At 60.3% G+C, this 540,796-nt stretch overlaps 9 protein-coding genes and 3 long non-coding RNA genes across 52 annotated transcripts; 6 read left to right on the forward strand and 6 right to left on the reverse strand.

Moving 5' to 3' along the window:
• Positions 1-6,327: 6,327 nt before the first annotated feature.
• Positions 6,328-21,646, reverse strand: LOC106007682 (uncharacterized). Of its 8 annotated transcripts, none has more exons than XR_015452466.1 (7): positions 20,663-21,408; positions 17,781-18,360; positions 16,907-16,971; positions 16,156-16,240; positions 11,871-15,940; positions 8,525-11,315; positions 6,328-7,423 (listed from the first exon to the last, which is right to left on the reverse strand). It is a non-coding gene; the product is annotated as an uncharacterized LOC106007682 (long non-coding RNA). The 8 variants fall into 8 exon arrangements; XR_015452464.1 differs by having other exon boundaries at positions 6,329-7,423; positions 16,907-17,201; XR_015452465.1 differs by adding an exon at positions 21,417-21,646 and having other exon boundaries at positions 6,330-7,423; positions 16,907-18,360; positions 20,663-20,746.
• Positions 21,647-21,752: 106 nt separating this feature from the next.
• Prdm16 (PR/SET domain 16) lies at positions 21,753-304,574 on the forward strand. 4 transcript variants are annotated; one of them, XM_004863779.4, is made up of 17 exons: positions 21,753-22,440; positions 118,693-119,042; positions 162,755-162,805; positions 260,523-260,657; positions 270,035-270,137; positions 276,021-276,222; positions 277,262-277,409; positions 277,863-278,016; positions 282,298-283,699; positions 286,372-286,459; positions 289,000-289,169; positions 289,695-289,772; positions 294,086-294,255; positions 294,386-294,560; positions 297,812-298,048; positions 298,739-298,913; positions 300,010-304,574. In XM_004863779.4, exons 1-17 carry the CDS (start codon positions 22,404-22,406, stop codon positions 300,142-300,144), a joined length of 3,810 nt encoding a protein of 1,269 aa, XP_004863836.1. In that variant the 5' UTR covers positions 21,753-22,403; the 3' UTR covers positions 300,145-304,574. The 4 variants fall into 4 exon arrangements, with proteins under 4 accessions (XP_004863836.1, XP_087070493.1, XP_087070494.1 ...); XM_087214367.1 differs by lacking the exon at positions 21,753-22,440 and adding an exon at positions 63,356-76,519; XM_087214368.1 differs by lacking the exon at positions 21,753-22,440 and adding an exon at positions 63,356-76,519 and having other exon boundaries at positions 286,375-286,459.
• On the reverse strand, positions 181,674-187,419 carry LOC106007680 (uncharacterized). Its single transcript, XR_015452468.1, has 2 exons — positions 186,933-187,419; positions 181,674-185,589 (listed from the first exon to the last, which is right to left on the reverse strand). It is a non-coding gene; the product is annotated as an uncharacterized LOC106007680 (long non-coding RNA).
• On the reverse strand, positions 303,829-313,657 carry LOC110345620 (uncharacterized). Its single transcript, XR_015452469.1, has 4 exons — positions 307,805-313,657; positions 305,988-307,140; positions 304,247-304,330; positions 303,829-304,012 (listed from the first exon to the last, which is right to left on the reverse strand). It is a non-coding gene; the product is annotated as an uncharacterized LOC110345620 (long non-coding RNA).
• Positions 313,658-313,725: 68 nt separating this feature from the next.
• Arhgef16 (Rho guanine nucleotide exchange factor 16) lies at positions 313,726-331,680 on the forward strand. 4 transcript variants are annotated; one of them, XM_013065153.3, is made up of 15 exons: positions 313,726-313,837; positions 320,910-321,511; positions 323,090-323,135; positions 323,771-323,940; positions 325,258-325,314; positions 325,654-325,814; positions 326,700-326,852; positions 326,936-327,065; positions 327,607-327,681; positions 327,959-328,051; positions 328,531-328,682; positions 328,889-329,077; positions 329,595-329,668; positions 329,754-329,855; positions 329,960-331,680. In XM_013065153.3, the coding sequence occupies exons 2-15, from the start codon at positions 320,927-320,929 to the stop codon at positions 330,097-330,099; spliced, it is 2,127 nt and encodes a 708-aa protein (XP_012920607.2). In that variant the 5' UTR covers positions 313,726-313,837; positions 320,910-320,926; the 3' UTR covers positions 330,100-331,680. The 4 variants fall into 4 exon arrangements, with proteins under 4 accessions (XP_012920607.2, XP_012920610.2, XP_012920608.2 ...); XM_013065156.3 differs by lacking the exon at positions 313,726-313,837 and adding an exon at positions 314,059-314,165; XM_013065154.3 differs by lacking the exon at positions 313,726-313,837 and adding an exon at positions 317,503-317,637.
• A 5,221-nt stretch (positions 331,681-336,901) lies between these two features.
• Megf6 (multiple EGF like domains 6) lies at positions 336,902-416,725 on the reverse strand. Of its 10 annotated transcripts, none has more exons than XR_015452443.1 (37): positions 416,622-416,725; positions 408,196-408,330; positions 404,466-404,575; positions 360,265-360,387; positions 353,622-353,747; positions 352,686-352,808; positions 351,844-351,966; positions 351,551-351,688; positions 351,104-351,223; positions 350,801-350,923; positions 350,459-350,623; positions 350,054-350,185; positions 348,965-349,093; positions 347,731-347,859; positions 347,036-347,170; positions 346,835-346,969; positions 345,769-345,894; positions 345,182-345,313; positions 344,966-345,094; positions 344,754-344,885; positions 344,202-344,330; positions 344,001-344,129; positions 343,652-343,780; positions 343,247-343,375; positions 342,972-343,100; positions 342,346-342,474; positions 342,113-342,241; positions 341,904-342,035; positions 341,690-341,818; positions 341,222-341,350; positions 340,278-340,406; positions 340,064-340,192; positions 339,552-339,680; positions 339,341-339,469; positions 338,706-338,834; positions 337,690-338,222; positions 336,902-337,473 (listed from the first exon to the last, which is right to left on the reverse strand). XR_015452443.1 is itself a non-coding variant. In XM_087214365.1 (37 exons), the coding sequence occupies exons 1-37, from the start codon at positions 411,975-411,977 to the stop codon at positions 337,412-337,414; spliced, it is 4,623 nt and encodes a 1,540-aa protein (XP_087070491.1). In that variant the 5' UTR covers positions 411,978-412,113; the 3' UTR covers positions 336,902-337,411. The 10 variants fall into 10 exon arrangements, 3 of the variants coding, with proteins under 3 accessions (XP_087070491.1, XP_087070492.1, XP_087070490.1); XR_015452440.1 differs by lacking the exon at positions 416,622-416,725 and adding an exon at positions 411,868-412,117 and having other exon boundaries at positions 343,247-343,315; XR_015452439.1 differs by lacking the exon at positions 416,622-416,725 and adding an exon at positions 411,868-412,117 and having other exon boundaries at positions 340,287-340,406.
• A 4,965-nt stretch (positions 416,726-421,690) lies between these two features.
• Positions 421,691-433,315, forward strand: Tprg1l (tumor protein p63 regulated 1 like). Of its 8 annotated transcripts, XR_015452449.1 has the most exons (7): positions 421,694-421,966; positions 422,087-422,178; positions 422,291-422,467; positions 426,604-426,757; positions 428,041-430,226; positions 430,464-430,617; positions 430,992-433,315. XR_015452449.1 is itself a non-coding variant. In XM_004863762.3 (5 exons), exons 1-5 carry the CDS (start codon positions 421,769-421,771, stop codon positions 428,233-428,235), a joined length of 816 nt encoding a protein of 271 aa, XP_004863819.1. In that variant the 5' UTR covers positions 421,694-421,768; the 3' UTR covers positions 428,236-433,315. The 8 variants fall into 8 exon arrangements, 1 of the variants encoding a protein (XP_004863819.1); XR_015452445.1 differs by having other exon boundaries at positions 421,691-421,966; positions 430,464-433,315; XR_015452450.1 differs by having other exon boundaries at positions 428,041-432,168; positions 432,563-433,315.
• Wrap73 (WD repeat containing, antisense to TP73) lies at positions 428,354-441,411 on the reverse strand. Of its 7 annotated transcripts, XM_004863766.3 has the most exons (13): positions 441,229-441,395; positions 438,375-438,527; positions 437,648-437,764; positions 437,319-437,423; positions 434,898-434,970; positions 433,743-433,846; positions 433,100-433,186; positions 432,668-432,802; positions 432,508-432,585; positions 431,250-431,358; positions 430,448-430,573; positions 429,943-430,134; positions 428,354-429,812 (listed from the first exon to the last, which is right to left on the reverse strand). In XM_004863766.3, the coding sequence occupies exons 1-13, from the start codon at positions 441,295-441,297 to the stop codon at positions 429,670-429,672; spliced, it is 1,491 nt and encodes a 496-aa protein (XP_004863823.1). In that variant the 5' UTR covers positions 441,298-441,395; the 3' UTR covers positions 428,354-429,669. The 7 variants fall into 7 exon arrangements, with proteins under 7 accessions (XP_004863823.1, XP_004863824.1, XP_021099057.1 ...); XM_004863767.3 differs by lacking the exon at positions 437,319-437,423; XM_021243398.2 differs by lacking the exon at positions 429,943-430,134.
• A 21,081-nt stretch (positions 441,412-462,492) lies between these two features.
• On the forward strand, positions 462,493-504,200 carry Tp73 (tumor protein p73). 5 transcript variants are annotated; one of them, XM_087214580.1, is made up of 15 exons: positions 462,493-462,582; positions 470,490-470,592; positions 470,813-470,933; positions 487,267-487,509; positions 496,849-497,112; positions 497,241-497,427; positions 497,776-497,891; positions 499,554-499,663; positions 499,871-500,013; positions 500,281-500,369; positions 500,942-501,069; positions 501,439-501,587; positions 502,171-502,309; positions 502,558-502,651; positions 503,295-504,200. In XM_087214580.1, the coding sequence occupies exons 2-15, from the start codon at positions 470,528-470,530 to the stop codon at positions 503,628-503,630; spliced, it is 2,184 nt and encodes a 727-aa protein (XP_087070706.1). In that variant the 5' UTR covers positions 462,493-462,582; positions 470,490-470,527; the 3' UTR covers positions 503,631-504,200. The 5 variants fall into 5 exon arrangements, with proteins under 5 accessions (XP_087070706.1, XP_004863818.1, XP_087070704.1 ...); XM_004863761.4 differs by lacking the exon at positions 496,849-497,112; XM_087214578.1 differs by lacking the exons at positions 462,493-462,582; positions 470,490-470,592; positions 470,813-470,933 and adding an exon at positions 475,407-475,763.
• An 8,012-nt stretch (positions 504,201-512,212) lies between these two features.
• On the forward strand, positions 512,213-524,404 carry Ccdc27 (coiled-coil domain containing 27). The gene is given in 12 exon segments (XM_087214583.1): positions 512,213-512,710; positions 513,085-513,236; positions 514,027-514,097; positions 514,698-514,837; positions 517,997-518,176; positions 518,879-518,971; positions 519,257-519,676; positions 519,678-519,815; positions 520,222-520,299; positions 520,579-520,791; positions 523,111-523,215; positions 524,204-524,404. Coding segments are annotated over 12 exon segments (1,899 nt in total). The 5' UTR covers positions 512,213-512,521; the 3' UTR covers positions 524,324-524,404.
• Positions 524,405-525,119: 715 nt separating this feature from the next.
• Smim1 (small integral membrane protein 1 (Vel blood group)) lies at positions 525,120-527,769 on the forward strand. Of its 2 annotated transcripts, none has more exons than XM_004863756.3 (3): positions 525,120-525,344; positions 526,621-526,760; positions 527,059-527,769. In XM_004863756.3, exons 2-3 carry the CDS (start codon positions 526,654-526,656, stop codon positions 527,183-527,185), a joined length of 234 nt encoding a protein of 77 aa, XP_004863813.1. In that variant the 5' UTR covers positions 525,120-525,344; positions 526,621-526,653; the 3' UTR covers positions 527,186-527,769. The 2 variants fall into 2 exon arrangements, with proteins under 2 accessions (XP_004863813.1, XP_004863814.1); XM_004863757.3 differs by having other exon boundaries at positions 525,140-525,348.
• Positions 527,770-528,894: 1,125 nt separating this feature from the next.
• On the reverse strand, positions 528,895-538,752 carry Lrrc47 (leucine rich repeat containing 47). Its single transcript, XM_004863755.3, has 7 exons — positions 538,109-538,752; positions 533,262-533,717; positions 532,226-532,342; positions 531,611-531,726; positions 531,142-531,244; positions 530,806-530,895; positions 528,895-530,567 (listed from the first exon to the last, which is right to left on the reverse strand). The coding sequence occupies exons 1-7, from the start codon at positions 538,721-538,723 to the stop codon at positions 530,319-530,321; spliced, it is 1,746 nt and encodes a 581-aa protein (XP_004863812.1). The 5' UTR covers positions 538,724-538,752; the 3' UTR covers positions 528,895-530,318.
• Between the last annotated feature and the right edge of the window lie 2,044 nt (positions 538,753-540,796).

Raw genomic sequence — 540,796 nt, forward strand, 5'->3', positions numbered from 1 at the left:
GGAGTGTGGCATCTCCAGCATGGCCCTGTCCTCAGAGAAGAGGCTCTGCCCCTCACCTGGCTGGGGACACCTGAGTCCTCTCCTGCCCCTGCGCCCAGGCCCAGCTCAGCTCGCCTCAAGGGTCCAGCGTGACTGTCCTCTCGTCACCTGGGCAAGTCTCCAGGGATGCGAAGGTTGCTTCTGTGTGTCGCTGTGTCTGGGCCACAGTGCTGGTCTGGACCCTGCTGGGAAGGTTTCCATAAATGTGGTCAGCACTGAATCAGCACTGGCCCCTGTGTTGTGGTGGGCCCTGTCCCATCAGTTGAAGGCCTTATCTGAGAGATGGGAACTCTGCCCTTAGACTCAAGACTGAGACATTAGCTCTTCCCAGGGCTCCAGGCCCTCAAACTTGCTCAGCCCCTCAGGTACAAGGCCAATTGCTTAAAACACCCACCCCTAGGTACACGCTTGACACACACACACACACACACACGCTCACACACACGCACGAGGCATGCATAGATTTTAGTACACATCTTGTTGGTTCTATTTTCTAGAAGCCTAGGTTACTTTTCTGGAAACCAGTGAATAAAACGTAGGAGCCAAGCTTTCAGAATACAAATAAAAATTTAAATCCCTGCAACAAAACCACAGCAAAGCCCGGACTTGGAAGAAGAAATCCCTGCAGGGCTGTTGTGGGCAGTGCCCAGCAGGCATGGTGGGAGCCCCAGAGCCCCGCCTGCCGATGGAGCTGCAGAGCTGGTCCTGGGCTGTGACTCTGGCCCCTGTCCTGGCCCTCTGCTTGGGACCCTCCAGAGGCAGTGCAGACTGCAGTGTGGGCACACACACATCACCAGGCATGCAGTGCTCTGAGCACAGCTGTGCTGGGGAGGAAGCCCTTGATGCAGGGGACCTTGGGGTACACTTCATTCATAGACATCACACACAGACACAATACACATGTACATATGCAGGCACTCTCGTGTGTGCGTACACATGCATACATGACCATGCATACATGCCTGTGCCAGTGTGAGGCGAGCATGCGTGTGTAAGCACACCCACACTCACACTGAGCGGTGTGTAACAACACTCGCTTCCACACCCATTAGTCCCAGCCCCGCCCTGGACCCACTACAGCCACTCTTGGCTGGGCCTGGGCTTTGCAGAGAAGACTCGTGCGTGACCTTCCAGTGACAGTAAATGCATGGACTCCTCGGCCTGGACGGGCTATTGCTGGTGTTGCCAGTGGTGACAGAGTGCGCATGTGCGTGGGTGTGGTGTGTGATGTGTTTGTGTGTGTTCTGCATGCATGTGTTGGATATGTGCACACATGTGTGACGCACATATGTGCTCCGTGTGCATGTTTGTGTTGAGTATGCATGTGCCACGTGTGTTACATGCACGTGCTCTGTGCATGCATGTTGTGTCTGTGTGTGTCTACTCTGCTCCCTGCTGCTAGTTTTTGTCATTTCTGTCAGTACCCAGCATGTTGTAAAGGTCTGTCTTCTTGGCAGTGCTGGTTTCTCGCTGCTGTGGGGCGTCCTGAGTGTCCCCCACCCAGGCCGAGGCCGACATGTCTCTGCTCGGGCAGGGCTGAGCCAGGCACCCCACGCCTGTGCCCTGCCTGTGTGGCCTGGGATGAGTCTCCAGATGGGGTGGGGGTGACAGAGCCAGCACAGTGTGGGCCCCTCAGCTCTGCAGGGTGCTCTCCAGATGCTAGTGTAGGGGGGACCTGTTTCCCCACAGCTAACCAGCACTTGGTATTATTTGACTTTCAAATGTTTGCAAGTTGGTTGGGCTCACAGGAGGTGGAAAATCATTCCTGAAATTTGCACATCTCTGATTTCTATCAGGTAGAAAAGCTCTGCGTGTATCTGGGCCCCAGAGTCCCTGTCTCCTGCTCTGTCTCCGTGTTGTTCCCCATGCCAGTCTCTGATCCTCTGGACCGGTTGTGGAGGGTTTCTGCAGGACACAGACCCCTAATCCTCCTCGGGCTCACTGATCTGCAGCCCAGGGCTACACTGCCCCTGCCTCCCCTGGCCAACCCCTTCTGCACCAGCCATAGGCCTTTCCCCACACTTTCTTTCCTTAATAGACCCGTGGAGGTTTTATCTTTCACACTGGGACTTTACCCATCCAAAGTGCACTTGTGGAGTGGAGCGCCTTTTTGGTAGCAAGTCCATCTTCCACATAGCCCCTAAGCCATCTGTCCTTTTCCCAGAGGCCACGGGCTCTCTGCTGATACCCAGCCTTTCTGTGCTGTGTCTCTGCCACCCCCACAACCATTCCCAAGGCCTCCTCTTGCTACTATGCTGGGTGCTGGGCTCCAGCACCGGTCTCTGGGGGAGACAGCACTTGCAACATTCTGCTGTCTGAATAGACCCTTTGACCAAGCATTCCGCATCCGTGGACGCACGGGCTGTTTCTGCTTGTGTAGTATGTTGAGTAAAATTGTTGCGAACAATCTTTTCATATGGTGGACATGTGTTTTTGATTCTCTTAGGTCCTCATCATAGAGTGGGACTTTTAGGTCACGAGTGGTTGTGCTTTTATCAGAATAAACTACTAGATCTTTCTGCACACCCACCAGCCCCATACAAGGTTTCTGGGGGCCCCTTCTGCCAGGACGTGGGGGTCTGTCTTTGCGGCTTGAGCTGCTCTGGTGGGTGTGGATCCAGTCAGCTAGTGTGGTATTCGGGACTTCTATCCTATCCTCGTTAGTAGGGAAAATGGGTGCCCCCCCCGTTTTAGTCTCCCTACCTGCCTCCCTCACTCCCTCTTCCTTTTTTCCCCTTTCTTTTGCACCAGTGTCCAGATTTGGAACTGAACCAACACCAGTCTTTTAAAATGACTCAGGGGCTTCCTCCTTTTGCTATGTTTTGGAAAATCCGAGTAAGATCATCAGCACCTGGCCCTTGAGCCATCTGCCACCCGCTCACCTGCAGACTCTGTGGACATGGACTCTTTTTGGAGCAGGGTAAGTTCTGTGACTTCCATTTCTGATATATTTTTCGATGTCCTTTTGCGCCAGATTTCGGACTTCTCACTTATCCCAAAATGTGTCCGTTTGTTACCACAAAGCCTTCCTTAAATGTCCCTGCCCAGCAGGCAAGCCCTGGGATCCCCTGAGCCAGAGAGCAGCTGCAGCTGGCAGGAGCCTCGAAGGAGAGGGGTCTTAGGGCTCTGTGCAAAGGGCTTGGGGCTTCTCCATCGCTGCTCTCTCCCCCACCCTGGGCAGGGGCTGCCAGGGACCGTGGTCAGCAACGCCTGCATGCAGGTCTCGGGGGAGGTCTGTGCGACCCTGGAGACCTTACCTGGGAAATGGGTGTGGCGACACCTGCCTGGGGTGTGTACGGAGGAGGAGAGGACGGGGTCCCTGCTTCAGGTGTGTGCGACAGGGAGGAGGTGGTCTCACTGAAAAGCGGGTGCCAAGCACCCCTCCCAGCGGCTACTCCAGCACTGTTTGTTTCCTACTTCCCTCCCTGGGGAAACCAGCCACAGCGAGGCCCTGAAAGCTTCTGTTCTTCCTTTCAAAGGGCAGGAGGTGTCTGGTAGCAGAACTCGAGGCCATGAGATCCTGGGTAGGAGGTCACAGGGAGATTCCTGGGGCCCCTCAAAACCACCCAGCGTGCATGAGGTCTGGCTACTCAGAGCACACAGGGCATAATCCTGCCCAGGAGAGCCCAGCCCTGGCTCGAGCACAGGGAGGGAGCTGACCTGAGGGTGGAGCTTGAGGAGTCCAGAGTCCCACAGATATTCCAGGAGGGGAACTCAAGTTAGCATCACACATCAGCATCGATTTCCGGTTTCCATAGATAGTGAGGGTCATGGGAAGTGTTAATGTTGGGCAGAGTTGGCAAAGAACACACCTTTGCTAAGTGTGAAGTCATGAACTTGTAAAAAAGAAGCAGGGACATAGACCCCACAACCAAAAGCAAAGCCAGTAATCAGAAACAGACCCAGGACTGACCTAAGTGAGTAAATGAAAATATAAGCAAAGATTGCTAAGGTGACCATCACAAGTGTAATCCACGTTAACAAAGGGATAACAGAGAGGAAAACATAAATCCCTTTAGCAGAGACTCAGAAGGTTCTAAAAAGATCAAAAATGCACTTCTAAAGATGAAAAATATATTTTCTAAAATAAAGAATATATGGAATGGGATTAATGGCGGCAGGGCAGACTGAAAAAAATGACGATCATGGGCTTTAGGTTGGCAATAGAAATCACCCAACATGATTAAAACAAAACAAAACAAAACAAAACGTGATGAAAGAAGTGGCCAGAACATCTGCAGCCGGGTAACACCGGACCATCTAACATCGGGGGAGGTAAGACACTATGGACAGTGACGTCTATTACAAAACACTGAAATTTTTCAGGTTTTGATAAAAACTATCAATTCACAAATCCAAGGATCTCAGTGAACCAGAAACAGAAAAAAAATGTAGAAAACCATACCAAAAAAAGTAAAAAATAACAACCCCAAAACCATACCAAAAAAATACCAAAAAATGCGGAAAACCATACCAAAGCATATCATCATCAAATTGGTAAATCTTATACGTAGTCAGAGAGAAAAAGACACACACTAATAACGTAGATCACCAACACAATTCAGTTGGGAAACAAAAGCATTCGACAAAATGTTGCTTCCGTTGGCAAACTCTGCATGGGGTGACAAACACAACCATGGGCATCTTCCCCACGCAAATACAAACACAGCCATCTTCCCCAAAATAGTAAAGCAAATTAAGATCTTAAACCAAGGTACCACCGTACTGTGTACAAATGAAGAAAGATAAGTATACAAGTAGATTTCTCATCAGAAACTCTGCAAGCTAGAGGAAATGAGGACACTGTTTAGAGTACTGAAAGAAAAAACAAACTATCAACCTAGAGTTTTATACCCAACAAAAATACCTTTCAAAAATAAAAGAAAATGAATTTTTCAATCAAAGGACAGTTGAGAAAATATGGTCAGCAGAACAGTACTACAGTAAATGCTAACTAACATTATTTACATAGAAGGGAAAGTGTACCAGGTGGAAGTATGAACCCGCACAGAGTGGTGGAGACTACTGGATATGACAAAGATGTGGGTTCAGAAGCATTAAGTTATGTTTTAATAATTTAAAACAACCTCTCAAGGGACAATAACAATAATGTACTAAAAAGTTTATAACATCTGAGGAAATGATATTTATGTCAGCAGCATAAAGGACAGAAAAGAATGGAGACACACTGTCCTAGAGTCTCCCTGCTTTATGTGAAGTGGTATAACATTATGTGAAGGCATGTCAGTAACTTAAAGATGAATACACTGTATTGTAAACTGTAGAGAAAAGGTATAGCTAACAACCATATCTATAATCATATTAAATGTAAATGGCCTAAACATTACAGTTAAAGGGCAGAAGTTGTCTAAGTGGATTTAAAAAAAAAACAAGAACCAACTATATTCTTTGTATAAGAAACCCACTTTCAGTAGAAAAACACATATAGGCCAAAAGTTAAAGGATGGAAAAAAATATATTACTTAAACACAAATTTTTCAAAGCTGGATCTGCTATCCTAACCTCAATAAAGGTTGATTTCAGGATAAGAAATATTACCATGGGTAAAGAAAGACATTTTATAATAACAAAGGGTCATTCTTTTAATTTTAAAATTTTTTTTAGTTGTTTAGTTTTTTTTTGAGAGGGTATCACTATGTAGTTCAGGCTGGGCTTGAACTCACTGCAATCCTCCTGCTTCAGCCTCCCAAGTGCTGAGATTTTACAGGCATGAGCCACCACGCCTAGCCAGAAGGGTCAATTCTTCAACAGGAGGTAATGATTTGAGGTACATATTCATCTAGCAACAGCAAAGTAGATGTTCTTTCCATGTGACACACAGAGCAGTCGCCAAGAGAGAACATATTCTGAGCCATAAAACAAGTTCCAACATATTTTAAAGGATTTAAGTAATAATAATCATGGTTTTAGACCATAACAGAATTAAACTAGAAATCAGTAACGGAATGATATCTGGAAATCCTCAATAATACAGAAATGAACTGACACATTTCTAAATAATTCACAAGTCAAAAAAGAAATCACAAAAATATTAGAAAATATTTTGATCTCAATAGAAATGAAAACAGTATTTTGTGATTTGTAGGTTGCCGTTATGCAGTACTTAGAAAAAAATAACATTAAATTCTTATATTAGAATTTCTTCCTTCTTTCTGAATTATAAGATGAAGAATTTAACATCAAAGTAAGCAGAAAAAAGAAATAATCTTATTCCAGAGAAGAGTGAAAAGAAATAAAACAGAAAAAAGAAAAACAGTACAGAGAAATCATTAAAGCCAAGACTTAGTTCTTGAAAAGTTTATTGATAATTCTCTATCAGAAAGAAAGAGAAGAGACACAAACTATCAAGATCAGAAATGAAAGAAGAGATATTACCAAGCCTACAAGTGATAAAAGAATAATAAAGAAACATTATGAGCACATGCAGGCCTATAGGTTTGAAAACTAAGATAAAGGGGCATTATACGTTTTGAAAGATGCAAACTACTCCCTCTAGAAGTATGTGCAGATAACATGTTTGTCTATGAAACAATCCAAAGGAGCTACAAAATGCTACCAGAAATACTAACGGAGGTTTGCAAGAATACAAGGTAGAAGACCAAAGTAAAAACAGTTAAGTACTTCTACATACTAGCTGTGAAAAACTGGAAATTGGTGAAAAAAATTTACAGTGGAATATAAGATGTAATATACTCAGTGCTCAGTTTAACAAAAGAAATGTGAGGCTCATTTGTGTGAGAACTACCAAATATCACTGAGACAAACTGAACAAAACCTTTCAAAAATGGAGAGATATTACTGCCTGCCTCACAAGTACAAGGTACTGAGTTTGATCCCTGGTACCCAAAATAATAATAATAATAATTTCTACAATGGAGAGATAAACCATGTTCATGGATTGGAACGTCTAGCGGCATGAGAATGGCAACTCTTCTGAAACTGAAGCAAAACAACCAACCCCCCCCAACCCAGAATTCTTTCTTATAGAAATTGACAAGATAGTTTTCATGGAAATGCAAATGATCTAAAATAGCTTAAAATTTTTTGGAAAATGACAAAACGTTGGAAGACATACTATATTTCAAAGCGTATATCATAAAACTATAGAGATCAAGATGGTGTGGTATTTGTGAAAGAATATACCCATAATCAGTGGGACAGAGTCCACAACTACACCCACATATCCATGGTCAATTAATTTTTGACAAGGTGGACAAGATAACTCAATGGGAAAATCATAATTCTCAACAAATGATACTAAAACAATTGGACACATACTTAAAGAAATCACCTTCAGGGGCTGGGGATTTAGCTCAGTGGTTCTGATACCTGCCTCGCAAGTGCAAAGTCCCGAGTTCGATCTCTGTACCAAAAAAAAAAAAAAAAAAAAAGAAGGAGTGAGGACACAGGTAATGGGGAAAAAAAAAAAAAGAACCAAGATATATCATGTACAGGTACAAACACCCAATGATAAATGTAAGAGAATTGTATACCTAAAATGTACCAATAAAAGAACTAAAAAAAAAAAAAAGAAATCACCGTCAACCTTCACCTCACACCATATAAAAATGGATTCAAGGGGATTTAGCTCAGTGGTTCCATCGCCTGCCTTGCAAGTGCAAGGACCCAAGTTCGATCCCTGGTACCAAAACAACAAACAAACAAACAAACAAGCAAAATCGATTCAAAATAAATCCTAGGTTTGTTTCTTTTTTTTTTGGTACCAGGGATCAAACTCGGGTCCTTGTGCTTGCGAGGCTGGCAGCAGAACCACTGAGCTAAATCCCCAGCCCCTAGGTTTGTTTTTAACAAGCGGTCTCACTATGTTGCCCAGGCTGGCCCTGAATTCATGGATTCAAGTGATCCTCCTGCCTCCTGCTTCCTGAGTAGCTGGGACTACTAGTGGATATCCTAGATCTGAATATAAATCTATAAAGCTTTTAGAAAAAAATAAAGAATTTGGTAGTCTTGATTTGGGCAAAGGGTTTTGTTATACAGGACAAGAGCAAAAATCCTAATTGTAAGTGAAAAAATGTGAAATGTTGCTAAAATGTAAATTGTTTTTTCAAAGGACATGCGTTAAGAAAATGAAAAGTTGGACCAGGTGGAAAGTGGAAGTACTTGCCTAGCATTTGAGAGAGGAAAGTGGGGGACAGAGAGGGTTGGGAGGAAGAAGGAAAGAAAGGAAGGAATGAAGAAAGAAAGGGAAGGGAGAAAGAAGAGAAAAATAAATGACAAGGTAAGCCGAACACTAGGAGGGCACATCTATATGCCACGCGCCTGGGGCACAGGGAGCACCGGCCCCAGCTCCCTGACCCAGCCCCTGCCCTCTGACGTCGCACAAGCACAGTCCGCCCTTCCGGTGAACGCCCCTTCCCCAGCTCTCGGCCTCTTGCTCAGCATGCTCTCCAGCCCACAGGTCCCAGCAGGGCCCGCTGCCTCTGTCTTCGCCACGCTCACTCACCCCAGTAGGGAAGGCACCAGGCGGGGATGGCAGACAAGGACCAATGCCCGGGGCACCTTTGGGGAGAAATCCACCTTGGAAGCAGAAGGGCAAACAACGGCCGTATGGTCACACTGGCAGAAAAGGAAGAAAATACAAAGTTGCTTTACAAGGGAGTCAGCTGAACCTTTTACATTCTTCCCCCAATTGACTAAGCCATTTTCACAATGTAAAATGAGCAAAAAATGTAATTATTTCAAGGTGTCCTTCACCTCAAACTCACTCAAGCCCACAGCTAAGGGGTTTTTAAAAATACATATATTTAAAGCAAATATTATTGCAAATGACTACTCTGTAATTTGGATTAATTGCTTTTGGTTTTTTCTGGAATAAAATCTTTAAGGAAAACCCATAAAAACCCTGGAGCCCAGGGCAGCTGTTCCTGCAGCAAGTCTTCTGCAGGGAGTCCAACACCACCCCACCAGCAACAGTAGTGGGTCACAGGGTCACTGCTGGGCCAAAGACCCACACCAGGCAGAGGCCACCCTGAGTTCAGCCTGGCCCACTCTATAGTGCCCCTGTCAAGCCTGGCTGCAACTGGCCTGGGAGCCTCCAGGTGGCCCACAGCCCCCACCTTGAGTTTCCAGGAAGGGTCTCCTCTAGCTCCACTGCAATTTCCTCTGCAGGGTGAGGTCAGGCACTCAGCCAGGCTCTGCTGGGTCTGCCTCAGGGACGCCCCCCAAGAGAAAATGTGCCAGTGCAGGGCTGGCAGGAGCTGGGTGCTGGCTAAGTCTGAGGCCACCTGCAACGTGGGGCCGAGTGTGTGGGCAGCAGAATGGTGCAGAAAGAGGGACATGGAAGACTACCTGCCCAGCCCTCTCTGTACTTTCTGCCCTTCCTGGAACATCCTGGGGAGGATCAGCCTTTTCCTGACATAGGAGCTGGAAAGACCAGGGAGGCCCCAGCTGAGTGTACATGGGCAGTGCTACTGCTGCCAGGAGGACAGGGCAGGGCCGTTAGATGCCTCTGGGGACCCTGGAGAGCTGCTTCAATTAAATGAGGGCAAAGGGCAGAGAGTCTGGTGGGGAAGGGCACCATTCACCTACTCTGTCGAGCCCATCATTTTGTCTGTTCTCCGCAGGCTGTCTGAGAGGTGGGCACCACCTTCCCCCCATTGTCTTCCTTCCATCCACCACCTATCCCTCCATCTGCCCATCCATTGCCCGTCATCATCAATCCATTGATTCTCCATCTAACCAACTACCCTTCCATTCGCCTTCCATCCATACACAGGCTCTCTATCCATCCGTCTTCCTTCTATCCATCTCTCCACCCATCGCTGATCCCTCCACCCCTCCATATACCCATCCACTCACCCCACCATCCATGCACTATCCATCCTCCATCCAACCAACCTTTCCTTGGTCCACCATCTCTCTATCCATCCCTCATTGATCCATCCATCCTCCAGTCTTCCATTTACACATATAGACCCACCCATCCATCTGCCATCTGTCTATCCACCCATCCAGCATCCATCTACCCACCCATCCCTCTGTCCACATTTATCCTTCCATCCATCCAACAGCCAGCCAGTCAGCAGTCATTTATTGATCATCAGTGTGACACACTCTTTTCTAGGCACAAAGGATAAAGGGAAACAATACAGGCTAGAATCCGACCCTCCGGGCAACTCCCTCAGGATTGTACGAGGAGGGAATAGATCTTGAGGCTTTAGCTGTAAGAACTGCGGGTGAGAGAAGTTGGAGGAGGAAAGCACCAACCACCGTGGGTGCAGAATTGCAGCCCCTCCTAGACGCCCCCACACCAGATCACCTCTCCTGAGCAGGGACTGGGGTAGAGCCAGCTCTTCCCAGTGTGTGTGGGATGAGGCTGCTGTTCCAGTGGAACTGGAGTTCACGAGGCTCCTGTGGACTCGGGACTGCAGAGCCCCACAGCCATGCCCTGGAGAACTTGGGAGAGCCACCTGCTGAGGGAAGAACAGAAAGCAAAGTGCACCCCAGGCTGAGTCTGCAGCAGAGAGGTCAGAATATTCTCTCAACACAGGGGAAGGGTGCAGAAAACTTTCAGTCCCTCACCCATCTCCAATCCAACTCAGCTTCAGGGATTAGGAAATGGCTGTGGGTAGCCTGCCTGGGTTCACTTCTACATACAGGCCTCTTCTGTCTCCATGGCACCCCAGAGAGGTGTCTGCTGCTGCTCTTGGTCTGTGAGAGGGATGGGCTCAGGCTGTCCCCTTATGGGGACCTGTGAGGATGCTTCCTGAAGGGGGTGGCCTTGCAGCACCAATAAATCTTCTTCTTTGAGGGGTTGCACACTCCATCCAGATCCAAGGAGGGTTCCCTGGGAGCAGAAGGGCTGGTCCTCTTTGGGAAGAGAGCAGGGAAGGCAAGACTTCCTCAGATTTAAAACAATATTTTCAAACTCAAGACTGGCCATAAGGACACCCCAGGGGTTAGCGGATGGAAATGGCTACTATCGGGAGTGCTAGTATGAAGACTGTAAGCAAGCTGGAGTCCTGGATCCCTCCTCTGCCCATGATCAGCTGTCCTACTCCTAGGCTGGCCAAAGTCCCAGGGGTGCAAGCAGCTGACTGTGTGACCTCTACCTTCAACCCCAACTTGGTCCCAGGAAGCTGGCAGCCAGATCCCTCCCTGGCTCCCCAGAAACTTTCCTGGGAGTCAGATCCCTAAAGAGGCTGACATCCAGGGTTCTCAGCATCACTCAACCTTTGTCTCAGGTCTTCTGGTCAGCTCTGAGGCATGCACACACAACCAGGCATCAGTAGGATCTGTGGAAAGAGAAAAACCACAACAAAGTGAACAAAGCCATCTGGAGGATGCACAGACCACACAGGCAGAAACAAAAGCTTTGTATACCCAGAAAATTCCAAAAGCAAAGATCAGAGAGAATAGAGGGGAGAAAATCACCCCAAAAATTTTTCACAAAAATTCTCCAGAATTGAAATTTCCCATTTGAAAGAACTCACCGTGGATTAAAAGAGCCACACTTCAGGGTGCATGCTCGTGAAATATCAGAACACTTGGGACAGAGAAAATTCTCTGTGACCCCAAGAGGAAAGGGCAAGTCACAAAGCCTACAGCAACAGAATCTCCTCAGTCTTCCCAACAGATGGGTGGAGGAAGGGGACAATGGGCTCACACTCTCTCAATTCCAGATAAAAGAAATCATCGCCAATTCTATACCCAGCCCAACTAGCAGAAGAATAAAACCCTTTCCAGACACACAAAGTCCTAATAGAAGGTATCTCCCCATGCATCCTTTATCAGAAGTTACTAGAAAAGGTGCTCCAAAAAACAAGAAAGCAAATCAAGAAAATGCACACCATAGGTAGCAGATCTGAAGGAATTTCCTGAGAGGGTGGCACCCAGAGCTCCTGGGACAGTGGCTTCAGATAGGATGTGGGGTGGTTGGAGCAGATGATGAAGAAGCTGGAGATGTGGATGCCACCACAAGTACACCTGCAGTCACTGTCCCTTGGTGGCATTTGGTTGGGGCTGGCTCATATTCCCATCTGACTTGGCCGATCTTGACAGTGTGCAGATGAGGTGCTGGCTTCTCTCTGTATGAGCTGCCTGTGGTGGATGTGACATTGGCCACATGCCTAAAACAGCACCAAAACTGTTATCGTTCTGGTCAGGAACCTGAATGGGTCTTCCTGGCTCAAGTCAAGGAATGGGCGGGACTGTTTTCCTTTGGGGACTCTAGCACATGTCTGTCCTGTCCTTTCTAGCTCCCAGGGACTGGCCATGTTCCTTGACCGTGGCCTCTTCTTTCTGCAAACCCAGGGAGGCTGCTTTCTCCTATGACTTCATTCAAACTCTCACACTCCCAGTCTCTTCCACCACAGGTGAGGACCCTGTGATCACGTTGCCACTTCTGAAAATCTGGGCTATCTTTCCCACCTTGAGGTCAGCTGACAGTGACCTCAGATCCTGCAACCTCAATTTATCCCCACTGCTCCCTTACCTGACCTCCCCTCCTCTCATCCTTTATCTTTCTGCTTGGCCACATTTGCCTCAGGGCCTTTGCACCGACTGTTCCCTCTGCCCAAGTGCTGTTCCCCAGATACGCAGGCAGGCCCTCCTTACTCTCGTCCCTGCTCAAATGTGTCCCCCCATGCATCTCTCTTGCGCAGCCTGTTGAAAATCATGCCTTCCTTGTACCTGAGTGCTCACGCTCCTTCTATGTCCATAGCACTTAGGGTCTCCTAGCCTGCTACCCCAGCTGTGTATAGCAAGAAGGCAAACTTGAGGAGGATGGGGAGACTCTTACCCAGCTTAGTCACTGCTGTGACCTCGGAACCTATGGCTGAGCCTGGCACAGTAGATGTGCAATGAACGAACACAAGACTCATGCTCTAACCTGCTGGACACCTGGCCTTGCCCAGCCCTCTTTCCCACTGGCTTCTGAGTGTCCCCTCACTGCCTGGAGACAGAAGCCAGACTCTGGTCTGGTCATCGGTTCTCAGAACTGTCTCTTGTCAGGGACAGTGCTGCCTTTCCTTGCTGCCTCAATGGATCTGCCTGTCCTGGACATTTCATGTAAATGGAGCCATGCGCCATGTGATGTGTCTGGCTTCCATGACTTGTTGTAGCATGTGTCAGTGCTTCGTTCCTTTTATGGCTGACTAATATTCCAGTGTGTGGATGGAGCCCATTTTATTCACCCATCAAGGTTACTGAAATGTTCCCCATTCACTTCAATTTCATTAAGCTTCTGCAGTTTTCAGGTCTGTATTAGGTGATGAGAGTATAAATCAGATGGAAGGAACAGTTGGCACAAACCCTGAACAGTGGTGACACCCAGGCTGGCGGAAAGGTCATGCAGCTGGCCAAGGAGCTGCAGGGAGAGCTTGTCCTGTGCTCTTCCGTCCAGCAAGCACTGAGGGCCAGTGCCGACTTCATACTCTGAGCTGTGCAATGTGCTCGTATGCTCATTTCAAACACTAAAAGCATTTAAATAACAGCCTTATTGGGATGTAATTCACAAGCTATATCTTATGGCTTGGACCTAAAATGTGCCCCAAAGGCCTTGGAGAAGTGATTGGATCACAGGACTCAACCACTGACGCATTCACAGATGGATGGGCTCTTCGGAGGTGGGGTCTACTTGGAGGGAGTAGATCATGGAGGTGTGACCTTAGGGACTATATCTGGTCCCCACATCCTCCTCTCTGGCTCTTTCCCTCTTTGCTTCTGGCTGCTACGAGGTGAGCAGCTTTTCTCCCCCACACCCTTCCACCATGATGTTTCTGCCTTGGAGCCAGCCAGCCATGGACTGAACCCTCTGAAACAGTGAGCCAGAATAAAAATGTTCTGCTTTGAGTTGTTAATGTAGGGCATTTTTTCATAGTGAGGAAATGCTAACACATCATCACAGCCACCCTTTATTAACTGAAAGAGGCTGTGGCACTAGGGCATTCACAGTGGGCACACCTTGCACCTAGTTCTGCAGTGCTTCCATCACTTGGGCTGGGCTGCCGTCATGCCCTGCCTCCCCGTCCCTGAGGCCCTGGCTAGTGCTAATCTACTCTCTTTCTCTATGGTTTGGCGTATTCTGGGCATCTCTGAAGGTGGATGTGGTCCTGTGTGATCAGTTCCATTCACCAGGCATCACTTTGCCAAGGCTCATCTGTGTTGGAACACCTGTCAGTGCTATTTCTTTCTGTGCTAAATGATGCTCCCTGCCCAGGGCATGTTGCCTTCTCCTTGACCGCTGAGCTTTTGTGTCCTCCCTTCTGTGTGGTCCTGAGGCAGCCGGACCTGCTCTGGGTGCTGGAAGACCGGGGACACCATGGGCTCCTGCACTAGGGCCAGCAGCCTTTCGGTCTCGTGCTGCCCTTCAAGGTGAGGACTTCTGGAGCAGCGTGTGAAGACCGTTCCTACCATTCAGGCTGGGCCCTGTGGGGCTGACCAGGGTGAGACCTTCCTGGTGCCTCGGGACAATCCGGGACCGGGGAGCAGCCGGGATGCCAGCTCGAGTTGTTCTTACTTAGCAGAAATCACACACACAAGGGGAAATCACACAACGCTGATTTGATTGGGAAGGCAGCCTTCAATGAATGACATCATCCCCAGAACATAAATCTTGGTTTGTATGATTTATTTATGTTAAGAAATCCACAGATGATGCTGAGTTTTCAATGGCTTTGTTTAAGTGATAGTTTTGCCTTTTTAGTGAAAGTTGGAGTGATGATAAACAGCTCCAGCTGTAAAAATTAAAGGCGGAGGGGAAGCCAAGGTGATTATTACAGAAAAATGCTGAGTGGGGAGGGGCATTTGGCCCTTCCATCCTCTAAAATGAAAATTACCCTCTGCCACAATGTGCCACGAACAATTACCTGCTGTTTATTAATTAACCTCCTTTAAAAATGCCACATTTCTATGAGAAACTGTTATTTCTCCAATGTGGAAGCTGGCGCTGGCACTCGTTAGAACCACCAGGTTCCACGCGGGCCTGGCTCCCGCACACTTAACGGATTCCTATTTCTTCAAACGCACCTTCATGATTGGAAATACCTCATTAGAGGTGCAGAGACCGAGCGTGACCTGCTCCGTGTGTTAGTCCCCAAGCGAGCCCAAGGCCGCTGGCTGAGGTGTGGGCCCCATCGGACCCAGGCAGCCCCGGCTCAGTGCCTCAGGGTGTGGGCAAGGGGGGCTCCCCAGCAAGAGGTGGGTTCAGGAAGCACGGACCCCGCATGGCCTAACCCTCCTGGGCCCAGGCATGCACGCAGGTGACCAAGAGGCCAGCACCACCTCTGACCTCATGGGGCAAGGGGGGGGGGCTGCAAGGAAACCCTAGGCCAGGGCTCCCTCCCTGGTCACACCTCTGTCACCCTGAAAGCCAATACCCTGGGATAAAGGTGTGTCGGCAGTGCCTCATGTGAGTCCTGCTGTGGCTGCCTGAGACAGGTCCCTGTGCCTGATAGGCTCGTGCCCCTGAGCCTCAGTGGAACCCTCTCAGCACCTGCCACAGGGGTCACTGTGAGCTTCACGGGGCACAATGTTGAGATCCAGGGGTGGGAGGGAGCCAGGCGACACCCAGGCCCTGCAGGGCCCAGCAGTGCCCAGGTTTCAGGGAGCCTGAACCCTCCAGAACAGATTTCACAGAGCTTGAGGGCTCTCCACCGAACCCCATGTCCTGTGCATGGAGGGCCCCGCAGCAAGTCCATTTCCTTCCTAAATCCCTGTGCTGTCACAGCAGGGCTCTGGTGGCTGGTTCCCTTCAATGTTCCGGTCACATGCTGCTGGCACCCACTTGCTGAATGCCACGTGGGAGCTGGGATAGACAGGCAGGGGGCTCAGCCTCAGTCCTCTGGTCTTCCAGGAGCTCCTAGGACACCACTCCAGGGGCTCTGCACTCACTGGCTGGCTCGGGCCAGGTGTCAGAGCTCTGCAGGTGGGAGACGCAGACACCACTGGGGGACACACCCTGCATTCCACTCAGAAGCCCAGGCCCACTCCACCCTGCCCCAGCCTCTCCTAAATGTAAGTGAATGGAAGAAAGAACGCTGGGTCTGAACCTGGGGAGACCCGCAGGCCCCCGACAGCAGCTTAGCAGAGCCCAAGGTCAGGAGGAGGGGTCTAGCCAGGGCAAGTAGCACAAACCTGTAATCTCAGCATGCTAGAAGGCTGAGGCAGGAGGATTCCCTTTGAACACAGCCTGGGGAATTTAGTGACTTAGAGACCCTGTCTGAAGATAAAAGATAAAAGGGCTGGGGTTACAGCTCAGTGTGAAAGTTGTGGGTTCAACAGAAAAGAAAAAAGGAGAGAAGGGAAGGAAGGAAGGAAGGAAGGGAGGGAGGGAGGGAGGGAGGGAGGGACGGGGAAGGCGAGAGGGCGGCCGGCGAGACTTTGCGGGAACCTGCAGCTCCCAGGAGCCCGGACCTCATCCCGGCTCCCCTGCTTCTCCTCCAGCCTGGGCAGCTGCCCCTCGGGCTCCAGCTCAGAGCCAGCTCAGGCGAGAGAAGGATCTCTGCCTCTGAAGCTCCCGCTGCCGGCCCTACCCTGAGGAGAGCTTTCCGGGGAGCGCCAGGCTCTTGCCCCGGATGCTGCTGCCAGCACAATACTGCCGGGCGTGTCCCTCCCGCTTCAGACTGGGAAATGGGGCTCCCAGAAAGCTGCAGGGGCTGACTGACGGGTCCTGGTGTGGCTAGGGTGGTCTCACTCCACCTCGGCTGTGGGGTCGCCGCTTCCCAGTCTCCATGGAGGAGGGGATGTCTCCCGGAGGCCACCAGCTGTGTGCCCCTGCAGTCCCACTGTAAGCCAGGAGTGCAGTGCTCCCCTCCCCGAGAGTGCGACTCCCCAGGTCCACGCACAAGGTCCTCACTGAGGTGACCTAAGGAGTTGCAGGACATACCAGGTTAGAGGCGGATGTGTCCCTTCCCTGGTTGGGGGCCTCTGTGCCAGGCGCGGTGCGGGACGCTGGAGGGAAGGATTCCGGTGAGTGCAGGTGGTAGAGCCTGGGGCATGGGTGCCCCGCCCTCCTGGGGAGGAGGGGGGTTGTTCCCGGAGGACACAGGGACCCATCCCATCACCCTGGGGTCACTCTGCAGAACTAGTAATGTTTTTCCTGCCTGAGCCCTTCTGGTCTCTGGCCTTTTCCTGCCTGCTCAGGAAGCCCTCTCCACCAACATAAAGCAGTGACGGGTTTCCTAGAAAGCAGAGGAGGAGAGGGCCTGCTTGGGAGCCCCTTTGGGGTCCTGTGCAGGCTGAGCCCTCTCCCTCCCTAGAGGGACAGCAGACACCCCAGGACTGGCCAGTCTCTGGCACTGCCGGGGAAGACCTAGTCTGGAGGCAGGAGGAGGAGGCTGCTGAGGTGAGGTGTACCCTGAGAGTCGGAGCTCCTTATGCTACATTTCTGGGTACCCTGGGCCCCAGTGATACTCTGAGAACAGCACAAGACTCGCACACCCAGCTGGGGTTTGGGGAGAGGGACTGGCCGGGTCGTCTGGGCGGCGGGGAGAGGAGAGCTCCAGAAGTCAAGGGGGAGGGAGCCCAGAGCGACCGGGAAAGGACAAGGTGGGCAGAGAGTGGTCCTGGGCACCTAGAGACCTTGTCCAGGCACTCCCTCTGCCCCGCCAAAGCCTGGCATTTCTACCCTCGGGTCTCTCCTGCCAACCCCAAGGATCTCTACAGGGCCAGGCACCTGGCCCCAGGTCGCCGAAGGGGACCCTTCTGCATGGTGACACCTGCAGGGTACTGAGCCACAGAGACAATTTTGATTTCCAAACCAGTTCATGGTCCAGAGCCCAACAGGAGATGTGGATTCCGCGGGCGCTGATTTGGAGTCTGCTCCCACCCTGTGGCTCCTCGGTCCAGGCTGCCTGGCCGTGCGAGCCAGCGCTTCTGCTCCCAGTTTTCGTTGCTGTCAGGGCCTTGCCCGAGCGGGGCGCAGGAAGGGGAGGCAGTGGGTGCATCTAGGAGGGCAGCCATCCGGTGGCGCGGCTGTGGGCCTCCGAGCCAGGTGCACACAGGGCGCTGTGGCCTGTGGAGTTCCTCGGTGCCCCGTGACAGTGACACGGGCGGACGGAGACCAGGCAAGGGTCTCCCCAGCTGGACACGGTGGGGCGTGGAGCGAGCCTGTGGCAGGAGAGCACACGCAGTGCCAGCGCAACGACAGGATTTGTTGGCGAATATTTAACAGTCCTGGGACGGAGAGGGAAAGTGTGGGAAACGGATTCCGTTGACTGCTCCGTGCAGGATGCCGCAGGCAGGCAGCTCGGAGCCTCCTCTGAGCTCCCCGCGCTCTGGGAGCTGGTCCCGCCTGGACCCATGGGAGAGGAAAAGGGGTCCAGTCTGCAGCCTCCAACTCTTAAAACAAACGCAAACAAACCGAATAGAGCCACCTGCCCTCGGGACCCTCTGAGAGCACTTGGCAGCACCCAAGCCCGGCACACCCTACGCATCTGACAACACCAGGCAGCCACAGCAGCCCGGCCCCAGCGGGGACAGCTGGGCTTCTGAGCAGAGCACGTGTGAGGTCTGCTGGAAATCGGCCTCTGGGCTCCATTGCGGGAAGTCCGGACTGGGTGCTCCCTGATCGGCCTCTCCCGGCACCCACTCCCGAGCACTAGGAGGGCCCAACTGGGACCCGAAATTAGGACCCACGTCCTTCCTGGAAGGAAGCTCAGTTCCGAGGGAGGGAAAGGGGGCAAAGCGGGTGTGGGGCGCCCGGGGCAGGTGAGGCTTTCGCTGGGGAAGCCGCCACCGCGCAGTCTCAGAGGCCTGGGTAGGAGGAAATGGCCCTTTGGGGGGTCCAAGCCCCACCCCAACCATTTCAGACCCAAGAGGAGGCCAGGGAGGCTCTGACCCACAGACTGCCACAGTTTTCGCCTCTGTGCAGTGGGGACCACATCAGCTCTTCCGGGGCCCCTTCCAGCCTCTGGGTGAAATCTGGGGCTCATTTCTACCAAAAGTGGGGCTGGAGGGTGCCCCCTAGATGGATCCCCTCATCTCGCCTCAGTGGGGTACAGCGTCTGTGTAGGGGTTGAGCTGGGTTCCTCAGGGGACCCCTGTGCAGCCATCCCAGAGCTCTGGGGAAAGTTCCTCTGCAGACTCTGCTACCGAGATAGGAACCAGCAGCGGATGAGCAAAACTTGACCAGAAATCCCACAGAGCCCCCTCCCCAAGGGTGCTGAGTGCCCAAGGACTGACTGAATTTAAGGGGCACAGAGGAAAGGGAGGGAAAGGCAAGAACCTGGTCAGCACCTCTGGCCAGCAGGGCTTCCATTCCCCACAGCCGCAGGGCTGGGAGGGGCCGCCTAGCAGCTCAGACCTAGGGAAGGGCCCCTGTCTCCCAGAGTGGGTGTGCGAACTGGGAGTACTGGGCTTCCTGGGGAACCTCTGGGGCTAGGAGCCCCTCACCCACTGTCCTCTCTGAGCTGCTTTTCTCCCCAGCCACCTTCTTGGGGGAGTGGTCTCAGTCTGGCTTCCCTCTCCTTCCCGTGAAAATCCTTCTCCCTCCTGTGCCGCTGGCCCTCTGTCCTGCGGGAGCTGCTGGCCAGCTGCCCTCACCTCACTGCCTGCTGGGGGACGTCACTGGGGGTCAGCACTTCCACCCACAGCGAGGGGTCTGAGGTCACTGTCAGTCTGGACGCCCTAGAGCCTGAGTTGGTCTGAAAGCTACCTTGGAGCTCTTAGCAGCTGCCTCTCCCCTTCAGGGCACATTTGCCCTGCTCATTCCCTGAAGTCCCCTCAAAGCCTCTGCCAGGCAGGGACACAGATGGCCTCCTGTGCTGGGCGGGTGGCTTTCCCGGTGTCACCTTTTCGCTCTGAGGCTCCTTGGTGTTTGACCTGCTCTCCACTTCTAAGCCTGGCCACGCGGGGGCAGGGCCTGGCCAGTGCAGGACCCAGCCTCGCCAGGGCCATGGCCTTGAGGGTGGCCTGCTCGGCCCCACGGCAGGCTGGGGACACCCTGCCCTACCGGAGCTGTGGCAGCAGGTGGGGACCTCACAGCTCAGCCTTGGCCTCTGATCCCCTCCCCAGGCAGGCCAGCAGCCGCAGTGTCCCCTCCCACTCCAGCTGCCCTGGCAGAGGGCAGGAAGAGACACCAAGGCCTGGCCTGCTCCCCACATCTTGGAGGTCAGCACAAGACGGATGGCTGTCGCCCCCTCACCTGGCCAGAGCCCACGGGGCCCTCCTGAGCCTAGGCAGGGGCTGGAAGAGGCCTGGGAAGAAGGCTGGGCCTCCCTAGCCTTGGTGTGTCCGGAGGGAGCAGTCAGGAGGGCTGGGCTGGGCTGGGGGGAAGGGCAGAGCCCCTCCCTGGGTGACAGACCTCAGCTCCTCGGAAGCTGCCTCACTTCACACCAAACCCCGCTGAGGCCACAGGTCGGCTCTCAGGCACCTGGGTGCCCAGGTGCAGGTGTGACCTTGAGCCCACTCTGGCCTGAGGTCAGGCAGGACTGCAGCACCCTACACCCCCGGGCCAGCTGGGCACTGTAGCAATGCCCTCTCCCTGCTGGCAGTCTGCTCTGGGAACTCCCAACCAAGAGCACCAGAGCCTGCCCATGGATGCTGAGGCCAAGGGGACCCAGAGTCCGCATGGGAGGAGTGTGGGACCACAGGCCCTGGAAAGGAGGCAGAGATGGGCTCCCCTGACCCCAGCCACACTCACCGAGGGCAGAAAAGAGCAGAAGCAACAGTCCGCAGCAAGTCCTGGCTTCCAAAGTCAGCGTGCTGCAGACCCGGCCCTGGAGCTCTGGGGACGGCAGAGGGGCTGGAATCTCGGCAAGCACTCCGGCAAGCTGCAGAGGCCCAAAGGTGCAAGGCCCAGGCACCGCCGCCACTGCAGTGCACCAGGCCTTCCCTCAGCGCAGCCAGGCGCTGCTGCCTCCCAGTCGGGCGCCTCTCTGCGAGGACCCGGGCTCCAGGGTCTGCTCGCTCTGGCCGCCTTTCAACGACAAGGCGCAGGGTTCCGAGTGGAAGACCTGGGGTTGCCGATACCGATTTCGTTGCACAACAAAGAGGACGGTGGACACTGCTAGTAGCCCCACCCGGAGCGGCAGGGAGCCCCCCACCCCGCCCCGACTCCGGACTCAGGTGTCCCCTGACAGCTCCTCATCCGGCGGGACCTTGGAAGGCAGCAACCCCGCCAGGGCAGCTCCTCCGTTTCCTTCCAGTTCATTCTTCGAATCCAATCACGCGCCAGTGAGGAACCCGCGCTCACCCCACCAGGTCCCCGGGCTGGGGCCACCCTGCCGGTGCCCGGCCCGGCCCCTCCGCCGCACCTCGAGTGTGGGCGCTCTGGGCAGCAGAGCTCGCCCGCCCGAACTCCTCCGCCTGCTCGGGGCCCGCAGCCCGCGATGCTTGTGCAGCCGGAGGCCAAGGCCCGACCCGGCCCGCGTGGACCCCTCGAACCACGTACTCACCTGGGGCCGCAGGCAGCTGAGCCGAGCGCTCGGGGGCTCCGCGGACGGAGAGGTGCGGGCGGCCCGGATGCCGGACTCAGGCGTCGCCCTCGGACCCGCGCCGCTCCCAGCCGGGCGCGCCGTCCTCGCTGCGCCGCTGCGCAGGACCCCGGCGTGGGGCGACTGCCGCCTGCCAGCCCAGCAGAGAGCAGAGCCCGCAGCGCCCGGGCCGTTGTTTCGGAGCCGCGGAGCCCGAGCGGCAGCCGGGGGTGGGGCGGGGGCGGGGGAGGGGGGGCCCGGGGGGCGCGGGGCCCGGAGGGGGCTTCGGAGGAGCCGGGTTCAGCCGCGCGGCCCGACACCCCCGCGCGATCGCGGGGCGGGGGCGGGACCGAGGGGCGCGTGCGAGAGCAGAGCGGGCCAGGGCGACGGAAACGAGAGCTTTTTAATTAGGAACGAAACGCGACCCACGCGGCGGGCCCGGACCCGCGTGAGAACTGTCGGCGCGCGCGCCCGGATCCCGGGAAGTCGCGGAGCCCGGAGGCAGCCGCCCCGTCTTCGGCCCGGCTGGGGCTCGAGCTGCAGCGCGACGCGATGCGCGGGCAGGGCGGGGGACGGTCACCTCGCCTCCTGGGCCACCTGGGTCTTTTTAAAGTGTCCGGGGTGCGGGCCCCCGGGCGGGAGTGCGGCGCACTGAATGTTCCCTTAAAGGGCCAGTTCCGAGCTGCGCCGGGAGGGGGGAGGGGGGAGAGCCAGAAGTGAGGTGAAGACCGGGAAGGCCGCGGAGAGCCCCCCAATCCCGCGCCGAGGCGGCGGCGGCGGCGGCGGCGGCGCGACGATGAGGATGATGAATACATTGCAAAGTTTTTTTGGCCCCGGCGAGGGGTGTCAGATTGAGTGCTCTGTGCGCATGTGCGAAGGTGTCCAAACTGACAATGCTGGGGAGATGAAGATAGTGTGTAGCTGCTTCTGGGCTCAAGGAGGAGGAGAGAGATTCCGCGAGCCGACACCATGCGATCCAAGGCGAGGGCGCGGAAGCTAGCCAAAAGTAAGTCTCCCGCGCCCGGCCGCGGCGCGGGGCCGGGGCGCGGGGCCGGGGTGCGCGTCGGGGCGCGGCAGCTCGGCGCGCCCGCCGCTCGGGCCCCGGCTCGGCCGAGCGCGGCCCGGGGGCCGCTCCGCCTCCCTCCCGCGCTCCGGGGCGGCCGGGCTCGGCGCGGAGGCTCGGGGCGCCGGGGCCGCGCGCTCCCCGAGGGCGCCGGCCCCCTCCCCGCCGGACCCCCGCCCCCCCGCCGCGTCAGGCGCCCGGGCCCGGGAACCCGAGGCGCGCGGTGGGGGCCGGGGAGGGGGGCGGGGGAGGGCCGGGCGGAGGGAGCGAAAAGCGAAAGTTAGCGAAAAGTTGCCGGGAGGGAGAGCAACTTTTACTGCTCGCTCGCTCGCTCGCTCTCCGAGTGGCTCGCAGTCCTGGTCAAATCATATTCCGGGCTTTTGAAATAGTGGGCGCTAGAGCACCGCCTTTGGCGTCCGCCAGCCGGGCGCAGAGGAGGGAGACCCCGAGCCAGGGAGGGGCGGAGGAGGGGGCGCGGGCCGGGGCCCACCGGCTCGGGCGCGGGGCAGGGGCTCGGGCAGACTCCGCCGCCGCCGCGCGGGAGCAAAATGGAGCCTCGGCCCGCGCTCGGAGCTGTGGACGCCAAGTTTCTTCCCGAGCGGTGCCCGGCGCGGCGGCGGCGCTCCTCGGGGACTCGGGCTCGCGCGGGCCGGCGCCTCGGCAGCAGGGTCCCCTCCGGCCGCCCCGCGCCTCCGCGCCCGTGGCCCTGCCCGGACCCGCCCGCGCTTCCTCGCCTGGTGTCCCAGCGAGGCTGGGAGCACCGCAGCTCGGCGACACTGCCTGTCCCGGGTCTTACTTTCTCTTTCGCTCCGCCTGGGGCCGAGCCCAGGGCTCCTTGGGCAGCCCTCCGCCTGCCTGGAGCTCCTGCTGCCCGCGCCGCGCCTCTGAGCAACCCATTTGCCCTCCGCGTCTGGCCGCCGGCTCCATCGGCCTCGAGTCCGGCCGGCCGGGGTCCGCGGGCCGCGGCGGGCAGGTGGGGACAGGCGGCCGGCGGCCGGGAGAGCGCTGCTCCCGCCGCTCGGCAGCGGCCCGGTTGCAGCGAAGTGGCGAGCGCAGCGCGGGGGGACTCCACGCCGCTGCCCCAGCGCCCCCGCCTCTGCTGGCCCGAGGATGGTCTGTCCGGTCCTGCGCCCGAAGAGACCCCGCCACCACCAGGCCGCTCGGCCGCGCCTCCTGGGTCGACCCGGTGCTGCGCGGGCAGTCTGGCCTCGCGGTGCCCAGGGCCGTGCCCTCCAGCGCAAGCCCAGTGCGCTCGGGGCTCAAGCAGGTTTTCTGGAATAGCTCTGGCTTGGGGCTCAGGATCCAGCCCAGCTGGGCCCTACCCCGGGCCCTGCAGCCTTAGGCCGCACTCCCAGCCTGCAGGGAAAAGCAGCTCCTGACCACTGCCAGCCGACCCAGGCTCCGCGTGGGCCGTTCGTGGCCCCTCAGGAGGCACTCCTTCCCGGCCAGGCTTCTCTACCCGCTGCCCTTGGCCTCTGCCTCCTGGGCCTCCATGACCTCTGACCCCTCTTGGTGCGAACAAGGCCAGACGGTTTTCTGCAGAGGCCGAGGGGCTGTGTGTGCCCTGCCGGGCTGCCTGATGTGTGGAGGTGGGTGCTGGGTAGATGCTTGGGTTTGTGTGCGCGCGCGCGGGTCTTCCCCCGCTCAGGACACCCCGGCTGTGGGCCTTGCCCTGCTCAGGCCCTCTCAGGGAAGTGCCCAGAGCTGGAGCTGGAAAGAGTTAAGCTTGGGACTTCGCTGCAAGCGAGAGGCAGGCAAAGTGCAGAGCACGGTGTGGCACCCAAGGCCCTGGAAACTACTCAGGCCCACGCCGGGGCTGACACTCAGCCCTCTGCCTGCTCCACCTCTGTCAGGTGGAGAGGAGTTGGTTGGTTGCCTGGCCCCAGCTCTGCCATGAACCCCTCGGCACGGGGCACTGTCCTATGGCCTGGAAACTGGAGAACCAGACTCGATAGGAGCCCAGGGCATAAGCAAGCTTGCATGTCCTCCAGAAACAGCTCAAGGGAGGAGCCTGTCTGCCTGGCCCAGACCAGAGCCCAGGCATGGGGAGCCCTGGGACCCCCTCCAGGTGCCACAGCTGGGAGGCTGCCCCCAGTCCTCCCCAAGGAGGTGGCTGGCAGGCTCAGAAGGACAGCAGCGGGCCTGCTGAGGAATTTCATTTCCCTGGACCACAATTCAAGCAGATATGAAAGCGCAGGTGTCCTGACTCCATTACCTGAAACCTAGGCATAGGAACTGTGGCTGCAGCAATGCATCCTCCTTCACAGGCTGCCAACCCTGGCTGGGGCTGGGGAGGGAGCCGGGTCATAGCGACTCGGGGCTCTGCATTGCCCTTGCATTTCAGACAGAAGGACAGGGGACAGGAGGACGGCCAGGCTAGGGGACGTGACCTCATGACCCAGAGCTGGGGGAGCTGCCCGCGAGGGTGCATATGGGGCTGTAATTTCGTTTGTGTTTCGGTGACGCTGCCCCAGGCCCGTCCAGGTGGCTGGCTCGGACCTGCTAAGGGCTGAGTTGGTAGCACTTCAGGGCCCCAAGGGAGGGGCTGGATTGAGTGTTCCAAGGGCAGAGGCTGCAAGGGCACCCAGGAGGGGCTGTGGGTCAGTTCCCCGGGGAACCTGAGCCTGGGGGCCAGGAGCAGAGAAGGACAGTCCAGGGGCAGGGTCTGCTTACTCAAGTGGGGCCAGTGCTTGCCAGTGGGGAAGGGGACTGTCCTGGCTCCACATTTTAAAATGAAATTTCTGACAATAGCTTATTGTTTCTGCCACTGCTGTGAGCCAGGTGGGCAGGTGGGGTGAGCAGAGCCATGGCGCCCTCCTGACCTCCACCTTCCTCACCGCGCAGCTGGGGGCCCCTTCTTTGGAGCCCTGAGCCCTGAAGACCTGGGGAGCCTGCACCAGAGCTGCCCTCAGAGACCTGGTCCTGCGGAGTCGATAGACACCGTGGTCTGGGACACCACTCACGCCAGGGCTGGGAGGGGTGAGGGTGCATCTGCCCCTCCCCAGGTGCGGAGCTTAGTGTGTGTGTGTCTGAGAGATGTGTGAGCCGTGTGCGAGAGCCAGCTCTCAGCCAGTTCCTCCTTCCCTGGGAAACAGACTGGCTCAGCTCCAGGGTGCCCCTGACCCTGCAGGTTTCCCCCTCTCCTCTGGAAGCCCCCTCCCACCAGCTCTCCCCAGAGCCCGCCAGTAGCCTTTCTCACAGCACCAGCGAGGGCAGCAGTCCCAGGATCCCTCCGGCGGGATTGGAGCGTCCTGCCCGCTTCGGGCGAAAACTCGGAGGCTGCGTGGTGGGGCAGTGTGGGGCTGGCTGCCAGGTCCGGGGCCCTGCCTGCCACTGGCCGCTGGGTGTGCCATGGCTCAGAGCTGCAGGAGGGGCTCTCCAGGCCAGCTGTGGGGTGGCTGCCCGGTAGGCTCCGGGACAGGCACACGCTGTGCCCTCGGGTCTCACCCACTGCTGCCTGGGCTGCCTTGGAGGAGCAGGTGCTCCAGGGTGCTGGCCCTCCTGCCCCCAAGCCCGAGACCCCAGGTCCCCTCTGGGCAGTGCTCCAGGCAGGGGACCAGGTTCCGATTTCTCTGGGGAGGCTGGGTGGAGGTGGACGGCCCCCCCATGGCCCCTGGGGGAGGCAGGGCCTGGGACAGCTCCTAGGGCCGGCTTGGGCACCATTAGCTCCCTGTTTTATTCAATTAGGAGGCAATTAAGGATCATTGGGGGGCTGGTACTGGTAATTACGGTGATGTATAATTAGAGTTTCAACAAAAATTATCCGGGATTAAAAATCTTTTGAATAATTTCGTTTAAAATTTTCAAATAGCATTGAATACAATTTATCAGGTTGTGAATCAAACCCATGTATCAAGTCTTGGAAGCTGTAGCTCAGGGAGCGGGTGCCAGTGCATGGGGCAAAGCAGTCCTTCCCCGCCTTGGCCTCTGCATACAGGGGAGAAACTTCAGGGGAGAGCGGAGCCCAGCTGCCTCATCGGTGCAGCCAGCTAGCTGCAGGCATGATGGGGCCGCGGGACAAGGGACGAGGGACCGACCGACAAGGGACGAGCGAAAGCCCGGGATCTGGGCTGGATTATGCACAAAGTGAGCGCCAGTTACGGGGTGGAGAGAGAGCCCTCCTCTGCGGCACTGCGCAGCGGGGCTCCGGCAACCCCAGCCCAGCCAGAGCGGTGTCTTTCTCTAGCGGCCGGCCAGGTCCAGACTCACGGTCACCTCCTGCTTTCAAAGCAGAAAAGATGGTGTCACACCCAAACCTACAGACCCTCTGCTAGCCCAGGGTTCCCTTCAGTGGGGCTTTGTAGCCCTGAGAATGTGAGAGTGTGCCCGACCTAGGTCTAAATCCAAAGGTGTATGGCTGGTGGAGGGCTCCTCCAGGGAACCCAAGGCAGACAGAGCCGTGTCGTCTGCAAGTGCAGCTTCAGAAGAGGTGGCTGTGGGCCAGATGTAGGGGTGCAGCTGGGGCCACCCTGGTTCCTGGCGGGCAGGGAGCCTGTAGAAGCGCTGGTATCGGAGTCCCTGACCCTTGGTGGACAGGAACCCACTTCCCTCACTAACCCTGGGATGAGGAGAGTGTGGAGTAGCCCGCACCTCCCTGCGGGCTCAGAGACCCCAGGCAGATTCAGGGCTGCAGGAATGCCAGGCCAGAGAGGACCTCCAAGGCCTCTCCTGGCAACCCCACCCACAGGGCACTGCAGACCGTAGCTAATTCTGTAGTGGTTTTTAATGTGTCAAGATTTAAGCATTTTCTCAAGGCCATTGCTCAACTTGGAGCAGGTTTGCTCTTAAAAGTCGAGTGGGGGATACACACGCTTACGGCTCTGTGCATGGCGAATGAACTGGGGCCTTGGCCGCCTGCAGATTGGAGTCTATTTGCTTAGGGCTTCCCTTGCCCTGCTGAAAGTGCCTCTCCCAAGGGCCAGCAGGGTGTAGACCCAGGAAGTCTGTGTGTCCTCCCCACTACCTTGTGCCTGAGCAAGTGCGGGATCAGGAGGCTCTGCCTGGCTGGGGAGTGGGGCCCGCCTGCTGGCTGCACCCCAAGTCTGCAGCCTCCCGGTCCCCAGACCGGAGCGGAGACCTCACTGCACTGCTGCTGGGCCTGAGCTGCAGGGTCAGCTTGGAACAGGCTGTTGTTCCTCAAATCTGGAAACTCATAGGCTTCGACCAGGGCCGAGGTGGCCGTGCTGGGCCTAGAGTGTCCCCAGCTCTACAGCCCCGGGAGTGAGGGAGGTGGCCTCTTTCTGCTCTGACCACTCCAGTCTGGGGGTTGCAACATCAAATCCCCCACCACCTGGAGGTGCCCAGCACACCGGCCTTCAGCTGGTCTCTCCTAGGACTGAGGAACAATGCCCGGAGCTGGAAGATATGAGTGCTGGCCGCTCAAGATACATATTTGTTTAATAGTTAGCATTTTGTGCAAAAAAGGAGGGAAGTCAGATTCTGGTGAGGGCTTTGCTTATTTTATATCCCCTATAACTATTTCTGTCCATGAAAATTGGCTTAATTATATCAATGGAATGTTTCTTTTTCAATTCTGTATGCAATTAGTCCATCTTGCCGGCTGCAATTTATTTTAATAAAAAAATAAACCAGTGGTGTGTTGAGTCCTCGTCCCCTGGGGACAAAGGCGATGGGTGTGTTTAATTTCATTAACTACCATGCGGCCTACTGGAAAAATGTATGAAATCAGCCTTATACAGCTTAAACACTGGCATTTGAAACAAATCATTATTGCATTAGCTGTCACACTAGTCATTCTAGAATCTAAGGAAAAAATATATTATGGCTGTTTTTATAACCCTTTGCAAATGCACTGTTAAAATAATTTATAATCATTTTAAAACATGGCTTGGTCCTGGGAAATATTTCATCTCCTCCAAATATGGCCCCGTATCATCCCATGCACATTTCACGCGCTGGGCAGGTGCTGTTCCCACCCCGATGGCTCGCATCTCCAAGCCGACGATGCTGTGGGGCTTGGCCAGCAGCAGACCAGTGCAGGAGGAAGTGTGCTTTCATTCTGGCCGGAACCCCACTCTTGAGACTGTGGAGTGCAGCCATAGTCATCCAAAACCCGCGGTGGGGCAGCAGGGACCCCCAAGACGCTGTGCTGTGGAGCCTGCCAGCTCCAGGAGGAAGAATAAGAGACGCCCAGCTGGGCTTTGTGGGTGCAGGAGACAGTGACTCTTGTGCAGCCTCCCCCAGTCTGAGCTAGCATCCCCAGTCTAACCAGCAGCCTCTGGTCACCCTGAAGCCCTGCTAGGAAAGTGAGGAAATCCTTCTGCATGGCTGCTTTCTGAGCCCAGCGTGAGAACCCTCAGAGTAAAGTTAGTCGGCAAAGCCGCAGCCTAGTGCTGCTTCTGGGGGATTCATGCATTGGAGCACCTCCAGCCAGACTCCACTCGTGGAGGATAAGTGTATGAGGGGCCTGCCCAGTGAGCGCGTGTGTGCGTGCGTGCGTGTGTGTGCGTGTGTGTGCGTGTGCGTGTGTGTGTGTGTGTGTGTTGGGATTTGCATCACCCACAGGATCCTGGCTGCGTCTGACGGAGTTTGCGGTCCTGGCGGGACTGATGGAGGACATGGCACTGGTCCCTGGGTGGGCAGTGACCCGCGGGAGGGTGGTGGCTCCTGCTCTTGGGAGTCCCTTTTTTTTGCTTCTGAGACAGCCCGAGGAGCCCTGCAGCCTGGTGGCCACGGCTCTTCCCAGTGTGGAGGCGACTCGGAGGATCTGGGGAGCCTCTTGACCTCCCCAGGGTCTTGGGTTCTTGCAGGGTCCCTCCAGGAGGTGCCAAGGGAAGCTGTTGGGAAGGAAAGAGCTCACTCAGGGCCCATAGCTGCAGCCTGGGGCAAGGGCTGCTGGCACGAGAGGACCAGAAAGCTGCCCCACTTTCCTGGCTGCCTGCAGGGACAGGTCCTCCCTTCTCTGCCTTCTCACTTAACTGGATGGATCAAAATGGGTTCGTTCTACTCCTTCTGACCCAGAATTTATATTCTATGCAGATTTCAATGTTGGATGCTAATGAGGCATTTTGGAGGCCCAGGTGTGTCCTGTCTTTGGGTCGTGAAGTGGGGATGGGTATGGAGGGTCTGGGTTGTGTCTGGGCCTCTCCGAGTCCTCGCTCTGGAGACCCCGGAGAGTGCCCATTGAAGTGACCTCCATACGCCTGCGGTTTGCTCTCCATTTGGTGCGCTGTCGAGTTGAGAAATAAGTGGCTTTGTCTACTTTTCCTACTTTAGAAAGAATAACAAAGCTGAATGCTTAGTGCGAATACAAGCCCAGGCCTGCAGGCGCCCCGGAGGCTGCCTCTGAGGGCTCATAGCTTTGGGGGGGCCCTTCAGGGGCCCCAGCAGGGCAAGGCTTGCAGGGCCACGGTTGGGGGGCCATGGTTGGGCACCCTCTCCTCCAGCGGCTGGGTGCACAGCCTGCCCTTCCCTGGTCTTCGGGCCCTGGCTCAGCATGGCTTCCCAGCAGGGCAACCCTTACCTGTGCCAGGTAAGGATGAGGACACGTTGGAAGATAAAGTGAGCTTAAGCTTGGTCGGAGTATTGCTGTGTGGCTGCGTGTGAATCTGTTCTCAGGCAGCGAGGGCTGAACAGAAGGGTCCAGAAGTGGCCAGTGTGGCGTTTGGTGGGTGCTTCTTCACAGGAGTTGGCGGCTTGGGGGCCAGGTCAGGGTGCATGTGACTCAGAATGGCAGGCAGGGCGAGTTTTCTTTTTATCTCCTTGGGATGTTTGGAAAACTGCTTTGTGGGCTTTTAGCCTCCTGCCCTTTGTGGGGGACCTGGGGAGTACGGGGTCGGGTGGGGAGGTCAGGCAAAGGGCGAGACTGGGCCCACCACCAGCCTGCCCTCTGCTCCAGCTGGCCCAATGCAGGTTCCTGCTGTACAGCTTGGGCCTGGAATAAGACGCACCCATGGTCATTAGCTGGTTATTTTACTTTCACATTGGACGTGCAGGTGTCCAGGTGTGTGGCTGCCCTTGGATGTGCATCTGGGGCTCCCTGTGGTCACAGCTGGCCACACCTCTGCCTCCCTCCCACTCCTCAGCCAAGCAAGAGCCCCCCATCCATCTTCAGGGCTGAAACAGCTGTCGGCATCTGCCAGCCCCTTCTTATCAGAGGCCCCTGGTTCCTGCAGGCCTGGGCTCTCTGCTTGCTTTGGTGGCTATGTTCCCATGGGTCAGGTCACCTTTCCCTGCATCCTAGCACGTGGTCATTTGTGGGCCTACTCTGTGCTGGGCTCTCAGCCACGCTCATCTGGGGGCTGCAAAACGCTACTCCACTGGGGACCCAGTTAGAGGAAGACCTGATCCCTGAGCTCAGGGGTGCCGTGTGCCAGTTGTTGGGGGTGCATGGGAAGTTGGGGGTTAGCAGGCACCCAGCAGACTCTTGGCATCCTGCTGGGGAGCAGGTCTCCCTGCCCCGGTCCCCTGAGCCCCTGTGTCCAGACTGCTCAGCAGGCAGAAAGCCAAAATCAGACCGACCCACCCAGCCTGGCCATGGTGCTGCTGATAGAAAGGGCGCCGGGCCCCAACTCTACTTCAAATCAAAGCATCAAATGGAGAGAGAGGAAGAGAAGGAGGCTGTGGGGCTCCCAGCCATTTCTCCTTACATTCAGGGGTGCAGATGAAGTCTTTTCCCCCAGTGCCTGTGGCAGGCAGCACCCCAGCATTTCAGCAGAGAGACGGGATGACTGGTTGGGCCTGAATATTATGAGAACTCCTTCCTGTGGCACAGTTTAACCCCATTTCTGTGTGCACAGCCCAGCAGTGGATGCTATACCAAGATACGGATTTACATGATGGACTCCGGTCGCTGCCTTGAGTTTGGTCTCCCAGGAAAGGGGCTGCATTTGCAAACATTCAGACTTCTGCACCTGCCTGGCAGGCTGTAGCGGCCTCCTCAGAGAGGCTGGGGCACATGAGTCTGTAAAACATTTACACAGAGACTAAAAATGATGCTGGCTGGAGGAGCCCAAGGGGTGACCACAGGAGCACCACCTCAGTCCCCAGGCAAAGAGGAGGACAGCAGAATGTTGTGGGAAACACTGGGCATTGGTTCTTACCTCCCAAGGTCTGGCCTACAGCCTCTGTCCAAGACCAAACTGGGGAAAAGCCCAGGTGGGGGCCTCCGCTGTGTTGAAAATCAGATCTCCGGCTTGGGCTAGCCTGTCGGCTCTCCACCTCCACCTGGAGTGTGGGCTGCCCTGCTGGCCCAGCCCCAGGGTGACCATGAAGCGACATTTCCGGGGTGGGCAGGAGAGGGCCAAGCTACCTGCAGGGCCCACACCTATCGACTCAGTAGAAATGTGGCACCTTAGGTGGCAGCATCCAGCCTGGTTCGGGGCTGTGCCACCTGCTTGTCCGAGGACACGGCTCCCTGGGAAACGTCTGGCCTTGCAAATCACTGCAGGCTCTGATTCCTGGAATAGCCGACACATTCCTGAACTACTTGAAAACCGGAGAGTGTTTTCTTGGCCAGAGCTGACACTCCTGGGGAGAGGAATGGCCCGGACATGGACCTCCGTCTGGCCCACACCTCAAGATTGTCCACACTGAGCGTGCAGACATGCACATGCATGCTGCATGCCTGCATAAGTGTGTGCACCTGTGTCGAGCATGGGCCTGAGGTTTGAATCAGATTTGCTTGAAAGCCATTCTTCGGCTTATCAGTGACAGCATGTGCCTCCCTGCCCACTTATGCTTTGGAAAGAGCCACTCCGCTTCGTGGGACCCCGTGCCCTCAGCTCTGCTCAGTGTCGGAGTCGGTTGCCATCAGAGGCCTGTGCCAGGCCTGGCCCGAAGCAGTGTCAAAGCTTACCGTTGTGGGAGAAGAAACCAGAAAAGTTCCAAGGGGGAGAGGTGGTGGTGATCTGTAATCCCCGGGAAGAAACGAAGGGAACGGGCTGTGTCAGCAGTCCTGGGCCCTGGTGCTCACATTTAGTAAAATTAGGCCCCTTGAAAAATGACAGAATTATGCTGCCAGTGTCAGGTTGCGAGATAATGATGTGTGTGTGTGTGTGTGTGTGTGTGTGAAAATATTAAATTGCAATAGCATGCCGTGTGAGTGCTCTCTGAATAGGGCATTCAGTTCCCAGCTCGGGCGGAACGTGAGCTAGTGACTGACAGAATACAAATGCTGTCGCCAGGCAGGGGGATTTACAGCCGCCCTGTTTCTTCATCGAGCTCTCGATCCTGGCCACCTCACCATCCTTTCCTCTAATGAAGCAGCCCGACGATGCGGCTAATTATTTATTTATCACGTTAGCAGGAGGAAAAGCTATCAGAGACAGATCAATTTTTCCCTAGGAGTGATTTGACATGACTTTAAAAAATAAGGGCTGCTGGGCCGTGCTGGGTGGTGTCCTCAGTGCAGCTGACAGTCTACTGCATACAGAGGCGGAAGACCTACCTGTGCCTGCAGCCTGCGCATGACCACAGCCCCACGGCTGCTTTCTGGAAGTGGGCTTCTCCTGGAAGCCCTGCAGGGGAAGGCATTGGACGGCTTCTTCTGGGGCAAGTGAAATTAAGCAGGGACAAATAAATCCAGAAGATGGGAGGTTTTCAGCATCTCTGCGGAGCTCTGGAGGTTTGGAATCTCTGACCAGAGCATGGCTCCTGGCACTCCGGTCCTCCTGGGGTGTGTGCACATGTGTGTGTGTGTGTGTGTGTGTGTGTGTGTGCCACAAAGGGGGTGTGGCTTGGTGGCTGTACATTCAGCCCAGTGTCCTTAAGAACAAAAGTTCTTCAAAAACAGTGGAAAGTAAGAGCGCTCAGAAGTCCTGGGGGCAGAGGGCACTCCTGGAGGGGGTCTCTGGTTTCCAGGCTGAGAATCAGAATTGCAAAGCAGAAGCCTCCTGAGTTTTAACTTTCTCTCCATCCAAGGTGTTAATCTTACCTTCCAAAGGTTAGATAAAGCTGCTGAAAGTGACTGTTTGTTATTGAATCTCATCTGCTAATTATGGCAGCGGTGGGACTTCGTTCCAGCCCCTCTCAGCGCCCCTGAGCTCCCAGGGCTGGCGGCCAGATAAGGAATCACTCTGTGCTCCCACCCAGCTTCTCATTCTGCCCAGGGTTTTAGGTTGCTTGGGTCCAGACACACTACCCTCGTTCAAAGGGGGGCTGGGGCTGGTGGCCATGGTGGGGTGAGAAGGCTGAAGCCTGGGTCCTCACCCCAGGCACCCCCACTCGGCCCACCACACAGCGCGTGGCATGGGAGGAACAGGGCCGCGGTGGGAAGGGTGAGCCCCAGGTGGCCTTTGACAGGGCCTCGATGAGGGGCTGCGTGGCCTATCCCACACTCGGTGGAGGGACAGTCCTCCTTCTAGGACAGTGACTGGGGCCAAGCCCTGTGAGCTGTGGTGGACATGGAGGGACAGTTGGGCCTGGCCACACGCCTGGTTCTGGTGTTGGTCTCTAGGAATGGACACCACTTGGTCCTGGGCGCCAGGCGGGGCACCTGGGGTCCTGGCCATGCAGAGCCAGGCCAGCTGGGCCACCTCTTCTCATGTGCAAAGCAAAACCAGGCACCCTCATTCCCTGCCTACCTACCAGCGTCCATCGGGGCCAGCAGGCAGCATGGGGTGAAGCCAGTCTCAGCACCTGAGGGTGGGGTGAAGAGCCCTGAGGTTACACCTGATTCGTGGAGCCCCTGGTGACTCCTGTGATACCCCCGGCCCCAGAGAAGGCTCCTGGCGTTCACCTCCCAAACCCTAAATGAGGCTCTAGCACCGTAGGCAACTGTGGACCAAACCGGCAGGCTGTCATTGGTCCCGTGCCAGTTGGAGGCCCGGGGCTCAGTCTCCGTGCATCCAGGTGACCAAGGGGCCTGCAGGCCCCATCCCGAGGGGAGATTCTCTGATCCCTGTGACCTTCACGATCTCGCAGATGCCCCTGTAGGTCTGGTGCGAGTGCCCCTGGGCCAGCGTGATGGGCAGAGTGCCGGAGCCCATCCCGACTGGACTGGCCCTGGCCTTTGGGCTCAGGGCAGGAGAGCTGCCGCTGCCTGGAACCAGGGGTGGCTGGGCCTCTCTTTCCATTCCCAAGGAGGCCTGGGGCTGAGGCTGGGTTCACCCCTTAGAGGCAGAGAAACAAGAAGCATCCTTCATCCCAGCTGGAGCTGGGGGGCCAGCACCTGGTTCCCGGCCTGGTGCCTCCCACCTTTGCTGGATCAAGACAGAGAGAGAGGGGTCAATCGGGTCCTTCCCTGGGGCCTGGAGGGGTCGTCGTGTGGAGGGTGGGCCGAGGCCTTGCCTGGTGCCCGGGTGTTTGATGGAGATGAGCACCATGACCCTTGTGGCCTGGGCACCCCCTTCCGGGGCAGGATGTCATCTCCACCGGATGTGTTTTGAGCAGCATGGAGGAGATGCAGAGGAAGCCTCGGAGCCGCACTGGCGGGAGGAGAGGCAGCGGCCAGGCCTGCTGGGATAATGACCGGAACACTTGAACGTGGCCATTATTAATGCTATTACTGTCCTCGCCTTTGGGGTTGTCATTGCTGGGAGCTATTTCGGGTCTCTGGAACTTTCTGTGGCTGAGGGCAGATTGGTGTGTGAGGGGCAGAGCCAGCGGCCTCTCCTGGGCCCAGGTGTGGCCTCCAGATTAACAGGCTCGTCTGAAACTGAGTGATGAGTGACAGAGATGTTGGGGCTGGCTTCTAGCTGTGCCCACCCTGCAGGCAGCACTGAGCCAGCTGGGGTGGAGTTTCGAGCTGCCCGCAGCCCTGCTCTGCAGAGGTTCTGTCCAGGGAGTGGATGGGCACGTCTGTCTCAGAGGCTGCCCTGGGCTGGGGACAGCGTTGGCAGGTGCAGCACGCTGCACTGAGACCAGGCAGGCACCGTTGTTGGGTGGCACTGTCTGCAGTGGGGTTCATCCCTGTGTCTCCCCATAGTGAGGCATCATGGGAATGTGGTCAGCCTCCTGCCCAGGGATGGCCAGCTGCTTGGGGATGCCCTGGCTCTAGGATACAATGCTGTTGATGCCCTGCTGGGAGGGGCGGGTCAGGGGCCTTCTCTTGGCTGTGCCAGGGGTCTGGGTGTCACTAATCAGACCAACAGGACTCACCCTGCTCTGCCCCTGCCCCTGCTGTGCTCAGCCATGGGACCCTTGGTGCCATGGAGGAGACACGCTTTGGCCTCACTCAGGGAGACTCCAGTGGATGGGCTCAGGGCAGTCAGCTCAGACACACACACACACACACACACACACACACACACACGCGTCTCAGGCACATGCATGCACACCTGTGGACAGTCGTTAACATGCCCAGAGAACTTGCTCACACAGACATGCGTCCATGAGCCAGACTCTGCTGTCGCCTTTGACCTCTGGTCAGGACACTATCTTGGCAGGTGAATGAGATGCCACTAGGTCTCTCCCACGCTGCAGACACATTGTGTGGACAGAGCAAGAGGAGAAGGTGGCTGGGGACAGCGGTGGCTCCCTGCTGGACAAGGGGCCAAGACCAGGCCTTTCCGTCCTCTCCCTCTGCTCCTTGTCCACGGTCCTATTAGGCCCGGGATGTCCCGGGCCTCGCTGGAGCAGCAGGGCTGGAGCCCCTGGATCTGGTGTCAGACAGACCCGGGGCAGGACGCAGGGGCCGCCCCTGGCCCTCTCAAAGGGACATTCGATCTGAACCCTGGGGCCCCGTAAGAAGATTCCAGCGAACCCAAAAGCACTCTGCTGCTGGAGAAAGCATTTTGCAATGTCTGGGCTCTGGCACGAGGCCCTTTGTGGGATTATCTGCCCCCCCTGGGAGGCACGGAATGCTGGGGGCCAGGGGCCGAAGCAATATAGATCTCGCACAGGCTGCCGATAAAACGCGCTGCTTTCTGTGGTGGCTCTGTCGCCGAAATTTGAGGTGCAGCCCCAGAACGGAGGCCGCTGTCCCAGGACATTCGAGCCAGGGAGACACCGTCCATTCTGCACTCACCCTTGAGAATCTGATTCGAGGCCACATCTGCCTATACCCAGGGCAGAGAGATGCCCTGAGGGACCGGGGAGCATCTCACTTCCCTCCTGGCTGTCTCAGCCTCCTGGGGAGCACACCGCTGGGCTCGGCAAGGGTGGGCGCTGTGGCCAGGGACCCGGGGCAGCACATTCAGGCTGGGTGGCTCTGGGGCCGTTTGGAGCCAGAGCCCAGGCCTGGGGTCCCTGGGGCTGCTGTGTCCTGGAGAGGAGGCTCTGGGTTCTGTGCAGGTGCTGGTGCAGCCTGCCCAGTGCTCCGGGCTTGTCCCCAGCAGCAGGGACAATGTCCACCAAACACACAGGCTCTTCTCCTGGCCCCGTTTGTTCTGGAACCGGACCCTTCTTTGACAGTGGCTGACTTCAGGGCACATTCAGTCGCCCCAAGGCCTGGTGCCTTGGACCCACCTGACCTCCTAGAACGTGCATCCGGGTGGAATAGGACAGAACCATGAGAAGACCATGTCCCTGAAGCTACTTGTGGCCCTGGTGGGAGGCTGCAGAGGGTCTCAGTGCAGTGATGGGGACCAAGCTTCTCCAGCTGCCCAGCAGGGCCTGGGAGGACCAGAGGCATTGCATGCACCCTTGCTGAACATCATCCCCTGCACTCTGCGTTCTGTCCTGCGGGGCATCTGCTTTCATGGCCTGGCTGTTAGCAAGCAGCACAGGCTTTGGGCCCAGACAGAGCAGAGGGAACCCTGGCACCCGCCGCTGGCAGCTCCGAGTCCCGGGCCAGTCTCCGGCTGCCCTGAACCCAGTGGCTCCATCTGCCGAACGGGGCAGTCCACACTGCGGGCTGTGGTTAAACCGAGAGCCTCCCACCCTCTTCCTGCGTACCAGGCCATCTCCTCCAGTTGCCGACTGACCTTCTGGTCCCAGGGCAGCAGGCTGCAGGAGGCCTTGTTTGTGGTGCCCCACAGACAAGCGCAGCACAGCCCATGTACACTGAGGGCGGGGTGGCTGCATGTCCAGAGCCCCGAGGCCGTCTGTTGACCTAGCCTTGGTCCGGGCTCGGGCCCAGCACTCACCAATTCAGTGGGGCCTCGGATGTGTCTACAAGACACGGCACCCAGGAGCCTGTCAAGGCTCATGGTGGCGGGGATCGTAGGGCTGGTTGGCCAGGGGACGCCAAGCCCCTCCCCCCAGGGCTGGTTGGTGGGGTGGGGGGCCTGGGCTTTGCCAGAAGCTTGTGCACTTGCATGACCACTTGGGGTTAAGGAGTCTGGGGTGCTTCCGGGGAGGCCTCACTCAGACTGTCCACCCAGCCCTTCCCATCTCTGGGCCACCTGTTCTGATGCCAGGCTCTGTCCGCTAGCCTGAGCTTGCTGCTGAAGGCCAAGGTCCTCCTTGCCCTGAGCCCTGTCGGGTGATGCAGGGAGGGCCCTGACTTTCTGGCTCAGCAAGGGGCCTGGGCTGCTGTCCTCACACACTCAGAGCTGACCCCTGAAATGCCCGGAGGAGCAGAGAGATATTGGCGTGCTTGCTCCCCTGGCCTCCTGACCCCCTCACCATGCTCAGTTCTGCCCTGGACACATCCTAGGCTCAGCTTTTGGAGCGGCAGTAGTACCCGTGGGACCAGGGTCTCCCCAGGGCTGTACGTGCACACAGTAGGTGCCCACTGGGCTCCCGCCCAGGCCCAGCATCCCTGTCCTTTACCCGTGACCTGGATGCAGGTTTTACCAAGTTCCTCCTCTGCGGTGGCCTCGTTTTAGAGCCAGGCGATGGCAAGTGGTTTAATCGACTGTGCTTCCCTTTATTTGTTATGAAGTACTCTGTGGATTAGGCAAAAGATCTGCAGACATGAGCGCAAGTCTGGAGATTGCCACAAAAAAATGAGAATCCTCCTGAAATTTCCGGGAATGAAGTAGTTAAGTGATGTAGTTCTGCCATCTGAACATAGCATTTACCTCCAACAAAAGTCTTTTTAAAGAAAGAAAAGAAAAAAAGGAAAAAGAAAAGCCAATGTCCAAGGAATTTTAATTTTTAGGCCAATACCACCGTGTTTGTAGATAAAGTGGAAATTTGGCCACTGGAGTCAAGACACGCATTTCCCTCCTTGTTTTGGAAGCTTCGGCCTTTCATAGCTGGGCGGCCTTGAACACAGACACGGTAGGCAGCCCCACCTGTGGGACAGAGCCGGGCTGGGCAGGTGCAGAGGGCAGGGCTGGACTGCAGTGGGAGGCAGGGTCTGGGGCTTCTGCTATGACCTCGGCTCCCTGCTTGCCCTGACGCTGGGGCTGGAGACTCCTGGGAAGGTGTGGGCAGAGGGTCCTCGGCTTCACCTGGACCCACTGCTCTGGTTGGGCCGGGCAGGAAACTGCTTCCCACATTAGGACAGGTTAGGGGTCCTTCCTTGTGCTTGGCGGGAGACCCGACCCCAGTTGAGGAAATTTGTGCTTCTTGGGTTCTCGGGAGGGAGGGCGTCCCTAGATCACAGGAGGTGATTTAGGCCAAGCTTGATTTCTTGTCTGCAGATGCATTCTTAGTCCAAGATGCCCCTGTTCCCCATTCCCTTGGACGTTGTAAATCTAACATTTCCAGATCGTCAAGCCAGACATGGCCAGCGGCCCTGGCAGCTGTTGGAATCACATTTTTCAGAAATCATTTCTCGATTGTGTGCACGTTGCCATATTGCTTTTATTTTTACTTTTTTTTAAAGCAACCTTGAGATGCCTTTGGACAAGTCTCCGGTTATTGACAAATCAATTTTCCGGGGAGGCAGACGCGTTTCTGCGCGGGGCGCGGGTGCAGCCTCCTGCCGGAGGTTGAGCAGGGATTAGACTACATTTCTCGCCGAGTGGTGCTTCGCTCGTCCCATCCCCAGTGACTCCCTGCTCTCTGGCCTTCGAGCGCATTCTTTCTGCCGTCCTCATCCTGCTCCCTGGTGGTGTTTCTCTCACCTTCCAAAGCCAGCCAGCAGCCAGCGGAGATTTATGAGGTCCACACTACCAACAGGATTGTCTACTTTATATATCCTCTCTCTGCTTCCAACGCCTGACCTCAGGCAGCTCTGGGCGCAGTGTACGCACTCGCTCTTGGAGTCTGGCTCAGCTGGGAAATCTCCTTGGGGCCCCGGAGGGCAGGGCTCCGGCGTCTCAGGTGCGTTCTATCTGGAGTGAGGGCCCGAGTCACAGGCTCCTTCCAGAAACCCACAACGAAACCCAAACCACCTCCCCCTTTTGTTCCATTAAATCAGTGAGCAAGGGGCTTGCCTGGCTGAGGAGGACCCAGAAAGCCAATCACAGAACCCCAGTCAGCCTTTCCCCGGGTCTCCTGGTGTTCGAATAAACCTACCTCTGGACTCTGGGCTGGGGGCCTGGGAGCAGAGATGAAACTCATTTTCCTTGATGGACAGCCCTTCCCTGGTGAGGGTGGACCAGGAAATGTTTGTCTGGAAGAAATGGAGGCCCTGGCAGCAAGTGCTGTCTGCTGGCTTCCGGGTCCCTTGTGCCCCCCGACCGCCCGGCCTCCTGCCTTCTCCGGGCTAAGCTGGGATCCATTTGTGGTTCAGAACCTCAGGGATCCTGGAAATACCCGGGAGACAGATGCAGGTGCTTCAAAGGGCTCTGGGTCACCCCTACCCGCAGTGAGTGAGTTTCAGCCCAGCGCCTCCCTGGGAGGAGGGAGCCTGCACCAGCCTTGTCCCTCCCTGTAGAAATGGTGTAAGGACCCTGTGGCCTTTTCTACCTCATTGTCTGCACGTGGCTGCTGAGGCTGGGCATCAGTTTCAGTAGGGTATGGGGTCCCAAGCCACCTCCCCGGGGGTGAGCTTCCCTCTGCAGAGAGTAGCAGCTGGTATGTACCGTCTGCCTATGTTCCTGTCCAGGAGAAAGAAATCCCGTCAGGGCACCTCCAGGCCGTAAAAGACAGGTTGTTCACTTGGCCCCTTTACACTGGGCTCTGGCTGTGGCGCCTCCTGCCCGTAGGAAGGGGCACGGTGTTTCCTTGGGCATCATCCCCTGGAGAACAGGTGCCTGTTCCGGAAGTGGTGACTGAGTGGTGGGCGCCAGACCTTGGGCTCCCAGCCTCTGGTGGAGCTTAAAGCAGGGCGGTTGGGAAGGAGGGTGGGGCTTGGTCCTTGTGCACGGCCCGTGAGTCACCGGGGAAGCAGCGGCTCCTGGGCAGTGTCTGGGGAGCCAGGTGTCCCCTCAGCCTCTGCTCTGGGACAGGAGAAAGTTTCTGCTCCTCTAAATGCCAGAGGCTGGGAGGAAACGTGGTAGAAAGAGACTCGCAGTGAACAGTGAGACCCCTGCGGCACTCAGCGCAGAAGGAGGCCGAGGTGGGCTTCCCGGGCCAGCAACGTGACATCCTCTGTGTGTGGGGGGGGTGACTGAAGTCCCGGAGACAGTTAGGAGTGGAGGTCACCCTGGGGACACTGCTGTATGTCAATAGCAGGAGCATGCTGTGCTCAGCATCCTGGCTTCTGCTGTAAGACTGGCGACTCCGGGCCGTGTGGTGAGCTTCACAGATGACACAGACCCCTGGGCTCAGGCTAAGGCCACTTCCTGCCAGCCCCAGCCCCACGTCCTTCCCCTTGCCCTGTTCCCATGGGACCGTCTGCAGACCCCCAGGCTCCAGGCAGCAGAGGAAGAGGAGGAGGCGGTGGCCCTCCACCCTTGGTGACGTTTCTCAGGCGTCCATGCTGTGGGCACAGTCGTCCTAAGAGGCTTAGCCCAGGAACTCATGCTCCAGCCCTGCAGAGGGACTGGGGTGGGCTGGATGGCATGATCTCCTGTGGACATTGGAGCAGGACGGACGGCACTGCCCCTGCCATAGCAGGCACAGGGAGAGAGCTCAGGGAGGGTTAGCTCCCATGGAGCTCACAGACGGCCGCTGGCTACCACCTCTGTGTGAGCCGTGGAGTGCCGCTGTGCCTGGCTGGACAGAAAGCGGGGTCCTCGGGCCCCTCCCCACCACGAGGCTGCACAGCAGGGGCCTGAGGACCAGGACACCAGGCTCAGCGGGCACCCGGGCTGTGCCCCGGCCCTGAGAAGGGAGCCAGTGTGGTGGCCCTGCAGTTTCCGGGACCCACCTTGGGGTCCATGGATGGCTCCCATGACCCCACTGAGAAGAGGCGAGCAGGCAGGGTGGGCCAGTGGTCAGACACACAGGGGCCCTGCAGCCTGGTGCCAGAGTGCACAGCATTAGGTTACCTGCAAATGTCTGAGGCAAATGTTGGCTCCCACGCAGGCGTGGACAGCCGCAGCCACTGTAGACGATTGTCCTGTGCAGGACAGGAACAGTAACACCAAGGGAAATTTGTGGGAGTAGCCCACGTGCCCTGACCCCGAAGCAGAGGGCAGGTGACTCAGGGAAGGAGTTCCTGGCAAATTTCCCTGAGCTCTGAGACTTTCCTGACAGCCGCCATGGACCTGTACACTTCTGTGAGCCTGTGGTTGGGCGGCCATGTTTCAGGAAGCACCAAGCAGAAGTGGTGACCGTGGCGGGTGACCTTGGCCTAGGGAGCATGGTGGCTGCAGCCCGTGTGGTCTGTGGCTGCCAGTGACCCAGAAACGAGCACCTGAGCGAGGGATGGGGCAGCTGGCCACGAAAGGGGAACCTCCCGGGCCGGGCAGCAGGCAGCTTGAGCAGGCGATGGCGGATGGGCACCTGTGCCGTGATTTCCAGCCCTCCTTGGGCGTCCCTGGGGTGGTGAGAGTCCTCAGAGAGGAGCGACTTAACCTTAAGTCTGAGCTCAGTGTGCCGGGGGCTCTCAGCCTTAGGGCTGGGCCCAGACCTCCCAGACTTCGGTGCAGGACCCGTCACCCTTTCCCCGTTAGCCTGGCGTGAGCTCTGCGCTGGTCAGAGGGCAGTTTGGCATAAGCGGGCAAGTGTAGCAGGAGGGCAGCCTTTTAGACCCTTGCAGGCTCCGTGCCTGGGCTGTCGCAGAGCTCGGCTGCCATGTGTGCTGGGCCCCCATGAGTGACAGGGAGGTGACTTTCACACTAGTGACCAGGAGAGCCTGTGGCTGACTGGTGTGAACTGGCTCTCTTAGCGGACGGGCAGGCTTCCGGGAGTCTGGGCACAGGCATTCGCGCTAGACGGCTGGCACTGCGTGGATGCTCTAGCCTCCCGGACTTTCCAGAGTGGAGAGTCTGGCCATGTCTATGTCTGGCAGCTGGGGACTCCCCAGGATGCACCTGCCTCGTGGTCTTCCCTGCAGAGGCTGAGTCCTCAGCCACAACCCAGTGCTGCTCCCAGAGAGAGGTGAGGCTGGGGGCCAGGCTGCTGGGGTCCCTGTGCCTCCTCAAGTTCCCAGTGCACAATGGGCCTTCTCTGCTGCCCCTGCCACTCCCCGCTGGGGAACAGGATGACCTTGGGGCCCCAGACTCACCCTAACGGGATACTAGGTAGGCCCCAGGGTCCCAGACATGTGGCTGAGGCCCCGCTTCCCTGCCTGTCCGCCTGAGGGAAGACATGGCCAGTTGGCCGAGCCGGCCCGTCCTCCTGGCTGCCCTGGGCTGAAATCGTGGAGATGGAGCAAGGCAGGGCCCGCTGGCTTCCAGGCCCTGGGGATGACAGTGGGTTGGGGTGACCACCGTGGCCCTGCCACTGCTGAGCAGGTGGACTTTGGACAAAGCTGGGGCTGAGCTGAGGCTGGAGAGCATGAGGAGAGGGGCAGGGACTGTGTGGGCCAGCTTGGGTCAGGGTGGGTGGGGTGCATTTGCCACTCAGGGATGTGCTGCTCACATGGTATGGCTGCAGTTTGCTGTGGACTTTCGGGAGCCCAGTGTCTGAGAGCAGGTGGGAGGCATTCTGCATCCTACCCTGTCCTCTCCCCACCCTCACGACGGCCCAGTGGCCTCTGGGCGGGACATCCGCCATCTTGCTGGGCTCTGGGGACGGCCTTCCCGCTTGGCCTGCAGATGGCCTGGCTGTGTCCATTGGGAGTGTGGAGTGGACGCCCCAGGAAGGCGCCACCGGAAGGAAAGCCACCTTCTACCTCCTCCTCCCTCGCTCTGAGTCCTTGGGTCCCCACGACTGGCCCCGTCTGGGGTCCCCACGCCGCCACTCCCTCCGTCTGTCCCCTGCCGCCTCCACCCCAGGCTCCTTTCCCCGCTGTCCACCCTGGGGTCTCAGAGCCGTGCTTGCCCTGCGCTGTCCCTGGGGGGCTGGGAGCCCCAGAGGTAATGAGGTCATGGGCAGGGGTGGCCCCTGTGCAGGCCGAGGGTCTGTTTTTAGAACCCACACCTCTCAGGGAGCCTGGGAAAGGCTCAGGCCTGTTCCCCTGTTGCTGGCCTCTTCCTCTTTTGCCGTGTTCCCTGCCCAGCCCCAGCCACAGGGCTCCCTGCCTCTGGCTCCTCCGCCCCGGCCTCTCCTCTGCCTCCTCCTTGAAGTCCTCTTGGGCCACACTCCAGGCTCCCCCACTGTGGCTCCGTCCCAGGCCTGCTGGCCTTTGGGAGCCTCCAGAGCAGCAACGGTGAGTCGACCATGGGGTGGGGGGTGGGTCCTGAGTCTCCCTCAGTTTCTCTCTGTTTGGAGGCCACACAGCTGCCCCTCTGGGCTCCTTGCCCCAGAGCTCCTGGCGTGGCCACCACCAGCACAGGCCTAAGCAGCTGTGTGGCTTCTGTGACTGCTTCACTGAGGCCGCCCCCACACTGGTGTGCTTCAGGGGCCCTACACCCCAAGGTCTTTCTTCCAGGAAGGCGCATTCTGGGTGCCGTGGCTGGGCGTGCATGGGGTGTATGTGTGGGGGCTGTGCTTCCTGCTTGGGGACACTTGGGTGGGACTGTTTCCCACGTAGGGATCCAGCACTTCAGAGAGTCCTTGTTGGGGTTGCCAAGGTCACAGGAAGGTTACAGGGAGGACAGAGGGGCAGCTGTGTGGGAAGAGCTTGGGTCATCAGGTCTGTCCTCAGCTGTGTGACCTTGGGCTCTGCATCCACCTGGCAGCGCCTGGGCTGCTGATGAGCCAACCTTCCTCAGTAGGGACAAGGGCAGGGCTGGGCTGTGTGTCCCTGTCCTGGCATGGGGTCCCCGAGGCACATGCTGGCAGGGCTGGTCCAGAGCCAGCTCCTTCTACCTTGACAGATGAAATGATCCGGCCCCAGCCTGAACATTCCTGCCCCACAGCCCCTGGGTTGTGGAGAGTGCTGGGAAGGGGACCCCATTGTGTCGGGGCACTGGAAGCACCCCGTGCTTGGCCCCTGGCAGAGACCCACAAGGCCCAGGCGGAGGAGGGCAGGGCCAGGAGCAGCAGAAGCCACTGGGTCAGGGTGGCACAGGGACCTCAGGGGACGCCGGGAGGGAGTCGTAGAGAGGTCTGCAGGTGGCCCAGGCCCTTTCCAGCTTGTGAGGCAGGCCTTGACCCTGCTTCCCTGTGGCAGGGGCACTCACTGGTGGCTGACTGGGGCCTCCCAGGTCCTGGAAGGGGCCTCCAAGCCTGGGTGTGACCCACCGCGAGGGCCTGGCTCTGCCCTGGTGGGCTCTGGCCCCCTCTGCTGGCGGAGGCGCAGCTTGTACCTGCCCAGGACCTTGAAAATGGGGGAAACCCTCGCCCTATCCCACTCCCTGAGCGCCCACCGCCACCCAGCGGGTTCCTCTGGCCTTGAGAGATGAAGCAGGGAGCTCTGCCCTGCTCACTTGGGCTGTACCTTTTGGGCAGGGTCACCCTTGTCGCCCCTCGGGGGCTCCCCAGAAACACCTGTTGTACCTGGCCAGGAGCCTACTTGTTGGTACCACCCCTCTGCTGGGCGCCCTCCCTGAGACTCATGCTGTGGGGGAAGTGGGGTCCCCCAGGAGCATGAGCCAGGCCAGGCCTCATGGCAGAGCTGGCAGGGCCACCTTCCCAGGGCCGAGGCCACTGCTGCTTCATTGGGGAGGAATAGTGCAGGCCCCCTGCCCACCCAGCCTCTGGGGCAGTGACTGGGACCTGCTGTACCCTGAGGCCAACCCAGGAGGGGAAGTGGCTGCCCACAAGGGCCAATACCTGAGTCGTGCCTTGGGGAAGTATGCCTAATTTTCCAGGGGACAGAACACTTCTGGGTCTAATCTCAAAGACTCAGGGCCTTCTCCATCCTGGACCAGGAGCTTCCCTCTGAGCTCTTCCTGCCCCATCCGCGGCAAGGCAGCTGTGTGTTTACCCTGCTAGATGCAGTGGGGCTCCTAGGATGAGATTGCTCAGCTGTCTTTCAGTATGGGGGCCCCCGCTTCTGGTGGACACAGGCCGCCTCTGATGTGGGACCCTGAGTGAGTCCCCAGAGCTCTCAGGACCCCCATAAAATATAGGGGAAGATGCCCCTCCAGGGCTGCTCAGGGGCTCCGAGATCTGTATGGAGGCATCAGTAAGCGGCTCTGCAGAGGCGGGGCCAAGGCTGGGGTGGGGCCACTGGGTGCCCAACACCAGGCTGGAGGACTGGCCTCAGAGTAACCAAGGGGCCAGAGGGCCACGGACTTCAGTGGCTGCCTCCCAGCGGCGGCAGCAGGTGCTGGGCAGTGCTGTGGCTCCGCTGTCTCTACTGCCCTGGATAGTTCGGGGTGTGATGAAATGTCTCATATGTATCCCGGAGGTGACCCCAGCCCTTGGGCCCGCCGGAGCCCTGAGCTTGGCCCTAAGCATAGAGATGGGCTGATGAGCTTGGGAAGAGCCCGGATGCCCCTCCCTGCCTGTGCCATGGGGTCAACCACACAGAGATTGCTTAAGAGAAAAAAATCCCTCCAGCCTCCAAGCGGAGGCTCCTCCCCTTCCACGTCTCCCCTCAGCAGAGCAGCAGGGGCCCTGAGGAACCATAGGCTAGAGGCGGAGAAGGGTCAGGCAGGCAGAGGACTGCTCACCTGGGAAGCCCGTCACAGCAGCTCCGGGGGGGTTCCTGGCCCAGGGCATCCATTCCCTGAGCTCTCCCCACCTCTCCCCGCCGTGGGCAGTATGGAGCCGGGGCTGCCCAGCACTGCCCTGCGGCCTCCAGTGTGACCCGAGCTGTGTTGTGGCACCAGCAGAGAGGGGCTTGGGGACAGCTTTCCTTCCTCCCTCCACTGCTCCAAGGGTCTTGTGGGCAGGGCTGCCTGTCTCCTGTGTGTACTTCTCCACCCTCCCGAGTACCCCTTGATCCCCCGGTCAAAGTGGGCTCCTCACTGCACCGCTCCCGCATCATGTCGCGTCTACTTAGGTGTGGAGAGAGAGGCTGGGGGCGTGGATGGGCTGGGGTGGGAGCTGGGGCAGGGCGCCGGTGTCTGCCGCGTGACTTGGCTCTGCACCCAGCTATTCTCTGGGGAAGGAGCAGTGGGGCTGTTCGGTCCCTTGGGATTTGGGGCCTCTGTGGCCGAGTTTGGGGCACAGCCTCCTGGGATGCCCAGTGTGGTCTCTGCTTGCCAAGGGCAGCTCTGTGGGCCTGGCTGGCCTCGTGGGTGGGGGGCTGCGCCCAGGGAGGACCACACTCACCCCTGCTGCTGCATGGCTCATCTCTGCCGCTACCAGGTGGACCAGAAGTCTGTCCCTCAGCCAGGGGGTGCTCGCTGTGTACTGGGCAGGAGCCCAAACCGCAACTCTGAGGAAGCCCAGCTGCCCTACTGGAAGGGAGACGGGCTACAATGGGGTGCAGGGAGCCAGGGGAGCCTGTGCCTGGCTTGGAGGGACAAGAGACCTTGGGAGAGTGATGCTGAGCCAGCCCTGGCGGGGTGGCAGGCCGTGGCTGGGCAGCTGGGGGGCGGTGCCTGACACCCCTCCTTCCAGGGTCCAAAGTCGTTTAGTCCCAGCCAGGCCATCATTATCAGTAGAACCATTTTTTTTCTCGACTTATTTAGTTTGAAAATAACCATTAAAAGAGAAGAAATTTCCCTTTCCCTTAAAATTTACATTGACCCTTTGCATTCGGCCCCTGTTTCATGGTTGTGGATTTTAACCTGGACCAAAGACTGCGCGGTCACACGGGATGCAGGGACAGCAGGGGGTCCAGCTCAGCCTCTGCGTTTCACAGGGTGGGGACCAGCGCCGACACTGGCCTTTGGGTGGGGTGTGGCAGCCGACAAGCCTGTCCCTGACGTGGGGGCCATCGACCCCAGCCATGAGCTTCCTCCAAAAGGGAGGTCAGAGTTGGAAGGAGAAGCAGGAGCCATGGGACTGCTGGGCACAGCCTCTGTCACTGTTGTCACGTTCTCTGCTGACCCTCTGCTTGCGGGTCCCCAGACTGCGTGCCGCCCCCTCCCAGCTGTGGCTGTGGTCTGTGAGGGCTGAGTGGCTCCCACCCTGTGGTGTGAGCTAGGGCAGAAGTGGGCACTGGGCCCGAGGGCTGGGCAGCAGGGCTTTGTCCCGTGGGCCGCCTGGGCAGTGTAGAGAGGTCCCGCCCAGCCAGGTGTGCAGGCCCTTGCGGGGCGGGGAGGGGGGGAGCATCCCCTGGAGCCTGCTCCAGAGACCCGGGTCCTCTTGGCCGTGCAGGGTCCAAGGACAATATGGGCCAGGCTCCTGCTGAAGACTGAGGGTGATCCGCTGATGGGGTAGTGACAAGTGTCCCCAGGCTCCATGCGGGAATGAGTCACACTCAAAATAGGGATGAGAACAGGCGTCTGCTCTGATCCTGACCTGCTCCACAGGATGCTGGTCATTTCGACCCCTCACTGGGGTCATGAGTGCCCCTGTAGTTGCTCCGCCCCCCTCCCTCGGTGGGCAGGGCCATTGCGCGGGTGTCCCGGGGTCCCATGGGCTTGGAGAAGCGCCGTGCATGGAATCTGAGCCTCTCTCTGACCAGCTCCTCCTGCAAGGTGCTCCCAGTTCCCACAGGCGTCTTGGGTCTTGGGTTCCCACGGGGGACCCGATACCTGGAGCTCCATCCACCCCCTGCACTCAGGGGGAGGTGCCCCCATCAACTTTCTGCATCCGAGAGATGTGCCTGTGTACAAATATGCAGGTGTGGTGGTTGCTGCAGGGGTCTGGGAAGCATGAACACCTAGGCTCGGTGTGTCCCAGGCCTGCCGGGACTGCCTTGAGTCCGGGGATGTGGGGAGAGGTGACCAGTGGTCACAGTGACTGTGTTGATGGCCCTCCAGGAAGCGAAGACCGAGGCTGGGTGGCCAGGAGGGGAGGAGCTTGCTTCAAGGTGACCTGGTCACTGGGTCGCACGGGTGGCACTCTGCCCCGGAGCCTTGAGGAGGGGGCATCAGCCTGAGACAGGTGTGTGGGGGATGCAAGGGAGGGCGGGGACACGGCCTCCCCCAGATGGGTCCCCTCCGCGGCGGGACACTGCAGTCCACGGCGGAGCCCACAGCTGCACCCGCGGCTTGGTGAACAGAGGCTGTGCCGGCCGTGCCGATGAGCCCAGCCTCTCTCCCCCTCCCGTGGCCAGGCAGACGAGCTCACACTCTTCCTTGAGAGATAGTGGCTTCCGTCCAACGCACCTCGGCTAATCAGCAGCCATCGTGGGAAAGCCCGAGCTGAGGGCCGAGAGGCAGTGCATTGTCTGGGTGAGATTAAAGGCCCAGGGCTGTATTGTCTGGCCAGGGGATAAATCTTCGTGCTGTCACTCAGCCACTGAATTAAATCCCCCTCGTTTCTAAAGGGGCTTATCTGTGCTGAATGGGCGGCCACACCACAAGCTCCGGGGACGGCCCCGCACCTTCAGGACGGGCTGGGGGCGTTGCGGCCTTCGGCAGGGATGCCCTGAGCCTGGGGAGATGGCAGCAGCCCCAGCGAAGGTGGGCAGGCTTCCCCATCCCTATGCCTGCCCCATGGATGGTTCTGCAAACCCCTGGGGGGTCTCTGCTCTAGGCCCAAAGAAGCAGAAGCCACCCAAGGGAGGGGTCCTGAGAGGGCAAGGGAAGTGGCACGGTGGTAGCAGCCCCCGAAGCTTGAGGCTGAGAAGGAGAGCCACAGCTCAGCAGGCGTGGTCGGAACTTCCGGTCCACAGTGGCCTGTGTCAGGCATGGCGGTGAAATGCTACCCCTGCCAGCTGCCGGTTCCCACATCCCAGCTGGACCCAGTGGTGGAGCCCTGGGCTGGACACAGTCACGGCTGGCTGGTGCTGGTGGGGGTGTGGCCCTCCCCTGGGCACTACCCCCGTCCACCCCTCCCTCCCATTTCCAGTGGCTTTCAATGCTTCTGGTCACAGGTCTCCTTTCCGATCCTAGTTTACAAACAGAGACGAAGGCAGAGCTGGGGAGGACACTGGCCGAAGCCATGTCTTGTGTTGCCTTGTCCAGTGCTCCCAGAATCCCATGACAGAGATGGAGACCCCAGTGCTCAGAGATGGTGGACTGGGAGTCTAGCATTTCCAGGCTGCTGTGCCACCCCAGGGAGGCTGGAGAGGGTCAGCCTGGGCCAGCTGTGCACGAGCAGTGGCCAGGATGGACACATGGCTGCTCAGAGCCCGGATGTCATGGGAAGCCCGCTCCGGGGGTGCAGTGGGTGGGTAGGGCTGCAATTCAGCTGTGAGCCCTCAAAGCCCCTTCCCTGGCTCCAGCAGCAAGTGAGACACCTCTCCCCAGACTGGACCCATGGGCTCAAAATCTGTGAACTTTGACCTTTGGGTGCGTGGAAGAGCTTGCTGGGGGTTTTCTCTCCTCTTGTTGATGGAGTTGAATGTCCTTTTGTAGTCACTGGTGGCTGTGCAAAGACCTGGCTGCTCCTTGGAGGGACCCACATTGTGGGCTCAGCCTGGAAGCAGGTCCTCATCCTGGGTGACAGCTGCCCACAATGACCCTGTGAGGGCAGAGTCCCCGCCTGGGCCTTGCAGAAGGCTTGGCTCCGCCCCCTGGGACCCTGAGCTTTTGGACCTCAGCAGTAGTCCATGTCATGGTCACATAGCAACGTCCAGTGTGTGTCTGGGACATCACCTCCTCCCGTGCTTCCTGTAGGCACCGCTGGAGACAGGCTGTGCACACAGAGGCGTGCGGACAAGATTCCGGTGCTTCCCTTTCCGGGGCAGGCATGGGTCCGTCCTGACTTCATCTGACCCGACTTGGGGCCGTGGCAGGGCGATGGCAGGAAGGTGGTGGCCCATCCTGATGACCCCACTTTCCTATACTCCTCTTCTTATAGACTTTACTCCAAATCCAGTGGAATTCTGAGGGCTGGGGTCAGGGCCTCCACAGGCCAGTGTTGGGGACACAGCCCGTGGAAGTCCCTTGCCGGGGTGCTGCGGTAACTCATGGTGGCTCTCAATGCGCTTGGAGCATCCGTGTCTGAGAATCTGACGGACACCCAAAACAGGATGGAAATGGCTCCCAGGGACCCCTAGGCCCGGGGATGCTGCAGAAACACCGGGCGTGGACAGGCTCCGGCACAATCGCAGAAGCTGCGGGGCCTCTTGGAGTCCCCTGAGGCAGATGCACAGGGCAGGAGGGGCAAAAGCTCCGGGCTGGCACTGATACTCCTTTCTGAGAGGCCCAGTGGGCTTGAAAAGCGTGGCCTCGAGCCTGGGAAGCAGCCATGAAAATCAGGGCTGCGCTGGAGTGCACAATTTTTCCCATTTTTGTGGGGCTGATCCTTTTCAATAAGATTTCAAGAGAGTAAAATCAACAGGCCCCAGGAAATTTGCATACGGCTACTTAACACCAATTCTGTATTTTTTTTTTAAAGAAATAAACACATCTACAAACTTCCCCATCCACTGGGCGGGACTACCCTGGGAGTTAACGGTTCAAACCTTTACAATTTTTAAAAACCCAACAGCTTTCCATAACAAAGGGCAAAATTCACAAACAAATTGCCTCCCTCCCTGAGTCGCAGCTCCTGGGCCTGGGGAAAGGCGTGTTGATAACACACAGTGCCTCGGGCACCGCTGAATGGCGGATTCCCACGGAGCCAGTCCCCCGAGGTCTGGAGAACGGTGTACTCAGGACCTGAGTGCTGCTCTCCCCCTCCGGCTAACAAGCAGCATTGTGGGGACCCGGAGGGGCCTCCAGAAGGGAGGCTGTGTGGAGGCAGCCGCAGCTGCTGTCCTCTCTGGAAGGTGCTGGAAGGGGCTAGAAGCGCAACCCTCCATGCACAGGGTGTGTGTGAGCCCGCAGGTGTGCCTCGTCTGATGGGCAGCCCTGGAGTGGACAGGGTGCCGCGACAGTGTGGGGCCTGCAGCAGCCCTCAGGATGCCTCGGTCCAGCCTGGGAGAGGGCAGCAAGTGTGGCCAGGGAGACGGGCCGAGCTGCAGACCTGCAGGTGCGGAGTTGGTCCTGCTGGCCTGTAGGCCGCCTCCTCAGGCTCATCTCTGCCTCTTGTTCTGGGCTGCAGCCTCCTCCTCCTCCTGCCAGACCCTTTCAGCTCTCGAGCCCTGGCACATCCCCAGCCCCCTCGGGTCACCTGTCCCTAGCTGGTCCAGGTTGTGGCCATGCCCACCCAAAGACTGTGACACTCAAAGGGCAGGGCTGGACTCCCTGTTCTTCCCAGCTCCACAAACGCTCATGGAAGACATGGTTCAGAGATGAACGCCTAGCACAGTGGGAGAGCAGGGTCCTTGCAGTGGCAGGAACAGGACAGAGGATGTCAGGCAGCATCACCAGAGGGGCAGATCAGGCGTGCTGAGGAGGGAGGAGAGGCTCAGCGGGGCCACCGCCCACCACTCAGCGGGCAGAGTCTTCCCTGAGGAATGGGGACTTCTGCTCCCCTCCCTCTGCCTCCTGGGATTTTTGACCTGGAGAAGGCACTATCCTGCCCGTCAGCCTCAGTGAGCTCAAGGTCAAGGCCCTGCCAGGCCTGTTCACCTCTCTGGGTCATTGTGGTGTCCTGAGTTCTGCCAAGCCCACCCTTGACCATCAGCCTGGCTGTTCACCTCCAGCCCAGTCTACAGCATGTCTGATTCCCTCTGCAAGGACCATGGTCAGAGGTCAGGGTCCTCCCCTACCAGGGGCTGGTCCAAGGCTCCTCCGGAAGCACAGTGGTGGACCCGGGGCTTGGCCATGACTGGAGGCTCTGGGCCCCTCCAGCGGTCACTGCTCTGGGCCCCAAAGGGTTAAGGAGCAAGTGCGGAGGGCTTTGTTGGCGGGCATCTCATCAGATGTTAACCTACAGCCTGTCCCCAATCCCTTCCTTATGACTGTGATTAGTATTGCGGGGATGAATAGGCCAACGGATTCCTATGGTAACCTTCAAAATGCATTCCTTGGGCAGGCTCTGCCTCCTGCAGTAATTACATTCCTAACTTGGCCCACAAACAGCATGCTAATTAGCTGCTCCAGAGCCTGGCTCTGGTCCCTCCCTGAGAAAGGGGCCAGAGGAGGCTACTTCTGTTGACAGCTTCTTCCTCGTCGTCCTTAGATGGGATGGGACACCAGGAGATGCCCAGGGCAGCGGGCCCAGGCTGGCCTGAGGATGTAGGGTGACACGTCCTCTGTGTGTCTCCGGGTCCAGCTCTGCCCCCAAGTAGTGGGGTGGGAGTGGGTCCTGCAAGGTCTTCCCAGCCCCCAGGATGGACGCCTAGGTGCAGGACCCAAGGTCAGGAAGGGGCTGAGTAGACCCGCCACCCATGACTAGTTGCCCACCAAGGGGTGCCAGCCCTGTTCCTCACTTGGCACAGCTGGTGCCCGGAGTGAGACCTTGACAGACAGCAGCCCCCATGGACAGTAACCAGGCCTCGACTGCACATTGGCCGGATGGGGTTCCGCAAAGAGCAGATGTGTTGGGGACATTCAAAGTGGACCTGTGGATCGACATGGGCCATCACTGGTGGGGAGACTTTCCGGGCAGCAGGGACAGGAGGCTCGGCCCTAAGGACTGGGGCACTGTCTGTACATGGGGCAAGAGAGGGAGATAGGGCGAGGGCCAGCTTGGAAGGGGAGTGGGTTCCAGGAAAGCATTTCCGGCCGGGGAGTGACGTGAGCCCATCCTGGTTGCCCAAGCTCCCTGGCTCTGGAACAGAGAAGGGAGCAGGAGGTGCCTGGGTGGAGGCAGGTGGGGCCTGAGGGGTCTGAGGTGCATGCCTGGGCTGGGGGCCAGTGGCTGGGGGACAGCTGCAGATGGGAAGCCCGCGTTTGCCAGTGGAGCTGGCCGGAGTGCCGAGGGAGGGTGCAGAGAGGGAGGGAGGGCAATGGTCTCTCTCCCAAATGCTGGGGCCACTGTCATTTGGCCAGCACCGACCCAGGAGGAGCCCATGGGGCCCTGTGGGCATCTTGGAGGCAGCACTGCCGGGTGCTGGGCCAGCACAGGTGGGCACCAGGGTTGGGGCTGGCTGGCCCTGGCAGTCGGGCGCTGTCTTGGCTGGGCCGGTGTGGCCCCATGACGGCTTGTCCCTGGGGCCACAGAGCCCTTCTCACCTGTCAGAGGGGGACAGTAGGTGCCACGTGAGCACTGGTTTGTTCTGCTGCTCTGGCCTTGGGGGCCTGGTGCTGCCGTTTCCCAGGCCATGGAGAGTTGGCCTCGGGTTGGCACTGTGTGCCCAGGAGCAGCGCTGCTTCAGTCTAACCCAACTCCTGCCATGTCCCTGCCCTGGTGGTGCTGGAGATCAGTCGGGTGGGTTGCAGACAGCTTTGCCTGCACCCAGGCCGTGGGGTCTGGTCCCTCTGCTGGGAGGACTGAGCCCCGAGGAGCCTGGACTCGTGATTCTGCACCCAGGTGGCTTAGTGTGTGAGGCTTAGCGAGGGATTACCAGGCTCAGGATTTGGAAGCCAGCAGTTCCTTGGTGTCAGTCTGCACAGCTAATTCTAATGTAAATAGAGCAATCCTTTAAGTATATATCATTTAATGCTCGACAGGGAACCCACAGATCTCCCTAACAGCAGCGTCTTCTCAACACACCTGCTGGTTAACTTCCCTGGTCTCAGCCCATTTCCCGGTGGCTGTGTTTGTGGTGAGCCCTGGAAGGATCCCTGTAATTATGGAAGGCGTCCCTGGGTGGATTCTCAGCCCCCATTGTCCTCCCTGCTGGACTAACTCCTTGGAACCACCTCCCCTTGTCAGGAAGACACATGATCCCTGAGAACTCTGCTGGCCCAACCTGGCCCCTCCCCAGGGTGCCTGCTCCTGGGCCTAGGTCTTTGCTCACTCAGCCCAGGCCTTGGCCTTGCTCAACCTACTATTGGCCAAGCTCCCCCTTCAGTGGCTACTGCATGTCCAGCCTGGGAAGCCCCCATCAGAGGACAGTGTGGCTCCTGGTAACAGGGAGCACTGCTCTGTGACAGGACTGGCCATACCTATTCCTTGTGCCAGATAATTGTGTGTACTGGGGGCTCTAATATCCTGATTTTACAGCCTGGGGGACATCAAGTTTGGAATCTTGTGGGATGAGGAAAGATGCACATAGCCAGGCACTATCAGTCTTATCTTTTGTCCTTAGTGCTTTTGTGTCATATAATAACTCCTTTCCCATCCCTGGATGAAATTGTCCTCTAATTTCCTTCCTTCCTTCCTTCTTTCTTTCCTTCCTTCCTTCCTTCCCCAGCCTTTTTATTTTTTATTTTGTGACAAGATCTCACTAAATTGCCCAGGCTAGGCTTGATCTTGTGGTTTTCCTTCCTCTGCTGCCCAGAATGCTGGAGTTACAGGTGTGTGTCTAATTCTTTCTTAACATTCTGAATTTTGCTTTTTCATGATTCAATCTTCTAATCCTTCTACAGTGAAACTGCATTTGGTGTAAGGTAGGGGTCTGTCTAACTTTACGAATTTGCATTTGGTGTGAGGTAGAGACCTATGAATTTGTGTTTGGTGTGAGGTAGGGATCTAACTTTCTGTGAATTTGCATTTGCTACATGGTAAGGATCTAACTTTATCTCATGAACCATATAGGTAGCCACCATCCCAGTCTGATCTACCAAGAAGAAATGTTGGTCTTTTTTAGCTAAAATGTCACCAAGTAACCTGCCATGTCATCTCTGTCATGGTCAAAGGTGAGGGTCCGTCTCGGGGTTTCCTGTATCTTCCTACCAGTCAGTTGGTCCAGGCCTGGCCAGTGCTGCAGCACCTGACACAAACATTGGAATGATACCACACACCAGAACTAGACATGTTGATGACCGTCTGCACTGGGCCAGGTACTGATATCTGCCTCTGGAGGGCAAGTAGAGGAGACCAGAGTACAGAGAGATTGCAAGACCATGCGCCTGAGGCTTGAACCCTGAGCAATATACACAGCCTCACTCTGCACTCACTGATCTGCAAGCCCTGAGAACCACCTCCTGCTTAGACCTCACAGCCTGAGAGAGAGACCTCTTGCTGTTTCAAAACAGATCCATCTAAAAGAATTTTGGAAAATTTTAAACATTAATCACAAAACATGATGTTTAAATTTTTAAAATGTATTACAGTAAAAGACACATGAACCTGAGTCCCTTTCAAAATACTCCCCTGGCTTTGAACACACTTATCCCATCATTTTTGCCACTTGTGAAGCTGTTCTGAAGTTCTCTTTCATGAGTGTCTTTAGTTGTGCTGCCATGGCTATCTCAATATCTAGAACTGATTCAAAATGTTTCCCTTTCATGGTCATATTGACTTAGGGGAAGAGCCTGGAGCAGCATGGTGAATAAGATGCAGATCTGGTGGATAAGGTGGATGAGGAGACACCGTCATGTTTTTATTTGACAGAAATTGCCACAAACATTTGATTGAGAGGTGATCAGCAAATATGGTGAACGTTTAAGTAAAAAAAAATTACTATGGTAAAAGACGCATTGCATTAGCTGCCCCCCCTTACTTAAAGCACACTTATCCCGTCACTCTTAGTGAGATGTTTTTATCGTGTTTTTTAAATGTAAGCATCTCCATATTTCGATCACTCCTTGTAGCTATGTGCTGTGTGGTGCCTCAGGCATCCAGGCTTCTGTCTTGTCTCTGGGGTTCAGGGTTCTCTGGTCTGCGGGCCAACTGTGCTGCTCACATTGCCGTTCCAGCTTCCACGGACTCTTGACTATATTCATTACTATTATTGTCGTTACTTTACCACCAGCCCAGGGCGGCACCCTCTTGGGAGACCAGTGCACACTCAGCCCCTGGTTGCAGCCGTGACTTCCATAAACAGATGCTAAATGATTTCTCTCCACGGAGTCCCCAGAAGTCAACTGTCTTTTAATAACTGTCTAATACTTAGCACTCCCGGGGGTCCTCCTGAAGCATCACAAGCCATTAGACCAGGGGCTGCAGCCAAGAATTAATTGAGCAGCCGTCGGGGACCAGCTTCATGTCTGGGGAAGAATCAGTGGTGAGCAGCATCGGGGAGCAGATGGGGGAGAATTTCCGTCCCGTCTGTGTGTGTGAGCAAAGATGGACCTGCCGTCTGGAGCTAGGGCGGGTCCTAGCGCTTCTGCCTCCTTAGGGCTGGAAGCCGTCCTGGTCTGCAGGGTAAGGATGCACCGAGCCCCTTGCAGCGTTTCATTTGCTCCTCTCAGCCCCCAGCTCGCGGTGAAGAAGAGGCTGTGAGCCATGGCCTGTGTGTGCCGTGTGCACCTCCACAGGCACCTGCTCCTTCAGCGGTCAGACCTGTCCTTCCCATGGCTCTGACCAGGGGACCCTGTGCACCTGGGAGCTACAGGGATGGGAGCATCTGGGGAACAGGAGAGAGGGAGGCCGTCCTCAGGTGCAGACCCCCTCGTCTGACTTCTGACTCAAGGAGGCTTCGAGGTCCCTGGTGCTGGGCTGTGAGGCCTGCTGCCCTGTCTTCAGGTCCCCAGCTGCCCGGGGTGTGCCCAGGGCCAGGTCACAGTGGGGCCAGGTCGCTGGGCATGGGTAGAGCGGGGCATGGGGGAGGCTCCAAGACACACCCCTATCTTTTGGGGAGAGGTCTGTGTGCCCCTGGCCATTTCTAGCTCCCAGGCTCCACCCACCATGTCTGTGCCCCTAACACTGAGATGAGAATATTCCAATGACGGAAGATGGGTCAGGTGTGTCTTTTCTTACAAATCCACGTAGCCCCTCTGACAGCTGGTTTGTTTCCGCAGGGTGTTGAGATCAGCTTGGGGTGGCGTTCTTTCACCCGCCCATGTATCTGAGTGTGGGATTCTGGTGGCCTTAGATAGGCAGCCCCCGGGACATGGGGCACCAGAGATGGGCACAGGGGGCACCTGGGGACACGACTCAGAAGTGACATGGGCCCCTTGTACGGTGGGAGCAGCTGCCACATGGTGGACTCCGTTGAGGCTCGGGGAGGACAGCAGGATACCAGAAACCAACCAGGTCTGGGCCGGGTGGCTGGAGGCAGGCAGTGCCGGAGCAGCTGCGCAGGCTGTGGAAGACAGGACATCTGTGAGTGTGCTGGGAGCTTGGAGGACGAGGCCCCTGTGGCCGGCCTTGCAGCCCACTCCACGCCCTGTCTCCACCCAGCCCTGGGTCCACACACCCAGCCTCCCCGCCAAGTCCTCCAGCAGGGGCAGAGAGGAGGGAGAGCTTTGTCCTCTGCTGCCCGCGTGGCGAGGGTGAATCTGCACAGGCCTCTTGTGTCCTCGGGCCGGAGCAGGCATTGCGGACAAGTGTCTTCCTCTCTCAGACAGAGAGACTGCCAAGGGCAAGAATCCACAGGGAGGCGGGATGCTTGTGGGGATGCTGTGGGGAGGAGGGGGGAGGAGGGAGGAGGGGGAGGAGGATTGGGCAGAGGCTGGGGGCTGGGGCCAGATGGGGGTGCAGGCGGCGGGGTCAGGCCTGCGGCACCCTCGGGCAGGGGCTCGTCCGCTGTCAGGTGCGGGCTTTTGTCTGTGCCGGAGCTTGCCTGTCAGCCCCGCCGTCAGAGGCCTAATCTTTTCTCTCCGCGGGCTGAAAAGGCCCAGCATCCCATCAGGCGACACAGGGCTGCCTATTCTCCTTCCCCACGGAACCCAATCACTGGACAGCGCCGCTATAATTCACTCCCAGCCCGCCCTTTGAAAAGGTGGGCCGCCTCGGAGCTGCTCCCCGGCCAGATAAATCACGTACTCGAAAATTAACTTCCATTGAGAGGGAGGGCAGGACGGAAGGCTGATGGCCCGGCGCGGGCGGCACGGGTGACGGGTGTTGATAAATGTCAGCGCGGATAATTTGGGGGCTGTGATTAAGATCTTATCTAAGTGGGAAGTAAGTAGAAAGGACTCGAATCAACTCTTGCCCCGATCCTTGTTCACCAACTCCAGAAGTTCCTCTTCTCCTTTTATTTTTTGGGTGGATTTTAGCAGGGAAAACCAAAGATGCCTTCGTGGAAAAAGAAGTTGAATCAGGAGAGTCACGTAAAGGGATTAGACAGCTGGCGGGCACAGCGTCTCTTCCCCGGTGACAAAGGGCACAGGGACAGAATCCAACACCTTCTTTGTCCCCAAGTTCCTGCTTGTAAGAAATGTTAAAAACCCAGTGCCGATGTCCCCTGCTGCTGACCCAGGACTGGCCTCCCAGCCTCTGCTTTTTGCTTCTCTGGTCACAAATGTGATTTTGCTGCTGGGAAAGTTTCCCTCCAGTAAAGGGTCACCCAGTGCCCCCCCTGTCCCGGGTGTAGACAGGGGCAGGAGGCGGCTTGCTCATGAACATATGCAGCGTGCTCCGGAGGTGCGAACCTACCGCCTTCTTTTATAGGCCCAGCCTGGGTTTATTTTTGCTACCAGCAGCTTTGCAGGCTGCAGCTGAGACGGACTTTCTCTTGGATGGTGCGTCTGTGGGGCCTGCTCCTGATGACCGTCGGCCGCTTCCCCCCATGCCAAGTTCATGCAACGGGGCCTGCCTGGGCCGTTGGACCCTCCAGCCAGGCGTATGTTTTTTGGCCTGGGCTTCTGTTAGCTTTAGGGGGAGCCACACGTATTGACCAGTGCACCTGAGACCTGCAAGTCCCCTAATGGGAATCTCTCCTGCAGGTGCAGGTGGCTGCACATAGACCCACCTGGGTCCTGGCCCCTGCTGTCCTCCTGTGGGGTAGATAAGGAGCTGGACCTTCATGGTAGGCCAGGCTGTGGGGACCAATGGAGTCATATTTGCAAGGGCCCAGCACACAGACATGGGCTGGGACGTCTTCGGGGTCTGGTGTGCCAGCCCTGGTCAGTGCTGTTGGAGAGGGAAGGACATGGGGGATGTGGACATAGGGTTCCTGCATCCCATGTCCACAAGAGCCTACAGCCCCACTCAGGCTCAGCTGGGTCCCTGGGAAGGAAGGAACGGGGAAGCAGGCAGTGAGGAGGGCGAGGGCAGAGGCCTGGGGGCGGGGTGGGTGCCAGGGAAGGGGCTGGGTCTGCAGCAGGTCTGGCCTTGGCCATGCCTGACAGCTCATTGCTGGCAGTCGGAGCAGGGGAGCTGTTCCGTGCACTGCATGCAGTCAAGCAGCGTCCCTGGCTTCCCAGATGGAGTCCGGCAGCCCTCCCATAGTGGTGACAGCCACAGAGGTCTTGACACCGCACTGGAGGGGGGAGCCCTCCGGTGTCCCCGCTCCATGAGTCCTGTATTTTTTCTTGAGAATATTTTATATTTCCTTAAAAAAAACCAGAGTGTACAAAGGGACAAACACTGGAGCCATCTCTCTCTTCAGTTTGCCGGTGACATGTTAGACTGTGTTAACCCACTAGTAGCATGCAGAGGAGTTTCAGGGTCAACGCTGCCAAGTTTGAACATGTAGATCCGCATGTAGAGGTTGGTTTGGAATGCTGCATTGTATCCACACCCACACGCACACGCACACTCACTCCTGCAGGAATAGTGATGAGCTCCAATCGGTCCCCTGAGGTCCCCTGGGCAGCCATGGAGCAGGGGGGCCCACAAAAGTCCCAGAGGGAGGAGAGGGAGGGTTCCTACAGAGATGCAGGCCTGGGGCACCAGGGTGGGTGAGAGGGGAGGTGCTTTCTTCCACTCCAGGCCACACCCCCTGGCTCCCAGACTGGCCCTGGCTTGGGAACTGGAGCCAGGTGCTGCCCCTCTCTGGCCTCCCCTGATAACTGGCTTTGCTGGGCTGGGTGGGGGGCACTTGCCTGGGATGGTGGAGGTCAGGCCCCTGACCCCTCCTGGTCCCTGGCACGTCGGGGTGGAGGGGCTGTGAGCACACGGTGGCCCCATTAGCGCCCATCAGGGAGGGATGTGGGAGGCTTGGAAAGTGGCAGGTAAAGCAAACACCCTGGCTCCTAAGCAAACCCAGCAGGACAGGGAAGATGACAAATGATGGGATTGTGTCAGCCCCGGAGCGGATTGGACTAACGGCACGCTGGACTTTGCGCTGTGAGGATCAATACTCCATCAGGCAGCAGCGCGCTGGCCCCGTGAATAGCGCTCGTGTGGACAAAGGGGAGGTCGCAGTAGTCTACACACACAGCCTCGGCGCTGGCCTTTCCTGTAAGCTAATGAAGCCACGAGGGGCCGGGGCGTGGTGGGCTCCAAATCCCCCCGGCCACTGGAGCAGAGGGCGCCCTGGCCCAGGGCCATGCCAGGCTGCAGAGTCCAGCACCTCCCGCGAGGCTGCAGGTGTGTGTGCTGAGGCCTCAAGCCCGAGCTCCAGTGTCCCCACCTGCTCTACCTGTCCGCCTGCCCCAGCCTCCTGGACGGTGAGCTGCAGGGTCATGGTGCTCCAGGGAAGTGTTATGGCCTCCTGCCCTGTGCCTGGCTCCAGGAGCTGCCATGTGGCCCGCAGGTCGGTGGCTGGGTATGGTGGCAAGTGCTGAGTCCTGACTGGCTTGAGGCCAAGGCCCCTCACCCGAAAGAAGTTGAGTGAGTCCTTCTGGGGTCAGGAGGGTCAGAGCGGCACTTGCCAAGGTGCCTGCTGGCAGCAAGGGGTGTGGTCTGGCGGCCGTCTGGAGACATCGCTGGGGCTGGCTCAGTCGTTCTCCCAGGGATGAGTGGGTGGGAGGAACATAGCTGACTCAGGACAGCGGCCCGTCCCAGGCCCCAGGCCACTGTTGGAAGCAGATCTCTCAGGGATGGACGCCAGCCTGCCTCTGTCCATGTCTACATACAAGCGTCTGTCCCTTGGTGTGTACTGAGCATGCTGTGCACAAAACTGAAAGCCAGGGCCAGGGAGGTGGGGTGGCCTGGGAGGGACACAGCACCCTCCCCCTGGCCACCTCCCCTGGGGACTTTACCCCTGGCCAGGCACACTCCCTGGGGGCATAGACAGTCTCTTCTGCCCCTATGGGATCCACAGCTAACACCATGTGGCCCATCCACCTCTGCTTTGTGCCCAGGCTCTGGCCACGGGATGGTCAGGGTCTCCCTGGCCACAAGGCAGGCCCAGGTGGGAGCAGGGGTCAGAGGGCACTCCTTACCACGCCCTGTGACTTCTGCCCTGGCTGGCGACTCGGCCTCAGGCTGTGGACCTCAGTGGGCCTCACCTCTGAGCTCATGCCTGGCCCTGGAGGTGGGGTGGGGGTGGCTGGTGGGCACAGCACCCTATAGTGCCCATGTGAAGGATTAGGATGGGGCTGCTGGGGGGGCCCCGTCTCTTCTGTGGGGTAGACCCCCTCTTTCATGCTTCTCTGCTCTAAGGTTTTTAGCTACGGCTTTTCCAGTTAACATCCTCTGGAGTAATTCATTCCTGGTTTTCGGTCTCCACACCGGGCTCTGAGAGCTGCCCCAGGCTGGCCCAGGTTCAAGGGCACTTTAAATACAAATATGGCAAGCAGGGTCCAGGCGCGTCAGCCCAGCATTCCGGTGGTCATGGCTGCGGCCCTCTTTAAGGGGAGGAAATCAGATTAGACCGTGCAGGAATGGGGCCAATTGAAACCAGGGTTCGAGGGTCTACTCAGCCGTGGCTAGAAGGCAGTGGCCGGCAGGTTGTAGGGGGAAGCAGTCTCCTTCCTGTTCCACAGCTCCCCTGACCCAGGAAAGCTGGCGAGACCCAGGTCTAGGGGGGCTGGACAGAGCACTCCGACACTGTTGTCATCCACCCTGGCCTCCCCACCAGGCTCCCGTGTCGCCTCTGTGCCCCAGCTGTCTTCTGCATAACCCGCTGTGTGGGTCAGGCCAGAAAACAGCCTCTGCCCCAGTGTGAGGAGTCTGGGTTGGGGGTCAAGGGCTCCCCATAAAATTCAGTACCCTCACTTAGTCCAGGGACAGGGTTGCCTCTAGCTGACCAGCGGGGCTGAGCCACAGTTGTGAGCACATCCCTGCCGCAGGAGGCAGGTGCCGGGGTCCCAGCTGGACCAAGAGAGACCCTCGTCCCAAGGAAACTGGAGCTCTCGGTGGTCCCGATGGGGAGCAGCAGGCCGCAGTGCTCTCGGACACCTGGACCCTTGCTCGGGCCACACTGTCCCAGGGGATGGTGGGGGAGCAGGGGAGGCCAGGCTTGGGTCACAGGCGGGAGGCTCTCTAGGATGGCTGTATCTCCCCTGTCCAGGGCCTGGGGAGCCCCAGTGAGGTGCAGGGCTGGGGCTCAGAGCTGACAAGAGATGTGCTGGACCCGGAGTCAACCTGAGCGCTGTGAGGGGTGTAGACCCAGGCCCATGTGCACAGGGCTCTGTGTGTGCAAGCGTGTGTGTGGGTTTGCAGTGTGCAGACAGATGGCTCGAGTCACCAGCAATAGGAAGGATGGAAGGGTCCCTCACCGCTTTTTGCAGCACTTTTCCAAGAAGAGACCCTGGCCATGGGCAGGTGTGCAGGGTCCCGGCTGAGGGGTGGCTTGGTCTCCGGGCAGGTGGGGAGGAAGCATGTCCTGCCATCGGGGGTGGACTGTGGGGACAGCATCATCCCCCGACACCCTCCCAGCCCTCAGCTGCTTCCCTTGCTTCTTGGGCCACCTTCATGCCTAGGCCCTTTGTGCGAGGGCTCTCTGGCTTGTGACTTCCGGTTGGACATCTATCGACTCTGGGTCTGCATGGATGCCCCCTGCCTGGCAGGCCGCCCTGAAACCCCTCTTGGCCACAGGACCTCCTCACCAGGCGCTGGAAAAGAAAGTGTCACCTGCCTCGAGGGTTGTGCGTGGAGTGGCGTGGCTCAGCCCCGCACAGTGGTGGCTCTTTGTTCAGCCAGGCAGGTGACCCACCCGCAGGCTTGCCCTCTGGGTCCAGTTAATTACTTCTCTCCAGACCCCAGCATGGAAGTCATTTTCCTGAAAGGATAGGGCGGGCGGGGGGCTCTTGTGGCCCGGCTGGGGAGAGAGGGGTCGAGTGTTCTCAGCACAGTCTCAGTGGCCCCAAACTCGGCCCTGGGCGTGGGGGAGTTGGGGTGCTCCTGCTGGGGCTGGCGGGGTATTGCTGTCTGTTCGCGTCTGACTTGGTCTGAGGGTCCCTGGGTCGGGCGGCACGCGGGGAGGGTTCCGGACGCCAGTCCTCAGGCCATTTTGCCACCCTGGCCGAGCAGAAGAATGTGGCGGTGCAGCTGGGGCCGGCTTTGCACAGTGAGACTCCGCGATGGATTCTTTTTCTCCTTGTGAGCGGTAGTTCGGTGCCTGGAAGCGGCAGCAGGAGCTGAGAAAGGCCTGCTCTTGCCACGCCGGATCCTGTCGTTCTCACAGCGGACATAGCTTGCCTGCAGGGTGCCGGGGAGAGGAGAGGGGCTGGCGGGAGGCCCCTCAGAGCCCTACAGCCCCCAGAGCCCCTGCTGCACCCAGAGGCCATTTCTGGAGAGGACAGAGGGAAGGGGAGTGCCCTCCCCAGCCCAGCAGCTGTGCCCCACTGAGCAGAGGAGGCTGGCAGCTCCTTCCCAAGGGGAAGGGACCCAAGGAGAGGCCAGGGCTCGAAGCCCTCCTTGCTGGGGAGCAGGTGGAAATGGTACACCTGTTAGACATGGTGCTTGCTTCCACAGGTGGCCCTGGAGCTTCTGTGGGGAGGGGACAGGAAGACAAGAGCCCAGCCCAGCCACAGGGCCTTCATCACTTCAGAGCTCGAGATGCAAGCAGTTAAGGAATCGGCCAGATCTATAGGGTGTCCACACTGGCCCTGTATCACCCTGTCTCACAAATACCTTGTGTCCCTCCACCCTGGGTCTGGTAGCCATCTGTCCCTGGGTTCTAAGGGGCTTGGGGCACGTGGCTAGTGTGCTTCAGCCTGGTTCGCGTTGCTGCCTTGCTCACTTGGACTCTGATTGCCACCCAGGGTGGGGCAGATAAAGAACGCCAGAAGCCCGGTAAACCCTATGCTCAAGGGCAACACGCTGCCCACGGCTGGGCCAAGACCATAGGAGCAGCAGGTGGCTGGCACTTGTTCATGCACCTGGGGATTGTATACAAAAAAGGCCACTTTAGGTGCCCACCAAGTCATCTAATTTTAGGGACCCCCAAGGATCAACCACCCCCCTAAAACCCAAGAAAGAGGAGCCCACAGTCTGGGAAGCCATGGAGCCTCCGCCGCCACTGCACTCAGACCCCACCAGCACCTCTGATGCAGACGGGGCAGTGGGTGCAGGGAGACCCCAGCCAGACGGAGCCGGGTGGCCAGGAGGGGGGCGAGGGGGCCCGGGAGGACCATTAGAGACGACTTCCCGCTTCTGCAGAGAACTCCCTCTGTGTTTAGAGTAGAAACAGGATAGAATAAACTTGTTAACATGTCAGAATCTTGTGTTGGGACAACATAAGTGGGTGTTTTCTTCTCTGTTCTTTCTGTCGTGCAGAAAATGCTGCAATTAGTACCCAGCTCTTGAGGCAGGGCCGGGAGGCAGGGAGGCTGCAGGGCCATGTGGGCCCTCGCTGCGTGGGGTCACTGGCCTGGCAAGATGCAGCTGCCCGGGGCCCCTGCCCGGGGAGACCCCTGAGCCCACCCTCCAGCAAGGCCCAGGGTCTGCTCAGGAAAAATGCACCGGGGGCGGCAAGAGGCTGACGCTGCTTTTTAAAAGCAGCTTTTATGGCACAAACCTAAAGCAATGCACTGCTGTGTTCAGGAACGGGCTCAGGAAAGACCAGCCTGATTCGGATGCAGCACAATAAGAACAGCGTCATGGGTTGCGTCGTGGGAAGCAGCACAATAAGAACAGTCTGTGCCCGGGGACACCCGCGAGCCCTGCTATAGCCTGCAAGGCTCCAGCCTTGGCCAGGACCGGGAAGTGTGGGACAAAGGGCAGCAGTGAAAAATGAACGGGCTTCCGAATGCGCAGAAACAGATGTGGGTCTCTCCCCGCAAAGGGGTCGACAGGGAGCCGCTGCAGTGCCTCACAGGCCTGGGGGACGGTGGCCTTGGCTGACCAGGCTGTGCACTGCCTGGCCCCAGTCCTTGGTGTCCAGGCAGGCCCCCCTCCAGCCAGCTGCCCGTCCCGAGGGGGCTGAGACCCCTGGAATGTGTGGCCTGGGTGGGATGTGGCGGGGAGGAGGGGCTGCAGCCACGTCAGTAACCTCGGTGATGTAGTGAGTGAAACATCATGAAAAATGAAAGCAAATCCTACTCTAATCTCCTCGAACAAAGGCCTTTCAGTTGGACCAGAGCGCCGGGCTTGGGCAGTGGGTATCGCCAGATCTTTTATATTAAACGTGCACCCGGCGGAGTATGGATCTTATTAGGGGAACGGCACCGCACCTCGAGCCCCTTTCCTGCACACAGTGCCTGGGGAGGTCAGGCGGGTGAGGCTGCACCCCGCCACCACCCAGCCGCGCGCGGCCCGCGGGGACTGCCTGCCGGAGCCTCTGCGGCCCAGCTGCCCGTCCCTCTCAGCCTCTTCCTGCAGTGGCGCCGGCACAAACCAAAACGCACCCTCTCATGACTTCCCAGTGGCTCCCCAGCTACCTTGCCTTGACCCTCCGCGAGACAGTCCCCTGTGTCTCACTGTTGTGACCCCAAACAGCCCCACAGTGGTCCGTCACGGAAAAGCCACCATGGCTTGGTAGGTTTCCTGCCGGTTGGGCGCCTTGTAGGTTCTCACCAGCCTGACTCGAGATTTGCTTTTAAAGCTTTGCTGAGAGGCCTGTGGGCCACTTGAAGGTGACCTGCCCAGCCCCCCAGGCCCCTTGGCAGTTCTGAGCAGTCCTGTGAAGTTTAGGGTTTTGGGTAGAATAAACAAAACTCAAGTGCCTGTGGGGAAAGAAAGGATCATTATATGAGCGGAAAAAGTATACATCTGACTGCACAAATGCCAGGGTGCTGCCCTTCCTTACCCTGCCCCCCCACGAGGCAGAGCCCAGGAGAGGAAATCAAATTTAGGGTTTCCCTTACTGGCCAGAATTTTTAATTTAATAAAGGGTGGGGAGATGCTGTTGTATTTTATTTTATTTCTACTTTGAACAGGTTGAATCTTCCTGTAGGCCCTAGGAAGGCGGCTGTTGGGAATGAAAACCAGCCCTGGCCTTGAAAATTCAAACCAGGACCAGGGAGCCGGGCCAGGGGGTACATCTGAAAAGGGGGCGACAGGCAGGAAGACCCTGCAGGGAGCTGAGGCTCGGGAGCACTGGGGGTCTGTCTTGTGCTCTAGGCAGTGGGGTGCAGAGAGCTGAGGGACTGCTCCCATTAATCGTGTCCTGGAGAAGCGGCCCCCAGTTACATGGAGGCTGCGTGGCTCTTTGCTGCCAAGGCTGCAACGCCAAGTGGCCACACTCAGGCAGCATGTGGCAGCTGTGATGTTGTCCCTGACACACTGACAGCTTGTCACCTGGTGCTGTCCTCCAGCAGCCTGGTCCTGGAGTGTGGGTGCTCCGAGGCCCTCGCAGGTAGGCCAGGCCCCGCGGGTGCTTATGGCCATTTACCTGGATCATGTCCCTCAGGAGGCAGCCCCACAGTCCTAGGGGACGGTCTTCCACAGAGCACTGGGGCAGTGTGTCTCGGGCTTCTGTGGGGCAAGGCAGGGGCTGTTAAGAAATGCTGTTTCCAAACTCGGCTGGACCAGGTCCTCCTGCAGCCTGGAGCCTGCAGGGGCTTCCTGGGGCCACTCTGTTTCACAGAGGTGCCTCCTCCTCTTGAGTCCTTTCTGGTGCAGAGTGGAGCTCCACTGCTCGGGCGTCTCGGGTGAGGCAGATGTGGCTGGGCCAGGGGAAGGGCTGCCTGACCCACGTCCTCTCCCTGGGACGGCCAAAGCCAGGGCTCCAGAGCAGCTGGAGCTGGGAGCGGAGACCGGACGGTGTGACCCCTAGTCCTTCACTTCTGTTCCTCTCTGAGGTGGCCGGGGTTGGGCCGGAATCCAGGCCTAGTGCTTACTCCTGGGATACCAAGTCCCAGCTGTGGGGCCTCTCTTCATGGGAGTAGCACGAAGGGCCAGCATCTTTGTCAAGAGTAAATGAACGGGGTCTCTGGGCTGCTCATCCTGGTACACCAGGCACCCTGGCTCCTGGCCCTGTCCCTCCGCAGGTGGCCTGTTAGGACTTCCTGCCTTTCTCTCACAAGCTGGCTCCAGTGCCCAGGCTGGGAGTGACCTCCTTGCACAAGGCGTCCTTGGCACTCTAAGAACTCCCACACCTGGGGGTCCTGGGGACGAGCTGGACTAGGCTGGACAGAGTGCTGGGCACAGTGGCCCTGGAAGGAGGTCTATTTTCCCGTGCCTCGCCTTTGACCTGGGCAGGGACCCTTAGCTTTCGTGGCCTGGACACGTGACCCACTGGCCAGTAACCGGCAGTAGACAGTGCGGAAGCTGCCGTGCCTTCCAGGCATGGTCACTCAGGTGGCATCAGTGGTCCTGCCAGGCTCCAGGCGGGCAGGGGAGAGGGAGGGCAGGGTCAGACAGGCCTAGGCCCCTGCCCCTGCCCAGGCTGGTAGCAGTGCCACTGGGACACGCTCTGATCTGGGGGGACCCTGGCAAGGGGGTGAACCTCATGGCCTCGAGGCTGATGTCAGGTGTCCTCCATCCACAGCCCAGTCCTCCTCCGGGCTGGACAGACCCTGGGGCAAAAAGACCCAGGAAGAGGTCCAGGACCCCGGGTGACCTTGGGAAGGCAAGACTGGTTTGGCCCTGGTTGTAGGGGCCACTCCCTGGTGCAGGGCCCTGGCCTTGGGTCTCTGGAAGCCCGATAGGCCAACCCGAGCCAGCTTCTCTGTCAGGCTTCTCTTTCCCACTGAACTGATGTTTCTGCTGGCTATGCATGGTCAGCCCACAGTCCAGGCCTGAGGTCCCAGAGCTGGCTGGAGAGAAGACAGCCCTTGGACAGGCACCTCCTGTAGCCCCTGGCTGGGGCCTCCCCCATGTAACACGGGCATGGGTGTCTACTCTGCACCTCTCCAGGGACAGCTGTGTGACCAGCAGGTCACACAGGGGGAAACTGAGGCCCAGAGGCACAGCAACCTGCTCTGGGCCCCTTAGCTGCTGCTCTGAGCTTCCAAGGGCTGAGCGGCTACAGGGCTGGACAGGTCCTCTGTAAAGGCAGGGGTGACTCAGGTGTGAGGCAGGTGTGACGCAGGTGTGAGGCAGGTGTGATGCTGGTGTGGCTGTGCCCCCAGTGCAGGTCTGGACTAGTTGTGAGTTTAGGAGACAATTTGTACCCCACCAGCCTTGGTTGTCTCTTCCAGGGAAGAAAGAAAGCCCCGCTCCCTCAGAGCTGGGCTGCTTGCTGTCGGTCCTGCAGGTCGGTCCTGCTTGCTGTCAGTCCTGCATTTGCGATGTGCCCAGTTTGCTCAAGGGCACCGACCCCGCTGTGCTGGCCCCTCAGAGCAGAGCACGCCTCGGGAAAGGGGCAAGGCCAATGGGACCCAGGTCCCCGCGCCACCCCGGTTCATTAAGGGCTCAGCTCCTTTGTGGGCGCCGAGCTCCGGGCCCATTGCTGTCAGGGGCTGTTACAGCATAATGACAGGGGCATTAGAGGCCGGGAGCAATTAACAGGCTGCTTAATTAGCACGAGGAATTAGCGTGCGAGGGCTGATCTTCCTGCAAAGCCTGCAAGCGGCAGTTATCTGATTATGCATTGATCGCTGGCGAACCAAGTCCCTAGGTAATCGTCTCGGTCCTGCAATCTGTGAATATACAACTGTTTAAATATTCCAAACTCAACTGTCTCAGTAAACGAGGGGAGAAAGGGACCATTGTGGGCCAGGGTCCTGCTGGCCCCCCCTTCCTGGCCCGGCTCCTCCGGTTGCAGAGGCAGCGGCGCTGCCCTGGCCCTTGTGTCTGTGTGGCTGTCCAGCCGGCCTGATGCGCCTGGGAAAATGTCAGCCAGCCGGGGCTGTCCCTGAACCCAGGAGCAGACAGGGACAGACCCATTGTGCAGATGGACATGGCGAGGCCTGAGGGTCTCGTGGCAGTGTCCAGGTGGCCCTTGGCCCTGAGCTCAGGTGGTATGTTCAGGAACTGTTCGGTTCGGTACCCGGTTGGCTTTGGAGACGCAGGGCATGTGCCCAGCGGTGCCAGCAGCATCCTGCTAGACTCCTCAGTCTCTGGGGCACGGAGGCTAGGGCTGGAGCAGAGGCTCAGAGGCCTGGGCTCCCTGGTGAGCCCACATGGCAGAGAAGAGGCCTGCTGGAAGACGAGATCAGCGGGATTCGGGCAGAGGTGCCAGGACAGGGCAGGGGGCCACGCAGGCGCGCAGACGGGAGGGTGCAAGGGTGGTCGAGAAAGGCTTCCGAGTCCGGGCGGCACGTGGGAGGGAGGCGGGCACTGGTGTGCTGAGGTCAGGCCCAGCGCTCTGCCCTCTCCGCTGGTCGGGGCCTGTTCGGATTGGGGCTTGCTTACCCGCCTACCGCAGCAGCACCCGGGAGGCCCCAGAGCCTGGCAGGGCAGCCGGATGGCACTCGGTCCTGTGCAGGCTCGCTGGGTCCGTCCCCGCCACGCCAGGCTCAGCCCAGCCCACGGGAGCTGGAGGCTGGTGGTGGGAACGCAGTTCCAAGGAGTTTTAAAATGAACAGGGGAAAGACCGAAGAAGAGAGAGAGAGAGAGAGAGAGAGGAGAGAGAGAGAGGGAGAGGGAGAAAGAGACCCAGACAGCCTGTTGTTTTGCAAAACTCAAAATAGCTTTCAGCGCTGTGCTTTTTAAAGAGGAATCTTTGCGCTCTTCCCGGTCCTCGCTTGACCTCCCCGGCTTCCTGGCAAGGGAGCCAGCTACAATTTGGCACCGAGTGCCTCAAATGCAGAACAGGGTGCATACACTTCGCCAAAAGCTGATGTATGTTGGTTTCATGAACTTTGCTTCCCTTGCTTGCTACATCTGATATCATCTTACCCAGACGATGCCCTCTTGAGATAGGGCCCCCACCCCTCGACGCCGTGGGTGCAGCCAGTGGCCCTCCTTCTGTCGCCCACACGCCCATGCATCTGGGGAGAAAGGAATCTGGTTCCTGCTCGGCCTAGCCCCGGCTTCCCTGCACTTGGGGAACCTTTATCGGGCTCAAATGATTAGACCTGGTTTCTGGTTTCATTTTGGAAGCCTGGCTGCTGAGCAGATCCCTTCGGCCTGTAAAATGATCCAGCTGCACCAGGCTACTGCTTCCCCTGTGCCGGGACAGTAGGCCGTGGGTTGGCAGATCGCCCCGGCCAGGCCCACTGCTGTCAGAGGTCAGCCACATCGCAGAGCAGAGGCCGGGACGTCCGGGCTCGTGGGAAGGTCAGGGTCCCCACGGAGTCAGCACAGTGCAGGGTGCCTCGGGACGGGGGCGGAGCAACCAGGGTGTGGGGTGCCAGGTGCCGAGCCCAGGGTCAGCTGTGGACCTGGCCCCTGTGGGGAGCCTCCAGCTACACAGCCGATCGCTGAGGAAGGGGCCAATGTCTTCCCTTCCACTTCAAGGACCCTTGAGTGCAAACCTGGCTTCCGTCAGCCCTGTTGAGAGGTTGCCTCCCCGTTCTGTTTGAGAGAGACTTCTGCTGCATTTGTCCAAGGAAAGGAAGATCGAGGTCTGCATTATGGCCACCGAATGAGCCCCTGGGAAGGAAAGCAAGGAGCAGGCAGCCTGACCCGGCAGCCGGGGTCCTGGGGTTGTTGCTTATCCCTGGTGCCTTCCTGATGAACCTGGGGCCTGAAAATCACCTTTGACTTCCCAAGTAGGGAATTTAAGGTTCGATTTGAGCGTGCTTCTGTACCTCTTCCTGGTCTGATGTCCTGCGCATGCCCCAGAAAGTGAGAGTCCAGGGCCCCAGCACTCTGGGGGCTCCCAATGGGTGACATTTTCTCCCACAGTAGGGACTTGCAGGCTGAAGGCACGAGGGTGGAGGAGGACTCTACTCAGGAACCCAGGAGGCGGCTGTCCCCTGTGTGGAGGCAGCTGGCTGAAAGGATTGGCTAGAGAGGGGGAGAGCGCAGTGTGTCCCAAAAGCTTGTGGGTTAAGGGTGGGGCGTGCCGGGCAGGCACCCCGGTGGTGCATGCGTGGGAGTGTGCGTGGGTGCACTGCTGTGCGCCTTGCCCACTCTGTGGTCCCTGGGGGCTGAGCCGGGTCCCTTGTGTCCCTCGGCCCTGCCTGGTGGCGGGGTCTGCAGCCCACCTGAGCGTGGTCCCTGGCTGTCGGATGCCACAGCGGAGCTCGGCTTAGCGGTGTGCTCTTGCCTTGCTGTGCTTGGTGCTGTTTCCCGGGTGCTCGCAGTGCCACTGTCCCTGGGCTCTGTGGGGACTGCCTGGCCTGGAGGTCACCGCCGTGGCTGCCAGCCTCAGTTTCTCCATCTGGGCGGCGGGAGGGGCTGAGCGGGCAGCCACAGGGCGCTGGGGTGTCGCTTTCCTTCCCAGCCCAGGTGCTGATGGGACCCATCGCCTCTGCCAGGCTCTATCTCCTCTTCCTCTGTCCTTCCCTCGGTATACGTGAGCCTCACACGAGTCCCCACGTGTGTGACAGACATGTGTGCATATAATTTACTCCACTCTATTATATATAACTTATCTAATGTAATGAATTACATCACACTTACCAGTAGTTTTCACTAGATAGTGCATTCTTATTTTATACAAAAATGCACCTTCCACATTGTAGGTGGGGATGTAAACTGGTACAACCATTATGGAAATTCCTCCAGGATGGAGATTCCTCAAAAAATTAAAACTAGGGATTCCACTTGACCCAGGTATTTATTTCCCTTCTGGGAATATTCTAGAAAGAGTTAGACAACATATTATAGCGATTCATGCATACCTGCGCTTATAGCAGCATAAATCACAAGAGGCAAATTTTGGAAGCAGCCTACATGTCCATTAGCAGATGAATGGATAAAGAAAACGTGGTATTTAAGGTCTGTGCAAAGGAGTCTTACTCTACCAGAAAGGTAGAGTAAGGAAAATGGAGGAAAATGGAGGAAAATTTGAAGGAAAATGGAGGCACCTTGAGACCATGATGTTAAGTGAAATAAATCAGGCACACACGCTTAAATATCGTATCCTTTCTCTTCTGTGAGAAACCCAAGTTATAAATAAAGAGCAAAATGCAAGGTAGATAATAGGAAGTAGAGAGCTAGAGCTTGTACAGATGGGAAGAGGATGAAGAGATGGAGTGAAGGAGAAGGGGATGAGCAGAGAACTAAGGTGTGCTATGCCCATGCTCCGAGTCCCCACGAGGAGCGAGGTGAGCGTGTGCTGCATACACACACTAATGAAAAATACTGCAGCCCCAGTCATAGCCACCAAGGATAGCATTTAATGGCCTACTGGGCCCTTAGCAGCTGGGCTCGGTGCTCAGGCCCAGAGGTTTCCACAGAGTCGGAAGAAAGATTTCTCCAGTGTGTGAGCTGTTTACTCAGCCGGCCCATCGCCCCAGGATCTTGGGGGCCCAGGGTCTTGGGGGAGCTAGCGAGGCTCTGCTCTCAGGGAGAAGCCAGCAGACCTCTCTGTCGCCCTGTCCTGTGTTGGCCTGGCCGGTTCCTGGGGTGGGGTGAGAGAAGCTGCCCCTACAGCTGCGACTCTGGGAATGGCTCTGGGGTCTCAACCTGCAGCTGGGCCTGGCTGGCTGGGGTCCCAGGGGTGGTGGGGGTCTCTGGAGCCCACGGGGAGCTGGGGCTGTCCCTGGAGGCACATGGGGCTTAAAGTCACACAGCCCAGCGCATCCTTAGCAAACCGGGCAGAAGCGCAGACACCACTGAGGCGACAGGACTTGGGCGGGGCGAGCCTATGTCCCTCTGGTACAGTCGGGTGGGCACCCCATGGCTGATACTGTGAGACCCTGGAGGCCTGGGCACTGCCAGCAGCTGGCTGCCCCTGCACGTGGTTTCCTCTACAGTCCTGGGGTGCTGGAGGAGCAAGCAGCTGCTCCGCATCCCCGCCTCTCTTCTGGGCCCCCACCTCACCGCCTTCCCTTTTGAGACCTTTGTCTGTGGTTTCTTCATTCTTAAGAGCTGATTGGAGACAATTTTCACCTTGTTCTATTGAGTGAGGTCGCCTTTTCCGGAAGCTGTGTTTTCTATGGGGCAGTCCTTGCTTTGATGCCGCTGGGGAAAGGAGATTTGGGGAAAGGGGAGTTCACAGGCTTCCTGCCCACTCTTGGGCCTGGAGGCGAGCAGTCCCTTGCGGAGATGATGCCAGCATTGTCTCGAGGACTCGCCCGTCCTGTATTCCGGTGTCGCTGGAGGGAGGGAAGGAGGCGCTGCTCTGAATCCTTCCGGGACGGTGACCGGTCCCTCTTCCTCCGCAGCAGGACTGTGTGGCTGCCTCCTCCGGGGGCTGGCTCTGCTGCTCCTAACTCTGCCACACCCACGACATTCGTCATTTCATTTTGTTTTGTCAAATCTTTGTACTCCGGATCAGATATTTAAATTCAGGGAAAGGCAAGGCCTCCTCTGTTTCAAACACTTCTTGTCATTGTTCTGTTTTATCCCCACCACCACCACCCAAGGAAAACTGTGGGGTCAGGGTTTCAAATGTAAGGGGGAAAAGGGGGTCTATTTTGTAATGCTGTTACATTTCTAGGTTAAAGGTAAGAGAATTGGAAGCTTTAGAATTCCCCTTTGAGGAATGTGATATCTCTCTTCGTTTGTTCAAGTTTTTTAAAAAACATTTTTCACTAAAATTTTATAGTTCCAGTCATCAAGGCTCAAAAGATTTCCCAATGAGTTTTACCTCAAAGGATTTTTTTTTTTTTTTTGGAACCGGGGATCAAACTTGGATCCTTGTGCTTGCGAGGCAGTAAAAGGACTTTTTTAAAGCAGGAAAGTAAAAGAAAAAAGTGTTTTAAGTGGAAATAATTAAAACTCATATATCCTTTTCCTTTACTACCTGGCATGTAGGAAGATAATTTTAATGAGACAGTTCTAGAAACAATAAGCAAATGCTTCCACGCCCCTGGGAAAGCTAGGGCTCCCTGCTTGTCTGGGTGGTGTGGGCTCCCCTCCATGGAGATGAGGTGTGCCGGGTGAGCCAGGAGCTCTGGGGCTGGAGGCTGCTGCCCCTGGCTCTGCCCAGCACACTGGGGTCCCCGCTGGGGAGCTCTGCTGAGCTGTTCCTGCCTCTGCCAGGCTTCCCTGCCTCCTTCCTTCCCAGCCTATGTCCCTTGATAAGCTGTTAAATTAGCCCCATAAGACTTAAAATGCTAGTCCATTTAATATGTAAACAATGACAATTTTTTTTCAAAGGGTTTAGGATTTAAATTAGTTTTTAAAAAACCCAATTACTGCCATTTAATTTGGAGGAGAGAGTTCTTTATGTGCTAATTATATAGTTGGGAAATGAGCAATCAAGGGCACAATGGGGCATTAAGGGCACTTTTTAAAGGTTTAAACTTATTTCTCTGAGTTTGGGGCTTGGAATCTGTGTTCTAGTCTCTGCACTGTGAGCACCCAGGGGGCCAGGGCTACAGACAGAGGACAGATTGTGGAACCGGGATGAAAGACCATGTGACTGTACAGCAGAGCAGAAAACGTGGTCTTATAGGATCTTAGTATTTCATGGTGTCAGGACAGAGGAAAGGAAGCTGCTGCGTGGAGAATTTTCTGGAACCTTCTGGAATCACCTGGAGCTGTCTAGAACATTCCAGAGCCTTCCAGAGGGGCACATACATTCCACCAAGTGTTGAGCTGTAGGAAGTAGCCTCATCAAGGTAGCCGAATGTAACCCAGACCCTTCAAGTTGCTCTAAATATCTGTCCTTCCTCCATCTTGTCCTCTTTTCTCCCCTCACATTTCTCTCCAAGAGCCGTGGAGTGCGCCTGAGGCCCGGAATGCTTTTGAGCCATCCTGTCCACTCTGTTGCCTGGAGGTGATTCACTTATAACCGCAGACCTTATGTTGAAGCAGCGTGACCCTCATTTGGCCCAACCTGCTTTGGGTACATCCTGTTAGGAATTCTGGGGGCCGAGGGGTTTTGGCAGAGTCACTGCCTCTCATCACTGCAAATGCTGCATTTCTTTCCCCAGCCAGTGGAGACACTCATAATTGACACCGCGCTGTGCTTAACTCCGCAGGACCACAGATGTTTACAGGAAACACTGCTGCGGCTTTGGGTTTGGGAAGTTAGCTGGTTACCTGCACCAGGCAGGTGTGCTGTGCAATGCTTGGGCCCTGTGTGTCTGGGGTGGGGGTGGGGGGTCCTCTCAGGGAGCCTGGGTAGGCCAAGTGGACTGGGGTCCCCAGTGTCCTATAGGCCAGGTTGTCCACCCAGCAGGTGGCTGTGCAGGAGCTTGACCCTAAGGGCCAGTGTGAGGGGCACACTGCGGTCTGGCTCGCTCTTCCCAGATAGGGGAAGCGGGGCTGATTTGCCCACTGGCAGACTGGGGCGGGGCATTTCCAGGTGGCAGGCCTGGGGCTCGGGCCTCTGTCCACAGTGCTTTCCTAGAGATAGTCCTGGGGGCATTTTGCAGTGGGCGAACCTGGGAGCTTGGCTTCTGAAGCCACTGTCTCCACGCACTTGCTTATGAAACCCAGTGCTCTGCTGTCCTCACTGTGGTGTGTGGACAGCAGGGCTGTCCACGGAGATACTGGACGCCGGGGCAGGTCCATCTGGGGCACCTCCCCTCGCCCTCGTCAGGACCCACCCACAGGCTCGCCTGATGTTGGATGGTGTCTGATTTCTACAGCTGACCCACGGGGGAGTGGCTCCTTCACTCCCAACACCACTCTGTAGGGGTGGCAAAGCTGCTGGACCCAGCTCCAGGCACCTCTAACCATCCCCGAGGGCAGTGAGGGCGCCCCCTTGAGGGTGAGGCTGGCACCGCCTGCCAGACAGAGGCCTGGGGGCCTCTGGGCTTCAGTGGGGAACCCATGCAGTTATTCCACATGGGCCAGACCCTCCTCCCCAGGAAGCCGCACCCGGCTTGTTCAGGACTGACCCGGGCTGTCTGGGCTCAGCCTCGAAGCCCACCCTGGGAGGAGGTGGTCAACCACCTTGTCCGGGGAGGAGAGAGAGGACTCGTCCTTAGTAGGGGTCTCAGTGGTCAGAGTGCCCCATCCTGCTGCTAGGGACAGAGGGAAGCCTGTGCTCACCAGGCTCCCCCAGGACAGCACTCGCGCAGAAGAGGCAGAGGGCACCAGGCTGGGAGGAGCCTGGGACTTCAGGAGGTCCCTGCAATGTGGACCACCTTGATTTCTGAAGATGAGGAGCTGGCTAGCCCCAGAGGTATGCGCAGAGGGAGGGAGTGCTGGGTGGCAGGCACCATGCAGCATGGGGACGGAGGGGGAGATGTCGTGCCCCCCCCCCGCCAGCCACCTCTGGCCATCTGCACGGGGGGCCAGGTCTGCTTCTGAGGTCAAGTCCAAGGGTGTGTGGGGGCATTCGGGAGCCACCTCCCTGGTCAGGGAGCCAGGAAAGAGTAGTGTGCACAGCCAGCAGCTGGCGTCACAGAACACTGGAAGGACCTTGGCCTAATTGCTCCGGCAAAGCCAGCATCGGCACCTAGAGTGTTCGAAGCAGCAAAGATTACACTTAAAGCGATTAGACAACTTACTTTCTTTTTCAAGACATTAGCTGGTCAAAAATGACAAAAATGTCCTTAAGCTGAGACGAAGCACAGGCAGGAACAGGCGGCCTTTTGTTCGACCGGCAGGTCTGGCCACCCACGCCTGCGTGTGGCACCCAGGAGCTCACCTCTCCATCGGCCAGCAGAGGAATCGAGGGGAATTAGCCAGGGATTAGACAGCCAGGCTGCCGGGGTGGCCGTGGAGTCGCTGGCCACCCACCCGCTGGGCCTGGGGTCCAGGGTCCACGTGGCGGCTGCCAGCCTGGTCGGGGTGGTGGGAGGGAGGACGCCTTTCCTAGGTGCTGGCTCACTTGCTTACTGGGGGCTGCGGGATGCTTGCAAAAGCAGCAAGAAGGCCCAGAGGCCTTGGTCCCCTCCTGGGAAGGAGGGCCCGAGAGCATGAACTAGGAGGGCCCCCGGCTTTGGGGGTTGGGAAGGGTGGGCCTCTGCCGCTCTTCCGGGCCCGCAGACACCGTCCGGGACCCAAGACTTTCTCAAGGAAAGAAAACACACAGCCGGCATTTCTTATCTGAGGGCAAACAATGAGACCGCGGCTGTCCAGGCCGGGGCTCCACAGCACATTCAGGGCGCCAAGGGCTCTCAGCAGGCCCTGCCAAGGCCGGGCACTGACCCTGCCAGCCACTCGGTCTTGGTACCCTGAGCCAGGGGAGCTCCCCCTCCGGAGGGCAGGTGACACGCCAGCTGTGGGCTTGGGTAACTCGAGCCGCTCTGCTCAATGCGCCCCTGCGTGGCAGTGACAATTAAAGGGTCTCTTCACTGGCTTCCGAGCAGGGGCATTGTGGACCAGCACACCCTCCCGGGCTTAGGTGTAATTATAGGGTCGAGTTACCCCGAGAAGCAGGTATTTGCATTGTTTAATCCAAGCCTCCACTGAGCTGGACCCTGCCATCCCACCGAGTCCCCCGTGCCTCCCCTCGTCTCTGAGCCAGGTCACCCTTTGCCCCCAAGGCCCCTCCTTGCCTCCCCCTGTCCTGGGCCCAGAGCAGGGTCCTGGCGAAGGGGTCAGGGCCACCTTGAGGATACAGATACAGATGTGGCACCGGGGAGGGACAAGGCGCCTCCTCTTATTTCGCCCACAGTTGAAGCTAGAAGTCCAGGTGCAGGAGATTGTTTTGCTCACATTGTCCGGGAGCCATAGACACTGGCAGAGGCGGGGCCGGGGCCTGGGAGCTGCCCCCCAGGAGGAGAGGGGGTGTTGGGCAATGGCTGGGGCCGCCTGCCTCGGCGTTTCCCAGTGTCCAGCCCTGGGTGATGCTGACCCGCACGTGAATTTGGGGACCCCATGGAACCTGCCTGGGGGCCCCAGCCCTGCAAGGCACCAGTCGGGAGGAGAGCAGATGCCGCAGGGGTGTCCACCTCGGGGCGTCTCCACTGTGGGGTGGCTCTGCGTGTCCATTTGCGGGGAGATGGAGCTCCGGGGAGAGTCCAGGAGGGCGTCTCAGAAGTTGCTAAGCTGGGGTTTGAGCCCAGGTCTGGCTACACCCGGGCCTTGGGGGCCACTGTCACTCTGGAGCTGTTACTCTTCACTGCATGGCAGAGCAGGGAAAAGCAGCTTCTGGCTTGGGGTGCAGTGAACCCTAGGTCCCTGCATCCCAGTGGGCCACATACGGCTGTTCCTTTGCTCTCGGCTTTGGCCGAGGGGTGTGGACAGAGGAGGGGCTGTCGGAGGCCTCCCATGGGGTTCCCGCTTGTTTGCTCCTGGGAACCCAGCTCTGCCCAGAGATGATCACAGCCTCCTCCACACCCCTCCCAGTGGCCACCGTTGAGTTCCATCTGCTCCGCTGGGTGACGGGTGGCCCTGGACTGACCCGGTCTTAGCCCCCTGGCCCTCGGCCTGCAGGGGCTCTCACTGGGAGTGGGGCGCAGTAAGAGCTCCGTGCTCCTGCTGCTGCTCCCACTGGGCTGGGGAGGAGAAGCTCAGCCCCAGGCTCAGCCAGAGACGGGGTACATGGAGAGGGCTTGTCCCCTTTTACAGACAAGGAAACTGAGTCTGACAGAGGCAGTTGGAAGGTCATGTGCAAGGGCAAGGCTGACGCTCACTGTCCTCATTGTCCCCTTCCCGGCCCAAGCACAGGGCCGGCCCTGAGGAGCAGCAGCAGCCTGGCCGCCTGCCCCCACCCCTCGGCTGTGCCTGGCCGGAGCACGTGAGGCAGGTCACACGGTGCAGATTTAGATGCAAGTGGCTCGCTTGGAGCCAGGAATGTGGTCGCCGGGCTCTGGGAGCAGCCTCTCCAGCGTGCGAGAGAGGCTGTGAGGACGAGGGTGGCTGCCAAGGGCACCCTTTCCCGGGCCCTCCCTGGATCCCGGGCCTGCTGGCTGGGGAGGCCCCGGGGTCTGGCTGGAGGTGTGGGAAGACTTCCTGGAGGCAGAGGCCAGAGCCCGAGTTACCTTTTGGTCCCTGGCGCGGCCGGGAGTCAGGGACCCTACTAAAGGGGTGGTGCAAATGTCCCTAGCGCTGGGGCCCCCGCTTCTCAGCACTCCTGGGACTTTGGGGATGGGCCCTGGACACCCCCAGCCTTCTTCCTGGATGCCCCCCGCACCCCGTGATCAAGTCCCAGGGAACTTTATGGGGAGCCCGGATCCTCCGAATGCTTCTCAGCGAGGGACGTGTCCTGCCGCCCTCGGGGCACTGGCTCTCTTTTCTGGATGACTTCTCCTGTCTCTTGCTCTTGTTGCCTTCCCCTACCCCGTCCTCTGCCATCTGGGGGCATTCGTGGGGGGGGGGCATGAGGCCCCATGCATGCAACCCAGGGAAACCCCCAGGGGCACTTTGCGTGAAAGCGAAGGACCGGCTCTGAGTTCCGCGCCTGACATTGAAGCTCTTTGCACGGTCTCAGAGCTGAAAGCAAAACCCAGCAATTAAGCCCAAAGCTGGGGCCAGGCCTTAAAGGGGCAGGCCCAGGCTGGCGCAGGCTGGCGCAGGCTGGCGGAGGTGTGGCGGGCTGCGTCCTGCCGACGCTGGCTCCCTGAGTCTTCCCTGGCCTCACGGTGCCAGCAGAGCCACCCTGGGGGGCCTGTGCCCATCTCTGCAGCTTTACTTCCCACGCCCAGGAGCCAAATCTGTACGGGAGGCGGTGCCTCGCACCCTGCTCTGGGTCCTCACTCGTTTCCAGCCTTGGGGGTGCTGGGGTGGTGGTGACGGTCCCTTGGAGAGCATCGGGGGAGGCTGGCACCTGCCACGGTACCTCGGGAGTGGGAGGGTCGTGGCATGTAAGAGGGCTGCAGGCTGTCCTGCCCCAAGGCCCAGTGTGCTGGGCTCAGGCCGGCCAGCTGCGGGGGCAGCACCGGGCTGCGCAGTCACTGGGGCGGGTCCTGGGGTTGGGGTGAGGCAAGATTATCTGGCTCTGCGGCTGTTTTCTGGATTTGTCAGTGAGGAGGAGGAAGGGTTGCGGCTCTTGCCGCTCTCGCCCCCTCGGCCAGCTTCCCTGTGTGCCGTGGGCTCAACTCTGCCCTTTGGGATCAGATAATGGGGCTTCTGTTGGTGTAGAGGGCGTGCGTCCCAGCCCAGGAGCCTGGGCTGCAGAAGCCGTTTGTCTCTGTGACTCATCCTTGCAGAGCCATCCGAATACAGCTGCCGTTGCCATTTGCTGCTTTGTCTTGTTTGGGGGGGGGGGGCGCAGCCAGCCGCGTGGTCAGAGCAAGGTAGGCAGGAATTGGCAGCCTCTGGCTGAGCCAGGCCCACCACCCTCCGAGAGAGAGGGGCGGGGCGGCTGTGTCAGTTCGAGGACCAGGAACCCGGGAGGAGCAGGCTGGGGCGCAAGGACTCAGGTTTACATAACGAATCTCGTGCCCTTTGCCTGAAGCGGGCAGGAGATGGATGGCGGGCGGAGGTCCTGCTTTCGTGAATGTCAGTCACCCAGCTCAGAGCGGGCAGGACCGGCTGGGGCTCCAGACCGACCCTCCTGGGGCCTGTTTTGGGGACACCCGGGAATCCCAGCACTCGCTGTTACGGGCACCAGGCCAGATGCTCGTGTTGTGATCCCGGCCTTGGTGGTGGCTCGTGTGCTCCGTGCCTGGGCTGAGCCATTTGTCCTCGCCTCCGTGAGCAGAATAACTCAGAGCTGGGTCCGCTGGCTGCAGTCACAGCCACCTCGGAAGCTGTTTGGGAAGCTGCTCTGCCCAAGCGGGAAGAACTCCCGGCGGAGCGTGGTCGGCTGGGTGGGGGCAGATGAAGGTCGGCCCAGGCCTCCCGACCACCTCTCCTTCCTCATCCCAGGCCTCAGAGCTGTCCCCTCAGCCTGCCCCGCCCAGGGACGCGCACCCTGACCTGGAGCCCTCACCACCACTTTTAATCACGTCTGCCGGTCACCAGGGTCAGCCTCCTGTTACTGTTGTCGGCCCGGCCATGAATCTGCCTCTGGAAATGGACTGTCGGGCTCGGTTCTGCAGTCACCGGGAGACGGGTGTTCGTTTCCACGCAGTGTGTTACGAACTCAGAGGCCTCCGGGAGGTGATTATTTCTTTTATCTCAGAACCGACACCAGCAGTACCCGAAGAGGTCTCTCTCTCCTGGTGGAGGCAGTCTCCGGATGGCTGCGTTTGCCATATATCTTTGTTTAGGAACCTGGTTTTTATTAAATTTAATTGCTTCCTTTTCTGGCCTTAAATCAAGGGTGGCCTCAAAACAGGGACAGCATCAATTTAATTTAATTACTCTGCACTGCAGCCTCCTGAGCTGAGATGTGGCTACTGGGGTCTCACACAGGGCCCCAAATTCAGGATGAACCTTGGCAGGGCGGGGGGGGGAGGGCAGTGCAGGAGCAGGACCCTGCCTTGGAACCTCGACCTCCCGAGCCCTGCTCCTCTGGCGAGAACCAGGCCTGGACCGCAGTGTCTCCTCACTTATTGATGTGTTTATTTTTCATTTGCCATTGAAACCACGTTACTGTGACTGTTCTGTAACTCAGGGGCGATTCATTAAGGGCCATTTATCTTTTGCAGGGATATTTTACCCCCAGAGCCCAGCTCAGGGCTATTAAAAAAAAAACCAGACTGTGTAGACACTCCGGAGCGCCTAAGTGTTGCATTGTGACAAGCCGGTGTGTGGGTGGGGACCACAGACCAACATTCCTCCAGGAGCCCACAGCCCTTCCGGGGTCCCGCCTGGGTCCCCGGAGCCTGCGTCTGATGGGAAGGCAGGCTGCACCTCTGCCACACTGAGCTGGACACTGAGACACCGGGGCTGCTAGGATGCTCCCAGGAAGGAAGCAGCCGGCTCCAGTATGGAGCGTGGACGCTCTTTCCTCTCGGTATTTATCCTTTTTCCCCAGAGTGCAGCCCCGTGATGCGTGCAGCCTCAGAGGCTGCCTCAGCATGTTTTATTAAACATCTCCAATGGCGAGAGGGTGCAGCAAGACAGGTCCTGGCAGTCTCGGCTCCCCGGAACTCCAAGAAAAAACACTGGAAATTATTAAGATGATTTGTTAAATAATAGAAAATGTTTTTCATTTCCCAATTCCCAGCTCTTGCTAAAACCGTCCTCCAGCTGCCTGCTTCTCATTCCTTAATATTTAGACTTATGGGCCAATTTAGGGTATTTTCTCTTTCTGCCGTGATTAATGCTTCTATGAAACAATGTCATCACAAGTCACCCACCTGCCCCGTCAGCCCGGCATCAATCTCTCTGGGCTGGGTGGTAATTTATGACTGGGGCCGGCAATTTGCAAAGCTAATGGGGAGGAGGGTACGGGCCAGCTCAGAGCGCTGTCTGCGGCCCTCGTCAGTCTCCTCCCCATTAGCAGAACAAATGGCGCGGGGATCAGACATCATCTCCAAGGCTCGATAAATATTTTATCAGCCATAATGGAAATTGTCAAATTGATCTAATTGTACAATACGTTATCAGTGAGATATCAAAGGCAGCCTGGCCTCCGCCTGGACCCTCCTCGGCAGCCCCCGAGTGGGGACAAGAGTCAGGAGGGCCTCATCCGTCGGTCCGGCGCTGTGTGACTGAAACCCTGGCCCCCGTGGCCCGTTAAGGAGATGATAGATTCTGTGGAAATAAATGGCCTTTTAGTCCTGTTTGCTTTGCTCGGCTTGACTTTTGAGAGAGAGGAGCAGAGAGAAATAGGAAGACAGAGAAGGCGAGACAAACAGAACTTCCCAGAAGCGCTGGGTTCGCTGTTGGGTCTGCCCACTTGAGGGAGGGGATGGGTGGCCCTGGCCCCTCGGTGACTCTCACGGACACCAAGCCAAAGCCCTGTGCAGAAGCGGGCGCTTCCCATAGGTAAAAGCCAGTGGCCGCAGGTCCACTGGGAGAGAGCTCAGGCGTTGTGCACATTTCCTTAAAATTCAGGGTCACCCGTGGGTCCTCACCCGTGGACACACAGTGGCCCTAGCTGAGCACAGCCCTCCAGCCTGTAGGAGCCACAGTGTCCGAGAAACCGAAAGCTGCCTCCACTCCCCACTCCATCTGGAGGCGCTGTCAAGGTCTGCTCCTCCAGGAAGGGGGACTCAGGCTGGTGGTGGTCAAGCATCTTTCACAGCCAGGCAAGACCTTTTGATTTCTAGAACAAACAGCACTGTATCACGGGCCTGGAGCAAATTTGTGAAATCGAGTGAAAACATCTGGGTATGCTGACAACGCGCAGGTCAGCCGGCCAAATGTGGGGAGCCATCCGGGAGCTGGGGTGCAGGGCCGGCTTCCCGGCTCTGGCCTGAGGGAGCCCAGCAGTGTAGCCACCGGCCTGGGCACACGGCTGCATCGAAGCCTTCACTGTACTTGCAGAATTGCTCTCAGGGTGGAGGCTGGGTGCCGGGTGCTCTGAATGGAGTGCTGGCCTCTGAGGCTGGCAGTGCAGGCTGTTGCCAGAGGCAGGCGGTGTGCAGGTGTGGCAGGGTCCATGGGCCTTCTCTTCCTCTGCCCTGGGAGCAGGTGTTTACCTGGATGTGCCCCATGCCTACCTGGCAGCCTAGAGGTTCCAGATAGCCTGCCAGCTGAGCTGCTCTGAGGGTTTGAGCAGCGGAAATTGCTCTGACAGCCTGGCAGGGCCAGGGATGTTCTGTGCTGGAGAGGGCTGCCCAGGGTGCAGGGCCCTGAGCACCGTGGCTGCCAACCCACTCACGCCCGAGGCAGCAGGTGGGGGCAGGATGCAGGCCCGTTAGCAAAGCCTAAGTCTCCTGGATGTTGGCTGTTTCTCATTAGCTCACCGGGCCTGGGAGCATGCACATGCACAGAAGCCTGAATTCTGTCTTTTCGGTGGCTGTCATTTTAAATAAAAATAAGAAGGGAGAGCGTGGAGCGTGAGGGGGCCATGTGGAGCAGCAGTGGGGCCGAATGCCCTGGGCTCTGGTCCTCATGGCCCTGTGGCTGGCTTCCCCATGTGTGGACCATGTAGATGGGGTCAGGGTCGGGATGGAGGGAGCCAGGGCGCTATCTGGGAACCTCGCAATTGTCCACCTGAGCTTCTGTGGGTTCTGTGTCTCCTCTTCTCTCTCTCTTCTTGTCACAAAAGAAAAATCAGTAGTATTTGAAACTATCATTTATTCTTTGTGCAGATCTCAAGGTCCTGGGAAAGGCTGAGCCCGCTGTGTACCTGTGGCCCCACACGTGGCCGGGGGGGGGGGGGCTGTGGCACTGTGTCCTGGGCTTCTCTCCTGTATCTGCAGGCCAGGTCCTCGAACTCAGGGCAAGAGGGAGAGAGGGAGCAGAGAACCTCAGTGCTGTATTTGGGGGTGACCGTGTGCCCCACGACTTCCCCTCTACCCACCTGGCCCTCTCTGCCCCATTTCCTTTCTTCCATTTCCTCTCCTTGGTTCTCTGGACCCCGCCCATAGCTCTGCAGACCTCAAGGACCTTGACCCGGCCCTGGCAAGGTCAGGCGGCTCAGGAGCACCAGCTCTGGCACCCCACTTTTGCAGAGGCCTGGCCACCAATGCTGACCGAGGAAGGGGGACCCTGTCCCCTGGGGACACAACTGTCCTACCCAGGACTCAGCCTCACAGAGACCCAGCTCTGGGGGGTGGGCAACCTGAGTCCCCAGGGAGAGGAGACTGGCACCAGCCACGTGGGGTGGCACAGACAGCCTGGGCAGCTTTGAGCAGTGTGTCTCCTTGCCTAGGCTCTCTCACCCTAGGCGGGCCGGCCTGAGTCCTGCATCTCCATGTAATACAGTCAGTGCCGTTCCCATGGGCCTGGCCTCAGGCAGCGTGAGGTGTAACTGGTGACAGTGACAGCTGGGCTGGAAGGAGGAGGCCACCCAGAGAGGAATGGGGCTCCCTGCATCTGCCCATCGCAGACCCTCACACTCTGCAAGGCGACTCCCTGCCCACCTTGTCTCAGGCCAGGAAACAGAGGAGAGGGACTGGAGGCGGGATGTGCACTCGGCTCAGCAGCCCCCTGGCCAGGGCACTTTCTCTTCCCCAAATTGTGTGGCCTCAGGAGTTTGCTAGGACCTGAAAGCTGAGACTCAGGTGTTTCTGCGTCAGCTCTGGTCCAGGGTGGGCCCTTGTGCTATGATGCAGGGGTAGGCAGGGCCAGTACACATGTAGCCAGGATCCCGACCCCAGGAGGGGATGTCCACTGAGCAAGAGATGCTGTGTTCAGGGCCCCTCCTCTGCACCGGGATGCCTGGAGGCTGACCTCGCAGGTGACCCTCCCTGCTGCCCCGGTGTGGCTTCTCAGGGGCTCTGCCCAGGGCACGGGCAGGAAACTGCTGGATGACAGCCCCAGACGACATCCCTCACCCTGAGTTTGAATTTGTGGCTTGGAGTCACATGGAGAATTACACTGTCCACCTGCACATGGACAGGGAGCAGCAGTGTGGCAAACCTTTGGCCATCACAGCAGCTGCCCCCCCAGGCTGGTTGCTGCCGGGGGCTCTGGGTGGCTATCAGGGGCTGGGTGGTGACAGTGGCTATCAGCTCAGCAACTGGCAGCTCCCGCCTGCTTCAGGGTGGATTGATCTTGTTGTGTACTCTGGGTGCCACCATGGCCCTGAGAGCAGGGACCTGGGTAGCAGCCTGAGGTGGCATCTGCAGAGAAGTCCCCAGGTGCTTTTTGTGGCAGAACAGTGACTTTCCCGAGGGAAGCAGAACCCCTGGCCTACCTGTCTTCATCAGGGCACAATCAGGAGGGTTCCAAATCTTCTCCCTCCCCCAGGCAGAAAATGAGATCTCATCAGTAGCACCATGTGGCAGGTGGCAGGCGTGTCACCGGGTCCCCAGGCCAGCGGCAGGGCCGGCAGACTGGGACTCACCCTCTGGGTGGGGCTTTCGGCTTCGCAGACTGTGAGGTCATGGCCGCCCACCCAGGGTCCTGATAACCTCATTAGGAAAGTGCAGTTTATCTAGCTGGGCTCCATTTAATTACTGAATTGGCCTGAGTGAACCCAGCTCCCTATCTTCCTGCACGTGGGCAGCCCCGTCCCCTGGGGGTCAGGCTGCTGTCCTCATGGTCCTGGGAGGGTTGCACAAATCACCCAGGTGTGAACCCCTGGGGAGGAGGATGAGGGCCCTGGGCCGGTGAGGAAGGCTTCTGGACTCAGCGCCCTGCATTCCAAAGGGTGGGGCCAGGATGGAAATATTCGTCCCCACCCCACCTTGGTGCGTTGGACTCTGGGCTGTACAGTCCCTGTCCTGCCCACTTGGAGAGTGCTGCCCGTGGTGTCACCCACACCACATCCTGACCCCCTCTGCGGGGAACTGGGCTTCACTAACGAGCAGGTCATTGTGGACTTCGCAGACTTGAAGAGCTGCTCCCCAGATTACCCCACCCTGCAAAAGCCTGGGGGATCCTCGCATAAACCCCTCCAGCCTCCAGTGGGCAGTGGTTCCTAGCAACCATTTGCCTCGCCAGCCGCTGCCATGCGGCGTTCTGCACCAAGGATGGTGTTCTTTATGTGCATCGGTGGGAACTGTGACCTGAGGCTGCAGAGTGTTGCGTTGTTTGGACCTGGGAGAGAAAACCCTGTGTACTAGTGAGGGCCACGTTGGTGCCCTGGGCCTGCTCATGGCCCTGCTCTTCCCTCCTGAGAAATATACAGTGACCTGAGGCCAGAGGCCCGTGGCTCAAAGGCCGAGGGTCCGGCACCTCAAGGCTGCAGCTGAGTCAGGGTTTTGAGGTCGTGCTGTTTCTCTGTGGTCATTTCTGCTGTCTTCTTTTTGGGGTGCAGGGCCTCCATGCCCAGAAATGGTCCTCAATGCCCTGTAATATCTTTGTGTAGGGTCAGACCTTGGACTCTGGTGTAGTTCCCAAGCCAGGTGCCGTATCAGGAGCTGGGGTCTCCTCACCACTTTGTGGGTCCAGGGCAAGCCTGGTTCCAACCTGTAAAGCTGGGGTGTAGGCCAGGAACAGAAGCCAGCAAGGGGTCCTGCACAGGCAGAGTCGGAGCTCCACGGGTGATGAGGAGGTCGAGCGGCCAATGGCACTGTCAGGGCCTGAGTGCTGGGCTGTGATGTGTCCTGGCTGAGCCACCCTCTGGTCCTCTCTTTGTCCTGTCCTGAAAGGTCACTTGGCATCAGAGTGGCCAGTGCCCAGCTGAGGGAAGGGAGCCTGATGCTGCCCAGGGGGACTGACTTTCTGTCCCCAGGTTCCTTTCCAACTTGCCGAGTCCAGCCCTGTAATGGACCACGTAGGCCAGGTGCTGTATCTGTGAGAATCAGTAGACAGAGGGGCCGAAGCTCGAGGCAGGGGAAGTTTGCTGGCATGTGGTGGGTGGGGAGGGGTGGCTGCTAGGTAAGCAAGATGGGTGCATGCGTGCATGTGTGTGCATGTGTGTGCATGTGTGTGCATGCGTGCATGCACATGTGCATGAGAGAGGCAGAGTGGGGCCTAGTGCACTGGGGCTCCCCTTCTGAGGCCCTGAGCGGGGGCACCTGCCCATGGGGTGTCACGGGTGGCACCGTTGGCTTTTGGCTTTGGCCTTCTGCCCCACACTGGGGGCCTTTGGAGAGGTAGACAGGTGCAGGCCAGGGCAGCCCCGTGTCCTGAGCCAGCTCCTCCCTGGGGCTGTGCGGGCATCGTGTGGTGGAGGTGGCCCCTGGCCTGAGGGTGCCAGCAATGTGCCCAGGCCTCCCGGGTGGATGGGGGACAGCGCCAGGTTCCTGTGGAAGGAGGCCAGAGACCTGGGAGGGTGGGCCGCATCTCGGCGGCCTCTGGGAGCATAACAGGCTGGCTGCGTGTGTTCAGGAGCTCCAGCCCCAGCCCTGCCCACCCGGTGGAGGGGACCATGGCCCCTCAGGCCATGTCGGCTCCCGGCCAGTCCTGGTTGGACACCCTGCCACCTGCAGTGGGCCAGCTGTCCCTCTCTGGGCCTCAGTTCCTGAGACAGAGCACCTGACTTTGGTGCCGCATTGGTTTGCAACCCTACACAAGGCTCCCTGAGCCTCGGCTCCATCCTGAGCAATGCCGGGGGTCGGCAAGAGGTGCTCTTCTTGCTTGGACTCAAGGAACCGTCCCTCCTGCTCACCCTGGGACTCTTTAGAGCTCGAGTGGGGCTGGCGATGGGGCGCATGGGCTCAGGCAAGCCGATGCAGTGACGCCAGATCGTCAGCACAGTGCACTTCTGCGAGTGGCTGCAGTCAGGGAGCCAGTTTCCAGGGATAGCTGAGGTGTCTTTGGAGGCGGAAAGGTTGGTGGCTCTTCTCTTCCCACAGAGGCAGGGCTTTCTGTGTGGTCAGGGCTGCTGGGGTGATGACTTTGAGTGACCCTGAGGGCTTGGGTGGGAAGGGTTGGCAGAGGACCTGGGGACCCTGGCACCTAAACACGCAGAACTCTGCCCTGCTGGGGTTACAAGGAGCTTTTCTGCCCTTGGCTGGCTGGGGCTTCTCCAGATTCCTTCCCACGGGCTTCCCAGAGAGACTGGAGCACAGAGCACCTTTTGCTTTAGTAAATGGAGCCTTTTCAGCCTGTGGATTGTGTCTGCTCCTGGCCCGGCACAAGGGGGCTGTAGGGCCCCTGGGAAGGAGCAGGGCAGAGGAGTGCTCCCCACCCCATTCCCCTGGACTTGGGGCCACCGAGATGGGAGGGGTTTGCATCCCCACAGCCAAGCCTGAGAGGCTTCGCAGGGTCTCGCCACCCTGAGCCAGCGGGCCAACTCGGGCTGGCCCACAGCAGCTCCAGGGTCTCACTGGGCCATGCTGCTGTGGGCTCACAGCGGGGCCTGTGCTGGGCACTGCTGCTCACTTATGCTGTTGATGCTGGGGTCCCTGCGGCTCTGGAAAACCTCCCAAAGCCTTCACTTTCCTTCACTCTTGCTCAAAGGCTAGAAGACCTGGGTGTCCGTTAGTAGATTTCTTTGATCACGTGGGGTCTGAATTCCAAAAGAGGTGTCTTGCTATGGTGAACAAAATGTGGGACTCAGGGACCAGCTGGGAAGGACTGGAGTCTAAACTCTGGCTTTTGGGGTCCGTTCTGTCCTCCAGACTGCTGGGGTCCTCATAGCAAGGGCAGTGGGAGGTCAGAGGAAGGCCCAGTGCGGGAAACAGTGCTGTGCCCGTGAGGAGTGGACTGTCACCCCAGTGCCAGTGTCCAGGCACAGCAGGAGTCGCTGCCTCTTCTCCAGGAAGGAGGTCGAAGCCAGGTGATGGCTCCCAGTGGCCTCCATGATCCCTAGCACATGCTGGGGATGGAACCAGAGCCCAGGCAACACCTCAGAGCCCACTCCCAGGCTGACAGCCAGCTGAGAAGCAACCTCATTTACAGCACGGCTCCATGCTCTGTCTGCCAGGTGTACCTTGAAGGTCTGACTGGAGGTGTGAGCTTGGACCCTGGGCTGCAGCGGGGAACATCATTTTATGCCAAGATTTTGCCAGAGAATTTCACTAGCAAGAGAGGAATTGACAAACGCACTCACTCATGGTCAAGAACAAGGGAAGGCGGGCTTCTCAGGGTGTTACCAGGTCTCAGGAGATAGCTCTTCTGAGCTGCACACATCGGCTGTCACTAGGAAGCAGCTCTTTGTCCCCGGAGGGCCTGGGACTGATACACCTCAGGGACCCCAGGAGTTTTCTAGGCTCAGCCACCGGATGGACCAAGAGGCCAGAGCTATGATCAGGGTGTGTCCAGCCTGAGTCCACCTAGGAAAGAAGCCGATGCCATGCCTCCCACAGCCAGGACTGACATCTTCCCTGCGTCCTTCCAGGAGGATCCACCGTCTACAAGATGAAACAGGTACACTGAGCCTCCAGCATCCATGAACACAGGGAACGGCTTCAGGAAGGCGCTGAACCTTCCGGAACTGTACATTCACCTGCAAACCAAGGCTGTCGCTCTGTTCCAAGAGTGAGGCTCTAACTCTAGCCCAAAGACACGTGTGTGCATGCGCACACACATGCATGCATGCTGGCTACCAGCAACCCCACCTTCTCTCCTCTTCCTGAGATTCTCAAAGCGGAAGGGAAATAAGTGAGAAGTTTCCATGTCAGCTCCATCCTGGCCAGGACAATGCCGTTCAGCACTGAAACCCCATCCTGGGCCACCTCAGTACCTGCTCCCGCCATTTCGTCTGAGCAGCCAGGAGTGAGCTGGGCCAGGACCATTTGGCACAGGTCGCTTGCTTTCCTCCTGACCCTAGGGGTCTTGCGAAGATGTAGCCCGACTGTGGGCTGGTGGGGTTCACCCAAGCAAGGTGCCCCCCAAGGGAGCCCCTCCTGGCCTGCATCCTGGTCTCTAGGAGCCAGGCCTGGCCTTGCCCTCTGTCTCTGGAGAGCGGGCCACTTGGCTTTTTAAACCTTAAAAAAGAGCCTGCCTTGGGGACAAGATACCCCGCTGCTGGAGAGGAAGAGGGCTATGAGGACACCTCATGGTCACGGAGACCATCCAGGGGACCCTGGCTGCATGGACTCAGCATGGGAGTCCTCTGTGCTGCTGGGATCCTTGAAGAGTCCTGAAATAGTATCAGGGACAGTAGTCTGTCAGTTTCTGTTTGGAACACAGAAAATAAGGCCATTGATCTAGAAGACAACACTTATCCATCCATCCATGCACCTGTGCATCCGTACATTCACCCATGCTTTCATCTACGCACGCGTCCATGCACACTTTATTATCCATCCACCCATCCATTCATCCACACATTTCCCCTTCCTTCCATCCATCATCCATCATCCATCCATCCACACATCCCTCCAGCCTTTCACACATCCATCTTGCAAACTCCAGAGTACCTCAGCCTGCCGGGCACCTCTGTGCTCTGGCTTGCTAATGCCTGAGCAGGCCCTGTGTGTTCGATACTCATCTCTCAAGAATGAAACAGGCTCTGAAGAATTGCAACTTTTTCCCCAGAGTGGACATCTGCCACTGTGCCTCCCCTTATGCCACTGAATACATTCCTCAGGGAGCTCTGCTTCCACCTGGCGTCTTGAGAGCAGCAGCAGTGTCCGTCTAGGACAGTGCCGTGCTGCTGTCTGCCTGCCTCCTGATGCACAGCGTGGCCAGGACCCTGTACTTTGCTGTGAGGACTGAGCCTGGGCGGACTTGGCTGGGGCATCTTGAACCCAGGCATTCCCCATCCTTGGCCAGAATGAGCTTGCACCCCTTTCTCCTACCAGCCCGGGGCTGGAAGACACCCTCTGAGAACAGCTCTTAGGAGAGTCACTGCAGAGGACATTGCTAAGCGGCGCCTTGCCCAGGAAGTGGCCACGGAGCTCGCCAGTGGCCTCAGGCAGTAGCCAGCAGCCTGAGCCAGCTCCCTCCTCTCCTTGGTGTGAGGGACCAGGCTGAGCCCGTCCCAGGCCTTCCCTGCTGGGTCTGCACTGCCCAACCTCTCTCTTCACCCGTAGGGACCTGCAGCTTCCCCAGTCCCTGCACTTTTGTGAGCAGTGAATGCTGGGTGCAGGGGAGGCTGTGGGTGAGCCTGAGGCAGGAGGGCACTGGAAGGCCCATAGCAGACCCCGGAGTCCCAGCTGGGCATATGCACGTACACCTTGCGTGTGTGTGTGTGTGTGTGTGTGTGTGTGTGTGTGTGTGTGTGTGTGATTTGGTCTGTGCAGCACCTGTACCGGGAACAAGGCCCACATTCCACTGACAGGCAGCCGTTAGGCAGTTGTCTGTCTAGGGCACAAGCTACACCTGCCCTCGTGGGCCCCGTGCACAGGTGGCCTGGCCTGGGCCTCGTGGTATGAACTCATCCTTCACTGCAGGGAAAATGGGGCGAGGAAAATGGCCGAGTAAGCATCTTTTCAGAGGCCGTCCTCAAGCTGGCAACAGTTTCCCTCGCCACCATTTGGTCCCAGAGAGCCCCGCTTCACCCTTCCGGAAAAGGCAGTCCTGTTTGGATCAAAAAATAATTAGCTGGGCTTTAAGTGGGGGTTTCAAGTACACATTTAATTTACGCTGATTAACAGTCGTACGCTCAGTAAACACCAGCTGAACACTGCACTCATACCCTGGAGAAGTGCGAGCGCAAAGTGATAGAGAAAGCCCAGTAAATACACCGTTTCTATAACTGGCAATTATATTAATACCATGCAACGCCTGTCTTAAAAAATTCAAATTAATATGTGCATGTCTACGCTGCCGTCCATCCTCAGCAACTTCTGATTTAGCGTGTCACCAGGGAGTCTTCCTCAGCTAGCTCTGCTTTAAAGAAAGCCACAGCTTCCGAAGCAATTAGGCTGATGAGCGACACACGGAGCAGAATCCGCCTAGGGATCAGGCCCCTGCTCCACCCAGCCCGCCATCCTGAGCTCTTTTGTCCAAGTTCCTGATTTTAGAGCTGCAGGTCCCACTGGGCTGGCCACTGTGCCCTTGAGAGCCGCTGGCCTGTCACTGGGACCTGCAGGGCCAGGCCTGTGACAAGTCTTTAGGATCTGCCCTGCGATCCACCACCGCATCCCTAAATGGACTGCAGAGGCTGTCAGTGCCGGCTGGCACATTGTCTCTCGGGGCAGTGGGCACTTGGGGGGGCTCGCACCAACTGGGTGGGTGGTTTCAGGAGGGCACAGAGCTGTCAGCTGCCGGTGGCCTGTTACGTGCTGTGGGAGGCTCGAAACTTCAGGGGAAAGATGCCGGCGAGGATGTCGTCAGGATGGGGGTGAGCCCCAGAACAGCCCCCGACACCCGTCGCAGGCCGCCTCGCTCCAGCCTTGGGGGCTCTCTGCCTCTGCCCAGTGGCCCCAGCTCCAACCCATTACAGCTTGCTCAAAACTGCGTTGCCCCGATGCTGCCCTGCAAGGAAGTCCCGGAGGAGCCCAGGTTAGGGAGCATGCAGACCCCGGGCCCCAGGGGGACCATGTGGGAGGCAGGGCTGCCAGGGAGGGGGCAGCACTTTTGAAAACTGGTGGGAAAATTGCTCCGCTTCACACGGGGTGGCGGGGGCGGAGAAAAAGAAACTCAAATTCCATCTTAAAACAGCAGAAAGACATCTCTGGCTCATGAGAGGGAGTGGAGGTTTTGCATGCATCGGCTCCCACATCCCTGTGGAAGTAAACTCTAATCCTTCCCGGACCCCGAGCTCCACGAGGTCAGGAGCCCCAGAGCCCGGCCCGGTGGCTGTCCCCAGCCTCACAGGCCTTTCCCCATGGCCCCTGCATCGGCCTGGTTCCGCCGTCCCTCCTGATCTCCCAAGGAAGGTCCCTGGAAGAGCCTCCTGCCCGCGTCCTGCGCTGGCTGGCGACAGCTCTGCGGCCGGCCGGCTGAGGCAGGCGTTGGGACTCAGGGCCCCCGGTTCTTCTTGAAGGGCTTTGAAAGGAAAGGAAATCAGGGGGGAGAAAGTCCCGGCTGTGGGCACTGCTCAGCCACTACGGATCAGCACTGTCTCTCCAGCACTTTGGGTTTAGGGTCTCGGCTTTAGCACCCTGTCATCTGTGCTGTCCTGGTTGGTCCCCAGTAACCACACTTGCTGGGTGGATTCCCTCTGGGAGAAGAAAAGGCCCGCCCCATTGTTCGGGTGCGCCTGCTCCCCGCCAGCACCTTCCATCTGCTTCCCTTTCCCTTCCTCCGATGTGAGCAGCGTTTCCTCCTCGTCTCTCGCTGGGGAGGGCAAGGGAAGGCAGCCCGCACCCCGGCACCCCTGAGGCCTCAGCTTCGCAGCCCCTGAAAAATGAGACCGCTTCAAACTCTGCCGGGTTCCACTTTGCAAAACGGGCTTGCGTTTCGGGGAGCGAATGTTTTGTCTTTTATTTAAATAAAACCTAGGTGGCTGGAGGGCTTTAGGGTTCAGTGAAAGACCGGCCCGACCTCCGCTTGGCTCGGATGGAGCGGATTTTGTTTTTTCTTCCCCTGACCCTCACGGGCGGAGGCCACTCTGACGGTACCCTTGTTCTCTTCAGAGCTGCTGGGCGTAATGGACTTCTCTAAATTAATAATGCGTAGAAGGAGATTTACAACACATAGCTCAAATATTGTCTCTGCCTTTTATTCATGCATTTGTCACTGTGGCCTCTAATGGAGGTGTGCAGGGAAGGGATAAATAATGAAGAGAGAAAACAGCTCTGTCATAATCCAGGACCATTTGCAAATTCATCACCGATATTCCCGGAGAAGGAAGGACAGAGGAGATGACGAATACCCCACAGCACTAATATATCTCCTCGATTTCCTCTCCCATTTATTCAGATAACCTACTTTGAGCTGTGATAGAATGGGGGTCCCGGCTGCCCAGAGCAACAGTTGGGGTCGCTGCGGGCTCCCAGGATGCAGGGCCCTTCTCATGCCTTCAGCCGTGGCGCTTTGAATTTTAGTTTCCATCAGTGTGATTTTAGGTGAACTCTGGGGAAGACGACTCTCGGGACAGGGTGGTCAAAGCTGATTTCTGAGCAAATCCCCTCTCTGCAGAAGTGACCGTTGCTTCTGTTTTCGTGGCTGGATTTGTGTAAGTCAATGGCTGCCATTCAAAAGAGGCATTGACCCAAAACCAAATCAATACGCTCAAAAGGAGGACAAAATATTTTTTGGTTTGGAAGGATTTGGTTGGCTGGCGTCTCCCTCCTCCTGGGGTTATGCATTTAGATCTCTCCCTCTCTCTCTCTCTCCCTCCCTCCTTCCCTCTCTCGCCCTCCCTGCCCCCCCCCAATGGTTTTAACTGACAGGAGCTGGGAAGGGGGAAACAGAAATCTACTTCGGGGATTTGTTTCTCTGCACCGAAGCCTCAGCCCTCCAACCTCAGGCAGGGCTCCTCTCTGGGCTCTGCCGGCACAAGCTGAGGCCGAGCATCTGAGTCAGATCTCGGAACCTGTGCCTGGCGTCGGGCTTGATGCTAACATAGGCAGAAAGCAGAGGTCAGCTTCCGTCTGAGGCTCTGTGCCAGCCATGCGGCCCGCAGGACCCAGGGTGGGTGTCAGCACTGGGGAAGGCCTCCAGTGCCTTGGTGGTGACCTGTGGCTGCTCAGGGTGTGAGGGATGGGAAGGAGACTCGGAAGGCCCGGCCATGGGTTTTGCACATGGCTCTGCGGCGTGGGTCCGGGCAGAGCCAGGCATTGGGAGGAGCGGGGGTTCCAGAGCTGGCTGCAGCTGCCCTGTCCCCCGAAGAGGGGCTTTGGCGCCTGCTGGGTTGAGTGGCTCTTCCTCAGAGCAGGACGTGGAGATGGACAATGGCCTGGGAGTGGCAGAAGCTCAGATTCTCATATCCTCAGGGAGAGGGGCCGGACTGAGTGGACAGAATCCAGGATGCCAGTCAAATTTAGATCCCAGCTGCCGCCCCACGATCTCTCAGGACGGTGTGCCCACCCTGGGCCTGCGTTTCCCTGTATTTATCTCACACACCCGATTTATTGATTGTATTCAGGGTGTTTCCTCCAGCAGCTATACTCCCCCTCCCCACCCTTCCTTGATCCCATTTGGAAAGAAATAATGGCTCAAGGCTCTGATTTCCATATGCAGTGGCCGCAGGCTGGAGCCAGCTCTTTGGTAGGGGAGGCCCTGGCAGGATTCTAGATGAGCAAGGACAGTCATGGGGTAGGGACCAGACTTGGGCCATGCCAGGCCGTCCCACGGATAAAACCACAAGGCTGGACACTCCCAGGTGGCCCAGGTTCAGTCCTGTGGACCTGGACATGAGCAGCAATCTCTCACCTGGGGGCTGTGGGTGGGACAGACCCCAACCAGGACTCAGAGATAGACCCCGAAGGGCCAGCCCCTCCTGATGAAACCACATCCAGGTTTTATCGTGCTTCCACGCCACACCTTTTCCTTGACATAAATGTAACTTGTATGTTACAAAAATGGTAAAAGCTTAAATAATAGAAGTAACGAGTGCTCAGTGCAGAAAGTCCAGGCATGTACCCTGAAAATTAAAGCCTCTCACCCCACGGGGGGAGGTAATGCCCTTGGCAGCTGGGCCAGTGTCTCTCGCTCACAAAGGCGCCTCCTCCTGTAATGCTGCGAGGATTTGCGTGGGCCTAGGCTGGTCATGCCTCTGTGGGGACAGGGACCCCTGTGTCTTCTCTCGGAGGTGTGTGTAAGCAAACGCTGGAGTCCTGGCGGGTCTGTGATCTGCCCACCATGACGAAGACAACTGGACAGTCGCACTCGGGCTTGCCTTCGAGGGGATTGTTTTTTCAAAGGGGGAATTTGGTCTCTAGTGAATTGTAGAATTTCTTTTCAGTCAAACATTGCACTATAATTATTTAAATTAGAAGCATTTAAAATTCTTTTAAAGGAAGGTTTTTTCCATCTATGCCTAAGTTACTGATATTTCTGTGCTTTTTAAGTCATGTGAAGTTTATTCATTTGTGAGTTTTACTGCACTGGGGACTCCACCCAGGGCCTTCACACTGAGCAGCACCCATCTCTAGCCCTTTCTTATTTTTTTATTTGGAGACAAGGTCTTGATAGGGTCACTAGGTTGCCCAGGCTGGACTTGAACACGCAGTGCTCCTGCCTCAGCCTCCTGGAGTGCTGAGATGGGAAGCTTGTGCCCCCAGACCTGGCTTGAATTTTATAACTGGCATTTTCTGTGTGTGCCAAGCAGGTGCTCTCAATTCTCACAAGGGGTGTGACTTTGCTCTCTGATCACCATGGGCCTCATCAGCTTTCGTGGTGAGGAAAGGGGCTGAACTGAGCAGTTGTTGAACATTTTTGTTTCAAAGGAATAGAAGCTCAGCCCTGCCCGCAGCCTCTGCAGCTCGGAAGTCCTGATGGGACAGGGACAGCCGAGGAGGCACCACTGGGAGGTGGTGAGAGCCTGAGCCGCTGGTTGCCTCCTGTCCCTGGGCTCTGCATGCTGCCCGGAGCCAGGCCGCAGCGTGGCCTGACTGTCTGCCCAAGATCACACGGGGAGCCCCAGCGAGGCCTCGCTCCATGGCTTGTCCATGCGTCTTTCCCAGCATCCTCATGGTCAGTGTCCTCTGTGCCTCCGTGTCCTGGTCCCCTCTCACGAGGACACCGGTCACTGGGTGAGGCCTCACCCTGGAGCACAGTCCGCCTTGACTGCTTCATGGCTCCATCTCCTAACCCAGAGCCAGGCCTGCCTCAACCCAGGCACTGTCCTAGGAGCAGTTTGGCCAAGGGCAGGCCAGTTTCCTGGCAGAGCCCAGGCCAGCGAAGGGCACTGCCCCATCAGAGCGGCGGCAGGGCGTGTGGCTGGACACTGATGCCGGTTAGATGTGCACTTGGGACGTGAGGACTGCTGTTCATCGCAAATTCAAATTTCGGGGCTCCGAAGCCCGAGTCCTCGCCTACGGACTGGAGAGCCGAGCAGGCATAGCAGGGACCCCGAACAGACCTGGGTTCCCTCCCACTCTGTGCCATTGGCCAGGCCAGGGAGACAGGACAGGACAGGACGGAGAGGGGATGTGTGGCCAGCTGGCACCAGAGCCTTTTCCCAGCCGCTGCAGCCTCCAGGACCCTGTGCCATCATCCTTGGTGCCCGGGGCACAGGGTGTTGGCCCGAGATGCCACATCACCTGTCCCCCGTGCTACCTCCCTGCCTTATGAGTTCGCCCAGCATTCGTGGGGCACTGACTCTGTGCACAGTGCTGCCTGGCGCCCTGGAGGATGTGAAGGGACAGTAACCTCTGGGCCCCTCACCCAGGGCAAGGAGGACACTGGAGGGCACCTGGCACCTTGGAACAATCAGGGGCAGCTTCCTGGGCAGACTGGGTTGGGAGCAGAGCTGCACTCGGGCCTCTCCCCACCTCCCTGCCCGAAACCCCAGCTGCACACCGGACTGATGGTTCTGTGACCCCAGAGGGCTTTGCTCTAGGTGCCCACTCACCACTCCCAGCGGCACCAGGCGGGCATTCTGCCATCAGACTGCCAGGCATTACCCCTGAGGCTCAGAGAGGTTGAGCACCTGTCCAGGGCCGTACAGCCAGTGCCTGTTCTGGGGCCTGAGGTACTGTTTTGTGGCCTGGATGCCCATGGGCCCTGGGCTTTCCTATGGTGTCCAGAAACCCTCAGAAAAATACAGAGAAAATGCATAAAATGCGGAGACAGTGGGCACCGACGGCTGCACGCGCACACACTGCTTCCGGTCACCAGCAAGCCGGGGAGCACCACCAGGGTGCCTCTACGCGGTGCACCCTGAGTGCCCGGCGAGGTCCTTGAGGGTAGTGGCAGGGACTCCCGAAGCTCGGGGCCCGCAAGGCGCACTCGGCTCCTACCAGAAACATGAAACGCACTGAAAAGCGCTCAGGGAAAAGTTTACTTGAAACTTGGCCCCGGCGCAGGCGAGGGTTCTTTGTTTGCTGGTCACAGCACACGGAGTACAAATCGAGGTGGTTTTCCCACATCTTGTCAAAGGCCGGCATTTCCTCTTTCCTTTCTCCTCGGGCTGATTAGCGGGTCGGGCGATGGCGTGAGGAGATGTTGGGGGTAGGAAAATGGGGGTCATTTTGGAAAACCTCTTTGTGGATGGGTCGGGAATGGGGAGAAAATGAATAGTTATAAGCCCATTTCCATAGAAACTGTCTCATTATCATGCTGGCGGCCCGCTGGACGAGGCAGGGCTTCCTGCCAGCTAACAGGCTGCACAATTAAGTGTCCCCTGCCCGCCCGCCCGGTGCAGGAGAGGCCGGTCAGCAAAGATGGCCCTGGCCCCAGCACGCCCGGGCGAGGAGGAGCCGGGCTCCAGGTCTCAGAATCACAGGCGTCTGTGTGGGGCTTTTCCCGGCCGCAAAGCGCCCGAGCGGCTGCTGTCATCTTGGGCGAGGGTCACAGCATCGCCCCTCTTGTTTGCGAATGCAAAATCTGCTGTGGCCTCCTTCGCTCAGATTTTTGCTGTGTTCCCTGTGAGCCCCCGAGGACGCTTAACAAAAGAAATGGGAACAATTAGGCTTAAAATCGCTTCCTTGGCAGTGCCCTTTGTGTGCGCCGTGACACGGCAGGGCCCCTCTCGGGAGGCACTTTGTCACACGCTGCTGGGGCATGAGGGTCTCTGCCAGCGGCTCCCTCTCTGTGCCTGCCGCCCCAGCCCCGAGACCCCAGCCCACGCGTGAGACCTGCTTCCTTCCCCCAGCAAAGTCACTTTGTGCTTAGACGTGTCACTGCCAACATGTAGCTGGGGCTGGGAGAGCCCTGTCCCCAGAACCGGCTTGTTGCTTTGTTTTGCATTGTGGTCAGATGTACGCCATGTACACTGGGCACTTAGCCGCCCGCTGCCGTTCCGTGGCAGGATACTCTCCCCACACTGTCCCGGCTCCCACAGAACCTCCGGGCCATGGACAGCAGCCCCTGCCTGCCCGGCAGCTCCCTCTGCTTCCTGTCTCTATGATTGTCTGGCTTGGGCTTTCCAGATAGAAAAGCTTCTCCTATCCTGGGAAGCCAATGAGGTCCAAGCTCCAGCGGGATCCCACTGGGTGCCAAGCTCTCTCGGCTCTTCCTCCTGGTCCAGGTCGCAGGCTGGGTTCCTTGTCATCATGTGTTTGTTAAATGCTCCTTTCTAGTGGCTCTGTGGGAGGCCTGGTTCTGAGAGTGCCCCTGCTCCCAGGAAGTGAGTAATTCTGGGTGACAGCAGCCAGTGGAATAGGAGGCCACACGTTGATTGACGTGCAGAGAGGTTCCGGCTTTCTAGGGCAGGAAATGCTGGCAGCTCAAGGTCCGGGGTCAAGGGTGAAAGCAGCCTCGCTTCAGGAGTGGTTCCTGGGCCTGGGATCCTAGATGGCTTGAGGGAAGGAAGGGGCACTAGGAGCGCCTGGCATCATCATTCCCACAACTCAGCCCCCACCCCAGCGCCCATTCCAATCTGCTGGGTTCACACAACCTAGTCCGAGTGAGCGCCTTCCACTGCCTGGCATGCAGTGAGTGTTCAGTCCAAAGCTGCTGAGCAAAATCAGACCACTAAACTCACGATGCCCTGGTGTGGTTGCACCCACCCGTGACCCCAGCACCCTTGGGAGTTGGCTAAATTGAGAGATTATTTTTTAAAAGAAAGAAAGAAATTACTTGCAGACAATATGATTGCTTAACTGCAAAAAAAAATCTGTAAGAAGAGGGCAAAATATCAGAATAGAAGTAATAACAGTTAGTAATGTTATTGTGCAATAAATAATCAGTTGTTATTAAAGTACTAACGATAAGCTCCTAGAAACTGGGGAAGTGATTCACAATTCAAATGATATTCTTAGAAATGAAATGTCCTATGTGTCCCTCAGACTCAACATGCCCCTAACTGTGTGTTTTCAGCAAAGTTAATGCTACCACCGTCCTCGCCAGCAAAGCCTGCCCGCGCACATAGCCAAGAGGCCACTGATGACCAGCTGTTTAGCAGCTCTTTTTGCCTTCCCTTCAGGACCACCAGCATTGTCTCAGTTCAGAATTTCCGCCTCGTTACTTTCTGCGTTCCTAGGGCTGCCTCCACAGAGCATCACATCTGCCGAGCATGGTGTGCACACTCTGAAGGCAGAGGCAGGAGGATCCAAGCTTGAGCCTTGCCTGGCAACTTAGTGACTTGGGGAGACCCTGTCTCAAAAGAAAACAGGCCTAGGAATGGAGCTCAGTGTGAGGACCTGGGCTGAAGCCCCAGTACCACAAACAAGCACACAACAAACGGAGAAGCTAACCCAAAACCTCAGGGCTGCCTCCCTTCCCAAGGCTGGCACAATAACACACCCAGATGGGCACCTCCAACAAGGCGCAGTTGCTGTCCTGCAAGTCTGGAGGCTGGAAGCCAGAGTCAGGTGTGGGCGGGCCTGGTTCCCTCCGGGCTGTGAGGGGTCTGATCCTGGTGGTGGCTGCAGGCCTGGGCTTCTCTTGGCTTGGAGAAGTCACAGCCGACCTTGGCCTTTACTGTCACAAGGGCTTCTACCACCACGTGCCTGTGTCGAGGGCCCACTTTTGTGTGCTGGTGACTGAACTGAAGGTCTCATGTACACCAGGCAGGCGCTCTGCCACTGAGCCCCAGCCCTTTTTTACTTTATTTTGAGACGGGGTCTCACTAATTTGCCAAACTGCCCAGGTTGGGTTAGAACTTGAGACCCTCCTGCCTCCCAAAGTGCTGGGATTCCTGGCATGTACCACTGTTCCCAGCTTCGAGCTTTCCTTTTAACAAGGACACAATCACATGGGATTGGGGGCCACCCTACAATAATGTGATTCCATCTCACCCACTCACACCGGCAAGGACCTTGCCTCCAGTAACGTCCCAGTCTGAGGTGCTAGAGCATAGGACTCCCATGCACGAATTTGGGGGACACAGTGCAGCCCCCAGCAGTGAACGGATAATGTCCACATTCACGGGGCACAGAGGGGCAGTCTTTCCGTGGCAATGCAGTGGTCAGCAAAGGCGGTGGGTGGGCATCGTCCCCAGCTGTGCCCAGCAGCCTGTGCTGAGCTGCCTGCTGCTGAACCCAGAGACCCCCAACCTCCAGAGGCCACTGCCTGGTGGGTGACACGCCACTCAGACTTCCGGCCAGCTGCTGAAGTACGGTGTGCCGTAAACAGAGGAGCTCATTTGTTTTCGTGGTTTTTCTAAGGTTCGAAAAACGATTTGAAATAATTTTAGGTTGCTTGGGGTTGGCGAACAGCGTAACGGGCAATTTGAGAAGACGAAGTTTTAGGAGCAAAGGGTTTTGCCTCCTTGTTCCTGATTCCTAGAAACAGGGTGGATGTCGGCTGTCGAGGGAGCAAGTCTGTTGCCCCCTGGGTGCAGGCAGCGGGCAAGGGCGCCAGGGCCATGGCTCCGCGGAGGAGGGAGGCCAGGCCCAGGCCGGTGTCCTTCAGGGGCCAGGCAGGCCCCGCTGTGGCAGTGTGTTCAGGAGCGGGTGGGCCGCCTGAGGAACTGCTCACTAAGTGCCGGCCGGCGGCAGGCCGTAGCTTGGTCAAGTGAGCTGACCCACAGGGAATGAGGTCACGGATCACTCCAGGGAGGGGCTGTGCTGGGGGCAGTGGGGACAGAGCATGAGGCCCCGCCAGGAGCCCAGTGTGGCTCCCACAGCGCCCCGTGTGTCATGGTGGGCGGCTGCACTCCAGCTCCTGCAGCCCTCGGGCCCAGCTGCCCCCCACACTGGGGGCCACATGCCTGGCCCTGTGGTGCGGCTGTGGTCTCCCCACCCCTGAGTGCAGCTGCCTGCCCCTGGCAGGCAGCCTCCGTGCCAGGTGACCCGGAGCTTGGGGATCTGCTCAGTCGGGCCTTGGGGCTCAGTAACAGGGCTCCGGGCTCTCCTCGGCCTGGCCCCCTGGAGGGCACACGTCACATGCAGTGGTCTTCAGGGAGCACCCACCCGGCTCAGGAACAAAAGCCCACCTGGTGGGAGGCATGGGCCCACCCTTTTCCCCAGCAGCTCCCCACTGGTGTGAGATGCTCAACAAAGCCTGAGTGCAGTGGACACCGGAAGGGGCTGCTGTGGGCATCTGGGGTGCAGCGGCGGGAGCCTCCCTCCTTGCCTGGTCCTTACTGCACCCAGATCTGAGGGGAGCGGGGACCCTCGCCTGACTTTCCCTCTGGCTGAAAGTCATTAACTGCCAGGAAATTGTGGATTTCCAAGCCCTGCTTCCCCATGGCCTTGCGCTTAGCAGAGAGAATCAGACTGAGGCAGGCAGGTGATGACGGACAGCAGGGAAGAGTGCCGCTCGGTGCGCCCAAGCCCTGCGTGGGGCTGAGGCCAGGCTTCTGTGCCCCCTGGCTGGGCTCCTTCACACTCAGAACCTTCTCGGGACCCAGGAGAACCCTCGGTGGGTGCCCCCGAGTGTCTGGGCCACCTGTCTGCCCCCAGGCCACACACCGCGCATCTCTGGCCCAGTCTGAGGATGGAGGGAGCAGCGAAGGAGGCCAGGCGTGCAGCCTGGGCCGGGACCTTTGCCCTGTGTGAGCCCAAGTTCTCTCCTGCAGAGCAGGGCCCTCCCCAGGCGAGCCAGTCCTGGGAGCGGCTGTGTGTGTGGCGCGAGTCAGAGCGGTGTAGACACCGTGGTGCTCAGGGACCGGAAGGCCCTGGCCAGAGGACACATGGTCGGAAGCCAGGGGGTAAGGGGTCACAGGCCGAGAGCCACCCCATCCTGCCTCCACAGGGGCCAGTGCAGGAGACTCCGCTGCTGCCGCCATCTAGAGAGGGCTCATTGGTGCTGGCCCACACTGCTGATATCGCCAGCAGCCAGCTTGAGAAAGTGGTTTCTCCAGTAGTGCCACGGAGGGAAACAGGAGCGGAGTCCCGGGCGACACAGATGCCTGTGGCTGCCTCCCTGGGAGGCCTGGGAAGCACATTCGGCAAAGGTGGGGAGCCAATGCCCAGGGGCCAGGTCACTCGTGCACGGGTCTCTCGTGCTCCGCGAGGGTCTCTCTTCTCCCCCAGCACAGAGCCCCTTCTCACCCACCCCCTGGAGCTGCTGCTGAGTCAGGGCAGTCAGCACTGGTGTGGCCGATCTCGCGGCACGCTGATGAAGGAACAGGTGGAGGGTGCCGAGACCCGTGAGTGAGTCGCTAATGAGGAAAATTAGGAAATGTGCTGAGGCATAAAAATGAGAAATCCAGAGAAAGAAGACGAATGGGTGGGAAGTCGCCCCCGGCCCTACCTCCCCTCGGGATTTCGAACCCTGGTGTAGCCCAGGCCGAAATACAGATCTGACGACTGGGTTAATGTGAAGAAACTGGTTTAAAATGTAGAGCTGGCTAATTGGATTGAGGTGCAGAGGGCGGGGAAGGATGTCAGGGCTGAGAGGGTGCAGGGCCGCCTGCCGCCTGCCGCCTGCCCTGTGGAGGCGAGCACTTGGCTGATGTTGTTCTGTGAGTCCCCAGAAAGGCCCCGGCAGGTGGCACTGCCCTCCTTTCCCAGGATGAGCAGAGCCTAGAGCCTGGATCCTAGAGCCCGGGGTCCCCACCCACAGCTGACCCCCCAGCTGCACCCTGGAGCAGGTGCAGGTTGGTGCAGGGACACAAGGCTGCAGCTCTGGGTTTGAGTCCTGAGAGATGAATTCCCATCCCTATAAGAGAGAAACCCCAAGACCCAGTCTGTGAGCTCTCAGCATCTTTTTTTTAAATTTTGTTTTGTTTTTTAGAGATAAGGACTTACTGTATAGTCCAGGCTGACCTTGCACTCACTATGTAGCCCAAACTGACCTTGAGCTCACAGCAATCCTCCTGCCTCAGCCTCCCGAGTGCTGGGTTTACAGGTGTACACCACCACACCTGGCCCTCGACGTCTTCCTTGGGAGGGCCTGAGGCTGGCCCAGTGTTCTGGTCCCCAGTCATTTTCTTCTTCAAGCCTCTGTGGCCTCTGTCACTAGGAGGGGACCCTCCAGGCTGTTGTCATGAGGAGTTCTGTGGTCTCCCCCTTCAACAAAACCCCAAGGGCTGAGCGCCCGCCTGAGTGCATGAGCCTAGCAAACATTCTTAGAAGCTCTTCGGACTCGAGTTCTGCATCCCGAGAGCTTAGTAGAGTCTGAGACCCAACAGCTTTGGGGCACAGGTGAGGGGACATTAGTCCAGAGGCTCCAGCCTCTGATGCCCCTGGGGCTCACTGGATCCAGACTGGAACCCCGGGATTTGAACTCCCTCCGAAGCTTACAACCTGGTGCAGGCCCTGGCCTTGCTGTGCCTCACTGACCTGACCTGTAAAATCGGACAACAGCATCACACCTGTGCTTGGGGGATGAGCAGACGGGCAAGGCACATGTTGGCAGGCAGGGTGACAGGAAAACAGAATCAACCAACGGAGAAAAGCCTGGAGCCCACTGCCCACCTCCTGGGGCTCTGCGCTGCTCATCTCTGGGCTCCCATTCGCCCCACGAAGATCTGGGGCACAGCAGGGCAGGGCGGGCACCCCGAGGCCGCAGCACCGCCTCTCCCCGGCTGCGCGTCCGCAGGCCGTGCTTGGGTCAGTGGTGAGCTAACGCCTTTGTCAGGGTGATTAATAGTGGTGGGGACTGTCGTTAATTCACTGCCTAATGGCTGGGCCGGCGTGCTCCGAGTAATCGGGTGATGTATGTGGGGAGCGCACACCTCGTGGCAGAGGTGAAAATCATTTCGACAAGTCAAATATTGTCACAGGGAACAAATGGCTCTCCCTGTTAATAAAAATTAATGAATTTTTTTCTTTCTTTCTTTCTCCTTTTTTTCCCCTCTCGCCACTGGGCTGCTAAATGAAGCTGCGGAGTGGCCAAGCAGGGGGAGCTGCTCGGCGGAGTTAAGCACTTTATTTGATGGTTAAAACTATAAACGTCTTCATTAGGGCAGAAGGTGGCTGCAGGGCTGGGCGCTCACCCGCAGCCCTCCTGGGAGGCCGTCCCCCGGCAGGAGCAGAGGGTGTCCTGCCCCTGAGAGGAAGGCTCCAGGACACTGCTAGCCGGCCAGGTCCCTGGGCCAGGCATCCACTCAGCTCCAGCTTCCATGCCCCAAGAGCCAGATCACAGCTGGCACCAGCTTCCTGCAGAGAATCTCAGTGCCCCCTGCCCAGCCCTGCCTTGAGGGGCTCAGCCTCTGCAGCAGCCCACCCCACGGTGGTGGGTGGCCAGGGCAGGGCATCGAGCCAGCAGCCTCTGTGCAGGAGGAGGTGAGACCTGGGGTCTCACTTAGAGACTTAGAGAACCCCCACCCACCACAAGCAATAAAGCTGCTCTGGCTGCTCCCCATCCCTGGGGCTGGAGGCAGAGAGCCCTGGCTGATCCTGCTTCTGCCCCCAGCACAGACCCCCAGCACTGTCAGGAACCCAAGGCCCTCCTCAGCTGCAGTGGACAGGGCCAGAGGCCACTGCCCCCTCCCCACACTGGTTCAGGGTGTCAACCTTAACAGGGCCATGCTTCACCCCTGCCCACCTGCTACAAGCCTGCCTAGAGAGCCAGCTTCATTGCACCCTTAAGAGCAGCCTGGAGCAAGGGCGACCCAGCCCACCAGGCCCCCCAGCCCTGGAGCCCTCCCAGGCCAAGGGGCAGCCATTCCAGTTGCTCTCTTCCTCTTGCGATCTTTATTTCGGGGTGACATTTGTTTACTTGTAGCATGGCTTGCTCTGGCCTGTGAATGGCAGCCACAGGCCCGGCTGGTAGGAACTAAAGAGATAAATATGTCTATAAATAGTTTGGTGGCGGTTGTCACGGTGCTTGCTCAGCATTTAACCCCTTGCTCCTCCGAGTGCTGCCTGGAAGCAAAGCAGAGAACAGAAATCACGAAATGCATTCTTTCTGGCCTGTGCTCCAGCAGACTGTGTTTTGTCCTGGAGCAGCCTGTTCTGCAGAGCCTGATGCAGGGGCCCCAGCAGGCAAGGTGGTTGCTGTGGGGCAGGTGACCATCCCACCCAGGTGCTTAGGGCTTCTGAGTGTGCAGAATCACAGCGGTGTGTGCACTGGAAAGGGGGCTCCCCTCCCCAAGTCTTCCCTGGATGTGCCTGAACCGCTCTCGCCCTGCCTTCTTTAGCTGAGCAAACCCAGGGTCCTCGTGGTTCTGATCAGCTCACGGGGCTTTGCCTTCTCCCTCTGGAAGGACCCCAGGACCCCAAAATGCCAACCAAGCCTTGTTGAGCGTCCAGGTGGAGCCTGAGGAAGCCTTGAGGTGGAGATTTGGCCCCAGTCTCTGTGGCCACCAAGTCCCACACCAGCCAGGCCCCCCCCAGTGCAGGTGATGATGGGAGGCTCCTGATGTAGAGCCTGAGCAGCTCCCAGACTCAGGAGCAAAGCTTGACTTCCTGCGGATGCTCCAGGCCCCCACCTTCACTCCAACATAGGAGCCACTGTCCAGCAGCACAGTGGCACTTGGTGCATGCGAGGCTGATGAGGCATGAGATGCTGAATGATGGTGATGCCCTAAAGGTGCCAAGGCCCTGCCGGCCACTGCGGCCAGGTGTGTGGGCGCTTCACGGTCACGGTGACAGCAGTGCCAAGGACAGGATCACCTCACGCCAAGGGCATTGTGGCAGTGACTTCCCAAGAGTCTTCCAGTTGGCTTGCTTCCTTGTTTACAGAGGTCCAGGAGGCACCAGAGCTCACCCAAGCCCCAGCCTGGTGCCGCACCAGAATGGAGGATCCCAGTGTCAGAAGACAAATCAGCCTGGGAGTGCGGAGGGCAGCCTGCCTCCAAAGCCCGGCACCGGGCAGTGGGCTGCCACCAGAGCGGCTTCACTTTGGTAGGAAGCCTGTCAGAACCCTCTTCCCAGGTGATGCTAAATGCACACTGTGGATTCAGAGAGAGGTTTGCACACCCACGCTCACTGCAGTGCTGCTCACAGCAGCCCAAAGGTGGAGGCAGCCGTGGCTCCACAGAGGAGCCAACATTGGGATGTGGTCCTACCACACAGCAGCGTGACTCGCCTAAAAGGACGAAAGTACAGTTCTGCTCATGTGGAGCCCCAGAGCTGCAGGATCACAGGATGCACAGCAGTCTGAGGGTCTGAGGGTGCCGGGACTGGGGAGGGGAAGTGAAGCGTCGGTGCCTAAGGTGCTCAACGAGGACAGTGCCGTCTGGGGAGACGAAGGGCTCAGGATGGATGGTGGCAGCAGCTGCACGAGTGTGAGCACGCTTGATGCAGCTGACCTGTCCACTTAGAAGTGGTCACAATGGTTGCTTTCATGTTGTATCTTTTTCTACAACTTTGTGCGTGTGTGTGGTGCTGGGGATGGACCCTGGGGCCGTGCGAGCACTGGGCCAATGCTCTCTGCTGAGCCGCAACCCCAGCCCTGCCCCAGCATTTTAAAGCACCCCGCTGTGTCGCCAGATGAGAGGTCCTGGGGCTGGCACTCCCCGCATCCCCATCCCCCGGCGTTCGGGGGTTTGACACAGTGACAGCTCAGGAGGGAAAGGGTTAAGCAGGGCACCCCTGCTCAGCCTGCCAGCTCCAAGAGTGCTTAGCAGGACCAAGGAGCCTCACTGTGATTTAGAAGAAAAACAGTGAGATTTGAGCAATCCGTGGGCTACCTCGCTGCCCCCGGGGCTCGGGGAAGTGGCATATTAACCAAGGAATAAAGGAGAGGAAGAAAAAGGCCAAATCACATCTCTCTGAAACAAAGAGGCTTTTTACCAGGAACAAGCCTTGATAAAAATTACAGAGGCATCGGAGTCATTCAGTGCCTGCCCGGGGCGATGGAGGCGGCCAGGAAATGGAAGATGCGGGCTGCAGTCGGAGCCCGCTGTCCCTCGAGCATTGCAGGACGAATAATCGTCTTAGAATAATGTATCGGCTTTAAGTAGGGCCAGGTGGCCCGGCTGGTCAGAGCGCACCGTGGCCCTGGGTACTGGCCGGATTCAGTGCACTGGATGGGGCCTGGGGCTGGGAAGGGCATCCATCGGCTGTGGGCTTCTGAACCGCAGCGGCTGTGTAGTGGCCCTGGCTGCCCAGGGTGGAGGGGCTGGGGGGCCATGGCTGCTTGACCCCTTCCCTTTCTGGATAGATCTGGTTTCCTCTGAGCCATGAGTCCGGATTCTAGAGTGGTGAACTAACCTGGGGTAAACTGAGGCTTGGTCACGGCCACCAGGTGGCTAGAGAACCCGAGGAGATGCCCACAGGATGTGCCAGGCCTGTGTGGGGCACTCAGGCTCTGCAGTGGGCAAAGGGCGCACCTGTTCCTTCCTCTGTGACATGCCTGACCATCAGCTGCCTGCTCCAGGCCTATGTGGACAGAACGGAGGGGCAGACGGCCAGCCTAGCTCACTGTGGAGTTTCCTAGGGTTGTATAACAAAGCGTCACAAACCGGTGTCTTAAAACCAGAGACACGGAGTCTGGAACACAGTTCTGGAAGCTGCAAGCCTCAAAACAAGGTGCTGCAGGGCTGTGCTCCCTCTGAAGGGTCTGGAAAGGATTCTTCCTGCCTCTGCCAACTTGCATTGGCCCCCAGCATTCCTTGGCTTTGGGCCACGTCCCTCCAGTCTCTGCTTCTGTTGGCGCAAGGCCGTCTTCTCCCCAGATGCCTATATGTCCTCTCACAAGGACATCATCAGATGGGACTAGGGACCCCCGAAAGCTCGTCTCAACTTGAAACATCCGCAAAGAACTTGTTCCCGCTCTGAGGTCATCGGGTTGGGGCTCAAGTTCAACGGAGCATGGTCTTGGGGGGCTGCCCAGCAGGAGGCCGACGGCCCAGCAGAGATAACGGAGACTGCGCCAGAGTCAGGCCTGGCACTGCCACCTTGGGACATTCTGACCCCATCCTGTCATCTGCAAAGAGGAAGTGGCACCGTGAGCTGTCCCAGCTTCCTTGGTGATTTTTGTCAAAGATGGCATGCAGGTGAGGCTGCCAGGGTGTGTGGCTGGAGGGAAGCAGCCCTGCCTCTTTGTCAGGGAATGTTTGTGTCTCAGCCCCTTTCAGGAGTGGCTCAGAGAGCGCAGTGCCAGGCTTGAGGCGGCCACAGCTCCCCCAGGTCCTGATGGCAGTTGCGCTCCATCAGCCCTGCAGCTGGGGCCGTCCCTGTGGACGAGTGTTGGGAATAGAAACGGCGATTGATTATTATTAATATTTAGCATGTTTGCAGAACTGTCTTTCTCTGTGCCATTAATCTGCAGTGTTAGTAACAGCCGTGCTTTGCTCTGGGCTCCAGAGCTCGGCGGGGTGTGGGTGTGGGGGGGTGTGTGTGTGTACCAATGAGCATGGTGCTGGGAGCTTCCTAGCAGACGAGGAGCCTGCAGCCCCCCTCAGGGGCAGCACTGGAGTTCCAGCTGCTTCATTGCATGCCCAGGCCCAGACCCAGGGCTGGGGACAATCACCAAGGTCACGGTACTGACACAAACAGGACAGTCTAGCAAGCCAGTCTTGGAAAATGGGGCGCCTTGAAGCACCCCTGTACCCCAAAGACTTTCTGTGATGGGGGTGCTTCTCATAGCCAGATTTGTGGCTAGGCAGAAATCCCCCACTAGAAGCAAGACTGTCCGACTTTTCTCTAGGAATTGCCTCTACATCTACTCCCTCTGCCCAGCTGCTGAGAGTGGCCTCCCCTTCTATCCCCACCCAAGGGTGAGATGTCCCCATGACACTCACCACGCACAGGGAACTTTACTGAGCTCCCTCCTCCTCCATGCTTTGTTCTGAGAAGGAAAACGGGCCAGGAGGTGGAGAACTGAGCATACCTTTTCTACCCAAAAAGGCTCAGGTGGAAAGCAGCTCCCTGTGAGAGACAGGCAGGCCTTTGGCTGAATGCAAAAGACATGGTGGCCCCAACCCTGGAGTGCTGGACCAGGCACCAGTGGAAGTGGGAGGGCAAAGGGTCAGCCCTGAAGGAGTGGCAGAGAAACCCTGCCACTTCCAAAATGTGGGGCTGGGCCAGGAGAGCCCTGGTACTCTTCCCAGGTTAACCAATCAGATCAAGGGGAGAGAGGAGCCAGAATCAGGTGAATGGGGCCCATCCTTGTGGAAGAAAAGTCAGGAGTAGGGGAGGGTCCTGACTTCTACCTTTCCTGTTAAGAATTACCCTCAGGTTTGCCCTTACCCACCCTGTCTACCTAGCCATCTACTCATCCATCTATTGATCCACGCATCCATCCATCTACTCTTACAATCATCCATCCATCCACCCTTCCTTCCCTCTCTCCTTCCATCTGTTCTTCTGTCCATCCTTCTGTTCACCCATCCATCTACTCACACATCCGTTCCTTCACTCTTTCCCCCAAGTCCCGTACCTCTTTGGCTAGACATGAAGAAGGCCACTGATAAATCCCAGGTGGCTTCTCTGGGTTTGCCGGGTTGGTGCTTGAGAGCTTTAGAAGAAAGCTATCTGGCAGCTGTGGCATGTTGAGCAAGTCATCTGCTCTCCAGGGTCCATGTCTCACCCTGCCCACCTCATGGCCACTGGCCATGTGCACTACCAGCCCAGTGAGTGCCGAGTGGCAGCATGTCCCTGAAGGAGTGTGGCACGTCACTGCTGCTGGGGTCTGGCTGAGCCCTCTGCTCACTCGGGCTGCTCCCTGTGGCCAGCCAGGTGCTGTGTTTCCTGGAGACAGGCCGGCTGCTTTGCCTCCTCTTTGCAGCCGTGTGGTTTCACAGGTGCACAGAATTGATCTGAAAGTTTTAAGTGCAGTTTTAACGGCTGATGAGATTTGATGCCACCTGAGGCATGGAGGCCGTGCGTTGCCCTTGGTGCCCCATGCCCGGCTCCACACCCCCCAGGACAGGCCACGTTGGGGTCTCTGCTGCTGGCTGGTGGTCTCAGAATGTGGGATGCTCTTGTGAAGACCCCCAGGGGCTTGTGGTGCCAGATGCCTTCTGTGTAGGGGCCTGAGCGGCTCGACCATGCCAAGGTTTTCCTGGAAACATTTTGTGGAGGGGGACGCAGGGTCCCTCCTGCTGGAATAGAGGGGGTGGACAAGGAGCCCCATCCATGTGGCTCAAGTTCCCTCTCACTCAGTAGAAGCTCCTCCAATAAAAGCCCGCAGCTTCTGGGGTCCCTCCTACCCACACAACCAGGGCCCTCACCTCGGCCCAGCCTCACCAAGCCCACAGTGACAAGGGGCAGAGACAGCTGAGACGTCCCCAGCACGGCACCATCCGCTCAGAGTGACTTGGGAGGTAAGCAGAGGTGCCATTTCTTCTCTTGGAGACTGGGGTCTCCGGAAGCCATGGGCTGTCACGGTCCTTTCTCCCCTGCCTGTTAACTGAGACACCCCAGCACCCACACAGTGCTAGCCCTGGTTCTCAGGGTGACCTTTTGCATGTTGTAGGGGCCATGGGTTCCCAGGATGTGCGCTCATCCTTCGGCACTTCCTCTTGTGGCCTCCTGCCCCTGGCTTCAGCCCTGGGGTGGTGCCAGCTCAAGGGCACTGGCGAGGGCTGCAGGGACGGACTGCGCATCCCCTGCTCCAGGTCCAGGTCGGGGAGGCCTGTGAACTGAGGCTTTGATGATCCCAGTGTGATCTGCGGGTCCTGGGTCCCTACTCTGGGATGGCTTAGCAGTAGGGCAGAAGCCCTCAAGACAGCCAGCACAGCTGGGGGCCACCGCACCTCCACAGCCTGCACCCTCAGCTCATGCCAGCCAGTGCCTGGGCCTCCCGGGGGGTCCCGGCCTCCCCTGAGTGCTGCCAGGTGACAGTCAAGGGCTCAGGTGAGCTCAGGCCATCCCCAGCCATGGGCTCCATGCTCGGCTCTGAGCTGCCTCTGTACCCAGCTCCCACGGCCCTGGGTGGTCTCAGGTCACCTACCGTGTATCCCTACAGGCCTGCCCTGCCTGCCGGTGCCACCCTGCCCCACAGAGGTCACGTCCTGGCTTCCAAGGAACCTGCAGGGCTCCTGTGACCACAGAGGGCTGGCTCTGTGCTGCTCAGTGTGGCGATGTCAGGCAGCCTAGCAGCGGCTGGTGGGCCTGCAGGTTCTGTGGGGTTCCTGGGCACATGTCCTGGCCCACAGCTGGATGCCTCTTGGCCTGGTGTTTGGCTCCTGTGACCTTCCTCATGTGCCACTGCCCCGAATACACCCTGACTTTCTCCATGCAAGGGGCCAGGCCTGACTTTCGCTTCCATCTCTGCTCTGTGTAATGTGAGCCTCGTTCTCTTTGACCCAAGTGCCCACTTTGCCCGGGCCCCCAGCATCTGTGCCACAGTGCCGTCAGACCTGAGCCGCTGCTTCACCCAGAGGCCAGCGGGTCACAACCCTGAGATGCACCACCACTCAGAGCACACGCGGGCCCAGGGGTGTGGATCTGCACCAGCCTCGGGCTGGGACCACAGCCTGTGCAGCCGGGAGGTGAGCTTGCCCTGAGCTCAGGTCACAGTGACAGGGATCTCAGTATGTTCATCCCATGCATGTTCTTGGGGGAGCTCTGGCGGCCGGGAGCTCCGAGGGAGCCAGCGAGCTCGACCTGACCAGCACACACCCTGCTGTGTATCGGGGCGGGTGAGTTGGTCTCTATTTTACCACAGGGAGATATCAGCTGCTAGTGGCCCAGCCACCTCCCGGGGCCACCATTCCATGAGCTGCCAGGACTCTTCCTCTGAGGACAAATTGAGGCTGGCTCCATCAGCCCTGCCCACCTCCAGCAGCCATGGGTGGGGCCCGGGGGTTGGGGTACTTCTGGGGTCTCCTTCTATGGGGTTAGGTGTCCCTCCCTGGTCTCCTCAGCCTTGAGAGCTGACACTGCCGCCCAGGTGGGGATGGTGGCTGCGGAGTAGCCAGATGCCACCAGGGCAGGGCCACGTCCTTCCTGGCAGGGCCGCCATGGGGAATGGGTGAAGGCCAAAGTGGAGAGCTTGCTGGCCCTGTCACCTGTCAGCAGAGAGCTCCCCTGCAAGCCCACTTCCCAAGATCCCCAAGAGCCACCCGAGTCCCCTCCCGAGCTGCTCCGTGTCGGTGGCCACGCCGTTCCTCTTTTCTTTTGCCTTCGGTTTCCTCCTCCCCCTCGATGCCCGCCCAGGGTCTGTGTCCAGTCAGCTGAAAACAGCTTGCTGTTGACCCTTAGGCTTGGGACAGTGGTCCCATGGGCTGTCACAGTGGGGAGCAGGTCAGGCTGTCTTGCTCCCCGCAGTCCCTCCTGGGGACACTGTCCCTCCATGGAAGTGGAGTGCCTGCTTCTCTCTAACCCTATAGGATGGGGCGGGGTGTGACGGAACTAGAAAGGTGCCCCCTAGACAGTGCTGCCGGTCAGCTGGCTTCTGATGGAGGGGAGCTTGCAGGAGAGGAGAGGCCCGGGTGTGGGCCGTGTCTGGTGGGGTGCACAGGGGAGCCCAGCTGGTGCCTGCCTGGGTCCTCCCGAAGGTGCCAGGTGCTCTCTTCAATGTGCGTTCTCTCCAGTCCTGACTGCGCTGTGACCGTGAAGCGACAGGTACCTGGCAGTATCGGGCAGCTCCATGGGCCGAGGGTGGCACCCAGGAAGGGGGGAGGGCAGGGACGGTGGACTCAGCCTGCTCTGCCCCGCCCTCTGGGAACCTGCCTCACTCCCGGTGTCTCTGACTCCCCAACTGTAGGTGAGAAGACAGGAAATGCACACTCACTGCTTCTGTGTGGGCGGTGACCCGGGTCAGGGTGGGGAGGCGCCTGGCCCAGCAAGGCCCGCCTGTCCGCACAGCTGTCCTGGGCCTCCCCATGCCCCAGACACCCTGGATTGCTGCACGGTGACTGCACTGGGACACCAGCAGTGCAGCTGGCGCTCAGCCCTGAAGCTCCGGAGTAGGCGAACCGGGAGTGATCGCCTTTGGCTCCACTCACCACCCTCCCTTCTTCCCCATGGGTAGGTGGCAGCAGGTGACAGCTCACATGGGGACTCATGTGCCGCCACACCCAGAATCCCAGGAAGCAGCCCCACAGGAGTTTGGATTTCCATCCACTGCAGTGTCTTACTCTGGCAGCGCCAGGCCTGATAGTCGCCTGTCTTGCACCTGGAAGGGTTGAAGGGCATCTCATGAGGTCCCCAGCTCCTCCAGCTTCCCTGCCAGGTCTCAGGGCAGCTGACCTGGCTCCTCAGGTGCAGATTTAAGGGGTGCCCACAGCAGGGCTGGGCACTTGGTCCTGGGCATCTGGACAGCCTCTTCTGTCCAGCCCTGCCTGGCTGCAACCTCCTGGAAGGTGAGGAAGATGATGGCGATCAGTACGGACTTCTTTGGTCCCAGAATAGGTTCCCCAGTCCCAGTGTACGGCTGAGCCAGACCCCTGGGGAGGCCAGGGCGCCCCTCCCATCCTGAGCTCTCCCGGGTGCCTCCCCTCAGCACCCTGACCCTGCCTTGGGATTTTCTGTCTCCTCTAATGCTTCAGCCTTGGGTTTTCTAAAATCTGCAATTCGGGTACCAGTGTAACAAATGGCTCCCAGGGTTCTCTGAGTTTATCAGAGCTCCCCTGCCCATGCGTCCTCCTCTGTGGCACTGGTTTCTGTTTCACTCGGGATGAGGCAGGGGCATCTGCGTGTTCTCCTGTACCCTAGCAGAGCTGGGGCCTCACGGCCGAGCCATGCACAAGTGGGATGGGGAAGCTCTGGTTTGGAGGTGGCAGCGCTTGGCACTCAGGTGTAACAGATACCGGGGGGCGTGCTCCCTGTTGGGAGAGTGCAGGAAGAGCAGGTGCCCTTCATTGCTCGTTCAGGCTGGGTGTCCCGGGAGGCCCAGCGCATGGCCGGGCAGGATGCTAAGGCTGGCACAGGCCCCCCCAGGCACCCCCGCCCTGTGCTTAGCCCTGTGCCCGGGGGGTCTGCGTGTCCCCAGCCCAGAAAGACACAGAGCAGCACTGTTGCCCTCCTCCTCTAACCACCTGCCCACTTGCCCTAGCTGTGAGGTTGGCTGAGGCTCAGGAGCTGCCCTCTGCTCCCCGCTTTCCAGCTCCCCCCCCAGACATCACTCTTGCCGAATGCCTGGCCATGGCCCTTGTCCATCCCTCTCCACTTGCTGGACCTCCCAGCCCTGACCCAGCGGCAGGCTGAGGGCTGAGGATAGGGTGAGCCCAGCCCCAGAGAGCAGCTGGGTTTTGTCAGTCCTCTGGAACATTGTGCGAGATCAAATGACAGTGGCTCCCACTGACCAGTGTGACTCACATGGTGTCGGCATGGGATTCGCCGGCGATGGATGCACCCGGTGGCTCCCGCAGTGGTCTTCCAGGACCCCAGAGCCTTGGCTGTGCCATGGCCACATGCTTGCTGGCTGACCGATCAGGCGTCTCCCCTCCCTGTGGTTCCCTACTTCCCACCCTTTGCTTTATCTTAGTAGATTTCCCAAAAGCAGTGTTAGCAGTGAGGCCCCAGCCGCGACCCTTAGCCTTAGACCACAGCAAAACTCAAATAGGCCTCCCAGCAGGTCGATGGCCAGCATTGCAGGTCCTGGATTTCCAAAGGCTCAAGGAGCTCATGCGCCACCCTTTGAGACAGCATCCGCCGAAAAATGTCCCCAAGGACAGCTGGTCCTTAAACCCACCGTCTCTGGTTACTCCGGCGACCCCAAAGAGCTGAGCAGTTGGGACCCAGTTCCCCAGGGCTCCGGCGTCCCTGTGCGGCCTTTCTGCCTCCTCTGGGCCTTCCCTCCACCTTGTGCTCTCAGGATGTTTTCTGCACACTAATTAGACCTCCTCTCATCCACCTTTGAAAGAGGAGCTCTTTCCCCGGCTCCGCTCTGAAGCTCGAAATGGAGACCTGGGTTTTCCTGGCGGCTGCCGGCAATCACTTAACCCCGGTGACCGCCGGGGACAGGAGGCCGGGCTGATACAAACACAGAGCCCCCTTTAATCAGCAGGAAACACTGTGCCCATTCTGGGCTGCTTGTTTGGCTGGGGAACTAAACCCATAAAGCCTCGATTTTCCACCGTAGGTGAGAGGTTTGGGGAAGTAAAATTCAAACAGGAAAGATATTTTTTAAAGAGCCCCAAGGTGAACATGCACTGGCCAGGGACAGCCCCCAGGCCCTGCAGACACCCGGATCACATTGGGCCCTGCTGACTGTGGAGGCAGAGGCAGCCACGCCCCGAAGGAGTTAAGAAGGCTTGCAGGGAAGCAGGCTTCCAGCGCGATTTTGTTTGTGAGCGCTGCGCGGTTACCAGTTCCCAATAATAAGGTGGCATGTTAATTACCCCCCCTTCTAATTTACCTTTCTGCCGCACACAGTCAACGGGAAGGCGTACGGGGTGTGCTTTCAAACCTAAACAACTCGGGCTTCAGGGCGGAGGCACCGGGCGGCAGTTCTGTTGCTGCGTCTCTGAAAGGAGCCCACCAGCCAATTAAAAAGGAACCGTTGGCCACTTAAAACATAATCATTACTTCTGTGAATGCTGCTAAATTAAATAAGTGTTATCCCCATGATTTTTTTTTTCCGAGACTTTGGTTTCTTTTGAAAGAAAACATTTTGTGACTTCTCAAGCCGATCTGTTTGCAACCAGCGTGTGGAATCTGAAATCATTTTTCTTGTGCTCTGAAGTTCGCATCTCCCCGAGGCTTCTCTTTCACCAGCCAATGTCGGGGAACCGGGAGGCGCCTGGCCACCGCCCGAGGGTCCCCGCCCAGGTTGCAGATTGGCTTCAGGCAGGGACGAGGGCAGACAGCCTCTGTGGTCCAGAAGCAAGCCCTCCACGCTCTGAGCCCTCACCGCTGTCGTCAGGGAGGTGAAGTCCTGTGACATAAGAAGTAACCGTTTTAAAGGGAGCGATTTGGTGGCCTTGAGCACCAGCGCGTTCTCTTTTTTTTTGCTTAAATTCTCTTATTGGTCCATTTTAGGTGAACAGTACGTTTACATTTATCACTGTTGTTTGTACCTGTACATGATGAATCTTGGTTCTTATTTTTTCCCCATTCCCTGTGCGTCCTTCACCCCCTCCACCCTTCCCTATTTACACAGATTTCTTTTCTCTTAATTTTTCCTTTCCCCTTCCCCTCCCACTTCCCCTACCCCTTTGGACCTTTTCTTCCCATTTCAAATCATCAGTTACCTTGTGTAGCCTTGGCTCTATCCAGCTCCAAGCCCCCTTGCCACCCAGAGACCGCTGCCCACCAGCCACACTGCTGTCCCCAGTGACCTCCAGCTGGGTCCTGTCCCTGTGGACTTGCTGGTTGTGGATGCCGCGCCAGCCTGGGCTTATTCAGTACTTGTCTCCTGTGTCTGCTTTCTTGCTCTTTGCCTAGTGTGTCTTTATTTTATTAGACAAATGAGCGTGTGTTTGTGGGCTGCAGTGCGATGTTTCCGTACGCGCACATGTTGGAGAGTAGGCACCAGGGGTCAGCGTAGCCATGCCCTCAGTAGGGGTCGGGGACAAAGACAGGCAGGAGTAGCTTCTGGCTCACCGCTCACCGTGCACAGAGGTCGGTCGCTGCCGTCAGTGGTGATGTACTTTACAGAATGGCTGTGAGAGGATTTTAAACTCGTCCCTCGCTGCCTGGTGGTGCTTTATCCCCTGACACAGGGCAGCCTCACCTGCACCGTGGACCACATTAGTTCATCTGCTCAGTGGCTGGTGGACACTCAGGCAGCTCCTGGTGCTGAGCCACTCCCACTGACCACCTGCCGAGGCCCCGTTTGGGTGCTTTGGGCAGATGCTGGGAGAGATGCTTTGGGCAGAGCTGCTTCCTTCCGTCTGACCCCGTCCCCATCCCACCAGGCTTCCTCCTGCCCTACATCCCTCAGTCTACCCTCTGTGCACTCCACGGGGTGCAATCCCAGCATCAACCTTCACTTGGGTTGGACCCCAAAGAAAAGCCCGTCCCCCAGACAGGCTGGGGACCCTGTTCTGTATGCTCAGTCCTGTGACATGCAGCCCCATGAGTCTCAGGCTCGGGATTCCAGAAAGCCTGCTTTCCACCCACCCTGAGCTCATTAGGCACTGCCAGGGACTCAAGCCAGGGCCCAGGCGGGCCCAGTGATACGTCCAGAGGAGCCACAGGCTGGGACAGGAGTCTGACAGAACTCAGTGTTTCCTGGTTCCCCATTTTCCAAGGCCACAGATGAGACCCGCACGGTTCTGAAGTGACTAGCACACCCTGGTGCTGCTGCATGGTGCTGCCTGGTTAAAACATTGGTCCCCAAGGAGCCTGGTGGCTCTGCCCTGGAGCCTCTGGCATCCTGCGCCAGCTGCTTGCTCACGGTGGCACAGAGGCAGCGTCTACCGGGCAGGAGTGGTGGCAGGGCCTGCAGGGTGTGTTGGTGCCCGGGTCCTGGGTTTGTGTGCTGCAGACGCTGACACTGCTTTATCTCGTTTAGGTGACGGAGACGTTGTAAATAATATGTATGAGCCCGACCCGGACCTGCTGGCCGGCCAGAGTGCCGAGGAGGAGACCGAGGACAGCATCCTGTCCCCCATCCCCATGGGGCCGCCGTCCCCCTTCCCCACCAGTGAGGACTTCACCCCCAAGGAAGGCTCGCCCTACGAGGCCCCTGTCTACATTCCCGAAGACATTCCCATCCCGCCAGACTTGGAGCTGCGGGAGTCCTCCATCCCCGGGGCCGGCCTGGGGATCTGGGCCAAGCGGAAGATGGAAGTCGGGGAGAGGTTTGGCCCCTACATGCTGGCGCCCCGGGCCGCGCTGAAGGAGGCAGACTTTGGATGGGAGGTGAGCGTGATTGATCACGGCCATTTATCTTGTGTTCAATCTATTTATAAAGCCGGGTGAGCAGCCACTGCCTGAGGCGGGAGGCTCCGTGGGTCGGAGAGAGCGTTCGAATGTCACATTTCCCAGGGTTATTTTATCCTGCAGCCTCATGACTCGACTCAGAAAACATCAGCGGCCCTCGTGGACGCCTGTCAGTCCCATCGGCTGGGGTGCTCTGCTCCCGGAAATGTGTCTTTCATGAGCTCATGTCTTAAAACATCCTGGTCCCTGTCGGATTGGAGGTGCTAACATGCCACCTCAGGGAGTGGGGGAGATGAATCGGACGTCCCAGAGGAGGTGGCTGTGCTTGGGGCTCCCTCCTGTCACGGAGCCGGCACAGATCACATGGAACCGTGGCCTCCTGCCCAGCTCAAGAGGCCCTCGTGCAGGTTTCAGGGGCACGAGGTCCTGCCTGCCTCTGAGGTGCAGGAGTCCTTGTGGGTCAGGAAAGGAAAGGTGCGTTAGGCCAGAGGCCCCCATCCAGTGCCATTGAAGATGCCCCTGCAGTGTCCAGAGGCGTCCTGTTCAGGCCACGAGCGATGCTGAGCCCGGTCTGGGGGCCTCACGGGGACTGAGAGCACCACAAAGCGCTGTTCCTCACGGGCCCGGCCTCCCGCCAGCCGTGCACAGCCAAGTTCCCGTGGTATTTTTGGCAGGGACCCTGGCTGGGCAGAAAGTGGGAATGCAAATCCAGATTCCTTCTGGGGTTTCACAGCCTCTGAAACGCTGGACTGAGGTCAGGGCTGGGAAGGGCAGAGTCCCGGGAAGGAAGGGGCCCTGGTGCCTGGGCCCGGCCCTCCCGGCTGGGGGTGGGGATGAATGTGTGTGGGCCAGGGGGTCCTATCTCTTGTCCCCCACCTCTCGAAGCGGCTTTGGAAACGTGTCCAAGCCGACCTGCAGAAAGAGGACAGACTGGGCCTGCGTGCTCTCTTGTTCACAATGCTTCAGGCGCCTCTGACTTTGCACTTGATGACCACATCTCCCAGGGACCTGGAGATGACCAGTGCACAGCGCCCCCTTCAGGGCCCTGGGGAGGCTCTGAGACCCAGCAGGGAGCTGGGTTGTGTTTCTGGGCCTGACTGGGTGGCAGGAGGGGGCTGTGTGCCCCAGCACTGAGGCCCAGCATGGTCCTTCCCTTTCCAGTGGGTGTGCGGGGTCCCTGGTAGCCTAGGGTCTTGTGTGGCTCTTCGTCACGGGCAGTTTTACCTGAACATCAACCTGAGTCCCTGGCTCTTTAGAGGGCTCTGGTGATCCAGGTGGGCAGTCAGGTGGCCCAGGTGGCCCAAGGAACAGATACTGGGCTTCACCATAGTCCAGCGTGGCGGTGTCTGCAGCTCCTGACACTGCCAGTGTAAGTGGCAGCTCACGTCCCCTCCCGTCCAGAGGTGGCAGACACAGCACGTGGGGCTGAAGTTCAAGGTCACCTTGGGCCCTGACTGGCCAGGGGCCAGGGAGCGAGCAGAGGCAGGAGAGGATGCATGTGGAGTCGCAGGCCTCCGGTGGCATGTGACATGGTGCGTCGGGGCTCACACGTCGTCCTCATGGGCCCAAGGAAAGCACTTTTGAAACCACATGGCAGGTGCGGATTTGGGGCTGTGCATTAGAGTTGGCTCTTGCAGCAGTGGCCGGGCCTGGCCCTCCTGCTTGGTGCAGGAGAGGGTTTAAGGGTGTTTGTTTGAGGCACTTAAAACGGTTGGGACTGTTTAGTTAGTAGGTGGCTCTTAGATGCTGGAGTGTAAATGAGCCCTGCAGGTAGTACTGTGGGTGACCTTGAGGTGACTTTGTTCTTGTCTGCTCTGATACAAGTTTCTGTTTGCTTTTACTTTTTAGTTTTGTTTTGTTTTTTTTAAAGAAATGGCCGGTATCGCTGCGGCTCCCACGGTGCCAGGCCCGGTAGGGCCTGTCGCTATCACCTGCCCGTGCCTGTTGACTCTGCGGTGTTATTTATTCTCGACATACACGAGGGCACGTCCCCTCCTCTGGCGCCTCCCACCTCTGCGGAGAGCTTTGTCCCATGGTTGTGGCCCGACAGCTTCCTTTCATGCCAGTGCTCAGAACTATGCCCTCAACTCCACGTCCTCAAATAGTGCTCCAGACCCCCCCGCCTCGGTCTCGTCTGACCTTGTGTTCTTTGCAAGTTCAGGACCCCAGTACCCTGCTTCGTGATGGCCCCTGGGTTTTCTTCAGAACTGCCATTCGCACCATGTTGTCGTGCTTGCAGCTACCGGCTGGAGTGGACGAGGGGCGGTAGCTCCTGAGGGCTCAGGCTGAGTCACCTTCACCTGGGGTCAATGACACGGTGCATCAGGCTTTTTAGGGGGAGCTTCCAGCCAGGGAAGCCGTCACTACCCCCTGGGCAGTCTGAGTGGAATTTTCCACTTGTGTCCTGGAACGTTGGGTGCTGTTTTACTGCGCTTCTTGGCTCTCCTGGGGGTGCACAGGCTGCTAGGGAGACACCCAACGGTAGACGTCCCCTCCCCAGCCCCCAGACTTCCTCTGGACATGCCTTATCTCCCGATCACAACCAAGCGGCGAGGTCAGGGACGGAGACCCGGGCCCGGCGCCTGCTCTGTGGCCCACTGCGGAGGGGCCTCCCGGAACTGGCATCCCAGGTGGCCCTGCCCACCCTCCAGCTGGCCCTGGGTTCTGGGGTCTGGGGTGGCAGAAGCCACCCATGCAAGGTCCTGGAGGGCGAGCTCGATGCACAGTGTGGAACCAGGGCTGTCCTGGGCAGACATGGGCATGCTCTCACCCTGGTCCCAAATTTGACTCCTAATTGTTCTTTGCACCAGTGATCAGATTTTCTGAATCAGAGCAATTAAATTTTCCTGTCATTAACACAGATCCATTTACAGCAGAGAACAAGTAATGGCATTTTAGCAAAGATGATGAGAAATCAAGGGGACCCGGGTTGTCTTTGGGGCTCAGGGCCCAGGCATCCAGGCCAGGCCGAGCTTGGGACCCAGCTGCTCCAGGGCCCCCTTTGGCCCAGGTGCTTTGGGGCCATTAAGACTGGACCCCTTGTCATTTTGGAAGGAAAAAGTCCCACGTGAGATGCTGCCCCAGACTGGTGGGCGTGCCCTGTTGTGCATGGGAGCAGTGCCTAGAAGTGTCCCCTGGGCATGGTCTGTCAGGAGGCCCCCGAGCTCCCAGCTCTCCATCCTGGTGCTCAGCTTGGCACCTCCCCGAACGTGGTGCCCCCTTGCCCACCCCACCTTTCTCCTGCCTGGAGTAAATCACCCTGTGATTGCACTTTATTGCCCTGGGGTCTGCAAAAACAATGATTTTGATCATTAGTTGAGTAAATCATGACATTTATCATAGCGCTGTTTATTTTGCTAGTGAAGGGATGGCTGCAGAGCGAGCCCAGGGGAGCCAGCAGGGGTGGCTTGGGGACCACCTGCCCTGAAAGGTCTGCAGCTCTGTGGCCCCCGGGGCCAGCTCCGTGGGAAGCACAGAGGACATGGGATTCCACTGACATTGGCCAGCTCTGCCAGACTCTTGGTGAGGGTTCCCCCAAGTCACTATTAGGGCTCCCTCAGTGCCTGGCCTGGAACTGGCACTCAAGCATTGCCACAGAATAAACACATTTACCTTTGTTTAAGAAGCTGTTGAAAAGTCACCATGGCCTGATGGGCTTTGAATTATCTGGAGAATTTACTCAAGTGGACCCGCCACATCCCCTGGCGTGACTGACTGAATATTAATAGATGTCTCCATTTGTTCAACAACAAACGGGCGAGGCATGGGCCAGGGCCTGCGGGAAGCTCCGTGGTTACTGGAGAGAAAAATCTGTAGGCCCCAGGCTGCCTCAGTTCCCCTGTGCAGCAATCCCTGGCTGTGGAGGGTTCTGGGAGGGTCAGGAGCTGCCAGTGACCCATAGGTCTGTGGAGTGGCCCTGATGGCCAGGGAGGAGAACCTTCTGCAAAGTGGGTGTGGACGCATCGTCCTAACGCCAGTCTGGCCGGGTGGTGTGGGGGAGGAAGCACGGTGGGCACCCATCCCCCCATACACGCTCCGCCGGGAGAGGGGGAAGCGTGAGTCTGGATATCTATTTGGGGTCCAAAGCTGCGGCCTGAGGATGTTGGGCCCAGTGGTGTCTGGTTCCCGGGACGCGGGGTGCCCTGCCAGGCAGACCAGGCCTCCAGTGGGCTGGGAAGGCACCACGGCCCAGCACACACTGTGGCCAAGAGAACCAGCTGCACTGCACACCAAGAATGCACCGGAGAGGCCGAGGGCCGGGCAGCGGGGTGGAGAGGCAGCGTCACCGAGCCCATGGCAACGCCGGCCTGCTGACTGGGCACAGGCTGGGTCTCAGACGCAGCCTCGGGGTCTCCGTGGCCTGCGGTGCCTCCTGTTCCCTCTTCTCTGGGCGTCACATCTCTGTCCACCGCCTCCGCCCTCCCTGCACACAGGACTTGCCACAGCAGACCTTAGGTGATGTGCTGAGTAGGGTGTCACCTCCCCTTCGCTTTTGTGGGTGGTGTCAGCCAGGCCCCTGTGTCTTTGCCCTGCCTGGACTTGGTCGCTCAGGGAGCTGGCTCAGTGTGTTGTGTGTGGGTGTCTCCGGGCATTAAAGCCACGAAAGAGCCCCTCGATCGCAGCTTCGCACCCAGGCCTTTGCTCTTAGATCTCGGGGCCCACACACTGCCTTAGGCCCCTCCGTGGATGCTCAGGGCCATGTGGACCAGCAGCATCATGGCCTGTGGCTTCTTAGACATCTGGAATCCAGCCCCTCCCAGGCCCGCTGAGTCCCCGCGTGCCTTTAGACAGGATCCCCAGTGATTCACGGGCACAGTACAGTCTAGGAAGACAGGCCGGGCAGCAAATGGCCAGCAGACATGTCTGCTTGGGGAGGGGAAGCATGAGGGCCACTGAGTCTGCCTCCAGCAACCTGGAGGCGTGCATGGCCTTCTTGCTCCCGGGTTCCTGCTCCTGCCTCGCCCCAAGGGGATGGGCAGCAGTACCACCCCCGCGTGCTCGGCGGTTCCTGGGGTCACCAGGCAGCCCCATGGAGAATGGGGCTCATGTCCTGCAGGCCGAAGGCCTCTTCTGTGCCTGGAACTGTCCCAGCCAGGGGCCTCTGCCCTAAGGGCCCCAGCTCTGGAGGACCCCAGGACAGTGGGAGAGGAAAGGTGGGCTGGGGACTTCCTGTGTGTGGGGGTCACCCCTAAAGAGCTCACCCAGCCAAGGAGGGGTGCAGCCCCCACCCTAACCATGCAGCCCTGTTTGCAGAAAGCAAGTGCAGGTCGGTGCCTGTCCCCCGTCTGCATGTCCCCAAGGTCAGGAGCATTGCTCAGAGCCTGTCCCAGGTGGCTGTGGTCTAGGTCCACCGGACTAGCTCTCACGGGATGGTGGGCAGGTCAGGATGCTACCTGATTTATCCAGGAATACTGGGCTTAGAGCCAAAAGCTCCAGCAAACTTCCTCAGGGGCCAGGGTTATGCAGCTCCCAGGAGACTTATCCACACTCAGGGCCCAGAACACTGACCTAGAAAGAGAAGGGAGAATCTGTCCACATCTCCTACCCTGGCCTCAGAGCTCCGGCCCAGGAGGCCGGGTGGCAGAATTGGCATCCTGAGCTCAGCACGAGCCGTCGCTCTGGGTGGGAGGCATCGAAGGGGCTTCTGGGAGCGGCTCAGTGCTGCCTCGATGGACTCCAGAGCGACCAGAGAGCTTGTGCAGGTACTGGTGCTCCACGCCATGCACAAACCCTCCTGCACACCCACATGCGGGCCTGCGCTCATGCACTTCTGCCCCCGCTGCACACAGGGCGGGGCTGGCTGCCTGGCCTGTGGGATGGTGCTTGGCTCGTAGGCCCCTGTTATGTGTTGCCCTTTACAGCCCCCAGTGGGGAGGGACAGTGCCACTTCCAGTGTCTGTCGGTGGCAGGAGCCTGGGGAGGCTGGGGTGGGGGAGGGCCACTGCCCTCGACGACCACTGAGTCACAGCTGGGCACCTCATCGGCTCATCACTGCGCGCGTCCCTGACTCCCTTCCTCTCTGTGGCTGCCACACACACTCCGGGGCACCCAGGTGGCTGAGTGACAGCTGCACAGAGTGAGCTCAGCCCAGAATCTCATGCTGCTTTGCCCTCTTCTGCCCAGCCAGTTCTGTGCCCTTGACAGGGCCCTGCCTGGTTGCCGGGGGAGTTTTATTTAAGGCAGGAAGTGTGGCAGGGCTCCCCCCATGACACCCCCACCCCAAGTGCGACAGATATGGCAAGTGTCCATTCTGCCACATGCACCTGGCAGAGAAGGTTCAGCAGTGGGTGCCCCTGCCCGGGCCACCAGCGAGGGGTGTGGGTGGGAAGAGCCCCATGGCCTCCTATTGGAATGAGCTGAGCTGGAGGCTCACCGAAGTCTCGGGGAGAAACCTGGGGCCACTCCCTTTCTCCGGGCTGCCTCCAGAAATCCAGCCACAAACCCGTTCCCACTTCTCCCAAGCACCCTGACATCAGCCGGGACGTTTTTAGCCCAAGAATGCCACAAAATCCTGCACTATCTTCAGCCCTGCTCCGCGGCCCGGGTATATAAGGAATTTCAGAAAAAAGGCGAGGAATGACTAAGAATACCTCCTCTATGGCTCTCCTCCACTTCCTTAAGGGGTAATAACCCAGCCGCAACCCGGCAGAGGGCACTTGCTTTAAATAGCGTGTTCTGATTCACAGGCGAAAAAGGGAAATAAATGTTTTCTTTTCATATTTGAGAGACGTCCACATATGCCAACTTCTTACATGGTATTTTACCATCCACATCACAGCCCCCGACAAGCCCAGCCCTCTCTGCGTGCACCAGTGACGGCACAGCCAGGCTGGCGGGCAGAGGGAGGCCTGCTGCTCCCGGAGCGCTCGCCTCCCCTGGGACTCCCTTGGCCTGTGGGTCAGGCCTCTCCTTGGCCTTTCCCTCCCCTCCTCTCCCTCCTTTCTGTTCTCCTTAAGGAGAACAAAGGCGTGCACTCAGGGGACCCGACAGGCACCTGTGCCCCCTGGGCTGTGCAGGCCTGGAGAGCCAGCCTGGCCCCTGAGTCTTGTGCCAGAGAAAGGGAAGCCCGAGGGGCGCCTAGGGCACCTGCCAGGGGAAGCTCTTTCTCCACGCCTCCCCTGGCAGGCAGCACTGCCATGGGCACAGCCATCCTCACTGGGCCAGGAGCCGAGGCCGAGGACACAGGGGCCAGCTCCAGTCTCCAGGTCATTGTGCAGGGAACACTGGGCAGGGGCAGCTCTCTGTCTGGACCACTGGGACAGGGAGCCACAGCAGGGAGATGTAGTGGGGACCGGAAGCCGGTGAGGCCCTGGCTGGTGGGTGAGGGGCACCTGATCTGTCAGGGCCAGCATGGGCTCCAAACCTGGTTCTGGTTCCTCCCAGGACCTGTTTCCTCGTGGGTAAGATGGGTCCCCAACCCCTGCACCACGGGTCACAGTGGGCCTGGTAGGGACAAGTCAGTGCTCCCCAGGTGGTGCCCTTGTTTATGATCCAGTAGCCCTGGACCCTAGAGAGCACCACTAGCTGTCCCAGAGGCTGAAAGCCAGGATCTACAGTGCTCTCAGGATGTCCCGGGCCCACAGAGGACGGAGATGGCTCTGGCAGGGCCCTGACCCTGCCATCAGCCTGTGGGGTACAGTGCAAGAGCCCCAGGGCCCCTCACTCTTGCAGACTTTGAGCTGCAATCCTCAAATGATTGTCCTGCGAGCCCAGGGCTCTTGCAAAGTGATATTCCAGGCGTACCCTCTGCCCACTGTCCAGGATTCCTGGAGTGGGTGGGTCCTGGGAATCTGCATTCTAATAGGATCTGAGGAGCATGGGCCCTGGGCTGCCTTCACTGTCCCTCCAGCCAGCCTCCTCTCTGCCCTCCCACTCATGTCCCCAAAGGTGGCCTTCTCCCCCAGCCCCCAGCTTTGGAGCAGCCCCCACCCATCGAGGACAATCAGGCAGCATGGCGCTTGGGTGGCTGGGGCCTTGGCTGCCAGTAGAAAGAGGCTAAGTCAGGCTGGCACGCATCACGTGGGCCAGGCAGGGAATGACACTGCCCAGTGCATCATCTCAGGCATCTGAGCCCAAGAGGGTCCCGGGAAGGCTGGCACTGACATTCAAACCCCTGGGCTCACGCCACATGCCCAGGGTTTGCGACCCCTGGAGAGCCCGCACTGTCATCCTCAGCGCTAGCAGCATTTCAATCTGAGTCATTTCCTGGGGCAGTTGCACAGGGAGCTGGGAGCCAGGCCCCTCCCAAGGGTGGGGCCGCTGCGGGGTCACGAGAGCCCCTGGTGTTCCAGGCCATAAAAGGTGTCCCAGGCATGGCCAGGACGAGAGCCCCGTGCTCCCTGAGCCGGCAGAGGACAGAGATTCCTTCCAGCCAGGATATGCCGCTTATCGGGGCGATGGGAATTCTTGTGCCTATAATCCCCAGGGCCAGAATGTGCCTATATGTGTCTTGCCACCTTGGCCTTGGCCAAAAGCCAGGCAGTTCACAGGCCGCCTGGGGGCGGTGGTCAGGGGCCAGTTGCCCACCCTGGCCTGGGACACCTGCGGCTTGTTATCTCAGCCCTCTTCTCTCCAGCGAGGGCAGCTGTACCAAGCTCCTTGCAGTGGCGTCTTTGTGTGCCGTGGAAGGACTGTCCACCTGGACCTGCCTCTCATGCTGTCCAAACGTAAAGTGGATGGCGCGACCACAGTGACTCTGGCCTACCACCAGGATTCGGGACGAGAGTCTTGTGTCCCGGCCCCGAAGCCTCTGCAGGCTCCCACTCACCTGCAGCACCAGCCTGGCATGCACGAGGGCCCTGGGCGCAGTGGGCATGGTGGGCATCATCCACCGCACTGGGTCCAGGCCTCCCATGGCAGTGGCCTGGCTGTGCTACTGTGTCTGTCCCCAGCTATTCCCCTGGGGCTGGAGCAGGGCAGAGCCAGGGATTAGCGGCTGAGCGGACTGCAGGAACCACCCTTTGTCGGCCCCACCGCCGTGTCTCTCCCTTCTGGGCTAATGCCCAGTTTAATTGTACATCCCATTGTGTCTTCCCTGCTCAATCAGGTTCGAAAATACCTACATCCACTCCTTTCCCATTTAGATCTCTCTAAAGTCCATTCTGGCTTATCAGCACAGTAATTTCACGGGCAGAGCTAAGATTTCTGCCATTTAGGCCCCAGGCATTGTCTGTCTGGGAGGCAGCTGAGATAAACCCTCACCCAGAACAAAGTCGAAATGACCTTTTACAAGTAGCAGCGGCCTTGTTTCCCTCTAGACTAATTTATCAGCCTGCGTTTTGGCCCTGGTGCTCAGCAGAGGCCTGAGAGCACGCGGGGAGAGTCGGGTATAGGGATTAGGATGCTTCGCCGCCTGGTTACTGGCTTCCAGCAGCACCTCCAGAGCCTGGGGACTTAGGCTGCTCGTGCCCAGGGGAGGGGAAGGAGTGGCCTGGGCGGCAGCCAGGTGCACAGAGGAATCGGGGCCTTGGGGTCTGCGGTCTGGTGGATGGTCATGTCCTCCCCAGCTGTCCACGGAGTGGGCAGAGCAGCAGATGTGAAGAATAATGAATGGGCTGTAGGCTCTGGAGCCCCCGACCCCAGCCACCGGGTATCTGCTCGACTCCATGATCACAGCTCAGGGTTTGGCTCGGGAGCCTGGCTGACCCCTGTCCACACCCAGAGCAAGAGTCCCTCAGCAGGAAGAGTGGGGAGAGGCCGCTCAGACTCCCAGCACCCAAGAGGGCGTTTCTAGAAGGTTCCAGCTGCCCCTGGAAGTACTGGGCCCCAGCCTGACATCAGCCTTAGCTGGTGCAGACGTGTCTGGAGTCTGGTGCAGGAGGAGAGCTGCCGAGACGAGAAGCACACGATCGCTTGGTGGGGTGCCCTGGCTGAACCTCAGCCCCAAAGCCTGGACGACCCCAGGTGGCAGCCCATGGACCTGGGGTGGAGAACACAGCTCCGCTGTTCCTGGACACACCTGCCGCACTGCCAAGTGTCCTGCACTGTCCTCATGGAGGGACCGTGGTACACTTCCTCAAGGACACCCAAGCCAGGGTCAGCAGGCCAGGCCTCCCGAGGTCTGGTGGGGATGGAGCACACAGCCGAGCCCAGTTGAAGGTGGCGCTGTCTCCATTCCTCTCTGCAGAGGCGGGGGCTTACCTGTCTTTCCAGGAGAGACCGCCCTGTGACAGTGGCCCACTGGAGACAGAGTGACTGGTCACACACCGGTAGGGCCTGGAGGAGGAGATGGGGCTGCCCTGGATACTGCCCAGCCTGAAGACTCCCAGCCAGCCCTGGCCCAAGGCCCTGGGCCCAGTATTTGAAAATAGTCTTCATTGTTGGGATCTGTAGGAAAGCCCAGTGTCCCCAGTGGTGCTCTCCATTCTTTAGAACAGGCAGCAGGAGCTGGGCCTCAGCAGGCCTCATGGGCTCAGGACAAAAAAACCCCAAAGGAGAGAGCCGCTGAGCACCTCTGTTCTCACCTCATCTTCTGCTGGACCTGAGAAATCCTTCCCGCAGATCTTCCTCCCACCCAGGGTGGGCTAGGGAGCCAGGCAGCAGGACAGGGGGAAGAAGAGGAAGAGGGGGACCAGGAAAAGGAAAGGGGAAAAGGCAGAGGAAGAGGAGACAGAAGAGGAAGAGAAGGAAGAGAGGGAGGAAGAAGAGGAGGGAGAGGCCGATGAAGGAGCTCAAGAAGAGAAGAGCAGGAGGAGAGAAGGAAGAAGAGGAGGAGAAGGTGGAGGAAGAAGAAGTCAGTGACTCCCAGAAGTGTAAATCTGGAGTCAGTCATGGAACGCCAGCTGCTGACCCAGTGGCCAGGGCTCCTGGGCTCCAGGTCTCGGGAGCAGCAAGGCCTGGCTCTGGTTGGAGGAGGCCGGGGTGGCAAAGGGTGTGTTTTGCACTTTGGGCATCAGCGTGATCTCAGCAGTGGCTATGCTGGAGGAAAACACATTCCCCAGGACTGTGACATGTGCGTCCTCAGGAGCTCACCTTCGTGTTGCCGGCCGGAAAGCTGGCGTGGGGTTAGGTACAGTGGAGCACCAGCTGCCAGAGGTGGGCACTGCTGGGCCCAGAGCTGAGGTCCAGGGCTCAGGGACCCCTGGGGCTCCCGCTGCTGTCCATCCCTGAACCTTCTTCCCACCCCAAGCCCACAGCCCTGGGTGCTTCCAGGGAGACCTGGGCTCTGCACCAGCTGTAAGGATCAGGGGTGGCACCCAGGGCCCTCCCAGGACCTGCCACCCTCCCTTCCTCTTGAGCTTCCTCCTCCCAGGCTGCCACCTCCCACCCTCTTCTGTGTCGACCTCAGGGTGACTTCTGCACATGCCTAGAGCTGACCACCAGCCTGCTGGCCTCCCCAGGGTGCCCGGCGGAGCCTTCACCAGGAGTTTGTCACAGGGAGGAACATGGGTCCCGGAGTGTGGAGTGCCCCACAGGGAAGAGGTCCATACTGTCCCCCTGGGGCTGTTGGGGGGCTTCCCCTGCCACCCACACCCCACCGAGAGGCAGGATGGTCAGGGCTCGGTCCCCTGACCTAACTATGAACCCCTTTTGGGCCCCTCTAGAGTCCTGGGAGAGCGAAGACTGCCCCATCTAACTCTGTCTCTTGCATCTTAATTACGGGACCACAAGCCTTCTGTCCCAGACGTGGTCCGTGGTTGGGAGCAGTATGACTTCAAGTTCTTTTTATTTGTTGCTTTGAAAAATCAGGTTGTTCTGTGAGTTTTTAAAAAGCAAGGTACGGTTAAGATTTCCAGGTCACAGAGGCTGAGGAAGACGGCGCAGAAGTGCATGCCGGAAACGCTGCTGAGACCCCCAGCAAACCCCGCTGTCTCTGGCCTCCCATTTCCCCACTTGTCCAATGGGAGATTGGAACGAACTGTGTTGAAGTCAGCCCAGCTCTAGGCAGCATCCGATTCCCGGAGACTAAGAGGTGTAAGGATGAAGAGAGGGGAGAGCTTCCTTTGTCCGAACCTGAAAACCCTGTGTGGAGCTCTCCTCACCCTGGCCTGGAAGCTGCACCCAGATCCGTCCAGGAGAATGTGGGCCACTGCCTCTGCCCCTGGCTTTGCTGACACCCAGAGTGGAGGCCATGAACGATGAGGCGCTTTGACAAAAATTATATTGCTGCCAGAAAGTCTGTGCGTTCTTACGCGATAGCAGCTTTCAAGCGGACCTGTGTCAGGGAGAACAGCTGAATGAACAATGAAAAATGTCTGCATGCAGAGTGTGCAGCCGAGTCAGGCTGGAGATGACCCCGCTTCCCGGTGATGGCCCTGTGTTGGGGTCGGGCTGCTGTGCCCAAGGCTGCACCGGGCACACCCCTGTGCGTGTCTTCTCTGTGTTGGAGACACGTGGGCCAAGGTCTAGTGTCACCTGGGACTCGGCTCCATCCTCTCGTGACCTTCTTCACCCACCTCTGCGTCAAAACACTCCCTCATTCAAAGGACACTGGTCAGACAGGACTTGGGGCCACCTGCTCCTCGGGGCTCACTCAGTTACATCGGCACAGACCCCTGCTGAGGTGCCGGGTGGGGCCTGGACAGGGAGGACACAGCTCAGTCCCTAGCAGGCGCCTCCGGGCTCAGACTTCGGGGCTGTGTCATTCCCGGGTCTGGCAGGTGGCAGAGATGGGGCAGGGACACACCTGCCCTGGGAATCCCAAGACCTCCCAGGATGCAAGAGGGGCGGTGCCTGGGCCAGGAGCCTGAGCAGGCAAGACCCAAGAGGTAACAAATCCACGATGGTGCCACCGCAGGCCGCAGGGCCAACACTTAGTGACTACAGCAGGGAGACAACGGGGTCCCTCTGGGACCCACTGGGGCCTCCGTGCCCTGTTCTGATGAGGAAACGTGGTGTGTGTGGGCCACAGGTGACACCAGTGGCTGCCATCTGCCCACTTTGGGCTTTAAAACTCCTTATTTAGGCAAGAAAAATGGACTTGGGTGCAAAAGGATGTGAGGTGACTCCTTCAGGACAACGAAGCAAGTCAAGGACCCCGAAAGGAGACAGGAAGACTCCCCCTGTAGGCTGTGCCCACTGTGGGCTCCGTTCCAGTCTGGAGTTTTGGGGAGCATGGGACACAGAGTCTGTTTCCTGGTGATCTTTAAAGTTTCCCTCAAGACCATGCCAACTTCAGATGCCGCCCAGGACCTGGGGCGCTGCCCTAGCTAGCAGGACGCTCCCCCAAAGGCCCTGGGCTTCTCATTCAAAAAGGAAATGGTTAAAAATGGGCGGGTGGGCAGGAAAGGAGTGGAGAGGGAGGGGCCCAGCAGTTGGCTAATTGGAGAGAGGGGCCCGGTGTGTGGGGGGGGTGCCGCCCCAGGACAATGCGCTGGGGAATGGAGCTGGGAAGGCCGAGGATTGTGATGGAATTAGCTGAAGTCAGAAGCCCTGAATGAGGTAAGAAGGGGAGGGGAAGTGAAGGCCAGGGTACAAAGCTGCCTAAACGAGGGCCCCATTCAGGGCCCGAAAAGCCTCCCTCCCCTTTCTCCGCGGGGCAGGTTGGCCGGCTTTTGTCTGGCTGGGGGTGGGGCGCCAGGCTGTACTTACCTAGGCCATTGACCGAGTCCCAGGCGCAGTGGGACGGCCCGGGCCGGTCGCGTCGCTGGGGACGGGAGCTCTGAGGAGAGCTGTACCGTGCCCTCGGTCGCGTGATGTACACCACGGAAACGTCGAGATTTAACTTGCAGTCGTGTGACATCCAAACCAAACATACCTTCGTCAGCGAACTAGGGGAAATGTTAGTGGAAGCAGCAGTAGAGCCTGTAGCATACAGACAAGGACCAGCCAAAAACCTGAAAGGGGAAAACAGTAATAATAAGAAGAAAAGGGGTATGAGGAGACAGGAGATTACATGAAAAAACTACTTAACAAAGTGCTATGCTCAGTAAATATTTGTTGAATTCATACATTAATTAATTTTCCGATGAGATTTGCCTAATCCATTTTTTAAAGAAAATCAGGATTAAGCATGAGGCGGAATCTGGTGATCAGAGCGGCTGGGGGAGATGAAAGGCCTGTGTGTGGGGGCGTTCGGCTGCACCCTCCTGGGGCGCTGGGGGCTTTCCTGGCCGGGCCTCCACAGCTGCCTGCTGCCCTTGCCCTCCCACTCTCTGAGCCCTGGGTGGGCACCGTGTAGCCTCTCACGGGCTCTGCCTGCTGAAGGACACCTGCCCCTGCCCTGCTTCTCCCCTGCGGGGCCCAGTGCCACCTCTGCCGCTTGGGGACTGTGCCGGGTGACACTGAGGGCCAGCTAGCAGCGCCCAGGGCCTTCCCCGCATGCTGGCCCTGGCCCTTCTTAGCAAGTGCCCTTGTTGGAGGCCACAGAGTGGGCATGTGCAACCTTCGAGAGCTGCCCCCCGGACTGGGAGGCGTGGGCCACCCCATGCTGCAGTCCTCCCCAAAACCCTGTCAATGACCTTGTGGGTTGAGTGAGGCTCGGTGCAGAACCAGGCTCTCAGGGGACCTGGGCCCTGTGCCCGGGACCAGCAGGCCAGTCCAAGGGGCCCCACCCAAGGGTGTCCTGGCCTGAGGCACCCTGGGAGCTCCTCCCACACCAGGGTGGCCAGGCTGGGTGGCCCAGGTGGCTGGGGCAGGGGTGGGGGGGGCAGGTGCTCAGGACCAGAAGTGTCTCCCTATGCAGGGGCAGGGACCTTTTCCTTGGTCTGGCTGAGCCAGATGGGGGTTCTGAGCAGAGCAGGAGGGGGCTTGGCGAGGTGTGGAGGGTCCATGCCTGTGCACTGGGGCAAACCTTGTCCAGGGCTAGGGGCCCACTGTGAGGCCCAAGAGGTGCCAAGGTCCACGTTGTCTGCAGACACAGGTGGCCTGGGCCTCAGGGGGCTTGGGCAGGAGTGGGTGAGACAGGAGCACGGGGTGCATTTGGGATATTGAGGAGAAAAGGACAGCTGGGCTGGGAACTGGAACCACACAGGACCCCAAGATGGAGCCCACACTGGGTGTAGAGAACCCCCCGCCACCTGTGAGCCCACCGAGGGCCACGGGACCGCACAGGGCTCATGTGGGGGTGTTGGCCTGAGCCCCATCTACCCACCCCTTCTTCTGATTGGAAAGAAATTCCCAGCTGCAAAGCAGGTCTTTCCATTAGCTCTGCCACCCCACTTCCCTGCCCAGCAATTCCTGGTGGTTGCCCAGCCCTGCTCCTTACGGGCCTGAGTGGCCTGGCGTGGATCCCGGCAGGGGCCCCACTGAAGAGTGGCTCCCAGGGCCAGTGCGCTCACATCTACAACCATCAGGGGCTTAGACTCCCAGCGGCTGGGCCAGCACAGGCTGACAGAGAGGAGTTTCCGTCAGTGCACAGGCCAAGCCCTTGCCCGGCTCTCCGGGCTCCTGTCTGCGCCTCCACGGCCAGTTGCACTCTGCTCCTCCCACAGACTGTCACTTGGGGATCCGTGCTCCCAGAACGGGTGCCCACAGAAGGGGAAGGCCACCATGTAGGGAACGGCCAGGCCTGGGAAGACTGCATGGAAAGGCTGCACGGGAAGGCTGCATGTTCTCCAGGGCTGAAATAAGGAACCCCTGCTTGGACATGAGCATGATCCCCCCCTGCCTAGGGCCGAGTTTCCAGAGAACTTCACAGGCCTGCGCTGAGGTTGCGCCCACAGGCTTCTGAGTGGACCCCCACGTATTGCTACCCCTTCCTTGTGCCTCAGTTTCCTGTCCACAGCATAGTCCAGTGTCCTAGGCTGCTGAGAGGACAGAGGGAGATGCAGAAACTTCCTGATCAGCCCCTGCCTGGAGGGTCTGAGGTCCGTCTGCAGCCCAGGGAGCCAGGACCCAAATCCCTCAGGGTGCCTCCCTTGAGGCATCACCCCAAGGAGGGTCAGGGAGGCCAAATGGACCGGCCAGCAAGGCCACTCCAGGCTGGGGTCCTTAACCGGCTCCACCGACAGATGGGCCCTGCTGGTCTCTGCCCCAGGCCTCGCAGGTGTCCAGTGGCCTAGATGCAGGGCCCTCTCACCCCGGGGATGTGACTGGACACCTGCTGCCCTGACTGAGAACCATTGAGTCCCATGGGTGCCTCTACTTCCTGTTCTCGTTCTCTCCTTCAGGGAGCTGCGATCCCCAGGCCTCGGTGGTGGGCAGAAGGGGAATCAACTCTCCCCACAGGATGGAAGGGCATCGATGTGCCTGCCCGACGTGGGTTCAGCGTCTCCACCGCCCCGTGGTGACTTATTCCACCCGCGCAGCACTGCCTGCTTCTGGGCAGGTGGCACAGCACTCCTGGGTGTTCATCCCAGCAAGGGAGCCCCAGGCATGAGCCAGCAGGATGCAGGAGGGGCTTGGGAGGGAACACGGCCTTCCATGTGTTCCTCAAAAATATGGAAAAGAGGGTGAAGAGGAAATTAATCATTTATCTGGTAGACGCTCATGCTTGAGTAGAAAAGGAACAAGGAGATAGACATGAAATGAATCCAAGCTTGGGTTTCATCCAGCACAATCATGCTGAAAAACCACCGCAGCCTAGAAAGCGTCCCACCTCTGACACCAGGGAACGCGGCCCCCAGGCAGCCCATCTTGACCCTGGGGAGCGCTTGGAAAGCAGGGCAGGAAGGGGAAGCCTTAGCTGGGTGTCGGCAGGTGCTTCAGCATCTTGGCTCCCCTCAGACCTCCAGGGAGGCTCCCCACAGGTGACAGGAGTCTGGACACCTCAGGAGTGTTCTGGAATCTCAGCTCGGGTGCCCTGGTCAGCACAGTTTTATAGCAAATCCCACTTCCCGTTTGGAGGGGTTGGGCTGCCAAGTGCCCCCGAGGGCCACAGCCTCCATTTGCCCACAGGGTCCCGGGGGCCAGGGACGCATCTGTGGCTTCCTCAGCACTGGCCTAGCACTGTCCCGAGTTTCATGGGAGGCCAGGGTCTAGAAACGTGGCCCTCAGTCCTTGCCTACCAAGCGGGAGTGTCAGTGGTATCCTTGGCAGAATTCTTACTGAAGCTGGGAATATGGCAGCACTTTCTAGAGAGGTCTCGGGAAGACACCCAGCACTGTGACAATCGGACTGCTCCTATCATCTTGTTTTAAAAAGCTACCCAGGTGTGGGTGTCCGGAATGTGACCCATGGAGTAGGTACCTCCGTTTACAGTTCCCTCTGCCGCGTGTGCACCTACAGTTCAGCTTTCTTGTCGTGGGCTGTGGTGGGCTCTCCTGCAGCCCCTGGAGCCTGAGAGACTCTGTCCACAGCCGCCACCCACTTGACCCACCGAGGAATGCTCCCCATGTTGCAGTGACAGGTGGGGAAACTGAGGCCTGGGACGGTCACGGGACCATGGCAGGTTGGAGAGCCCCAGCAGCGTACGGGCATTGCAGGCAAGAGCAGGCTTGGCTTTCGGGCCTGATTTCAGCAGAGCCACACACACAAGGGCTGACAAAGACTGCTTCCGAGAAGAGACCTGTCCTAAGGTGGGCGGGGCATCCCAAGCCAAGAAGACTGGTTGAGTGTGCACCGGGGACTCTCGGAGCTGGGGAGGCCCGGCCTTGGCCTGTTGGAGGCTGTTTGGAATTGACTGACTCTCGAGAAGTCAGCAACTGGTCATTTATCTGTCCATCCATCACATATTTGTTATCTATCCATTCATTAGATACACATTTCTGCACGAGGGAGATACAGTACTTACAGTTATTCATTCACTAGGTATTTATTTGTTTGTGCACTTGCTACATATTTGTTTCTTCATCCTTAGCTACGCGTTCGTATTCATTAGGTATTTGTTTACTTGTTGCCCCTTTAGATATTTGTTTATGCACTTATGTAGGCATATGTTTATCTGTTCCTTCCTTAGGTGTGCACATGTTTACATACAATTAATGTCAATCTTTGGACACTTATTTGTCCCTTAGCTACAAATTTATGTGTTTATTCATTTGTTAGAGGTATATTTATTTATTGGATGTATATTAGTTCAGTCCTTAGATAAACACCTGTTTATGCAGTCTTAGATACTTACTTGTTTCCCTGGCTCCTCGAATGTACATTGCTCGCTCATTGGACATGCATGTTTATGCACGTGCCCCACGTGCTGATCCCTGTTGTGCACACCCCATGGGTGTCTTTGTTCAGGACCTGACGCCTGCCAGCCAGCCCACTGGGCACTGAAAATGTGTCCAGGTCAAACTACAGAGCCTCCTTCCTCTCTGTGGAGACCCGTCCTCCGGGGAGCATCATCCCCGGAAGTTTGGGAGGAGTCCATTTGAGAAGCGTGGGCTCCGTCTGGTGTGGCAGGAAGCGGCCCTGCGCTCCCAGGCAAAGGCAGGTTCAGCTTGCTCCTGGGTCACAGATTCCCAACCTGGAAGGGTCTTTTTGGCTCCTTCAGCTCCATGATCCACTGCCTTGCTCTCCTGGCCTTGGTTGTGGTCACCTAAAGCCACAATTGAGGCCTCTGTGAGAGCTGCTGCCAGCCCGTCCCCTCCCGGCATGGCCTCTTTCTTGGCGTCCCCAGGACTAGCAGCACCAGTTGCCTGGATCAATGACCACCAGGCAGCAGCTGGTCTCGAGGCCCCACAGCCTTGTCGTGTGTGAACGTGGGTGCGTATCTGTGAGTGGCAGCCGAGCTGGACACGCACGCAGGGGAGAGGTGTGGATCCACTACCCCCTTCAGCTGGGGGCGCTCACCACTCGCCGTGGCAGGCAGAATGCATGGGACGCAAAAGAGGAGACAATAAATAGTTTCCTAGGTTGCTCTGAGAAAGGGCGAGTTCTTTGGATTGATTAATCCCGGTATTGCCTTTGGAGCGTGGGGTTGGGAGTGACAGTAACAAGGCTCCCGAGGACTCTGCTAATTTGCACTCCATTCACCGCCTCGTGAAAACCCATCAGGGCTTCGGAAGAACTGCACGGCGCCTGCCCGTTCAATGGGAGAGGGATACGCTGGGAATGGGGCCAGTGCTCACAATGCCGGGGCAGAGCCGCAGCAGCTTTGTTCTCCTTCCTTTCCTCTTTTATACGGCCCTGGGCCACTTAAGCCCCTCGTTTGTCCCAGGGGCTCAGGGTTGGGGTCACCTTCGGGAACCCTGGGAGTCCGGCCCGAGCACCATGGGACCCCAGGGGTGGCAGAGCCCCTCCTTCCGCTGTGCACATCCCCTCTCATGCCTCAGGGTCTCCGCCGGAAGCTGCTCCTCCTCCTCCAAGGAGGAGGAAGTTCCTGAGTGCCCTCCTGTCCCTCTCTGCCTCTGTTCTCTCTGCCACCTAGCACGGGCTTAATGCACATGAAGATGAGCAAGATGGGGTCCTTCTGGCTCCCACCCAACACGTGCTCGCTGCTGCTGCCTGTCCCTGGCTTGCCCATCCCAGCCCATCCTTCTGTCACCTCCTCAAGCAGGACCAGCTGCTAAGTGTCCTGCCTGGTAGGAACCCAGGCCTTCCCCTCGCTGCCTTCTGGGAACCTGCCTCATGCAAGGTGTCCTTCAGAAAAGAAAGGGGGCGTGTCCCCACGGTCACTTGCTGCAGGCTTCCTGGTGTGGCCCCAAGTCACATCACACACGTGTGCAGCCCCCGACCCCTTACCAGAAAGGAGCCGCCACCAAAACAAGAAACGCAGACCTGCAGACCCCCAACAGCCAATCAGTGCTACCCACTCGGTGATGAGGAGGGAGAGAAAAACCAACCACCTACCCGATCGTTATGAATTAAACATGGCAAACCCATCAAGCCATAGCTACAACCATTTCTGTTTAATTTGCTGATACAAATAAACCCAACTATTTTGTTGGGGAGAGGGGTGTTGTGGGGCAGGATGACGGGTCCCCAGTTGTCTCTGCTCAGCCGCTGTAATTATAAAATTGCCAGGACTGTAATTTGCCACTCAGGCTTGTCACCGCTGGGAAGTCCCACGTGCCCTACGGGGTGCTGCACCGTGCTCGACTCTGGGGCTCGACTGTGCCCCTGATGTTCCACTGCAGAGCCCATGGGAGCCCCTGGGGCGGGCACAGGAAGTCCCGGCTGCGTGTCCCCCAGAAATGCACGAAGCACCCTGGCCAGGAGACAGCCCCACTCCAGGTTGGGAAGCACAGGTCCTGAGACACCGAGTCTGCCCGAAGTCACCTGCCAGTGAGGTCACAGACAGAGCTGGACGCCAGGACTCGGGAGGCCAGGCTGGTGCCCTCCTGGGGGCCCAGCCACCCCATTAACCCTGCAGTTCCAGATCTTTATCCTCACCCTGGGACATTAACTCGGAAGCATGTGGGCAGGCATGAGGGTGACTGCTGCTCCAGTGGCCTGGTCAGGTGAGCCACCCGGACACGAGCCCAAGCCCCGTGTGGTCCCTGGGTGGGTGGTGCGGAATGCCCAGCTCCTGTCTCACCACAGCCCCGTGCTGCCCGTGACATGTTCACTGCGAAAGGGAAAAGTCGCCTCGGTGTCTTTTCCTTCACCTCCTGCTGGGCAGAGCCCAGGAGCGCCCAGGCGAGGTGGGCACCTGGGCATCCCAGCCCACCTGCTCCTTCCAAACAGGAGAACAGAGCCTCCCGTCCTGGTGCTGCGAAGCAGCCCCGATGACAGCGGCTGTCAGCAGCTCCTGTTGGGCTCCGGGCCCCAAACCCAGACCCGCCAGGCTTTGCTTGGGCCAGGACCCCCCGAGGCTGGCAGCACTACGGTCTGCTCCCTCATCTCGCGGAGCCAGGTGGGCCCCACCAGGCTGCCCTAGCCCGATCCATAAGATGCCTGTGGGAGTCAGGATGGTGACCTTGACCTTGGCAGAGTCTGGCTTTTCTCCTGGACACAGGCCTTGGGACCCTGGGCCATGGGCAGGCCTCGTCCCCAGAACCTTCCCCTCAGGCCCCTCTGCTCTGGAGTGAACAGCAGCAGGCCTGAGACCAGCACCTGTGCTGGGGGCCATGAGGCCGTGGGCCAGTGGAGGTGTCCTCTCAGCCGGCTGTGCTCAGAACAGCTCCCCAGGCCTGTCCACCCTGCAATCCGGCCTCACTGTCCATTCCCACGGTTGGTCCCGAGTTCCAGAACCGCCTTGGGCAGGTGAGGACGGATCGGAGAGGAACATGCTCCAGTGAAAATAAGGAAATAAGTAGCATGGTCAGTCAGGAGGAGAGGGGTGAGCCCGGCCTCCCGCCCCGCCTGCCTGGGGAGGGCAGGTGACATCTGAGCCCTGAGCAGGACGCTTCAGTGCAGGCCTCACAGGCAGGAGGGTGTGTCTGGGAGCTGGACACAGGCTGCCCACTCGGAACCCAGGGCCATGGTCCCAGCCCCACCTCCCCGGCCCAGCAGGTGCCTGACGGGCCGGTGGGCACTGGCCCTGGCGCTGCTGCCTCCAGGACCTGCCGCATCACCGCTTCTCCATGCTGGCAGCTCTGGGGCGGAGCTCCCTGTGCCCTTTCCCACTGGGTGTGGAGGGATGGCCGTGGCCTTCTCCCTGCCAGCCCCTGCCTCCTCCTCTGGTGCCCTCGGGTCTCGATTCCCCCTCAGCTCTCACAGATTCTGCCCGTGTCCGCACCCTCATTAATCAATGTCAAGGCACGGCGTCGGCAACAAGGGCTGCATTCTTCCTGGGCCCCTCAGTCTCTTACATCCCATTGTCCCCGGGCCGATTCAGATGGCAAGAAAACAGCCTATGGAGCACATAAAAGAGATGAGACAAAAATGAAAAGAATCGAGGGAGAAAAAAGAGGAGGCATTTTTCCCCTGAAACACTCGAATAAATACTCGGCAATGATAATTTAAATTATTCATACATTTATGAAAACATCCATTGAAAGCTGCAGTGTATGATGCTCTTTGTCTCTGTCTCTTGTCTCTTGTTTGGGATTAATCTTTACTGTAACTCGGGTGGGCCGTGCCCCCTCACAAAGGCCACGCTCTCTTTCCATGGGAAAAATGTGTCGACATATCCCACTGAAACGCGGGGGGAGAAATTTGCGATGATGTGGCAGTTGCCAGGCCCTCGAGACGCCGGACGAGCCATGTCCAAATAGTGCCCGATCAACACAAAGCGCGGAGTGGTTCTCACGTCGTTGTCACGCGGTGACGTCCATGCCTCGGGCTGGGAAGCCAGAGGGGCGGCGGGGAGCAGGCCCAGGGAGCATGCACGCCTGGCCCCGGGAAGGGGAATCAGAGGCCTCTGGGCCAGCCTGGGAGGGGCAAACTCGAGAGCAGCGAGGGATCTGAGTGGTTTCCGCTGGCTGACCCGGCCCAGTTAGGAAGCCACTTCAGACCAACTGTGTCCTGTTGCAGGTGACCCTGAGGCCGCAGCCTCTGAGCTTCCCCATACCTAGAGGAGGAGCCTGGAGTCACACTGGCCTCACAAAATAAAGTGCAGGGCCCTGCTTTCGGCCACGGACTGTACACGGTCCTGATACCACAGAGCGGGGCCTGGCTGGCCCACAGCAGAGGGCCGGGAGGCATTGAAGCCTCACAGTCAGCCCTCCACACGCAGGGCAGCAGACTGGCCATCCACACCTCCTTCCTGCGCCCCGTCCAGCCCTTCCGCCCCCTTCCTGACAGCCCGATGCCCGGCTGGGAGCCTCAGGGTCCCTCCCAGGCCAGCGGGGCTCCTCCTAGGAATGCTGCAGGGTCCTGGGGAGACGGCACACCTGTGCCAGAGATGTCACTCCCGGTGCTGTCTCCTTCCCAGGCACCTCCTTCAGAGTTTTGTTATTTTCAAAGCTCATTCCAAAATGAGCGTGTTCTCCCCCATGCTCCGTGTCACGGGAAAGCTGGGCCTCTTGCGGGGCCGGAGGCAGCCCAGGGTCCTCAGCCAGGGAGCTGCTGTGCCAGCAGGCAGCCTGGGTGTGTTTGGGATGCGATGGGCAGAGCAGTGGGCACGCATCTGTGGGCAGCTCAGAAGAGCACATGGATGCTTTGGGCTGCTGGCCCCGGCTCAGCCACACTTATTTGGTCTGGAATGGGAGCAGGGATCCCGTGGGAACAGCCCTCCGTGTAGATTTAAGGCCTCTCTGGCTTGGGCCAGGTCACACCCGGAGAGGAAAACCACTTCTGCTCCAAACTCCAGAAGAAAACGAACCTTGGGCCCTGGGAGGTGTCACCTGGCCCCTTTGGAACTTGGCAGCTTGGGGGTTGTGCTCGCCTGAGTTTAGGGTGAGGACTTGTGGTGCCCCAAGCCACTGTGGTCAGGCCACTGGCCTCAAGGCAAGCGGCTCCCAGGGAAGTCCCCCAGCACCACATCCTGGCACAGCGCTTTGCCGCATGGGAGAGTTCTGGGGAGGTGCAGCGCCTCCCTCACATTCTCTGTGAGTTTCGTGTTGGAGTGGCTGGAATGCTCTCCCTCCTCCTACAAGGATTCGGGACACTGGCTACGGCTGCCTGGCTCTGCATAAGCGAGGTGTCCCCAGGACCCAGGTCTGGGAAGGCACCTGAATGCAGGAGGACACTGTAGGCAGCCATAAATCATCCTCGTCCCACGTCTGCAGCCCTTGCTGCTGCCGACCCCCCCCCCCCGGGCCCCGTCCCTGGCGACAGAACGCTATTGTCATGGCCGAGTGAAGAAGACTCGATCCTACTTACAAAGGGCCTCTGAGGCCTGTGTGGACTGCCAAGGAGGTGCTGGCTCTCAGCGGGGCCACCGCACACTCTTTCTTTCTCCCTGGTTCACACTTTTCCTCTCTCGTGGGGGTCCCCCAAAGCCTTTCATTCTGGCTTCATATTCACATAAAGACATCAAGAAAAAAAACTAGCAGAAAGAATTATTAGGCATGGCTGTCAAATGCTTTATCAGAAAAGCCGGGAGGGGCCCCGTAACCCTTTCCGTGCCAGTCCGGTCCCGCAGCCCTGCTTCCGGAGCGACCCTCGGCATCCAGGTGGGGCTGAGGCCACCTCAGGGCACAGGGACAGACCCCCGTAATGGGTGCACACGCGTGTGCCCACGCAGGTGGGTGTGATTGGCTTGTGGTTTGCAGGTTTCCAGAGTGCTGCCCTGGTCCCTCGGCCCACGCTGCCCTCCCAGGAGAGGCGCCCTTGGTCTCCGTGACCCCTCTTTGTTCTGACCCTCAGATGGCACTCTCTCTCGCTCACTCCGGGACCCGAGGTGGGGCCAGGCTGAGGACAACCCTGCCCCAGGTGTGCCCCAGGCGGGTGAGTGAGGACGGATGATGCAGCGGGGGCTTCGGGAATCCCAGCCCCTCCCGCGGGGCACGCTCTGTCATGGGGAGGCTGGGGCGCCCCTTCCTTCTTCCCAGCTCCCCCTAGGAACTCTGCCACCTGCCCCCTTCCTAAGGTTCCCCAAAGTGCACAGTGGGCTGGGCCCCGACGGCCCAGATGAGGCATCTGGGGACGCAGGGGTGCCTGGGGCCCCTCTGAGCACGAGCGGCCAAGCGTGGGGCAGGGTACCCCTGCACTGCCTCCAGGAGACCCCTTAGAACCTGTGGCCAGGGGCACCCCAGGGTGGGCAGCACCTTGGGACTCATTTTAAACGCAGCCTCCCGGTGCACAGAAACCGAAAACCGCATGCCGACAAACGGCTCCCTCGGCAAACATTTTTATTTCCAATTAGCAAAAGAAAAATTGCTAATTTGCTGCAGTTGGACCAGGCTGACGTCTCAATCTGCGGAGTGTCAGTGCAGTGAAAGAAAATGTTTCACACTGTGCCGGCAAGAGCCAGCAGCTCTAAAGAGGGTCAGGGCAGCGGGCCCAGAAACCAGATTGACTGGCCACAACGCTAAATTACTCACACAAGACACACATTGTCTGCCGTGCCAGCTCCCAAGGACCTGCTCTCATTCTTTCCCCTCTGAGTGGAGCAAGCGAGCGCCTGGGCGGGGGAAGGGTCCGGCGTGGGAGGAGAGGGCAGGGCCTGGCGGCCGTGAGGGTGGAATCATCCTCGGAGGGAGCAGGCAGAAGCTGGGCTACTCATTAGCCCGGCCTGTCTGCAGTGTTGGAACAGGACGATACCCACCCCCACCCCCCCGCCTGGCCGCAGCCCCGCACCCCAGAGATTCTGTGCAGATAAAGTCCTCTGGGAGCTAATAGCTCGTCTCCGAGCGCACATTTCAAGCCCCTGTAACCGAGCCCGACCCAGCTTCCCCGGCCTGGGGAGAGGCCCCTCCGTGGATGGGGCAGCCTCTTTCTACCCAGGTGGGGCGCAGGCAGGTTGCGCATCGAAGCAGGATTCCTCCAGGCTCAGGGACTCGGATCTACAGAGCCACACAGAATGAGACCTGGGATGGACGGGGTCTCCCTGGGGACACAGGCAGGCAGCCGCGCTGGCCACAGATGTGTGCTGCAGAAGCAGTAATGAGCCTCCCCTGAAAACCATTGACCATGTAACCTCAGACAGTTAGAGCCTCCGGGGGGCTCTGCGGGGCCGAGCCAGGCAGCTCCAGACAGACCCTCATCTGAACAGACATCCATTAGGTGCCCACACGAGCGGATGAAAGCTTCCTGTTCTCCCTGCTGGGCCCACGCTGTCTGTCCATCTCTGATGCTTCCCGCCACGCATCTCTGTGGGCGCAGAGCCTGCCCACCACACGGGGCCGGTGCCAGGAAGCATCCCTGCCACTGGAGCCCTGTTGGTGGCATCAGGACCTGCCGTCTGACCAGCACAGACATACCTCTGGGGCGGATCCAAGGATCCCACAGCCTCCTGGGTCTTCCGCCTCTGGTCAGCGTGACGGGCCCTAGATGAGGTCATACAGAGAGCAACACAGGCCAGCTGGGGCCAAGGGGGCCAGGAGCTCCTGCCCACCTGCCCTCATCCTGTGGCCCACCTGGGCCACTCATGGTTCCCTTCTGCAGAAGGAGAAAGAGGTGACGGGTGGGGTGGTCTGGAGGGGCCCAGCCAGAAGAAGACCTCTCAGTCCCCTCCCCATTTTCCTGGGAACCTAGGACCAGGAAGGAGTTCCCAGATGCCAGTGAGGGGCCAAGGCTATGCAGCAGCTTGGCAAACAGCAACCCAAAGAGAAGCCACCTGTGGGCACAGGCTTCAGCTGGGCACAGGCTCCAATCTGCCTGGGCAAGATGGTGTCTCTGGCCTCAGAGAGAAGTGGCCCAGCAGGGCAGGTTGCCGGCTCATCCTGCTCCAGACCCAGCAGCAACCACACCGGAGGCGAAGTCCATGACCCCAGCCACTCAGCACACAGCCACTGGAGAACAGCAGACCCACCTGGGAAGCTCGAGTCATCCCAGAAGAGTCCTTGGGTGGAGCTCGGTGGTGGCACTGGTGCAGCTGGGCCCTGGAGCTGCAGTAGGCCGAGGCAGCGTCTGGCCTGGATCCGCCATGTGCATCCGCCTCACTCTGGTCTTCAGGAAAACAGTCCAAGAGGTGGTGCACAGCTGCCTGCTGTGTGTCCCACACAAGTCTGTCAGCCTCTCTGAGCCTCTGGTTCACAGCAGAACAGATAATCAACCCGATAAGGTGGGTGGGGCTGTCTCCACGTGACAGGAAGAGCGTCGTGGATGCAAATGAGGAGAAAAGCCTGCAGCCTGGGAACCCTTTGCCCTGAGTAGGCCTGGTCAATAAGCACTTCACTAAAAACACAGTCCTGCCCAGGCTATCGACCATGGAATGCCTGGCCTCGGGTGTGCAGGGCCCACAGCCCTATCCCAAGGCGCAGGGGCAGGATGTGGGTTTGCACTCTGCCATCTCCTCGATCTCCTCTGGGGCCTCCCTGCCTAGCCTGACAGCCCCAGTATGGAGGACCAGGCTGTAGCTGTTGTGGCACCTGAGTGCATGGGACACATGGGCATATTCACTTGCACGTGTGAGCACACACGCCCATGTGTGCACATGTACATGCACGTGTGCAATGCAGAGACACACATGTGCACATAGACAGGGATGTGTGCATGCACAAAGCACATGTGCATACATATTCACACATGCATGCCTGAGCATGCACAAACACACGCACAGACACCCCCTGTGGAGATTCACTCTCACCCCAGGACCAGCACCTTGGAGCTGCTCTCGGGTTTGGTCCCATGTGGAGAAATCTCTGCAGGAAAAGCTGCAAAGTTTGGGACGCGGTGCCGCAGACCCCAGGAGGTTGTCTTGTCGCTCATCTGTCCCCCAGCTGAGCGCTGTAGGCCATGTTGGCGGCATGAGAAAGGGAGGAGGCGCAGGCAGGGGCTGCTGCAAATGCACCCGCAAGGCCAGCCTCCGTGGCAGGTGCTGTGACCTTGAGCTCAGCTCCCCACCTGCCCACCCCCAACAGAGCAGAGAGCCAGCCAGAGAGCAGAGAGCCAGCCAGCCCTGACCTCCCCAGGTGGAAGAGCCAAGGACAACACACTGTCCCCAAAGGAGGTGAGCTGGCCCAGGCCCCAGGGTGCATTTTCTGGCCTTCTGAGATGGGAGAACAACTGCACCTGCAGTACTGGGGCTCCCTCTCTGCCACCGGGAGAGCTGCGTGCTCTCGGCCTGTCACCTGCCACCTGCCTCTGTCCCCTTGGGAAGCCTTGCCTGTCTCCTGTTCCCCTGTGGGACCTGCAGGTCCCCCTGCACAGTGCTGTGGCACATTCTCAGCCCTGCCAATCAGGCTGCACTCCCAGCTACTGTGCAGGGCTGGGCCTGCGTTCTGTCCTGGCTACACTCCAGAGCTGCTGGTGGCTGGGCCTGGCCAAGCCCAGGACGTGAGCTCTCGGGTGGCACGGGTGTTCTGCAGAGCCCCAGCACTGTGCCTAACATGCAGCTTGGTTCGAAGCCTCTCCTGCCTCTACCTTTGGCCCCCTGGGCTCCTGGTCTTCAAACTCCAAACTTGGCACCTGGCATCCAAAGGTGCCCCAAGTTAGCATGCAGCATGCCTTGCCTCCTCAGCCTGGGGCTGGTGGTCCTCAGGCTAGGCCCAGACAGACTGAGACACCCTTGGATCAGCCATGGGTGCCACAGCTCTGGGGGTCCCTGGAGAAAGTGGGTGCCGGACTTGTGAGCTGGAGGCACCACCTGCCCACAGGTATGTCTGCAGTGCCCGAAGAAGGTCAGGGTGGCCCTGCCCCTGGCATGGCCAAAAGAAAGACTCTTTCAATTCTGTTGGGGAATTATCAAATGAACACAACCTGGACCCATCTTAACTAGGGCACGGCTAATCACAGTGTTGATTACAGACCAGCTATTGATTTTCATGGTGAGCAAACGTTTTTGAGTTTATAACGGCTGTTATCTTTTGACTAATAGAAGCAGAGCTGTGAGCCGAAGTTCATCGTTGGTCTGGGCTGCTGGGGGCTCAGGCGTCGTCCTGGCTTCTGTGAGACTTGAGCACTGACTCGTGTGTCTTGTGTCGCGCGGCACTCTCCTCCCACACAGATATTGTTCTTTTGATTGTGAAAGTAAAGGAGACGCCTTTTGGGACATCAAAGTTGGCCGAAAATCTAGAATAAATTTGCTTGGATTTTTTTTCTTTGGGTCAGGTTAGACCCATCCGAAGCCTACCTTTCCTCACATGGCTTGCAGGGAAATGCAGCACACATGTGGGCACTGGACATTGCACTGCTGTCAGCCCTAGGGACGGACTTCACAGTGAGTCACAGACGTGGGCAAAGAAGCCACAGAGCTGGGAGCAGCGCCTGGCCCGGCCGACAGGTGCACCGAGGAGAAGAAACATGGACGGGAGCCAGCACCCTCTCCTCTGCCTGCTCTCAACTTTAAATGCTGTGAACAGGTTAAAGAGAGCGTGGGTTTCCCATCTCTAACAGAGCCTTCCCCTCCATTTTCAAATATTAAGCTGAACGGATGTCACTTTTGAGAATATGAAATATAATAGAAAATCCATGGCAGCAATTGAGGGATTTCTCTTGCAAGGAAGCTATTGTGTCAGGTGAAGAGGTGGCCATATATCAGCCACTCCGCCCCTCAAAAATAGATAATCAATTTCCCAGAAAGCATCAATAATCAGAGTGGACATTTATTGCCCCTTGGATGGTTTATCTCTGGGGCTGGGGACAGCAGGGCCATGATGAATACCAAATCTGCCAGGGAACACAATTAAATGCTGCTAAGATAAAGGATTTTATATTGTGCACCTAAAAAGCAATCAAATTCATAATTGAACTCCATCGCATGAAACTGGCCAGAAATAAATATCATACCCAACAGCACAGAACTGGAGCGCCGAGCTACAGGCCAGGTGTCAGAGTCGCCAACACCCCATTGGTTGGTGCCCGCTGGCAGAGCCCAGCGGCAGGTGCGGCCCCGTCCCTCTGCCCTTCCGCACCAGCCTTGGCTGCAGCTTCCTGTTTTCTTCAAGGAGAGAAAGGGAGCACACCCTGTCGGAATCGCCTTGCACTCGGGTTAGATTGTGTGTTCACCTGGCCACCTGCATTTCAGCCCTGCTGAGGGGTGCACAGTAGTGCTGGTCACTGTCTGCTCCTCAGGTGACCCCGAGCTGGTCAAGCTGTGAGCTCTGGAGACTGTGGAGTCCCCTGCAGGGGCCCTTGCTCAAGAGAAGCTGTTGCTTCCTGTTGGATGCAGCATCTCGGGGGCCCTGGGGACACAGGGACAGACTCCGTGCTGCGGACAAGAGGCGAAGCATGCCGCCCAGCCATGGCCTGTTTCCTGGGCCAGGGATGGGGAGTTCAGGTCTATTTGAATGTTCAAACTCGATTTTCAAAAGAACCTGGAGCACATTAGAGTTAAGGTCATGTACGCTTGGCAGAGTATGACTTTTAGTTTGGAAGGGGGAAAAGAAGCATAAAGGGCATTTTGGATACAAAATAGCTCTTTAAAACAGCATTTTGATGAGTTAAGTATAAATAAATCAGAAACACACGGATTTCATTTCCTTTAAAATACCCGCGGGCTCAAACACTAGCAGGAAAAGTGCCTGGCAAACGGTGGTTTGGGATTTTGACAAACCCAAATATTTTGGAGAGGTTTCTGGGCTCTTTGCACCCGGGTCTCCTCTCGACTCTGCCTTTCCTGAGTGCCTGGGTGGACGGGTCCCTGGCTGCCTCCGCGGGCCAGGTCCTGTGTCGGGGAGCGTGGGCACCCTCTTCCTGCCCCCTGGGTGCCTCATTTCCACAGATTACCCAGGCGCGCTGCTTGTGTGTGTGTGTGTGTGTGTGGTGTGCGTGCAAGTGCACGTGGCACACGCATGTGTGTGCACAGGGGGAAGCAAAAGCAGCACAGATAAGCGATGAGGCTTTGCAACTTCGAGAAGTCTGACTTTAACTTGGAACAGAATAGAAACACACACATCCACAAGATCCCGCTTGGAGGGCTGAAGTAAGGCTCTGTGAAACCTGCACTGGAATGAAGTTGGCGGTGTCTGCTTGACACTCAAACATCTGGGCTCCAAGCGGGGTGGCAGCTCTGCCCAGAAGTGTCAGATCACAGGACACAGCCCCTGGAGAGGGAGCAGCCGGGGCAGCTGTGTGGCATGGCACAGACGGGCCAGAGCTTCGGGCTGAGGGACGCCCTCTTCCCTCTGTAGGGCAGCTGTGCCTGGGGAGCCTGGTGCGCCTGTGTCTGAGGGCCACAGTGGGCTGGATGGCTGCTTAGCTGCTGTCAGGACATGACAGGGTGTGGACGTAGGGGCAGGAAGGCTAGAACCGGGGTCCTGACTGTACCCAGAAGACAGGTGGCCATGGAGGAGAGTAGGAGAAACAGCCCTCCTCCTGTGCTCCCATGCAGCAGGTAGGGCCTGAAAACAGACCACTTCCTTCCTGTCCAAAGCAAACTCTGCCAAGGAGCACCAGGGAGCTGCTCGGGTCTTCAGAGTTTGCGCTACAGTTTGGCAAACTAATAACATGTGGAGGCTCCGGCGAGGAAGACAGGGGGACACGCAGGGAGACAGATGTCACCTCCAGCGCGGGCTTTTGGGGTGAGCTACACGGAGCCGATGGTTCCAACGGGATCTCAGCGCTGTGCTTTATGTGGTTCACTCTTGGGGTGAGCTGAAAAGCGTACCAGCGTCCTGAAACTCCGTGGCGACCCACAGGCCGCTCTCTTATCACAGCATCTGGCCCCATCGGGCCGTCTCCATGTCTCGTCAAGCCGTAACTGCTCGCTCGGAGACGTAAACAGAAATGCTGTTTGGCAGGGGCAGCTGAGACATCTTTCCCCCACAATGTTCCTTTTGGCATCTGATTAGAAAAAAAAACTTGCAATCAATACTCAAAGTTGGATTTTGAGATTTTCTGCAGAATTGGGCTTGGAGCATTTAATAACAAGGTTCCTTACTGTACTCAGTCTCTAAATTTATAATGAAAATAAATATTTCCCCTTCCTGATGGGGCAGGCCATGCCAACTGCAAAGAGGAGTTTGGATGGAAGAGGAAGCAATTGGATCTGCTTAAGCGCCACAAACATAAACCCCTGTGTGATTTAGCAAGACTGGGTCCCCGAGCGGGGACCCCAGGGAACGAGAACATTCCTGGCTAATCTGCGACCACTTCTCCTAATTGTACAGTGTGACGCGCTAATCAGCATCCAATGCCTTTTCTCTTTAAGACCTAGACAGAACAAAGCCTCAAATTACTAATTACACAAATACAGTGTCTTTTGCTAATTGGATTGGTTAATGTTAGTTCATAAAGCTCTTTAAGGATAGGCAATGTCGTATGAAAGAGGCAATTCATACATTTAATAACAGGCTAATAACTGTCAGCAATGAATAATCAGCCGTTGTCGTGCGCGTGTGGAGCCGCGTGTGCTCTTTCCAGCCCCTTGGACGTCTGCTACAAATTAATGCCTTCGCGGGAGCCAGCTGCCGCGCCGGTCCCTCATCTCCCACCTCAGGTCCCCACCTAGACTCGTGCCTGTGAGCTGTGGATCAAGGCAGACCGCCGGCCTGGTGGCCTAGCTGGGAGCACACCCTCCAAGGACAGACGGAGCCCTGTTATTTCCATTATTTATGAAAGAGCTGTTGGCCAGGCGGTTAGGGACAGCACCAGAGTCCCGCATCCCTGTCCCGGGGCCAGCGGCTTAGCTGTTTTACTCAGTGACCCCGGGCAAGCTCCCTGACCTTCACAGGCCTCAGTCAACTCAGCTGGAAAATTGGGTAAAAAGATCGTGATGCCTCTCGGGCACAGCACTGCTGAGTGCAGAACTCACAGGCGCAGAGCTGTGACAGCGCAGAGCACGGGCAGCGACCGAGGCTGGGGTCCGCTGGTCTCCAGAGTGGCCAACGCTGAGAGGTCTTTGGGACCCCTGGGCCAAAACGAGCCCCTGGGACCTGGCTTGGAGAGCTGCGGACAGTTCTCTGACTGCTGCTCTGCCTCCAGGCCTACCCTGCCTGTCGCTCTGTCACCTAAAACACCAGCAGAAAGCCATGTGGTGGCCCCAGCCAGGAGAGGCATCTTGGGCACGGCTGTTGTTTCTGAGCAGCCAAGGCCTGAGAGGTAGCTCACGGTCCAGAGGGGAGGGACTGGCCAGGAGCTGGGCATGGTGCCTGGGTCCTTTCCTGCTTGTCACCAACAAGCAGCACCGTCTGTGACCACTCTGTGCATCACTGAGGCTGCGTGTGAGATGTGGGCTCTGTGTGTCCCCCAAGGCTTACTTCTGCCCAACCAACTGCTGTTCCCTTAAGAGAAGCAGGATCTCGAGCACGAGGCTGACCCCATCAGCCGGGGACCCCAGGTTAGTCTTCCAAGGTGTCCCCTGGAAAACGTCACCAGGGAGGATCTGTCCAGACCACACCTCCCTGTCCTGGGGGAGGAGCCTGGAAAGGCGCAGAGCAACTGGCGGTGCATAAATCTTTGCTTTTGATAAACACAACAACAGCCTGCGAGTGAGGCTGAGAGGAAGTAGGATCTGAAGGTTTTCTGCTTTACTTCTCGGGGCGAATTTGCGCACCCCAGGCAGATCGGAGCCAGCTCTGTTTAGGAGACGGTCCTTCTGACTCTGATCTTTCCTGGCCACATCCTGGGGAGCTGCTGTTAGGCCTCCCGCCCACCCTCTGCCTGGCCTTCCAGGGCTCCTTCTCTGTCTCTCTCTGCACAGTGCACACCGGGCCTTCGCCCCTCGGGCCGTCCTTTCCGGACCAGCACACGGTTCATGGCTGTGCCGATCTCAGCCCTCTTTTCCACTGCTGGGAAGACCCAATAAACTATGCTCTCACGCAAACCCGCCCCGTTCCGAGATAAGCCTTGGAAGTCCAGCTTTGTCCGAGAGCATCGCTGCAGCCCCTCGAAATGAGCCTTCGTGCTGTGGAGTCTGTGTGTGTGGAGGTGCCCGGCCCTCCAGCAGCTGGGAGAACTCCTCCCGGAACAGCATGAAAAGAGGCGCTTCAGAACCCTCAGGATGGTAGGCAAGCAAGGAGCCCTGAGCCACGGAGGGACACGGCAGGATCCTCCTGGGGCCGCTGGTAGCCATTCATGGGCTGTGCCAAAGCCCACAGACAGCCCAGATGCTGGCCCTTCCTGTGCCCCCGTGCCCGGGCCGCTCGGCCTGCCCTGGGCCCCGCCTCCTCCATGGGGTCATCTTCTCAGTCCATCCGAAGATAGGTGGTGACCTTGTTGGTTTAGCTGACAGCCTCACAGTCATGAGCATCCATCCGCCCCACCTCCCCACCTGGTCTGTGCTGAGCTCTCCACTGCAGGCCGCACAGCTGGCCAAAGCTGATTCCCACCAGCACCTCTGGGTCTGGGGCCAGCGCTCCTCTCCAACTTCTGGCAGAGCCAAACCAGGGAAGGATGGAAGGGTCTCTTCCTATTTAGGGGTCAGCAAGGGAAAGGACATCAGCAGAGGGTTCAAGAGGCACTGCAGGCAGTGGGTGCAGCAATGGCTCTCAGACACAGGCAGGAAGAGGGATGGTGATGCTGAACCAAACCCCATGGCTCCCTTCGGCTTCCGGGTCCCTGGACAGCACAGGGTCGTCGCAAAGTGAAGTCCTTAGAGGATGCTGCTGGGCACCCAGCAGCTCTGTTGCTGAGGGCCTCAAGGGGACAGATGGACCCCACTGACCACTTGCTGCTGTACCCTGATAAGCCAGCCCACTTTCCAGAGGGGAGGGGATAAGGGTACCCATCAGAAGGATGCCTTGGATTCCCTCACCACCAGGGCCTCTGGGGACTTTTTCACTGCACCACGAGGACCGCCCGGGAGGGCTCCTCGGGCTGCTATGAGGTGGGAATTCTCCATGACCTTTGGCCACCGCCACTAGACCTGCCTGGGGCAGCAGACTCGGCCACCCCAGCGGAGGCCCTGCAGCTTGAGGCAGACGTTCCAGCGAGGAGTGTCCTGAGATCTCATCGGTGAAAATTTTGTGTGCTTCTTCTTGTTGGAAAACAAACGGGGAAGAAAGGAAGGAAAATGAGCAGAGCCATTTCAAACTGCTTCCAATTTCACAGCGTCTTCTCCTCGTGGGAGGCTGCAGCTGAGAATGCGGCCGGGGCGGCCCTGCGGCAGCTGTCACTGCACCAGGGGCTCTGCACTCGTGCCCGCTGTCTGCCGCCTGCCTGCAGCCGAGGCTCACTGCCTCCCTCTCCTGCTGCCCGGTGGGCACCATGCCGTGGCCCCAAGGGGATCTGAAGTCAGGACCACGTGGTGTTTCTTCTGTGTGGGGTTTCGTCCCTGCCGTTCGGTGTTGGTCACAGCAAGGACAAAAGGCCCCAGGGACGGAGGAGCCACCTGTGCCCACGTGAGCCCCTCGCTCAGGCAGATCGGCTGTGGAAGTCTTCCGTACCCTCTAAAAACATGAAAGCCACGCTTAGCTTGAAGGCTGGACCCAAGCAGGCCCTGCTGGACCTGGCCCGGCTCATGCAGCCTCAGACCCCTGGAAGCCCTCCTCTCGTAGATCAGCCTCAACTGAGGTTTGGTTTCCAAGCCTCGGGGGTCTCAAAAACAGTCCCGTCTTTGGTAACGTCGTTACCAGTTGCAAACTACAGGAGCAGCTGCTGTTCGGTGTTTCCCATCCTCGTCCTCAGCATCCATCCACTCACTTCCCCTGCCCTACGCACATGTCTCGGGCGAGAGGACACTGGTGGGTCAGCACAGGCGATGGAGGTGCAGCTTGCAGCTCGAGGGTCCTTTGCTGTTCTCACCACCCAGCCTTGGAGGCCCGAGGAGGGGAAACATCGATGCCTTGGACGTCCCAAGGGCAGGCAGCCCCTACTGCAAGGCTGAGTCCTGGACAGGACAGGCCGCCCTGCACAGTGCCGGCTGCAGCAACTTCAGAGCGCGCAGCCCTGGACTCCGCATGGCCCAGACCTCGGCCTGGCAGGGTGGGGGTGGGCTGCCTGCCCTTCCGCGCCCCAGCATAAGCCAGGCGCACTGCAGCCCCGGGCGGCAGCCTTGAAGGGAGTGGATGGGCTCAGCACATACACCCCTGCACAGCTGCTGCAGGGCTGGGCCCACTAGGGAAATGTGAGGTCTCCTTCGGTGGCTCCACCTCCCTCTGCCAACACGGTGGTCTCGAGTTAGCATGGCAGCTGTGACCAGGCACTTGGGGCTCTGAGGCCATGGCTTCTCCCAGAAATTGGAAACACTCTTTGTGGGAGAGATAGAAAATCCTCCCCTTCACTCCCCCATCCATTTCTTCAAATGGAGCCCTTTCTGCAGTGGCCAAATAATCTCATGGCTCAGCCTGGTCCTGAGTCAGTTGGGAGACACGGGACAGAGTGCTCAACCTCCTGGGCCTCGGCATTCTCAGGGGCAAATGAGGATGCTGTAAGGTTATCGAGAGATGCCCTGGGCAGGGCAGGGCAGGGCCAGTGCGGGCTATCACTGTCTGGTTATTTTATTATGATCCGTTCATTGGGCCGCCTGACTTGTCAGTGAGAGCACACAGGTTTGCTGTGTGGACAGGTGAGTGTGGTGTGCTGACCCAAGAGAACAAGACACAGAGAGGACAGGCCCAGGTGAGCCTATGGCTAGTGACCGCTCAACTCCTGGTGTCTCGCTTTGTCCCTCGGTCCCCTGGAAGCACTACCTGCCACGGAAGTGCTTCTAAGAATGGAAACTCAGTTCTTTGAATCACGAGGTGCCACCTCTGTCCTCTCCCGGAGGGCTGCCCAGCCCCCAGCAGGGCGGGTTATAAGGCACAGATGGGGCTGAGACCCTGGGTCTTGGGCCTTTCTAATCAGTGTGTGACTGAACCACAGTCCCCGGGAGATCTGTGAGCCTTTTATTCACTTAGGGTTATTAAAGATCACCCTAACAAACAAGTTATCAATAAGAGGGTCAGGCTGAAGTGCATGCATATGATTCTGTCAATACCAGGGTTATTTCTATAACTAAAAGGGCCGGGAGCAGAAGATAAATGCTCACCTAGGACCAATAATTGGCTGTGATTTATCCCCTCCCCCTACGGAAAGCAAAGTCCCCTTGGTGACACCAGGGCAGAGGACTCCGGGTGGCACTGCCAGCAGCTGCATCCTTCCTGGGTGCAGGTGGCGGGAGGCCGTCTGGCCCCTGGGCCTTGTGCATTCGGGGACATCAGAGACTTTGGGAGACGCTGGGGAACAGTGGATGGGGGTCCTGGGAGGACGCCGTTCCAGGCGCAGTGATGGTTTAAGCAGCTGGGGCAGGGACAGGCAGCGATGGAGCCCAGGCAGCCCTGGTGAGGCTGACGCACAGGCCTGTGCCGGGAAGGGCAGGGACACCGTCTGCACCACTGTCTGCACTCGTCTGCGTCTGGCTCTGAGTCCTTTACCGGCCTCCTTCAGGTGCCGTGACGCTGGACTTGTCCTGAGGTCCTCGGTTGAGGTCACCCGTGTTATTCAGTGTCCTGGCTTGGCACTTTTCGAGAGGGCAGATCTTCCGTCAAGCATTCTTATCACAAAATAATGATGGGCTCTTGGAGAGGACAGAGGTGGACAGGATCAGGCATAGCTCCTGGGGATGGTTCTGCAAACTCATAGGTGTCAGCACTAAGTACCTAGACTTTGTGGATGTCAATCAGACCTGAATAACCTGGCGTTAAAAGGAGGAGACTCTGTGACATCCTGTGAGGCCACGCTCTGCCACCCTCTCGGCTGTTGGACAACGTCCTCCTCCCTCTGCCTGCAAGCTGTCCCCAGACTTCCTATGGGCCAGGGCCAGCTCTGCCACCTACTGTAAATTTATCTCATGTCCTGAAGGTGTGGCCGGTGCTCAGGGGCCACAAGTGCGGGACTGGGGTGAAATCGGGCCTTTGGGAGTCTCCTCCTGGATCCTCCTCTGCAGTGGCCTTGAACCTCCCCTCCAGGGGGTGACAATGGAGGGACTTTTGGTGAGGTCTGGACAGCCCTGTTCCTCCCCTAAGCTCCATGGGGGCTGGGAAAGCCAGTAGAGAAATAAAGCGAAGTGGAAGGGGGGCGGGGAGTTGGTGGGTCCACGCCACCCTTGTCAACACCACATTCCCGGCACAGGAGTGAGCATGGGGTCCTCTGCAGCAGGCCAGGGCCGGACCAGAGCCCCCCCCCAGGCCAGGATGCAGGTCTGGGGACCTCCAAGGCCCCCTGCACTGCACCTCAGGCTGTTCTGCTCCAGAGCCTGCTCTCTCTCTCTCTCTCTCTCTCTCTCTCTCTCTCTCTCTCCTGGCTTCCAGTCCAGTCCCCTGTTTCATGTCCAGTCCCGGAGCCAGCGGTCAAAGGGTCTGGGACTCGAGCACATCCCCTTCTGATGCTGAACGTGATGGCTTGTCGTGAGTCATTGATCAAGAGTGCCACGTGTCACCTGCTCTTACGGGCTACACTCTTCCTGAAGCAGGGGGAGGCAGCTGTCCACAGAGAGCCGGGCCAGAACCAGCTCCTCGGGGACGGGTCCTCCAGAGCCTCAGCTCCTCAGCTCCCTGGCAGGGGGGGGCTCCAGAGCTGGCACCAAACTGTGACCTCCTCCTGCCACCCCGCCTGGCCAGCACCCTCTGATGGGTCCTATCCCTGGGTCTCCTCCGCAGCAGGCTCTCTTGGTGACTAGGAGGAGCACAGGCAGGGCAGCGCTCAGGGAGCCCAGGCCAGAGATGCCTGCTCTGCTGTTGGAGCCCTGGCCCCCATCTGACCCAGCTGCCCAGCACTCGTAGGGTGAGCACTGAGCCCCAGAGTCACGCAGAGCGGGCGGAGAGGCCCACGCACCTTAAGGAGCTGCCCTTCTTTGGAGAGCTGAACTCCTGGGGGTATGCACAGGCAGGAATTAGGGGTGGGGTGGGGTCGAGGTCATGGCAAGGTCACCACGCCTGCTTGTCTCCTGCAGCCCCAGGAGCAGAGGGGGCTCCGGAGAGGCCTGGGTGGCTCAGCTGCCCAGGCTGGGAGGGAAGGGAATGAGGCAGGACCCCGCCAGCAGGCTCCCAACAGCTGTGACTTCCCGGTCAGGGATGTGAACCTATCGGTGGCCAGGATGTACACATCGACCCTCACAGGTGCTGAGTGGGCGCAAGGGGCTGGTAGTCGGAAGGACCCAGTCTTTGTTTTCCTGGGTCTTTTCTCAGGGAGATGCAGTGTTGCTATGGGAACTGCTCCGGCAGATCCAGGTGACCCGGGGTCTCTTCAGTCACCCCTGCCTGCGCCTCTCTGTGGCCCTCACCTTGATGCTCATGGGGCCCACAGCCTTGGCCCAAAGCCTGGGTCTGTCCCTGATGGGGAGAGGCTGCTGTGGGCTCCGAGCGTCCGCCTCTTCTGTAAAGCGGGGGTCGCTGGAGCTGTTGGACTCACTCTCAGTACAGCCCGGCCTCGCTCTCCTGTCTCGCTGTTTGCTGGGGGCCTCTTGTCCCTTGGCAGCCTCTGGCTCTGTCCCTGGCAAAGCTGGACAGCTCCCGGCAGAGGGAGGGGAGCCCAGGCGGGCACACTCACAAGCCCAGGCACACTGGAGGCCACCCTCGCAGCAGACCCTCAGGCCACCATCCTTCCCGGGAGGGCTCCTCTGCCCTGTGCCCCACTGTCACTGTCCGGCTGTCATGTCAGCAGCAGTGTCCATCTGTATCTGCCCTCCGTGGAGTCCCACTCCCTCCACTGGGCCTGGAGGGCTTCAAGCCAGGGTGCTCGCTGTCTTCCTGGCACCAGCCTTTGCCCCTGCGGAGCCCCCTCCTCTGCCCTCCTCATCCCTACTTGCTGCCCACCAGCCCCTCCCGAGGTTCTCAGCCAGCCTGGTGGCCCTCCCTTCACTACTGTCTGACTTACTGTAGAAGTGTGTGTGTGTGTGTGTGTGCGCGCGCGCGCGCATGCACGCGCATGCGTGTATCTGCTGTCTTTGCTCCAAAGTCTTAGGCACTGTACCAGCGTCTCCAAGATGCCTTCTGTAGGGCAGTGTAGACAGAAGGTGCTCAATGGCTGCTCCGAGAAGAGGATCTGAAGGGCCTGTGACCCCAGAAGCTGTGTCCCCCTGCAGAGGGAAGCAGCAGGCCCTGGCTGGCGTGCACAGGAAGGGCGTCTGGGCAGAGGGGCCACGCTCGAGTGGGAGCTGCCAGGGAAGAGAGTGTTCTTGGAACAGCCAAGGGTGTAAACCGTGCCCAGGTTCTGGGTCTGCACGGCCAGGAGGGCGGGCGGTCTGGGCCTGAGTGAGGACAGTCATCTGCGAGCTGCCGAGGCCCGCTGGCCCATCATGCTCTCACGACCAGAGCCAGGCCGAGGCCTCTCCACACCCAATGGGCCCCGAGGGCAGGGTGCCGCCTGTCCTCAGGAGCAGGGTGCCTGGGGGCAGCGAGGCGGGGGCCGTTGCCACTGCCGGGGTCTCTGGTGGGTACTGCCCTGTCTGGCAAACCCTCGTGGGGCCTCTGTAGGGGACCCTGTGACAGGGTGCAATTCAGGGGTGGGAACAGGCCTGGGTGGGCAGTGCAGGGCGCAGCAGGCATGGGGCCCTCTAGGCACCGGGAAGGGGTCCGGAGCTCCTCCTGCATCCTAGTGCACAGCACCGACTGTGTAAATATTTTTCTTAGGAGCGGGAGAGAGCCTCCATTCATCGGGCACTCGCACTTGAAAGAACTGAGAAGTATCTGTTTAGGCATAAAAGCTAAAAACAGCGTCCACAGCTCCTTAAAAAAATCACTTCTGCAGCTCAAACACAGCCAAGCTGGTTTTTTTAATGCAAAAAATAAATAAATATGACCCCACTCCCAGTTGAGAGCTCAAGGGTTTGTGTCAACATGGCTAGGGCCTTTGCTCGGGAGCCAGGGCCGGCTGGTGACTCAACACCTTCGTGGTTCCTCCCGCACTGCCAGTGGGCCAGCAGGCCGCCACACAGCTCACCCGGGCCAGCGCCTCGGCTCAGGGCGCCCCCCAGGCTGTCCTGGCCAGCGTCAGGTGTGGGTCCCAGGGCGTGGGGCTCCTTGCTGTCCCCGTGGCTGCCCAGCGGCCTCTGTCCCTCTGAGCTTAGTGTCCGAGGCCAGACTCAAGTGCGGCCCAGAACTCAGCAGCACCCCGACCTTCACCTTGGGTCTCAGCTTCCCCAGCTTCTGCTTCCTGTCTGTATGGCGTTGAGGCTGCTGGCACCTGCCCCCCTCAGGGACATTGTTGGAGGCAGGGGAGTTTGTGTTCCCCACTGTGACGCCAGAAGGATGACCCACTGCTCCCGTCATCATCCTCACTGTCCCTAAGACTTCAATGCCACCTTTACACCAGGGAAGTTGGCAACAGTCACAGGGCTTTGGTTTGGAAGGAACATCGAGGGTGAAAATTGTTCTTAAAAATTTCACCTTCCCAGGATGAGGTGGCTCTGGGCACAGTGGCTTTGTGAGGCCCGACCCTCAGCGCATCAGAGGCCTACTTCTGGGATCGAAGACCCTGGGAGAAGGGTGGCCATGTGGAGGCCACAGCCCTGACCTCAAGGGTGACTGGCCACCGCTCTCAGCTGTGTACTCCCATGGTCTCTGGCACAGCCTGAAGCCCTTACTTTCCCTTCCCTCCCCTAGTAACCCAAGGCCGGCACAGGCAGCACCGACCCAGCCCCAGAGGAGGCCTCAGAGTCGGCTTCCTGCAGGTCCTGGGCTCACACCACATCTCAGGGTTCAAATACATGACTTCTAACTGGAGGAGGAAGAAATGTAGGTCAGAGAGAAAGGTCAGGCTCAAAGGCCCGGAGGAGGAAGGTACAGCAGAGGATTCAGGGATCATCCTCCAGGCTGGGCTGCAGGGGGTGTCACACAGCGGACTCTGTGCCCTTCTCTGGCTTTGGAGCTGCCCCCTGGCCAGGCTTGCTCTGGGCTTCCTCCCGCAGGCACGGCCCGGATCCCCACTTGCTCCTGTGGCCATGCCCTCAGAGTCTCCAGTACCGCATCATTTTGAAGGGAAGGAGGGTTCTGGGATGTGTTTGTGTCCTGCAGGGAGTGCCAGGCCCTCGGGGACAGGCCAGCCTGCCAAGCTGTGAGCCCAGGTGGGGTCTTGTGCAAGCGTGTGTCAGCTCTTCGCTGATTTCTTGGAGAACAGAGGGTATTTATTTTAAGAGTCAAAAAAGATGTTTTGACCAACCCCACTTAGCTAAATCCTGGCACTGACACTCGAGAGAGAAGCTAAATGCCAGAGGTCAGACCTCATGTTTTCGGCTAAAATGTTTAATCAAAACACACCTAATACCTCTGCCGGGGTGCAGAGGAGTGGAGAGCAGGGAGCCACTGCCAGCCGTCCCCGTGCCAGCGGTGTGTGTGCCGAGGCTAAGCCAGCAAATAAAGAGGGTTTTCAGCGGAGCGTGGCCCAGCCAGGGAGGAAGCCAAGGACAGTGGCTCTGGGGGTGCGTCCCGAGGTCTCCACCGAGGTCAGCAGCAGGTGAGGAGGCCGTGTTAATAGTATTCATACCTGCCAGGGGGCTGTGAAACAGGGCCAGTGGCTCCGGAACAGGGCTCGGCCTCAGCTGCAGGAGGTGCTTCTTTCTGGAAAGCCACAGCACCCACTTCCTCTGAGGGGCTCTGGGCTGGGCATCCCTCCTGGCATCATTCGGCCCAGGAAAGCTGGCCTCACACACATGGCGCAGGGTGCATCCTCTAACCCTCCCCCCGGGGGCACGTGCCCTCGGGTGGTCCTCTCCCTAGTGTGTCTTGGACGCTGGGGATGGCGTTGCTCCAGTGTCCCTCTCTGTGTCTGTCCCACGATGGCTCAGTGTAGGTGGGAGCCGCCACCAACTGGTAAATTAACCAGCACCCACCCCACCCAGCCACCTCCTGGCTCGGACAAAGGGCAGTGGCTGTGGTGACCCGCAGCCCGAAGTCTGTGGACACAGGTGTCCCCTGGGCTGAGCCGGGCGTCAGGTGAGAAGGCCCACGTGCCTGGGCAGCACGTGGAGAGCCGCCACTGCCGGACGCCAACCAGCTCTCAGGGACGCCTCTCCTGCGGGCTTGGGCACGGCTGGTGGGTTCTCCAGATGCAGGTCTCTGAGCCCATGGGAGCCAGGTGGCAGGAAGGACTGGGATCCCGACCCACCGGGCCAGGTGGCTCCCGAGGCTCGTGCTCTCCTAGGAGAAGGGCCTGGCACCCAGGGGGCCCAGAGCAGCCCACTCGCACCTCGCTCCTCCTCTGTCTCAGCACCAACCACGGTTTGGCTGCCCTCCCTGGCCTGCACTGGGGCTGAGAGTAGACAGGCGGGAGGGCAGACACAGGTGAGTTCGCGGCCCAGATGCAGCCTCTGCCCCTGAGGCCGACACTCCGTGCACCCGACTCTGGGTGGATTCTTCCCGGAAGAGACGTCCCCGGGCCTCCTGTGGCCTTCACCTTTCTGTCTCACGCTCTCTTCACTTACTGCCACTTTCCAAATCACAATCTCAGAATCTATTAAGTGAAACATAAAATCTCCGATTGGTTAGAACTCTCCGCGTTTAGAAACATGACCTCTTGTTGTGACAGCTGGGCTGGTGAACGAGCCCGTGTGCTGGACGCTGTGCCTGGGGCCTCTTGCCTTGGCTGCGTGGGCATCAGTGGGCACCGGCTGGGCTCTGAGGGGAGGGGAGGAGCGTCTGCACTTGACGTCATTTCTTGTTCCAGTGCTGGTTTGGTTGCTTGCTGTTCTAGTGGAAACAGCGTGATGACTGACACGTGTGAGTCTGTGAATTTGTCAGTTTGCTTAGCTTGGAAAGCGCGCTGGGGCAGCCATGGATGCACCCCCTCAGGTGTGGAGCGTGGTGGGTTGCAGGAGGCAACAGCAGGCGAGAGGCCACAGCCGCCCAGGGCCACGCCCCGAGTGGAGCCTGGGCTGGGAGAAAGGTCTGGGCTGTGCCACTTGTCCTCCTGTTGCCAGCCTTGCCCATGAGCGGGACGGAGGGCTGGGCTCCCATGGCGCCCAGGGCCGGCGTGAGGGGAGGAGAGGAGCTTCTGTGATGTGGGGCACCACAGCCCCTGCCTCCGCCCGGTCACCCCGGCCTGGAGCCGTTCCCTCCAACACCGCAGTCAAACGCCCTCTTCTCAGGACCCAGGGTCAGCAAAGAGCAGGTCCCAGGCTGCTGCCTCTGAGCGGCGGCCCAGAAAGAAGCAGGGGAGGGAAGGCAGCCTCGGCCCTCACTCCTGCCTCCCCCAGGTCTGCCCTCCTGGGCCTGGCTTGGACTCCACGGCTCCCCTAAGTGCTGCCTCCTGAGCCAGACTGGCAGTGCCCGAGGCTGGCACCACATGGTCCTCCTCACCCTCCAGGCTGGGCAGACAGGCCAAGTCACCTCCCGGTGTAACCTGCTGGGGTTGAGGTTGCTGGGGCCCCTGGGGGAGTGACAGCAGACCGTGACACATTCCCATGTCCTCGTGTTTCACCCCACCGGTCCCCACCGCAGTGAGTTACCCAGCAGGGGCCCAGGACAGCATTTCCAGGGAGAGCACCCCAGGGATGCTCAGAGTCCTCTGACAGTGGGGGAGCCTCTGTCGCAATTGAGGGGGTCCCAGTCATCACCGGCCACCCTCACCATTGATCTGCCCCGGTGTCGATCGCCCCTCAGCTTGAGAAGGAATCTCATGCGCTGACAGCCCCTTTCACCATTGTCTTGCAGCCGATGCTGACAGCTACGGAGGTGTCATCCCAGGAAGGCTGCATCAAGAAGGTAGGCGACCTCGTCCTGGTCTTATCTCTGGTTGGGTGACCTTGCCATTTCCGTGGTCCCTGAGTTGCGAGTATAGCTCGTGTGCTGCCGGCGGTCCAGGAGCAAGGCGCTCCTGAGGACAGTGACTCAGGAATCAGGGGGATGCTTATTTTCCCTGTGTAAGCAGGGGGAGGTCACTCCACTGGGCACCCCAAAGCTTAAGAACAGAGAAGAACCCTGTACCTGTGGGAATGCTGCAGGCCAGGCACGCACACAGAAACTACATAAACACAGGCTATGTTTCTTTAACTATCTTCACTGGACTCTCACGTGAAAGGGCAGGGGGAGAAACCACTGGCTGCAGATTCAGCGGAGCCTTCAGCTGCACCCAGAGCTTCCAAAGAGGGCTCAGGCGTAGCTTTAAATAAGCAAACCATTAGGGAAAGAAGTGTAATGTGGCATCATCCACTCCTCTGCAGACCGATGATGGATAGTAGCTGGTTGGTAAACACAGGCTTGAGATCCCGAGAGAAGTCCTCAGAGAGACACACACGGCCCCAGGGAGCGCACGCACGAGCCGTGCAGAGCTGTGCACTCTCGGTGTGGACCCTGGACGAGGGAGGGCCGGTCCTCACAGCTCCTCCCAGGCCTTCAGCCTCTCAAGCCACAGCTCACGCATCCATGCAAACAGTCGCACACATGTGCGCGTAGCTGATCTGGTGTTTGGGGTGTCTGGTGATATTAAGGTGACCTCCCCACCCTGAGCATGTCTGTTCGGAAGCAAGATAAAGGGCAGAGGCCCCACATGCGCCCCACCAGGCAGCACCTGGAGCTCAGTACAGGCTGCAGGGGAGGCCAAGTCAGCCAAGCGGCCCACCGGGTTCCGCGACACCGAATCTGTGCCTGGGACCCTGCCCCTGGCCTCACACCCAGCCCAGCCGCCCTCTGTGGGCAGTGCCCCTCCCTGCTCCCCCAGGGAGAAGAGAACCAGGTGCCAGCTCTGCCCAGGCTCCAGTGGGCTGTGCTCACCCTGTCCCCACAGGCTGCCTGACCTCAGAGGGACCCTCTGGGGACAAGATCTCAGTCCCCACTGCCCAGGGGGAGACCTAGGTCCCTCTTTCCTTAAAGTGACTAAGCGGCTCAATTTCCCACCATGTTCTTTCCCTCTCTCTCCCCTTTCCTGCCTCTTTGAACGCATTGGAATTTTCTCCAAGGATATAAGGTAGAGAGAGGCAGGAAGCGGTTTTTCTGTTTCTCAAAGAACTGTGGTGTTTTCACTTCCCCGGGAATGCGGCCTGCAGCCAACGACACCAATCTTACGCCTTCTAGAAAGGGAGGAGACCTTTGCTTTCCTGCCGAACAAGGACAGCTGGGCCGGGCGTTCAGAGCTGGCCTTGTTTTTCCTGATGCGTCACAGTGGTGGCCGGGTGGGGTTGGGGTTCGCAGGGGAGATAGAGGCTGGTGGCCACTGGGGCTGCCAGTCTGGGTGTGAGGGTCCGAAGGTCAAGTCTGAAGTCGGAGGCCTGAGAAGCGGCAGATACTGGGCGCTCCTGAACCCAAGCAGAGTAAGACAGGATGGAAGAGACAGCGGCCGAGCCCCTCTGCTCCTGCTGGAGATCAGCCTTGCATGTGGGTCAGGCCTGGTGTGGCCCAAGGTCATCTTCAGCGCTCATGGCGGGCACACCCAGGCACTCACTCTGGACTCCCCAGTGTAGGGCGTGGCAGGGGGCCTCATGGAACACGGGTCGGGGTGACACAGAACAGACCTGGCCTCCGCGACGCCGGAACAAGAGGCAGGGCAGGGTGAGGTTCGGAGGCCAGAGGGCATGGGGCAGCAGGCCTGCCCAGCAGCCTTCCGACTCCCCCCAGCCAGGGGCCGGGGGTCCTCACCCACCTGCTGTCCACACGGCACACCACAGCCCCCAGAGCCCACCATCTCCCAGCCTGGAGTGGAGCTGATGGCAGCATTCGGGGCTCTGGTGTCTGCCTAGGTCTCCTCGTGGGATGATCAGAACCTGGCGCTGCTGCTCAGGTCTGGACCCCTCCACGGCAGCCGGGTCACCTGTCGGGACCAGAGCGCAGGCCTCCCAGCCTCACTTCGCCTCTGCACAGGGAGGGCAGCTCACAGAGCGCAGCTGAGCTGTGGGCGATGCGGGTAAATAAATACCTAGCGCTTCTTGCCGATGACACTGCACACACGCACTCGTGTGATGTTGCAGGGACGAATTCAGTGACCTCCTGGCGGGGTGGTTCTGTAGTTGGGTCGCCCAGACGGCCACAGCTTGCATTGAAAATAAGATGGGAAGCGTGGGGCCTGGGTGACCTTGGCTGTGACCTTGGGTTGCTCTGCTGGCGTCTCAGCTTCGGCTTGTCCACCCTGGGGAGGACTCTACCTCCTGTCCTCTGTCTGTTCACTGAAGTGTAACAGGCTACGCTATCAGGGGCTTGACACTGCAACCGGGAAAGGGACATATACCGGGAAGTCACTGTTAGAAATTCTGTACTGGGGAGCAGCTCACAGCAGAGGCTGCAAAGGTGACAGAGGGAGCCCAGGCCCAGGGAGGATGGCTCAGAACTCGCAGCAGTGTAAGATCCGAACCCAAGACCCCAGGGGACCTGCGCCGGGTGGGGCTGCTCTGAGGGCGGGGCTTCCGTCAGAGCGACATCGGCCCCAGCCTGTGAGCTGTGGCCCTGCCAGACCCCGCCCCCAGAAGGGGTGAAGCCACCGCCACCCCTCCGCCTCCGCCCTGGCGGCCCCTAGCCCCAGTCTTGCTCCCGCGGCCGTGTGCACCCGGGCGCGTCCCCAGCGTCCCCTCGCGCTGCCGCCCGCTGCCCCTCGGCCGGGCTCTGTTTACCTAGGGAAAGCCCAGGGTCCGGAGAGCAAACATCTGCGGGAGATAATCGAGCCGGTCCATCCGTCAGCGCCGGCTCCCTGGAGAGCGTGCCGGGCCCGTAATAAAAAGGCCGGGCGAGGAGGCTTTGGGGACGAATAAAGAGCCGTGTTAAGGGCTCGTGGAAAATGGATGGAAGACATTATTAAGGCTCAATGGCCGTCTTATCAAAATCCAATAGGATAGACATTTGGCAAAAGGCTTAAATTTATTCTTTGACTTTCTGGAGGGCTTGAATTTATCCGTTAACAAGAGCGTAGAGCGTAGTCCGCCGGGGAGATGGTATCAGCTGAAGGAATTTTGATTCAATCTCTTTGGTGATATGAAAAAGGGAAACACAGCCCCATGGCCTTTGCCTTTGTCCTACTTTATCTTGTTTTCTTTCACGGTCTTTAAAAGGAAGGATGGACGTGTTAATACAGTGCGGCTGGGGGGAAGCTCTGACAAAAGGAAGTGCCCTTTCTCTTTGTATTTTTATTGTCTCCCTTTCTCGACTCACTCCCCCACCAAACAAATCAGGAATTTGCCTGGTAGGAAGAGGACTAGGACCTGGAGGAGGTTCCTCTTGCGAAGCCCTCGGGGCAGGGGCGGGAGGCACCAAAGGAGTCGAAAAGAAATTGAGCTAACAGAGCCCCATGGCTGGAAGAGGGACACCATGGGCTCATAAATCTCCCCTGTTACTATAACTTACAAAATGCTACAGGTCCTAAAAGTCATCTGGTAGCCCTGCATCGCATTGTCCAAACAAGGTGATTGATTGATAATTATGATAATTTGTGAAATGATTATGTGGCTGTTAGACCCTCGGCCTGTCCCACTGGGCCGCTGTGTGGACGGGCCAGATGCCTCTGGTGACAGGAAGCTCAGAGGTCTTCTGGGTCCCTCCCCGGGGACCCAGAGCTAATGGAGGATGACTACAGAGCCAGGGATGAGAGCTCAGCGTGCTCCAGGGAGAGGGGGCAGAGACAGACGGGCAACTGCCAAGTGTCCTTTGTGCAGGAATTACTCAGGGGCCACACACCCCGAGGCCTGGACAGGCCACGTCCCGGCGGTGGCTTACGCCTCGCCTCGTGCAGGGCTGAGCTCCAGGCCTTGGCTGGCGGATAGCTCCGCACAACACCGCACGGCATAGCCAGGGATTGGTCTTGGGCTTCTCAGCCTATGGTTTATTTTGTTTGTATTATTTCCTCCTGGGGGAAGCAGAGGTATTTTCCAAGTGGCTGGAGGGTAAGGGAAAGATGGGGGAGGGTGAGCAATGCAGTTGGAATAAGATATGCAGAGACCCCAGAAGACGCTGAAGCTCCGAAGGAGGTGCTGAACTGGGCCATGGGGCTGGGTACTCACTGTAACCCGGGACTCTGTCGCCGCCTTAGCTTGGCGATATCAAGCATTGTGCCTTTGAGGGGAGTTTTCGAAATCCTTCTCCGGGTTGCCCCCTGCCAGCCTGCCCACTACACGGGGAACCCACCGTGCACTGTAACTACACGGCAGTTTCCCTACAAACACTCTTTATTGCAAGAAAGGGAAAAAAATCACACCAGAGTCCCCAACGTCAGAAATTATTAATTTGCATGTGGGATCAGTTATGTCTTTATGAAATCAAAGTGTGTTTAGCTGCCCTGACACAGCCTCGAGTTGATTTTGATAATCTCGGGCTGAATAGACTGGCCTCCTCGCAGTAAGCCGGGCACAAAAGGCTGGACAGGGGCTGAAAGCCCTTCGACGACATGTCTCTCTTTCCATTGTTCCGGGGTTGCTGATAAAAGAACCGGGAGTCCATTAATTCAGTGAATGAACATATAGTAAAGTCAGTCCCCTCTTGAGAACAATAATGTTGAGGTCAGCTCTGGTTGCCGTGGAAACTAAGTACTCCTAAGAAGTTTGCATCCTTGATTTTGCTGAATCAAAGGCCGCAAAGCTGAGAGGTGTAACGCAGCCAAGACAGCGGAAAGTCGCTGGGCACCACCTCCCAGGCTCTTCCCGAGGCTGCACCGCGGTGGTGGACCTGGGGACCCTCCCCGCACCCGCAAGGGGCAGCCCAGCTGGCATCTGACTCCTCCCCCACCCTTCCTCTCCAGGGGACGGAGGACCCCTTGTCACCGCTGCTGTCGTCACTCGTTCCAGGCTCAGTACAGGGGCAAAAATCAGGTGCAGGGAGGGGCCCTGTGGAGGCTCAGGTGGCCCCCTCGGAGGCCCCAGGCCCGGGTGGACTCTGACCTCCCCCCGGAGGCACCTGAACTTGCCTCCCGGGGTGGGGCGAGCACTGTGGCCCCTTCACAAGCTGATAAGGGTGACTAATGGTCGGTAGCCTGGTGGGGTGAGTGATGGGCTCCCCCAGGCTGGGTGACGACTTTATAAATGTAACCTCCCGCCTCCCATTTTCTAAATTGAGCTGGTGCTTGCTGCCTACCCCACCCCCACCCCACTCCCACCTGAGGATCCCTTAAATCAGCTTAAACCATGAGATTAGGCCGGGAGAGGTGCAGCTAATTAATTTCCTGTGAAGTAATTTATTACCTGCTGCTGTTCGTGTCGTCTCCAGGGCCCTGTGTGGCGGACAGAGGAAGGCCTGGTCCCACTCAGCTGCAGAGGCTCGGAGGACTGGGGCTTGGGCAGGCGGGAGGAAAGACGTCCCTCTCCAGTCCCTCTCTGTGAGAGGCGGAGGAGGCTGGCTTCCTCTTCACCCAGAAGCCCAGTGTGAAACCTGGAAAGGCCTTGGGGTGCAGCTGGGAAAGAGGCTGGGGAGGGGCGCACCCTCTGGGGGCTCCTGGCTCCAAGAGGAGAGCAGGTGGCGCTAGGGACCCTTTTCTACCCTGCTGACAGTGGATAAACCCTCACCCAGTTTCAGGACACACAGAGCATGTCACCTGCGTCATCCCCCAGCTCAGCAGCGGGGCAACTCTTTCCCCAGAGACCCCGGGGGGCAGCTGGCCTGTCACTGCCTCCCCTGAGCTGGTTTGACTTAGGACAGACAGTGTGGCCCTTGGCCTTGAAGTCCAGTGTTCTGCCTCAGTCCCCCCTCTGCCAAATGGGAACAGACTGCAGGCTCCGGCACCTGCGTGGCCTGAGGATTGAGTAGAGAAGGAGCCATGGGCACAGCGGGACAGGGGTGTGTGGTAAGGGCAGTGGGCACTGCTGGCTGGGCATGCGAACCAGGGGACCAGGGTCACCCTTGGTGGCCTTGGCAGCTAGAACGCAGCACCCAGAGTGCAGCCCTCTGGTGGACACCCGCCTCCCCTCACAGCCCTGAAGGGTCAGAGTCCACAGCTCAACCTGTGTGTCAGTCATGCCTGGGCCCACACTGGCCTCTCCAGTCCTGTCACCCTGGCAGCCCTGCAGGGCGTGCTGGGGAAGCCGGAGGAGTAGGACGCCTCTTGGCCCCATTCTGGGGATTTATTGACTGCATTATCAGCTTTATAGGAGGCAGATGGAGGCGTCAATAAGCCGGGCTGCAGTCTTCAGGTAGGTGTAATATCGAGTTAATTAAATTGTGCTGCACTATTAGGAGAGAAATATATATCAGCCCTGAGGCCCACTGGCCTCTTCTGCTCTGTGCTCACACACAGGACCTCGTGTCGGCACTGGGTTGGGCAGGGTCTCTCCTCCAGTGCCACCGAGACCCCCAGAGGGACAAACCCCGGCCAACCTTTCAGAGCATCTGCTGAATCTCCTTGGCAGGAGCACTGCCATCGCAGCCGTGAGGGCCGCTCTGGTCCTGCGCAGACAGGTGTCCCAGAGCCCAGGGGCCAGCACCTGCCGTGGACACAGCCTGGGGAGGCCCTGGACACCTCGGATAAAGAGGAGGAGGTGAGGGGCTTGGGCTGTGGAGGAGGCAGGGCCTCATGGGAGGCTGTGTCCCCTCTCTAAGAAGTCACTGTTGCCTGAGAGCCCTGCACCCCAGCTGTGGACAGTGGGCGGTGAGTAAGGCGGCCAGGTCCCAGAGAAGATGCAGCCCCACCAGCACCCGGCAGGGCTACCCTTACAAGCTCCTGTGCCTGCTGCTTACACCATGGTGTGCGGGGTCCCCTCCTGCCCCGGCTGCTGCAACGGACCTTTGCTCCCTGCCTGGGCCAAGGTGTAGGCCAGAAGGCGGTGTGAAGGGACAGGAGCAGAGGCAGACGTGTGGCCATGCAGGATGGGTTCTGCCCCCACCCCACGGCCATCGCCACCAACACAGGCGGCTCGTGCCCAGCACTAGGCAGCCCACATCCTGTGCTGTGTTTAGGGAGTGTCCTTTCGCCCTACACCGTGCTGCCCGTCACTCCATGCAGCCAAGCATCTCTACCTCACTGTGTTGTGAGGAAAACAGGAAACGGGTGGGTCAGGGCCCAAGGCAGCACTGTTAAGTGGAGAAGACCAGTTGTAGATGTCCTCAAGTGCCAGGTGGTGTTGCTCCACAGGGCACTGTGGGTACAGTTGAGTTCAGAGAAGGGCAAGCCTGGGTCACTTCAGTCCTTGGGAGCAGGTGTATCTGTCAGCCGTGGCAGTGATGGCGCTGGTTAACAATCCCAATGTCCAGTAGCTTAAAGCAGTCCCATGGACTCTCTCATGTGGGCAAGTTGACCCGGTGGTTCCACCAGGCTAGGTTCTGCACTGACAGCTGGGTCCAATTTGCCCTGGGTGATGGCCATCCTTCTTGGGGCATTGGGCTAGGGGACATGCTCCTGGGACAGCAGGCGAATGTGATCACTTATAGGCCTGGGCACAGAGCAAGCTGTTGCCTGGGGACGGGTGTCTGGCAGCCCAGGGTGTGGCTCAGGGTGTGGGACAGAGGCTTCCTGGGGGTGTGGCCTCTGGCTGACACCTGGCTGGTTCCCAGGTCACCCCTTCATGGGAGTTGCTAGGGAATGGGGCCCAGGTCGAGGCGAAGAAACAGGGAGCAGAGAGACCACCGGGATCCAAACCACCTGGCCTGCCTCCTTCCCCTGTGCCCGAGGTGGGCCTCGAGGATGCCCTTGAGGGCGGCTGTCTTTTCCTCAGACAGAGGCTGCGGCCTTAGACCCACAGCTGTGGGGAAGAAGCAGCCATCTGGAGATGCCAGGCATGCTCGCCTGTGCCCAGGGCCCTTGGCTGGGAGGGAGTTGGTAAAGAAAACACTGAGCTAGAGGCAGAAGAGCAGGCCAGGGTGACTTCTGGCGCTATGCTGACTAATGGGCAGCCGGGTTAACCAGCAGAGGAGAGGACAAATCAACCCTGCTGGGGGCTAAAAAATGACATTTAGATAACCCAGTGTTCGGAAGAGGGCTTGGCAATCCAGGCACAAAGGAGAAAAGAAAAGAAAAAAGCAGGAATCTTAAGTGCACGTTGCTAAGTGAGAGAAGCCCACCTAAAATGATACGCACTGCGTGATTCCAACTTTGACATTCAGGAAAAGGCAAAACTATAGGGTGAGGAAAAAGATCAGGTGTCCGGCGGCGGGAAGGGAGGATGAACCGGCGGAGCACAGAGGGCGACCAGGGAGGGCAGTGCCTGTGACGTCATCGTCTTAGACTCGGGACTTGGCACCTTTGTTCAAACCCTAGAATGGGCAACTCGAAACCCAGGGCTTTGTGTAATGACAGTGTGTCTGTGAGGGTCATCCCTCTTGAGAAAGTAGCTCTCTAATTGCTACAATGTATGCAGTGGGGAGTCCAGGCAGAGAGGAGGGAGGAGCAGCAACGAGCGGACTCAGTGCTTTACACCTGTTTTTCCATAAATTTAAATTTTCTCTAAAAAGTAAAGTATTCGTTAAAAAAAGGAAGGTTTTCACAAAGTGGCACGTACGCAGATCTTATGAAAGGCACACACTTGAAAAGATACACCTGTGTGAGAAGGCCGGAGGTGCCAAAGTGACAGTCACTTCTTGGTGACCGCTTGCGGACTGTTGTAACGCCAGTAGCATTAGGGGTGTTTTGATTGTGGGCATGTTAGCGTCTGTGGATGGCAAACCTGTTACCGCACATGACTTACCACAGGGTTGTCTGGCTGGGACTTGTGGGGTTCAGAGCCCTTGCACTTGGGGTTGCTGTTCCTGTCTCTGTGTGGGGCCGTTGTCCCAGCTGACCTGGGTATCTGGGTGTGATCAAAATATACAGTGAATGTTTACGTTTTGAAAATGTATCACCAAAAAAAATGAATTACAAAGGCACATTGCCACTACCCCCCCTCCCGCCCCCCGCCAAATACTCTTCTTTGAGCACACTTATTCGTCATTCGTGCCACTTTCTGAAGCAGTTCTGGAGTCCTCTTTGGTGAATGCCTTTATGAAGTGCAATCAGAAACCTGAATGCTGCTGGCAAGTGCCATCCCATGGGAAGGCAGGCTCGTAAAAACCTGACAGTGTTCTCATCTGCCCTGTTTGCCGGATCTGGCACTCTGAAACTTCTGAGTTTTCCCCAAAGTCCAGGGGGCAGGGAGGGACCACGAAAAGTAAACATCATTTTGAATCTACTCAGGACATCGAGGAGGCCACACGGTGCAACTAAAGGCAAGAGAGAGGACTCCAGAACTGCTTCAGAAAGCGACAAGGACAATGGGATGAGTGTGTTTCAGGGGAGGGGCTTTGAGGAGGATTAGTGACAAGTCTTTTACTTAATGAATTATTTTTAACTTGCACATTCTCAGTATTTCCCATCACCCCTTGGGTGCTGGGGCTGGGTAGATGGAGCCCTTCGGCCCACTGTCCGAGAGATGCTCAGCCAGAAGGCTCTGGAGAGCCTGAGGTGCCGCCACGCAGAGCCACAGCTGTGCCGACTCACCCTGGGCTTACAGGAAGATGGAACTTTCCGGCCCTTCGAGTCCCTGTGTCTTGAAGGCCATTTGTCATGCAGCACAGGCACGCTCACCCGGGAAGGTCCCTTAGGGAATTCCGCAGGGCCTCAAATCTCCTCCTCCCTCCCCTCGTTCAGCCCGGAAACACACACCCCGTAAGCACCTCATGTGGGGAGAAGCTGCCCGGGGTGTTGGAGACTCGAGGTTGGATTCTGCAGGGCCTTGCCCTGAGGAGGTCTGAGTTCTTCTGAGACCCATCACGGGCAGAGAGGAGCCTGGAGACCTTCCTTGTTGGTGTCCCCAGCTCCCTTGGACCAGCATCCACCGCACTTAGAGGCAGGTGCTCTCCTGGGGATCCCCTATGCTGCGTGCCTGGGTGGCGGGCGTGTCACTGCCCGCTGGAGATGCCTAGCAGACCTGTGGTGGGCAGCCCTCCTTACCTTAGATGCCAGGAATGGTGAGGAAAACAAATTGATTTTGGCCAGAAAGAGTGGATTCTTAACAGATTCCGTATGAGTGAACCATTTTCTTGTTTAGTAATAGTCCCTCCTTTGACTAATACCCTCTTTCGGCCTTGGCCTGTCCGTATGCTAACAGGATTCATTATTCCCCCAACACCCACGTCCATCAGCCAGGCCCTGCTGCTGAACAGTTTCTTCTCACCCAGTCAGCAAGATGTTTCTCCAGTGCGCTGGTGATAAATGAAGTAATAAAGAGCGAGACGCGTGATTTTACGTTGGAGCCCTGCCTCTGTTATTTCTGAGCAATGGCTGGGGCTCGGAGGATTAGCTACAGAAATGTTTGCATTGCCGGGGACCGAAAATGATCACATAAAGAGTCTGGCGTGGTGTTCATCATGGATCAGCTGGAGCGATGGGGGAGAAGGAAAGACAAAACAACCCTGAGACGGCCACAGCCAGCCAGGGAGCGGGCAGGGGCCGCGCACGCGCAGTGCACCCCGGCCAGCACCGCACCTGCGCGGCCAGGCCAGGGCTTCGTTCTCATCTTCCAAACGCAGGGCTCTGGGTTACCAAGGCCCCAGAAGGGCAGATAATTATTGGAAGAGAATCTGAAGCGTGGGCACCCCAGAGAGATGCAAAAATAAAATGAGGAGGAGGAATTTTGAATAGATTTCCTCCCTTTGTATTTCTGTTTTGGACAAGCGGTGTGGAGGGAGGAGAGAGAGGGAACTGGAAGGTGAAGAAAAACGTCAGAGTAGAGCTCATAGTAGCCACCCCACCGGGCGGGACCGAGCTGGGGGGTGAGGGACACATCTGTCCCGTGTCTGCCCATGTGCAGTCCCCCAGGAGCTCCCCTGCCCCTCCAGCTCCAAGAGGAGGGTTCAGCAGGCCTGAAGCAGAAGGTTCTGGGGCAGGATTAATGCTGGGAGCTCTAGCAGGGCCAGGAGGGGACACAGCCATGGCCAACTCATGGTGGCATTGCCTGGTGACGCTGCGCATCCTGTTTGCAAAGTCAGACACAGTAGGGCTAAGGCCAGGAGGCAGAGGCCATGGCACATGGTCACAGAGGCAAGGACCTCAGGCTGCATCTGGACAGGCCAGGGCCCAAGATGGGGCAGCTGCAGTCCTCCCTGTGAGTGTCCATGAGAAAGCTGCAGAGTGGACAGGTACACTCCCTCCCATGGCCACACAGCTGGAAGTGGCCACCAGGCTCCCCCTCAAAGCCCCAGTCCCAGGGCAAGCAGTGGACAGGATGGGACAGCCAGCAGCCCACACCCTCAGGGGCAGTGTGTGTCCCTGGGACCCAACCCTGACCCAGGGGCCCTGCAAGAGCCTCTGGCCTGGACCTGGGTTGCATCTCCCCTCCTCTCCTCCTTGTTTCTCAGCAGCCATTGAGCTGTGACCCTGTTTCCCACCCCTGTTGGTACAAGAAATGTCCCCCAACCCAGTTTACTCGTTAAACACCAGCCTCCAGAGGGTCCCTAGGGTGCTCGTCACACCTTAGTCCCTCTCTGCCCCCCGCGCTCCGGCATCACACGTCATGTGGGTCTCTCTGGAGCAGATGCAGACTATGTCCCAGGAAGTGTGACTTTGCTCCTGGACCCTGCCAAGCCCCTTCCTCACTCCCAGGGTGAAACAATTCCTCAAACAGGCCCAGGCAGCCTGGATTGGGGCGGGGGGGGGGGAGCTTTACAGTGCTCCCCACAGGGAGGGTGGCCTGAGCTGTCTCTGCCTGTGGTTCTGGGAACCAGACCCCTCTACCAGCTTCCAAGGCACACGGGTGTCTGCATCGCTGTAATTCATAGACCAGTACACAGAGCCATCCAGAAAGCCACACGGGCTGTCCCCAGCACAGGGTGGGCAGGACACCTGCAGAGTAGGAAGACCTCGGGAGGCCAAAGTCTCCATGAGAGCACATTCTTCATTCAGCTCTTTTCCTCTGCAAAATCCAGATGATAGGAGTTGCTACCTCAAAGACGACATGAGCTAAAAACCTGTACAGCACCATAAAATAACACCTGGCATGTGCTCCAGGCAGGGCAAGGGCAAGGCTGGGACCAGGATGGTGAGGGTGGCGGTGACAGTGATGGTGAAGGTAGTAAAGGGAGGATGGGAAAGGATAAGGATGGTGCTGAGGATGGTGGTCGTAGTGGCGATGGTGTTGGTGAGAGGCGGTGGTGATGAAGTATGAAGGGGCTGGTGCTTAGGAAGGTGATGATTGTGATGGTTATGGCCATGACCGTGATGACAATGACAGCCACGAACCCTTGAGGTCCTGAGACACAATCATGCCCTGAGGCACCAAGGATCCAGGAGAGGCTGTCCCTGGAGGAACAAGAGACCATGGGAGCTCCAGCTCTGGCTCCACCACCCACTGGTGTGACCTGGGTCAAATCTCTTAGCCTCTCAGGGTCTTGCTTTCTTCCTGGCAACACAGGCAGACACTCTGGACCCCACACCAGCTCTGGGGCTGCAAGGACACAGGAGATAAGGCCCGGAGCAGCATTGGTGAGTGGACCTCACAAACGCAAGGTATCAAGAAGAAAAAACAACAGGAAGAGGTAGAAAGAGAACTCGTAAACGACCCTCACACCCTGGCCTTCCTAGACGACCTCTCACGCAGAGAAGTGGGCCTTGGGGAGTTAATAAGAAATACAGGACTTCCTGCGAGATAGCAAGTGAATTGTGAGCCGTGAATTGCTTTTTTCCTCTGAAAAATGATGTAGTCAGGTCAAAATATTTTTGCATTTCAAACGCTTGAGTTCCTTTGTCATTGGGGCTGACATGACTCGGTTTCCACGAAGCTTCACAATGCAGGGAAACATCTTTCGCTGCCAGACGGCCCTTCCGATAAGCCAGTTGGTCCAACGTGCGTTTGGAGAGCTGGAGGCGGTGAGAAAGCAGAGGCCTTTGCAAAGCCTGTTTGTACAGCGTTGCCCAGGCGCAGACTGCGGAACCTGGACGCAGGGCAGGCCCACCCAGCCCAGCCTTGTGAGGACCTGCACCCCGGGCGCCCCTCCTGCCGGTGGTCTGGGACCCGTCTCACCCTTCATCGTGGGCATCTCTAGCAGACCTCCCCAGGGCGTCGCTTCAGCCCAGTGCCTCAAGGCAGCCCGCCTGCCTCCTGGTGAAGGGCCACAGGGCAGCAACAGGGATGGGACGACGCTGCTCTGGGCTCCTCTGCCCTTTTCCTCCTCCCACCCACCATGGCCCTGCTGCTAAGCACAGCTGGGGCGCAGATGCTTGCAGGGAAATCCTGAACCTGTCTGCCGTGTGTGGCTGAAGTGTCCCAGGTCGGCATGCTTGCTATACGGGGCCAGCGCCCAGACCCCTCTGTGCAGGTGAGGACAGGAGGCACAGCACGGTGTAGTGACCTGCCCAGCACTACACAGCCGTAAGGGACCCAGCCAGGTCAGATGACCCAGGCTCCTGTTTGCTCATCCAGTTGGGTCCCGGGACTCCCAAGACCCCGGGCTGCCTTATCTCTGGAATTCTGCATTGTTTCTGCTGACCATGGAAACTGGGGTGGGGGCAGCACCTCACTTGTGAGCTGGCAGGGGCTCATCTGAAAAGAAAACAAGCAAGCCGAGGAGCCCAAGCCATTGGCTTCCGTGGGGGCCCCAGCCAAGGCACTGCTGGCCCCACTGCCTCCAGCACCACACGGGCTGCTCCGGGAAGGCCCAAGCAAGGGGCAGTGGCAGAGACACGGGGACCTCGAACACCAGGCTGTGGCTGCTGTTGTGGTCTCCACCCCACTGGTCCCATGCCGACCCCAATGGCTGCACGCGGTGGAGGGCAGTGGAGGTGTCTGAGAAGCCCTCTGCCCCTGAGTGTGAGTGCTGTGGCAGGGTGTGGGCGGAGGGGCCCCTAGGGAACGAGATGCACCCAGGGGGGCGGACTGGGGCACTGGCTCCTCAGGACGGTGGGCCACACACCCTCGAGTCTCCTAGGCCTGCCTCATCCCACCGTGCCCTGTAGTGGCTCTGGCCCACATGTGTCTGGTCGCCCAGGGACAGAGAAAGGTCATTCTGAGAAGGAGGTCATGGCCACCAGCTGGGTGGGGGTGCTCTTCCCTCCGGGCCTGTGGCTGGCTGACCCCAGGGTAGGAAATCAGGCCCTCACTGGCACCCGAGGACAATCCCCAGTATGTGGTGCACGCTGCCCTTGCTGCCATCCGGCCACTCCAGACCGGTCCACCTGTTGGTGATGGCAGTGCCGTTCTCCAGCTCGGGCCTGGTCCTGAGGCTGGAGCTGCTTGCTGACTCCCACCCTGGGTCCCTTAGAGGAGTCCAGCCACAGGGCAATGGCCTCGCTGCTCAGACCATTGCCCCCTGTTGGGGAGCAACCCGGCCCCCAGGTGCAGGGTGCCCCCAAGCCCGCTGTGCTCCAAGTGCAGCCCATGCTGCCCAGCTGATGCTGCTTGGGCCAGGTCCTCTGGGTCAGGGCTACATTTTTACCCCACAAACCTTACCTCTTGCCCCAAGGGTGACCCAGACAAGGTGGGCACTGAAGGAGGACCCCACCTGCAGGGGCCTTCTGTGTCCTGGCCAGGCATCAGGGCAGGGGGAGTGTGACATTCATCGTCAGCCAGTGACTCCCTCATGTGCTGCCCATCCCCCTCACAGTGCGGCCTTCCCGAGGCAAAGGGCTTTGCCTAAAGCTGCAAAGTCACTGGGCTGGCACACGACCTGCTAGTTCCTGTCCCCCTCTGTGGGCCCTCTGCGTGGGTTCACTGAGCACAACTACACCTGCCTTGGACTCTGACACGCACTGGCCCATCCCCTCGAAGAGGCAAAATGCAGGAAGTTCTCAGGGTTCAGAGGAAGGAGGAGGCCAAGGAGGGGCCGTGGGGCAGGGCATAGGTCAAGGGCTATCTGGGGATGGGGCTGAAGGGACATCTGAGGGGGACAGCCCTGGAGGGCAGCACTGAGTGTCCCAGGGAGGGGACAGCTGTTCAAGACCCCCGAGTAGGGAGCTTCCCCCGTGCCAGGAGCGAGGGAGGGCTGGGACCCCCTCTGGCCACGCTGATAGGGAGTGGGCTGCGGGCGGGGACAGGGAGGCGTCACTCGAAGGTTTTCACTGAAGGAAGAGGCAGGTGCCAGGATCACGTGACTCGGGAGAACTTGGCAAGAGGACAAAGCATCGCCCTGGAGAGAGGGCCCCTCCTGGGCCTGGGGTGCCCGAGTATCAGCCCAGGCTCCTGCCCAGGGCCCCGGGGTCCATGCTGGGAACTTGAGAGTGGCAGCTGGAGTTGATCTGGAAGGAGATGGTGAGGCCGTCTGGGCGGACAGCATGGTGAGCATGGTGCTCTGGTGGCCATGCCCGCTGAGGCCCCAGGTCAGCCTGAGACCCCCGTTCTCCCGGATCCTTCACCACCCCCTCACTGGGGCCACGCCAGCCTGGGAGGCAGAGCCCAGCTCCTGCCGGGGCAAGGCCACACGGTCACTGCTCATTAAGTCCCATTGTCCTGCGTCCAGCTGGGATGCACGGCTCCTTCGCTGAGTCAGCAGGGCCGTGAGCACTGCCGTCATAAACGCGTGTTTAATAACCATTTTCTTGTCCGGGAACCACGCCGCTTCGGAAGTTCTGAAACGGGCTGCGCTCTCTCCAGCTGGTAATGAGAAGTTAATCAAAGTGGGATTTTGTGCAGCGCTGGCCCTCTGACATCTTAATCTTTATTAAAGAGACGTAAACTCCCACAGAACTGGAGACCAGCCGGGCGCCAGGAGAGCAGTAGAGGTGGCTGAGGACCGCTGTGCACCCCTGATGCACCCGAGGACCGTGTGCGAGGACCCTTCCCTCCCCTCACAGCCACACATTAATGTCCCACGCCCAGGAACCTGCCAGGCTGGTGGGCACAGCATGGTCCCCACTGGGCGGAAGCGAATGCACGAGCCATGCTGAGTTCTGCTGCCCACCCGTGCGGGCGCCGTCCGGGTCTCTGGCAGTCTCCCCTATGGCGGGAGGGGCAGGCTGGCACCCCCTGCCATCCCCTTTCCCAGACCAACCACATCTTCCAGCTGGGACCGTGGCTGATGTGCATGGTGGAGCCCATCTCTGGTTTCTCTTGGGGTGAAAGTCATAAAACACTCAGCGCAGCATTTCAGAGCGGCCACGTGGTGGCATCCGGCTGGTCACTGTGCTCCACTCCTCTACCCAGCATTCCTACCAAGCCCAGAGGGACCCGGCCCCAGGCAGCACTTGCTCCCGTCTGTCCTCCAGCACCCACAGCAGCACCAGTTTCCCTGTTCCCAGAGTGGACCCTGAAGTGTGTGGCCTTCGTGCCCACTTCCCCCGAGCGCAGGTTCCCAGGGTGATGTGGTGGCCCCAGTGCTCCGCTCCTCCCTGAAGCTAAGCATGGGTCCCAGGCGTGGATGGACCATGCCTCATCTGTCCCCTCTCCCACAGTGGCCAGGGTCCTGCTCACCCCTGGCTGCCAGGCCCAGAGCTGTAGGAACACGGAGGTGAATCCAACTCTCCTGGGAGGAGGGGACCGCTGGGTCACATGGCAGCTCCGTGGGCATCCGAAGATGGACAGCAGACTGATCTGCTCCCCTCCAGGAGCCATGGTGGGCCGAGGCAGAGGGCAGGGGTCTCCCTGGAGTGTCCTCAGCCGAATCAGAGGTAGGAGTCCCAGCAGGACATTCACACTGTTGTTTCCGGTTCTGCTGGGAGGGGGCATGCTCTGGTTCATACCCAATGTCAGTGCAAACCAGCAGACTCCATGCTGACCTCAGGAGCCCTCAGGCCATGTGATGCCCAGACCAGCCCCGGCTCACAGTTGCACACACTTGTGAGCATGCGTGTGTAGGCCGTGGGCGCAGCAGCTGGGATGCAGGCCTACACTCCGTGAGGGTGGCAGGGGGTGTGGGTGGAAGTGCATCCGTCATGTGCTAATCCACTGGGGAAGGAGAAGGGCAGGGTCTTTGTCAGTCTCCAAGCAATTAGGATAATTAAAAAAGAAAGCTTATTGGGTAAACATGCTCTGGGATTGTGACCCCTTAATTAATGGACTACGGGGAGAAATTACAGCAGTGGCAGGATAATTAACACGTGCACTCACAGGAGAGCTGCAGACGGGGTGTGAGAGGACAGGACAGCCTGCTGGGCAGGGCGGGCAGAGGAGGGTGAGTGGGCCCCTGCTGGGGACAGCCCTGTGGGACAGGGGACCCCGCCCCTGCGGAGGAAGCCTGCCCCTCCGTTTCTAAAGTTGGCCTTGAAAACACCCATTGCCCTCAGCAAGAGCCGTGGTCTGCCCCAGGAGGCTCACGGGTGAGATCACCAGAGGCCACTCCCGCCCGAGAGCCCACCATGGTCACCAGGGCATCCTGACCTTGCCGGCACCCGGTCATGGTACCCCCAAGCCCTCCAGGCCAAGAATCTGAGCTGCCTTCTTTGCGCCCGCTCTGACCCAGGGCCCCATGGCAGCCCTGGCGCTGGGGACCTGCTTTAGGAGATGCAAAGACCCTGATTTTTCTGGCCCTGTGGCCGAGGGCCCTTCTGAAGCCTTTGTAAGTGCCCCAGCCTGGTGACATCTTTCCATGTTTCCTGCTCTTTAGGCAGCAGAAGCGGCTTGGGCAGGAGGCTCTGGGGGGAGCAGGTGTCGGCACTGAGGGCTCTCCACGTGGGCCCAGGGAGGAAGGCCTCGTGGGGGTCTGTTTGGAGTCTTGGAAGTCTGGAAGTCAGAGTTTAAAGCCCCAGTCCTCTCCTGCCAGGGGACCTCAAGGAAGGGACCGAGCACTTCCCCGAATCTATGCAGCTGCCTGGGCTAAGCAGGGCCAGGCCCTGGAGCCCCCAGGGCAGAGACCCTCTGCATGGCCCTTCCTGGAAGACCCTGCTGTTCCTAGTGGGGCCCTAGGATCTCACAGCGGGAACAGCCACAGGGGATCTGGATAGAAAGTGACTCTCAGCCACCTCCCCAGTGGAGGGCGTAGGAGGTGTCCCCACTCCAGAGTGTGCCTTTGCACAGGCAGCTGCACTGGGGCAGCGGGGGTCTGGGTGTGGGCTGCAGGAAGAGAAAATGGTGCAAAGCCCCTGGGGGGAGCAGGGGCAGGTGTGTGGGAAGGGGTGGCCAGACAGGTTTGCCCAGCTCTCACCTGACCTGGCTTCTTCCTGAGGACGGGGGCTGCTCTGCCTTGGGGCACCACCCGGCACCCAGAAGGACAAAGGTTACTCTGCCCTTTGAGGTGCTGTGGGGGAGCAGGGGAGGGGTTGAGCTCCACCAGATGTGTGAGGGGCCCTGAGCATCTTCCCATCCTTTGAGCACTTGGGGTGCAGGCAAGTGTTTGGTGTGCACGTGTGGGGGTGTGAGCTTGTGTTTGTGTGTGTGTACAGGCGCACACATGTGCACGTGTGTGGGGGCAGGTGTGTGCATGGGTGTGTATGCATGTGTGTGGCAGGTGTGTGTGCATAGGCATGGGAAGGTATCGCAGGCACGTGACTGTGTGTGCACGTGTGCGGGGAGCATGTGTATGTGTGTGTACAAGCCCAGCCATGTGTGGGCACCTGCACAGGCATGTGAGTGTGTACAGGACATGCATGTGCACATGTATACAGGAGGGGTGTGCAGGCACAGGAGAGCGTTGCGTGCGTGCGTGCGTGCGTGTGAGAGTATGTGCGTCTCTGAGCTCAGTGTAGGGAAGCAGGAAAAAGAGCGTCTGAAGGTGAAACAGCCGCATCAGCCTCGGATTAATGGTCTAGGATCCGGATTTCTAACTAATTGAGCACATTAAACAGAATGTCCCTTAAGAGGACGGGGAAAGGACTCACACAAGACACTTTCAAAGCTTCTTTAACAAAAGTGTATTTGGGCTCTGCCCATAATGGCTATCCTCGCTTGCCAAAACCTGACGCCCTGGCAGGTAACTTTCATCAGGCGTATCTGAAATGGTACCTAAATGAATTAGCAATAAAACGGACTTAGGCCGAGCAGTGGGGGCCTCCATTAATCTTGGGTTAATCACTAAAGAGGTGCCATTCACTTTTCTTAAGAAGTCACATTTTTCTCCCCTTGCTGGCGACCAGATTTCATAAAGTAACATATTTCTAATGAAAGGTCTCTGCTTGAATTAAACCCTGAAGGTTTATGCAGATTTTGCGTTTGATTACTGCTGGCATGGGCTCTTAGCCGGCTGCGGAAGGAAGGTCCGCTCTGAAAGGGCCTCAGCGTGCAGTTCATAATATTCTTTGAAATAAAATAGTGCACTTGTGCTTAGTGGCTTTAATCAGCCCTGACTTTTGATAGTCAAACAATAGCTAATTACAGTAGCACCTGCCTTCCAGGCCCTGTCATGTCGGCTCCTGCCGGAGAGAGGCCTTGTCTGTGAGCTGCATGATCATTGCACGCCCTCCCTGCACAGAGTAGCTAGAAGTGACACTCAGCAAGTTTGGTAGCCATTAGCAAAGGGTTATTTTGCTGCTGCTGCTGCTGCATGGCTGGCTTTCCCGTTACATTCTTCTCCTGTGTGTGTATGGAGGGGAGCTGTGGCAGCGAGGGCTTGGAGCAGGGAGAAGCCCCGCTGGGATGTGGGTCCTGGGCCCCAGTCCTTTAGCAGCCAGCGCCAGGCATGGGCGCCTGCTCTGGGGATGCAGGATCCATAAACACCCTTGGGGCACTCTTTTGAGCTTGAGATTTGGAAGTGGGTATTGTGAACCCCTGGTGCCCCAAGAGCTACCACTGTGTAGATGGCAATGTGGAGCCGCAGGTCCCCCAAGGCCCCTCCGGGGAGAGGCCAGGATCCAGTGGGCCTCGGGCACACTTGGCAGAGCCAGCCCCATCTCCAGCGGGCAGTGTTTTCAGATGAGACCTGCCGTTCTGCGCCGGGACCGAGGGACAGGCCCAGTGGAAGTCATAAATTACTATCTCGTTTAGGGCTTTCTTTTCTCGTTAATTTTGCCTGGCAAATGAGGCTGAGTTTTCCAGAATCCAGCCAAGTGAGTAACATCAGCCTGTCAGCCCTGGGCTTGACAGGCGCTCTAACAAGTTACCGGGAAGGAGCAAGGGTGCCGGGCATGAGAAAGTGGCGGGAGCCCTCCGCGGGCACCACAGACCCTGCCATGCCCCTGTTCACGGCTGCCTCCAAGGCCTCTCCACCACCCGTGCCCTTCTGCACGACCCCCAGAGAGAGCCGGGAAGGGCTTGGTGGGCCTGTCCAGGGGGTGGGGACATGGCACAGGGCAGCGCTTGGGGTGTGGCAGTTTGGGGCACGTGAGCACAGTGGATGCCACCTCTGGCCCTACCACCTCCCATCCCTCTGGAACCCCGTCTGGTCCCCGTGAGGGAGGACACTGTGGGCTCCAGGGGCCTTTTGCTGCGCTTGGGGTGCCCATTTGCTGAGGGTGACACATGGTCCACAAGACCAACCAGAGGGCAGAGGAGATTCGGCCACTGTGCCCACTGCACAGCTGGCCGCGGCTGCCCTTGAGTGGGGGCTGGGCCTCGAGGTCCCTCCTGAGCCCACTGCATTGTGCCCGACAAGGCTTCCCTTTCCTGAGGCCCGGTGTCCCTGGGGTGTCCCTGGGGTGTCCCTGGAGCACACCCGCCACAGAGCCCCTCATGCTGCCGAGCTGCTTACGTTCCCCAGCTTTGGTCTCCGGACACTGGCAGTGTTGATCACCCACGGCCGGGACCTGCCCAAGCCCAGAGTCGAGGTGCTCCAAGGACGGGTGGCTGGAAGGCTGCGTTCTGGGAGGCAGGTTTATTTTTCCTCACAGTGTATCTGGCTAAAAGATCCTGTGCTGCAGTCTCTTCCCCAAGAAGGGTCTGGTTCACTCCGCCTGGTTCTCCTCCACCCAGTCCCACCAGGGGCTCTCTGCAGGCTGTCCCAGCTCAGGGACCTGGCTGGGCAGCCACTCAGGCAGCAGCCAGCCTTGGAGGAGCCTCTGGGGCCCTGAAGGAAGGGAGGGAAGAAGAAAAGAAGGGAAGGGAGAAAAGAAGAAAGGAAGGAAGGGAAGAAGGAAGAGGAAAGGAAAGGAAAAAGGACAGGAAGAAGGAAGAAGAAAGGAAGCCGGGAAGCAGCCGGACAGCTCAGGCCCCTGCAGCGGTAGCCAGCCCGCTCGCTGGTGGTACGAGGCCGAGACCAGCCAGGGCCAGAGCCACCTTGGCCGGGAGCCAGAAGACCTCGGCTCCTTCAGTGTCTGTCCCCGAGGGGCCCCAGCCCCTGGCCTGCGGGAGCTTGGGGTCCATGTCCCGTTGTCTACAGAGCCCAGTCGGACCCCTGTCCGGGCGCTTCCCAGGGCCCGCGAGTCGGGCCACAGCCAAGAAGGGTCCCGAGTTTCCGGCCGCCTCTCTTCCTCCTGAACGGCAGCTCCTGTGCCTGCCCGACAGATCCCTGGGCTGCCCACCTTTCCCGTCACCCCGCCACCCCAGCCGGCTGGGAATGGAAGGTGCACACAGGCACAAGGGTCAGACACGGGTCAAGTTCAGCGTGGAGCCCACACTGAGAGGCCGGCATCTGCCTCCCATCCCTCACCACGCTTGCCACCACCGATCAGTTTGATTGATCATCCTGCGGCCACAGGTTGGTAATAAAGCTGTTTTGAGAGTCCCTTGCATTTCCCCCAGGACCCCGCTGGCATGACAGGCCTTGACACCAGCCATTCGTCACTGCTGCCCGTGGTCACTGTGCACAGTGGCCAGTGGACAGACAAGAACCAGGCCGGAAAGGCTAAGGGCAGTGGAGACGGACAGACATGCTGGCCACTGCCTCTGCCCTCCGCTGGGCCCTGGGAGGCTGGCGGAGCCGGCCTCTGGGCTGCATCCGGGACAACACTGATGTGAGCTGGAAGGTTCCTCCTTCCCCTCCAGGCCCTGGTACCCCATCCTCGCCAGCTGTACCTCTCGTCTCATACCCAGCGTCCCCACCGGTACAGAGAAAACCCTCCAGGGCGTCCCTGGGGCTCCTTGACACCCGGATCCTCTCCGAGGATGTCTCCAGGGAGTGCTGAGGAAGGGCCACTTCCCCAGGATGGCCCCTTGGACCAGCACCAGCAGCCTGTGCTGTTGGGGCCACACACATGGGAATAAAGACACCTGCTGTGGGCAGGCGCCCGAGGCAGCCTGCAGCGTCCGGTGGCCATGCTGGTTCCACATCTGAACAGGATCTTCCGATGCACAGCAACAGTCCTGACAGGGGCAACGCAGCTGGCATTTGCAAACCCCCTTGCCGACCACCCACATGCTCCTTAGCAAATGGACACACAGCAGCGTCACCCCAGTGCCGGGCCTGGAGCATGGGCCCTGGGACCTCAGCGGTGTCCGCAGGGTGTGTGGCACTCAAGCATGACACCCAGTGCCCCAGCCTGTCCTGTGGGGAGCTCGAGGCTAGATTTGGCCGTGGCATTTTGATCCAAGGCCCCACTCCCTTAGGAAGTGACGCCCGGGGCTCTTCCAATCGCATGAACAACTTTCTGGGTGATGAATCTATATCCAGAAAACCTCCACTGCCCAGGTGGGAGCGGCAGGGGACCTGGAGCCTGCACACAGCACAGAGGGTCCTGGGCACCCCCTCTCACTGTGGCTCGGCCCTCCGGGGCTCGGCAGTTAATTACCCCAAACCCCCACCGCTGCCTCTCCTGGCCCCGCCGTTTCCTGCCGGCCATCCCAGAGAGGAGCAGAGCCCAGGCTCACTCTGTGCTTTCTGTCTGTCATCATGGCCACTTCCTCGGCCGACGGCTTCCAGGCTCCAGTTTCTCTGCGTCGCCGCTGCAGAGAAAGTGGGTGTGGGAGACGCTGTGAGTGCCCTCAGAGCAGCACTGGGCTCAAGGCTGGGGCACAGCCGGAGCTTCCCCTTGCCAGAGGGCAGATGTCACCAGGGACCTCACTGCAGGGCCTGTCCCACCCAGGAGGACTGAGGCATCTCAGCAGAGCGGGGCAGGACCTTCCTGGGCAGGGCCAGGCCCTCGGCAGAGTAGAGGCTGAGGAGCAAGGTGCAGCCGTGGCTCCTGCACAGCCTGGGGCAAGGCCCAAGACTCAGTGGGACCCAGGTCACAGGCCACTGTCACCTGGCAGGCAGGCGGGGGAGGGGCAGCAGGCCTCACTGCCCAGAAAGTGCCCTCTTGCCTGTCCCTCCTCAATGGCTGCGCCTCATGCTGGGGACTGGGTGCCCATCGGGGAGGCCAGGTGGGCCTCAGTGAGCAGACACAGGGCAGAGGAAGAGGAGGCCACACCACAGCGGGACTCAAGGCCCCACCAGGGTCAAGGCTGTGTCCAGAGCTCAGGTTGCACGTGGCCCCAGGGGAAGGTGGCAGGGACGCCCGGCTGTGTCCAGCCGTGTCCTGAGCACTGCCACCCACACGGCCTGCCAGCCCAGGGCACACGGGCACTCCCTGCAGCCCCTCCCCGGACCTGGGCCCTGCCTGCTCTGTGACAGACCCAAATCCAGAGCTCGGTTTCGACAAAACCTTGTGGAATCCAAGTCTTTTAAAAGAAGTATTGATTTTTTTCCCCAGTCATGATAATGATATATGTTCTTTGTGAAACAGTCAAGGGGAAAGACCAAGAATATTTAAATACGAGAGTCAAAGCTACCCATGATTCCTCTGCCAGCATCGAAAACCGAGTCACAGGGAGAGAGAGAAGCAGCAACCACGGGTGCCGGGCGGGTGTGTTGGGCGTGTGCACCAGTGTGTGTGTGCACCCCAGTGCCTGTGGACAAGCGGTAAAAGGCCAGGGCCCGCATCCCACGCCTGGAGCAGGTGGCCGGGGGGCATGTGCCACTCTCTCTGTTTGCACCAGAGGGAGAGCATTTCTGCCTCAGTTTCTCCCACCCTCCCTGTGGACTCCAACACAGATCCGGGAAGTGACTTCCTCCAGGGAGCCCGGCTCGGTGTGCAGGGGAAGGAGCCCATTCCAGCAGCACCTGACCCAGGGAGCTCTCCGCCCGGGCCTCAGCCTTCCTCACACCCCTCGTCCATGGGGCTGGGAGGGGCTGGGCTCGGGCTGAGGGCCACGGCATAGGTGTGAGCTGACACCCCTTCTGAGGCTGAAGGTAGTTGTTGCAGCTGAAAACAGAAGTGCTGATAAACAAGAACTTGAGATGGACCCACCTTGGCTATGCCCTGGGTGTGGGGTGTCCCGGAAGGAGTGCTGGCCTGGACAAGGGCCCCAAGCTGTGGCCGAGTCAGCCAGGACCTGGGGTTGAACACGTGCCGTGGCTGAGATTCTGAGACCCGGTGATTGTGCCTGGGCTGTGACTGACATCCCGGCCCTGGTCGGTGGGGCGCAGCAGGTGCTGGGCAGATATTCTGAATGGGTGCATAGAGCAGGGGTCCTGGGGACAGTCCGGAAGGCGGTGCTGGGGCCCAGTGTTCCCAGAGGGTCCGGAGGCCCTGGACACAGAGCCAAGGGCCCCAGAGAGAGGTCTGTGTACCTTGCCTACTCCTGACGGTCCTGCTGAGCGGGGCCCCCCTGACCTTCTGGGGGTGCCATGCGCGGCTGCTCCTGCCCAGCCTCTGAGGGCAGCACCGGCACTGCTCTGCTGACGACGCCGGTGGACGGGCAAATGGGAAGCATCTGCCGCCCAATTTGGCTTTGCTCTCCCACCTATAAACAGGGCTATGCGTGAGTTCTCAGAGTGTTTCAGAACAGGAATGTGCTTGGGGCCGGGGGCTGGGCCTTGGCAGGCGGACATTTCCATGGAGAGGTCAAGAGGCGCCAGGTCCTGGCACCAGCCCTGGAAACTTGGGCCGGCCCTGGCAGCCAGCAGCTCTGGGCCTTTGGTGTGCACAGTGGCGGCAGGGGCTCCGCGTGGTCCCCAGCTCCTCTGCCCAGAGACCTGTCCCCCAGCCTGGAGCTCGGACACTGTGCCTGGCACCCCCAGCTGTATAGATCCTGGGATGCTTTGTGCCACCCAGGCCACGCCATCCCGGTCCAAGGCTGGGCACACTTCCTGAGATCTAACCAAGATGAGGCAGGAAAAGACTCTTGGCACTGGGCTCATCGGCTTAGGACCCTGACCTCGTGTCTGAAAGCCACTTGCCAAAAAAATCAGCCGACCTGGGCACACCTCCCGGGGTGCAGAAACCTGTGGTCAGGGCTCGGCTGGGGCCATGTCCGCCCCTGCTCTGTCTTTGGTTAGTCTGTCCACGCTCCCTGGGAAGGACACACATTGTCGTCCAAGCCTGGAGTCTCAGACCCAGGGGAGGAGGCCGCAGGCGCCGTGCACCAAAAGGGCAGCTGAGGAGCGGCATGTCCCTGAGGGCTCAGGAAAGAGTCGTGGCCACGCTGGCCAGCTCCTCCGGGAGCGACCCACTGGGACACTGATGTCTGTCGGAGAACATGGCTGACCGAGGTGGAAGGCTCCCGGGAGGGAGGCAGCCAGGCACGGCGTGGGTCCGGAGAAAGCAGCACTGCACGGGGGTGTGTGGGCTTGGAGCTGACTGTCCCCTGGCCCGTCATTCTGGAGGGTGGTGGACACTGGCTGGACATGTGTGTAGGGACGGGCAGCCCAGCCCCTCATCCCCTTCTCTCCTGCCGGGGCCTCACCACTGCCCACTAAGCAGGTGCCAAGGAGTGTCACCCTGTGGCCTCACCCATAGCCCTCGGTGGCTGTTGAGTGGCCTGGGCCCATGGAGGACACATCTGCTGCCAGATGCTGCCAGTTCACTGCCTAACGCTGTCCCTGTCCCCCTCAGGGGGACCCTGGCCCCCTCCCTGCTGGTGACCGGGCACCATGAAGGCATGGGGACCAGATGTCTTTCCCACCACCTCCCAGCAAGGCTGGCTAAAGGTGATGGCCACCGCAGCCTCCTGGAAAGGGGTTAAAGGTATAAAAGTCTCCTCGGGCTCCAAAGTCTGCAGGGGAGGGCTGTGGGTGACATGCAGGGCGGGAAAATGCAGAGTGTCTGGAAGACGCAGGAAGTCCTGGGGGCCCTAAGCCTGGTCAGGCTCTGGCCAGGGTCACCGTGTGGTTGGTGGCTCCCTCAGTCCCCTTCTGTGGACCGGGACGGGCGGCTGCCCACCTTGTGCCCAGGAAGCTGGGGTACCGGCGCCCTCTGTCGCCTGAGTGAGGGACATCTCTCCTCCAACTTCGCAAGCCAGGGTTCAATGTCCCTGTTTCCCCAGATGTTATCTGCCTTTTGGGAACCTTTAAAATAAAGACTCAAGCGTTTCCAGCTCCTGTCTGACTCTAATGTAAACCGTGTGGTCGCTGAGGCGTGAGTACTTTGCAAGGTGTTTAAACGGCAGGGCGGCAAACGGGCGTCCTCTACTGCACCATTGTGGCTGGGAAAGAGGCCCAGGAGGGCACCGAAGGGGCAAGTCTGCGTCCTGGTGGCCTGCAGTTGTCACGAGCAGAGGCATTCCGGAAACTTGCGGAAATCGCGGCGGGGTGGCCAGCAGGGGGCTTCTCCTCTCATGGGTGTGGGTAAGGCTCGTGGGGGCCGGCAGCCTGGGCGCCCCCTCCGGCTCAGTCGCCAGCCTGCTGTGTCCCCAGGATTAAGGATAGGGCCCTCCCTCTCTGAGGCGCTTGAACTCAGTTTACCTTTGCGTGCAGGGCGCTGTCTCCACAGCAGAGTGTGTCTGGGGTCTCGGGTCCCGAGCCTGAGAGCAGAGCCTGCCAGGACAGGCAGGGTGCTGAGTTTTTGCAGAGCCCTTCCGCGGGGCGTCCCTGGAGGGTCCGGGTCCGGCTTGGGCAGAAGCCTGTTCCTGGGCAGGGTCTGCACTGTCTGCCCAGACCTGATGCTAATCAGCATCTGTCAGTGCCTCGGGGAGACTTTGTTGCTCAGGTGTCATTTTTCCACGCAAGGGCTAATGTAGGAATTTTATCATCCCAGTGACTCACCGCGGGGACAGTTATGCCCTGGAGCACTGGCCTGGATTTCTGGGCCCAGCAAAAAAAAGCCGCCCTTACCTGGGTCTCTCAGGGACACCAATGTGCGGGCAGCACTGGGGCCCGAGGGCTTGGAGAGAGAGGAGGCAATGGCCAGGGTGGGATCCGGAGAGGGCACATGAGCAGCAGGGGCCCGAGGCCCGGGGACAGCGAGGCACAGGATGCAGGGCCACGTGTGGCTCCAGCTGTCACAGACCTTGCCTGGGAGCCTGAGGCCGCTCCATGGACCCTTGTGCAGCTGCCGAGGTCGAGCTGATGCTGGTGACCTCCGAGTGGTCCTGGAGACTCCTGTAACCTGCAGGGCACGTCAGGAGCCAAAAGCTAAGACAGTAGTAGCACCTCCACACCCCGACCTGGACTGAGGACAGCAGAGGACATGTTCCCGAGGCTCATGTGGTCCAGGCCACTGGCAAGATTTTGAGTCCCATGCCCAGGAATCCCATAATGTGGAATGGAAGCCACTAAGAGCTGGGGCCCCTAACCGGGCCTCCCGGTGTGCACGTAGCAGGCACAGCTCGAGACAAAGCCCGGAGAGGCTGCCGGGGCGCCTAAGGTCAGCCTTGGCGTGTGCTCCCCTTAGTGGTTTATCTGGGTCTAGGGGAAGCACCTTGCCCTCTCATAAACTGGGTTCCCAGGGGTGCCACCCTGAGGGTGCAGGCTCAGTGCAGTGTTTGTGGCCTTGTGGCAGGAGGTCAGGTGGTCTGTCCTTGGCCAGGGAGGGGGTCACCAGGCCCAGGGACAAGCAGAAGGGACAGGCTACAGACAGGGTGGGGTAGGGGTCCAGCCTGTGGCCAGCAGGCTTGGCTCACACAGTGGCCTGAGCCACAGGCCTTACTGTCCCCTCCTGGGCCACCTGTGTCCTCTACCTCGCACAGTCCCTGGGCCCAGAGCTCGCGGTCTGGGTGCAAGGGGGCAGGAAGGCAGGCAGGCAGTCTCTGGGCCCCAAGTTCTGGGCCAGCCCAGAGCGACCCCTAGGCAGGTGGCTGAGGTCTGCGGTGGGGTTTCCAGGGCCCACTGAGCACACTCAGGGGCTGTGAACTGCAGCCAGAGAGCAGAGCCAGAGCCGCCCGGTCCCGGGGCCCCTCCCCTGCAACCGGCCACCTGGACGCTCCTGTCAACCTCCAGGTGTGGCTGAAACGAAGCTTTACCTTCACCCCATTGTTCTCAGGGTCCCTTTAGGTCATTTTACATTTTCACCCGATCCCTGTAACTCTGCAAAACCTTCCCAGGGTGCGGAGCAGCGCTGCCGCAGCTGGGAGCTCATCCCCACTCCAGCTCAGGGTGGACACTTCCTGCCTTTGTGGGCTGGGCCTGGGGCCTACAGGCCTGGGGCCACTGTGATAGAATGGACGCCCAGGGTCCTGTCCTTGCCAGCACCCAGGGTGTCCACACCGGTGAGGTCACAGCTAGCCTGAGCTGGAGACACCTGACCTCCCTGGCCCTGCTCCGGATGCCAGTGTGCTTTCCTGCCCTGGATACGGGTCAGGGTCCTCGTGTACGACTCCCTCTGCAGGGCTGGGGATGAGAGGCGTGGCCCTGCGAGGGTCCACCAGGGAAGGTGCTGCAGCTTCGCACCCGGGCCTCGAACCCCAGGCAGGCTGTGCGGTTTGTCTGCGCCGACTACAGAGCCTAATCAAAGGTCCGAGCTGCTGCCAGGAAACTCAGAAAGCCCCTGCGGCATGACACACCGAAAAATAAATATCAAATGAACATTTGAAGAGCTCGATACATTGATCATATTCTGCTGAACCTTCACCCCGTAACGATGGGACCATTTAAATGCTAATGCCATTTTTAAAGTCAATTACAGGAGTTTGCAAGGAAGGCAGTCAGCATTCTCCCAAGCCTCCCGCCCGCTCCCACTCCGTCCACGGGCACTGGAGCGTTCGCTGGCCCCTGCAGGGAATATTCCCTCACCGCGGTCCCAGTAATTGAATCAACTTGATACAGACACCAAAAATATTGTAAGCTGCGTGGGTAATGGGAGGCACATGTTGATAAAGCCAGGGTGTGGGCGGAGGGGTGGCTGCGTTAACCCTTCCAGGCCACCGGCCCGGTCCCGCGTCCCACCTTGGGGAGGCTTCCACAATGTTCCCAACGTGGCTCCCCGCTTCCTTGGGGCAAAGTCTAGGTGCTGGGCCACAGGCATGGGCAAAAGGGTGGCGAGAAGGGAGTGCACCCACACAGCCCAGCCCCTCGCTGAATGTGCTGATGCCATGGCAGGACTTCTCCGGCCTCTGCCCTGTGCAGGGATTCCAGCGGGGGGACCTGCAAGGTGTGGGCGGCAGGACCCGAGGGCAGGGGGCCAAGGGGCCAGGCTGCCCCTGCTATTGTTGCTTGGAGGATGAGCAGGCTCCAGGCTGACTCCAAGTGAGGCTACCAGGGCATCTGGCATTTTGGGCCTTCAGAAGTTCTGCAGGGAGAGGACCCACCTGGGAGAGCCAGCACATTGTCCACCACCCCCTTGGGACCCAGAAGCCTGGTCCTGGTGCCTCAGCCCAAAAGGAGGAGGCAGACACAGCTCTGAGAGCAAGGCTGAGGGGATACAAGAGCCCCAGAGGGGCTGGCAGCACAAGGACAGCCCTCCAGGACAGGGATGGTACAAGCAAAGGCCCTGGGGCAGGACAGCAGGGGATGTGTGCAGGGAGTTTGTCCACGACTGTAACCAGCATAGGCACTGGGCTCACTGTGTTCATCCCTGGTAGAGGACGGGATAAAGCTCAGGGTCACGGTTTCCAGGTTGGGGGAGATGGGGGAGACCACCCGTGGCTGTGATTTCCCAGCAGAAGTTTCTGGGTTTCAAGGTAGCTTGTTGGTGGAAACCTATGAAGTGCATCTGCCTCGCTGCAGCGTGTCCTGATGTCACCAGCTGGGGGACTGGGCTCTGAGCGTTCCCTCCTGCAACTCCAAGGCTGACCCCCATGGCGGCTCCCCCCAGGGCAGGTTTCCGGAGGTGGAAAAGGGGAGAATAAATAAGCAGGCAGGATTGCACCTGAGGCCCTGCGTGCCTGATGCGCTGCAGTTAGCTGCTTCCTAACTGGGCCTCAGTATCCCCATTTGACAGGCGAGGAAACTAAGGCGCAGAGCAGGTAGAGACTTGTTGGGTTCCTGCAGCTCTGGCATGGAGGTGATTTCACTCATTGGGCCCCAGCTGAGGCGCCCACCTGCCCTGAGCTTCGTCCACTCCTGAGCCCAAGTCAGCCTGACTCCACCAGCCCATGCTGGGGACGGAGCCAAGGGCTGGCCGGCCCTCGCTGCCCAAGGTGGAGCAGGCTTGAGGCTCCTGCACCCTCGCTGACCGGGCCCCATCCCAGGATGCCCGGGGGCCCAGTACCGGCTTCCAGGAGCTCCGTGTCCTCTGCCTGGGGAGAGAACCCGAACCCAGGAGGACGCACACGGGACGGGAAGAAACCCAAGATGGCTACGTACTGCCGAGTTTCCCGTGGCAGCCCCATCAGGTCCCTGAAACAGGATACACTGATGTGAACTTGGCCACATAATACGGCTCTGTTTGGGCAGGCTGGGCTCACCGGGGCCCAGCTATCTTTCAAAGAGTGATAGTTATGGAAATTAGTGGTGCAGAAACCCGCACTCGTCACTCATCAGGGCCTCATTAGCTGTCCTAGGATGCGACCGGGCGGCTTGGCCTCCTGACTCCGGGGCCTGGGAGAGGCTGGTCCCGTCCTCCACTTCCGGTGAGGTGCTGGTGGGCTTGAGATGCAGGGAGCTGCCACGCGGGGCCAAAGCAGAGTCAGTGGAGCCAAGGGCCAGGAGGAACCCGTCAGAGAGGGTGCGGGACTCAGGCCCCACAGCCACATTTGGGGCAGCAAGAGCCCGGCATCAGAGGGTGGAGGATGGCCCTGGAGGAAAGCCAGGCCGGGGATCGCCCCATCCATGTTCCCCTGGACGGTCTACCCTCTGGGGCCCCCACCTCCCAAGCCTCAGTTTCTCCACCTGCACCATGGGAATCCCAACAGCTGCCATGGGTTTGCCTGTGGGCAAAGGAGGCAGTGGGAGTGGCCCTTGGCCTTGGGAAGACCCCTGAGGCTGTCACCTGCCCCTCTCCCCACACCCGGCCTTGTGGCTCAGAAACACCCATTCCTGATCAAATCCGTGCCAGTTTTCACCGTTCTACACGCGGGCAGCAGAGTCTGCCAGAAGCACAGGGTCCCCGGGAAGTTGTTAGAAATGTAAGTTCTCTAGACAGACATACTTCAGAATGTCACACGGGGCCCCATAAATATGGGTAATTATTATATACCAATTAAATGTTTTAAAATGCAAATTCTTGGTTCCCAGCCCAGACCCTGTGGGTCCCAGTGCTGGGGGAGGCCTCCCCCCCCGTTCACACCCTTGGGCACGGGGGTCCAGTGTGACCCGAGGGGCCGCGGAGGACGATGTTTGCTTCCGTCCCTGCTCCCTCCTCTCCTCTGCGGAGGGTGATGGGGTCCCGCTGCTTGGGATCCCAGAAGCCTTGGGCGGCCCTGGGCCATCTCCCTCCTGGGTAGGCGCCTCCCCTGGCCCTTGGCCGGCCCAGCACCACCTCCGAGGTGCCTTTGTCGTACCCGAGCTGCCAGCACTGGGTGCTGTCACTCGGGAAGGGTCCACTGGAGGCAAGTCTTTGGACCGAAGAAACCTTGGCAGAATGTGTGCCTTTCAAGGTCGAACTGACGACCTTCGCGCAGGATGAATGCATGGAGGGGAGCCTGCCTCGCGGGGGCCATCCAATGGCATCACCAGGAGGAATCTGCCGGCGGACTGGGCCTGTTACTCAACACTGGCATTACTGCACCTCGAGGAGGGAGCAAGGCGATAACGCGGGGCGGCCCGGCCCCCAGACCTGTTCATTTTTAGCCCCGGCAATGAGAGCGGTGGCTGCGCCAGTCCGGCAGCCTTTGATCCTCTGCCCCCGTGTCTCCAGCCCAGCAGAAGCAAAGCACCCAGCAGATAAACACACTTGAGCGCCTCTTGCTGGTCCTGGCTCCTCTGCCTGGGCCTGCGGCGAGGCCCGAGTGCTGAAAGAGCCCTCGGGGTGGGCAGCGCACCTGACCTTCACCTTGACCCCCTGTTGGGGACAAAAATGAGCTGGGGTGCCCAGGAGGGAAGAGGGGCCATGAGCCACCCACTCCCCCTAGGGAGGCCAGGCCTGGCACCTCCGCAGCGGCTCGGCCCCATTATAGCGCCAGGACCAGCATTGGCACCCACACTCTGAGCCCCTGCTGTCAGAATGAACCTTCGGAACTGCACGGACACCGGGTTTGATAATAGTGTTCCGGGAAAGGTTGCGCGGCTCTCCAGGCTGTGATTCATCCATCTGTGAACCGGGACAAGGCACTAATGGGAAGGAGCGGATCGCCAGGGGCAAAGTTGCGTTGAAAACTTATCAGAGGCAGGAACTCCGCGCTGCACCGTTAAATAGAATTCCATTATTGTTTCATAAACAGAGAGATTGAAGTGTCCAGGCCAGGAACGGATGATCATAGGGGAATGCGTTTCAGCTAAACCCGTGAATAGTATTTGTTTTGAGTAAGTGGTTGTCTGCACTAATAGTAGGGTATTTCATTGTTAAGAGCTTGTTGAGCGGGATTTATGGAAGATCCAGCGCGGCTGCTCTTGCGGGAGGTTGGGCGAGGCTGCTGGGAGGCCGGGAGGTGGTGGCAGCGTGGCTCTTTCTCTAGCGGGCGCTCCGCGTGTCCTGGCTCCGTCACCCTCTGAGATGTGACCACAGGCGCTGGGGAACCTCAAGGGCCTCGTACCCAGAGCCCGGGCACAGCCCCTCACAGGTGTACACACGTGGGACAGGACTGGTCCCCGGCCTCCCAAGAGCCTCTGTGCTACTCCCCACCGCCCTCAGTGTCTCCCGCTTCCCTCGGGACCAGGTGTCCCCGATGTGTGTCCACTAAGTCCGGCAGCCAGTGTGACGGCCTCTGATCTGAGACCGCTGAGGGTGGGCTGTCACAGGTGGGCAGGGTAGCGCCCCCACCGGCCTCCCCTGGGCCCACGTGGACTCTGTGTGAGGAGAGGTGGCAGGGGAGCTTCTCCCCATCTCTGACTGGCTGTGACTGCAGAGCACGTCCAGAGATGCCAGCCAGCGTGCAGATTCCACAAAAGGCTGAAAATAGAAGCACCACGTGACCCAGCTACACCTCCCTTGGGCACAGTCCTGAAAGAATTAGTCGGCACACTATTGCGATGCATGCATGCTTATGTTTCTGGTGCACAGTTCACAATAGCTAAGCCGTGGAAACAGCCCAGATGCCCACCAGCTGATGAATGGATGAAGAAAATGGGCTCTGTATACACAGTGGCATAGTATTCAGCCATAAAGAAGAATGGGTTGTGTTATTTACAGGCAAATGCACAGAACTCGAGACTGTCATGCTAAGCAAAATAAGCCAGATGCAGAAAGTTCAACATCATGTTTTCTGAAACACAAGTGAATAAAATAAAGGAGAGATGATAGGAATGTAGAACGTAGATATTCAGAGATGGGGCGGGATGGCGAGGAGAGGAACTGAGATGACCCCAATGGCAGATGCGAGCCCCAAGTCCCCAGAAAAGACACCCTGTTCTGTGCTACAGGTGTGCACTAAAGAGAGAAGAGGTGTGGAGGGTCCCGCCGACACCCAGACCTGACCGCCTGCTAGGACTCACGGACCCCTGGGTTCGAGGTCACCCCTCCTGCCTCCCAAAGGACTTGGCTCCTGGCCCTTCTGTGGCCTCGGAGTCAGGAGGCCTCAGTGTCTCGGCCCCCAGGACTGGACGCCAGGCATCGGGGGGGGGGGCTCCAGCAGCCAGGCAGCGGTGCCAGAGGGAGAGCTGGCTGGCTGGCTAGAGGGCTTCCCCACCTGGCCTCAGTTTCCCCTCTTTACATGAAGACAGGGCCGGTCTCAGACCCACCTGGATGGCAGGAAGCTGTGAGGGGAGGGATGCGTCTCCGAATCTTCCAGCGTGACCCCCGCCCCACCTAGGAACACTGGTTCAGAGCAGGATAGCATGTCCTTCCATGCAAGTGTGTGTCCCTGCACACGCGTGTGCGACGAACAAGGACCCTTCACGGCAACCCCCAGGCTGACGCTGGCCCTCGGGCTGGACTCGGGACCCACACTGCCCCTCAGCTCTCTGGCAGTTGCCACCCTGGACTCTGAGGCCTGCACCAGGCTCGCACCCTGCCCCGAAGCTTTGTTTAGTCTGGGGGAAGCACCATGGCCAGGGCTGCTGGGCGTCAGACTCATCTTCCTCAGATACTTACAGGGTTCTGCAGACGGAAGGCCAGCGCCTCAGCCCCAGCAGAGTGGATCCCATCCCATGAGAAGATCCTGTCTGCCCGGGACAGCGGGGTGAGGCTGTCTGCTGAGGCGGGGTGTCTGCCCCACAGGAAGGCTAGCCCCAGCAGGAGGACGGGCCCAGCCGCTCTGCCCCAAACCGGACTCAGGACCCCTGGAAGGGCAGAGTGCCTGTGTCCACTCGAGTCCCCTCAAACCCGACCCAAATGCCTTTGCCTGTGCCCGTGACAATACAGGCCAAGGGGCAACACCAGAGGACGGCTCCTGGCTTGGTTTCATCACCCTGGTGGCTCTGGGTCCAGGCCCAGTGCCCCTGGGCAGCTGGCACGCAGATCTGCAGGGATCTGCCTCCTTCCATCTGCAGGGACTGCGCTGTCTTCCTGGCACTCGGAGCCACCGTGATGGAGGAGCCCCGGAGATGGCAGTGCGGGATGGTCTAGCCAGGGCGGATGCGGGCGCCTTCACGCATTCACACAGATCCGGACTTGTCTTCCACCGCAGGTGGGGGCCCGAGCTCCTGGGAAGGCCAGAAGTAGTTCAAGCACAGCTGGTCCTCTGGGCGCCACCCTGGAGGAGCAGCGAGGGCCTGTTAGCATTCAGCACCCCATCTTCGGCTTCCATGTCCAGAGCAGGGTTCCAGAAGGTGGGCGGCTTCCAGCAGGGCTAAGCACCCTGGAGGCTGAGGCAGGGGGATCGCAAATTCAAGCCCGGGGAAGCCTAGCCACTTAGGAAGACCCCGTCTCAAAATAAAACATATGTAAAAACGAAGGAGTCTGGGGATGTAGCTCTGCGGGAAGGGCCTGGTCCAGTCCCAGCACCGCCCACCGAGACTGCAGTAAAAAGCAGGGCAGACCCGCGTGCTTGGTGTCCCGTAAAGCTGTGACGGAGCTGACAGACCCATGTCTCACTGCGGCAGAGCCAGGGCCATGCAGCGCCACGGCCACTGCTGCAGGCTTGTGGTCTCGCCGGAGTGGACACACCTGTGCGGCCCGCCGAACGGACAGGCAGCGTCTGCATGACACACAGACGAGTGCTGTGCGTGATGATGACAGCAGCCCGCTGCCCCTCACCGCCTCAGAGCGATGCTCGGTGCCCAGAGCCCCCAGGCAGCCCCTCGCTCTAGGCCATGGCACTGGGCCATCCACACACAGCCACGAGCCCCATCTACGCGGCCACCCCATCCTTAGAGGAGAGCGGCCAGCGGGAGCATCTGTGCCCTGTGCCCTGAGCCCTCCCCACCACAGCTCTGCAGTCCCCAGCCTGCCCAGGGGCAGCACCACAATGGAGAACCAGCATTTTCCACCTCAGGCGGGCGGTGGCTCACCCAGCTCCCGTCCACTTCTAACTGGAGGATGTTGGTTAGGGCCCATGTGGTTCGAAGGGAGGCAGGGGATGCCGAGGTGGCAGAAGGGATCCAGGAGAGGGCTGGGTCCCCAGTGTTGGGTTGAAACCAGCCACACCTGGAAGGGAAGTAGAGCTGGGAAAGCCTGAGTGGGGAGGACTGCCAGGCAGGGGAGGAACGAGAGCACCTCAGGAAGACAGAGGAGAGGGATCCAGAGCCCAAGGGAGCCCGGCCAGGCTGTCTAGAGAGAGGCTCCTCGAAGGAGGAGAGCCAGAACTGCCCTGTCCGCTCGGCAGCCCCCGCCAACTGTGGAGACGGGCATGGTGCGACTGAAGCCCTGGAGCTCTCGCGGCGTTCAGTCTGAGCAGAGCTGCACTTCTCGCCGCCCTGCTAGGCAGGGCAGTGCCGGACGCCAGGCACTCTCAGCCCCCAGCAAAGCAACCTGGTGTGTCTGAGCTGCACCTCCTGTCCTGGAGCCGAGAGAGGCCAAAGCAGACGCTGAGGGGCTCCGCGAGGTGTGCGTCCACAGGGCCTCCTGCCCTGGCAGCTCCTGCCTTCCAAGCCTGTGGTCTGGACCTGCCTGGAGCCCAGCGCAGACCCTGGGCTGTCACAGAAATGCCAGTCTTAGAGCTACCAGGCCTGAGAAGAGGGACACTCGTGCATCTCTGAGTCCATGCAACCAGAAAGTCGCTTCTGTCTTTGCCCTTTGTTGCAAGCTGTCCTGGAGCTTCGACCTCTGGCCCGGCAAAGCACCCGACAATCAGGATGGGCTCCTGTGTGCCACAGGCCTCACCTCTGTCTGGTCCCGCCCAGGCTGTCGGGGTAGGAGGGTCCCACCCAAAGGGCCACACGATTGCCCCTCGCGACTCTGCCAAAACACTCACCACTCTCCCCCTGTCGGGCAGCAAGTCTGCCACTGCTGGAAACCTCTCTGTGGCTCTGAGTGTGTCAGACCCCGGCAGTGTTTCCTAGATTTCATGAACACCGTCATCTACAGACTCTGTGCATCGGGGCGGATTGTGCACTCCGGGAGATGGATTCTCTGTGAAGTTTTGGTGACCCCCACCTGGGCCCACCAAGGTCGGTGCCTGATCATTACCTCCTCGTTTCCTCTTGTGCTGCTCTCTGTCTTTCCTTCCTTGTGCCGACCACCCCGCTTCTGTGCTTGGAATGAATGAATTATCCATCAGCCAGAGCTGGGCACTCCAGGTAGAAGCGTCCTCCCCACTTCCCTCCTGGGCTTCCGCCTCAAGGCAGACGCCCATCCCGCCATCCGCACGGCCGAGGGGACTTTGGCCTGGGAATCCCAGAGCCTGGGGCCTGGTGGGGCCTGGTGGGGCCCGGTGCTCTGTGCCCTCACTGCTTTCTTGGCTCTAACTCCCTCGTCCAAGCCCGCCGATCAGGAGCCGGGCTGCAGTCCTCACCCTCTCGGCCCAGAGCCCGAGCCAGGATGGGGTTCAGGAGAGACTTCCTAGACCAGCGGAGGGAAGAACAATGGAGAAATGCAGGTGCAGCTGGGGTAGTTTGGGCTTGGGCATTGGGAGTGTCTGTGGCCTTTGGGCTTCCAGCGTCCCCGTGTGCACTGGCCCCGTGGCCCACTGCCGCTGTCCCCACCCTCCCTCCAGGCACCTGACACAGCTCCCGGGTTCTCCAGGCACAGCAGGGAGCTGCCTGCATTCCGGTCGCCCCATGGCTTCCTCTTGTGCCACAGCTCCAAAGCCGGTGGCCCGGGAGAGCTGGCGCCCTGTGGGCCCCCAGTTCCTCCATGGCCTGGCCTTCCTGTCTCCCATCATCAGGCTGGGGCCAGGTCCTCAGCACAAAGTGTCTGCGCCCAGTCGAAGCAGGCGTCCCCTGGCCACGTCTGTGCTGGGAAAGTTTCCCAAGACCGGCACCACGGAGTGGTGCAAACACATGGAAGGAGCGCTGTGGGCCATGGGAGAGCAGCTGACAGCCACACAGGTGCTCCCGGGCACAGTGAGCACGTTGGCCCTTCAAGGGGTACATTTCCATTAGGGTTCACGCAGGACCCCTCGGACGAGCTGAAGGACACAGGGGCCACCGAGCCCCCTGCACCGTGGCCCACCCAGGTGAGGCCCTGATGGCCTCTGCCCAGTCACAGCCACCTCCTTCGAGCAAGGCCCTGCCCCGGGCCCCCAGCCCAGCTCTGCCCTGCCTCTGCTGGCTTCTGCCTGCAAGCCCAAGACCTGTGCTGTGGTAACAGCGCCACTCCACCACGCAGGCAGAGTGGATTTGCCTCGGTTGTTTTGTGGTCCTTACCGGTTTCTTGCTCATTCGCAGCATCTCACGCGCAGCTAATGATTTCGGCTGAGGTCGGCTGTGAGGGAGGCCATCAGTTGGCAAATTCCTTGGCAGCTGGGCATCATGGGCAGACGCACTGTGCGGGGAAGGATGAGGAAAGCAAGACCTGGGCAGGGCTGGAGCAGCGCATGGCTCCCGCGAGTCACATGGGTGTCTCGGGTGTGCAGCGCTCAGAGGGCGCGGGCCGTGCCACTCGGGTCAGAGCTGGGGCCCCACTGGGAGCAGTCCTGCGTGCACTGTGTGTGTGCCACCCGTTTGTTCCCCTGCTCCCACCCCCGAGCCAGGTGGCATCTCTTCGAGTCCACCTGCCACTTGCAGGCACAGGTGGGGTCCCTGGGGACGGCCACCAGCACCAGAGTGCCCTGTGGAGGTGCCCTTGGCATGGCGCCCTGTGCGCAGGGCAACGCCAGCCTTGCCCAGGGCCCATCTCTGCCAGGTCGCCCTCTGCACCTCTGGATAATCACAAGCAGCAGGGAGGTGTCTGCAGTGGCCACCAGACAAGAGCGTGAGGGCCATCACCACTCCCCCGAAGGCCAGGAGACCAAGGATGAATGCCAGCCAATTCTGAGTGCCAAGGGGCCATCTGTGCACACAGCTCCGTGCTGGGGATGTCACAGTGTCGCAGCTCAGGACATTAGCTCCATAACGAAGGCCGCTCCGCAAGCGTGTTTCTTATTTAAGAAGGTCAGGACTCGAGGTGTGCGTGTGCATTTTAGGGATTTTCCTATTCGAGAACGGGTGGTTGGAAGCGTGCATTCTTCAGACTGGGCCTCCTGGAGTGAATGAGTGCTGAGGATCCAGGAAGGCCGAGCCTCATCACACTGGACACAGCCGCATGGCCATGGACGCCTGTGTTGAGATCCAGCTGCCTCTGAACATCCACCTTGCAGCCCCTCCTGCAGCAGGCTCGGTGCTTTGGAGACGTTCTGAGTCTTCCAGGAAATGGGACGCTCGCGTCATGCAGTGATCGAGTGTGTGAGACAGCTCCTTTGGGTCGTAGTTTGCACTCCAAACACTCCAGCCCATGAAAACGTGCACACCCTCCGTGGTTTCTAGCATGACCACCATGGTGCAGTGTCCCACAGCAACATCCAGGACATCTCAGGCTGCTTGTTCTGGACATGGCGTATAAACGGCTCTGAACCCTGGCATCTTCTGTTGAGCATGTACCAGTGCCCGATCTCTTTTCATGACCAGACAATCTTTCACTGTATGAATGACCGCTGTGCTTGTCCACTCCTCCGCAGAAGGGCATTGGGCTGTTTCCACCCTTGGGCCCTGATGAACAAGGCCACCGCAAGCATTCATGCTGGAGTTTGCATGGCCCTCAGCTCTCCTTTCTTGGGTTTGTAGCTACAAGTGGGATTGCTGGGTGTTGTGACAGCCCCTTGTTCCACGTTTTGCCTGGGCTGTTTTCCACAGTAGATGTGCCATGCGACACGTTTCCTACCAGTGTTGTGTGGCCCGGCCTCTGCACGCCTTCAGCACCTATGGTGTCTTCCTGGTCAGGCCTGAGCGTCTCCTCGACCTCCCTGTGTTTCCTGTGACCTGGGCCCCACCCACGCCATCCCCACCTGCACGTCCCCAGGACACAGCCACCTCCACGGGCCAGCCGGCCTTAGGAGTTTAGCAAGGAAAGAGCTCAGAAGGAGAGCCCATGGTCACATGACACACATGTCCCCCAGACTCACTCTGCTGGGCCTGCGCACACTGAGCTCACTTTCCAAACCCAGCAGAGTCCCTGGGATGTGTGTGTTTCTCACCCAGAGGCGGCAGCTCCACGGCGGGGCTCCTGTAAAGTGCTGGGGACACTGTCGCAGGCTGGCATCCCTCAGCTCTGTGCTACTGTCCTTCCTCTGCGGTCAGGCTGGGCCCTCCCCAAGGACACAGATGACCCTGAGATCCCCCTACAAAGAGGGAGCAGATACCATGTGATGACCCCCAGTCCTGAGTGCGAGGATCCCCAGCCTCACCTCCTCCCGATGCCCACCAGGGGCCACGTTAGGTGGCTCTATCCCTCCTGGCAGTGCAAGCCTCCCAGCAACATCTTCCCTCACCACCCCGAAGCTGCCCCCTGGGGACAGCTTGCTGCTGGGCGCGGCCTCAGCGCAGTGACCAGCCATTCTGCTTTGTCCACACCGTCCCCATTCTAGGACTGATGTCCCACATGAGAGAGCCCTGGGTCCCCTGCAGATGTGACGCCACCTGCAGACCAGGCCCTGCTGGTGCCCCGCGGCTCCTTCTCTTTGTCCCCCTGGATCAGAACGGAGCTCTGAGGGCCTGGAGGGGTGGGGTCATCGTCCCGCTGGGGATTTGATGTCCAGGGCAGAAGTTGTTGCCTCATGCCTTCCTGGGCTGGGGATGTGCTTCCTTCTGCCTGGCTCCCCTAAAACAGCAGCACCCGTAGCTGCCCAGCTTAGCCCAGCAGCAGCTTCTCACATCAGCTACTGCTCTGAATAAACAGCGAACTCGGAGTCCCGGATCCTGCCCAGGGAGAGGCGGCTCCAGCTCTGGCTGTGGCTGGAGCCAGACTGCTGCTTGGCCTTCACCTTGCCACTCCCTGGTCAGGTGACATTGGCAGGTGACCGTGCCTCGGTTTCCCCTCTCAGCAATGGTGCCTCAGGAGCATGATGGGAGCTGGGAGCTGGGAGGGTGCCCACTGTGCTGTCCCAGGCTCCCAGTGCGCAAGGCGACGCGGGGCGGCCTCCTCGTGGGCTTGATTTTCCACGGAGATAATCAGCAGCGCTGTCGGGCGGGGTGGTCCCAGCCACTCCCCCATCCCAACCCGGGTTTTCGCGTGTGATGCAGAGAACCCGAGACCCTGGCTTCTTGCCCGTGTCCCCACCCTCCCTTTGCAGCTTTGTGCTCTGCTCTGGAGTGACCTCCACTCCCCCTGTGCCGCACCGCGCCCCCAGAGAGGGAGCACCCCATTCTGACCCGGCACTGAGGGGCGACTCTGCCTGGGTGCAGCACCCGGGCCTGGCCTCACCCCAGGGTGCAAGGCAGGCTGGCCCACCTGGCCGCCTCGCGCATCGAGCATGTCCTTGGCTTCCCAGCACCTCTGCCCAGACCGACACCTGCTAGCTCCCTGGCCTGGGGCGGTTCCCTAACCTCTCTGTGAGACGATCTCATCTGTAAAAGATCCTTGAGATTAGTGAGCAAAAGGCAGAGCCGGCGGAGCCCCAGGCGTGGTGCGGGTGTGCAGTGAGTGTGAGCGAGTCAGGGGTCCTTACTCTCGCCCTATTTCGCTTTCCACCCTGTGTGGCTCAGACTCTGCAGGCTAGAGCCACGCTGGGAAGGGGAGAGGTTCCGGACCCAGGCGCTTCCTGGTAGCCGCTGTGGTCAGGGGCCAGACGTGGGGAGGCCACAGCTGACCCATGGGGGCCCAGGGAGCAGAGTGCGGCCACTGAGGGAGAGGGACATGGCACGGGGCAGCACCACGGGTCCCCACTAAAGCCCAAGGGCGGCTTTCCCCACGGCCCTTTCCTGGCCACACAGGGGTCAGACACCCCCACCCCGGGGGTGCGCACACAGGGTTTACTTTATTTTAATCATTTTCTCTTTTGCATGGGATGCAGATCTGAAAATTGGTCAGGGTGCAGCCACACGCGTGGTCCCTACCAGTTGAAACTCTGCCAAAGACCACAGGCTGCAAACTGAGTTCCCTGCACCCGTGAACAAGAGTGGGGTGCAAGCCACCTCCCAGGGGTGCTAAGGCTCTGGGTTTCCTGCGAAGCCCCTCTAGCTGGGGCTGTGGGCCGGAGGCAGTGGTGTCCGGGCTGCTTTCTCCTCCCTCGGGTTTGGAGTTAAGTATCCATCACCCCTCCCTGAGAAGACTCCTCTGTGAAGCAAGGTGACCACAGGAGTCTCTGGGGATCCCGACCTCATGAGCCAACGGTGTCTGTGCCTCTTCTTCCAGCTCGGGGTCACAGCTCCCAGGCGAGCCCAGGGCCCAGGCAGTGACGGCCCCTCCAGGGACTGTGCCCCGCGCCCGGGGCTACGCGGCCCTCATGCCCCTCTCCACGCCCAGCCCGCTGCCCTCACTCAGGGCCTGATTATCATGCCCTGCCTGCCCAGGAGCCCTCGGCCCTGAGCCACCCCAACCTCCCCTGCCCCTCTGCCCGCTCTTTCCTGCCCTCTAATGACGCTGGCCACACTTTGCAGGTCCTCAGATGAGACGGCCAAGGTGGAATGTCGTGTGTGCATGTATGTACGTGGGTGAGTGTGTGAGAACACGTGTGCCCCTGTGTGAGTTTGCATGTGTGCATGGGAGGGTGCGTGCCTGAGTGGGAGCATGTTGTGTGCAGGCATGTGATAAGTGTGCACGTGCCAGTGTGCATGCGCAGGGGAGTGTGTGTGACTGAGCATACATGTGTGTGTGCACCTGTCTGTGCGAGCAGCAGGGTGTGGGAGGAGGCAGAACACAGCCGCCCTCTGGCCCTGACCGGGAGACACCCAGCTTCGGGTGCCCGCCGTGTGTGGTGAGGGGTGAAGTGGGAAGGGTTTAATGTGCCCCAGAGCCCCAGTCCTGTCCTGAGACCAAGCTCCCAATGGGAGCCAGACCCCTCCTGCAGCAATCGCAGTGGTGTTAGCCTGCTCCTGGGGTGGCATCATTACTGTTCCCAAGCTTTTCACTTCAGGAAACAAACAGGGGGCCAAGGACAGAGACAGAGATGCAGACACAGACGCTGACAGAGAGACTCTGGGGTAGAATTTTCCTTCCTCTCAAAGCTACCTGCAAGCCTGGCCTCCCATGCCAGCCACCCCAGGGCACCATCCTGGCTCATGGAAAACCTTTGAGACCGCGGAGCCACGGCTCTCGGGCAAGTTGCAAAGAAGCCCAGGATGGCATCAGGAGAAAGAAGCAGCAGCTGAGGGCCACTTGTGGCCAAGGACCAGATTTGTCTTCATTTAAACCTAGCTGGAGGAAACTGAGGCACAGGGAGGTTCAGGAGCTGTCTCGAGGCACAGGCAGGATATGAGAGCCATGTGCATGCCAGGCTTCCCTGTACCCAAAGGCACCCTGAACCTGATCAAGAGTCATCAGGCCCCACCCTACCGCCTGGCCAGAGAGGGAGCTGAGTGTGCCAGCCCAGAGCCTCTGGTTTCTCCCAGATGGGACCAAAGGCTGGAGGCTCCACTGCCCCTGGCCCGGCTCTGCACTGTCCCTCCCAGCTATGTGGTCACTCCTGGGGACTCACCCGCAGCTCCAGGATGGCAATGCCAAAGCCACTGTGTCCAGGCACCTTGGAAAAGCAGCTTGAGAAGGCCCAGGAGCAGGAGTCCCTGGGGGCTTAACGCTCAGCCACTCTGGGGTAGCCAGAGTTCTGACCCAGCCCTCATCTCCCGAGTGTGACAGGGGGCAGGGTGGGCCTTCTGGTGATGCTGGGGGTTGAAGGAGACCTGGCTCCACTCTGGGGGGCAGCAGGCCTAGCACCGCTTGGGCATCACAGGCAGCTCACTGACTGAGGCAGTGCGGAGACCCGGAGAGGAAGTGGTCCCAATTCTGAGAGTTAGTCAGGTGCCTGGCGGGCCATAGGGCGGTGGGGGACAGGACCACAGGCTCTCGCTCCCTGGACCCTTCCCGCTGTGCCTGCACGCTCACTTCCTGGCTCTTGTCAGGACCGGCAGCCTGTACCCCATAGGACACATCAGTTGCCCATCTGGAGCCCAGGCCCAGCTGGCCGGGGTCGCCAACTGGGCCAGCGTGGTAAGGGGCTTCTCGGGAGGACTCTCCATCCTTCCCCACAACTCAGCGACAGCCAAGCTGCGCCACGCTGAGTGCTGGAATTTCAAACTTACACAAATATTCCAATGCTTTTGCAGCATGTTCCAGAGAGACATTTATGTTGGCCCAGGCGCTATTTTCTTTTTATTGCTGTTATGAGATTCAACATTTTTCCAGGAATAACTTCTGAAAAGTGCGCCTGGATTTTGACCACGTGTGATCCTAACATGCAGGGAAGAGGCCTTTCAAAACACACACACGCACACACTCACACGCACACGCACGCGCACACACGTCATACACTTGTGCCCTGGCTTTGTGTGTTCAGCTATACCAGCGGAAGGGCTTTCAGGGAGACCTGGGTTTTCCTGGGAAGGAACCACGTTCCCTTGTGGCAACACATGCATGTGGTGGCACACACATGGGTACTCAGGCCGCATTCCCCGGGGCCCTGGGGACCCGCAGACATTGGCACTGCAGCCGCTGCCCTCAACGTCCTTCCTGGTGACTGGTGGGAAGAGGATGTGGTTTCGCCGCCTCGTCCCTGGCCTCCGGCCCGTGGAGGTTGGAGTGGCGGCGAGAGCAGCTTTTGCAGGGGACAAAGTGCTACCTTCTGCAAAACCTCGAGGGCCCCTCTGCTCTGCCCTGGGAGCTGGCCTGCGTTCCCCGCAACAGTTGCTCATCCCAGAGTCGGAGAGCAGCGCAGCAGCCAGCCCCAGGCGCGGGAGGTAACCCCAGAAACTGGGGGAAGTCAGGCCCTGCTGCTCCAGGCAGCCCCGGGAGGTCAGGGAGCCCTGGAGAAGGACACCCCAGGGGGTTGCAGCACAACATCCCTGCTCTGCTGGCCCCACCCCTCTCCGGGTGCAGGTGAGAGAAGCAAATAAAAAGAAAAAATGTTCACACAAACATTTTTCCAAAGTTAGAAATGGTCTGCGCGAGCCGAACCGGCAATGTCCTCCAGGGTCCAGCCATTGAGCCCCCTGGCCTGGGCTGGGGGCGCCGTGTCAGGGCCAGTGTCCCCCTGGGGCTGCGGGGCAGCTGCCGTGTTTGCCCCGGGCGGCCCTGGCGCTGCTCCCACCCGGCGAGCGTGGGATTTGTGAATGTGTGAAGGTATTAGCTGCCAGCGAGGCCTGGAACACCGCCGAGAGGCCTCGCTCCTGCAGCGGGAGGGGCTGGCCGCAGCCCAGGCAAGACCAGGAAGCATTAGTGGGAGCGAATCGCGCGCTGTTAGCACCGGCCACGATTTATCGCTGACGCCAGGAAGCGGCCAGCTGCAGAGGTTCGTCCGCCTGAACAGAAAACGTAATTAATGAGTCATCTCGCGTCAGACCAGGAAGTCAAACCACGGCCATCTCCCCGGAGGGCCGGGAGTGGGAATCAGGCTCAAGCCACCGTGGCGGAGAGCTCGTGTCCTGGGGACCTTGGCGTTCAGGGGCTCTGAGGATGGTGACAAGGACTTCTGGGGATGGTAGCCAGGGGCCCTGGGCAGAGGCTGGCTGAGCTGAGCCATTCAATGTCACGCTTGATGACTTCTCTCAACAGGCTGCTGCCCAAGGACGGGTTTGTAAAGTGTCCTCCGAAGGAGGTTAGAGAGAGAGAGAGATTCAGTAGGAAGCACTGGAGGGCTTGTTTTTGAGTGGCTAATTAGATAACCAGATAATTCAAGGGTCACGGGTCGGGGGAGGCCAGGCCAGGACCATGGTGGTTTAGGAACCCTCCAGTTTTAAGAGGCTTCCCCAAAACCGCCTTTGCCCTGTCACCCTGCCCTGTCCTAGGAGCCAACTTTGTCTGCCAAGTGCCAAGCTCTCCCCCCGACCTCCCACCCCACAGAGAGGCCCCCGTCCGGCTGTTGGGTGGCAGTGGTTTCCCCATCACCCCCGTACCCTGCTTGTTCTCAGAACTGCTCCGCCCCCTCCTCCTCTCCTCCTGAGTTCTTTGATCTTCCGTTCAGGTTCAGTTGCTTCATTTTTCGCAATTACCAGCCTGGAGGGAGGATGCCCCTGACCTGCAGCCATAGTCTGGCAGACAGATGGGACAGGAAACCGGGAGTTTATTTCAGCCTTCGCCCCTATTCATCTTGGATAGATTACAACAGTAGCAGATCCAAATGTCTTCATAGCCCATTTATGATAAAGCGATGGTAACATCACACGAGAAGAGAAATGTGCAGATTAGCCATATCCGGGGAAAGATGGATTGACTGAGTGCATGGTTGCTCCGAACAAACCCCCTCCCTCCTTCCATCCCTCCCGCCCAGGCGGGCAGCAGGGCCCCTCCTGGAAGGACTGGAGCCCCCACCTGAGAGGCCAAGCTCTCACACACCTCTGCTGAGCTCTCTCTCTCCCTCCCTCTCTCCCCTCTCTCTCTTTCTCTTTCCCTCCCGCATTCCTTGCCTTTCCAAGTTTCTGAACGTCTACGGAGCCACTCCATAGCAGCCCAAATAAATCAAGCTGCCGTAGCTACTTTGCAGCAGGCTGGGGGATTTATATTTGAATTTCAGGAAGAGGGTGCATCCATCACCCTGGAATGTTGCGTCCACCCATAGATGTTCGTGTGGCTTGCACTGTTCCAGAAGGGGGCAGCTGGTGGGGAGGGGGTGACAGCAAAAGGCATGGTGCATTTAGGGGCACAAGGAAAGCCATTCAGACCCTCGGCTGTCCCTGTGTTCTTTTTTAAGAGGAAGCACTTAACAAGTTGTTGTTCTCTGTTGTACTTTTTTTGTGAGCCAAGAAAACGTGGTCGATGTCCCATTGCCTGAAGAGGAGGGGCAAAGCTTTTGTCTTTTGCATTTTTCATCTTTTTCCTTTACATGAAAACTGACAAGAAATCCCCACCCCCGAGAAGGAAAGCTGATCCACCCGGGCTGGTTTCAAAGAGCTCCAATTTAGGGCATCCCCAGCGACTTCATTTCTAATCACGTTTAGCTTTCCCGCCTACCAATTGGAGCCCCCAGTCTCTGGTTTATATTGATTAGAGCCGGGCTCCGAGGAGAGGTGAGGCCTGGATGCGTGGGGACGCGTTGGGCAGTGGCAGTAGCCTGGCCTGCAGAGGTACCCAGGGTTTGAATGACATCTCAGGGGACAGTGTCGGGCTTCCAAATTCCTTTCATCCATCAGATGAGAGAACAGCGCGGTTTTCAGCAGGACAGGGCGGCGCTTCTCCCAGAGAAAAGGGCTCAGCCACACAGATAAAGAGCGGGACATGGCTACAACAGCGGGGTCCTCTGTCACTGCAGGGCTGTGGGGGCAGGAGGCCCGTCCAGCTCTGCCTGAGATTTTCAGTCATGTCGCCCCTTCTACAGCCTCATCCAGGGCTGACCCCACACCTTGGGGTGGGTGGGGTGGTATCTTTGCCTGCAGCGGGAGCCCCTTCCCCCAGGGGGGGTTGGCCAGCCTGAAATGGCTCCCGGGGTGCTCAGGCCCCACTCTGAGAAGCATGGGCATTTATTAGTTGCCATGATAAGCTCTAACCCCTGGGAGGGAGCCAGGAACTCAAGGGACTGAGAAGGGACAGGAGCAGACATTGTGGCCAAAGGCAGCAACATAGTGATGCAGTGTAGCTAGGAAGCAGTGGCGAGATGATACAGTATAGCCAAGTATCAGTGACACAGTGTAGCCAAGGTGCCCCACACCATGGGTACAGACAGTGTGGGTAGACACTGGCTCGGGGTCTATCACAGTGTCGCAGAGTGGCCAGTGGACTCTCCTTCTTGCCATTTGATGAAAGGGATGTTTGTCCCCTTGGCAGCCTGCTCCTGGGAGAAACTGCCAGCCCGTACCCTGGGAAAGCTTCAGGAAGGAGCCAGGAAAAAGACCCTCCTAGCTGTCCGCTCCCTGACTCGAGGAGGGTCATGGCCCACAAGGACAAGCAAGGGGTGCATGCCCTCTCCGGGAGCCGCACAACTAAGCCGGAGCAGGCCTGGACCACAGGGTCCTGGTGTCCAGCCCGAAGGCCGTCGACGTCTCTGGGTCTGGGTGTCTTTGTGCATTCAGGTCCAACTCCCTCTCTGACCAGATGTCCCCACACTATGCCACCCCATGGGACGATCCCTCCTGCCCACCTCTGACCACCCTGACCACCAGGCATAGCTGAGTCCAAAGCCCTCCGAGGGCAGCTGGGCAGGCTCATGGAAGTCACCCTGGCCGGGGGCTGCCACCAGGGTCACCACTACCTCCTCCAGACACCACCTGGTCGTGAGGGATGCACAGTGCTTATAGGATTATTTCCTTTAATAAAGATACAGGAAAGTTTCCAAAGGCAAAATGACAGACTGGTTAACTTTGTATCCCAACTCCAAAAAGATACATTTTCCTCTTTGTAATGCACTCGTTAGTGGTTACTGGCACATTACATTAACTAATTTGAGATCGAATTATCAAATTTGCTCATTGCTGCTAGCGCTAATTTGAAACCTTACAATAAAGCAGGGTTTGAGAGGCACATGAAAGGCAGCCACCCAGCGCGGCCCCAAGGCCTGTCCCCGGGGCATGGCAGCCAGCCCCGCCAAGGGTCGGGTGATTGTAGTCGGGAGCCAGGGCTGACTGAAGAAAATTATACCCCGGTTTTTTACTACAAGTTTGTGTGTGGCTTTTCCTAAATGATGCGGTGAAACTCAATTACTAAGGGAAGACGCGTGCAGGACTTTAATGACTGTGTTAGGGTGCCCTCGGACCGCTTCCGGCCCTGTCTTACCGGGTTGTGAACCTACAGCCACAGTGCAGACCCGGCCCTGTGCTCTGGGAGTTTGGGAGGCGTGGGTTGTTTTGAAGAAAATCACTATTTGGTTCAAATTCACTTCTTCCCATGTCCTTTTTCTTTTATTTCTTATTCTTTTACAATTTAAACCAGAAAATGTGGGTGGAGAAGACTGAGCACATCAAATACATATAAAATTTATCTTTATCTTCCAACTTGAGACTCTTTGCCAGACAAGGCCTCGTAGCCTTTGAACTTCCCCGTAGGGTGGCGAATCTCGGCGACCACGTTTCCAAGTTGTATGTAACAAAAATAAATGGATAAATTCAGAGCATCATCTAGATATTTAAGGCGAGCCAAAGGGGGTCCCTGCCCTCCCCAGTACCGAACGATTTGTAGCAATAAAAAGTCATAGAATGCCAAGAGCGTGGAGCTGATTGCCAGCACTCTCCCCATCGTCCCAAGAAAAATGCGACTGGGGGTGAAAATAAAGGCCCAGAGCTCTGTAATTAATTCATTCACATTGTTAATGCTGTGAATGGCCACAACCCCCGACATCTGCAGCGACACCCAGGAAACCCAGCCGCGAGCCCCACCCCCTGGCTTCGTGGGGAGGTGCTAGCTACCCGGACGTCCCCGCCCAGCGCCTCTGCCAGCCTCCCGTGGTTCTCTAGGGCAGGGGCAGGAACTGGACAGGAGTGGAAACAGCCCCTCAGTGTGGGACTCGGGCTCCAGTGCGGGCTCCTTGTCCTGCTCTGACAGGCAGGCCTTGCATTTGCCGGGCAGGGGCTCACTGTCATCTTCTGGCTCCCTTGGGTATTTGTGCCAAGCAACCGGGCCATCACCAGCATGGGAGGGTGGCTCCCGGGCAGGAAGTGGAGGTTGCAGGGTCATGGCTGTGCCTGCCGCACCTAAGGGTGAGGCCTGAGGTCGCTGGTCCGGGCCCAGGCCCAGGGTCAGGAGTGCGAGCATGGAGCAGGGCACTTGTTGGATCTACTTTACTGCCTGGGAACTTCCCCGTGGGAGGGTAGAGGGGTCAGCCCAGGTCTTCGGGCTCGCAGTCTGGGGTCCTTCCCCTCTGCTGCCCCAGCCCCTCACAGGAAAGGGAGTGTTCGGGCCGCCGGGGGCGCCGGGATTCCCACACAGAAGGAGGAGCAGGGACATCAGGAGCGGAAAGAAGTCAGGTTCTCGGGGAAGCCTGGGGCGCCGTCCAGGGGCAGGGACACGCTGCTCCCACGGCCCATCTGCTTCCCGTGGGGCCTTGGCATCCTCTGCACACCTTTCCAGGTCAAAGTGAGAGCCGCCGAGCTAGGTTAGTGGGCCTCCCACCTCTGGGCACTTCCTCGGACGCCTAGGAGCAGCCGTTGTCCTGGCCCGAAACACCCTGGCCGAGTGTGTTGTGTGGCTGAGAAGGGTGAGGCTAGCAAAGCCACCGCCGGAAAGGGTCTCAGGCAGGGCTGGCAGCCACTCCTGCTGGGTTAGGGTGCAGTGGAGGCAAACTTACGGGACGGGAGCCAAAGCGGGCTGTTGGTTATCAATGAAAGCTCTGAAAGGCTCACCATCCTGGGTTAGGACAGGGGACCTCCTTCCCGCTCCCCAAGGCAACCGGGCAGGGCACACACCAGCACCCTCTGCTGTTAGCTCCTTGCAGCCCCTTTATAACACCATGCGTGCGCCAAGTAAGGAAACCGGGAAACCGAGCCAGGCAGGACAGGAAGTTACCCCACAGGTCCCTGGGGACTTCAGTCTGAGGCGCTGGGATTTGCCAGGTACGACTCAGAGTCGGCGGGCTATCTGTGCACCCATGTGGTGGTGGCAGGGTGAGGCCCACATGCGGAGGGGCCGCTCCGGGGCTGCAACTAGATGCGGGCCAGCCTTGCTGTTGGGAGCAGCTTCGCTTCCAAGTGACCTGGGTCATGGCTGTTATCATCTCGGGGCACAAAGTCTGCTCCCCCAACCCAGAGGGGACAGAAGGGAAGAATCAATAATGAAGACTGGCCTATTCAGAGAAATCCCCATCCTTCCCACCGAGTCTGTCCCCTGGCACCACACAAAGCTCCCTCTGAGGTAAGACAAAGTCCTTTGATCTCTGTCACCCAGCCCGGGCTGGGTGACTCAGAGGCCTGACCTTGGCAGCCGCCTGGTGACAGAAACAACTTCTGAGATACACCTGCTCGGCCACAGCTCCTGCCGGGCGCTGTGCAGAGCCAGGCAAGGCCGGGTGTCCAGGAGCAGTGGCCGGCACATCCCCACGTACTTCCTCCACCACCAGCACCTTGCTCTGCCTCCTGGGCATCCTGTGTCACCCCAAAGCCGGGTAAGGTCTGGACACAGCTTTGTCCTGGTCACACACAGGGGAGCGTTTCGGGGCTCTCTGGGGCACCAGGATTCTCACCACCAATGGAAGGGCAGGCGCACTGGGAGAGGGAAGAAGTGAGGTCCTCCTGGAAGTGCCCCCCATAGAGACACAGGGGCCTGGGGGCAGGTGCACTCGGGCCTGGGCCCTCAGGCACATGTTTATGTGAGTGTGCACATGCGTGAGCTCATGGGGCCGTATCCAGATGCATGCGAGAATGGTGTGAGATTTGTGTGGCTACGGCGCGGGGATGTCTGAGTGTGTGTGTGTGTGTGTGTGTGTGTGTGCAGGTGTTGGGGCACTCATGGGGAGGGCACAGGGCTTTCTCGCAACAACAGGCCCTCCCTACCAATTCCTCCCCTCTTCCCCGCTGTAAGCCCGGGAACCAACGGAGACACAGGCGTGTTTGTGTGTGCATAAGCCCCTGCACATGTGCGCATCTATGTGGGCGCACGTGTGTGTCTGTGTGTGGGGTGATGAATGAGGGTGTTTATGTGTCGGTGCCCACGTGAGTGAGTCCTTGCATGTGTGCCTCCGTGTGTGGTGTGCATGGGTGTGAGTGTGTGCACAGTGCATGGGGCTGTGTGAGTGTGAGGCGGGCTTCTGCACAACCCAGCTCTCGGTGGCTGCCCCCCACCTGGCCCGGGGGCACTGGTGGGACTCTCTTCCCCTCCAGGGCCTGCAAATCTCACACTCCTAGTGAAAACAGAATGTAAAGAAACTTACGCCTCCCAGCTCCTTGGTCATCCCTGTGGCCTGGGGAGGGACGCTGAGGGCTCCCAGGCCACCCCCCCCACATCCTCTGGACCCCACAGCAGGGACCCAATGCCGCTCGGGGCGCATCCTTCTCCCAGAGGCGTGGGCTGGGGAGGGAGGAGAGGCAACTGCATCCCACCCCCTGGGAGCCGTGCTCCTGGGCTCCTGGTGCCCCGCTGGCTTCGTTTCTGGCGGTGGTCTGGTCCCCGGGACTCTGTCTTCTCATCAACCAGCCACGTCCTCAGACTTGGTGGGCTCTGAGCCGTTTGGGAGGCGGGTCCCTCTGGAGGGTTCCCACGCTTGACTGTTGCATGGGCTCCGGGTGCCCCTCACCGTGCAGACACCGTGTGGGTTGGCCGTGTGCCTTCGGTGGGGATACTCTGTATGTGGTGTGGGAACAATATCCCGTCATCACCTCTTCAAGTCTGGGATCGCCCAATGATCTGGGGGCTCACACCACCAGCACCAGCCCTGTCCCCTGGCACCGTTCGAGGCAGACCCTGAGGTGGGGGTGACATGGCAGCACCATGTCCCAGACTGCTTTAAAAGCCCTGGGCTTGGAGCAACTAGGGAAGAGAGAGAAGGCTCAGTGGGCGCAGCCCTGGCCCCACCTCCCCGAAGGCATCTTCCTCCCAGGCCTGGGGCCATCGGGGTGCTGTCTTGGAGCCCCGCAGAATGGGGGAGACAAACCAACCAAGGGATAAGGGTGTTCGTATGGGCCAGAGGACCCCGTGTGTCCCAGGCCCAAGAGCCCTGCTCCCCAGCACTGGTGCTGGGAATGGGAACCCAGGTGCAGTTAGCAGCTCGCCCTCCCGCAGGCCTGATCACCCTTAATCCCGAGCAGTAAAAGCTGCAGGCCTCACACCCCAGAGCCTCATCAACAAAGGGGGCCTTCTGCTGAGCCTCCCAGCTTGCCTGCAGTGTGTAAGGGCGTGACATGCTGTGTAGTGCTGTCGGGGAGGCCTCCGATGCCCCAGGCTGCAGCCTGAGCCTCCTGGCGTGTTCCAGGGACTCCGGAGCAGCCTCCTGGCTGGGAAGGCACAGGACCGGATCTGGCCACAGGACTCTCCAGCCACTTGGCCACCGCGCTGCCATCGGCCCGGGGAGGTGCTGTGGACACAGCCCCTGCCTGGCTCATTCCCTGGCCGCTGGGCTGCTCCCCAGGCATGACCTGCCCCAGCGCAGGGCCCAGCAGGAGCCTGGGAGGGCAGGGGCCCTTAGAACCCAGAGCAGAGTCGGCCCCGTCCTGTCACCGCCCCTCCTCCCTTGGCTCTGTGAGTGACAGGTCAGTGGGGGACGAAGCACTCGGCAGGCCCACAGGCAGGACCCCACCCGGACAAGCCCCTGCCATCCAGGCTGACGGGGAGGCCGCCAGTGTCCAGGGGAAGGTGCCAGAGGGGCAGGCAGCCCTGTGACCTGAAAGGCCCGTGTGTTCTGGCCTCTGTGGGGCCTCGGAGTCCCAGCCACCCCTCCCAGCAAACCCCAGCACCTCTCAGAGGGCCCCGAAGGACTGCAGATGAAACATCTGCTGGCTTCTGAGCTGTGCAGCTCCCGTTTTTTTGTGGCACTGAGCTCCACCCTAGGCCTCTGTCTTTATTTGAGAAAGGCTCTCACTAAGTCACTAAGTAGCCCAGGCTGAGGTTCACCTTGCGATTGCCCTCCCTCAGCTTCCCAGGGTGCTGGGATTATAGGTGTGCCCTGCCATGCCCGCCTCGAAGCTCCTCTTCTGATAAACAGTCCCCCGAGGGAGCAGTGCGGGCAGGAGGACACACGTCCCTGCTGGGTGACCCCTGCTTCCCGGTCGGGATGGCTGGCTCAGCCTGCAGACCAGGTAGGGACGTTGCTAGGAGGGGGAGTCCCTGCAGTGGGGGCAGAGACCCGGCTGTGCCCCAGAGGGGAGGGACACACCTGCCCAGCAACACTGTCCCGGCTGAACCCCTGACCACCGGCCCTCGTGCACGGCCAGCTGCAGGGCCGGGAGGGCACTGGCAGAGGCTGCATTGGTGTCCTGGGCAGCAGCAGCACCTGTCCCCGGGCTGCCCCGACAAGGCACCACTCACTGGGGCCTGGTGACGGTGCCCACTTATCCTCACATTCTGAGCCCAGATGTCCAAGCTTGGCTGTGGCGAGGCCTGGTCCCCAGGGCCCCGGAGGGGACCTGTGGCTGGCCACCCTCCCACTTCTCATGGCCCCAGCTGCACTTGGCACTCCCGAGCTCGTGGCCGTGTGCTTCTGACCTCTGCTTCCGTCTGTCTCCACCGCTCCTTTCCTGGGGAGAGGCCAGAAGCTGGGTCAGTGGCCATCCTGACCGCCGTGACCACATCCTGAGTGATCCCGGCTGCGAAGGCCCCGTTCCCGATCAGGTGGCAGCTGAGGTCCGGGCGGATGAGCCAGTGCTGGGCTTCCCACCAGGCCTGGGTCAGCTCTGGGAAGGCTGCGGTCACAGTAGACACTGTCAGCCAAGGAGATGGCCGGAGGGCCCTGTCCCCTCCCCAGGAGCCCCAGTGTCACCTACTCTGCACCCCCAGGTGCCGACCCCCGAGAGGACCAGAGCACAGGGCCCGGGTGGAGACCTGGAGGGCGGCCTCCCGATGGGCGAAGTGTGGGCTGCCTCAGCTCAGGGCCGGGGGCAGAGAAGGTGTCTCCTGCCCCAAGGGCCACGCTCGGCCTCCCTGGCCACAATGTCTCCTCTGTCTCAGGCAGAAAATCGCTGCTGACAGGAATCGGCTTTCAGCCCCGCTGGGCTGAGGCTGCAGATAACCTGCCGAGGAGCAGCGGATGAGCCGGAGAGCAGGAGGCCGGGGCTCAGACCCCGGTGGCGCCCAGTGGGAAGGCGCCAGCCCGCAGACCGGCCAGGAGGCCCCAGCTCACGTGGAAACTAAAATCTGAACTATCTTTTGCGTTATATCCTCGACCTTTTCCTTCCGGAGATGTCGCTCGGCAGGGGTCCCCTCAAAGCCTTCTCTGCAAAGTAAGACTCGGGGACGATACGGCCCACACCCCCGTGTGCTCTGGCCTGCTGGACTCTGTCCGAGACTTGCTTAGGGCACAGGCACACCAAGGCCACCAGAGCTCATCCCACGGGAAGTCCGAGTGTGGCAGGCACCCCATGCCTGTCCTGCATCCCCTTTCTGTGGACAGGGCCCCTCCACCCCTCATCCCCAGCCTTCCCGACAGTGCACCTGGAGTCATCTTTCAGTGACCTCTCTGCAGTCAGGACCAACCGCTGCGGGGGCCAGGCGGGGGTTGTCATCCTTCGGGCGTCATTTGACCCACGCCGATCCGGTTACCGATGCACAGCGCATGGCCCGCTGCACAGGGTGGCCGCACACAGACTCCTGGGCGGGAAGCAGAGGTCTCGGTGACAGCAAGGGGTGCAGCAGGTGGATGCCTGCCCACCCTGGGAGAAGGCAGCAAGGACCCTGGGGGTCTCAGAGCCTCAGGAGGGAGGCCTGAGTGCCCCCCCCCCCGCTGACCAGCGCAGGCCGTGCCCCGGGAAGCGAGTGTCGCTGTCACCATGGCACAGACGGGGGCTGGAGACCCGGAGAGCGGACCCAGGGACGGTCCTGGGGACCCACGCTCTCAGGAGGGAAGGGGGAGTGCGCGATTTCGGACTCCCTAGAGGAAGAAGCAGGCTCCATGTGTGCCCCGAGTTCTCCTGCAGCAGGGCACGGCTGGGCAGTCTGGTGACAGCTCTCTGGACACCGCCCCTCAACCTGTTCTCAGGACAAGGGGAAGTTGGGCGTGCGGAGCACCAGGTCCTGCTTTGAGCCCCTGTGCAGGCTGGGGCTGGCGGGCTGAGAAGCCAGGACTGCCCCATGTGCCACCTGCCCTCGCCCCCAGCGTTCACTGGCTGTGGACTCAGGCACTTCCTGGTCAGGGCCTCTCAGCCTCGAGGCTGCTGCTTTCAAGCTGACCTGTCGTGAGGGGTCACCTGTACCTTGCAGTGGCCCTGCCCTCTGCCCACTGGACAGCAGTGCCTGGGTGATGGCTCCCCACCTGTGTCGGCCCGGGCTTCCTGGGGGCAGGGACCGTGACACATCCAGGTCTTCATGGCTCCCCGGGCAGTGGGGAAGGAGCAGAAGCCTCTCGCATCCAAGGGTTCACCCTGACCCTGCTGTTGGGGGTCACAGCTGGGCACGCAGCTCTAGGGTGAGTTGGCTCGGCCTCTCCTCAAGGACGAGGCCCCCGCAGAGACACTCGTGCCTCGGGTTTGCTGCAGTGGCCCTCACCCCGGAGGCCGGTGCTGGGATGGGTGGGCGAGGCGGGTGGCCACAGTCACCAACCTGGGCTCAGGTGCCCCGGGGAGGCCCACGTGCTGTGAGCCCAGGGCTCGCCTGTCCCTCACTGGGCGGGCTGAGTGCAGGGCAGGACCCCGCTGCCCTCCCCACTGCATCTCACGACCGGATTTGGGCATCCGGTTGGGCAGCAGTGATCAGTGGTGCCTAGGGCTATTGGGGAGGCTCAGCTGTGTCCCTGTGGTTAGGGGCAGTGGACGAGGAAGGGCCGGGTTCCCAAAGGCAGGCCCTGCTGGCCTCGGGGCTCATGGGCTCCTGGCCCTCCAAGAGCCAAGGGTGATCTGCAGGGAACGAGGGCTGCAACCCTGCCCCCAGTTCACGTCAGCACCCGCTGCTTCCCTGGAGCCCCTGCCCTGAGCCCGGGGCATGCACAGGGCAAAGGCCGGGTGCTGGGGAGTCTGGCACGGCTCCTCTAAGAATCAGGGTCTTGCGGGGCCTCTGATCCTGTCCTGCTGAGGACGACAGAGCCCTGCAGAGGCTGAGAGCGCCGGGCCAAGAGGGCCAAGGGTGCCTTTGACACTCCGCCCGCCGCCCACTTCTCCTTGGCCTCTGTGCCAGCCGCGGGCAGCAGCGCTTAACTCTCGCCTGGCCGAGGCTGAGCCACCTCTGCTCTGCTCCCCCTCTCCTGTCCTCCCCTCTCCGCTCCGCTCCTCCCTCCCTCCTTCGCTCCGGGCTGCCTCATCCTCTCTGTCCTGCCCCTGGGGCCTTGGCCGTGTCCCCCGGCCCTGGGTCAGTGCCCGCCTTTCCTGGCCCTCCACAGGGAGAGGGGTGGAAGCAGCAGGCTGGGCTGGGCAGTGGGGCCTCAGGGACGCTTCCGGCCCCCGGTGGTCCCCATCCGACCCGAAGACAGGCGAGCCCTCCCACTCAGGGCTGGGCCAGGACTCTCACCTGCTGAAACTAGAGCCCTGGCGTGTGCCCGCCTGGGGTCAGGGCTGGGAGATAAGGGCCAGCCTTTCTGGCCCCAGCTTGGCTTTCAGCTCACAGGAAGTGGCCTGAATGCAGACAATAGTCAGCACCATCTGATAAGGCACGGGCTAAGCCTACACTCACAGCCCTGCTCAGGGCCAGAGGGCCGCACCTGGGTGGCAGAGGGGAAGTGGCAGTGCCCCTGCTTGGCCCATTTCCAGGGACCCCCGGGGACCAGGCTGCTTCTCTCTGGTGTGGAAGGTGTCTGGGGGCCGTCCTTGCCCCTCCTCAGAGTCACAGCTCCTGCAGAGCCCCCCACCAGGGCCCGGGCACCGGGCTCATGTTTGTCGAACAAATGAGTGGAGCCGTGCGTGAATGTTCTGGCTCCATGTCTAGGCCTTGTAAACTGCAAAGAGACACAGTGGCGAGGAGGTGCTGGCACGGGCCTCTCAGCCTCGCTCGGAGAAGCAAGCCAGGCCTGGGGGGAAGTCGCCTTGTCCAGATCCCCTCCGTAACTGAGGTGGAATCCCGGGGCGTGGCTGGCTGGCAGCCCTATGGGTCGGAACCGGCACAGAGCAGCCTTCCTCCTGCCCAACACCCAGGCAAGGCCTGGGCTGGAGGTGGGAGCTGTCACCGGGCCCCATGCAGGCCGGCCGTGGCCAGGACCCGGGCTGCCGGACCCGTCAGCAGCCTCCTCCTCGGGCTGGGCAGCTGTGGCCAGCAACGCACACAGCATGGCCAGGGCCGGGGACTCAAGGTACTTGCCCGATAGCCCAGCTTCAGAGCATGAGGGAGGAGGGGACAGCCGGGCGCAGGCAGAGGCACCAGCCCCAGCCCTTCACGCAGCCTCCCTGGGAGCATCCAAGCTGCACGGGGCGGTGAGGGGCTGCCTGCTCCGAGTGCCCCACGGCCTCCCTGTCCACCTGGGCAGCCCAGCCCCGCCGTGCCAGCCCTATCCTCCCTGCTCCTGAGGGAAGGAAGGAAGGCAAGCACCCACTCTGGCTCGCCCTGGCTCAGAGAGAAGTGTGGGCTCAGAGACGGTAATGAGATTCTGCTTCACGTCGTGTACTGGTTCCCGAGAAAATCATCTATTAATTGATTCCAATTACTCTTAATTGTTTCTCATACATTCCAATTAGGGACCCTGTTGTTTTGGCAGGGGCTGGATTAGACACACCATGCCCTCACCACTAATCACAGGGCAGCAGGGACTCAGGGGCGGGGCGGCTGGTGGCTGGGGACAGGCACAGGGGTAGGGGACCAGGCGAAGCCAGCCCGGGGCTCCCTGAGCCTAAAGGACCCTGGGGATCCCCTCTCAGGGCTCCTGTGCCACCCTGGGTAGGTTGCAGAGACAGCCGGGCCCCGGGCCCTGTAGAGAGGACAGTGAGGAGAAGCAGGTGACAGCAGCTAGGGACCCCGAAAGGGCAGGAGACAGACGGCAAGCCAGGGTCCGGAGCTCTCTGAGGGTCCATTTGTTTGTGTTTGGGGTTTTCTCCATTCTAAACCAGACTTGGTTGGCACGGGGGCGGGTGTGAAAACACACATAAATTTACCGTTTTCACCACTTCGCAGTGCACAGCTTAGCTGCGTCCACAGTGTGGTTCCTGTGGCCTCCGTCTCTCGTGGCCCCTGAGGGTTCTCGTGCCGCGGGGAAGCCCATGGGCAGCTCCCCCCAGGACCCTCCCTGCCCTGGCATCAATTTCAGATCCTCCTCGCAGAAATGGGGTCCGATAGCACTCTCCCCTGGCACCATCTGCTACATCCTGCATCGAGTTCCGGGGTCCGTGCACGGTGCGGCACACCCAGGCTTCACCCTGCCCACAGCTGAATGGTGTCCACCGTGCCGTGGCCCAGGGCCTTTGCCCACTTGTTGCCTGTGGGCACTGGGGCCACGCCCACCTCTTGGTGATTCGACTGGCACTGCCAGGGGCAGGGACATCCAAGGCTCTGTTTGACCAGTGCTCTTTGTTCTTTGGGGTGCAGATCTGGGGTGCACCTGACTCTTTGCTTGTCTCGTGGTGACAGAGGCTGAGGCGTCTTGGGTGCCAGCCCCTCTGGGCAGACACTGGGAGACCCCGAGGGGCATGGGCTGGACAGGGCCTGGCACTCAGTGTGGCCCGGGGCTTCATACCTTGGGCCTCGGGTCAGGGAGGACGCCCCCCTCCTTCTTCCAGGGCTTCTGGAATCTCCTCTTTTGCCCTCTGGTAAAGGTCACAGATGTGGAGTCTGGCCAACTGGGCCCTCGTTCCTGCTTCCCAGCCGTGTGGGCTCAGCTGACCACACAACACCAGGGCATCCGTGTCGGCTGCTGCCGAGGGCACACAGGATCGAAGGGAGCCCAGACCCTGCCGGTCCGGGACAGCTGAGGGCTCCGGTGTGTGCAGAGCGGGCCGCGAGAGCCCGAGGGAGGGGAGGCCATTCTCTGAAGGGCGGCCTGTGCGCCTCGGCTCATTTCCACCTCCGGCGTGGCTGGGCCAGGCTCCCGAGGCCTGGCCAACTCAGGTTTCTGGGGGTCCCAGCTTTGGCAGCGGCTCACTGCAGCCCCAGACCCACCCTCCCGCTGGCCGGGGAGAGGGGAGGCATGGAGCCCCCATGGCGGAGGGAGGTGCCGCCCGGAGTCCACCTAGCCCCGCCCCCTGCGGTCACCCCTCCTGAGCACTCCACAGCTTCCCGCTGCCACCGGGTCCCACAAGGGCGCTCGGCCCCACCTCAGCTCCACCATGGCGCGGGCCCTGCAGACAGGAAAGTGAGGCTTCCGAGGTCACTGGCTGGTGGGACAGTGCCCTGTGCCCCTCCCAGCTGCCCCCACGCCCCACCCTGTCAGAAGCGCATCTCTGAACAAGAGACCTCGCCCGGTGCTCAGCCACTGTGACCGGGCACAGCCAGTGGGGAGGACGTGGTGAGACACTCAGGTCCTCAAAGGACCCTAACTCACCACAGGCCTCTGGTTCAGGTGAGGCACTGCCAGCTGCGTGGGGCCAAGCTCCCAGGCCCAGGAGGGAGCCTTCGCACGCTCCCCACCAGGAGAACCAGCGACGGGACAGTACTGACGGGGTGGGGGCGGCAGCAGCGGACAGCAGGGCTGTGAAGCCTTGCTTGGGGGATACGGAAAATCCTCTCACGGCGCTCGCAAGGACCACATTCCCCGATCCAGCCCCAGTGAGCCGGCTGCATGCCTGGAGTGTGCTGAGCAAGATCCGAGAAGGAGCGGGGTTTATTTTAATTTCTCACTGGCCAATCCAAACAAATAAACAGGACTTCAAGCAGGCAGCGTCGGCTGGAGGATATCTGAAATCTAACCTTTGGCTGAGGTTTAAAAGAAAACACGCCGTTGGACATAAATCTGCACACAAACTTTCCGAAGGAAAACACCTCCTTTCCGACTCCCTTAGCCCTGTTCCATCCTGCGCCCTAGGGATGGTGCGGCCTGGCTGCAGGAGGAGGACTCGGGGCTGGCAGATTGGGCGATGTGGGGTCCAGGGCCACCATGGGGCACCTGGCTGTCATCAGAACTCATGCCCCTGGGGCCCTCCCTGAACTCTGGGTCCCAGCAGGCAGAGCCCGGCACGGGGCTAACTCTGCTGCAGGGCAGCCCGGCTCCCGACTCTGCTGTGGGCTGATGGCTAAGCGAGGCTGTGGGGACACACTGGCTGACCCACGGCAAGAATATGGGCCAGGCGCATGTGTAAGCCGGGTCTTTGTGTCTCGAGTACACGTGCGCACATGCACACGTGGGTGATGGCTTCTGTGTGCGCATGCGTGGGGAGTTTGTGGAGCCTATGAGCCCTTACCTGTGTCTGTGTGTGCACACGTGTGCTGCTGCACGCCTTTCTCTGGGTGCACACACAACCGCACTGTGGAGAGGAAGGCCCCCTCTGGGTGGGCGTGTCTTCCCCAGCTTAGAGCCCCTGCCTCTCCAGGCTTCAGTGCCTTCTCCTGGGCTGCTTGGGGGTCCTGGGTTCTTGGGAGGAGCTTGGCTTCTGAAGCTGCAGCCCCGGGTGGGCAGGGCCTGTGCGAGGTCACCAAGGCATCTCACAGGATCCTTATCTCTTTTTAAAACTATTTTTTATTTTTAATTGATGCACGATAATTGTGCATGTTTATGGGGTCCGCGGTGACATTTCAATGCACATTCGCACTGCGTAATGACCAGATCGGGTAATTGGCCCGTCCATCAGCTCCAACATTGATCATTTCTTTGTGTTGAGAACGTTCAAAAATCCTCTCCACTGGCTATTTTGAAATACACAATTAATTGTTGTCAGCCATCGTTACCCTACTGTGCTATAGAACATTAGAAATTATTCCTTGTATCCAGCTGCACCTCCGTGCCCATTAATTATCCCCCCCTTCCCAGCCATTGGGAACCACTGTTCTCCTCGACTTCTATGAATAGAAGTAGCTTTTCAGCTTCCACGTAGGAGTGAGAACCAGCAGCATTTGTCTTTCTGTGCCTGGCTTAGTTCACTTAGCATAATATCCTCTAGCTTGTCCTTGTGGCTGCAATTGACAGATTTCACTCTTTTTTAAGGCTTAATAATATTCCATTGTTTGTCTCGACCATGCTTTCTCTGTTCATCTGTCAATTGACTTCTAGGTTAATTCCCTATCTTGGCTCCTATGAAAAATGCTTCTCTGAGCGTGGAAATGCAGGTGTCTCTTGGGTACTCTCATTCAGTTCCTTTGGATTTATACCCAGCACTGGATGGCCGGGTGCTGTGGTGTTGTCTTGTCAGTGCCTTCCATCGGGTTGTACTGACCCCGCCGCACTGCAGCAGCGAGGCTTCCCTGTCTGTGTCCTCAGGCACTTGCCAGCCTCGGCTTTTAGGGAGCAGCCTTCTTCCTGGCTGAGATGATGCCGCCTGGGGAGTTTGACTTGCATCCGTGATAGTTCATAATGCCGAGCACTTTTTGTCTTCTTTGAAAATTGTCCACTCAGAGCATTTGCCCACTTCTGGTTGGATTATATGGCTTTTTGCTGCTGAGGGGTTTTAGTTTCTCTGTACTGTGGATATGAATCTCATGTGGGATGAGCAGTCTGCAAATATCCACCCCCCATGGGCCGTCTCTTCACTCTGTTGATTATTCCTTTGCTGTGCAGAAGCTTTTGAGTTTGATATAATTGCCTGTGCATCAGTATTTCTCTTCTGCTGCTGATGCAGTCAGAGTCATATCCAGAACACCTATGCCCTCCCTTCCAACATCCTGAAGCATCTCCCCTGTTTCCTTTAACAGCTGCATGGTTTCAGGTCTTAGTTCATGTCTTCGATCCATTTTGAGTTGATTTTCTAAATGGCAAGAGATAAGGAGCTAGTTTCTTCCTCCTGCGTAGCGATATCCTGTCTTCCCAGCACCATTTATTAGAGGATTTTCTTTTTGCCTATGACAAAACTCAGTTGGCTGCACAGATATGAGCTTATTGCTGTGTTCTCTATCCTGCTCCATTGGCCTCCGTGTTGATTCTTGTGCCTGCAGCATGCTGTTTTCGTTACTGTAGCTTTGAAGTGTGTTTTCCATCAGGTGTTGTGTGTCTCCGGCTTTGTTCCCTGCTCAGGCTACTTTGGCTATTCTGGGCGTTTTGTGATTATGTGTGAGCTTGAGGGGTGTTTTTCTATTTCTGTGCAGGATGTCATTGGTATTTGGTGGGAATCTTATTGAATCTGCGATGAGCAGAGTGGCATTTTAACAAGGCTAAATCTTCCCATCCATGAACACGGGACGTCTTCCCACTTTTTTGTGTCCTCTTCAATTTCTTTCATCACTGTTTTACAGTTTCACTGTAAAAGCCTTTCACACCTTACTTACATTTATTCTTGGGTACTTAGATTTATTTGTAGTTATTGTAAACAAGATTGTTTTTTGTTTTATTTTTCAGCTGGTTTGTTATTTGTGTACAGGAACATTGCTGGATTTTGTGTGTTGATCTTGTGTGCTGCACATTTACTGAATTTATCAGTTCTAACCATGTTTTCATGCAGTCTAGGTTTTTCTCTACATAAGATCCTCAAACAGAATATTTTAGTCACTTTCCTCATTGCTGGGACAAAATACCAGATACCCACAACTTAAGGAAGAAGAGGTTGGTCTCAGCCCAGAGTTTGTGGAGGTTTCAGTGCATGGTTGGCAGCTCCAAGGCAGGCAGGCGGGTGACAAGGCAAAGGAGAGCTGCTCGTGGCTCGGCTGACAGGAAGCAGAGTGGGAGGGCGATGTACCCTCCAGGCCACGCAGTGACCGACCGTTCCAACCGGACCTCCACAGCCAGGCAGCTGTGGACCCCACAGCCCAGTTCCCTCCCAAAGCCCTGCCTATGAGGCTCTTGGGGTGTCTCGGTAGAGCCCACAGCACACACAAGACTGGACTCTCCCTTCCCATGAGGATGCCCTTATCCCCTTCTCTGGCCTCCTTGCCCTGCTGGACTCCCCTGGCCGTCACTTTTATGTGCAGGACCCTCTGCACCTGAGGCCTGCATGGTGCAGCAGTCAGTGGGGAGATGTCCCAGTGGCACAGCCAGCTGCTTGGTGGAGCTCTGCTTCCACACCAGGCCTGGGCATTCCTGGGCCAACCCACCCACCACACTGCCCTCTGGGCTCAGACCTGCTGGCTGTCCCTCTGCGTGATTCCAGGCTTTCTTGGCTTAGGGATGCCGAGAGCACTAGAGGCCAAGCTTCTTGATTTGCATTTCCACCCCCGTCTGCCCAGTGGCCTAGAGCCTGACTCCTGGGAAAAGTGCTGAAAAGAACAACGTCGGTGACCTGCAATCCCAACACTGGGAAGCTGAGGCAGGAGCTTCAAGCCCAGTCTGGGTGAGGGCTGGGGATGTAGCTTGATGTGAGGGCCCCCAGGTCCCCCTAGGAACCCTCAGCCAGGTACCTGCCAGGTATACCTGCCAGCTCCCTCCCTCTGGTGGGGAGGCGGGGGAAGACGCCGCGCCCTGGCCCTCTGGACTTAGCGTAAACGCACTCTGACCGGAGGACTCCGCTCACCCCGACCCAAATGCCTGACCCAGAGCTCCCTGACTTCCACCCAGTCTCCCGGCATCAGCGCCTTTGGAGGGGGCACGGCCCATCTGCCTGGGTGTCCGGGACGGGCTGGCACGGAGCATCTCCTAGGCTCGGCCTCTCTTCCTCCAGCCTGCTGATGTGAGTCCCCTGCCCAGGGCCACCTGGCTGGCTGGGAGGCCCTGGATTCAGAACCAGGGCTACCATGACTGCAGGGCCCAGCCACGGCCAGGACAGATGGACTCTGGGCCAGATGCAGGCCACACACACACACCGCACCCTCATGTCCCTGTAGCTGAGCAGGCGCCAAGGCACTGTGGCAGCCAGAGGGAGCACTGTCCTCCAGAGCATTCTCACTGACTCCAGTGGGAAGTCTCTCTTTCTCTTTTATTTTATTTTTTTCCGGGGGCGGGGGGGGTGTATTGAGACAGTCTCACTATGTAGCCCAGGCTGGCCTCAAATTCACAGTGATGCTCCTGCCTCAGCCTCCAGAGTGCTGGAATTACAGGCCTGGGGAGTTCTGAGCCCCTCACGTGACTCTGTCCTTCCCATGCTGCACCCTCCGGGCCCTCGAAGATTCCCTCACAGCAGTTTCCTGGCCGCTGGTAGCTGGGCCACATCTGGTGGGGATGCTGCTCCTGCTGGAAACTGAAAACGCACTTGCCCTTCAGGAATGGGGTCACGCAGTCCTGGCGCCCCAGGCCCTGCCCGGGGAGCGAGACACAGAATAGCCCAATGTGTCTGTGGGCGGAGGGACAGATAGAGGTGTGACAACAGTCCTGATGGTCACAGTCCCCGGAAGGTGCTTGGAGTAGAGGGAGAAGACCCAGGCCTCACCTGGGAGCTTCCGGAGGAAGCATTGCTTGGCAGCCACTGAGAAAGCAAGAAGCTTCATCTGCAGTGGGGGGCTCGGGGTATGTGGGGGGCTTCAGAGAGACCATGACCTTGGCCTCAGAGACCCCAGAACTTCCACAGTGGCTCGCTGTGGAGGGGCAGGAAGAGCTCAGATCACTGATTCGCCCAGCCCCTGAGAACCGTGACACTCACATGTCCCCCAGTGCCAGTCAACAGGGAGCCTTTGTGGCTCGGGTGGAAGAAGGAACCACCAGCTTGGGGCCAGATGCCAGGAGCCACGGATCTTGGCACACAGGAGGATGCAGCTCCGGCTGAGCTGAGGCAGGTGGTTTGGGGTCCAGGGCTATACCCCGCCCCCCTGCACAGGAGTTCCTCTGCAGAATTTCCATCCACGCTTTGGTCAATGGACCTTGTAGATGGAGATGGAATCACTTGCTGGCTGGGCTGGCCAGATGGGACTCTGGAACCCACCACAGAGCGGCCTCTTGGTGCTGCATGATCCCTATTTCTGCTGGTGAAACTCTTCAGGTCCCCAGTTCTCCGTCTCCCTTCAGTTCTCTGGCAGCACTGGCCCAGGCCCCTAGCGGGGTCCTTCCTGCACCACACCCCCTAACCTCCTACCCTCTGGACCACTGCCAAGCTCCCACCCGCCCCTCAGAAGGCCAGCAGAAGGGGGTACAGGCAGCTGCCTCTCCATGATGGGGGAGCAGGGGCACCTGCCTGACGGGCCTCTTGGGACAGGCAGCAAGATGCCGTCCAGCCGCACGCCATGCCCAGAGGCTGCGTTATGGATCGGTGCGTAGGGTGTCTCTGGAACCCTCCCCGGGAAAATAAAACAATTATTTTTGACAACTTGCATCAATACCATCTACATGCTCCCCATACGCTCCCTCCCCCACGCCAGGGCTCCTCTGCTGGGCTCGCCTGTGTCTTCAGGAAATAGAGCTGGGAAACTCAATAAGCCAATTGTTGGCTCCATCGATCTCATTTGGGGGCCTGAAATTCAGCAGACAGCACGGTGTTAAATTATTAACTAAATGTTTCCACTCGCGGGGGACGTGCTTCGGAAAGACCGTCCAGGGGAACAACGGCCTCTTTATGAAGCAAATGGCCCAAGGGGTCAGCGGGACCGGGGCAGAGGCATGGCGCAGCCTGGGGAAGGCCCCGGTGCCCCTAGATGGGGCAGTGGACAGCACTGAGCCTCCCTGGAGGCGGCTTCGCCCAGGGTTCCTTCCACCAGACACAGTAGCTGCAAAGGCTCTGGGCTGGTGCGGCAACAGAGCAAGCAGGCCACTGCTGCCCTTTGGTGAGACAGGGTGGGCGTCTGGGAGACACGAGGATGTAGCACGGGTGAACCAGCCGTCGCAGTGAGGGGCTCCTGGCAGAGGCTGGCAGATGGTGGCCCCAGGTGGTGACCGGCCCACGTGTCCTCCTCCCACCCGCAGGCGAGGCTCCCGAGGGAGCTTCCCGTCCAGAGAGGTACAGGGGCAGTGTGGCTCTGGACTGCGTCCAGTAACCCGGAGACCCAGCAGCCCAGGGCTGGGGTGTCAGGTCAGCCTGGCCAGTGCCAGACAAACACGAGGAAATTGGGGTGTCGGAGGGCACGCATACGCTTCGAACTCACAGACCAGAAACAGCATTGTCGCAGTCACAGGTTCACCGTGGCTCTTTCAGCCCTGTCTGGCTCAGCCTGGACAAGGAGCTACGGAGCCCTGAGACGCACAGTGAGCTCTGAGGGCAGCTCGTCCATGCTGCTGCCAACACTGCCCCCCAAGCCCAGAGAGGGCCCTGAGAGCCATATTTCTGTGCCAGCTCCTTGGGGTGCATGAGCGTTTCCAATGGGATCTTTTCCCCACTCCTAAAAAACGTCAGGTTCTTTGTGGGAAGTTCCAGGAGAGAGAAATGAACAACCCCACACATGGGAAGCCTTCAGGACAAGCAGGAGCAGCCAGCCCTCCATGGGCACACCATCTCTCGGTCTGCAGGAGTGGGGGTTGTGGGGCTGCATCCACAGGCTGTGAACAGAACAACGAGAGACAGCTGAGACGCCCCAGGCAGCCCGGCCTCAGAGCCCAGCATCAGTGGACTGCGGTGTGTGACACAGGCCCACAGCCTGTGTGTGCCCTCAGGTGACCTTGACAGCCAGAGCTGCACCCTGGCCTCTTCCGGTCAGCACCGCCAGGCCAAATGGACAGCTGCTGCTCCACGGCCATCGCCTCTGTCTGGTCCCACCTGCCTTGAACTTGATACAGAGACCACACACCATGCACTGGTCTATGACTCACTCTTTCACTTCGCGTGAGTGTGAGACTCATGCGTGCCGCTGGTGTTCACCCTAGGTTGTCCTTTCTTCTCCCGGAGTAGAAGTGTCTCAGGGTGTGACTGAGTCACAGGTCCTGTACTAACAGTCCGGTGGGTGGCCACTCTGGATCATGCCTGGGTGTGGTATTTGTGGACTAAGTGGCTATGAACGCGCACTTTCAAGACATTTTGAGGACCTCAGCTTTGGTTTCCCCGTGCGTATTCCAGGGAGTAGAGCTGCGGTCATGGGGTAGGTATAGGTTGCGGCTCTAAGACACTGGTGGGTTCTCCCAGCCCGTGCTGTACTGTCTCACCGTTGGGATCTCCAGTTCTCCTGCCCTTGCTGCCGTTTAGTGTGCTTAGTCTTTCACATTGTAACTCTGAAGGGATCGTGAAATTATACCTCATCCTGGATTAAGCATGCATTTTCCTGGAGACCGGTATTTTCCTCTGCTTATGAGCTACAGGTGTGACTGCTTCTGTGCAGTGTGTGCTCAAGTCCTTGGTCTACATTTTACTGCGTTGTCTTTTTACTGGGTTGCTTGTTTGTTGATTTTCAAAAGATCTTGGTATAGTCTAGATACAAGTCCTGGTCCTTTCTACCACTGCATTTTTTTTTTCCTCCCTGTGTGTGATTTGCCTTTTTATTTCCTTAACTGAATCTTTTGATCATTGAAGTTCAAATTTTTCTTTCTTTGCACTTAGTGCTTTTTTGCCCCACAGGGGCTCTGTTCATTTTGCTTTGGTGTTTTTACTCTTACTTAGGCCAGATGACTCCTATCTGCTTTCTCTGCCACCTCACCTTGCTGGTGGAAGCCTATCCCAGGACGCATCTTTGTCATGCAGTTTTCAGCTCTAGGCTTTCCCCTGGCTTTTAATTATAGATGCCATCTCTCCCTGGGCATTTCCCATCTGCTCAGTCCTTATGATTACCTCTTCCTTTGAGTCTCTGCACATATCGACAATAGCTATTTTAACATGTGCTAATTCCAGCACTTGGATGGTAGCAGAGTTGGTTTGTGTTGACATTTGTTCCCCTTGACTGTGAGTCACATTTCCTATTTCTTTCCACATTTAGCAATCTCATTGTTCTGGACACTGTAGATGGTACATTATGGAAACCCCAATGCCTGAGCATTGTGTTTATTCTAGTAGGTGTTCCTGTTCCTCCCTGATCACAGTGAGTTTGTGGAAGTTGGACTATACCCTTGGTTAGGGTGGGTCCCCTGCAAATTTGTCCTCAGTCCTAGGATAGGGTCCTAGAGCCCTTCTGGGGCTTTGCTAAAAATCCAAAGGTGTTTGCCAAGCCTCTCCCAGTGGGGAGGACTCAAATTCAAGTTCTCTTTTCCCTGCTGTGGAAAACAGAGCAGACCCTGATCGACACCTTCCCCTGGAGCTGTGGCTCTCCAGGGACTCCCTGAGACCCCCTAGGGCACCTCAGGAGTCAGCCCCACACTCCAGGGGCTCACAGGGGTCACGCCTCTGTGGCTTCTGGATTTCCCTTTCCATCATCAAGTGCTCTGGCATCTCCAGCCCCACGCTCCGACTTCCAATCCCATGAGCCTCTCTGGTCCAGCTGTAGCTGTCCTGTCCCTAGTGGACAGGGTAGTGACTTGCAGGAAAAAGCCACATACCTGTGGGCTGCATAGTGAGTTTAAGCACAGCCTGAGCTACACAGGGAGACCCTGTCTCAAAAACAAAACTGTCCAGTGTATAGTTGTCACCTGCAGGAGAGTGAGTCCAACACCAGCTACTCTGCTGCCGCCGGGACCAGGACCTCCCAAGCCCCAGGAGACTCTTCCTAATTCTCCCACATCTGTTAAACTGTGACTGCACACATCTCTGGCTCCACCCCTCATCCCATCACCCTTGCCACAGCCTAGGAAGTGCCCAGCACCCCATTATCCCATCCTACAGGTAGCAATACTGAGGTTCAAACTATTCCACGCCCCACCCAAGGACACCCAGTTGCCAGAAAGGGCCTTGGGTTGTGAAGCCGGTGTGCTGGGGTGGTGTGAACCTCATATTCTTCTGGCTCCTGGCTCCAAAGGCTTCCTGAGGCTGTAGCAGAACCCTCACCCGGCCTGCTGCTCCCCTGGGTCCTCCCGTGCTGCTTTCCGAGCCCCCAGTTTTTCTGACGACCTCCCTTTCCCCTTGGAGCTGCTCCATCCCCCACCTGGGGCTCTGGAGCCAACAAGAGCCCCAAAGAGGCCACGTGGCTGTGGGCCAGGGTCTCCACCACTCGGGGCAAGTGAAAACATAAAAGGGGGCATTGAGGGGCGGGCTCCAGGGAGACGCAGTCACCATCGGCACCCACAATGTGGGCTTTGTGAGACCTGGCAGGGCTGTGCTGGCGAGGATTTTCCTTCTTCTCCTAGGCAGAGATTATTTAATTTAAAAATAATTGAATGTGGAAAATGTCAGGGATGGAAACTGTTTATCAGGGTTCCTCTGTCTCTCCCCTCGCCCTCCCCAGGGTGTCCCGGGGGTGTCCGGGCCTGGAGTTCTGGTGGGGTGGGTGGGTGCTCGGGGCTCGATGAGGAGCCCGGGCTGTGGGTGTGGCTTCTGTGGCTGAGGGCGCTGGGAGAGTTGGGAACACCAGGGCCTGCCCGCCGGAGGTGGCAACCCTCTCCATGCATGCGAGGGCCATCGCAGCTGGACACGCTGCTGTCCAGAGTGCCTCCACAGGGCCCTGCTCCGTGCCACCCGCTGCCAGCCCCAAGACCTGCCTTTGTCCCTACCTGCCTGGCCTCCGCCTCCTCCTGCTACCTCCTGTCCCGACGGCCAGCCAGGCCCTCTGGCCCTGAGCACTCCTGGAACAGTGTCTGCCGCCCCTCTGCTGGCCCATGACACTGAGCCCCGAGGTCACTCTCAGTGCCAGGGCAGGGCAGCGGCAGCCCCACTGAGAAATGTGGATGCCTGGCCCAGTGGGGAAGGGGCTCCCTCCAACACGGCCCACTCCCCTCATCCCCCGCAGGCCCCGATGAGTCTGTGGAGGGTCTGGACAGACCGATGGACTAACCGACTAACCCTGGAGCACACCCTGCTGCCTGTCCACCTCTGGTCTAGCCACTCCCTTCCAGTGTAGAGTGAGGCTGGGGTTGAGGGACAGCACCAGGCCCTGAGTCTCAGCTCACACTGCAGCCTGGCGCCTCTCCGAAGCCCTCAGCACTGGCCTCTGCCGACCCTGGGCTCAGGGAAACCAGGAAACGCCTCACAGTGAGCACCTCAACCTCCAGCAGGTTCAGCAGACCCAATTCCAGGCCTTTCCAGGGATGGCAAGAGGGGAGCAGCCACAGAGGTTCTGTGCCCTCTGCATCAGCCTGTTTGGCCCCGAGCACCCTGCACCGGCTTGACAAGCACCCAGATGAATGAGTGGCAGTTGGGCCAGGCGGGGTGGGACAGCAGTGGGCATGTGAGAGCCTGCAGCGGGGCAGGGTCAGCTCCACCAGGACTCAGACAGCCAGCGGGAGCCTGGGTCCCAGCACTTGTGCCCTCCCGGCCCAGATCTGGCATGGTTCAGCTCTGCTTGGACTTGTGGGGATCCCCACATGGTCAGCAGCTCATGGCTAAGGGTTGCTCCCCATGAGGGGCAGGCCTGGAGGTTGTCCAACCTGGCCCTGCCCTGCCCCAAGAGGGAGCAGGAGGCCAGCTGCCTGGTCCTGTTGTTAGAAGAGGGTTGTCCCTCACAGAGGCCACCTGGGTCTGACCCTGTCGTTGTGGGGTCCTGGTGCTGCCCCTGAGCATCACCAGGGCCCCAGAAACATTTGGACACTGTGCCTTGTGTTGGGGCCACTGTGCTTCTATCGAGGCCAGAACCTCCCTCCTGGTCGGGCTGCCTGGGCTGCTGGGCAGCAGGAGCCCATCTGGTGGCTGGAAGCAGAGCTGGCCTGGGGCACCCAGGGGGCTGAGTCACCCGGCCCAGGCAAGGTTGGGCCGAAGCCCTCAGGGCCCCAAGGGAGCTGTTCTGGCCCGGCCGCAGGGCCACATGGCTGTCCGGGGTGCCGGCCCTTCCCCTGGCCCTGCGCGTTCTGGGGCCACGCTTGGTAATTGCAGGGCTGGTCGCTCTTTAGTATTCGTGTGTGGGGCCCGGGACAAGCGGAGAGAGGGGAGAGTGGAGAGGGCAGGGGCAGCTATTCAGTGCCATCCCCAAAACCCGTCGCCAAGGACATTGGACAAAGAGCTGTCTTCATTCAGACGGGTGGGCACGGTCTCTGCTCACAAAGGCAGCCTGGATGTGTGGGGACATCGAAGGGACGCACGCGGCTTCTCAAAGGCACCTGCTCCTCAGCCTGCAGCGCAGGGGCCAGGCTCCCGCAGCCTTGGAAGTGCAGGAGCCCCTCTCGGGGGTGACCTTGATGTCAGGTGCCCCCGAGCCCCGTGCTGGCTCCTGACACCAGGCCGGGGTCCTCCCTCCCTCTCCAGGGCTGGGAGCTTCGCCATTGCCGTGGGCCGTGTCCCCCACCCCGGCCAGGGGATACAGCTCTTCCTTCTGCCTCCCTCGGCCTCGCGTGTGGGAGGAGCCAGGGCTCACACGCATAGTCACTGTAATGATTATTGGACTTCAAGAGCAGAAGTCGATGCTTCTGTGCAGTTTTGTCAGCAAAACACCGCAGCGGCCCCCCTGCCCCGCCCCGCCCCGCCGTGCCCCTCTGGCCAGCCGTCTGGACACAACATTCCTGAGCTGTCCGGCTCCCAGCGAGGGTCCCCGCCCCGCGGGAGATAAGATAGAGCCGTGTCGGGGAGGAGGTGTGGACGGGCCCCACCGGCACACTGTGAGTGAGAAAAGGGGCTCTGGGAAGGTGCTGACGTGGCCACCACGCTTAATGAGGTCATCGCCGAAGCTGCTGTCCCGATAACCTGGAGGTCAGCCTCGAGAAGTGGCAGCAGCGGGGAGCAGGGCCCTCTGCCCTGCCTGTCAGCACCCGTCAGAGCGGCCAGCTCGGGTGCCCGCCGGGCTGGGCTCCTCGTTCATCTCAGGATGTCAGCCTGGGCCCTGGGACAGCTGGGGGCACCCAGGCCCCAAGGCTGGCAGGGAGGGCAGTGGGGCTACCGTGAGAGGAGCTTCCTGACAGCCGCCGTCAAAGGCAGCCCCGGGCAGAGCCTGCCCAGCCTTGTGGTTCGGGCTTTGCAGCTCCCTGAGCTCTGTGGCTGTGTCCTGAGAGGCCTGGCCCTGCTGGCTGCTGTCCTGGGCAGAGGACATTGTGCTGCAGCCCCGCAGCCACACGGCCCAGGGCTGAGCTCGCTCATGCACCCTCTGCCAAGACTTCCAGCTCCATTCGCTGCCCGGCAGCACCCCAGGCCTGGAAGGGGGAGCTCATCAGAGCCCTGCACCCACCAATGGGGATGGGGTGCCCATCTGCAGAGAGGGCCCAGGGGACAGACAAGCCCAGAAGGCAGAGGAGCCAGACTCTGCAACCCCAGGCTGGGGGCCCGGGACCCCACCCCACCCCAGGCAGGAGCTACAGCCTCGGCCCAGCTTGGGGACGCAGAGTGTGTGAAGACAAAGTCCCCAGCGCCTGGCATGGCCTCCTGGGGCCCAGCAGTGCAGGACTCTGAAAACTGGAGATGGAGGCCTGATGGGGAGATGAGTCCTGGCCAGGACAAGGACGGGGCTGGGGAAGCTGGGACTCTGGAGGCCGTCAGGACCTGACTCCTCCCTCCCTAGCTCTGAGCTGTGTGTCTGAGGCACTTTTAGCACAGCACCCAGTTTTCCTCCTCAGCCCCAGTCTCCCTTGGGCCCCGTGGGTGGGTGCATCTGGGGCACATGTTCCCCAGCCTGCAAAAGCCCACCCTGGAGACCGCTGAGGCTCCTCTGCGGCTTCCTTTGTATTACGGAGCCTGGGGAAAAAGAGCAAAAACCATTTCTAAAAATAGCCAACAGAGAGGGGGGAGCTGTGGGGTGGCCTGGTAGCCGCCCCTGGCTAGGTGCAGGCTGGCCAGAGAGCCCGAGTCCCGCTGCCCACCGCGCCAGGCTTCCACGGGGCACACTGGCCGGCGGGGGGGGTCTGAGCAAAGCCAGAGCAGGCGCACCTGCTCGTGGCAGGTTCCAGCATCCAGCTTCTTCCACCTGCTGCCCGTCAGGCTCAGCCACAGGTTGCCACTTCCTGGCAGGAAGACCCTGCTCGGCACAGGTATCCCAAAGACCCCCTTCTAGCAGTTCCTCCCACCAGGGCACACATTCCCCTGGGCTGTGTCCAGGAGAGAACTGCCCAGCACCACCTCAGGGTCCTGGGGTCCCTGCAGAACCTGCCACAGAGACATGGAGGAGGCGACACTGGAAGGGGACGGTGCCCTGCCCCAGCTCAGCTGCTCTCCTTGGCCGGGAGCTGACACCAGCTGTGGCTGCCCCTCCCGTGGACAGGGAGCCCAGGGTTAGCGCGGTGAGGCCTGTCCAGACGGCCGGGGTTCCGGGAGCACGCAGCAGAATGCGCTCGCCTTTGATTAGTTTTTCCCCATCTTCATCCCGACAGCTACATTGACCCTGGAAGGTCCCAGCCCCTCCACCGACCCCAGGCAGAGGGAGGCTGGGCCAGGCTTTGGCCAGGAGCATGGCTGGGCCCACAGCTGCACCCCACACTTCCTCCCCACAGACACCCTCTGGAAACTCTCCCACGAAATGAAGCTTCCTCGGAACTCCGCTGTCTTCCTAAATCCCAGGAGGCGGCTCTGACACATCCCGGTGCTCTCACCGTGGCCTAGGCAGGAAGGGGCAGTGCCACGTTGGCACGTCATGTTGTGCTCAGCCCTGCCACAGCCCCCTTCCCCAGACCTCGAGGGCCCCCTGCGGAGCAGGGCGACCACACTTGACTGGGAGGGGCGCTGTCTCTGGGCAGGAGCAGGACAAGGGGCTGATCTGCTCTGATCCCTCTGCCACCTCCCCCTTTGTTCCTCTGGGCTCGGCCTGGCCCCGGGGCTCTGCTCTCTCACCCTCCACCCGCCCCTGCCCATGGGCTGATTATTTCTGCCTCTGCCCCCAGTGACGCCTGCCCCTCGAAAGACTTCCCACGGCCGAGCGACGGTCCCCGCGGCTGGCTGCAGTTTTTAATTGTTTTTCCCCCCGCTTCATGCTCTGGCCAGCTCCCCCCTCGGTGCCCACTTCCCGGCTCCCGTGCAGTGGCTGGGGGAGGGGTCAGGGATTCCAGTAGCATTTCCGCCCCCCTGCCCTATCATCTTATTTGTTCTCTTTTCCTTCCCCTTTCTTCTCCCTCCGTGGCTCGGCCTCTGTGATTAAGCCTCCAGGTCTCCTGCTGCTTCTAATAGGCCTGCGAGCTTGACCATCTGATGAGAGCCAGGCACAGCGTGTTCCCGAATGCTTGCGCTGGAATCCCCTAATGCGCAGTATTAATCATCGCTGTCGGCCTGCGCGGGCCTAAATACATCCACCCAGTATAAAATTATACTAAACAAGAAAAGAGCCTGCCATTGGCCGCTCATTGAAAACAGACATTAGGCAGCCTCCACCCCTGCCCTGGTCCGGGACCCGGCAAGGCCTCTGCCCAGTCTGGAGAGCAGTAAGCCGCCCAGGGTGGGTCGAGCCACATCGGGTACTCAGAAGGGTTCCGTGTCTCTAACACCAGGGATACCAAGGTGAGGGAGGGGCTGGGCTCCCTGCCAGGTCTGGTTCTAGGGGAGCCACTGGATGGGTCGGGGGACCTCATGCACTGCCAGCCACCAAGCCTCCAGCCCAGGCACCCAGGTGCAGGCAACTAGGCCATGCACAAAGAGCCGGGCTCCCCGTGTGGGGGCCAGGAGTAGAGAACCAGGACACCCCCCCCCCAGCTGGCCCCTGCTGTTGAGGTCTGTCTGCTCCCTTGCCAGCAGAAGCCCTTCTGATCCCAAGGTTCCTCATAAAAGTTAACCGGGTGTGAAATGCATGCAGTCTGGGGTGTGGCCTGCACGGCTTCCTCGCCAGCAGCTGGGGGCCTTGGAGCAGGGAGGGGAGTCATGGTGTTTTTGTCACACCTCAGAGTGGGACCTGGCCCAGGTGGCCCCGAAGGAAACCAGCCAGCCGCCCTCTGTCTGTCCTTGAGGCCACCAGAAACACTTCGTTAAAGAGCCTCAGCCCTGGCTTCCTGCAGGCACCCATGCCCCATCTGGGCACCGCTCAGGCCCCACGTGAGTGAGCGTCAGGCTGACCACAGGCGAGGTCCTGCCCACCGGGGCTGGGCTGACAGTGGTGGATCCTCCCAGGGTGGCACACCTCTCCCCCTGCCCTTCCTGCCCTTGCTGTCCCCGAGAGCAGCGCAGGGAGAACCAGATGGCCCAGCTCAGGGTGGGGTTGGGGGCCTCCAGGCAGGCACAGGACATACTCGGCCCCTCCGGCCCAGGAAAGAAGGACTCGTGGCCAGGGCCTGGATCCTGGCAGCCTCCTGTGGCATTGGTCTGGTGGGATTCTCCTGTCAGGCACTGGCCTCCTGCATTTAAGGCTAGAAGTTTCCTTTAAAAGCTCAGCGCCACGATATCTGGGGGACTGGAGGGTCAGCAGCTACTGCTGGTAGTAGGCATGTGGTTCCCCGCTTCATTCATAGGGCTTCTGGGCCTTGGGTGATAGGCACTGGCCGCAGGGGGAGAGGGGCAGCAGGGGATCTAGGGGCCCAGAGTCACTGTCCCCAAGCCAGGGTCAAGGGCGGTACAGGGTGAACAGAGGGCACCATTCATACCAGGCCCCATAGAGCTGGGGTCTCAGGCTTCCTGAGGGCAGCTCTCGCTCGAGAGGGGTGTAGGGGACCTGAGCTGCTGCCGAGCTTGTGCCCAAGCGTGAAAGGCTGGCAGCAAGGGGCTCGCTGTGCCGTGGGCGCGCTCCTGCTGCGCTGTGACAGTCAGGTGCTCCCGTGAGCCTCGAGGCCCTGCTCTGCGGACCTCTGCTCCCCTGGGCCACACACATGAGAGAGTAGAGCCCAGAGAGTTTGGCCAGCGGCCCGTGAGGTGCACAGGAGCCGGACTGTTCTGACTTCCAGCCACCTGCCTGTCCCTGTGACCCCAGATCCTTCCTCCTCCAAACACTGTGGCCCCGAGACTCCCCACAAGCCTGGATCCCTTGGAGCACCTCCCACCGAGGGCAGCTGGGCTCAGGGGCAGGGACAGGCTCCTCCCGGCACTGTGAAGCGAGCACAGCTAAGGGCTGGAAATCGCGGCGTTTGCTTTTCCCAGGACTCCCATGACAGTGTTAGCAAAACCTCCTTAATCTTGAGCAAATACCGTGCTGGCCCACATCAGTCGGGGCGGGCAGAGGGTCATGCGCAGCACAGGCCCCCACCCCTTGTGTCTGGTGCAGGTGGCACTGTTCCAAATGCCTCAGCCCTTTGTGCAGACCCCGCTGACAGCCAGAGGCTGACTGGTGAGCCCGGTGGAGGGGTCAGCCGTCTGCTTTCTGGCATGTGGCTGCCGCCTGATCAGCTGATCAGCGGGGAAGCCCAATGCCGAGTTCGAATCCAATTCCCTCTCCCAGGAGACAGGAGGGGTGAGTGTGCTGGAACGCTTCCCTCCAGCTGGGGCAGAGCACAAGGTGGGTCCCCTTGGCCTGGGGCTCCCCACCCTGTTCAAGGAGTGTTTAGAAGCGCAGACAGCAGCTGCAGGCTGGCCTTGAGGATTACCGTGTCTGGCCACACGGGTGCCGCCAGGGTGTCTCAGGGTAGCCCCACGAGGGGGCGCTGTGGGTTGGTGAGTTGGTCAGTGAACCCATTTTACAGACACGCAAGCTCAGCCACCACCAAGGTACCACCTTTATTCCAGGCTTTGGGAAACAGAGGCCCCCAAAGATGTGCGCCTCGGCCTTCCACACCACAGACTCGGCGAAATCGCACCACCTGCACCTGTCCAGCTGCAGAGCCACTGGCCACAGCAGGCCTGAGTCAGTCCAGCCTAGCAAGAGCGAGGCCACCCGATACTGACCTTGACCTGTGGCCTCCATCTCAGGCCAGCGCCAGGCCCCTCTCTAAACTGGGGGGCTGGGGGAAGACCCTGGGCATCACAGGGACAGGGACCCCATCCTCTGGCCCGGCCAGGCCTCCCGGAGCCCAGTCTGCATGACAGTATTCCCTGCATGGACAGAACATGCTCTGCAAAGTCCGGCACAGCTGGGCGCATGGCAGGGAGTGGCTCTTCCCGCTCCTGCCTCCCAGACAGAGCTGGGAATCGTCTTCCCCTCCCAGGTCCCTGGCTCCACAGAAAACTGACGCTCTGGGTTGGCAGGATGGGGGCTCCCGAGTGCCTGGCAGAGCCCTCTGGACCACCGCTGCCGTCTGCCAGGGCTTTCCAGACCCGGGCCTCGCCTCTGCCTCCTGCCGCTTCCCGGGAGCTGTTTTCCCTTGGGCCTTGGACAGTGGCGTCAGGAGGCTGCAGGTGCCTTTCACGGGGACACCTCCGGCCGTGTTCCAGCATGGGCCGCACCACTTCCTGCCGTTCCTGTACCCCGCAGGTGTGGCAGTGGCAGCGAGTGGACCTTCTGCCGGTGCGGGACCAGTGGTGGGGGCTGCTCTGTCTCCTGACGTCGGAACATCTGGAGACAGTTGTGGTTGTCAACAGGGGTGCTACTGGCATCTGGTGGGTGGAGCTGGGGGACCCTGCAGCCCGGGACAGCCGCCCACACCAGGAAATCGAATATGAGGTGAAGAAGACCTCACACCACTGCCTAGTGACGACACCAAGCAAAGGTCCGGGGGTCCTGCCGAGCTCCCAGGTGGCCCTGATGATCGGAGTCGGATGAGCCCTCAGGAGCGGAATGGTGGTCACGGACATGGTGGTTGCCTTGCCCCGTGGATGGGTGTCCAGCCTCAGAGCCAGAACCCTGGACGGCTAACACCGAACACGGTGCGTGGTGCACTGGGCCATCCCCTGGCCTTGGAGGCCAGTTTGTCCCTCAGCCCTACACACAGATAAAATTCACCATAAGACAGATTCTGCCTCACCGCTAAGCCTAACCCACCAGAAAGCTTGAAAAGGGCTCTCTCTGGACGTGAGACCTTCACCTTGGGGTGCCAGCCGTGGGCACCAGGGTGTGGATGGCAGCCACAATGCTGGAGGGCAAAAGACCCTGATGGCTGGAGAGAGCTGCCTGCAGCCCTGCTGGACGGCTCGCCTTGCTGCAAATGCCAGGCATGACCAGGGCACAGCCAGAACGCAGCCACGCTCCCCCTTCCTCTCTGGATCCCCACAGCCCAGGAGCCTGAACCCTGTCCAGGTGGCCCCTGCTCCTCCTTCCCGACTCCTGCTGAGACGCCCTGTGACACCGTGCAGCAGGAGGCTCTCCTGAGGGCCGCCCAGGTGGGCTCTCGCCAGGCGGCCGTCAGGCACCTGTGCAGGTGGCAGTCGGTTTCTGCCATCTCCTTGTCTCTACATAGTCACGGGGTGGCGGCTCTGGGCAGAGGAAAGAAGTTCACGCCGAATTCAGGTCATGCTGTGGGCCCTGGACGCTCTCCCCAGCTAGGGGCGAGACTGAGCAGCGTCACTGCCGCCACAGCTGACGACGTCCCGGGTCCTCCCACATCTGCTGGACTCGCAGGGTCTCCACTGCCAGCTGCAGTCTTCAGAGGCACAGATACGTCTACGTTTTCAAAATATGGAATTATTATTTCCGAAGTACAGAAAATCAGAGGCACCAGGAAAACCTGTGCCCAGCCCAGACCTGCCGCCCCACCCTTTGTCCCGGTGTCAGCTCATAAACAGCCGTCCCTGACCCCCCCATGCACCTCAGGTGCCCCCCAGGCTCAGGGCCACAGCCAGGGTCCAGGAAGAGGCCCTGCCCGGGGAGACACGAGGCTGTCCCAAGCAATGCCGCCGAAGCTTCCCGACAGGAGGCCTGTCCACACCATCTGCAACAAATCTCTACTTGCAGTTACTCTGCAGTTCAGATTTCAGCATCCCCTCCACCTGTCATCGTTGTTTATCCTCATCCACGTTCACAGCTCCATCTCTCCAGGCCTTCTCTTAAAGGATCTTTAGAAAATTGTTGGCAATCTTCACTCTTTCCCCCTAGGAAAAAAGAAAAAAAGAAAGCCAGTGTCATTGGTGTGGGAGTGTGGGGCTCCTCCAGCAGCCGAGCAGCACCTGTGGTCCCGGAGCCCGCCCGTCCCACAGCGCCCCAGCCCAGAGTGATGTTTACTGACACGCTGGCATCAGACCAGGGCTTCCAGTGCGGCCGAGGGAAGCTCCTCCTGCGTGCGTGTCCCCAGGTCCGGCTTGGCATAGCTCGGACCTGCACGCACCCGAGGCTGCCTCCAGCAGGCTCGTCGTCCGGCAAGCAGCAACTGGCGGGCATGATTGACTCCATGCGTCCTATTAGCTGGCCACAGTTCTTGTCCCCGATTGTCACAGAGCTGAAAGCTCTGGTAAATGAATCAAACACTTCTTTTATCTGTCATCTCGGACATGACGACGCTTTAATGATGACCATATGGTGCAGAGCTCGTGTGTTACTGATCAGGGACTTGGGCCTCAAGATGTTTGCTGCCAAGGCGCAACTGTGATGCAGGCCCTCGCAGGCCCCAGAGCCCAGTCCCCTCTGGACGCTGGGCTCCTCCAGAGCCCAGGCTGGTCTTCGTTCTCAGAGGCCAGGTCACTCTGCCGGGCCGAGGTCTCTGCTCTGGGATGACCAGACCTCCAGCCACAGGGCCCCACCTGAAGGAAAGAGAGGACAAAGAAGCACCCATGGCTTGGTCCATCTCTGTCATGGGCCCCAGGACAGCTGACAAGGGTGACGGTGGGCTCTGGTGTGAGCCAGGGGAGACCCCGGCCCACCGAGGAGGGGACACCGTTCTGACATCCTTGCTTATCTCTGCTGCCTCTGCAGATCTCAGCAGGACAAGCCCTGTGCCTGGCAGAGCCACCAGGGCTGGGGCTGACTGACCTTGTCCCATCACTGTGACACCTGCAGGTGACACCAGGAGCCAGCAGAGCTGTCCTGCCCTGGACCCCATTGTCCAAAACAGACCCTCTCTGGGATGTCACAGAGATGGAGCCAGCTGTGGGTGCCATCCACTCTCATTCCCTAGCAGGGCCACTTGTGTGTGACGAGCCAAGACCCAGGCCTAACAGTCGTGGCAGTGTCTGAGGCAGCGCCCTGCCAGCGGCGTGAAAGCCTGTCTGAAGTGGGGACAGTCTGGGGAGATGGCGTTCTTTTCAGCTCCGCCGGGCTGATGGATGGAGCCGCAGAAGCCCTTGGGGAAGCGCCTCCTGCTCGCTGTCACCCATGCAGAGTGCCCCCAGCTGCATGTAGTGCAAAGGAGAGGACAGACATAGACAGCTTTGGAACCAGCCCAGTCTTACCCAGCTGAGACCCTCAGGGTCCTTTGGGGGCCACCACCAAGCAAAGCCCCACCAAACAGGGAGCACAGGGAGGACAGAGTCCAGGGCCATTGGAAGAACTGCCAGCAAATGGGGCACAAAAGGAAACAAGGGCCTGCAGCCACAGTGAATGCAACCAGGCCACTCACTGTACCGAGGGGCTCTCTGGCCTGGCTGGCCTCAAAGGGGACCCCAGGCTGACCTTCCTCCCTGGAGTGTGGGGTGGTCCTCAGCCACAGCCCCGTCCCCGTGTCTGCTCTGGGGACCAGCGCTTCAACAAATGTCCCGCCAACACTGGTAGTGCTGACGTCAGACTTCCTGCGGTGGTGATAGGCAGCTCATGACCGAGGACCACAGCAACTAAAGAGGAAGATGTGCACTTGACTGGCAGGCAGTGGAGAGCAGAGGAATTAAAATGGGGAAGTTGGGAGGCTTCTGGAAGGGAGCCAGAGATGGGCAGGAGAGGCTAGGGCAGCCCACAAGTGGGGACAGGCTGGGCACCCAGAAAGATGGCATGAGGACTGGCCCGGGTTGCTCCAGAAACCATGGAAAGCAGGTGGAGGAAACAACCTTGCCTGGGATGGTGAGGACATGGCGAGCCTGGGTGGTCCATGCACTGCGTTCCTTCTAAAGAACAGCTGGGGCGCTCGGCACGGGTCTCTGGAAGCGGTGCCACAGTTTGCAGAGGGGAAGAGCCTAGTCAGGATGGAGCCCCAGAAACCCTACACCTGCAGGCCAGTCTCCTTGCAGCTCCTGGCTCCCTGCCAAGGACTGGTCCCTGCCTCATCCTGACCTCTCCTGAGAGTGTCAGGGAGCCCGTGCCCCACGCAGCCTGGGGTCTCTGGAGTTTGCAGGGACCAAGCCTCCCTCCAGCTCCACTTCGACTTAGGGTCTGAGGACACCACAGCTCGCAGCCTCCCCATGAGCAAGAGGACCCTGGACTCTGGGGGCTTTTGTGTGCGCTGCGTCAGGGCGGTACCTTTCCGATGGAGCAAAGCGACTCCACCATGGGACCACCTGTCCCTCAGCTGGGTCAGATGCTAGGCAAAGCCCTTGAGGCCTCCAGCCCTGGACTGGGGGTGCAAGGCTGTGGTCTGCTGATTGCATCTCAACCCCAAGGGGCAGGGCCCCTTTAATGACTGTGTTCGCCCCGCAATGTTCCTCTGACAGCTGGTTTAACAGCAACGCAACATGAAGTGGACATGCTGCGTCATCCTTAATTAAACATTCCACAAGAGGCGTCCAGCACTGGGGAATCCCTCCTGCCTGTGGAGGAGTCGCTGGGCTGCCAGGCCCTGGAATGCTGCTCCGGCCAGAGGAATTGAAGCCAGTACCGAGGAGCTGGGGTCCAGACACCTTTGCCCAGCCTACACAGCTGCCCCTCCAGCAGAGACTCTGCTCTTCCTCCGCCCCCAGAGCCACGCCGAGATGTCTCCACGTTTGAGAAGCAGATAGCCTTGATTTCACATTGAGTATGAAATTCCCAACAAGCTCCTTTCACTCCCCAATAAGCTGCCTTCCAGATGAGCCCCATGCAGCCCCTGGGGAGCCCAAAGCCCCGGTCGGGCTTTGAGGGACAGCCACGCAGTTGCCCACCCAACCATCATCTTCCGTCTGCCACCTATCCGTGAGGAGATACACAGGAAGCTGAATGTGAGGACCAAATTCCTCCAAAGGAAGAGGAGGAAGCGAAGGAGAAGAGAAATAGGAGAGAGGTGGGTAAGAGGAGAAAGAGGAAAACCCAACACCAAGCATCCAGACCTGCCGAGCTCCCTGTCCAGCAGAAACAGTGCGTCTGATGCTCTGGCTGGGACCAGAGCTCCCCAGTCTGCCCTCTGCTTGAGTCGCCCAGGTCTTAGGGTGTCTTTCTGTGGGTGGCCCGGGTGTGGGAACTGGCCGGTGAGATGCAGATAGCTGCTCCGCCAGCCTGCTGTGCAGGGCCGGCTGTCCAACCTCAGGCTGGTTTCCAGAACGGCACAGGGCTCAGACCAGCCTGGGCACAGCCCATGCTGGCTGAGGTGATGGTCACCGCCATACACTAGAGAATTCGCTGCGGCCCCCCACTGAGAGGGCTGTGAGGGGCAATAGGTCTGTGCTGCAGGTGACATGAAGCGGACCCCAGAGCACACACCCCTGGCATTCTCACCTTGACCTGGTAATTTACAAACCTGGAAGTGCCTGGGGGAGGGACACACTCGTAGCACCCCAAGTGCACACAGTGAACCCACCCGATCCACATGCTTTCCGGATGAGCCCCGTGGCCAACCGTACCTTATCCAGAGCCATCACATCCGGGCCCCAGCACCCATACCTCCCTCCCGGCAACGGCCCAGGAATGGCCCAGAGCTGCTGTGTATGGCCCTTGGTGCAGGAGAAACACTCAGCCAGGCTGGACAGCCCAAGGTTACTCACTGAGGGCCTTTCCTCTCTCCCCTCTCGGCTGCCTAGGGAGCAGCTGCTGCTCAGCGGGGAGCAGAGCCCCAGCACAGTTTCGTCATCATGGCCTCCCTGGGTGACCAGACGCCTGACACGCAGGGACACTCGTCCCTGAGCCCTGGACACATTTACTGCTTCGTGAGGAGGCTGTTTTGGGGTGGCTCCGTGGTTCTTCCCAGACCCTGTGCTGCTGGTGGCCCAAGCATGTGCCCACCTTTCTTTGCCCCAGCCCCCCAGGAAGGCTTTCTGCATACCGGGTCCCTGAAATTCCTCCTGGGAGACACACAGGGAGGAAAAGTGTCAGGGACCCCAAGAAAAATACGGGGATCATCTGAGCTGGGGAGGCCTTGGCTGTGGGCACACAGAGGGCCCCAGATGGGCGCTGTCCTTCACTCGGGGTCAGGGAGGGAAGGCTAGGCAGCTCTGTTTGGGAAGGAAGGGGAGTGGGATTGGCTCCCTGGCTGTCCCAGAGCTGCTTCTCCATTCCTCCTCCCCAGGTCAGGGGCAACTGCCTGCCCTACAGACCCTGCCACCTCTATGCTGTGGGCACTGGCGTCCCCCACGTCAGGAGGGGAGGCATGGGGGCCCTGTGCAGGGCAGCTGGCAGCAGCAGATGTCAGCCCCGATGTCAGCTGCAGGCCAGAGGTGTCAGGGCCAGAGCCACTGCTGCACACACAAGTCATAAATACCATCTAAGTGGTTCCTGTCACTTGACCGCCACCTCCTTTCCCAGCCACAGCGACCGAGGGTGATTAATGAGGATTATCATTAGCGCTAATCAGAGCCGTTTGGAGGGGGCTGGAGGGAAGGAAATGCCCTCCGTGGGGCCGTGGAGGTCGCTTTGAAGGTGCAGGTTCGTGCGTGCCCTGCTGGGAGCCTGCGTGCGCGTGCGCGCGCGCGCACACACACACACACACACACACACGTGGCATGCACACGGGATGGCCAACGGCCCCCAAGCCAGAACGGGTCTGGGCTGAGGGAGGAGGTGCTGGTACAAAATCGCCAGTCCTGTCCCATAGGGCTCTAATGAGCCCTCGCTGTCCTGCTCTCCGACAGCCGGAGAACACAGGCTTCACACAGCTCAGCCCGGCTGGAATGAATTCTCTCCCGCCGCCGCCGAGCTCAGTCATGACTTAATGCACTTGGCAGCTGCCAGCGAACAAGACCAGCTTGGCCAAAATTAGAAGTGGGGCCGTGGCTGATGCTCTGATGGAAGGGTGGGCATCCTCCGTGGGCTCGGTGTGCTCCTGCTGACAAGCACCGGGCCCTGACCACCACCCTGGGCCTCCCGTGCCGGGGACCCCTCTCCCTCTGTCGGGGGAAGTGGCCAGTCGGCCAGGGCTGCGCAGCGGGCTCCCCTGCCTTGCATTCTCGCTCGGGGCCCCCTTGTGGCTTTCAGATACAAAGTGTCCTTTTATTGGAAATATCAATTCAGAAAGGGGCTAGTAGTAAGCTGAGAATATTTGGATAAACTCGACAGCCCCGAAGACGAAGAAAGCCCTTTTGTTCCCCCCGAGAAGAGGGCTGCCGTACCACCCTGGGCTTCTTGGAGCAGGTCCAGAGAAAACTGAGGTCAAAGCAGAAAAATGATTACGGGGCCTCGTGAAAGATCTGTACTCTCAGCCCGTGTTTATTATTATTTATTTTATTTTTTATTGGAATGTGTGGTTGACATCCTATTGCATAATACCAGGCTGTAACTGTGCGCGTCTGGGAACAAGGCAGCCAGCCTGCGGGGCTCCCGGCACAAAGGCAACTTTGTGGCACTCGGGCAGGGAGGGGCCGCACGTGTGCTTTATTTTGCTCAGCTTTGTTTTCGAGATGTTGGCCACCAGTTTGAGAAGGCGCGAGCATCTCTAGCTCTCTAGCGTTTGCACTCTGACCAGCATAGAGGCCGCAGCAGCACAGCAAAGAGCTGCCGCGGGAGGGGGCCCCCTGCGAGCCTGACAGGAAGCCTGTGTGAGCGAAGGGCTTGACCGGCCAGAGCAGCATTCAACGCCAGCTCTTTGTTGCTGCTGAGGGGGGCTGGGCACTTCCAGAAGCTGCCTCTCCCCTGACCCCAACCCCCATGCACCAAATAAATGGCTTTGGGGAGATCTGGAAACTAACGAGGCAGGGAGCCCCCAAAGCCCCCCCGAAAACACTGGGCCCAAGTGTCCGTTCTCTAAAGGACCTGCAGTCTTGCGGTTCCTCATTTCCGTCAGCGAGGTTCTTCCACGGTGGAAAACAGGCCCTCCCTCGAGGTGGGGGATGGGCTCGGGGACCCCTGCTGAAGACCAAACTCTTGAGAATGCTCAGTCCCTTCGGTGAAATGGGGTGCAATTTGTATAGAGCCTTGCACGTGCTCCCAGATACTGTAAATCACTCCGGATGATTTATAATGCCTGCTGCAGTGTAACTGTATGGAAGTGGTTGATACACTGTATTGCTCAAGAAACAGGAATAAGAAGAGTAGGAAACGTATGTCCAGTGCAGACACGTTTAGGGGGAGAATATTTTCAATCTGTGGGTGGTTCTGTCCACAAACAGGGAATCCAAGGATAAAGAGGCCTGACTCCAGAATGTATGATCAAAAAACATGGTAAATTTTAAATTTTGAAAAATGTATTACATACACATTTCTTTCTTTCTTTTTTTTTTTTTTTGGTACCGGGGATCAAACTCGGGTCCTTGCGCTTTTGAGGCAGGCGGCGGAACCGCTGAGCTCAATCCCCGGCCCACTCCTGCCCTTGCTTGAGCACTTACTTCATCACCCTCACTGCTTTCTGAAGCAGCTCTGCAGTCCTCTTTCCTGAGTGACGTTAGTTGCACTTGGTGGCTGCCTCCATGTCCTGCACTGATTCAACACAAAACATAGACGTTTCGTGGACATTTTGACTTTGGCAGAGAGCCAGAAGTCACACAATGACAGATCAGTGAATAAGGTGGACGAAGACAATGCCACGTCTTCAGGAGCCACCTTTCTGCTGCACGGTGCTCAGCAGCAGCTTTCTCTGTGTTTTAATCACACCTTGTGAAGAAACTCGGGCGAGAGACCCCAGAACGGCTTGGGAAGCATCAAGAACGGTGGCGTGAGTGTGTTCAAAGGGAGGGGCCGTGTTTTGAGGGGAGTTAATGACAGTGTGTATTTTATTGTAATATTTTCTAAGCACTCACCATATTTTTGATCACCCCTTGTATGCATAAGTATAAAATATTGACAAAAGTAAAAGAGGCGTATTTAAAATAATCATGTTTCCGAATTTATTTTTCATATTGATATGGCTAGATGACTGGAGTGGATAGTGACTGAACTTATTTTAAATGTTGTAATTCGGTTATATTTTTCATTAAATTTTTAAGAAATTAAATTGGATCTGAAATTTTCAAAACAAGTTTGTCTTCCAAACAAGGCACTTGGAGAAGAATCAAAAGTGATTCTTTTTACTTAAAAGAACATTTTAAAATAGTTATTGTGTAGAGAGGAAGACTAAACAAAAGTGACCTAAAATAAGAGTGAAGTGATGTAAGCCGGGAGTGGCGGTGTGCGTCTGTGACCCCAGCAGTCCAGAGGCTGAGGCATGAAGGCTGCCAGTTCAAGGCCAGCCTGGGCAACTTACTGAGGCCCAGTCTCAAGGTGAGAAATAAAAGGGCTGGGGGCTTACTTCGGTGGTAGAGCCCTTTTCTAACAACAACAACAACAAATTTGAAGTAAGGCACGTTGAGAGAGTAGGCGGTAAACAGGGGAAAGGCTCAGGGGCCCTGATGGCTCTGACACACCAGAGAGCTGGATCTCCTCAGAGTCAGAGAACCTTCAAGAAACAGCCCCCCCCCCGCCCCCGACAGAGGGGAGAGGGTGTGCAGCGCTCACCACCTCCAGGGGTCACTGTGGTTCGTGCCTCTTCCCAGGCTCTGAGTCCCATCCGGGACCCACTGTGGAAGCCGACCTGCCTGCACCAGCCGTCTCTGCAGCCTCGAGAGAGGGAAGCCAGTGCTTCCTCACGCATCTTTGTCTTTTTCAATGGGGAAAAAAATACAATAGCAGAACCCACAAAGAAAGATACCAATTAAAATGTTCTGAGGCTCCTAAACACCCCCATTCACATCGTGGGTAATTGGCCGCATTGTGCTCCCCTCCGAGAGGCTGCGGGGTTGGCGGATGAAGTTCAGGATCATTTGTGACATGTAAATGCTCGTGATTATACTTTTAATAAACCTCTTCGATTCTATTTCCTGGGCTTGAATAGCTGCTTGAACGTGGCTGGTGAAGACCTGAAAGAGATACAGGTGACACGATGGGGAGACACACTCGGTTCCTTTGCTGTATCTCGCCGAAGGAGAGGAGCTGGAGCATGGGGAAGATGGGGAGCTGTTGAGTTCAGCTGGTTTCTTCTGCCATGCAAGACTGACTCGGCCACATGTCTGGCTGTGAACCATTTTGAACTTGCTGATCTGACCCCCCATGCCCAGTTGAGAAGGAGGGATCCCCAGGGAGACGTAGCTGAACTGGTGTCCTGGGTGGACTTAGCTTGCATTTCAAGGTCCACTGCTGAGGGCCTGAGTGGTTTCCAGCAGGGAGTGGTCCAGCCCCAGCATTCCAGGCGTCCTGCTTGCTCCGTGTCTGATGCAGAGGGCTGGGTGTGAGCGGAAAGGACAGGCCAGTTGGATTACAGCCAGCGGGCCCTGGGTCCTCTCCTCTCATCACAACTGTGGCTGTGCCTCAGACCCCCCGAGAAGAGCAGACGTCCCGGGGAACAGAGTCATCACAAAAAACTGGCTGGGGAAGAGTACTCACCCCTCAGACTAAATGAGGGCTCGGGCCTGGCAGGCAACTTCCTGTGCAGGCCCACCTGGGCCCACCCCGGGAAGACGGGGTTGGCTCTTCGCAGTGCCTCCAAAGTCAACATCGTCTGCACCAAGAGCCCTCTGCTGATGGCCATTTGTGTACGTCACAGAGCAGCCAGAGCTGTTCTTTGTGAGGACTGGCAAGGTATTTGCTTGGACTTGGCCTGTTGAGATTTGAGCTGTTTGCATCTGCTGATCTCAGAACATCAGGCTGATATGGAAGACAGTGAGTCATCGGGCTCCTTGGCACCGAGGTATCCCCTCAAGAGGGAGGAGGGATGGGCTCTCGGGGACTGAGTCAGCAGCAGGGACAAGCTCAGTGCAGTCTGGCTGCTCTCCAGCCTCACTAGGCACCTACTGTGTGCCGGGTGCCATAAGCCCACCCCAGCCTCTGCCCTGGGGATAGCGTCGCACCCAGGGACACACCTGTAACACTGTGCTCAGGGGTTGTGACTCTGAACATGGACCCGGGGGGAAATTGCTGCTCGGATTTCCAGGGGGAGAGTTTGCAGGTCCTTCTTGGAACAAAGGGAGGCATGAGAAGGAAAAGAGGCCCAGAGCGTGAAGAGGAGACGAGGAAAGATCAGAAGCGAAGGAAAGCCTTGATTCATTCGTGGGCCCCCCAGCCATGCACTGAGCACCCTGGGTCTGGGACTCAGCCAGGCAAAGCCCTTGAGGCCCTTGCCGTCATGGGGAGATCGATGTTGTGAGTCAGAGGCTGGGGGGCCCTTAGAGAGACCTCATCCTGATGGGAGGGTCCAAGGCACCCTCCGGGAGAGGTGCCCTGTGTGCTCCCACCCCTCCACCTGCTGGCAGGACATTCTCTTATATCTTACTGTGGGCTCTGGGGAAGCCAGAGGGATCTGAGCTGATTATGGGGACTCTGCTCCTCATCCACCCAAAACCTACCCATCCACTCAACCATCCATCAGCCATCCAACCCCCATCATCTATCCATTCATCCATCCATCCATCCAACATCCACCCAATATCCATCCATTCACTATTCATCCATTCAACATTCACCCATCTGTCCATCCAACACCCATCCATCCATCCACCCTTTCCATATCCATCTGTACCTCCATCCACTCATCCATCCATACGTCTAACACCCATCTACCTACTTATCCCTTCACTCACCTGCCCATCCTTCCACCCATCTCCCCTTTGTCCATCAACTGCCCACCTACCCGTCCATGCAGGCTCCAGGGCAGGATGAGCCTGGATGTGTGACCCTGGTCCTGTCAGAACATGAAAGCAGCCAGATGAGCAGCCGGTGCCCAGTGCCCGGCTCGTGTGCCCCCTTTTGGCTATGCAATTTCTAGCCAATTCCTGAATTCATCTGTGCCTTGGTTTCTTCATTTACAAAGGTGGATCTGTAGTGCTGCCCAGGAGAGATGTGAGCGTGGGTTGACTCCATGCCCAGTCTCAGTGGCCAACATCAGCTGCGGCACTGGGGATCAGAGTGTCACAGCCTGTGGGTGGTTGTGCCAGAGGGACACGTCCCTCCTCCTGCCTGGGGTGAGCTGGAAAGAGCCCTGGGAAGGTGCTGCCCTCTCTAGAGAACAAAGGGGTGGGAAGATGTGGCTCTCCTGTGGGTCCATCTGGGTCCCCCCGCATGCTGGCCACTGGACAGTGATGGGGACATGGGAGAGGCTCTGAAGGTCCCGAGGCCCTGACCAGCCCCTCCTGAGGCTGTGTGCTGGGCCGAGGCAGGATGTTTCCCGGCACAGGGAGGGGTCCCTGGGGATCCGCAATGGGCTCTTTGCACATGGCCCCCACACTGGGGGGCTGTGCTTGGGCCCAGGGCCTGCTCCCATGGCCGGGGTCCCACGTGCCTGCTATTTTTGGAAGCCCCACCTCCACCTCGGGGCGCAGCGCTGCTGCATGGAACCCCTCCCGCATCCGCTTGGGGTTGTCACACCCGCAAGCGCTGCACATTGCCACCTCTGAGAGCCACAGAAAGGTTACCAGTGTGACACCCTGGGCCTCGCCTCCCCCGGGGGAGCAGCTTCCTGTGGCAGACCTGGCCCCACTCACGCTGGACAGGGCCGCAGCCGCAAGTGTTTGATTTGGGGTTGTGGGGCTTTTTTTTTAATGTATCTTTCTTATGATCAAAAACCAAACCGTAGCCAAAGTACCTCACTTCAGAATGTCAGGGCCGAGGCTGTGGCAGTGAACAGCCACCGGCTTCGGGGACTCCGCCCGCTGCCGCCGCGGCCACGTTCAGCTTTGAAAGGCTGTGGGCTGTGTGTGTGGATGCCTCTTGGCGCTGCTTTGCATGGGCTGGAGAAGTGGTTGTGGCCACCGATGACTTGAGTCCCTCCCGAGGCCTGGGCAGGCCCTCAGGTGGACTCTGCCCCCCGGGGGCTACTTTGCAAGTCGGCGGGGACCTGGGAACTTTGCATGGATGGCCATGGCTGGAGCAGACTGCCCCAGACGTTGCTGCAGTGGTGGCTTGGGCATCACAGTCTGGCATCAGCCAGCAACGACTGGCCCAGGTGGGCATCCCATCGGGAGCAGGCACCGGTGGGGTGGGTGGAGCTCCGCCATACACCAGAGACCCCTCTGAGCCAGTGTGTTGAGGACCACCCGGGTCACAGAACTCCAGTCTCCCATGAGACACCAGGAGTGGGTGGCACGAATGATGAGCAGGGCATTTATACCCACTGTGTCCCAAGAGTGCCAGACGGCCGAAGGTCAGAAATCAGGGTCGTTGGAGAGAGCGAGGGTCCCATCCCGGGCTCTCCGAGGGCCCACTTCTGCTCAGGTGGTCGCTGTGACTCCAGCCATCTACTCAGGTGGTGGGGAGCGGGAGCTCCTGGTGTCCTCACTGGCTCCCTCTCCTTGGCATGTGCATGCTCAGCCTCCCAGTCCTCGCTCTGACCGTGTTGTCTACACACCAGCTGCATTTCCATCTCCATGCCGGTGAGGAACAACCCTAGCAAGGCCCCAGACGCCCTGGTGTAGGACCAGGCACTCGGGACACCCTTTGGGGTGAGTGGAGCTTGGGGCATCAGGAGTGGTGCCCACCACTCAGCTTCCGGGAGAGGGGCAGCAGGGTTTCCACTGGGAGCAATTGCAGGAGCATGCACAGTGTCCCTGCATCCCATGGGGGTGTGGGCCCATCCCGAGACACCCTGTAGCAGCAGGAAGTGCATGGGTCAGGGGCCAGCCTGGGTGCTGGTGTGGACAGTCAACCAGTTGCTTTCTTTCCCTTTGGAGCCTGGGTAGGGTGGAGCCAGACCCGCGCTGGGACCTGGGGGCTGCCGTGTGCGTGTGGCTGGCTTGAGTGGGAGATGTGTGAGCTGATCATATGGGAAGCAGCCACCACCATCTGTCCTTGAGGTGACCCTGTGTGACTTCCCTGGAGGGAGTGTGGCGGAGGGTGAGCACCAGGCATGTCCCCAGGAGCTCCAGGTCCAGATCCTGGGCCCCAGCTGGGTGCTGCCGGGGCTGGGGTGAGCTTCTCCACACTGCTGCTGCTCCAGTTTTCCCTGCCCCGCTGTGAAGCAGGCAGCTCTGTCCATCATCATAGCCCTGGTCCCAAGCCCAAAGCCAAGGCTGACCGGGCCAGGCAGTGGCCTGGGCTCACCCTCTGCATGCAGAGCATCTGTTTACCTGTCGTGCAGCTGCCCTCCAAGGAAGTGGCTCCAAGGACTGCTGCTGCTTTACAGGAACCCAGCTTACAAACAAATTTCAGGGGCAAGACATTGAACACCCGGCCCCCACCCAGCAGATGTGGCTAAATGGCCAGAAGTCCCGACACCCAGCCTCTGGCTCAGCAGCCCCTGGAGCCAGCCTGGGTCTGTGAGGAGCCCAGCCGGGGTTCCCTGCAGTGACTATAGGCTCTAGGGGACCTGTGCACACCCCACAGAACTCTAGGTGACAGAGGAGAGCCTCCCACGGGGCATCAGCACAGCGCTCTTGGTTCCGTGCTTCTCCAGCAAGTGGCCCAGGGCAAGCCCTGTGTTTCTTAGAGCTCATGCGTGCAGGTAGCCTGGCCCCGAGAGCCAGAAAGCAGAAAAGGGACTTTCTAGTTCCCAAAGAGGACCCCAGACACATTATCTAGCTGGGCTTCCAGGGCTGGCTCTCTGGAGGGCGGGATGGCCACTGAGGACCCGTCAGACCCAGGGGCAGCACACTCAGCTCTCCAGGGTCCGCGTCCAGCTGCCAGCTTCAGTGGAGACCTCTGACCTGCGGCCCAAGGCCCTGACAGGCCCGGTCCCTCCCGATCAGGCTGAGCATCCGCGGTCCCTGTGGCTATACCTGCCTGCTTCATTCCTCTGTTTCACTGCAGCATTGAGCACAGGCGTGAATCGCTGTTTTGCCCTTTCATCTCTGGTGGGTCAGGGCTAACCACAGGCTTGCTGGTGGACAGGTCGCATGCTGGGGGGAAGCCCAACCCCAAACACGCACTAAGCCCTGGGATGACCCTGGCAGGCAGGCTGGACACTCCTGGAGCCTTGGGGCCCGGGACACAGGAAAGGCCGGTGAGCGCCTGTCCTCCTCCTGTAGGCCCTGCTGCGGTTACCTGAGCCCTGGGCGCCTGAGTCCAGCAGGCACCCGGAGGGCTCGGGTGATGGCACAGTCGGACCGAAGCCTCTCTGCTCATCCTCACCCGCTGCTTTCCAGCCAAGTTTGTAGTCATGGCGGGAGGAGCGCTGCCCTCCCAGGTGGAGCCCGGGCCAGAGGTGGAAAAGAAGTGAAATTAAATAGCACAGGGCAGGCACAGGGTGCAGAGGAGCTGCGGAAGAGCCCTGAGAAAGCCGCCGCCGAGGGCAGGCTCAGGCTGGCTTCGAGGGGCTGCACCCCCAGGAGCGCTACAGCACCCGCGTGTTTGGGGAGCCAATCTGTGGGCCCGGAGATGTGTGCACAGTGAACCTGGGCTGTCACGTGGTGTCTGAGTAGTTCCTGGCTGTAGCTTTCATGGGGTCCTCAAAGGGGTGTGTGGCCCCACGGTGATTCAAAGTGCGGGGTTCAGGGACTCCCCCAACACGTGTGCTCTTGGTCTGACTCTGAGCTGAGGCACCAGCCAGTCACTGACACAGCAGCAGTCACCTCAGCCTGAACTGGAGGCGTCCCAGCCCCTTCTTTGCTGTCAGCCCTGCCTGGGCAGCAGGCCTCCTCATGGCATCCCCGTCCGGGGCTGGGCGCTGGGTCTCTGGAGCCCTGGGACCCTGCCCTGATTTTCTGCCAACACAAATCACAGCCCTGGAATTGCCTAGGAGGCCAAGGTCAGCGGGGCCCAGGAAATGCCACTGTCCCCTGCCCGTCCATACCCCTGTCCTCCTCTCAGTCAGAGCAGGTGGGCACAGGCCCGAGACCTGGCACCCAGGCCCTGTCTGCCCTGCTTTGCTCTGCTCTGCAACAGCTCGACCCCATCCTGCCAGCTGTGTTCCTCCCTGGCGCGCGGTCCCGTCACCACTGAGCCTGTAATGAGCGTCAGGATGGGGATCTGTGAGCTCCTCCAGGCTCCGAGCCTGCACTGGGCGGAGGTGTTTCCAGAGGGTCCCCACTCCACACAAGAACGGGCTTTCTGTTTCAGCTGCTTGTGATTGCCATAAATCATGACCATTGTGTGTGCGCCTGTGTGTGCATGTGTGTGCATGCAGCCGTGTGTGGCCGTGTGTGTGCATGGTGTGCCCCTGTGCACGTGCCTCTCTACAGAAACAGGGCGCTGAGTCAGCTCTGTGTCCTGAAGGAGGGGCGGGAGAGCTTCCACCCCGGCCAGAGGCAGGCAGTGCCCAGGCTGCTCTCCTTCCTGCATGCGCAGAATCCATTAGCGAGCTGACGACAGATGCCCAAGTCACCGCCTCTGTGCACTGGACAGCCAGCGGCCGGCTGTGCCATTAGCCCTGAAAGAACTAGCCCAGCAGAGAGCCACAGATTAGAAAGAAGTGCAGGGAAGTTCAAATGATGTGCAAAGAACAGTGTCAAGGTTAAGAGAATTTTTCTATCCCTTCGCATCCCAACAGCATTTCTGCTGAGGGTGATTCATGGGGTGGGGGACCTGGCAGGGGACTTGGGGGCCTGGGAGGCCAACTGGGGGTTCAGAGCAACCTTCAGAGGCTCTGAGATTCCCAGGCTCTGCCCAAGACTCCTTGGAGCAGGCTTCTGAGCGGGTAGCCAGTGGCTTCCGTCTGCAGAGAGGCTCGATCCTGTGGCACGGTGGCCTCCAGGAGCTGCCCTGCCGGAGCCTCATGAGGAAGCCACAGGCCAGGCCACCTTCCCGTTCCTGGCCCCTCCCTCGGCCACCCAGCACCCGCCACTCAACCCTGTCAGCCTCCCCTGAGGCCCCCAGTGGCCCAGGACTATCACGGCTAGGTGACTTAAGGCCTAGTGTAGACCCCAGGGGTGGCCTGGCTCCAGGCGTGGCTGGACGTGGCATCCATTCTGGCCGGGGATCCTCCATGCTGGCTCCCGGCAGTGAGGGACAGGGGCTGGGCTGCCTGTGGCCACGTCCTCGTCCCCAGGCTCCTCTGGCCAGTGCTTCCTTCCAGGGACATGGGCGCACGGGGAGCTTTGGCCAGGACGAGCTGGGTGACCTGGGCCTCCAGGCTGGGGAGCAGGGATGGGGACTTGTGAACCCGCCAGGCCTGCTTTCTGGCTTCCAGAGCATGCAGAGTCCTGCACACCCAGAGCAGGGCGCAGGAACCCTCCTGCTGGCCCTACGGTGGGCTCCGGACACCCCGGGCAGCGCAGCTGGGGGACAGGGTGGCCTGGGGCTCCTGTGAGTGCTGTCACCTCTCCCGTGAAGTGGAGGCAGTAACAGGCGAGAGGGGGCCAACTCTACACACTGCTCTGCCCTCTCTGGAATCAGAAATGGCCCAGGCCTCCATGCGCTGTCCCGGAAGCCAGGCTGAGTCAGGCCTGTAGCACCCCAGCCAGGGCCACCTTGGCACGTACCCCACCAGGGCAGAAGAGTCACAGCCTCTGTCCTGCGCCTCCTGTTGTCAGTCAGAGTGCCCAGCGGGGCCCAGCACATGCCCACAGGTGGGCTCTCACCTGTTCCCTCTCCCCGGTGCCGCCATAGCTCACTCAGCTTTCGAGGAGAGTCAGCCTTCACCTGCACCTCTCACGTGAATCGGCAGCAAATCTCAGCTTCTGGGAGGGAGGAGGGAGGGGTCCCAGGGCACCCACCCAGGAGGGCACCGCTCCGTATCTCTGGGGGCCACCAGGAAGTGACCACCTGTGACCCCCGAGGGCCAGGGGCCTGGTGTGCGGGGCCCAGGCTGGGAAGCAGGACAGGAAGGAAAGGCTTCCGAGGCAGAGTGGCCCCATCCTAAAGGCTGAGAAAGGCTGGCCTCGAACTCTGAGCTGGAGCCCTGGGTCTCTGTGTCCAGCAGGGACAGGGACAGACAGGGGCCCGTGAGCAGTGCTCTGTGCAGGGGAGCAGCCGGCCACATCCACAGCTGACCTGCTTGAGGGAGCTGGAGTCCTTTCGCAGCACAGGGAGGGCTGGAAGGGCAGGAGGCCGCCTCCACACATTGCTGTCGGTGCGGGACGTTCCTGACAGAGCGCCCGGCCCCCTGTAAGGATGCCAGTGGCAAGGGGTGTCATCTGCACCCTGGCCGTGGGAGCCTGTGCCCGCGCTCCTCTGACCTGCCATCCAGTGACTGCAGGGAGAAGGGCCCGGGCAGCTGTGCCGGGAGGGAGCCCACACCCTGGAGTCACAACCAGCCCCAGAGAATGTAGGGGACAGAGCCCTGCATGATAACAGCAGCAGGCTCTGCCTCCACACAGGTGAGGACAGGGAGACACAGACACCCAAGACAGACATGGAGACAGGCCGGAAGCCCCCGTCTGCAGCCCCACCAGATGGGTGCAAGGGGTCTGCGAGCAGGGGCCAGTGCTCCTTGGGTGGAGGCCCGCTAACCTCGGTCCAGCCTGCAGGGCTTCGCAGCTATTCTCTGTGGCTGGGACGGAGGGGCCTGATTTCCTCGGGAAGGGCCCCATGTGGAGCTGGGGCCCGAGACTGCTCTCCTGGGGGATGGGAGAGCTGCCCCCGTGACTGACTGTCAGCCTTTGTGGCCTCCTCCCTGCACCCAGTGTCCTCCACACCCCCAATCCTGGCCAGGCTGCTGGTGGGCCATGGCACTGGGCTGGGGCCACCCTGGATTTGGGCACGGCAGGCAGGGACCTTCTGGGAAGACCTGAGGACCCTGGAAAGGCCGCACCTGATCCGAGAGAGGACATGGTGTGCAGGAGAGGTGTGCCCAGGACCCTACCTGAGCCCTGAACAGACAACAGTAACAGATGCCCGCTGCAGGTATGGGGCCCAGGGTGGAGGGGCAGGCAGGTGCCGAGGGTCAGCCTGGCCCTGTTGCCTGGTTCCTGGGCTCAGAGCAGGTGCAGGTGAAGCATAGGCTCCTGGCTATACCTACAGGATGCACACAGCCCAGGGCTTTAGGGTGGAGAGAAAGTTGGGATCCCAGTGAAGCCAGGGGCCCAGCAGGGCCTCCCCCGCCCTCAGCTCACAGCAAGCGAGCCAGTGTGCTGTGATGTCAAAGGAGTGTGACGACTCCCATGCGGCACCCCAGATCTCCTGTGCCTTGCTCTCGGGCCCTCACTGCCCACCTTTCATTGGGAACCCAGGTCATTGGCAGTGCCAGCTGGGAGCAGGCTGAGTGGGTGTAAGCAAGACCAAGACTCCCACGCATGCTTGGGGGTGCAGCTTTCTGCCCTGTCTGGAGGACCAGGACAGGGACTTGAGGGCCGTTATGTAGAGCCGTGTGCCCCTCCTTGCCCCAGGCTGGCGTCGAACTTTGTGAAAGCACTCTCTGAGCAGCAGTCTGTGCATGTGGGGGGACACTGGGCATCAGGGGCCAGGCCAAGGCCTCCTGGGGGGATGTGGGCTCCCGTCTCTGCCTGCCTGCTCTCCCTCCAGCCCCGTCCTGTCCCCGATGGGCTGAGTTCCCAGAACTGAGGCCTGCAGCCTCTGAGTGTCCAGAAAGCTGAGCCCGGGCATTTCCACTCAGAGACTGGGTTCTAAAGGCAGGTGCTGCCACAGAGGGTGCCCGGGGGCTCCTGGAGCCCACAGTCTTGGTGGCCAGGGTGCTGGTCCACAGACGGACTCCACAGTGCTCTCAGGGACCCTGAGCACCAACGCTGCCTCCAAGGCCTACATTTCCTTGTCAACTCTGAGTCCTGGTGGCTCTGGTCACTCAGGAAGGCTCTGTGCACATCTGGGGGCCACCTGAATCATTCACAAAGCATCCAGCACTCTGGGCAGAGGCAGCTGCTCCAAGCCACAGTGGATGGGCTCCATCCGGGTCCTACTGTTCATACAAAGCATGCAGGATAGGAGGTCCGTGGTGCCCCAAATCAGCCAGCACCATGTTCACCTGGATTGTTGGCACTGCCCTGCCTGACTCACTACATCCTTTGGCTTCCATCCATGCCCACCTGGGTGTATCTGCCCACCTGGACGCAAATGCCTGCCTGGGCACCCTTGCGTACCTGAACACCTGTACACAGCTGAACAGAGCTGCCCACCAGGGCACCCCTGAACGCAGCCTCTCTACTCCCAGGCCTCAGCATGGCGGTGGCCTCAGCCCCCACCCACCAGCCTGCCTCCCACCCGCTGCCCGCTCTGTGCCCAGGAAGCCACCCAGGATGCTGCTGGATTCCCAGGCTCTGTGATCAGAACCACAGCCAGCACCGAGCAGCGCAGGCAGAAGGCCAAAGGCAGGACCCCACCTGCAGCTGCCACCCATGGTCCACCAGGCCAGGCCTTCTGGAGAAACCTTCTCAGAGGGGGGGACATGGTGCAGATCAGAAAACAAGCCTGAGAAGCTGCCACCCCACCTGTCACAGTGGGTTTAAAAGACAACAGCAAGAACAAAAGAAAGCCAAGCCCCAGCGAGTTCTCGAGGGCGAGGGCTAGGGCCACGTGGTTAGAAAAGCTGGGCCTTTGCATGTCACCAGGTGTCAAACTGAAACTTCCCAGTTTTAAGGAAATGGCATGGTTTTCTTCCTTTCAGGGTGATATGCAAGCTGGTGTGAGCATGCATACAGCACAGGCGTGCACACAAGGGGACGTGCACCCACGGACACACGCAGGGACGTACACCCAGGGACACCTTTACCTTAGAAAGCATTTTTTCCTAGCCCAGCACCCGACCATCCTTAGCAGAGGGCTCTGTGCTTAGATACAGCGGCCTCTGCTTTCTCACAGCTGGGACAGCTTCGCCGGGGAGGTTTTGCAACACTGGAGACTCGTTTTATCGCCTGCTCAGGGCAGCTATTTGCTCGGTGAGAAAAGAAAGCGCTGTCCTCCATCTCTTCAGCAGGATGTTGGGCAGCCCAGGGCCATGCTGATGCCGGGGCCAGCTGAGCCCACGTGCCCATGTGCGTTGTCCGTGTGTGACCTGTAGCCCGCAGCCCTCTGACCCTTGGTGTTCTTCCCTGACAGATCTCTGAGGACCTGGGCAGTGAGAAGTTCTGTGTGGATGCCAGCCAGGTGGGGGCCGGCAGCTGGCTGAAGTACATCCGAGTGGCATGCTCCTGTGACAACCAAAACCTCACCATGTGCCAGATCAACGAGCAGGTAGGTCCGGCCTTGGACACGGGGCCTCTGCCCCTGGCGCTGGCCCTGGGACCTGGCGCACGGTGAAGGTCAGCTGGGTTTGAGAGTCCCGTCCTGCCATGCGAGTGACCGTTTGACGCTTGGCCCGAGCTGGCTTTCTGGGGAGCTTAGCTTCCTGGGTCTGCTCGGTAGGAGCCGTGGGTCAGCAGACCCCAGGCCCACAGTGCTTGTTGTGGGTTTATTTTCATGTCCTTGTGCTTGTGAGGCAAGCGGCAGAACCACTGAGCTAAATCCCCGGCCCCGAAGTGCTTGTTGTGAAGGATGATGGTTTTGAGAAGAAGAGCAGTCGAGCAGCGAGCAGGTGGGATCCCAGCCCCCAGGCCGACCTGCCAGGCAAATGCTGTTGCCTGCTAGACATGAGGGTCGGGGTGAACATGCCAGATGCCTGCCTGCAGGGTCTGCTGGCCAGCAGGAGAGCGGCTTGGGGCTTCCTCATCCCGGCCAGGCTGCCACGCAGCTCCCACGGCCTGGAGCCTGAGTTGCGGCCACAGCCTGCCCAGCCCGCATGGGCAGGGCCTTGTCTTGGCACTAGGTTCTAGCCACCCGGAGTCTTCCGAGCATGTGGCTCCAACTCCAGCCCAGTTACTGCTAGGGCTGGGGGCCCCTTCCACCCTGTTCCCAGCTCCCGGGGCCTCGGACCCCCACCGGCTCCCTAGTTCCTCGAGCCCTGTGGCTTGTCGAAGCCACCCCAAGCCCACAGGCTTCCCAGGAGACCAGAAAGTTTCTCCCAGCTCCAGAAGGCAGCTGGCTGCCACTTCCTCCCCTTAGCTACCAGTTCGCAGCTGGCCCAGAGACCGGCTATACTCTGGCCAGCCCAGTGGCAGCTTCACACCGTGACCCCCAGGCTCTGGGTCGCTCTGGGATGCCAGAACTCCCAGCCCCTTCTGAGAGCTGTTTGCTTTTGCTAGACCTTAGGGCTAGGTGTGCGATTTCATTTGCAAGAAAAGATTCCCTTGGTTTAAAAAATGATCGTGAAGGGCCAGGGATTTAGCTCAGTGGTTCCGCCGCTTGCCTCACAAGCAGAAGGACCCGAGTTCGATCCCCAGCACCAAAAAACAAAACAAAACAAAACAAAATGATCGTGAAGACCATGTAACAAAGGCACATTCTCCAGGAGTCACACAAGCTGGTAAGCGGCTCCAGCCTTTGACTTCAGAGAAATACTTTGCATTCAGAAGTTCAGCAAGTGAACCCGGGGAAGCCCAGCAATGCTCCTCACTTGGCTCCGTATCCTTCGCAGACTTTGGGCCCAGTCAGGACCAGGAAGTTGGTCCCACGAGACTCCAGACACCAGGCAGTTCCAGACAAGCACAGATCTGACCCCAGTGGCCTTCAGTTAGAACCACAAATTTTGAGAAAGAAACTTCTGGTTTCAAAAATATAATACAGCCAAAGAATTAAAGTAAAAGGATAACTTTAAACATTAAAGCAAAACTAAAAAAAAAATAATAATAACCTTCCTGCTTCCAGATGAACATGAAATCGAGTGAAGGAGTCAGGGTTTCACGTTCACGCGAGCCTGCAGGAGTCACAGGTGCAGCCCGGCCTGCTGGGAGCCCGGGGACAGCAGCAAGGCCAGGCAGGACTGCATCTGTGAGATCCAGGGGGGAGGACGCAGGATTTCATTTAGGAAATAAAGGCTTATAGGACTCTAAGCGAAACCAAAGCAAGAAGGCAGGTGTCTTTGTGAAGCAAGGTTTTCAAACAGAAGTAATCTCAAGAGAAGCCTGTCCTCAGGTGAGCACAGTGGCACACACCTAATCCCAGCACTCAGGAGGCTGAGGCAGGAGAATTTCAAGTTCAAGGCCAGCCTGGGCTACATAGCAAGACCCCACCTCAGAGGGAGGAAAGAAGGGAGAGAGAGAGAGAGAGAGAGAGAGAGAGAGAAGCCTGTCTTCAAGAATCTTTGTTTTATTATGAATTTTTACAGAAGCTTTTATTTGAGCTCCACTTGAGGTCCATGTGGGAGCAGCTACTTTGCAAACTGTCCATCCAGTGTCAGGACCAGACAGTGGAAGCACCTGATGCCAGGAAGGAGAGCGACAGCCCCACTCTCTGGCTTACTCCCTTCAGTTTGACCCCACCTGTGTCCCTCGCTGCCCATGCTGAGCTCCATGCTTACAGAGGCGCTTGTGGCCTCTGCTGGCCCCTCTCCCATGCAGCCTCATGGGGTCCTCACCCTGGTTTCCGCCCATGGGCCCTGTGATGGCTCTGCCCTCCCAGAGGGAACTCGGGGTGCACATTTAGGCAAATGCAACCCCTGAGAGGTCCACAGAAGAAAGTCCTCTGTCTGAGCAGAGGGAGAGAGGAGCCCCATCCTCGGGGACATGCCCTCCTAGCACGGGGACACCAAGTATTTTGGTCCCCCAGAATCCCGCCAGTGTCCCCAGAGCTGTGCCTCTGAACTTGAGAAACCGCACGGCAGTGGCCTCAGAAGCGCATGGATGTGGGGGAGGACACTGCGCTATCCGGGAAGGGGGAACAGAGAGGTGCCAGCCGCTCTGCTTCCAGCCCAAATCCCAGCTCGGAATTTCAGCTGAGGAAAGTGAGCAATTCCAGGATGTGTTTGCTTTTGAATAATAATGTTCAAAATCTAATAATACGAAAAACTGCTTTCAGAAACCCATCAGTTCTCAGGACCTATTTGCTGCTTGAACGAAGTGGCTTTCAGAAATCCCTCTGGAGAGGGAGTACAGACTCCCACTCCTGGTTAAATGGTCTCCCAGGGCCAGAGCTGCTCTCCAGGTCACCCGAGACCCAGCGCGAAGCACTTCCATTTCCTGGTCCTAATGGGGAGGCACACAAGCTGCTGTGACCCTCTGTGGGGTGAAATAAAAACTTTCCTCAAATATTAATAATAAAAAACATTTTCAAAGACAGGGTTTCCTTGAGAAGGAAATATTGCATGATATTAATGGGGTTTCTCAGATTTCCATGATCCCAAGGGCTCCTACCAGGATTTCCGGGTAGCTATGGACACCACATGCCCACCATGTGCACACACGCACACACACACACGGACGCACCTCCACAGCAGCACAGATGCGCCGGGGCAGGTTAGCATCAGAACATCCACACAGAGAGAAGTGTTGAATTCGTCCAGTGCACTCGGCAGAGAAAGCCCCAAGTCACACAGGCAGGAGCCTGGATCTGCAGTTCAAGACTCATGAGCTCAGCCCCAATTCTCAGGAGAGGAGCCAGATGGAAGGGCTCTTGGTGTTTTCAGAGAACGTCCTGGAAGCCACAGTCCCGAGGAGGCGAGCCCTCCCACATGCAGAGGGCTGAGAACACTAACGGAAGCTGCCTGGCACCTGCTCAGACCACCAGCCGCCACCCTCGGCCAGCCCCGCCCAGCACTCCCTTATTGCCTGGACCTGGGAGAAGGCGGCTTTGGCGCCCTTGCAGCCATTTGGGGCTGGGGGACCAGGGTGTGAGCAACAGCAAGCGGGGCCCCTGTCCAGCACATCTCCTGGACACCTCCCTCCGACACCCGCTTCTCGGTCCTTGGCCTCGGACGGGTGCAGGGCAGGTGGCACAGCAGGCCTGCGGGCTCCGTACCCCTCACCCCTGCTCTGTCTCGAACTCCTCACCCCACGGCCGCGGGGCTGCAAGAAAGCGCTCACTGTCTCTGGCTCCCTGCTCCTGCCAGGCGCCGAGATCCCCTCCTGGCTCTGTGACTCTGAGAACCCTGCCCAAGGGAGCTCATGAGAGGGGACAGGCCCTGTCCCTCCTGCCCACCGCAGTCCATCCACAGCTCAAGATGGGGGAGCCAGGCAGCAGCAGAGGCCACACTGGGCCACGATTTCCTCCTGGGCCTGGCCCTGTCACCTGACAGGTGATCTGTGGTTTCTATACATAAAGAGCAGCCACAGGTGGCCCTTCTGTGGCCAGTGATACCCTGCTTCCAAATACAAAGGCTCTCGGGGGCCCATCTGGTAAGAACAAAATGCCCACCATAGATAGGGCAGCCGGACTCTGTACCAGAGTGTGGGGTGGTCGGGAAGCTTGGAGCCCCCGCATCACTGGGTGCACGGGCCATGCTAATTTCCTTTCGTCCGGCTGAGCCCAAAGGCAGGGAAGCACCCCAAGTGCCTGAGTTTGCTCTGGGAGCTTGGGACCGTGCCTCCCCTCCCCAGCCACCAAGCCTCCCTTTCCGGGTGGGGAACGCAGGACGTCCAGGTCACCCCTGGTGATTCTTCCTCCTGCAATTATGAGCAGAAAAGTGGGTTTGAAACGCTTGGGGGACACAGACAGGGTCTGTTCCTAAATCTGTTTTCATGTTAAGAAAAAAAACAAGAGCTTGGAAGCCAAGTGCCCACAGGGGAAGCAGGGCGGCCGGGGCCTCTTCACAGAAAGGCTTTTTTCTCTTTCTCACGTTGCCTCCATAGGGCAAGAATATCAGTGGCGGGGTGGCCAGCAGGACTGGGGCGCAGGGCCGGACTGTGATCAAACTCCCGGCACACCTCCAAGGCTGCTCTCTGGCTACTTGTAGCACCCTCGTCCAGAAGAGCACATCCCTCCTGCCTGGACAGTGCTCAGGGACACTAGCAGGTCCCCACACCCACAGGGGCCAGGGTGCCACACGAAGCCCACAGCCAGAAGGCTGAAGGCACCCAGCCTCTACTGAAGACACTGACACAATGGACCGTGTCTCCCCCAAGCAGGGCAGTCCCAGGGCAGCCCCTCCTCGGAGCTGGAACACGGACGGGCGTTTCTGTGGAAGACATCAACACCACACGGCCCAACGTCCTCGACGAAGACAGCACTTGTTTTTAATGAAAACCCGGTGTTGCTCGGTGGATCGCGGCCTGCAGCCCGAGCCTATTCTCTTCTGCTTTCGTTCCCTTGGCCCCGACCTGGACCCCTCTTTCCTGGCAGGTCGTGTGATCTGCTAGCGCTGGAATTTTAAACGGGGGGCGTCTGACATCCATCATCCTGCTCTGACCCCCTGACATTTCCTTACTCCCTTTACTTTTATCCCACATCATTTTTTAAATTAAAAATCATAAATTTTTAATTTGGCCAGTTCAAATGGTAGCCTCCAACAATTAGGTACAATTTTCTCTTTGAAAATGAGAAGGGGAGGTTAGGGGACTAGTTGTAGCATTTCTTAACTAGTTGACAAAAGACTTTCAAAATATATCAAATTTGTTTTGATTCAGAAAAGTGTTACATGTTGCCGGGCCCCCTTGGGAGCCAACCAGTCCTCATTCTGGAGAACAAAATGTTTAAATTCACAGTACAAGAGCCAGTTGTCAGATCCTGTGTTCTGCTCCTTCTTAATTAAATGCAACCCTTTATTAGAGGAATGTTGACAATTTAACTATGGACAAATAATTTCTATTTTTACAAGTCTGCTCCAAACTGCACAACTAAGAAAGGGATAAATGTATAGCATTTTTTAAACCATGAGCCGCTGGGAAAGAGGCAGAATATATAGCAACAAAATAATAAAGATTTGGCCACAAATAAAATGGCTTCAGTGATCATGGGGAGAGAACATAGCCAATCCCAGGACTGCCGATGAGCCTTTTCCTCCCTTGGCCAAAGGAAGGAGCTGAGGGTCCCCGTGTCCAGCTGGAATGGCTGTCCCCTCCCTCCTGCCCAGCCCTGAGAAAGCAGGGCACCAAAACAGGCCAGGCAGAGGACCGGGGATTTAGCTCAGTGGTTCTGCCGCCTGCCTTGCAAGCGCAAAGTTGGGAGTTCTATCCCCAGTACAAAAAAAAAAAAAAAATGAGGAGGAGGAAGAAGAGAAAAGAAAGGAAAAGAAAAAGGAAAAAAAGAGAAAACAGGCCGGGTGAAGGCTGCACTCGGGAAATGGAGATGGAGAACCTCTTGGCTGGTCCCGCAGAGCCGTCACCCAGGTCTGGGAGCGTCTTTGAGTTGTTTTCTAAACACCAAACACTCGACCCTCAGCCGGCGTTGGAGCACTGGGGCTCGACCCTCTGCAGAGAGACGCGGCTCGTGCTTTGGCTCGGCCAGCAGTTGGTGATGCTCCTGTGGTCCCTGAAGGCTAGAGGCAGTGTGGAGCCCAGCACAGCTCAGAGATGCCCAGAGAACGCAAGAAAAGACCCGGGAATGACCTTGGGACCGGCGTCCCTTCTCGGCAGAACAGGTGACAGGCAGGCTGGGCCACTGGATGAATGGGCTTCACAGCAATCGCTTTAGAGAAATTCAAATTCTGCTCCCCACGACCACGTCTTGGTGACAGAGGCCTCAGAGCCACGCCAGCCTTTGCCAGTTCCAGCCCCGTGAAGTCCACAGTCCAGGACGGTGAGAGACTGGGTTTGTTTTTTAAGTAAGGTGCCGGTAATGACATTTCACCTGCCTTATTCCAGCAAGCCTTCAAAGTTTCTTAGACGAGTCGAGCAAGAGGGAAGATTAAGTTGCGTGGAAGTGCACTTGATGCACTGAGAAAAACCATTTGTTCTGGGAGGAGACAGTGGTAGCTACTGCCTGTGTCCACCCCACTGAGCCCTCAGTGGCCATCTGGTCATCTCAAACCCGGTAATCTGGGTCTATTTCCTTTATTGAAACATCAAAATACTTAGATGGAGTAGGAATGAAAATTGGAGGCAGGTCTTGTAGACAAAAGCAGTGTCTTTCCTTGTGAATTGATCGGATATTTATAAACATACTCCAGGAACCCTAAGGAGACAGCGTGTAAAAGCTGATGGCCAACGTCAAATATTTCTCTGTCTTTCAGATTGTGTGGGGGATGCTGATCATTTTCAGTACACAACTTCCCTGAGGCAATTTCTCTCTCTCCCTTTTGTAGAGAGGGTGGCTAGTTATTTGTCCTCGGCATTTGTGCCTGGCACGTTTACCTCCAAGGACCTCCTCTTTGTGTCTGGAAAGTGATAAAGAGGAAGAAAATAGCCGGGTCACGCTAAGTATGGTTATAATTCCGAGGGCCTCTGTTCGGAGGTGTTTGCCCAAGTTCAATAAGGCCATTGTCACCGGGAGAGAAGCGGAGCAGAGGAAGCCGGGGCTCAACTGCAGGCTCTGTCTGTTTGGCATCGTTATTTTTTAAAGCCGACATTTATTGGTGCTAGTAATCATAGCTGTTGCTGAGAGGTTCCCTCCCTTGGATCCCAGGGAGGAGAGGGCTCCAGGACTCCACATGGCTCTGGGGCTGGAGGAATTCAGGCTCCAAGGTTTCTTCTTCCTTGAACACATTCTCCCTCCTTGTGAAAATTCAGCCCCAGTCTGTCTGGGGGGCTCAGACTGCCATGGCTCCCGCTGGATATAGGGCAGGACCTGAAGGGCTGCTGATCATTTACTGAAATTATTCCCCATCCACCCACCCCCACGACCCACCAACCTGGTCCCGTCAGCCTTTGTCCGAAGAAGTTGTTGGCTCCTCAGCCAGTAATTGGCTTTCCCAGCTCCTGCCAGAAGCCCTTTTGTGCCATTCAGAACCAGTGGCACTCTGGGCCTTCAGGAAGGCAGGGTCCCTGTTGCCCCCTGAACCCCTCTGGGGGAAGCGGGTCGGAGTGCCCACCCCTCCCTGGACCCTGAGATTAGCTCCAGTAGTGATTCATCTTGTCCTAGTTCAAAGTCCCTGCAGACGGGGCTGCTTCCCTGCATGTCCCCTGGTACCCCACAGGTGCCCCAGGAGGAGCGGGGTGCCCCAAGGGAGGAGGAACAGGAGGGGGAACCTGGGAAAAGGAGAGGACTCCTTGGGAGGAGGGGCCCGGGGCTCCAGGCAGTGTCCACCCCCGTGGCCAGGCTCCCGGCAGGCTCCTGTCCTTGAGCCAGAGTGGGGGGATCCTGGGAGGCCCAGCAAGCTGGGAGTGGAGGTGCCGGGTCCAACGGTCCCTGCAGCCCTCAGAGGGCATGGAAGGAGTGGCAGACTGGGCGGCTGGGCACCAGGAGTGCCTGCCTCCCAGAGAGAAGGAGGTAGGGTGTGCCACTGGGGGGTCCCAGGAGATGGGCACCTGCCGGGGCAGCCCTTGCCCAGTATCGGGGTGCCGGGCCCGTTGGATGTTGGGGCCTCGCTGGCAGGTGGGGCAGCAGCGTGGTGAGCCGAGTGACCTTTGCCCCTCCCCCATCCCCCCTGCTCCCCTCCGGGTCTCACTCTGGGGAGCCGCTGTGCTGGACGGGGTTGAGCCTGGGCTCCCAGCAGCCCCCAGGTTCCCTTCCCTGCCTCTGCACAGAGGTCTGGCTCTGGGTGCAGGTCAGGGTCCTGGGCCAGCAGCAGCGAGAGCTGGGGGCTGTTGGATGCTCACGGTGTGGCTCTGGAGCATCGACCATCACAGGCTCAGGGGGGCCCACAGTGCTCAGTTCAGTCTCCAGTTGGAGGAAGTCGGATGCCAGGGTTTCTGCTTCCTTGAGCAGACTTCTCCCTTCTGGTTAGAATTCAGCCCCAGCCTGTCCGGAGTCCGCTCAACCCTGGAAACCCGCACTGGGGCTCAGGCCAACCATGTCTTCTTGGAAAACGTTCCTGCCTCTGCCAGTCCCTTCCCATCTTCAGCCCTCCTCCATGAGGAAAAGGCTCCTTGGTGGGAACGGCCAGGGTGACCTCGTGCCAGGCCTCCAAGTGGACAGTGGCCTCGCCTGGCCTCGTCCGGCCTGTCCATCCTCGGGCCCGGCTGCAGGCTGCTGGAGCTGCCAGGTTCCTGACCTTGGGGCAGAGCCCCAGTCGCCCACCTGCCCTAGGAGCTGACACCAACTGTGCACTGCCTCTAGCCTGCAGGGCAAGGGCTGACCCGCCGTCCAGCCGTGCCATGAGGAGCAGGCCCCACCGCCAGCAGAGGCCTGCGTCGCTGGTGCCTGTGGGTGCCCAGTGGCCTGCACTCTGCTTTGTGAACTGCCAGCTTCCTCCATCGCAACCACCACTTCAACACCTCTGAGACGTGTCCCTTCAGGGGCCAGGGGGGTGAGCGGCACAGGGTTCAGAGCGCTGCCACTGAGCCCAGCACATGGTCAGCCTCCCGAACAGCCCCCCAGCCCCAGGGCACAGGGGACCCGCTCAGCCCATGACAGGAGGGGAACGGGAGCCTGGGTCCCAGTGGCAGGGCCTCCTGCCTGGGGTGGCTCCCCGGACACCCCAGGCACCGGACACTGACACTGACTGTCGCCTATTTAATTGTGTGCCCTCTGTCAATAGCCCAAGTCAGGATGGAACCAGTTAAAAGGGGCTCCATTCCTTCTGAGCACATGCAGCAGAACTTCCGAGGGAACCTCTCAGTGGCAAGAGAAGCCGGGTCAAGTGGCCTGTGGGCCGGGCTCCCCGAGGAGCAGTGCGGAGGCCTGCGGGACCGAGCGCAGGCCCAGTGCCTCTGCAGACAGCAGCAGCACCGGCCTGACCTGCTCTCTCTGGTCTCTCGTCCTAGATTTACTATAAAGTCATTAAGGACATCGAGCCAGGCGAGGAGCTGCTGGTGCACGTGAAGGAAGGCGCCTACTCGCTGCGTGCAGTGCCGCCCGGCCTGGATGGTAAGATCCCGCCCACCCAGCCAGGTCCCAGACCCAGCCGCTGACAGAGTGCAGCCTGCTTCTCTCCTTCCTTGGGACCCAGAGCTGTGTCCTGAGTTTAAGAAGGGCTTTGCACAATGGCAAGTCGAGGTCAGGTTGAATGATATTTTTGCAGTGTTGGAGCCTCTGGTGAACTTTTTAAACTGTGTCATCATCGTTAGTATCAGCTTTTCCCAATCCTGAAAAAAACAGATGGGATGGGATGGGAAGGGGGCGGGGAGGGGCGGGTCTCCCCAGAGATCGGCGAGTGAGAAGCTCTGTCTCCTGTAAGAGAGGAAGTGGGCATGGCTGTCTTTCAAGGCGACTCCCATCTGTAGTTTAGAATCCAAGGAAGTGGGGGGGAGTTTTACTTGGTGGGGCTTGTTCAGGGCGGCGGGGCCTGGCAGTGGGTTGAGAGTCCTTAAACTGCACCTCCCTCTCCCTTTGTCCCTATACCTGCCCGTCTCCCGTCTGTCCACACACAAGTACCTCTGAGACAATGCTGGAGAAAGCGCCGGCCTTACACAAACCAGGGCTGGGGTTCCTTTCCTTTTATTCTTTTCTTTCTTTTCTTTTTTTTGCGATACTGGGCACTGATTGAACCCAAGGCTCAGAGTGAAGACTCTGGAGCTACAGCCCCAGCCAATTTCCGATTTTTGGTTTTCAGACAGGGTCTTGCTAAGTCACTACATTGCCCTGGCTGGGCCCAAATTCTTGATCCTCCTGCCTCGGCTTCCCAGAGTGTTGGGATGGCAGTCGTGTGTCACCACAGCTGGGCTTGGACTCTGAAACACTGGCTTGGGTTCCTTCCTCATGCCGTTAAGCATGGGGTCCTGGACCCGGAGATTGGGCGAAGGCTCTGCTGGCAGCGGGAGGCAGCGCTGGGGCTCCTGTGTGACTGTCCTTCCTTTGCGCGCGCGCGTGTGCGCGTGCGCACACACACACACACACACACACACACAGTGGACAGAGAAGCTCCCTCTCCTTCCAGCTGTTCCTCGAACTGCAGATTCCTGCCCATGCCAGAGAGGGGGGTGTGGGGTTTGCCTTGCCCTGCCAACAACACACAGACTTAAAAATTACTGCCACTCGCCCTGTCTCTCTGAGCTCCACTCTAATTCCTCAGGGAGGAGCAGCACAGCTGGCCAGGAGCCCGGCAGGAAGGTTCTGAGGCCAGACCCAGAGAAACCTGCCTCGGTTTACCCTTTGGGCCCTCAGCTGGCACAGCAGCCAGTCGTGCCCCTGGGCTGTCGAAAGGAAATCAGCACAGGACAGCGTCACCAGCTGGGTCCTGTCCATACTTTCTCCTGAAGCTTGGTTTTCATTAGTTGAGAAAAGAAAAATAAATTGCCAAAATCTGAGTAGCAAGAGAGAGGTCTCATTTTCCTTAAAATAATTGTTGGAAAGACCCGTGAGTCTTGGAGAATACACGCGACTCCAGAAGATAAATCTGCTTAACTTGAAGAGAGCGTTCGGCTGTGGGATTTCATCGGTACAATGAAATTTCTTTCTTCCAAAAGGTTTTTAAAAACCTCAGTTCCTGCTCCCCATGGGCCCCAACCCCCAGTACTAAATAACCTGGGTCTACATTTTCCTAATAATCTATCAAACGCTCGTGGGCTAATTGCTTCCCACACATAATAGTCCGACATCAAATGTTTGACTTTTCTTCCCTCAGCTGTCAAGGCTGCTTCTGCTTCTTTGACTCCCCAACGGCCACCCCACCCCCAGCTAAACTCTGAATTGCGCAGAAAGAAAATGTAAACGCGTTCCTCACTAAGATAATTATCATAAAAAAAATCTTTTCCACCGACCCCAGCTAAATGCAGCCGGCCCCTTATCCCTGCAGGAATTTGGAGTGGCTCTGGAGCTCTTTTGAGGCTGGAGTTGAAGATTAGCATGTGGATGCCGATAATTGTGAACCCCTCGGCTATCGGAGCCATTAGGCGCTGATTTATTTTTCTGTTATGCTCCTGCTCGGCCGTGAAAGTTGCTGGTGGAACTTAAGCTAGACAAGCACAGGGCAGCTTTGACAGGCGAGACCCAGGCTGCTCCAGCAGGGCGAGCTTTGGGTCACGTGGAAGGTGGGACTTCCGCCCGGCCCTCGACCCCCGCTGCATCTGCAGGAAGAGGGCTCAGTTTCCAATCGCTCTTTTGTGTGCTTGTGGGGGGAAGGGAGCTCGAGGGGACCACATTCAGGCAGCCAGAAGGAAAAGGAGCCCTGTCCAGGACACTCATGGGGACACGCATGTGCCCCTGCACAGCTGTGGCTCCATTAAGAAATGCCACCCCAAAGCCAGGCCTGGTGGCTCACGCCTGTCATCCCAGCACTCTGGGAGGCTGAGGCAGGAGGATCACAAGTTCAAAGCCAGCCTGGGCCACTTAGAAAGACCTTGTCTCAAATAAAAACAGGCTGGGAATGTAGCTTAGTGAGAAGTCCTGGGTTCAGTCTCAGCCACGCCAAAAAATCAAAAAGTGTCCCAGTAGCCACACAGGTGGCTCGGGGGAGGGAAGCCATGTGAGCCCCTCAGGCGGCTGTCTTTGTTTTGAGTCCTGCGATGGAGTGGGAGGAGGGCGCTTTCATGAGAACCGTGTGCTCTCGGGAGAAGATGAAGAATTGTCAGCATTCAGATCGGCCTTTGGCCTTTGTCGAGAAAGCCTCGAAATGACTACTTTGCCCTCTCCGGAAAGGTCAAGAGGACCCAGGACAGGCGCATGACAGGGTGGGGACCCCGGATGTAGTATTTGGGCGTCGCAGCACCGCGTAGGATTTCTTTAAATGGAATTTCTTGGTCTGGGAAAAAGGAAGCCACTACCCACAGGTCCCAGGTGTGCTCAGGCCACTTCCCCGCCTGGAAGGAGTGGGAGATCCAGGCGGGCGAAGCTCAGGTCTGGTCCAGCCCCTCCACCGAGGGCTGAGGCAGAGGAGGAACAGGGCAGGCTTGTCACCACCGTCTGGGCCTCCTCCGGTTCCTCAAGCGCCGGCAGCACAAATCAGGCTGTGTTCTTTTAAACCCCAAAAGTTTATTTTAAATCTAAATTGCAAATTAGAAGGGAAAAAATTAGTTGATCACTGGTGTGAATGGGTAGAAGCAGCATCTCTCCTGGTCTTCATTTTTTTCTGTTTGTTTGTTTTTGAGACAGGGGCTCACGGCGTCTTTTTTTATCTTCTTGGTACCAGGAATCAAACTCAGAACCTTGCTCTTGCCAGGCAGGTTCGGCCCCTCTGAGCTACATCCCCAGCCCAGGGTCTCACTGTGTGGCCCAGGCTGGCCTCAAACTCGCAGTGATCCTCCTGCCTCAGCCTCTCAAGTGCTGAGATCACAGGTGTGCGCCACCGTGCCTGGCCATTGCCTTTGTTTTCAAACCTCAATTCTCGATTGCTTTCAATTGGGTGCAGAAAAGGTCCAAAAGGCAGGGCACTTTCCAATTTGCCCAGTGCTGGTGGCCCCTCCTGCCTCGGCCTCTGCAGCCCACAGGAGCAGCCCCGGCGGGGGGCCAGTGAGCCGAGTGTGAGGGTGGCTCTTGGTGCTCAGACCTCCAGGCCTCTCAAGCAAGAGTCTGGGCCTCTAATGACAAGGGGAGGCCACAGAGGGGGTGGTGAGCACCCCAAACTCACAGGGCCGTGCTGTGCACCCGTAACCCTCAGTAGGAAACCAGGGCCCAGCCTGCTCTCCATCCTGGGCCCCGAACAGTAGTGGTGGCTGTGACACAGGGCACTGCCCCTCCCCTGGATGAGTCCCTTGGTTGCCCTGGCCACTGTTGACCGGGACAAAGCGGGACCCAGTGCCCCCCACAGGCACGTGCACTGGCACAGGGTCCAATGCATGCGAGCTGTGACACAGTCAGGACGGCACCTGCCTCAGAGGGGGCCCATGCGCCCCAGGGCTGGCATCATGTGCACCTTGCTCCCCACAGACTCCGGGAAGAGGAGGAACTGGGTTGGTAGGCAGCCCCCACAGGCCTGGTGGGCATTCTTCCTGCAGCATGAATTCCCCTGCCCACCTCCCACCCACCCGTGAGCGTCCCAGGGTCCCACTCTGGCCCTCGAGGATGAGTCCAGGGCTTGGAAGGGTTTTCCCTGCTTGGGCATCTGGGAAATGCTCCCAGGCGGCCTTCCCTAGAAACCTGGGCAGAGCCCACCCACCAGGCCTGGTGGCCGTGTGGAGGCTGACGCAAGCCCGAGTCCCAGCTCCATGCATCACGGTCACGTGTGGAGCTGGGTTCCACCAACTCCGAGGTCCTGCTGCCTCTTCCTGTGGTCTTGGTGTAGGCTCAGGTGAGCCATAGGGCCAGGATGCCCAGAGCCAGTGAAGCTGGTGTCTGATGGGCCATGGGTGGCACCTGCCCCGTTGGCCCCACGCAGGCACCAGCAACACTTCTCTGCCACTCTGACATTTGCCCTTTCCTAAGATGCAGCCTAAAGTCGCCCGGACAGGCAGCACCCATATCAGGGTGGACCTTGTCCCATGGCCCCACGAGTCTGCCTTGGGTGTCCGTGACCTGGGTGGGGGCTACGGGTACCATCGTTAGTAGTGCCAGGCATAGCCCAAGACAGCCCAGAAGAGCACCTCTACTTGTAGGCGCAGGGGAGCTTCCTGTGGCCAGGAGGCGACCCTCCCTGGTGACTGCCGTGCTGCCCGGCTGCAGAGTGGCCCAGCCCCTCCTGAGGCCTCTGAGCAGCCCGTGCCCCTGGTGGCCCTTTCTTCCATCCGCCCATGTCCCCTGCCTGCCTCTGACCCTGAGCCTCCGCTCAGGCCTTTGCAGCCAACGTTCAACCCCAACTCACTAAGGCTCTGCTCAGAGTTGGGCGTGGGCCAGTCCTGGCAAGTGTGCACACTCGTCCACTCACAGCACACATGTCCATAAGTGTGCACATGCCCCCAGTCACATGTGCACACACACCAGCACATACCGCACACACGCCAGTCATCACAGACAACACGCACACATATGCATATGGAACCCCCAAATGCACATACATGCACATGGAAACACATGATAATCACACCGACAAAGTGAACACACAAACATGTGCGCAAATACATGCATGCCCCCAGTCACGCATATTTACACACATGCACACACATCCGCAAGACGCACACGCACAGCTGCAATAGGCTGGAATGGACACTCGTGCACACACATGTGCACTCATTCACACAGCTGCACACTCCTGCACATGTGTCCATGTGCATCCACACACATGTGCACGTGCACACACATTCACACAGAGTCATCATTCAGCTCGTTTGGGCAAGAGCTTGGAGCAGGTGTTTTCTCTCCAGGCCGGGTGGGGCGCAGGGTTCCCTGCAGCGGGGACACAGCTCAGGCGAAGCTGCTGTGTGGACAGCTGCGGGGGGCGGGGGCGGGGCTGGGATGGGCCCAGAGTCCCTGCTCCCCCGGGGATTGCAGCTCCGGGCTGATTGTTTGGCTTGGCACTGTGGTCAGGATGCTGCCTCGTAAACTTAATAATAGCTGGCCCCCTTTTAATTTGTTTGACCTTGACGACAATAATTTATTATATGCGTTGGAGCTCTGTCATCTTTTTTTCCTAATTCATAAACAAAGCCCTGGGCCTGGCTCCCTTCTCCACTCCCAGGCCGGGCCTCTGGAGCCCTCCATGGCTGCCTGAGATGCAGGGAGGAGCCGTGGCACTCAGCCTTCCCTGCAGTGGGGAGATCGGGTCCCTCGACCCTGTACAGCCCTGCGCAGCCACCCCTGGGCCCAGGGTGAGGGCCGGAAGCTGGCAGGGCAGGGTAGCCAGGGTGGGCGCAGGCCCCACGGGACAGGGTGGCGACAGGGTCTCTGAGGCCCCAGGGCCCGGGCAGGCCCCCTGCCTACCTGCTGCTCCCTGTCTTGCAGAGGGGCCCACGTTCCGCTGTGAGGAGTGTGATGAGCTCTTCCAGTGCAAGCTAGACCTGCGGCGCCACAAGAAGTATGCATGCAGCTCCGCAGGGGCCGCGCTGTTCGAGGGCCTGGGGGACGAGCTCAAGCCTGAGGGCCTGGGCGGCGGGCAGGCTCACGAATGCAAGGACTGCGAGCGAATGTTCCCCAACAAATACAGGTGCGCCCCGGCGTACAGGTGGTGTCAGAGCCGCAGGTGTCCCCTGGTCGGACATCAAGGGCCCTGCCCCCAGGAAGACCTGCGTATCCCCACAGTCAGGACGCCAAGGGCCACGGCACACACACGACTCCATCCCAGTCAGGGAGCCCGGGAAGGGGTCGCCCAGGGTGCCCTTGTCCCCAGACCTGGCCTCTGCTCCCCTTGGGGCCCCTGGGCTCTATGGGGGAAAACCAGGGGCCTGGTCCTGTGTCCCAGGGAGCCAGGAACTTTCCCCCCGGCTCCTCCTGCCACACCAGTTTCCTGCAGGACAGCCTTGCAGAGTCAGAGCAAAGCCCCACAGGCCACTAACCACTGTGAGGCCGGGGATTTACCGTCCATCCCGGCCCCAGCTCCCCGGGGACAGCAGGCCCGTACCCCGAACAGATGACAGAGACTAAAGCGTGTGCGCAAATTCCCACCGAGGCCCGGCGCGGTGAGCACCGCTAAAGAGGGTCCCTGTTTTCTTTACATAAACACATAAATCACAATTAACAACAGGGAAAAGATACAATCTCCCGATGCAGGAGAAGCAAGCGTTTCTGATCTAAATGGATGGCTGGGCCCCGTAATTAACGGGCCGTGATATATTACTGCTTCGCTCATGAAGATTAACAGTCATCCCGGGGACGGGGCGGGGGGGTCCCCTGAGAGGAGGGGATTAGAAGCTGCTTGTTCAGCCAAGAGAGCCCCCCTGCAGCTGCGCTGCCCCACGCATACAGCCCCACTGGTCTCCATGTGCCTGGCTCACTCGGAGGGGAGGTCCTGGGGTTCCTGGCCTTGCCCCTCTCTGGAGCTCATGCAGTGTTGGAGCTCCTGGACCCCCTTGTTTCTAGGCCACACCTGGCCTCAAAGTTGGGGTCACCCAGAGGGGTGGGCAGGCCGTGGAGGGCTGCAGTCGCCCCAAAGGATCACCCAGAACTAGCTTGATGGGGTTGGGGCCTCCAGTCCTGGGCAGAGGGCCAGCAGAGAGCCCCCAAGTGACCCCTGTCCCCGCGCACAGCCTGGAGCAGCACATGATTGTCCACACGGAGGAGCGGGAATACAAGTGTGACCAGTGTCCCAAGGCCTTCAACTGGAAATCCAACCTCATCCGCCACCAGATGTCCCACGACAGCGGCAAGCGCTTCGAATGTGAAAACTGCGTGAAGGTACCGGGCGATGCGCCTGGCCCTGAGGTCACCAGCGTCCCTCCCTGGGGCTGTGGAGGACGGGCAGGCTCGGATGTGCCGCACACCTCAGAAGGGACAGGGCCAACCCCAGAACCCCAGTCCTCTCCGGGGCAGCTCTGTCCTCTTGCAGGTGTAGGCAGGAAAGGCCGGACGAGCCTCCTGGACCCATGCCCTCATGGGTCTTCAGCTAAACTGGCCTCTGCTGTCTGTGCAGCCTCATGGGCAGTTTTCTCAGGAGTCACTGTTGAGGAAGCTGAGGCTGGGAGTGCGGCCACCTGCCAAGGCCCTCAGTGGGTCAGTGCTGCAGTGGACACCCGGGCCAGCCAGCTCAGCCGAGAAGGGCAGAGGGGGAGGGAAGCGGGGCCCAGGCTTGTGCTCCGGGCCCGACGAGGGTGTCCAGGCAGGGCACAGGCTGACGGCGTCTGCCCCCAGGTGTTCACGGACCCCAGCAACCTGCAGCGGCACATCCGCTCGCAGCACGTCGGCGCCCGGGCCCACGCCTGCCCAGATTGCGGGAAGACCTTTGCCACGTCCTCCGGCCTGAAGCAGCACAAGCACATCCACAGCACGGTCAAGCCTTTCATATGTGAGTTGCCCCAGCCTGCGCCCACCTGCACCCTGTGCTGCCCCTGCCCCTCTCGAGTCAGCTGAGCTGTGACGACGCCAGGCCCCTCCCCATTCAGAGGGCTCAGAGCCCCTTGTGGCCGCCCTGATCTCTGTCCCGCGACCCGGGCCCTGCAGCCCTGCGGGTGCCCTCTGAGGGACAGCGTGGCCTCCGTGTCCCTCTCACTCTGCCCTTGCCCTCCCAGGACTCTTCCCTTGCCTTTCCTGTGCTGGAGGTAGGTAATGGGTGGTGGCAAGGGCTGTTCTTGTGACCCAGAGGCCCAAGTCCCCTGCCTGTCCACTCTGTTCACCCACCGTGGCTGAGCTCCATGAGCAGTGTCCTCTAGGAAGCCTGCGTCCACTGTGTCTGCCGGGCACTGCTGGACGTGGCCCAGGCCAGCAGAGATAAAGTGGTCCCTGTCCCCATGGTGCTCACACTCTAGCGAGAGGAGACAGGCAAGCACTGAACAGGGCAACAGCACGTCAGCCTGGGGAACAGGGGTGCAGGGTTAGGGCCTCGCCGAGAGCCGGCCTGGTGCCGAGAGGGGTGGGTGCTGCCCTGCATGTGTGAGGAGAGACCTGGCAGGGTGAGCCTGGGCACCTGCAGAGCAGACTCGGAATGGGGGTCAGAGGTCACCAGGGGCAGGTCGGGGGGCCCTGTGGGCAGCACAGGAACGGTGGCTCTGGTTCCCAGTGAGTTCAGAGGGCGTGAGCATCGTGCTGAGTCACCAAGCCCTGCCTCCTGCTGAGCCATCCTGTGGTCACACTGCTGGGGTTCTTTAGCTCAGCTCAGGTGGAAATCTGAAAGGGCAAAGTGCCGCCTTTGTGCTGTGCCCAGCTCCCAGCCCTTGGCGTCCCAGCTCAGCCTTGGCCTCTCGCCCAGTGAGGCAGATGGCACAGAGCGAGCAGCACTGTGCGAACAGGCTTTGCTGGCAGCCAGTGCCTGGGGAGGGTTCCCGGGAGTGGAACAAAGCTTACGTAGACAAGAACTGGACTGGCACGCGTGGGTGAGCATCACACGGGGCCCTGGCACACGCCTTCTCAGGGCTGTGCTCTCAGCACCAGGGTTTGCCCTTGGCACAGTCATCCGCATGGTCACACTGGTTCATCTGCTGTGTGCTGTGCGTCCGCCACAGGCAGGCAGGCTGTGCTGCAGGGCTCACAGAAGCCTGGGGGAGGAGTCGCAGCTCCTGCGCCTGTCGCTGGTGGAAATAGTTTGCTGAAAGCAGCGTGCAATCAGTGGGACCCCTCGGAGAGGAAACCAAGGCCCTCCCAGCTCTGTCGCAATTATACACACTCATCACGCAGTCATTACACACATGTCACACAGAGCTGCCACACGTGTGCACTGTGCCAAGTCATCGCACACACCATGGGGATTCATGTCACCACACCTGCCCTCTGCTGTGTCACCACACCTGCACTGTGCTGAGTCACCATACCTGCCCTCTGCTGAGTCATCACACACATGCTGAGTCACCACACCTGCACTGTGCTGAGTCACCACACCTGCCCTCTGCTGACTCACCACACGCATGCTGAGTTGTTCCCAAACTGCTGAGTCAGCATTCCCCGTGCTGTATCACACTCAGCTTTACAAAACCCTACAGATCAGGGCTCTACTCTCCAGCAGGCAGAGAAGGAAACCAAGGCTGCTGAACATTTAAGGACCAGGCACTCAGGCCACACTGCAGGGTCCAGATTACGGTTCAAGGGGCCTGGCTGTGACCCTGGGCCAGGCGCCCCAAGCCTCTTGGGCTCCCTCACATCCATGGGGACAGAGTGACTGGGAGCTGGGGACTTGGGGTCAGGGAGTTCTTGTTGGTATGGGGGCCACTTGGCCACCATCCGCCTGCCCCAGAGAGGCAGTGCTGGCTAGCTGGCCATGCCTTCGTCAGCTACCAGGCTGTGCCCCCTTCCATCTGCCGCCCCTAGACCAAGCTTCCAGGCATCTAGCTGGAGACAGCTGAGTTCCAGTCTTGCCCGGGTGCTCAAGTCCCTAGCCGAGGAACCCATCTGCCCACTGACCAGTCCACAAATGCTGCTTTGCCACCATGGACCATCTCCCTCACTGCATCGGCCATGGTGTGACCAACCCCTCATGCCATCCAGAGAAGCATCAGCTGTCTCTGGGAGGCCCTAGAGGTCGGGCTGGGTCAGGGGCCGTAAGCAGGCAGTAAGCAGGAGTAGGAAGGGCATGCATGTTTGTGTGTAAATAAGTAGCTTGGTGTTCTAATGCAAGCTAAGGCTTGGAAAACTGGGGGCTCAGATGTCACTGCCTCTCTGCACTTGCAAATAAGACTTTTCAAGTTCCCTTGGATCATGTCAATGACGTAAGTTCCAGGAACCGCAGCACCTGGATGGGCTGAGCCCACCACCTCTGCTGTGCTGCACGAGCTCCCGCATGATAGACAGAAGCCAGGGACACCTGGCCAGCTCGGCCAGGGTCAGAGTCCTCGGCACCCTGTGCCTTTGACCAAAGGGATTGAGCTAAAAGGAAACCCGAGACGTGGCCCGATGGGGTTTGTGAGCATGTCGTTCAGTGCTGGTGGCACGTGTCAGAGATGAAGTGAGATGTGCAGCTGTGTGCGTCCTGTGTGCCACGGTGCAGCATCCTTTGGGCATGCAAAGGGCCGTAGGCAGCTGGGGAGGAAACTGCAGGCCAGAGAGGGAGCCCAGGATGGCGCCCTCCCAAGGAGGAGAGCTCTGAGCGCTCAGCTCCTGGCCGGGCACTGCACTCAGACCCCACGTCCACCTGCTGCTCACACCTGGGTGCACATCCAAAGCCTCCAGATCCCCACCCCGCTGACCCCAGTCCTAGATGGCGCCCCTCCTCCTGGGGAGCCCGGGTGTGCGCTGGGGGTATATGTGCATGCACGTGTGTGTGTGTGTGTGCGTGTGTGTGCACACAGGAGAGAAGGAGAGAGAGAAGAGGGACGGAAGCAGGTGGCTTTCTCCTCGTGGGGACTTTCAGAAAGGGCCCTAGGCGAACAGGTACGTGTTTCTGCGCGAGGGTGTGTAGTGTGAGGTGTGAGCGAGTGTGCATGTGTCCAGACACAGGCCCTGTGAGGAGAAGTCACAGCCCAGCCAGACTGGCACCGGCCAGGGCCCCTCCCTGCCCTGGAGGTCCATCGGGCAGGCCCCCAGGTCCAGGTCGCTGTCACTGCCAGGCCCTTCTCTGTCCCTGCACAGCCACTCTCTGGCCAGCACTGAGACAGCGGTCATGTGTCCCTGCCAGCCAGGACCAGTCCCCTCTGGGCCCTCGGGGTCCGCAGGCCTCCCTGCAGCCCTACCCACTGCGGGCCCCATTGTGGAAGCAGTGAGGGGAACCGAGTGTCCCCTGTCCAGGCCCAGAACTGGCCCACGGGCCCTCCCCTGCTCCCTGGGGGGCTCAGAGCCACTTCCCAAGCTCAGGGTGACAGCAACAGTGACCAGGCACCGCTGGAACCCTGAGGGACCTGGGCACTGCCAGGTGTCACTTGTGTGCATGCCTGGCTGGAGCAAGGACCTGCCTTTCTCTTCTGTGGGCCAGGCAGGGTGTGAGGGGTACTTATAGACCCTTCCCCCAGCAGGGCCTCTCCCCACAGTCTCCAAAAAGGGCAGATGTGAGTAAATGCGGCAAAGCTTGGCTCCCTTCAGCCAGAAAACAGCCCAACAAGCTGAGGGCCAGGGAGGCAGCGGAGGTTACAGAAATAGACTCAGTGATGAGAGGGCACGGTCACCCCAGAGCACAGGTGCCCAGCTAGGGTCCGGGAGATCGGGCAGCCGAGGACTGAGGAGAACAAGAGGCAGGCAGACATCCTGCTCCCACTGGGGTCCCACCGAGGAGCAAATGCCCACCAAGAGGGCACGGGGCATCCCTGTGCCAGAGCACAAGCACCCACCCTTCTCAGAAAACAGGACAGCGGGCGCTTTGCCGAGGAGGCCGTGTGGGCCCCGGGCCTGGGCCGCTGGGCTGAGCCAGGCCCTGGCCAGCACTGCTGGAAACACACGTGCACCTCCATACACGTACACATGGGCACACGGGTGTGTGTGCTGTGTGTACGTGAACCATGCAGTGCACATGCATCATGCACATGCGTGCACGGCAGTGGGCATGCACCCTGCATACACACACATGTGTCGTATGTGCGCACATGCTTGCACCCACACAGGACAGGCACACAGCTCACAGCTGGCTTCCGCACCCTGGGTCCCGCCTACCAGGCGCAGGGTCCCGGGTCATTTCATACCTGTTTGTCTTTGCTTTCTGCTGATGTTTTAGGTGAGGTCTGCCACAAGTCCTACACGCAGTTCTCCAACCTGTGCCGGCACAAGCGGATGCACGCTGACTGCCGCACGCAGATCAAGTGCAAGGACTGCGGGCAGATGTTCAGCACTACCTCGTCCCTCAACAAGCACCGGCGCTTCTGCGAGGGCAAGAACCATTACACGCCAGGCGGCCTGTTCACCCCGGGCCTGCCCCTGACCCCCAGCCCCATGATGGACAAGGCCAAGCCCTCGCCCAGCCTCAACCACGCCGGCCTGGCCTTCAGCGAGTACTTCCCCTCCCGGCCGCAGCCTGGCGGCCTGCCCTTCTCCGCCGCCCCGCCAGCCTTCCCTGCGCTCACTCCCGGCTTCCCAGGCATCTTCCCTCCGTCCCTGTACCCCCGGCCGCCTCTGCTGCCTCCCACGCCGCTGCTCAAGAGCCCCCTGAACCACACCCAGGACGCTAAGCTGCCCAGCCCCCTGGGCAACCCGGCCCTGCCCCTCCTGTCCGCGGTCAGCAACAGCAGCCAGGGTGGCACGGCAGGCACTGGGCCGGAGGAGAAGTTCGAGAGCCACCTGGAGGACGTGTTCACGGACAAGGCCAAGGCCCGGAGCCCCGACATGTCCGACGGCAGCGACTTCGAGGACATCAACACCACCACAGGCACCGACCTGGACACCACCACGGGCACGGGCTCAGACCTGGACAGTGACGTGGACAGCGACCGCGACAGGGCCAAGGACGACGGAGGCAAGCCCGAGCGTGGGGGCGGCTCCGCAGCCCCAGGGGCCGCCAGCATGGCAGAGGCGCCGGTCTTCTACGCGCAGCACTCCTTCTTCCCGCCGCCTGAGGAGCAGCTGCTGGCCGCCTCGGGCGCCCCCGGCGACTCCATCAAAGCCATCGCGTCCATTGCTGAGAAGTACTTCGGGCCCGGCTTCGTGGGCATGCAGGAGAAAAAGCTGGGCTCGCTGCCCTACCACTCCGTCTTCCCCTTCCAGGTCCTGCCCAACTTCCCGCACTCCCTCTACTCCTTCACGGACCGCGCCCTCGCGCACAACCTGCTGGTCAAGGCCGAGCCCAAGTCGCCCCGGGACGCCCTCAAGGTGGGCGGCCCCAGTGCCGAGTGCCCCTTCGACCTCACCACCAAGCCGAAAGAGACGAAGCCCACCCTGCCCACGCCCAAGGCGCCCTCAGCCCCCGTGTCTGGCGAGGAGCAGCCGCTGGACCTGAGTATCGGCAGCCGGGCCCGCGCCAGTCAGAATGGGGGCGGCCGGGAGCCCCGCAAGAACCACGTGTACGGCGAGCGGAAGCCGGGGCCTGGCGAGGGGCTGCCCAAGGTGTGCCTGGCTCAGCTGCCGCAGCAGCCGTCTCTGCACTACGCCAAGCCCTCGCCCTTCTTCATGGACCCCATCTACAGGTATTAACACGCCCCACCCTCACCCGCTCTCGCCAGGGCCCTGCGGGAGCTGGGCGGGATCTGCACCCCACAACACCTCCCTCTCCCCTGTCTCTGCCGGCTCTGGGGTCTGCACCCTTGGGATGGGCAGCAGCCTGGTTTGGAGGCTGGGGTGGTGTCCAGATGCATTCGGAGTCCTTGCTCTGTGGCGGACTCAGGCATCCTTGCCTGGCCTGACGCCCCATGGAGTGCCACACCAGACCCCCAGCCAGAGCCCCTCCAGGGCCCAGCGGTTCCCTCTGGTCGTGCGGTCCCCTGCCCGCCCCGAGTGCCTCCTCCACCTCCTGGTGTCCCGCCTCCCCAAGGCCACCGCAGTCACCCCCAACCCACCCTGGAGCCACACCAGGGACCTTTGGTGGACAGGGTGTCAGAGAGGGGCCGCTGGTCCCTGGGTGGAGGAGGGAGAGGAAGGAAGGGAGTCTGGAGGGCCGGACAAGTCCCACCCGTGTCCGGGCAGACAGGTGGGAGGGCAAGGCGGGCCTGTGGGAGGACGCCAAGCCGGGACCCTGAGCGGAAGGCCGCGCGCCAACAGCCTGCACCATTGTGAGTGAGGGCACTGGGTGTGCAGGAAGCAGGCGCAGCCTGATGGGCCGTGTGGCTGCTGTCCCTTTGGGCTGGCACCGTGCGGTGACAGGAGGTGGCCCTCAACTCCGAGAGGCGTCGGGGAGGCTGTGTGGCTGCTCTGTTGGGATGCTGAGGATGAAGATGAGAGAGGCCAGCAGAGAGCTGCCACCGAGGCAACCTCTCTCTGCCCACAGCACCCCCAAGCCGGGCTCCAACGCCATCCGGGCCTGGGCAGCGGGTCTGCAGCCGCTCCTGCCACTGCTCTCGTGAGCAGGGAGCTAGTGGCCCAGGGAACCCTCGCCCCTGCAGTGAGAGTCGCAGAGGCTTGAGAGGCCCCATCCCCCCGGGACGCCGCTCTCCCCCAAGTGTCCTGGGAGTCCCTTAGGGTGCAGCCTCGGCACCAGCTGACAATCACACTCACTTCAGGGCCAAGGACACGGGAAACAAGGTGCCCAGAGCCTGACTTGGACCAGGTCAGGAGGCACTGCGATGTCAGAAACACATAAAATAAGATCAAATGAGGTGAACCCAGGGTCCCGGACCTCCACAGCCAGGGGACAGCACCGCGGGAGGAGGCCACTGCCTGCTGACCCCCACAGGACCCAGCAGGTGACTGGAGCCCGGCAGTGGACCCTCTGCCCAGACTCCAGGGCTGCAGCCAGGGGGCATGTGGGCCTCTCGTTCTGCTCCGCCCCGGACCCCAGATGCCCACCTTCCCACGGCTAGGGTCAGGAGCCTTCCCGGAAGCTGGGGACAGGAAGAGGGCACCATGGGAAGCAGCCGTAGGGTTAACAGGCTTCCTTCACACACATACATTCATACTCATACACTCGCGCTCATGCACACACTCATGCACACACACATGCATATACTACCATAACTCACACTCCCAAATGCTCACACTCGCACATTCACATGCACTCGCACTATTACTCTCGCATGAACTCACACACTTCCACTCATTCTTACACACTCATACACTCACGTGTGCACACTCATTCGCACACACTCAGACACGCTGCCGCCCTTGCATCCTTATTCCCCCTTCGCCGTGTGTGCACTCACATGTACATACAGACTCTCACGCTCACTCATGTGCATACACTCACATGCACTCTGACTCACTGTTGCACCCCAGGCCCCGACAAGCACCCCTGGGAGGCAGCGCCTGAGCCTGCATCCCTGGGCTGGGCCTGGACAGTCCCCACAGGCGGGTGGCCCAGAGTCTCCCACTCGAGCCCGAGGGTCAAACAGCTGCAGCTCACACCCAGGTGCCCTCCTCACCTGTGGCAAAGCCCGCCCCCCCCCATGGGCAGAGCCCCTGTGAGATCACCCGCTAGGGCACGGAGGCAGATCCCTCACCCCCAGCGGGTGCCCATGCAGCTGGCACGTGCACCCAAGCCTGGTGCCTCATGCCTGTCCCACCTTGGCAAGGACCTCGGCCTCCCTGCCTGGCCGAGGCTCCCTAGGGCAGCCCGGGCTGGCCGTGCTGTCTTCCTTGTCCCTCCTGCGGCCACCTGTCTGCTTGTTCCTGCTCCAGGCCAGAGAGCAAAGACTGCAGGGGGCAGAGTTGGAGGAGGGAGAGGACGGGGATGAGCCTGTCCCAGCCCTGATCCAGGACGCGCCTGACCATGTCAGGAGGCTCGCAGCACAATGCAGCCCTGGGGGACTCAGAGAGGGGAGGACAGGGAAGTCAGGGTGACGCTGAGCCTCCAGGGACCCTGCTGTGCTCAGGGAGCCCAGGACCCCGGGGGCAGCCCCACCACACAGGGCTGACAGCTGGGACCCCAGAGAAGATTCGGGGCTCCCACTCTGAGCATGCCTGGCCCCTGACACGCAGGGGAGCTGGCAGCTGAGTGTTTGGAGGACACCAGGAACCTGAGGGTGACGGCTGGAAGTGAGGCCTAGGTGGGAGAGAGTTGGGAGCAGGGGGTCTGGGGCTCCAGGCAGGTGACAGGGGGGTCAGGTGAGAGGCGGCAGGGCAGCCATGTGACCACGTGGGCACAGACATGCACCCATGGGCAGCCGGCGGCTCCGTGGGGTCCGTAACCCTCTGTGTTGCCGTCCAGCAGGGTAGAAAAGCGGAAGGTGACGGACCCCGTGGGTGTCCTGAAGGAGAAGTACCTGCGGCCGCCCTCGCTGCTCTTCCACCCCCAGGTAAAACCCATGGTGGGCAGCGGGACGGGGTGCACCTGGGACCCTACGGTGGCCACAGGGGCCAAGTCCCCTGGGCCCGGTTACATGACCCACGCCGCCGGTCCTTCAGAGGCAGAGGGGATCCCCACAGTCACTGCAGGGCTGGGAGGAGGAGGAGGGGTCCTCACGGGCCAGCCCCACCTTTGGGTGGGCCCAGAGCCCCGGCGTGGGACAGCCAGGGGGATGAACTCGGTGGCAGACGACAGAGCTGAGCCAGGGCCGAGTTTGGACAGAAAGGAGCAGACTCCCGCAGCAGCTGGGATGCAGGGGGCTGAGCCGGCCTTGCTGGGACGGGCACCCGAGCCTGGCCACTGTGCATGGACCAGCAGTGGCAGGAGGGGACACCCTCCCAGGGGCAGAGGGGACTCCTCAGGACTCTGGGAATGGGAGGCCGAGGGCTGCACACCAGGCACACACCCCACAGCCTGCCCAGACCACGTCCTCCAGGGCGGACAGTGCCGTCTGTGGGCCACCTGTCCTCACTGCATAGGGCCTGGCCCCACCTCTGAGCTGCAAGTCACTGTCCCTGGGCCCCCACCCCACCAGAGGGTCCCGGGGCCGTTCAGGCCACCCTCACAGTCCTGCACCCAGCAGGACATTGTTCTCTGGCTCCTCGGCCTTTCCCACCATGGACAAACCCCCGTTTGTGAAACCTGGGCCCTGGCTGAGTTCACAGCTAAACTTAGCGCCTCCCATTGTTTCTCGGGGCCGTGCAGTTTGGTTAATAGCTTCCCCTGATTTTCCTTGGGACAGGCTGGCGAGAGCCGACAAGCCAGCCAGGCGCATCCTGTGTTTGTGTCTGCTGGGAGCAGCCGGGAATATCTGATCGGGCTGAGCAGTGCAGGCGGGGCCACCCAGTCCCGAGGAAGAGGCCCGAGGGGCCGGCTGCCCATTGTCCGTCGAGCCCGTGCCCCCCTTGGCCCACCACCCTCTGCTGCCCTGTGCCCGGGGCCAGCAGGAAGGGGTGACTAATAAGTCACCGCACTCATGGGCTGAGCCCCGGAGAGCTCTGAGCTGAGGTTGCCCGGTGCAGTGCAGGGGCTCACAGAGTGGCCGGGTGGCACCCATGAGGGTGAGGTGTCCTCAGGAGGGCCAGGTGAAGCTGGGGTCAGAGCTGTCCAGGGATCCCGGGCAGGGCCCTGGTCAGGGTGGAGGGACACTTCCACCCGCCACCTTGCTGTTTCATAGTAACCAGCGGGCTGTCCACAGATACCTAAAAAACCGCTGCTGGAGTGTGACGCCCCAGGGGCACTGGTCCAGAGTCCTCCATCCCCTGCCAGCTGTGCCCTGAGTGGGGGCCTGATAGACAGGGGCTCCAGCACTCAGACCAGGGGCCGTGGGGCCGAGGACTGGGATGGCTGCAGAAACCCCCAGCTGTGCGCTGTGCTAGCTCCGTCCACCCGGGAGCAGCCGGGTCAGGGTGCTGCCTTCCACGAGGCACGGCGCTCAGCTCTGCCCATGAGCAGGGGCCATGCTCAAGGGCCTCTGCTTCCTCCCCTCACCCTCCACACCCCTTCAGGACTGGCTGCCCCCATGTCCTCCACTCCGCCTGGAGGGTACCGCCTTCGCCCCCCCCCACCAGCCCTCCATCCACGTCTCCCGGGCAGAACCGGCTCCCGCAGGTGCTGGCCTAGTACAGGTGTGCAAAGCGCTGCTGGAGCCAGACCCGCCCTGCCAGGGTCACTGCATTTCCTCCTGAGCTCCTGCGTCACCCCCGGGGGGGTGCCTTCCCTTGGGGCCCGGACCAGCCTCCCCCTCCCGCAGCACCCACAGCAGAGCTGCAGGAGCCATCACAGAGACCTGAGTGGCCCCACTGTCTCCTCTCTGCCCCTGACACCAAGGCTGAAGCCTCAGCGGGCCACCCAGTCAGGGGCTTTGATCAGAACTCTGTCCATCAGGTGGAAAAGACAGTTCCTCTCCTACCTCCTCCTCAAGCAAGCCCATGGCACCTCCAGGGAGCAGAGGCAGGTCCCTCTGCGTGTATCCATTGTCCTGTGTGGTGTGACCCTTGGCATTATTGTTCGGAATGTGCCTTGGGGGATCCAGTCTTCAAGGGCTGCTATTCACCTGCAATTATGTCATGCTGCCTCTAGGTGGCGGTGGCTCCCTGGCCCCCATCTGTTTTAAATTGAGACTCCTACAGCGAGCTTTGTTTCTCAAGACTTAAAAAAAAAAAAAAATAGTAATGCTATGTGTAACCCAAACTAGATGAGAAATGCTGGCCAGGGTCAGCCAGCTGCATTGCTGGCCTGGATCAGAAAAAGGGTTGCCTGGCCTGGTCCTTTCCCACCCAAACCTGGCTGGCTGTGAACGACCAGCTCCAGCAGCAGCCAGGGTGCCAAAGATCAAAGTGGCCGGCCCCAGGGGACCCTGGACCCACGCGCACCTGCCGATGTGCTCAGCCTTAAGGCACTTAGGTGCTCAGGAGGGGCCCATGCCCTGCGGCCGAGCAGCAGCTGAGCCCCAAGTTCCCTGACCTCTGCCCTCTCTCCCGCCCACAGATGTCAGCCATCGAGACCATGACAGAGAAGCTGGAAAGCTTTGCGGCCATGAAAACGGACTCGGGCGGCTCCCTGCAGCCCCTACCCCACCACCCCTTCAGCTTCCGGTCCCCACCCTCAACGCTCTCGGACCCCATCCTCAGGAAGGGCAAGGAGCGGTACACATGCAGGTGAGGCCCTCAGGCAGGCAGGGAGGTGCCAAGGTGCACGCTCGTGGCCGTGAGGCACACTGAGGTCTTGCTGTACCAAGTGACATAAGGTGGAGCTCCCTGCCACCGTAGAGCTGGGTCCCCATGAGCCCGTGGTGCAACCTCTGCCTTCCTGGCTGAATCCAGGAGCTCAGAGCTGACAGGAGGTCCGTGTGTGCCTGCAGCTCTTGCAGACTGCTAGCCGTGGTGCTGGGCACCCACTCCTGGCTGTCTCACACTCCAAGCCAGCCTGCACCTGGACTGCCCACGGGGCACTGGGGCCAGGATGCTGCCGGAGGTGGGGTTGGTCCATCAGCTCCACAGCCCGGCCAGCTTCTCTGTAAGACCGGAGCTGGGTTCCAGGGCCAAAGAGGAGGCTGTGAATCAGGATTCGGGTGGCACCTGCACCTGGGTGTGAGCCCTGGGGCACCAGATGATGGAGAGAGTGTCAGGAAAGCAGGACGTAGGTCACCCTGACACCTCCCTCCCCCTCCTCCCTCCACCCAGGTACTGTGGCAAGATCTTCCCCAGATCGGCCAACCTCACCAGACACCTGAGGACGCACACCGGGGAGCAGCCATACAGGTAGGAGCACCTTGGGGTGGGGGCGCCCGGCTCCTGGGGAGGCCGTGACTCTGTGCACCCCCTCTTTGAGCAGATGTGGCTGCGGCCAGGCTGCTCTCGCCGGGACCCCGGTCTGGCGGCTCCCTGGGCTCCTTGCAGCCCCTCTGCTTCCCACTCCCAAGGATGTTGGGATGAGGCAGGAGGTGCCCAGGAAGCTGCTGGAGGGACCGCCCATGCTCACGGAAGGATGTGGGGAGCAGCTCTTCAGCTGCAGTGGGTGCCACCCAGGGCAGGGCTCAGCATCAGAGCGTCCGGCCCCTCTCCGTTCCTCTCCCGATGGCCACAGCTGCCCTCCTGGGTGGTGGCCAGAGGACTCTTTGGGCAAGGGCGGGTCCCCGTCCCCTGCAGGGGTGCAGGCGATGCGTGAAGGATCCATGGCAGCCCCAGCCAGGAAGCCACAGGTCTGCCCCCACCTCTCTCCGGTCTCCTGGGATGGGGAAGCGGCTGCCCTGGGGAGGCAGTCTTAGCACTCAGGGTTCGGAGCAGCTCCCCGGCGGGTCTTGCCATCCCCTTTCCAATGAGGAGGCGCCAAGGCACGGAGATGCCCATGCCTTGGAACCTGTTGCCACCTCAGCCTCCTGCCTTCTCTGTCTGTCCCTCTTTGACTCTGAGGCTTTGTCGGGTGGCAGCCCTACCCACCTTGTCACCACATCCCGGGCGATTGTCGCTCTGAGACACATGGGAAATGCCGTTTGTCTGCCAGGGCTGGCTTAGTAACAGGCAGGCGTGTCCTCCCAGCAAGGCTGGGGAAGAAACTGATGGTTTTTGATTCCGGTACTGTGCCCGCCCGGAGCTTGGGGTCACCAGGAAGTGACCGAAGGACGACATGGGCCCTGGGACTTGGTCTGTGCGCCATGCCTGGGGAGGGGCACAGGGCACCACACACTTCATTGTCCCTGAGCTCTGCTCCAGCATCCCTGGAGGCCACAGCCCTGCTGGGGTCACTGACAGCTTCCCCAGCCACGCGGCCTGCACCCGTCCATGCCCTCGGCCCCTCCAGAAACAGTGACGACTTAACAAAGGCTAGCAACAGAAAGATTTATTTGGTCCAGTCGCCTCCCGGAAAGCGAGCCGTGTGTGTTTTCTGTAATGAGAGCTGACTGTTGGACAGTTCGGCATGCTAAAAGCCCCCAGAGGGTCCAGGCAGAGTTTATAGAAGAATTTAATTATCATTGATTTCTTTTGTGCTCTTCAATCTGAGAGTTTCGACTTTGGTAACAATAATTGCTTTGCAAGTTTGTGTTGCAAATCCTGACTTTATCTGGCTCCAGGCAGGCGGAGCAGAGGGGCTTGATGCTGTGTGACTCCCGGGCTTGCTTGGAACCTCGGAAGGGTTTTAGGCTGGGAGAGGAAGATACACAGCCCATCCTGGAAGCCTCGTGCTGGGCAGTCTCAGAGAGGGGCGCGACCTCTCCCCACCTGCCGGGGTGTGGGCCTCGCCTCAGAGGCAGCGCCCACATGCACACCCACTGCGAGGGCACGTGTGCACCAGGGGCCCGGGTGTGTGTGTGTGTGCGCTCGCACCAAGTGTGAGCGAGTGTTCCAAGTGTGTGCACATGTGCTCAGGAGAGCCCAGGCCCTTCATCAGCAGGCTTTTCTCGGGTTTTCTCCAGCAACGGAATAAATGAACCAGATGTCTCTCCCTCTTAAGTCCGTGCCCAGCTTAGGAAGATTTAGAGTGTGTCCCAGGGGCCTACGGGTGACTCTGCTCTCCCGCCCCTCGGCCCAGCAGGCGAGCAGTGTTCTGCGCTCGGCTTCTCTGCCCCTGAGCTCTTTGGGTGAAGTTGGAGGACAAGGTGGAGCAAATGCCGCCCTGGTGTCAAACTCTAGCACGAAGACTGCGCAGGACCCGGTTGGCGGGTTGAGATTGAACTGAGAACCAGGGGCTGCGTCCTCGTGTCTCCTGGCTGCTGGTGGCCCCTGGCCACACCTAGATGGCAACCTGGAGGCTGGGCTGGGACCCCTCCCTGCCAGGTTCCTCTCTGAGGCGCTCGCGCCTGTGAGCGCTGTGTCCCCCTTTCCTCCCAACCCCGCGGCACCTGAGCTCGGAGAGGGGAGTTGTAAGCCTGTCAGGGACCCCTGATGGCCTTTACCCATCTTCTTTCTTGCTTATTTTTATTTTTAGGGCTGGATCCAAAGTCTCCTCTTTCTCTTCCCTTCCTTTGACAATGACCGTGATGGCTGGTGGGCTGCTGGGGCCCGGGGGCTGGTTCCACCCTCCCGCCTGTGTCCTTGTCGAGGTCCCTGAAAGCCCTCGTGGGTGCCATGGCCAAGCCCATCTGTTCCCTGCTCCCCGGGCTGCTCGCTGCTGATCCTCTATACAGCTCGGCTGTAAATTTCCCTGTGCACCTGGCAGGTTATTTACAGCTCAGCTCCCAGCTGCTGGGCAAACTCTGTTCCCTCGAAGCCCTGGGATCGCTGCCCCCCTAAATTTCACGTGGACATCTCTGCCTGGGCCATTTATTTAGATTAAAACCAGGAGAGGCCACTTCAAGACCCTGCAGCCACACAGAACACAACCCCCCTGGCCCGGCGCCCTCCAGGCGGACACTGTGCCCTTCTCCAACCCCAGGCCTCCTCGGTCCCACCCACATGCCCAAGGCCTCCCGCCCACCCCAGAAAGAGCAGGGATGCAGCACACAGGCGCTGCCCAGGCCTGGTGAGGCGCAGAGGGGCTGGGGTGGAGAGGAGGAGCCAGAGGCAGGTCACAGGTCATAGGCCACAGGTCACAGGCCACAGCAAGCCAGAGTGAGGCCAGCCTCAGGCAAGGCTGGTGGGGGGGCAGAAACCAAAACCGAAGAAGGCAGCCCCAGGGAGAGCCATGGGTCTGGGAGAGGGGCTGCTCCAGTCCTCGAGGGGCTGCCATCAAACTCCCTGGGCTACAATCAGGCAGCTCAGAGTTCAGCAACTTATAGGCTCCCGGGCCAGCGGTGATGTCGCGGGGGGGGGGGGGGGAGCGCCCTGCCCCAGGCCTCTGAGGTCGTGTTGGGCCCACAAAGGCCACTCCTCATGTCCACGGGCAAGTCCCTGTCCACATGAGGGCAGGCCAGTGGCCAGTATGTGGCCCTGGGCCGGGCCACCAGCATCAATTCGGGGTGAGGGGGGCTTGGAAGCCCTGGCCCTCCTACCGGAATGCAAGGCACTGTGTTGAGACCACCCTGAGGTGGGCATGAGCCCCCACCCTTCCCCCAGGGTGCCCAGGCCCCACTCCAGAGTCTGCAGCACAGAGTAGGCTTCACATTGCACCGCACGTGTGGCAGAGCCCGCTTCTTTTCCAAACCCGAAAATACACCATCGCAGAAACAGAATTTCCAAGTGCTCTTGCACCCTAGACTCAGATAAGCATCTCTGGAGGGGCTAAAGGCCAGGTGCACATGAGTGTGCTCACAGGCACAGGCATGCACACACGCTGCACGCGTACACACGTGTGCAACAAGAATCAGGGCCGGGATCTCCTCTGCCAGCGTCCGGCCAAGGGCACGCAGCCGGGATGGGCTCTCAGTCTGCAGCCGCCCCTTCCCAGACCCCAGCCGGCTCCGAGTGCCCAGGGAGCCCAAGCTCCCTCCCTAGCCACTGGCCCCTCACTCCTTGTTTTGGGCTTTTCTCCTGTTCCACACGTGCACCCCTGTGATGCAGGGAGGACGAACTCAGGTTCCCAGCCCTGCCCACAGTGTGCCTAGCACCAGGGCCCGGGCCCAGGCACCCCTCGCATGGAAGGGCCAGTGTGTGTTTGGGACCTCGATCTGTGGGCAGGGCAGCGTTGGCTCCGATCCACCTGGAGGGACATCTTTTTCTGGTTTTCCAACTGCACAGTGCAGGCTGGGGAGGCCCTGCCACCTGGAGGGGGCATAGGATAAACTGAGCACACAGGAGCCAGCAGCGCCTGAAAGGGTCTTCATGTCCAAGTGCCATCTGCAGCTGGGTGGGCAGCAAGGCCAGGAGCCCACCCCACCCTCAGAGCACCTAGAAGCCTTAAGAGATGGCCAGGCAGAGGCCCGAGCTGGACAGGCCCTGACCACAGGCCCAGCCACACAGGACACCCGGGCCAGGCCACATCCTCTCCCTTCCACCTGGGGACCCGAGAGCAGCTCTAGGTGTCTTCTCGTGGTGCGAGGTCGCCCTCTTGCGGCTGCCCAGAGCGTGTGGACCTGCAGGCCTGGGCAGGGGGCTGGAGACAATGCTGGGGTCCCCACCGCCACATGCCTAGGGGACGGCAGCTCCGGGAAAGGCCTGGGCCTTCAGGACCCCTTCCACTCCCGGCACCTGTCTTCCAGGTGCAAGTACTGCGACCGCTCCTTCAGCATCTCCTCCAACCTGCAGCGGCACGTGCGCAACATCCACAACAAGGAGAAGCCCTTCAAGTGCCACCTGTGCAACCGCTGCTTCGGCCAGCAGACCAACCTGGACCGGCACCTGAAGAAGCACGAGCACGAGGCCGCGCCAGGTGGGGCTGGGGTGAGGGGCGCAGGCGGCCCTGGGAGGCCCGGAGCTGCGCAGGGGGCTGCTGTGTGCCCTGCGGTGGGGTGGGGCCGGCGAGACCACCCTGACACGGCCGTCCGTCCCTCCATCCACAGCGGGCCAGCACCCCGGGGTCCCCACCAACCACCTGGGCACCAGCGCCTCCTCCCCCACCTCCGAGTCGGACAACCACGCACTTTTAGATGAGAAAGAAGACTCCTATTTCTCTGAGATCAGAAACTTCATTGCCAACAGTGAGATGAGCCAGGCGTCAACGCGGACAGACAAACGGTAAGAGACGCGTGGGCTCAGGCAGAGGAGGGGCTCCCGCCTGTCTCAGGCTTCTCTGCCACAGGGGGGAGGAGCGTGAGCAGCTGCGTGCCCAGGGAAACCATGAGACAGGGCGCACGTAGTGAGAGGCTCACGTGGCCAGCGGTGCGAGGTGCGAGGCACAAGCTCACCGCAGGCCCGGCTGCACCCTCCGGCCGGCACGCGTCTGCCCAGTGGGGGGTGCTGCTACTGACCACAGGTGCGCACACGGACACCCACTCGGTGTACAACAGGGCCACGTCCCGACAGGCCTGTCTGGGGTTGAAAATACTGTCAGCCACACGTGCATTCAGCACTGCTCGGCCCGCAGCCCACCCTAGCCAGCCTGCCTTGCAGGTGCATGGAGCCTGTCACTGGGCAAAGCCACCTGGCACACAGCCTGTGTGTGATGGCTCAGGAGGTCGCCTTAGTTTATCACACACCTGCATGGGAGATTCTGGCAGTGCAGTGCGTGATGGGGTGCTGGTCCCCTCCTGACCGCCCAGCGTCACAAGTGAGTGCTACACAGCACAGCCCGCCAGAGAAAAGTCTGATCTGAGGTGTAGTCTGCGAAGTGCGTGTCGCTTTCACACCACCCAAAAGGGCAAAACTCTGAGTGGAGTCTAAGTCAGAGGCCATCTGTACACAGCACCCAATCCACACATCACACATGCTGCCACCCACATACTCACCTGTGCATGAAGGTGGCACCCTGCACACTGCACATGTACACACAATGCAGGATCTGGCTTCTGACCTCCCTGCACCCTGGGCTCAGCATCAGGAAGGTGCTGGGGACCCCAGGAAGGGAGCTGTTCTTGGGCCAAAGCTGATGCCCGAGCAGCTGTGAGGAGCAGAGGTGCTGCAGACCCTGAGAGGCCCCAGGAGGGGCCCCTGGCTCTGCGGCAGGGAGCCCAAGGCCACAGCCACAGGGTCCCTTGCTCCTATCCAGGCCAGCCCGGAGCCTGCGACCAGGCCCCTTACCACACTGGCCACGGCACCAGGGTGCAGCCCCACACACACCTCCAGAGAGCCAGAACGGCCCCTACCGACCCCGTGCCAGGCCCATCTGCTCCTCCAGGCAGGGCAATGTCTTCCTTGTCGCTGGTGCCCCAGGGCAGGGTTGGAGGGTGGGAAACTCATCAAAAGGTCTGTGGCAGAAACACTTGGCCCACTCTGCCACCAAACGCTCATGCGATGTCCCTGGGAAGATGGCCTCACATGTACGGTCCTCTGCCCTTGTGCAGAGCCCAGAGTAGAGCCCACCCAGGCCCTGGCGACCCCATGGAACTTAGCATGCCATTGGAGAGCCGTCCACTGCCGAGCAGCTGCATGGCAGAGGCCCAGCTCCCAGCCTTCCCTGAGCCCTCCCTGAGAAAGGCAACCCCCAAACTTTGGCTTCCCCAACCCCAGGTGAGGCCAGACTGGAACATGTGAGGGTTCTGCCTGTGCCCTTGCCCCATGTGCTAGGACCAGAGTACATAAGCTGCTGAGAGGTCTGAGGACACTCCCTGTGACCACCAGGATGGGTGACCACTCAGGAAGGAAGAGGGGAGCGAGGCCTCACTCACTGCCTGTGGCTGAGGACAGGACCTGCCCTCCTGAGCCTTGTCTTTATCCTGGAGCATTTCAACAGGGCTGTCCCCACAGCCCCCTCCTGTCATAGCCCTGGGGACCACAGAACGAGGGTGGCTAAGCCTCCAGACAGTCTGTCCTCCTGAGGCAAGGTCACCAGGGCCCAGCTGCCCTTGTCGTGAGAGCCAAGGGCCTCTCAGAAGGTGCCCTTATTACTGTCGCAAGGCAGCGCGTGTTGCCTTTCCTCAGCCGGCCTGGCGAGGGCGCTGGCAGTCCGGTTGGGGCAGGACTGGAATCATCTGGCCATTCTTCAGAACCAGTCCCTTCCCTTGGCAGTCAGGGAATCCAAGGTCTGCGGTTTCCTGGCCCCACAGTCTCCCCCATAAGCCCTCGGGTCGCACTGTGTCCCCAAGTTCCCCTGTTGAACCCTCATCCCCACCACCTGGTGTGGCTTGTGGGGACTGGGTTCCTCTGGATGGGGGCTGGTGTCCCTGTGAAAGGTGCTGGAGACACATGAGAGCTCAGCATGCCACGTCTGCCAGCCACAGGTGCCAAGGACTGCCAGGGATCCCCGGAGCTGGGCGGGGCCAGCAGGAATGGGCCCCTGGTCCTGACCTCGGCTCCACCTCCTTAGCTCTGGGAGCCATGGCCCCTGTGCCTCGAGCAGTGCTAGCAGTGGCTCCATCACAAGCTGAAGGTGCCAGCTCTTCCCCCGGCCAGGGCCTGGGCTGTCCCTGCAGACGCCACACCCCGTGCCCAAGGAAAAGAGCGAGCTCCCCACTGCCCACTCCCCGGGGGCAGGGATGGCAAACAAACCCACCCTGACCGACCCCTCCTGTCCTCTGAGGGGACCCTGAGGGCAACCTGGCAGAGCAGAGCTCCCGCCCATCCCCGAGGGCAGGGCAGGGCAGCTCCTGTGCACCTGGAGGGCCCCAGCTCAGGCTGTCATTGCTGCAGAGACGCTGTCCTTGGTGCCGAGAGGCAATCTGCCAAACCACAGCTGCCACCCGGGGGCAGGACTAGGGGTGGAGCTCTGGCCCCAGCCATCTGGGAGTCCCTGCGGTCTGCCGCACCCTCCGCTAGGTGGCTGGGTCTGGGCTGCGGGAGGGCTCAGCCCAGGGGGAGCAGACATCCCGACCCCAGCCTCACCCTCCAGAACCTGGTCCCTGACGTTCCTCGAGATCCTGCCCCAAGTCTCATGGTGGGAGAGGGCAGGGGACAGGCACAAATGGCCAAGGCCAGGCCTTGGGCAAGTCGGAGCCTGAAAGCCTCTCTACCCCAGCCTCTCCTGAGGCCACCCCTTGGGCAGTGCCCAACCCTGGCACCAGCACAGGACCATTTCCCATCCAGCCCGGCCCTGGCTTCCTCCCTGACACCCACACTTGGCATGAACCCCTGAACGGCCTGGTGTCCGCTGCTCAGGAGCCCTGCCTGTCCTCACCCGCCGGGCGATTCCCTTCCTCCTGAGCATCCCCACCTCCTCCTGTGCAGAGCAAAGGAGAGGACCCAGAGCTCCCAGCAGAAGTGGTGGGCACGAGTACCACCTCTCCGGGGAGGGCAGGGAGGGCCGAGGTGCGGAGCACAGTGGGGACCAGCTGAACGCACCGAGCCGCTGGCTTTGGGGGAATGAACACAGCCACCTTCCCCCACGGTTCCAGGCCGGAGATCCAGGAGCTGGATGTCGACCCCCAGTGTCCAGGCCTGGCCAGCGAGAAGCCGGAGGACGTGGAGGAGGAGGAGGAGGAGGACCTTGAGGAGGATGAGGAGGACAGCCTGGCGGGGAAGTCCCAGGATGAGGCCGTGTGCCCCACACCTGAGCCCCAGGGCGTCTATGAGGACGAGGAGGATGAGGAGCCACCCACTGCCCTGGCCGTGGGCTTCGACCACACCCGAAGGTGGGGGACCAGCTGGGGGGACCTGAGCATCACAGAGCCACCTCGCCCGCCCTTCAGCCCCCTCTGTCCCAGGCTCCCTGCCTGCTCAGCCCATGTGGATGTGGCCAGGGCTGGGTCCTGATGACAGCAGAAGTCAGGGCCCCCACACGCCAGGCCCCTTTGAGAGGCTGGAGGGACGCAGGAGGGAGACTCGTCCACTGCTCTGGATGCGGGCTCCAGCCCTTGCCGGGACTCTGGGTGCAGGCCAGAGCCCCCACCCGTGTCCCGAGCCCCCACCCGGGGCCCAGCTGCTCCCTGCCCCCTTAAGCACCCTTGGCACTGCCAGCTCCCTGTGTTCCCCTGCCTGAGGCCCTGGAGGTGCTGCTTCCTCCCAAGCCCCCGTCCTGGAAAGGAAGCCTGGCCCCTCCAAAGTGGCCCAGCTTCAGAGAATTAGGCCCCCTCCCAGCCTGCCCCTGAGGCCAGGGCCCTGCCTGCCGCTGGTGAGGCACGTGCACACGCTCAGCCCTTCTGTGTCGCTCTCCACATCCATGTGGCTTCTTCCCCCAGGTGTCTGTGTGTCCATGTATCTGTCTCCTTGTGCATGTGGCTCGTGGAGACCGAGGCGTGCATGCAGGCACAGAGCCAGCCATGCACCCGGGCAAGGTGGCCCAAGCAGTAACCCCAGGCCCCTCTCCCCGGTCCTTGGTGCAGGTGTGTTGAGGAGCGAGAAGGCGGCCTGTTAGCCTTGGAGCAGACGCCGACCTTTGGGAAGGGGCTGGACCTCCGCAGAGCAGCTGAGGAAGCATTTGAAGTTAAAGATGTGCTTAATTCCACCTTAGATTCTGAGGCTTTAAAACAGACCCTGTACAGGCAGGCTAAGAACCAGGTAGGTACCGCAGAGCCCGCCCCCACTCCGCCGGGCTCAGGTGGCAGTGGCTGCCACGCCAGGGGACACTCAGGACCACCACACCCCACGCCCCTGCAGCAGCTAGCGAGGTGCCCAAGGACCATGGCCCTCCTGCAAGCCAGGGCAGAGCAGGGGAGGCTGAGGGCACAGACGAGAGCTAGTGCCAGACACTAAATGTGGGCTGCTCTCCTCTCATCCCTGCCCCAGGGGGAGACGTCCACGCACAGGTTCCAGCCTTCCCAGCTTCCTGGGTCTTCGAACTCTGATCCCAGCCAGAAAGGGCCTGGCAGCCCTGGCTTCTGCCAGGAAGCTGACCCACCAAGTGGTCGCTGCCTCGAGGCAGGACCAGGCACAGGGTCCACGAGGCCCGGCAGTGTGGAGGCCCTGGGCTCGTCCACGAGCCGCAGCCCTCCACCTCCCGTGTCTCAGCAAGAGCTGTCTGCGTGTCTGTCTGCGTCTTTTACTAATTCTGTCCAGAGTGTCCGCCTGCGGGACCAGCGCGGGGCTCCCCAGCGCCCCACCCTAACCCACACGCCATGCTCAGAGGCTCCCTGGGTCCCGTCACCTTCTGCTCTGGGTCCCAGGCGTCTAAGGCTGAGACACCATCCTGTCCCAGAAGCAGCTCTGTGGTATCACAGGGTCATCGAAACAGGTGTCTGTCCCTGGGCCTGCCCAGCAGGCAGCAGGACTCCTGTTGGCACCAGGCCCTGGTGGTGACTGCCCCAGCTTCCAGGGCCAAACCCCACCATCAAGCTTTCGCTGGTCACCAGGCAAGGACACGAGGTGGAAGGTGACCACCAGTCAGCAGCACTGCCAGGGAGGAAGGAAGCCCGTGTGCCCGGAGGCCCCAGCCAGGGCCACGGGTCCTGGTGCCACTCTCGGCATGGCCTCCCTCATGGCTCTCACACCCATGCAGCCCCACCTTCTTCTTCCAGGTCATGGGCGGTGTGGGCCTCTCTGGGTCCCGCCCCCCTCCCTGTCCAGACCAGGAGGCCAAGCGGGCCAGGGGGCAGCAGGCAGGGGCCCTGCCATGTTGGACCCGCTCACCTGCGCTGTGTGTGTCGCTCTCCCCCAGGCGTATGCAATGATGCTGTCCCTCTCCGAGGACGCGCCCCTCCACGCCCCTGCCCAGAGCTCGCTGGGCGCTTGGCTGAACATAACAGGAGCCTCGTCAGAGTCTGGAGCCTTCAACCCCATCAACCACCTCTGAGGGGCCGGGCCCCACAGTCCAGAGCCAGAGCGTCTGCTGCAGGGCGGAGGGAGGCCAGGGAGAAGCCTGACCACCGGCCGCGACACTCCACCCTCCACGACCCAGCACTGACTTCCCGGACGAGAACTCAAACTCCAGCAGTCCCCAAGCAGCGGCCGGCAGAGCTTCCCTGTCTGCAAGGGCCGGCCCCAAGGACACCGTTCCATCAGACCCCATCACAGGAACTGCCTGGAGGACGCGTGCTGGGAGTGTGGAGTCTCATCCGCAGCGGCCAGTTCCAGGCGCCGGCCTGGCTGGAGGAGGGACAGAGGATGCGGATGTGTGCTGGCGATGGGGATCTCTCTTGCCAACAATTTTCATAATGAAAGTGACAAGAATAACCCTTTTGGTAATCGTATTGACTACAGAGTCTATTTAAGCATGTGGGTTTTAAAAATAGACGGTATTTTTTAAAAATCAAAAAAATGACTTGCAAATTGTTTTTTAAAAGTAATTTTGCATTGCTTTGAAATTTCAGCTTATTTGCAAACCCAAACCTGCCTGGGCGACCACACCAGGCTCGGGTGTGTCCTTTATACTGTAGATAACGGAGAATTTTCTATTTCTGATCCTATTTGTACAAGCCAAGGTGATTGGGTGCCCTGGAACCGGAAGGAGGGCTGTGGAGCCACTCTGGAAGTGCGCAGACTCTGCCAGGGACCCTTAGGCGCCCCCGTGTGGCCTGCGGAGGGATCCACAGGCCCCACTCAAGGCCCCCCAGCTCTATGGAGACTTTAGGGGGGCTCGGGTCCTCTGTGCAGAAGTGTGGCCAAGGGCCTGGTGGTCCTTCCAGCCCGTCTACACCCCGGCCGTCCCCAGGCTGGGCCTGGCCGCCGTCTCCTCTCCAGCCCCGACCCGCACCAGAGCCCTGGCGGCTGGGAGTGCCCCCCGCGGCCGCCAGCAGGACCCGAAGATGCCCCGCTCCAAGACGCCAAGCGCTACTGTGCCTAAAACTCCGGGTCAACCGCGGCCGCCGTCTCTGCTCTTTGCGCAGGTTCTTGGCAGGCCAAAGTCGAGGACGGAAGGGTCCAGGGGACCTGGCGCAAAGGGCGGAGAGGACACAGCCCTAGGGACCTCAGTTCTCCCTCCGGAAGTGTCTGCTTCTCCCTGCAGATGGGCTTTAAATTATTCCCATAGGGGCCAATTTCAAATAATAATTTCTTTTCCCTGATGGAATTTACCTTAATCTGTATATAACTTGTAATTTTTTCTAATTCATTTCTTTTCTTATTTTATTTCTTCCTTAACAGTATTTTTGGCATTAGACATTCTTATTGTGAAGAAATAATGTTAATATAAGTATCTAGTGAAGGACCAAAACCGTGTAATAAGGTGTGTTGTGTGGTCAATAACCAGGGAGTGGGGCGGTTTTTAATGTGCCAAATACCCCGCGTGTCCCCACGAGTCCTGCTGTCACCGCTGCCCACTTATCAGACAATCATATTTTTTTGTTAAATTTGAGTTTCAGTCGCAGTTGCATTTAAGACAAGTGTTCTATTTATTTTATTGTTTGGAAAAGAAAAGTAATGAGTGTCCCAACAAGAGGAGAAGAAAAAGATGGCCCAAGTTGCCCTTAAACAAAGAAGAGCAGAAATGCAAACTATTGTGATGCAAGCCACGTTTGTGTGGATTTGTGTCAGGCCGGGGACATCTGTCAGTGTGCGTCCAAGGGGGCAGCAGGGCTTGTCCAAGAGGACTTGTCCCATGCATGTCCCAGGCACTCTGGGCCACCAACATCGCCTGCATCGGTGCCGGGCTCTGCAGGCTTGGCCTGGGGGCTGGAGACAGGGAAGTCTCTGTGGGCCACGCAGACCCACAGCTCATGGGAAAGGGGTCTCCTTTTGCTAAAGCCAAGCAACATGGCAAGACGGAGAGCCACCACCTGCATGGACTGGAGAGGCCCACGGAGGAGCCACTGCCACGCTCCGTCAGGATTTTCCAGCAGAAGCTCAGGCCTTGGCATAAGCGTCCGTGGCATCCAGGCCGGCCGGGTACCGGAAAGGAATTTCCAATTTCCTCTTAATCTAGATGGGATCCCTGTAAAACTGCAGCCTCACACACAAACACCCCATTTCTGTAAACCCAAATTATATGATTTCTTCTGCGAAAGAATACGGTGTGTGCTTTTTTTTGCGATGTGACTCTCCAAAGTGGGAAGTGTGGATGGATGGAGACCTCGGTGCATCTTGAGGGGCTTCCCTCTGACTGCTCTATGGAGCCCCCTGTCCAGTTCTGTCGTTCCGGGCTGATCTCCCCCAGCACTGTCTTCTCTACCATCCTCCTCTTCCCCCTTTCCCAGGAGCCCTGGTTGGACCTATACGTCCTATATTTTTGTCCCCCCCTGGAAATGGTGATAGCAACCCCAGCTCCTCCTGAACACTCAGCCCCTCAGGCCCCAGCACTTAGCATTTGGGAGGCTCTGACCTTGCATCCCTGACAGAGAAAGCACTTATCTCCTGCAGTGGGACATCCCTGAAACGTGGCCTCAACGCTGGCCCCAGACCCAGCTCCAGCCCCTGCTCTTCTCTGCCCTGGCAGCAGCATCGGCCCAGATGCGCCCAGCTCGCTCAGGCCCCGAGTCCTCAGAACCTGGAGACCAGCTAGGGGCAGGAGCCAGGCCTGGGGTGAGCAGTCCGAGAGCCTGCCCCCCGGGCAGCAGGCGGTCACATCACTGGTAGCATGGACAGAGGTGGGACCGGACAGCTGGGCTGCTGACCGCTACCTGAGATGATGGTCAGGGTCAAGGCTCCAAGCCAGGGATGCCATGGGGCCGGGCTGCCCCGACTGCTGCCCTGACCTAACTCCTTTGGACAGCGGGCACTCAGCCCCAGACGGAAATTCAGGCTCCTGGCACCTCCCCTCCACCACCCTCCAGCCCCAGCCCCTGGCACCCTGTAGCCGCTGTCATCCCTGGACCATGGAGTAGGACATGTGGCACCCCGCAGGTGCCTGTGCACACCCTGGGGGTGTGTAGCAGTGGACAGGCGGGCAGGCAGGGCCTCCTTCCCAAGGCCCAGAATGCAGCTGGTTCGTCAGGCACTGGTGGACCCAAGCCGTGGGCCCAGGTCCAGCCTTGCCAACTCAGGGCCATGCGTGGCTTCCTCTGCCTGAGGCCTCTCAGGAGTGATCGCAAAGCACTCGCTAAGTACATATCACGTGTTCTGATGCGAAGCCACGAAGCACTGGATTGCGGCCCCATCCCCTGTCCCCTGCCCAAGCGACTGAAATCTACTGAGCTGTATTCACTGTGCTATTCAGGGTGGGGAGAGAAGGAGTCGCCCCGCACTGCTGCCGGGTGGGGCACAGGGAGCCAAGCTCAGCACGGGCACCCTCGCTGGGATGCTGGGGCACAGCTCGGGGCCTCGGAGCCTCGGAGCCAGCCGGGTATCAGGAGCCATGAACTCTGTAGCATCGAGTGATACTGTGATGAAGACATTCTTGCATTATTCTGAGAAGAGTTCCTTTTTCCATTCCATTTCTTGTTTGTTTGTTTTATCCTTTTCTGTCACTGATCCAAATGACCACTTTTGGAAAAAAAAAATACAATAAACAAAGGCAGCTTGAGTTTCCACGAGTACAGTTCAGCTGAGAGCAGAGGCAGCTCCACAAGCCCCGCACGCCTCTCACGCACCCTTGCAGTTCCTCTTCAGAGCGCGGGCGGCGGGGCGCAGCACCAGCACACGTGTGATCGAGAGAGCGTGTGTGTGCGCTCGGTAACGGGAAGTACGTGTGCACCTAGGTGAACGTGTGCGCAGGACCCACCTGCCCGTCCATTGCCATTGCATTCAAATTTGGTTCAGTTTTTGTTTCGTTCCGTTTTGTTTTAGAACTGTATAGTGTTGAAAAAGAAATCAAATGTAAATGTCTGGTTTTCACATGCTGTTTAAAAAACAAAACAACAAAAAAACCCCATTGAGCAGGAGGCCGGTGCCGGCCCCGCCCGTTACTGTAAATCGCTTCTGCTGTGTTTATGACTGAACTGTGCATGGCTCGTGTTTTGCGGTCATTATGGTGTCTGTTTGTGAAATTTTTATGACAAGGAAAATTCCGTAGATGCACTTACTGAGTATGCGATTAGGGTCAACGGCAAGACTAGAGTCCCGAACGGAAGCCGCACCGGGGCCATTCCTAACCGATATGGAAATCGCTGTGGGAGAAGGAGAGAGATGAGTAGAAATTAATCAAAAGAGCGATTCTGCAAAATTCATTTTGATGCTTGTGATAAAGACAGATGTACTTGTGTAGAGAAATCCCTTTAAGATAAAGCCTAGGAGATGCTGATTTTGAGGTTAATGCTGTAGAATAGGACTGTATACCAAATGTAATCTTTCCGATGCTACAATGAATTTATACATGAGATTGATATGCAATAAATCTGTGTGCTTTTCTAAGCCTCGGGCCTGCGAGCTTCATTAAGAGAGGGGCCCGAGGCCACCGGGTGGGACAGCAGGGGCCAGGCCAGGCCCAGCGCCCAGCCTTGAGTGAGGAGTTGGAGGCACTGGAAGCCTCCTTTCCAGCTCGGCTGGGCAGGGCTCCTCCAACTTCCAAGGAAAACCAGCTGACGGAGGGCACAGCTGCCCTGGCCAGGGTGGTGGCCTCCGAGTGTGTTCGGCCCAGGCTGCCAGCCTCCAGGGGTGCCAACCCCAGAGCCCATCCCATGGGCCCCACCCAAGGCCTCTTGGCAATGTGGCATTCCCCGGTGGAGGTGGTAGCAGACCCATCCTCCCGGTTCCACCCTAAACCCATCCCCAGACCTTCCCAAGGGCTGGCCCTCCCTGCCAGCCTCCCCTGGAGACAGTACCCAGCTGCACCCCTCATGCCCTAAATGAGGGCCTAGAGCCATGCTGCCAGGCAGACAGGGGGTTGAGTAAAGGCCCTGGGGCCATAGGGAGCAGAGTAGCCTCCTTCAGAGGCCTCTCTGGCTATCCCCCCTGGGGCACCCCCAGACTCCTTCCTCCCGGCCCTCGCCCCAACCTCATTCTGCTCTGACTAAGAGGTCCCCTGCGGCCAGTCTGGAAGCCACCAATTCTTCCTGTGGCTTCTCCTCTCCTCCCAGACTGTGCAGGGCGTCTCACCTGCCTGTCCCAAGACCCAGCAAGGGGCCCAGCTGAGAAGCTGAACGCTGGCCACAGGACCGAGCTGTCCCTTCCTGGGGTTTAAGGACCTGCAGGCAGCGATTTCACGCATAGGGAAACCTCTCTCCTCCTCCTGGTGGCTCAGGCAGGTCTGGGCCCCTGGACAGGACAGCAGGAGTCCCCATCCCTGTGCTCGGTCTCCAGCACGGCACTGCCCACTGTGGACAGAGCACCCCGGGAGGCCCGGGGGTTGCTTGCAGGAATGGGGGGCTGAGGCATGAGCGGTTTGTGGGGCACTGTCCCTCAGTGCGGATCGTGGAGCGCCAAGGCCTTCAAAGGCCACCGAGGGCCAGGACATGCTCTGATGAACCACTGGGAGTGGGGCTGGGGTCCCCTAAACAGCAGCTCGGGCAGCTGCCAAGAAGCGAAGAAATGAAAGTCGGTCTTGGCCCGAGATCCCCAGGCCCAAATCTGGTGCTCTCCGCCTTTCTGTTTTCCCAGCGCCGTCAAGCCGAGTGCATTCCCCAGTGCAGGCCTGGGTGGGGACGCGTTTCAATATTTCAGGGCTGTTTTCCTTCCTGATGTGATTGACGAGGTGTTGCTGAGGTCTTAAGCCCCGATGGTCAGATGTGGGATTCGCCTGGAGCTTGGGCCCTCAGATGGCTTGAAAGGCCCCTCTCTGGGAGCCACGTTTCCGTTGGCAGAGGACAAACGGTGTGAACCACAAACCTGATGGATGGCCGTGCTCCCAAAAGTCACTCGTGCTGATCGAATGACAGGCGGACACCCCGTAAAGGCCCTGCCCAGGGCTCGCCACGCCAGGGCTCCAGTTGAGTGAAAACCGCCCCACTTTGTTCGGCCTGGCAGCCTCCCTGCTCATTAGCCCTGGAGGGGACAGGAAAAATCCGGGGACCAGTGCGAGGCCGATAATGGCCCCATTGTGGGCAGAGGAAAGGAGACTGCGGCCTTGGGATATTGCTGACAAGCACACTTTGTCCTGCTGCCGGTTCCTTACATAAAGACCGAGGAAAAAGGACCCATTTTGCAAACAGGGGGGGAGAAAAACCTACAGGAGGAAAAAAAGAAAATGTGTCAATGAGGAATCTGTTTTCTGGGAAGAGAAGTGCTTTTTCATTCCCCTTTAGGCCTGTTTTGGGCCAAGTGTGAGCGCACTGGGCATTTGCTGGGAAGCCTGAGAGAACCGTCAACCTTATTTCTCACACAGCAAAAGTTCCCAAACTCGAGATGTGTACTATTTAGGGTACAGCAGCCAGTGCCAAGGTGGATTCCCTGTGGCCACAGGGACCCAGAACAGGGCGTCCCACAGTGTAGGTTGCTCGGGGGGTTCCTGCATCTCTGCTCCCCACGGCCTCTGAACGGCATCCTCCCCCGCACCCCAGCTGGATCTAATTCGGAAGGGGAAGAGAACAAGTCCAGGCCTGCAGCTCAGGGCCTTAGGGAAACTGAATTCCGCAGTTACAACAACTTTCCAGAGGCGACCTGGGGCCCCCACCCGAGCCCTGGGACCCAGGCTGCAGCCCCCAGATTCCTGGTCCCCCAGGACCCCAGGAAGGTCCAGCAAGCCAGTGAGACAGCACAGAGCAGGATCAGCTTTTACAATGCAGGCCACAGCCAACGCGCATTGACCCGGAGGCCGGCCTCAAGGTGCCCAGTGCGTAAGTCACGCAGTGTCTGTCCATTGACGGGAAGTGGACAAGGGCCACCAAGGAAGGGCAGGCAGTGGCCATGGTGCTGCCGGCACCCAGGATCTGGCAGAGATACTCAGGTGGCAGGTGGGGCTTGATGGGCGTCCAGGTGGCGGCTCACGAGAAGCTGCAGGCTGTGCCTGGGGAGGGACCGTCTCAGATTTCTCGGGCTGGCCCTGAGTTGGGAGCAGAGACACAAACCAGGGCAACCATCAGGCTTGTCTGAAGCCCTGTCCTCCCCATGCAGGGCCAAGCACTGCAGGACTCCTGCTTGGCTCCTGGCTGGCTGAGCAGGCTGTGGGTCAGAGTGCTTTTTATTTAGTGGATTTTGCTTTTTAGAGGCATTTTGGGATCAAACAAAACTGATCAGAAGTCACCACGATGTGCCACGTGCCTCCGGCCCCTCATCACAGCCTTGCCCGTCATGACCACTACCCACCGGAGTGGCATGTCTGCGCTGATGTCATCCTGCCCGGCGCTCGGACTTGCCCTTGTGAGCCCAGGGTTTCGACGTGTGTGTGTCTGTGTGTGTGTGCGCGCGCGTGTGACGCGTACACTGACGTCCCACAGAGGAGGGAAGTCCCGCTGCCCGGAAGCCCTGCCCCTCCTGCTTGTCCCCCTCCCAAACCCCGAACCCCGGAGCTGTGTGCTGTCCCCACTGTCTCTCCTTTTCCGGAACGTGGAGGACTGGAGTCCCAGGAGGAGCCTTTTCAGCCCGACTTTCTTTCACTCGCAACATGCGTGGGGGTCCCCCACTCCCACACCTTCCCGAGGCCCCGAAGCTCAGCCCTCCCCAGCTCTGCACGCCTCCCACTGTCCGGATGGGCCACACACACATACCCACCATCCACCTGCTGCAGACCATCTCGGCTGCCTCCATGATTTGTCTGTTATAAATAAGCTGCTTGAACACCTGTTCTTCTGTGGACATAAGTTGTTCACTCGGAGTAAATCCCTGGATGGTGATGGCCAGACGGCAGGCTTCAGTTTGGAAAAAACCACCACACTGTTTCCCAGAGCTGCTCCACTGTGCCCTCTGCCAGCGGTGCCCAGGACCTGCGGTTGCCAATGTTCTCACTAGCACTTGGTGCTGCCGGGGTCTGCTTTCGGCCGCTCCACTTGGCCTGCAATGGAGTCTCGCTGTTGCTTTGGTCTGTGATTCCCTGGCTCCCTGTGTGAATTCAGCCCCTGGGTTCACATGAGAAACCCCCACCATGGGGCCAGGGATTTAGCTCAGTGGTTCCAGCACCTAAGTGCAAGGTCTGGAGTTCGATCCCCGGTACCAAAAAAAAAAAAAAAAAGAAAACCCTCACCGAAGGACGAGCCACTGGTGCACGTGACAGCTACACAACTACATCTTACCTGCGGGCTGTGTTCGAGGACCCACATTCAGCCCCTCTGGGGCCCTCAGGGGTCTGGGGGCAGGGGTCACCTGCAAAGGGGGATGGAGTGGCTTCCAGGGTGACAGAAATGTCCTGCATCGTGACTGTGGCTGCAGAGCTGCATGCCTGTTAAAAAGTCACTGAACTAGGGGCCACGGATTTAGCTCAGTGGTTTCGCTGCCTGCTGCTCAAGTGCAAGGACCCGAGTTCGATCCCTGGTACCAAAAAAAAAAAAGTCACCGAACTACCTTCAAAGGATGATTTATCACATGTGAAGGGGCCTCAATTAACCTGATTTTTCAAAAACTGTGCGCCACCCACCCTGTTTCAGGACAGGGGCCCTTGCAGACAGAGCCTCAGAGGTCTGGAGTGGCAGAAAGCACTCACATCCTGCTCCCCAAATCTGAGCCAACCCTGGGACCAGCCAGCCGGCTGGCCGCCCTGGGAGGGACCCTGCGGCCAGTGGAGCCGAGGCCGGAGCCAGCAACAGCCCCGCAAGCCTCAGGGGTCGGGGGGGGGAGGCTGGCACAGGGAGCAGAGGACCCGTGGCTTTGCCGTGGGGTGGCTCTGGGGGTCCCAGCTCATTCACCCCAGCCCTCGGGGTGCACCCACCCATTCACCTCTGGCTGCCTGAGCCCTGTCAGGACTCAGCGTGGGACTTGCGTGCACAGACTTTCTGCTTGAGGTCATCTGCAGAGTTTAAAGACACATGGGACATAACACCTGTACTCCCAGTGCTCTGGAGGCTGAGGCAGGAGGGCTGCAGATCTGAGGTCAGCCTGGACAACTTGGTGAGAGTCTGTCTCAAAATAAAATAAAAAGTGCCGGGGATGTAGCTCAGTGGTAGAGCACTTGCCTTGCATGTGTGAGAACCTGGGTTCTGTCCTAGTACAGAAAAAAAAAATACACAGAGCAACATTGCAGACCTTATGGCTGTACATGCTATAGCAACAGAACAGAAAGACAAATGAGATGGATAAATACCCATTTTGGTGTGGCAGTTTCCTCCGGAAAGGAAAGAGAGGGAGAAGAGACCAAGGGACTGGAAGGGGCTCAAGTTCACCTGCAGTGTTTCATGTTTGGGGTCCTCCAACCCACATCCAGGTCACCAGTAGAGAGGAGGGCATCTGTTGGGCTTTTCCTGCCTACAGCTCTGGCCAGGATGATGTGAAGCAGATGCGGTGGAGCGGACTGTTTCACCCGGCTCAGAGCCTGGCCTGCTGTCCACTCCCTCCAGGGCAAGCAAAGAATTTCTGTTTCCGAGATCTTTGCTACTAATACATGGGGTATAGGTCAAAGGCTTTTCCTCTACCTACAGTCTGGTGACTTTTGTCTTTATTCTGTGAATGTGCTGAGTTCTGCCCAGTGATTTTTAAATACTGCACTGAACTCACCCTTGGTTTGAAGTATCATCCACTATGCACAGAGCTGGGTGTGGTCTCTAAGGACTTCTGCTCCTAAGTCCACAAAGGATGCTGGCCTGCATGCAGCTTTCCTTCCTCGGGACACGCTCAGTGCTGGTGTCAGGGTAACACTGGGCCCAGAAAGTGAGCCAAGCAACCACCCTCTTCCTCGGGTTCTAAAAGACTAAGATGGGGACCGTTTCCTCCTCTCCATTGACTGAATTCAGTGCCGTGCCCTCAGGGTCTGGCACCTCCTTTGAGGAAGGTGTCGCTCGTTTGTTGGTTGTAATAATTCTATTTTTTTCTGTCTATCCTTGCACAAATTATGATGAACTCCTGTCCTTCGAGGAGTTGCCCGCTTCATTGAAGATGACCCTACGGCAACGTGCCCACCTTATTCCTGTCTGTGTGTCTCTTTTCTCTGATGTTGGCAACTGGAGTCTTTTCTCTTTCCTGAGCAACCTGAGATTAACGACCATATTGATTTTGTCAGATAATCATCATATTCTTTTATTGATTTTCTCTGTTGTGGATTTATTTCCTACTACACTGATTTCCGTTGACGTATTACTTTATTTCTTCTATGTCTTTGGCTTTAATTTGCACTAAAATTTCTAACATTTATACTTTCTTTTTTTGCTTTTGAGACAGGATCTTATTATATATTCCAGGCTAGCTGTGAACTCACTATGTAGCCCAGGCTGGCCTCAAACTCACGATGATCCTCCTGCCTCAACCTCCCAAGTGCTGGAATTACAGGTGTGCACCACCACACCGGGCACTAACATTTAAAGATGAAAGTGCAGAACTCTGATTTCTAATATGGCTTTTCTAACATAAGCATTTGAAGCCATACATTTCCCTTGATACACGGCTGCAGGCACATCCCACACATTTTGTTTTATCATCATAACTCAGTTCAAGGCATTTTGTAATACCTCCTGCAGTTTTTCCTCTGACCTTTAGGTTACTTTGCCTTATTTAATTTTCAAATATTCAGGAATTTCACAAATACTATAGTGCTATTGGTCTCCACATCTGTCCTGTTGCGGTCAGGGAACATGATCTGCGTGATTTTGATTGTTGTCATGTTCCAGGCTTCGCTTTCCAGCCTAACAAACTGTCATCTCAGTGAACTTCCCATCCACGCCTGAGAAGAACGTGAATTCTGCAATCGACAGGCACCGGGCTCGATGCATGTCAGTCAGGAGGAGCTGGGCAAGTCTTTAGCTGATTTTTCCACCTTCTTGTTCCATCATTTGCTGGGAGAGGTTTTCCCTTCCAGTCTGGTCTGGGTCATCTCTTTTTGCATGCATTTTGAAAGCCTGTAGTTACTGTGTGGGAACATGCAGGATTGTGGTCTTCTTGATCCACCAAGTCCTTTGTCACTATGACAAGTCCCCCTTTCCTTCAGCAATGTTCCTGTTCCAAAGTCCACATGTCTGACACTAATATGACCACGCCTTTCTCGTGATCTTCGACCTGCTTTGACCTCGGCTCTATCCTTGTCTTTCTGTTTGAATCTTTTTTAATAATAAGCATCAAATAATTCGGTTTTGCTTTTGTCTAGTCTGACAGTCTTTATCTTTTAATCAGTTATGTTTAACCCATTCACATTTAATATAATTACTGATATCGATGGATACAGGTCAATGTGTTGCTCTTGATTCTTGGATTAATATTAATATTTCCTCATTCTGTGTTGCCTTTTCTCTCGGCTTATTAGCTATGACTCTGTCTTAATTTTTAGTGTCTGTTCTAGTGTTTTCAGTATTTTTCCTTATTATTATTTATCTGTAAGTGACATTATGCCATAGTATGTAAAATGTATGAACTTTACAATGACATTTCCATTGTCTCTGCCTGTCTTTTGTGCTTTTATTATAATACATTCTCCTTTTACATTTTGCTTTAAATAATATCTTTTAAAGAAAAAATTAATGCACAGGGAAAACATCTCTCCTACACCCACATACTGTGATTTCTGGCGGGCTTCTCTTCCTTGTCTGACCTAAGTTTACACCCATCATTTTCTTTCAGCCTGAATATTTCCAACCTAGGCATTTCTTGTACTCTAGGTCTGTTGATGATGAAACTTCAACACTGGTCTTAAAGCATCTTTATTTCACCCTTTTTAAGAGATATTTCCACTAGCAGTGCACATCTTGGCTGGCAAGCCTGATCTCTTTAGTGAGCTAAAGATGAGCTGGTCCTCTTGGCTGGCAGAGATCTGGGATCGCCAGTGCCCCTCGCTGTCCCCTTGTGGTCTCCTCTCTGCCACTGTCTTCTGTCCTTTGGCTGACGAGCCTCAGAGCTGCAGGCCCTGGACAAGAACCTCGAGGCTCCCTGGGGACTTCCTGCCACCACCCCTGCCTGGCTCTACTCACTGCAGGCAGAGCCCACTCGGGGAGTCTGCAGGCCAGGGGCGCAGAGGGTGGTCGGGGACCAATCTGTGGAGACCGAGCAGGTTCTGGGGTTTGGCAGAAAAGGGCAGGTGGGACTGAGACCCACATCCTGCCGAGCCCCGGGTGAAACCCGGTTTCCCGATGGGTCAAGGTGCAGCCCAGCACATCCTAGGTGCAGTACCCACAATGGGCTCCTGGGGGCAGCAGCCACACGCCTTTCCCAGGAGCGGCGACCCTCACCCCCATCCCAGCCCTCCAGGTGGCTCAGCCCTGGGCAGCCTGGGTCAACTCTGAGCTCCACTTGCCTTCCCGCCAACCACGACCACTGGGCTGAGCCCTGCCCAGGTGGCACCTGCACATGGGCGCTCTGCCCTCCCAGGCTGGGGTGGGGCCAGGCAGGGACGAACACCAGACCAAGTGCTGGAGAGAGCGCCAAGCCCAGCTCCGGCCTCCCCAGCGTGGGCAGCGGCCTGTGCCCGCTGGCATGTGGTCTTCTAGACAGGCGCTCAGGCTGCCCTCTTGTCCCCTTGCCGTCCTGCGACGGCCACGGACCGGAGGGATCCAGAGCATATCAGGCACTGCGGAGTCAGTGTCACAGAGATGCAGGTGGGGCAACAGGGCAGGTGGCGCCGGATGCAGGGTGTGGTGAGCCGCGGACTGGAGCGGACAGCAGGGGTGCGATGGGCTCCACGCCCTCAGCTGGGCTGGGCCAGGGCATCTGCCTCGGCCCTCGGCCCAGCTCTCCAGGTGCCAGGCCGAGCAGGTCTGACCACGAGGCCCCTGTGCTTGGACCCTGCTGATGCTCAGGATGAAGACAGGGACCTCGCAGGGCCCCGCCACCCGGCCCCCACACGCAGCTCCCCCAGGCCTAGTACTCTCCTCCGGCCTGGCCTCCTCAGGCCCAGGGCCTCTGCACATGCTGGGGCCTTCAGACCCTCTCAAGCCCTCTGCCCGATTCCCCCCCACCCCCAGGCTCAGGCTCAGGGCCTTCAGGGGCAGCAGTGCAGACCTGCCAGCTGCCCTGACACCAGGGAGCAGTTCCCACCCACCCAGCCCGGCTCTACCGGAGGCCCTCCCTGCACAAGGGCCTTCACACCCAGCACGCCTCACTCATCTGTGACACGGACATGGTGCTGCCTCAGCCCCCTGGAAGGGGCTGCCCGACAGGCGTCCAGGCCCGAGAGAAGCCAGAGGCCGGATCTTCCCACAGCAAAGAGGCCCCGCAGGCCTGGGAGGAGGAGGCGTGGAGCAAGGAGAGTGACCACAGGAAGGAGGCCAGAGCAGAGCAGCAGGGCCAAGGTGCTGGACCTGGAGCCCCGGGCCCGGAGGGGCTTGGCCACCTGGGGGCCGGCCAGCCCAGGTGAGTAGGGTGACTGAAGCAAGCAGTGCCAGGTAAGGCACACAGCAGGTGCCGTGAGCATGCCCCGCCCCGCCCCTCACCCTGATGCCTAGGCTGGGCCTTCAGGCTGGATCACACCTGGCCCAGCAACAGCGTTGCGCCTCCTACCTGGGCCTACGGGCACCGTCGCCCCGCCCACTCGGGTCCGCCTGGCCCCGTCCCCGCCCCGCCCAGGAAGTGGAGGGCGCGCGGGGCGGGGCGGGAGTGGAGGTGGGCTGCTGGCGGGACACGCAGCTCCTCGGCGGCGCAGGTGAGCCCTGTGCACGAGTGAGCCGGCCGCGCAGGTGAGTCCAGTGCGGGACATGCCGCGGGGACACTCGGGGACGCGCGGCGACCCTGTCACTGCCCCCTCGCCCCTCCTGCGAGGCCCCCACTCCGGAGTCCGCGGAACTTCGCTCCCCGCCTGTGGCGGTCCGCGGGGGGCGGGGCCTTCGGGCCAGGGTTGGGCTTAGGGCGGGGAGGGGACCTGATCCGGTCACCTGGGCCTCAGCGTCCCAACCCCGTGTCCCCCACCACCGCCCCTCGGACTTGAGCCTCAGGCAGCGCCTTCCCCCCCTGCAGGGAGCTGCAGCCAGGGTTGCACACCGGAGCGCGAGGACTCTTGGGAAGGAGGTAGGGGGAGGGAGGGGCCTCGCAGGGGTTCACGTACAGCCTCCCGCACACCCCAGGTCAGCCCTGCCCCCTCTGAGGAGGGGCAAGAAGCTCCCCAAAGCCGTGCGGACCCTGCACACTGTCCTGCCTGCTCTGCCTCCGTTTCCTCATCTGTGAAACGGGAGCAGGGATTCCTTTTGAGTTCGGGTGAGGGCTTGTTCTTGGGCCTCCACACCCTACCTGAAGCCTGGGCAAGACCGAGACATCCCTGAGTCCTTGAGGTGCAGTCTGCACCAGCTAGGGTGAGGCTAGGGGTGCCCTGCTGCCCGGGCCACCTGTGGGGCCTGCTGGGTCCAGCAGGAGGGTCCCAGCGGGTCGCAGATCCTACCTGTCTGCCCTGCTGCCTGTGTCAGCTCCGGTTCAAGTGTGGCTGGGAGTAGCCTAGGGCAATTCCCTCCTCCTTGGGGCCTCTGGTCTTTATCTGTAACATGGGTGACAGGGTGGTCCCCTTGGGGGTGTGGGCTCAGCTGAGCGCAGGCGGCAGACCACACAGTCCTGTGCTCACAATGCCCACGGTCCAGATAAGAAGCCCAGCGTCAGCTCACTGCATCCCGGCTCCACCTTGCGTGGGGAAACTGAGGCCCAGAGGAGACACGGCTGGTCAGGATCCCCACCGCTCTGCTCTCCAGTAGAGGCCAAGTCGGCTGCCCCAGGACAGCAGGCTGCTCCTGTCTGCTCCAGCTCGCTGCTTAGCTGGGGTTTTGGTTTCAGTTTCTGGGTCAGTCTTGGCTGCCCAAGTGTGTGGCCTGTGGTGGCTCCGTGCTCAGGTGACCATCCGCCATCTACCGTCTGCCCCCAGCATCTGAGGGTGAGGAACCCGGCACTCCCTGCTCCCGGCTTAGGGACAGCCACCAGGTCAGGACGGGCCTGGCTGCTCACCTGGCTCGCACTGACCAGCAGTGGGACCCCGGTGGGTCGCGTTCTGCTGCTGCTTCCTCACCTGGCAGAGAGGAGGGCCTACCCTTGCCCTGCAGAGCCGGAGACACCCGAAGGTGCTGGTGGGCAGGACAGCAGGAGTCCTGTCCTGTCTGGGTAGCAGCAGGGTGCTCCTTTGGGGGCTCCCTTTGCCAGCCGAGCCTTGATGGGGCCTGGGTTTGGGAGTGTCTAGACTTAGAGACAGGAGCCGGGCACAGTAAGTGGGTGCTGCAGGCTGGCCAGGCTGAGGCGGGCACACAGGGCTCCCCTCCAGTCAGGGAACGGCGACTCAGCTCCACTCGCCCGGTGGTGTTGTTCCGTTCATTCTCTGTCATGATGCCATCCTGCGTGGGCTCGACAGCACCCCTGGCTGGAGCCACAGGATGCCGGGCCGAGTGACACTGCGTCTCCAGCTACCCTGGGGTGACGGCCCTCAGCTGAGCCGCTGGCCACCTTGCATGGAGCTGGCTAGCATGCAACTTACAAAGCCGCATTCTGCCCCCAAGTTATGTGTGACTTCAAGTCCCATTCGGGTCAGGTAGAATTACCTGCATACAAAAGCGTCATTGTGGGCCTAGCAAGGTTGGAAGGACAGTGCTGGAGCTCCGAGGCCCACCAGGGGACCGAGAAGCCGGGGTGGAAGGACAGAGCGGCCACCTCAGAGCTGCCCATGGCCCCACCAAGGGCTGTCGAGTCACAGATGCAGGGTAATGTGTGACCCAGTGACCAGGGCAGCTGGGACCAGGGGCCAGGAAACCAGAGTCCGTGGGGCACCGGAAGCCATGTGTGGGGAAGGAAGGATGAGGGCTGGAGGGCCCGAGCAGAACAGCGAAGCCCACCGGATCCCGGGCCCCAGGAGCCACGTCAGGTCCACTGGGGTCCCTCCCCGTGGTGCCTCCCACCCGCGCCCCACCGAGGGGTGTTAGCGGCAAAGAGGACGCGAATGCCGTGAGCTCCAGGGCCCTACGTGGGGAGCCTTTCCAGGCTGCCCCAAGCGGGAGCCACCCCAGAGCAGCACAGAGCTGGTGGCCTCTGTAGGGCGGCCGTGGAGGGTTCCCCTTGTGAGCAGAGGTTAGCTCCCTGCTCGGACTGCAGCCTCTGGGGGAAAACACAGAGTCAGGGTGAGACCAGGGCAGAGCCCTTGCCAACGCCAGGCATTCAACCATCGGCTCAGAATGTGAGCGCCACTGTTGGTGGGGACATGGACAGGAAGTGTCCCCACCGCTCCGTGGCTCTCAGACTTGTAGAGAGACAGAGGACCTGGCAGACAGACAGACAGACAGCCCGAAGTTCTTGCCTCCATGTGTGTCTCTGCAGGAGCTTCCTGCTCAGGGAGTCCAGGTGTCCAGGATCTGTCTAAGGGCAGATCCGCTCTGCAGCCTGGGTGGCCCTGGGGACATCCGGGCCCTCTCTGAGATACAATCACACAGAGTGTGGCCCGCTATGCCTGGAGGGCAACCACAGGGAGAGTGCTTGCTCTCAGTCCTGCCCCTCCCGTATCCCAGCAACAAGCCCAGCATCCCCTCTGCAGAGCCAGCGCTGCAGATGCACATGTGGGACGGGCTGGTCAAGCCTGCAGGACAGAAGCCTGTCCCTTGAGTGTGTGTTGGGACCCAGGGCCACCCACCAGCAGCACGCCTCCTGCCTAAACAAGCAGGCCCCATGGGACCCGGGCAGAGGAGGAATGCGTGTGAAGGAGCCAACTCCATCGGCCAGCCAGCAGGGGAAACTCGTTTACAGGAAAATAACACCCTTGTCTTCTAAGTTGAAGGAAGATGTTGCATCCACAAAACAAGAACAGGGTGCTGTGAACAAAGAGTAACAGGAGGGCATGAGAGAGCTCTTGGTAGGACATGAAAATGACAAGAAAATTTTGGTGGAGAGACTGGAAGATGAAGCGGAGGGACTATCCCAGAAGGACAGCAGAGGGATGGGAAAAGTGGAAGAGGAAAGGTAAGAAATGAGGAGAAAATGTCAGAGGTTGTATCGCTCATTCATGGGTGTTTCCGATAGAGAAGAGAATGGGAGAAATCACCTCACGAGTGCTAAGCTGCACTCGGACTGGAAAGCCAGGAGCAAGCAGAGGCGAAGTCCCACCGGACACATAGCTCAGTAACCCTGTGCAGGGCTGGGCATGACCCAAGAGGGGTTGAGGGGTCCAGTGCCCCTCAGGACACAGCAGATGGGAGACGCTGCGTCGGGAGTCTGGGAGGAAGTCTCCGCTGGCACCTCTGCACCCAGACTGGTGACCAGGCAAGGGAGAGGTGGAGAAAACATCCAGGCCATTGAAAATCTGCCTCCCACGCTGGCTGCTTCTGGGGACAGTTCCGGGGTGCATTTCAGAGCTGCTGGGAGGAGGCTGGGCCAGCTGAGCACCTGCCCCGGAAGTTAGTGAAGTGAGGAGCCTGGTCGCCTGGACTGGAGAGCAGGGAAGGAGGCCCGGGGTCCTGGGCCGAGGCCTGCAGAGCCCTGCCAGGCCCTCCCAGAAGTGCGTGCAGCACTCTGGAGCCCAGCGCAGGTAGGGACACTGGATGCAGGAGGATTGGCAGGGGAGGAAATCATTAACAGAGGCAGGCCGGCTCCTGTGCCCAGCGAGCAGTGTGGGCCAAGTCTTTGTTGGGGAGACAGCGGGATACTGCAGTGGTGGCCTCCGGGGTCGGGCCAGTGCAGGGGACACCTGATAGGCAATTTAGGCCTCTCTGGGTGCTGCTTGGGGTTCCCAACCACACGTGTGCACGTGGGTCTCTAACAGCTAACAAGTGCATGCAGTGGAGCTTGGGTCACCCAACACTCCCAGGAGCCCTGCTTCAGTGCCCACACCCCTCAGGGCACCGCCCCTCTGGAGGCCCTGGGTCCCGGGCAGGAGGTGCCCCAGGCCTGTGGGTGTGGCTGGCAACCGAGGTCACGCCTAGCTGTGGCTCACCCGACAGGTTCCCCTTTGGGCACCTTCAGGACTTTGCCCCTGCCGGAGACCTGGCTGCCCGCCTTGCTGCCTGCAGGACACTGACTCAGAGGAGGCTGGCGGACATGGCTTGGTGGGGCCGGCACCGTGGGCCCTGCGGGCCGCTGCTCCCGTAACCCCACAGAATGCCCCAGGGTGGACAGGCTGAGAGGCTGCTCAGGGGTGTGGTGTCCCCCCGCCCCACCCTGGGGTGCCAGCTTCTTGGTGTGCATACAGCCTAACTTCTAAGTGAACTAAGTGAACCGGTTTCTCTCCAGGACTGTAAGCGCAGACAGGCTAAGGCGGGTGTGTGACCTAGGGCGGCCAGGCCTGGCTCACATCACTGTCACCGCCACAGACTGACAGACATGGCCTGGCCTGGGGGAGGCCTGGTGTGGCCGCCTGTGAATTGGAATGTCCTCAGGAATGTGTCCTCAGGAATGTGCCTCCCCTGGGGGGTGTCAGGCCTGGGAGTCTCACCCGCAGGAGTCTCCTTCCCTATATCCGAGGTCCTGGGTGAGCTTGGTGGCCAGCCCTGTCCCTCCCTGGGCTCCTGAATGGACACAGGCACCAGGCCTGGCAAGCCCACCTGGTGGCTCTTCAGCAAGCGGTGCTCTCCCCGGGCCCAGGTAACCCTAATCCCAGAGGCCTGGCTGCCGCCTGGTGTGGATCCTCAGAGCTTTCTGAAGATGATGGAACCGTGTTAGGATTGAAACTGACTGCTGTGGAGTTAATTAACTGTGTTTTCGAGTTTGAATTTTTCCTCTTAATTTTTAAGAGACCCTTTTATGACTTGATCTTGCTCATATATCAGTGTATTTGTAGGTTTACTGGATTTTGTTTTTAGGGAGTGGGGTGGTAATTGCTTACCTTTCTTGGTGAAGTTGGCTCCGGTATGGCTCTTCAGTAGACCGGGTGGATCTTTAGCTTCAGGTCCGTAGCAGAATGCTGTTGTCGGCACAATTATTGTGTGTGATGAGACTGGAAGCATGGGTTTGGGTTTGTACCTGCATCTTTGGATTTGCACATTTGGTTACGGAGACTTGGAGGTCCTAGTTGGCTTCAGTCACGTGTGTCTGCTTTTAGGTGACTTCATCAGCTGTGGTCTCTTTGGGTTTGTGGTTCAATTTAGAGTTGTGTTAAACTCATGTTTTGCATTTGACTTCCTTTTCCATTAGCCTGAAGGTAACTGTTTGATTTTTGAACTCTGGGATCTTAGCGGGAAGTGGGATCCAGGGGGACGTCGTCCTGTCCCAGTGCTGAGCCGGGCGGGGCCTCATCCTGACCCGGGCAGGGGCTGGAGCCTTGGTTTCCCAGCTGAGGAACAGGCCCCTCTCCCAAGGTTCCAGTCCTTTCATTGCAGTCAGGGTCTGGGTAGGTGCAAGGCTGCTGGGGTGGAAGTCACTTTTCTCCCTGCCCCCTGGGAGCCTCGGGAGGCCCCTCAGTGCAGCTCAGCGCACCCTGTCACTGCCCGGTGACCCTGGGTCACTTCACGGCGCCCCCTGGGGGCGGGTAGCCTCTCCTGTGCCCGGTTGACAGATCTGGGCGCTGGGATAGGTGGTGTCCCTCGCTCATTGAGAACATCCAGTGCCCAGGTCCCCGACAAGTGCGCGGACCTAGCGTGTGCAAGGCCCCCGCTGGCTGGGTGTGCACGCACTGTCACAGCCCAGAGTGCCTCCAGAGAGACCGCTGTCCTGGCGCCTCAGCCCCAGCTGGCTGGAGCTTCATCGGCATGTGCTGTGGTCACGCAGCAGGGCAGGGCGCCCCGGTGCATCACGTACCAAGCCGAGCGTCTGCCCAGAGGGACTCATGTCCACTCGAACCGCATCTCTCCTCCTGGCCGAAGCCAGGCTTGGGGCTGCACTGACCCCAGGGGACAGAAGTGGCCATCGTGCTGGAAGGAGGAAGGTGGCCGTGTTGGGGACCCGTACTGGGGCAGCAGCACTGCAGGGCTGCAGGACAGCAGATGGGGCACCAGCTGCCAGGGGGCAGGGCGGAGCACGCAGGGCCGTATGTGCCAGTGCTGGGTGTGGAGCTCCGGCCCTGCACCAGAGAGGGCATCCTGGGGCTGTGGCTCGGGTCGAGCTCAGCCGGCACCTGTGTCCCTGGCAGCCCTCATAGCCATGCGGCAGCAGGGGTCTGGGCTCAGGCTGGTGGCCTCGAGGCCTCACACAGGTCAGAAGCCCCACTCGGAGTCAGAAATTGGAAAGTCCGAGCATGTTCCCTGCCCTGGGGAGGTCTTGTGGCCGTGGGAGGAGTGGACGGGCCTGGGCTCACATCCGGCTCTGCATCATCCTGTGCGGTGTCCCTGGCCAGTCCCGGGCCTCTGCCAGCCTGTGCCTCCTGGGAGTGATGGTTGGGGCACGTTCAGTGAGGCAGAGCTGTGGTCCCTGCCGTCACCTGATGCCATGGCCGGAAAGGTCCCCAGGACAGCACCAGGTGTCTGGGCCCCAGTGAGGGACCGAGCCAGGGTCCCAGAGCCCAGGCTCCCAGACAGCCCTGCCTGCCCAGGGCCAAGACTTGCTGGGTGCTGCCCTCAGAGGAAGCTGGGTGACCTCCGAGGTCCAACTCGACTCCGTCTGCTCCCGCCGGGGCCCTCTGAGCTCAGGGACCTGCACCTGCCCGGGTCCTGGCAGGGACGCGCCTTGGTCCTCAGATGAGCCACGAGCAGGTGCCGGGCCGTCCCTGGGCGACTCTTGGTGACCAGGGCTGTGTGCACCACACCCTAGGACCTGTCCCGGGCCCATCTGCCCCTTGGGAGATGCTCAGGCGCAGGAGGGTGTGGGCCTGGAGGCCCCGGGAGGCGCCCCTGCTGCGCCTTCCTCACCTCTGTCCATCCTTCACCCCAGGCACCTCGGCGCCCAGCATGTCCCAGCGGCCCTCAGACAGCTCCTTGGAGGAGAGGCTGCTGGAAAACCGCTTCCACTCGGAGCTGCAGCTGGATGCCAACGGCAGTCCCTCGTCCAAGCTCCCCATCGTCCGGGGCTCCCTGCGCTCCAGGAGCCATGCCGCCTTCGAGCCGGAGGCCCTGGCGCCCCCACCGTCACCCGCAGAGGACAGGGAGCCACGGGGCATCATCCTGAGCACACAGAGCCCTGCAGCCCTCAAGATGGGCGCTCAGCAGCTCATCCCCCGGAGCCTGGCTGTGGCCAGCAAGGCCAAGACCCCCACCCGCCACCAGAGCTTCGGGGCAGCCGTGCTCAGCAGGGAGGCTGCGCGGCGGGAGCCCCAGCTCCTCTCGGCCCCCAGCTTCTCCTTGGACGACCTGGGCGTGAACGTGAGCCCTGAGGGGACCCTGAAGCGAAACCTGCGGACCCAGTCTTACCGCGCGGCCATGAAGGCGCTGGGGTCCCCGTGCAGCAAGGGGGACTCCAGCCAGCTCAGCCCCAAACTCCAGGCTCTGGCTGAGGAGCCCAGCCAGCCCCCCACCCAGTGCCCAGCCAAAAGCAAGGTAGGGGCCTCGCCCGGCCAGGCCAGGACCCAGGGTCCCCAGCCCATAGGTGGGCACCAAGTCGCCGTACCCCGCACTGGGGGACAGACCTTTGCTGTGGGCCCCAGGCCGGCCGGGGGCGGTGAGGCTCTCAGGGCCTCGTGCTGTTTGCTCTGCTTCCTGGTCACTGTCCCGTCCGCTCCTGCCTGGTTCCCTGTGGTCCCCCCATCCCGTCCAGCCAGGGAATCCCTGCTGGACCAGCCTTGGGAACCTGGGCTCCTCCCCACGCATGGCAGGCGTCCCACAGCAGGCTGTTGGTATCATTGAAAGCTCTAAAACATTCGCCTTCACGGGACTAGGGACTCTGCGTGGGTGTCCGTGGGTGCCTGAGGGCGCAGGGGCCTTGCACCTGTGTGGCTCCGCCAGTTCCTGAGCCTGCCTGAGCTCAGCTTCCCACGTGCACATAGAGAGGGCAGCTGTCCTGCCACCACGGTGCCCTCAACAGAAAGCAGCCTCGGGCAGAGCCAGGTGGGGAGTCTGGGAAGGGCGCCCTGGCTCTGCACCCCCACCCCAGCCTCTTGTTTCCTGGCTTCCCGTCATGGAGAGGCGTGACCACTGCCAGGGTGACAGCCACCAGCATGCAGGGGCTGATGGTGGCGGAGGCAGATCCCCTGCCCCCAGGGCCAGCACTGCCCTGGACCACAGCTCCTGCCATGGCTGCCTAGGAGGCCCAGACCCCAGAACCTGGCGGACCACTACTGCAGGTTCCCTGCCCGGGACTGGTGTGGCCCTGAGGCTCTGTACCCCAAGGGTCCTGCAGAGGACTCAATCCTGAGCCCAGAACCCTTTCCTGAGGGCCCTAGGTGGGCCCGAGCTGGGTGCCAAGCTGAGCCGCGTGCAGAGAGCTCCAGGGCAGAGGGCTGCACAGCGGGAGGGAGGGTGGAAGCGGAGCCAGGAGGGTGGAGGGAGCAGGCCTGGGAGTCCACACCTTCCCAGCCAGTGGGGAGTTTTCAGGCCCCAACTGGTTCTGAGAACTGACCCTGCCTTCCTGGAGCCAGCACACCTGCGTGGCTCCTGGGTCCCAGCCAAGAAGGGGGGTTCCCCAAGAGCTCTGCCCCCAGTTGCCTCTGCCCTTCCCCTCCTCCAGCTTCTGGGGGCCCTGACCAGTGCTAGGGCCCAGATGGTAAACAGCCCAACCTTTCCCTTCCTGGACCCCCAAGGGGACCTGGGGTCGCCGCAGGCCCCACCCCCTACCCCAGTCCCCCTCTGCCGAGCGCACTGCCCACCTCAGCCTCCCCCAGGTCCACCCATAACTCCTGGTGCCGGGGGCTCCAATCTCCTGCGCCTCCCCTATGGTCTCCAGCCTTTCCTCCAGGCAGCGCCCTGGACCTGCACCACCCCACCTGTCCTGGCCTCTGCTTGGCAGCCCTGGGGCCCTCTTGAGGTTCGTTGCGCACCTGGGTGTGCAGGCAAAGCCCCCCTACTGGGCGTGGCCTCCCACATCTGCCGTGAGGTCTGTGGACCCCCAGAGTGACACACTCGCAGCAGACCCGCACCCCGCCAGCCCCGACGGCTGATGTTTCTGTCTCCTTTGTCCAGAGGACACTGGGCCGGAAGCGTGCACACAAGGGCTCCTTCAAGGACGGTGAGAGGCTGGGGCCCCACAGGTAGGGTCTGGGAGTGGCTCAGGATGGAGGATGGGCTCCATGGGGTCCTCCAGGGCCTGATCTGACCATGCGGCTCCAACATCTCAAGTCCAGGCAGCTCCCTGGACTCGCATGCAACCCCACGGGCAGGGGACACAGAGCCCCCAAGAGGGGCCACGGCCAGGTCAGGGCGCAGGCCCGGGATTTGCAGATGGCCATGCCGCCTGCTCTGCGTGGAGTCGTCCAGGCCCAGGAGCGGGGCTCAGCCTTCTCTGATAGTCCAGGGGAAAACTCTCCCAGGAGAGGGGCGGGGTGACCCTAGGTGCCAGGGCGAGGTCGGTAGTAGCCACTAGCCTGTGGGCAGGATCGTGGGGTGGCACCCAGCACCCATGGCTGAGCCTCCTTCCCCTGCGGGTACTGCTGGCACACAGGGCTCAGGTTCGTCCTTCGCCTGGCCTGGAGGTGCCACATTCTGCACTGTGCTGCTGCCACTGGCCCCACAGGGCCACGGGAGCCGCCAGCCAGTGGGCAGCCTGCCAGGGCCCTGCACAGCCTGATGCTCTGGGGGGCCCTGGGGAGGGTTTATGCCCCTTTGAGCCCCCTGGCAGACAGGTGCCTCTGCTCCTCTCCGCAGACCCCGGATTCTACCAGGAGATCCGGGAGCGGGGCCTGAACACCAGCCACGAGTCTGATGATGACATGCTCGACGAAGCCCCTGGCCCCGATGGGACCCAGAGGGTGGACACCTCCATCGTGGTCAAGAGCTACCGGCCCGCCCAGGTCACCTGGAGCCAGCTCCCTGAGGTAGGCCAGGAGGGGCGACCTTCCCAGCCACGGTGACCCTGTCCTCACAGGGAGGCGGGCTGCTTTCTGGGCACCCCCATGTGTGCCCTGGGCTGCCCTTTGCTGTGGGCTGGCTGGGCACTGTCGGTGGCGCTAGCAGGGGACACAGTTAGGGACATGTTTGCTCTCACCATGTGTGTGACAGGCATCCGTGCCCTCGCTGACCAGCCAGGTGCTTCCCAGTGCAGCCCCAACCCTGGGAGAGGCTGGGGTTCTGAGAGAGGGGGGTGTAGGGGTGAGAGCTGGGCCAGGCCTTGGCTTCTGCACAAGCTGTGCGCCAGGGCAAAGCTCCTGTTGCTCCTACGCCTGACAGCGAGGTGCCCCTGCCCTGCAGGTGGGCCCCAGTGGAGAGCAGTCAGGCGGATGTGCAGCTGCTGGGGCACACTCGTGACCCTGTGCCCTGAGGGTTGTGGGTGTGACAGGCGGCTAGCAGGGTGGGCCTGGTGTCCCCTTCATCTCCCTACAGTGGGGCTCCCCGTCTGTCACCCCAGGGGGGATGAGGGACCCTCTGTGCTATGCCGGAAGCCAGGCAAGGAGGAAGGCCCAGTGAGGGCAGTCGCTTCCCGAGGAGAAGCCAGAACGTGTGTTTGTCCCCTGCTCGGATGGGCCTGGCACACTGTACCCCAGCAAGGCTGCCAGATGCTCAGATCCAGCCGCCGGGGCCTGCGAAGAAGGCCTGAGGCCCCACCTGGCACCCTTCCGCCCAGCCCAGTCGGGAGGAGGCCATGGGGCAGCAGCAGGCGCCGAGGCAGTGCAGCCTAGCTGCTCCGTCGGAACGAGGCATGCTGAGACTCCGGGGAGCCCTGCTGCAGCCAAGGCAGCCGCTGGCCATTGCCCAAGGGGACGGAGAGGAGGGCAGTGGTGCCACACTGCTCAGTGTCTGTCCCTTCCCCAGCAAGGCTCTGTACCGCCAACTGCGGGCGGGTCTGAGCCATGCCTTCTCCCCTGCCCTGCGGCTCCCGGGGTGGGCTTGCTCCCCACCCACCCACCCAGGGCAGACTTTTGGGACAGGAGCCACCCCAGATGGCCCAACCCTCAGATGCTCCCACTCTTCCTGGGCCCCCCAGGAGGCTCCCAGAGAGGGAGGCGGGGCAAAGAGACCCGGCCAGCTGACATCTAAGGTCACGGAGCTGTGCACAGGTGGCCGCAGGTGCTCTGCCCAAGCTCCGGCTCCTCGGGCCTGTCTGTCCCTACATTGGCTCTGGTGCAAGGAGGACAGAAGTGGGCACTTTGGTTCCCCTCAGGATGTGGGGTGTGATCGGGCCTGTGCCTCCTCAGGTGGTGGAGTCGGGCGTCTTGGGGAAGCTATGCACCGAGGAACGCAAGCGGCAGGAGGTGAGGCCGTGGCGATGCCACAGCTCGTGCCCCATGGCTTCCTCCCCGTGCGCGGCTTCCCCGGGGCCAGACACTGTCCGAGCCCCTCCTGTCCCCTCATGGGCCCGGGGCGGGCAGCCTTGGGGGACCCACCTCTCCTCAGACTGCAGTTCCTGCAGCTCTTACATGGCAGCCACGGCCAGCTAGGGGCGTGGGCCACTGACCGGGGCAGCCGTCCTGGGCTCCAGCTGGCCGAGCCCCGCCTGCCCCTGCCTCCTGGACCATCCCCGCTGTTTGAGCAACGTCACGGCACACACACAGCCGGCCTCTCCGGCGCAGGCTCACTGGCTGCCCCCACAGGCCATCTTCGAGATCCTCACGTCCGAGTTCTCCTACCTGCACAGCCTGGGCATCCTGGTGGCTGAGTTCCTGCAGTCCCCAGAGCTGCGGGCCACCATGACGCAGATGGAGCACCACCACCTCTTCTCCAACATCCAGGACGTCCTGGCTGCCAGTAAGAGGTGAGCAGTGAGGAGCCCACCGCCGCTGGGTACCGGGCCTGCGCTTCTCGGCAGGCTGCCCGGAAGTCCCCTCGTCCTGGCTGGCTGCACAACTGCACTGGCAGAGCCCCAGTCTGCATCTGTGCTGGGATGGTCGGAGCAGCTGCCGGCTGGGAGGAGGTTGGGTGACAGCCTCTAAGGCCCTGGAGGCACCAGGAGCCAGCCCTGGGGACAGGCTGAGCACCGGGATGGCGGGCATCTGGACTTCCATGAGCACCACGGGGTTGGTCACAGAGGGCCGCGTGGCGCAGGCAGTGGTGCTCAGGGCGCTCCCCCCGGGAGGCAGCCCACCTTGCAGCCGGGCCGGGTTCTGCCGTGTCCGTGGCCAGCTGGGCCCCTGTTGCAGGACCTCAAGGAGCGGGAGGGGCTGGCACGCAGGTGTGGGCCTGGGCGTGTGTGTCTGTGCCTGTGTGTGCTGAACCCCAGAAAGGCACAGCCTGGGTGGCTTCTGTACCCCAGGAGACCCAGCGCCTCCCAGGCCGGACCCTCAGCCTCATTGTTGACCCCAGGGCTGGTGTGGGGGCCGGGAGGCCTGCTGGGGTTGGTGAGAGGAACCAATTGTGCGGTACCCACTGGGGCCTCGACAGCCAAGGCTGCGGGCTCTTTTCTGTCGGAATCAGCTGGCCGAGGCCCACCCAGTCTGCTGCCTATGGGGCCCCCAGAATTCCAGGGAAGAGGCACCCGATAGGGAGCGTGCCTGGAGGCAGGCAGCACGCCCTTGTCCTTCAGGGCCCAGGCGCAGCCTCTCCGTGGGCTGCTGCCAGCTTGGCTCAGTCCCTGCAGTGTGTGTGCGTGTGCGTCTGCACGGACGCATGTGTGTGTCACACGTACGCCCTCCATGCCCAGGTTCTTCGAGGACCTGGAGCAGCGGCACCAGGCGCAGGTGTGCGTGGAGGACATCAGTGACATCCTGGAGGAGCACGCGGAGAGGCACTTCCACCCCTACGTGGCCTACTGCTCCAACGAGGTCTACCAGCAGCGCACACTGCAGAGGCTGACGTGAGCGGCCCTCACTTGCCAACCAGCTGCGTGCGGCCTGCCAGGCCCCGCACAGCTGGGCACAGCCACGCCCTCTCCCGCAGGAACAGCAATGCCGCCTTCCGCGAGGCCCTGCGGAACATCGAGAGGCGGCCGGCGTGCGGGGGGCTGCCCATGATCTCCTTCCTGATCCTGCCCATGCAGCGGGTGACCAGGCTGCCCCTCCTGACTGATGTGAGTACGAGGGTCCCAGGAGTGGCCGCCGCCCCCAGGATGGACAGCCCGCAGGCCACGTGTCCCCCTTGCGCTGTGCGCACCTCGGCTCTGTGGAGAGTTGCAATGACCATTTTCAGGCAGTGTGAGTAACAGGGTCGCTGTGGGGCTGGCACCTTGGGTGCCCTCCCCGCAGAGCACACGCAGGCACCCTCGGGCACTGCGTAGACACACACGTGCACACCTACGCACAGTTGCCATGACAGCAGCCTGGCTGAGGCAGTGGAGGCTCAGGATGTGAGGCTCAGGGAGGTGCAGCCCAACTGCATACAGCCTCGGACTTCTGGCCCTGGAGCTCTAGAAATGGAGTCCCTGGGTCTCTACTGGCCACTCCTCAGCTCGGCCTGGCCGAGCCCCTGGGGGTGCAGAGGCCGTCCGGGGGCCGTGTGCACAGTGGCGCAGCAGGAACTGTCTACCTGGGCCAGGGCCTGGAACTGTGGGGAGCCCTGCCCCATGCAGGCCTCCAGGAGACCCGGTCCCTCACAGCTGCTGTCTCCTCCAGACCCTCTGTCTCAAGTCCCAGGGCCACCCCGAAAGGTACAAGGCTGCCAGCCACGCCCTGAAGGCCATCAGCAAGGTGAGGTGGGGCAGGGCCGGAGGGGAGCCCCAGCCCCAGCCCCAGTCTGGCCCAGGTTCCTCCCCAGTTCTTCCTCCGGCCCTGTCCTAGGTCCTGGCCCCCTCTGTGGCCCGGACAGTAGGATAGGGCTGGGGAGACAGGCCTGCCGCCAGTGGTGCCCTGCACAACCAGTGCACCCACGGCAAGGCTGGGACCAGGACGGCAGGCAACGGGGGCACAGGGAGCAGGGCCCCCCTACACCTCATCCCTTGCCCCTGCCGCTGGCCCGGCCCTGCAGCTGGTGAGGCAGTGTAACGAGGGGGCGCACACCATGGAGCGCACGGAGCAGATGTACATGCTGCAGACACAGCTGGACTTCAGCAAGGTCAAGGTGGGTGGCCGCCCCGCGCCATGCCCCTGCTGTCCTGGAGCTCGCATCAGCCTGCAGGCCTGAGGATGAGGAGCCCCCAGGTGCCCACCCTGGGTGGCTGTGCCTTTGGTCCCTCCTGGCCTCGGTTTCCCCTGTGAGAGCAGCCCCCTCGCACGCTGCTGTGCCCGAGGCTGGTGGTGGATGGGCCGGGAGTGGGCACGGGGGGCAGAGGCCCTGGCTGGGTGGTGCTGGGCTCAGAGCTGGCGGTGGGCATCACGGAGCACGCGAGGGGCACAGGTGGGTGCAGCTGGACTGCCGGCCCAGCCGTAGGCTCTTCCCTCCCCCACCCTGTGGCCTGGCCGAGCTCCAGGGCGGGGCTCAGGACTGGGCGACTGAACAGCCTTCACTGAAGGCCCAGGCACAACTCCCCTGGTGCCGTCCAGCCCTCGTGGTTACCCACTGGGTCCTGGGAGACCTGCCCACCTGCCCTCTGTCCCCAGTCCTTCCCGCTGATCTCCGCCTCCCGCTGGCTGCTGAAGCGTGGCGAGCTCTTCCTGGTGGAGGAAGCCGGGCTGTTTAGGAAAATTGCCAGCCGGCCCACCTGTTACCTGTTCCTGTTCAACGATGTCCTGATCATCACCAAGAAGAAGAGGTGGGCAGGGGCTGCCAGCCTCGGGCAGGGGTGCCAGTGTCTGTGGTACATGCAACACAGAGTGGCTGCACGGCTCCTGCTGCCAGCCCGACTCCCTCAGGCCACGGGGACCAGGAAGCGCGAAGCCTCTGTCTCCGGGCGCCAGGCCTGGGATGAGCTCTCGGGAGCGTGGTGAAGGGAGCCCACTGAACCCCGTGTCCCCACAGCGAGGACAGCTACGCGGTGCAGGACTATGGCCAGCTGGACCACGTCCAGGTCCGGAAGCTGGAGCCCTCGGAGCCGTATCTGCCAGGGGGTGGCAACCGCAGCTCCTCCGTGCCCCACCCCTTCCGGGTGACCCTGCTGCGGAACAGCGAGGGCCGCCAGGAGCAGGTCCTGCTGTCCTCAGACTCTGCGTAAGAGGAAGGGACCCCAGGGGGTGGCCGGGCCACGCGGGTACGGGCTCAGGGAAGGCAGGTGGGTGTTCCTCCGCACGTGTCTGAGCAGCTGCTATGCCAGGCGCTGCTGCAGGCTCAGAGGCCAAGCGCTGCCCGAGCAGCCTGTCCTCATGGTGCCTGTGTTCCCAGAGGGGACACGAACTGTCCCGTGACCGCGAGGAGGGGAAAACCAGCAGAGGCAGGCGTGGGGGGGGTTGGTGAGGAAACCTCATTCTCGACCGAGTGATACTCTGTTCACCCTGCGCAGGGAGTGAGGCTGTGGACTCAAGGAGGGGTACTCTGCAGGGCCACAGCCATGCAGAGGTCCTGGGGCAGCAGGGTGCAAGGCAAGGGCTGGAGCACAGGAATGCAGGGACAGTGGGGCAGGTCGGACCAGGGGGGGCACAGCAAGGAGAACAGCGCTGGCCCAGGTGGGGCTCTTGGACGCCACGAAAGGGAGGAAGGAGGCCTTGCTCATGCTCTCTCTGGCCCCCAGGAGCGACCGAGCACGGTGGATCACAGCGCTCACCTACCAGGAGAGCCAGTGGCAGGGCCCCACCGACAAAGGCGGTGAGTGTGGGTGCCGGCCTGGGCCGCGCGTGTCCACCTGCGCTGGGCCCTGCCTGGCCTGGGCGCTCACACACCGCCTCCCCAGAGCTGCCCCAGGTGGAGGTCACCAAGGCCTACCTGGCCAAGCAGGCGGACGAGATCTCGCTGCAGCAGGCTGACGTGGTGCTGGTCATGGAGGAGGAGGACGGTGAGCGCGAGGCGGGGTCGGCCCTGAGGGCCTGGGCGCTGGTGTCCCCAGGAGCAGCCCCCGGGAGCTGGGGTGCAGCCCACCTCACGGCCTGGGCCCCGCAGGGTGGCTGCACGGAGAGCGGCTCCGGGATGGCGAGGTGGGCTGGTTCCCCGAGGACGTGGCCCGCCGCATCACCAGCCCCGTGGCCGTGGAGGACAACGTGCGCCGCATGGAGCGGCTGCGGGTGGAGACCAACGTGTAGCACACGGCTGGAGAGCCAGCTGCGGGGCACAGCCTTGCGGGTCCGGAGCACGCAGTGGGGAGGAGGCGCTGCCCTCCGGGCGAGTCCTGGGCTCTGCGGTCTACAGTCTCCCCAGGCCACATCCCAGCAGGAGCCCGGCCCCGCCCAGGGGCGCCCATGGCAGCGGCTCGAGGCTGACGGGGACGAAGGACCGAGGCGGCCCTCTCCCCATAAACTTCCTGCCCCAAGGGACGAGAAGGCCCTCAAGTACCCAGTGGTGCCCACATTCTGATCTGGGCCACGGGAGGGAGGGGAGGGACGTGTGGTGCCAGTGGGGTGATCTCAATTCAGAGCTTTTAAGCAACATTAAAGTATTTCTTTAAAACTTGGGTCTCTATGGCAAATCTGAGCCCGAGCAAGGGCCACAGCCACGTGACCCCATGAAGTGCCCAGGGTGCCACGGGCTGGGACTGGCCCCTGCATGGCTGCTCCGTGCTGCTCCCTGGCTCTGGCCCATTGCCCACTGGCCAGAGCATTGCGGGCAAAGCCCTGCCCACACAGCAAGGGACCAGGTGGCCAGAGCTGGGCCTTGAAGGGCTGGGCCTGGCCATGGGGACTTTGAGGCCCCTCTGGATGGCCCTAGAGCTGGATGTGGCCTCCGTCACCCCTGCCTCCCCCTCCCAGTCAGGACGAGGAAGAACAGGTCTCCACCCCGGCTGCCTGTGCTGAGCCCCCTGGCCCGGGACAGTGCTGTTGGGGTGAGGGTCCCCAGCACACGCTGGAGAACCTGCCCTGATCCCGGCCCAGCTTCTGAGAGTCGGGGTGCGTCTTCCCAGGCACTGCTGGGCAGTAGGGTGGCCAGGGACCAGGTCTCGCAGGGGCGCTGCACCAGGAGGGCCACCGTGGCCTTGGGCGGGACAAGGGCCGAGTCTGGAGCAGCCTGGGCAGGGGTCTGGTCAGTGGCTGCCTCTCGGGATGGCACGGTCGGGAGTGGGGTCACTGGAGATGGGGCGCAGCCCCTCCGAGCCCCACACATGGACAGTGGGGCCTCGACTCCCACTCTGAGCTGGGCTAATCCCGCCCTTCCCAGGATGATGGGCGGGGCTGATGAGTGGTGCTCACGTGCTCGCGCGGCAGGCAGACGGCACTGGCTGGCCAACGCTGCGGCCCTGTTGCCACCTGCTTCTCATCCCTGTACCCTGCCCGGAAGGCCAGGGTCCAGGAGGGGCAGGGTCAGTCCGGAGGGCAGCCCAGCCCCACCCGGTGCACAGCGGCTGTTACAGCTGTGCCTAGCTGGCCCCAAAGCCTCATAGTCTTAGGTGGGCTTCTCCAGAGCTGGCTGGATCTGGAGCACGTGACTGATTCATGGTGCAATGCTAGGATCAAGGGTGGTTTGATTGGTTTGGCATCAACCTAATCCCAGCAACCCGGATACAATAGAAGGGACAGAAGGGGCTTGTCAGGTCCCTTGCTCTCTCATTCCTTTCGCTGTCTTCCACCACCATGAACTGTTTCTCCTCTGCCCTGCCTCCCTGCCGTGGAGCCAGCCGAGTAGGGACTGAAACCTCCAAACTGTGAGCCAAATAAACCTTTCGTCCTTAACTTTGGGTGTCGGGTATTTTGTCACAGCAAGGAGAGAAAAGTAACTGAGGCCACCGCAGAGTGGGCTTGGGGGGCTGTGACGCCGGGGACCTGACTCGACCTGCCTTCACATGTGTCCTGGGGCAGGCGGCTCGGTTTAATCTGCAAGTGGTGAAAGCAGCTGCAGCCCCAGTGAGGCCCAGCACAGTCGGCCTGGAGCGGGGACAGCCCAAGGCCAGCAGAGAGGCCGCTGGAGGACAGCTGGGGAGACCTCCGGGCGCTGGGTCACTGGGGACAGCCCGGATGGGAAGTGTCCCCTGCCTGGCCCACTGGGGCCCTCCCACCTCCCCAGCTGGGGTGTCCTATGGTGACTACGACCTCTTCTCACTCAGACGCGTCTGACCTCCATCCGTGCTCTGTGGCTGGTGTCTGGGGGCCACTTCTCTGCTCCCCAATAACGGGGTTGCAGCGATGAAGGGGGATGATTCTGCCACCCCTATGTGGTCAGACTGGTCTCAGCTGGGCCTGTGCAGCCGCCCCTCCTCCTGTCCAGCTGCGTGGCTGGGGCAAGTCCCTGGCTGTAAGGACCCTCCTGTTGCAGATGGGGAAACTGAGGCCCAAAGGCACTCTACCCACGTCTGGGGCCCATGGAGGCTTCTAATGACATCAGCCAAAGCCAGTGAGGCCATGCCCTGGGCAGACCCAGGTTGGGCCAGACAGAGGCGCCTGTGGGGGACTGCAGTGAACCCTCCCCAAGGCCACATGGGGGGACCCTGCAGCCAGAGCAGCAAGACAGGCTGTGGGCCTGAGCGCCCAGGGTCCAGCAGCCAGAGGAGCAGGCCAGGGAGCAGGAAGCAGGGAACAGGGCTGGGGTGGCCAGGCAAGGCCAGGGACTCTTGGCCTGTCCTTCAGCTGGGGGCCCTGTGGGGCTCATCACAGCCTCAGTGGCCACTCTCCTGACCTCACCCCTCTCCACCACCCACCCACACCCACGAAGCATTGTCCCTGGGGGTGGGTGTCACACAAAGGAGCGGGTCACAGGGCCTCGTTCTGGGATCGCGCCATTCCGCACATCTGCAGGGCCACGAGTGTGTCCCTCGAGCGCCCCCTGTAGGCGCAGAGTGGCACTGCTGGCCGGCCTTTGGGCACCAATACACTAGGAGCCTGGGGCTGGGGCTGTACCCCTGGGGTCTCAGCGTCCCCATGCTTCTCCTAGAGCCCTCTGGCTGCAGCTTTTGCCCCGTGGGGCTAGATCCATATGCCACGGCCTCCTCCTGCAGATCTCTGATCCTAGCAAGGCTGCACCCTGCCCTTGGCCATTCCGAGTCCGTGAATTCTGCTCCTGTCCTCCTGTCTCTGCTCATGTCTTGATATCAGCCCACTGCACATTTCAGACACGGTAATCCCTACCCCAGCTGCCACCTGTGGCCAGGCAGATGGACAGCCTGGGAGATGACATCTGTAACATCACATCTGTCCTCTGCTCTCTGAATTCTGAGGCCTCCTTCTTAGGTCTTTAAAAATTCCTTCCAAGAGTGAAGACAGGAATCCCTTTGCCAGACTCACTCCCGGGTGGGCACGGCTACCTGCCCGTGGTGGGTGGTGTCTCGAACTGTTGTCTAGCTGGTTACGGCTGAGCTTTTTGCAGGCTTTATATGTGCCACATGATTTATGTGGCTTTACCACCAGCCTTGCTGAGTCCCTGCCAGTGCAACAACCCCCGGCCCGTCTGGGATTTGCAGAAACGGAGGAGCCCGGCCCCTGCACACATGCCAGGCTCCGGCCACATCTTCACGCTTGTTTCTCCCGACGGTGTGGCCGGGGCCACCAAGCTCTGCTGGGTGGGGCGGTGACATGATGCTGCAGACAGCTTCCGGGCCCACGGTGCCACAGGGCCACAGCACTGCCTCTGCGGAGCCTGCGTCCTGAAGGGAAGGCAGAGATGCAGGACCTGACCCGACGGCCCCCAGAACAACAGCAGGAAGGAGGCGGGAGTCCGGACGGTGGCTGCCCTGGGTGACAGGGGTGGGACAGACCTTTGCCCAAAACCCTCAGCAAGGTCCCCTGTGCCCGGTCACCCAGCCCCAACCAGGCGTTGAGCTGTAGCGAACGCTCCCTGCTTCCCGCGCGGCTCCGCACCCCAGCACTCGGCACATCTTATGCTGGCTCAGGCTGTTATTTCCCAGCGCCTCCCTTTGGACCACTCATGTTTCACCCAGGATTTCTGCGCGCTTGTGAGGGGTCTGAGGGGTCTTTTCCACCCCGCCCCTGGTTGGAGAACCACTTATGGTGCCCTGTGAAACGAAGCGAGCGGCTTTTCTTGTTTGAAGTTTCTGGACCGAGTGGCATCAGGTAAGTTCACGGTGTCCTGGAGGCCAGGTGCAGCCACCTGTGCGGCGGGGTGCTGGGGGCGCCTGGGCTGGGAGAGCCAGTAGACTTGCCACTCCTGGCTGCATTAACTCCAGTTACTCCCATAGTTTGGGCATTTTCTTCTCTACTTACACGGATACTGGCATTTTGCTTCCCCCAAATGTATCCATTTTCTTGTTTTCAAAGTCATTGCTACATAGTTGCTTACACTTGTTTTTAATATTGCATCTGCAGTTGATTCTCCTTCCTACCGGTTTTTTTTTAACCTCATCATTTAAATATCATCAGTCTACTAACTTACTAGTCTTCAAAGAACAAAATTTTGCTTTTAACTGTTCCAGAGCTGGGGGGTGCAGTTTGCCTCATATGTGCAAAGGCCAGGGTTCCATCTCAGTACCACAAAAAAACAAAGTTCATTTGTCATTGTTCGCTGAGTGTACACTTTACATACCTGAGTATAAATGTGCACATATAGAATGCGTGAATATTATAAACACAGTATGTGTACTTAAGTTTATTCAAATTGTTACTGGTATTGCTTACTCAACCTGTTGGTTTTGTAAAGAGCTATAATGTATTTATTTCTTCCTGCTATACCTAGAGTGCTGGGAGTCAGGTATGTGTGTGAATGTGCTTCGCAACAGTCACGATGCATTCACCCACCGTGCAGTAGGGGAGCTGCTTCCTCAACTCTGCTTTCCATGGCTCTTTCTACCCTTTAGTTGGGTCTTCACTACTCTGGTTCTAATTCGATGTAGGGCTGTGGCGGATCCTCCCCGTAACCACTCATGTTAGTTCTTAGCCTGTTTCTCTGCATGCTTTACAGCTGACTTCCTCCCCTCGGTGGACAGGCCCAGACCCCCAGGTCCCACCCTGCCGCCCGCCTCAGCTCCCCTGGACACTGGTGTCTTTCACCCCAGGACCAGTGACTTCCACCCTCACCTGCCCCACCCCCACCCTCGCAGCGTGGTCCAGGGATGCCTTTGTAGATTAATAGGAAGGTTTTGCTTTTCTTAATTATTAAGGCGCATGGGAAATGTAGTGAATAATGTCTCAGCTCCCTCCACTCCAGGCCCCTCACTCCTCTTGCTGAGGAACATTCCCCAGGAGAATTTCAGACCAGGCCACGGCTGGCAGAGAGACCCGGGATCATGCATTGATATGTATACGCATCATGACAGTTGAGCTGGGCATAAAATTCAGGTTTCAAAATTCTTGGCAAAAAAAAAAAAAAAAATTCTTGGGCATCTTGAGGCCAAAGCATCATTTTCTGGCTCTCTCTAAAGTCTCCCATCAGCCAGGCATGGTGGTGCATGCCTGAAAATCCTAGCACTTGGGAGGCTGAGACAGGAGGCTCACTACAAGTTCAAGGCTGGCCTGGGTTACGTAGACAGACCCTATCTCAAAAAAACAAAAAAACAAAACAAAAATAAAGTCTCCCATCCATCTGACCCCCTTCCTTACTCCTCCGGGCATTTCAGAATTCCTCTCTGCCCTCGACATTGCAGATATTCCTCATTAAACAACCTACCTGTTTAATGACTGCTCAGACTCACAACTGTCTTTTTGGTACAGTCTGTACGTTGTGTTTACAGAGCCTCCATGTCGTTTTGAGTATAGCACGCCTTGTGCATACAGTACTGTAATTTTTGCTGACTCCCACACAGTACAGTGCTGGAGTTCTTTTTCTGTCATGCATTACAGTGCTGCATGTACGAGTTATGGCGAACAACAGTGAAGTCATCAGGCTGGAGCTTCCTTTGACCATGTTTTGGTTCTGAATATTGTAATATACACACTATAAATAACTCCTCAGTTAGTGACCAATTCATTTAACGACCTGGTCACCGGACTGGAGCTGTCCTTAATGAGGACTGCCTGCTCTGAATGTCAGCCTCAGTAGTTTTGTTTTTCTCTGCCCTTGGAGCTGAGACCCCGCTGAGTGCTTTCCACCGGTGGTGTCTCGACTGGACTGGCGTAGAGCTCACGTAGGTGGACTCTGACCTTTCCTCGGCCACTCCCATTAGCCTTTCTCTGTGGCCCTCTGTAAGCCCCGCTCGGCTCCCAGGAGGGTGTCCTGAGCCGGCAGTCCCAGCTCCCGGCGGCTCAGCTCACCCACAGGTCGGCCCTTTGCACTCTGGGGTCCCAGGCGCCTTGCTCCTGCATCACATTATCACTCAGTCATCCCTGGCCCCGCTTCCTCGGAAGGCTCAGTGCAGGGGTCTGCCGACTTGGCTCCCGCTGCTGCAGGCACCCTGTGTCTGTTCAGGGTGACTGGAACCTTGCTGGAACCCTCCTCCCTTGGCCCTGCAGGATCCTGTGCCCCTGGGGCATCAGCCACCTTGGCGGACATTGGAGGGGATGAAGGACCACAGCCCAGACCCCAGCGGTACCTTGTGCAGGTGGCGGGTGGAGGCAGAGTCTCAGGGCAGTGTCCCCTGCCACTGTCGGGGTCCACACTCTCCACCAGCCGACCCACCAGTCAGAGACGCGCCCATTCGATAAACGCCATGCTCCGTGGCCTCCCATGACCCCTCCCGCATTGAGGCTGGCTGGGGCTGGGTGGGGGAGCTCGCCCTCTGCCCAGGCTGCCCCACACCACCCTGGCCCCTCCCTCCGGGCCCTGCTTCACACCCACAGGCCCCAGCACCGGCCACCTGCTGGGTCTGGGGCATCGAAGCTGTGTTCTGCGGGTCACTCGCCTGGGCAGCCTCAGCATTCCCCCGTACAGGCCTGGAGACCAGGAGACACCCTGGCGCCACCAGAGCACCTGTCTTGCCTCCCTGGTTGAGCGTAGATTCCTGTCCAAGGGCCCCCTGCCCACTGGCCAGGGAGGAACCCACAGAGTCCACGAAAACAGCACAGACACGGCCACGAGGAAGCTGCCTGCTCCTTTAACCCACGGCATCACGCAGATCCTGAGCTGCCTGCCAGGCTTCTGGGCCCGGCTGACCCGAGTCTGGGATTCCTCGAGGGGCCGTTTCCAGCTGACCTGGGCTGCAGCAGCACTGCCCATAAATACGGCCAGGCTCACTTTCAGCTGGACAGGCGGCCAGCTGCAGCAGTCCAGGCCTGGCACCGGAGAGCCTGCCCCACCCCACCCTGTACCGCCCCTTCCAGTCCCGATCCAGTGCCGGGCTAAGCCAAGCTTCCTCAGCACAGCCCGAGGGCACCCAGTGTGGGCAGTGCCGCCCAGGCCTGTCCACTCCCAAGGTTCCTCCCAGCAGCGGGCCCTGGCAGCCCAAGAGGCCATGCAGCTGTCCACATCGTTCCAGAGAGGACCGGGCCTGGGGTCCTGGTTCACATGTCCTCAGCTGTCACCACAGGCCTGGGTCCCTCGGTGGCACCTGGTGGCAGGGCATCGTGCCAGGGGGCTCCTGAGCTAGTGCTTGGTTTCCCTCCTGCTGAGCTGGGGCGCTGTGCTGTTGGAGGCTGGCTGAGTCCCTGGGGCCCAGGCAAGAAGGTCAATGCAGGGCGACCAGCCGTGGGACACCGCCCCTGCCCTTCAGCGTCAAGCCCCTGGGGACAGCCACCAGCCTCCTCCCCAGCATGTCCAGCCCCATGCCTGAGGTCCAGGGCAGCAAGACACCCAGAACCATGCAGGGCCTCCCTTTGACTGGCCCTCCCGGCAAGCCCATGGCGGGTTCGCCCGCCCCTTACCTGTGTCCTGGGCTGGGGACAAGGGCATGGGGACCTGGGGCGGCCCACCTGCAGGGGACAGAGCCGTCATACTGGGAGCAAAGTCTGACCCCACTCAGGCCTGCAGGCACCTTTGCCATCTCCTCACGCCTATGCCCTTCCCTGGAAGGCAGTTCCCAGCTAGGAGGTAGGGCTTAGCGGCTGGAAAGGGGGGCCCAGGCCTCCGAACACCCCGAAGCCCCGCCCACTGGCCCAGCTTCAGAGCACGCGCAGTCAAGGCTTCGCCCCCCCCCGCCGCCCTAGGGTGCGCTACCACACCTGACCACTGGGTGCCACTGTGGGCAGTGTAATGCGTCCAAGCTCCACCCAGCTTGCTGCCGTCTCGCCCCCACCCTCACCCCGCTTAGGGCTCTTCACGGTTTGGAAGCAAGTGTCCCTGGGCCGGCTCAAAACAACACCCGCGTACACGTCCAGCTCACATCCGCCTAGACCGGCCGGCACAGCCTCTGAGCCCGTCCTCCTCTGTCCTCCTCTGTCCTCCCACCCCACGGGAGCTGCGGAGCCCAGGGGAAACCAGCCTGAGCTCCACTGCAGGTGGGGGCTCTTCCCACCGCGCCCCAGGGGCTGGAGAACCACCCGGCTCTGTGGGCGCCACGGGCGGGCGTGGGCACGTGGGGAGCACATACTCCTAGGACATGCACTGGCGCACGCGCAGGCGGCGGGAGGTCCACAGCTGCCCACCGTGAGATCACCCGACCCTGCCCACGGGGCTGGGGCTGTCTGTGGGCTCCCGCTGGGGTGCGCGGCCCACCTGGGCAACTGCCTGGGGCCTGACCGGGCTGCGTCAGTGGCATCAGGGCCCCTGCCCACAGCGAGGCTGCTGCTGGGAGGCTCTCACCCTGCCAGCCGTGTGGATGCTGGGCACTGGGCAGGGAGGGCTGGTTCTCTCTGGCTGGCCCAGTGAAGCCCACCCAGTGGTGTTGGGTGATGGATGGGCCCTCACCGGGTCCTGCCCCTCCCCCGGAGGCCTGACTCACCTTCCTGGCACGTGGGCCCCATGTAGCCGTCCACGCAGTGGCACTGCCCACTCACGGGGTCGCAGTCAGCTCCACCCTGGCAGTCACAGCGCAGGGCACAGCTGGGCCCGAAGTGGTTCCCTCTGCAAACTGCAGGGCGGGAGGTGGTGGGAGAGGTCTGAGCACCGCCCCGCCTGCTCAGCTGCAGGGCACAGAGTGGGGAGGGCGGGAGCAGCCCCCATGTGGCCCCCAAGCCGAGCCGAGTGCAGCTTTGTGGCTGCGAGCTCCTGCCAGGGCGGGGCCAGCCCCAGGCGCACCCAGTCATGCCTGGAGCTGCCCAGGCCTGCTGGGCAGAGGGCCTCAGGGCTTGACAGGCCCGGAGCCTCAGGGTCAGGTGTGCAGCCCACCCAGCAGCCATCTTCTTGTGGGCCCTGCGTTGGCAGTGCCCACCCACGGTGGCAGGGCAGGGACATCCAGCCTCTCCACTGGGGCTCCTCCGAGATCGAGGCCCAGCCTCCAAAGGGCCCCGGGCCCCAGAGAGCATGGGTCCCAGGGCCCTGGACCCCGGGGCACGGTGTCCAGCTGGGCCACAGGCGGTGCTCGACCCACACAGCCCACACTCGTCCCCGAGGGCGCCCGCGGGATGTCACACTCACTCAGGTCACACGTGGCTCCCGTGCGCCCCGGCGGGCAGAGGCAGAGGCCGCTGGTGGGGTCGCAGGGCACCCCCTCACCGCAGTCACAGTGCTGGCGGCAGCCCTCCCCGAAGGAGCCTGGCTCGCACCCTGGTGGGGGCAGTGGACTCAGCATCCGCGCTGTGGGGCCCCAGGCTGGCAGGGACCGGCAGGGACAGCGCAGGGCACTCACCGTCCGCGCAGAGCTGTCCTTGGAGGCCCGCGGGACAGAGGCACTGGCCACTGACGGGGTCGCAGGAGGCTCCCCGCTGGCACTCACAGGCCCGCTCGCAGCCCAGGCCGTGGAAGCCGGGGGGACAGGCTGGGGGGGGGACCCTGGTTAGAGCAGCCGAGGGCAGCAGGCAGCAGGACTCTCCAGTTTGCCCAGGGCGAGCAAAGGATGACAACGCGGGATCGAGAGAAGCCCCTTGCGCTGGCCCCCTTTGACCCCAGTTCGTGGTCCCCATCGTGGCCCCCAGCATCCTATGGGGGCTTCTGGGAAGAGGAGGGGCATCCGGCCACATGATAGACAGGCTCCAGGCCTTCCCACGTGACCCCATGTAGGGGCCTCTGGGCTCGAAGCCCCAGCCTTGAGGACTCAGCCCTTCTTGAGGGGCCCCCATGGGCCAGGACCAGGAAAGTGCCCGTGGCTGAGGTGGAGTCAGGGCCCACGGGGCGGGGGGCGGGGCACAGCCCACGACTCACGGTGCTCGCAGGCAGGGCCATAGAAGCCCGGGCTGCAGCGGCAGGCGCCCGTGGTGGGCTCACAGGTACCGTTGTTGTGACAGGCGCACTCCAGGCGGCAGGCGGCCCCATAGCGCCCCGGGGGACAGGCTGGGGGCACAGGGAGGTCGGCCCTCAGCACTGCTGACCCAGCACTGCCCCTCCTGCCTGGCACATGGGCACTGCAGCCACGCACCCTGCTCACAGTGTGGCCCCGTCCAGCCCAGGCCGCAGGAGCAGCTGCCCGTGGCAGCGTGGCACAGGCCTCCGTTCCTGCAGGCGCACTGGTGCTCGCAGCCCATGCCGAACCAGCCCGGGGCGCAGCCTGCGGGCAGAAGACGGGCACTGCTCGGGGCTGAGGCCAGGGCTGGCACTCTCGGGGGTCACAGCCCCACACACCCTGATTTCGTCCCAGAGCCACCTGGCAATACTTGAGGCCACAGCCCCCAGGGCCATGCGAAGCTGCCCAGCCCACAGAGAGGGGTCGGGAGGCTTCCTGGAGGGGTGGCGCCCTGCACAGCCCCCCAGCGTGGGAGCCAGGCCCACACCCGGACTGAGCAGCGGCGTGGTTGCCCGTAGAGGTGGCCCCTGGTGGCCCCTGTGTAACCTGACAGTGGCCGGTGTCCTTCCTGGATGTGGTACGGGCCCAGGCCATGCCTGACCCTTAGCCACACAGGTTCCAGGGGCCCAGGCGGCACTGCAGGTGCTTGAGATGAGGGTGCCAGCTCCTCAGGACCGAGGAGGGGCCAGCCAGGTCTGCTGCCATGGCCTGGGCACTGGGTAGGTCACTGCCCCGAGCTATAGCCACCGAACCTGCGTCCACCCAGTTCTCTGCCATGGCTTGTCTCCAGCCCCTCTGCCTGACTCCAATCTCAGACAGAAAACAGCCACCTGCCCTGGGTCAGAACCCCAGGGGTACAGACAGGTCACCGGGCAGAGGCAGGCCTGGAGGTGCGGGACAATCTCCACCCCGCCGGACAGCGCTGTCCACACAGCCTGGAGCGGCCTCATAGCCCGGGTCCCCCGGGGAACCCACAGTGGCCTGGTGTGGACGTGTCACCTGGGGACAGCTCTTCCTGTCGCCGAGTGATGTCGGCAAAGCGCCCACGCACCCCGCCCGGCACCCTGGCAGGCACCCACCGTCCTCACAGTGGACGCCGGTCCTCCCGGGAGGGCAGGCACAGGTGCCGGTCACGGGCTCACAGGCTGCCCCCTGTCCACATCTGCACACGCGGGCACAGTCGGGGCCGAAGCGGCCCTGTGGACAGGCTGTGGGGAGGGGACAGGATAGGACGGGACAGGGCCAGGGGACCTGTATCTGCCCCGACAAGGTGGAGCTTCGCGCTCCGGCCCCTCTCCCTCCACCTGCTCGCTCTGCGGGGACCCCGTGCCCCCTTCCAAGCTCTGCAGCCCAGACGGGGAGCCCCACAGGGTTCAGGACAAAGGTCCCAGGAGGACACAGCCTGGGGATTCCGGTCACACTGACTGCAGGGCCTGTCCCTCCCTGCTCAGTTCAGCCCAGAGCCAGGCCCAGGAAGAGGGGGACAAAGGACCAGGGACGGGCAGGCAGGGTGGGAGGAGGAGCCCCGCAGGCCACCCGCCACTCACAGAGGCTGCAGTCAGGCCCGAGGAAGCCGGCGGGGCAGTGGCAGGCCCCTGTGGCCACATCGCAGGAGCCCCGGTTGAGGCACCTGCATAGCTGCTCGCAGCCCGGCCCGTAGCGCCCCGGCGGGCATCCTGTGTGGAGAGGGGCCGCCGGTCTGCATCCCGCCTTCCAGTCCCGTGGCCCTCCGGGGGGACTGGGGACCTGGGCAGCACTCACGTTCCAGGCAGGCGGGGCCGTGGTAGCCGGCAGCACAGGTGCAGGCCCCCGTGGCCGGGTGGCAGATCCAGTTCTGGCCCGGACACTGGCACAGCTGCCCACAGCCCTCTCCGAAGGTGCCAGGAGGGCAGGCTGGAGCGGGTGGGCGGTCAGTCCGAGCCAGCCGCAGGGACAGGCAGCCACCCGCCCACAGCCTGCCCTGCGCCTACCCTGCTCGCAGCGAGGCCCGGTGAGGCCAGGCGGACAGCGGCAGGCCCCCGTGACGTGGTGGCAGGAGGCCCCCGGCGGGCAGCGGCAGCGCCGGGCACAGGCATCTCCAAACCAGCCTCGCTGGCAGGCTGTGGGCAGAGGGTGAGGGCTGGGAGGACTCGGGGACCCCAGCCTGCTATGAGGTGACCTCTCCGGCCCGGGGGCGTCCCGGGGACTACGGGGCTGGGCTCACCATCCTCGCACCGTGAGCCCCTCCACCCGGGGGGACAGTGGCAGGCCCCCGTGACATGGTGGCATGTGGCTCCCCGCCGGCAGGCACAGTGCTCCTCGCAGTGGGTCCCAAAGGTGCCCTCGGCACAGGCTGCCAAACGAACAAGACCAACAGGAGGGCTGTATCGGGGGCCTCGGGGCCCTGGCCGTGGGGTACAGGGAGGGGGAGGGAGGACTCAGGGTCCAGGCCTCTGCCAGGCTTCCCCAGGCCTGCGCTGGGCATCCTGCGCTGCCCCAGAGGGGCTGGCGTCCTGGGGAGAGGTGGGGAGCAGGAGGCCCGTGAGCCTGGGGCTGAGGACGAACCCTGCACTGTCCAACCTGACGCCGCTCGTCAGACTGGATGGCTGGGGCTGGCTGGAGGGAAGGGCCTCGGGCACAGGGGCCCCGGCGGACGCAGGCTTCAGACCGAGCCAAAAATGACCCTCTCCAGAGTCCTCCTGCCTCTGCACCTCACCACCGCCCTCCGGGGCAGAGATGCAGCCCACCAGGCCGGCCTCCTGGGTGCAGGTGCTGCCCAGGGGCCCGGCAGCTCGGGGAGCACGACCCCACCTCCCACCCAACAAGTGAGCACCCAGGCCCCTCACTCACGGCTCTGGCACTTGTCCCCGGTCCAGCCAGCCGGGCACAGGCAGCGGCCCGTGTGCGGGTCACAGAGGCCCCCATGGAGGCAGCTGCAGCTCAGCCGGCAGCCGGCCCCGTAGAATCCCGGGAGGCACTCTGCAGGGACAGGGCCGGGTGAGCATCCGCGCCCTGGCCCAGGCCCTGTCTGTGACCCGGGCGGCCCAAGCCCTGTGCCCTCGGGGACCGACCTTGGAAGGCAGCCGCCCCGCCCCTGGCAGTGCACCTGGGCCACCGGCCCTCACCGTCCTCACAGGCCAGCCCGGTCCAGCCCTCCGGGCACGCACAGCGGCCGGTGGCAGCGTCACAGCTCCCTTTGTTCCGGCAGAGGCAGAAGTGCTGACAATTCTGGCCGTATAGGCCGGCAGGGCAGGCTGGGCCGGAGGGAGCAGCCTGCGACATCTGCAGGGCCCTGGGCTCTGTAGCCCAGCCCCCCACAAAGCCCAGCACCAGCTTTGGGGTTGGGGACTTTGCCTGGGCTGCTCCACGGTGGCCGAGCCCAGGCCCACCCTGGACCCACCAACCCTGACGGCCAGGGTCCTGTCCGAAGCACCCCTCCCGCCTCCCCCAGGGGTCCCAGCACCTCCCACTGGCTGTTCCACCCCACGCTCAGGTGACTGCACAGGCGCCCAGCGAGAGGCAGGGCTTACCCTGAAGACAGGCAGGCCCCATCCAGCCAGGTGCACAGTGGCACTGCCCATGGACAGGGTCACAGGAGGCCCCGTTGGAGCAGGCGCAGGCCTGGCTACAGTTGAGGCCGTAGGTGAGGACTGGGCAGGCTGCAAGGGAGGGGCGGTCAGAGGCAGGGGTTCCTGGAGGAGCTGCAGCAGGCAGTCTCAGGCAGCTGGGGCCACTCCCCTCCCTCGCCCGGGCCACCCTCTTGGCAGAGCAGGCACACAAAAGGACAGACACTCAAGTCTTCATGGACCAAACTCTGCCCTGGAACACCCAGGATGGCCCACGGGTGTGTCTCCTGCAGCGGCCCCAACCCTCACGCACTCTGGGCACAGCGGGGTCCCCAGCGGCCGGCTGGGCAGACGCAGGAGCCCGTCACAGCATCGCAGGCGGCCCCGGCAGAGCAGTCGCAGGCGCGGTGGCAGTCCACTCCGAAGAAGCCGGCCGGGCAGGCTGTGGGCGAGGGTGGGGTGACAAGGCGCCCAGGGCGGGGCCCCACCCGCATCCCGGGCCGGCCCTGCCTACCCAGCTCACAGAAGCTGCCCCTCCAGCCGGGCGGGCAGGTGCAGGCCCCACTGACGTGGTCACAAGCCGCCCCGTGCTCACACTGGCATCGCCGCCCACAGCTGGGCCCGAAGTAGCCCTGGGGACACTCTGAGACCCATGGCCCGGCCCACTGTCAGCCAGGGCCTGGGCCTGACCAGGGCCTGACAACGGGGAGCAGGGCCTGGATCACGAAGGAGACCCTCCTTGTCTATGTAACCCCAGCCAGGGCTCTGTGAGAGCCCCAGGCGTCACCTCTGGGAGCTGGGACCCCCTACCCTAGCTTGGGGGTACGGTCCAGTGCCGTGTCCTCCCCTCCCAAGCCCAGGCGGGGTGGGACAGGCCACACCTCTCCCGCCTGCTGTCCAGGTGGCCCCATGTGACAGCCGGTGGGTGGGCACCAGGCAAGTGTGTGCGTGCGTGTGAGCACCATGGAGACAGGTGTGTGCAGAGGCTGTGCACACATGTGTGCCCAGGCACGGGCACGCCTTGTGCACACGGGGCAGGGGTGGCACGGCCCAGGGCCGGACTCACGCTGCTCACACCAAGGGCCCTTGTAGCCAGCCTCGCACAGGCATAGCCCACTGGTGGCGTCACAGCTCCCGTGGCCTGCGCTGCAGTTGCAGGGGTGGCTGCAGTCGGGTCCCCAGTGCCCACTGTCACAGGCTGCAACAGAGCCAGGCGGAGCTATGGAGCCCAGGCCAGGGTGTGGGGGCACTCAGGGCAGGGCTACGAGGGCCCCGTACCTCTCTGGCAGCTGAGGCCGGTCCACCCGGGGGCACAGCTGCATTGTCCAGTTGCTGGGTGGCAGTGCCCATCATTGGCACAAGAGCACCTCATCTGGCAGCTAGGCCCAAACCAGCCTGCTGGACAAGCTGTGGGCAAGAAGGGCTGAGCACTACAGGCCAGCACGGCCTGTTCGCCTCCAGCCACAGGGGAGGCCGGGTCGGAGCCGCACTCACCATCCTGGCAGCGGCGGCCGACAAAGCCGGGGAGACACAGGCAGGCTCCGGTCTCGGGGTCACAGCGGCCACCATGGTCACACACGGGGCAGATCTCCTGGCAGCCCAGCCCCCAGTGGCCCTCAGGACAGCCTAGCCCCCAGAGCCAGTCAGTCTCCCCACTGGCCAGGGTGGACGTGTCTAAAAACGCATGCCTGGCACAGCACCAAACCCCTGTGCCACACCCAGGAGGGGATCTGTGATTCCCATCAGGATGCCCTGGGCACCTTCTGGCACTTCGGGGTGTCCACCCTCAGGAGAGAAGCCCCAGCCCCAGGGACGGCCCAACGGAGTCTGCGGAGGCACGAGAGGATCCCGTGCAGGGAGCCGGGAGCCCAGGGGGAGGGGAGGCCCAGCCAGACGTCCCTCCTGTGCTGGAGTCGGGTCCAGTGTGAGCTCTCAAAGCTGTGCAGAAGGGTCCGGAACCCAGTGCCAGGGCCAGGGCTCCCCACATGTGGCCCAGGCTGCAGTACCCAGACAGTCCAGGCAGCCCCCTGAAGTCACGTGGCCAGGGAGGAGGGGTCGTGCCAGGTCCTGACGCCACTCACCTGCCCCACAGTCCTCCCCGGTCTTCCCTGGCGGGCACAGGCACTGGCCCGTGACCCGGTGGCAGGGGGCCTGCCCACAGGAGCAGGACCCGGAGCAGTTCCCGCCAAATGTCCCCGCCGGGCACTCTGCGGAGGAAGCAGGAGGGGCCTCAGCCAAGGCGGGTGGGGCTGCCCTGAGGGGAGCCACCTGGCAACCATGCTCTGGGCCTGGGCATGGCTCCGGCTCCAAGGGGACCCAAACGGACCACCAGGACGGTGGGTGTGAGAGGCAGGGCAAGGCGCAGGTGGGCAGCGCAGCCTCTCCCAGCTCCACGGCCACCCAGCACCCTGGAGAGCTCCCGGCTTCCCTCAGCCCCGTCCTGGTCTTCCACAGCGGCCTCCAAGGGTGAGGCCAGTGCCCCTCAACCAGGGGGTGCAAGTCCAGGCGCCCCAGGTGTGGCCCGAGGTCCTGGACAGGCCTCCCCCAGGGCAGGGACCCTTCGGTCACTGTGCCCAGGGCAGCCTGAGACGGCCGGCTGGAGCGTGCTCGGCCCCCTCTGCCCAGGCTGGGTGGCGCTGGTGTGGGGAGGGAAGGGGTCTCGGCTCCTGCAACCCCTCGCCAGCCCTGATGGCCGTGCGGGTCACACTGCAGGCCCTCGGTGCCTGTCCACCTGAGCCAGCGGTGTAGACAGCAGGGGCCATGCCCAGGTGGCCACCTGAGGGCCTCTTCCTCCTGCAGGGGCCCCGCCCACCCGCTGTCTCCTCTCTGGTTTGAGGCTGAGCGGGGAGGGCTAAGCGTCTCCACCCCCAGCTCCACGCATCCACCAGGGACGCCCCACACTGCGTGGATTGTCAGGGTTGCTGCCAGTGCAGGCTGAGGGACCCCGGCCACTTTCTCCAGGCAGGTGGAGCCACAGCACCCCCAAAGGTAGTGTGCAAGGCAGCCAGGACTCCCAGGGACCCCAAGGACCGGTGTCAGGGGTGCATCAGGCTCCTCTGTTCCTGGGCCCCAGTCCGGGGTCCACCCCTCGCCGTGCCGCACTCCCGGGGCCCACCCTGACCTTGGGGTGCCGGGCCAGCCCCTCACCTTGGACACAGTCGGGCCCCTGGTAGCCCGGGGGACACTGGTCCTGACACTCGCCGCTCACGGGGTCGCAGGCCACTCCCGGCAGGCAGGTGCACATGCGCTGGCACCCGGGCCCGAAGAAGCCTGGCTCGCACTCTGCGAGTGAGGCGGGCATGAGGGCCAGCTGGGCACCGCGCCCTGCCCACCCACACTGCCACGCACCTGCCTGGCACCGGTCGCCCCGAAAGCCGGCCTTGCAGAAGCAGCTGCCATCCCTCCGGTCGCAGGACTGGGTGTGGGGCTGCTCGCAGCGGCACTCCTCTGAGCAGCCCGGCCCAAAGGCCCAGGACGGGCAGGCTGCACCCAGAGCGGTGAGCGACGGCCGCCCGCAGGCCCGCCCACCCTGCTCCGTGGGCCAGGGTCACGGCAACAGCCCCTGCATTGCGCCCCTCCTGGGCACGCTCTGGGGGCCAGGGCACCTTGCCCCACCCCGAGCGAGGCTGATGGCTGTGCTCCCCAAGCCTTCCCGCCTCACCCTGCTCCCCAAGGGGAAACCCCAGTGTCCTCCTCTCCGAACGCCCCGCACCAGTGGTGTGAGGAGCCATCTCTATCCGCCTCCTCTGCCCAGCCTCCCACTCCCCTCCCCATGACTGCAGCCCCCAGAAACGGGTGACCTGGAGGGGGCATGGGGCCATGAGCCCCAAGGCTCGGGGGCCTGCTCCACCCCACTACCCACCACCTCCCAGTCAGGGCTGGGGACCGGACGCCCCAGAGGCCTACACCATCGCTGGAGACAGGGCTTGGGCCAAGTCCCAGCCCCGACTGCGGGCATGAAGTACAGAGCAGGCCGGGGTGCACCCAGCACAGTCAGGACCGCTGCACCCCCCCACTTAGACACCGAGGAGCAGCGGACTCACCGAGATGGCAGAAGCGGCCGTAGAGCCCTGGGTCGCAGAGGCAGGCCCCGTAGAGGCGGTGGCAGCGGCCCCGGTTGGCACAGTGGCATTTCTTGCGACAGTGTTTGCCATAGAAGCCCTTGGGGCAACCTGGGGGAGGGGCCTGGTGAGACCGGAGGAGACGGACCGCCCACCATGCGCAGCACGGCGCCAGGAGCAGGCCCTCGGGCCCCGAGCCTCCTGAACTCAGGCTGGCCACAGCAGACTGGCACACACTGGAGAGGCACACAGAGCTCCCGGCCAGGGCCCCAACATCTGACCACACTGGGGAACCCTGACCTGCACCCCACAGTGGTCTCCAAGCTCGATTTTCCCACCTGAAAGCAGGAAGCCCACAGGCCCGGATGGCCAGGCCCTGGGCTGAGCCTCAGGAGGCCCGGGGCAGTGCGGTCCTCCCCAAATGCGGCCTTCTGTCCCTGCCCTGCCCTGTCCCCCTCCTGCTCTTGGGGCTGTACCAGGAACCCCAAAGCAATGTCCCTGTCCTAATCCCCAGCCCTTCAGACAAGGTCATCGCGCATGGCCAGGTGGATCCCAAATAGCACCAGACACCGAGGAAGGAAGTCAGACACAGCGAGGGTGGCAGAGGCTCAGCCGGCTGTGTACAGCCGCAGGCAGACGCTGGAGCAACATCACCACCGGGCAGGGGTGCCCAGTGCCTGCAATCAGCCTGCTGGGGAGTCTGGTGAGCTGAGATCCATCGGGGGAGCCCAGGCGCCAGACGCAGACCCTGCAGTGCCCGATATCCCTCGTCCACACAACCTGCCACAGCCATGGCTCTGCCGGGCAGGCTTCTCACCTGGCACAGGGTGGCGGGAGATGGTGAGGGGACGCCACAGGGACGCTGGCCACGGGGAGGAGTTGGGGAGCCACGGCTGCCTGGGGGTTGTGCCACCCGGACAGCTCCCCCGGCCACCCTAGGCCCTGGGAGCCCACTGCACCCTCTCCTCACTGCAGCGAGGGTCTCATGCACTGGCCACTCCTCCAGCCAGAGGGCAACTGTTATCCAAGGCTCAGCACGTCAGGTTTCCACCTCCTAGAGCTGAGTCCCGGAAAACAACCCTGGAGGACCCACGCCAGTCCCGCTGAAGGGCCTCTCCTGCTCCGTGTGAGTGGGTACTGGGGACACTGGGCGGGCACAGGGGACGCTGCCCATCCTCTCCTCCCCAGGGTGATTCCTTCCAACTGCCACACGCACCGTCCTCACAGTGGGCCCCGCTGACGCCCGGGGGGCAGCGGCAGGTCCCGGTCACCGGGTCGCAGGTCCCACCGTTCTGGCAGCTGCAGGGGGAGCTGCAGTTCTTCCCGAAGGTGTCTGGCGGACAAGCTGCAGGGGTGACAGGGACTGTCGGGAGCAGGTCTACATGATTTGGGGGAGAGACCATTTCATAATTAAACCGTGATTAGGACCCAGTTCTGCCTGCAGGCCAGCCACAGCACGTCCAGATCCAACTGTTTTCACCTCCAGTCACACCTAAAACCTCAATGGTCCCGTGATGCTCTAGGGCAGGACCACACCACCGGGAGACATCCTGGGAGGAACCAAATCTTCCTCTGCATAGTTCCCCACGGTTCTAGATCATCGGTGAGCCCTCTGAGTCATCTGCTACTTTTGTTTCTCCAGATGTTCTGAATAAAGGTGTGGCAAGCTCCAGGTCTGGGGTCTTGGCCACCCAGAGCGGCACTGATCAGGCCAAAGCTCAGCTTCTTGTCCAAGTCACATTTCTGACTATATATTAATTAATTCACCTTGTGCTGTCCTGCCTTGCAGGAGACTAGGACTTACTGCAGAGGTTCTAGTAACGTCCCCTTTCCCTGTTCCCTACAAGGGACCGCCAGGGTCACCAGCCGGCAGGACCCACGCAGAAGTGACAAACAATGATGACACCTGGGCCCCAGGACCCCAGCCACGTCTGTGACAGACATCACTAACCAATCGCCACATCCTGCCTTCCGCTTTTAAGCAGGTGGCCAGCTGCTCCTCCCAGCTGCCCTCAGAAGTACTGTGGCACCCAACTGCCCAGCCGCTGTAGAGGCCCCTGCCGTCCATGCTTGTTGCTGCTGGGCCTGCCTCAGGCTGACCTCAGCTTGCCTTTTCCCCAGGAATCCCACCAACCAGAACTGAGCCCAGCGCAGGTGGACAGCCAGGCGACAGCCAGGGGACAGCCAGGGGACAGCTGTCGTTCGCTGGCCAGCAGGGGCCACCCTGACCTGGCTGCTCACAAGTCCCAGGACTCAGGCCCCGCCCAGTGCCCCGGCCCGGGGGCCAACCCCAGCCAGGCCTCACTCTCATTGCAGACGAGCCCGGTCCAGCCTTCCGGGCAGTCGCAGCCCTCTAGGCCTGGAAGGCAGGTCCCGCCGTTCCTGCAGTCGTCACAGGTCAAGCTGCAGTCGTGGCCGAAGGAGTCATCCAAGCAGACTGAGGGCAGATGGGGAGGGGCAGCAGATCAGAAACCAGCCTCGGGGCCCGGGGCCAGGGAAGAGGACACAAGGGACATCCTCAGGGCTGAGGCTTAGGAGGGTGGAGTGGAAGCGGGATCTGGATGCCGGGGCCAGGAAGAGCCCCAACCCAGAAAAGGGGCCTGAGCCAGTCAGGTGCTCGCTGTGTGAGCTGCTCAGCCTCTCTGGCCCAAGGCCACAGGGTGGTCAGCAGCCTGGCTTGCGCAGAGCCTGGGCTGGGCCCACCACTCACCAAACTTCTCTGTGAGCGTGAATTCTCCCCTCAACTCTGCCTCCTCCTCGGCCCCAGGGTCCGCCGGGAAGAGCTGCGGTAGCTCGTCCTGCAGCACCGCGATGTGGGGCAGGGGCCGCTCAAAGGGCAGCTGCCCGTCCGGATCCACCACAGTCTCCTCCAGAGCTGTGAGGGACAAAGAGCCCTCAGCCCTGGCTTCTGCTCTCCCCAGGCCAGGCAGGAGCTGGACCTCTCCATAACAATGCCCTGGGGACACTCGTGGGACAGCTCCCCACCCTGCACCCTGTGGTCCCCACCCCAGGACCCGCAGGGCCCACACAGGCCGGGGACAGGAGGGCTCACGGGTGCAGCCCCTGCGGTCCTCGTCCAGTCGGTAGCCAGCCTCGCAGGAGCACTGAAAGGAGCCGGCCAGGTTGGTGCAGTGGTGCTCGCAGCTGCCTCGGCTGGAGGCGCATTCGTCCACGTCTGCAGGTAAACGGGGCTGCGGGGTCAGGGGCGAGGCCCCACTGCCCGGCTCCCTGGCGGGTGGAGTGCAGGGCTCGGGTGCAGGGCCAGCGGTGACGACACCACCCCAACCACAGTGCCCGGCGGGGCTCCCTCACGTCCTGCCCGGGCCCCGGCCGCTCCCCGGGGACAGACACCCACCCTCACAGCTGCAGCCATCAGTGCGTAGCCGGTAGCCGGCGTAGCAGCCACACTCGTACCCCCCAGGGGTGTTGGCGCACACCTGCTGGCAGCACGGGGCGTCGGCACAGTCGTCCACGTCTGTGGGGCATAGCGGGGGCCCTCTGGTGCCTGGCGCCCACAGAGGCCCCCATGCGTGTGCAGCATGCACGCCCACACCTGCACACAATCGCACCTACCTACACATCGGCCACACACAGGGCTCGGCACAGCCCAGGGTCACGGATGGGCCCAAGGGCTGCTGGGCTGACGGCCGATGTGAGGACCCAGGGCCCCCCCGGGTGGCTGCACTGCCCCTCAGCAGGCTTCCCAGCGCGGGCCACCCCCTCCCCAGGACTCGGCTGAGCACGTGTCCTGGCTGCCCAGGGAGGAACCTGCGGGGCGTGGCGGGGAAGCCCAGGCTCGCACCCACGCAGGTCTTCTGGTCTCGGTCCAGCTGGTAGCCCTGGGGGCAGGTGCACAGGGGCCCCGCACTGCTGTGCCTGCAGCCATGGGAGCAGCCGCCGTTGTGGGCCTCGCAGCTGTTCACAATCTCCATCTCGATGCCTGGGAGAGACTGGGCGTCTGGGAGGTGCGGTGGGGTCTGGAGCCCCACTCCTGCCCTCGGCTCACACCCAGGGGTGCCCAGGGGACCCAGAAGCCTGGCCAAGGAGGCTGGTGGGGCCCCGGGAGCCCTCACCCACTGCCTGACACCCACTCACGGTAGCACTGCCGGAAGTCAGCACCCAGCTCAAAGCCCGCATGGCACACACACTTGAAAGAGCCCTGCGTGTTGAGGCAGCCGTGGGCACATTGGGCCAGGCCTGTGGCACACTCGTCCACGTCTGAAGGGAGAGATCCTCAGGGTCAGGGGGCAGAAGGAGCCTTTGCCTTCTCAACCATGGGGGCAAGCATGTGGGGCTGACACCGAGGTGTGACCCCAGGCACGGCTGGTCCCACTGGCAGCTGCTCCCCATCCTGGGGTTCTCAGGATGAAGGCGACCCTTCCGGGAGCCCTCGGAGGGATGGGCTCCATTCCCACTAGCAATGATGCCTGGTGCTGTGTGCTGTGTGCTTGGGGCCTCAGCTTCCATAGCCTGCAGCCACCCTGGCACCCCCGGACACCTTGGACCCTGACTGGACCCGGGAGGACCCCGACCCCGAGGCTGCTCATCCCAGCTCTGCGTGGGAAAGACAGGGGCACCCAGGTGCCCAGGGGTCACGGGGCCACTCGGCAGGTGACAATGGAAGCAGTGCCCAGCTGCGATCTAGCACGGAACAGCATTCAGCACACAGCCCAGGAGGGGCGGGCGGCGGGACCATGCCTTCCTCCTGCCCATCTCTCCTGCTGTGCGTGAGCAGGTGCCTCAGGAGACGCCAAAGCCCGAGCTCTCCCTCAGCCCTGCTGAAAGGAACCTCAGGTGGCGACAGCGTCTGTGTGACCTCCCCCTCCACCTGCCACCCACCACCAGGGAGCTGGGACCCAGCACCATCCCAGGTGGTGGGACAGGTGGCCCGGGTCCCACAGGTGCAGGGAGGATGAGGGGGGTCTTGGTTTTCCCACCTTCGCAGGCTTTGCGGTCTGCAGCCAGCCGGAAGCCCGTGTGGCATCCACACTGGACCAGGCCCTGGAGCTCCTGGCATGTGTGCATGCAGCCGCCATTCCCCTCCACACATGGGCTTCTCCCTGAGGCCCAGGTCCCAGCAACCAGGAATGGAGACAAAGGAAGAGGTCAGGGTGGGCAGAGAGGGGAGAGGCGGGCAGGCTCAGGATGCCGGCCGTGGTGTCCCATGAGGCCCTGACCAGCGCCACCTCCCTCCCTGCCCAGCCTGGGTAGGGTCTCCTCCCCAGACATGGGAAGCCCTGGGGACACTCAAGGAGACTCATAGCCTGGGGACAGTCAGGTCCCCCCTCAGGACCCACCAGGGCATGAGGAGCCTGCACCTGAGGGCCCATGGCTCCCTGGTAATCCACAGAATGGAAAGGAAGGCCCAGCTGGACCAGGCATCTGCAGAAAGGTGGCTGTGACCCCAGCCCTGTGCCTCCCTCAACCCTGTGACCCCCCAGCCCTGTGACCTACGCCATTCCAGCCCATGACTGGCTTCAGCCCCCCATACCCACACTTGAGCTTGTCCTGTGTCAGGCTGGCATAGGTGGGGGGAGCTCTTCAGGCCGTGTGCCCCCCGTGTCCACATCTGGGGAATCTGATTGATCTACAGAGCCCCCCTCACTGCAAGCAGTGCTGAGGCCCTGATCAGTGGCCAATGGGACCTGGCTGCCTCCTCTGTCACAGAGATCCAGCTGTGGGATGCCCGACCCAGGGACCCACCCTGACCCCCAAGGCACCTGGGGGCACCTGTGGAGCGGAGGCCACACCCCCACCCTGAGCTTCCTGTCCCCAGGCTGTGCAACCCAGAGCAGAGCCCCAACCCAGACACCAGGCCCTGTGCACTCAGGCTCAGGCGGAGCCAGTCCCGAGCCCCCGGTGGTAGCACTCACGGACACAGCGCCTGCCATCCTCCTGGAGCCGGAACCCGGGCTGGCACTGGCAGCGGTGCCGTGAGGTCGTGAGCTGCACACACTGGTGCTGGCAGCCGCCGTTGCCCAGGGTGCAGGAGTTGACGGCTGGGCACAGAGGGGAGCCAGGTCAGCCACCTCCTGCAGGAGGCTCCCTGCCTTCCATCTCTGACCCCCAACCTGGCAGGGAGGCAGGGAGAAGGGGCTGGGCTGGGCCAGGTGCCCAGGGTGGGCACTGCGCCTCCTGAAAGGAGCAGCCAGAATTCAGCACAGATTTGGTTACGATCGCGTCTCTGGCCACGGACTTGTGGCTGGGGAGAGAGCCGCCCAAAGCGCAGAGGGGAAGCCACAAGAATGTGCCTCCGTCGTGCCCAGGGAGCTTCGGCCATCTGCCCGCGGGCGTGTGCCAGAGCAAGCCTGAGCCCTGTTACCTAAGCCCTGCGGCTGTGGGGACCCAGCTTCACCCCGAGAGGCTGCCTGGGAAGGGGTTTACTGTCACGGCACACGGAATGGGGCGCACATCAGCGGAGCAGGCACTCTGAGGCCACGGAGCACCCTGAGCGACACAGAGCACCTGAGCTGCCCAGGGCTCCTGGAGGCTGGCGAGCGTGGGCAAGGCTCCCCCAGGGCACAGCACTCAGGCCACCCTGTCTCCCCACAGGCGCGTGGGTGAGCAGCATGTCGGAGGGCCCCCCATCCCAGGGTCGAGCCAGCCACAGGTGACCGCTGTGTCCTGGCCACCCACACCCACATGACCAGCAGGGAGGAGCCACAGGCCTGAGTCCGTCCGCTTGAACCTGAGCTGCCAGACCAGATGTGAGCCGTGGACCAGCCCACCTGAGTGGGCTCTGTTCCGCCACACCCCCCAGAGCCTGCAGCTCCCGGCCTGAGCCGACCCCGCATTCCTGGGGCTCTGTTTATTTGTGCTCACCACACCAACTGCATCCCTGCTTGGGACACGTAATAGGAACCAGAAGCCCTTTCTGGCAGCGCCAGGCAGGCAGAGGGGCACAGAGCCTAGGCAGGGGCAGGAGAGCAGCGGGGCAGGCGTCAGGGCCTGTGGCAGGGCTGCGGCTTGGTGCCCAACACGGGCCCTGAGAGGAGCCCACCGGGGCAGATGGCAGGGTGCCATGGGCCGGGGGTCCTCATCCTCCTCGCCGGAGCTGTGACGCCCAGCTGCTCCCAAGCTGTGCGTGGATGGAGCCAGGACGGCGTCACCCTATGCGTTCTGCACAATTCCCGGAAGGCTGAGCGAGGCAGATTCCCTCCGGGAAGGGCCAGCCTCCCAGGGACTGGGCTGGGGCTGGGGCTGATGTTTCAGGGCCTCTGTCACAGAGATCCAGCCGTGGGACGCCCAACCCGGGGACCCACCCTGACCAGAGCCACAGGCTCTGCCGATCGGGGCAAAGCTCAGCTGTGACGCAAGCCGAGTGTGTCCACCAGAAGGGAGGAGGCAGGGTCCACAAAGCGGGCTCCAGAGCGAGCCCCGTTTTCTCCTTCACATCAGTACCATCAAGCAGTGTTTTCTCCACACCCCACGGGAGTTCGACAGCCACTGTGAGCCATCCCGCTGGAGCTGGACCATCAGCTCAAGGCCTCCGTCCCTGACACTGGGCTTTCTCTGCCAGGATCTAGCTTAGGTCTCTGTCCACTTCCGGATGGGAACAGTGTCTACTGTTTATGCCACTCAGCACTGGGACCTGAATATCTGTGTCCCCTAAAAGTCGCATGTTGCAGCCCTGACCCCCGAAGTCACCCTCCTTGCAGACAGGGACTTCACGGGCTGGCAGGGGAGATGAGACTCCACAGTGGGCCCCGACCTCAGTGGGAACAGGCTGGCCACACGCTGACCTAGGGCCTGCAGCCTCCACAGCCGTGGGCCCGGCCTGTGGTGTCTGTCTCTAGCACTGACTTGCACATCCCACGTTCCCGTTTGCAGATGCCAGGGCGCACATGGCCAGGAGCCTGCAGGTTCTAAGAGCAGTAGAAGGCCCTACCATTGGCGACCCACAAGGCACACATTCTACAGAGGGAAGGAGGCTTGGTAGAGAAGGCACCCGCACATTCCAGAAAACAGGTTTCCTACAGTGCCCAGGGCTGCCCGTCGTGGCCCTTGCCCTGGGCTCCTGGAGGTGTGGCGTTCCCGGCAAAGGGCAGGAGGTCGGAGCCCGGGCACAGACTCGGGCCCTGAGCCAAGTCCCCGCACTGGTGGTGACAGGCGAGGGCGGAAGGAAGCAACTGCCGTGCCTGGGGGGGGCTCCCTCCACTGGAGCCTCCAGTGCAGCTTGGGGCTTGGGGCCAGCCTGAGGGTGATCTATCCCCACTGACGTCCTGGGGTTTTGTAATCACTGCCCTTACACAGTGTGGTTTCTGGGTTCGGAGAATTCCCACCACGGCGGTCAGTGGGCAGCGCAGTGCTTCTCTCTAGGAACCTGCTGCTGGGCCAGCGTGGAGGATGCAGCCCTTGGTTGCCTACTGCTCCTGCCCTGGGCACCCTGCTCCCCGCTTGCCTGTGTGTGGGACCTGAGGTGGCCCACTGGTGGCGCCAATCAGGCCCTCTGGCCCTAATCCTGGCCAGACGGAGTGCCAGACATCGGGCATCGGGCATCGAGGGAAACGCCCAGCTCCACTCCCTCCCGGACCAGCTGTACTGGCCGCCATCGTTCCAGCCTGGTCCTCCCGGGGGCACTGTCTGCCATGCTGTGCCGACTGGCCAAGGTGAAAGGAAGGTCCCCAGGCAGCTATGCTGGAGGTGCTCGGTCAGCCTTTGGGTCACGCCGGGCTCCCGGGAAGCCAGAGAGCTCGCCTGGGGACAGAGCACACACCGCCCCACATGGGCACCCTCGTGCTCAGCTGCACTGCAACCTGGCCCTGCACGGAGGCCCTGTCCCACCAGACACCGGGCTCCAGGGACAGCTGTGTCCGCTTGGTGGGGCTCTGCACTACTGCCCGACTGGTGCCTGGAATCGGGGGGTGACTGTGGCAGATCAAAGGTCCAAGTCCAGGCTCCCGGCCCTGCTGGGACCCGAATGGCTTCGTGCACTGGCCCAATCCCCACCCCTCTTCCCCAGCTCGGCTGCCCCGGCCCCACTGGGGCACTGCCCCCAGCCCAGGGTCCGTGCCCAAGATGGTTGCACAGGACCGTGGAGGGGGCCCGGGCACGCTGTCCACTGCTCTTCCTGCCTCTCCCAAGGACTCGACTCCAGCCAGGTCCCCTCCAGCCTGGCCCCTCAAGGCTGGGAAGGCCGCTTCAGCAAAGCAGCTGTGCTGGCTTTGAAGGAACTGGGGATGCTGGCGTGATGAGTTTTGTAGATGAGCCTGGCAGGCTGCGCACTTCAGATGCCTGTGGCTTGGGCCCCAGCCCCACGATGTTGCCAGCAGCAGCCTCCAGGACAGAGGGCCCTCCTGGGGCCTCCCCACCAGAGAGCAGAGGTGGCAGGCAAAAGGGCCTCTGCAGCCTCGATGCCCGACAGGTTGACCCAGGCCTGGGGAAGGAGGGGTGAGCCAGGGCTAGGCACGTGCATGGCAGAGCCAGGCCACTTCCTCCAGCCTGTGCTCTAGGGCCCACCTGACTCTGGGGTGGGGACACACAGGCCGGGGCAGCCAGGCCACCAGGGACACTGGCAGCAGACTCTTCGGGTCCTTCCCGAGTGTGGCCAGTGGTGAGTGCCATCCAGGGCCCCCAGGCTGGCCTCATGTGTGTCGCTCAGCCCAGGGGACACGAGAAAGCCACATGTCTGGGCCCAAGTCCCCAGGGTCAGCGAGGCCAGCCTGGTCACCAGGGTGGGGGGGTGTCAGCTGGCACACCCGGCTCACAGCAGGGAGGGCTCCCTCCCATGTTTCACGGCCAGGGGCTGCTGTGCACGCTGGCACTGCAAGAGGTCACAGGAAACCAGGAGTGACATTCAGAGACCCCGGCCAAGCCGCTTCCTGGGCAGCCCGCCCCCTGGGGAAAGAAGTGGCTGCTGCACGGGAGCCTGGACCTGCCCAGGCTCGCTGGGCCCCTCTCAGCACCCCCAGGATGGCGGACCCCGGGAGGACACCCTGGCAACACAGCAGTCCCCCAGGATGCCAGCACCTGGAGTTGCAGCCAGGGCTAGGAAACAAGGCCCTCACTGAATTGCGGCCAATGGCAAAGTTCCTCTCAGAAATTCTCATTTTTAAGAATGGAAATGAAAACCTTTTTGAGTTTTATTCCGTAAGATCCTTTGGAAGGGAGGCACGCAGGGAGCTTGTGATTTCCTGTGCTCTCCCTCCCCTCCTTGGGGTGACTCCAAGGGTGTTTCAAGGCCCCCCTCAAATGTTTTAAGACCCCCCCAAGCCTCCTTGGGGACTCCCCAGCCCCTTCTGCCCGGCCCCTAAGAGCTCCTGCCCTGCTAAGGACCCCGTCCCCTGCCCTCCATAATCCTCAGTCCAACCAGCGCTCAACTGGGGTGCACCCTTGTCTGCCTGCAAAGCCCCAGGGGAGCAGGCCCTGCCAGGAGCCCAGCGGGCGGGTGGGAAGGGGCCCTGCAGCAGCTGCGCTCCAGCTGTGTGTCTGCCCTGCAGCTGGTGATGCAGGGAGGGCAGGGCTCTTGTAACTCTCCGCTCACACATCTGCTGAGGACCTCTTGCCGCCTGGGCCCGAGGTGCCTCTGAGAACGGGAGTCTCCCTGGAGTCTGGGAGAGGCTGCAGAGGGGGAACAATCTACCTCCCCATGGGTTACCCCAACCACCGAGGCCCTCAGTGGCCCAGCATGGCCTGGGGGCCAGGCCAGGCTGTGTGGAGCCCCCGCCCTGGTATCCAACAGGCAACCCCCCAGGCCATGATGGGGCAGTTGGCCACCCCCACCTGGCCAGCATCTCAGGTCCACTGCAGCCAGGGCCACGTCCTCAGCAACAAGGAAGGGGCTGGGGCGGGGTGGGGCACCCCAGAACCCCACAGAAGCCCCAGGGAGCCCTGGGAAGGGGGTTGGGTGGTGCCTAGGTACGGCAGCCTGGGAACAGGACCAATGCGCTTGTGCCCCCAGGCCCCCAGCAGCTTCCCTAGCTGGACCGGGCCTGGGGTCCAAGTCACCACGGACTGCCTGTCAGAGAGAGGTGGCTGCCAGCCCCGGGGAAGCCAGCATGTGTGTCCACCAGCACACACAGGGAGACGGGTGGGACCGTCCAGAGCCTCACACATGGTTGAGGGCGGCTGTTACCTCCCGATGCTCCTGTGCAAATCCCTTACTGAGAGCACAGTTGGGAGAGGGGGGAGGGACACAGAGGTCACAGCTCCATGCCCAGCCACGTCCAGGAGTCCCAGCTGGGCCCTCTGGTGGGACAGCCAGGAAGTGGACCCCAGCACTCACAAGACCATGGAAGCCCCTGGAGGGCACCACTCGGCCAGGGAAACGGGCCACAGCCCTGGGGAGACAGCCAGGCCGTGAGATCACACCAGGAGCCCTGGCATCTGACCCTGCAAAGACCTTTACGGTAAGGAGGTGCCACCAATCAAGAGCACAGAGCCCCAGAAGGTCCGGCTCCAGGACAGCCATGCACATGGGCAGGCGCTGGGGCAAGGCTGGGGGTCAGCCCAACCCCTGCATCCATCGCCCGTCCCTCCTGGCCCTCGTCCCTTTCAGAGGCATCTCAGTGAGCATCACCGCCACACAGATGGGCGAGATGGAGAAGGGGGGGCGTGCCAGCTCTGGGGACAGGAAGGGGCCAGCAGGAGGGACACCCCCACCAGTCCCTGGGCGGCCCTTCCCTGAGGAGCAGCCTGGCAGGGCAGGGGAGATATGCCCCCCAAAAGCTGCCTCTTGTAGTGGCTGAGGTGACCACAGTGCCCCCGGCTAAGAACCCCCAGAGGTCCCAGCAGGCCTCAGCTTGGCTGTGCCCCGACTCCACTGTCCTGAGCACGCGGCAACATTCCTCATCTGCTTCTGCTTCCCACCCAGGAGGCTGCCTGGCTCCCAAAGCCAGGGCTGGGACGCTGGGGGAGGGGTGCGGGGGGCTGTGGGCCAGGGAGTGGGAGGGAGGCCGTGCGGAACTGCCCGTCCAGGCCCACACTGGGACTATAGGTTCCAAAGAAAGGGCGTCACATCCACCTGCTTCTCCAGCAGAGACGGGGGTCTGCCTGGACCCCAGGCACCCATATCACTGCAGCCCCCCGAGCTGGTGGGGACAGACGCCCACTGACCCCATGCCCACAGCAGAGGAACCGGTGCCCGGCATCACCCTTCCCCATTACCACACCCTGCCGGATGCAGTCCACACCACAGGCTCCCGGAGCAGCCCAGCTCTGCAGGGAAGGAACAGCCACCCGCCTGCCCGCCCAGCGGCCTCCTCCATCACCCAAGGGCATCCAGGTCTCCCTGAGTCCGGTGGCAGCACAGCCCAGCTGGCCCCTGCTGACCGACTCTGCAGATGGCTGCTCAGCAAGAGCACATGCAGCCTGGGGTGCGGGGACCTGGCCGAGTGGCACCTCGAGATGCCCTTTCTACCTGCATCTGCCTCGCTCCCCGGGAAGGACCTTGGGCCATTGAGGCTGCCAAGTCCACCGGCCTGTGTCAGCCCAGGGCCCCAGAACAGGGCCCCGGCACAGCCAGGAGGGCAGGGACTGAGGCCAGCTGCCACGCGCAGGGCTCCCAGAGACACCTACCCAGGCAGGTCCTGCCGTCCGAGTGCAGCCGGAAGCCGGGCTTGCAGGCGCAGAAGTAGGAGCCAGGCGTGTTCACGCATCGGTGCTGGCAGCCACCGTTGTGTGCTCGGCATTCATCCACATCTGTGAAGAGAACCCAGGGTCACAGCCAGGCCACAGCACGAGTGCCAGGCCCAGAGTGGGCAGGGGCGGCTGCCCTTCCCAGGGCCGGCATGCTGGGTAGGGAGAGCCGGCTTGGCGGGGCCCCCCGGGATGCCCAGAGCCACACGGCGCTCCCCGGGCAGCACCAGCCCCTCCGCCAGGGCCCACAGGCTGCAAAGTGCGACTGGCCCAACATGGGGGAGACAAACTGGGGGTGCGGTGGCATAAATGGCTCCAACAGTGTCCCCCGATTCATGCCCATTCGTCCGGAGACAGCGTCTTAGTGGACGAAATAAGGGTGGGATGAGGTCACTGTGTGAAGGGTCCCTCATCCAGTAAGGGACAAGGGACACAGAGAAGGCCATGGGAGGGGCAGAAACAGGCCAGGTGGCCAGATGAGGACAGGTGGGAGCCAGTAGGAGGAAGAGGCAGGAAGAACCTTGCCCACCCTTGAGCTCAGGATCCAGCCTTCACGGTGAGAAGACAGGCCTGCTGTTTTAGGGCCCTGGCTTGTGGCATTCATTCCGTGGCTGCAGACCCAGGACACTCATGCAGGTGGGGTGGGCTGAGCACCCCCACACCTAGGCTCCCTGAGCAGGGCAGGGTGGGGCAGGCAGCACGGCCCCCGACCCAGAAGGACTCGGCCACCACGGGGCCCTCACAGCACCCTGTATGGCTGCATTCAGAAGTGCGGTTTGTAGTCCCAGGAAGGGCCTGGGGTGCAGGGGACGGGACTACAGGCTGGGAGCGGGAGGGTGGACTTGACTTCCCTGCAGGGCGCTGGCTTGCAGGGTCTCAGCTGTGCACAGATGACCAGGCAGGCCCAGGCCAAGAGGGCCAAAAGAAGCCCAAGGCCATGGGCTTCTTGCAGGGCCTGGGTTCCCCTGTTCTTCCCGCCAGCAGTGGCTGAGCTCAGAGAAGGTGCCACCCGGAAGAGACAGGAAGGGAGCTGAGGGCTTGAGAAAGACCCTTCACCAGGCCCACAGCCACGTCCTGTGGGACGCAGTGGGACACACTGGGCAGAGAAGACACAGGTGCTGGGGGCCTGGGCAGAGGCAGGGCAGATGGTCACGGCGCGGAAGGCAGAGCCCACAGGCTTCCTCAGCCGCTTGCGTGCACGGCTCCTGGTGGGTCCCCCGCCATCAGATGCCACCACACAGCCACCCATCCCAGCACTGCCCATGGGGAGGATTCCAGAATCCAGGGGCACCCAGGCCTCCGGGCACAAGGAGGGTCAGGCAGAGGGGCTGAGGATGACACAGACACAATGCCCAGGAGATGCCAGAGGCAGGGGAGCAGAGGGCGCCACTGGTAGGGCAAGGGCAGAAACAGGGCTGCCTTGGAGCGCCGGACTCGGCACCAGGTCCAGGGCAGGTGACACCGCCGCCTGCCAACCTCACCACCCTGAAGCCCTGGGGGAGAGGAAAGGGTCCTCACAGCTGTGGGGAGCGGGAGGCAGACCTGGTGCTCGGGTGTGAGCTACTCCGAGCATCGGAGGCCCTGACCAGGGCAGCACTCGGCCCTGAGGCCAAAGCCCCCCAGGGCCAGCGAGGTGGGAGGCAGCAATGCTAGGCTCAAAACGCAGTGGATTCCTCGCTGGTCTCAGCATGCTGGGGGAAAATGTGATTTCAGGGGCGGCTCCCAGGGGCCGCAGGGAGCTGAGGTCTCTGGCCATCCAGGGTGTCCCTGCCCTCCGCTGCGACTGCCAGGGCCTTCTGCCACCTCTCCCTCTCCTCAGCCACCTCCGAGGCTGCTCTCAAAGCCCATCCCCAGCGTACTTCGGAAGGAGGCAGAAAGCGAAGCTCTTCTCTGTCCCCAAGCCTGTGTCAGGCGCCACCCACCGGACAGGCTGCACCTCTGCCGTACAGGGATGGTGGCCCCATGCACACCTGCAGCAAGTGCCCGGCCACCATGGAGGACACAGAAGGAGCCGCAGGCTCTGCCTGGGGATGCATTCACTCTGGGGAGACAGCCAGGGTCCCCCCTGAGCCCTGAAGCCGCTGCATGAAAGAGGTTGGAATGAGACCGTGGGGACCTGCACCAGGAAGCTGCGACTTCACATGAGGGTCCTTGGAGGCAGAGTGACTCTCGGGAAGCTTGAATACAAAGGGCTGACGGGCTGACTGGGTGGGCCCTGGAGAGGGGGATACAGCGGGCAGCGCCCACCCAGGAGGCTCAAGGAGGACCCCTCAGCTCAGGTCCCTGAAAGGCAAGATCACAGCCAGGCATGCAGCAGGTGCTTACTAAGAGCCAGGCGGTCCTGCATGATCCAGTGCTCAGTGGGCTCCCTGTGGCCACCTCGAACCTTACTCCCTGGCTCTAGCAGAGTGGCCAAGGTGACCCCGGCCCCGGGGGCCGCATCCTCACCAGCACTCGCCAGGCTGAAGGACGAGGCTACTGCACCCTGCCACAGCCCCAGGGCCCTCAGCCAGCCCAGGAGGGTGGGTGGCTGCACACAGCAAAGGGAAAGGCTGTGTCCCAGGGAGCTCTGGGGACAGGGCAGCCCTGCGCTTGGCAGGGCCTCCGCCTCCCAGACACCTGCACGTGACCTGCTGCGTGGACCAGAGCTGTTCAGTCCCATGTCCCGTCCCAGTGTCTCTTGCAGCTCAACTCCCTCCAGAAGTCCCCATTCCCTCCCAAAACACAGGCCTAGCCAGGCGCGGCGGTGCATGCCCGTGACCCTGGCACTCAGGAGGCTGAGTCAGGAGGATCATCCAAAGTTTGAGGCCAGCCTGGACTACACAGCAAAACTCTGTCTCCAAAAAATAAATAAATAAAAATGCAGGCCTAGGCCAGCCAGGTGAGGAGAAGGGCCTCCACACGTGTCCACGGTGCCCTTTCAGGAGGCTGAAGCTGCTGTCTGGGGGGAAACTACCCGCAGCAGGGGGCATGGGCAGGAGGCACTGAAGTTCTGCCGTGGCTCCCGGCACCCGTGTCCACTGTCTTCCAGGGTCAGCCCCAGGCTGAGGAGCCACAGGCTCAGTGGTCTTGAAGGACAGTGGTCAGCTGAGTCACGACCCTAAGGACGTCTGTGTCCTCGTCCCAAAACCCACTGATGACAAGGACTTCACAAAGGGGATTAAATCGGGGTCTTGCACTGGCCAGGCTGCCTGGGCTATCAGGGTGGACACAGAGTCATCGCCTGGGCTCAGAGGGAAGCGATGAGTGACCAGGGCCAGGGCCAGCGCCTGGAAGATGCTGCACGGCTGGGGCTGGAGGAGACCAGAGCAGGAATACCCATGCACCCTGGGGCCACAGAGAATCCTGCAGCATCCAGGGCACAGCCCTGCCCCACCTTGGACTCCGACCGCTGGAGGGGTCCGGGAGTCGCTGGACATGGGGTGGGTACACAGTGTTTGTCTCAAGAGCCTTCAGGTGCAGTCAATTGAGTCCAGGAGGCCCAGGCCACCCCAGAGGTTGGCTCTGGCCAGCCCAGCTCCCAACCCCAGCAGCGAGGCCACTGTGCCCTCTTAGGGTGGCACCTCTTGAAGCTGGGTACCCTGGATCCCCTGTCCGCAGGATGGTGCCACACTGCCTGCGCTTGTGGGGTATGGATGGGTTGGGCCCTGCTGAGCCCTGTGGAAGCTCCAAGACCAAGACCCCAACAAGCAGGGCCACTTAGACCCTGCACCCCAGGAAAACAACATCCTGCAGGGACGAGGGGGCTCCAGGCCCCGGGCAGCGTGGGCAGTGTGGCCCAGTGAGGCCAAAGGGGGCACAGCAGCCACCCCTGTGGCCCTGCTGTCTGTGAGTCAGAGACGGAACCTGCTCACCCCAGGGGCAACAGCCTGGCCTAGGGGCAACACCACCTGCCCTGTGCCCCTCAGGCACAGCCCAGGGAGGGGCATCTGGCTGGGGAGGAGACAGCCCAAGCAGGGCCCCGAGGGCCAGCCAGGCCAGGGCAGCACAGGGACATCCTGTGGTCCTGCTCTGGCCCCAGGACAGGCCTGGCACACACACTGGCATGTGGTGGCATTGCTGTGCCGACCCAGAAGCCAGGTGACACCTGCAGGCATTTGCCACGCTGGGCTGGGGGGGGCCACGTGAGCCCGAAGCCTCCACCAGCTCCTGGCCCAGTAGTACCCACACCTGGGCACAGGCGGTGCTGAGCTGCTGCCAACCACCTGTCTCAGCGGAGACCACCCGGAGCCCCTCCAAGGCTTCCCCAACCATCTGGACACAAGGAGCCCCCTGGGTCCCGCTAGCAAGCTCTGCTCTGCAACAGCACCACGTTAGAGTCCTGCACCATTACCCAGCCTGCCCTCCCCACAAAGTCCTCGGAGCAGTGGGCTCCAGCCCCCCAGAGCCCAGACACACTCACAGAGCTTGGATGTGCACAGAGCTTGGCAACTGGTGCCACTCATAAAGCGACACGCCCACTGGGCCTGGGCTGAGCCACCAAGCAGGAGGGGAAGGAGGCAAATGTGGGCCCCAGCTGGGCCCAAAGACCCCAGCAGGGGAAGCAGGCAGCATTGGCTCAGCATCCAGGCATCTTCAGGGATGACAGGGAGGCTGACCATGGGGACGCTTCTAAGGGGCACTGGCGACCAGGGCTCGGTAGGGAGCGGTGAACCCCTGGCCCCCGAGGTGGGGATGACTCACTGAGAACGCACACCACACCCCCTCACATTCCTGGGTGCCCAGCTCTGCAGAGCCACAGAGCCACGCGGAGGAGGCCGGCCCCTTACAAGCACCCATCCCGGAGGCAGGGAGACGGGGTGGCCCCAGACAGGCTGGACCCTGCCGGCCGGGCTGAGGCCTGGGAGGGGCAGGCAGAAGGCACCTGCCACACCCACACGTGGCCCCTGGACACCCCGGAGAGACCCAGCTCCTCCTGCTCCCCCTCTCTGACCCCAGAGTAGCTGGTGTGGGAGACCCCAAGCCCCAAGCAAAGCAAGGGACGTTTTCCTTCCCTTTGGCCACGTGACCTCCTTGCTGTCCACAGTCCATACGGCCCGAGGGGACCTGGACGTTGGGATTCCTCGGTCCCAGAGAACAGGGGCCGTGTGCTGGGCACTCACTGCCTGTCCTGCTCCCTCCAGCCTCCGCCTGTCAGTGGTCTGGCTTTGAAGAGAGGAAACAAAGGGAGAGGGCGTCTGGCTCCCTGGTCCCCGCCCGCCCTGCCCCGGCGCCCACCTGGCCTCTGGTCAGCAGTGCTCACAGGGTAGCCGGCCTGGCCCAGGTGGCACGGGTAGCAGTTCCTCCAGAGGTAGCGGTAGTGTGTGCCTGAGACGCGCGCCAGGCCCCCCAGGAGCGCCAGGCACCAGAAGGCGGCCAGCCCACCGCGGCCCCCAGACCCCTCCATGAGGGGCGGTGAGAACGGATGTCTGGGCGGGGGGCTCTGCGTCTGGCTTGGGACTGGAGATCAGGATTCAGGATCCAAGCTCACTCCGAGTACACGCCCAGCCTCTCCGAGAGCCGGGAGCCGTCTGGTCCGGTGCGCCGGCCCCCCACCCCTGCCTTTATGTTCTCAGCTTTCCCTCCGCCCCCTGCAGGTAGAGGCCAAATCCTCAGGCGCCCGAGGGAGTCGCCCCGCCCCCAGCCCCGCCCCGCCGCCCCAGGGGTCCGAGACGCCCGCCCCAAATTCCAGCACGCGCGCTCACAGATCGGACCTGGACCCAGACCTGCGCACAAACACAGGAACCTACACGCGGACATAGACCCCGCACAAACAGACCCAGGGCACAAACACGCAGACGAGGCGCACACAGAGCACAGACCTGCCCAGAGGCAAACGGCGGGCCTGCGCGCACACACAGATACACAAGCGCAGACAGAGCCCGGCGCCAACCAGAGGAGAAACCAGAGGCGAAACCAGAGGCGAAGGAAGCCTGTTGGCGGGGCGGGAGGCCCTGCAGAGGAGGCCTGGCGGAGCATGGGGAATGGGGCGAGCATGGGGAAAGGGCCAAAGACGCCCCTCCACGCCTGGGCCAGGCCCTGCATGTCCCACCCATCGGAGCAGGGGGACCTGGGTGTGGGGGTCCAGGCCACTACCGCACAAGGAGGAGGGGCCAGAGAGCAGGGCAGACTTACTGGGAGGGGCGCACACTGCACAGTGTTGGGTGCCAGCCCCACCCCCGGCTGCATGGGAGGGGACACCCCGGGGTCCTGGGTTGGCAGCAGCTGTGCAGGAGAGAGGCCACGCCCTTGAGCATTTCACCCCTCTGTTGTCCTGGGTCCCCACCATTGCGCCCTCCCTGCCCCCAGGCTGCATGTGTCCAGCAAGCTGGGGCACTCGGTGATCCCCATCCAGGACCCACCCAGCACTGAGCGGGAGGGTCCAGGACCGGGCTGGGCCCTGCGCTGGGGCGGGATGTGGGAGGCTGGACGCTGTCCACACTCGCTCCCAGCCTTCCCTTGTCCCCACAGGCAGTGCCACTGTCTTAGGCCAGCCCATGCCCAAGTTGCGGCAGGGGTTCCCCACTCTGAAGGCTGCAGGTGGACAGTGGGCATGGGGCTGTGTGACTGGGGCCAGCTCAGGGGTGTGAAGCCTGGGAACGCCTCGCCTCCTGACAGGAAGAGGGCTCACGTGCCCCGGGTCACCAGATCACCTCTCAGGAACCGGGGTGGGTTCGGCTGCATGGTCACCAAGTTACACAGAGCCCAGCACCCTGCAGGACCCACAGGCACTGGGTGGACGGCAAGGAACAACAAGCGACCGAAGCCTGAGCCCACTCTGTCTGGGTGCCTGGCCTGGGCTCCAGGGCACACCTGTCCTCACTGTACTCCTGCAGACCAAGGCTGCTGTCTCTGGTTTGGCGGGGAGAACACTGAGTCTGCGCCAGCTTGGACACTGTTTCCGGGACCATCACCCTGTGGAACCCCGCCTGGATACTCAGGAGGAGCCGCCCAGACCCAGCAGGAGTGGCCTTCACCTCCCACCTCCGGGCCCAGCACTAGGAGAGGTAGAGAGCATCTCCACCAGCTTTGACCCTGCCTGGGCAACCTCGAGTCCGGGAGAGGGGCAGCCCCACCCGGCTGGCCTGCCAGGTCCTGTCTGCAATCCAGGCAGCCTGCTCCCCGAAGTGCAGACGGGGGCCTCCCTGTCTGCCTGGCCAGCCCTTCTCCTGTCTTCTGAGCGGCACACCCCACGGGTGCAAGTCCCCACCTTGGGGAGCCTCTGCCACCTCCTGAGAGACAGCTGTCCTCGGGGACGGCCCCACTTGTCACCATAAGGGCAGCTCCTTGGCCAGCAGTGAAAATGAGCACTAACGAGACAGGGTCCCACCCTCTGCCCACTGGTCTGTGCCCAGCAGCTCCCAGGAGGAGGGGACATGGGGACAACAGCTGTCTCGGGGTGAGCAGAGAACACAGGGAGCGCTGCAGCCCAAGTGCCCTTGCCGTTCCTCCACTCGCACCCCCTAGCACCCCTCCTGGCCCACAGGTGACAAGAACACCCTGCTCCCATGGCCCCACGTGACACCCTGCAGCACCAGGCCCAGAAGGAGGAGGAGCCCGAGACAGGAGGCCACCCTGGGCTCCACACTGTCCCCAAGCGTTGCCCACCCTGGACAGGGACTTGTCCCCTTCTTGGGGCCCCGAAACCCCCAGTGAGCCCCAAGCAGGGAGGGCGGGAGCCAGAGTCCAGCCTCAGACCAAGCCACAACCACAGCCCGCCCGCGTGTCCCCGGCAGCCTGAGGACTCGGCTGACCCACCACGCTCCCAGGAAGGACAAGGGAAGGCAACGAACCAACCCGCCAGTCACTTTCAACAGACACTGACATGATCGCACTTGGAAACTTCACGTGGAAGGTCACATATCATTAAAATCAGTGCCCATATTTTTCACTTTCTTCCAGTAGCTAGGACAAAACTTGGGGCGACCTCCAGGGCACACATGGGTGCTACTTCTACCAGACAGTGCTGGTCTCACCCATGCTCAGCCCTGGGACCCCTTTGGGCCTCAGCCTCCCTCTCTGTGATGAGGGGTGACCAGGATAGCACCTCATCCTTGACCCCGATGCAGGGATGCCTGACACCCCCACCGTTGGCCAAGCAGTGTGTGGCAGTTCTGTCCAGAGCGGACCCAGGGACCTGTCCACCTGCTCTCCATGTCCCCCATGCCCGGCACCCATGGGACGTGTGTCAGGCTGCTGAGGAGCTCCACGTACAACACAGGTGAGTCCCAGGACCCCTCCAGGCCTCAGTGTTCTTCTCTGTCCAGTGGTCAGGGGCCTGAGGCTACAGGACACGTGTTGCTTGGGACAGAGAAACAGCCAAGTGTGCCCCGGCCTCGGAGTTCCCAGCAGACGATTCCAGCATCCAGGGCACAGCGAGGCCCTGCAGTGCCAGGTGACCACAAGTTGGGGTGAGAGTCCTGCTGGGCCTGGCGCGATCACACTGTTCCGCACCCCCAGATCCTGACAGGCCAGCAGGGGACAGCCCTTCGCGCCCACTCAGCATCCACACAGCCACACTTCCGGGCCCACCCAGCCCCTCCAGCGCCCCAGCGTTGGCCCACACTTCCTGTCTTGGATCCTCCCTGTGTGCCCCTCCATACCTGTCCCCCACACCTGTCCACTGCTCCTCACAGAAGCCCTAGTTGAGCCTCCCCTGCCCCCAAAGGGACCCGATGCACAGGCACTGTCCCCGAGTGGCTCTGGGATCTTGCCCAGGGTCACGTGGGAGGGAGGCATCACCAAGAGACCAGGTCTGAGCCCAGGCCGACTCCGGTCCTCAGGGCCTGTTCAGGAGGAAGGAGCCGACAGGTGCTCCCCAGCTCAGCCACGCTCAGCTGCTGCCCCCAAAGGACAGGTGTCCCACAGGCTGTGCCACTAGGAGCAAGACAGCGTCTGGGGCCCACGATGTCCCCCATGGAGATGGCAGAGTAACGGCCGGGTGTGCATCCTGCTTGGCCTGATGCAGGATCACCAGCATGTGGCCCTGAGCAGCAACACCAGCAGCAGCCCCAGCAGCACCCAGAGCCACTCACTGGCCCCTGGGCACCAAGGAGCACACCAGGCGGCTGTGGGTCTGGACGCGGTCTGGATGAGGTTTGGGAAATGCCTTCCCCACATGGAAATCGCTGGGCGCTTCTGCCCCGGAATGTGTGTGTCAGCAGAAGGGGCCGCTCCCTCAACCCAGAGCCGCCCCAGGCTCCTCTCCCAGGACTCAGGCTGGGGCAAGAGGCCAGGGCCAGGCCCCAAATGTCGCTGCTCCCTCTGACGCTGGCCCACCCCACACACCCCTAACCTCGGCTGCAGGGTGAGACTGCCACTTGCTGGGGCCAGCAGGAGCCAGGGAGCCAGCACGGGGCCCAGCTGGCCCGCGCCCTGGTGTCTGCCCCTGGTGTCCTCCTCCACGTGGCCCTCCGAGCCCCTCCGACCCCAACTCGGGGCTAGGTTAACCCCAGGAGACCAAGGCGCCAGGTTCCACGCCCTCCCACAGGGCCACACCCCTGGGTGGACCCCAGGCACCCAGCAAGGGGCAGGGAAGGGACAGGCCCTTGGCAGTGGGGGACAGTGGTGCCCTAAGGTGTGCACATTGGGAGGTGAGGCCCCTGGGCACAGCAGGGGTGCCAGGAGACCAGTACCGAGGGCACCCGCTGTGCCCACTGTGCCCACCTGGCTGAGGGTGCTGGCAGGGGCACTGGACACCTACAGCGTGCCCACCCCAGGCCATGGTCATGTGACTGATGTGGCCAATAACACGTGCTGCTGCTAGCGCAAGCACTCTGCACAAGCAACCTGTTCCACTCTTTCTTTTTTCTTTTCTTTGGCCCCACTCTCTTTCTATGTAGCCCAGGCTGGCCCTGAACTGAAGGCAATCCTCCTGCCTCGGCCTCCCAAGTGCTGGGACTACAGGTTTGTGCTACCTGGACCTGCAGAGTCCACCTGGGCTGAGGTCCTGATGGGGTCACAGGATGGGGTGGGGACACAGGGCTGCTGTGATGGCCTGAGAGGAGCAGGGGCAGAGAGCAGGAACCGCCAGGACCAGGACGGGCCAGACCCACGCCCTGGGGCCTCCAGTCTGGGGTCAAACCCGATCCAAGCAGCTGGGCCAGCTGGGCCAGGTCTCTGGAACCTTCCCCGGCCTTCCAGCTGTGCCAAGCAGAGTTTATTTCAGGCGCCAAGAGCGTCAGGCCCCGGGATGCACAGGCCTGGCTCGGTCTCCCAGAACCCTCCCGCATCAGCCTCCTGGTAAACCCATTACTGCCTCTGCTCCTCCCCAGGCGGAGGAAGGAAAATGTAAACCACGCTGTTCTGGCCAGTCCAGCGGACACTGGGGACAGCAAGCATCCCCTCCGCCTGTAGACTGGACCCCCCAGCACCACACCTGGGAACCCAAACAAGGGGTGTTACAGGGAAGGCTCGGTACACGCGTGCATGTGCATGTGTTGCACATGCGTGTGACCAGCCTCTGTGGCCAGCTGCTGCCTGGACTCTTAGCCGTGGTCATGAGAGCCAGGAGTACAAATAGGAGCCCCTTCCTGGGCACTGAGCCTCACGAGGACATCAGCACCGCCAGGGAGCAGGGTCCAAGGCACCCAGGCCTCACACTGCACCCGAGAGGGAGGGGAGCTGGTAGGGCAGTGACTGGAAGGCTTCCGGGGGCAGTGGGCTAAGTGGCCTTGGGACGTGACATTGCAGGGATAGATGGTGCCTGGCCCATGGCAGGCTGCCCAGGTGTGGGGCTGCAGGGCACAGCCAGGAGGTGCTAAGGAGGTGGAGGGCCTAGCCCATGGCTGGCACCAGCTGGCCAGAAGGAACCCCTAATCCGTGGCCTGCAAGCACAGCTGAGGCGCCTCCTGGCAGCCCATGCGCCCGGGTCCTCGGCCTCTCCTCCACTGCCCTGTCCCTCCACCTGCAGGGCACTGGGGTGGGGGTGACAGCCAGCTCCGGCCCAAGGCCCAGGCAGAGCTTGCAGTGCCTTCAAAGGAGACCCCCCCCCAACCCTGCAGGGAATCGGCCCTGGCCCTGCAGCTCCTGCCGCACCCTCAGCCCTCAAGGCCACCACACGCCTGTTGCACAGGCTGCACGGGGGGACACCTGCATCCACAGTAGGTACATGGCAGCACCCGAGTCCCCCAGGGCTGCCTGGCTCTGTGCACCACATCCTGCCTTTATTCTGAAGGACGCTAGGCCCCATCCCGGGTCCCACAATTTCCTCCTGACCCAGCCTTCCAAGGGCAAGGGCCCCTCCCAATTCCGCTGGCTCCCTCGGCCCAGGTGTGGGGAGGCGCAGGGAGTAACAGAGGAGGCCGGGGGTGACGGGGTCAGGGATGAGGGTCCAGGCCCAGGTCCCTCTCAGGGTGCCCTGGGAAGAGATAGGGCGTGGGGGAAGGCGGCCTGCAGGGCACCATCACAATCCAGAGGCAGCCACAGGAGAACCCAGGGAGAGGCTGGACGAGCGGAAAGCCTGGACGCAGCCTGGCCGAAAGTGGGGAGCCGGAAGTGGGGGTGAGGCTGCCCTTCCCGAGAGAGTGACTGTGCGTGACAAGCCGAGCTGCCCCCTCTGGAGACACAAGCGGCGCTGGTCGTCCCAGGCCACCAGGGATGCTTGCCCTGAGGCACCCGGGGCTCTCCCAGCTCAAAGTCGTGGCCTCTTCCTCAGGACCCTGGGGCCCAGGACAGGCTCCCCAGCCCCGGCTGGAGCCAGGGTCATCTGCGGGTCACCTTCCCGGCCCAGGCTGTTCCCCCCAGGACACTGATCCCACCAGCCGAGAGTCCTCAGAGTGACTGAGGCTCACCCTTCCAGTGCCCACCTCCTCTCCCTGAGCCCTAGAGCTGTGGACCTGGAGGGCCACACGGCCCTGGGCCAAGCTGACCTAAGTCAGGGCTCACGGCCTCAAGGGGGCCTCAGCCTGGAGCGCCAGCTCCCTCCTGCGCCACGGCCTAACCCTCTGCTCTGGTGCCAGGTGGATGTCTGGGGCGCGGCCACACAGGGGCTGGAGGCCACGCATCCTGGGGAGTCCTTGGGAAGGTACCTCCGCATCCTGGAGGTGGGGAGGGTGGAGCAGGCCAGGGGGCCGGGCCCGTGTCCTGGGCCCAGGCTGCCTCCAACTGCTGACTTGAGCTGTTACTCTCCTGCTTTGGCTGCAGCCAAGACCACACCTCCCAGAGACTGCTCCCCAGAGGAAGGAGCTCAAGTCGGCACCAGGCCTGGAATGCTCCAGGCTCTGAAGGAGGAGGGCGCCAGAAACACCACCATCAGCCAGGCTCCTCACCCGAGGCCAAGGCCGGCACCAACAGGAACAAGACCGGCTTTCCAACCCGAAGGCCAGGTTCCCACCTGGCTCCACGCTGACGCTGACAGGTGCATGGCCCTGAGGCTGGCAAGCACACTGCGTCCCCACCCTCTGTGTTGCAAGGGCGGCTGCTTGAAGGACATCTTCTTTCCTTCCTGCCACTCGCAGATCTCCCCATCTGGCTCACTCACAACAGCAGAATCCATTGCTGATGGCTCTTGAGGCTGGAGCCCAAGCCCAAGTCAGCCAGGCTGGCACCTGGACGCACCATCAGCCTTACACGGCCAAGGGCAACTCGTGCCCTGCGAATCCCTTGCTCGTCGCCTGCTGCAGGCCCACCGCTCGGCATGGCCACATTACAGGTGACTTCAACACAACAGCACAGGGGACACCACGCGGCCACACGGTCGGGCACTTGCTGAGTGTCCACTAAGTGCCAGGTGGGGCTGGGGCCAGACATGAACAGCAGCGCTCGCCGGGCTAATGCAGGAAGCCAGGGCCACTCGGACGTCCCTCACCAGGGGCTCTTGGCTCGTCCCCTCCCCACACCATGGCTGGGACCCTGTGTTCATCGCTGACCCCTCTGGCAGCCACAGCGCTGACCCATGGCACAGCTGGCTGTTTTGGTCACTGCAACCACTCTCCTGTCCCCCTAAGGGCACTTGTGGGGATGCTGCTGTCCTGGAGACGAGACACTGCAGCTGGAAGGTCAGAGGGCCTTGTGGGGTACAGACAGCACGTGTCTGTGGGGCACGGGACAAGGTCGGAATGAGGCCCTCTTGTCCCTCTCCTGCTAGGCACCGTGAAGGACAGCACAGTGGCCTGGTCACCCAGCTGGCTGGCGGCCCTATTGCTCCCCACATTCTTCCCTGTCCCTTGGGATGGCGGGGGCCCGGCAGGGCCCTTGGTGGAGGCATAGCAGGGGTGACACAGACAGGCCTGGAGCCACCATGACAGCTGGCGGGGGGGGGGGGTCCCTGGGAACATGGGGGCCAGCTCTCCTTGGGGACAATGACACAGTGTCCTCCGAGGCAGGGAGGCCTGCAGGCTGCTCACAGACACTCCGATGGGGACCCAGCCCCAGCCTGGAAGCCCTGGCTGAGGAGCTCGTGGAGGGCCACCTCCACCCGTTTCCCAGGCCCCCTTATCTCCCAGTAGAGGGGTCAGCCGGGGTGAGGACAGCAGGGGAGGACAGCCTCTGCACAGAACTCAGCCCAGCATGGGAAGGCTGGCCTACAGGTCTGGGCTCAGGAGCCCCTAAACCCTGGGGACCAGTGGGTCCCGAGCCCCACACTTCCCCCACAGAAAAACCCTGGCTTCTTCCACCTGACAGGCTAATTTCCCCCCATTGCAACGTCACTGTGAGGGCTGAACCCATTTCGCAGACAGGAACATTTACAGGACTAAGCTCCAAACTATCCAGCTGAAAAGGGAGGGAGGAAGAAGAGGGGACTAGGGCCTGGGGGCTTGCAGAGAGGAAGGGTCCTGCTCCCCAAGAACCTTTGCCAGGACAGGCAGAGCAGGCAGTGACGCAGGGCCAGGCTGCAATGGGCTCAGCCCTGGAAGGGCAGTTCCCTCCTGTCCACCAGCATGGGCCGCCATCATCCCCGCTGGACCCTGCAGAACACCCCGAGAGCCTGATGGTGCTCTGCAGAGACCGAGGCTCAGAGTGCTGGAGTCATTCGCCCAAGCAGGGGAGGGCCCAGGAGGTGGCCTAAACCTGGCCCTCGCTGACCGCAGGGACCCTGTGGGTCCAGCCCCACAGCGGCTTTTCTGAGGGCATAAATTGGGAGCCGGGGCCGTCCCAGAGGTGAACTCAGGCCTGGGGCGCCCAGAAAGCAGCTCTGCTGCAGAGCCGCCATTTCTCCCAGGGTCTGCCGGCTCCACCGCACACAGGCCCGACCTCACCTGCCTGGAAGGCAGCCGCGGACACAGTGGGGTAACTGCCCACTCCAGCCGCCTGGCCATGCAACTGCGGGACACTCCCAGAGCATGACATAGGGGCTGGGAGCCATGCCTGGGGTGAGGGCCAAGGCACCCTCCGGCCAGGCTCCCGAGCCAGCACTCGGGGTTTTTCAGTGTCCATCCATCCCTGGGGTGTTTCTGGGCTCACCCCACGGTCACCTCACTGCCACCGCCCAGCAAGTGAGCAGCCAGGCCGCCCCAGGGTCCCACAGGCTGCACTTGCTGGCTGACTGAAGGCTTCGCCTGAGGGAAGCCAGGGCCAGCAGGGGACGAGAACACACAGCAGGCGGCTGGCTCTCAGCACAGGCCCTCAGCCACGAGGTGACTCGCAGCCCCAGCCACGCCAGGCACACAGAGCCAGGAGAGCAGACTCCCGAGGGACAGGGGCCAGGGCAGGGCAGGAGGGCTGCAGGCCAGGGCTCTGCCAAGACACTGCCCCGCCTCCACCTGGGCCCCGACATCTGGCCCCCCCACTCCTGCCTGCAGCCAACTCCGAGATGGCGAGGGCCTGCCTGGCCTTCAGGACCCCAACCGAGGCTTCACCTTCCATAGGACCCGGGTTGAGGCCCAGGCAGGATGTGCTTGCTGACATCTCACTTAGCTCGGGGACGGCCATGTCTCACTTGAATGGGTGTCTTGGACAGCAACCCCACAGCACAAGTCACATGACCCCTAAGCTTCCAGGGGCCTGGCAGGGAAGCCCACCCACCTGCCCAGGAGCAGAGCCGGGGTCTCACCCTCCCTGAACCACAGGGCAGCCGAGGAGAGTCTGCAGCCCCCGCTTTGGGGGCCCCATAACTCTCTGGCCGGGAGACAGCACCAGCCCTGGGGGCTGCTGACCGCACAGCACCAAGGTGGACAGGCACACACCCTATGTGGACCCCTGGCAGCCAGGCCTCCGGAGCCTCCTCTGGATCTCAGGCATGCTCTGTGCTGCCCGGCGCTCCCTTGGGGCACAGGGCCTGGCGCTAGTCCACGATCTTCTGGCTGGGCAGTGGACAGGACCCGCATTGCCCCGACCGGGCAGGCCATGGGGCTGGGAACCCCGACTCCCTCCGGAGCTGGGGTAGGGAGGCCGTGCAGGGTGTGCTGAGGGAAGGTGCTCTGGGGGCCTCCTGATGCGAGGAGGGAGTCCAGGGCTCTGGGGGGATGCAAGACGTTGCCCTGCCCCGTGGCTTGAGGGGACAGTCAGCCCTCCCCGGGACACCTGTCCGTCCAGTAGGGGCTCCCTGCCCGGCGGGATCCTGGGTGCTCAGAGCTCAGGGCTGCCACAGTGACAGGGCTGGCGTTAAATCAGTTCAGACTACGAGGCCCCACAGTGCTGCAGGCTGGGGAGGGGGATCTGGCCGCATCCCCTGAAACCGAACTTCTGCTGGCGAGAAGCCCTGGCAAGGCCAAGCAGACCCGAAGGCAAAGGCCTCTGGGGAAGACATCACCCCAGGGCAGGGAGCCACATCCCTGAAGCCCACTGCACGCCCCAACCTGCACTCATGGCTTGTCCTTCCCTGCAGACCCAGCATGAGGTGCTATGGCCTCAAGCCATCCCCGCTTGGTGCGGACCAGGGGCCTCCGGGTGGACACTGACAGCAGGTGCCTCTTCTCACTCTGGTCTGGGAGGGGTGACCCCCCCCCGCCCAACTCCACTTGCAGAAGTGGGGTGTGGGTCTCTGGGGGGCTCAGTCACCCACAAGGAGCCCATTTCACAGAAGGAGAAACCAAAGCAAAGGCCAGGGCCACTGGGGGTGTCCAGGAGCCGGTGGAGACTCTGCAGGGGTGTCCCCATTGCCGGTCCTCATGGAGCCCCCCAAATCCTTAGCTGGGGCAGACTCCCCTCCCTCTGTACCTCAGCCCCTGGCCACCCTCCATAGACAGCACACAGCTGGACAGCTGCAGACAGCAGTGAGCTCAGCCACAGACGACTCCCGGCAGGATGATAGCAGTGTCTGATGGGGACAGCAGAGGGAACGCTGCTGATCAGGCCAGAGCCACAGCACCGACTCACACCGGGGCAAAGTGTGGGATGGGGCAGCCGGGCCGAGGAGGGAGGGGGATGGGACAGCGCGCCCCACCCTCCCGCCTCCATCCTACCTGCCCCATCTCTGGGATGCTCTTTCTGTCCCGTCTCTGGGATGCTCTTTCTGTCCCGTCTCTGGGATGCTCTTTCTGTCTCCTCATCTGGATTTTGCCGATAGCTGGCCAGCGATGTGGGGGGAGGGGAGAGCTGCAGGGCACCCCAGAGCTGGCAAGCACTTCCAGACTGGGGTCCCTGGGAGTCCGTCCCAGGCGCAGTGCCCACTGCATCCCAGGCACACCCAGGGGTGCCACCTGCCCCTGCGCTGGCTCCAGCCTCCCAGCCTCGGCAGCAGACCCTGTGGGGGGTGCTCCTGAGCACCCAGGGGAGGAGTGTCCTGGGCACCGGTGCAGTGTGGCTTACAGGCTGCTGTCCATGCTCCCTGGCAGAGGCAGGCGGGCCCTGGGAGAGCTGCACACAGTGCCAAGCTGTCCCACATGGTCACACGCACAGCTGCCCAGGGCCTGGCTGGTGCACCTGGTACCCGGCCACCCCTATGCACTCTTCACGGCTTTGGGTCAGCCTGGGGCAGGCCAAGAGCCCCGCCTGCGGGAACAAACCCGCAGCCCCCTGTCCTCCCTTCTGCCTTTCAGGTACAGCCTGCAGTGCTCCCTTCTGGGGGGCTGTAAACCGGAGGCGGCGTGGAGCAAGTGGGGACCCAGTGTGCCCCGGACATACATGGCCAGGCATCAGCCCTGCCATCCGGGTGCCCCTGGGAAGTGATCGAGACCCGCTGGGCTATGCACAGGCAAATGGAACCAGCAAAGGCTCTGGCATTTCTCTCCACACCTCGTCCAGGTCCCTGGAAGACCATGCCTGGGCTAAGGGCCCGAGACAGCCATAGTCCCATGAGGAACACTGTGGCTGCAACCTCAGCCAGCGACTTGACAGTGGGAATGTTCTGGTAATTCCCAGAGTTACGCGGGGCAAGCGGAGGCCGGCTCCATACAGAGGTCAGAGCCGGTGCCAGGGTGCCCATCTGGCTGTCTGGGGCTGGCACAGAGGCAGCCAGGAAGGCTGGGGGGGTGGAACACAAGCTCCAGGTCTGTCCTGATGTTTGTGTACAGGAGGGACAGAGGCCAAGAGGCTCTCCCGGTGCTGGCACAGCCAGGTCCCGCTGCCAGCCTCTCAGGCACTGGGCACCACTGCCAGAGTGGATGACCTCCCAAGGCCCCACCTTGGCCCTGGTGCCCAAGTGGGGGTGCCACACCCCGAGGTAAAGCCCCTTGGCTGGCATGGCACAGGGGCTGCAGGGCCTGGTACTCAGGGTGGGTTCTGTCACCATGGCATTGCTCCCATCCCACCTCCATGCTGTGCACCCCACTTGGGCATCCCAGGCAGCCCTGCCCCTCCTGGGCACTCCTGGCCCTGACCTGCACTGGGTGGTCTGCCCCAGCTGCACCCTGGGCCTCAGGACAGAGACTGGGCCCCTAATCTCAGGGTTCTCATGCCCAGGGCAGGCCCATGGGGGCCCCAGGAAGCCCCCAGTAAAAGTAAGCCCCACACCCAAGAGCCCTCAGGGCTTGCAGAGCTGCCATCCTGTGCCCCCACCTGCCAGGCAGTGGCCTCCTCACATGGGTTAGGGGCACAGAGTATCTGTGTCCACCACGTGGGGGACACAAAGGCAGGTGGGCACCCAGCAGGGCAGGAGCCTGGGGACGGTCAAGGAAGGGCCTGGCTCTGCTTTCAGGTTCAAAGCGCCAGCTGGCACGACACCCCGGGCACCCATCTCACCCCCAGCCCCTCAGGCCACCCTCCTCTGCAGCACTCCTATGGGCCTGCTCCCCAGCAGCACCCCTAAAACCCAGCCCACAGGGGCCAGAATTGCCTCTTCTTTGGCTCATCGCTGGGACTCCAGCAGAACGTGTCAAGCTCTGACAAATAAGCCTTAGCGCTAGGAGGCCGTGCATGGGGCTCTCACACGCCTGGTGACAAGCACTGGCCCTGCACAGGACCCCTCGCCATGCACCGAAACACAGCCCTGTGGACACGTGCCAGCCACTGCCCGGCCCGGCCCGGCCCGGACCTGGACAACAACGCAGCCCTCCTTGCGCTGCCTCTGAAATGCCCTGACTGCAGCTGCCCTGAACACGAGCAGGACCTGTGGGTCCCCTCGGGAACTCTCTGCTGTTCCACGCAGACACTGCCGTTCCCTGGGGAGTCTGTGCCCACCACAAGAGTGACCGCCACCAGGTCTGCTTGTGTGAGGCGCCCGGGAAGGCCAGTCCACAAGGACAGAGAAGGCGGGCGTCTGCCCGAGCGGGGAGTGTCGGCCAGTGGGCAGGAGCTTCCACCAAGGCTGACAGACACTGGGACTGGCGAGGTGACGGTCACAAGGCACAGCAAATGGGCATGTGCCGAGCAAGCATGCGGGGACGAGGGACAACGTCACCTGCTGCAAATTTCACCTCAGTTCAAACAAAGGCGATGCTCAGAGCTGACCCAGACCCCTGCTCCAGTGCTCTAGTGCTGCTGCGTGGAGGGAAGAGGGGTGCCAGGAGCCCTCTGTCCAGCTCCGGCCCCGATGCGGGGCCCTTGCTCAGGAGCAGCAAGCCTTCCACACCTGCAGGGCCCTGCACCAGAGACCCCGCGGGCCTCCTGCTGGCCCTGTGCAGATGGCTGAGCATGACCACAAGGAGCTCAGGGCCCGGGTTGACAGCCAGTGTCGGCCAGGCCAGCACGGACCCAGGACAGCCAGGCCACTGGGATGACAGGTCCCTGGGGGGCTGGAGGAGGGTGGGACACGGGGACCCCCGCCAGGAGCAGCCTTAGCCAACAGTGAGCCAGGGGCAGGACAGGGCCACACGTCTGCCCAGGCGGCCCCTCCCTGGCACCAGGCTCCAGCGCTGCGTGATGGTGCACAGCCTCTCACACACAAGCACCCAGGGCGCTCCCGCCACCCTTGCGTGCCCCACAGGGCCTTCGTCATCACTGCCAGCTCTGATGTGGCACTCCAGCCCAGGCGCCTCTCCACACACCCCTCACACAGGGTAGGGGACAGAACCGGTGGGGCCGTGGCTCCTCCCAGGACGCTGCCCCTGCCCGGGCTACCCTTGAGCCTGGCGTAGGAAACTCCCCCTCCTGCCTGCACCAGAGGAGCCCTGAGGCCCGAGCCCCTGCCCGGGTCTGCTGGCCACAGGTGAGGGCCCTCCCCTGGACAGGTGGCACCGTGGCCTGGACCTGAGGGACCCACATCTCGAGACAGCTTGGCCTTCGTGGCCCCGCCTGGCTCATGCAGGGGGCAAATCCATACCTGGCCCCACCTGGGAGGACACCCAGGCCCCCAGAGGGCTACAGAACCCAGGGGCACTTGAGGTACCAGGTGGCACTGGGGCCCAGGATGGAGCCCAGAAAGGGCAGAGAAATCTGGAAAGAAGCCTTTGGTAACTCCTCCACAGCTGGGAGGTCACCAGAGGACCGACAGCTTTCCATACCCAGGGTCCCTCACCCCCACCGCAGCTGCTCAGCACCCCTCGGTGGTGGGGCCCTGTGGTTCCCCGCAAGTGGGGCTGCTGCCCCCTCCCAATACCCAGTGGTGGACAAAGGCAGAGGTCCAGGGCCCCCCATGGCTCAGCCCAAGCCCACCTGCAGGGCCCACCCAGCCAGCCAGCCCCAGCAGGCGCTTGGGCCGGTGAACAGGGGCCCAGGGAGAAAGCACGGCTCCCTTCCCTGGGTACAGGGAGGCTGCACGCCTGACCGCTAGGGCTTGAGGCCAGGCTGCCACCCCAAGGCAGGCCTGCCCTCTCCGCTGTGTACCCCACCTCGTTCCTGTCCTTGTCCTCTGACCCCTCCTCCCAGCCTGAGCTCAGGGACCCACAGCCCATGGGACTTTCCTGCCTTTGACCTCTGCCTGTCCTGGCTCCTCACCCCAGCAACTGTGTGTGACCTGGGGACCCGAGCCCACAGCAGGGCCCTCAGCAAGTTGGGGCTTCCTTTCCTAGGGTTCTCTGGGAAGAGGCAGAATGGGGAGGGAGGAGGAAGGGGCTGGGACACCCAAGGGAGGCCCCGAGCCCCTCCCACAGGGGAGATGGCCAGGCCTGGACACGCTGGGGCCCAATACTCCTCCGCCCACCAGGGCCTCGGGATGAGTGTCAGAGCCAGGACTGATGGGGCCCCGCCTGCCCAGGGCCAGGAATCCCCCATCCTGTAACCAGGTGTCACCCAGACAGGCCAGGGCTGCTCCCCAAGTCTCAGCCCGGAGGCTGATGAAAACCAGCTGGGCCAGAATCAGTGTGCAGCTGAAGGGGCATGGTGAGGACTGCGGGGTCTCGGCCTCAGAGAGCGCCCTGAGCTGGGGCCTGGAAAGCCACCTCCTTGGGACGGCAGCCCTGTACCGCTGCTCCCTGCTGAGGAGCAGAAGGTGCCCCACAGCCCTCGGCCCAGACGCCAGGGGCTTCCAGGGGCGGCATGCATGGGCAGAGCCTCCAAGTCCCCTCCCCGGAATGCTCCTCTCCTGGGATGTTCTGCTCCTGGGATGTTGGGCCCCCCCTTCCCTCTGGATCCTCGGGACAGTCAGGGCTCCCTGTGCAAGCCTGGCTGAGGCTGACAAGCCTGCTCAGCACCCTGGCGGGGGGAGTGGGGCTGAGCCCTGCATCCCGCCCTCACCCCAGGAAGCCACCGCCCCCTTCCCTATGCACGCTGGGGGCAGCAAACTAAGACATCTGGCGGATGCGTGGCAAGAGTTGGAGCCAGGCTGGGGTCAGCCGTGCTGAGAGGGGGTGGCTCCCAGAGGCCGGCCAGGAGCGCCGGAGAGGCCAGGCTGGAAGACGAGGCAAGCGTGGGCCACCGCAAGGCAGCAGGCAGAGCTGCAGACAGCGGGTGCCCTGGGCTTTGACCTGGAGCAGGAAATTCACCCAGGCCAGGCAGGGCCCCGAGCCGTCCTGGAGATGCCAAGATTGTCACACTAGTTTCCTGCGGCTGCTGTAACACAGCTAACTAACTGGGCAGCCTACATGAGACTCTGCCCCATCATATCTCTGAAGGGCAGCAGGCAAAGTCATTTCCCTGGGCCAAAATGGAGGTGGCCAGGGCCGCGCTCAGCCGGGGGCTCAGAGAGGGTCCTGCAGGCTCCTCCACAAGCGACATCCAGGCAGTGGCTGCTCACTGCACCCTCTGCATACGCCAGACTCCCTCCCCCTCCCTCCCTGGATAAGGGCACTGGCAGGACCACAGAGATCTCCAGGTCCTTAAGTCAATCACTTCTCCGTTGTCTCCACACAGACACCATTCAGATCCCAGGTGCTGGGATCGGGGCTCTGACACCATTCAGAGGCCAAGGCCTCTGAACTGCTGGTCCCACACTTGGCCTTGCCAAGCTTCCTTGGAGCAGAGGCGGGTGGGCTGAGCAGTGAGGAAGACACAGGTGGCCCCAGTCTGCCCCTCTCCTGTCCCGCAGGGTGGGAGAAGGCAGGAGGGACAGAGGCCAGGTTCTCACCAGGCACAGGGCCACCCAAAGGAGACCAGAAAGGCAGGAGGCAGAAGGAGGGCCCAGCCCAGACAGGTCCAGATGCCCAGCCCCGTCCCTGGCAGGGCCACCAGGTCCCAGCTCAAAATGTCCCCATGTTTCTCCCAGGACCAGGCAGCCTGTGGAAGTGGCCCCAAGCTCAGGGCCATCTCAGGGTGCTCCCACCACAGCCAGGCCTCCGTGTGGGGCCAGGACATCCAGTGTCCTCCTGTGTCCTGGGCACGCCCCACACCCCAGCTGGGAGCCAAGGGCCCAGGAGCAGGGCCGGCTCCCGGGCATGGTTCCAGGCTGGCTGATCCCCAAACCCCTGGCCTCAGTTTCCCCACCTCAGAGCTCATGTACACAGATGCACATGCAGGAAGACAACCAGGCGGATCATCGCATCCTAGGGTTAATCTGGACCAAAAGCAAGAGCCTGGGGCAGCACAGACCTCAGGCCCCCAACAGCTGGAACAAGACCCCAGTCCTCATCCACGGCTGTGACCCATCAGGGAAACTCAGGGGCCCCAGGCCGAGTGCAACCCTTCAGGTCCCCGGCTCCTCCAGAGCTGCCGGGCCAGTACCTGCCAGGGCATGCACCAGAAGGGGTCCCAGGCCAGGCTGAGCACCAAAGCTCCCAGGGAAGTGTCAGCCAGGCAGGGCAGGGAGCAGGTGGCAGGCAACGGCAGAACCCTCCCCTGCCCCTGGCTAGGAAACGCATTATCCTCAGGATCTGGGCCAGCGCCCTCCCGAGCTTCTGTCCAGGAAAAAGTTGGCAGAGCTGCGCCAGCACAGCATGGGGAAGAACACTGGGGAGCAGGCAGCACCGCCCTCAGGACTGACTCCGCCCTCACTGACCCGGAACTGGCAGTGCAGGGTCTGCGGCCAGTGAGCTCCTCTCCTGGGGGTGCTGAGCAGGGCCGCTGCCTGTCACTCGCCATGACCTGGGCACAGGCGGCTCTGATCCTGCCCGAGTCCATGCTCTGCCTCCCCAGACAGGGGGCCCTGGGTGGCCCTGGGGAACCCCAACCCTTCGGTGAAGCCCAGGATCTTGGCCCAGAGAGATCCCGAGAGTGCCCTGGGGCCAAAACTGGCGCTCGTCTTCTGAGGCTGCCATGGTGACTGGCAGGTCCAGAACGGTTCTCCCTCCCAATGGAACTAAACACACGGTCAGTCGCCTCCTCCTGGGGCTGGGCATCCAGGGAGGGAGAAACCCTGCAAAGCGCCAGGCCTCCTCCTCCGCTCAGCCACTTCCACCCCAACCAGCCGGAGGCTGGGCCGGAGCACAGGAGGGGAACAGCGGTCCTGGAGGAGCCCTTGGCGAGCAGGCCCCCTGTAGAGACACAGCCGAACAGCGGGCATCCACATGTGTGCTGCTCCCAGGAGCCAGGCTTGGGTAGCGAGGCTCAACTATTTCTCCTCCTTGCTGTTTTCCAATATTTAGCCACAGCAGGAGGCAGAGCAATGCACCCTCTAACCTCAAACCTGTGCCTACTCGATGCTGACCACCAGAGGGCTACAGAAGGGGCTGCTGGTCAGTTGGCCTCCAAAGGGTGAGACTGTCCCAGATTATGAGGGCAGCCAAGGTCACCACAGGGTCCTTGTATGTGGCCTGGGAGCAGGGCTGGCTGTGAGGATGGAGCCAGTGGAGAGGCCAGCGAATGGATCCCTGCAGCCCCAGCAGGAACCCGCCCCAGGACACCTCAACCCTGGCCAGGGCGTCTCCTGGAATTCCAACCCTGGAACCTTGAGATAAGAAATCTGTGTTGTCTTGAGCTACCAAGTCTATGATGGCAAAAGGAAAACGAATCTACTCACTGGCCAAGTGGCACCTTCAAGTGGAAAACAAGACCTCTTGGGCACCCACGGCTGCTTCTCTCTCCCGCAGCTGGCCCTTGGCCTCCGGGCCAGCAGGAGGGCAACCGGCCCAGGGCGCTGTCTCCAGGGAACCTGCTGCCCAAGCACCCCACTGAGCGGGCCCTCTGCTCCTGGCCTGGGCACCCCAAAGACTCCAGCCTGACTCACTGAAGACCCTGCTCCACCTTGGTACCAGTGAGGGGTCCTCCTCAACCAGTGCCTCCCACAGCAGGCTTCAGGGGGCACAGACCAGGGAGGTGGGGGGCTGGGGGTGAGCAGGGCTGGAGTGCATCAGGGCCGGGCCTGCCCTCTGGACTGCTAAGGAAGCCACTTCCTCTGGCCCCTGGATGGAGGGACTTGTGCGTCCCAGGCCCACACTGAGACAGCAACCTGCTGTCCTGATGAGTGTCCCCACCTGCTGACATCTCCAGGAGCTGTGTGACGACCTTCCTGCCTTTCAAAGGCTGGTACAGGGCCAGCCCTCCTTCCTGAAGCCCCTAGGGGACCCCGCTCCGTTCCCCCTGCATCCGGAGGGTGGGGTCCAGGCCAGTGGCCCTGGCCCAGCGGATGAGGAAGGAAGCCCTGTCCCCAGATTGGCTCCGAACCCCAAGGAATGACAGGAAGTCACCACCTGTCCCTGTGCTTCTCCAGCTGTGGCATCCAGCCTGCACGGGCGACACCAGGACCCGGACTTTCTGCCGCTCACACGTCCCAGTCTGCACTGGCGTCCACGCTGCGGGCTGCACACTCTGGGTTTGGGTAAAGAGTGATGGTGCCAGATGGGCCCATCACCCGGACACCCCTGGGTCCCCAGCCTGCTCAGCCCACCCCAAGCCAGGGATAGCTGGGCTCACACTGTCGGCCCGTTGGCCCTGCCGGAGGTCAGGCATTCAGAAGCAAGCCTCGGACCCTGACGCTGGCCCTCGTGCTCACCCTAACAGGGAGGAGCTGCGTCAAGACCACTTTCCAAGAGGAAGCCGGGACGCAGGGGTGGCCCCGATCAACCCCCACCTGTGGTCTCCAGGGCAACTCTGGAAATGGGGTGGCCTAGATGTGGCCAGCCAGGCCTCACCTGTCCCCTCAAAGTGACCGCAGGAGCAGCTGGGTGGCAGTGAGGGGGCTGGGCCACAGCTGGCCTCTCCCTCCCTCGTCTCCCACACCTGTCCAGGGCTCCAGGGCTCCAGGGGCAGAGACTGAAGGAGGGGATTTCAGCCTCGAGCTAGGCTTTGGGGGGCAGTGGAGGGAGGGGCACGCTGTGCTCTGCGCACTTGAGGGGAGGGGAGCTCCAGTCCCCAGTGCAGTCAGAAGGCAGAAGGCCAGACAATGTGGGCAACAGCGTTGGGGCCAGGGGCTGCAGGCTCCCGAGCAGAGGCTCAGGGACCCCAGGGCACAGATGCCACTGCGGGTGCTCAGGAGATGGAGCCACTAGGCGGACCAGAGAGGCTGTTGCCTGCAGAACCCGATGTCCAGATGCCAGGGATGGCCACTGTCACAGCCAAAGCCATGGAGTGCTGAGGACAGGGAGCCCTCCGCACAGACACGTGACAGGCGACTCGATACCCACTCGGGGAGGCATCTGGGCACGGGCTCGGGCGCACCGGAGGAGATGGCCTGCCCCCCCGACCCTGCGAGTGTGACCGCCCAGGACCATGGTGGCAGCAACAGAAACACAACGGGGGTGGGGGACACGAGCCAGGGCAGGACCGCCAACCAGCACTGGCCTGCGACCTCCCCGCTGTGCTCTGCTCACCGAGCTGCCGGGCTCCCTCCATGCGCACTCCGGGGCCTCCAACAATGTGGGGATGGTCTTTGGCTTTTTCTCCCATTTGTTTCCCGCGAAACAAGACAAGATGTAAAAGGCCCAAGGCGGCCAAGAACATTCCTTAGCTCTCCGAACGTCCAGGTCTTCACTGCCCGACGTGGCTGAGGCCCTGGGATGTCCAGCTCCCTGGCAGAGCAGCCGGCCACCTGCACGGAGAGAACCGCGCTACGCAGGCCAGGCCAGGCAGGCTCCAGCATCCTCCGTGTACACTCCTGTCTCTACCACTGTCTGCCTCGGCTCTCGCTCCCTGCCTGTCTCTCCCAAGGGCACAGACACCTGAGGTCCTGGCTCCCTGCACTCACCCCTGGAGGGGCAGCCGGCTGTCGTAGGGCCCCGGGTCACCCCTTCTCAGCCCTCCTCTCTGCTCACCAGCACACCCCGCCACCAGAGGTGGGTCCAGGCCAGCCCAGCCCCGCTCCGTGAGCGCTGGCCCAGCCTGTGCATCTGTTGCCTACAGAACAGGCCACGGCTCCACAGCCACATGTGGCCAGCGCCCCACTGTGGCTGGGACACGGGAAAGGCTACCCATATCTGCGGCAAGGATGCACAGCGGAGCCGGAACTGCACACTGAGGGTCATTTCATGTGGGGTCTGGACAGAGGTGTGAGCCCCAACCACCCTCCCCCTGACAGCCAGCCAGGCATCACAAGCAATGCCAGGTCACACCCACCCCCCCAGGCTGGGCCCCAAGCAGACACCCTCGAGCCCCTGCCACCTCTCCTGCCGCCCTCCCTTCCCCAGAAGAGGCCCTACGACCGCCCTCCCTTCCCCAGAAGAGGCCCTACGACCGCGCCACAGGCCAGGGCCCTCGGGGCCACCTCCTCCCACGCACAAGGAGCAGCCTGGACTAGACTAGTGTCACCCTGGCCACCGCCCAGCCGTAGCCCATCTGCCCAGGAGCAGCACATCGGCTTCCGGACCCCTGCCTCTGCCACCGTGGCCTACAGCGGCTCCAGAGCCGACCCCGGTTGGCAGGGTGGCACACTTCAGGCTGGACCACCCCCGGCCGGCCACCTGTCCAACAGGCAGTGTCCTCTCAGGTGGCTCCCAGGTCTGTGCCACGCTTTCTTCTGAGGCCCCTGCCGTCCGCCTATGACAGCCCTTCCTGCCTCTCAGCACAGCACCCACCCTGACATGCGAGGCTCCCAGCGCATCCCACGGAAATCACCCCTTTCTTCCTGCTGAGGTCCCCAGTGTGGCCTGGTCACAGCAGGGTCCAGCAAAGGACAGCAGGATGGACGCGTGCATGAATTCACACACACCCTGGCCACCCTGCCCCTGCACTGCCCGGGGCCCCGGCCTGGGTCTAGTCCTCTCTCCCACTGTCCCCAAGGCCTCCTCAAGGGTCAGGTGGGCACACAGGTGGCATCCACGGGGAGCAGACCCTCAGCCCTGAAGCCGAGTCCTCAGAAGAGAGTGGGTCCTGAGAGAGTGGGTCCCAAGGCTGGCGTGAGTGTCGCCCAGGACAGCTGAAGGCCCCTGGGCCTGTCTGCCTTCCTGGGGGCTCTGGCTTGCGGCTCAGGACCTGAGACCCTCTGAAGAGAGTCACAGCAAGCTCACGCAGCTGTGGGCCAGCACTGGCTTCTCAGTGCCACCAGGGGGCGCCAGTGCCCCACCCTGGAAAGGCATGGTGCAGGAGGGCTCTGTGTTCCCCAGACCTGCCCTGTGCTGGGCCTGGCTGCTCTGGGCTCCTCCCCCATCCTCCGTGCTGCCCAGGTAGAGCTCTGGAGTGGTGCAGCCAGGCTGCAGGGGCCTCAGCACAGCTTCTGGGCCAGGCCCTTGCCTTCCGCCCCCCCCCCCCAGGGCTCCAGCCAGGACCACTGCAGGGGAGCAGCACCACCGTGCCCGACAGGGAGAAGGCCCGGCAATGCCCACCTTGCAGTGAGTCCAGCAGTCACAGCTTGGTCAGGGCCCAGCTGTGCCCAGGGGCAGCTGCTGTTCCACATTCTCCCCACCCCAGCCCAGCCTCAGGCTTCCCTGGGCTCTGGGCTCCCAGGGGTGCTGCCCACCCCGAGAGGAGTGAGCCTGGGCGTGCCTATGAGCCTGGCCCTGGAGTTCCCCACATCACCCATTCACTCGCTCACTCATTTGTTCATTCATTACAACAGCACAGAGAGGGGCCTGGCTGGCACTGCCCTCCTGAGAGCTAACCCTAAGTGGTCTGTGGGCGGATGCTGCACTAGGTCACGGTCTTGGGCCCCTCTGGCCATGTGTGGCCAGTGCTGTCCCCTCCTGGGGGTGGGCGGCCCAGGGGACCATCCTCACCACTCAGGGCAGGCCCCACTAGACCAGGACAGGCAGCTGGCTGCAGCATGGTGCCCGCTGCCCTCTACCAAAGACAGGCATGGTCCCGGTCCCTGCTCTCAGTTCTCCAGAACCGGGCAGGACGACAGTCCAGGTGAGTTCCAGTGGGCAGGCCGCTCGGGTACTGTCTCTGGGCAAGTGCTTGGGAGAGAGGCCCTTGCGTGGGTGCAGCCCTTGCTGGGGCCCCAGGGGCCCTGTGGCCACTGGCCTTCTCCAGTCCCGTGTCCTCTCCAGAGCAACGTCCCTCTGTCCCAGCACCCAACGTGGCAGGTGACAGTGCCAGCTCCTCAGAACTCAGCCTCCAGTGTACCCTCGTCACCAAGGGGCACTCTGAGGGGCTCCCCGGGGCAATGTAGCCAGAGGGTGGGGTGGACAGGCCAGCCCAGGACACAGGTATGAAGACAGGGCCGAGGGTGCCCACAGGAGGGGGAAGGAGGGAAAGTGCCTCAGGGACTGGTGCCCAAGGACAAGGAGAAGTGCTCTGAGGCCGCACCTGGCCTGGCTGTGCCCTGGCAGCTGTAGCCAGATGGAGGCTGTGGGGAGCATCAACTGCCCCGACTTCCAGGTGGATGGAGCCGCAACCCAGAGCCCCCAGGAAGGCAGACAGGCCCAGGGGCCTTCCACTGTCCTGGGCGACACTCACGCCAGCCTTGGCCAGTGAAAGACCCTCCAGGCCTGGCCAGCACCAGGGAACCCATCTGAGCAGACCTCCAGGACCCTGCTGGGCACAAAGGGAGGCCGGGCTGTGTGACTACATCTGTCTGTGAGGCCATGATCGTCCCTGGGCCCTGCGGGCACCGGGCAGAAGGAGCGACGGCCAGGCTGTGTGGCCTCTCACGGGCCTGCAGCAAAGGTGGCCCTGCCTTCTCCAGGAGCAGGGAGCTCCCTGTTGTCCTCTGGAACTGGAAGCCCACGTGGCAAAGGCAAAGTGCTCTGTGGCTTCAGGTCTTCCTTGGGGAGCCAAACGTGGGCTGGGCGTGCGGGGCTGAGGAGCAGGACCCGGGCCAGTCAGGGCAGGTCACCAAGGTTCAGCACTAAGGTGCCGGGGTCCAAAACCCTTCTGGACCGACTGACTACAGGCCCGGTTCCTCTTCGCCAGGCCTCGGGACCCCCGGGAGCTGAGACACTGTGGCTTGGTGAGGAGAGCAGAGGAGCCTCAAGTCGGGGCAGCCACATCCACCGAGGGAAGAGGGATGTGCGCTGGACGAGGAGAGTCATGCTCTGCCTGGGAAAGCCTTGCACCATCCTAGTCTTGGTGGCACTACAGAAACCCGACACCCAGCAGGACAGGGGCCCCTGGGGTCTCTGCCCACCAGCTCAGCGGCTGCAGGACTTGCCATGGACGGTGGCTACAGGGTAATCGGCCTTGAGCCACCACGGAGGGGCAGCTCCACTACCAGGGAGCAAACGCCGGCCACGAGACCAGCCTGCAGCTGGAGACCATTCTCGAGGCTGTCAGTGCCTTGGCTGCCACCTCCTCCTGCGCCACACCTGCTGCTATCGGCCGCCCCACTCCTCATGAGCCTGTGCAGGCCCTGGCACAACTGGGCACAGAGGGTGGGGCCCTGGAATGCCTGCAGCTGCCAGGACTCACGAGCAGACCGGGAACCAGATGCCTGAACCAGATGCTGGGAACCCCCTCGCCTGAAGATCCCTCATTAATGGCCCTGCAGCAGGACATACACCCCAAGAATCTTGAAAACAAGCAATGGGTGGATTGCCCAGAATTTGCCTCCGAGTGGCTACAGCTCTGGGTGGCCATCACTTGGGCAGGGAGGACACCAGACACAGGGCCTACCCAACCAGCCCCTGCGGCCAGGGCCAGGAAGGAGGGCAGCCCACAGGGCATGGTGGAAAACCCTGGCCCTCCCCGATAGGAGGGACCTGCTGGCCTCCCCTGTGTCTGGGCAGCAACATGAGCCGACTTCACGGTCCAGGCCCTGTGCACACAGATGCTGCTGGGTCCCTTCCTCCCCAGGATGCCATGGCTGTGGGGCCCTGACCCTGTCCAACAGCTTAGCATGGCTGGGCTAGGGAGAGCCGCAGTGCCTAAAGGGCCGGCTGCCCAGGCGGTACAGGCAGCTGGGGCCTTGGAGCTGCGGGATGGGCCTCGCCTCAGAACTCTGCCAGCCTCTGTAGCGATAGCTCAGACTGAGCCTGTCACAGACAACATCCCCTGTCTGGCCCCTTCCAGCGCCCTCTGCAGCCTTGTGCCCTGGAAGCCTGCCCACCAGCACCCCACGATGCAGCCCTCCTGATGGCGGGGTCCCCCACCAGCCCACCTCACAGTGCTGTAAGCATCTCAGGGTGGACACCTGCATTCTCCATGCCCTGGCCAGGAACTTGGTGCTCCGTGGGTGGGCAGAGGAAGGCTGAACCAGAGGGCGTCTCCATGCAGGCCTGGCGGGTTCCTGCCCCTCGGCTCGGCCCAGCCTCTCCTCTGCCCAGAATAGAAAGCACTCGCGCCAATCTGGCCACCGGAAGCTGTCAAATCCAAATCGGGCACCACAGTTTCTTGGAGAGTGGGCAGAGACTGGGCTTCTCTAGGCCCACAGCTGCTGCAAGGTCAGCCCGGGCCCAGCGTGGCCGCTCCCCTCTAAGGCTCCCAGGGCCAGACACTCCCTAGCCGACCACTGGTCAGAGCCACAACAGGGTGGTCACGGGGACTGCACCTGGCTAAGCGTCCCCCCATGGTGCAGCTTCCTCCCCAGCCGGGAACTCCATGAGCCTCCCCAGCAACTCCATGTCCCCAGCTGTGAAATGGAAGCAGCACACCCTGTACACGAGCGGGCTGGCACAGGCCACAAGCCAGGGCTGCTCTGCGGCTCAGGGAGAATGGAGGCCTCCGGAGGGCCCTGGACAGAGGCCTCAGCCGACGCAAGGGGAGGTGACACAGAACTCAGGAGGCCAACGGTCCCTTTAGGCAACTGTGCAACAGGCCCCCCAGAACGGGCTAGGCCAGGTTACTCGAGCTGGGGCAGCCCCAGAGCCAAGGGGGCTTTATGCTCCTCTGGAGAGAGTCGCCCAGCACGGAGCCACCCCGGCGGGGCTGCTGGAGATGCCTGCTCACCACTGCTGAGGGCAGGGCCACAGACACCCCCACGCCACCATGCCTGGGAGGCACTGCCTAGTGCCTCGCTGAAGCTGTGTCATTAAAAGACCACCCATCTCTACAGTCCGCCCTGGGAGAGGCCACACAGCCCCATTGTGACCAGACCAGGCCAGGCAGGACCCAGCCTCACTAGAGAAAGACAGAGGCGCTTTTGTGGGTGGCAGAGGAGGGGACGAAGCTGGTAATCAAACGACTCATGCAGATGCACATGCCCTTCCCACAGGCAAGCTTTGGAGAGGCGGCTACCTATCATGCAGAAGGGTCCCCCGGTGCCCTGCAGGGGGCACGGCCCAGCTGCAGCACAGCAGGGTGGGCCAGGAGCAGCCATACAGGTCCAGCCGGCTGCCCCACCAGCAACCCCAGGGCTGCGCCCTCCCCCGAGGCACACAGGTACCTCCCCAGCTATGACCCCTGCTGAGGACGGCCTGGCCGGCTCCACTGTCAGCCTCTCCCTCCCCAGGCAGCCAGCACAGTGCCCACTGAGCCAGTGCAGATCCTCTGGCTACCTCTGCTCTTGGGCACCCAGCCCTCAGCAAGAAATGGGGGCAGAAAACCAAGGCCAAGGCCAGGCCAGGCTGCCCAAGAGACCAGGGAGCACGGCTCCCAGGCGGTCCATATCCTCCCCATGAGCTGGGTGCTCAGGATGTGCCGGGTCCTCCCAATGCATGCTGGGTCTTCCCAGTGCATGCTGGGATGCTTTCCCACCCCAAATGCAAAGATCCTCCCATGCACAGCCTCCTGGCCGGCCCAGACCCAGTCCCAAATTGTACAAGAATACAGGGAGCCCCAGCCCAGGACCACGCCCACAGGATGGGCACAGAGCTGTCTCCAGGGAGGCATCCAGGTTGGGGCTCTGTGGTTGAAGGCCCAGGACAGTGGTCCCATCGGCCAGCCTGGCCTGTGAGAGAGAGGCTTCGACAGCACTCAGGTGGCCCAGGCCCTTCCCACCCTCCCACAGGCAGAGTCCAGGGCAGCAGGGGCCAGAGCAGCCCTTCGTGGTATCTGGACTGAGCTCGTGTCTGACCCCCACCCTTGGACACAGTGGGTGCATTGAGGGCGCTGCTGGCCGCTTCCACTGCAGTCAACAGCCATCCCAGTTTAAAGTCCCTCGAGCCGAGGCTGGGCCGAATGGCTGGTCAGGCCCCACCACCCTGCCTGTGCCTCCTCCCCTGGGAAGCCATCCCTCCTCGGTCCTTGGGCTCTGCTTCCTGGCTGAGCCCTGGGCACCTCCAGCCCACTCAGGAACCCCACCAGCCAGCTTCCTCTCAGGTGGGAACTGGAGCTCCAGGCCGGGTGGGGCCAGCAAGGCCCGGGGAGGGGCCAGGGTGTGGACCAGGGAGCAAGTGTCAGCAATTTCCTGTGAAAGTGCACAGATGAGAAAACTAGGACCCTGGGGGGCCCGAGCCGAGGCTCCCAGGACCAAGAAAGCACAGAGGGGATCTCAAACTGCCCTGTCCCTCTGTCAGCTAAGGTGCAGCCAGAAGTGACCACTGGCCGCATGTCACAAGTTACGGCGTGTGTACTGAAGACCAACATTCCCAAGCACGGGTTTTTCTCGCCTGTCTTTTCTTAAGGACTCAACAAAGGCCAAGCACACAATCACAGGTCACCACAGCGGGGTGGCAGGGACCTGCCCGCCCCGGAACAGCGCACAGTCCTGATTCCGCCCTGTGCTGATCCACGGTGCCGACCACAGGGCAGAGGCCGGAGGTTCTGGGGGGAAGCACATGGTGGCGGGCTGCCGCATGCAGGTGACCCCAGAACCAGAGACAGCGCTCACCCTGCCACACCCAGCCTGCATCACCATGGCAACTGTGCCAGGCAGCAGCCCCTGGGTGACCTTCCAGCAGGCCGCCTGGGCTTCCCCCGTGACCCATCTTGCCCCGAACAGGCACGCGCGAGTCGGAGGGGTCATTTCGGCACCAAAGCTGCCAAACCCAACTGGAGCCAGCAGAGCGCTGGGCCTGCACTGGGCTGGGGAGGGGGCGCCGCTGCAGGCCATACCCAGGTCCTGCCCCTCCTCCCTGCTGACTCCGCACAGCCCCACCCTTCTGCAGCCTGGCTTCTGGGCAGCAGGGACATCGCAGGACAGCATAGCTGAGCCCAACCCTTAATGGGGGGTGAGGGAGGAGGGCTCGGGGGCTCCCCTGCTTGACTCCCCACAGTCACCAGCGGAGGCCCTTTCTCCCTGCCCACTCTCATCCAAACAAAGGAATCTGGGGGAACCAGAAAAAGATGGCTTTTATTTTCAAAACTGGAACCAATTATAACGGTGGGCTCAGCTAAACACTCCCAACTGTGCCGGCCAGGTCTGCGGTGCCCAAGCCCAGCCGAGGGGAGGGTGCAGGCGACCGTCGATGGTTTGGTCAGGAGCAAGAGGGCAGAGGATGCCCCGTGGGCAGCACATGCCTTGCTCCCAGCCCTGCACACCCACCACGCACACTCAGCCTGGCACACTGAGCCCTGGAAACCCAGCCCTGCAGACCCTGAATGTGCACATTCAGCCCTAGAGCCCAGCCCTGCACACCCTGCACACTCTGTCTCTCCAGGTGAGAGCGACCGCCCTCCTGCTTGGCGACCTCCACTGAGGGTGCTCCTGCCCCAAGCAGCCACTCTGCTGGGAGCCCCACTCCCCAGAGGCCACAGCGAATCACAGCTCCGTTCTCCTGGTGCTGGAACGGGTGCCCTGCCCTGCCCTGCCCTGCCCTGCCCTGCCTGGGACCCTGGCCCTCGCACCTTCAGAGCGGACCTCGACCGTCCCCCGAGTCCCCATGGCCTGGCCCCACGTGGAGGTTCCCAGTGCCCCTGCAGCCTCGGGCCCAGCTCTGTGGCTCCCTGACCTCAGTTTCCTCTTCCACAGAACAGACAAAGTGAGGATTCAATGAAGTAACACAGAGCCAGGCTCCAAGCCAGGAAGGGCTCCAGCTCGAAGGTCCTTGGGTTCCCCAGGGCCATCCCCATGGTGACCAGGAGGAGCCCTGCCACCCTGGGCCCGAGCCTGCAGCAGGTGCCTGTGAGTCTGCGACCCAGAAGCCAGAGCCAAGAGACTGGCAGGCCTGGACCCACAATGCACCCCTCCCGGAGCACCGAGGGTGGGCCTGTGAGCCTGCTCAGCAGGGGCTGCCCTGGGCCTGGGCCAGCAGGCCCCTCCCACTGGATGCTGGCTTGCAATAGATGGCAGGTTCCCCCACCAGTTACCTGGCCCTGGAAAATGAGTGCCCCCCAGCCCTAGCACCATTGACCTCGGGCCAGGCGCCACGGTCTCAAATGGATACTCGCACACAGGAAGCCAGCCTGGGGGCTCTGCAGAGACGAGGGTAGGCGAGGGCTGACCTCGACAGGAAGTGGCAGAGGAGGAGGGGAAGGCGGGTCCTCAGCCCCTCCCCAGAGGACATGACCAGGCAGGTCACCCCCAGGAGCAGGGCCCGAGACCTGTCCAGGCTGCCCTGGCGTTCCTGTGAAACCAAAGTCAAACTGTGGCTGTCTTGGATCAGGCAAATGAGCCGGGAAGGCCTCAACAGCTACCCTCAGTGCCCACTGACAACTGCAATTAAGGTCCCCAGGAGGCGAGGCCGGACGCTGGAGCCCCTCAGCCTGGCATCAATCAGGAGTGGGTCACCACTGACCAGAGAGGCCTGGCCGAGGCCAGGGACCCCACCCGGCACTTAAAGACACCTCCTGAGTGCACAGGAGAGGCCTCACCGCAGGCCAGCAGAACCCAGGAGGCAGCAGCACGTGGGGTGCCAGAGCCCCAAACCTGGCCTTTCCCACAGTAGCCAACACCTGGCGACAGCACCCAGCCAAGCCCTGGGGAAGGACGTCAAGCATGGCCACACGGGACTAGCCAGGGCAGGGGTCCCCTCCACAGCTGTCCTGCTGCACGCTGGCATCTCGGAGCAACCTGGTCCCACCCCGCAGCTGCTCCCATGCGGGGAAGGCTCATGGCCGCCCAGGGCTCAGGACCCTTGAGCTGGGGTGCAGGGACTTCGGGGAGCGGGTGCCCACTGAGGAGGAGGAGCCACACCTCTAGGGGCTCAAAAAAGCCAGGGCGCATGTCTGCCGAGGCTGTTCTGACGATTTTCCAAGTTCCAAGTTCAAGCTCGGCATGCACTTCGCTTCATCACCCTGCAGCCTGCGGCCTGCGCTCCACCCAGCTACCAGCTCTACCTGCATTTTCCTCGACGACGACGCCAGCCCTGCAGCCGATTTTCACGGCCCACCTGGGACCCTGGATGTGCCCATCCTTTCACATTAAGAACAATGAGGGCTCTGGCTGAGAAGCAATGCAGCCTGGAGCCCCGGGCCCCCTGGTGCCTGCTGTGCTCTGACACACAGGACAGACTCTGAGACCACAAGGCGAAGGTCTCTGGGTCACCACCTCCTCCCTCCAACCTCAGACAGGCTGCGTCCTCAGGATGCCCATTCCTTGGGGACATCCCCTCCAGCTGTGCCAGGCCAGTCAGCCCCATACACTCGCCCCCAGCAGGCTCCCCAAGGGGGCACCACTCGCCGTCCTGACAGTGGGGGCCTTGGAAGCCTGGGGCACAGTGGCACAGCTGGGTGGAGCCTGGCACGCAGTGGCCATCATTAAAACAGAGGCCAGGGGTACACTCGGCTGTGGAGAGGCAGAGGGGGCAGCCCCAGGCACCCTCAGGACTTAGAGTCCCCAGGGACCCCTCCCTGTGCAGGCCTTCACCCAGCTCCAGCTCTGCCAACTGTCTGAGTGTCCCCCAACCTGGCACTTCCAGTGAGGCTAAAGGGAACCCTGAATGGGGTGACAGCTTTCTGTTTAGGCCGGTGGGGAGCAGGGGACAGGGAGAGGGAGAGGAAGACAGCGGGGTTGGGGGTGCAGCCCTCAGCTTGGAGCGCCCCCAAGACCTGCTGGTGGAACCCACTAGGCTGGTGCCAGCCCTGCAGCAGGACTGGGACAGAAGGTGGGAGTGAGTGTCCCTGGCGGGAGGGGAGCTCCTCGTCCTCCCTCCCGGGAAGGGACAGGTGCTGAGCTCTGAGTCTCCTCTTCTCCCTCCTCTTCCCACAGGGCTGAGAAGTGCAGCCCCTCTGGCCACGGTCCCACTGTCCAGCACAGGTGGCCCGGGGCCTTCAGAGGGCTCAGCATCCCTTCCTGGACCGGAGTCACCGCCGCCCACATCCCTGTGTGGCGGGCAGGCCGTGTGCTCTCCCACGGTGCTCACTGGGTGAATGGATGCTCCCCACAGTGACCCAGCCACCCTCTGCCACCCTGGGGCCTGCAGGACCACAGGGGCACTCTGTCCAGGGGGCACGGAACCCTTGGGTTACAGGGCACAGCCTAGCTGGCCAGGGGGAGCACGGGCCGCTGACCCAACCTTCTTGATTCCACCCGGAGGGCCAGGCACAGACCAGGTGCTGCCCCTGATAAGTCGCCCGGCAAGTGGCTCTGGTCACAGAGCCGGACTCAGACAGGCACAGTGTCCGGCGGGCCGCCCAGGCCGGCAAAGGCCACCCACTCACACCTGGCCACCCTCGGCCTCCTGCTGAGGGACACCTGCAGCCTGAGCAGGGTCCCGGATGGGACAGGGGCGGGGGGCCTCACGCAGTCCTCAGAGCCCACAGGATGGCCCCCTGGGCCAAGGGGCAGGAAGACAGCAGCCGCCCAAGCCCTGGGGCCCTCCGATCTGACCCAGAGAGCGCAGCCAGCTGTGTTTACACTTCCCCAGGAAGGAGTTTCCTCTGTCTGGAGACCTCCAGCCCCCACAGGCACCCCTCGGTGGTAAGCAGGTGCCAGCCCAGAAGTCCAGCCCCTCCGTCTCTGCTTGTTTCGAGGACGGAAGACCAAGCTGCCCACGTTCACCCTGGTGATCAGGGCCCCACCGCACCCCATTCTGACTTCCAGAACTCACGGCCCAGCCCACTCCTGCTCCCTCCCTGGCTGTGTGCACCACCTCCACCCGCCTGGGGCTGTGTTGCCCCTGGGCCCTCAAGGGTCCCTTGTCCCCATCCCAGGCCTTCTCCCCTTGCCCCCCAGGACAGCAAAGTGGAGGAGTACAGCCTGTGGGGACCTCTCCTGGAAGCAACCTCCTCCTCCTGGGCCTGGGCCCCCACCTGCCACTTGGGGTGCGCCCAGTACAGAGGGTGCTGGTGCTAGGTAGGACTATGCACCAGGCTCCCAGCGAGGCCCTGGCGCAGAGCGCCCGACTGACCTTGGGAGGCCAGTCATCCTTGGTGACACCGGTCAGGGCTGCGGTGCGGATGGGTGACTGGGGTGCTCTGGGGCACGCGGCTGGGGAACAAGGTGGCCCAGCCTCGAGTCAGACAAGGCCTGGACACGCTGGACTGGTGCCGGGGAGGGAGTGGGGTCACACCCCGCAACCGGACCCAGCAGGACACGTCTGCCCCCGCGTGCTCCAGCAGCCAGTGCAGAGGCCAGAGCTGAGTGACACAGGGTCTGGGCACCGGCCAAGACCCCATCTGCCGGCCACAAGGCGCTCAAGTGATGTTGCCGCGTGCGGAGCACAGACGGACAGGGCGACCGCGCAGACACAGCTCCCAGGGCCCCGAGGCCAGGCCACAAGACCCAGGCTTTCACCTGGACGGCGCCTCCTGACCCACACCAGACTGCTACTCAGAGGTGCCCGCAGGCACCCAGCTGGCAATGCCAGCGCCACCTCCACTCCACCGCCGGAGAGGCCCAGGGAGGAGGCTGCGTCCCCGGGAGCCCGGCCGAGGCTGGTGCTGAGGCTCCAGGCCAGAGGGGAGGGCAGCTGCCCTGCCTGGCCCGTGGGATGCCAAGGTCACTCCGGCCCCCAGAGCCCCATGCTACGTGGCAGGGGGCTGTGCGCCAGGCTGGGAGACCGCCCTGTGGGGGGCAGAACAGAGGCCCGGGCACCAAGAGGGTCCCCTGGAGAGGCCTCCCCTCCCCACTCCCCACGGGCCACTGACAGTGGAGGCCATGTGCCCAGAACCTTCTGGAAGGAAGGGCTCCACCTGGCACTAGGGCCACTCGGGACCCCAAGTGCCACAGCCTGCGTTCCCCACCATGCCACAGCCCCAGGGCCGGCTCAGAATCCTGGTCACTGCACCCCCAGGCCCTCGACTGCCAATCAATGAGGGCTGGCTGGGGCCGAGGTGCGGCTCTCACTCAGGGGTGGACTCAGATGGATCCAGCCCGGCCGTGCTGGGGGAGCCCTGCGGGGGATGCATCCCCGGTCACTCAGGCACTAACTGTACCCAGGCGACGGCCCGCGGGAGCTGGGTGTGACTGCTCTGCTGGGGAGACTGGGATTCTGGGGACTGGGAGAGAGGAGGCCACATAGGGACAATGGCGGGGGAAGTCCACGGCCGGTCCTCAGGATCAGCCAGTTCCCATGCCGGGTGCAGGGCAGTCAAGGCGGAAAGGGAAGTGTGGACAGCAGAGCAGGAAGCAGAGAGCAGCCTGGGTCCCCGGGCCTTCCTGCAGTCTCTCCAGCCAGCCCTGCCACCCAGGCCCTGCGGGACACAGGGGAGGGGCGGCCACCAGGCCCTGGGCCTGCTGGGAGACAGGCAGGGGCTGCCCACCTCGGGACACCGCCGGACACAGCCCCCATCCAGGCCTTGCCCCTGGCGCCAACAAGAGGCACCCAGGCCACCAGGCCCCAGGCCAGCCCAGGGCCAGGGCAACGTCCAGCAGCCAGGACTCCAGTCCCTCCCACCAAGGCTACCTACAGGTGGGGGACAGAGGCACAGCCCCCTCATCCTGCCCGGTGCACAAGGGGGAATCCCCAGGGAGGTGTCTGCCTCCCAGCAGCCCGCATCCCCCACACGGCAGCAGGGGACAAGACGGGTGTGAAGAACTCCAGGGGCCACCCTGCGGCATCCTCCGGGCTGTGTCACCTCAGGGCTGCTCAGAGGTCAGGCTGCCCCATGCACTCACACTGAGCACCTACGGGGACCCGAGGCTGTGTCCTCAGCACAGAGCTGGGCCAAGCCTCTGACTCCACTCCCAGCTGATCCAAAGTCCAGGCCCTCCAAACCCTCCTCCCTGTTCCGTGGCCCCTGCAGCACCATCAGGCTCTGCCTCAGCCCCTCCACGGCCCACCCAGCCTCTCCCCAGACACTGTGCTGCCCCTCCTGACCAGGCCTCGGGAACCTGCACCCATGGCGGGTAGAATCGTGTCCCACAAAGACTCAGGCCCACCTGGGGCCTTGGTATGTGACCTGCTTGGAAACAGATTCTTTCCCTGCAGATGTGACTGAGAAGCAGGGCTAGGGTGGCCCTGAATTCTGTAAGACGGAAAAGGACACACAGTAGCCAGTCATGGCGACACAGGCCTGTAATCCCTGTACTCTGGGAGGCTGAGGCAGGAGGATCACAAACTGAGCCCAGCCTGGACAACTCAGTGAGACCCTGTCTCAAAGAAAGGAAGGGGGTGCTGGGGGTGGCACTCAATGCAAAGGCCCTGGGTTCAACACCCCAGTATGGAAAAAAGTGGATACAATCTGAGATTTCCTAGAGTAGACTCTTATCTACCAAAAAAGAGAAAGTGCAGGGTAATAGGAAGACCACAGGTTTGGGTTTAAGAACATAGCTGTTCCACCAACAGAGCTAACAGACAACCTACAATGTGGGGAAAAATTTTTAGCAGCTGTACCTCAAACAAAAGACTACTATCTAGAATATGTAAAGAATTGAAAAAGATCAGACCCCCCCAAATTCAAAGACCCAATTCAAAAATGGGCATCTGAAATGAACGGACATTTCTCAGACAAAGAAGTAAAAGCAGCAAATAAATACATGAAAAAATGTTCAACATCACTGGTCATTCGAGAGATGGAGATGAAAACAACACTGAGATTCCACCTCACCCCACAAAGAATGGCTGCTACCAAGAAATCAACCAATAACAAATGCTGGCGGGGGTGTGGGGAGAAAGGAACCCTTCTCCATTGCTGGTGGGAGTGCAGACTGGTGCAACCACTGTGGAAGTCAGTATGGAGATACCTCAAAGAACTAGGACTAGAGGTCCCATTTGACCCAGCTATTCCCCTGCTGGGTATCTTCCCCAAAGAATTAAAAGAATCATACCACAGTGATATATGTGCACCCATGTTTATAGCGGCACAGTTTGTAATAGCTAAAGCGTGGAAACAGCCCAAGTGCCCATCAACTGGAGACTGGATAAAGAACATGATGTGGGTTTTTTTTTTAATAAAATGGAGTACTACTCAGCCATAAAGAATGAGAAACTAGAGACATTTATAGCTAAGTGGATGCATACTGAGGCCATCCTCTTAAGTGAAATAAATAGGACACACATGTGTAAATGCCAAATAGTTTCTCTGGTGTGAAAAACTGAAAGTGTAAATAAAGGTTAAAATGATTAAAATTAATAATTGATAATTTGAAATAGGAAAAAAGGTCCAAAGAGGTAGGGGTGGTGGGAGGGAAAGGGGAAAGGAAAGAAGGGAAAGGAAAAATTATGAGAAAATAAAAAAATGGAAATGAAGTCTATGTAAATAGGGAAGGGTGGAGGGGGTGAAGGGCGCACAAGTAATGGGGAAAACAAGAACCAGGATGCATCACGTACAGGTACACGCACCCAGTGGTAAATGTAAATGTACTGTTCACCTAAAATGGACCAATAAAAGACTTTAAGAATGAAAAAAAAACCCGCAGCTGTTCCTGCCGCTGTCCCCTCCTATGAGTCCTATAGACAGGTAAAATCCAACTCCTGTCAACCTTCATTAGACGCGCGTAATAATACCCAGGTGCAGGGATGCACACCTCTAATCCCAACACTCTGGGAGGCCGAGGCAGGAGGATGGAGAGTTTGGGCTCAGTCTGGACAATACGTGAGACCCTGACTCAGAAGAAGCAATCAAAAGGGCTGGAAATGATGCTCCGGGTGAAGGCCTCCACCCTCGGGTTCCATCACCAGTAGCGTAAAAAGAAGAAAGAAGGAGGGAGGGAAGGAAGACAGGAAGGAGGGAGAGCGAGGAGAGCGGCCTGCCCCGCCCACCCACGCTGGCCGCCCACCCTCCGGGTCTCCGCAGTCAGCGCCCCCCCGCCCCCGGCTCGGCACCCCAGCTCGGCGCCAGCAGAGGGGACGGCCTACGCTGCACTTCTCAAGTTTCACTGCTTTGACTTGTTCGCTTCCTTTTCTTTCTCTAGGAAGACACTCCGGGATTTCCGGTTAGAAAGGCACCATCTGCAGTCTGTCTCAGGAATCCCTTGTGCACAGCGGCATATTAAAAGCCCTGAGAAGTCCTGCAAACCCCCCCGCCCCGAAATCTGCATATGGTATTTCCGCCTTACAAAGAGCCAAACGGATCACAGAATCCCAACGCATTCCCACACCCCCTTCAAGCCACCTCTCCGTCTGGGGCCTCCTGCACCCCCCAGGCCCGAGCACGAGCCGCATGGACAGTTAGGTGCGGAGCCCCAGGATTTGCGTGCTCGCCGGCCACTCCGCACACCCCTTCCTTCAACAAGGGGGCCGAGCCTGCCAGGACCCAGGGCGGCTACAGCTGAGCCGTGGGGAGGGTCCCCGAAGACCCTGTCACCCAGCCGGACGACCGTGCAGTTCAGAGCGCCTGAGCAGAAAGGGCTCGCTGGAAACGGTAGACGGGGGCAGCCCCACTGCACCCCACGTCTGAGCCGCCCGCAGGCCCTCTTGACCACTGACCCAGCACCTCCTCCGGTCACCACCGCAGCACCGATTAGCGGCTTCCGGCCATTCTCTCCCTCATTCCTGTGCAAACACGGCGGGCCACGCCCACCCTCTCCACCCGGTCCTCCCAGGTCACCGACACCAAGCGAGGAAACTGCACAAAGGCTGGGGAGGGGCGGGAAGGGAAACGGGAGGGGTGCGGGGTGAGGAGAGGGGTCCTGGGGCGCGAGCTCCTCTCCTGGTTCTCTGCACACAGGCGGGGCCACGGCGGAGCTCGCACGCCGGCCCGCAGGGGACAGCGGGCAGCCCCGTGTGCTGTCATCTGACCCCGGGGCCAGAGCTGCCCAGAGTCCAGGGGGCACCAGGCTCTGGGGGACCCGGGGCCCTGTCACCGTGGCGTGGGAGGGCACTGCGCCACACTTGGAGAGGATGGCATCCATCACACCTGCGACACAAGCCACACTCACCCCCGGCTGGGGAAGGGGCGGAGCTGCTCAGACAGGGTAGATGCCGCCCGCGCCCTGCCTGGACCTGGCCAGGGTCACGAGCCCTGTTCTTCCCTGCCAGGGCCTCCGTGGGACCCAAAGAGCTCAGAAGCAGGCCCCGAGAGGCCTACAGCAGGACTCCCGTTCCTCAGGGGTCCTGGGTCCCTGGTGCCCTTGCTCACCCTGCTGGGCCACCTCCCTGACGCCTGCCATCCTAGCACCCCCACTGGCCCTCAGTGCTCAGCACTCACCGCTCTCTGGGCACCGGGAACGTGCCCCCTCCTGCAGACCAGGCGCTCCCACGGCCCACACTGCCCCTGCCATGTCCCCCCAGATCTGCAGCCCTCAGTGACAGCTGGCAAAGCCCGAGCAAATGAGGGAGAGGCGACAAATAAAGGAAAGAGCCAAGTTGTCGTGGTGGTGCATGCTGTAATCCCAGCACTAAGGGAGGCTGAAGCAGGAAGATCTAGGATGTGAGCCCAACCTGGACAACTTCAAAGAGTGAAGGTCCTGAGCTCAGCCCCAAGTACCAGAAAAACAAAGGAAGCATCTGCCCCTTGGAACCTGCCAGCAGGGCCTTGAGACCCAAGGGAAGGGACGGGCCCAAGCTCCCATCCTGCATGTGGCCCGGACTTGCAGCCCACCTGCCGCCCACCCCACCCTGGAGCACCAGGACGGAACCCTGGAGTACACAGGAGCATCCGGAGGAGCCAGATCTCAGCCCTGGGCCAGGGCCATGCACCAACAGAAGCGAGATGTGACGGTCTGTCAGTCCTGCACTAAAAATCAATTTTCAAAAACGAACAGCGGAGGAAGCCCAAGCCTCAGGTGGGGACCCTGCTGTGTCTCCCGTGGCCAGCTGAGACGCCCACCCCTCCACTGCCTGGTCCTCCCAGACCCCAGGCCCTGGTGGCTCCTCCCCTCCTCCCTGGGCCAGGGCGGAGCCTGCGGGTCCCCAGGGCCTGAGGCTCCCACACCACAACGCTGCCACCACCGACCACCGCCGGTGACACCTGGGACAGGCTCAGGCAAGCAGAGCTGTCGGGACAGGCCGGCCAGGCTCCAGCAGGGCCACAGTCTGGCTGCGCTGTGGCTCAACCCCGTAAGGGCCTCACATTCCCGCAATCAGCACCGGGTCACGCTCCCTGCCATAGCGGAGGAGGCCGCACTCGCTGGCCCATCCACCCCACCCTGGCTGCCGCCAGCCCTGGCCCAGGTCTGGAGCATACTTGTGGCTGGACACTGCCCTGCACACCTCTGCTGGGCCTGGCACACGGCCCCACCTCGGACACGGGGCTCCACGCCCAGGTCACCCTGCCTCCCCCAGGAATCCTGGGGTACAGCTGTCAGCCCCACTTCCTGTCACATCCTGCTCCGGCCTGACTGTCTCATCCCGTTACAGAGCCGCTGCTGATTCGGAGCAGAAGCCCAGGGGACCAGGGGACCCGGCTTTGATGCCCCACCCCCGCAGGCCCCTTTGTCCTCCCAGACATCAGGAACAGAGAGGCGGGGGTGCCAGCAGGAGCCATGGAGAAGGGCGCCGGCCCCTGCAGGCCAGGACACCTCACCCGCAGGCCTGGGCGTGTGCCAGCACCCCCCCCCGCCCCCGCGCTGCTGTCCCTCTCCCTCAACTCTCTCCTCTCCTCTCCTCTCTCTCTCTCTCTCTCTCTCTCTCTCACCTTCCTGGAGAGAATGACTCGCTTCCCTCCTGGACAGCCAATGCCTCGTCCTTTCCCTTTTCCCCTTTTCCCACTGAAGTTCACCAGAGGACAAGCAGCTCGGTCCCCAGGAGGAGACCTGGGGGAGCCTGGAGCCCCTTAACCTCTGAACCCTCGATGTGGAGTGCGTAGGACTCCCAGGCACCCCACAACCTCAGGCTGACCTCACCTGCCACCCTACCTGCCCCCAGACACCTGGCCCCGCACGGCAGGCCTGAAGCCCCCAGCCCGGCTGCACAGCCCCCAGCCCCAAGAGCGGCTGGCCAGGGAGCGACAACCCCAGACCCAAGTCCCCTGGGCTGTACCCTCCTGGACGCCAGTCCCAGGGCCCGGAGGGTGACGGACTGGTCTTCCAGGGTCCCTCCCGCCTGTGCCAGCCCAGCCCCTGCCGCTCTGGCCTGCCCCTGGCCCTGTGGCGAGTGAGGGGCTGCACTGTTCCCCTGGCCTCCAAGGGGCCCCCTGGCACTCACCAGACAGGCAGCCCTCCTGGCCAGGCAGCTGGCTCCACCCTGGGCAGCACCTGAGCACGGTATGGGCCTCTGTGGCATACACCTGCCGGTAGCTCGTGTAGTAGACAGTTCTGGAAGGGAAGGAAGAAGAACGTGGGCCGTCTCAGGAGCAGCACCCAGGCTCCCATGCCATCCCGCTGAGCTGCTCCCTGAGGCGGGGCTATGCTAGCCCTGCCATCGTTCCCTGCTGTGGCCCCTGCTCCGGGCTGGGCCGGGATGCACCTGGCCCTCAGTGGCTCTCAGCACCACTGGCCCAGGAGTTTCCAGGACCCTGGGGCTGGGCCAGGCTGGTGCTAGATGCTAGGCTGGGCTCCCTGTCCCCAGATGCCCCTGAGCACCCACAAGGAAGGGTCTTTGTCCTTCTGCAAAACTCCCTTCCTGGGGGCGACCCTGCCCTTGCTGTCCCCGCCCACCAGCCTTCAACCGGCACGCCTTGCATGACAGACGGCCACCCTGACGTCCTCATTCCTCCTTGCTTGTATTAGGTCAAGCAGTGTCCCCAAAACTCAGGTCCCCTAAAATAGGGCCTGATTTGGCGACAAGGTCTTGGCTTAACATGTGGTGAGGTTAGGTGAGGTCACCTAGGTTGGGGGTCCAAGCCAACAGCTGGAGCCTTTGTGAGACAGAAGCAGAGATGGGGCAACGTGTCCCCAAGGCCAGGGCCATGAGAATGGCCATGGCCAGCAGCACCAGGAGCTGAGCCAGCACAGGTGGCCCTGAGTCTCCAGGGACTCGGGCCCCTGACCTGAAAAGAGCTCTCCGGCCACCTCCTGGCCCCGCTGTGTCAGAGACAGACGGGGGGGATGACAGAGTAGGTCCCCGGCGAGGACAGGGGAGGACAGGGGACCCCGGTGCCCTCAGCCCCACCGCTGTCATGGGGATGGTAACCAGGGCCCGGCCAACAGCCCCGGATCAAGAGCCCTTGAGGCCCGGAGAGCAGGCGTGGCCTGGGCTTGTCATTGCCAGGTGACAGCCACCCTGGATGCCAGGCGGGTGTGTCAAGCCCACTGGCCCCTGCCGGGCCCCAACACACAAACAGCCGCCCTGCCCTCCTGAGAAGGCGCTCGGGCGCATGCTGCACAAGGCATCCGGAGGCACCTGCGAGCCCTTGGCAGGACATGAAACCACTTGCCCAGACAGAAACCGGAGCGGCCGGAACAGGCCCTGGCCGAGCCTGGGCTGCGTGGCCCGTCCGGCGTAAATATTTACCCCGACCCGGCTGCAGGGTCATGACCTATGTGCGGCTCCTCCCGGCTGACCCACTTCCCCTCCACACCACAGGTGGCTCCAGCCACCAGGAAAGGTCTGAGGGCCGGGAACACGCAGGACAACGACGCAGCACCTGGTGGGGGTCGAAGACGCTGGTGCCCCTCCCCAGGCGACCGTGCTCCCGGGGCACAGAGCAGCCCCTCCCAGCCTCACCGGCACCCATACTCTGCGCGAGGCCCGGCGGCAGCTCGGCAGCCCTGAGCCGCTCGGGAGGCCTCGAAGCCACGGCACAGCAGGTGTCGCTCCCCCACGGCTCAGCCCAGGTCACAGCCTCGATCTGGGCCCAGCATCCGTCCCACGTCCCCCGGCCCAGCTGGCCACCCCCATATTCTCAGGAGGCGCCCCCTGTCTGCGGCCCTGAGCGGGGTGAGTCGGGGTGCAGTGCGGCAGTGGAGCTGCTGCCTCTCAGCCTCACTGCCCAGCCAGCCCGAGGCCTCTGCACAGGAAAGCCCTTCAGCAAAGAAATGGCCACGCTGGGCATAGTGGGGCACACCTGTAATCACAGCACTCTGAGAGGCTGAGGCAGGAGGATCTCGAGTTCCAGTCCAGCCTGGACTGCTTAGTGAGACCCTGACCCAAAGTAAGAATCAGAAAGCACTGGGGATGCGGCTTGACATGAGGCCCTGAGTTCAGCCAGCTCGGAAGCCAAGCCAGACCATGAGGGGCAGGGCACCCAGAGGCCCCAGGGAGCCGCCTGGCAGCCATTCCCAGGCAGGCCGACACCCATGGGCCTGCTCAGGGGACTTGAAGGCAACATCCCGGTCACCCAGCTCCCAGCTGAGATGAGCATCTGCCGTGCTCAGGCCAAATCCAGTCCAAGTCCAGTGACCCTCCTGACTCTGACTCTGCTGCTGCGGTCAACACCCTTCCTCCCTGTGTGGGCTCATGACTACCACTTGCCACCCCAGGGCTGGACAGCTGCCCCTTGTCCCCCTGGCAGCCTTCAAACCTTAATGTCCCCCACCCCAGGGGGGTGCAGGGACACGAGGCATCTGCAGGCTCCCAGACGGGAGGAGCGATTCAGAGGGGGCTGTCTGAGCAAGGCTTTGAAGGGTCAATAGGAGTTGAGCGGTTCTGGGCCTCACCATCCATGTTCAGGCCATGGAGTCAGAGACCTTGGGTGACTTTTCAACCCTGCCACTCACTTCCTGCGTGGCCACAGCCACTAAACCATCTGGGCCTTCATTTCTTCAGGTCTAAAATAGACAGCTTAACAACTGCCGCATGGGAGCTGAGGAAAACTGTCAGCCCCTCCCAAGCCTTCACGCAGTGGCCCCGCCAGCCAGGCCCGGGGCGGCCAACACCCAGGCCAGGCGCTTTCTGCCCTCTTTAAGGGTGGAGGTCCACAGCTTAAGGCGGAGGCTTTGAGGTCACCAGGCAGTCGATGGAGTCGGTGACAAAACCCAGCTCTGCACGGCCCGGGCAGCTCGGGAGCCAGAGCCCCACACCCGAGCCCCGGAACCCAGCATACACACTGCAGCCTCCGTGGCTGCTTCCCGAGAGGCGTCCTCTCCCATGGGCAGCAGGGTGTCGAGGGACTCAGCTTCCCCGGCGTGGGGTCGGGGTGGGCCAGGGGCAGCCCACAGCCTACAGCCGCCCGGTCAGAGCTGCTCCCAGCCCAGACCCTAAACTGTTCCATGGTGCCCGGGCAGGATGGCCTCACCGAGTGGCTCGAAGGGGGTCCCAGGCCGCACGGGCCTCCCAGACGGTGACCCTCCTGCTTTGTAAACACCAACGTCACGCGTATGTGCAGGGCAGAAGGGAAATGCCAGCCTGCGAGCGGCATCACTGGCCCAGGCCTGGCAGCGGCCATGTCTGCCCCCAACTCAACTCAGCCACAAATTCGCATGCAGACATTGCCAGCGCTCAGGGAGTGAGACGCATCCGGCCCTTCAGCAGCAGCACAGCACCGAGCTGGGCTTTCCGCCCCTCTGCTCTGTAACAGGCCAGCACCTCAGCCAAAGCTGGCACCTCCCTGCGGCTCGCCAAGCCCGATACCCACCAGCCCTCTCCATGAGCGTGGTCAGTGAGGGCAGGAGGTATGCAGGCCACTCCTCAAGTCCAATTTTGAAATAAAACATTGAGCAAGAACGGGTCTCACGTGGGCTTGGGAACTCGGCCCAAGGTCAGGTGCAGTGTCCGGCGGGAACTCTGCGGCCAGAGCACCTCCCCTGCTGTGTGCCCAGCACCCCTCCCTGCAGCCCCACCCGGCCTCAGTCCCCTCCCCACAAGGACTGGGTTTGCAGCCAGGCTGGAATGCAGTGGGGCCAGGAGAGGCCTCGTCTCCGGGAGGGGTTTCCAGGGACCCTGAACCCGGGGCCACCCAGGCGGCCCGCCCTGGTGTCACAGCACCCTCCGTGGGGTGCACCCCTGCCCCATCGCGCACACACACGAGTGTGCACACCCACACACCCACACATACCTGCGCTCGTGGCCCAGGCACCACACCTGCTGCCTGCATCCCGGCTTCCACATGGGCACCACTCGGCTCAAGGCTCGCACACAGGGTTGGCGGTGCCCCACCAGGGTCAGCTGCTGCTCAGCACACACATGGGGCCTGGGACAGAGGACAGGACTGTCAGCACCTCTGCTGGGAGCCAGTGGACACCAGCCCTCCACATGCCTATCCCGCCCAACCTGTGCAGATGCCCACAGGGAACCCAGCCCAGGCTCGAGGGCCAGGGGCAGAGGGGGAACCGAGCCTAGCATCCCCCACACAGGCCCTGTGCTGCCCAAGGCTTTGCTCTGATCCCCAGGGCCCTGCACAGGAGGAATCACCACAGCCTTGGACGGACAGGTGATGGACAGACGATGAGGGGATGGACACAAGAGGTGGCAGCACATAGAGCCATGGCAGCTCCTGGAGCTCTGGGCCGGTGCCTCCCACCCGGTCTCTTCCCCCAGCCCCACACCTCTATGGCTCCCAGGTGCCCTTGGACCCAATGTGGTGCTTGGGCGGCAAGCAGGCACCTCCCAGGGGAGCAGGACTGGGACTTGGAGAGTGAAACCCGAGCCCCACGCACTGCCTCTTCCATGTCCCCAAGCCCGGGAGTTGTGAACCAGCGGAGGGGTGCACACAAGGCACCCCAAACCCCACCAGGCTTTGCCCAGTGCCTGTGCCTACTCTGCCCCAATGCAAGCTCCAGCCCGACTGAAACAGCCCGTGCTGAGGGAGAGGAGGAACTCCATCCTGGCCTGAGACAGAGACACCAAGGATGGCAGCCTGGGGCCTGCTGTGCAGCCCGAGGACAATGCTTGACCCTCTCTGAGCCCAGCTCAGCTCCTCCAGCCACGGCTCCAGAGTGCTGCAGATGAGGTCGTGCAGGCCTGGCTCCTGGTGCAGCCCCACGTCCCTTGCCCAAGGGTCACCATGGTGCCCTCCTGCTTGGCAAAGATAAGCGGGTGTCAGGGCCTCAGAGAAGTGGCACCACCAAGCACAGGGTCCTTGTCTCAGGGGAGCAGCGGCTGCAGGGCGGGAGGAGCGGGGCAGGGATTCACCACGGGCACCAGGAGGACAGAGTCAGAGTGCGGGAGGAAATGGGGCTGCTCTCCTCCAGGGGCTCGTCCTTGATCCTCGGCAACCTCAGCTCTGCTAAGCAGGGAGGTGACCAGGCTGAGGGTCACCTGGGGTGGGGTGGGGTCCACATCTTGCCTCAAACACGTGCCCTGGCCTGGCAGGCTCTGGGGTGCATGTGCTGCTTCCTGCTGGGGCTCCTAGGATGCCACGAACCTGCAGGGTGGACGATCAGGAGCCTCCCATAGGCTGGCAAGTGGCGTGAACACCTCCCCAGCCCCTGTACCCCTGCCTGGGGGTCGTCAGGCCCCAAGGGGAAGCCGGGACCTGCTGCCCCAGTGTCCACAGCAGCCCATCCTCCCGACATCCTCCAGGGGCCGGGCTGCGGGAGAGGAATGTGACTGTGTGAGCCCTCAGGCCAGTCTGGAGGACAGCACACCTGACTTGGAGGCCCCCGTCCCCACCACCCTGGGTGGGAGGCCACAGTGCAACTGGCTCCTCAAAGCTCCTCAGGGGGAGGCGAGAAGGCAAAAGCCTGGCACTGTGGGGCAGATGAGTGGCTGCCATGCTGATGCCAGCCTGCCAGTCCTGGTGGTGCAGCTTTGGTTCAAGGGCAGTCTGCCCTCAGGCTCCCGGGCAGCCCTGCCAGCTCCGGGTGTGGCCACCAGACCTCCCAGGCTCCAGGAGACAGGCAAGCCATCCTCCTGAAGCCTAGACATCCACTCAGAGCCAGAACAAGGAGAAAGGTAAGCTCTGCCCATTCCCCGAATGGCACAGAACTGGCCTGCTCGGTCAGCAGGAGCCAGAGAGCCATCCACAGATCGGCAAATGCCCCGACCTCTGCGCTACCACCCTGGGCAGGAGGCCTGGGTCTGCTTAAACCAGAAAACTGGCCAGAGGGGTTGCAGCTGTCCGTGCCAGCCCAGCTAGCTCAGCAGCCCTCCGAGGGCCCAGGACATAGGACCAGCGAAGACCAGGTACATGCTGGACCTGCTGCTGCACAGCCCTCCCCTGCTCCTCTGGGCTGAGGTTGAGCAAGCAGCACCCAGACCCTCTGGAAGCCTAAGCTGCAGGCTTCCTCAATTCTGCTCAGGTAGCCCCTTCCTCTCCTGGGCACTGCCCTCCCTGGCCCAGTCCCACCCCTGCATGCCAGGCACACACAGGTGTCAGACACAGTGTCCGGAGCTGTGCAGCACCCGGACCCCAGACTCAGACCCTCCTTCAAGAGGCAATCTGAGAACCGAGGCCTCGTGGGCACCTGCTGAAGGCCAGGAAAAAAGGAAGACAGCAGCCACACCCACAGGGTGGGGGCGCCAGGAGCTGCAGGATTTGAAGAGCAGGGAGCCAGAAGGGAGGGAAGAGGAAACTGCCAGGCAGAAAGCAACTCCCCTGTCACCCCTACACTGTGGGTCAAAGGCTCTGTGTCCAGGTGGGCAGGCTGGACCAGGGCAGACCCGGGCTGTGCTTGAGACCAGCAAGATGGGAAGGGCCAGGGAGGGCGCCCTGGGGAAGAAAAGATCCTCCAGACGCCAGAGACGTCCACCCTGGCCAGACCTGGAACTGTGGGAAGCCCTGCCTGGCCCCTGGCGGCCAGAGGGAGTGGGCAGGCCGGGGGCCCACTGCCACCATGTGGATCCCTCCAGGGCTTCGGATCCCTGGACAAACGCTGGGATCACAGGAAGGCTGAATGTCTGGCACGGATCACGTGCAGTGGGGCTGAGCGGCTTACGTGAAGTCTCGGGATGAAAGACGCCAAGCCAGAGACCACAGGGAAAGCCTCCTTCTTGGATCAGAGCGAGATGGCCACCTCCTCAGTGAGAGCCCTGGGCTGATGGTCCCAGGGAGCTCAGCCCTCCATAGCCAGGCTGCGCTGGGTCCCCTGAGCCTGGCCCCCGCCAAGGGGCAGCCGGGGGTCAGACAGGAGGCCCACCCGCCCTCACCCATCCCTCGGCAGACGGCTGCAGCCGCCTGGGGGGGCGCTGGGGTGGGGGTGCAGGGCCCCTCCCCTCCCCCTCTTCCCCCGACAGCTTTCCTGTGAGGCCGACCAGATCGCTTTGCTGTTTGAGAGAAACCGCTAATCGGCCCGCTGGGGAATCAGCTTTCAAAATTAAATTCATCTCGCAGCTCGCTGACCCTCTCTTCCTACCGCTCCTGGTACCGAATTCCTCCTCCAGCAGCCCCGGCGCGCACGTGCTGAACACATGAAGAGGTCGGCGGCTGCACGGCACGCGTACTCACACAGTCAAACACACACACGCACTACACACGCTCACACACGCGCGCGCTCACACACTACACACACTCACACTACACACGCTCACATGCGCGCGCGCTCACACACTACACACACACACACACAAAACACACGCGCGCACGCGCTCTCACCCGCTCTGTGGCCCGACCTGGGGATACCCCGGGGGCGCGGGCCACATCCGCTGCACGGGCGGGGTCCTCGCTCCAGATCTGGGGTCTACAGCGTAGCGGGAGAGACCCGGATCCCGATCCCCCCCCCCCGCCCCGGCGAGGAGCGCGTTGTTCTGGCTCTGGGACAAAGCTGGCGCGGCCCGGTCCCCGACTCACATGCTGGGCTGCAGCGGGAGGGGGTCCGACGGCCAGGCGGCGGTGGGAGCGGCGAGGACCAGGGGCAGCAGCCAGGCCAGGGCCCCCGCGCGCCCCGCCGGGGAAGGCATCGCGCGCCGCCCCTCGGCGCCGCTCACAGGCGGTCCGGAGCCGCCGCGTGCTCCATTGCCCGCGAGGTCCCGCTCCCGCGCGCAGAGGGCCCGTCCCGTCCCGCAGCGCAAGAGCCGGCGCGGGAGCCAAGTGCGCGGGCGCTCGGCGGGATCAGCCCAGCCCAGGGACCCGGCCCCGCCCCGCCCGGCCCCGCCCCGCCATGCCTCCTCCGCGTCACCCTCTTGGGGATCGCGGCCACGCCCCCGGCAAGGCCCCCTACCCAGGCCAAGCCCACGCCCCCCCCCCGGCTGCGTCCACCCGGCCTCTGGCCACGCCCTGGCCGCGCCCCCACCCCGACCCCTCCCACGCGCACAGCCCCTCCCACGCGTGCAGCCCCTCGCTCCCCTGCTCAGCCCCGGCTGAAAGCCCAGGCCAGGTCCGAGGAACCCAGGACCCGGCCCGCTCGGCTCGCCCCCGGTGGACCCCGCCGCCGGCCTCATCCGGCTTGGGGAGGGGTAGGCAGCCTCTGCCGCCCGCCCCCGGGTACCTCGCACCCCACCCGGCGCAGCACTGCGCCCCGCCGCCCATCCCAGCAGAGCGCTCTGGCCTGCGGCCCGGGGCTCCCTTCCACCTGCCGGGCCGGGCGTGGGGAGCGGGCGGGACTGCCAGCCTCGCGGTGGCTTTGCCTGCAGAGCTTAGGGGGCACCTTCCGGGGGTCGGGCATCCCGCGGGGCTGGCGGGGACCCCTCCTGCTCCAGCACTTCTTCGTCCCGGGAGCCCCCGTCTCACCCGGAGCCGCAGGGTACCCTGTCCCCCACACAGCCCGGACAGCCGCGCGCCCTGCTGGGGTCTCTGTGGCCCGGCCTTGGAAACCAGAGAAGGGGGAGCAGAACTTCGGACTGCCAGGGTGGGGCCTGGACCGGGGCGCCCGGGACCCGCGCCAGCTCCTGCTCCCGCTGTAAATCAGGGAACCCTGCGGAGCACAGAGGAGGGAGGGGTCCCTGGCGCTGGAAGCCAGACACTGCCGGGCGCCTGCTCGCTGAGGCCCCAGACAGGACCCCACTCTGCCTCCGGCCCTGCACCCCACCTCCCGAGATCTCTGCAGCAGGCTGTGTAGCTCCCCGGAGGCTCTGCCCAAGCCTGGCGGGGGGAGCCAGCTGGCGAGAAGGACAGGACGGAAGAGCTGGGTTAGCCCTGGAGAGAGCCCTCTCCTCCTCGGAATCCGCCCTCCTTATCAGAGTGGAGGGAGGAATTCGGACAACCGTCAGGATGAGAAGGGAGCCTGGGTGGGGGTGGACCCGGCTCTGTGGGGCTGAAACACGCAAAATTCTGGGGCCCTCTTGCAGTAATGTGAGAAGAATTTGCTAATTTTGCAAACTTACATGACCTGGTGCGTGCCTTTTTTTCTTTACCTTAGCACTTATTTATTTCATAGCAAGTCCCCTGATTTCTTCTTTCTTCTTTATAGGTTGTTTCATTAGCAGTGCATGTTTGCCACACTCACGCGTTCATTTCGGGGCCCCCCGGCCCCCAACCCTCCATGGATCAGGGGCCAGGCAGGAGGAGGACAGCAGCTTCCTATCGCTGGCGTTAGGACCCCTCCCGGGACATCTGTGGCCTCTGCCACCTGCCCTTCAAGGTGGTGGGGGTCCCGCTGTCCATCCACAGGCACAGGTGTGGACAAGTGACCTCCACAGCCCAGGCCCCACAGGCCCCAGGGCTGCTGTCCTCCCCTGCTCTCCCTCAGCCCATGTCCCTGCCCAGCCTGGCACCTGAGGGCACGGGCAACGGTCAAGCAGCCGATGGCCTGAACACGGAGATGCGTCTTCCAGCAGGATGACCCTGTGACCACAGACCGAGGAGGGTGCTGGGAGTTGATCTTTTTTTAAGAAACCAGACTGCACCTGTGTGTTCAATACACCCTTCCCCCTTAGTGCTGGGGGTGGAACCCAGGGCCTCACGCACAGTCGGAAGTGCTCCACCACTGAGCTACACCCCGGTCTTTTTTAGACAGGGTCACTCTTAGTTGCTCAGGTTGTAGTCAAACATGTTTGTGATCCTCCTGCCTCAGCCTCCTGCGTGTGTAGCTGGGACCACAGTGCGCCCCAACACCCGGATTTACTACATTTTTACACGCAGATATAACCCACAATGAACAAGTTTACACTGTAGTAATCAAACTAAACAAAATGCAGTGTTTTCCAAAAACTGCCTCGCTTGGTTCATCTTCCTAATAAAGTGACAATCTCTGCAAACATTTCCCACTGCAGATGGAACCTGCCCCTGGGTCCTGCTGATTCTCACCCCAACCCCAGTCTCGAGGGTGCGCCCTGGGTCACCCGGCTGAGGTCGAGCAGGGCCCGCTGGGACACACGGAGTCCCTGGACCCAAGCAAGGACCTCCACCCCTGCTCTGCAAGTTGGTCATTCTCGGCCATAAAAGAATTTTGGGATCTCTATCCAGTTCCTCCTGAGTTGCACTGGAATTTGGCTGCAGTTACCTTCAATGTGGATGTCGATAAGGACTCGGGAAGGGCCAGAGGTCACCGGAAGGAAGGGTGACTGCCCCATTGGGGGCGACGGTGGTACTGAAGCCCGCTGGTCCCCAGGACCTCAGCTGCCTCAACTGCCTCCCTGGCCACAGTCCCCGCTCAGGTCTGGATTCTGTCCCAAATTCCCATCCTGGAAGACGTTAGTGCTTCTGTGGCCAAACGTCTGGTTCCACCTTGGGACTGGCTTGAGATGCTTACACGGTAGCGGTAGCAACAGGGCTTGGTCGTCACAGTCCTGAACAGTTGGGGGCGTCAGACCGCAAATGCATACGTGCACTGGGCCCAGGGTCCCCGCCCTGCCCTTCCACATCCCAGGGTCACCAGGCCCTGAGGCCTGGGGCACGCAGAGTCCACGGGTTATCAGGCCCCGGGCCTGGGATGGGTTTGGAGACCCGCCCGGGCGAGAAGTGTGGCCACAGTGTGTCTACACCTGGCCAAACTCTCTCTAGACTTTGTGACTTCTTAAAGACACTACTTTTAAAAAATAATAAATAAAAGACACTACTTTTTAATGTTTTTGCCTCATTCTCTGCTGGAAATAATAAAAATAGTCTTTGGCTAGAGGAAAAAATAACATGCGGAGAAAGAAGGACCAAACCACTGGCCTGGCTGATAATTCCGGGTGCTGATTTCCAGAGCAGAGTCCTCCCTCCTAGCCTTGTCGGGCAGCCGGGTGCGGCACAGGCAGGGGTGGGCGATCCTCAGGGAGTTGAAAGAGAGAATTCCCCTGAGAGAAACTCAAAACATCCTTTACAGCTGCCGGAACTGAGGTCTCAGCCAATCCAAGAGAATAGCCTGGCTTTTGTCTGAAATTCTACAAACACTTCTAACAGGGAGCGGAAGCCAGCCTGGTGGCACATGCCTGTGATCCCACCACCTGGGAGGCTGAGGCATGAAGTTCACGACCTAGTGAGTTCAAGAGCAGCCTGAACTACATACTGAGAGGCCAGGGATTTAGCTCAGTGGTTCCACTGCCTGCCTCACAAGTGCAAGGTCCTGAGTTCGATCCCCAGTACCAAAAAAAACTACACAAAAACTCAACTACATACTGAGACCCTGTCTCATAAAGCCAAACCAAAACAAAACAAAAACCAGGCGACTTGATTAAGGTCAAAGGCATCTTCGGGTCTTCAGATGCAGGTGCCCACGGCAGCTTAAGGTGCACACAAGTGACCATTTGGTCACTCATCTCTGCTGTGAGAGCTAGAAAGCCTGGCATCACTCCGGTGATGGCCAGATTCAGGACGACCTCTGAAGAGCCAAGCCTGCACCCAAAACCCCGCCCCAGATGCTGGCTGGCCAGCGCGCCACCTGCGGGCCGCAAGTCCCAAGCTCACTCCCCCCTCCCTCGGCTGCTGCGGGCCAGCGGGCCAGGACCCGTCCGTGTGGAACTCACCCGAGCCTGGGGACAAGGGCCCCTCGTGGCCGGCACCTCCATTTCTGGATCTGGGCTCTGGTGCGGGCACTGGGCTCCTGCACAGCGTTTGCGCCCTGGGCTTCTACCCGGAGTGCACTGCTGTGACCACACACGCACACAGCCTGCTGTAGCCCTGCCCACCCTCCCTCACCCAAGGGGGCAGCAAGCGGCACGGACACGGAGGGGCAGCCAGGGAAGGGCACCGAGTGTGGGTCTGGGACCCAGTGACCTAGTTCACGCAGACGCTATGGAGGAGGGAGCTTGAGACGAAAGGACCCTGGACGCACTGAAAGGTGACAAGCACGCTTCCAGGAGGAGACGGAATGGGTGGCCACGCCGGGACAGAGGCCAAGGAGCCCCCAGAAGCTGGAGGGGGGCTGGGTGGGCCTGCCCACGCCCTGGCCCTGCCTTCGGGCCTCCAGAACCTGATGCGTTCTGCAGGCTTGGACCCCGCTTGCTCGCTGAAGTAGCAGCAGGAAACAGACAAGCTGTGACTAGAGCGACAGAGCCCATCCTGGGAAGCCCCACCCCAGGGACCTCCATGGGGCGTGGCGGGGGGGACAGCAGCACCTGCACACAGGACACTGGCCATGCCATCCTTGTGCTTCTTGGGGTCCAGGTGCCCCCCCCACCACAGTCCCCACAAGGTCCTTTCAAAACCTCCTGGTCCCCGTCAACGGGCGTGGTGGTACTCACCTGTAATCCCAGCACTTAGGAGGCTGAGGCAGGAGGATCACTGCGAGTTCAAGCCTCACCTGGGCTACACAGTGATTTCAAGGCCAGCTGGAGACCCTGTCTCAGAAAACAAAGCAAAACAAAACTCCTGGCCCCAAACTGGACCTGATGTCTTCCGCCTGGTCCCTCCTCCTGTCCCACCCATGGAGCCCACCCCCAAGGCCAGGCCTCGCAAGAGGGGCCTGTGAGCAGTGGGCAGGGGTGGAGCCTGGGCATCCTCTTGCCAGGTACAGGTGCATGGAAAATTCCCACCAAAGCAAGCCCCTTGGGGGCTGTGTCCCGACGCCTCCCACACCCAGGAAGGGCCTCTGTCCACGTGGCCCCTCCCTGCTCTCCTTGGCGGCCAAAGTCAGTGCTTATGGGAGGAGACCCCAGCCGCTCGGGGGGCCGCACAGGGCCCCGTGCCCACCAGACAGACGTCAAAGATGGGGCTCAGGCTGGGGTGCAGCTCAGTGGTGGAGCATTTGCCCACCTTGGTGAGGCCCTGGGTTCTATTCCAGCACCAGAAAAATAGCAAAACACCCTCTACTCCCACCTCCGCTCCTCCGGGCTGAGGGTTCCTCTCCTTGCGGAAGGCGGTGCTGCCACCTGCCGGCCAATTGTGAAACAGCCTCTTTTTTAAAAAAACCATGAAACAAGCGGCCCAAAACGCGGAGTCCACCAGCCTGGGACCCTACAGGCAGGGCCGGGTCTCTACCACCTGCCCCTGCCCCTGCCCCTGCCCCCACAACATGCGTGCGTGTGTGTGGACATGTGTGTGTCGAAAGGCGCTGTCAGCTGGAAGGTTCTCTGCCTGCACAGGTGTGACCCACCTGGCACCTGCTGAACTGTGGACGATCTTGTTAGCAGGAGGCAGGGGGCGGGCCCTACTCTCACAGAGGAGGCACACAGGCGGAGCTGGGTGTGGCCCACACAGCCCCGAGGGCCGAGCGGGGGAGCTGGGGTCGAGGGAAGCTTGTCCCCGTGGCTCCGTGCTCGCCCTGGCCGTGGACTCCGCCTGCTGGGCCCCGAGTCCCGTTTCTGTTGTTCTGGACAAGCGGGTTGCCGGCACCCTGTTACTCACCATCACGGAGGGCACTCGCTGTGTCTGCTGCACACTCAGTCACCTTCCCTCCCCAGCCACTGCTCTGATCTGGGGTGATGCGGCCACTCCCCAAAGCCACAGGAGGCTGGGCACTGTGGGGACGCTCGTCCGTCCCGTGGCTGCTCCTGCCAGCGTGCGGGGACCTCGGCATTGTCCGGTCTCCCGTCCCGGCCCCTCTTGTCCGGATCTGTGTTCCCCACCCCGTCAGGCCCGGACCAAGCCTCGGAGTCTGAGGCCACCCAGCCCTCCTTGCCCCTCCCATGGAGAGCTCCAGTTCTGGCTCAGCGGCACTGCGCCCCCGCAGGGCTGCTCTGACGAGGGCGTCTTCTCCTTTAGGCCTGGGCCCTGCGCCTGCCCCGGGCCCGCCTGTCGCCCCGCGCACCTGCCCGCCACAGTCCCGCAGACGTTCCTGGACCTGGGCTGACTTTTATCCCCGGTCTCTGCCGCAGTGACCCACCGAGCCCCAGCCTAGGCCAGCTGGCCCAGGCCTAGAGATGCCCTTTCGTGTGTGGGCAGCCTAGCTGCCAAACTCTGAGGTCCCCAACGCTGGCAATGCCCATGCCTGACCCCACTCAGCGCCTCCCTTTCTCCCCTGAAGCAGCCATCTGTAAAGGGCCCGGCTCCCGCTCCAGCGCAGGAGGGGCCCCCCCACTCGGCTCCGCCCATCTCCTGCAGCGCTCGCTCGCCAGCCTGCACCCAGCCCACCCTCTCCACCTTGTCCCTGCCTCTGCACTTAAGGTCCCAGGGCTCCTGTCTGCCTGCCTCTCCACTCACTGATTTTCACCCTAAATGTCGAGGTCTGCGAGTGGCTGCCCGGGGCCTGGACTCTGCAGAGCGGGGCCCTGTCTGGGCCTCAGAGCCCACCACTTGCTTAGCCTCAGACAGCCTGCAGGGCTTTTGCTCCTCACCTTGGGGTGAGGCCGGGAAGCAGGAAGGGAGGAAGGGTCACGGTCAGCACTGCTGCTGTGGCAAGCTGAACTCCTGCTGCAGGCCTGGCCCGGCTGGACCCCCAGGACCAGGCCTCGCCACCCAAACCCTGCCGCGGCCCCGGGACACCCCAGCCGCTGTCCTGCATTTTATACACTCAGCCTTCGGCGCTCACCCACCACGCTCCAGAGGCCCGAATGGAGATTCAGCCCGTCCTGCTACTCCAGCCTTGTCTGAGAGCAGAGAAGAGCACTTAAGCCGGTGACAGCAGAAGCAGGTGACACATGCGGCAGGTGAGGCAGGGGCCCCTTTCCTTCTCTATCTACCCTGCCAGGACACCAAAAGGGGCTGGCGTGCAGGCCCAGGTGGAAACCCTAGCCCAGTCCTCTGTTGAGGCGTTGAAGTGACACGCTCCAGGGCTGTCATCCGGATGAAGGGGTGGCGGGAACAGACAGTGTCTGCAGCACCCGGCACATAACTGCGTCACCAGTACGCATAACCACCAGCCCCGGAGACGCCACAGGAGGCCAGGCAGGTGGCCAGCACGCCCCGGGGTGACCTGATCAGCCACAGGCACTGGGATCACCGTCTCCCATACAAGGAAACCGAGGCACAGAGAGCTGACGTGGCCAAGCCCAGAAGGGGCCAGAGTCACCCCCAGGAGGCCAGCTCCAGCTCCACACTCCCAGCTGCCATTGTGGGAGCGATTCTGCTCCAACCCCTCCACACCTAAGAGGGCACAGGAGAGGGGCTCAGGCTATCCCTCAGGGAACCCCGGTTCAGGCCACCCAGCAGGGCCTGGGCCGCAGCTACCTGTCCCCAGCCCCGTCTCCACAGGGCAGCAGTGCTGGAAGCACATTCTTATATAGGTTCCCACGATTTAAAATCTTGGTTTTCCCAGGCAGCCAATTACTTAAGCTGTCAGTGTCTCCTGTTCCATCAACACCAACGTCCAAGCAGAGTCAGGAGGGGCTGAGGACCTGCTCTGGGTCCTGTAGAGCGCAGCTCTGGGAGGTCCAGGGCACAGGTCTGGCCGGCCCCTGTATCCTCCATGGACCAGGAGGGGTTCGCTCACTGCACTCTCCAACCCTGCTTCTCCTGACGTACAGTGGTGTGTTCACAACCCTGGGCTGTTGTGAAACATAAAAAACTCTGGACATGGTTATGCTATTGAATGGGGGGGTGTCTCGGGGAGTTGTTTCCAGGTTCTTGGTGTCCCGAATAACTGAGTACAATACTCAGAGTAGTAAGATTTATTAAAAAGGATCAACAAAGGGGTCAGGGATGTAGCTCAGTGGCGCCTCGTCTGTCTGGCAAGGTCTGGAGTTCGATCACCAGTATGGGGTGGGGGGTAACAAGAGTAAGCGAAAGAAGTGTAGCTCCACAGAGCTCACGGATCAACAGAGGCAGCACTGGATGGGAGGACTGGAGTCACAGCCCAGCCGGGTACCTGATTCCACCCACCCTTGCAAGGGGGTTTTGACCATACCAGGTTTTTAGAGGAAGTGTCATGGTGTCCAAAGCCCACAGGGGGTGGGTGTCAAAACCCCAATGCAAATGAGGCTGGATGCAGGCCAGGGCCCTGTACTTGCAGTCCTTATTTATTTTCTGATGTTTTGTTTTTTGTACTGGGGATTGAACTCAGGACCTTGAGCTTGCAAGGCAGGTGGTGGCACCGCTGAGCTAAATCCCCGGCTAGGCCCTGTACTTTTAGGTTTACACGTGCCTGGGGGTTTGGGGGGGAAGGAGTGACCATTGTCTGTTGGTTTTCTGATATTTTGGCACAATCATGCCTGCTCTGTTTCCTCAATTCTTGTGCCATGGCTTTCTGTCATTTACTTGTCCTTGCTCCAGCCCCTGCTTGGGTTCTAAAGCCCAAAGCACCAAACACCGTAAGAGGCCTGCTCTGCAAACTTTCCCAACAAACAGTGTGCTAGCACGCACAGCAGGAGGGCCCCGTGTGGTTTAGACGGAGGAGGAGACAACTTAACCAGTCCACCCTGGGAAAGTGTCTTTCGATGCTGAGCTCTAGTCACGTGGCAGAGAAGGTTCTCAGGGTGTGGACAGGAAGGGGACCCAACAAGGGCTCAGAAGTCACAAGTGACCATGCAGGTGAGGACTGCAGTCTGATCCGCTGCCCTCGCCCTCCGTGCAGCAACCCCGGACTACGGAGGAGGGTGTGCTGGGGTCCCGGGGCCTGTGGCCTGAGGCCCCAGAGGGAGGGCAGAGCCAGGTCGGTGTGGCTCCTGAGCTGATGACTTCCCGGGAAGGGGCGGACAGTGTTCTGATGCCCCCCACCCCGGGGACGAGAGCAGGCCGGGGGCTAGGCCTGGGAAGAATCCGACTCAGGCCGAACGTGTGACCTTGGCAGGTGGCCGGCCCGTGCCCCGGTGTCACCTTCGGCCTGCTTCCTAGGGTCACCGGAGGACGGATGGACCTGTGTTCTCCACAGCGCTGAGCCCAAAGCGAAAATCAACGCTGGCCTAAACCAGCCTCTCAGCGGTGCCTGCTGCTCCGTCTGAATTCGTCTTGTCCGCCGGGGCTTAGGAGCTATGACGCGGAGCCACCCTCGCGTGCGCGCGCGCTGACACCCACAGCTCGACGCGCAGACGCGCCAGGCCCGCGCTTCAGAAGGCGGAAGGGGGATCGCGAAAACGAGCTTGCAAGGACACCCCACTTGCAGGGCAGCGGCGCCGCCCAGGGGTCCACGTCCCCCGCGGGTCTCAGCCCGGGCACGCAATATCCCTTCCTCTTCCGTTGCCGCTCCGCGTCTCCCTGGCAATCGTCCTCGACCCCGCCCCCTTTCTAAACACGTAAACAGGAAGTGGACCTGCGCATAGGGCACTTCCGGCGCAACGAGGGGCGGGAGTGATTATGAACAGAGGCGGACAGAAACCAATTGTAGGCGAAGACCGGGGAAGAGCCAATCCTGAGCCAATCCTGAGGGCGGTGGATCTGGTGGGGGCGGGTCCTAGGGGGCGGGACAGGAGGGGCGCAGCCAATCGCGGCGGGCCACTGGAGGGCTGGGCCGGGCAGACGGCAGTGGTCTGCGGTGCGACGGCCGCTGGCTGTGGGGTCGGTCGGGGCCGGGGCGGCCATGCTGCAGCTGCGGGACTCGGTGGACTCGGCGGGCTCGAGCCCCACGGCGCTGCTGGCGGCCGGCGAGGCGGTGACGGTGTGCGGCGCGACCGTCGGCCGGGCGGGGGCGGGTACGCCGCTACGCCAGACTCTGTGGCCGCTCAGCGTCCACGACCCCACGCGCCGCGCCCGCGTCAAGGAGTACTTCGTGTTCCGGGTGAGGATCGGGCCGGGGCGGTCGGGGCGCTCGGGCCGGCCGGGCTGGGCCGGGGCAGGAGGGGGACGGACGGCCCGGGACCGGGAGGCCCGAGAGTGACCTCCCCCCCGGCCGCCCCAGCCCGGCACCATCGAACAGGCGGTGGAGGAGATCCGCGCCGTGGTGCGGCCCGTGGAGGACGGCGAGATCCAGGGGGTGTGGCTGCTGACCGAGTAAGCCGGGCCGCCTGGGGACACGGGGCACGCCCCGGGAAGGCCTCTGGTCCTTCCCCGAGGGTGGTCCGGCGCCAGCGCGATAGCCCGCGGTGACTGTCTTCGCCTGCAGGGTGGACCACTGGAACAACGAGAAGGAGCGGCTGGTACTGGTGACCGACCAGTCGCTGCTTGTCTGTAAATACGACTTCATCAGCCTCCAGTGCCAGCAAGTGGTCAGGGTGGCGCTCAGCGCTGTGGACACGATCTCCTACGGAGAGTTCCAGTTTCCCCCGAAGTCCCTCAACAAGTAAGTGCGTTCTGAGAATCCGGTACCAGCGGGTCTTATTAACCAGCCCTTTCAACCCAGTTCTCTGGTGGTGGTCTTGTGTCTGCCTCATGTGTAAGCTGGGGACCTTAGCTTCAGAGATGTGGGAAAGCGATCAATTCTTAAAATAGAAGGAAGTGGCTGCCGGCCAGGGAATGGCACTAAAGGATTCTGGCACAAAGACAGCTATAAAGGCAGCAGGAAAAAGGGTTCAAGAGGGTCTCAGATATGTTGAGGTGGAGCCAGTGTGTTAAAAGCACACTGATGTTCCTCTGGTAAGGGCATTAAATCTCTAGCCTAGAAAGGATCTCACGGCCTCATCCAGTCTTTTTGTGTTTTATTCTTTTTGTTTTTGGTACCGGAGATCGAACTCAGGTCCTTGCTCTTGCGCAGCAGGCAGCGAAACCACTGAGCTAAATCCCCGGCCCCAATCTTTTTTTTTTTTTTAGGGAGGAGAGGTTTATTTTGGCTCACAGTTTGTAGAGGTTTCAGTCCATAGTCCACTGGCTCCAAAGTGGGACAGCAAGCCAGAAGGGCCTGGCAGAAGAAAATATCTTCATGGCATAGCTGCAGGAAGCAGAGAGAGATGAAGGGAGAAGCCATGGAGCTACATCCTTCCAGGCCGTGCAGAATGACCACCTCCTCCCACCAGTCTTCTCTTCCCAACTTATATTTAGCTATAAACTCATCTGTGCACTAATCCATTCACCTCCCCAAAGCCCCACCGGTGATCCCATGAGGCTTTGCAGGGTACGTCTAGATAGAAACCATATCGTTTGGTCCCTTGTACCCAAAAGATACATGCACATCTTTTTATGGAAAGTGTATTTAATTCATCTGTAAGAATTGCTAAAGTCCTGGCAGTTCCAGCATTACAGTTCCAAGCCCAAAATCTCCTCTGAGTTTTAAAGCAAACTTTACTATCAGCTCTTTTAACAAATAAAAAAGTAAAGCAGGAGATTTAGCTCAGTGGCCCTGAACCTGAACCTGGCTTGCAAGTGCAAGGTCCTGAGTTTGACTCCCAGTACTGAAAATAAATAAATAAAAGAAAGTAAACACTACTGGCATTTAAAGGCAAAGAGTAAACATTCCCTTTTCCAAAGGGAGAAATGGGAGAAGGGGGAGGGGAGAGAGGAACAGGACAAAGCAAGACTGAAAGCCAGCTGGGAAAACATTAAATCTGATAGTTTAATGTCTGGCACCCTGGGTAATCGGTGGCAAGATGTAAACTCCCAACTGCCTGGACAGCCCCAGGCCTGTGGCATCACTGGTGCTTGTGGCTCTCACAGCTTCTCCCTTGGGCTGGCTTTGCTCACTGCTTGCAACTTTCCTCAGATGTTCAATGTTCCCGGCTTCTCTAGCTTGCTGGCATTTCCACTGCACCTTTGGCTTCACACTCACAGCTTCCTCTCAGGGACACTGCCTGGCCTCCCAGGCCTTCTGATACCTGAATAGAAGCCCCTCTGGACCCTACAGCTCTTGCATTCTGCATGCACATAAAATGAACACAGTGTGGATGACTCCCTTTGTGTCTTGCCAGTGATTGCAGAGGCCTCCAAGTGCCTGGTTGGCTGAGCAAGGTAAACTGAGTCCCAGGGAATGGGTTCCGCTTTCCTTAGACTGCTGCTTTTCTGGAGGCTGGTGCCCTGGGCGGTCTTCTCCAAGCAAAGTCTCAGCTTTCTACCTTTGAGTCTGAAAAGGTGTGGTCTTTCAGAATTCCTCCCATGTCCTTAAGGCATCACATGTAGTCCAAATCCAAAGTATTTGGCTTCTTTTTAATGCTAATCTTTTTATGCGCCAAGCTCTCTGCTCCAACTTCACCAGCCCCAACTTCCTTTCTTGCCAAACTAAAAACTTTAAAAATTATTCAGCTGTGAAAAAAAAAAAATTACTCACCTGTGCCATTTGCTCTTGATTCTCAACATAAATCTAGATAAACACCCTCAACAACATCCATGCCACAGTTTCAATATTAGGCTTCCTTGAATTTTCCTCTGCCAGGTTAGTCAGCTACTCTTCATCTCCCACAAAGTCTCATGAGCAAAATGTAGACCAGTTTTTCACCAGAGCCTAACACACACAGTCTGGAATGCAGTTTGCAGTGGCGTCCTTCCCATCTGAAAACTCCTGAGCCCGGTCTCTTCCATCTGCTTCTCTGTCAGCATTCTGGTCCTCTGAGCTCAGAGCAGAATCTCCCATCAAGCTTGGCCGCAGCATCCTAGGGCTGCTTCTCCAGCCAGCATCTCCAAACCTCTGCAGATTCCTTCATAGCAATGACCCCAAGTCTGGACCAAAGTCTGTCTCGGTTACTTTCTCGTCAGTGAGACACGATATACTGTCACGCCTGGCCTGAGAAGGCCTTTACTGGCGGGCACCCAGAGAAGAACAAAGATAGTAAATCATGTCCCAAGTGCTGCAGTTCCAAGAAGCCTGATAACATCTGCAGCCACTGCCCTTCCTGGGTACCAGGACCTCAGTCTTATCTGCCCAAATTTCTCAAGACAATAATCCTGCCTCTTCCCTTTAAATTCTTTGTTCTCTGCCTGCTCTATGGTGAGTTACCTTTTCAGACTCAGCCCACTTGTGCACTGGTTTGTAAGTGAATAAACACCCTCCTCACACAAGGCCTGCTGTGAGTGTTCCCCCCCGCCAGTACATACGTGACACCCACAACTTAAAGGTTTATTTTGGCTCACTTTGTAGAGGTTTCACTCCGTAGGCCACTGGCTCCAAGGCAGGATGCATGGCAGGGGCACACAGGAAGGCGCCTCCATGTCATGGTGGCAGGAAGCATAGTGTTTTTTTTGAGGCAGGCCTCAGACTTGCAGCGATTCCCCCACCTCAGCTTCTGACTGTTGGGATTACGGCATGGACTACCACGCCCAACATTTGAGCATCTTGATTTGCCAATACACTTTCCTTTTTTTGGGTACCGGGGATCGAACTCGGGACCTTGTGCTTGTGAGGCAGGCGGCAGAACCACTGAGCTAAATCCCCAGCTCCCGAGCATCTTGATTTGAAAGAATTTTTTGAAGCATAAAAATGCTAGACCTGAGAACAGTCAAAGTAAATTTCAGAGATGTGATGTAGAGGCTTAGATAGGAAACATGTTTGCTTTCCATCACTATGACAAAATACCTGAGATCAGTGGAGAAAGAGGAGAGACTTACTTGGGCTCACAGTTTCTGAGGCCTAAGTCCATGGTTGCTTGCGGGCATTGCTTTGGGTCTAGAGAGAGGCAGAACATCGCATTGTAGAGTGCAGAGCAGAGGGGAGGGCCTACATCCGTCCCGTCAGGGATGGACTCCCAGTGACCTGATTTCCTTCTGCTAGGCCCTCCCTCCAGGTGCCATGGCACCTGGCAACAGCCCCTGCAGCTGAGACCAAGCCCTTAGGACATGAATTTGGGACACACTTATGATCCAAACCACACCAATGAGTGTAAATTTTAACTAGTATTTAATAAGATGAAAACGTGAGTCATTTGACTATAGATTATCTACCATGTGTCCTCATGAATTTTAATAGGTGTATAAAGATGAAGTTTAGGGGCCGGGGATTTAGCTCAGTGGTTTCGCCGCCTGCTGCGTAAGCACAAATGACCCGAGTTCAATCCCCTGTACCAAAAAAAAAAATGAAGTTTAGCGTAACCAAGATAATGTGTTTGTCGTATTTCTTTCTTTGCTTATTGTGGTACTGGGGATCGAATTCGGGACCTTGTGCTTGTGAGGTAGGTGGCGGAACTACTGAGCTAAATCCCTGGCCCTATATTTGTCATATTATAAGTACTTAAAAGTTGGGATCCCAGCACTCTCAAGGCGAAGGCAGGAGAATTGAGTTCAAGGCCAGCCTGAGCTAGATAGCAAGTTCCAGGCCAGACTGGACTGCACAGTGAGACCTTGTCTCAAGTGGATGGACGGACGGAGGATGGTATTTAAAGCAGTTGTTAGTGGAGTTAGCATCATCGCCATCGAAACCAGGAACCATTATGCACCGGGAGAGCTCCCAGGTCTTTGCCGTGCACACAGAGCTGCCGGGGCCGTCAGCCTCGCGCCTGCCCCTGCCCCTGCCCCTGCCCCTGCCTGCTGTGTTCACGCGGCTCTCTTCTCACTCACCAGGCGAGAAGGCTGTGGGATCCGTATTCAGTGGGACAAGCAGAGTCGTCCTTCCTTCGTAAACAGGTGGAATCCCTGGTCCACAAACCTGCCCTATGCCACTTTCATCGAGCACCCAATGGCCGGTGTGGACGAGAAGACAGCAACCCTGTGCCACGTAAGCAGTCCCTCGGCATTAGCACCCGTGCGTGCCAGCGGGGTGAAGGGCCCAGGTGGCCATGAGTGGCTGAGAAGCCCTTCAGATGCCTGACTAGTGATGCGGAAATGGGCTCGTAACACGGGCGGGTGAGTGAGTGGCTGCTGGTTGCCGGGGCTCCCTGACAGTCCTTGGGGCCGGGACCCTGGGAGAAGAGCCCAGGAGGGCAGCAGGGCACAGCAGCTGACCCCGGCCAGGCTGGAGCAGAGCCCAGCACATGGGTGGGGTCTGCTCACCTGGGGGTTCTGGCAGGGGATGGGCAGAGTGGCGGAACCGCTGGGTCCTGTAGACGGTGAGGGCTCTGGCGTGCTGGCTGACCTTGTCACCAGCGAGCATGCGTTTGGTGCCAGCACACTTGCCCAGAGAGCTTCTCCTCGGGGACCTGTGCCCAGGGACCACACAGTGTGGTAGAGGCGCCGTTCCCAGGACGACGCTCAGCTCAGCAAGAGTGCAGTCACAGCCGCGTAGTGACGGCTCAGCAGCGGTGGACTGCATGTCCTGTGTGGACTTCTCCTGGGACAGTGGTGGCGAACCTTTTAGAGACCACATGCCAGGGTTCACCCAAAACCTACTTATATATCACAGAGCGCCAACACTCAATTCAGCCTGACTACTGAGGTTTTAGTTTAGAAAAAACAACTCGTATGTTAGCAACTTTTGTCTTAAAAACACAGTAACATGCATGCCACAGGTTTGCTACCACTGCCATAGGGTAAGAGCCCAACAATTCCATTGGCCTCGTGATGTCATAGTTACCTTAATGTTGTCACTGTGAGTCACATCCCTCACTGCTGAGGAGGCTGCTGGTGTGAGCTCACCTCTGTCACCGCAGGGAAGCATAGCAAGTGCAGTTACAGACAGTGTACAGTTCCTGAGGACGGTAGTAAGTGTGTGCCTGGTTTATGCATCTATCAGCAGATTGACTATCCTACTAATAAAAACACTCAGTTGGTTCACCTCCCTACACTAGCAGCAGCCTCACCGCCCTCCCGCTTGCTTCGTGTCTGATGGACCCAGCCATCTGGGGGTGTGCAAGTACACACTGCTGTGCACACGAGGACGAAATTGCCCAGCGACGCATGTCTCAGAGCATGTCCTTGTCATTAAGTGATGTGGGACAGCGTGTGGACTGGCCAGGGGCGGGGGGCCGGGGGGTTAAATTTCTCAAACTGCTGATTTTCCCACCTACCGGATCATCCTTCTCTTGCCTGAAGACTGAAGCTCTGTGCTCTCTCTCTCTGCAGTTAGAAAGCTTCAAGGCTCTGTTGATCCAAGCTGTCAAAAAAGCACAGAAGGAAAGCCCTGTGCCAGGGCAGGTGAACGGCGTGCTGGTCTTGGAGCGGCCCCTCCTCATCGAGACCTACGTGGGACTGATGTCCTTCATCAACAACGAGGCCAAGCTGGGCTACTCCATGACCCGGGGCAAAATAGGTTTCTAGACGGCTGTGCGTGGGAGCAGCAGCTGTGGGGGAGCGCAGGCTGGGCACTGGGCGCAGTCCATGCAGCCCAGCAGATCCCGTAGGACAGGAGCAACAGACAAAGGCAGGAAGACATAGCTTAGCTGTCTGTGCTGCCGCCTCCTGTCCCCGCCTCTGTTTGCCTCCTGTACTCCTGTGTGGTGTTTCCTGGTCCCGCCCACCCCTCCAGCATGCTGAGCCCGGACCGCACCCACCTCTGCTGTGTGGATGGCTGGGTCAGGGCAGGGACCTGGTGTTTCCACATAACACTTGTGCATATGTTTACACTCGGTGTCAAATTTTATATTTTGAAACTTAATCCTTTTTTTTTTTTAGCTAAACACAAGAGCAGCCAGCCAGCAGCCTGGTCTCTGAGCGAGATGAAGTCTGTGGCTCATCAACCCCTCGTGAACAACTCTTTTGTAAAAATGTTTGATCTAAGTCACACTTTCTAGGGCTGATCCAAGTCATCAGTACTTGGGCATCTTTCCCAGGCCCACGAGGGTTTGCAGAAGCATTTACAATTTATCAGTTCAGGAAGCCACCCCGATAGTTCTTTGCACACGATTTTGACAGCTGTCTGGACCCCAAGTTCATATTGTTCTATTTCTGTTTAAAAGGGGACTGAGTAGCTTGCTTTTCAAAGAACGTGCTTTACAGAAAGCCACACAAGACCCCGACTGGCCGATTCCCATAGACCCAACGTATTGCTAGCTGCTCGAGCTCCCGCGCCTCCTGTTGCCACGTGTGGCTTGCGTGTGTGACCATAGCACTTGTAGACTAAATGCTGGCTCCTCGGTGTCTCCTCATTTTCAGCTGCTGTAGCTTTAAGCTGCCTGGCATGGACGTGACCAGGACGCCATGGCCTGTCCCAGTTGGAAGGCCGCCCCTGCAGTGCCCCGGCCTTCAGGCTGTGCTCTATCTTGTAGTAAAGACGTTTAGAACCAAAAAGATGATGTTCCTTTTCTGAAGTTGTCATTAAGAGGTGCGGTGACCAAGAAAGCAGCTGTCTCGGCCCAGGCAGCTTTGTAACCCTCTGCAGGTGGGGAGCGAGGTCCTGACTCCACCCCTGCTGCCCACCAGGCACCTGCATGGCCGAGAGGTGGAGCCTGCTCTTGCAACTGGGGCCAGCAGCTCTTCCCTTGGGGGCGGCCTGCCTGCACTGACAGCCACCACCCTTCCTAATGTCCAGTGACAGTGGGCTCCATTTCAGGTCCTTGAGGCCTTCAACATTTTATGAATTAGCACAAAAAATTTATTTTAAATAATGAAAATTACAGCTTTCTACCATACATATTTACAAAATTGTCTTGCTGTAGAAAACTAGAATCCAGTGGAGGCTCTGCCCCGAGGTGGCTGCAACTGCCTTCCCGTGTCGGGGTGTGCCAGGTGCTACGCCTCGGCCTCCAGCAGGTCCTACACGTGGCCGTCCCGCAGTCCTGCGGCTGCCCCGGTGCCCTCCTTGGTCTCCAGGAAACAGAGGCAGAAGTGATCCTTACTTAGGAGGGCCAGGGAGTCCCCACTTGGATGCCAGCAGAGAGAAAGCACCAGAAAGTCACCTGGGGAGAGGTGGGCAGAGGGTCAGGGCAGAGGGCCGGGCAGCCCGCCGGACGAGGTGGAGCACTGGCGGTCCAGGGGTGTGGCCAGCTGGGCCTTGGGTCCCGTGCGCGCCTGCGCGGATGCACTCACCCTCCCCAGGCACCTGCACCGACACGCAGCCCGCCGGTGACCACAGGTAGACCTTGCCGCCCCCCGTGCAGAGGGCCAGCCGTGGCTGCTGCGGGTCCCACTGGAAGGAGCGCACCGGGGACAGCTGCTCGAGCACCACAAAGAGCCTCAGCTTCTGAATGTCCCAGACCCAGATGGCGTTGGGGACGTTGTCTGGGAGGGAAAAAGGGCAGTGTCGCCACTGGCTCTGGGCAGCCCAAGCCCTTGAGAGCAACCCGGGAAGGAGCTGCAGTTGGGCCTCCACGGTATGGACCTGGGCTTTCTCTGTTGCTATGTCTGTAAAGCGCTGTCCCACATTTTAAGATAAAAGGGCCCCAGGGTGGGCTCTGCCCTGGCCCTGCACCTTCCTGAGGAAGGGAAGAAGCTGGCTCCCCACAGAGCTCCTGAGGCGGGGCACAGGCTGCTCCGGGGTGATGGGGAGGAGCCAGGGAGTGAGCAGCACAGCGCCAGCGGCCAGGGCACTGACCATTCCTTGTCGCCAGGAAGTAGCTGTCAGCACTGAAGGCCAGCATCCCTACGCCCATCCTGGGGTTGGCCCTGTCAGCGGCTGGCTTCAAGGTCTGCAGGGAGACGGGCACAGAGGCGACCTCATCTGGAGCAGCAGAGGAGGACACTGTGTCACCGGAAGTGGCTCAGGCAGGGGATGGTGCCCAGGCTTCCGGGCCCTTGCAGAGGGGACCTGTGCTGACGGCAGGGCCCGTGGCGAGCAGCGCTGGGGCACCAGGCGAGCCGGGAGGGCACAGGTGGGTGGGCTGGCACCCGGCTCCGCCAGCCCCTCAGCTCTTGTCCCCGCTGACATTCTGGTCTCAGGTTCTTGGGTGCAGCAGACAAGCGGTGGACGCCACAGGGCTGGGCACCCTCTCCATGCCCTCAAGGCCTGGCTGCTGTGCGCGCACAGGCCTGCTCTGAGGTCCCCACGTTCCTATGCCCACTGCAGGGGCAGGGAGGCAGGCACAGGCTGCTCTGCACTCTGCCTCCCGGGGCCCACTCGGGACTGTGTATTCATTTAGGAATGCTCCTGAGGCCGGCACTCACACTCGGCGGTCACCCAGGAACCCCAGGCCACGTGCCTCAAGCAGAATTGCACACACGATGGACAGAACGTGGAAACTCACTTGCAAGCAGAGGCATCTTTTTCATTAAGCGATAAAGGAGGGGCTCAAGGAAGAAAGATGTGGCTCAGCGTGGCAGAGCACCAGGACCCCGGAAGGAAACAAGAAGACACGGACACACGCAAGTGCGCACACCCCAGCCGGCGGCAAGCTTACATCTGCTCTCCGCGGTGGCAGTGAGGGGACAGGCGCCTGCTCGGGACGGCGGGAAGGACAGGTGGCCCAGCGCCAGCGGCGGGCTCTTCTTGGCTTCCTTGTACACAACCTGAAAGACAGGGCGGCCACCACCCAGCACGGGAGGGACGGAGGAAGCAGTGCCACACCAGAGGCCAGTGGGGGAGGCCGTGGTGGCACGGACACGGGAGGTCCCAGGGGCCCCTTGAAGGGGACAGTGGGACCTGGCCCTCCTCCTCTTCCTCCTCCTCCTCTGCTTCCAGCACCTGCTCTCATCCCCCACAGCCAAGTGGCGGCAGAGTCTCACGCCGGGCCTGAATGGGCCTCCTCCTTCAGCTCCCTCTCAGGCATTCGCCACAGCCACGGAAACCTGTGCCCGGGCTTTCTCCTACAGCAGGGCGCAGGCTGCAGGCTGCAGGCAGAGCCCGGAAGCTGCGGCCAGTCCCACTCTGCAGGCCCCTGCCCTGCACTGCCTGGCTCAAGTCCCCGACGCCCTGCACGTCTGGCCATCTTCACTCAGCATCACCTCTGAAGGTCCCTGCCTGCAGCCCGGCCCCACTGACCACGGGGACTCAGCTCCTGCCACCCCGGCCCTGGCACCCAGCAGGTGGTGGGGCTGGTGAATGCTGCTGCCAGGCCGCCAGGCTGCCCCAGAACCCTGTGCCTCTTGTTCCCTGGCCCTAGGGTGCTGCCTCGCTAGAGCCAAGACACCCAGCCCCAGCCCTTCCCCATCCATCCTGTCCCCGCTTCTCTGGCTGAGGCCCAGGGCACAGTGCTCAGCAGGAGGGCAGATGGTCCGTGTTTTGGGGCAGGGCTTGGTCTCTGCCTTTTCATACAAGGATCTACCTTGGGACAGATGGAGACTGTGACACCTGGCTGGGGACGGGCAAAGGAAGAGCCTGTGAGTGATATGACAGGAAATATAAACTGGGCACAGTGGTGCACGCCTCTAATCCCAGCACTCGAGAGGCTGAGGCAGGAGGATCACTGTGAGTTCGTGGCCAGCCTAGGCTACATAGTGAGTTCAAGGCCACACTGAAATAGGTAGTGAGACCTCGCCTCCAAAAACCAACAAAAGACAAGAGCATGGGTGGAGCCTGGCACTGAGATGTCCTAATGTCTTATCGGCAAAGTGTAGGGTGACAGAGGAACGGGGACAGTGGCATCACAGTGGCCACCGTGAAGTAAAACAGCAGCTCCCACCCACCCAAGGCGAAGCAGAAACACACTCCAGACTTACTGTCTTGGGGTTGTTGACGGCTGCAGGATGCCCAAACTCCGTGATCATCTTCCAGGTCACGTGGTTCAGGAGCCGCACCTGCAGAGGGGATGGTGGAAGCTGACGCCTGCTCAGGTGGCCCTGTGGGGTCCGCACGCCCTGTCCCCTGTCTGTGGCCCACCTTTCCGTCATAGCTCCCGATTGCCAGGAACTGGCTGCTGGGGCTCCAGGCCACAGACTTGATGCCCAGGGACCACTCGTAGGCACAGAACACCGAGAGCAGGCGGCCATCCAGGGAGTACAGCAGCATCTTGTACTGGGGCCGAGACAGTGACACTGCACCATCACCTGGCATGTGGCACAGACATGGCACCCGGGGGGAGCAGATGGCTCTCCTCCTCGGGAGCTGCGGGTGGAGCAGAGAGCCAGGGAACGCCAGCCATGGCCGGCCGGGTGCAGCTCAGCAGTGAGCGCTTCCCGAGCAAGCGTGAGGCCCTGGGCTCCATCCCCAGCTCCAGGGAGAGTTCCGGTCAAGATGTGAAGGAGACAAAGCCACACAGCCCGGAAAAATGCAGGTGGGCACTGCAGAGAGCGCATGTCCTGCGGCTCGTACCTCCAGGCAGGTGTCCCACACTGCCAGCACGCAGCCGTTGGGGGCCCACTCCAAGCCGGCCAGGTCCTGCGTGTCAGTGTCGAAGTGCTTCCAAAGCAGAAGGAGAAAGACACGCGATGACTTGAAGCCATCTGCTTAAAGAAACCCTGGTTTATTTTATAACTGCTGTAACATGTTTAGCACTTAATTTTCTAATACAAAAGTGGACAAAATCTCCACAGTCTCTCCCCTGTGACTGTCTGTGCCCGGCACCTGATCCGTCAGCCTTGACCAGCGACGAAGAACCTTTTAGAGCTTTCAGTGATAAACAGCACATGTGCCATAGGTCCGCCACCACGGCCTAGACCAACAATCAACAGCGCTGCTCCTGTAGCACCGCACACGCACGCACGCGCACACACACACACACACACACACACGCACACACACAGGCACACACGTCCCGTGAAGCTCTCACAGAGCCCTGAGGGCGCAAGCAGCCAGCACACGAATGGCTCAATCTCCAGGTAGTGTCCTCAGTGACTCGTGGCACTGCCTGGAGACACCGAGCCCCGCTGCTCCCCACATGCCACAGACCTTTAGGCCTGAGCAGCATCTACGCCGCCCCCTCCCCAGCCCACGGGACAACTGAGAGGAGCCCTACCCGCAGGAGCTGCCAGTCGCTGCACACCAGGATGCTCACGTAGTCCTTGCAGTCCCGACGCTCGGCCAACGCCATGTAGCGGCCATCCCTTGTGAACGTTATTCCTGTGCATGGACAGCTGAAATCAGGCCATGCCCAGGTAAGAGAAAGTAAGCAGTCACTTTCAAGTAACAATAAGAAGCTAGGCGTGGTGATGCACACCTGCAATCCTAGCTAATCGGAAAAGCTGAGGCAGGAGGACTGCAAGTATGACATGTGCCTATCTCAAAGACTAAAAAGGCTCGGTGGGTATTTGGGGGGTAGAGCCCCAGGTTCAATCCCTGGTCTGCAAGACAAAAGGTAAACAACACAAATGGGAACTACTTTTCTTTCTTTTCCTTTTTTGGGGGGTTTTTTGAGACAGGCTCTTGCTATGTATCCCAGGCTAGCCTCCAACTCATGGTGATCCTCCTGCCTCAGCCTCCATGGGCTGGGGTTACGGGCATGGGACACCACGCCTGGCTGGAACTACTTTTCCTCAGGTGAAGGAGATACTCTGTTTGGAAAGCAGAAATTGTACGGAAGTGTGGGCTGTCCCCTCAGCACGTGCCAAGGGCGGGGACTGCAGGCTGCTGGCTTACAAGGGATCTGCTACTCCGACCCTCACGAGACCTCCGACTTGTCACAAGCTATGACTAAAGAGCGCAGCACCTTACGGAGCATCAGACTTTTAGAAAACAGATGGCAGGAAATCCAGGAATAATTTTCAAGTAGTCAGAAGCGGGTTCACTACACTTCTGTTTTCACTTTTGAGCTTTGGTTGGAAACATTAAACTACATTTTACAGTGCTGTGCTGGCTTCAAAAGCGCAGAGCCCCGAGTCCTGATCTGGCTGGGGAGCTGCGAGTCCCCTCCTCGAGATCCCCATGCACTCAGTGTGAAACGGGCGAGGCTCACTGTGCCTTTGACTCTGGGGCACTTCCCACCTCAGCCTCAGGCTGCAGGAGCCCGGCCCAGCACACTTTGCCCTTACGGTCCACTTCCTTCCGGGCCTCTCAGGGATGGGGGTGGAAGCTGCTCAGGGAAGGTCCTGTAGGGCCGGGGGTGCGGGAGCCACCCAGCGGGAAAGTGCACGCATGAAGGTCAGACCTGCAGCACAGCCGGGGAAGCACTCACCCTGCAGGCAGGCTTTGGGGTACTTGATGTAGGACACAGACTTGGTGCACAGGGACCAGACCGTGATGCGCAGCTGTCGGGAGGGGCAGAGAAGGGGGTCAGCAGGCACTCAGACCTCCGGGAAGACTCAGAGCCAGCGCTGCAGGGCTGCCTCCCGATGACGATGAAGGCGTCAGGCATCCCTTTACCACCCGTCTCTCCTTTGTTTGGTAACAGCATTATGTGGGTGACCCAAAGTCCATACGAGTGCATTTAGTTCACTATGTCAAATCAGGGACCGGGGATGTAGCTCAGTAGTTCCGGCACCTGCTTCACAAGTACAAGGACCCGAGTTCAATCCCTGGTACCAAAAAAAAAACAAAACCCCACAAAGTAATCAGGGCTTGCAAAGCCTCAGAGTTACTCAGTCAGAAAACATCTTCACACAGGGAAGCCGCGCTGCTGCCTCCCCTCGGAAGCAGAGAAGCTGCTGCAGACTCGGTCTGGTTCTGGCCTGGCTCCCACTTTCACCAGTGACACCAAGGGCTCTGCTGGCAGCTGCTGCAGAGTAAAGACACCTGTCCTCCCCTCTCCCCTCCGAGGTCCGCAGCCCAGAGAAGAGCAGGACACAGATCCCGAGGAGGGAGAGGCCCAGTGGGACTGCACCCAGGCCAACTGCCACCTGCTCTCAGGACAACCTGTCGGCTGTCCTTCTCCCGCCCTTCCCAGCGGGGCCGCCTGGCAGAGGAGCAAGGGGCAGGCGCAGCCTCCTCAGGTGCTGCAGTGTGGCTTCCTGCGCCAAGGAGCCCTGCAAATGCCACCTGCTCGTACTGCGGAGGATAAAAGTGAAGCAGCTCCATCTCTCCACACCACAGGAAACGGGACGTGCACCACTTGACCAGAGCGCCTGCCCTGGCTCGGGTGCACAGGTCCTGGGTGCAGGGTGGGGGCCGCTAACGCCATCCTAGAAGGCTGCTTGCCAGGGGAGCGGGAGCCAGGGCTCGGCCTCAGAGCCCCTGCCATGCTGGGCCCCAGGCGGCATCAGGCCAGAGGCCCTGCAGTCCATACCCCACCAGGACCGGGTCACCCTTGCGGTGGCTCAGGTGCCCTAGGCGCAGGGTGCAGGAGTGTGCAGCAGGCAGCAGGGCACAGCCGGCCTGCAGGGCACGTGGGACCCGGAGACACTCGCCTGGGAGCACAGCCCTGTTCCGGGCTGAGGTGCAATTGCCCTGGACTCCCAGAGCTCGGTGGGGGGGGGGGGATCTCACAAACACAGGGCGGGAAATGGAGAGGACACAGCCAGCTTCTATCCGTCACCCTCACCAGAAATAAAGCACTCTACAAAAGAACTCCTCAGCCAGCTGGGCGAGGCCATGCGTGCCTGTAATTCCAGCACTCGGGAGGTTGAGCCAGCAGAATTGCAGGTTCAAGCCCAGCCTCAAAATGAAAAAAGTTCTGGGGATGTAGCTCAGTGGCATCTGCCCAGGTGGTGTAAGGCCCTGGGTTGGGTCCCTACTACTGCCCCTGCCAGCAGAGGTAAGCATTCACTGTGTCACCTCTACTAACTCACAGTGACAACTGCAGAAACAAGCTCCCTGACGCTCAGGCCTCCCAGCGACACTGGCTAGCAGATGGCAGCTCACAGAGGGCAGGGACCTCACGGGGTGGGGGACAGGGACACCGCGGCCTGGGTGGACCCTGCATGTCGGTTGCGCCACTGATTCAGACTTTGAAGCAAAGCCACAGAGAGAGAGAGAGATGTGGCCAGAGGTGGTAGGGAGGCAAGCGGGGAAGGGACAGGGTATGGGGCACAGGTGCCGGACTGGGTGCTGCCCCTGCTCTGATTGTGGGGTCATGCACAGACCAGACCCTGAGCCAGCATCACCGCCCCCCGCCCCGCTTCTATTTTAACCTAATTATGGGCTACTCACAGCAAGTGCACTAAAACTGAAGGACACAGAAGAGATGAAAAGAGAAAGAAAAAGATGTACCATGAGAACACTAATCAATAGGACAGGGCTGCTTTATTGAATCCCAAAAAACAGGCTTTAAAATAAAAATAAAAAGAGAAATACTTTATAATAAAAAGTCCATTTACAATGAAAACGGGGCAATCAGTTTTAAGTCTGTATGAGGCTAACAACATGGCCTCAAAAACACACTGGGTGTGGTGGCGCACACCTGTGATCCCAGCACTCAGGAGGCTGAGGCAGGAGGATTGCTGTGTGTTCAAGGCCAGCCTGGGCTACACAGTGAGTTCAAAGCCAGGCTGGACTACACAGTGAGACCCTGTCTCAAAACACAAAACAGAGCATGTAAAGATCTGATGGACTTAGGGCAACAGAAAGGAGTGAGTCCCACCACACCCTGAAATATATTTCATCAGTATTGCACTGACACTTCAGCAGACCAGCAAGCAACAGAATGGAAACCTGAAGTTACCTTGTGACCACAGAGGCACTCGGTGCTGCTGCAGCGGGGAAGATGGACCCCCAGACAGGGTTGTCTTCTGTTGCTGCATGTGGTGTTGGTGACTCCACTCGGGGCCTTCACAAAGAGTAACATCTGCGTCCCCTTTTTTATTTTTTATTTTGATACGAGCTCTTGCTAGGTCCCCCCGGCTGGGCTTACACCTCTGGCTTCCAGGCCTCTCACGCACAGTACACACACTCACCCAACCCTGGCTTTCCTGCTCCCGGCTACTGCAGCAGCAGAGGACAAAGGACTGACTCATGCCTGGCTGGGGCAGTGGACAGAGGGCTCAAACTTACGTGGAATTCGGTTGTGTTCAGAATGTGGCGCCCATCCGGGCTCCAGCACGAGGCCACCAGCCCTGCCGATCCCTCGTCGATTTTGCAGTGCCACTCCGGCTGCTCCAGAGACCAAACCTGGCTCACAGGAGAGAGAAGGGTACACTGCAAACGGAAGCCCTCCCCAAGGGGCCGAAGGAGGCTAAAAGACAAGCAGCCCCGGCTCTCATTGAAAGCACCCACACTGGGGGTCACCACGCCAGCAAGCCACGGCTCTCGAGGCTTCCTTTTCTTGTAGTCTTAATGCTGCCATTGCTGGGGCCTCACATGGTTGGGCTCCTGGCACCTAACAAAACACTGCCTTCCAGGACTCCCCAAAACACAGTGTCCAAGTTGCTAGGCTGCTACTGGGAAACACCTCACTTCTCAGTTTGATTTGCTCAGAGACTAAGAATATTTTTGTACTTTCTCCTTTAAAAAGTACTTAGATAAAACAGTAGTGACCATTACAATTTTAAACCATTAAAACCCATGCCCCCCTGTACCAGGAAGTGAACTCAAGACCTTTGCACTTGCCAGGCAGGCTTGGTGCCGCTCAGCTACATCCCTGGCCCCAAAACCATTAAAATTTTAAGAACTGACTTTGGAGATATACTTCCTTTTTCCACACCAGGAGGGTACAGAACAAAACCTGTCCTTCCTGGTGACTCCTGGGGTGTCCCCTCCCTCACCCACACTGCGCACTCACCTGCACCAGCCCCCGCTTGTACATGGCACACAGGATGAAGAGGGAGTCTGCTGACCACTCCATGTGCTGGACCTGGTCCAGGCACGTGTACAGCTGCAGGATCTGCAGGGTGCTCGCATCCCGGACAACCAGCCGGTACTGGACACAGGAAGCCTGCAGGGTCACGGAAAGAAAGCCCTCGACACTTTCCACTCTGAGGGAAGGCAACCTTCCAGGGGCCAGCAGCCCTGACTCAGCAACTCTCCTCCCTCCTGTCCAAAGTATTTTATATCCACCCAGCTTTACGTTCGTCAGCCATTATACAGCTTATTCCCCAAATAAGATGAGTTAATACAAGATAAAATTACACATACAAACCAGGTTAATCATTTTATACCCTACGACCTTGATTTGATCATTACTCTGTCACATGTATTATCACACTCTACTCCATAAATCTGTAAGAAATAATTTTTATAAAACTGAATTGCTATACTCTAGTATAAAGTATGAGTACTTTAAAACTACTTAACGCATTTCTATTCCTTTTTTAAACTGTATGTTAAAAACAGCTTAGGTAGAAAACAGCACTAGGAAAAAGCTCTTCTGTGACTAATATTAGATCCTCTCCTAATTCAGTCACTTTTAGACCATTTCCTCAAGTTTAAAAAGAGTTAAGAATCGGGCTGGGGATTTAGCTCAGTGGTTCCACCACCTGCCTCTCAAGGGAAAGGTCCCAAGTTCGAGCCAAAAAAAAAAAAGTTATGAATCAAGGGCTCAAGCCAGGCATGATATCTCATGCCTGTAATCCCAGCACTTGGGTGGCTGAGGCAGGAGGATTGCTTCCTAGGCCACATAGTGAGTTCAAGGCCAGCCTGAACTACACAGCAAGACCGTGAATCAAAAAAAAAAGCCCATACACACACACACACACACAAAACAAATAGAAAGTCAAGAGATGCCCTTTACATTCTGCAATTGTAAAGATATTTCATAAATGCTTATTTATCTGCATTAACTTATTATAACCAAATAAGAAAATGGTTGTTTTTTTTGTTTTGGTACTGGGGATCAAACTCAGGACCTTTTGCTTTCGAGGCAGGCGGTGGAACCACTGAGCTAAATCCCTGGCCCCGAAAATGGTTGTTTTGAATGTATTTTCTTAGAGATAGTTTCTTTGTGTCCATATTTAAGGAAATATTTTCTACACCTGAGTATCCACCTGTTGGTTATATATTATGCCACAGCCTAAATATCAAGAACTGACTTTTAAGTGCTGATTACTTCATTTTTGTACTTGCCAACGACAAACTAGAGTATTAGTTTGTCAATTTCTATCAAAAAAAGTGGAGCCACATTCATTTTCCATGGAAAAAAGGATGGAGATTGCAGACAGAAACAAGTATGTATTGCAGTATTTATTTTTTCACATTGTAGCTTTGAAAACTGTGATCTGTACAGTGAATTCCTTACAAAACAGAATATTCTTACTAATACTTGAACACTGGAACTGGAAACAAGAGACTTGCTTTGTTCAGTACTTAGGACAGGGCCTTCAAGAACATGATTACCCATGATTTTATAAACAGATTATTATCATGTGTTTCACAATATTTTGATGAGGGTATACAAACCAGAAAGCATCAAAATTAGCCAAGCAGATATAAGCCCCCTACCCCGGTACTTTGGGTGGAACCCAGGGCCTCGTGCACACTTCAGCATCTACCACTGAGGTGCATCCCCAACTCCTGATTTTCTCTTTATCATTTACTGAAACTTCTGTGCATGGTAAAGACAAAACCAAAACTCTAAATTCATGGAGGTGCAGTCGGAAAACATCCCGGAAACCTTGGGGTATCCCTGCAGTTAGTGACATTTTCTGTTTTGTTGCTGAACACTACTGTGTGTGATTTAGAATGATACCTCATAAAGAAGGTAAACGTGGAACTTGAGTTATGTTCTCAAAGGTCTAGAGCAGGGGTGGTGAATCTATGGCGTGTGCCATGCTGCAGCGGGCTGTGTTATCATTGAAAGCTCTAAAAGGTTCACCATCATTGGTCTAGACAAAGATAACAGGAATGTTAATAAAGTCTCAAACCGAAAAAAAATCATGAGGTATCAGTCAGTTAAATAAAAGATGGAGAGGTGAGCATAGGGTCACACACCTGTAATCCCTACTATTTGGGAGGCTGAGGCAGGAGAGTTCTAAATTCCAGTCCCCCGGGGGGAACTCAGCAAGACTCTGTCTCAAAGAGCTGGGGATGTAGCGCAATAGAACGTCTGACTAGCACAGCGGCCTGGGGTTCAGTTCCGGGGAGGGAAGCACGCTTTTTATGAGCCCTGCTTTTCCCTTTAGGACTTCCCCTGTCAATGACCTGCGCCCCTGCCCCGGGACACGCACTGATCACACCGGTGCGTTTCCAAACTTCCAGCTTTGGGGCTGATTTAAGTCCCATTCCGTCCTCCACGGAATGAGCAGCTCCAGTCCCACCGCAGAAGACAACTCTTTCTTTGCCTCAGGACAGAACAATACTGAAATCGTTTACTCGAACGTGGCAGAGAAGACAAAAAAGTATCCGCACCACCGCAACAGGATGATCAGTTGCCTGGTGTGACAAAAAACAACGAGCTGACAGCTCCAGCGCCCTCCAACACCTGAAAGCTGCGCCGCCTGGGCCGCCTCGGGCCGAGGGAAAGCGCCGCAGAGGTAGGACTCCTCCCGGGCCGGCGGCCCGGACCCTGCGGAGCACCGGCGGAGTGGGAAGTCCTGCCCGCCGCCCGGTGCCCCCAGTCAAGGGTCCGCCCGGCCCTCGCCGCCGGGACGCGCTCGTTCCGCAGGTCCCGCTGCGGGCACAGGTCGCGCGCCGCCGCTCACCAGGTACTTGCCGTCCGGGGAGAATTTGCAGAGCAGGCTGGAGAGCTTGAACACTTCTGAGAAGTTCATAGCCGCGCCGGCTGCGAGCCCTGAGGCGTGTCGAAAGCCCACGCGGACCCGGCTGCTGCCCGCAACTGCCTGCCCTGCGCGGACGTGAGGAGCCGGAAGTGAGCCTCAAGCCAATGGGCGCCGTGGGTGGCCGCATGGCATTGTGGGGCTGGAAGTCCGCGCCTCGCGCCTGTAACGCGGGATCCACACAGTCTCCAAGTCGGCGCTGCGGGATGGGGAGGGAAGACCCGCTCAGCTGAGTGCACAGCTAAATTCGAAGTTAAGATAGACAAGTAATCTTTTTTTTTTGAGACAGGGTCTCGCTGTGTAAGTTCAGGCTGGCCTCGAACTCGCGGCGATCTTCTTGTCTCAGCCTCCCAAGATTGCTAGGATGATAGGCGTGGCGCACCACGCCCGGCTCCAACCAATCATTTTTAGTATGAGAGTGTTCCCAAATACTGCACGGGACATACTTAGACTAAAACTTTGCTCGTCCTTTAAAATTTGAATCAAACTGGACGATCTGCATGTGTTGACACATACACACATCTGCAGGTGTGTAGTTGGTTGTGCCTCAGTATGCATACGTGTGTTCGTACAGGTGTTCAATATACAATACAGCGTCCATTACGTAGGCCCCATTGTATATGTAATGTATGAATATGTCGTGTCTGGTGTTATTTTGTTTCCTTTCTTCCTACACCGCACACCACGTGCCGCCTGGCCTCCGCTCTGCCCAGGCACCTCGGATCCAGGAACCGCTCTGCCTCGCGTGGGGCGCGAGCCCGATTGTCCGCCCAGTGCATCCGCGCCTAGACTTGTCAGGGGAAGGGAAAGGACAGCCCGAGGCCGCGCCGCGTTCCTGACCCCACCCAGACCCGGTCCCCTGCGGGAGCCTTAAACTTCCACTCCGCGCGGCCCACAGGTGCGGGGCCAGCCGCGCCCCGGGTTAGCACAGCCCACGGACTTCCCGAGGCGGCGTCGCCGTGGGCACAGGCACCGTGTGAAGCCCTGGGCTCGGAACGCGCCCACAGCGCCCGCTCCCAGCCCCGGTCCGGATACCAGGATGAGGTGGAGACTCCGCCTGCCAAGCGCCGGGCCGGCCTAAGCCAAGCTGCCCGGGGCTCGGAACGCGGGAGGCCGCGAGTCTCGGAGGACTCCGCGTGCCTTCCAACAATGAACAGCGCCGGGCCGGAGGGACGGGGTGCGCGCGCCCTGAGTGTCCGCGTCTGCAGTCGCCGCCTGGGGTCCGGCGCGTGCCTGGCTGGGTCGGGAGAGCCACCCGATCCCGGGGGCTCCGCGGGGCCCTCGTGCCAGCAGGGCCTTGACGCCCGTGGCCCCGGCCAGCAAGTGAGTGGGAGCGAGCTCTGCTCTGCGGGGAGACCGCAGGTTCGGCCCAGGGGAACCGGCCCCGCTCGCAGCCGTCCTCGGACGCTCGCCTGTCACCACCAGTGCGAGGCGGGTTGCGCGTCCCCTTCCCGACCCCGGATTCCCGGCGCGCAGAGGGGAGGGAGACCCGAGTCGGACGCGCCCAGGACAACGCACGAGCCCGCACCCACGGGGCCCCGGCTCCTGCGCGCCCCAGACCTGCAGGGGTCGCGGTCCCAGAGCCGGACCTGGTCCCGCCCAGTGCGGCGACCCCGCGGGGATCGGCTGGGGCCGCTCGCGCCAAACCGCGGCGGGAAGAAGGAGGGGCCGAGAGCGCCCCGGGACCCCGGCTCGGACGCGGCAGCTGGGGAGGCGGAGCGCGGGGAGGACCCCGGGCCCGGCCGCCTCCTCCTCCACGCGGGCGCCCGCGGTGCCTTCCCGCCGCCCGGCCGCGAACGGCGCTAAAGCGCGCTTATAACCCGCGCGCCCGCCCTGTGCCCACCCAGGGCCGCGACGCCCACGCCGGCTGCGTCCGCGCCAGGTAGGAGCGAACCCGGGCTGGCGGCTGGACCCTGGGAAGCGAGGCCGAGGGACGGCCTCCGAGGGGCTGCGAACGGGCAGCCCGAGGCCCCCCGGAGCTCGATCTGTCCCCACCCGGCGCCGGGGGCGGGTAGGGGGCGTGGAGCCGGGAGGAGAGGCGATCAGGGCTTCTGCTCACCCGTCCCGCTGCCCGCCTGGCTGGGGCGGCTCCGAGTGCCACCCGGGGAGGCTGGGGCTCGGTCGGGTGCCGGGACGTCGGGAGGGTCGCGGGGAGCCGACAAGCTCCTCCCCGCCGCGCCCGCGCCCGGCACCTGCGATGAGCGCACCAATCCGCAGGCGGTGGCTCCCCGATTCCCTCAAGGCTGGGCCCTCGGGGCCGGGAGATCGAGTCCCGCGCAGTCCGGACGGACGGCTGCTCCTCGGCCTGTCGAGGTAGAGGGCCTCGCCCGGCAGACCCGGACTCACCCTTCCCCTCTCGTGACCTCCTCTTCCAGCAGCCTCTTCCTCCGGGCTGGGGGCCCCTTCCCTGCCACCGCCCTGGGGGCCCCTTCCCTGCCACCGCCCGCTGTGTGAGCAAATCGAGGGCGACCAGTGCGCACCTCGGGGCGCCAAGGGGCTGGGAAAGCGGTGCTGCGGGCCTGGCCTGAGCTCACTTGACTCCTCGCGCTGCGGTCTGTTCCTTCACCACGTAGACACTTGGGCCTTGGGAATCACTAACACGGTGTTCTTTTGTTCCGCGGATTTTGTCTTATTTCGGTTTGTGATGCCATCATTGATTGGTGCTTGTTTGGCCTTAAGAATTAGTTTTTGGGAAACTGAGTCATCAGAAACCAAAATGCTTTGCCCCTTTGACAGGTACTGAGAGTTGATGAAAACCACCCGCTCTTTGATGTGTTCAATAAAAGGTAAAAAAGCGTTGCTTGGAGAACAAAAGGGAAGTGTCGAATGTTGCAATATGCAAATGTGTGGATTATGTATGCAATTTAAAAATAAGATAAGAAGTCAGGCTCCAAAAGCTTCAAAGGTGTTGCTCTCCTGAGTTGGGAGGTGACCTTCGAGGGGGCCAGGGGCCCCATGACCCTAGTGGTGTAGAATTCAGAAGGCTGGGGCTGAAAGCCCTCTTCTTTTTAGTTATTATGTACTGTGGCATCCAAGAGCAAACTTAGGGTGCTCTGTCACTGAGCTACATCCCCAGTCCTTTTTATTTTTTAATATTGGGATGCTTTTTAATTTTTGAGGGTGTTGCAAATTATCCAAGTGTAAATTAAACTCTCTATTCTTCCTGCCTCAGCCTTCTGAATATGCCACCATACCTGGCTTGAAATCCCCCTTCTTGTCCGTAGATCTTGGGCAAGTTACTCAAGCCCTGGGAGCCTCTGTTTACCCATCTGCAAAGTCGGGTCCTGATAGTTCGGGTGTTGGAAGGTTGGGAGGACAGCGAAGCAATGCGGCTTCTGAGCTCCCAGAAGAGCCCTGGCTCTCTCAGAAAGGCGCCCTTGGTGACAGCTCTTGGCAGTTCCCCGATCCCTGCCCCCTCCCAGGGGTGGCAGTGCAACAGGAATCTGCCTGTGACCTGGGCGGAGGCTGATGGCATTTGTCAGGGTATGTACTGTGGCAAGGATGCCTCTGTCTTCGTTTATTTATAGAGCCGGCCCCACCCGGGCCCAGGAGTGGATTATAGCATCACCCACACTCCAGGGGCATGGCTGAAATAGAGGCACAAAGGGGAGACTGAGGACAGAGAGGAGAGAGACAAAGCCCTGGGACTCGGAGGAGGCCCTGCCTGTGTCCCAGGACACACCCGCCCACTTCGAGTCCGGCCACCCACCCAAAAGTGAAATCAGTCTCCTCGGGACATAAAAGGATGCTGGGAACTTCCCTCCTTAGGGCACAGATTCACCAAATCCGAGGGTGAACTATCATCTCCAGACCCACACATTGTATACGCAGCGAGAGTCTTGGGTTGGCAAAAAGTCTGAAAAATTCTTCAAAACGTCTTTCCTGTGTATGCTGCTTTTAACCAGCCACCAGTTTATGGCAGACATTGAGTTTCTGATTTGGTGGGGGCTAAGTCAATAGTTTAAAATAAGTTTTGTCTCAAGATCACTCAACAGCAAAAGTGAAGCCGCTGAGCAATTCCGAGACAGTAATTCCCCAACCCCGCTCAGCTTTCTGCCAGAATCTGGAGAAAGCTGCATAACTGACAGATTCCATCAGAGTTTGTCCACCGATTTTTTACCCCAGGTTACAGGCGGCTGTACCCAAGCGATGGAGGAGAGGGCCACAGCCACCAGTCTCCCACCTCCTGGCCCCCTGGGCTAGTATTTTCTTCAGCTGAGACCTTTGTCTTCAAATGTCTGGACATGTTGCCTACGTCTGAGATCCAAAACAGAAAAAAAAGTTTGGTCAAATGATTGTTCATAGGGCATTTGGTGCCTGTGCCTGGGGTTAGGGAAAGTACAGATTTGTTTGTTCCGCACCCCTCCAGCCGACACTTAGGTAGGGACCTCTTTATGCCCATTCACGGAGGAGACTGAGGGTTTTGCAGGTTGTTCAACTTGCACAAGGCTATGTGGCTACAATGGGAGCAGGCTCGGACCCTAGGGAGCACGGGGCACAGTCACCCCACCCTAGCAGCAGGGATGTCCATGCTGGCGGGGCCCTTCAGCACCAGCGGTCTGGAACTGAGGGGCAGCCAAGGAGGAAAAGGCCTCTTTACTTGCATTAGTGTCAAAGCAGACTCCAGCATCGTGTCCGATGGTTAACGAAGTGGCACGGTACTGTGTCTGCAATTTCCTCCACAATCAGAGTCACTGATAAGTTTGTGTGTGAGAGTTGTCACAGAAAGCTCAAAATCTTGTTTGTACTTGTCACCAAATTGAAATTGTGAGTTATTACATCTGCTGTCAGGCCTAATCATTTAATGCATTGATTAAAAATTATGATTATATCACAAATTTGCTGTTTTTTCAGTACTGGGGATGGAACTCAGGGCACTGAACCACTGAGCTCCCTCCCCAGCCCTTTTTATTTTAAGGTTTTTGTTGTTGTTTGGTTTTTTGAGGCAAGGTCTCACTATGTTGTCCAGGCTGGCCTCAAACTTGGAGCAATCCTTCTGCCTCAGTCTCCTGAATGCTGGGATGATAGGCCTGCTTCATCACAACTAGCTATTTTTTTTCAAAAAATTTTGAAGCAGAATCTTGCTAATTTGCCCAGCATGGGCTCAACTTGTGATCCTCCTGCCTCAGCCTCCCAAGTAGCTGGGGTGAGAGGTATCTGCCACCAAGCCTGGCTCTCTTCTGTCTTTCAAGGGCGCTTGCTTCTCATCAGATTCAGTGCCCACTTGGGAAATCCAGGATGACCTCCTTTTTTTTTTGGTACCTGGGATCGAACTTGGGACCTTGTGCTTGTGAGGCAGGCAGTGGAACCACTGAGCTAAATCCCCGGCCCCAAGGATGATCTCCTCTTGAGGCTGTTACCTTAACACACCTGCAAGAACCTGATTCTGAATAAGCTCAGATCCTGGGTACCTATCCCGGGGAAGGCTGAATGACCCTACTGCAGTCACGTGTGCTCTGTGCATTTACAACATTCCTCCAACAAGGGGTCCCGGGGCTCCTCAGAGGGCCAGAGAGCCTGGCACGGTGGGTGGAGCCTGGTCCCTACAGTGTGCCTCTTTCCGAAGAGGGAATGAGGGCTGGAGGTGTGGGCAGTGCTGTGGAGGGTGCCCTCCCCAGCATCACCCACCCGCCCCTGCTGACAGGTGGGGCCTGGCCCCATCTCCTCTCCCCGGGGTTTGCTTGGCCTGCAGTACCCAGAGTTGGGGAGACAGAGCTGAGCATGAAGCCCCCCAGGAAGGCGAGACACAGCCCCAGGCCTGACCAGGCTGTGGGGCATTGGGCTGGGCCGGGGAGGAGAGCAGGGCAGGAGCAGGGAAATGGGTGGGGAAGGCCCTGTGGGGGGCCGCGTGAGGGAGGACTCAGGACTCAGGCGATGGGAGCTGGGACCCTCGGGGGCCTGGAGAGGATGTGGGCTGATGGAGGGAGCTCTGTGGGAGGAAAGTGCTGCCCTCCACCCCTGCAGGCTTTGGGGCTGGCCTTGAGACACCACCTTCACAGCGTGGAAGCATCTCCAGAGCCCTGTGGCTGTTTTTTGTGAAGACTGGATTATGTGTCCAGCACTGTTGCTTTTAGTTCCTTAAAGAACCAGTACCCAGTTAACAGCCCCTTCACCCTCTCCTGGCCCTCTGATTGTTCCTTCATATCAGGGACACATTTCCAACCAGAATGGCAACCAGAATCACAGGGATACATGCACGTCCATATTTATAGGAGCACAATTCCTAACAGATGGATTTTGGAAACAGCCTGTATGTCCATCAGCAGATGAAAGGATAAGGAAAATGTGGTGTTCATACACAACTGAGTACTATGCTGCCATAAAAAAGGATGAACTTGAGGCAGGCACAGGTAAATGGATGCACCTTGAGACCACAGTGTTAAGTGAAATAAGTCAGACACTAAAGCTTAAATATTGCATGGTTTCTCTTATGTAAGAAACTCTCTCTCTCTCTCTCTCTCTCTCTCTCTATATATATATATATATGATAGATAAATAGAAGATAGATAAATAGGAAGTAGGAGAAAGTTCAAATCCCCAAATTAACCTATTCCATTGTTTCAAGAATATTTTAGTGTATCTGCTAATTTGATGCATTTATACTGCTAGTTTCTCTTAGTTCACTGAAAAGAAAGTGTAGTGCTTTTATCTAGTTGCTCCTTCTGTGTGAGAGTTTTGGTCTGTCTTGTCCTCCGAGTGACCGCCTGTCAGATCGTTACAGATAGTGTCTCAACGATTGTCCCTTGTATTATTTTGCTGTGAGGTTGTTTTGTTTTTTCATAATGCGAGGATGGAAACCAGAGGAGCAGGTGCTCTGGTTCGGAGCTGTCTTTGGTATGTCCTGGGTGGATTCTCCGGGAGTCTCCGCTTCCCCTTCAGCCTGGGGAGGAGGCGGAGAGGATGGAGCCCCTGTCGGGCTCTGCTTCTCAGCCTCTGGTTTGGCCGCCTGCTGTGGCCAGAGTTCTAAAAAATCTTTTCAGGTGTTGTATTTTCAGGTTCCAGCCCTGGCAGCGCTGTGCCCCTGCCCTCTCTCTTTGCCTCCCCCGGGTATCAAGTGACTCAACACCAAAACCACTCACTCCAGCCATCCAGCGGGTGCAGGCCTGCAGCTCCAGGTACTTGCAAGGCTGAGGCAGGAGCATTGCCAATTGGTGACTAGCCTGGGCAGCTTAGCAAGACCCTGTCTCAAAATAAAGTAAAAAGGGCTGTGAGCATGGCCCAGCGGCAGAGTACTTGCCCAGAGAGCACACAGCCTGGGCTCATCCGCAGCACGGGCCTCACCATCCAGAGTTCACCCGGAGACAGACCGTGGGGCCACAGCGGGGACAGTGAGGGTGTGAACACTCTCGGGCTCCCGGGGAGTCTGGCACCTATCTTGGACCTGCTTTCCTGTGACAGACAGTGCTGGCTAGGTGCACTGACCAGGCAGTGAAGGCTCAGGGGCAGCGCCCGCTGGGGTGGGATCTCGTGTTTATTGTATTTTTTTATATTTCGAGACGCTCTCACTATGTAGTTCAGGCTGGACTTAAACTCACGGCGATCCTCCTGCCTCAGCCTCCAAGTGCCAGGACCACAGACATGTGCCACCACGCTTGGTTTAGGGATCTCTTGTTTGGACGAGCTCTTCTGAGCTGCAGCCAGACACCACACTCAGCCCCTCCATCCTAACATATTGCTAAGGTTGCCTTTCAGAAGTCCCACTCTGGCAGAATGTTAACACATACCAGCTATAAAATTTTACAAGGGAAATGCAGATAAAAATAATAAGAGCAGTCATAACATTTCAGGATAAATTATGTGACATTACCATTAAATTCTATTATCTCTCTAAAAATACAGTGAAGCTGGGTGTGGTGCACTCGTGTAATCCCAGCACTCTAGAGGCGGAGGCAGGAGGATCACTGTAAATTTGGGGCCGGCCTGAGGTACACAGTGAGTTCAAGTCCAGCCTGAATTACACGGTGAGACCCTGACTCAAAAACAAAATTGAAATTCCCATTTTAGTGTAAAATAATAAGCTACCTTATCCAATTACAAAATATTAATTCATCTAAGTTCTCATCTACAATTGTTATTTTTTAAAATAAAATGTCGCCGGGTACAGTGGTGCATAGTGGTAATCCCAGCATGCTAGGAGGCTGAGGCAGGAGGATCACGATTTAGGGAGACCCTGCCTCAAATAAAAACAAATAAATAGGGGCCGGGGATTTAGCACAGTGGTTCTGGTGCCTGCCTCGAAAGTGCAAGGTCCTGAGTTCCATCCCCGGTATCAAAAAAAAAAAAAAAAAAAAACCCCAAATAAATAAATGTCCAAGTGTCTAAGCAGAATGCACTTACTTACAGATGTGCTTTATAGGCGCCTAATGCCCAGACTTTCAGTTACAGCGACTGCCTGGAATGCAGAGTGTTTTAGGTCTACAGCGAAGAACACAAAAACAAGAGCCTGAAAAAGTCCATCACCACTCAGAGTTCTGAGGGAGGACACCAGCATGGCAGGGCATTCTAAGCCCGTCTCACTGAAGGCTTGCAGGGCCAGGGAAGGGGCACGCTTCACAGACAAGTGCTAAGTGCTAACTGGCCTCATGGCTACACAGAAGCCTTAACCGAGCAGCTCTCCTCTTACACTGGACTTAAGAGTCCTTCGGCGGGGCCCTGATGTGAGCCTGGGAAGATGCACAGACCCGCACGATGAGGAAACGGCGTCAGTGGCCAGACATACTTCTTACACAGCATGCGAGTGCATCTCCTTCCTGCAACACAAAAAGCTTGTTTAGCTGCAGCCACAGATGTGGCTCAAGGCTGAAGAGGCAGGATTGAACTAACCAGTACAAAAAGCAGCAACGCCAGACTTTAAGGTCCAGGTGTGAGAAGAGAGCACTTATTGGCTGCTTTGTTGCTCTTTTTTTTTCCTTTCGGTACAGGGGATCGAACTTGGGATCTTGCGCTTATGAGGCAGGCGGTGGAACCACTGAGCTAAATCCCCGGCCGCTTGGCTACTTTGTGTGCAGTAAGTTATATAATCTTAACTCTATGGACTTTTCAACATTAGCCAAAGCTCAGACCGGAAGCATAGGTGTGTACCTGTCTCCAGACCCAGATATGTACAGGCTGTGCTGTAACCTAAGATAATAGTTGTTCATTTAACCAGTTATAAACTGATTATTGAAAACATTTTACAACAAACCAACATTTAATTAACCTTAAATCTTAAAACCCCGTTTCTTAAGCAATCAAAAAGATTAACAGCAGAGATCACAAGAAGTTATCTTGGTGTAACACAAAACCTTGGTTTCTAAGTCTAGTTTTTCTAAGTTTAACTAAGATATGTAGCCCAGGCTGGCCTCGAACTTGCAGTGACCCTCCTGCCTCAGCCTCCCTAGAGCTGGAATCACAGATGTGCGGCACCACGCCTGGCTGGGTTTCAACATCTTAAGAAGACCTTACTGCTTTAGAGACAGAAAATGCTTTAACATCCTAATTATACCCAACTGAATGGCATGCAATTATCCCCTTTGGAAGAAACATTTTCAGGGTGGAGGCCCACAAAGACCCTAGGGGAAGATCTGAGGAGACACCTGTCATGGAGAAACTGAGGCATGCTGGCTCATGGCTGCTGCTTCATCCACAGCAGGAGTTTTCTCCAGTGGTGCCCCAGGAAAGCATTTATCTCTGTTTTTACAGAGTATTAGAATTTCAACTCTTATCAGCCTTATGAAGAAAGCAGCTCAAACCTTTCCTCTTTTATGCATTAACAATTTATGAAAACATTCAATAGAACAAATTATCACTTTATACTCTTTTAGAAGCCAAGAATACTTGAATTTATATTCAGCAACTGATGGCTCAGATTTTGTTAAGAACATTTATAAGCATTAATCCCATTCACGGTTATCTATTTACTCATTTTTTTTGGTTTTGTTTTTGGTACCAGGGATCGAACTCATGTCCCTGTGCTTGCACAGCAGGCGGCGAAACCACTGAGCTAAATCTCCAGCCCAGAAATCCTGCTTTTTTTTTTTGGTACTGAGGATCGAACTCGGGACCTTGTGCTTGCAAGAGTCAGGCAGCAGAACCACTGAGCTAAATCCCTGGCGCTCTATTTACTCATTTTAACAGTTACTTTAGGTTACTCATAAAAACCTAAGCATAGTTAGCAATTTAAGCTACTTTTTTTTTTTTTCTGGTACCAGGGATCGAACTCAGGACCTTGTGCTTTCGAGGCAGATGGCGCAACCACTGAGCTAAATCCCCGGACCAAGGCTACTTTTTTTTAACCAAAGGAAAACTCTAAATGTACACAGTGACAGTGGACATTGCATTTAAACATTTTTTTAAACAAGGATAAATATTACCTTGATTGGCTAACAACAGGGCAAAACATGTTACCAACTTTAAAGACATCTTTACCTGTATCTCACTCACCCATTATATTAGCTCATTTATTACAGATTTGTCTGTCATGTGAATAAAAAACATTTGAAGTAATTATGTGAGCATTTGCTTATCTGTGTGAAGTTGACCTCATCAGTTTACATAATAATGCCTGGGTTTTATATATTTATTTAGGTTTTTTGAGACAGGGCCTCCCTATGTAGTTCAGGCTGGCCTCCAATTTGTGATCCTCCTGCCCCAGCCTCCTGAATGCTGAGATAACAGGCATGCACCACCATGCCCAGTTCAATGGCTGGATTTCAAAGGATCTCGCTCTCTCTCTCTCTCTCTCTCTCTCTCTCTCTCTCCTCCCTTCCTCCCTCCTTTTTCTTTCTTTTTGGTCCCAAGTGCGATGATTAATCCTTGAAATATTTAGCTCAGTGGTTTCGCTGCCTGCTTCGCAAGCACAAGGACCTGAGTTCGATCCCTAGTACCAAAAAAAAAAAAAAGAAAGAAAGAAATATCTGTATAACCATTTTTGTAGTTAAAAACAAAAAACAACAACAACAAAAACCAAACATGGAGCCTGTGATGTAGCAAAAAATCAAAAAGATAAAAATTAAAATTAAAAAGCTGGATGTGGTAGTGCATGGGTGTAATTCCAGGGCTCAGGAGGCTGAGGCAGGAGGATCGCTTTGAGTTCCAGGCCATCCTGGAGTACATAGTGAGACTCTGTCTCAAAAACAAAACAGAAAACCCTTTTTTTCTTTTCAAAAACTGTAAAAGAAAAAAAAAAAGAGCAGCTGCTGGCACTTTAGCCAGACTTAGGACTGAGGGCTGCTTACCGAGGTAAGCTCTGAGCTCCGAATGAAGCTCTTTCTTGGAGCTCAAGGTGCCTGGCGGTGAGGCGAGCATCCTCGGTATGGGACAGGCTGTTGTCAGCACCAGCCTGGCTACACTGACCATCACAAGCAGACCAACAGGTGACAGGAGACAAAATGCCAAACACAGCACACTGAACCCCAGTACACCGTTAGCTGCCTCAGTCCCAGGCCCCCCTAGCTAGAAGAATCCTCTCCCTCCGGATTCAGGTTTATCGCTCTAACTAGACCAGTGGGCTAGAATTGTCCCTAGGGGAGAGCAGTTGCTGCGTGTGTGAATGAGCGCAGGAGTCTCTCCAGCGCGCCACAGCAATAGGACCACTCAGAGTTGGAGGGAAAGAGAGGAGGGACCCTTGTCCATCTCCCTCACTGTTATAAAACCAAGTTTGAGGACGTGTCTTTTTACTCTTTAACTTACATCTACAGAAATATGGAGAAAAATCAGCATTTTCCTAAATTCTGTTTGAAGATGGTCTCAGTTTTGTGAGCTACAATGTGGAGGTGACATCTTGGGATGGCCAGTGGGTTATCCACAACATTTTTTTTTTCGGTACCGGGGATCGAACTCTGGACTTTGTGCTTGCCAGGTAGGCGTGGCGCCACTGAGCTACATCCCCAGCCTTGGTTTTGTTTTTTGCTGTGTAGCCCAGGCTGGCCTCAGCCTCCCGAGTGCAGAGTTCACACCTGGCTGCAGATGCCACTTATAAAGCACACATTGCTTTGGACACAGAGGCGAATTTGAGGCTGAAGTTATAAGAAACAAAATCAGACCAGGTGAAGGGAGGGATCAGGTGCGTTAGAGGAGCAACCCAGCAACCCCTCGGGCGGGCACTGTGGGCGGCTGTGGATGGGGGTGGGAGGTCAAGGCAGACGCCTTTCGAAGGCTCTAAGGCGGCCTAGGGCCGACCTGACCCCTCCCGGCTCAGCGGCCCAGCGTGGGGCTGCTAGTAGGCAGTGGGGACCAACTGGATTTGAGCCTTTTCCTACCCGTTAGCCAGTGCGATCTACTTTCCTCTCCCACGAGCACCGAGGTGTGGGGGCGGACACAGAGGGAGGCAGGCGCCTCCTCCCACCGGGCAGGAGCCAGACTGCCCCCGAGCAGGGTCCCCTCCAGCCAGGACCCCCAGCTCTCCCTGCTAATTAACATCACAAAGAGCGAAAGGATTTGTGGAGAAAGGAGCAGGGGGTGAATGAGCTGTTAGGGAAGAGACAAAAAGAAAGGAAACACAGGAAACCAGGGCTGCTCAGACTGTTCCGGCCCCAGGAGGGGGAGACACCCGTGGGAGGAGAGGGGGCCTAAGTGGGCCCCTGTACCCCGAGCTGTGCGCTTCCCCAAGTGGCACCCCAAGGCCAGTTCTCTCCGGGGCTCAGGAGATAGAGGTCTTTCAGGGTCTCCCACAGCCGGCGCCTGAGACGCCCAGTGGGTCTGTCCCTATCTGGGTCCCCGTGAGCGGCCCAGGGGACCCGGGCTGACCCGTGTCGAGGCATCCTCACCCTGAAGAGCCTCCTCGTGCCTCGGCCTCCGCCAGTTTCTGCCTCCTCGCTCAGGGCTTGTGCGTGTGCGCTCATGTCTGGGAACTTGGCAGCCCTTGATCGTGAAAGGAGAGACCCCAGACCGTGGAGGTTTGCAAAAAAGAGAGAGGCAGAGAAAGAGAGAGGGAAAAAGATTACGAGAGTTTGCAAGAGAGATCAGCTATGCATGGGACAGAGCTGAAAACAACCAAGAGCCTCGGCTGAATTCACCGGGGAACCCTCAGGTGCATCTCCCGCCTGGCTTCCCAGCCCTGGCAGGTGTGAGGAGGTTCCTGCCGAGGAGGTGGGAACCTGGACCCAGGAGCCATCTGACCCTCGGGTGGGCAGCTGGGTCCCTGCCTTCCATCACAAGAAAGACTTTTCTGGATGGGCCAGTGAGTTGCAACCGGAGGTCTTTAGGTAGAACTGAAGAGAGGGCATGCAGGGTGTCCAGGAGAGGTGCGTCTTGATCTGCAGCTGGGAACATGTGGGCGTGCTCGGGGTGGAAATCTGCGGGACCTGTGATTATGGGAGCTTGGGTTGAAGAAGTGGGCGCCACACACAGGTAGAAAGGTAAGGGCTCGCCTTACAGGTGAAGGGCACAGGCCTCGCAGATCGGACTATTTTTAAAGATGGGTGATCTGTTTTCCTCCAAATTCTTTGGAATTTTGAATCTATCGTGTGGGGGGGGGGTGCTGGGGTGGAAGCCAGGCCTTTGTGCATGCTAGGTGAGCATCCTACTGAGGAGCTGCATGCAGCCCCAGCCCATCTGCTTATTGGTCAGGTTGCTGCCTGTTACCTTGTTAACTATTCCTTTATGGACTGACAGTATCTTGAAGGGATTTCAGGTGTGAAGGGGCCTGGAAGATAAAGGGAAACAAAGCCAAGAGGCATAAGTAAGTCTAGGGAGTAAACACATGGTGTACAGGTGTGGATAAACTTGGTCCTGAAGTTGTAGATGCCGCCTTCTCCTCCTCCTCCTGCTCCTCCTCCTCCTCCTCCTCTTCCTTTTCCTCCTTTTTCCAGTACTGGGGATTGAACTCAGGGCCTTCACATTAAACTACAACTCCAGCCCCGTTTTTGAAATGGGTCTTGCTAAATTGTCCGGGTTGGGCTTAAACTTGTGATCCTCCTGCCTCAGCCTCCCAGAGCGCTGGGCTTAAAGGCCGGGGCCACCACGCCCAGCCAGTTGCAGTCTTCCTAAAAGTATAACTTTAAAATTATGATTTTCCTCATCTCCCTTCTACCTGTCTATTTCTCCAAACCTACTCAGCCCCAGTTGGCAGAGACCAGAGCACGTTCTCACTGGTCACAGAGTCAGACGCTCCGAGCCGAAGGACAACCTCACCTGGTCTCGGCCCTGTGTTCCCTACACAGATGCCGTCTTTGAGAACCCCAAGCCCGTGGCACGGCTGGTGTGAATAGCAGCTGTAGAGGGCCGGTGATGCAGATGGGCCCCTCTTCAGAGGGAAGAGAGGGCCAGCCCTTGCAGGGAAAGGGAGGGAGCTCACACCCAAGAATCCTATCTGGGTGCCACTTGGGAGCTGGTTCATGTACCTGTCCTCTGGGAGACTAAATTTAGAAAGTCTCACGCCAGGGCATAGTGGCGCAGGCCTGTAATCCCAGCATTCAGGAGGCTGAGGCCGGGGGATTGCCGCAATTGTCCAAGTCCAGCCTGAACTGCACAGCAAGGGCCTGTGTCAAAAAACAAAAGAGAATAACCAGCTCAAAATAATCGGTGTGCCCAAGAGCAGGCTGGGGGTGGCCTACTGGAGCCTGCTGCAGTCACACATTGGGGTGATGTGTCCTGAACCCCAGCATAGACCACAGGACTGTGGAGGGGACTTTGGGGCACTGGGCAGACGCTCTGGGGCTGTGGACCGGCTGACAGCTCCCTCAGAATCCTGCAGGGATGGAGGTGGCTGCCCTGGGCGCGGGAGGGGCAGAGGGGCCCTGAGGGGAGGGCGGCTGGCCCTTCAGGCCCTGCGGGGGTTCGCAGAGCAGGACCCTCTTTTGTGAAAGAACCTCACCCTTGTTTCTGTTTCTGGCTGTGGGTGCCAGGCTGGGTGCAGGCCAGACAGGAAGCGTTTGTGCGGGGTTCGCTGTACCAGGTGTGCGTGACGCAGTCGGGGGTCTCCGTTTCCCCCATCCGCAGCGGCAGGCAGAAGACCCGGCCCCTGGGAATGGAGGAGAGGAGAAGCAGGGCAGGGGTGCACTTGGGGAGCTGATGGTTCCTGGTGTGGCCAAGGCCCTGGATTCCATCCCTGGCACCCAGGAAACACCCAGGAAAGCAGGCGGGGATCACCAGTGACCAAGCCCTGGGACAGGCACAGGGTGGAGCGGACCGAGCAGCAGCGGGAGGAGGTGTGGCTGACCTGACAGCAGTTCACGGGGCCACAAGCAAGGAGGCCGGGCGCTTCCTCCCCTGTTCCGGGGCGGCCAGCACGCAGCAGAGTGATGGAGGCCCAGGGCGTGATCGATGGGCATGGCCTGGGGTCCAGTGCTGCCCTGTACCCCAGGGCCGACCTTTTCCTCTCCATATAGGCCGTGGAGGGCCTTACGCCTGCGTCAGACGTGGCCCGGGGCGGCTCTTGGAGAGCAGCGAGGCTGTCCTGCTCCAGCTGTTCTCAGTGCTGTGGTGCCTTTGTTTCGGTGGCTCTGAGTCTGAGCCCCATCCCTCCCCGGGTTGCGGTCTGCACACTGGCTGCGTCCCTCCCGGCTGTGGGGAGCCTGAGGGTGGTGTGGGGCACCATGCATCCAGGAGCGGCTGGCCCCTCTGCCAGCCTGGGAGTGGGGCCTGTGGGGCCCTGGCTTCCTCATCCTGCTGGGGGTTGCTGTGGCTGGGAAGGACCAGTCCCAGGCCCACACGTCCCCGCCTGGTGGCAGCTGGCAGATCCCCCTGCAAGACCTGCAGGGGCTCTAATGGCTCACCTGCTGCATGGAGGTGCCAGCCCAGGTGGGTGTCAGGGGAAGCCCCGCTAACAGGCGAGGCGATTCCTCCTGGGGCGATGCCTGCCTGCCTGGAGCCCCTCGGGTGGGCAGGGAAGCATCCACCCTTCCTGTGCCTTTCCAGGACCTTGCTTGTGTTTTTACACGCATGTGCGATGGACCATTCTTTGGGTCTTAGTCCCCAAGACACAGGCCCTCTACTCCTAGAACAAGCCCCGGTGATATCAGGAGAGGAAACTCATTGAAGACCCTCCCACCGTGGGCTGGAACCTGGCTTAAAAGAAACAAATACCTGCCAGAAATTTCCTTCCCAAGTTTCTTATGCAATTCAGGCCACTAAGGGAAATCATGTAAAAAGGACAGGAAGACGTTTTTGCAATTCCAAGTTTCCAAGAATTTGGAGGTGACTCCTGGCTCTGTCACCAGCCTGGACTTAGCGGGATCTGGAGGTTCACACTGGGGAGCCCACCTGGCACAGTTGGCAAAGGCTGCTGCAGCCAGGCACACTGGCACTTTTTGCCTCCACCGGTCAGGAGGAAGGTGCTACCCCTCGTGGGGCTGAGGACTGCACCCCGGGTCCCAGTGCAGGGTGCCTGGCCCGAGAGGGGGTCTCACTGCAGAGGGCAAGCCTTGCTCCTGCAGAAACCCGGCAGCCCTCACTCCTGTTGGCCGCAGGAGGAAGTTGAGTCTGTAATTGGAAGCGAGCACTTCGGTTACACGGTTACACGGGTGGCCCAGCCCATGAGCAGGGGTCAGGGAGCAAGACAACCTCCACCCCTCACCGGGCCTTGTGTTCCGCCGGGTCCTGGGGAGCGTGCCCTGTGGGCCACTTGGGTGGAGTCAACTCCCTGGGTGACAGAAGGGCTCCCTTAGCTGTCGTCCTGTGGATCAGAGCCAAACTCCAGGATACGCTTCAACCCAGCTGCCACCTCCCGTGCCTCCCCATCACGGCTGTCAACAATCCCTCCTGATTAGAGGAGCCTCCTGCCACTTCCCCCTTCTGGAGCAAGGCATGCTCCGGCTTGCTGCTGGCTCCTTAGTTTTTGATTGGGAGGCCCCCTGACTAATTATTTGGCAGTAATGAGGGAGGAGGACAAAGTTGTGAAAGTGGCCCTGAGCTTTCAGAATAAAGCTGCAAATTAAAAAACGCGTCCGTAAACAGGACGCTAATTGGATTAATGTGAAAATGATGAGTTCTGATAAAAATAGCAAGATGGACCATTGGAAGATGGAGGTCAAGCAATTCCGAGAACTCCACCTGCTCCTCCCGTTCTTGGCTTGAGTTTTTGAGAACACAGGAGCCATAGAGGGTCTGCTCTCTGAGGAGCAGTGTGGGGTCATTTACGTAAAACACGGGACAGGACAGGTCGTGGGCATGGAGGGGCCGAGGTCCTCTGTAACTGCCTGGCCCGTCCCTTCAGAGCCAGGCTCAGTGCACACACCTGTCATCTCAAGAGGACCACAGTTCAAGCCCAGCTTAGACAACTTGACAACTTAGTGAGACCTTGTCTCAAAAGAAAAAGGAAAAAATGGTTGGGGATGTAGCTCAGTGCAAAGGCCCTGAGGTCAGTCTCCTGTCCTGCAGAAAACAAAATCAATGTCTGCCCCTCTGCCTCTCTCCCTCCCTCCATCAATTTTTTCTTCCCTTCTCCCCCATCCCCTCGTGGAGCTACTGTAGCCGGTGCCTGGGGAGGGGTGGGCGTGAGACCCATTCATCCCTACCTGGACCTGCTGCTTTCTGGATTTGGCGCCTTCCTGAGTATGAGCCACCGGGAAGAATCCCACTGACCATTTGTCAGGGCCCGCAGATGGTGACTTAGTCGTGGTGGGTGCGGCCCCTTCAGGATGAGCAGGGGAGGGCTCGGCTCTGTGCCCACCCTGTGCCCTTTCTAGGCTTTGCCTCCAAGAGAGGAGGGGAGGCCCTCAAGAGACGCTGCGGGCAGAGCCCCACCGCAGAGCCTCATGGGAGGTCCCCAAGGGCCACCACGGCCTCTCTGCCTGTGTCCCCCATCCCAGGCCGGGTCCTCTGAGGGCTCGTGGAGAGGCGGAGGGGGGTTTGCCCTTTTCCCCTGCGCTCGATCCCTGCCTCAGGGCCCGTGCTCTGTGGCATTGGTGTTGTGCGCGTTACTGACTTGAGGAGTGTGTGTAACACCTCCGGGGGGCTGGGAGAGGCGGCCCCTGTTCGGCTCCCTCATGTTTCTGCAGCTGTCCTCATGGAAGCCCAGGCCACAGCAGTGGGCCGCCTGTCTGCCCCAAATGAGTAGAGTGCCCTGAGCTTCCCGAGCACATGGGTCTCCAGAGTTAGAAAGGGGCCGTGGGGCTGAGCCAGGTTGTATTCACCTAGGGCTTCACATTCACTCATTCACTCATTCACGCATTCATTTATTCATTCATGTGTTGCCTCATTCATTCATCATTCCCTCATTCATTCACTCAGCTACTGCTCATTTCGAGAACCCACTGTTTACCAAGCCTTCTTCTGGGAACTAGGGAACCCAAACGCCTAAGTCTCAGCCCTACCTTTTAGTGATGTCAGCTCAAAACCGAGATCCAGGGCAGGGTCTGCAGCTCTGTGGTAGAGTGCTTGCCCAGCAGCGTGTGTGAGGCCCGGGTTCTGTCCCCAGAGCCACCAGTGAGTGAGGGAGGGAGGAAGCGCCCCGAGGTTCCCATTCCTTGGGCAAGGCAGAGTGAACAGGGGGCAGGCTGCTGACCGCCAAGCAAGAATTCAGAGCCACGCGGGGTGCAGGGCTCTCGGCCTCAGACACAGGCCAAGAGCCAAGGCCGCCTGCCTTGGTGTTCAGGGCCCAGTGGGGACAGGGCTTGGCCACCCGGCAGGGTGTGCGTGGCCTGAGTGTGAGTCCATCACACATGGTATCTCCTAGCACCCAAGCACCTGCTCCCCGAGACTGTCCCTGCCCTGTCCAGCGACCTCGAGGGGCAACTGCTTGGCCAAAGCAGGCCCAGGAGACATGAGCCCAGCCACCGTGTTCCTCGTGAAGACCCCACTCCAGCATCTCCGAGGCCCAGGAAGGTGGAGTCAGGGAGGGCTGGGGGCAGGTGCAGGGCAGTGGGTGAATCTATCACTTTGTGCCTCAGTTTCCTCTTCCATGATGGCGGCCACAGCTTTCTTCATGGTGATAGCAGGAAATTGACATTAATATTGTAAATGCTCAGTGGGGTGCCTGGTGCCTGGTCGGCAGGGCTGGGGGACCAGAACCAGAACCTGCTGTGCCCACGTTGGACCCCGGGCACTCTCAGAACTCACCCCATACCAGAGCAGCTGCAGCCAGTGCCCAAGGCTGGGTCTGACGAAGGCAGACAGGTTGGGTGGGCACCCTCAGAAGCCCCACTCACCCTCTGCTGGCTGTGGCTGCAAGCCAGGGTGACCCCTGACCTCGGAGATGCTGTCCCGTGTGCTCTGAGCTGGACTGGGCCACTCCGGGCAGCCCTGGACCTGGGAAGCAGGTGAGCAGTATTCGGGCTTCGTGCCTCGCAGCTGGCCGCCTTTCCAGCGAGGTGTGGTGGCCCCTGCAGTGGCTTCGGACCAATCCACACACACACACCGGTGACCCGCACATGGGGCTCCAAAGACAGATGTTTTTCTTTCTCTCTGTTTGTTTTTTGTAGTACCAGGGATCAAACTCAGGAGTCCCCTACTATGGAGCTACATCCCTGGCCCTTTTAAAAATTCCAGATGAGGTCTTACTAAGTCACCTTGGAGGGACCTGAAATTTCAGCCCTCCTGCCTCAGCCTCCCTCAGTGCACCGAGGTGCCCGGCTCAGAAGGCCAGTCTTTGCCTGGACGATGTCTGCACAGAATGGGCTCCCCAGGGGCTCACTCTCAAATCCCCATGCCGTGGCGGTGTCTCTTGCCTGCCACAGTGACTGTGGTGCACTGAAGGTCTTGTCGTGGGGAGGCCACCAGCTGGGTCCAGGGCCCCGGAGAGGAGGCAAGGGAAGGTCAGGACTTGAAGAGCTGCAGCTTCCTGGCCTGCGCCTCAGCGGGGAGAGGTTTGAGTTCCCCCTGGAGCCCCACTCACAGCTGGGGGCCACTGTCTCCACCTCAGGGGCCACGCTGTGTCCCCTCATGTGTGTGGCACTGCTGGGCCCGGGAGCTGAGGAGAGCCCCAGTGTCCCTCAGAGGGCCTTGGGTCCCTGGGGGCCAGGTGGGGGCGTGTGCCCTGGTGATGGGTCTCACCTCCCTTCCTGCGTCCGGCCCAGAGTGTCACCCCACAGCCTCCTGCAACGCACTTCCTGCAGACTCCAGGGCACAAATGCTACGTGCACCTGGCACCAGGATGGACATCACTGCAGGCCGTGCCTCCCAAACTCGCCTTCCATGGCGCCGTGTACATTTCTGTGGCTGCTGTAATTCAGCAGCTTATGATATCCATGCACTTTCTGCAGCCCTGGAGGTCAGGACTCTGATCCTGAGCTGGTCTAGGCAGGGCTGGATCCTTTGGGAGGTGTAGGGGACAGGCCCCTACCAGGCCTCTCAAGCTCCCAGGGGCTCCTGCCATCTCCTCCATCCTCTAAGCCATCAGGTGGCGCTTTCTCTCCTCTCTGACCTCCAGCCTTCCTCTTTGAGGACACTGCCTTTACCTTGGTCCACATGGTCCCCATCTGGGGACCCTAACTTCATGCCATCTGTAAAGTCCCTGTGGCCAAGGCTGCTCAGAGCGGGCCTGAGGTTTCTGGGATGCAGCGGTGGTGGGGCAGGAAGGGTGACACGGATTTGTCTCCCCAAGCTGCAGTGGGGTGGAACTCAAAGCCCTCTGACTGGTGGTGAACAACTTGGGCTTGGAAATTCAGAATTCAGCATAGCTGCTGCAGGACAAAAACAGATGAGTATCAGCATTTTCATGGTTTGACTTAATATATTTTTACATTTTTTTATTGGTACATGTTTGTTTGTGATGCATGCATAATACCCACATTTCATTTTGGGGAAAGGGGCTAATTTCTCTTCCCCGGTACTGGGACTTGAACCAAGGACCTCATCCATGCTAGGCAAACACTGCCACTGAGCTGCAGCCCCAGACCTGACCTCCGATTTAGGAAGCTGAGTCCTTATCCGTTAGAAGCACATCCAGGCGTATTGCAGGGAAAATGATATGCAGGACTTGCTCTTCAATGCTCCAGGGATACAAGGAAAGCCAGAGGCCGGCAGGTGCTGTGCAGGGCTCATGGGATCCTGGGCGCATTGACTGTGGGGAGCAGAGCAGGCAGGTGTGACAAGCCCCTCCACTGCCACTGTCCTGGCTGCTGAGCAGGAGGTGTCTGGTGCACGGTGGCTGCAGTCTCCTGTGAGGAGGCGGGTGGGGGTCAGGTGCAGTTCAGCACGTGCGGGCTGCTGGCAGCTTCCTGGCCCAGGGCTCCCGGCCATGCTCCGCCCCCAGGCTGCCCTGGGCTCCAGGCCGGCCACACAGCCGCCCAGCCTCCCTGACTCCAATGTCATCACCTAGGAAACCAGACGCTGCTGCCACCGCCCGCCTGCGGGAGCTGTGGGCCTCTGGGACCACTTCCACCCTGCCCCACCGACCCTGCCGGGGCCAGGCCCGCCAAGGTAGGATGGGCTCTGAGCCGGCCCTGAGCCCAGGGCCAGGGCCCCTCGGGCTCCGGGGTACAGCACCCCCCCATGCACAGCCTCCGCTGGCAGCCTGGGAACGAGGTGCCCTGGGAGTGGGGCTGCCAGACGGTGGTGGCCCTGATGGGACAAGCTGCTGTGCGTGGCACTGTGGAGAGCCGTCTGCCCTGAGTGGGGCGCGGGCTCCCCTCCGTCCCAGGTAGAAGTTGCTCTGGCACTGCTGAGAACTCGCTCCACTTCCTGCCAGGCAGGCACTGAATGACCACCCAGGCTCTGTCCCAGGCGCCCTGTCCTGGCGCTTGCCCAGCTGGGGGCCACTGCTGTCCAGCCTCCTGGGGTGGCCCTGGACCGACCAGCCTCCCCAGGCCCTGTGCGACCAGCCTCCCCAGGCTCATCCTCCAGTGTCTCCCTCCCGCTCACTGGCTGCCCCACCCCCCAGGTCTGCCCGTGGCTGCCGACCTGGGGTCGCGTGTGGCTTGGGTGCCCAGGTCAGGGCCATGGAGTCCACCCAGCCCGAGTAGAGAGGGCACAGTGTGTGTGCACGATCGTGTTCGTGTGTGCAGAGTGTGCATGTGCTGGCCTGCAGCACACGTGTGTGGATGTGTGCTTGTGTGGGCCTGTGCGTGTGCTGCTGGTGGCTGGGGAAACCCAGTGGTCAGCATCTCCTGAGGTGTCGGGACAGCGCAGGGCCGGGCCCTGTGTCTGGTGGCCTGGTTCCAACAGGGGCCCCGCCAGCCCTGGCAGCCCTGCTAGGTGGACTGCTCCTGGAGAGGTGCAGGCTCGGGGTCTTCCTGACTTGCTCTTGGGGTGCGTTTCTGAGAGTCTCCCACTAAGGCGGGGATGCTGATGGGCCGGGGATGGCAGAGGGAGGTGCTCTGGAATCCTGGAATCGCCAGTGCTGGCTCCCTGAGGGGGTGCCCGCGCTCTGGACCCTCAGCAGACCGAGACCCCAAGTGGGTGCCCACGAGCCAGTCTTTGGAACCAAGGTGGAAGCTGAGGAGTCTAAGTCACACGGCTCGTGCCAGGATGCACTGGGGCCCTTCTGACCTGCAACCCCACAGGGCTTGGACGGACCGGCTCATGCTGTCACGGAGCTGCATTGAGCACACTGGAGGCCAAGCAGCTGCAGTGACAACAGGCAGAGCCCTTCTGTTGGTGCTGGAAAGTAACACAGAGGGGACCTTCCCGTGAGAAGGGCACCTTGGTAGAGCCCAGGACCTCAGGACCCCGTGCCGGGCCTCGGGCTCAGGGCTGGGTGGGGGTGCAGGTGGGTTTGAAACTCTCTGGGCTCCGCCGGGGACAGGCAGTGCTGTGGGGTGCATGGGTCCAGGGGCGCCGGATCCAGCCAAGGCAGCTGAGTGCTCAGTGGTGTAACGGTCGCCAGGGGTGGGGCGGCCCTCGGTGTGGAGCCCGGGCAGGCTCCGGAGTGGGAGGTGAGGTCATGAAGGTGAGCATCAGACGCAGAGGCCTGGGCCTGAAGGCTATGGCAAGGGGGGCTGAGGCTCAGCATCATGTTGGGGACCTGGCTGAGTCCTGGGCATGGCAGGGCTGGACGGGTGAGCCCCGCAGATGGCAGGTGGTGTGTCGCCCTGGTTCCTGCCGGGAAAGCCCCAGTCGGTGCATTGGTCACACGTGGCTGGCCCCATCTGTAAGCCACTGTTGATGCGGCATGCCCGTCCCTGGGGGTGGCAGTGTCAGCCCGGGGTGGGTCGTCCAGGGCCCAGCCGGGGAAGCCCAGAGGGGCTTCATCCTGTGGGCCCCATCTGCACACCACCCTCCCCTCGGGGCTCCACTAGAAGGCATTCACACCTTCAGGCCCTTGGGACCTCCGAACCCCTACCCCCAAACCCATCTGCCCCTTTGCTCCCAGCACAGTCACCAGGACGCAGGGCTGGGGTTGAGGCTGCTTCTCCCCAGGACAATGGTGCCATGAATTGCTTGGCTTCCAAAGGCCCGGGTCGTCTGTCCCCCACCCTCACACCCCGGGGGATTTGAAGGGGTGCTGGGCCCACTGGTTTGCGGCTGCCCTGACCCCCAGAGGTCTCAGGTGGGGGACTCTGACAGGGTGGCTGCAGGCACCTTCGAGGGGCAGAGAGCTGGTGCTGGCCAGGGGAGGGCACCGCCCACCTGCCAGCCCTCGTCCCCGGGCCCGCACTTCCGTTTCTTGCCCTTCACCCTTTGCCATGGACCTGGCTCATTCTCCCCCATGGTGCCCTGTGCCCACACTGTGTGCCGGGTCAGCACCCTCCTATGCGCTGCCATGGGGCCTGCATGGCCGTCACCCTGCTTTACCAAGGAGGACGCCACTCCCCGTGCCACTCCGATGGAGGCTGGCAGCGGGGGCCTCCCACAGGTGGGAGGGGCCTGCTCCACATCCGGTTGGTGCAGAGCCGCATGGCGGCGCCCCGTGTCTTGGCGGGACCCCCACACCTGGGGACAGCGAGTCCTTGTCCTGGCATGACCGGATGTGGCCAGGGTCAGGCTGGCCTGTGGTGGGAGATGGCCTGGCAGTGTGCAGGGGCCGCCTGGCGACCATGTGCCCGGGGTGCAGCCTGGCCTCTCTGTCTGTCTCCTGCTGGGCAACCAGCCTCCGTCGCGCTCGCTGTCTGGGGCTTATTTCATCTGGCCGCAATATTCCCTCTGCCCGGGGGTCTGCTGTGTAGCACACAGGGCTGCTCACCCTCTGTCTCCTTCCAGAGGTTGCTCCCAGGGCCCCGCTGGCCCGAGGGTGGCCACCTGCCTCACGCAGACACTGAGCCAGGCCTCGGATTGAAACAGAGCTCAGGTGACCTCAGAGTTTTCCGTATTGGGGAAGGTGCCAGGATTGCCCTGCCCCTCCCGTCCCCCTCGGTGGCGTTGGCCCAGGAGGGAGGCCGCCCCGTGGGTGCCCGGCTGTGTTCGCATTTCACACTGTGCACCCTGCCCTGCCAGGGTGGGCAGCTACATTTGTCTTCCGTCGCAGTCCTCGGCTTCCCAGGACCACAGAGGCAGTGTGGGGGGCTCTCAGCTTCTGGGGAGCGGCTCTGACTGCCCAGGCCCAAGGTCTGGGCTTCTCCTGCCCCCTCAGGAGCAGGAGCAAGGCCGGCCTCTGGCTGGACCTGGGGAGAGCAGGTGGAGAGGCCACAGCCAGGCCTGAGAGGAGGCACCCGGCCGAGGTGAGAGCTCCAGCCTCCTATGGAAACCCGGCCTCACCACTGCCCGGAAGCGCTGCCATTTCATGGCAGGGTTGCTGCTGGCTTTGCGTCTGCTGCCGACGCTGGAGCTGCTGTCCAGCAAGTGGCTCTGTGGGCCCTGGGTCCCCGAGGGTCCCTTGAGAACAGGCACAGAGGTGGCAGGCCCAGGAGGGGCCGCCCGCCGTGCTGCAGGTTTCAGTCCCTGTGGGTTCCCTGAAGGAAGGGGTAGCAGGGGCCGGCATCACTGAACAGGAAGCTGGGAGGCCCAGGCAGGGAGGGTCCTTCCCACTTTTCCCCACTGACCGTGGGAGAACGTGGACAGCCCTGCCTCAGAGTCCACAGAGGGCGGGTGGGCGTGGGGGCCCTCACGCTGGGGGGTGGTCCCCAAGGGCAGTGCCACCCTCAGAGTGGGCTCGGGCTGGGGTGAGGGTGTCTGGGCCTGGACGGGGAATGAGGCCTCAATCTCAGCTGAGCCACACGGCCAGTGGCATCTGAGCCCCGCTCCTGTCAGGCTTCGAGGGGCAGGATGGGGACACCAAGGCTCAGGGCCAGCAAAGGCGGGGGAATCCAGCCTGAAGGACAGGGTGGGGGTCGGTGAAGGCTGGGTGTGTGGGGAGGGGACAGAGGTCCAGCGAGGGGATGTGGGGACAGCCAGGAGGTGGGGTGACAGTGGTCGGGAAGCCCCAGAAAACGAAACCGGGGGGCAGGGCAGGGTGGAGGGAGGCCGTCCGCAGACCCAGGCTCAGTGGAGACCCCCGGTCGCTCGGGCAAGTCCCTTGGGCCTCTGCGTGCCTGCGTGCTCGTCCCTGAGCCGGGCTGGGGCCTGGGGCGGGCTGGGTGGGGTCCGGGACCCTGCGGAAGCCAGCCAGGGCTGCGGAAGCCATGGCCAGGACCCCAGCCCACAGTGACCCCACGTTCAGGCCGCTGGGCACAAAGGTGTCACGCAGCAGCATCCTGTTCTCTGCCCGGCGGGGCCTGGACACCTCCACCCCTTCCACTCCGTGATGACAGTGGAAAACCGGAGCCTGAGGTTGCCCCTCTGAGACCACAGAGTGCCAGCCAGCGGGTGGCTGTGCCAGCCCCAGGGGCTCGGGCAGGGCTGGGGGCCTCCCCAGCCACACCCACGCTGGTGCCCCGGGCCCTCGAGAGGCTGGCTGCCGGTGCCACATGTCCCCTCCCTGCGTCACACCCACGTCTGGGACTTCTCGGGGTGCAGCCGCTTCCGGGGCCCCGGAGCCGGAGCCCAGTGGGGCGAGGCCTGGCTTTGGCCTGGAGAATCCTTGCTGGTTGCTTCTCTCACCAGAAATGTGGCTTCTGGGGCCTGCTGCAGGGCGAGCGAGGGTCGGGGGGTGTCGGCTGGGGCAATGCCTTGTCACTGAGCCACTGTGGGCACCCGGGTCTGAGGGTGGAAACTCTTCAGTTCCTGTTCTCTGGCATCCTGTAAGTCCATCCTGGCAGGTTTCCAGGCCCCTTTCCCTCTTCTCTTTATTTACTTGTTTATTTTTTATTTTTTATTTTTTTGGTACCAGGGGTCAAACTCAGGACCTTGAGCTTGCCTGACAGGCCCTGTGCTGCTGAGCTACATCCCTGGCCCCTATTTATTTGATTTTTTTTTTTTTGGTACCAGGGATCAAACTCAGGACCTTGTGTTTGCGAGGCAGGTGGCAGAAACACTGAGCTACATCCCTGGCCCTTTTTTTTTTTTTTTTTTTTTTTTTTGGTACCGGGGATCGAACTCAGGTCCTTGTGCTGGGAGGCAGGCGCCAGAACCATTGAGCTGAATCCCCCGCCCCCTCCCTGGCCCTTATTTATTTGATTTTTAACACTGAGTTTTCGATCCATAGCTCTGGTTGGCCTTGAACTCACTATGTAGCCCTGACTGGCCTTGAACTGAGAGCAATTCTTCTGCCTCAGCCTCCCGAGTGCTGGGATGACAGGTGTGCACCACCACGCCTGCCTTGGACCCTCTGCAGGAGGAACTGGAGTGGATCCCAGCAGGGCTGGCTTCCTGAAGGGGGTGGAGAAGCCCTGGTGGGGCCAGCCTGGAGGGGAGGCCATGCAGAGTCCTGGGCCGGCCCCAGGTCCCTGCCACCAGGCAGCCTGCAGGGCGGACTGCGTGTGCTGGACTTGCACACAGAGCCCAAGACCCGCCACCGCCTTCCACCCCTAAGCAGGACAGTGCTGGCTGATGCTCCCATGGTGGCAGCAGAGGCCTGGGCTGTGGCTGGAGGCTGTGCAGGGTTTGGGGAGTGGGGGTTGCTGAGCTGAGTGAGGCCGGGCGCGGGGAAGCTGGGCCAGCTGAGGCACCTAAGGAGGGGAGAGTTCAAATGGTGCCACTCTGGGCGTGAAGCTCAGGCACAGTGCACAGCTGTGGCCCTGACTGAGGCAGGAGCCACTGCCGTGACCTCAGGTCCTGGGCCCAGGGGCACGCAGGCAGCCCGTGCTGTCTCTCCCACCTTGTCCCTCTGCCCCCTGTCCCTCTGTCCCCTCTCTGTCCCCATGTCCCTCTGTCCCTGTCTCTCTCTGTCGGTCTCTCTGCCTCTGTCTCTCCAGTTCCGTCTCTCCTGTGTCTCTCCATCTCTGCCTCCGACCTGTATGACTGGGGAGAGAGAGGGTCACAGGCCGAGAGAGCAGGAAGCAGGCAATGGGGTACCAGGAGGAGCGAGGAAGACACCAGGGCAGGGCCACAGGCAGTGGTGGCCTCTGTGTGTGGACCTGGGGACTGAGGGGCCTTCGAGGACCTGGGGCAGGAGGGAGTGTCGCAGATGTGGGCTGAGAGGTGCAGCCACAGCGGGGTCGGGGTCCCTGAGCGGAGGGGCTCTGGGAGTTCACGCGGGGAGGCAGAGCTTCAGGGCTGTGAGCAGAGTGCTGAGCCCCCGGCCCTGTGACCTCGGTGCTCTCCTGGCCTCCCCTTCACCATGTCCCGGCCCCTGTGTGGTCCGTTTCCAAGCCCAGGGCACCCGTCACCTTCCAGCGTGTGTGGAGCTGGCCCCGCTGGTCCTGGTGGAGCAGGCTCCAGGGGTGAGGGCTGCCCCCAGCCGTGTCCCCAGGCTGCTCACGCAGGAGGGCGGGGTGGGGGCTCGAGGTCCTTAGCCAAAGGGTGAGACATCAGGCCTGATCCCTGGCCTGGTGCGTTGGGGTCCGCTGGCGCCCGCTGCTGGTGAGGAGTTGGACAGCCGTGCGGGCCTAGATCTGTTTTCTCCCGCGGCCAAGTGAACATCCACAACAACCGACAGCACCACCCCACCTTGTAATTTTTAAATTAAAAAACGAGCCAAATATGGGGGTGTATACCTGTGATCCCAGCATTCTGGGAGGCTGAGGCAGGAGGATCACAAGTTGGAGCCCAGCTGGGCAACTTAGAGACTTAGTGAGAGCTGCCTCAGGAGGAAAAGTGAAAAGCTGGGAATGTGGCTGCCAGGAAGACCCTGGTTCAATCCCCAGCACCATAAGGAGCTGTATTGCCACGAAATCCACCCGACGTTACTTCACATTTGAAAGGGGCTGACTCCTGGGTGTCTGGCATATGCAGCGTGGCTCAGCCGTCACCCTTGTCTGTCCCTGAGCTCTGTCCTCCGCTGGCAGAGCCCGGCCCCGTGGCTGCCCTCCCCTGCCCCTCTGCCTGCAGATTCTGCACAGTTCCCGGAAGGAGGTTCGGGGAGGCAGCGTCTTGGGCCTGACGTCCCTTCCACCAGCCGCAGCCTTTCCTCGGACCCCGGGGGAAAGTGAGAGGGAGTGTGGGGTCTTCGCCTGCCGCTTCTGCCTCTAGCCTGGGATGGGCCTCTGTGTGGAGGGGCGGGACCGAGGCCTGGCACACGCCTGTGGGCCCCGGAAGTGTGCCGCTGGCCTCCCTCAATGCCGCCTACCTGGGGACAAGGGCAGAAGAGGCAGCTCTCAGGCCATGCCCTCCACCCCACCAGCCCCAGGCATGTCTGGGCCTGCCGGCCTGGGCACTGCAGGGCGCGGCCGCGCTGATCCCCACCGGGGAGGGGGGGGCGGTGGGCAGCTTGGGCCTGGGCTCCCTGCCCCTCCCTCCCACTGCAGGACAAGGCCCTTCGGGGCCTCCTGGTGGCCGGGGTCATGGGGGACCACAATGGGGACAGAGGCCAGTGGCACCCAGCGCCCAGGGCCTCCACAGAGGAGGAGGCCACCCAGCCCCCATGCTGGGTCACTGTCCTCAGCCTGTGGCTTCCGCTGGGGGAGTTCGTTGTCTGCGCCTTGTCACAGAGGTGCAGCGGGAGGAGTCTGATCGCAGGCCACCCCCAGCCTGGGGTTTCCCCTGCGTGCTCTTACCAGGAGGGTGAGCATCTGAGCCCCAAGCCTGGGCTGTCCCCACAGTCCACAGCCTCAGGGTTCACAGTGGTGACACCACGGCTCCCCCACCCAGGCCCAGCCACTCTCAGTTCCTCTCCTGGGCCCACGGCAGCCAGGCCAAGCGCTGCGGCTCTTGCTTCACTTCCGGGGTGCTTGGTGAGCTCCTGCCCCAGCACACCGGGCTAGACTTGCATGCAGGCCTGGCCGGCCACATTGGCCTCAGTCGCCTGGGCTGGAGGATGGGCTGGACACGGAGGGCACAAGGGGGCCGTGTGGGGCGGGGCGCCCGGCCCGTACACCAGGGGTGTCCCTGCCCAGTCCCTGCTGCCCCCAGCGCCCCAGCAGCCACAGAAGACGGTGAGGGGCGTTTCCGAGCTTCGTGTGTCCTCTCCTCCCCAGCGTGAGCAGCCTCGCGGCCGGCCGGCGGCGTGTGAGACATGGCCCAGTCCTCCTCCACTGCCCCTGACGAGGGCTCCACCTTTGAACACCTCTGGAGCTCGCTGTGAGTAGGTCCCTTGGCCCCCGCTGGCTGTGCTCCTGGGGACTTGAGGGCCAGAGCTGGGCCCTTTCCTGGGGCCAGGAGGGGCCCGGGCCAGCCCACGAGTGGCCGCGCCTCCCTGGCTCTCCCACCAGCCGTATGCACAGGCAGAGGACCAGAGCGGGAGGTCTGTGAGAGATGCCCGCCCTGGGCACTGACGGCTGCCTCCTCCTCCCCGGCCCAGGGAGCCAGACAGCACCTACTTCGACCTCTCACAGGCCCGACAGGGGAACACGGAAGCGGTGGGCAGCACGGAGGCCGCCATGGACGTCTTCCACCTGCAGGACCTGACCACTCCCGTCATGGTGAGTGCGCCATGGAGGAGGGAATGCGGGGCACTCGGGTGGCCTGGACTGTCGTGGGGGCCCGCAGCAGGAGGCAGGCCCTCAGGTGCCAAACCAGGCCTGCCAGGACGTGGAATTGCAAAGTGCACTGGCTCTGTAAGTATGGGCACAGAGGTCTGCCGGGCTCTAGGCCTGGCCAGACCAGAGGCAGGAAGGGCCTCGCATGCGGCTAGGTCTGGGGAGGGAAAGGCTTCCGGCGTGGCTGGTCCAGGTGCTCCATGGCCGCTGTGCTCTCTGTACCCTGCTTCCCCCTGAGCAGCCCCTCTCTGGACATCGGTGTCCTCTGGTCCAGGGGGCAGCTGCTGGCACCAGGCCACAAAGAGGAACAAAGACCGCTGAAAAGGCAGAGGCCTGAGGGCTGTGCAGCGGGGACCCCTGGGGCTGGCGGAGGAGGAGGGGCCGGGCACCGCCCCACCCAGGGTACCCGCTGCCAAGCCGGCCCTGGTGAGGGCTCCGGAGCCCACGCCTGCCAGGGCTGCTCTGCACACAGCCACTGGGTCAGGTTGCGGCAGGGAGAGCCGTGCACGAATTTCTGGGGCACAGCTCCGCTCCCCGAGGTGGGGATTCCCTGGAGCCCAGGCTGCTGGCCCCCTCCTGACACCGCTGCCCACTGTCCCCAGACAGCAGCCTTGCTCCGAGGGCAAGGCTGGAGCCCGGGTGACAGTAATGACAACAGGTCCCAGCCTGGCTGCAGCGGGTGCTGGAGCCGACCTGGGGGTGGAAATGAGAGGATCAGAGCTGGATTTCACCATCACGCTGTTTATTAAGTCAGAGAGGCGAGAATGATGTGGGCACCCCCGTGGGGAGCAGGCGGGGACACAGAGGCTCAGCCAGTGTGAGCTCGCCCGACACAGCACAGGCCCAGCGGCCCCCGAGGGTGGGAGGGCACAGGCCAAGCTGAGCATCCCTGTGCCCTCGCAGGAGCGGTTCTCGGGGTGGTGGCAGGGTCCTGGCCTGGGGAGGGGGTGCGGGGTGCAGCACACGGGTCCTCCAGAGGAGCTGTCCCGGCGTCGGCCGATCTTCCGGGCTTGTGTGTTCCCGCTTTCCAGGCCAGGAGCTGGGGTTGCTGACTCACCGAGGGGCCCCTGAGGAGCTCTGACGAACGTTCCCCAGGGGCTCTGTGTACAGGGAGGTGGAGCTTACACTGCGGCTCACCGAGGATCTGGAGGGACAGCACCACCACCCCGCAAGCCAACACCTTGCAGGCAGCCCACTCTGCAAGCGTGAGGGCCGTTTTAAAGCGGCCCCTGGGGCTGCTGACTGGGCGTCCTACCCTCCTGCTGACAGCACCGTCCACAGAGGGGGCGAGGCTCAGTGGACTGTCCCTGAGCCGGTGGGATGTCTGGTCCTGCTATGGTGGCTCCCAGGTTGGGGGACCTGAAGTAGGCAGTGAAGGTCCCGAGGGTGGGAGGGGCCGGTCCTCAGCCCCCAAGGGAAAGCTGATGGCTGGGACCTGGACCCAGCAGGGGCTTCCTGGGGGAACCCTGGTGGCCTTGGCAGGAGACCAGGGTCACTGGTGGAGATGGCCGGGGGTCCCCAGGCCGTGATGGGTGTGGGGGGCTGGAGGCTAGGTTTCCTGGGTTCAGAAAACCGTGGGCTTCTCAGCTGGACAGTCTCGGGGCCCATTGTTTTATTTTATTTTGTTGTTGGTCTTTCTGTACTGGGGATCGAACTCAGGACCTTGCGCTTGTGAGACAGGTGGCAGCACCTCTGAGCTAAATCCCTGGCCCTGGGCCCTTTATTTTTTTTATTAAATTAAATTTAATTTAATTTAACTTTAGAGAAAGGGTCTCACTGTACAGTTCCGGCTGGCCTTGAACTCACAGTGACCCTCCTGGCTCAGTGTCCTTATCTGTAAAATGGGGTTACCAAGAGGTTCCAGTCTTCAAGGCAGGGAGCAGGGGACAGATGCTGGGGTGATGTCCGGAGCTTGTACCCCTCGCCCCAGGGGTCCCGGCTGGCAGGTCCCTGTCCTTGGTGGGTGCTTCAGTTCTGGCCCAGAAGGCTCGGAGATCTGCTGTCCAACAGGCCCAGTCCTGTAAGAGGAGCTGGGCTGGGGGTGACCCTGGCTGGCTCAGCCCCGGGGGCCCTGCCCAGGTGGAGGCCTGGGACTCTGGGTGCTGTCCATGGGTTCCCCAGGAGGATCAGGAGAGGATGAAGCCCTGGGGAGCTTCAGAGCACCTGGGAGCCAGTGTGGGGGTGCGACCCGTGGCAGGGACCTAACTCAGGGCTCCCTGCGCTACGAGCCCCTCCTGCAGGGTCTCAGGGCGCCCTGGGCCACACAAGGGCAGGCGCTGCAAGCCTGGACAGGGAAGGGAGCAAGCACTGGGCAGCAGCCAGGACAGGAGAGGCAGCGTGAGCCGAGGCCTCGGGGCCCCTGTCAACGTCTGCCCTCCCCTGTCTCCTGGACCCTCAGTGTCGGCCCGGGCTGTGCCCTCCCCATCCGCCTTCACCATTCCCGCCTCTCTGGCCGCCTTTCCCCAGCGACAGCTGCCGTGGGCAGGTGAGCCATGGGTAGGGGTGGGGCTGGAGCCGCGGGACAGACGGCAGGGCTGCTCCTCCTCCACAGGGCCCGTGGGAGCCAAGGCGGGACCAGCGCCAGAGTCAGAGCTAGGGGCCCTGGGGAGGGGTGGACCTGGGGTCACCAGGGAAGCCTCTGGTTTCTCCAGAGGCCCGGGGAGGGGCAGGTGAGCGGGAAGGACTCAGCGCCCAGCCTCTGGCCGCCTCCGCAGATGGGGTCAAGGCCATCTGCCCAGCGGGAGGGAGCTTGTTCTCAGCCCTGCCGCCAGCGTCCTGTGGGGAGCCTGTGGCGTGGAGCCCCGATGGGTGGGACTTGCAAAGCTGGTGCCCAGCCCGGCGTGGTGGCGCCGTCTGCATCCCAGGTCCTTGGGAGGCTGAGGCAAGGAGGGCCAGGAGTTCAAGGCTGGCCTGGGCCACTTAGCGAGGCCCTGTCCCCAGTTAAACATCAGAAAGGTCCGCGGCCGCCGCTCAATCGCGGAGCCCTCGCCCAGCACGTGGGAGGCCGCAGGTTCCAGCTGCAGGGGTGCAACAACCAGAAACAAACAAGAACAAAATAAAGAAAAAGAGAAGCAGAGCTGGGGATTTGCTCAGTGGTGCCGCCACCTGCCTCGCAAGCCCAAGGTCCCGAGTTCGATCTCCGGTACCAAAAAAACGAAAAAGAGAAGCAGATGCTGAGGCCCACTGGGTGGCGGTGCGGGGTCATGGGGAGGCAGCTGGGCCACGCTGAGAGGGGTGCAGTTCTGGGGACGGCCTCCAGCCCCTGTGCCTCCCCTCTGAGTGGCCGGGAGGCCAGGGCACTGTGGGGTTGAGACCCTTGCTGGTCCCTCCCTCCCACAGCAGCCTCCCTCTGCCCTCCCCCTTCTCTCCTTGTGGGAGCTGCAGGGGTTGGGATACAAACCAGGGCTCCTGCACCCCCAGACAGAGCTGCCCCAGTTCTGGAAGCCCAAGCCCCCCATGCCCAGGGAAGGAGGCTGTGGTCGCCCAAGGCTTCTTCAGGGTCCACTGCACACCCCCGTGCACATTGTCCCAGGCTGCTTTTGTCTGGCAAACCCAGCTTATTTTGCTCTGTTGTCTCGCTGTGACCTGAGCTCACAGCCTTGGCTGCACGGGGACCTCGGGGCTGCGTGTGCAGAGCTGAGCCTCTCCCCGCCCCTCCTCGGGTCCCGGGCCCAGCCCCTGGGAGGACAGTGCCAGTGCCAGGTGCCGACTTTCCTCACAGCCCCAGAATGAGCGTCCTTGGCTTGGCAGCCCTCTGCCCGGGCCTGGTTGCTGGGAAGGAGGAAGTGGCTTGGCGTTTGACAAGGATGGTTGGGAGAGATGGGTCTCCGTGCTGTCTCTGTGCTGCCCCCTTTCTGCCCACAGGGAGGACCTGGCCCCTCAGCCAGGGGCAGTTCTGTGCCCAAGAGTGTTAAAGTACAGTGGAAAAGCAGACACCCCCAAAAGAGAGTGCTGCTAACCATGGTGGCTAGGATGGGGTCCCCAGTGGTCCCTCTGGCAGTGGCTGGGTCCCTGTATCAGGGGTGTGGCAAAGGTAGGCGGCATGGCTGGCAGGGCTGTCTGTAGGTGCCCAGCAGGTGAGTCAGAGGCCTTTCTAGGGTGCTGGGATCTGTGCCCGGCTCCTGGGAATGCAGATACAGGTCTCCCGGTGCCCACCCCTTCTCTGTTCAGCCTTCGAGGTGGTCCCTATGGACCCCAGTTCCCTAGGCAGGAGGCTGGTAGCACCATGTCTCCCCCCAGGGTGGCTGGGCGCTGAAGTCCAAGGTCTCCTGGGCAGAGCTCAGGGCTGCGCTGCTGCCCACACAAGGGCGGTGGCCCCCTGTGTCCCCCGGGCGGGGCTCAGCAGTGCAGGCAGAGTGTGAGCTCAGAGCCGCCACTGACCCCGCATCCCGCACCCCCCCAGCCTCCTTGGTGCCGTCCAACACATCATGGGCAAGCTGAGGCCTGCCCGGCGATGAATAGTCATGAGGAGAGGGCTGGGCTACAGGTTTTGTTGTTGGATGCAGCCAGTTGACAGAGCAAGAGAGATGGGAAACGCGAAAATGCCAACAAACAGCCCACATGTTCCGGAGCATCCTTGGCTCCTGCCTCGCTAGCCGCGGAGCCTCAGCCCCGTGGTCCAGCCTGCCCAGGGGCCACAGCTCTGCCCCCGCCCTTCCCAGCCACCCAGACCCATGCCTCGTCCCGCAGCGGCATCCTGGCTCCCCGGCGTGTGCAGACCCCCAGGCACCTACCATGTTGTACGTCGGTGACCCCCGGCGGCACCTTGCCACGGTAGGGGAGATGCTTCCCGCAAGGGGGACCCATGGGTGGCTCCGTCCTGCCAGGCCGTGGTGCAGTCCACAGGGCGTCTCTTTCGGGTGTCCCTGGTCGGATGCCTGCTGCCAGTTGGGGCAACCAGAGGCAGGGAGGTAGGCTTTGGCGATGCTGAGACAGGACTGGGGCTGGAGGCTGGCAGATTCAGGAAACCCCTGTCCATGCCGTGGTAGCTCTGAGGACCACTGGCCGCTGGCCAGGTAAGGACCAGAAGCCAGGGCTGGGAGGCTGGGTGGGGATCTGCTCAGGGATGGGCGAGCCAGTGCTCCTGCCTGGTGGGTGGGTGGGGGGCAGTTCTGATGCTCTGGGCTCTTAGGCTGGTGGCTCTGCCAAGCTCAGGGTCCCCAGCTGCCCCGCCCAGCTGCCAGGAGCTCGGCACACCTGGAGGCTACCTGTGCTCCTGGGCTTAGGTGTGAAGCTACCCCACCCTGCCGCAGGGCCAGCAGCATCCTCACCTGGGACCTGCTCACTTGCCAGCTAAAGGGGGATGCTGCGCTGGGGGCTCCTCCCAAGCAACAGTGCCCCTGTGAGCTCAGGGTCAGAGACCCGCTTTGTGCTGGCCCCGGGTCCCTGCCTTTCTTGGGCATGGTGGCTGGCCTGGCAGAGGGGCAGGGACTACAGCCCACGCTTGCTCCAGGCCTGAGCCCCAGGGACCCGGGTGCACTTCCAGACTTGCCAGCTCCCCGGAGCCCCAGGCACCAGGCTGCTAATTGAGCAGGGCGGGCGCTGGGTGCAGCTGCGCCACACAGGGCTGCCTTCCTCTCAGGAAAGCCGAGAGCAGTGGGGACCTCTGGTACAGGTGCCATGTGGGCACCCAGCCAGGGCCAAGGGATGCTCCAGCTGTCCCCAAGCTCTGCCGACCCCAGGCAGGCACTGCGAGGGCAGTCACAGAGGTCAGAGGGTCTTTGTAGAGGTGTGGCTGCAGGTGGGGTGTGTGTGTGTGTGTGTGAGGGTGGGTGTGAGTGTGAGACTGTGTGTGCATGAAATGTGAGACCAGGTTGCCATGGGTGTAGTTAGGTGTGGCTGTGTGGACGGGTGTGCACATGCAGGCGCATCATCATTTGTGTGCATGCCTGTTATAGATGTGCTCATAAGCATGTGCTTGTGTGATGTGCGGATGCATCTACTGGGTGTGTGTGTTGGGACAGGTACATGCGTGTCCCTAGCAAGACTGAGGCAAGAGCGGCAGTGTGTGCGGCTGTCCACACGGCCTGACCTGGGGGCAGCCCGGTACCCTGCACTCTGGTGTCCTGCCTGGAGCCTGAAGCAGAGCGAGGACCCCAGCCCAGAGCCCGGTGTCCCTACCACCAGCTGACAGCCTGGGAACACGTGCGGGAGCTGGTACGACCTCTGCTCTGCAGCAGCTGGCATTGCCTGCAGAGGGGACGGCCGTGGGTGGGTGCAGCTGCACAGGGCCTGCTCCTCTGTGCCCTCCACTTGCTGCCCCATGCTCGGGACCAGCAGTGGTCACCTGTTCGTTCACTCTTCATTCATTCACTGATCCCATCACATGTGGGCACCAGCACCTCATGTGAGGAGGGTGGCAGCAGAGCCCAGCCTCTGGCCCTGGCTGAGCCTGGTCCTGCCCATGTGGGGGGGTGACTCAGTCTCCCTGTCTCTGCTTCAGGGGAGAAAGTGTGACCTCATCCTGGTGAGTGAAAGTGTCACACGGGGGAAGCGGCATTCACCCCAGGGGAAGAAGTGGACTGACAGGTGGACGGATCCGCCCTGCCCTTTGTCCCCCTTTGACCCATGGGGAGGCTGGCCTTGGCAGAGTGTCCAGCCTGCAGGATGCATGTGTTTCCTGCCCAGCGCGCCCAGCAAGGTCGGAGTCTGGGGTGTGAGCTTAGCCCTGTGTCCTCGGGGAGCAATGCCCCTGCTGGGCCTCAGTTCCCTTCTGTCTAAGTGGGTGCTGCTGGCCGTGGTGGCTGCGTGCCCCTGGCTCTCCTTGCTGCTGTCTGCCCCCTTCCTCCCTGGCTCTGACGACTGTGTATCTCCAGGGCCTTTGGCCCAGTGACGCCACCTCCTGAGTCTGCAGCTACTGCCAGCTGGGCTCAGTCACCTCCCTGAAGGGGTGACCTGGGCAGGGCTCAGAACCCCCATATGCAACAGGTGACAAGCCTGCCTCTGTCTCAGACTCGGGGACTCCGCTTCTTCACCAGCACCGTGCCCCCGCCCTGGGCTGCTGGTGACCAGAGCTTCCGTCTTGAAGGTGGATGGGGTGACCTCAGGGGCCTCGTGTGTGGACTGGACCTGCTTTGGTGTGGCCGTGTGTTGAGCAGGGGCCTGGCTGGTGCTGGGTGCACATCAGGAGACCTGAACTGTGTGAACATCAGGGGCAGCGTGGAGGGCTGTACAGGGACCTGCTGGGCATGTGGCAGGCGGGGTCCCAGGGGTGGCCCTGGCAGCAAAAAGCCAATTAGCATGGCAAGAAATAGTCACTCGGTGCCCACTGCATGCCTGGCGGTGTGGCAGAGGGACGCTGCTGCTCTGCTCCCAGGAGCCTGCAGTGCTGGGGATGGACCACAGGAGGGCAGGGCCGAGGCAGAGCCCCGCAGGTGGAGTGGTCCAGGTGAGGAAGTGGCCCTGGACCATGCAGTAGGGAGGTGCGAGGCGCTGCTGATGGCCAGACGGGTGGGCAGGGGGTCGCGGTGACCCCAGCATTATGGGCTGAGATAGTGAATTCGCTCTGGCTGTGCTGACTGGGGCCTCATGGGCCATAGCACCAGGGCAGGAGCCCAGGAGGAGGGGCTGGGGTGTCCTGAGCCCGCATGAGGAAGGAAGGAAGGAGCCCACATGCTGGGGCCTGAGCAGCGACCCCCCCAGAGGCTGGGACAGGGCATCTGCAGCGGTGGCAGGCATGGGGTAGGTTGGCGGAACGGTCAGGGTAGGCCAAGGGTCTGGAGCAATGCAGCGGAGGCTGGAAAGGCCCTGGGGCCACCAGCGGAGGTGCCGGGCAGCTGGCCGGAGCACCGACTCGGACAGGCAGGAAGGTTTGGGGTGACTGCTGGGGTCCTGGGCACAGGTGGCATCAGGGCCCGTGGGGCTAAGGGGAGGGGGGAGCAGCTGGAGCCTAGCGCTGCCCAGGGGAGGTGGAAGGAATAGCCAGAGAACAGGAGAGGGTGTTGCAGGAACGCAGGAGGGGGGTCTCCAGGAGGATGGCCTGGGAGCAGGGTCATGGCCAGGACAGTAAAGGGGCCAGAGCCAGCTACCGGGGACCCCTGGGGACAGGGCAGGACAGGCTGGCAGCTGCGCTGTGAGAATGGGGTTCAAGGCTGGTGGGGGACAGGGGCTGCCCCTCACTCCGTTCTCAGGCTCCCTGCCACCTTCAGCCAGGTCTGGTTTCTATAGCCCACTGGCTGCCCAGGACGCCAGTCTGGTGGGACCTGAACTCGCCCCCATGGCCGACAGGGCCACAGGGCCGCGTCTCAGCCAGCAGAGCCCAAGCCGCCACCTGCTCGGGACAGAGCCCTGAGCCGGGCTTGGTCCCTGATGTTCTGATTACGCAGCCTCCTTACGTGCGCAGGTCCCAGTGCTGCCTACCTGCTGCGGCTCAGGCGCCTGGAGCTGCTGTCCTTGCCGCTGTCCCCGGTGCTCGGCTCTGTCCCATCCGCCCGGCCTAGAGCGCCCTCCCCACCGGCTCCATCTGCCCTTGCACTTGCCCTTGGCTGTCCTCAGCGCACAGCGCTTTACCCTGCCGGCTCTGCCTGAGGCCGCGCCCCTGGGCCCCCCATGTCCCCAGGCCCTGCGGCCCAGCTGCTCTGAGGTGGCCCTTGCCTTTCCCAGCCTGCGCCTGCCCACCCGCGGGCAGCGCCGGCCCTCACCTCCTGGGGCCCTGCACCCGCACGCCTGCCTGATGCTTTGCTCTCTGCACCCCGCGGGTCCAGGAAATGCGGGCTGAGACGTGGAGGGCCTGGGAGGTGGCTGGCCCTGGACTCAGGGTCTTGTGTGCACAGAGCCAGGCTGGGGACACCCGGAGCAGGTGGTGGCCACAGCTGGGCCCCGGTCTCTGTCCTGGGCCTCAAAGACCCCTCGCCAGCGCATCCCGGGTGGCCTTCTCCTCTGCCTTGGGGTCCCAGCCTAGCCGTGCCCTTTCCACTTCGGGCCGTTGCGGGAGGCACACCTGTGCCCTCGCCAGTCCTGCATCTCAGCCCAGCTGTCCGGTTTGACCCAAGCACTGGGGGGGTCTCAGAGACCTCACCAGCTGGTCCCCGAGTGACTTCAGATGGCACGGGCAGGGCCTGAGGAGCATCGGCCGGAGGAACAGGTGGACGGATGGGCAGACAGGTGGGACTGCATGTGGACACGGGATGCCAGTCCCGGTGCCGGGCGGGGGCTGCGTGTGGGCTCTGGGAGCTGGGTCCCGGCTGCCGATGGTGGATCCTGCAGACACACGCCCGGCAGGCGGCAGGCTACTGGGGGCAGCCTTCCTGGGCTCGAGGTGTGGGACGTTCTACATGCCTGGCATGGGGTTGGGCACGGCCTGGGGGAGGGGTGTGCATACCTCTGAGACAGCTCCCCCAGGAGCAAGCTGTGTCTTGTTGGCCCCTCCGTCCGTCTAATCACAGCTCGGGGCCTGTGGGAACCACAGCAGGATGCAGGGCTCTGCCTCCTTCTCTATCCCCGGTCTCTGTCTCTGTCCCTGCCTTTGCAGGGCCCAGCTGGTGGCAGCTCCTCACCGGGTGAGGCCACCCAGGCTCAGACTTGCCCCAGGCGAGGAGCACAGGCCTGCAGTCTGGCTTGGAGAGGAATCTACCAGGCCTGGGCCTGGGCCTGGTGTCCGGGGACCCAGGAGACCCAATGCCCATCCCTCAGGGCTGGAGGTCAAAGCAGAGTGGTGGTGACCCCACCGGCAGGGGCAGGTGTGGGGGTGAGGGGAGGCACTGGCAGCCTCCAGTCAGACCTGGCTGCCTCGGTGCACGGCTCGGGCCCATCACCCCAGCAGGGAGTAGACTAGGGGCCATGGACAGGGCCGGGGCTGGCCCCAAACTGCGGAGGTGGCCGTGCAGCCAGGGCCAGGCCTGGCCGCTCTGAGGGATAGGTGAGAGTGTCCGGGGCTGTGCCGCAGTTGGATGCTGGCTATGCCCTGTGAGGAAGCCAGGTGGCCGATGGCCTTGTTTTGCACAAAGAAGGGGACACTGGGCAGGCCACGGTAAAACTGGGCTTGACAGCCCAGGGCCATGCCAGACCCCTGCCCTGGGGGATGGAGGAAGGGGCAGCCAGGGTGGGCTTCTAGGGCTGGGAAGGGCCCAGGAGCAGAAGGGGGCAGGGGGTTGGATGGTGAGCTGGGGGCATTCGTGAGGCCAGCAGTGGGGTGCGTGGAACTGGCCTGGCGGCCACCAGCACCCACAAAACAGGAGAAGGGGAGGTGGGGGGTGGAAGGAAGGAGGGAGCGAGGGAGGGAGGGGAGGGGGAGGGAAGGGGACTGGACGCAGCTGCACCCTCCTGGCTCCCGTCTGCTGCTGAGTGTGCTGCGGCCCTCCTGGTCAGCAGCCTGGGGACAGCACGGCCACTCAGCAGGCCCCTCCCTGGCACTTGGAGGTTCCCTGGCCCCATCCCAGAGGGCCTGGCCGTCACAGGGGAGCAGAGCCAGCAGGCAGGCGGGTGAGCTGTGGGAGCAGCACAGCCTCGGTCACCCTCGGAGGCGCCAGCATCGGGCAGATGCGCACACCAGCATGGCGGCTCGGAACCAAGGCTGGTGGCTGTTTTGCTCAGGGAGCTTTCTCTCCCTGTCTGTGGACACGGCATGCAGCGCCGGGACACTGTGCACACGCATGTGCTGCATGCTGTGCTCACTCTTCACGTGGGTTGACTTGCTGGGCCGTCCCTAGAGCCCTGTGGCAGGCTTCTCATCACCCCGAGTTACCGAGATGCAGCAGAGGCAAAGGTCGGCCGGGACCCAGGGCCCTGCCGTGGGCAGGAAGTGGAGTCCGCGCGTCAGCCAGAGAAGGGAAAGGAAGCAGGGAGGCTGGGGCGGTGGAGAGAACCTGCAGTGCCTGGGAAGCCACTGGGGCTCGGGGAAGGCCGGGGGCGGTCCAGTTGGTCGGACAGGTTTTCTGTCACCATTTCTACCAGCAAAACAGGCTCCACACTGCTTCCAGGGGCCACGTCTGTCCTCCGTCCCCACGTGGTGTGGCCCTGGTAGGGCACTGTGGCCCTCGGCATCCTGGACTCGGGTAGAGGTGGTCGTGGCCGCCAGGAAGGGGAGCAGGTTAGGGGGCACTGGGTCCCAGAGTTCAAAAAGTAATTTATTTCCCATCTACTTGTGCGTGTAACAACTGTCACTTGAGAGCTTCACACATTTGGGACAGTTAGCTGAAAGGTGTAAAGAGAATCTTGAACAAAAACACAAGCCAGGCGCGGTGACCGCACCTGTAACACCAGTTACTTGAGAGGCTGAGGCAGGAGGATCGAAAGTTCAAGGCCTGGGCAACTTCGAAACATGTTTATACTGTCTCTGTACGCAAATAAATATCCACAAATCCAGCTTCCCGTGAGAGGGGACAGTGTCCGACTGGCCCTGGGATGAGTCTCGGGCAGCTGCCGGGGTGGTGGGCCCCACGCCTTCCTGTCTCAGGACCACCTTCCTGTCGGGAGTGGCTGACGCCTCCCTGTCTCAGGACGGACCCCGGCGGGCAGGAGGCTGGGCTCCTGCGTGCATTTCTGGTCTTTGGGAGTTTCGGGGTTCACAGCCTTTGACCAAGAGTTTCCGAGCGCCCAGTCCTGTGCCAGGTGCCGGCCATGGCAGGACACAATGGGGGACAGGAGAGACCCCAACCCCTGCAAGGTCTGTCCCCAAGGGCGCTGGCTCTGCCATGGAGCCTGTGTCCATGCATGGCGACTGTCTTTGGGCCCAGCCCTGCACCCCAAGTGGCTGGCCAGCCTCTACCCTTCCCTGGACTTTTGTCTGGTGCTGTGGGGTGCTGTGTCTGGAAGGACACTCTGGACACAGGCTTTCTGGTGGTGGGTGAGGGTCACTCATCCTGGGCTCGGGGGCCTCAGGACTCCTGGGTCCCTCACCAGCCCCACACAGTAGGTGTGGATTCCCTTCCCTTTGCAGATAAGAAAGCTGAGGCACCCTGGCCCCAGGAGTTCTAGCCTATCCCTCCCCTCTCACAGTGCCCACCCTGGATCTGGCAGCAGAGGCCTGCCCCTGGGGCTGGCAGAGTGGCCAGTGCTGCCCACCTTGTGGGGCCGCAGTACCTAGCTGCCACTGTCCCTAGCTGGGCCTCCAGAGGGTGCCAGGGGATTGGGCCGGGTGTCTGCCCAGGGGGACAGGGCTGGAGGTCTGCAAGGCTGAGATTGGACCTGCTTGGCAGAGAGGGGGCTCGCAGGCACCCCGTGCTGCTGTGTCCTCTGTGTCCCAGGGATAGGTTTGACCTCTCGGCTGCCCTGTGTCCTGCAAATGGACCAGGGGTCTGGAGTCCGGGCATCGGGGTCCCCTGGGCTGGGTGCCTGCATGGCCTGGGTGCTGAAGGAGGCTGCCGCTGGCTTCCCAGTTCCCACTGCTCCTTGGGTCGCGCCCAGGCCCCACATGCGTGTAGGCACATGTGGGCTGCCGCGGGCCGGGCATGCCCCAATCAGCCCGCTACCTTGGGAGTTCTTATGGAGAGCAAACAAACCAAAAAATGTCCTGGTCTCTCTGGGGTTCCTCTCCACTGCCAGAAGGGTCTCGCCATAGCTTTGGGGGGCTCAGCTCTGGGGTACCTCAGACTGCCCTGTGGGGCTGGGCAGGCATCCCTGCAAGACTGTCCTGCTTCAGCAGCTGAACGGGAATCGAGGAGGAGCACCCCCAGGGAGAGGGCCACAGCCGGCAGAGGACCTGGGGAATTTCCCAGGGCAGAGCCTGAACCCCGAGGCAGATGATGCAAAAAGCCACCCACACTTCTGGGCCACAAGAGCGCTGTGACCAGACCGGGCAACGGTGCAGGAGGGTCTGGGGGATGCAGGGACAGTGGGACCGCATCCACTAGGTGTGGGGACAGGCTCGCCCCGGCCCCGGCCGTGCCCCTGGGACGAGGGCTCTCCTGAGGCTGCAGAAGGGGTGGGGGCATTGGGAGCCTCAAGGTGCTGGCGCCCGCTGACGCTTCTGCTCACCTGAGCTCCCCGGTGTGGGCTCCGGGCTGTGCCCCTGCAGAGCTGCCCCCCCCAGACCCTATCAGCTCCCTCCCCTGGCACAGTGACTCACGCCTTGGCACCACCAAAGAATGTGGACAAGTTAAAAGATGAACCTCCTTGTCGTGCTCTGCACCCTGCTTCTCCAGAACCAGGGAGGCCCAAGCTCCCACCTCACTGCCCTGGGCCTGGCCCCAGTGCCCCGTGTTTCCCCCACTGTGCCAGCCTCTCCGGGCCAGGCCATCCTTCTGTGGGGGCACTGGCAAAAGCAGGAGGGGGAAGCCCTGCAGCCCCCAGCCCGCCCAGGACCCCAGCAAGAGAGGAGACCCACGTCCTGCGCTCATTCCTGGGTGGCCCAACCAGGGACGCCATCCTGCTTCTTGTCCCAGATCTGGGCAGCCTTTGCCCATTTTAGGACATTTCTATCATTCACTCCTTCCTTCAGCCAGTTCGCTGGTTCTGCCCGCTCTGTATGAGTGCTGGCTGGGCCCAGGGCATTGTCATCCAGCAGAGCTGGGGTTGGCCTTAGGTCTGTGGCCTCCACATCCTTGGATTCTACCCACCACACTCAAAACAGCAAAACACCACTGTGTGGGTAGTGGGCCCTTTGTCCTAAGCAATAGGCATAACAACTGTTTGCATTGCGTCTGGCTATCGTGGATCTCCGCCTTGTTAGCTGGCTCACTGCACGGAGTGCATGTGCAGGCTCCAGGCAGATCCTCCCCATGTCGCTGAGGCACCTGAGCCCCTGTGGCTTTTGGTGTCCCCGGGGTCCCTGGCCTGGTTCCCTCTGGAGGACTGCTGTGGGGTGAGGGCTGACTGGTTGCCAGCACTGGAAAGCGCTGGCGGGAGGATGTAATTTGCTCATCCCCAGCCAGGGTGCTGTGTGACCGGCTCTGTGTCAGTCCCTGGAATGGGGGTGCACCACACACTCCCCACCCCGTCTTTGGTGTTGGGGCGATGACCTGCAGGATCATGGCCCACGCGGGTCACACAGGCAGGTCCTTCTAGGGGACCTGAAGACAGAGGGGTGCAGGCTGCAGGCAGGGGGGGGTGCTGCTGCTGGAGCTAGCTCCGGTGCCTCACTGCAGGGACCCAGGCAGGGACTGAATGACAGGGCAGAGGCTTTGGGACTGGGAGCAGAAGCGGGGCTGGGCCACCCTTGCTTTGGCCAGTGGCGTGGGATGGTCCCTTCCTGCAGGGGCCTGTGGCAGCGCTGTGGAGCTGGGCTTGGAGACGCATATTCTTGTAGGGGCAGCTGTCGTGTCCTGTAACCCCTCAGGCAGCCCAGGAGCCAGAGAGGGGAGGGCCGGGCCCCCCTGAGTCCCTGTGCAGTGTCACAGTGCACACACCACGCAGGTCACCCCTGAATGCTCGCGGTCCACCGGTTTAGTGGATGGATGGGTCTGTGTGGCATCTCCAGACTCCGTCTGCCTCCAGTCTCCGTCTCTGAGTCCACCTGCCTGTGCCTGCGGAGCCTGGTTCTCTCATGAGCGCCATGTTCCCACCCTTGTTGAGTGGCCGTGTCAGGGTCCCTGTCTCTTCTTGCTGTGGCTGGTGACACACCAGTTTGGGCGGTCACTGGGGTCCCTGAAGCACAGGAAAGGAGAGGCTGTGGGAGAGGTGCAGCCCCGCAGGGATCCTGTCCTACAGTGGATGGGTCCCCAGGGGTGTGGGCTGACACCCCCCACACATATGGTTCCATTCCATGGCAGCTTTGCCAGGGCCTCATGCTGCACCAGGGCCACTGGGGCAGGACATCCACTCCTCAGCCTCACTGGTACCTCACTGGCAGGTGGCTGTCTCAGGCTAGAGCATCCCAGGGAAGCCCTGCCTGGCCTTAGGACTCCAGAGTCCGGGAACAACAGTGCTGTAAGAAGCAGCAGCCTGTCACCTGTCCCCCACCACCACCCTGCCGTGGGTCCCAGCCTGGCGATGCGCCCTGGACTCCAGATTGGTGCACCGTCAGCAGGGCCCTGTCACGGACTCAGCAGTAGACTCGCGTCCCTGAGCTAACCCTGCCTGGATGGAGGAGGACCAAGGTGCAGGGAGGGGCTGGACCCCCAGGCTGGCCCGGCTGGGAGGCACCTGTGGGGAGCCCAGCTGTCCCCAGCACCGAGGGAGTGGGGAGCAGCTGCCATTGGGGACCGATGGCGCCCAGAAGTGTCTCCGTTCTCCAGCCTGGAGAGGGCTGGTGGGCAGGACAGGCACTGGCGGAGTCCTGGGACTCTCCAAGGAGGGGTTCAGGCGGAGGGCCCTCCACAGAGATCCCACAGCACTGTGTCACTGACCCTGGGCTGGATCTCAGGCTCAGAGCCCACAGACCCTAACCCCCGGTCTCCGCCTTGCTGCTGGGCACTTGCTGTATCACTGGGCAAGTCACTTCCCGAGTTACCTCCCGACTCCCTGCCGCAAAGGCGGGCCCACCTCGGTCGTGGGCAGAGCTAGCTCCAAGGAGAGTGGCTGAGCGCCGGCTGTGGTCAGGGACCCACCTGGCCAGCTCAGCTGTGTGCTGTGGCCCTCCAAGACCCGCCTCCCCCTGGAAGCCAGGATCAGAGCCGGTGTCTTCCTGGACTGCCCTGCCTCTGACCCCAGACTTGGAAGAGTGGGCTGGACGCCCTTAAGCTCCTGTCAGGGGCTGACCCATCCTGGGGTCCCCAGACCCCACCAAGAGGACCCTGGGCTCGCACCACCTGGAGTTCCTGGGAGTGTGGGGGCTGGGCTGTCTGCATAACGGAAGGAACTGGCCCCCGGGCCTGGCATGCGCTGCCGCCCAGCCCTGAGGCGAGGAGGGGCCTTTGGGCTGGAGAGGAGCTGAGCAGCTTAGGGAGACCTTTGAAAGTGGCCACCTGGGCCTCCAGGAACGGAGAATCTGCCTCCATCGTACCACCTGGAGGGGAACCTCGGGCCACCGTTGGCCCCAGGGCCCACAGCCCAGCCCGGCTCACCGGCACTGGTCTCGCTCCTTTGAGCTGTGACTGGGACAGGGGACGCGGGGCTGGGGGCTTCCGGACAGCTCCCCAGGAGCTCTGGGCCCCTTTCCTCCCGGCAGGCAGGCAGGCGGCTGGGTGGATCCCAGAAGCGCCGGCAGCAGGGAAGGCGGCTGGAGAGGGGCGGGTGAGGTGAATATGTCAGTCTATCCCGACGCAAGTAGTGGCCTGTTGGGGTGGGGTGGGGGCCCGTGGAAATATTTGGGATGACTTGGAGCGGCTGGCCCTTTAAGGCTCCTGTAACCAGACACCTCTGACTCCAACACGGGATGGGACGGAGCGGGGGAGCGGGACTTGGGGCTGGGGCAGCGGCGTCCCCCCAGCCCGACGTGTCTCCCCTCCCCCCTCCCACCCAGGCCCAGTTCAATCTGCTCAGCAGCACCATGGACCAGATGAGCAGCCGCGCGGCCCCAGCCAGCCCCTACACCCCGGAGCACGCCGCCAGTGTGCCCACCCACTCCCCGTACGCCCAGCCCAGCTCCACCTTCGACGCGATGTCGCCCGCACCGGTCATCCCTTCCAACACCGACTACCCCGGCCCCCACCACTTCGAGGTCACATTCCAGCAGTCCAGCACAGCCAAGTCGGCCACCTGGACGGTGAGTGTCCCCCGCGCCCTGCGCCTTGGGGCAGGCGGCCGTGGGCTCCAGGATGGGGAGGGAGCGGCCCGAGCCAGGAGGGGCATGGGGCAGAAGGCGTGCAGCAGCCAGTCTGGGCGTGCCCACCCCTCGGACGCTGGCCAGGGTCAGCCGGCAGGCAGCCCTCGAGGTCCAGAGGGGTAGAGTCCCCACACAGGAGCAGCTGTCCACAGGGCGGCCTGGGTAGTGCTCTGGCCAGCAGGGGCTCTGGCTTGCTACCTCTCTGAGGCAGAGGCTCCTGGAGACACCTAGAGCTGCCGCTGCCTGCCAGGCACGGGTCCGGGCTTTGCCTTCACCATCTCTGGGGTGTCATCTCCACGCTGGCTTGGGACAGGGATGTTGAGGTGGCACCGCGTGCTGCTGAGGACTCAGGTCCTGCTGTGCACCTTTGGGGATAGCCCAGCCCGTGGTTGGGACTTGGCCAACTCCAGTGCCATCCCACGTGCAGACTCGGAGAGCCAGCCCTGTGCTGAGCGCACTGAGTTTAGTAAACTCCTGGACCGCCCAGCCTCCCAAGAGGGGCAGCTGTTATCGCCCCCATTTCACAGCCAAGGAAGCTGAGGCACAGGGAAGGAGGGCAGGTTGCCCAGCCTTGCAGATAGAAAGTGGGCATGGGGCTGGGGATTTAGCTCAGTGGTTCTGCTGCCTGCCTCGAAAGTGGGCATGCAGGGCCAGGAACCCGGGGACCCTGATGGCTGAGCCGCTGCACGGGTCCCCCACACGGGTTCTTCTGATGTGCAAAGCAGGTCCTGGGGCAGTGCCCATTGACCTCCCGGTGGTAGCTTCGGTTTTCCCACGCCCTGGGGTGAGGAGGAGGGGCAGGGTGGAGCCTAAGGCAGCCGAGGGCCAGCAGTCGGTCAGGCTTGGTGGTCACAGGGCTGAGTGACATCCTGTCTGTGTGGCCACAGCGCAGCTGGGCACATGGCCTTTGCTGCTGTGACAATGTGTGCGTTGGGGTGCCCTGAAGCCTGGTCCTCCGGCACAAGGTTGTACCCCAGGAGCCAGCTTAGAGGTCTGGATCAGGGAGGCGCAGAGCACCCATAAGCCTGGATACCGCTGGGAACAGGAGGTTCACCACCCCCCCTTTTCCTGTTCCTGAGTCCCTCCTGGACCCTTGGAGGGAGGAGGGTCCTGGTTCCTCCTACAGGACACTGTCGTCAGGGCCCCCTGGAGTCTTTCAGGCAGCTGTGGGGGGGGTTGCTCTGGGGGCTCAGAGCACCCTGATGGTCTGAGCCAGTTGGGGGGCAGGAGCTGCCTCTGCCAGCTGGCTCCACATCCCCCAGGTGAGTGGCATTGGGATGCATGCTTTGCTCCCAGCCACCTGGCCTCAGTGGCCCCTGGGTGAGCTGCTGGGGACAGAGTCAGCCCTGCTGTCAGCCACACAGCGGTCACACAGTGGCGGGGGGGGGGGGTGCTGGACCTAAGCGCACAGGGGCCTGCTTGGGGCTGGGATGCTGCTGCCTGCTGTGGTCCCCTTCCCGGGCTGTCCACGCAGGGGGCGGAGGTGGGACCAACATTGATAATGAGAGTTTTGGCACCTTGGCCCTCAAGAGCAGACCCCCGAGGGCTGCCTCTCTTCCCAGGGAGGGGGAGGGCAGTGCCTGCTCTCAATTCTCAGGGGTCTGACTGCGCGGTCACTGCCCAGACTTGCTGCCCAGGCCCCAGTGCCACATATGCAGTGCTTGGCTCCTGCCATGCCACTGGCTGGTAACTGATAGATAATTCCTATTTTTCTCAAGTACAATTCCACATCGATTGCCACCTCTGCTCCTCTCCCAGAGCGGCACAAACACCTTCACAGCCCCCAGTGAGCACAGTGTGAATGGGCCCTTTGGCCTCTGCTTTGCCGGGCCCACCATGGGCTCTGCAGCCGCGGGCATCTGCAGCCTGGCTGGCTTCCCTGGACCTCAGGCTGTGCACCAGGTGCCTGAGCCCTCAGCTCACGGGCTCTTGTGCACATGCCTGTTTGCATGTGTTTGCACACACATTTGTGCATTGTGTACTCTCCGACATGGCACGTGGGCGCACGAGCAAACCCACAGGCACTGTGTGCAAATGAGGCCTCCCTGGCTGCTGCCCAGGGCTCTGCCCATCCTCACCCTGCAGGAAGCCCACAGGTGTCTGGGGCCAGGAAAGGGCTCTGGGCATGGTGGCAACACACATGATGTTGCAGGCAGGGTGGGGTGGAGCCTGGGACTGCGCTGCTGTTTCGCCTCTCTGCTCCTCAGTGTCTCCTCTGCTGTGAAGGGACAAATGAGCTGGCTCACGGGGCCACTCGTAGCACAGTTGCTGGTGCCTGGGGACCCAGCACCCATGGCGCTCACTGTTTGTGAGTTGTCCTGGCCAGGGCTGGTCCCTAACCCACTTGGGATCTGGGGGGACACAGAAAGGTCAGCGTTCTGAACAAGGGCCTGGTGCCCCATGGGCATCTCTGTGGGGTGGACAGGGGCCACTGGGGCTAGGCCACAGAGGAGGACATCACGGATGTCGTGGCCAGTTCTGCAGCCTCCGTGGAATACCATGTGTATCAGGACATGGGTAGTGCTCTTGCCTGGCCTCTGGGCCCTGATGTCCCCCCATCCCAGGACTGTTCCCCCAGCTGGCAGTGTTGTGACAGTTGGTCCCTCCTCAGGGGGATGGACAGAGGCCTGGGCCTCAGATTTGACACGTGCAGGGTGTAGGGCAGCTCCTCATGACATGAGAGCCCCCTCCCCAGGCCAGGCAGGCAGGAAGGACGAAGACCTGGCGAGGGATTCCTGGGGAGGATGAGCCTGAGTCAACACTAATGGATTCGCAGAAAACTTTCCAGCCCCTCGGAGGTTCAGGTTCGTAGGCAGGGAATAGCGGAGGTGTTCCAACATGACTGTGGTATCAGTTGCGTTATCCTAAAAGTTTATGGAATGCATAAGTGGAATTAATACCTTTTACTGGCACCAGGAGCAATTATGTGTATTTAAAGCCGAGGGAAGGGTTCTAACAATGTTTATTGTGGAGATGAAATGTGGATTATTAGGGGAAACAAGAGCACTTAGGGAGAAATTGCTGCAATTTCTCACATCGTGACGGCTCCGGAAGGCGAAGGAGCAAGCTGTTCCGGGCAGGCGGGCGGGCGGGTCTGTGCGGTCCGGTGGCCTGAGGTGGGGTCCTCTCTGCAGGTCACAGCTCTTGGCCTGGAGGCCCTGAGTCCCGGGAGCAGCCCCACCGCACATCCCTGGGGCTCCTGGAGGGGACCTGAGGCAGGACCCTTGGGGACAGGATTGCACCCAAGGGCTCAGGGCAGCGGATGAGCCAATCTATCTGCAAGGAAGAGCCACCATGTTCCAAGACTGATTTCCAGAATGGAGCAGGACGTGCGGCTCTGGGTTGGGTTGACCTGGCCCGCACCTGGGCTGGGCAGGTGCTCCTGCTGTCCTCCCGCATGGAGGAGGGACCAGAGGGCAGGCCAAAGGCAGGTCAGCGTCAGCAGACTGCAGACAGCTGGGCTCGCCCGGTGCCTGAGCCCTGACTGCTCTGGGAGAGGAAGGCAACCCTTTCCTTCTCCCTCCGGCCGCCCAGGGTTCCCAGCACCTCTGGTCTGGGGCCTATGGGAGCCCTGAGGTGCCGACCCCTCAGAGGTCCATCTGCTTGGGCTGGGGGAGACTCACAGGGGGAGCCCCACTGCAGCAAGCTCCCATTGCTGTGAGGGGGCCCCATCCCTCCTGCATGCACTTAGTGACCAGTGGCAGTTTCCTGCGGTTTCAGGATGAGGGTGCTGGGGTCCAACTCCAAGGGGAAGTGGCAGCCCAGGTGTCCCGAGTGCACCCCCTGTGCTGGGCCTCACCCTGCCCACTGCACCCCAACTCCAGAAGCCCACTGTGCAAGTCAGGGAGAGACCTGCAAGGGGGCATCCAGGCTCCCCTGTAACTGAGCTTCAGCTGGGATGGGTCCTGGATGACTGAGCCCTGGGCTGCATGTACGGGGTCGGGGTGAGGCAGGGATGAGTGGAGCAGCAGGCTATGTCCTGCCCCTCAGGCCAGGGCTTTGCTGTGGGACATCAGCCTGACATCTCAGATCCCTCCTGCAAGCCTGAGGTGCATGGACAGGGGACAGCCGAGTGCCCTGGCCTCTGAGGGGCCCAGCCCTGCCTCCATGCCACCTGTGGCCAGCAACCCAGCTCCTCGCCCTTCATGCTGTGTGGTGTGGGAGCAAATGTGCCTTGTGGACCTCGGGGAGGATGCGCTGCGGTGGGGCCTGGCTCTGGGCAGCCATCGCTCTCCCCCAGGGCCAGAGATCTAGACCAGGCCCCTCTGTGCCCCAGGCTATGCTGAATATTTATGAGTTCAGTGAAATGTAGAAGATTCCAGCCAACCCCGCCTTAGAAGCAGAAAGATGACCACCCCACCTGCCCCAGCCGTCCCTCAAAGCCACAGACCCCTCTGTGCCCACCTGTAGCAGGCCGGGCCACTGCCCAGAAGGGCCACCACTGGAGGCCCCCTTGTCCTTCCCCAAGCAGAAGGAGCCCGCTGATGCCAGGCCGAGCCGGCTGCAAGGGCTGCCACTGCCCACCCATCACAGCCACAGGTCAGGGTGGGGTGAGGATGGGAGCAGCCAGGAGTGGGCCTGCCAGACCACCTGTCCTCAGGGCATAGAGGCAGGGGAGTGGCCAGCCAGGAGCTGCTCACTGCAGGAGCCAGCTGTCCAGCTGTCCAAGTCAGAAACCTGAGCATGAGCATGGTGCTTTGGACACAGCGTCATTTGTGTCCCAGAGCTCGGCCCATCACCCTTCCATCCCGAGGTCCCACGATGGCGACCCAGGCCACAGAACAAGAGCAGAGTCCCTGTGCCGCCTGCAGTAGCATCAACCACACCAGCGCTGGGCAGAGCGGACAAGGCCAACTCCCAGCGTCCTGCTCACAAAGCAAGGCCAGCTCCCCTCTGCAGCTGTGGTCCTCAGTCCTCATTCCACTTGGGATGGGGCCCACCCAGGGCTGCGTTGCCCCTGATCCCAGGCTCTGCCCACCTGGCCGAGATCCCAGGAACCGGCGGGGTTTGAGGCCAGTGTCAGGCGATGGAGCAGAGGTCAGTGGCGGGGAGAGACCCAAACTCAACTCAGCCTCTCAGCAGCAACCCAGTCAGAGTGTCCTCTGACCACCGGCCGCACTCTCCTCGGGGTGATACCAGTTGTCCCCATGGGGCCAGGGCTCAGCTCCCACCCCCTCCAGACCACAGTCACGGCCACTTTGGTTTTCCCCAGGGCCCACTCTGTCCTCCGCAGCTCACGGGGTGCAGAGAAACGCTTGGGTTCGCTGGTTTGTTACAATGGATACAGAAGGTAGGGCCAAGAGGCAAGGAGCCCTCCAGGAGCCCCGCTGCACAGCCACCCAGAAAGGGTGCACATCTCATCCTCCTGCGGGCGTCACTGACCAGCCTCGGCCTGGCGATCAGCAGCACCCATGTCCTCGCCCTCTGCTCAGCTCACCGGGCCTGGCCGGAGGCAGGCTGCACGCCCCAGCGCCCTCATCCAGCCCGGATCTGCCCCGTGACTGGCCCCCAGCCGGGAGCCACCTGGGGGCGGACAGTCCTCAGCAGACTCATTAGCATAAAAAAGACGCCATCCCTTTGAAGATTCCTGGGATCTTAGGAGTTGTAGCTAGGAACCCGGGAGGAAGACCGAAGGCATATTGCACAAGGCCAGGCAGCCCTGGTGCGGGTGCCATCCTCTCTCTCCCTCTTAGCTGGCAGTTGGCGGAGGCAGCTTTAGTTGCTCATGTGGGTGTGGGGTGAGGTGGACGCAGGAGCCCTGTGGAGAAGGTGGGGCCCTGTCCCCAAGTCTGGACGGAAGGTGAGCAGCCCTGCAGGTGTCCCAGGCCCTCCCTGCAGAGACCAAGCCCTGGCCCTGCTCTGAAGTCACTGGAGGGTCCCCAGCGGGGCAGGGTGCAGCCTGTGACGGGGCAGGGCCCCTGGCTCCCCGAGCCTCCCGTGAAGGAGTGCACTCGCCTCTCCCAGCCCTCGAGCTCCCCGTGGGACCGGCAGGGCTCAAGGTCCTGGTGGCCCACCTTGCCCTGGGGCACTTTCCCATCTCCAGCCTCTGGGTCGGCCCCACCCCACCCCACCCCGTAGTCCTGGAAGACGCGCAGCAGCCTCTGTCTGGTCGCCCAGGGCTGTGACTGCAACGCGCACCGGAGGCCCGGCCCCGAGTTCCTAGAGCTCAGCCGAGGTTCAGTCTCCAACCTGAGCAGCCTGGGCAAAGGTGCCCTGAGACAGGCTGGGATCACACAGGGCACCCCATCCCCTCTCCGCCGACCTCCCACTCCTAGCAGCTCTCTGCCAAGTGCAGAAATGAGCAGGCTGGGAAGGTGCCGGCGAAGGCAGAGCCGGCCCTGGGACGATGTGGGGGGTGTGGGCCCACCGGGTCTCGGCCGGCCGTGCTCCGCAGTCACCCGGAAGGAAGCCGTTCTAGGGAATGGGAAGGCCAGAGGCAAAGGGGGCTGAGACCCAAGGGAGGAGAGACGTGGCTCTAAATGCACACGTGCACACACAGGCACAGAAGATGGGTGAAGGTGGGCTATGAAAATCACTTCAAAAAATAAAAGCCCCCACTGCGGGCCCCGTCTCCCAGGATCTGTTGTAACAGATTCACCCAAGCTGGTTAACGGTATTTGCGGTTTGCAAGATGCTACATGTCCCAGGAAAATGACAGACAAGTTATTATCACCTCTCCACTGTCCTCCTGCCCAAACCTGCCCATGCCGGGCACCCAGCTGCGGGGAGTGGGTGCGAGGAAATTAACAGCCGCGCGCTGTGCCCGCCCTCTCACCCGCCACCCGCCAGCCCCACCAGGCCCAGGGCTCCCGGCCAGGCCAGCCCCGTCTCGGGCCGGGTGGGGAGGGGTCGGGGACAGCCCTGGCGGGAGGGATGGGCCACACCACTGTTTGGGCAAAGCGTTTCCGAATACATGCATCCGAACAGGCAAGTCTAGACGGCTCTGTGTCAACAACCGAAGATAAATAAGATTTTATCGGCTGGGAATCTGTTGAAACACATCCATCTAGCGGTTCTAGGGGAGAAGGAGGCAGGAGGAGGCACAGGCAGAGGAAGCATCTCCTTTGACCTTCTGTAGGACACAGCACCCACCTGGCAGTGCTGTCCCTCGGCCTCCACTCCAGTGGATCCCCCAGCCTCGCTGGAGGAAGGTGGCAGGGACACTCAGGCCCAGGGCTCAAAACTCGAACACCCCATGCCCCCCGTCCTGTGGCCACTGTGCCCCCCCCTCCCGTTCCCAGGCACGCAGAAGCTACAGGCTACCTGCAGGCCAGGGTTTGGGCCGGGTGTCCAGCCCCTGCAGTGCCCACAAGCCCTGCGCTGGGCACCCCTGGAGGGAGAGGGCCTTACCCAGGCAGCGGCCCCTCACTCCCACCCTGAGACCTGCTGACGATGAGGCTGCTGCTTGTTCCGGCCCCAGCGGGCTCCGGAGGGGAAGGGCCGGCCACTCGGCCCGGTACCTGGGACAGCTCCCGGCGCGGTTTGGGCTCCTCCCCGGGGCGGGGCGTCTACCCAGCACCCCTGCCCGGGCCTCTAGCCAATGCCCCTCGCTTTCCAGGGATCGCCTCAGGCCCCACCAGAGCCGCAGAGGCTGCACCGCTTCGTGCATCTGGTCCAGCGTGGGGCTCCCAAGGGCCGGGGTGCTGCGCAGCCGCCTGTCACTGGGGGGGCGACGGGGGCAGGACCCCAGGAGAAAGGATCCGAGCCACCGCCGAGGGCGCTGTTGAGATGGCTGTCAGGGCCACGGGGACGCCCGCTGCTGCACTCCAAGCCCTGCCCCTCCCTTCCTCCCCGGAACGGGGCGCAGCGGCGGGGCCCTGTGACACCTGGGCCCCCCTTCCCAGCGGTCTTGGCCCCAAGGCCCCAGGACGGGGGCCCTGGGTGGTCAGCCCTGCAGAGGGGACTCAGGGAGCCTGGGCCTGCCTGTCCCTCGGGTCCCTGCCCACTGCAGGGACCCGGTAAGGGTGCAGACGCGGCTGACGCTCAGCAGCCAGCGCTGGTCGTCAAGAGCAGAGCCACAGGGGGGTGTCTAAGCCTAAGGCCACCTCAAAGCTCACCGGTGCTGCTGCTAGACCTGGCAAACAGCAGGTGCTCAGCCGCCGCTTTCGGGGTGATGGCTCTTCAGGTCCTCGCTTAGCCCTACCGCACTACGCACCATTCTGGGCTGGGTCCCCACCAGGAGTGCCCCCAGGTCGGGACACTGCCTGGCACCGGTGTGGCATGGGTTCTGAGGCGCTGGGGGTCCTCTGTGCATCAGGGAGGGGCGTCAGGGGTGACATCTGTGTGTCTCTCCCATCGACCTGCTCCAAGGGCTGGGGCACAGCCGCCTGCACGCTCCTCTGTGGCCCGCATTCCGGGTGTGCTCTGCACACCAGTGCTCCATGACGACCTTGGAGAGCAGCTCACCTTGCGGCTGCCTGCGGCCTCAGAGAAGCCTGGGGGCCTCTCCATCCCGCCAGCCCCGTGTCCCTCTTACCTGCCACACCCTGGCACCCCACCTCCCCCCCCCCAACCTGCATGGATGGAGACCGCACTGCGGGGTGCAGCTGGAGGCGGGGCCTTTGTCCCAGAAGCCAGGGCTCAGACACAGGCCTCTGGGAGGGAGTGGGCCCCCTGCACCTCCCTGGGCCCAAGGATCCGACCCCATCCCTGGGGGCTGGGCGACTCTCCTCCAGCAATCCCCAGAAGTGAGAGTGAGCCCACACCTGAAGGACCCGCTCCGCCCAAGCGAGGGCCACACCCAGGGTGTTGGGGGCTGCACTCCGCCAGGGTGCTCTGCTTCCCAGACAGCGCCTGCCCAGGGTGCAGGGCCCAGGGTGCCCGTGCTTCCTGCACAGCCAGTGGGGGAGCGTTCGTCTGTCGGAGTCAGGGGCCCCCCTTCCTTGGCAGAGGAAAAGCAGGCTCCCCCGTCTCCTCCCCGGTTCTGCCAGCAGCACTTGGTCTCTGGCCTCAGTTTCCTCAACTATACCGGGTGATGGAGCATTGTCCAGGGTACTTGTGACTGGTGTAATGCTTGAGTCCGAGGTGCTGGGGCTGCGGAGGGGCCGAGGGTGTGGGTGGGGTGGAAATTGGCTTCTGAACCCCAGCCGACATGGGAATGAGTGGGTGGCCTTGAGGTGGCCTCAGCAGGGCTGACCTGGGCCACAGGGCACAGGCTCTGGGGGTCCCACAGGCAGCTCCCCCAGGACAGGGGGGTCTGGCGGCCCCAGGGTGGGGTCCGAGGTGGCCTGGAGAGTCTTCTATTCTCTTTGGGTTTCGGAAAATGGTCTTCGTTCGCAGTTACTGCAGCCCTCGGGGCCCGGACCAAGCAGAGCGCGGCCGGCCGGGCTCCATGGCTCCAGCTGGAGGGAGCGGGCTTTGGGGTCTGTGGCAGCCGAGGCAGCATGCGAGGCCCTCCCTGGCTCAGGGAGCTCTCGCGAGGCTCCACAGGAAAGGGGCAGCCAGCCGGGCCTGTGTGCACCGCCAGAGAAGCCGGGTGCTGGGCTCTCAGATCCGGCCAGTCCCGGAGACCCATGGCTTCAGACCCTGCAGCCAGAGACCCAGGTAGAAATCGGCAGACGCTGTCCCGCCGGGAGGGGGCGCACGAGGCAGCCTCATCAGAGCCCGAAGGAAGGGTGCGGGCAGCAGAGGGTCTGCAGCTTGAACTCTACCCTCCCCCGCCCTCCGCCCAGTACTCGCCGCTGCTGAAGAAACTTTACTGCCAAATCGCCAAGACGTGCCCCATCCAGGTCAAGGTGTCCACGCCGCCGCCCCCGGGCACCGCCATCCGGGCCATGCCCGTCTACAAGAAGGCAGAGCACGTGACCGACGTCGTGAAGCGCTGCCCCAACCACGAGCTCGGGCGGGACTTCAACGAAGGTGAGGCCCTGGCAGCAGCCGCAGCACCACGGCCAGCGGCCTGGGCGCCCAGGGAGCGGAAGGAAGCGCTGGAGCCGGGAGTGGGGACCGGCGCTCAGGCGCCTCCCGGCCCGGGCTGGGCAAGCTCTCAGGGAGGAGTCTGGGGGCCTGCAGCCTGGCACCTGGGGCGCTGTGGGGCGCCTGCCAGCGTGCCTGGTGAGGCAGGAAGGTAGGGGCACAGAGCGGCAAGGTCAGGCTCGAGGCCTGAGCCCCCCCGGCCACTGCAGGGCCAGGCCTCGTGGGCCCAGCTCCGAGGCTGAGCGCAGCGCAGGGCTGTGCCCTCTCTGAAGCAGTGTCCCCTCCCGGCAGGACAGTCTGCCCCGGCCAGCCACCTCATCCGTGTGGAAGGCAACAACCTCTCACAGTACGTGGACGACCCTGTCACCGGCAGGCAGAGTGTTGTGGTGCCCTACGAGCCCCCACAGGTAGGCCTGGGCCAGGGGTGCACGGGGCAGGGTGGCAGGCTGAGACCTGTCTCACGTCGTCGGGTGCCATGAGGCTCCCTGCTGTGGGTCCAGCGCTGTTCAGGCTCTTGCCTCCTTGGAATCAGACACCCGTTCAAAACACTGTGTGCACCAATACTCTGGGCCTCAGGGTCCCCAGCGGTACCCTGGGGTGGGTGGACAGCCCCCAAGCCCTTAGCACTGCCCTTCCGGGAGACTCTTCTCCTGCCTGTCCAGCCAGGCTCCCAGACCCATGAGGAGCAGGCGGGAGTCCCCGGGGTTCCTGCACCCTGGGTTGGCGGAGGCAGAACCAGCCAGTGCACACTTGGGGGTGGTCTAGTCCATGCTGGGGCTGAGGTTGGGGAAGGGGCCACTAGGCCAGGCAGGCAGACCCACGCGGGCCAGAAGGCAGTGGGAGGGGTGAGGCCTGGACTCCAGACCGTGGAGGATTCTGGGTGACAAGGGACCTCTGTGGGGACATTCACGCGTGTGTGCAGGGCCTGCACAGGGTGCAGACTGTGGGTGGGGTGCAGGAGGCGGCCAAGCAGGAGAGGCTGGGCAGCCTGACCTTTGGCCTGGATGCAGCAGAAGATTCTGAGGTAGGGGCACTGCTCTGGTCTGACGAGGACCAAGTTGGAGTGAAAGGCTGGGGTTCTGGGACACTGTGGCCGACAGTGGGACAGGGTGTCAGGACCAAGCCTTTCCAGGGAGGGCTCATCCAGTACCTGGTTCTGAGGCCAGCTCCCATGCCCCCATCCCAGGGTCCCCCGACACCTTTCCACCGCTGGGATTGGGGCCTGGGTCTGCCTCCCTCCTCCTGTGTCCACCAGGCCTGCCAGGGAAGCGGGCTCTCCTGTCCCCTGGAGGCTGCCATGGGCAGGCCTTTCTGTGAAAGGCAGAGGTCTTGGCAAACCACTTGTGGCATAAGTCCTGACCCAGACACCAGGAAAACTGCCTGTGTTGTGTCTCCAGCACACCCATGAGTTCATGTCAGCTCTCCCCCAAACTCCCTGAGAAGGTGAGCTAGGGTGGGGGTCTTCCTGGGATGGCTCTGGTCCTTCCCAGCTCTTCATACCCTTCTGCCCAGAGAAGCCCACATCACAAAAGGCCTGCCCACACACCTGCTCATACCTTTCCAAAGGACCGTGCAACCCACTCGTGCAACACAACACACACGTGTGCCCCAAGGCCTGTGCACACACCCACTCTTCAGAGCCTTGGGGCTTGACCTCAGCCTGCATCAGGGGAGATGGTGGGGACAAACTGACCATGGACTCTGCTTCCCTAAGGGTAGAGGCCAGGCCTGAGATCACTTAGAACCCAGAGCCAGCACAGTGGTTAGTGCTCAGTGGACTGGATGGATGGATGAATGGGCGAGTGAGCGGATGGATGAGTGAATGAATGGATGGATCATAGATAAATGGATGGGTGGATAGGCGGATGGGTGGCAAGATGACTAGATGGTGGGTGAGTGGGTGCTGGATGAAATGAGTGGATGGATGGATGGATGGGTGATTGGATGGATGACAATCACAGGGGATCCCTCACCCACTCCTGCCTAGAGCCAGGGGCAGGCTGGAGGCCTCCACGCCAGTGATGGGGCCCACGTGCTGATGCCAAGCCCTGTCTGCCTTCCGTGTCCAGGTGGGGACAGAGTTCACCACCATCCTGTACAACTTCATGTGTAACAGCAGCTGTGTGGGGGGCATGAACCGGCGGCCCATCCTCATCATCATCACCCTGGAGACCCGGGAGTGAGTCTGTGGGGACACGGAGGGGTGGGCAGGGCTGTGAGCCAGCTGTGGGAGGGTGGTGGCAGCGAGTGGTGCCCAGACTGGGAGGCCAGTGCACCGGGGAGTCCTGGGAGAGCTCTGCTGCCCTCACTGCACAGCCAGGACAGGGCCTGCGGGGCGGGACGTGGGTCCTGGGGCCTCAAGGCTCTGGGTTTCCCCACCCACCAGTGGCCAGGTGCTGGGCCGCCGGTCATTCGAGGGCCGCATCTGTGCCTGTCCTGGGCGTGACCGCAAGGCCGATGAGGACCACTACCGTGAGCAGCAGGCCCTAAACGAGAACGCTACAAAGAATGGGGCCACCAGCAAGCGTGGTGAGCGGGCTCCAGCCAGGTCACGGGTGGGCCACGCGGCAGGGTGACCTGCAGGGCAGATGCAACTGGCATCTGGGGGATGGACCCAGGCCGGGCACAGCCCTCAGGCCATTAGCTTGACCCTGGCACCTCAGGTCCAGGGCGCACTCGGTACCTGGGGTCCTCTCCGTCCAGCATGGGTACTGTCACTGGGCCACACCACAGGAGGGGAGGGCACACGCCCTGGGCCGTGCCCGGCTCAGCCAGCCTTCCCCGTCCACCCTCCAGCGTTCAAGCAGAGTCCCCCTGCCATCCCTGCCCTGGGTGCCAACATGAAGAAGAGGCGCCACGGGGACGAGGACATGTACTACATGCACGTGAGTGGCACCTGGAGGGCAGGGGGCTGCAGAAGGCAAAGCAGCACCAGGCAGATCCGAGTGCAGCCTACACCAAGTCTCCGGGGAGGTGCAGCTTGGGGGACTTGAGGGGCTCCAACCCCCCAGCTCAGGAGGAGCCTGGTAGCCCTAGCAGCCAGCAGGTGGCGCCACTGCAGCCTGCGCACACAGGACCCAGTGTGCGGGCAGGCAGAGGCGGGTGAACTGGAGCCCACATGCTTTCACAGAATGGGTCTGCGACGGGAGCTTTGAATGCTTTGCATTTTCAGGGATGAGTGCCTGGTTTAACACCGTATCTGCGGGGCAGGAGGAGGGGACAGGTGGGAGTGGGGGTCATTCCCCATGGCCTGGGCCCACCCAGTGGGTCTGGCCTCTGGTCAGGCCTGAGCCTGGGGAAGAAGAAAGAAGGCTGGGAATCCTGAGCTTACGGGGTGCTGGGGAACCCCAAGGACAGACGCTCTGCTGCCAGCCAGGTCCTCCCAGAGCCGTGGCTGCCCCCCCAGGGCCGGGCTGGGTGGTGTCACGCGTCACCTGGCAGCATCCCCTGCACACAGGTGAGGGGCCGGGAGAACTTCGAGATCCTCATGAAGGTCAAGGAGAGCCTGGAGCTCATGGAGCTGGTGCCGCAGCCGCTTGTCGACTCCTACCGGCAGCAGCAGCAGCAGCAGTTCCTGCAGCGTCCGTGAGTGAGCCCGGCCCAACTGGGAGACCCTGGGGAGGCAGCATCCCTGCCTCCGGGAAGCCTTCCCAAACGGCACTGCCCTGGGACCCCGGGACCCTTCGCTTCCTCGCCCTTGAGGGGGCCTCGTTACATCTGTGGAGTGGGAAGACAGGGAGGGAAGGCCAGGTGACACTGTTGGGCGTCCCGTGTGAGACCAGGGCTCAGTGCTGACAGCCACAGTTGTGAGCAGGAGGCTGGTGGGACGAAGTCCCTCAGGCTTCTCCAAAGGGTTGGGTCTCCATCCTCGTGCACGGAGGCCATCCATGCAGGTGCCCGGTGGGGACAAGAGGCCCTGGCCACCCCTGAACTGAGCCTCTGCTCTCTGGGCAGGAGCCACCTACAGCCACCGTCCTACGGGCCCGTCCTCTCCCCCATGAGCAAAGCGCATGGCAGCGTCAACAAGCTGCCCTCGGTCAACCAGCTGGTGGGCCAGCCTCCTCCGCATGCCTCAGCTGCCGGCGCCAGCCTGGGACCCATGGGTGAGTCCCTCAGACAGTCAAGGCCCCAGGGTTGGGGAGACCGAGCCTGGATGGAGACTGTCAGTGCGCTCTGGACCTGCAGGGGCTCAGTGGCCGCCCTCCCAGCAGCTTTGGCCTGCTGTGAACACCCACCCCAGGGTCCGTGCTTCTCGGGGTCGTGGCGCGTGGGTGGGAGCATGGGCCTCACCCCTACTCCACTTCCTAGCAGCGGGGATGCTCGGAGAAGGGTCGTAACCTCACAGAGCTCAGTTTCCCTGTCAGCAAAGTGGCAGAAGCAACAGACTCACTGGTCTGGAGGGTGAGGGGCTCAGCACATGGACGGAGCTCCACGGAGTTCAGTGGGCTGCCCCAGGAGGTCCCGAGGTGGGCACGGCCCGGCCTGTCCGCTGAGCCCCTGGGCCATGGTGACTGCTCTTCACTCTCAGAACCTGAGCACCTGCACAGGCGCCGTGGTCCCGACTGGGCGCAGGGCAGAGGCCCCCGCCTTGGCCCGCAGGTGGAGATGCCAGGGGCCACGCTGCCAGGCTGACTCCTGCCTGGGGGGCCGTCGCCTGCTCCTAATGCCCACCTGCCCTCTTGCCAGGCCCCAGCATGCTCAGCAGCCACAGCCATGCCATGCCTGCCAACGGCGAGATGAACGGCAGCCACAGCTCCCAGACCGTGGTCTCGGGGTCCCACTGCACCCCACCACCCCCCTACCATGCTGACCCCAGCCTTGTCAGGTGTGTAAGCGGCCGCCCAGCCCCATCTTCTGTTCCAACCACAAGGCTGTCCCCAGCACAGGAGGGCAGGGGGGCGCCATGGTGGGTTACTCGATGGGTGCTCAGAGAGACCACCAGCCAGGGCCTCCCAAGGGAGGTGCGGCTTTGTCACTGCAGCCACCACGGGCAATGGGTGACCGGGAGCCACCCTCCGGCAGCTGTTCCACCCCTGCCAGGCCACTCAGGAGCTAACCCCGATTTCTCTGCAGTTTCCTAACAGGATTGGGCTGCCCAAACTGCATCGAGTATTTCACCTCCCAGGGGCTGCAGAACATCTACCACCTGCAGAACCTCACCATCGAGGTATGCCGGGAGGCGGCGGGGGCCCGGCCAGGGCAGCGCTCGACTTGCACAGCCTTTGCTTCGGCCGGAGCTCATGGGGAAGGGGCGGGTGGCCAGCCCGACCTCCCCGAGCTGTGCTCCAGGGCTCCTTGTCAGCATCTCCTGGTGCCCTGCTGTCCGGCTGCTTTTGACTTTAAGGGTTAGGCTGTTTCCAAGGCATAAAGAACAGAAGAAGTCAGGGGCCACAAGGAGATAGTCGAGTTTAGAGCCGTTCACAGAAGGCAGGTGGCTAACCCGGGCCACGCCCCAGGATGCCCCAGGCTCAGCACGTGTGGGCTGGAAGGACCCGGGCAACAGGGGGAAGCAGGCTGGGGTTAAATAAGAATCCTGCAGGACCAGCCCTGGCCAGGACTGCCTAGAGAAGCCCGTGCCACGCAGCAGTCAGCCTCGAGAGCTGGTGGGGGCCCCCGCTCTGTATCACCAGCTCGGCTGGGTCAGGGGCCAGCCCATTTGTCCCCAGGGCACCAGACGGGTCAGAGGGACCTGGGGTCAGCACTAACAAGCCACTCACAGTTGGCCATGCCTGCTGCCCACGAACCACCCCGAGGCAGCACGGTCTGTGGCTGCCCCTCCAGCCTCCCACTGCAGCCCTCCTCTCTCGCAGGACCTCGGGGCCCTGAAGATCCCTGACCAGTACCGCATGACCATCTGGAGGGGGCTGCAGGACCTAAAGCAGGGCCACGACTGTGGCCAGCAGCTGCTGCGCTCCAGCAGCAATGCTGCTACCATCTCCATCGGTGGGGCGGGTGAGCTGCAGCGGCAGCGGGTCATGGAGGCCGTGCACTTCCGCGTGCGCCACACCATCACCATCCCCAACCGTGGCGGCCCGGGCGGGGTGGCCGGCCCTGACGAGTGGGCCGACTTCGGCTTCGACCTGCCCGACTGCAAGTCCCGAAAGCAGCCCATCAAGGAGGAGTTCCCGGAGAGCGAGGGGCACTGAGGGCGGTGCCCTCACGCCTTCTTGGTGGCCAGAGACAGGACACGGGGCTGTGCTGAGAGACACGGCAAGGTCCTGCCCACGTCACTTCTGAGGGACATCTCCAGCCTCAGGAGCCCAGGCCTGGAGGCAACCTGCGGGCAGCCTGGCCGCCCTCCAGAGACTCCTGAGCTGCCTCCTGCGTGCCTTCAGGGGCCAGGTGGGTGGGGCACCAGGGCCGGGCCTCCCATGGTGGGTGGGGATTGTGCCTCCTGCTGACTGCCAACAAGTATTCCCACACCTGAGGACCTGGGCAGCAGCCGGGTGTGCAGATTGAAGTCTGCCGTCTCTGCCCAAGGCCGGGCTGTCGACTCCTCTGCGGGACACGAGGGTCGGCCCTGTCTCCAGCCCACGCATTCTGCAGGGACCACAGTAACTTTCCTGCTTTGCACAAAACCTGCATCTGCTGGAACTGCAGCAGGCTGTGGTTGCGAGGAAGCTCCGGTCCTGGGGACCCCGAGCAGATCGAGGGATGGCTGTAGCTCGGACTGCTGGAAATTGTCAATATTTGATAAAATGCTACGCTTTTCTACACTGTGGATCAGCTTTTTCTTTTTTAACTTTTATTCCTAATGTTCCCCATGCGTTCCACCCAGTGCCCTCCTGGCCTTTCCATGTGTTGTGCCAATACGCCAGGCTAAAGTGACAAGCCAGGGGTCAGAGGGCATCATTTGTCAGCAGCGTGGCTGGATGGGGCGCAAAGGGGGACGCCCTGCTTTGCTGCCTGCAGCTACAAGAGGCTGGGGCAGTGCGGGGCTCAGGGGCAGCTCTGTGCTGGAGGAGCCCCTGGTCCTCACAGGACAGCACTGAGGCAGGTGTAGCTGGGGACCAGCCCCTCTGGAAGCGGCCTGAGGAGTTAGGGAGCCTGGGCCCCTCAAACCGAAGGTCCATCCCACCTATGAGGACTCCCGGTAGCATCTGTGGCTGGAGCAGGAGACCCTGCGGGGACCTGCAGGATACACCCATGCCAGGCCCTATGCCTCACCTAGGGTGGCATGGCCCCAGCGCCAGCCCCATGCCTAGTCCGAGACGTTCCGACCTCCGAGCCTGGCTCCTCCTGACCCCCATGAGGCCTGGATCCTGGCTGTGCTTCTTCCCCAGAGCGGGTAGACATCACCCGTCTACTCAGCAAGTGCACCAGGTGCTGACGCAGTGTAGACGCCCCACTCCCCAGCACACTGCCTGAGGCCTGTGAGGTCCATGGAGGGTGGGGGCAGGAGGTGGGACCTCAGAGCCGCCCCTTCCCACCCAGGGCAGGCCTTGACTGGGGTTCCTTGGTCTCCCCAGAAACACAAACCCACATCCACCACAGCAGCGGCAGCAAGGGGGCTGGGGAGTGAGCATGCTTCTCTTCTTGACAGATAGGAAAACTGCGGCCAGCCGGGCCAGTCCCCTGCCTCAGGTGCCGGCCTTTGGGGAAACTCAGCTGGAGGCTGAGCCAAGGCTGAGGGGGGTGTTTCTCGGGCACATCCCCATGTGCCCCAAGTCTGGGAGGGGCTTCCTCAGGACTCCACCATGTACCCCTGGGCAGGCTTAGGAGCGGGGCCCCCTGGAGGTGGGTATCTGAAGAACCCCAGCCAGACATGGAGGAAAGATGGACACCCTAGACTGTGCTAGAAGAGCTGCCTCCACCAGAGCTCTAGGCCCTGCCGAGCCCTCTCATGAGCACTTATGAGCCCAGTCCGCCCACTCCAGAGGACACCTCGGGATGAGGAGGCCACAGGGTTGGCTCCAAAGAAGTTTCACTTCAGCAGAGGAAGTGGAACTACCAGGGAAAAGCCCTGCACGTCTATAAAACTCAAAAAGCAAGAAAAAACTAACCTCTAAGGCATAGGGCTTTCCCAGCAGCACTGAGGTGGAGGGCTGGAAGTCACCAGTGCAGTCTGGGCTCTCGTGTCCCTGTGTCCTTCTCCTCGGCAGCTTCCACCTGCACAGCGCCCCCAGGCCCAGGCTGTGGGGCGGGCACTGCGTTCAGCATCCGTTCTAGGGCCCCTGTGCAGGGACCCGCATGGAGAGAAACTGTCACTTAGACCCAGGAGCCTTTCAGGTGGGTAGGTTTCAGAAAATACGCTCTGTGTTTTACTTCTTCGAGCGGTATTAACGGATGTGTTCCAGCCATGTGAACTGCTTTTGGTGGGAAATTCTGCTTTGTAACAGAATACAGTGTGCACCCAGGGACTGGTTGTCATGGCTCCACCAAAGGCACAGATGGAGGTCCTCTTGTCCGGGTCACGTGATCACACACACACACAGGGCCACTGTGCAGGCTGGGTGCGTGCGTAGCCCCCATGCTGGCTGGACTCTCTCCTTGTTGTCACCTAGCCCATGGGCTCAGGGACGTCCCCCTGCCCCACTGCGGGTGTCCGTGGGAAGGTACCTGGCGCTGATCAGGCCTCCCCCACCCGGCCCACGACCCTCGTCTGCCCGGGAGGCAGGTCCCTGACGCTGCCCTCGGGCCCACAGGCAGCTCTCGGCTGGCAGGCAGCAGAACCAGAAACGGGGCCATGGGGCCCATGGTGGCGCTGGTCAGGCTCTGCGGCCAGGTGGGCTTCAGCCCAGTCCTCCCAGGGCCCAGTTGACTTCCCCACTTCAGAGCTGGAGACGCCTGGTGGGAGGCCTGTGTGTGGTAGAACCCGACTCGCACAAAGCAGAGCGTGACGCTGCGCTTGGCATCAGCAATACCTCGGTGTTCACACCTGCCCACCAGAGTCTTCCGTGCAAAGACCCTCGCCCTTTCCCCAGGCTCTGCCCCTGTGCTGGATGGCAAAGGTGCCAACATCACAGAGCCAGAAGCGAGCGAGCGCCCAGGATGTTCGGTAGAGACACTGCCACATTTACCTCAGGGATGGACTGAGACACCTCCCGGAAACAAGCGCAAATGCCAGCATTTTCAGCATGAGAAGAGGCTAATGTTTGCTTTGTAAAATAGTTTTTTTAAGTAGGGCATGAGAAACATAATTACAGTAAAACCTTGTTTTGCAAGCATAATTCAGGAAACATGCTGGTAATCCAAAGTACTTGTATATCAAAGTGAAATTCCCCATACAAAATGGAAACTCAGATGCTTAGTTCCATTGCTCAAAAATATTCATATAAAAGGATTACAGTACTGTAATATAATACAAAGTAATAAAGGAGAAACAAACTATGAAGGAAAATGAACCACCTGCCTTTGAAAACCTTCGCGGCTGGTGTGAGCGGACGAGAGGGGGCTATCATGCAGCACGACCTGCACCACTGACCAACCGGATCAGGGCTCTACCGGCGCAGTGGAGCTTTTCTTTCAGCGCAGCTTTAACAAGGGACCCGGCCAACGTCGCTTGTTCTCGTGGCCTTTGGAGACTTTGCAGACGTGTGGCACTGCACCGTCATTAGACAGAGTCATCACTCGCACTGCTACGGCCTTATTCGGGTGGTGATTTTCTAGGAGATGTTGCACGGTTTCCCACATTTTACATCTCCCTAATATCACTGAAACCAGGGATTCCTCCGTCTTCTCCTCCTCCTCCCCATAACCTCTTGCCACTGGGAGATGATCACCCCCAACCCCAAGAGGGAAGGAGAAGAGCCACGGCTGGTCGTGGTCCTGTGACGCTCGGCACCAGGTACGACTCGTACTGCAAGACACTGCTCGTTTATCAAGTGAGAATCTGTTAGAAATGTGCACTCATCTTGTGGAACACTCACGGGACAAGTCACTCGCAATCCGAGGCTTTACTGTACTTTCAAACACACAAAAACATCTCCGGGAGACGTGTGACTGGACAAACAGGAGCTGGACCCAAGGCAGGTGGTGCTGCCCGAGGCTCTGGCGGACAGGTGGCTTCGAGAGCCGAGGAGCAGACGGAGTAGCAGCGAGAACAGCCCCGGCCTGACAGAGAGAGCCTGTCCTTGGTCCAGGGGAGGAAACAGCGCACAGGACTTCATGCACAAAGACACCGCAAATTTCTCTGGAACTGTGCTGCACACTGGCGCTGTCCACAGCCATAGTTTCGAGAAAATTCTTCACCACTGGAATTGCCCCGCAAAGGCTCAGAGACCTCCACTACCCCCCAACTTAAAAAGTTTGACTGCAGGGGCCGGGGATTTAGCTCAGTGGTTCCGGCACCTGCCTCAAAAGTGCAAGGTCCCGAGTTTGATCCCTGGTACCAAAAAAAAAAAAAAGTTTGTACTGAGGACTGAACCCAGGGCCCTGTGCACACCAGGTGAGCTCTCTACATCCCAGCTCTTCTAAAATGAGTTTTATTTGGAGACAAGGTCTTAGTACCCTGCCCAGGCTGGCTCAAACTTGCAGTCCTGCCTCAGCCTCCTGCATAGCAGGGATTACGGGCGGGCGTGCACCACTGCACCCTCCCCAGCAGTCTTTCCCCTAGAAAAGGAGGTTAAATCTTTTTTTTTTTTTTTTTTTGCAGTATGGGTACCAGGGCTCAAACTCAGGACTTTGTGCTTGTGGGGTAGGCATGGTGCCACTGCGCTAAATCCCCGGCCTAAGGAGGTTATTTCTTACGGGTGGGTAGAAGCCTTACCCGTCCAGGCGGAGTCAGTGTTTTGGGCCCCTTCTTGCCCCATAAGCACTTCCCGGGACCTCAGAGCCCCCTCAGCCCATCCTTTTCAGTGGTGCAAATCCCACCCCGCGGACGCCCGGCTGTGCACCCTGTCTGCCTTCACCTACGGGCCGGGCTCCGACGCATACCACCCGTCCTTCTGGTCACATCCTCAGCACTGGCGCCTGGGTTGGGACAGCCCAGGTCCTGGCGCACAGCCTAGGTCTCCATGTGAGCTGTCAGGTGCCTGCAGCACACAGGTCACAGGACACGCCCGGGCCACAATGCAACCCCCAGCCTGCAGACGCCACCTGGCCTGCAAAAGAACACACATGGAAGGGACAGGGGGAGGCGGCCGGTGTAACTGCCACAGTGAGAAAGGCATGGCCGAGCTTACACAGTGCCTGGTCCTAACAGGTGTGCGAGGGGCCTAGCTGTGCCTGCCGCGCCTCCACACATGGGGTTCGGGGCCTTGGGCGCCTTCCAGACACTGGGGGCACAGAGCTGGCTCGGCTCAGGGCAGGGCCTAGAGAGGGGACGCACGGACAGCGGGAAGGATGGAGAGGAGCAAGTGTGGACGGGACCAAGCCACAGCAGAGACAGGTTGCGAGGACAGAGCTGTGGAGGGAGACGCTGGGGCAGGGAGGTCTGGGAGAGGGGCTGGACAAGGGACAGAAGCCAAGCGTGTGAAGGGGCTCACGAGGGCTGAGTGGGGCCAGCACACCCACGTAGAGACCCGAGAAGCAGGCACGGATGCACGGAGGGCAGCCAGGGGACCAGGACAGCAGGGCAGGTGTCCTTGGTGGGAGAAGCTCGGGGAGTGCCAGAGTCAGGACGACTGGGTCCAGCCACGTGGGTGGCAGGTTCAGGAGAGGCCTCGCCTGGTGGCCCTGGCCTGTGGCCCTGCTGGTCCCACGCTGCCCCTCCCACCCTCACCCCTTTGTCTGCATCCACTCTCATCCCAAATGCCTGCTCCAGACCCATGACCCGTGGAGGTCACGCTGCTCCACAAGATCCGTGGAGGGCCACCTGCTCATCGCAGCTCACGGGTGCCCCCTGCAGGCAGTTCGCGTCCTGCCCGGCCCGCCACACGGCCCCGCCCAGCCGCCCCTCCTTGCTTCGGGTCCCCTCTTCCCGACAGTCCGCTCTCTCAGCCTGCGGAAGTGCCGGAAGTGCTGCTCCGCTGGGAGACCTGAGCCAGGGCCACCTGGTGCGGAGCAGCGGAGAGCACACGGGAACACCAGCCACCCAGAGCCTTGTTTCTGGTGACAAAAGGAGCCGAACAAACTGCTCTAGCAGGACACCACGAAGCCGGGAATAATACATTCATCTCGAAGTTTACTGGAGCAAGCCAGGTGCACACTTGGGATCGCAGCACTCTGGGAAACTGAGGCAGGAAGGTCATAAGTTGGGGAAATGAGCAAGATCCTGTCTTAAAATAAAATGCATTCGTTCACTCATTAAAAGGGCTGAGGATGTAACTTAGAGCAAAGGCCCTGGGTTCAATCCCCAGTACCTGCTCCCCCAGTATGCATACATATAAACACAGATGTAATAATCTCTAAGTCTTTCTCAAACTTGAACAATTTACAGATACTTTCTGAAGGGAAAATTTTTTTCAAGGAACTCTGGTGCTGACTTCAGTTATTCTGAACACAGTGCTAGATATGCCAGACACAGCCAGTGCTATGAAACCAAAGCTTGCAAACCAACACACAAGCACACAGCCATTTAAATCCACATGAACAATGCGGGACGCGTAGATCAGGCTCTGTTCACTAACGGCCTCTGCAGGGTGACTGTGACCTTGCCGGCCTTCACAAGGGTTTGGGGGAAACTGGTTCTGAGACAGAGGTCCCCACGGAGGACTCTGACGCCCCAGCAGTCTCCTCTGTCCACATGCATTCTCTGACCTCACAGGCCCCCCCACAAATAAAAGACCCAATCAAAAAATGCCCAATAAATATATGGAAAAAAGAAAACTTCAACATCGCTGGCCATTAGAGAAATGCAAATTAAAACCACACTGAGATTCCATCTCACCCAGAAAGAATGGTCATCATCAAGAAATCAAATAATAACAAATGCTGATGAGGCTGTGGGGAAGAGAAACCATCTACATTGTTTGTGGAAATGTAACTAATACAACCTCTATGGAAATCAGTATGGAGATTCTTCAAAAAGCTGAAATTAAAATCTTGTCAAAGCCAGTATTGTTGGTCTGTAGTTCTACTCATAGTATTGAACCCATCAGCAAAGCCACTTTGGGAAAAACGTGAACATAAAAAAAAAAAGAAAAACTAAAATTAGAAATTCCACTGGGCCCAGCTATTCCCTTTCTAGGTGTCTTCCTGAAAGAGTTAAAGACATCACACCCCAGTGATCCATGCACACCCATGCTCACAGGAGCACAGTTCCTAAAAGCTAAATCTTGGAAGTAGCCTGTATGTCCATCCTCACCTGAGTGGGTAAAGAAAATGTATTTATACACAATGGAGTGCTACTCTGCCATAAACAAGGATAAACCTGAATTATCTGTAGGAAAATGGATGTACCCTTAGACCATAATGCTAAGTGAAATAAATCAGATGCATAAGCTTAAATATTGCATGGTTTCTCTTATACGACAAATCCAAAATATAAATAAAGAGCAAAATAAAAGACAGCAGGAAAGAGGGAGATAGAACTTGTACAAAAGTGAAGGAAATCAAGAGATTTGGGGAGAGGAGGAAAAGGGGGTGAAGCAAAGACTGAAGATGTGTCAGGTGCATGCCCCAAGTTCCGTGAGGAATATAACCATTAGGTATGGCAAGCCTGTACTAAGAAAATTAAAGATTAAAAAAGAAAACATAGGGCCGGGGGTTTAGCTCAGTGGTTCCGGCACCTGCCTCACATGCGCAAGGTCCCAAGTTTGATCCCCAGTACCAAAAACAAACAAACAATGTAACTCTCAGGAGGGAACAGAAGGCAAAAGCTTCATGATGTTGGGTCCAGCAATGATTTCTTAGATACGACACCAGGCAACAAACTACAAACTGGACTCCATCCACACAGAAGCTTTCATCATCTGGGGCCCTGTTGCCCTCCAAGGGGGGACTTGCGTATCACACATGGCAAGGGATCAAAACTCCTAAACTCGGGACAGGGATTCAGCTCAGCGGTTCTGCTGCCTGCCTCGCAAGAGCAAGTTCCCGAGTTCGATTCTCGATACTAAAAAAACACACAAAACCACAAAAACCAAAAAAATTCCTACAGATAAAACTCCGAAATGCAACACAACCCCACCAAACTGAAAAAAAGGAAGAAATGGGCAGAACTCAAACAGATGTTTCTCCAACGCGTGTGTGGCAAGGTGGTCAAGGTCAGGGCCACCACAGACCCGTGGTTCGGGCCGCAGTGGGCACCGCCTCACCCACCAGGGCTCTTCCAGTGTGCACGGTGCTGGGATGGTGGGAACGAGGTGAAGGGCGCCGATGGCAAACGTTATGTTACACGCATTTTATCACGATCCCCGCAGAAAAATGACAAGCCTTTCTCCGGGGGAGCTCACCCCTGCACCCCATGTTTTTTGTAGTGGCAGGGACTGAACCCAGGACCTTGTACAGGCTAACCAAGCGCTCTGTCACTAAGCTACATCCCCAGCCCTCTTGTGAATTTTAATTTGAAACAAGGTCTTGTTAAGTTGCCCAAACTGGGCTGGAACTTGCAACCCTCCTGTCTCAGCCTCCTGTAGCTGAGATTACAGGCTCACACTACCACAGCCAGCTCCCAACTCTTTGTTAAAACAGGGGTGCAGGGCTGGGGGTGTGGCCTGGTGGTAGAGCACTAGTCTAGCGTGCATGAGTTCTGGGTCGGATCCCCAGGACACCCCCAAAAGGCAGGTGTTAAGAAATGCTTCTAAATTGACTAAAGATATTAACATTTTCCTAACAAACTCACTGAATGCAGTGTCAGATTTTAAATAAGGTGGAAAACTGGTGATGAAGACTTAAAAAGAAATCAGTAAATACACCGGGAAGAGGGGAGGATGGGTAGCCGGGCTCGGGCTGCACCTGCACTGGTGAGGTCCTGAGATTCGGTGGGAGGAGCCTCCAGGTTGCTCTGACCCTTTTCCTAGTTGCAGGAAACAGGTGGGGCGATGCCTGTCTCTATGGAGACTTCTGTGATGCCACACACTGCCCCAGGGTGCCCTGGCAGGAGTCTGGAAGCTCATCTCCTCCCACCTGGAGTACAAGGTCCAGTTCCCAGGCCAAAGGGTGGTGGGCTGCCTCGCCCTGGGGGACAGACCCGGTCCTGGGGCCCCCCTTCCTGATGTTCCTGAAGAAGACCAGCGTGCTGTCAGAGGGGCACAGCATGTCCCCCATCCCGATCACCCAGAGCCTGCGGATCCTGCGGAGTGTGGCCCGCAGGGAGGCCCCCTGCTCAGAACGAAGGCCACACCAGGCCCCACACAGCCTCAGCAAGTCAGCTCTGGCCACCTCCTGCTACTCGAGGAAGACGGTAGGGCCTCCTCCCGCCCTAGCGTGCCACAGACACTGGCCGGGGTCTGGGTGTCCAGGACCCCGCTACTCCTGGGGACAGGCCCTGCTGGCTTGGCCTTATTCCTGGAGGGCCTGGCCTCCCAGGCTGCCCTCACCCTCGGAATACCTTGGCTCCCACTTGCTCTACCTGGTCACACCCATGGCAGGACCTTGGCCCCAAGCCCAGCAGGGAAGAGACGCCCTCTGCTCCCAGACTTCCTTAGGCTGCAGGGTGACCACCCCTTCCACCTGGGGACGTAACCGGGGTGTCCCAGCCTGCGGGGAGGGCATGGGCTGCTGCGGAGGGCGTCCTGGGTCTCATCCCCCTGCCACCGCCCCATTCCTGCTTTCCAGAACGTGCCCAAGGCTGTCCCCAGCCTCAGCGGCTTTGCGCCCGAGATGGAGGCACTGAGGAAGGCATTCCTCATGCGGCCCGGCTGCCCCCAGTTCAGCACCAGGGCGACATCCATGTCTCATCTGGGTAAGACCTACTGCCTCAGCCTGCTGTGCTTCCGAAACCCACTCCCGGCACAGGAGGGGCAGAAGAGGACTGAATGCGTCTCCCATACTGTTTGTCTCCAGCGGCTGCCACTCTCCCTCCTCTTCCTCCTCCTCCTCTTCCTCTTCCCCCTTCTCCTCCTTCCCAGTACTGGGGCCAAACTCAGGGCCTTTGCTCCGAGACACATCCGTCTGCTTATTCATCTACTTACTATTTTTTCATTTCAAGATGAGGTCTCCCTAAGTTGCCCAGGGTGGTACTGAACTCAGGAGTCTCCTGCCTCAGCCTGGAACACAGGCATGCACCACCACACCCACCTGTCTCCCAGCCTTCTGGCTTTGTTACCATCTCCTCCTGCAGAGGTTCTGTGGGGTTGGTGGGCGCCTGGATGCAGGAAGGAGGCTCAAGCTCACCAGGAGCCTCCTGGCCCTCTTGTCTGAGGCCCCCAGGTGCCGATGCAGGACACGAGGCTCCAGGCCCCGGACACTGTCAGAGCCATGTCCTGTGCACAGTAGTGGGTGGTGACCTGGGCTCCTGCCCAGGGCCCTGTGGGCAGGGGCTGTGTAGCACTGGGAGGTGGGCTCTGTCTGCTGGGGACTCACCTCGGCGGCAGGGGACACGGCCCACACTCTCACTGCTCCCGCTGTCTGGCCCACGCGTCCTGGAGAAGTCCCCTTCGCCCTGCCGAGGTTCACAGACAAGTGATGCCCCGGGGAGGGGGCGCCTTGGTCACCTCTGGGCACCTTCCTCTCTGCAGGCTCGGGATCCTCCATCCACCCGCCCAGGGTGTTGGGCAGCCGCTCCAAGAGCCAGAGGGGGATGGAGGACTGGCTGCTGGACAGGCAGGACTCGGACCAGAGTTCAGAGGGTGAGGAGCCCCCAGGCCAGGCCCGAGGCTGCCTCTTCAGGCACCCTCGAGGGCTTCCACCAAGCGGGCTGCTGCCTGCATCCACACAGCAGCTGAGGACTTTGTCCCTCACCTGGGTGCCCATGACGTCCCCTCCTTGAGCCAGGAAGCCTGTGAAACGCATCTCTGCAGGCAAATGGGCTTCCCGTGCCTGCTGACCAGGACGTCCACCCTCAGATGCGTCCCTCTTCGCCTTCACTTGGGGTCACCTGGGGCTAGGAGTGACTGAGCCGCCGGGGCTCGGGAAGGTGGTGAATGCACCCCGTAGTCCAAAGAAGGGGCGACAAGGCGGGGAGGGACGGGCTGCAGGGTGCACAGGGCAGCACGGGGTCCGGCTGTTACTGCTTCGTCCCTTCCTGAACAGCGCTGGGCAGGGTGTGGCCACTGTAAAGCTGCCTCCTCCAAGCAGGCTCCTGCAAGCCACGCTGACTTCTTCAGCTTCAGGATGGTGGCAGATGTTGGAGGCAGGAAGAAACCACCAGGGCAGACGAGGCCTCTGAGGGGCTTCACTGGTGATGTCGAAGAACACGCCAGGGACCAACAGCTCTGTGTCTCCGACAGGGCGCCCCCTCCTGGGCAGCAAGAGCGACTGCCAGCTCAGCACGCAGAGGAAGAGCACCTCCCAGACCCTGAGTCCTGTGTGCAGCTGGGGGGGCACAGACCAGAGGCTGCCCTGGTACATCGCGGTCATCCAGGAGAAGGTACTGCCCTGTGCTCCTGGGTCCTCCCTGCAGCTGCTGGCAGCCCCCAGCGAGGGCCTGGAGTGGCACAGACAGCCCCCGGCTCCTGTCCGTCCTCCTGCCCCTGGGCAGCAGCTTTAGCTGGCCCCAAACTCGCCAAGATTTAAACCTCCAGCCTCACACATGGCTGAAATCCCAGAACTTGGAGGCCAAGGCAGGAGGACCGCCTCAAGTTCAAGGTCAGCCTGGGCTACATAGTGAGACCCTGGCCCTCCTTCCCAAAAAACAAAACCTCCAGCCTCACGTACTTCAGGGGAGCCCCACTCTGAGTAATGCAACTCGTGACCACTACGCTCAGTCCACTCGCTGTGACCGAACCTTCCAGAAGATGCGTGTCTGGCTTACACTTCGCGTGTTTTAGGGTTCTGTTGTCAGTCTTAGCGTCAAAGTCACTCTGGCCTCATTTTCTAAAAACCTGGCAGGTGCTTCCCCTTTTTCTTTTCCCGGTCTCTGAAAGGAATCTGACAAGCTTGCTGTCACCTCTCCCCTAAATTATGAAGAGTTTCCTCGCGAAGCTGTGCCTGGGGGTTTCTTACAGGAGAGGTTTATGATTGCAAATTTAACTCCTTTGTAAAACAGGCAGTTTGTTCTTTTCCCCCTCCCCCGCCCCTTCCTTCCTTTCCAGACAGGGTCTTGCTATTTACTGGGGCTGGCCTTGAACTTACTACATGGCCCAAGCTAGCTAACTTGCAGTGAGCTTCCTGCCTCAGCCTCCGAGACCTGGGAATACAGGTATGCTCCACACACACAGCTCCTTTTCCCTCCTATTTCAGGTTGACAAGCTTCGTTTTTTAGAAACGTGTCTCTTTCGTGTAAATCTTCAGCTTCACCGGCCTCACACTGCAGGATCTGAGGATAACCTTGTCGCTCCGCCTGTCGGCTCGGCAGGCTGGCCCCGTTTTCCTCCCTGGTGTCGAGACTCTGGCCTCGCCCTAGCAGTCTTGCTGCAGAGTGATCCCTTCTAAGTCCCCTTCTCAGCACCTGCTGGAGGCGTTGCTGATTTTCTTATCACTTATTCTCGTTTTCAAGCTGGCGAAAGACACTCGATAGGTGTCGGGGTCTCCTGGGCGCGCTCACGAGCGTCCTCGGTGGCGCCAAGAACCGGAAGTGCCCGCGAGCTTTATTGCAAGGGCAGAGATTCACGCTCACCGGAAGCAGAGGCCGCTCAGGCTCCGCGTGGGCAGCGTGACGGCTGCGCGCTCACGTGACCCTGGGGCTCTGCGCATGCTCCTTCGCGATGCCTCTGTTTCTCTCAGCTCCGCGAGGCGCCATCCCTGGGCTTCACTGCGCCTACGCGCTCCGGGGACCTCTCCCGGGGCCGCGGTTTCCTAGTCCACAGGAACAGGTGTTCAGTGAGAGGCGAGGTCGGGGGCGTCTCCTGCCGCTGCTGGTTTCTTCCAGCCTCCGCTGCCCCCATCTGTCCCTGTGTTAGGTCCGTGATAGTTGACGTTTAGTCCTGAAACTCCGCGTGTGCTTGACTTAATAATTTCAAAATTGCGCCTCTTTCCCAAGCAGCTCCCCTTCTGAGGAGCGATTCCAGTCACACAGATCTCTGGAAAAGGACACTGCTGTCCGCGGAGGTTTCTCAGACCTTGTGCCTGCACCGCCCAGGGGAAGGGCTGCAGGCCTGGCTGTCTCCAGGCGCTGGAGCAGTATCGCTAGGGATTCTCTCTCTCCCAGCTCTCATAGACAGAGCCCTCCACCTGTGTTAACAAGCTGGCGGTGTGCAGACGCAGCAGTCAGCGCTGGCATCTTTGGGACCTGTGTATGCGTCCCAAATCACAGAGGAACAATAAAATGTGATTTCTGCAGTCTTCCTTTTTCCCTTTAACTTTTTATCAGACACAAAGAAAAACTGTGAAAACAGCACAAATAATGTCCGTATACCCTTTAGCCTTCCCAAATATTATACCGTTACACTGGATGTGGTGGTGCATGGCTATGATCCCAGCACTTGGGAGGCTGAGGCAGGAGGATCTCTGTGAGCTCAAAGCCAGGCTGAACTACATAGCGAGACCCTCAAAAAACAAGACGAAACAAACAAATAAATATTACACTACTACCTCATCTGGTTTGCTCTCTCCTCTCTCTCTTCCTCCCCATATAATTTTTTCTTACTAGCGCATGTTTGCAGTACGTAATGTTTACCCTTCTGGTGTGGGGTTGATGCATGCACAGAACACATTGTCATTTCTTTTCCCTCCCCTTTCCCTCCTTCCCTCTCCTTCCTCCATCCCCTTCCTCTTTAAGAAAGCACTAGCTCCCTACTTCCTATTACCCCTTTTGTATTTTGCTCTTTATTTATGATTTGGGTTTCTCATATAAGGGAAACCATGCAGTATTTAAGCTTGAGTGTCTGATTTATTGCACTTAACATGATGGTCTCAAGGTGTCTCCATTTCCTATAAATGCCTTGACTTTATCCTTCTTTGGGGCAGAGTAGTACTCCATTATGTGCAAACAGCACATTTGCTTTATCTAATCATCTGTCGATGGACGTACAGGCCGTTTCCAGGATTTCACTATGGTAAATGGTGTTGCTATAAACATGAGTGTGCATGGGGTAATAGGATGTCTTTAACTCTTTCAGGAAGATTAGATGCATCTTAAGGCTACATGTTTGGCTTTGATCACAGCCTTTGCTGCATCCCAAGGCTTGTTATGGCCAAACACTCGCTGTCATTCAGTCCTCAGCGTTTGCCAGCTTCCCTTATGATTTCTTCTGTGCCCCTGAGCTGCACTGAAGTCTTTCACTTCATTGGCCAACATTCAGAGGGGTTCGAGTTGTCTTCCCTTCCAGAGTAGCCTGCCCGCGGTCACTTTCCTTCCGCCTGGGAATTTCCTTTGTTATTCCTCCAAGCTCAGATGCGCTGATGAGGACTTCTTTTAGCTTCCCTTTTGGCCAGGTGCTTGCCAGGAGCCGAGCCCCAGAGCTTGTGGGAGCTGCCATGGGTCTCCCTGAACCGGGACTCAGATTCAGGGTCTACTCTTAGGAAGTGCAGGGCCCATGGGGACACGGCTGTGTCTGCAGTAGAGGGGACGGGGATGGGGGTACAGGCGGCTGGGCATGAGGAGAGAGGGTCTGTGAGGTGCCACGCCCAGGCTGCTGGTTTTCCCCAGGATCGCTCCCTGCTGGCGCTGGGAGAGGAGGTCCAGCGTTTCTCCAAGCTGGAGACGCAGGTCCAGAAGAAAGACCAGGAGATACAGATGCTGCAGAGGGAGATGGAGGCCCTGCAGAAGCAGCTGAAATGCATCATCCGTAACAAAGGCCTCAAGACACCTGAGCGCCCGTCCTGGAGGGTGAGCCAGCTCCTGACCAAAGACTCTCCCAAGGCGCCTGATCTGCTGGTGCCCCACAGGGCTCCTGGTGAATCCCAGACCCCTGGAGTATGGGCTGGGTCTTGGGGTCCTGTAGACAGGTCAGAGCTCAGGGGGCATTAGGCAGCGGCAGGAAATATATAGACACCGCTTGCTCCTGGAAGAGCCTGGTGCTTTCTAGCTCAGTCTCCACCCCTTACCTGTGGATTCCCAAGCCATGCTGTGGGTAGCACGGGCACCCTGACCCGGCGTGAACCCTTCTCCCTATGTCCACCTGAACATTCCAGCTATGCGGAGGGCCTGGGGCTGGTGAGCTCCTGATCTTCCTTCTACACCTGAGGGCATAGCCGTACCCGTGCTGGGCAGACACGAAGTAGGGGCCACCGACAAACACTGATGGCCCAGTGGACACTCAGGGTCCCTACCCCCTCTCCAGGGCCTTTGGGTGGTAGTATGGGCAAGACACCCCTCTGGGGCACGCCAAGTGTGCTTATCTGTGGCTGGCACCCTTCGTAGCCCCCACGAGCATGCCCACCCTGAGGCCAGTGGCAAAGACTGTTCCCTCCAGCAGTCCCCACCCCGCTCCTCCTCATCTGCTTCTGGGTCCCTGCCTGGACACAGAGAGGCCACCGCCCCTTCCGGGAGGAAGCTCCCAACCAAATCCAAATCCTGGGTGTCTTACAGGAGTCTCCCTTGGAGGCGGGGCCCATGCTGGGGAGGCCGAGCCTCCTGAAGACCACCCACACAGACCAGCAGGATGTGCTGCAGCCAGCACAGGTGTGACCCTGGGGAACAGCATGGGCAGCTTCAGCCCACAGCCATGCTGCCCTGGCCTCCTCTTTCGGCATTGCCTGCTATAGGCCTGACCTGGGCTGGCCCTGCCAAGTGTGGGTGTGGGCTGGGTCAGCTTGGCCCCCAGGGTGTCCTGCCAGGCCTGGCTCTTGCTCCACCTGGATGGGGGTCCCTTCGGCCGGGACTCCACAGCCAGAAGAAGATGCCCGCCATGTCCTCTGCCTGAGACACCCAGCTCCCTGCCCTGCCCTCCTTTCTTCCCTCTCCCAGATGCAAGGAGAGGACTCCCCGGCTGAGCTCGGCAGGGCACTATCCCTGGAGCTGGGGAGTGATGAGGAGGACCAGGGCCCAGGCCCAGAGCCCAAGGGGGCTGGGGACGGCGCCGCTGGTGGGACAGGGGCTGTGCAGCAGGAGGGTGCAGAAGAGGAGGAGGAAAAGGAATTGGAAGAGGAGGACGAGGAGGAGCTGCCCCAGGAAGGGGGCGGAAGCTGGGGACAGGCGTTCTCAGTGACCGAGTCACTCGAGGATGAGCTCTTGGCCCAGCTGGAGGAGTACGAGCGCACGCTGCTGGAGTTCCAGGACGAGCTGGAGGCCATCGGGATCAGATTCTGCCTCGCCACGGGTAGGACAGCGGGCGGAGCATGGGCGGGCAGCCGGCAGCACAGCCTAGCCCTTTCCTCCTGCTCCCCGCTCTGCAGGAACCATTGCGTCCTTGCAACGACAGCTGACATTCCAAGAGTCCCAGATGCAAAAGGTCAACATGGAGAACGAGGCACTGCAGAAGGAGCTCCGTGAGCGGAAGCAGCAGCTGCAGGCCATGTCCGACAAGGTGCCTGGCCCAGTGCCCCCGGGTCCCCATAACCCAAGGCCCCAGCCTACTGATGGGGACCCAGGCTCAGGGCAGCCAGGCAGCCGACAGGCCAAGCCTTGGTCCCCACCAGGTCTGGGGGAGGCCCTGGCTCACATGCCTCCGCTGGCCCCTCTTCCTGTCTCCCGGTCACAGTGCCCTTGGCCACTCCCAGCATGCCTGGGGCTGTGTGAGCTTATGTGAGCTGGGCTGTGGGCAGCAATGCCAGACTCCACGTGGCCCTCTGCTTCCCAGCTGCTAGGAGGTTCTGCGGCTCTGCCTCTACCAGAGCTCCACCGGAAAGGCTGAAGCTCTCATCCCGGCGGTGCAGGGCAGGGGACCAGGTGCAGTGGTCACTCCGTCCTCTCCGACCCTCTGCCTCCCCCAGTTCTCCAGGCTCCGGGAAGATAAGAAGCACCGGGAGGTAATGGGGCTCATCGAGAAGGACAACCTCAGTCTTCGCCAGGTGACAGCCGGGTGGTGCTGAAGGGTGGGCAGGTCACAGCCCCTGCTGCCGTCAGGACTCAGGGATGGGAGATAAAGTGTGGTCTTCGAAGCTGGGCGGGGGCCGCTTACTCTCTGGCCCGCTCAACCCATCTTGGGCCTGCAGCCCCTGCAAGGGGCCCCTGCCCAGGTCACAGCCGGGCTGGCTCCAGGGTGAACTGCTTCTCCATCTTTTGAGAAACGTGGTGGGGGCCACACAAGAGCAGCTGCAGCCAATCGGCCTCTGTGCCGTCCTCCCCAGTGTGTGTCAGACCTGGAGTGGCAGCTTGCCAAGCGGGACGGGGCCATCGCTGAGCTGATCGCCAAGGTCAGCTCCCTGCAGGCGCAGTTCGGCCTGGAGCAGGAGCATGTGCAGTGGTGGCGGCAGCTACAGGAGGACGTGCGGGGCAGGAATGAGTCCATGCAGCAGGCGGAGCTACAGGCCCGGGTGGCCCTGGAGAGCACCCAGGCCCGGGTACGCCATGTGCTGCTGGGGTCCAGCTAATCATTATCTCGGTCCTGGTGTCACAGTTCTGGAATCTTCGCGGCAGGTTCAGGACAATCAGGTGTAGGGACTTCCCTGGCACAGGTGGAAATGGCCCTCCCTGTCCTCAGTCCTGCAGGTGTGGGAGTCTGTCCGTTCGGGGCCAGCAAGCTTGATTGGCCAACTTCAAGCAGACACTCCCTAAATGACTGGCACTCTGTATGTAGAGCTCAGAGGAGAGTTGACCCAAGTTCTACAGCAACCAAGGGTACAAAACCAAAGTCACACTCGGTTCTGCTTTAGTCCCGGATCAGGTGTCTGAAGGCCCAAGTGAGGAGTTAAGAGTCCTAGCAACCACGGCTCTCCAGGCCCCAGCTATCACAGGAGAGAACTCAGATCATGTTTTAACAGCAGCGGGAAGCCGGGTTCTGCCTGCTTCCTGTCCCTGCAGTCACTGTCCCTGGACCAGCCGTGTGGGTCAAGCGCAGAGGAGTGGGTCCCACTCACCCCTTCGGTGATGTCTCCATTTGGTTTGTTTTGAGACCTGGAGGTTCTTCCCATACTCACGCAGGGTCTGCACCCGGCCTCCTCCACTCTCTTCGAGGGGGTCCCATCCTCTAGCTGGAGTTTGAAGCTCCCAGCTTTTGCCGATCTGTCTATAGCTAATGGTTCAGGAAGTGAAGACATCGGCTTTGCCTTTCTAGCAGCCCGCAGCCGTCGTCTCCAGCTGCTCAGGACTGCGCTGTTTCCGAGGGCCTCTGCCCACACTGCACGGGGAGTGCGACACCCTTGGCCACTGCCCACTTGGGTTGACGGTGCGGGAGTGGGCAGGGCCTTGGCTTGTTCTGTCTCAGTCTGGGCACCTGGGAGGGAGCTGATGCTGGAGAAGTGGGGGAGGAGGGAGGGAGGGAGGGTAACGGGAGGGCCCAGGGTGAGAGAGGACCTCGTGTGGGGAAGAAGAGATCTCGGCCTGGGCCATGAGGTTGCTCGGGACTTGACAGGGCAGCCAGGAAGGCGGGCAGGAGGGCAGGGATGACCAGTGCAACCCACTTCTGATTCCAGCCGAGGTCCCGGGCTCGCAGAGTGGCAGTCGCAGCCCAGAGTCGCAGCCCACTGTGAGGCAGGCGTCCTTGTCCTCCTCTCCCTGTGCAGGGAGGGTGGTGACCCAGCCCGTGTGCAGGCCATGGGGACTGAGCCCGGCCGCCTTCCCGCAGGCCCAGGGAGGGGGTGCCCTACTCCTGAGGGACCCAGGCCCAAGAGGGAGTCAACACATGACGTCCCTCCCGCCATCCACACACCCTGGATGCCACCTTCACTCCTCTGTCCTCCACCCTGTGCGGGCCAGCACTCTCCTGGCTGGCTTGGACAGCGTCACTGAGGCGCCCACACCTGGCTCTTTCTGCAGCTGACCGTGGTCCAGCTTGGTCCCACGGGAGGTGTGCACCTGGCCAAGGTCTGCGTTTCACCGCGTGCCACCGCATGCAAGGGAGAGCCAGGAATGCGGTGCTGGGGAAAGTCCCAAGGCTGAGGCTGGGGCCTGCGCGTTTAGTGCTGATGGGGGTTGTGGGCGCCCAGGCTGGACCCCCGGTGCCCTCCACCACTGGTGCAGAGACCAAGTCCCTCATTCCCTCAGCACTGCTAGCACTGAGCACGGTGCTTGGGACAGACTGAGCACCCAGCAAATCCTCGGCCTGTGTGGGACTCCTGGACATCTCTGCACTGTCGGAGCTCTGGACACAGAAGGGCCAGGAGCTGGTGCTGGGGGTGTGGCTGGGAGGGGACCCTGCCTGCAGGCTCCAGGGTTCACAGGACGTGTGACGAGCTTGCCCAGGTGAGGGTTGGCAATTCCCTCGTGGAGGGAAGTTCATGGCAGCGGAAGATGGGCAAACCTCAACAGTGCAGCCCCCGGGGCTCTGTGGGCCCTGCTGGGATCCAACGTGCTGCCCTGGGTTCCGAATCGAGGGAGTGCCAGGGGCCCGCGGGTGGGTCCTGCTGACTGATGTTAAATGACAGAATCCAGGGCCCACAGTGCTCCTGCTTCCTGGAGGATGCCCCGAGTCCCCGGTGGAGTATGCTGGTGGAGCTCCACTGGGCGGGGGACTGCAGCCTGGTCCTGTGCAGCTTCCATTGCTTGGTTTTTAAGACATGTGCATGCTGCATGTTTCCACGTGATTCTTCCTCCTGGACCCCATTTCCAGCTCTTAAGACCAGGATAGCGAGGCGGGGATGTTCCTTCCCAGCCCTCAGAGCCTGCACATGGTGGCAGATGTGGCACGTCTTCCTGGGTGACGGTCTCTCCTCTGTTCGCAGCTTGAGCGGCTGAGGAGCAAGATCATGCAGGCGGCCTTCAGCGTCACAGGGGTGGAGGCGTTGGCAGCAGAGATCTCTGACAATGACATTCTGGAGGCCCTGCAGGTAAATCCCACCCTCGCTGCCTCCCAACCCAGGGGCCTCAGGGCCCATGACCTGCAGCTGGGGGATGAGGGATGCCTGGGCTTGATTCGGGGGGCCCTGTTTACCCATGCACCGTGACCTCAGGGCCATCCCTAGGGGTGGCCAAGACTTGAAGCAGGCGAGAGTCTGGGCTGCTCTCAGCCTCGAGAGGGAGGGTACTAAGTGATCCTGACCCTAACCTATGGCTGAGCCGGGTTGGGCTGACTCCTCACTGGCAGCAGGGTGCTGGCCTGAGGGTCACCATCCACCAAGGTTGGGGGGGAAGTCTGGGGGGGTCTCCTGGAACCTCTGATGGGGTTCTTTGGTTTTTTGTTTGTTTGTTTGAGATGAGGTCTCGCTATATAGTTCAGGCTGGTCCTGAATTCACTGTGTAGCCCAGGCTGGCCTCAAACTCTCAGAGATCCCCTTACCCCAGCCTCCTGAGTGCTGGGAGTACAGGTGTGTGCCACCTGGATTGGCTTTGATCCAGGTTCTTTGTGTCACCAACGAGAATTAGACATGAGCTCTGGAGCTGGTTTGCAGAAGCAGACATTTAGTGAAAGCAAAGGCATGTGCAGAGAGGTGCAGCGTGCACAGCGTGATGGACCCACTCACACGACACTGGGGCTCTATGCATGCTCCTCCGCGATGCCTCAGTTTTAATCAGATCCACGAGATGCCATCCCTGGGCACCAGGGCTTCATTGCCCCTGGCATCTACCTGGGGTACTCTAGTGCCCCGTGCCCATGCCCCTCTGGGGACTTGTCCTCTCTGGGAATTGTGGGTTTGTCATCCCGCTCTTCAGCTGCAGGAGCAATGGCTTCTAACTGCAGAGCAGATGTTAAGGTTGGAGACCAGGCTGGTGGCTTCTCCTGCCATAGCTGGTTTTCTACCCATACCTGGAACACCTGCTATCTGACCCTGGCTCTTGGGGAGCCGGGAGGGCCACCAAGGGCGCTTTCTCGTGCAGAGGATCATTTTGGAGAGGAACGACTACTACCACCAGCTGAAGCAGACTGGGGCCAAGGTGCCCCCGCCGCAACAGGTGGAGATCCCGCCCAGCAAATCCAAGAAGACGCTGTCCAAGTAGGCCGGCGGTGGGATGTGGCTGCGTGGGACCACCCGGCTTCCCGTGTCTGCCTGAGGAGTAAACCCTGGTGTCTGCCCAGCCTCACCTTTTCCTGCCTCGTACCCAGGCCTGGGCCTGGGAGGGGGCCGCGAACCAGCCCAGGGTCCTTGCTCCTTCCTGGGGGGACCTACACTGATCTGGGTCGCTTCCAGCTCTCATCCCCGAGCTCACATCCGCCAGGTGGCCTCCTGCTATGGGCTTGCCTGGCCAGGCCACTCCCTTATTGGCAGGGCCCTTGGGATAGGGTGTATATGGGGCTCCTCCCATCTTCCCCTCCAGCAGCCCCACTGTTGATCTGAAAACGCGCTGCGGGACTCAGCACCCGCAACTGTGGCACCCCCTGCTCCCACAGCAAGGGGCTGCACGGGGCCAGGGCAGGCGCCGGGCTGGAGGAGGGCGGTCCGGGAGGAGGGCAGCAGAGTGTGCAAACAGTCCGGGCCTCCTGGGGCGTCCTGCCGCTCGAGCCGGGGCCTCGGGGCTGGGAAGGACGTGCGCTCAGGCCCCGCTGGCTGCCCTTCCCTCTCCGCCGCAGGGTCCGGGTCGCTCGACGCTCGTTGCTCGGCAGTTGCAATTCCAGGCCCCGCCCCTGCACGACCAGTCCCCGCCCACCAGCCCCAGACCCCGCCCCGTCTCGCAAGACCCCACCCGCAGCTCCGCCTCCACCCAACCAGGGCACGCCTTGGCCCTGGCCTGCCCCCATACACTCCGGCCCCGCCCCTCTCTGCCGGGCGGAGACGCGGCGGCGGCGCGCGCACCCGGGGTGGGAGGGGGGGGCAGGAGAAACGGAGACGTGCGGGGCGAGGCCCGGGGCAGGGGGTCCTGCTGCCGCTCTCAGCGCCCCGAGGCCGCGGCCTGAGCCCGAGAGACCCAGGTGGTGCGGGCCTCCTGGGCCGAGCTCCCCTTCCGCCGCGCCTCCTGCGCTGTTTTGTCCCCAGGCGCGAGGCGCCACCGCCGAGGACGCGAGCGCCGCAGGACCGCGTCTGTAAGTGGGTGTCTCCGAGGCGCAGGGGACCCCCTGCTGCAGGGCCTCTGTGCTCTCACCGCCCGAGCTGGGTGGCTGTTGAGTGGGGGACCCAAGAGCCCGGCCCAGGGACCTTGGTGGCATCTGGTGGCTCCGGTTCTACGTCAGCCAGCAGATAACAGGCTCCCCTGTCCCAGGCTGAACACGTCGGGCGGCTGCCCTCCCATCGGAAGCCCAGCTCAGGGGGCAGTTGTTAGTGTGGATCTCGAGTCAGCCCTCTCAGCGAGTTAGGGTTGCAGGGATGTCTCCGTTGCAGGGTGGCTGCTGCTACTCCAGCCATCATATCAAGGCCCGAAGGAGGTGGCTCCACATTCCCCCTGCTGCGCAAGGCACTTTTCCCACAGCTGGTGACGTGGCAAGGAAGGGACCAGGGGCATGAAGCTTTTCTCAGCCCAGTCATGGCTGCCTGAAACAAGGTTGAAATTTTGCCCTCCGGAAGCCGGGTCAGTCAGCTGGCAGGTCCTCTTGAAGATCCGGGGCCGGCTGTGCCCCAGGCGGCCCAGTGCAGGACCACAGCCCCACTGCTGGGGGCCCAGCCAAGGCTCAGCTGCCAGGAGTGGGGGCCCTGCCGCTGCCTGCTGGGGACCCCACAGCTGGGCGCTGGGCTGATGAGGTTGTAACCGAGGTCTGGGGTGAGCGGGATGCATAGCAAGTGCCCCACCCAGGCAGCTGCCTTCCTGCTCAGTGACCCCATCGCCCCGGGGCGTGCTAGGGCCCTGTGGATTGCTAGGCTGTAGTGATGTAGCTGCGCCCATCTGAGCCCAGCAGGGTCCCACCTCCTGCCCCTCTCTGCATGGCTTCCTGGAGCCCCTGGACCCCTTCTCAGTGGCAGTGGGCAGGGGAGGGGCTGAGAACACAGTTGTGGCACTGCCCAGGCCAGCCAGGTCATACCAGCCGCCACCTCTGTTCATCCCCAAGGAGCTGAGGACAGCCTGGGGCCTAATCTGCAGGCCCAGGGAGGAGGGTGGTTATCGGCTGGGCTCAGGGTGCTGACCCCAGGGTGAGGGCGGCACTGGTGGGTGCAGGTCTCCCGCCCTCCTGATAAAGGCAGCCCGCAGGAGGCCCCAGGTGTGGTTCTGGGTGGAAATGTGGCCCCTTGCTCTGCTGGGTCAGGCTGGCCTCCTGGGGCTGGACTTCCGGCTGTGGCCCTGTCTTCGGACACCACCTGGGCAAGTTACTGTGTAACCACTCTGGTGAGCCGAGTAAGCCAGCCCATCTGAGTGTCCCTCCCCGGCAGCCTGCCTCAGCCTCCCTTCCCCGGGCTGCCAGCATGGAGGCCCCGGAGAGCCGTGTCCACTACAGCAGGTGGGAAGACAACAGCCAGGACGAAGTCAGTGTGGCCGCCGTGTCAAGCACAGAGGCCTCCGGCTGCAAGGCGTGAGTAGAGGAAAAGCCCACCTGGCCCAGCGGGCTGGGCACCCCGATGGACGCCAGCTGTGTCCTCCCACCGCCCAGCTTGTGCAGGCCCACGGCTGTCTAGGGCCGGGCCCTTGGCCTTCCTGTGGGCTGTGCTCTGGGGGGCGGGTGTCCTCAGCTCCAAGAGGCACCCAGGCCTGCTCTGCCCAGGCCCTCTGACCCTGCTGGCCACCCCGCGCGGGCACCCACTTGCCCTGGACCCCACCCCTCTGTCCACTTGGGAGGGCCCCAGGCTCACCACCAGCGGTTCTTGCCCTAGGGTCTTCCGGAAGCTATGCACAGGCAAGCTGGGCATCGCTGTGAAGGTGCTGGGTGGGGTGGCCCTTTTCTGGGCCATCTTCATCCTGGGCTACGTCACTGGCTACTACGTGCACAAGTGCAAATGAAGGCTGCCCAGCTCACATGCCTGGGCGCAGAGACACCCAGGTGCCCAGACCCTCTCCAGGCCGCGGGCCCCAAGGCAGACCCGGCACGGGGCGGCGCTGGTGCCAGGCACAGGAAGATGCCAGAGTGCAGCTGTCACAGCAGCACCAAGAGTGTGCAGGCAGACGGACAGGTGCACGTGCCACGCTCCAGCTCTCGGGTCCTTCGCGGGACGAGACGCCTGTGTGGCACACACTGCTGGAGGCCCCGACCCATCCGGGCAGGAGCTGCAGGACCTCCCAGCTCAGGCCTTCGGCCACAGCTCTTCCACCCGGGTCCCGTGAGCCCTGGGCACGCTGGGTACTGTCCTCCCAGCCAAGAGCCCAGACCCTAGGCAGCCCCCCCCCGCAGGCCTTCCTGACTCCGGATCCTGCGAAGAGACCCCTATATGGGCAGCCCCGCCCAGCCTTTGCCAGGGGACTGAGACCCTGCCACACCACGTGCCTTCCTGGGCCACCCAACCTCCTGGGTGGCCCCTCCTGCCCCCCAACTGCCCCGTCCAGGCCAAATGCCCGCATAAAATAAACGTTAGAAGACAGCACGGTGACCTCCATGTGCCACCCTGGCTGTGCGGCCATGCGTGCCTGGCACCACCTGTGAAGGGCCTATCCAAGCGCAGTGGCCCTGCCTGGCTCTGGGCCATGGAATATGCCTTGGGGCCTTTGCAAGGACGCAGAAGGCCAGGATGCAGTGAGCTGTTTCCTCCTCACCTGACCCCAAGGACAAGGCTCAGCAGCCCTGAGGCTGCCTCAGGACTTTGGTTCTGGCTCCCATCCTGGCCTTCAGCTACTGCAAAGCCGTCTCAGCCCTGCAGGCCCTGCCAGCAACATCTGGTCAGGAGCGGTTCTCCCTGAGGACGGTGCAGTCCTTGAGTGTAGAGAAGTAAACAGGAAAGGCCTGGCCAGGCTGGGTGGGTGGGGATATGCCCTCCCCAGGGCTTGGTTAGGACCCAGGAGCAGTGTGCAGGTGAGGCCATCCAATCCTGCTGCAGGGCCTGCTGTGGGGCTGGGCAGCATTCCAGCTGGGCTGCTGCAGGGCCATTGTGAAGACGGTGCAGACATCCCCAAGCCATCATCGGGAGCCATCGCAGGATGGGCACCACCGTGGGGGCCTGGGCTCAGCTGTTCCAGAGGCCCTGGGCAGCCCTCAGGGTGGGCTGTGTGTGCAGACGGACCAGATGAGGCTGGGGCAGGGGAGGAGTTTGAGTCCGAGGGCCAGGAGCCAGGAGGGGAAGTGACTCAGGAGCTTCCGGCTGGCCCAGCACTCCGGGGCTCACACTGGGGTCTCCTGTCTAGCCAGCCATGCCCCAGGCCTACCCAGAACCCTGAGGGGCACCCACTAGGCTGGGCATCTGCTGCCTGCAAACCCCAGGCCCAGCCCCATCCACAACCCCAAGGACACCCCTGGGCTAGGTGGCCGTGGGTCCGGGCAGATTGGGGACAGCATGGATGGAGCCCTGCAGCAGCTGCTTGGTTCCCCTTGGCCTGCCCAGCCAGCCTGAGGCACTGGGCTGAGCAAGTCTCTGGTGGGGGCTGGATCTGGGTGGGGAGAGCAGAGGCAGCCCCAGGTCCTCTATTCCCCGTGCATGGGCAGCGCCAGACCTGAGTGGATTTCATGGAGCTCCAGCAACAGCCACTGGAAATGCTGGTGGGGAAGGATGACGGGCAGGGGCTGTTTTTTATCCAATGTTTATTAGAGAGTAGGATGGGCAAAGGCAAAGAAAGAACACCAAAGAGGCTTCTGCTGTAAGTTAAAACCACCCCAAAATCTCACACATACTCGGCAGACAGGAGGAGCAACGCGAGCCTGGGACTCAGTCGGAGCCAGTGCAGCGACGGCTCTGTGCAGCAGCCGCAGAACCCAGAGCGGAGCGGAGAGCAGGGGGTGCCTCTGCCAGCGCTGCCGAACGGACCACTTACATCCTGAGCCTAAGCAGGGCAGAGCCCTCAGCGGTGAGCCACATGACACGCAGGGCCGCAGCAGACAGCCGGTGGGTTGATGGGAACCACCCAGAAGGAAGTGCTGCTGCCTGCACCTGCTGCAGCTGGCTGGGCCTCTCTCCCAGTCCCCAGTGGGAAGGCCTGCCGGGGACCAGACGCCAGGCTGGGGGGAGCAGGGCAGCTCTGGAAGACCTGGCCAGCTGTCAGATGCCCCCTCGGGGGACTGCTGGCCCCTCCGGCCGGCTTTGTGACAAACCTGTGGGTTGGCGGGGCTCTTGCAAATGCACCAGAGAATCGTCCATCTTGTTACGGAAACACAAACTGTCCTTTTAGGCCGAAGACCCCCAAACAGAAGACCCTGTTGCTGAATTAAGAAGCCGACTACTCTGTTTCCTTCCAGAGCCAGATAGTAAGGCAGTAGGCCTCCAAGGCCTGCAGCAGCTGCCAGGGCCCACGGACCGAGCTCTCTGGCTCCAGGGAGGGTGTGCATGTAACAGGCACACACATGGACACACACAGACACGCAGTTCACACGGGGCACACCTACAGCATGAAGCGGAGAACCACTCATTGGCACGCGTACTTTGTGATTTCTGGCATCTTCCCAGCCACATCTGCTGCTCCTTCAGCGTTGACCACTGACAGCGGCCACTGTGCTCGGATGCCTGCTTGTGGAACCAAACCCGACCAAATGTAAGTCGTTTTTAAAAGCTTTTTTTTTTTTTAAATAAAAAGATGAAGATCACTGCAGGCTGGAAAACATGATGTTCTCCAGTGTTGCCACGAGACGACATTAAAAAGATGCCACGTCACAACAAGAGCCGCAGTTCAGCCAGTGTGTGTCAGAGTCCTGGCTTCTGCCTGTGCTTGCTCAGAGTGAGGGGGCGCCTTGCCCTTCTGGACACAGCTGCCTGCCGTGTGCCCATGCGATTCAGGACATCGCAACGCTTTTTCTGGTATTTGGATCAGTCTGGGAAGAGGAGAATCAACTTAAGTGTTGTAACGCTGACATGGCATCATTTATGACAGGATCACCCAGGAAACGGAACAAAGAACACGTGCACCTCACAGACCCCAGGAGCAACCCACAGTCACCACACAGAGCTCTGCAGGGCATCGACGGCTTACAGCCAGCCGGATGCCGGGGTTGGAGCCATCAGCGAACCACGGTCACATGTGGGGGGACAGCAGCTAGGTCGGCCTTGGAGGGGTACACGACCCTCAGGCCGCCCTCCGCGTCCACCACGCGGACCTGCTCCACCACCAGGGGGCACTGTACACCCTTCCCAGCACTTGGGATCCTGAGGGAGTCGGGAAGTTGTGCGGAAACAGCGTCAGCCTCTGTGTAGGAGAGTGACCCTTCCTCTTTGTTTTCTAGAGTGTGCTTGTTCATTTCTGCCATTTTCTGCAAATGAAAAATACTTTTTTGTTTTTTGGGGTTTTTTTTTTGGTACCGGGGATCGAACTCGGGTCCTTGCACTTGCAAGGCAGGCGGCAGAACCACTGAGCTAAATCCCTGGCCCGAAAAATACTTTTTTAACTGAGAGATGAGCAACGACCAGGAGAGACAGGCTGCTGGGCCCAGGCAGGAGGCCGGGGCAGCGCCCTCTTGGGGAAGGACAGATGCAGAGCCCCATGCTCACCAGGAGGAGGGTGTCCATGATGTCTTTACAGATCTTCAGGCTTGTGGCACTGGTAACTTCCAAGAACAAATCACACGTGCTTTTCTTAATCTTAAAAAAAGTGAGAGAGACTTCAGAGCAGAATAAAGCTGTCAGACGTAAACCTTGGTGACTGGAACATGTATCCTAAGCAAAATCTACACAAATGGAGTTGCCTAGACCAACACTCGCCGCTGCCCATGAGTGGGGCGGGCCTGGGGGTGGCACCCATGGTGCCGCACGGGCCTGAGTGCTGACACAGCTCCATGGAGCGTCTCACGCACTAGAGGGGACTTTACTCTCATGGGCTCTGCCCACCTTTGTCTTCTCACTGTTCGTTATTGGGGGGAAGGAAATCACATCTCCGGCTGCGTCCACGAGACAAGGGTAACTTTCCTTGCTGTCCAGCAGGTGCAGGTACCTGTGTGGGAGGAAACACAGATGGCAGGAAGCTGCTAACTGGCCCAGCAGCTGACTGGACAGCCAGGGTTCTCCAAGGGCCCCGAGAGCAGCACCAGGCACGGGGTTGACAGAAAACCACACCCAGCTGGTCACAGATGGCCCTGGTGCACAGCAGGCCCCCTGCACCTGCACCCCAGCACTCCGGCACCCTGACAAGCCACCTTCGTGTCCTGTCCCAGGACTGCTGGCCCCTCGGAACAGCTCCCAGGCAGGCTCAGGCCCAGCATCACCTAGATAGGCAGGTCTAGCGTTTCCTTCTGCAGGAGTCTGGGGTGGGGAAGCTGCCACACCCCGACAGCGACTAGCCGTGTGGTACCGGACCCACCTGTGCAGCCCAGAGACGCTCTGCCTCTTCTTCTGCTTTCTCTGCTCCTCGGCTTCCAGCTGCAGCTGCCGCACCAGCTCATTGGCCTTGGCCTCCTTCCGCCCCAAGGGCACAATCTGCAGAAACCAGTGACCACTCGACTCGCATCACAAGCCAAGCTCCTGTCTCCGTGCATCTGGGTGCCTCCCGCCTGCCTGCCTGTGTCTCTAGGGAGCCAGCTGGCAAGTGGACAGGGCAGAAAGCAGGGTGGCTGGGGACGGAGCCTGTGTGATCATATGTGAGAGGCTGCACACTGGCTGCATCTTCAGGGTCTCTCCGGGGACCGAGTACCGGCCCTTGAATGCTGAAGCCGAGCTTCCTCCCAAGCCCGGCCACAGCACCAGGGTCTGAAGTTGCTGGCCAGCTGAAGGCCAGCAGAGACAGGGCCGGGCTGGTCGGGTCCAACTTCTGTCTGCCCGAGGACAGAAACCAGCTGCTGGCAGAAATGCTGGGATCTACCCACACTGAGACATGAGCAGAGCACTGCCGGGCCGGCCAGCTGCCAGTGTGCGTGCCTTACGGAAAAACACTAATGGAAATCTTGGGGCGTGGACAGAGCGGGCAGGGCGGGTGCACCTTGAGGTCCTGGGGTGGCCGGGCTGTGTACAGCAGGGGCCCTCGCACAGCGCGGAGGTCGTGAGTGGCGATGGTGGCCGCCGTCCTCTTCTCGCAGAGCTCATCATGGAGCTTGGTCTGTGATGGGCAGCAGGGGTGGGTGTCGGCCTAGTGGTGGCTCTCCCGGCCCTCCCGCCACCCCTCGCCAACCAAGGATTCTGCCCGCGAGTCAGCACCCGCAGAACTATCTGATCTGCTCAGTGGCATGTTTCTTCTTCCTCTAATTCTAGAAGACGTCATTTGAGATTTTTTTGTTTGGTTGGTTGGTTTTTTTTGGTACTGCGGATGGAACTCAGGTCCTTGTGCTTGCACAGCAGGCGGCGAAACCACTGAGCTAAATCCCTGGCCCCATTTGAGATTTTTGAAGACCCCACCCTGAAGTAAAATTCAGGGAAGAAAAAAAATTGTGTCTTAAACAAAAACCACCAGGAGCTTTTCTTCCCCAATGCTGACCTGAGTCCTACCCAGGGCAGCCATCGGGAGGGCGGCACCTGCCGCTGCAGGGCTACCCGGGTGCTCTGCCCATGGACAGATAGGTGTTTTGTGCTTTACAAGTGGGCCAGGCATCCCTGAAAAGCGCATCACGAAGTTAGTCTGACCTGAACCCGAGCAGCTCACCACCTGCTGTAAAACTAAAGGTGCAGGGGCCGGGGATTTAGCTCAGTGGTTTCGGCACCTGCTGTGCAAGCGCAAGGACGCGAGTTTGATCCCTGGTACAAAACAAAAAAACAAAAAAACAAAAAAACCCTAAAGGTGCAGCTTCTGCCGAAACCAGAACACCCACCAAATAGCAGAAAACCCGAGGGACACCCATTGCAGCGGCGTTGTGGTGCTCCAGGATGGCTCTGTGGGCAGAGGCTAAGGCCCGATCCCCGCCCTGGGCCTCTGTGCTCCGGTAGCAAAGGGTGGAAACTGAGGTGCGCGGGTCACCCAGCCGGCCCCAAACTGCACCTGGCAACCCGGACTTCGCCCCTCCGTCTAACAGCCCGGGCCCCACCTGGGAGGCGAGGAAGCGCTTGAGTGTGTTCCCCGGCTGCAGGTCCATGCCTCGCACGACGGCCCCCACGATGTACGGCCGCACGTCCCTGACTTCGGGGTTCACTCTGATCGTCAGGGGCGCGGGGTTGTCAGAGACGTGCAAGACCCTGAGCAGCAGCTTGGCTGCATCCGCCACGTCGTCCTCTGCCTCGCCGCTCTCCCGCCTCTGCTTCCGCTCCCTCCTCTTCTTCCGGGCATCTTCCTTCTCCGGGCCATCGGCCCGGGCCCGGCCCCGGGAGCCCCGGCCCCCGGTGCGCAGGTACTCCAGGATGGACCGGGGCTGGCAGCCGCTGACCATCTTCTCCAGGCGCTTGTCCCGCAGCTTGTTGCCCCGGAAGTTGATCTCCTTGAGCTTGGGGCAGTCCGCCAGCTCGGCTGGGATCTCGCTCAGCTGGTTGTTGGAGAGGTCCAGGGTCTGGGAAGAGACAGTGAGGGAGGTCAGGGGCCCCGGCAGACGCCAGGCCCTGCCGGGGGCAGGCAGACCTCTCTGACAGCGCCTACTGACAGGCTTCGGGGAGCTGCAGCTCCAGCGCCAAGTCCATCCTCCAGCTGAGGTATCCCCCAGACCAGGACCGAAGCAGCCCTCCCACAGGGACATCGCCCAGCCCAGGGGCTTCTCTGGGGGACAGCGTCCTCTGTACCCCTTCCTCTGACTCGGAGGTGGGAGGGGAGAAGGGGCTGGTTACCAAATGTGCACCTGCTGTTGGGGTAAACCGCTACTTCTGCCCTTGAGAGACGGATTCCCCAGACAGGAGAATTTCAGAGATTAAATGAGCAAAAGAGCAAGAGTACAGCAAAGCCTCCCAACTGCTCTGTTCTTCCTCCTCCTGAAGCTGAGTCGCCGGCAACACAGTGACATGTTCTCGTGTTCCCTGTGGGGCGGAAGCTGCAGAAATGGCTGGAGGCGATGACTCCCGGCGCTGTAGGCCTCAGAAAAGGCGTTGGGGTCTCCGCGTCTGTGCCACAAAGGCCCTCAAGCAGCCCTGTGGCCGAGAGGAGGAGCCTTCCCTTGCCATTGCGGCTGGGGTCACTGAACCGATGCCCTCTTCATGGAGTGGGGCGGGGCTGCAGGGTCTTCCCAGGTCCCCCAGGTACCAGCGCCGGCACTCCTTTCTCACATCCCCCCAGGGCCAGCGGGGCGCCCTGCTCGCTGACACCGTGACCTGACCTGGGACAGCTGCCACGGTGCGAACCTGGCCTCTGCTCTTGGCGAGGAGGACGTGGCCCGTTGGCGGCTGAGTCCCGTGCTGTGGCGTGGAGGGGTCCCTTCGCGCCAGAGAGGGGAGGGGCTCTGCTACTCTGCCTGGTAGAGGACAGGTTCAGTGGCGCTTCTCAAAGTCTGAGGAATGAGAAAGGAATCAGCTAGAACTTCTGGCTCGAGCCATGAGGCTGGGGACACTGACAGGGCGGAGGTAACGCAGTGCGCAGACGCAGCTTCAGAGAGAGCAGAAACTCAGCAGGAAGGGGATGGCTGGGAGAGCCCAGAGGGAGACCAGAAGAGAACGTAGACGCTGCACGAGAGAGCTCAGGACCAAGGCCGGCTGGGGCACGAGGGGGCCTCTGGGGACCGGGCTGCAGTCAGAGCAGGTCAGTCCGTCCAGCTGCAGTGTCACCACAGGCAGCAGAGGCCTTGTCCTAAGCGCTTGGGGTCAGTGTCTCCGTCTGGCAGTTTCAGATTTTGTAATACACAGTGAACTCGGCATGGGGTGGGGCATGGCACCAACTGTGCCTGCTGTGGAAGCGGCTCCGGCCTCTAGCACGCCCAACAGTGCAGAGGCACCAAGTTCACACACTATCTGTGGGCATCAGTTTTGACTGTGACCCGGTGCGTGAGGCCAGGTGTGGAACTTTCTCCTGGGGCACTACATCAGCATTGAAACACGGGTAGGACTGTGCAATGTGCCAGATTCTGGAGTTTGGATTAGGGAGTTCAACTTCTGTCCTGTGCCTCTCACACCCTTCCCACTCTTGGGAGGGCGAGGCGGGGGTGGCCCTGCCTGCCTGCACATGCCGGCAGCCATCCCTGGAACCCGGCGCAGCTCTTCCAGTGCCTCCGGCAGGCGCACTACTCCTGCACCCACCTTTCCAGAGCTCAGCCCCACAACTGCTGCTGAGAAAACCTCGACTTTCCACACCAACTTGCTAAATGCAGTGCTGCTGCTCCCATGAGTGAAAAGCAGGTTACTCATGGCTTGAAAGCAGCAGGCCGAAAGGCAGGGCCACAGGGGAGGGTGAGCTGGTTCAGCAAACGCCTGCTGAGAGGGGATCCCCACAGAAGACAATCACCCTAGGACAAGAGCATGTCGCAGTGGACTGCAGCGGCCTGACTGGCAGCTCAGGGTCTGCCTGAAGCCCTGTGGAAACAGGGAGAGCAGCAGAGAAGCAGATCAGGGTGCCAGGGTGCAAAGCCCCTGACCTGGAGTTCTTGTTGGAAGCGCACAGCCCAGTGACTGGGTACAACAGCTCCCTTCCCCACAACTCCTCAGTCCAGCCTGGGGACCCAGGATGGCGCCCTTGTCTGGTGCATGAAAGATGAGCACCTCTGGGCGTCCTGGAGAGGGAGGGCAGTGTGAGGAGTCTGCAGCTGAGCAGGGCGCTGGGCCCCCACATCCCAGTGCTCAGGGTCGCTGAATGCACAGTGCTTGGGGCTCCCACACCCAGAGGAGGAGCAGACATACCGGTGCCCGGCCAGGGGACAGTGGCTCTCTGGGCTCTGACTGGCACCAGATGTCGCCTGCACATGGGACATGCTGCTAGGGAATGGACCCCACCTGTGTGGCCATGAGGGGTGGACACAAAACAGCCCCACAGGAGATGCAGAAGGGACTGCCCCGGGGAACAGTGGGCTGACACCCTGCCCAGCCCTAAGAATATCAGAGAACTGGGCAAGGGCTCATTGACCTCAGTGTCTTTTGGTGGGAGCCAGGGGGTTTTACAACAGAAGCTGAGTATCGCTATGTGCACGTACCAACTCTCCACAATGAATGTCACTGTTATATACTGCTGACACATACTAATAAAAGTTTCAAAAAATAAATTAAAAAAAAAGAGGGCCGGGGATTTAGCTCAGTGGTTCCGCCGCCTGCCTTGTAACCACAAGGTCTGGAGTTTGATCCCTGGTACCCGAAAAAAAAAGGAAGTTGAATTTCTCCGTGGAGCAGAACCACAGGAGCAGTCCCTATGTGAGCTACAGACAAGGGCCAGTCCTGGGGCCGAGGGGAAATCCCAGCAGAGAGCCTCTGCTAATGAAGGGGCTGCCCTGGCCACCTCGAAGTTCCAGCTGGACAGCAGCTTGAGCCTGCACATTGGCTATTTTGGGTGCAGGCAGAAGTGACACGATGCATTGTGCCCACAGTCAGAGAAGCCCAGGAAGAAGAGGACAAAGGCCAGCCAGGTGCTCTCAGGTCTCCTCCAGAGGGTAGCAAGACAAATGGATCTGAGCCCAGGGTGACAAAGCCAAGCTCACTGGCAGGGGAAGGCAGGTAAGCACCTCTGTTCCTTGTCCCCAGTGGGTACAGATCAAGGCTTCACCTTGCACAGTTCTAAGCTAAGCCTGGTGGCAGCCCCTGGAGAGTGGGCCCTAGGCCCTGGCACTGCATTTGCAGTCTCTCCCCTCTGGGAGGTGAGTGGACAGACAGAGGCCTCTGTGGTGTTACTCCGGTCCCTGAGCAAGCCGGCCTCCTGGTGTCCACAGCCTTGTCAGTGCCTCCTGTGAGCCTGCACTGGGCTTTCTCCGCTAGTTTAAGCAGCAGAATACGGTGAGGTGCAGGATGCTAGCTCCAGACCTTAAGGCCTGGCAGCTGCTGCTTCCATGCTGAGGAGCCCTGAGCCGCCAGGTGAGAGGAGGAAGCAAGATGAAAGGCAGACCTTAGCCAGCCGGCCCACTCAGCCCACAGCCAGCTGAACGCAGCCACCCAAGCGACCAGCGGCAAGAGCCGATCTGCCAGCTGGGTCAGCACGGGCATCTGAGTCAGTGAAAAGCATGTAACTGTCACATGCACCACGTGTGCCACTGTGTTAAGGTGCACACCTGACCCATCAAAGTTCTGGAAAACCAAAAAAGTCTACCAGATGGGATAGCAGAGCAGACAGTGTCTATGTCACTTGTCACACGAAAGCCCCAGAAGGCCAAGGTACCCATGGAGTCACACTCCACAGCCTCTTCCAGGAAACCGCGGTAGGTGTGTCATTCTGCAGTGCCTGGTCTTGCTTCTCCCAACTACAAACACAAACTCTTATACAAACAGATAAATCTTTCTATATAAACATTTGCACAAAGTCAGATGCTGCATCTCATGAATAACTTGTGCAGCAAATGCAATTGCTTAGCTGCGTACTTTATTAGTAAATGTCCACACGGAGTGAGCAGAGCTGCCCTGCTCAGACGATCCAGAGTGAACAGAGTCAGGATGCAGCTCCTCCCATCCTTCACCCAACAGATTTAACGGGCGCCTGCTGGCCACGCGGCGAGCTGTGACCTGGGGATCTCCAGGATGCAGCCCAGGGGGAAACCCAAAGTGCGGATTGAAACACGAACAGCAATCTCAGCCGCGGAAGGTAGTGAAACACTGAACAAGAGCCTATCACACGGCACCACGCAAACGCTACTGCTTTGGTCTCCTTCACTCAGTTCACAGATATTAAAAACGAGATAAGACATTGGTCGTTCCTACTCTAACCAAGGTGGAAGCCAAGTTTTCCAACAGGTACAGGGACCCCTGGGTGCGCTGGGCACAGACGCGCCAGGGCCGAGCCCATAGGAGCCCGGTGGGCTCCCCATCCCGCCCCGGGCCGGCCCCAGCTGACCTTGAGCGAGGCCAGGTGAGCGATGTTGGGGCTGAGCTCCCGCAGGCGGTTGTCGGCGGCCGCCAGCTCACTGAGCAGCGGAAGAGCGCCGGGGCGGAAGAGCTCTGCGGGGAAGGCGTCCAGGAGGTTGCCGGTGAGGTTCAGGCTTTGCAGGCGCGGGGCGCAGAGCGCCAGGTCGGCGGGCAGCTCGCGCAGCCGGTTGCCGCTGAGGTTGAGGCTCTGCAGCTGCGGGAGGCCGGGCGGCTCGGCGGGGCCCAGGCCCTGGCCCGGGGGCAGCGCTTCCAGCTCATTGCCGGACAGATCGAGCACGCGCAGCGCCAGCAGCGGCCCCAGCTCGGGGCTCAGGCCGGGCCCCAGAGCGTTGCCGCGCAGTACCAGGCTATGCAGCTGTGGCAGCCCCTGCGCCAAGCCGGGCCCCGGCGCGCGGAGGCTGCCGCAGCCGCTCACCTCCAGGTAGTGCAGCAGCGGCAGCGTGAAGAGCCGCGGCGGCAGGCGCCCGCCCGCCGCCCGCACCCGCTCCTCCAGTCTGGGACCCGTCAGCAGCAGCTCGCGCCGCCGCTCGCGCTCCGCCAGCTCGAGCTCGGGCCAGGCCTCGGACACCGCTGCCGCCGCCATTGTGTCACCGCCGCCCGCGCCGGACTTCCGGAGCCCTGCGCGTCGCTTCCGGCCTGGGCCGGAAGAGGCCATAGAGAGCGGGCTCTGCCACTAGAGAGTCGCGTGCGTGACATCGAGGAGGCCGCGGCGAGCGTCGGCCCGCTGGGGACTGTGGGTCGTGGGCCGTGGGCGGCCTGGCCCGGCCTGACTGCGCGGGTCTGGGGCTGGAGCCGGCCTCCCGCGTGCTGGGCCGTCTGTCCGCCGGCCTGACGCGTCCGGACCCACGGGGCTGACTCCCGAGCACGTAGAAAGTGAATGCTAAGGCTTTGCCCTCGACACGTTCCTGCGATGGACGCAGGCTCGGGTCCAAGAGGGGCCCAGGGACACCCCAGAATCCGTCCTTCGCACAAACCGCGCGGCCCCCGCGGAAGGGCGCTGGCGGGCCACCTCGGGCTCAGACCCTGTCCACAGTGTCTGCTGCCATGCGTCCTCCCTCCACTACTGCACAAGCCGTTTTGCCCGGACGTGATGGCGCGCGCCTGTCCTCCCAGCACTCGGGAGCCCGAGGCAGGAAAATCTCCGTCAGTTCGAGGCCGCCCTGGCCTACGTAGTGGGCTCAAAGCCGGCTTGGACTACAAAGCGAGAGAGACTGTCTCAAAAAAACAGAAACAAAACACTGTAACTCAGAAGGAACCCATTGGTACATTGTTTTTGAGATTGAACTTGAAAGACAAAATACTGTTTCATGTTGAAGAACTTATGAGTAATTACATTTCCATCTGGATATTTAGTTTTCCTTTTTTGCTGTTTTTTTTGCAGTGGTGGGGAGGAACGCAGGCCTAGGCAAGCGCTCTGACACAGAACCATGTCCTGAGCTCTATTTCTATACATTTTATCGGTTGATTATTTATACTGGAAAAATTTGCTAAACTTAATCTGTACCTTTTATTAATTTAGGGTTTGATGTTTTATTTTATTTATTTATTTGTTTATTTTGGTACCGGGGATCAAACTCGGGTCCTTGCGCTTGCGCAACAGGCGGCGAAACCACTGAGCTAAATCCCTGGCCCTGATGTTTTATTTTTGTAAATTTTAAATGCGTTGGGTATTAAGTTCCCTTGATATTTTTACATGAATTGTGAAATATTTTCAGTAAAAATAGTGTTTATGAATAAGTAGTGGAATTGCAGTGTTTTTATTTTTCTGTAGTATTGCCATCACTAACTAGTCCCTTTTTTCCTGTATATCTTACAGTCGGTAGAGACATCTTTGTACTGTGATGCCCACACGAAGCCTGTCCTGACTGGGTGGCTATGCGGGCAGAATAATGGCGCCCCCAGGCTGTCTGCTTCCTAATTCCCAGAACCTGTGAATGTGTTCAATTACATGGGAAAGGGGCAGTAAGGTTTCAAGTGGAATTAAGACTAATGTGGTGCCAGGCGAGTGCTTGTGATCCCAGTGCCTGGGAGGCTGAGGCAGGAGGATTGCTGAGTTCGAGGCCAGCCTCAACCGCATGATGAGACCCTGTCTCAAAAAAAAAAAAAAAAAAAAAGAAAAAGCAAAAGACTGATGTGGCCATGAAAGATTTTTCTGGATCGGGTTCAGAGTGGCCATGGTCATGTCAGGCTGAGCCTGTGCACTCCCAGGGCCCTGAAAGGGGAAGGAGAAGGCAGCAAAGAGGGAACCAGGTGGCCGAGCGAAGAGCCCAGCTGTAGGTGTTGGCTTTGAAGGTGGAGGAAGGGGCCACGACCACGTGATGCAGGTGGGGAAATGGGTCCCCAGAACCGACCCCAAAGACAGTTTGACCTCAGCCCATGGAACTCATGTCAGGCTTCAGATGGACAGAGCTATGGGCAGTGAGTGTGTTTTGTGTTTTTAAGTCGCTAAGCTGGTGAAAGTTAATCACAGCAGCATTTGAAAATCCCGCCCGCCATGCCATACTCTCAAATTATTTCCCTACTTTTCATACCTCTTAGACAAGGCTATAGAGGCGCTTATCCCCTTGTTATGTAAGAATTCTCTCTCTCAGACACTAAATCTTTGTTGTATGTAGTGCGTGTCCCAGTTTTTCATTCTTTAAGTTATCTTATGATG

The sequence above is a fragment of the Heterocephalus glaber genome, unplaced genomic scaffold (genome assembly GCF_053883595.1).
Source record: "Heterocephalus glaber isolate CG9 unplaced genomic scaffold, H.glaber_assembly_v1.0 deba00001447, whole genome shotgun sequence".
Lineage (NCBI taxonomy): Eukaryota > Metazoa > Chordata > Mammalia > Rodentia > Bathyergidae > Heterocephalus > Heterocephalus glaber.

Excerpts from the sequence above, each read along its gene's own strand:
- Prdm16 (XM_087214367.1), top strand. The coding sequence starts at position 76,471 with ATGTGGACCACCTTGATTTCTGAAGATGAGGAGCTGGCTAGCCCCAGA. Across the intron at positions 119,043-162,754 it reads AGGCAGACTTTGGATGGGAG|CCGATGCTGACAGCTACGGA; the intron begins GTGAGCGTGATT and ends ATTGTCTTGCAG. Across the intron at positions 278,017-282,297 it reads CACGGTCAAGCCTTTCATAT|GTGAGGTCTGCCACAAGTCC; the intron begins GTGAGTTGCCCC and ends CTGATGTTTTAG.
- Arhgef16 (XM_013065153.3), top strand. The coding sequence starts at position 320,927 with ATGTCCCAGCGGCCCTCAGACAGCTCCTTGGAGGAGAGGCTGCTGGAA. Across the intron at positions 329,669-329,753 it reads GGGCCCCACCGACAAAGGCG|AGCTGCCCCAGGTGGAGGTC; the intron begins GTGAGTGTGGGT and ends CCGCCTCCCCAG. Across the intron at positions 329,856-329,959 it reads GGTCATGGAGGAGGAGGACG|GGTGGCTGCACGGAGAGCGG; the intron begins GTGAGCGCGAGG and ends TGGGCCCCGCAG.
- Megf6 (XM_087214364.1), bottom strand. The coding sequence starts at position 411,977 with ATGCCTTCCCCGGCGGGGCGCGCGGGGGCCCTGGCCTGGCTGCTGCCC. Across the intron at positions 404,576-408,195 it reads TGCCTGGGCCACGAGCGCAG|AACTGTCTACTACACGAGCT; the intron begins GTATGTGTGGGT and ends CTTCCCTTCCAG. Across the intron at positions 342,036-342,112 it reads CGGGCCTCGCTGCGAGCAGG|CCTGCCCTCCTGGCACCTTC; the intron begins GTAGGCGCAGGG and ends CACCCGCTCCAG.
- Tprg1l (XM_004863762.3), top strand. The coding sequence starts at position 421,769 with ATGCTGCAGCTGCGGGACTCGGTGGACTCGGCGGGCTCGAGCCCCACG. Across the intron at positions 421,967-422,086 it reads AGGAGTACTTCGTGTTCCGG|CCCGGCACCATCGAACAGGC; the intron begins GTGAGGATCGGG and ends CGGCCGCCCCAG. Across the intron at positions 422,179-422,290 it reads GGGGTGTGGCTGCTGACCGA|GGTGGACCACTGGAACAACG; the intron begins GTAAGCCGGGCC and ends CTTCGCCTGCAG.
- Wrap73 (XM_087214371.1), bottom strand. The coding sequence starts at position 441,297 with ATGAACTTCTCAGAAGTGTTCAAGCTCTCCAGCCTGCTCTGCAAATTC. Across the intron at positions 433,187-433,742 it reads GCGACTGGCAGCTCCTGCGG|CACTTCGACACTGACACGCA; the intron begins GTAGGGCTCCTC and ends CTGCTTTGGAAG. Across the intron at positions 432,586-432,667 it reads TCGGGAGCTATGACGGAAAG|GTGCGGCTCCTGAACCACGT; the intron begins GTGGGCCACAGA and ends TCCCCTCTGCAG.
- Tp73 (XM_087214578.1), top strand. The coding sequence starts at position 475,551 with ATGTTCCGGAGCATCCTTGGCTCCTGCCTCGCTAGCCGCGGAGCCTCA. Across the intron at positions 475,764-487,266 it reads CCCGGCGGCACCTTGCCACG|GCCCAGTTCAATCTGCTCAG; the intron begins GTAGGGGAGATG and ends CCTCCCACCCAG. Across the intron at positions 501,588-502,170 it reads CGCCAGCCTGGGACCCATGG|GCCCCAGCATGCTCAGCAGC; the intron begins GTGAGTCCCTCA and ends CCCTCTTGCCAG.
- Smim1 (XM_004863756.3), top strand. The coding sequence starts at position 526,654 with ATGGAGGCCCCGGAGAGCCGTGTCCACTACAGCAGGTGGGAAGACAAC. Across the intron at positions 526,761-527,058 it reads GAGGCCTCCGGCTGCAAGGC|GGTCTTCCGGAAGCTATGCA; the intron begins GTGAGTAGAGGA and ends TTCTTGCCCTAG.
- Lrrc47 (XM_004863755.3), bottom strand. The coding sequence starts at position 538,723 with ATGGCGGCGGCAGCGGTGTCCGAGGCCTGGCCCGAGCTCGAGCTGGCG. Across the intron at positions 532,343-533,261 it reads AGCGCTTCCTCGCCTCCCAG|ACCAAGCTCCATGATGAGCT; the intron begins GTGGGGCCCGGG and ends TGCCCATCACAG. Across the intron at positions 531,727-532,225 it reads GGCCACCCCAGGACCTCAAG|ATTGTGCCCTTGGGGCGGAA; the intron begins GTGCACCCGCCC and ends TGGTTTCTGCAG.